Genomic DNA, 536,840 nt, shown 5'->3' with positions numbered 1-536,840 from the left:
GCTTGCAACCCCATTGTGGGTCAGCTTCTTGCCTTGCCCAATTCTGACTCCTTCACTTCCTTCTGGGTGTAGCTGGAGCACTCCCCAATAACCTCGCTGCATGCAGTTCTCCATCTCAGACTCTGTTTCCAGGGAACCCAATCTAAGCCACCACTGCTTTAGTTTGATGGATAAAACATTGCACTCACACAGGAAGCATCTGAAGAAATAGAAACAAATTTACCAAACAATATTCAACGGAAAAAAGGAAAGGAATGGGGGTCAAAGAATAAGGGCAAAGTAAAGAGAGGAGGAGAATAATTGGGAGGGTCTATGTGAAATATTAAGTACAGGGGAACTAAATGGTACCCTGAAGCAAAACGGTCATGCAGAGCATAATGACTTCCCTGGAGCTTCTCTATGAACCACAGCAGGTGTCTGTCATTCGCCAAAGCCAGAAAGACACAGCCGCCATCTCAGCCTTTTCTGTCTCCCCAGAGCTTGAAAAGACAGAGCAAGAAACACTGCCAAGGGCTTTGTTTGAATGCAACTTGAACTTGTTCCACCAGTAGAACCCTCCCCATGGCCTAATTGGGGAAGGAGTGCTCGTTTTGCACCTGCATCGGAATGGCCTGTGCTTCCTCCCTGTTGAGCAGTGCTAGGGATGCTGACCAAGTCCCAGCTCATGGAGGGGAAGGGGAGATGCCAGAATGCACCCCCTTCTGACTTGTAGCCAGCCCAGCTAGGAGAGAGAACCAGCTGTGCAGCCTTTTCACCTGCAGCAGGAAGGAGTCTCTGCACTTCTCTTAGTGCAGAAGAGAAGATGGACGGACCCTGAGCCAAGTTTGGCCTTTGTAGTTCTTCAGGATGCAGTACGTGAACTTCCATGGCCTGCCCCACTTTGGGGAATGTGAAATTGCTTTTTCATTAAAGTATAACACGTTCCTTTCCCTGCAACCCCCTTCTGCAGCTCACCCATCTGTCTGATCAGCAGGTTGGTCAGCACAAGTGAGAATCACGTCAAAGGGGAGATGGAGGGAGGCAGGGGTCAACCACGCTGTAATCTTTAACCACGTTACTTAAAGGTAACTGGAGAACACTGATTTTAATTTTCAACTTCAAAGGGAGGCCAAGGGGACTATTGTAGAATCCCTGGGGACATATTGAGGAATAACGTGTTGAAGGGCATGAAAAATAAAATAAGTCAGGCCGCTCTCTTACCAGAGGTCTGCCGCCTTCCTGGCTCCTGTGTGTCTCTAGGTCTGGCATTGGCAGGGGAGCATAAGAGACAGAAAAATAACCATTGGCAGTTCAAGTGGGAGAGACAACCACACTCCTTCAGGTATCACTAAGTCACATCTTGGAATGTGTGCTCTGATGACTAGAGAATCAGAAAAATTAGAGTGGGAGTGAACCACTATAGGAACCTGGTGAGTCAGCATCTTACTATCACATGAGTGGCAAAATCAGACTGCTGGTGAATTTATAGGCTTCTGTTAGACAGGTGAAGGTCAACTGAAATTGACAGCCCATATTTAGAAAATTAAACAGGTCTAAACCTCCCAGAATATTTCAAATGGCAACATTCCACTTTCAGGAAGTCAGGTGTTCTTTTAAAGATGTAACATCACAACCGGCCACCATAATTTAAAGAAACGTCTTAAACCCAGCTTCCTTTTATCTACTCAGAAACGAATGATTGAGTCACTGCTATATACCAGTCCCTGGGCTTGGCACTGTGGTAGGTAGGTGAAGAAGCAAAGCAGCCACAGTCCTTGCCTCGATGGAGCTTATCGTTTCATGGGGGATACAGACCTTAGAACAAGTAAATAATTATAGTTGTGTTGTGTGTTATGCTACAAGGATCTAATCTCATTCAGGAGTCAAGGACAGCCTCCCCAAAGAGGTAACAGCCTTCTGAGACTCAACAAATAAGGGAGGGTTGGATACATTGAGATATGAGAGGAAAAGAGAGTTCCAGGAAATAAAATCATCTCCAGAGGCCCAAACCTGAGACAGTATGGCACGTATATAAAAAGCAGAGAGCAGCCCCCAAGGGGAAGTGATGACGGCTAGTCAGGTGAGATGGTCAGGGACAAGTTAGGGAGTGCCTCCAAGCCAGGTTGTTGATTTGTAGCTTTACATTTGATTTAAGTAGGGAAGTGGCGTGGTTAATGGAGTGGATGGAGAACTGATAAGAGACAATGTGGAGAGGGAAGTTAGGAAACAAATGCACTTGTACAGAAGTGATGACAGTTCTGATTTGGATCAGAATGGCAGCATGTAAAGGAGAGGAGTGAAAGGTATTTTCAAAACTACCTTTTTGAAAAATGTATAGGGGTAAAATAAACAAAATTTAGAGAGAGAATGTTGAGTGTGAAGGGCCAAGAATGACTCCCAAGGTTCTAGTTTGCCTGGGTGGGTAGATGGTAGTGTCTGTTCCTGATGCCAGAGACACAGAAAGTGGAGCAGGTTTGGAGTGGGCGGTGGGGTGAGGACGGAGGCAGGCCTGAAAGAGATGATGGAAAGTCCGGCTTTGACTGTGAACTGTTCTGAGCTTTTTGAGTGCACATGTAGAGCAGGCAGTTGAAGCTAGAGGTTTGGAACCGACATAGGTATGCAGGTAGAACGGAGGTAGAAAGAGAGGTTTGAGAGTCAAAGAAATAAATGAGATGACATAAACCTGTGGCCTCTATTCTGATGAGGATCTATAATAAGAAAGGTATTTTACATCACACACACACACACACACCCCAGAAACAAAAAGTACCCCGAACAATTCTTACCTTTGCCATGTGTGATGCTCAGTGACTGCTGTTTCTCTCAGTGCCCGTCACAATCTTCTACGGTGACTTAATGAGCTGACCATGAGCTGCTATCCACAGTTTGAACAGTCTAACGTAGAGTGCACGGTGAGAAGAAAGGCGGTCCAAAGCAGAGCCCTGAGAATTTCCACTGTTTAGGGCTCAACTAGAGGGAGCACTTCCAAAGAAGCTAGAGAGGATCCAATGGAGAGGTGGGCGTAACTGGGGTGGGGAGGGGTGGGCAGCGAGGGCTCTCCTTATACTTGTAGGATGATCACAGCAGCCCCAAGGATCACAGCCACACCAGATAACCTCCAAAGCCAGCAAGTGCTTAGTGTCCGCCTTGAGCCCCTTTTACAGAGCGAGGAAACCCTTTCTGAAAGCCCCCAGCAGCCTTCCCTTTGATCACTTGGCCCAGCGTTGGTCACATGGCTAGGCCCAAACCAATCACTGGCAAAGGCACTAGAATTACCATGATTGACTGAGGGGCTGGGTACTCTCCCCAAGCACAGGGGAGGGTGAACACCTGATCATTACCTCTGACAAGGAAGGGGCTGGGAAAAGCAGTTACCTGTATTCCTTACTACTTAAAGGGTGGTTCAGGGACTAGCAGAATCTGCAACACCTGGGAGCTTATTAGAGACGCAGAATTTTAAGCCCCACCCCAGGCCTGCTGAGTCAGAATCTCCATGTTCTCAGGATCCTCAGGTGATTCACAGACGGTGTGAGAAGCACTGGCCCTGACACTGCTGGCGCTCACAGTGTCTGCCATATTGCCTCCCGCTGCCCTTGCTCGTTGTCCACTCCTCTCGCTTGTTCTTCTGTCATAAGTCCCAGAGTGCCACACATGCTTTGCAGGGTGTTAATTTACTCTAAAAGGTTCTCTTCTCATTTTCTGCATAGGAAGGCAGAGCAGGGTTTTTGCATAAACACTGCAAGCTTCTAGCTGTAACCAACCCAAGTCATTAGTAGTATCCTTTCAGATCACCCTGATTCTCTGAGGTGTGAAATCCTAGCCCAGGTCTGACAATGTCACTTGGCTACTGGAAAGTTCTGTATTCTTTAACAGCCATAGATAGGATTTGGGGTTTTGTGTGCTTTCAAATTAAAACAATTTTTTTTTTTTTTGGTTAGTATAGCCTATTTTATTGAATCTACAGGATTATTGACTCTGCATGAGAACTTCTCCATGCAGGTTGTGTGAGGGAACTCTCTCCTTGAGGCCCAGAAAATACTAAGTATTGGGACAAGCTCTCATTTAGCAAGTGCCATCCAGAGTTTGAGGCTCAGACTGGAAGAGACACATAGAGGGCCTAGAAACAGAACAACTTGTTTAAAGAATTGGAGGATCAAACCTAAGAGGAAATGTGAAAAGAATTAACATCACTTAGGCTGAAGAAAGGAAAAATGAAAAGTCATTAAATGTGTAGAATTGTATGACTTTTTACTGAGGAATCTGAAGCAGACCTATTCAGTAATTTTTGTTCTTTCTTAAAAAAAAAGAAACAGGTGTGGGTACACAGATTTTGACAAATTGTCTTTCTCAACTTTCTTCCTACTCATTCATTCATATTTATTGATCAACTGTTATATATCAGTCTCTGACGTCTTATTATTTTACTCAAATGGGCATGGAAACATATTCTAAAAAATCATAAATATGTCCTTTGAGACAACATTAATTCATTTGCGATATCTCTGACATAGTTCTGATAAAAGCAGCCTCAATAGAAAGGCACTATTATGTGGTATTTAAACTTCCACGCTCTGTGCCCTAACGACTTTTCCAGTCTCTGATTTCATTACTCATGTCACCCACCTGTCTATCTTATTCTATCATCTTTGCCTGAACATGCCAAACCCTTTTATGCGGTTTCCTTAGTTGGAATACCTATCTCCCTAAAATATCCTTAAATGCTTTGATACTCATTTGAAAGCATTTAATTCTCATGTGTATTCTTCTCAGCTAAGTCTTCTATACTCTCACCATTTAAAATCAATCATTCTTTCCTGTGTGTGCCTCTAACATGAGCTTATACCACCGTTTGGCACTTACTCTCCTTTGTGTTACGCTGCTTGTTTGCATGCCTCACTATAAGCTTTCTGAGGAGAAAGACCATGTCTTGTTCTTTGTATTCCCCCCAGCACCTAGATGCATGCCAGTGGAATAGAGTTACTGGCACTCACCGGATATTTATATTAGCCTTCTGGGCCTCTAGAAGGTTTGCGCTTCTTGGTCTCTCTGGTTCATGGGGCACGATTATCACCAACAAGTTTGTCTGTGACACCTCTGGGCCAAAATTTTAATTACCAATACAAGACCCCATGTCATCTTTTCTCTTGGCTGTTGTGACTGTTACTATTCTGGAGAACAGCTCATCCCTCAGCTGGGATAATGTGAACTTACAGCAAGCAGAGCCCTCGCTGACCTATGTGAACAAGGGGACTAACAAGAAAGAAGCTGTTGTTTCAAGTCACTAAGATCTGGAATTATTTGCTACAAAGCAAAACCTAGCCCATTCCAACTGATACGTTTGTCAATAGCAGATGCTTAGTAAATATGTGAGTATAAGTTTTAAAAAATCCATTGGAAGCAGGAATTAATAATTTTATCAATTGTAAATTAATCAAGGAAAATCGCCAACCTTAAACCCAGCTGTCAAGAGAGGCATTGTGATGTAAGATGAAGAGTGGACATAGAGCCAGTTAGGTATGGGCTTGCAAACTGGCTCTAAATGACCTTGGTCACTGATCTTCTCAGAACTCAGCACCTTCTAATCTCAGTTGGATCTTATATTTACCTTGCACTGTTGTTGTCAGAATTAAAGATAGTGAATGAATGGTACCTGGTGGTACTTAAAAATTATTATTATGATTGGTTTAGATGTATTTTCCTGTTGGACCATGTGATACGTGAGAAACGATATGTATTTCAATTTAAACCAAGGTATTCACTGCTACTCTTTCTAATACTCCTTCACACATCTTTCAAAATATAAATAAATTTGGGCCCCTGTTGATTTTTTTTTAAATGTGAGATGATTATATGCAAAGAGATAATAATTTATGTCTAAATCTCAGTTTCTCATTCAGAGTGGAATATTTTTAATGAATTATTCAATTTCCCTCTGTGCTAGACACTGATGATTCATATTAAATAAATAGATGATTGAAAAAAGGAAAGAGAAAAGAGATTTGTTTTTCAGCTTATGTGAATAGAAGATGGGAATCATCTGCTTTTTATGTTCTCAATTATATTTATAAAATTTAGAAAAATAATTCTGGGTTTGATGATAAAGCTTCTCGGTGAGTATGATCTTGCCCTTTGCCTTTTTATTTTGATTTCCAGCACTTGTTCAAGTGCAGTGAACTATTCATCTCAATATGTTTAAGCAAAGGTTTCTAATCATCTGAATGTCACAGTCCCATGAGAGTTTCTAGTTACTGCACACTCAGGACTTGATTACACTCTTGGCTGTGAGGAGACACAACTTAAGTCCCTCAACATAAATGGAGAGTGACTCATCCTTCTGAGGCAGTAAATAGCAACTTGTGTACTTCAGCACCATCTTTATGCTTCTTACTATACCTGTAACTTCAAAGCACATCTCTTCTGTAATATTTTATACATAGTGTGATATGTGTTGCAAGCAACATTGTGGTCTATAGATAGATTCTTGTTTCTAGGACTTTGATAAGAGAGAGGAAAATCTCAGCATCCATTTATTCCCAGTTCAACTAAGGATCAACGTCTGTTAATAGCAACAAAAATGTAAGTGGGGGAATCAAATCAAGTATATGGCGATGAAAATAGAACTGACTCTGGGTGGTGAACACACAATATGATATATAGATGATGTATTACAGAATTGTACACCTTAAGTCTATGTAACTTTGCTAACAGTTGTCACCCCAATTAACTTTAATTTTTTTTAAAAAGACAGGAATGCACACATTTTGTGTTGTTCATTCCCAAATCAACCTTTCTGCTTCCCCTTTCTACCCACTCCCCAAGTTTCTGCCTTAGTCCTCACCTGTTCAACTGAAAAACAAAACAAAACAAAACATCAGGTTGAATCAGGAACACTTATAGAGCTACTACACACGAGACATTTCAATTAGTCTCAGGGTCTACAAAGCTGACATTTTCCTCTCCGCTCAAGGACCTTATTATGTGGTGCTAAAGAAATAAGAAAATTAATAATTATACTCCAGTATGATGAACTATGAGGAGCTCATTCAAAATATGCAGTCATTAAAAACATTTTCAAAAGCACATGTTGTTCTAATAAAAAAAGCAAAATACAAAATAGCATATACAGCGTGATCCTGATTTTGTAAATAACACCCAGTTATGACCTCGTACACTCAGAAAAAAATTTGGGGATCAAATTAACAGGCTGAGCACGCTATTCTACGTTTTTCAAAGATCAGGAAATTTGAAGATTTCCTGGTAAACAGAACGAAGATAGAATTAGATTGATAGAGCAATAAAAGCAGAAAAAAAAGGGCTTAAAGAAGGATACTGCAAAGGTAAGAGCTGTTTTGTACACAAACGTTCTAGAAGAACTTCAGTCTCAGGGTTAACCAGGACAGTGGGAGGGGCCAGTCAATAAATTAAAGATTGCATTATGAACCGCTGGGCCAATAATGATCCACCTGTGTTCTTCATATGCTGAAGTTCTGGCAAACAGAGGTGTTTGCTCCCATGTTCCAGGCTCAATAACAGCTATAAAAAGGGACCCTGGGTGGTCTCCTATCTGAAGGGCTGACTCTGGACAGAGAAGTGGAGCAGAACTTAAAAACTCTATACATACCACAATAAGAATTGGAGTGGGAAGACAAGAAAAGAAAACCAGGAGATGTTTCTGATATGAGACGTTCCAAAGACCTTGTCTATTGGGTAGAGGAATCTCCCGCACCAAGGAAATCTACCTGTACATCTGCGAGATTCTACTCTACACACCCTGGAGCTGGCACCCATAATCAGAACCTCTGTCACTGGGATGATTATTGCAGCCATAAAATAGAAAGGCAGCTATGTGAAAGAAATAACCAGACTTTTGGATTATTGACAATACAGTCACTGTTACTTAAAAATTGGGCCGATATCCAAAGGGGCACAGATGAATATTAAAGCAGTGAACTGGAACCTTGGGCCAGGGGACTCTTCCAGAACACAGTGCAGAGATGAAGAGATTTCCAGAAGCTCCTATGTCAGCCTAAAGAGTTTGTAATGGAGGGAATGAAGGGAATAGATGGAAAGACATTGAAAATCAGAGAGGACTTTTTTCAGTGCTGAAGAAACATTATGAACTTGTGAATTTTTATGTATTTATTTATATCAAGTCAGTTTTAGAAACATTTGTGCTCAGATTGTCCCATCTTGGGCTAGTGCAGTGGTTCTCAACCAAGGGCAGTTTTGATCCCCAGGAGACATTTAACAATGTCTGGAGAAACTTATGATGGCCATGGCTGGGTATCTAGTGGGTAGAGGTCAGGAATGCTGCTAACCAGGGTACAATGCATAGGAAAGTCCCCACTGCAAAGGATTATTTCACTCAAAATGTCAATAGTTCTGAGAATGAGAAACCTCGGGCTAATGGCTGCCCCTTCAGGTTAGTTCCTATACCTCTTTACGTAACTCCTGGAGTTTTTGTTAGCTTCCTTGCTTTCTGGTTCAAAATTATGTCTCCTAGGTCTTCTGCTTGAGACCGAGAATCAGCCATTTCTACAAAGATGCTTGATTTGAGGATGGGAAATGGTAATAGAGACGACAACCTGAATGCTCATTACTGCTGGGTTGTCATTTCTTCTAAAAGCTTTTTCAATGCTAGATTATATGCAATTTTCAGAAAGAGCGAAATAAATCATGAATTCATAAAACTTTTTTAAGCTAAAATTTAAGATTATGCAGATATTCCTTAATGTCTTTGATATTTTTATCTTATGCTGAAAATTTTGGTCCACAACTGACATTAACCTATTTGGTTTATCCTACAACATACATATAAAAAATTGAAAATAGTACTCTATATTCTAACTAACAATGAGACTGCTGAATACATATCTGGATGTATTTGTAAGTGGGAAATAGGGGATCAATATTAAAGACAATTTCAGAAGGTGGGACACAGAACCCACTTCATATTTATAAGTCACCAGCCCTCATGCCAACTGGTGTAAACTCAGGCAGCCAAACTCTGCCCTGGCTTGAGGCTTCTGTTCTCTTCCAAAGTGGCCACAGAAGTACGATTTCCTTTCCATTTTCCAAGGATCCACCAAGAAATGATATCTCTTCTGGCTTATTTGTGGATTATGTTGGAAGCTGAGCTCTTTCTAGAACAGAATTTGTCTTCTTATTTGAGCGTCACCAGGTTCATTCCAGGGTGAGTGTGAGTCTCGTGTGACCATCTAGGATCGCCTTATCTCACAATGCTACATGTTTTCTGAGAAGCTGTTTGTGCTGTCAACTGAAAAAAAAAAGTCTTTATTTCCATCTTCTCCTTGAGGGAAAGGAAAAGGAGAGATGGGGGGAAGTTTCAAAAGCAAAGAAAACAAGGAGAGGAGGAGGAAGTAGCCCGTGCTCAATGAACCCACATGTGTGAAAGGCTAATCCAGAAATCACTCAGTAATCACCACCATGAAATCAGATCCTGGTTACATGGCTTGCTCCGCATATGCTCACCTTCCCCACCTCCCACAAAGCCTCACTTCCTGCGCCAAAGTGACCTTCTGAAATCTGGCCACTCTGCCTCAGCTCTGGGCCCCATGCCTCTCCTATGCAACAGCTTCTACACACCATTAGCTTCCTTCCAAAGTCCCCATCTAGTTCTTATCCACTCTTTTCCTGTTTTCAAGAGAAGGGTATGGGGCCAAGTGACCAGTGCACAAAGACTGGAGTGCAGAGGGCGGTTAGAAGTTCCGAGGCATTTCCATCTAGCACGGGAAGTTTGAAAGGAGGCTGAGGTTTCAGCAGCTCTGACGTGAAAGGCAGAAAGGTGCTTGGAATACGGCTGCTTTCGCTGTTCAGAACAGTACTTGTGGGGCGACCATGCTCAAAGCCACAGCATGTTGCGAGTGATTATGTTTTAAGGTAGTTTGGCTGTCAACCAAATAACACGTTACTGTCTACTGCTGAGCCAGGCACTTTTGCCGACTGGTGAATTCTTTAAGAATGATAATAATAAATAAATAAACAGGTTTAAAAACAAAATTTCATTTCCTAGGTGAGTCTCTGATGGACAGGATGGGAATGGGGATAGGAGGACTTTAGCTTGGTTTCCAGTGAGTCCCAGAATGTTCTACAGAAGGTGGGCCTCTGGCCAGACGCCTCGAAGAGTATCCATTTGCCTTCACTCCCATGCTGTCTATATGAATGAACTTAGATGACTCATCAATCTCTCTCTGGAGGTTTCTCCACCTTTAAATAGAGTCAGTTTTCTTGGCCCCTTACTCTCACACTCAGAGCTGGGTGGATAAGAATAGGAGAGTAGGCCTGGGAGTAAAGGCAGACCCCCGAAGCTGGGACAGAGCATAAGGAAGTGCAGACAAAGGCCCAAAGGTCTCCTGATATTTTAGGGTGATGTTGTGTGTGTGTGTGTGTGTGTGTGTGTGTGTGTGTGTTTCACTGACTGTTTATTGGATTCTTTTTCTTCTTCCTCAGCCCTAAGGATCTGGCCGCCTCTTTGGCTTGGGTTTTTCGCCCCTTCAAGACTGATAAAGCCAAGGTATTTGTCTCTCAATGTTTGTGCTATGTCATCATCACTGAAACAAGCACACGTTTAACTTTCATTTTCCACTTTTCAAAAATGTTTTCACTACTAGTGATTGTAGGAAAAGAGGGCATGCCACCACACAAATAACAGGGTAACCACCAGAAACACATTTTTTTTAAAACTGCAAGTCAACTGGTTTTAGTTTTCCTCGATCATTTTTGAGGGATCAAAGGAGAATAATGCTCAGAGAGCAATGATGCTTGTGGTTCACAACTGAAACAGAGTCACAGTAAAAAAAAAAAAAAGTTACAAGGAAGTAGTAATTTATGTATTTAATAATAATAAACAGAAAGATGCCGAAATAACTTCAACGTAAATCCTTCACTAGTATTTCAGTCATCATGAAGAGCACACATGGTTCCCAGCGTCATGTTTCTATATTGATTTCTCCCCCTTTCTCTTCTACTCTCTTCATATACTGCAGATCCTCCTATACTTTTTCCTCAACCACTCTGAGCCCAGGGATTTTATGTAAACTCACGAAGCCCTTTCATCCTCCTGCCATCTGCATCTCGCTCTCTCCGACCCAATTTCTCACCAAAACAAACGAACAAAAAAACCAATGGCAACAACAAAAATACACGGCTCTGGAATCACAACACCCTCCTTAAAGGATGTGGAGGAGAAGAACCTAGCCAACACAGTACACGGCATGACTCATCCTTTATTAGAACTGGAGGAGGGAAAACATAAAGACTCTTACTCGCTTAAATATTCATGTGATCACGAGAAGCAGGCCTGACCTGTCATAATGCCCAGTCTGATTCATCGCCCAGTTTGGGTCTAAACCAAAGAAGCTCAACCCTATGTGTAGGCAGTTCTCATCAAGAGTGCTATCCTTTCTTACTTTAATACTTAACAGTAATCTCCAGGGCCCTACCATTTACCTGTTATTGGGACCTAACTTCTAGCACAGACCTTTCCGTTGGGAATCCTGGGACTTTCCCAGCTTTTTGGAATTACAACAGTAATAATAATAACAATAACGGTGAAGATGGTTATAGCTAACTTGGATAGGGCATTTTCTATGTTTCTGTGTAAACATTTAACACTGATTGTCAGCTCTGGTTTCCAAGTCCTAAAGGATTGTGTTAGTTATCTAATGCTGCCTACACAAATCACCACAAAACATAGTGGCATAAGATAACACACACTGATCTTCTCAGAGTTTCTGTGGGTCAGGAATCTGGGCATGACTTAGCTGAATCCTTGGCTTCAAGGTCTCTCAGTCAAGGTGTTGTTTAGGGTACAGTCACCTCAAGCCTCAAATGGGCAAGGATTTTATTCCAAGTAACATGGTCATTGGTAGGATTCAGTTTCTCACTGGCTCATGGACTAAGAGCTTCAGTTCTTCACTTACTGTTGGCCAGAAGCTGCCCTCAGTTCCTTGTCATATGAGCCTTTTCAATGGCAGCTTCCTTCTTCAAAGGGTGCAAGCTACGAGGGCAATAGAGAGAGTGTTAGCAAGATAGAAGTCAACAACCTTTTGTTATCTAATGATGGAAGTGACAATCCATTCCCTTTGCCATATTCTATTGTTAGACCCGAGTCACTATGTCCAGCCAACACTCAATATGTCCAGCACACACTCAAATGGACATGGATCACTGGGGGTTATCTTAGAAATATGCCAACCTCAATACCAATGGAGGAAAGGGTTGTTTTAAGATTTCAAGCATAATATCAAGACCAGAAGATGAAAGTAGTTCAGGGTAAGAATTGAAGCTAATAAAGGTAGAAATTAGGAGATAGATTGGGGAACTACCTTATAACATTTTGGATCCAGTCTCTCTCTCTCTCTCTCTCTCTCTCTCTCTCTCTCTCTCTCTCTCTCTCTCTCTCTCTCTGTCTCTCTCTCTCTGTCTCTCTCTCTCTCCTCGCTCATAACATGAAGGTAAAACTAAGGAGATTGTGCATATGAGGCTAAAAGGTACACATGGGTTTAATGCACCAAAGAACTGTTTCTTTCCACTGGAAAAGGAAATGGAAAATAATAGTAATGGAGTAGTGGGATAGGGGAGTAGCAAAGGGAAACTGAAGATAATCTCTGGAGAGAAGAGATCCAGAGTTCCTCTGGGCAGCAGGCTTTGGGCACGGACATGCATCAAATTAAAAAAAAAGAAGGAATCAAGGAATGAACCAGGTCTGGAATAGGATGTCTGCAACTAAAGACAGTCAAGATGGAAGAAATAAATTCCGACAGGAAAGAGAAGGCTGGTTCTAGAAAGGTTCTTTGAGGAAACACTACATAGAGCACCAATGTGGCAGAGAGGACAGGAAACATTTTTTTAGCAGCATCCACCACAACAAATTTCCTGTAATATATATTTTATGAGACGAAAAAGATTGTAGGACTTTTCAGAGCATTTCATATGTTAGTATGCTCTGTGAAACCCTAAGATGTGTGCGAGGGAGGGTGGGGATTGAATAGACAGTGCTTTTCACAAGTATTTGTTTTGCGTATAGATAGTAACATGTTACATACTTTAGGGAATGCTTTTTTTTTATTGGGGAAAGGGAACAAGACTTTATTGGGGAACAGTGTGTCAATCTTAGTTGTGGAGGGTGCCGTTCAGCTTCAAGTTGTCCTTTCAGTCTTAGTTGTGGAGGGAGCAGCTCAGCTCCAGGTCCAGTTGCCTTTGCTAGTTGCAGGGGGTGCAGCCCGCCATCCCTTGAGTGGAACCAGCAACCTTGTGGTTGAGAGCCCGCGCTCCAACCAACTGAGCCATCCGGGAGGCAGCTCAGCTCAAGATGCCTGTTCAATCTTAGTTGCAGGGGGCGGAGCCCACCATCCCTTGCGGGACTCAAGGGGACTCCAGGGGACTTGAGGAATCAAACCGGCAACCTTGTGGTTGAGAGCCCACTGGCCCATGTGGGAATCGAACCGGCAGCCTTCGGAGTTAGGAGCATGGAGCTCTAACCGCCTGAGCCACCGGGCCGGCCCCAGGAATGCTTTTTTATCAAATGCCTGTGGCCTTTTTGGAGAGCAGAAAGGGGGGAATCTGGTTCAGTTATTTCTAGTGAGCCAAGAATGGTAGCCAGTGGTCGAGTAATAAGCAAAATATTTTTATTGAACACCTACCTATGTGTTAACCAGATTCGACCCTGGGATTTCAACATTTGGGCTCTGACAATGGGAAAGATACAGAACTAGAATCAGCACAGAAGTCACCAGATCATTACCTCTTATAACCACTTCCAGAAATACCTCCAAATTCCCAAAGCTCTGTCTATTATAATCCTTCTCTCCAGCACTCACGTTCCCCTTCCTTCTACTGCTCATTTTTCTTGTCAACGAAGAAGGAATCAGAGAGTTCACCTCATGGGCTTTTCTCTTGGACATTTTTCGGTATTATAGTGTGAGGGCAATAAAGGGAGATTCATTGAGAGAGGCAAGACAAATATGGTAAGAGCCTTTCAGAAATGTCTTTTTAGTACAGAGAGAGAAAGAAGAAATCAGGAAAAGACTCTCCTGCCAAACCACAAAGAAGACAGTTCATCAAGGAATGCTAATTTCTTTAGCATTGGTGGGGAATTGCCCACTGTGGGGATTAACAGAGCAGTGTCCAAAGGATGAGAGACCTTCCCTCAAGTAACTGGGCTCAGCTGAGGGTTCCGTCTGGTTCAGAAGAGCAAGACAGGTATAAGAAGCCACACCCTTCTGCAGTACACAATGCTGTTTTCAGGCTAATCCTCCAATAATATTATAGTTACTTTCAATGGTTAATGAATAGCTTCTAAGTGCCTGCTTCATTTAATTGTCCAAAGGCCAGTTGGTCCCAGAGCGTATAAAGCCACACGCTGGCTAATGAGCATTCTCTCTGAGCAAGGGAAGCAGGGAAGTGGCAGGGTCAGGGCTCTGGAGCAGGGATGCGTAACAGCACTGGTCTCGTTCTCTGTGTCCTTGCCCTCCTGACAGGCTTCCTGATAATCTGCCTGGGGGCCTTCTACATTTCCTCTGGCTCCATATTCAACTGTCGAGGGAATCTGATCCTGGCCTATTTGCTTCTGCCTCTGGGGTTTGTGATACTTCTGAGTGGAATTTTCTGGACCACCTACCGCCAGGCCAGTGAAAGCAAAGGAATGTTCATCCATGTGTTCAGACAACACCTTGCTCGTGGGACCCCAGCCCTGGCCACAGTGGACAGGTATGTGCTGAGAAGGTGGAAGACATGAGGGCGAGATAGGGCTGAGTTCTGGAAATGCTGAATGAGCGACTTACATGTCCCACAGGGCTGTATGTCTAGAACCGGAGCTTTTTCGTTAGGGAATTACTCTGGGGTTAGTAAATAGAAATAATGGTGGCTGCCTCTGGGGAAAATCATGAAGAAAAGAGAATTTATCTCAGAGAAACAACCGCTATCCTCCCCCACCCCCATTAAAAAGCCACCTAAGTCAATTTAAGATGCCCAACTCTTAGTTTCTTTCATTGTATTATGGGAGCTGTCCTTTGAGGCCGGTGGGGGTGGTCTGGGAAAGCAAATCCCAGACCAAATTCTGCTACACAACAAATGAGCAAGGAAGCATAAAATCAGTCCTGCAGCCTCTTCATGAACTCAGTGAAGTCACACCTTAGTATTCTTTTAGGTTATTTTATCATACTTTGCATGAAAGATTAATTTGAGGCAAGGCAATAATATTCCAGAGGTAAGATTCAGTTAACCTTACCATCTCGTACCCATTAGGATGGCTATTTTCAAAAAAACAGGAAACGACAAGTGTTAGTTAGGATGTGGAGAAATTGGAACCCTTGTGTACTCTTGGTGGGAATGTAAAATGGTGCAGCCACTATGGAAACTGGTACGGAGGTTCTTCAAAACATTAAACATAGAAATACTATTTGATCCAGCAATTCCACTTCTGAGTGTATAGACAAAAGAATTGAAAGCAGGAACTTGAACAGATATTTGTATGCAATATGCATAGCAGCATTCTTCAAAAGAGCCAAAAAGTAGCAATCCCTGTGTCCATCAGTGGATAAAAATGTGTTATATGCATACAATAGAATATTTGTCAGCCTTAAAACGTAAGGGAATTGTCATGCATGCAACAACATGGATGAACCTTGAAGACATTATGCTAAGTGAAATAACCCAGACACAAAAAGATAAATATATACGATTCCACTTATATGAGGTACCTAGGGTAGTCAAATTTATAGACAGAAAGTAGAACAGTGGTTCCCAGGGGTTGGGGAAGGGGAAGGGGGAGTTATGGTTTAATGGATACTGAGTATCAGTTCGAGATGATGGGAAAATTCTGAAGCGAAACAGTGCTGATGCTTGCACAACACTGTGAATGTACTCAATGCTACTGAACAGTACACTTAAAATGGCTAAAGTGGTAAAGTTCTTGTTATATGTATTTTACCACATTAAAAAAATTCCAGTTAACTTTATAGTTTGTATCAGACAACCCCAAACCTCCTAATTCTTGCTTGAACACAAGACCATTGAGTGATAAAACATCAGGTATCATCCTTGTGGTACAGATGGCAAGACTACATAAATTCTTTTGCCCTCTTCATCTAAAATATTTTAGCTACTCCATGTATCTTGAATGTACGTAATTTTACTCATGACTTGCTTTTTGACATTATTATGCTAATAAGCTACTAATTGAAATAACCAAAACCCATTTCCAATGTTTATTATATTACTAGCAAAGTCTCTGGATTTGATAATAAAAAAAACTTAAGATAACTGAAGTGATTATAGAAACTGTTTCCAGAGTGATGATTGTCTTTTGGTATAAATGTTAGATGATGGCCTCCAGAGTGTGACTTTCTGATCAGAGTAATGGGTTACCTACCACTAGGGTGTAGCTTAAATTTGCTAACACATGCATAACATTACACTGTGTGGAAATGTGTGAAAGTAAATTATGGACATCATGACATCCCCAGGTCACTATCTCTTTCTGCTGCATCTAATAGATGCTTCTCAGAGTGGCTTGTAAGTCCGCCAATGGAAAGTTACATTTCTCAGAAGCACTGGCATTCAAAACGGGTACCCAGGCTGAGGTATTAAAGCCAATGGGTCTGCAGTGGTAGAATTCAGATCACCGGGAATGTGAATTGCTCTGGGGGATGGGCATTGGGAGAGGAGGGTGGGATTTGGGAAGCCAGCGGCAGTCGTCCTGGAGCCTCTCAAATAACTCCAGGAAACAGCTCACCTTTCCATCTTCGATGTCTTTACACATGAGCCCATGACAGAGCCTTGACTATTCGGCGTGGAGGCTGAGATGTCTGTTGTACAGTAGGCAGCTCCTTCAGCCATTTGGCTTTGGGCCTGCTCACATTAGGAATGGAATTGTGGCTACAAATGGCAGTCCCGGTTCTGTTGTGGTTACACACCACAAACACTCCCTGTAGGCACTGGAAGAATTCAGTCTATAAATACACAACTTAATCAAGCTCCCCCTCTCTCTTTCTCACCTCCATGCCACCCCCAATCCCATTCATAATGAAGAAGCCAGAAGCATTTAGCAATTAGCAACACTGGGCAAGTTTACCAATGAGGACATCAGCTCTGGCGTGAATGGCTCCTTTATCCATCGCCTGATGGCATGGCAGGAGCTGCAACTAAAATCTCCATAAAGTTGTCAGTTGAAATAGTTTGGGAAATGAGAATACTTAAGTTTTTTGTTTTTGCTTTTTAAACTAGCTGCTGAGATTTGCAAGAGTTATAGGAAAGAGAGAAGCATCTGCAACAGTTCAGGAACCTGCATGGAGCTGGTTTTCATTCATTATTTTGGTGACTGTGAGGATCTGAAACAGTGAATGCAATTGAGTGGATGATGTGTGTGAATGGGGACGAGGATATATAAATAATTGGTTACCGAGAAGTCCCATGGTCAAGGCCCCCATGTCCCCTCCCCCTGTTAAGGATCTCGCACTGGAAGCCCCTGGTTCCGATGAGGAAGAGGAAAGGAATAGCTTAGAATAACACACTGGGAAAAGTATGACTGCAGAGGCTCACGTCCTACGGCCGATAAAGAGAGTTCTGCTGGAAGAGCTGCACATTTTTAAAAAACTGGTGATGCCAGGAAGAAGTACATCTGTTTCCAAATCAATGTTTCTTAACAGTTTAACTTCACACATTCGGGAGAGGCAGACATACACCTCTTTGGCATTGACAACTTAAATAACACATGTATGTTGGTGGCATTTGTCCCCTAGGCCAGATTGTTACCCTCCTGCTTATGAAGAGAGTCTTGATCCTGAAAAGCAAACCTGTCCTGCAGCGGGAGAGGCCATGGGTGTGCCTCCACCTCTGTACACAGAGAAGGACCTTGAACTTCAGGATGACAGAGACGCTCACCGAGAGCCCCCACCGTCCTACGACGAGTCCGTAGCAGACGGCGGTGGCAGCAGTGTCATCACAGGATGCTGAGAGACAGAGCTGAGAGTGCTGGAGCAGGGGCAGCTCTCCAGCACACGTCACGCCCTCCGGGGATACAGCTGCTAATATTAAACGCAGACAAGGGACTGTGGGAGGAAAAGTCATGTCAGTGACCCCGAGCAAGGGCTCCCCAGGGGTATGCTTGAGTCTCTAAGAAATCTTTTCAGCTTTATTATATTTTATTATGTGTTTTCACACAAGAGGACAAGTTGAAAGGCGGGGTGATAGAAAGAGATGCAACCTGATGCTTCAGAGCTTAGATAAGAAACTGTGTCTTGCTGGGCCTCAGTTTCCTCCTCTATCAAGTGGGGAATTTATGCTGGGATTAAAATCTAACAATTACAGGATGCTTTTTATATGGCAGGCTCTGTGCTATGAACTTTCTATGCTTTCTTGTTAGCCCTTATGATAACCTTCAGAGATGGGTGCAATGATTATTCCCATTTTACAGATGCATAAACTGAGACTTTGAGAAGTTAAGAAATGTTTCCAATGACATACAGTTATTTTCCAGGATGGCGAAAGAAGGTCCATAGAGGGGCATGGGAGGACATATTTACTGCCAACTTCTGTCCTAGGTTAATCCTATCTTATTTCCCTCCTCCTAGGGAGCAGTTTGGACTTCTCTCTCCCTTCAGAAAGTGGGCCCTCACAGAAGTGGAGCCCCAGGGTTGCTGCAATACTTAAAGCCCTTGGAGAGGGAGCAGAGACGCCTTTCATGGCCTAGCTTCTCTCTTAAAATGCAAATAAGCCGTTGGTGTGTTCTGCCCAGGACCTTGGCCCTCACCTCCTAGCATAGTTTCCTTTCATACTGATGAGAGATGGTCCTTAAAGGTAACAGATGGCCCTTGATGAATGGGAACAGAAGGGCCATTGAACAGTTGTAAGAAAGGATGAGGAGCTTTCAAGGAGGAAGAGGGTTGTCAAAATGGGATGGGGCCCCGTGGCTTCCTGTTCCCTGTTACTGCTGAGTGCATAGATGAAGCATGTCCTGACAAGTAGACAGGAAGCCACATACAAGGAAATCCTGGTCCCTTCACACGAAGCATGAATTAGGGCATCTGTGATTTGAATCCTTGACACCAAGGGCATAACTGGATACTACAGGTCACTCGTTGTTGTCCAATGAAGGTGATCATTTACTAGCAATGCAATGCAGTATTCATCTCTTTCTATCCCTCTATTGAGATTTTATCCTGAAATTTTCCCTGGGGTCTCAGCACATTCACTGACCTGAACAAGTTCTATCACTGGACTTTCATCCAGAGTTTGCATTGTAATAGATGGTTTTTCCAACTACTGGTAGTCATCTGAAGCAAATGTTAATTTTAGTTTACATAAGAAAAAGGTTTTAATCTCTTTACTGAAATAAATTTTGTACTTAAACTTTTCCTTTTTGGCTACTGTTTTGTATCAGAAAAAAATCAATAGAGGAACATGAATCAAAGTTTCATTCTCTATGTGGAATTGACACAGCATCCAATGAGTTCACCTTTTTGCAAACCCAAACATTACTGAACAAAAACTATTGATTTAGAAAATAAACCAGGTACTTTTAGAAAAGACATATGAATAATAGGCATTTATTGCCTTTAAAAAACCATATATACTCTGAAGCAAGCACTGAGAACATGGGTATCACCCAAAACAAATCCTACCTTTGAAAGGCCCAGCAATTAAAACCCACTGGGCAAGTCAGACAAAAGTGTGCTCTGTGATTAATAAGAATTCATTGGCCACCCCTGGAGGAGTCACTGAGGGGAAGCAGACATTGTATCCCCTCTTCCCGCTTCATTAAGGATAAAATTAATGGTGAGGGATTGAGAACCATGATTCTGTGAATGGTAGAGAGGGCATTCAGACTGTGAGAAAGTGGACAAGAGGTAAATCTCCAGACAGAGTGTCGGCTCGTTCCCAATTCTCAATGTGAACGGTACGCTCACATGTCAACAGGGAAGGGAAATGCTCAGAGGTGATGGCTCTTCAGTATTTTAATCTTATAACATCCCTCTGAACAGCAAGTTCGAGAACTCACCCTCACCCCCCAGAAGATGAGCAGGACAAAGTCAGTTATGGAATCGTTTATGCTGCATCTTTTGCATGTCTGAGATGTAGTGTGTGTATTTTTAATCCCTCCACTCAAAAACTTACAAGTAGTTTTCCTGACAATCCAATCCATCTTTCAATATTCTAGTTAAACACAAAGTCTTTTGTGAGGTATCTCCACAGCTCACTTACGTTGCAGGGCAAATATAGGTGCTAAAAGACATGGAAACGTAGTAAAGGTCTGGGTTTATAATGCATATCTTCACCATATTCTATAATGTTTCATGGCAACTTAGGCTGATTCGCATACCAAGTGGGCTGTCAACGGTATGAGCCATTTCCACTGATAAGGACTCCAGCTGGTTGGAGTGGAGCAGGCATTCTGCTAAGCTCTGACACCTCGGATAATCTCTTGCTGTTTGCAATTGTTAAAGGGCCAAAGACTGGTTTACTGGCAGTTACATTATTTCCCAAGGCATGCGATTTCTCAGACCCTTCTCCACTCAGGAATGGACATCTCCTGAATGCAGCTGTCTGGGACATCAGTGTCCACGTGTTTCGAGAGGACCCACTAAAGGATCAAGCAGTACATGGGAGTCATCTACCAGTTCTCCCAGGTGCTTTGTAAATTCCCCACACCTGCCAGGGCTGATGGATATTACCGCCAAAGTAAATCCCATGCCATACACTGATGCACGGCTGGCCAATGAGAAGTCACCACACCATTATCCCTGTCATTGCCTGTATTATCTGCAGAGAATACTGGCTCAGTGCAGCCAGCTGTCAGCCCAATGTGCTACCACCAGACTGGTCATCTGAGGCTTCCTGTGCAGAAAGCCTTCATGTCATGTCCAAGCCCTTCAGCCTGCAATGTCATACAACACTATTTGGATGTAGGCTGCACTTTGGATCAATGAGATTTGATAAATGATCTCGTTTTAATAATGGCTGCCTACCCATTTTTCAGGTTAGCTAATAAACTCAAGAATTAGGGATGAGGCAAAACAATTTTTTTGTGCTAGGGGACTGGCTGACACCTGGCAGGACATTTAGCATCCTTGGTACCCTCCCACTAAATGTCCCCCTGACACATAAACACACACATTTCCAAACATCGCCCTGGTGGTAGCGGCACTGCCCTGGTTGGGAACTACTGTGTCGTATATATTGTTGCTTGTCATTGTTCTGGAGGCACATGGTGTTGTGAGTGAACCCCTCACTAGCAGCCGATCACGAGAATGGTCCTGACAGTTGCCACACACTATGCATAGTCTGTTTTATGATTGTCTCTCACGCTCCCCACAAATTTCTTGGGCTTCTCCAGGAAGACAAACTGGTGGCTAGAGCTCCATATTTAATAACATAAAGAATATTATGTACAGAAGAGTGACTTCCTGTCTTTCACCTCCCAGAGGATAAGGTAAGAGGATATGAATGTATAGCTGAGCAAGAGAAGCTCAGATTTTATGTAAAGCAGAAATGATACCCTGGCCATGTACATCTCAGCAGGTTCCAGAAAGAGGCTGTATCTTAGAGGGACCTTCCCTTTGGCAACCTAGCTGAGAGAAAGCTCTGTAAAAATAGGTGGCTAAGCAGCTGCTTCTTTCCACAGTGGGCTCAAGCATTTGCTTTGCCTGATATTTATAACACTGTGTCTGCTTCAACGCCACTCATCCAAGCCAACTTCTCACTAGATAGACCCAAAGCAAGCCTCCTCTCCAGCCGTCTTACCTCTCCATTCCTAGTCTTTGTTCTTGCTATGTTCACCCCAGGTGAGATTATGTAAATGGTTACAAGTCCCAGGAAACTCTACTCTGGGAAATCCCAAGTGCCTAGTGATCTTCCCTCTCTGAGTCAGTCTATATGTTCCCATAGTACGTATGCTGCTGGGTTGCTACTGTAACATTCGTGTCCACCTGGTTCTTTGTGTATGTTTGTCATAGCCGCCTCGTCCCAGATTACAAACTCATAGGAGCAGCAATGTTTTATACATCTCCCTGCTGCACCCAAACAGGACTCTGCATAGAGTTGTTTAACTGGTGTTTGCTGAATAAATAATATACCGGGGGTGCCAAAAAAAGTATACACGTGACTTGTATTCATCTTTTGTTATTGGTACATATTGAGTATTACAAGTTTAATACGTTCCTTTCTTAAAATGTGTATACATTTTTGGGGGGCACCGTCGGTACATTTGGGCTGCTGGGGGCACATGACTCCCTACTGAAATAAAGAAACAGAATTTTTAAACGAGGATTAGTTTACATTTGAACATTGAAAGTTAGAGATGATTAAAAGTTTAGCAACAAGAGAAAAACAAGTAATATTTTCTTACCTAGAGCCAAGCCTAAGAGTGCGTCTAACCGTGCTGACCACCACAGAGCCAAGTAGTGACCGGAATGGCCGCCAGGGACCTCCCCTTTAAAGACGAGGAGAATCAACACTATAGGCAAACTGTATTCCTTTGTTGATAATGGAACGATCTATTTCATAGCTGGTTCTTGAGAATCTCAGCTCAAAGCGACCCTCCTATTATTTTGAAATAACAAAAGACTAGACGCCATTTCAGGTTCTGCTGAGTCCCAAAGGCAGTTTTGAGCAATTCATCTCTTCTGTTCCATTTATTTAATGAATTCCCAAGGTCATAATACTGAAAATCAGCCCTGGCTAGCGCTCTGAAAGGAAGACTTAACAGAATAGTGACCACCACTGGAGTGTCTCAAATGACAAAACAAACAAATAAGCAAAACTCCACATTCTTTGCATCAGGTTGAAATACGTAATTTCTTTTTTATTGGATACTAAATGTCCTAGCAAGTTTCTGAGAGAAGCATAGATAGAAAATGGAAACAAACACCTTCTTGGGAATGTTTCCCTGCTTGTACTAATCTTGACTACAGCAATAACACATTGCTTAACAGTCAAAGCACACCACGTCATCTGTGCAAATGACACGATAAGTGAGAGTGCCGTTCCCAAGGAAGCAAAACATGTGCAAACAGGTCCCATGCACCTAGTGTCCTGGCTGAGAACTGACGGAGGCTGTTAGAGCTGCAATATCCTTTTCTTGAGCAAAGAAAGCCAGCTGTGACCCTCTGCTTTCCAGCAGAGGACACCCACTCTGCCTTCCATCTCATCAGACCCATAACTGTACCACCAGTAAGGTTTGCTTCCAGCATCCCCTTTATTTCCTACTTTCATAGCATTTCACTGTCTCCTTTTACAGCCATTATAAGTAAGATCTGAACTGTGTCCAAACAAGTGCATTAAAATAGGCCCTTATTAGGAGATAAGATAGCAGGGAGAAAGTCAGAGAGATGGCAGACATGGTGATATTGTGTTTTCCCGGGAGGAATGAGTATAAACCCATGTAACAACCTAGCCATCAAGGGAAGGTCCGAAAAATGTAAGCATTCATTTGCAGAGTCTTGCCAAGAAGCTCCTTCCCACCTGCATAATGAGTGGCTGAATCTGAAGGCATACAGCCAGCGTCATAGCTAAAAATAATAGTATTTACAAAATAAGAGAGAAAAACACCCTTTGATGTGTTTTGTGGAAAGTGTGGCATTGTGATTTGTAGAAAGCTTTAGAAGATGTGAGAGAAGGTGGCACAGGGACTTTGGAGATGGCAGGGTGGGAAAGCAGGCCACCTGCTGGTTGGCAGGCATGAGGTGGGCTATTAGGAGTTCTACAACTTTCCCAGTGGGAGAGCTGACCTAGGATGAAAAGCTAAATTCTCCTCCATGCGGAGGAGAGCCGTATCAGGGCCGCCTAAGGGCAACCATGGCTTAGGGTCAGGTCAATTCTGGCACTGGGCTCTCCTCCATTATTTCGGGACCTTTCCTCACTTGGCACCAATGATGCCCACAGGTCATAAACAACAGTTTCCTAGCCTATTTATTCTTTCTCAAAAGGGAACTTTCCTTTGTGTGATAAAATATACATATCAAATGATAGTGCAGCTTTAACAGACAACTGAAGACCCTATTGCATTTGGAGGAACTTACCAAAACCCAAACAAAACAGTTTTTTTTTCCTTTCCCCAGCTACCCCCCACCCCCACCAGCAAATTATATTTTTCTTTTTTCCCCCCAAAGTCATAAGAGGCACAAACAGGTAGCAAGAAGGCGTGGGTGAAGTGTCTCCCGCCGAGCACTTTCTTTTAGGCCTGGTGAGTGATCTTTCCTTCCTTCAGGTGATGACAGTGGGGCCCCTCCGGCCGGTTCTCTCATGAATCTGGGATATTTTCAGCGCAATGGCTATGAGAGGGCTCAGCACTGCCTGGAAAGAAGAAAAAGTCTGTGAACAATTCGAGTCAACCACAGGAGGGCTGCTGTGATGGGTTTCGAGCACAAACATCTGGATTCAAATCCTATTTGCGACTTCCAGTGGCATCTTCATGGGCAGGATACCTGTTCTCTGGACCTTGGTTTCCTCTTCCATAACGGGAGATGGGAGTGGGCAGGGTGAGGGGAGTAGGGGGAGGAGATGATCTTGAAGTCTTATCTGTCTCCCACAAAGCATTGATCTAAGATAGGAAACCGCACAACCCAACTTCCAGACCATTGGAGCACTTCATGAACAGAGCTTTGTGAATTAGGGAAGTTCAGAAAGCACCAGAGACTTCCTCTGCTATCCTACCGCCCCCACATGTACACGGCCCCATTCACACACATGAACTTGAGGAAAAAGTCATTCTCTATCGTGAGACCGTGAGCCTCAAGAATCTACTATCTTGAGGTGTCAGAGCAGACAGACTGATCCATTGGATAGTGCTGCAGAAATAACTGCTCATTTCTTCCCATCAAATAATACGGTGGCTCATGTGGCCCCTCACTGCCCCCTAGAAAGTGGTGGGGTGGCTTAGAGGCCTGAGGAATAGATTCTTAGAAAAGCGAAGGCCATGATGAGGAATAAGAGTCATTTCTTGCCCTTTAGCTACTTACTGTTGCGTAGGAGTAAGGCACTGTTTTCCAAAGTGTGGAGCACATAACACTCAAGATGGTGTTAGGTGGTACATGGACATGACGTTACAAACAGTGACAAGGTCACTCTATTTTCCATTCTTCTTCAATCCTCCTAATTTCATCAAGGAGAAACAGTGCTGCCAATCTTTAACACTTTAAGCAACACAGAACGTGCGCCAGGTAAGACTTACCTGGGTAGAAGAGGATGTCATTGTATTTTTTTTTTAATTTATTTTTTTAATGAGTTTTTTATGTATCAAGAGATACTGTGCCATTCCATGTGGTGCACTGATGTAAACTTTCCATAGGAAATAAATAGACTTAAGTGAAAACAGAGTGAGTCCACTTAAAGACAAATACTAATGTAGCGATATTGATAGAAAAGAAGATTGAGAAACACCAGCATAAAAGGAGAAAAAAGATACCATATTGAGGAAAGTAAAACCTGTAATGTTGGAGGGGAGAAGGGGATTTTGTCGCTTGCAACCCTCAACGATTCCTAGCACATACAGGTATGAAGGGAGTACATGCATTCTCATCAGACAAAAGCACCAGCAAACGCACAGGGTACAAGCAGCCCAGTGTGTCCTGAGTGGAGCAGAGACAGGCCAGTCCTGAACAAAAACTGAGCAAGCCTTGTTTGGAGAAACCTAAATGCCAGAGTAAAGTGTAAGGACTTAATTCCTTAGGCAAGGGGAGAAAAGTGACTCTGTTAGAGCTATGCTTTGGAAAACTTGCTCTAGCAACAAATCCAGTAAACGCATTTATGGCTAAATGTATTAAATTATCTTACTCTCTGAAGCTGTGTAGATGGGAAAAGCTCACACAGGATCTTGGACACTAGGAGAGAGATGAAAACCTAGAGCCATTTCCTATCTGTACAAGCAAGCAGTGCTTTCCTCGGCTTCCACATCTATACACTTGACATACAGAAACAGAGTGGTTCTTTTCCTTTTAATAACCCAACTGGTGCCCAGAAAAATCTCTGACCAGACCATTTCCCCACAACATAGTCTCCGTGATGCCCATACAGGGGCATCTGGATTCTTCAGGAGCCAAGCACCCATTTTGTATAGAAATCAGATTATTCACTTTCATTAATCTTCTGCTGTCTCCTCCTCCCTTTTTCCTTCTCCTCGCTTTCCCCCCATTATGGGCTCTATAACTGTTCATCAATACCTACACAAGAGGTTCAACAAGGACAGAGAAAAGGAGTGAAGTTAAAATCAATCACTTTAACTGAGGTCCTAGAGAGCAAGTAAAGATACGTTTAAAATATCCTATCAATGTAAGAAAATGCAGTGAAAATGAATTTGAAACTTCAAGCAATGAAAAATTAACGCATATGTGTCTCATATCATTGCCAGCCCCAAGATGAAGGATTTTCCAGTCCATATCTTTAAGTGCTGGTACCCATTGGCCAAGAGGGTCGGGGAGTTATGTGACACTGTACTTACTGCAGACGCTCTCTTTCCTGATCTCCACTGAAGTCTGCAGGTGCACCTATGCTTTCCCTTTCTTCCGTAAAACACCACGATTGATGTCCACAGCACATTGGACGCCTGTAACCAATACATCACTCTCTGACACGCTCACCACTTCTGCCTCCAGCAGCTGAGTTACGTGCTTATCAGGAGTCAGTTAAGTTTGTTCCTAAATATGTTCATGCCTTTGTACTTGTTATTGAGACCATGCAATCATTAAATTATAGGTAAACCAGTGAAACGCAAATATAAATAGGAGGAATTCTTTCTATGAAAATTAAGTTGAATGTTTTGGAAAGAATTAGGGAATGGTGATGAGCTAATCTTGTCAAATTAGATGTGAGATGCTATAAAATATTGGGGAGGGATTTTTAAAAGTAATGAAAATTCTTTCCTCAGATTGTGTCCCAAGTCTCTAAGTTCCCACTGACTATAAAGAAATTAAAGATGAACATTATATATGAGGAATCATGAGTGGGAATCTTTTGAAGAGAATCGCAATGCCAAACGGTATGCTCACATTCAAAGAAAAGGTTTTAGACCAAAATTCAAGATTGACAAATGAGCATACGTTTAATGTTTCATGCTAAAAATTAATGGTCAACATATGAATGCACTTAATGACCTCGTCTAACTCTCTTTCTGGATTAATAAACCAAGTATTTGTCCCTTGTCCTGATCTTGTCAGAGAAGAAGACTGCAACGGTCATATGCAAACGGAAGGGAAGGAAACAGAGTTCTGGAAACTCCATAGGGAGAAGACCTTGAACATGGAGACTCCCGCCCAGACCAAAGAGCCTCAGGCCAACCTGGCACAAAAGCTGTGGAGCCATCTGCCCTCAAGGGACTGTGAGGGTTGGGAAGAAAGACACTGGTGATTACCCCCTGTACTGAACACTAGTGAGGTCCATTCACCCATTTGTCAGGGACCCAGAAAGTCTTTAGATATTTGTGGGACCCTAAGGAGTTCTGGGAGAGGTCCTTAAAAATGCCCATGACTGAATTTTTTCTCAGCCTTATGGAATGAAAGCTGCAAGGCATCATTAATTTAAGGTTCATAAAGTATTTTTTCTTGCCCAAAACATGTATACACGTTTTAAGAAAGGAAAACTATTAAAATTGTAATACTCAATATAGACCAATAACAAAAGACGAATACAAGTCACGTTTGACTTCTGCAATTACAAGAGGTGCTCAGAGTGGTGACCATCAGCGTCCAGACACTTCTGATTACTGGTGAAGGCAAACTACTGCTTGAGCAACGTTGACCAAAGTATCCACATGTGTACATTTTTGGCACCTGTAGGGTAGATGTTGAGGAAAAGTTGCCTTCATCGGCTGGTGTTAACTTTTGTCTACTAGCTTTTGTTTGTTCCTGCGTATGAGGTGATTTCTGTGCTGTGATCAGGGGTTGAGTAAATTCCCTCTTTGGTCTCATTCTCCCGGGTAGGGGAGACACGAGATGAGGTTGCAATTCCCCCTTCTGTCTCATTTCCGGCAGGGGAGATATGAAATGAGGTTGCTTTCTACCTGTTTTGCCCGCATCAGCAGATGAAGTGAAGAAGTAGCTAAATTGTATCAGGAGGACGTAACAGGCACATCACAAGGCCTTGTTGCTTATCCGGATGAACTAGCCCTTCAGCCAGATGGGCAGCATTTATATCATTGGCTGCCAGACCCTCCCAGAACTGGCTATTCCTTGAGAGGGGAGGCAGGGGAAAAAACAAAACAAAAAAATCTTGGCTCCGGGGTGCATCTAAAGAGATATATAAGACAGACCTCAGGTGGATTGGATATTGATTGATTATTATTTCAAGAGATTGCTATTCAGAAGACTGGCTGTTTCAGGACTGCTTTTCAGGATTGGATTGTTTCAGAGTAAGAGATTGGAACTTGCCTCAATGGACAGTAGAGACTTCTTTTGTTGTTGAATTGTCATCACTCTAGCATCTTTGGGAACTTGTATGCAGCTTGCAGCTTGTGGTATCAGAAGACTTCCTAACGTCCAACAACAACAACAGTAGCAGCATTCTGGGAACTAGCAAGCAGCAGTGTGGGAGACGCCTGACTTTCTCTCAGCTACAGACCTGGCAAGGTTTTGATTTATGACTTTTCCAGTGCCGTTCCTCACCCTGGTTTGGTGAGCTTTTGACATCTACTGTAATAGTTACTATCCTATAAAGCTATTACTGCTTTTGGATACTCCTTACTGATGTTATTTGTGTATTTAGCCAAGTGATTTTTGATCAATAGTAAACATATGCTGGCATCTCTTAAACTTATATATATGTGTACTCCTTTGACATGACATTGTTATCAATGTATATAGTTTAGTTTTAACCACCTTTACTTTCTGTCATTAGCGCATTCTGTTAATTGCCATTGTCTTTGACTGTTACATATCGCTAAATAAATTGATTAGATATTAAATAAATAAATTCACCTGTAGTATATATGTATACAAATATAGTCAGGAATACACACACACACACACACACACACACACACACACACACACACACACACACTTGCTAGAATGAGGGCAGGAACTTTGTCGAAATTAGGGCTTAGAAAAGTACCTGCTACTTAGAAGGTATTCGATAAATATTGGTGGAATAAATGAATGCTATATCAGTTTGATGAAAAGAAAATGATGAGGCAGACAGATTCTTCTGTGGCTATTGATCAAGGACACTCTGGGTGAGTGAAAAAGACAGTAGTGTCGGATTCACTGTCATGTTTTTCTTCAGAAATCACAGGTTTGATACATGTGAATCCCAGACACTTCTCTCAAATTGTCAACCATGTATCATGGAAAAGAGAGAGAGGGGTCTCCCTCCTCAGGCATCAGAATAGTCCTCAGAATGAGGAGTGGTGAAAAGAGAGGTTAAAAATGAGAAGCCTGTGGCTACAACATTTCTGAGGTGGAATTGGAAGAACAGAGCTTAAGAAGCAGAGAGGAACATGGGATGGTCTAGTGGGATTCTTTCGTGTCACAGATGAGGAAACCCGGCTCAGAGAGGAGACATGATTGGTCCAGGACCACACGTTTGGTGGCTTCGCTGGGATAACATAAGTATCCCCCTCTACTGTTCTTTCTATCCCACAATTCTAATTATGAGACTACGAGTGATAAAGAAAAGCAGCAGACACATGAGCCGAAGGGGCAGGGGGCAGGGAAGGAGAAATGCTAGGGTCATCATCCCACTGTACCAGACAAGTCCCATCAGACGAGGGGGTCAGATAGGACTGACCAGCCCTCCCCACTGACCAACAACAGGAGGATGGTAGGGAGAAGAGCATTCCTGGTTTTGTGAATGTAGGAGATGTTCCAAGATGATTCTTTGCAAATAAAGGAAATGAGCAAATACAGACTTTAACCAATTAGGAATACAGCATCTTTTTTTTTTCTTCTAATTTCATTACTTGTCAGAGTGCTTGACACAGCTTTTCTACACTCAACTTCAGGAAACCGTGAGTGGTCATCCTTCAGCAAACCAAGTCGGCCACGTGTCCATTCGACAGAACTCACACTGCAGCTCCAGTGCCCCTCCTCCACCTCAGTGGGTTCAGGAGATTCTGCTGTCATCGGAAGCTCATGAGCAGGCTGAAGAGGGAATTGGAGCCTGCCTCTATTTAAAATTTTGACACTTTCTTCATCATGGACTTTTTCCACTGATTTTTATTTTTGGAAATATTGTATTACAATATTTGTCTCGATTACTGAGTTTTTTTGGCACCTCCTTAAATTTTGCACCCTGCTAACCTCACCCTAATCCCAGCCCTGTATTAGATTTTAACCTGCTCATACCTCCTGAAAGGAGAGAGAAGTTTTCTGCTTTCACTTTCTTTCCCATCATCTCTCTTGCTTTATGTGGTTGTTGTTTTGATCCATGTTCATGTAAATTAGAGCCATATAAACAAACCCCTAACAAACTGAACTTCTTATTCTGACCAGCAATAGACAAGTGAGGTGTAAAGGAGCTGAATGTCACAAGACTCAAAGTAAATAGTTAACTGGTTTTTTGAAGAAAAGTAAAACCCTAACCAGAGACACAATCACTTATTAAACAAGATTTGTCAGACTTTGAGGAGGGAGCCATCTTGGGCTGGTCTCAGTGAGGAGTACGCATTAGAAGGTTCAGAGAAGTCTCCTGTGAGAAGGAGGGGTGGGGATGACAGTCCTTATTCTAGTTCATGCTTTGGGGCAGGTACAATAATCCAGAGAATGCAGATTACCCCTGTATTACAGATTACCGATTAAATTGCCCTTAGGGGTAACCTGCATCAATACTCCTACTTTGGTTAAAGCTGAACTACCAGACTGTCTCTCGTGATTTCATTCAAACAATTGTTTTTGGTCCATGTGTTGTTTGCTTAGTCTAAGGCAGTGGTTCTCAAACTTGAGTGTGCATGGCAATCACCTGGAGGGTCCAGTGACATGCTGGTCCCCTCTCCTGGAGCCCCTCATTCAGGAGGTCTGGGGTGCAGCCCAAGAATCGGCATTTCTAACAAGTTCCAGGAGACGCTGCTGCTGCTGGTCCAAGGGCCACACGGTGAGAAGCATTGCTCTAAGGCATGCCCCATTCCTGTGCCTGTGAAATTCTTTGCTCCAGTGAAACATTTGCTTGCCGTGTTTGTATCACATGATCTCACCCCCTGGCCATAGCTGATTGGACAAGGAGTGGGTCCCTGATCTACAGGCAGCCAATCCACAGGCTGGCCAGTGACTGAGATATAGCTTATGGTAGAACTTGAACCAGCTGGTCGGATTCTCGCTTTAAACTGGTAAGTACTCCAGAGCGATGGTGGGGACAATGTGCCAGGGGGAAGGCAACCACAGAGACCTGCCCTTTGTCCCGGGGCAGCACGCACCCTTTCCCAACTCCATCCCCTCTGAGCTGCCTTAGATAATCTGGAAAAGGGAGAGAGCACCAAATGGCCACGACAGAGCTTCTTGCCAATTCAGACAGCGGTGGCCGAATGAGAGATAGTTTGATCCATACGGTACAGAAATGGGACATTCTTATGTCCCAGGAGTCATGGAGCAATTCATACCTGTTACAATTATAAATGAAGTCATCTTCTGGCTTTGTTTCAAACACATCTCCGTGTTGGAGAAAGTTTCTGATTACACTGCCCTTCAAATCCCCAAACACTCCCACAATGTAACACAGAGAGCCAAGCACAGGGATCTGTAACGGTCAGGGCCACTTTATAAGAGGCCCTGCCCGCGGGGCTAAATGGGGGTAGAAATCTATCGCCAGCTCTCAGCAAGCCAGGAGTCCTGGCATGGGGCTGCATCTTCCCAGAGGAAGGGGTGCCTTTGTCTTCTCACACAGAGGCCATCCACTGGCTCACCAGCCTGTGCGTTCCCACTGAGGGCACCTTTCCTAAAATGTACAAAGGTGCCCCATAGGCTAGATGCTGCCCTGTTTACAGTAGCCCGGAGTTTAGGTAACAAAGATGACTAGCTATTTTACATACATTTGGAAAGCATACAGAAGCAAAATTATTCCTGAAAACAAAAGCAAATCCAATAAATTCTTCTAACAAAAATTAAGCGAGACTGCTAAGTACAGCAAACTTTGTGCTCTTTAGCACAATACATAAAACCATGCCCTAATTTTAATCCCCTTTTCATGTAATAAATCTACCTGTTTATCTTGATCCAAAATGAACCTAAAATTTATCAAAATACAGAATATGAATACTGACTATAGATAAATCTGAATTCTGAGCTCAACACCCAGGGAACCCATCTATCTTATCAATATATGAAAAATAAAGAGTTCCACAAAAGCTCTCTGGGGTGGGGAAGGAAGCCATTCCAAGGTATAAACAGATGAAATACTCTCCCAAAAGTTCAATCAAAGCAAGAACTAAGCCAGCGTTTTGGGAACTAGTGACAAGCCGAACATAAACCACATTGACCAGGCCGGCTTGCCTCCTTCTCTACCCCCACACCCTACCGTTGCAATTGATTTAAGCCTTTAGGGGGCAAAAGACAGCACTTAGGTTGCAAATCCAAAATAACATGGAAGACTCATGAAACCAATTTTCCTATAGATCCAAACGTGAGCTCCATTTGGCTCCACACTTGGAAGTATGGCAGTATCGTGTGGGGAGGGGGAAAGGAGAGACACCCCCATGCTGGCCAGCGTCTGCGGGCACAGTTGAAAGGCAAGAGGGAGAATCGGGGTGCCTTTTCATTGTCCCTTTGCTCACACACAAGCTGGCCTGAAAGAGAAGCATTTAAAGCTCCAATTTCAGAGACTGTTGCCCTGATCACTCTCCCTTTTCCTCTTACCTCTCGATACTGTTTCTATCTCCACACCTGTGGAGCCATCAAAAACACTGTGAAAGGATAGGAAATGACTCATTGGTTCAGATCATCACAATTCACACCTACCTGCCTCAGATGTCCCTATCACGTCTTCACGTTTCTCTTTCGGAAATATCCCCAACAGACTTCAAAAGTTTCCTTCATGTATAATACGCTTACCAGTTTACAGGGAAACTAAAGTTGCCCACCCTCCTACTGCTAATTACAAACTTGTTAGCAGAAACGTAACTGAGGTTGAACACAGAGGTTAAGAAAACAAAATGACCACTGTCTCTTCAAAGGACTCTCCTTGGAACCATCTGCCACCTCTTTTTCCCTCTGTTCCCTAACTACATCTGAAGCCACGGTCTAGGTTATCAGTCCTGTCGTTTTTTAAAAAATTGGGTTCCTGTAGTTGAAATAATAATGTGATTCAGCTTGGTTTTCTGCATTGGGATCCCAGGAAGGCTTGTCCTTAGACATGAGTTAAAAGTATCAATAGGAGTCTTCCAATGAGTGGCCAGCAGACTGCTACTTGAGGACAGACCAGGTAAGAATGACCAGGGTATATATACGCTGTGGGCTCCCTTCATGGAGATGCTGTTTCAGTGAATCTAGGGACCAGGCTGGGAAAGTGTAGCCCTGACAAATTCCCAGAGTGATTCTGATGTATACCCCCGTCTGGAAAGCACTCTTACAAAGTATTGTGCTCCTTACCCTAGAGGTGGCTGCATCGGAGAGTGGATATGAGCCTGGACTCCGAAGCGAAACTCCCTGCTCGACCCTGTGAGCTGTGCAAACTTGGGTAAGCTACTTAATCCCCCTCGGCCTTAATTCTCCTTACAGGAAATAGGAAGCTGTTGTGAGGATTAAATGAGCTAATGAACAGGAAACGTTCGGAACAGAGCCAGACACGCAGGCGTGGGGGTGTCTCAACATCACTGTCATCCAAACCAGTGATGAAACTGAACTAGCACCGGAGCGCCTTCCGTGCAACCCCCAAGGCTAGAACAGGGCATGCAAATGGCAGATCCACCACCACCAGATCCACTCCATGACCTCTCATTTTGGTTGGCACAAAACTAATATACATTTTTAAAAATATGAATCGAATGCTTTTAGATGGCACATCAGTTCTAACCAACAACGTCCTATTTTTTCCATGCTTTGCTACCCCATTCACACTGGTGAGTTCTCTGCCTGTCATTTGAATTCTTGAGCCCATGCCTTGTCACAGGAAGCTGGCCACTGTGTGTGATGTGGTGGGAGGTGGGTGTACTAGTGGGAGGGTGATGGACATCCACTGCTGAGTGTGGCTTCACACTGGGAGGAAGAGACCTTTGGATGCAGCACAGAAAACTGACTGAGAGTCGAGCTGTCCTCTTACACCCTCTCTACTGTAGAAGAGCACCTGGGTTTTATGGCCACACAACCCGGGGCCCAATATGGAACATCTACCAGGACTAGGAGGGAGTCCCTGAAGACCGCTGATTCTTAGCCATAGGCAGTCATGGGTTTCTCCTCAAGGCACATGTCAGGATCCTGAAACCAAGCTTGAAACCCTAGTCAGCCTTCCTGTAGCTCCTCCAATGGGTGGTGTCCACTGGAATTTTGAATTTGGTTTGCGTAATAGAATCTGAAGAAATTCACTGGCTCCCATTCCTCCAAACTAGCTGACTTTCAGACACTGCCAAAAGATTAGTGGCAAATATTTGGTTGCAAAGCTCTCATAGGGTTGGGCTCAGGAAGACTAATCAAAATAATACATGGAAGCTCCCTTTCTTTCATGGCATTGCTCGGTCACTGCGGTAGTCATTAGTGTCACACACCGATACCTCCATACCAATGTTCCTCTGACACGAAGGCTGAGCTCCCAGGCCCCCTGTTGTCAGGTGGGCCCTCTGGCTGTAGTAGAAGACATGTGGCCACCTTCAGTCAACGCTCTTCTCCTCCTTACAGTAACCAGCAATGTTCCAATGCCTGTTCCATACACCTAGACCTTAGGGTTTGCACAACATGGAAGAGACTCCCCGGTCAAGGTGTGGTGAATATATAATATAAATTAGAAATAAACCTTATTTTCAGTGGCGGTTTTAAGCTGCTGAGTTTTTAGGTTGTTGGTTACCATGGCGTTATCTAGCCCATCCTGACTGATGAAGACACCATTCACTACTAGGAAGTGGGAACTGTTGCTGCTGAATCATATTTTGCTTTTAGGCATGAAGCCATCTTTATCATATCGGATATTCTGAAGCCAATTAAAAAGATAAGAACGATGTCGCAGTTTTAAAACATGGCTGTAAATTCTTTGGCATGCCTCCTATTAAGAGGTAGGATCTAGTCTCTCTTCCGTTGAAACCTGGAGGCTTGTTCAACCCACAGAGTTTGGCAAAATTGCTAGGATTTCTGAGCCTGAGTCACTGAAAGCCTCGAAGCTTCCCCATGCTGCCCTGAGCAACCCTCCGTGTAAGAAGTCCGGTTATTCCCAGATCAAGAGTTGAAGAGGACTCCAGAAGAGTCCAGTTCCTGGCTATTGAGCTACTCCGAGTCCTTCTGGTTTTCCAATCGGAGACCCCACACATCATGGAGCAGGGACAAGCCATCCCCCTATGCCATGTCCAAACTCCTGACCTGCAGGGTCCATGAGCTCGCTGACCTCATTGTTGTAGTGTGACACTAAGTTTTGAGGTGATTTGTTGAGCAACAATAGTTGACCAGAGCAAAAGGTACAGTCTAAACAGTGCTTTTGGCCGACACATTGATTGACCACTCATTGGGTTGGGAAAGAAGTTAATTTAAGGTTTAAGTGAAATGGGAGACCATATACTAGTAGGTTGGTCGAATGCATGAATCAATGAGGCTTGGGTTTAATTCCGTCTTCCAGCACTTACTAAACAAGGTTCTTAATCTTTCTGTGCCAAATCTTTGAAATTGGGATGCTAATAGTAGTTCCTGCTTCACAGGGTTGTTGTAAACATGAAATGAGATACAGCATGGTCCTCAGCTGAATATGACGGCGTCCCCAGGCCTGCATTTGTGATTCTGCCACTGGAGGCTGCTGGGAGGCCTCAGGTGTTAAAAACGCAGCTCACACAGATGAATATCAAATTAATTCCCACTCCTGCCTAAGCAGTCTCGGAAGCCAGAAAATGGTATGTTTCCTGGCTGGATTTAGGTCACAGGCAATAGAACTGGCTCCACAGAGGACAGAAATGATTTACCGGCTTGGGAAGAGGAAATGCCTCCTCTTGCCCTCACCTACAGTTTGTGCCTCAGATTCTGAAGTTCTGAATCTTCTTTAGCAATTTTTAATAGCTGACACTGAGTACCCACTATGGGCCAAGTACTATTCCAAAATCACGTATTGAGCTCATCTTTATAATAGTCTGTACGGTAGGTGGTATTACTCCCATTTTACAGATGAGGAATCTGAGGCATCACATAACTTGCTCAAAGTCACACACAGCTAGTACGTGGCCGAGCTGGGCTCTGAACCCAGGCAGGGCTGTGATTTTAACTGCAGAGCTGTACTGTATCTCACTACCCTGGACTGCCCTTCTACTGAGGAAAACGTTTTCCTTTTCTGAAAATTTAAGAAATATTTGTCCTCATGCCTTTACTGTGACAGGTTTCTCTTTCCCAGACACACTATTTGCAAACTGCCTTTTTTAAGAATGGTGAAATATAGCAATCACAGAGAAGTGCACAAAAGACAAGCATTCAGAGTATGTGTCAAGCTGATGCTTGTACTGCTGGAGCCCTAGTCTATTTGAGTTCGAAATGAACTCATCAAATTGTTCTCCCTAGTTAGCAAGTAACATAGTCAGCACCTAGAGCCAATGTCCAAGATGTTTCTTTAGCAATACTCCATATGAGATCAAAGGACTTCCTGTTGATTCCTGTCTGCAGAAGTTTTACCATGAATAGATGATTTCCAAAGCATTTTATCAAATACTTTTCTGAATCCATGTTGTTATTACTTTCCAACTTGACTGCCCTTGTGATAATACTCTGTATTATTTCGTTCCCCAGTATGTAGTTAATTTTTATACATGTTCCCTGCGGCATGAAAAGAATCTGTATGTTGGTGTTGTTTGATGTAGTATCTATCTATGTCCATTAAGTCAGGCATGTTTACTATGTTGTTCAAATATTCTCTAACTTTACTAATTTTTTAATCTATTTGTTCTAATAATTGCCAACAGGGGTGTTAACATATTCCAGGGGGGTTGCCAATTTCTCTACTTCTTTGTATAGTATTGTCAAATTTTTGTTTTATAAATTTAAAATTATTAGGTCTTCCTGAGGGAATTAAACCTTTGATCATTTTGAAGCGTCCCTCCTCGTCTGTAGCAATACTTTTCACCTTTACTCTCACCTTAGAGTAAGATTTTTGGTTACTATTTGTATGTATCTTTTCATTTTCTTGAACTTGCGAATTTTCTGTATTAAGATATGTCTCTTATAACGAGCTTATAGTTTCTCTTTTTAAAAATCAGACTTTATCTTTTCCCTGGAGCATTTAGTTCATCTATACTTAAAGTAATAACAAATATATTTGTATTTAAATCTAGCATCTTATAAACTTTTAATTTGGATTGAAAATATTTTTTCTTCCTTCTCTTGGATTGATTTTTTTAAAAGATATTCTGTTTTCCTCTGTTAGATTGGAAGTTATATCGTTTTTCTTCTATTTTTGTGTGATGGTTACATAGAAGTTACAACACGAATCCTTGACCTACCACAGTCTAATAATGATCCATACCTTTACTTTCCTCCAACATATGCAGGGATCTTAGCATACCTTAATTAAGACTACTCTCAAAGTGCTTGTAGCTATTGTGGTTGTATATTTTAGTTCTCTATAATATTAACATGATAAATATTTTCAGCACCACATTATTATTAATGTTTTATACAGCCAATGCTTATATAAACCAACCTCTATGTTTAGCTTCTCTTTGCTTTCTACCCCTTGAGGCAGCTCTGAGGTTCCATGTGGGATAATTTTCCTCCTAACTGAAGAATATCCTTGAGAACTCTTTTGGTGTGGGTCTGCTGGTAGCCCATTCATTCAGGCTTTGTTTGTTTAAAAATGTCTTTATTTTGCTTTCATTTTAGAATGGTTGTTTCTAAACTGTCAGTTATTTTATTTCAGTCTTCTTATTTTCATCATTGCTGTTGAAAAATCAGTTGTCAATCAAATAACTTTGATGTTGATTTTGTTTTGTTTTTTTTTTGTATTGTTTTTGATTTTCTGCAATTTTAGTCTGATATGTCTAGATGTGAATTTATTTTTATCTATCCTGCTTAGGCTTCTAGAACCAGTGGATGGATTTCCCTCATTGGTTCTGAGAAATCCTATTGTCTGGGAAAAACTATTATCTTTTCAAGTTTTACTTACACCCCAGTGGCTCTCTCCTCTCCTTTTGAGATGCCAATTAAATTATGTTAGACCTCAACTGTATCGTTCACGTTTCTTACCCTTTATTTTCTATTGATTTGGGTGTACATTGCTTTGTTTCTTCAAGTGCTGTGTAATTTCTTCTTGTTTGCTGGCCAATTTTTTTAAATTACTTATAGAAATAACTAGAGACTTAGGATATTGTTAGCTTCCTTCATCTCCTTCTGTGAGACTCCTGATGGAGCAGGTAGTTCAGAGGCATAGATTTCTATCCCTCTGGATTATAGTCTATACGCTACCTTTGGAATGGTTCCCATCGAGTTTACAATCTAGAACAGGGACTGTTGTGCTCAGATCTCCGTCTTTGGTGAGTTCTTCACTCTAACCATTTTTCCTCCAGTCACATGAATCTGCCACACAGCTCTGCCTCTTAGCTGCCTCCTTTGGTTTGTGCTTTGGGTAACAGAGGCAGGTGGTAATAGGCCAGGTTCTCTACCTAGACCTGACACCTGTCACCTACACACAGGGTTGAGTTTTACTTTTTGGTATTCATTTTCCTGCCAATACTTAAAAATCAAATTTTATATGAAAATCGAATTTCATACGAAAATCCAGAAAAACTGGCAACCTCAGGTTCCTATTAATAAGGCAATTAACTGGAGAGAGCTGAGTGTCACCAGTGCTCCCACTACCCTCTCTAGTCTTAAACTTGCCCCAGTCTAGGATTTGCTGCCTAGATGGCGAACATCTAAATTTGCTAAGACTGGACTAGCAATTATGTAGTAGAAGAGAAATGATCTCAATATTAATGAGTATACATTACACCAGGATAATTGTGCATCCAGCAATCTAGGATTTTCTAATTTAAATTTTCTCTTTTTCTGAAATAGATTCTCCCTATGAGGAGCTTGATGGCTGTGAGGGAGGCCTGTCAGGTTTGCAAGAGGAGTCCAGAATACTTTGAGGGAGTGAAGGAACTGAGATCCTTCAAAAGCCCTGAGATTCTAATTCTCAGCATGGACTGAGGTGACCACGGCTAAGACACAAATTATAATCCAGGAACTATCACCTCTCAATGCAGCCCTCCCAGGGATACACTGCAGCCTGGCAAATCCGCGGTGGGAAGGAAGCCACAGAGCAGAGACGCTGAGACCCTGACCCATTGTGGCCGGGAGAACTCCTGGCTGAGTGAAGCCCTGAGAGGATGCGTTCTTTCCTGTCACCTTGAGGAACTGTCAAGCCTAGGCAGGGGTCTTCAGTGGTCAGGTGGTGGAGGCCCAGCCCCAGGTGCTCACACTGCTTCTCCAGGGGAGAAGTTAACAGTGTCTCCGCACTTCCCCAAACTGCCACCCCACAGGCCAAATGATGTAACTGGTTACAGGTGGCATCGAGGCGTTCTCCAGCTCCAGGGGTACAGGCCTCTAAGAGAGCAGCAGCCCTTTAGAGCAGCCCTTTGGAAAATGAATACCAAGATCCCTTTAGAAAGGATTTGAGAACACAAACGGGGTAGGAAGTCTGACAGACAGACCAGACTTCCTGCTAGTCTGGAATTGTGGGGTTAAGAATTGCATCTACGAACAATCTACGAAAGCTGGGGTGCTTTAATGGTATGCCAGACTGAGGTGGGCACCCTGACTAGTCTTTTTCATAGGTGGGTGCTTGCCCCCACATTTTTTGATATTATACCATATAATATATAGCACTAGCTATATATATATAGCACTCTATATAGCATATATATATAGCTATATATATATAGCACTCTAGATAAGACCATGGGCTCTGGGGCTACAGTCTAGGTTCAAATACCAGCTATACTACTTAGAAACAGTAGGTTATTCCAATTCACAGGGTCAAAGGTTCCTCATTTATAAAACATGGATGGATGAGTACCTATCACATTGGGTTGTGGTGAGAACTAGATATAATATATACAAAACATGGAGCATTCTGCCTAGCCCATATACGTGTAGGCATGTGAGACATGCTAATGAATATTATTACTATTATTATCATTATTATTACTGAAGCAGGCAGCCTGACTTGCTAGAAGAGTAGGGTGGAAGAGAGTGGACCAATATTCTAGCCCCAACAGGCTGACCTTTGGTACATAGAAAACAACCCTTCTGGCTTCTGCTTCCTTGCCCGTAAAATGAAGTTTGTATTATCTTTTCTGATGGAAGATCAGATTAAAACAAGATTAAGACTATCAGGAAAAAAAAAAAAGACTATCAGAAGTGTTTTCAGTCTTTTGAATGAAAGATAACTAGAGCCACTCCAGTCAGAAGTACGATCTCTCTGCATCAGTGAGATGCTCTCAGCCTCAGGAAAGCCGGCTTTCCTTTTTGTTTATGTGCCATGGAGCTCATCTGTCCAGCCAGAGATAATACAATCAGACTGCAGTTGGATAAGACAATGCTGAAAACAGAAGGAACAGATGTCGCTGCACTTGCAACACATTCCTCAAGGGCGTCTCAGTTTCTAAAGTAGCTCACAAAAACTGCCACACTGAGAGCCAGTGGCAGAAGCCAAGTGGGAAGAGGGCTGCCTGAGTCATTTGGTGGAGGCCGTGCAGTAGGAGAATCATTAACACCGGGCACTACACAGATAGAAACGGGCCCTCTACTCAAAGAGAGATTCTTCCTCTCAATACAAAGACTCTTGTGGAATTTATGGCTGGTTAATATACATTTTATGAGTGCAGGGACTGAGAGTTCCTTCCACTTTTGACACAAGAACAGGTTATTTTGTGGACTTTGCCTTTAAGACACAACTGCCATATAACCCTTAAGTATTTTAAGTATATTATTAACCTTTACCTAGTAATTGAAGTAGTGCTAGGCTGCCTACCCACAATTTTAGCAAGCCTTCTTACCTTGGGAAAATCAAATTAGAACTTTCTCTACTTCATCCCTGGGTTATTTTGAATCTCTCGGTTTAACGAGTATGGTTGTGTGAAGAGAACAGTTTAACACTGCACAGTTCATGCCAAGGTAGGGTTTCTATGGAGATGCAAAGTAAAACTGGTCTGCTTGTTTCTCTTTTTGTTAATTGTTCTGAGAAACAGAAACAGGTCTTTAAAAGTTTGGGGACATTTGTATGGGTTATTTTCTGTGCTTCTTGTAATTTTCCAGAAGGAGCGGGGACAGCAGAGGCCAGTTACCTCTATAAATACTTCCCAGCACTTGGGCATTAGAGGGATTTCTCTGGTCTCGAGGGAAAGTCAATCCCGCTAAGCACAGATAGAAATGAGGATCCCAAATATTGTCATAGCAGGAATTCTCAAATTTGAATGTGCACACAGGTCACCTGGAGATCTTGTTAAAATGCAAGATCTGGTTCAGCTGGCCTGGCGTGGGAACTGAGACTCTGCATTTCTAAGAAACAACCACATAATGCTGGGCTGCTGGTCCAAGGAAACCCTTTGCAAAGCAAGAGTTTAAAATGCTGATAGAAACAGTATCTGCTTCTAAACCTTTTATCGAATCTTCTCCATTAAAAAGACAGTGAATTCATAATGACTGCAAATTCTAAGCAATATTAGAATGAAATATACTATGCTAATATGAGTTAGGGGCAGCAGTTTGATTCCCCAGTATAGAAATGCCCACGTGGTCAAGACAGTATTAAATGACAGCTGGGAAATCTCAGTAAATCATCAGAGCATCTTAGCTTCAGTTGAAGAGCACACTGACCATCCTAACTAATTCCTGAGGCTGTAACTAAAGGCAAACAAAGAACAAAAAGTAACACTAGACTTGTTGCTTCCTAAGGGATGCGGGCTTCCTCAGGGAGTGGGTTTGAGGATCACTGGTAAATCATCTGAAACACAATAGTGTCTTGTGACCAACTCCTGGAAGCCCCATTCACACCAGAATGCAAGGTCAAGGCCCCCTGGTTTTGTTGGACTGCAGAAGTGGCACACATTTGCTTCTCTTACATTCTAAGTATTCACCAGGGCTTTCTTGCACACTTGTGTTTTTTTAATCTCATTTATCCATGAGTTTTTCCTTAATATTTTCCCCTTCTCTTCTGACATAGTTACAGGACTGCTCATCTGAAAACCACGTGAAAGCAATTTTTTCAAGTAGAAAAAAGAAGAGCCTTCCTACAAGAAATAAAAACTAAAAACCTGAAAAAGGAATTTTGTTTCATGAATACAGACATGTTCTGAGACATTTTTCTTTCATGTTTCATAGTACTCAAAAGCCAGATAATTCAATCTCAGACGGCCAATTTTAGCGATTTCCAGAGATATTTGACATTTTTCTAAAACTTCAAAATTCATCTCTATAGGTAAACACACATACATACAAATGTAACTTTTCTTTTTTTAAAAAAAATGTATAATTTAGCCAAACTCATTGTGACGCATGCTTCACTAAATATAATCAGAAATTGTCCATAATTCTCAAAAACCTGTAAGGCGAGGATCAGCAAACTATAATCTTTAGGCCAGATCTGGCTCACCACTGGTTTTTGTATAGCCTGTGAAGTAGGAATAATGTTTATGGTCTTAAATGATTGTAAAAAAAAAAAAAGAAAAGAAAAAACCAGAACAAGAATAGTTTGTGACATGTGAAAGTTATATGAAATTCAAATTTTAGTGCCCATAAATAAATTCACTCATTCATCTATGTACCGTCCGTGGCTGCTTTTGGGCTACAATGGCATTGAGAAGTTGCAACACAGATCATATGACTAGTGTTCTGGGTTGAACTGTGTCCCATGCCAAGTTCATATGTTGAAGTTCTAACCCCCAGTACCTCAGAATGTGACCTCTGGAGATAAGATCTTCACAGAGATAATCAAGTTGAAATGAGGTCATTAGGGTGGGCCCTAATCCAATATAACTCGTATCCTTATAAGAAGAGGAAATTTGGACACGAGTACACACAGAAGAAAGATGAGGTAAGGAGATGTAAGGAGAAGATAGCTATCTATAAATCAAAGAGAGAGGCCTGGAACACATCATTGCCTCACAGCCCTTAGAAGGAACCCACCCTGCCAACACCTTGATCCTGGACTTTCAGGCTCCAGAATTATGAGACAATAAATTTCTGTTGTTTGTGCCACCCAGTCTAGGGTACTTTGTTACAGCAGCTCTAGCAAACGAAAGTCAACAAAACCTACTAGCAAAACTGAAAGCATTTACTATTTGGCTCTTTACAGACAAAAAGCTTGCTAACACCTGCTCCATGGGACTAATTGTTTGCATTTAACATTTTGAAGCCAGCAAGCACAGGCCTCATAACCAACAACAGAGACTCCAGAAATCTTTAAGGAGCCTACCCTTTGTCTTACACCCACTTCAGTCTTCAAATCCTTTCTTGCCGGCAAATGAGCTGGGAACTACCAACCAATTGTACATCCTCTTCAATAAAATAAGATTATTGAACTACGCCACCTTAGTACCTCTTCCTTTAAGCTAGAGGGCAGCAAATTCATTCCACAGGCTCCATGGATTATGGGTTCTAAAAGATGGGAGGAGTGAGAGAAGAAGAGGAGAATGGAGATACAGAGATTTTCAACTTCATATTTGAACCTTTCAATACGGTATGGTATACCTAAAACACCATGTCATAAGGGCCCTGGCAACCTCTTATCAGACCAAGGTTGTGAGAGCTGCCAGTTCTCTTGGGACATCTCCCACAGTTCCAGTGGGTCCTCAGAAAATTTAATGGGAGAAGATAAGACAGGTTAATTCCATTATAAAACAAATTGCTAATTAGTCTGAGACTATTTGATCCTCATGTGATCGGAAAACTGATCTACATTGCTATTAATAAAAATAATTATTGAGCATTTTCTATGTGCCAGGCATTGTCCAAAACACTATATGAACTATCTCATTTAATCATCACAATCCTATGAAATAAAGAGTATTTTTATCCCCATTTGACTGATAAAGTACCGAAGCTGACAGAAATTAAGTAGTTCAAGGTTGCAGAATTGAAAAATGCAGAACTGGGGCTCAACATTAAGGATGTATGACTCCAAAGGCCAATCTTTGAAGAGTGGGACAGTTGGTTTCGAAGGTATATGACAGAACAAAATTTGGTGCCCCCAACAATTTTATCCACCTGAAAAAGTGGCCGTGGTTTTGACTTTTCCTCTCCATGTTAAGCATGCCTTTTATTCTGATACGTTGATATCTTGGAATCTTGCTGACCCTGGAAGAGACTGCCCCTTTCAAGGTCAGCTAATTTCTGGAGACAGCAAATAGCTCCTCCCCTGGGAGCAGACCTTTTCATAAACAGACTATCCAATCTAAAGCCCAAACTCCAACCACCTCCTTTATTGGGCTCCCATACCCAGGCCACGTCCACCAGCCCTATTTAACCCAAAGCCGGGTATCAGACAACGAGGGACAGACCCTACGTTCCAGAGCTGCTGAAATTATTCCAAAGAGTTAATCTTTAGACTTGTTACTTTGCCTCACCCATTCCTTCCCACAGAAACCACAATAAAGGTTCTTGCCCACATTTCCCCTTTTCCTGACTCATACATAACTGACCTTGGTGCTTCGCTATGTGGCCTGCATGGCGTGCTGTGGTGCGGGCCCCACCTCCTGGGAACAGTGAGTAACAAGCTATCTTTCCAGTGGCAATCATCTCTTAATCTATTAACCTCGCCATACTTGAATAACAATAAAACCTACATTTTAAAACACTCTCATAGCCCTATTTACCTCTCATCCCCATATCATTAAATTTGGAGTACACAGGCTACAACCTACCAAACAATGCCTCCACTGATGATTTCTACCACCGAAAGTGTTCACAAATCAAACAAACTCCCATAAAACAAAAATTACATAAACTTGTATTGCATTCCCTCCTGCCTAAGGCCTAAGCATTCCGGTACTGAAATGCTGCTGTTCTGAAGTTTGTCACACCTCCTAGCTTTCCTGGAGTCAAAAACAAATGGGGAACTCCCTCACCTGCATTCTGAATAGGGTTTCTTATTCCGGGGTTAGGGCATCAAACTTAAAATAAACCAAGAGCAGACGTGGAGCTAAAACAGCCCCCTTCCTCTCCCCTGCCCAGATCCCATGTTCCCATTGGAAAGCAGTGTGACTGGTAGGGGGCCCAGGCCATGCGTCCTCCTCCTGATGCTGTCTGAGTACATGGCTCACCCGGAGCATTCTTCTGAAGGTCACAGGCAATCTCCAGATTCACCATCAGTGTTATTCGCCAAGATGCACTCTTATTTATGAGCAAAGCAAATGATTTACTCTCTTCCAAAGAAGGGCACTGCTTCAAAGAAACCCGAGTCGCCACCAGCTGATGACCTGGTCTACCTTCCGGCTGAAAGGCATTGAAACTTGGTTGTGTTGTGCATCTGGGCTGGAACAAAGAGGATGCTGGGAAAGTGAGATTGTGCTGGCCATAGCTTGTCAAACCCATTCATCTGGTGAGAGAAGTTATGGCCCATGACCCTCTGTACTTGTGTGACCAAGGCCAATTCATTCATGCTCTCTTTTCAGGCTGAGTAAACAAGATCCAGCAGGGCTCTGATTTGTGAACAGAAACAGTGCAGGTTAACCAGCAACTCGTTAAGCGAGTGCTTTGGGTCCAGCAAAGCACAGGCACCAAAATAGTAGCAGCAGAAGGGGAAAAAAACGCAATTTCCTTAGGTTTTCTTACATTTATTTTTAAAGCTAGCTTTGTTTGGATTCTGCATTACATGTGGGGAAGTGGGAAGGGGAAATATAATTTTTTCAGAGTTTCGGGTCTCTAAACCTTAACCCCAAATTGACCCAAAGTGAGGATCAAGGCACGACTTCTTCTTAAGGCCACTGGTTTTTGAGAGACAGTGGCACTGTCAAGATATTCTTACAAGATTTGGAATAAGGTTCTCTCCTGTATAGACTGCTAGAGAGGGGAATTAAAGATAGGCTTTGTCTGAGGGACCGACATGAATGGTTTATGGTGGCAGTCAGCTGTCATTAAGGCACACACTTCCCCACGAGTCCTAGAATGTCCGTGTGGCTGAACAGGGTGAATCCCTGTCCCCAGTCAGCATACACTCAGCACCTTGAAGGGAGTTCTGATTCCAGCAGAGGCCAAGGGTAAGTCCCATTGTCATCAAAACCTGAAACGGCCCTTGACTGTGACAGTCACTAGCCCCTGGGAAACACTTGCCAAATTCCCAGCCCAAATGAGTTTCCCACCATCAGACAAACTATCCCAGGAATCGTTCTCAGTGTGATAGACACTCCATAGTAATAGAGTGTGAGTCCAGATTTCAATCTCGAAGTGAGGAAAAGAAGAACTGTTTGCCCTGTTTTATTTTTCCAGGAGGTAATTCACCTAAATGACTACAGAAAACCTATATATATATCTTTGCTTCTTTCTCAAATTTAGTTCAGCTCCAAGTGACTCTGATTTGTGAAAACACAGCTGTACTAAATTCCTATTTATGCCACTAGAGGGAAATCTAACCCACTGACCAAAACTTGTTTCTTTTTAAAAGAGATAATAATTACAGAACTAAAACTTTAAGGCTGAAGAATATCCTGAGATGTTATCTTGTTCCATCCTTTCCACCCTTGCCCATATTTAAAGATTATTTTACTCTAGGTAGTCATAGAGACTTCTAGAAAAGCACAAACCAGCCATGTTAACTGGGCAGGAGCCCTCACAATTAAGCAACTATTCTAGTAGTCAATCTGAATCCCTTCCAGTTCAGTTTGAGTTTGTTTATTCAAATTACATATTCGTTAGTTATGTAGAACATCTAGTCACCTTTCTCTGCATCAAATTATTCCTTAAATTCCTGAAGACCTCGAAGCCACCCCTGTCTTCCGTGCAAAATGACCAATTCTTAACTTGATCATCGTATTTATATCCCAACTCTTTAACCGCGTGTTTCTTTTCTAAACTGTCTTTATAGTACTCCGCCCTCTCTGATATTTCTCAACTACAGCAATACAGATCAAACTCTGAGGATAAAAATAAAACGAAGTATTTCCTCATGTTTTTTCCTTGTATTTATGGCTTTTACTACATCCCTGTGAAGGTTTTTTAAAAACTAACAATACAATATTTTGGATATATATTTATCTAGTATGATTCCAAAATCATGTATGCATATATATATAATGCACATATATATCAAATGCATAATATATAATGTATATATGCGTGTGTGTGCACACATGTGTACACGTATGCATGTGTGTGTGTATGTGTATATACACATATGTAATATATACACACACATATATACATATATATAAATTTTCATCTTGTCATAAAAATTGAATGTCTAAGTGGATGTCCATTTATGTCACTTTTGAATTCCATTCTATTTCCAACTCTTCCACATCACTTATTTATTTCAATTTCTAATTTTATTCTCCACGTTTTTAACCACTCACTTGAAAACCCCGATTAACTATAAAACATAACCAGTATGTATTTAGAACATTATTCTTTGAATATTTTTAAAAGAGCTATTCGCTGCTAACTCAAATTAAGCAAGAGAAAACTGGTTGTTTTCAAAACACATTTACCCACATTTAAAAGTTTGGCATAATAAAAAAAAATATATATTTGATCCTTATCCCTGGTTCCTGGTATACAGCTCCCCAAATCCTTTGAATTCCCTGAGTGATAGGTTTGTCCTTGTTATTCATAATAAGACCCTTTCAACTCTACCTGAGTTTATGCTGATGAGGTGACTCTCGGTGGGCCCCCAGATGTCTTCAAGATGAGGGCTGTAGCCAAGGAACCAACCAGGTGATTAAAGGGTTGGGACTTTCTGCCCCCTCCCATCTCCCAGGAAGAGAGAGGGGCTAGAGATAGAGTTTAATCGCTAATGGCCAATGATAAAATAAATCATACCTACATAATTAGATCTCCATAAAAACTGCTAAGCAACAGGGTTCAGAGAGCGGAGTTGATGAACACCTTAGGTGCTGGGACAGGAAAGGGAATGGAAGCTCTAAACAGCCTTGCCCCAGACCTTGCCCTATGTATCTCTTCCATTTGGCTATTCCTGAATTGTATGCCGGATAACAAACCACTAATCATCACAAAGAGCTTTCCTGGGTACTGTGAGGTTTTTTTAGTAAATTATCAAGCCTTGGGGGGAATATAGGAACCCCTGAATTTTTAGTTGTCTGGGCAGAAATGTGGGTAACCTGCTCACACCATTTGCGGCTGGTGTCTGAACTGGGGGCAGTCTTGTGGGGCTGAGCCTTTTTCATCTGTGGAGTCTTGCCTAACTCAGGGTAGTTAGTATCAGAATTCAACTGAATTATTGGGCACCTATTCAGTGTCCAAGAACCAGAGACTTAGGTGGTGTGAGCAAAAAACCTTTCAGTCAGAACACTGAACTGAAACTCCATCTGCAGCCTTGGATTCAAGCACAGGCAAGAAGAAATTCTCTCTCTGGACCTCAAGCATTAGCAAGGATGATACGAGTTTTGTTATCAGACTGAGTTCAAATCTCCAGTCCAGAAATTACCTGCTCCGTGAGTCTGAAGGGCTCCCTCACTCAGTTTCCTCACCTGCAAAGGCAGGATGATTATTCTGGAGGCTATTGGAATGATTAATAAGATAATGGCTATATCTAAAGTCTCTACAGAGGTATCTGGTGCACTGCAGGGACCTTAAAAATGGCAACTGATTTTATTCAAATCCTCAATAATAGGAGGAAGTCTGATGATAGTACCAAGGTTCATACTGAGTATAGACTATTTCAGTTTTCTGGGTGATAGAATCAGTCTGAGACATTCCAAAGTAATTAACCCTGAATATTTCATTCATTTGGGAAAGTTGTATTGGGCATTTACAATATGCCCAATGGTATTCTGTGTACTGGGGATACAGTGAATAAAACCTAACTCCTAGCCTCATGGTGCTTTCATTCTACTGGGCAAAGACAGACAATGAAACTAATAAATCAAGTAAATATGTACATGAGATGGGGATACACGCTATGCAGAAAAGTAAAGGAAGGCAAGGGAGGTAAGCAGTACTTGGGTGTGAGGGCTATTTTATATTGAGAAGTTAGGGGGCGAGCCATGGAACTATTGGAGGAAAAAGCATTTAGACAGAGGGAACAGCCATCGTAAGGGTCCTGAGGCAGAGTGTTCTTGGCATGTTCACAGAACAATGGCTGGAGTGGAAAGAGAAATAGAACAAGAGGTGGGAACCAGAGGTCGAAGGTAGAAAGGAGGTCATTTCCAGATTTCCGCTAGGACATTTGAGACCATGCTAAGTGTTCTGGCTCTTCTGTGAGTGAGATGAGGAGCCACTGGATGATTTTAACAGAGCCATGAGATTATCTCACATGTCTTGTCAAAAGCATTCAGGTCGCTGTGCTGAGAATAGGTATGGGCAGGGAGTGGGCAAGAATGGAAGGAAGGAGACCAGTTAGGAGACGACAGGTTCTCTCTGCAGTAATCTAGAGGAGGGAACAGAGGTGAGACAGCATCAGACTCAGACTGTTTGGAAGGACATGTCATGTTGATAGAATTTGCTGTTGGATATGAGGTAAGACAGAAAAAAAAAAAGGTGAATCCTAGATTTTTGGTCAAGCCATCTGGAAGGCTGGAACCACCATTTACTGAGATGAAGAACTGAAAGAAGCAGAGTTTTGAGGGGTGGGTGGGTGGGGGGGGAGGCTGGCAGGTGTTCAGTGTTGCTTCTGTCAAGTTGAAGATGCCTAGAGGACATTCAAGTGGAGTCCCCCGGGCAGCTGGAGGTGTGAGTCTGGAGGACAGCGGCCCATGCATAGAAGGGCGCTATAAACAGGTGTTGCCCTTTCCACAATTTTAAAGAATTCAAGGTCCTGCTACTAGGGTTTCGCAGTTCATCTAACTCTTGGCTCTTCATAGTATGGCTCCTGGACCAGCAGCATGATATCAGCGGAGAACTTGTGAGAAATGCAGGCTCTCTGGCCTTCCTCAGACCTAAGTCAGAATCTTCAGTTTAACAAGATCCTCAGGGGATTAATATACACATTAAAGTTTACGGGCACTTGTCTAAGTGAAATCACCTGGGAAGCTCTAAAACTACAGGTCCCACTCCAGAACCATAAAAGTAGAATCTCTGGGAACGGGGCCCCCACCTGCATATTTTTATTAAGCCCTCCAAGTTGTCCTGATGTGCCGTCTGGGTTAGCACCATGGATCTAACTCTTCACTGCGAGCACGTTCCCTCTGTAAGAGTAGGTTTATAATGCTAGTGCTCCTGGAAACCCATCTCTGAAGAGATGTGCCGATCTACAATAGCATAAAAATGTGTAACCAGAGTAACCATATATCCTGGTTTATCGGGGATGGTCTCAATATAATTAGTGCTACCTTTTACTTTCAAAGGTATACTGATTTAGATGATAAATTATATGTGCTTCCAACATAACAAAAAATGGCTCTATACTTTATATTTCTGGATGATAAAGTCACAATAAGAACAGGTAGAGCAAAATGACAGGTGGCCCTTGGTTTGACAGACAGATCCAATATAGAGGGACTCCTGGTGCTTGGTATTATAGATCTTATCTGAAATACGTAAATTCCCTCAATTGGAAGGAAGGTTGGGGAAAATCAGGCTCCTTCCAGGGGTTGGGCTGGGTTAGGTGTGGTTATATTCTGCAGGTTACATGCCAAAGCCAGGAGCTGATTGTCAGTCTGTGATTTTCCCAGGTCTTAACAAAACTTCTCCTTCCTTTTCCTTTAGGATCTTTTATTGTTCATTAGCTACTCCACCCACAAGCTTACAGGGACAAGGAAAGAAGGTGAATAAAATGTTATTTTAGCAGCCCTGCTAATACACTTGGTGGGAAAGAAAATGGAAACATTTGGACTGTTTCTGGTTACCTGTGAATTTAAATCCTTCTGGCTCATCCTGTTTTCCAAATTGTTACCAGCTGGTGTGAGGGTTGGCTGAAGGCCTACTGATTGCCAATAAAATTAAAGTAATCTTGTATTTTTAAAACTACACAATCTTCCAGAAATAGGACTTGGAAGCTTTCCTTCCTGATTTACCAAGGACACAGAGAGGGCAAAGCAAGCACCTTCTCATGTTATCAGGGCCCTCCCCATCTCCTTCCTCCCTTCACCACCAATTCCTAAGTGCACATGGAATTTCAAAAAAAATATTTTTGAATGTAGATTAGAAACTATTTCACATTAACCTAAAACAAATATTATAATCACTATTATAGAAATGAACCCAAATGGAAAATCCATAAGTGGGAATAGAGACTTAGTGCTATGGATTGTATCAGCTTTTCCCAGTTGCATCAGTAGGATGGTTATGAATACTTCCACCAGGCAACCACAGTATACATGTTTAAAACAAGTTCCATTCACATGTGTCTAAAATGTCTGGAAAAGAAACTACCAGGTGCAAAGTAAAATAGCCAGATGCTGATAAAACCAGTTGAAGGGAACTCTGTAGTCCTCTTGCTAGATAACTACAATGTGTATGGGTATTGAGTTAGGGGCGGTAAAGCGTTAAAAAATACCTGTTGAATTAGAATGAGATTATCAATGGAACGTCTGCAGATTAAAGAGGTACTTTAATGGAATGTGGGGGTGGGGGGAGAGGGGCGGATATTTGTTCTCTGGTTTCTGGGCTGCCAATCAGAACAATAGAGCAAAGAAAAAACCAAACAGAACCTGACACATAGACACAGAGAACAAACTGATGGATGCCAGATTGGGGAGGGAGGGTGGTTGAGGGGCAGGGTGAAAAAGCGGAAGGGATTAAGAAGTACAGGTTGGTTGTTACAAAATGGTTACAGGGATGTAAACTGTAGTACAAGAGAATATAGTCAATAATATTGTAATACTATGTATAGTGTCAGGTGGGTACTAGACTAATGGGGGGATCACTTCCTAGATAAATGTCTAGCCACTACGCTGCACACCTGAAACTAATATAAAATAATATTGAATGTCAACTATGATTTTAAAAAAAGAACAAGCCAAAAAGGCAGAGAGGTTTTCTCTGTGGCTGAGAAACAACACAAGCTGTTTCCCAGCCAGGCCCTGAATCAGTAACAGCACTAACACCTCGAGGAGAATGCCTTGTCTTGGATCTGTGTCACCAGTTAACCGAAGGCTTTTCCTTCCAGAGCTCCTCTAATGTGGAAGCAGGTGGTCCTGGAAAGCAGTGCTGTAAGGAGGCCCCAAACGGTCCAATTTAAATGCCTAGGTATAGTTCACCAGTAACTGAGACAGGTGGGCCTGCTGAGAGAATCTTCTCCATTTCCTTAGGCGTTTAGATGTAAGATTTTAAAATCTTACTCTAAATTTTATCTTAACTTAAATGTACCATGCAATAGGGCTTAAGTTGGTGAGTCAGTGATGTACAGAATTTTGATAAGGAGTTCTATTTTAATATAAAACTTTTAGCTAGGTCATGTGCTAAATACTGTGAGGCCCACCTAGCCAGGTCTGGGAAAACCCTTGCTTAGGATTAGAAAAGGAGGAAATATCAGCAATCAGAACAATATCAGTGAAAGGAGTCCCCAACCATTCTAAATAGCAAACTCTTTAAAACAATAGGATGGAAAAAAATGAAGTAATGACGACGTTAGCCATGGATTTAAGTATATATACTGCAGGAGATGGGGAAATTCTCCTCTCTACCTATCACGTGTTGTTATGGCTGGACTTCCAAGAAAATTGAAAAACACCAGATTAACAGGAGAAAAACCAATTTAATACATGCACAGAGGAGATCATAAATGATGTTCAGAGAAATAATGAACCAGACCAACTTTTTATATTTTTTTAGATAAAGAAACAATATATTCATGAAGATTTGACAGGACAAAGAAACTTAGGTTTGGATGCATATTTGTTTGGAATCTAAACTAAAAGAGGGCCTGAGTAACAGTAAAAAATAATAATAAGGTTTGTTTATACAGGCTTTTGACCTCTGGATTCCTTAACTCTGGCAAATAAGGATTTCTCTCTCCACCCCCCTGGAGCAAGGAGGGCACCTTTCACAGGGTAGATTTATTTCCTGTATTCAAGGAGACAAAGGGTCAAGGTGCCCTTTTTGCACTGGCTGCTGGTCAAGCAAGTAACTTTAATTCAAAGTAATTCATATGTCATTGTGGAATCTTTGGAGCAGCTTTCCCTGGGCCCCAACAATGCTTAACACACAATCCTCCAGCAGTAGGCCTATGGAGGTTTTCAGCTTCAAAGAAAGACTTAAAAAAAATAAAAATAAAAAAAGTGGTACCACTTGGCTTTTATGGACCATCTCAGGAGTGACATAGTGACAGCAAATTCGCCACCTCAAAAATGTGTCTCTTTGGCATAGGGGTTATTTTAGGTTATTTTTAAGAAACTGTAGACATAGGAAAAGCTCTAAAAACTGTGTAGGAGTTACCATTTGGTAAGAGATATTTACATGTATAAGGGAAATCTCCATTAGTAAGGGTATCTCCCCCACTTTACCAGGAAGTGGGGATGACCTTAACTCCAGAAACTCTTATCAGTGGAGAAAACAATGACTTAAATCTGTATAACAACCTAACCCTTTTTTACAAGGCTTTTCCTGGTAACGTCCTTTAATTGACCCTCCACACCCAATATCTTCTTTTGTCTTTAGCTGGCAACATTATTTAAGGTGCAGGCTTCCTCCATTTCAGAGAGTTACTCAGTTTTCCTAGGTCTCTCCCACATATACAGGAGATACACACGTTATTAAACTTTAACTTTTTTTCTTCTGCTAATCTGTCTCATGTCAATTTCATCATCAGACCAGCCAGAAGAACCTGGATGGGTAAAGGAAAATATGTGTATAGGATTGTTTTATTGTTTTCACACATGTCTAATGGCCTGCACATTAGATACTCCTGCATATATACTCCTGCAGTCAGTGAGGAAGGTAAATAAAAATAAGCAAGTATCACAACCACGGATCATGTGCAAATAGGGAAAAGAATGTTGAGAAAAAAATAGCTTCGAGTCAGAGTGAGTCAGAGTTGGTGAGGCCAGGAATATCATTCCTTACCCTGTATGCAGCTCTGGACTCTCGGGTTCTTGCTTTAGTTTTGCTTGCCAACATGAGGTGGAGAAGAGAGTTCGATACAGAAAGATTGGGTAAGCCTCCAGTTCTTGCATGATTTGGTACTATCTTGGGTGAAACGTACGCACTAACAAATTGTGTTGGCAGAGTGAGGCCCATCTCTGCACGGATAATCTGTCATGCCAAGAGGGAAGGGCCCAGGTCTTGATGCTGGCCTCTTGCTCTGCCCCTCCATGCTCTCCGGGACCCCAAAAACAGCTGTTGGCCTCTCAGGTCTCTACGTCCCCACCTGGGATTCTTTTACTCCAGGCTGACCTATTTACAGGGTCAGATGAAAGAATCTATGGCACCATTTTCCCCAAGTTCTTTAAGACTCTCCAAAGAAAAATACCATGAAAAAAAAAACTACCGACAAAGAAAGAAAACCCTCCCTGGTATCTTTTTCCATTTAGGGTACAGCTATGGCAAATTAGAACTGGAAATTCTGAGCAATTTTAAAATAAGAAGCAGTGAATTTTTCTTTGCCTCTACTTCTCCACAAAAGAAGAACTGCAGATGGAACCAATGTTTTCATCTCAAGGAATCATGTCACCAAAGACCCTGTTTCAAAATCCAGGTTGAAGTAAAGACCAAGGGGGCGGGGCAGCCAGCAGTGTAGCTAAAGTACCCAACATTATAGTACGTTCTTTCTGGTATTAGTTAATGTTGCCTGGAGCTTTAACAAATATGCGAGTGGGGAAGCTATACTTGTGCTATTTATTATTTTTCTAAGTGAGTTCTCAATTAGTTCTATTGTTGACAACATGAGGGGGCTTTGCCAAACACTGGCTGGCCTCGCCTTGCTGATGTCTTCCCTTAATTTTTAAATGCAGGCCAGCCATAGCTCCTCTTCTACACCCAGCTCTGCAGCAATCTCAGACAGGAAGCCCAGAGTAGCATTTATATTGGTACCTCAAGGTCATGGTCCAACCCAGAGTTTTCCAAATATGTTATTTACATGACATAGTCCAGGCTCTGAGTCGTTTGACCACTTTGTCTCTAACTCAAAATTTCCTTAGCTATATAAGGTGCCTCTTCTTGATGTCACCCCAATTAACAAACTGCAGAGCAGTCAAGAGAAGGCAGGTCATTTGAAGAAATGCTAGTCTAAACTCCTCCTAGATGCTAGAGAGCACTTGTTTTGTTTCAAACACTGAAATGAATGAATTACATTTGCTTGGAGTCACTCTAAGTGTGTCCTTCAGCTGGAAGGATCAATATGGAATTTACTTTCCAGAAAGTCAAATCACCCACACTGACAGAATACAGCAGCGACGAGACACACAGTGCTGGGAGCACAGCTCTGCTCTGGTACCTGTGGCTCCTGGTCATGACCGCTGGGATCCCTCTCGTAGCTCTCTGCGTACAGTCTGATGGTGGCCCGCATGCCACTGGAGGAACTGAGACGGAAGATGAGCCGTGACGCATCTGAGAAAATGATCCTCAGACCCTGGGACCAAGAACATTCAGAATGGATCAGTGAACAAATGAATACACAGGTAAAAATAATGAAGACCTACTCTGGAAATCAGCTTATTTCTGTGATCTAAAGATACTCAGGGTCATGAAAACTTATAATTGGCTCTGGACAGTCATCCAAGCGGGACAGTGAGATGAACTGAGGCTACTTAAGGTTATCCGTTTGTCTCTTTATTCTATTTCTGTTGCCTTGTGGTTAATGCTGGGGGAGGGTTAGGAGCAAAACTATGAACAGATGCTCAAGTTTCTTTGGTCTTGTGATGTGGGAATCAGAAAGAGGTGAAGCAAAGATATTTAATATCCCTGGGGCCAAAGTTAGCCTCTTATAAGCCTGGATGCAATGGAGGCATTTATCTATTACAGTAAGACAAATCACCCATGTTAAGATTTCCCCCACATGATGTTAGGCTTTGCTTTAAGTTTATCTTCTCTTTGTTTCTTTCCTCATTCCCATATTCCTCTGGTAGCAAGGCAACCCGATGAAGTGCTCAGGGCTGGAGCCTCAGCTGGGTTCTGAGGGCTCCTGCGTAATCTTCATTCTCTTGGCTCTCTCCTTCCTTGTTGCTCATAAGAACTGGCCAGCAGGGTGGGGTAGGGGCAGAGCTGTGGCTGCACCTCAGTGCTGCCCAGTATTAATTTGTTTGGGGCTCATAATGGCCCCATTCTCTATGCATTTCTTATTAGTGGCAAGGGTATTTAAAAACAAATAAGACTATAAGGTCATATTGTGACTTCCGTTGGAAAAAAATTTTCTTAAGACAACTGATAAATTTATTGTTATAAGTAAGCATATTGGCAGGGTCCAGAGGGAAGAAAATAATGTCTGGTCACTTGTTAGTTCTAAAAGTCTCAGGAGACTTTGATATCTGACATTTTCCCAAGGAAATTTACCCTTGCGACTTCTCCGTTCTCAAATCTTGTTTGTTAAGAATAAGCCATTCTTAAAAAATATATTATACCTGCCGTATAAATCTGACTGCCAATCTCTTACCCTGACCTTCCTCTGGTTATGTCTGCTGGGGCGGTGGGGGAGGTGCCCTATGATTCCATCTGAGTGGTTTTCTAATTTTTAATTTTTGTAGGCATATGTTGTTCCAATCCTAAAACGAAGAGCCTTAGTCTTGTTGAAGTGGTTCCAGGTCTGCCACAATTTATGTAACAAAAAGGAGCCATCTCCCTTCCTGGCAAGCCACCACTTATGATACTAGTTTTGCAAACAGGATGATATTATCCAGGATTCATATAGTGGGCAAACAGCGTTACCCTTAGGCATCAGGTACTGGACAAATCCCTCGGTGTATAAAGACACAGAACCTGTTCTCCACAAGTCTGGAGTAATCAATTACAATGAACAGAAACCATTTTCTTAACCACCATATACTGCTGGAGAAGTGAATAGTTAGGGAATTACAAATGGAGCAAAAGAAACAATGCCCTACTATCCAAAAAGAATGACATACCAAGTTATGTTCAAACTGACAATGAAGCCCAAAGGTTCCACAATTGTATTCACAGCCATGTTTTTACAAACTCTTTTGAAGCTGTCATTTCTGTTGAAGCCTATTTTCCCATTGTCACTACATATGACATACTTGAGTTCATAATTCATTGCTCAGGACCATGGATTATCCATAAATTGTTTAAATATCTAAGGCTGAAGCCCTAAGTCACCTGTTGTTATAGATTCCAAATCACTTGAGGCCACCTCCTCTTGTGATGACTTCCTAGACTTAACCCTTTAAGGTAGCTCCCATTACACAATTAACACCCCAGATTAGTTTATGGCCAGTGGGAGGTATTTAAAAATCCAGGTAATAACAAACCATCAACATGTATTATCAGCTCTTGACTAAGCCTTTTTACAGTGAAATCATATTATTTTTTCCAAAGGGTAGCCGTGTCTTTGGCTGTACTCACAGAATATGGTTAGAATTTACATCTAGTAGCCTGGAATAGATTTTGCAAGATGATAAAGGAATAAGTAGCACACATCAGCCTACTGGAAATAATCCAACATCTTCTCTCTTTCCTAAGGGACCAACCAGGCGATCTTACTAGAGAATCCATGTTATTTGGTGAGACCTCCACGTGGGAACATCACAATTCTCTGTCTGCACAAAAAACAAAAACTTTAGACCCAGCCCAGTACTGTGCTGCAAGAACCCTTGTTGAGTGTCACTTTCATGTGTGAATAGTTGTATTGGATGGCTTTTGGGTCTGTACTTTCCTCCGACGAAGGCTAATGAATTTGCAACCTGAACATGAGCCTGGTCTCTCCAGCATGTATCATTACCTACTATCAGTTAAATTATGAGGCTAAAACCACCATTGACCAAGACTTGCCAAGTTTCTAAATGTGCTGTAATTCTAACAAAAGAATAGCAACAATATGCTTTGCCTTTTTTTTTTTTCAATGTTAAACCAGGGGTTGGCAATATAGTTTGTTGGCCAAATTTGACCTGGCACCTGTTTTTATAAATCAAGTTTTTATTGGAATACAGCCAAGCCCATTCACTTATGGATGGTCTGTGGCTTCTTTTGTGTTACAACTGCAGAGCTGAGTAGTTATGATAGAGACTGTCTTTCCCACAAGGGCTAAAATAGTTTATTATCTGGCCCTTTAAGAAAATGCTTGCTAACCCCTGGTATAAACCATTACTTTATCTACAGGATGGAACACTTATCTTTCAACGCTACTCCATAAAATAGAAAAAATAACCATCTACCTTATCAAAAGCCCAGCAGAAAGAAATTATGAAGACTGTTTTGAGGTTGTCCAATTTATTCCCCAAGGTATTCCAGCTTCTAGCCATAGAGTCAACTGGACATTTATTTGGCACAAATCAACTTACTTCTGACCACCCACTCATGACAGAAGGGGATTTACTGAATTGCATTTTAATTTTACATCCTCACTTTTATTGCAGGATCTGCAATGCACTCTGTTATAAAATCCAGTTTTGCAGTCACTTATAGGAATATTGTTGGAGACTATGAAACTCCACATGAGACATTTCATCAAGAGCCAAGTGTTAGGAAAGGCTTTCCTTCCCTGAGAAACTGGTAATTTTTTGTCTTTCTGACAATAAGAACTTTATAACTAACCATAGTTCCCTTTTCAATATGGCTGCCAGGATACTTAATGCCAAAATTGAGGTTTAGCCCAAGTGGATCCTTATGACTTACATAACTATAAATTTTTCTTCTTCTGTTCTTGACTCTGTACTTATTTATATTTTCCATAGTCTTGATTTCTGTTTCTTATTTGTATTCTAACAACTTCATTATGTGTTTTTTGCTGCCACAAATCCGCTTGGAAAAAAAAGGCCCAGTGCAAATGAATAAAATAAGTTCTCATCACAGCCTTAACCCTAAAGGGTTGGAATTGCTGAATAATGTCTTTGGGTTCTTCATTAGCTGATAAGCGCTGGGAGGGCAAAGCCTTAGGTTCCTTGTTCACCATTTATCCATAGAGTTTAGGACAATACCTGGCACACAGTAGGCTTTCCTTAAACACTTGTTGAATGAATGTCATTGCATTTCAACAACTGGCATGAGCACCATTTAAGGACTCACAGGTCGAATGAAAACAAACTCATATTCTCCATTGGTGAACTCAGGCTAATGAATTCACCTTGAAGGGCAGTTATGAGAGATAAATAGAAATTATCTGGTATGTCACCATTATGTGATCCATTCTACTGTATCTACTCATCCTGCATTTTAGGCCAAGGGTCAGTTTTGCTAAAAACAATTGAGTTGAACTGTGGTGGGTTCCTGTCACCAGTTGTGTGATGTTAGACAAATCATAAGCCCATTAACTGCCAACTTTTCTGCACATTGGAATCATCTGGGGGTATTTAAAAATATTGATACCTGGCTCTTACCCCAGATGTTGTGATTTATTTGTATGGGGTGTGACTTGGGCATTGGGACTGTAAAAGCTCTCCAGTGATTCTAATATGTAGCCAAATGTGAACACCACTTTAGTGGCCTCTTTTGTCTGGGTCACCTGTGAGGTATGATCAAACAATACAGTGAATGTTTAAATTTTTTAAAAAAAGTTATTATAGTAAAAGGCGCCTTGTCATTAATCCCCCTCAAGACACTCCCCCTCACTTCGAACACACTTATCCCATCATCTTACCACTTTCTGAAGCAATTCTGGAAAACCTCCTTTGTGAGTGTCTTTAGTTGTGCTATCATGGCTGCCTTGATGTCCTGAATCATTTTGACTTTGAGGAAGAGCCAGAAGTTGCCCTGTGCCAGATCTGGTGACTAAGATGGATGAGGACATACCGTAATATTTTTATTTGACAGAAATTGCAGTGTACCAGAAGCGATGTGTGACATGGGGCACTGTCATGATGGAGGATGATTTACCGCACACTTTAAAACACACCTTCTCTCAATTGTAGCTCACATCTGACTGACTGCACTGAACAAGTTGAAACTTGTCACACACTGTTACTAAGGTTCGACACACCACTTCCCGTATTGAAGATACATGCCTTTCAGTTGGATGGCACTCAGCGACAGCATTCACTATGTATTTTTTTAAATCACAATGGAAAGGCTGTGTCACACATTGCTTCTGGTATGGCAATTTCTGTCAAATAAAAACATTACGGTGTGTCCTCATCCACCTTCTTCACTGGATATGGCATATGTGATTTTTGGCTCTTCCCCAAAGTCAAAATGACCATGAAAGGTCAACGTTTTGAATCAATTTCAGGACATGGAGACAGTCACGACAGCGCAACTAAAGACACTCATGAAAGAGGACTTCCTGAACTGCTTCAGGAAGTGGTAAGAATGATGGGATAAGTGTGTTTGAAGTGAGGGGGAGTATATTGAGGGGAATTAATGGCAATGTGTCTTTTACTGTAATAAATATTTTACTTAAACATTTACTGTATTGTCTGATCACACCTCGTACAACATATATCAAGTGACTGGACTATACTCCAACTCAGTCTTAAGGAAGATCACTTTAAAACCTAAGGTTTCATGCATATACTACCATTGCACTGGGATCTTAGGAGGTCCCACAGGGGGATAATAAAACATCATCATGCTGCTGAGTTCCGAAAGCCTCCTCCTAGGGCCTTGTCAGCAGGAGAACCATTACAAGTATCTCATCTTAAGCCACCTGACACTGATTGTGTTTAACACAATCTCCTAAGGAATTCCTGAAGCAGCAGTTAAAGAATCCGTGATACCTCTGATGCCACAGCAGGGATCGGAACTGGAATATCCAGGTTGATACAACAGCCACAAGCTCAAGAGTGTAAAAGATACCCTTATCCATTAGAAGATAATGTTAATTATGGGTGAGGGTATCCAAAGGGCACTTCAGTCCAGGGTAGCATTTTTCTTCCTTTCAAGTGCCCGTACTTTTATGCCTCAGTGATGAGGATTTTATCCACCTTACATTTGTCCCAATGAAGAAGGATTGTTAAAGGACTATGTGTCCCCGTGCAGATATCGCCACACAAATATCCTCCAATCTGCTTCCAGTTATCTCCATAGCATTTATTCCCCACCCCCTCCTCAGATTTGCCCCTTCTTTGTTTTGCTGTTCCTGGAGAGTCAGTTTGGAAATGATACAAGATTAAAAACTGGAAAACCCAGGCTTAAATTCTGGCTTGGCCACTTATTAGATGGTGGCCTTGAGTAAGTCACTTAAGCTCTCTAAGCCTTAGTTTCCTAAATAGTGGATGAAAAATAATATAGCCTGGCTTCTCGGGTTGTTGGGAGCATCAAATCAGAAAATGCACGAGAAAAGTGCTTTGAAAATTGTAAGTCACCATATAAATATTACTATTAAGTTAAAGCTTTTCATGAGAATGGTGCTATGCTCAAAGTTGTTCAAAACTTCCAGATTTTGCAAAAGTTGCTGAATAAAACCTAAATGGTGATGGTCTGTGATGCTATGCTACATACTTACTTTTAAATTAGGCAGAAATAAGATCAATTGTAAGTACTTTGCATGCCCTCTGAAATCACTGCTGACTTCATGGGTCTGTTACCATTTATCTTCTCTATGTCTCCCACTGAACTGGCTTTATTGGCAATACAATACTTTATTCAGGTTAGTCAACGTAGACCCTTAAAGTCCTGAAGGAAGGACCGTATAGTGACTCAGTCCACTTCCTCCTTTTACTGAAAAGAATGGGCAAAACCTCGCTCCAAGTAACACATCTAGTAAATGGAGGAGTCAGGACTTCAGTCTAGGTCCTCTGACTCCAGCCTTATATTTTTAGGTTTGGCCATATGAAACTGCTGATATCACACATTGCTTCTCATGTGAAATATGTGAACACTATCTCAGAGGTTTTGTATGGTCCCCCAAACTGGCAGAGAGCCTTATGTAGAGTAGGTATCTGATAAATGTTTGATAAATAAATGTTGATTCTTTTTTAAAGCCCTTGTGTAAATCAACGCAGGGAAATCTGCAAGTTGCTAAATACATGCAGAACTGCCAGATGTCAGTTTGGGACATGTTGCAGCCAGGTGGGAGAGGAGGGCCTGTATATTACCAACAGTTATTTGGCAGCATCTGACCTAGTCAAATACTGACTTAGGATGAATTACAGAGGAAAATAGCACATGGCCCTGAAATCTGGTAAAATGTCGCATTATACAGTCAGTTGGCCACACCAGGCATGTAAACCCGGAGACAGGACAGGTTTGGAAGAGAAAGATTCTATGAGCCTAAGTCAGATGTTATCTCCCACAGGAAATCCCAACGACTTATCTGGAAAGCTTCAAGGTGAAAATATGGCAGTGTAACATCTGTACCATATTTTGTAAACGAAAATATGCAGTTTACATAGCAGAAGATTTGGACTGGACAGCCATATCTCCATGAAAAAAATTATCTAGAATTACCCATATTTCTTTGTTTAAGTCATAGTTAGCTGCAAGCATGAGTCCAAAAGTGGTTGAGAAGGGCAGCAGCTAGTCCATACCATGCCCTTATATAAATTACAAACAGGTGGACAAATTACAGAACAGCATCCTTCCTCTTGGCTGGCCGAGACATCAGCCTACCCTCTGCCTCGGGCCAGTGTCTTTGTGCAGTTTACTGACTACACAGCCAAAACCCAGCAGGCTTGGGGAGCTTTTCTCATCCAACCTTTTTTATAATCAACCAGCACTCTTGGAGGCCAACTATTGCAAATAATTATCTAAGGGAAATCAAGGTCAAATGGCTCCTTAAGCGCCCTTTTAACATACCCATATTAGGCGATGATAGGGCTACTTAGAGAGTGAAAACTTAATGGTATTTCTCATTCAGATTCCAGCTAGCAAATTTGGAACAACGGAACTAGGTCACACACGTTCCATTTCCGCATGCTTTGGCCAAAATTGACTGCTGATCCCTGTTCACTCAACACCAGCCCAAGTTATGGAATATTCTGGATTCAGACACACTTTACCCAGACAACACGGGTAGCTTCCTCCTTTAGTTCCTGAAATCCTTTGCAGCTTTTTCCTTTTATATTTCTGTTTCCTGGTGACAGTCACCCACCTAACTACACAAAACATTAGTATTTCGGTAGGAAGTAACGGTGATGCCATTCCAGAATGCTTAGATTCTTATCACATATCTTAGCAGATCGCATATCTACCACCATTTTAGAAGATAGTCCTAAAACAATCAACGTATGTCAGGAGAAGGTAATTTATTATAACAAAACTCCAATGAATCAGACGCAGGAGAGTAAGAACTTACAAACTAATCAAAAACAGTGTCTCCTTCTCTCTGTTTTCAAATCAGCCAACCAGTCATTATAAAGCACTGAATATGTGTTTGGTTCTTGGAAGACAAATAGATAATATCACAGGAAAAAATAGCTATTAGGAAAAAAAGTTAACCCATGGTTTTCAAGGCCCAATTTTCTTTATTTACCACAACTACTATGTTGTACAATGAGTGCTAAAGTTGAGAATCATAATCACGGGTATTGTAACATCCTGTTGAAAATGTTCACTGTAAGAAATCCCAGTTCTTTATCTGGAAAGCTGAACAACGGTATAACTATCTTTGATTGAAGAAAAGTACGTCGTCTGGTAAGATGGTTTTACCTGAGCCAGCTTCCACTCATTCTTCGGGGCACAGCTTAAATAATACCTCCCCACAGAACTTTCCAGAGCCCAAGGCTAGGTTAGTTCCCCATGATATGCACTTTCAAATAAGTTCTTTCTCTTTAAAACCACTCAATAAAGTCTATAGCAATTACAAGTTCAATGTCAGTTTGTCTTCCTTGCTAGACTGTCCTGCATGCTGTTGTATCCTTAATGCCCAGCAAGCTGACCGGCATATTGCAGTGTCTGGTAAATACTCACTGAATGGATGAACATGAATAAATCAAACTTCAACTACCTTCACCACATTGTGTTAAGGTAGGAAAGGAATGTATATTTATTGTGAAAATTTTTTTCAACATCCCAACTTGCAACAGAAAAGGGATTTTTTTAACCCAGATTTGACCATAATACACATGTAACAATAACACCTCACTCCCAAAACATTTATTACTCAACACAGGAGGGCTCTTTGTATGTACTAAGTTTCAGACTTAACTAAATTCTATGGGTGGGATAATCAGTATGACTGAAAGGCTTTTTACATTCTACTTCTACATGCTCAAACCACACTCCAAGAAGTGGCATATTATAGATAGGACAATGATAAATTGTTAAACTCTCAGTTGGTTCCTTGATTAGAGTGATAAAAGTTGGAGGTTGAAGTTGAAGGTTCACCAGTTAGCTCCTGGGACCCCTCCTGGGCCCCATACTCTCCAACTGATACCATTCAGTTGCCTTCATCTGATGTCTCCAGAGACAAGGCCTCGATACATTTCTCTCTATCTGTTGACCTGGGGATGGCAACACCCTGGTTAAAGCACCACATGGCAGATGGAAAGGTGATTTCAAGATTGCCGATTCACTTTATTATTTCTAAATACTGAAATTAGAAAGGGCAGACACCTTCCTGCATAATAAAACAACAACTCTAAAAGCCAATTGACTTCAGAATCAGTCTTCAAAGTGTGCTTTTTCTCTGAACTACGTCCAAATGGTTCTTTTTTCCAGGTTGCGACAACATCAAAATCTGTCCACCCACCCTGCATAATTCAAAGAGGTATTAATAAGCTGAGAGTTAGCCTGACATAATCAAATTGGATTTGGTTTTCCCCATCAGCTAACTGGTATGCATTTATTTACATCAGGTTTTTAAATATCAGCTGAACTGTTACTTGCAAATGACTTCAGCACTGGTAGAATTTTATAATTTTTTTTAACGTTCAATAATGTTTTAATGTTTTGCAATAATAACATTCCAAGAATTTTATAATTTTTGATCTTGTTAAATAGAAATTCAGGAGTTGGACGAGACTTGGTTGCATACATTTTGTTGCTGTAAGGTCAAGTTTTCTCATTTCAGAGACATTTTTCAAAATATAGGTCACAGTTCTGTTGGATGCCATCATAGCGGCAATATGTCATCAACCAGTGCTTGCACCATCATCATATTGTCCTTCACAACACCAGGATTGGAGTATTCCTTCTATCAGAACTGGGCGAGTCTCATAAGCATGGAGCCAGGAGTGGTGATTCCAGGAGAGCTAGGCTATAAGGAGGAGGTGGGAGGACAATGGTAAGAGATAATCTGGTTGTTGGTAATGTTCCTTGGGATATTGATGGTGGGGCAGGAGAGAGTGCCTGGCACCATGGAAAGTCTTGATGTTTGCACAAAGAATTCATCCTTGAGGAAAGAGCAGCCACCTTCAGGAGTGGATGCCCTTACAGAGTCACCTAACTTTCCCTCATCTTCCTATCACTTTAAAAGGCAAACACTGGAAACCTCTTAAATCAGTCAGCAATTTGGTCAAATGGCTCCCCTACTCTCATAGTAGCTATTGGCTTATTTTTCTTACTCCTGTGTGAAGAAACCATCATTATTCATTCACGTGACTAGATGTTACCTGAAAATAACAGTGACCTATCCTCATGGCAATGATAGGAGGAACTGCAGTTGTTGAATCATTCCTCATGAAATTGGTATTTCTAAATCAGAGTCTCTCACGGGGCCTGCTTAACGGAACGAACACATCAACTTTCCTCTTGGCACCCAGGACCACAAAAATTCAGACATTTGGAGGCAGCCATTGAAAATTCCGTGAGACCCGACAGGCTATAGTGAGGCTAGGGAGGTCCCTGGGAATTCACGTCAGGGGTTGAGCACTTCAGGGGTTTCCTTCTTGCTCTTCGAATGACCCCCACAGGGTCTCACAGGCAGGATAGATTTTGCTGAACATTTCCACAGCCGTGGGGTGGAAGAGGGGGGAGCTTATCACCAGAACAGGGTTTTAATTTCATTTTGGATGGAGAAGCATTTCTTCTTTATCTCTAGAGATATATGTGAAAAGCTTTTTTTTCCCCACAGCCTGTTTCCTGACTCTAGCCTCAAATCAAGGACAAAAAGGAGACTGAGCTGCCTTAAAAAACCTTTTCCTTTCTGAAGCAAACCGGGAGGGGAGCGGGGGGGTGGGGGAGGGTTGGAGGTGGGAGGGGTACTTAGGGAAGGCTAATAAATGTGACTGAATCAATTCATAGATAACTCATAAATTGAAGAGGCCTTCCCTTATCTTCACATGACCCCCTGCAAAGTTGTATGGTATTTTCCCCCTGCTTTTCTTATCATATGTGTTTTCTTAAATGCCAAAATCTTTCTTTCCCAAGGATGCTCTTTTTAACATAACTCATTTTAGTTAACCATTTATTAGTGTTTATTATGTGCCAGGACTTTATATGTATCATCTCACAATTCTCCCAATGGTTGCATGAGGTAACCACAATTACTATTCCTATTTTCACAGACAAGGAAAGAAAGGCACAGAGAGGTTGAATAACTGGCCTAAGATCACCCAGCAAAGAGGTGATAGAGCCAAAATTCAAACTCAAGACTTTTTGACTTCAAGCCTGTATACTTAAACACTACTCATACCCTTTCTACAAATTGATATTCAGTCATTTGAGGATTCTGGTAAGGGGAAAGGAACTAATATTTCTTGAGCATTGAATGGGTACCAGCCATTGTGCCTGGGGACTTTTTCCTCAAACCTTCTCCATAACCCTGTATATTAGTTATTACTACTAGTAGTCACCTGCCCCTCACCCCCAAGTTGAGGTTCAGAAAAGTTAAGCAACATGCCCAAAGTCACAAATCTAGGTAGTAACAAAGCTAGGCTTTAAACCTGTGTCCGTCTGATTCTAACACAACGGAATTACTGGAGAGACCATAGCCTTCTGCCTCCCACAGCAAACACAGATGCTGCATTCTGTTTCCCTTCAGTTTTGCTAGGTGAGGCACACTTCTGTTTCTCCTTACGAAGATTAAATCCCCTTCTATCTTAATTTTAAATAATCCATAATATAGTAAGTTGTTTTAAAATTAGAGTATTCTCTAAGCAAAAAGACAGATAATAACAAGGACTGGTGAAAATGTGCAGAAATCGGAACCTCATATATTGCTGGTGGGAATGTAAAATGGTGCAATTGCTTTGAACACCACATGGCAGTTTCTTTGCAGGTTAAACATGGAGTTACCATTTGACTCAGTAATTCTACTTGTAGGTATATAATGGAACTGATAAAACTATGTCTGCACAAAAACTTTACATGACTATTTACACAGCATTATTCATAATAGCCTTGAAGTAGAAACAATCTAAATTCTATTAACTGATGAGTGAATAAACAAAATGTGGTGTATTTACACAGTGATATTATTTGGAATGATATAATAGGAATGAAGGAATGAAGGAATGAAGTACTAATATATAGTGCAATATCTATATACCTTGAAAACATGGTTAGAGAAAGCAGCCGGTCACAAAGGACCACGTATTGTATGATTCCATTTATGTGAAATGTCCAGAACAGGAAAATCCATAAACACAGAAAGTAGACCAATAGTTGCCCGGGCCTGGAACAGAACTGACAGCTAACGAGTATGTTTCTTTTTGGTGTGATAAAAATGTTCTAAAATTGACTGTAGTGATGACTGAACAACTCTAAATATACTACAAACCATTGATTTGTACACTTTACATGGATGAATTATATGGTATGTGAATTATATCTCAATAAAGCTGTAATATATTTATATTTAAAAATTGCATCATGAAGAAAACTAATATGCATTTGGTAGTCTCTCAAGAAATAGCTATTGAATGAATGTACCAAAATACTTTATGACTATTTAAAAAATAATATTAGTTCATTTAAATTCAAATATGTCTTTTAGGAGTAGATAGTATATGCTGCAATAATGTTGCATGAAGGGTGCCCTAGACTCAACCGTGCATAGAAGTGAATGGATAACTACTGACATCCCAAGAGTGCTGAGACGTGGGCCTCAGTGAGGGAAGTTTAGCAACAGCCCCACGATTCAGGAATTCCCTCTCTACCCCAACAGGGCCAACTGTGGTAAAAGAATCAATTGCGACTTGTTGACAATGGGGATGCCACTGAGTACTGATGGTCTCTCGTAACCCTCACTGAGCCAAACCCAGACCTGTGGAGGAGCTCCAGTGTGACTCCGGGCCACCAGTCATTGAAGATGTCACTCGGGTCCTGGAATCTGGGAAGATAAACCACCACCTTCTTCTACACTACGGAAACTCCCAAGTGCAGGTTCTGGTAGCACTGTTCTATTTACGGCCATGTTTGAGCTCAGGTGAAAGAGTGTGGAGAGAAGAAAATAGCAATAAATTCCAGAGTAAAAGTGTAAAGCAGTATTCAGGATCGAAGGCGAGAGGCTATGGAATAAATAAATGTCCACACTTGAGATCTAACTGAGGAATTAACCTGATGTGAATGATTAAAGAAAAGCCAAGAGAAAAAGTATCCAAATGCTGAGTGCACTGAAGAAGAAAATGGCAGAGAATTAGTGGATTTAACAGCAAAACAAATGAGCTCAACAGACATGCTTTACGTGAGTAGATATAGTCCAGAACCTCACACTGATAGGCAATCCCTTCAAAGAAGGGTTTCCAGCCTTCCTCAAGGGGGAACAGAAACCTCCCAAGGACACTTTAGAAAGCATGTATTTTACTCTTGGATTTTACGGTAACAACAACAAAATGAGCCCTGGCTTTGGGAAAAGTTTGTTTTGAGGTCCCTGTATAAAATGGAAGTGAGAATGTGGTACAAAACTAGAAGACTTAGCCAAGGTACAGAGGCTCAAAGATCCCACTGGCTGAGCTCCTGACTTCACATCTCCAGGGAATTACTGGTGTTATTTGGGAGAGAATTCAATCCAGTCGACAAAGGAAGCACTCCGAAGTGAAACAAAACAGAACTACAAAAATGTAGTGTACGCGCCCTGTGTAAAGGATAGGTAAGGGCTTTTGTGTGTTTCATTTCATTCCATTTCTAAAACAACTCAGATATTTTACAGATGAGCAAGAAACTGTGGCTCAAAGAAATCAAGCAACTTTCCCAAAGTCACAGACTTGTAAGTGGCAGAAATAGGATTCAATTCTGGGTCTTTAAGCTTCCTAACCACTATGTTCTCCACTACCCTAGACCTTTCCAGTAAGACTGTAATCAAATTATCTGGCTACAGGAAGCCTTCTAGAATGACTGACATTTTGATAGAGACGAAAAATCACCATAAAACTAAGCAGACCAGAGAGGGAATACTAAGATAGCATTGGGCTATGGAACATTTGCAAGTCCAGGAACCATAGGACAAGGAGTATGTATGAAATACTGACCAAAAAAAAAAATAGCATTACTATTTTAATAAAATACTATTATATCTAGTCCCCCAAAACTTATAGCTTCTGATTTATTTTGCTGTCTGTACTTGATGAAAAATGTATAAGAAAATAAGAACTTGGGGATTTTAGAATGGAACTCCTCTTAACATTACTTTATGCTTGGTGTTTTATTTACACTGCAAATATTAAAATATATTCTGAGATTGGTCACTATTTGCCACAGCCAATAAACAAACAAAACCAAGAAGAAAAATATTATAATAGCTTTCAACTTCTCTTACACAATTCACAAAGATGACACCATTAATAGAAGTTGTGGTTGATTTTACCAGTTATCTATGGTGATAATAATTCTGAACCATAAATAATTCTCAACCATAAATCTTCCTTCGGGGTTTTGTGGGGCAAATCTTCCCACTGTTTTTTCCCTACCAGGAGTAACAAACCCATTTGGCTAAACTTACCATTCTTCAATGACATAAGGTAATAAAAGGTGAAATATCCCTGTACCTGTGGGTCCCAAGGAAAGGGATCTTTTGCTCTTCGTAACTGATCTGAATCTGTCACCAGTAATGGCCACCACACAGAGAGCCCGCAGGCTGCAAACTTTGCAGAAAGAAATGTTGGGTCTACATCTGTTTGAGATACTGGCCCGTTAGTTACCAAGTGGAAAGAATACTGGACAGGAACTCAGGGTCCTGCATTCTAATCTACCTTCTGCCACTCACTGGGTAGGTAACGGTCACCAAGGGCTTTCCTCTCTCCTGGCTACAGCGTTCTCATCTATAAAATGAAGAGCTCAGAGTATACTCGTATCATCTCTAAACACTTTCCAGCTCTAGGACACTTTGGTACCTGGCTCTACCTGATAACCTGTTTTGGTGAGTTCCTAGCACATACCTGTTTCTTGGTCACAGTGCCGTCCACAGGGTCCACATATTCAAAGCTGTCTGTCTTCACCACACTGTAGACATGGCTTCCCACAGCAAACTGCTGGCCGATGAAGGACTTGTCTGTGACCAGGGCCTCCAGGTCTCTCATGATGTAATATGTCGTCTTAGGCTCTAGGCCCTCATAGTCAAACCTGGTAGGGGAGGGGAGGACACAGGATGAACACAAACCTAATTAGAGAGCCAGCAATTTGGGTGGACCTCTCATGGTCATCTGAATCATTGGTTTTGTTTTCATGGAAGAAATGCACAGAAAAGTACCCGCCAACTGGTCTTCCTCTTCCACCTAGCTCTTATAATCCATTCCTCATGTAGCAGCCAGAGTGAGCTTGTAAAAATCAAGTCATGTCTCTCCTTTTCTTTAAATGACTCCAAAAGCACCCATCACACTGCAAATGACTCAAAACCCTCACCCTGTAAGGTGGGAGCTGACCTACCCACCTCCTGACTTGATTTTGCCCCACTTACACCCTTGTTCACTATACTCCAGCCACACTGGCCTCTCTCCTGTCCCTACAGACGCCCTGCTCTCCCCTGCCTCTGGGACTTTGCTCTTGCTGTCTGTTCCCTTTGCCTGATATATTCTTTCCCCAGCTACTCAAATAGCTGGTATAGCTTCTTCTTTCGGTTGTCAAGCTAAGTTTCACCTACAGAAAGTGATGTTCTCTGACTGATAATCCATCTAAGATACCTTCTCTCTATTTCTCCTCCTCTATCATTACCCTTTATAGTTCCCTTTGGTAGTTACTCCAACCTGTAGTTACCTTGTTTCTGTATCTGTTTACGTATTTCTTGCCTGTTTTTGCCCAAAAGAACTGTAAGCTCCAGGAAGCCAGAGTCCTTACCTGTTTTGTTCTCTGCTGCTTCTGGTAAGTAGCAAATATTTTGTAGGTAGTGGAATGAAAGATGGGAGGAAGGGAAGGGAGGGAGGAGAGAGGAATTGAGGGAGATGAAGAGAGGAGGAAAGGAGTACAACATACCATAAAACTCTCTTGGAAACTTGGAAGTTTCACAATTGTTCCATTTTAAAAAAAAGTCCTCCCAGCCAAGATCATCAAGTTTAACAATGGAGCTAAGAGGTGATTAGGGAAAAAAAAATGACTAAAAACAACACTTATCTTATTTATTGTTGTGGGGTTTAAATACCATAAGGCATAGCAAGTAGTTGGCACAGTGCCAGACACCAGTGCCTAAAACTCTTAAAAGGAAAGTCTCCTGGGTTCTCAGATACGTCTTCAGGCTCAGTATTAGTTAAACCAAAATTATTTTATTATCTCCTCTCCACTAAGAAAACAGGCTAGAAATTGCTTTATTCCAACCTGATTTGCTGGAGGCTGAGGGAAATGTTTACCTTTCATTCTACCTTTCCTTCCTCCCTTTTTCTTTTCTGTTTTTTTTTTTTATTATATCATTATTTATTACTATCATTTCTTTTTTATTACTATTATTATTAAAAAACAACATGGTGGTCAGACACTTACAGACACCTCACAAAGTGATAACCCCAATAAGTCTAGTGCCCATCTGACACTGTACACAGTTACTATAATATTATTGACTATATTCCCTATGCTGTACTTTACATCCCCATGACTATATTTTTCAATTATAGTTGACATTCAATATTATTTTAATAGTTTCAGGTGTATAGCATAGTGGTTAGACATTTACATAATTTATAAAGTGATCCCTCCATGAGTCTATTACTCATCTGACACCACACATAGTTGTTACCCTATTATTGACTGTGTTCACCATACTTTACATCTGTGTGACTATTTTGTAACTACCAATTTGTACTTCTTAATCCCCTCACCTTTCTCACCCAGCCTCCTAACCCACCTCCTACCTAGTAACCATCAATTTCTTCTCTATATCTATGAGTCTGTTTCTGTTTTTTTGCTTGTTTGTTTTATTCTTCAGATTCCACATGTAAGTGAGATCATATGGTATTTGTCTTCCTCTGTCTGACTTATTTCACTTAGCATAATACCCTCTAGGTCCATCTATGTTGTTGCAAATGGTAAGATTTCATTCTTTTTTATGGCAGGGTAATATTCCACTGTATATATGTACCACAATGTCTTTATCTGATCGTCTATTAATGGGCATTTTGGTTACTTCCATATCTTGGCTATTGTAAATCACGCTGCAGTGAACATAGAGGTGCATATATCTTTTCAAATTAGTGTTTTGGATAAATACCCAGTAGTGGAATTGCTGGGTCATCAGGTAGTTCTATGTTTAATTTTTTGAGGAACATCCATACTGTTTTCCATAGTGGCTGCACCAATTTGCAACCCCACCAACATTGCATAAGGTTTCCCTTTTCTGACATCCTCACCAACATTTGTTGTTTGTTGATTTACTGATGGTGGCCATTCTGACAGGTGTGAGGTAATATGTCATTGTGGTTTTTATTTGCATTTCTCTGATGATTAGTGACATTGAGCATCTTTTCATATGTCTTTTGGCCATTTGTATGTCCTCTTCAAAGAAATATCTATTCAGGTCCTCTGCCCAACTGTTAATTGGATTGTGTGGGCTTTTTGGTGTTGAATTGTATGAGATTTTATAAATTTTGAATATTAACCCCTTATCAGAGGCATCATTGGCAATATCTTCTGCCATTCAATAGGATGTCTTTTGGTTTTGTTGATGGTTTCCTTTGCTGTACAAAAACTTTTTAGCGTGTTGTAGTCCCATTTGTTTATTTTTTCCTTTGTTTCCCTTGCCCCAGGATATATATCAGTAAAAATATTACTAAGGGTAATGTCTGAGAGTTTACTTCCTATATTTTCTTCTAGGAGTTCTATAGTTTCAGGTCTTACATTTAAGTATTTAACCCATTTTGAGTTTATTCTTTTATGTGGCAAAAAAAACGTGGTCCATTTTCAGTTTTTTGCATGTATCTGTCCAGTTTTCCCAGCACCATTTATTGAATAGCCTGTCTTTATCGCAATGTACAAGTATATTCTTGCCTCCTTTGTCACAGATTAAATGACCAGATAGGCTTGGATTTATTTCTGGGCTCTCTATTCTGTTCCACTGATCTGTGTTTGTTTTTAATGTCAATACCACGCTGCTTTGATTACTATGGCCTTGTAGCAAATTTGGTATCAAGTATGTTATACCTCCAGCTTTGCTCTTCTTTCTCAGGATTGCTGTGGCTATTCAGTGTCTTTTAAGGTTCCATGTAAATTTTAGGATTATTTGTTCTAGTTCTGTGAAAACTTCCATTGGTATTTTGATAGGGATTGCATTGAATCTGTATATTGCTTTGGGTAGTATGGACATTTTAATTATATGAATTCTTCCTATGAATGAGCATGGTATATGGTTCCATTTACTTGTATCTTCTTTAATATCTCTCTTCAATGTCTTATAATTTTCTGAGCACAGGTCTCTTACTTCCTTGGTTAAATTTATTCCTAGGTATTTTTTATGCAATTGTAAATGGAATTGTTTTCTTAATTTTTCTTTCTGATTGTTCATTATTGGTGTATAACAATGCAACTGATTTCTGAATATTAATTTTGTGTCCTGCTACTTTACTAAATTCATTTATCAGATCTAATAGTTTTTTGGTGGAATCTTTGGGGTACTGTCTATAGTATCATGTCATCTGCAAATAACAGTTTTACTTCTTCCTTTCTGTTTTGAATGTCTTTATTTCTCTTTCTTGTCTGATTGCTGTGGCCAGGACTTCCAGTACTATGTTGAATAAAAGGGATAAAAGTGGATATCTTTGTCTTGTTCCTGATTTAAGGGGAATGCTTTTAGCTTTTCCCCATTGAGTGTGATGTTTTCTGTGGGTTTGTCATACATGGTCTTTATTATGTTGAGCTATATTTCCTCTATTCCCACTTTGCTGAGAGTTTTTATCATAAGCAGATGCTGGATTTTGTCAAATGCTTTTTCTGCATCTATTGATATGATCATATGATTTTTATCTTTAATTTTTTTTATGTGGTGCATCACACTAATTTATTTGCATATATCGAACTAACCTTGCATCCCTGGAATAAATCCCACTTGATCACGGTGTATGATCATTTTAATGTATTGCTAAATTTGGTTTGCTAATATTTTGGTGAGGATTTTTGCATCTATATCCATCAGGGATATTTGCCTATAGTTTTCTTCTGTTTGTAATATCTTTGTCTGGTTTTGGAATCAGTGTAATGTTAGCCTCATAGAATGAGCTAGGGAGCATTCCCTCATCTTGAAGTTTTTGGAATAATTTGAGAAGAATAGGTGTTAATTCTTCTTTGAATGTTTGGTAAAATTCACTGTGAAGCCACCTGGTCCAGTATTTTTGTTTGTTGGGAGCTTGTTGATTACTGATTTGATTTCCTCAGTAGTAATCAGTCAGTTCAGATCTTCTGTTTCTTTTCGATTTAGTCTTGGTAGATTGTATGCTTCTAAGAATTTATCAATTTCTTCCAGATTGTCCAATTTGTTGGGCATATAACTATTTGTAGTATTTTCTTAAAACTTTTTGTATCTCTGTGGCATCTGTTGTCACTTCTCTTCTTTAATTTCTGGTTTTATTTTTGGGGGCCCTCTCTCTTTTTTTCTTGATGAGTCTGGTTAAGGATTTATCAATTTTGTTTATCTTTCCAAAGAACAACCTCTTGGTTTCATTGATCTTTTGTATTTTTTTAAGCCTCTATTTTGTTTATCTTTACTCTGATCTTTATTATTTCCTTTTTTCTACTCACTTTGGGCTTTGTTTGCTGTTCTTTTTCCAGTTTCTTTAGGTGCAAAGTCAGACTGTTGATTTGAAATTTTTATTGTTTCTTTAGATAGGTCTGCATTGCTATGAATTTCCCTTTTAGGACTGCTTTTGCTGTGTCCCATAGATTTTGGGTCGTTGTGTTTTCATTTTCATTTGTCTCAAGGTATCTTTTGATTTTTTCCTTGATCTCATTGTTGACCTATTCGTTATTTAGTAGCATGTTATTTAGCCTCCATGTGCTAGTGTGTTTTCCAGTTTTTTTCTTGTAATTGATTTCTAGTTTCACACGACTGTGGTCAGAGAAGATGCTTGATATAATTTTGATCTTAATTTATTAAATTTGTGGTCTAACATGTGGTCTATCTTGGAAAATGTGCCATGTGCACTTGAAAAGGAAGTATATTCAGCTGGTTCTGAGTGAAATGCTCTAAAAATATCAAATCCATTTAGTCTAGTATGTCACTTAAGGCCACTGTCTCTGAATTGATTTTCTGTCTGGAAGATCTGTCCATTGGTATCAGTGGCATGTTAAAGTGTGCCCTACTATGATGGTATTACTGTTGATCTCTGCCTTTGTGTCAGTCAGTATTTGCTTCATATATTTATGTGCCCCTGTTGGGTGCATAAATGTTTACTATGTTGGATATGTAATGTTGAACTGACCCCTTTATTATTATGTTATGTACTTCTTCGTCTCTTAGTGTAGTCTTTGTTTTAAAATCTATTTTGCTTGATATAAGTATTGCTACATCAGCTTTTTTCCCATTTCCATTTGCATGAAATATCTTTTTCCGTCTCTTTACTTTCACTTTGTGTGTGTCTTTTGATCTGAGGTGGGTCTCTTGTAGACAGCATATGCATGGGTCTTGTTTTCTTATCCATTCAATGACCTCATGTCTCTTGATTGGAGCATTTAATCCATTTACATTTAAAGTGATTACTGATAGGTACATAGATACTGCCATTTTATTATTCATTTTTTATCTTCTTTTGTTTGTTTTCCCCCTTCTTCTTCTTCTTAAGGAAATCCCTTTAACATTTCTTGTAATACTAGCTTGGTGGTAATGAATTCCGTTAGCTTTTTCTTGTCTGGGAAGCTCTTTATTTCTTCTTCCATTTTAAATGATAGCCTTCCTGGGTAGAATAGTCTTGGTTGTAGGCCCTTGCTTTTCATCACTTTGAATATTTTCTACCACTCCCTTCTGACCTGCAAGGTTTCTGTTCAGAAATCAGCTGACTCCTTTGTAAGCAACTAGTTGTCTTTCTTTTGGTGCTTTTAGGATTCTCTCTTTGTCTTTAACCTTTGCCATTTTAATTATGGTATGTCTTTGTGTGGGCCTGTTTGTGTTCATCTTGTGTTTGGGACTCTCTGCACTTCTTGGCCTTGTATGTCTACTTCCTTTTCCAAATTAGGGAAGTTTTCAGTCATTATTTCTTCAAATAGATTCTTGATCCCTTGCTCCCTCTCCTCTCCATCTGTTACTCCTGTGATGCAAATGCTGTTAAACTTGATATTGGCCCAGAGGTCCCTTAAACTATCTTTGGTTTTCTTTTTATCCTTTTTTTCTTTTTGTTGTTCCAATTGGGTGTTTTTTTGCTACCTTGTCTTCTAAATTGCTGATTAGAACTTCTGCTTCGTCTAATCTGCTGTTGATTACTTCTAGTGTATTCTTCACTTCTGACTGGTTCTTTGTAATGGTTTCTATGTCCTCCTTTATGTTTACTATCTCTTTGTTGAAGTTCTCACTAAGTTCCTTAAGCGTTCTTACAGCCATTGTTTTGAACTCTGTCTCTGGCAGGTTGGTGGTTTCCATTTTCATTTAGTTCTTTTTCTGGAATTTTCTCCTGTTCTTTTATTTGGGTCATGTTTCTTTGTTTCCTCATTCTGGCTGCCTCTCTATGTTTGCTTCTATGTATTAGGTAGATCTCCTATGTCTCTCAGTCTTTGCTGGGTGGTCTTATATAATATGTGTCCTGTGTGGTCCAATGGCACAGTCTCCCTGATTACGTATGTGTGTGTTTCAGAAGTGTCCCTTGTGTGTGTTGCATGTATTTTCCTGTGGCAGTTGAGCACTGATTGCTTTTGGCGCCTCAGTAGGTGGGATTGACTCCCAGCTTCACTGGCTGTGATGATTGGCTATGCCTACAGTGTATGAGCTGCTGTGTGAGGACCAGCCCCTTAGAGGGGGAATTCTCCCATGGCTCTAGTGCCTTTGATACTACCCTTTGGGTGTGCCACTTGTGGGGTTAATAAGGTAGTACTCTGGTGTGGTCTGAGGCTGGCCTCTGAGTGTGTTGTTTTGGGTGCTTCCTGGGAGGTGCTCCCATGCAGGCCAATTTCAGCCTTGCCTGTGACTGGCCCAGAGCTAACTAGTAGAAGCTACAAAGCTACATGCTGTTGGATGCTGCCTGTGTTGGACAGGGAAGCATGTAGGGGTGGCATTGGTGTGAACAGAGGCTGGCTGCCACCAGTATCAGGCCTGAAGCAGCTTAGCAAAATGCCCAGATCCTCCTAGGCCTGTTGTCACCTGCCGGCTGCCAGTAAGGCTCAGCCACTGAAAGAGCCTTCTTAGGTGCGTGGGCTTGACTGGTTGACCTGGTGGTGACAGTGCCCACTATGATGCCACCCGAGTTGGGCCAGGCAGGTTCCCAGGGATTCACCTTGGTGGGGCCAGTGGTTTTCACAAAGTTAATGCAGGTTCAGTTCTTGCGACAGTGCTGACCTTCTGGCCACTCTGCAAAACACTCAGAAAACACCACAGCCAGCCACCTCTCACCTTGTGCCTGCAGTTACCCAAGAGTCCCTCCTCCCACCCCAGGAAAGGCTGCAGCATGAGCTGGGGCTGACTACCTGCCACCGAAAGTTTCGCAGGCCACCACAGGGTGCCCGCTGCTGTAGAAGCCTCTTGCAGCTTGTAGGGTAGGGCTGGCCACCCAAGAACTAAGAGTGCCTTGGCCAATGCCACACTAGCTAGGCAGGGCGGGGTCCCAGAGAGTCACCAAGGTGGAGCATGTGCAGATTTTACCAGAAAAAAAATGCGTTCTCAGATTTGGCCCTCTCCTCCTTCATTTTTCTTTCTCTTTGTGATCTTTTTGGATAAAAATCTGAAACATAATTCAATGTCCAACAAGAATTCTAATCTCCATTGCATTATATTCTCTAATATGGTATTTGTTATGAAAAATGCAATTATCCTGTAAGCTCCTGGCCACAAAAACTGAACTATATTATAAATACACTTATCATAACACTTCAAAACACTGGCAGAAAGCTATATAATCATTCCACAAATTATGAGAAAGACATCCCTGATTCAAAGCGATCTCACTAAGCCAGAAGTTGGCAATCATAATATATTTTATCAGGTTGAACTTTTAAAAACAGCTTTATGCAACAAAGGATTTGCTGTTCCAATTAGCCCCTTGGTATGCCAAAAAAAGCTCCCAAGAAGCAGGATTTGTTGGCACTTGTTAGAAATACTAGTGTATAAAACAAGTTCCCACCTGCCTTGAGAGTCCTTATTTTATGATAAGTGAATAATTTGAGATAGTTTGTACGCTCTTGTATCTTTAGCTTTCATGACTAAACAGCAACTAAGAATATTATGTCGTCTATATTTCCCAGAGAATTGCAGTCTTTTATTTTAATGAGTAAAACCATAGGCTTCCTTATTCTCTGATATTTATCAACAACAAAAAAAAGACCTCTTAAGACAAGAAACAATCACCTTATAAGGGAAATCTAAAGCTTTATTTCTGTTCCTCAAGCTCTTGAAACACAACCAAAGATCCAAAATAGTTGGCTATTCATAAGCAAAGCAAATGAAACGCAATCTCTGTTTTTAACACAGAGAGCCTCTAAGACTACCCAAGGATTCCCTTGCCTGCCCCATCCCATATTCTTTCCTAAAATCCTTTCCTACCACTGTTCTCCTTAACCACAGCTTGGTCCTAGGAACACACATCTGGCATATCTAGGTACACACATCTAGCAGGCAACATGCAGCCAGAAGTTTCTGCCCACTCACTTATTTGAAGAAAAGAAAAGTGATAGAGACTCCCAACCCTAAGCTCTTAACCTCTGACTTTTCCACTTTCTCCTTTCCAGGGTAATATTTCCTTTTTTTGTACCTCCTTTCATGGGGACAAAACTTTAGCAAAATCTGGGGCTCATGAATCATGTGGCCCCTTTAGAGCGTGCCAGCTCAGGCATTTTGGACATTGTTTGAACCATTAGGGGGGAGGTAAGACAAAGTTAGGGGAGATGATTACAAAAGCACCCCAATCTGTTGTAGCCTCTGTCTCTGTCCCCCTTCCTTGGTAATTATGAACCAACAAGGAAAGCCTCTGGTTTTACTGCACAACTCGTGGGTAGCAAAGAACCTTTCAAGGTTCTGCAATTCAGATTCCCTCTTGAGATGACTGCCCACCTTATAGGCACTGATGGGGAGATTACAAAAGGAGGTCACTTGCAGAGGGGAAATCTGTGTCTTCCAGTTTGGTGGTCCTTGCCGCCACCCCCCAATCACCTATCAGGGGTTATCTAGCTCCAGCATCTGTGTTCTAGCCCACCTGTTTTAGAAACCTTCCCTAAGAGTAGTTTCCCAGGATCCATAGAGAGACCTTTACCCTTCTCACCTGCAGTAGTAGTGGCGGCCAAATTTGGCCCAGTGATCTCGGACAATTTCCTCCACACTCTGCTTCCGGGCAGCAATAATGGAGAGCCAGACCAAGACAGCCCAAAGGCCATCTTTCTCCCGGAGGTGATCGGAGCCTAAAGGAGAAAGAAATATTCTGCTGAGGATTTGTTCCTGGGGGAAAACTAGAAGCTAAATGAACTATGACGACCAGGTAGCAATTGAGTGTTATATTGAAATGGTTGGATATATTTATTCATTGTGTTAAATATATGTCCCATAATATACTTACATTTCCAAAAACAAGTAACCAAAATTCAGATAGTACAAAATAATATCAAAAAATAAAATAAAATCCTATAAACTCTTGAAGCGACGAAAGAGCCAAATTGATATCACATTTACCCAATGGAATCATTCATTCAGTAGATAGTTGGTGATCCTTATAATATACCAAACATTGGTCTAGGTCCTAGGGATACATCAGTGAAAAAGATAGCTCTTTTCTCATAAAGCTTAAATTCAAGTAGGTGTAAAACATCAACAACTGAAGAGTAGACAAATTAAAGAACAAGATGCATCAAGTAAGCACAAGGGCTATATAAAAAGTTAACTGGGTGACGATGTCACAGAGTGTGACAGCGGCAAAGACTGCTTTACCTAGAGTAGTGCATTTTACCTAGAGTAGGGTTGAATGGTGGCTCCCTAAAAGATATGTCTACCCATAACCTGTGACTGTGAAACAGTCTTGCAAATATAATTAAGTTAAGGATCTTGAGATGAGATCATCCTGGACTACCAGATGGGCCCTAAATCCAATGACAAATGTTCTTAGAAGAAGAGGGGACACAGAGAGGAGAAATACAAAGGAGCAGGTTATGTGAAGACAGAGGTAGAGATTGAAATTAAGCATCCACAAGCCACAGAATGCATGGAGCCACCAGAAATTGAAAGAGGCAGGGAAGGATTCTCCCCTAGAGCCTTCAGAGGGAACATGGCCCTGATAACAACTTGATTTTGGACTTCCGGCCTCCAGAACTATGAGAGAATACGTTTCTGTTGTTTTAAGCCACCAAGTTTGTGGTAATTTGTTATGGCAGCCTTAGAAAACTAATACAGGTAGGCAGGGACAGCCCCATTGAGGTGAAGACATCTGGGTTTACAAATGAGAAGGAGTCAGCCATGCCAAGATCTTGGAACAAAACATTTTAAGTGGAGAGATAGCAACCACAAAGTCCTTGAGGCAGGAATAACCTTGGAAGTTTCATCCTATAGCTATTTATATAGAAAGATGCACTTCATATTGTGGCTATCACAAGAATGAAGAATAAAGTCTAAACAGGTAGCTTCCTGTACAAAAAAGAACCCAGAAGAATGTTTTATAGGTGCATTTAAGCATCTGCCTGTTGGCCAATTGTAAGATTACTCTGACGTGAATAAAGCCCTAGGTACAAAGGAACATGTATTGTAAGAAACGTGGTATAGTGGCGAAGGTGCTGAGAATGGTTTGGAACTAAGATTTTAAACCAAAGGCTGCTTCTTCCCAGGTGTGAGAAGTTACAGCCAACGTGTTAATATTTCTGAGCCCCAACTTCTGATCTGTAAAATGAGGATACCATCACCCAGCTTGTGGGGTTGTTGTATAAATTTAATCAAGTTCAGAGGGCAGGCTCTCAAATCAAATTTTTCATGTTCCAATTCTGGCTCAGCCACCTACCTTTGTGTGACTTGCTGTCCTTGCCTGCAACATAGGGACAATAATGGGTCTTACTCCACGGGGTGAGTGTCAGGAGGGAGAGACCAAACAGGCCTCGATATTTAGAGCAGTGACTGGGACGTCACAACTGGCTGCTGTTGCTGATGACCTTGTTGTTGGTAGTTCACATAGAGCACCAACACGATGCTGATTCCTCAGTACATACACTGAGGCAAACCATTCTCAGTTATTCATATAATTTAACCCTCTGTCTCTTGCAACAGCAATGTCTTAAAAAGGGGACTAGGACCAGGGGATGGACCATTTCTTCTTGCAATAGAGCAATGAGAATGGACAACAGTGCTCTTGGGTTTCAGGGCTCTGAAACATTGGTAGAAAATCAAAAAGGGAAACCCCACCGTTACAGAGCTGCTTCAACCTTGAAAATGCTGAAACAATACCTTAATTAAGTTAAACATCTTTAATAACTTCTCAGTGAAGCTAGGAACTATTGACCCTTCTTGTTACATTTATAGTGTTAAATGTTTTCCTCAAAAACCAAACAAAAGAAAACCATACAACCTTGAGAGGGCAGCAGAAATATTTGAAAGGAAAAAGGATCAGTCTTTAGTTTTTCCTACACACCGGTCCGTGGTCTGCTAACGACATTTAGATGTCTGGTTGCAGCTGCCTTTAGGTGAGGAAGACCCTGGATTTTAATCATCACACCGTGGAGTGACTCTAGTCTCCTCCTAGTGAACTCCTCACACTGCTACAAAAATGGAAGGAGTTTGGAAGACGCGGGGTTAGCTCCACAGCCAAGTGCGAAAGAAAAAATAAAACATCTAGGAAACCTTGCCCAGTGAAATAATTTTAAAACTTTTTGTCCTTTTATAGCTAAAAAAAAAAAAAAAAATCACTTTTATTTACTGGCCAGAGAAAAATACCCTGTTGTTCTAAAACATGGGCTTTGCATACCTTGCGTCTCCAGCTGGATTACATTACATGGAGATAGAGCCATTAGATACTATTAACTCTGTGAACTAAGATGTCATAATTTAGCAGTAGAGAGACATAAAGTTCTTTTAGCAAGATTAAAACACACACACACACACACACACACACACACACACACATACCCCTCAGCCATTCATAGCCGATTGCAGAGCAGACTGTGAGTTGTCTTGGATGTACATGCCTACAAGTTACACATCTGTCAAAATTCATAAGGAGCCAAGGATGAAGTAAAATTGTGTTCTTTACAGATCGCTGAGGTGGGGACCGAGACACTGACGATGCTGCCCTCATACAGATGTTCCCACTGGACGCTCACAGTGTGCTTTGGGGGCAGCTACACCAAACTATTAACAATTACTCTCTGTGAAGTGGGAGAATCATAGCTGGTTTTCTTCTTCTTTTGCGGTATTTGCACAATAAACGTGTACTATTTTAATAAGAAGAAAAAAATACATTTTTAAGGTACCCATGGTATGTAGAAATTCACAGTTGAAAACATTAAATTCCATTTACCCAGAGCGAGTCGGGATACTAACGGGATCAATACCACTTAAGTACAGGTGATGAACTTCGAGCCTGTGGATCATCCCATTTCTCAGACTGAGTAATAGTTTTTAAGAGCATGGAGATTGAATGTGACCCCCACCCTTGTGGTCTCAGGATTAGGATCAGGGATGTCCTTCGGGACCTGACAGAAAGTGAGGATGGAGAAGGAAGGAGGTCCACTGCTGAGCTGTCAACATTGGGCTTGGGGGAAACCTGTCTTGGGAAACGGGGTTTGCCTGCCTCACAGAGAGACCCCACTAGGAAGGACAAAGCTTCAGATGCACCCTGTGGCCATTTCTACTGTTGCTGACCACATGTGCAGAGGGGCTCACCCAGCCTGCATTTCACCCCTTTTTTTCCCAGGCAAAATCCCAACATTCTGTGAACAGTTAAAGAGTTGTTTGGGAAAAAAAGCAAATGAGATATTTCTTTACTTCCTCACTTCACATGTTCACATCTGCTCTGTCTTTAAAACATGAGATCCCAGAAACAAAAAAATTCTTATACTGGAACATTTATACACATTATTGCCAGTACAATTTTTTTAAGACTATTTTTTTAGAGCAGCGTTAGCTCCATAGCAAAACTGAACAAAAAGTACCAGCAGTTAGCCTATATTTCCTGTCCCCACATAAATACTACCCTCCCCCATATTCAACATCCCCCACCAGAGTGGGACATTTGTTACAACTGAGCAACCGACATTGATTGATACATCATTATCACTCAAAGTCCATAGTTTATGTTAGGGTTCACTCTTGGTAGTGCACATTCTATGGGTTTCGACAAGTGTATAATGGCATTATTATAGTATCATACAGAAGAGTTTTACTGCCTTAAAAGTCCTGTGTCTGGCCTATTCATCCTCCTTCCCTCCTAGCCCCTGGCAACCACTAATCTTCTCACCATTCTTCATGGGTTTGCCTTTTCCAGATTATCATATAGTTGAACTCATACAGCATGGAGCCTTTTCAGTTTCACATCTTTCACTTAGTCATATGCATTTAAAGTTCTTCCATGAATTTTCATGGCTTCATAGCTCATTTCATTTTAGCAATGAATAATACCAGCACAACTTTTGAAGCTTGCTTCCTCTGGGTTGCTGGCTGGTGGTGCAGCCAGAGCTTGCCACCTGGTTGATAACACTGCAAGGAGCTTTTACCCATATTCCCAAAGCTTGGAAGTACCATGCACTTTGCCTTCTTCCATCCAGGCCAGCCCAGCCCAGCCCAGCCTGATGCAGCTGTCCCCTATCCAGATGCTAGAAAGAGGGCACTCAGCTCGTCCCTGCCATGATTCCAGCAAAAATCGGTACAAAAAAGAGGGAGTATTGTTCTCTCATCAGAAACATCTCTATTCTCCCTCTACCCTCCCTTTTAAAGCTTTGAATTTTCTCAAGCTTTAAAATCATACTACCCTCCCTTTTAAAGCTTTGAATTTTCTCAAGCTTTAAAATCATACTACTTTGACGGAGGCATTACACTAGTCAGTATAGTGACCTCACAGAAGAAAAGGGGAAAATAAAGATAGTACGCAAACTTCTCAAAGGAATTTTCTTCCAATGAAAATCTCAGCGTGGGCAAATCAGCTCAATAAAACATCACATATGTTACTACTAACATATCAAGTCTTAGCAGACAGTTCAGAAAAGTCTGAATCTGTCAATTAAGAAAATATAAATCACTTTGGACCAGTTGCTGACTCCAAGATGAAACGTAGGTTAGTCATTCTCAGCTCAGGCTGCACGTTAGAACCACCTAAAGAACTTATAAATAGATACCAATGCTCAGAACTTTTGGCAATAGGACCCAAGCATCAGTAATTTTTCCTTTTTTTAAGCTCCTTGGGTGATTCTCATGGACAGCCAGGGTTGAGAGCCGCTGCTTAAGGTGAAGGGTATTCAAAATAGTCCTATGTTGGGGGCAGATCACTTAGATGTAGTGAGTTAGGCCTCTTTCTCTTTTGGTTTAAATTTGGTGTTGAAGAAATTAGCCATGGGTCTCTAGTTCAGTGGATGCCCCTGGCCTTGCTCAGGAGGGTGGCTCTCGCTGAAGTCAGGTTCAGTGTTACCATTTCTCCCTGCACTGTTGTCTGGAAAACTTGTGAAGGTTTTGTCAACTTTGGGGCAACCAACTCACCATGATCTACCTGGAACTTTCACAGTTTTAGCATGAAATGTCCCATATCCTGGAAAACCTCAGTCCCAGGCAAACCAGGATGGTAGGTCATCTAATAAGAAAGGCCACTCACTCAAAAAGGTTCCTGATAGTATTTAGGATATGTGCATATTTGGCACATAACCTTAGCACACACATTTCCTGGAGCCAGAAATGACAGGGGATATATACATGTGTATATATATATTTGCTATTGAAGCAGAACTGCAAAGCGAGATAAATTCCATTCTTGGAAGAATAACAGTAAAGCGCCAGTCACTAAACTCATTTTAAACATCTATTACCTAATTTTCATAATTTGATAGCTCCTTTTTACAGATAAGAGATTGAGGTGAGGTCATTTGTAAGAGGTCACACAGTGATGAAGTAGTAAAAAGAAGATTCAACCTGGGCAGTTTGGCTGGGACTTCTCTACTACTAGAATCGCCAGATAATGACAGTGGGTCTTGGGAATTGCAACAAAGCAGATAAAATGCCTCACGTGGTTAGGGCTGATGCAGCCCTTCTGAGGATTTGGGTAATGAATTTGCGCTTCTTCCTTCTCACATTAGACATGCAGGAAAAGTTGCCAAATTTCCCTTTACTTCTCCTCTCATATCAATTGACCCTTTTAATTTGCAAATGAAGTTTTCGTTAATTTTCCGTGAAAATCTTCCCATCCTCTTTTTATCCACTCCAGACAAGGATTTGTCTTTTAAAAATAGTAGAGTTTTGAGGGGAAATGGGGAGACATGCCTTACAGATGAATCCAAGATTAGAGAACATGCTACAGAATTGTGACAGGTTTTTTTTTTTCTTTTTTTTCCATGTCTCAAACTGCCTAATTCAGCTTTTTAAATCTAGCCAAGCAGCAAGACTCATGGAAAAATTGTCACTTTTCCATGCTTAAAAATAAATACTTTTTTAAAAAAATGCACTAAAATGTTCACCTATTGGAGAACAAAACTCTGGTGCATATAAGCAGATCACAGCCCGCTGTCAGCTCAGAAAGGTTTGTTTGCTGCTCAGAAAAGCAGTAACTGACAGATGTGGCTCATCCTGTGCTGTGAGCAACATGGCTACCAATAATAATACTCTGCAACAATAAATTTGATGGCAACCATCATGATGATGATGACGATGACGATGATTGACACAGACATGCTGTGGCTTTTGGCTAACAGCCTGACCATACCAATACCCTATAAACTCCCTGAGGGAAGGGCCTCTCTCTGAAATTACTCGTCACTCTGTCCTGGCCCTGACTCACAAGAGGTGTGCAGTAAATGTTCACTGAATGAATAAATGAATTACTGAGTGAAACTCTAGTATAACATTTGATATAACTCATCAGAGTCATTCCTCACTAAAAGGAGCTAACTAGCAGCAACCTGGAACCATTCCATTGGAAAACACTTTACAGATCATCTCACTGAACAGATTCATCTTATAAATGAGGAAATTGAGGCCCAGAGAAGATAGGCCATCTGTGCAAGGAAGTTGAGCCACAAAGATGGGGAGTCAAGATTGGGGCCAAGTCTGTCAATTCCTGGTGCTGTGCTGTTTACGTACCATTCCCCGAAGTTCCCTGGCATTCATTCCCCACCTAAAGTAATAACCAGATGGGAGAAAATGACCTGTTGTCATTTCCTTAAATAGGGGCAGCTGAGTACTGTGGCACGAGTGAGAGTCTGTTTGAATCCTGGCTCTGGCATTGTGATGTGGGCCTATGGCTTGACGTTCCTTACTAAGCCTCAGTTGCCTTATCTGTAAAATGAGGGTCAGTATGGTCCCTACTTCAGTTCATTGAAATAATGCACAGGAGGCCCTAAGCATTGTATCTGCATGCCCTAAGGCAGTCAAGCCATCTACCCCAGAGGAGGGGAAAACAGCCAGCCAGCTGACACACCTCTCTCACACGAGCACGCGAGCACAAGAAGGTAAGGGACAGTGGGACTTTCTAACTCATATATCCCATCCCATTTCTTTGTCACCTCTACTGATGGGAGCAACACAGTAGAGGTGAATTCTTCCTTGACAGGACATGAGCTGTATCAGAAATCCCTCCAGTGGCCGGCATGACACGCCTGCTTTACAAGGTTGGTGATCTGTCACTCTGTAGTCATTATACTTTATTCTCAGTGAGGCCACCTAGCAACTATCAGAGAGCAGGTAGAGACGCCTCGAAGCACAACTTTAGGGATGAATATTAAATACCAAGGGATGGCACCCTTATTGAAAGTCTCTTAGCAGGCACTGCGAAAAGAAACACTTAATCTGTTTGGGATCCTTCAGTCTGTGGCTAAGGGCCATGATTTCCCAGGAATCCCAGTCCTAGAATGCACTGCTAAGTGTGGACATCGCCTCAGAGGCTCAATTCCTTTGTTTCTGCTCCACACTTAGGTATCACACTACACTCCCTCTTGCTACTTCTCATCAGCTTAGAGGATGAATTGAAGGATCAATGGAACTGGAACTGTGGAGACCGCAAGAAAAGGATCCTATGGGATGAAGACATTCTTCCCACTCCAGGAGGGAACTCTGTTTCCCAGCACCATGTTTGATAGTTTGTAAAGGGTCCAGAAGGGAGTTTCAGCTTTCGGACTTTACAAGGCTGCATTTGGGGATGTCAATCACAGCACCTCTGTGCTCTGGTCCAGCCTAGATTGAATTGCACATGTGCACACAGCCTGTTGCAACTAGCCCAGCAGTGAAACTGCTCTCCTAGCACTGCTAATGCTGTCATCACAGCCCCCTCACATCACATCTGCTACCCAGCCAAATTTACACAAACTGGCCACAAATAAGTGCGGAAGAACCTCAATAATCTGAAATTCACAGATCTATAGGCCTTTTTCTCTAGAGACTTGGACAGATGTGGAAATAGCCGAATGTAGAGTTAATGAGCACCTAGATGGGGAACTAAGGTTTTCCTTTCTTTCACCTTTTTAAAAGTATATGCTATTAAACAAAACAATGGTATAAATAAGAGGGAGCTAAATCTATTCAATATTTGTTCAACAGCACGACTGTGAACCCAATCTTGAGCTAGGCTGGACATAGTTCATGTGTGAAATATAAATGAAGGAAGAGGCATGGCCCTGAAAGTGTCATAAACTGTATAACTATTAGGGGATGTAAAATGTCATTCATAAAATAACCAGAATAAGTCAGTAACACAAACCATAAGACAATAGAGCAGAGAATATCTAGGACAAAGGCCATCAGAATTTAGCACATACAAAAGATCCCTAGCTCACTGTTGAATGTGGCTATTTACAGGTAATTGTTAGCAATCCCACACAAGAAATAAACAAGTTAATAAAATAAGTTACAAATACTTGACAGTATTTGACATTTATAATCTGTTCATTCATGCAGTTTTGGGGAAAGAGTCTTTCTAGAAATGCTTTGTTAGAGATTAATTTGTGTTGATAGTTATATGACAATTAAAACTAAGCTTTATTTTAAAATTTTGTATAATTCTGATTTTACTATATTTCATAATATCACTCCTCACCCCTTCCAACTGGTGTATATTTGTGTGGTATTGTTTTTATGAATCCTCCCAAATCTTGGGATACCCTAATGCCCAGATCTCCAGAAATATATTCACTCAAGAATGATAAAAATATAACTACTAATAATGCAAAGAAGAAATACCAAAATAAGAAGTCTTTGTTTCTTCCTTCCTTCTTTCTTTTCATTCATCCATCCATCCATCCTTCTATTCTTTTGTCCATCTTTCTATCCTTCCATCCATCCTACAAACACTTACTCAAGGCCTACCATATATCAGAGAAACAAAGCTGAAAGAGATAGCCATGGCCTCTGTTCTCAGGGCATTTGCAATTTCTGCATGGCAAGCAGAGGGATCCGGCAAATCTCAAGAGACTAGAAAGATACTCGAGATTTCCTGTGACATGGAATACACGTGTTCTGGGCCTCTTCTTTTTGTGCTAGAAACTGATGTACAAATAGCTAACTTCAAGAGCACCAGGCTGTACTCCGGAGTTCACAGTGGAAAAGTTGGTGTGACAATGATGGACAAGTCATGTTGGTACGAGGACACCTGGATTCAATTCCAAATGTCCAGAAAGAGAGGGATGTATACAAAAGGCTTTAGCAATGCCCAGGTATATACTAAGTGCTCATTTAAAAAGATAACTATGATTATTGCGAAAAACTCAACAGAGAGCACATTCTTAGAAACAATAAAAATTGTTATATTGCCTGATTCTATTTAACAAATTTGTATGGCTATTGACATTAGCTTTCTAAAAATACATAATAAAAGTAATAGTAATACTCAAGATGGTCAAGCTTGGAGCTCTTCTAGGTATTCAGAAACAGAGCAATTCTTTGGTGTTACCTATAACAGGACAAGCTCTGAGCTGTGACAAGTGATACACTCCCCAAACGGTATGACTTCTTAGAAAACTAATGACAATGATGGGAACCAGTAGCACATCATCAACAAATGCCAAAAAAACTTCAGGGTTTTTGGTTTAGATCTTAGTTTTAGTATTTCAGTATATCCCCTTTTGTGTACAGGAATAGGTCTAGATTTCTTCAAACTTAGAACTTTAGAAAAGTAGCCACAATGCCACTGAGGTGAACCGTTTTCTTCCATTGAAATCTGAGGATTTATAAAGTGTTCTCTTCCCTCTCCGTAGAGCAGTGTTCCAGGACCCTTCCTAGGAAGTGGGTGCATACCTGGTCCCAGCACAAAAGATTATTTAGCTTCTCAAATGACCTTGGTTTTCTGGCAAAGCAATAAATGCAGATTTCCTATCGTCTAGGGCCTGGGCTTTTCCATAGGACGGAAGCCTGAACTTTGATCCTGTCACCAGCTTGTTACCTTGGAATGACCTGGGTGCTCAAGAGGCCAGCAAGGGGACTTTCCACCCAGGATCTATCCTGCTCATCCCAGACAAAAAGCCTGGCATTCTTGAGTCTGAGGTAGATCTGTAATTTCAAACTTTCCTGGCACTAAACTATGCATTCCTAGTTGGTACACAGCTCCATGCCTCAGGGATACTGAACAAGGCCTCCACTTGAGGTTAAATTTGAGAAGCATCTCCCCAGTCTCAGGTCTAAAACCTTTCCGTATCTCCACTTTCTCCTCCATTAATTAGGTAAATTACCTGATTCTGAAAACCACATCCCAAGGTAAAAAGGAAGCTCTTGTGACCAGTTGACTTTTACAGGTTGGAAGTGAAGGTCAGAGAGGCCACATGGCTTGTCCATAAGTGGAAGGCAAGGGCCTTGAATGTAATCTTAGCCTCACATTCCTGGGCCTCTAGACTTCCTGGACCACACTTGGTGTGGTATCTCAGGCAGAAGACCTGTCTTTTAGTTCCACTGTAATCTAATTCAAGTGGAGGCCTTTTCCAGGCTCTGGAGCCCTGGGTGAGTCACATAACTACTTCTTGGGTTCAGGAGCTTCATCTGTCAAATCAGGCTAGCGTCACCTGAAACTGAAGAATGATGGAGGACGCAATACCTTTAAGGCACTATATACTGAAAAATCTTTTGTGCTCCTTGAAAGGAAAGTGATAGACAAATATAACAGTGAGAGATTTTTCAAATTCCCTTCTGGTCTAGCTTACATGTTTCAATCTGCATAACTGTATGAAAGCAAAGCTTACTGAAAAGTGTCTGCAAGGGGACCTCCCTCCTATACAGACCACGGTTTCCTATTTCCAGTTGAGTCAAGTCCCACTGTCTAAGCTGGGCAGGCAAAGGTCTTCAAAAATTGGCCCCTCCTCACTCATATTTCCAGTCCTGTTGCATGATTCTCCCTTTCCTACCCTACCCTATGCATCAGAGGTGAGTAAACTTCAGCCCATGGGCCAAATTTGGACTGAGGCCTATGTATGTAATTAAATTTTCATTGGAACACAGCATTCTCTTTTGTTTATGTATTGTTTATGGCTGCTTTTGTGCCACAGTGGTAGGTTGAACTGAGTAATTGTGAAAGAGACAGTATGCAGCCTCTGAGTCTGCAAAGCACAAAATATTTACTATTTGGCACTTTGCAGAAAAAGTTTGCCAACCACTGCTATACGTCAGTCTTTTTTAGACCTTTCTGCCCATGACCCAAACACATACATATTGCCATGAGCACTATGTTATTCTGAGAACTATGTGCATGTAAATTTGCACATAGATACCCATGTGCAAATTTACATGCACATAGTTCTCAAAATAACATTTACCTTTACTAAACACAATGCATTCTGATCGTTCTTAGTCTATTACATTTTTTTAAGAGCTGTTCATGATACTACACTAATCTCATAACCTCACATGAGTCTTGATTTATATTTGGAAAACACCGCTCTAGACAAACTGAACAACTGGCTACTCACAACACATGTCCCCTGCTTCTCCCACCACTGTGCCTTTCTTGACATTTCTCCCTCCATCTGACAAGGCCCTGTCCTTTCATCTCTATGTGCACAAATGATTACCATTCTTTAAGAACTAGGCCAACTTCCACCTCTTTCATGAAGTCTGCTTTGAACTTCCAGGCCCAAAGCATTTTCTCCTTTTCTCATTTCCCATCGTATTTTGTCTATTCCTCTATTGTGGAACTTTAAAGTTTCTGCTTTGTCGAAGAGTCACCTTGCACCTTTCTAATTATGTACCCTAAAGGTCTTGAGTTTCTTAAGAGTATGGTCTTAAGCATTTTGCATTCTATATACCACATAATACAGTGCAATGCATAATATAAGTACTTCATACATGTTTATCAAATTGAAGTAAGCAAATATTTATTACTAAGGGTATAAATGTAATACCTGGATTTATCCTTTGATTTTAAAGACTATAATTATGTGGTAGATTAGAAGCACTCAATAAATGCTTATAAAGACAGAGAGAGAAGAGAGATAACCTGGACTTACCAGTTCCATTCCAGTTGTTAAATTTGTGTTATTTGAATAACCAGAAGGTAGAATTATTATATACAATGTAGAATCAATGAGTGTTTGAGTCAGTCACTGGTTTAGACCCCAAGAACACAAACGGAGAAGGAAAGTGTTCCATTTGTTAGGACCTTAGCAGAGAAAAGCTGTAACAGTTTTAACTGTCCTAAGTAGAGCTGCCGTCTATACATTCTGAATTCACACAGTAGTACTTGAGAGTGCTTGGCCTGCTTGCTCTTTTTCCAAGGAAACAAAGATGCATGCCATCCTGCTTTCACCATTGATGGTAATGCTACTAGAATCTAACTTTGGTAAAAGGAGAAAATTCCCCAGGAGGAATGTGCTTCAGGAACCCCAACATAACCTGAAATTCTGTCATTATGACCAGCTACAGTGGTTTTACTGCAATCTATTTAAGCCAAACAGTACTTATTTCAAACAGAAATTCAAGAATGGTTTGATATCAGTAAATTGATCATAATATTTCATTACATTCACAGAATAAAGGAGAAAAATATATACTAACATATCATTAGATTCTGAAAAGGCATTTCATAAATCTAACAGCCATTTCTAATAAGGTTCTAAGTAAAGGGAGAATAGGGGGAAAATCTACAAAAAAGGATAGATTTTACCAATGTTTAAAAGCAATCATCAAAATTGATGATAAAATATTAAATCCATTTCCATTACAATCATGAACTATTACAATTATTATTAAATATTACTTGGAAGACTAATACAATAAGAATATGAAATAAATGATATAAATGTTAGAAAAGCAAACAAAAAAAGTCTTTCAGTCATAGATTATGTGATTGTACACCTAAAAAAATCCTAAGAGAATGTAGAGTTTTTAGAAAAGAAAATGCTATAATTAATAATAGCATATGCTGAGGTGGATGTGAACCAGATAAAAGGCATATTAATAAATAACTTCTCTTCATATAAGCACTAAACGAATTAGAAAAGGTAATGAGGACATCAACATTAAAATCAAAGCTGTTACAAGCTCTACAGCACATATAACCCCGGTCTCTTTAATGAGTAAGTTAGAAAGAGAAAATGTGGAGGAGAAAAATGCAGATTGAAAGAGCCTTAAGAGATATAAACCAGTTATAATGTAAGACCGTTTGGATTCTAATCGGAAAAGATAAACAATTAACTTGTGTGGGGGGGGGGGAGAATAGGAGAAATTCAGAAATTACTTTTGCAGTTCCACTTCTGCATTTCTGTATAAGATATAGAAATCTGCAAGAGACTTTTACTCCAATCCCGGTAATAATAAAAGGCCAAGAAACCTAAAAAAAAAAAATCGTAACTTATCTTGAACTCATTAGCGATCTGAAATCACAAGGCAATAAATTAAATTACGTAGTGAGAAGCCCGTCCAAGGAGAGAAAGGACACAAAACCGTCGCACTTTTATCAGAGAACAGGAGACAGAGGATGCTTCTATATATGTTAATGATAAGAAGTTAATAATAATAGTTTTAGAAAGTCTTAAAGGCCAACTATAGCGTATAATGTTGTTTAAAATTGCTTGGAGTATCAGCAATCCCTCTCCTGGGTATCTACCCCAAAGAATTTGAAATCATGTATACATAAAGACACGTGTGCTCCAATGTTCATTGCAGCTTTGTTTACGGTGGCCAACACATGGAAACAACCAAAATGTCCTTCGATAGATGAATGGATAAAGAAGTTGTGGTACATATACACAATGGAATACTATTCGGCGTTAAGGAAAGATGGTATAGGAACATTTGTGACAACATGGGTGGATCTTGAGAGTATGATGCTAAGCGAAATAAGTCAGACAGAAAAAGCAGAGAACCATATGATTTCACTGATATGTGGTATATAAATCAAAAACAAGATAAACAAATGAGAAACAAAAACTCATAGACACAGACAATAGTTTAGTGGTTACCAGAGGGTAAGGGGGATGGGGGGTGGCAGATGAGGGTAAGGGGGATCAAATATATGGTGATGGAAGGAGAACTGACTCTGGGTGGTGAACACACAATGGGATTTATAGATGATGTAATACAGAATTGTACACCTGAAATTATGTAATTTCATTAACAATTGTCACCCCAATAAATAAATTAAAAAAAAATTGCTTGGAGTCTCAAATACAAGGGACACACTTCCAAGTTACTCCCACAGGCCTCTACAGGGCGCTCACAAGAAACAAACAGGGCAACTTGGTGGTGCTGGTGGGGCAGGAGATGACCGACTGGCTGCTGAGAGGCAAGCATGAAGGCCTTCCAGTTCCCCAAAACTTTCTTTCAAGGACACAAAAGCCTTAAGCTCCTGGATGTAGGAGCAGCAAACCACCCCCTCTCAATGGCCCAGGCAAAGGTCCACTACTACCGGAATAGGGGTTGGAGTAAAAACCTCTGCCCCTGGAGAAAGGGGAGGAAACCTTCTTGGGCCCAGAACTCCACACCAATACTAAGCAGAGGTCTGTTGCAACTGGAGAAAGGTCAAGTACCTGGTGTTAGAAGTCTATTTTGTATTACAGACATGCTGTAACTGCTGGAAGCTGTGAATGAAACAGAAACACGGAAAAATGTCCTCCAGCACTTCATTCAGCACGTAGTAAAAAATATCCCACTTCTGGAAGAATTTGAAGCCTATAGTACACTAAACATTGTAGTAGAAACAAAAAACCCAAACCCAGCTCAACTCCTGACTAAATTAACTTAACCTTGCATACTAATGGCTGGATAGAAGAGGTGTGCCCATTTCTGTGTTTAAATATTATTTACTTGAGTCTCTACTATTCTTATATACATACTGTCCAGCATTCAGTGAAATAATGAGATACACAAAAAAATCAAGAAAGAACAAACCTGTTTTAATCAAGAGATAAAGCAATCAAGAGAATCAAAATGAAAAATGAACCAAATATTAAAATTATCAGAGAGAGTTTAAAATAACTGTTTAGTGAGCTAATGAAAAAGATAAACATACAGCATAAAACATAGATAAACACATATAAACAATAGGTATAAAAATAATTTTTTCAGAGAGGTGAAATTATGTTTAAAAAGTCAAAGAGAAATGCTAGCAATAAAAAACACAGTATCAGAGATGAAGAATTTCTTCAGCAGACTCATCAGTAGATTGGATTACAACTAAGGAAAGAATCAGTGACTTAAATATATGCCAATAGTGATTGCCTAAATTGAAACACAAAAGGAAAAAAAGTAAAAAAAAACAAAACAGTGGATGTAAGAGCTCTGAGACAACATATGAGTATGGTCACAATTCATCTATCATATGTGTAATTCGAGTCCCAGAGGAGAAGAGAGCGAGAATGGGAAAGGAGAAACATCTGAAAAGGTATAGCGGAGAATTTTCTAAAATTAATGAAAGACAACAACAGATCCAAGAATCCCAGAGAACCCCAAGCAGGGTTTTAAAAAGTACACACACCCAGACATATTATAATTAAACTGTTTTAAACAAAAGAGAAAAAGGAAATATTGAACGCAGTCAGAGGCCAGGGCTGGGGAGAATTTCAATGGAGAGAAACAGAGATAAGAATTAGACGCCACTTCTTGGAAACTATGCAAGCTAGAAAACAATGAAGTGACAACTTTAAAATACTGAAAGAAGTTATTTTTTTTTAACATTTGAGGTGTGATGATGGTACTGTGGTTACATATTCTTTTTCTCAGTAGCTATTTAAGATTCACCGTAAGGATTGCTTCACAATAATCATGGAGGAGAACTCTCCTTGTGGATGAGGGTAGAGGTCAAGCAAGATTGACCATGAATTTATGATGGTTGAAACTAAGTCATGAACATATGAAAATTCAGTGTACTATCCTCTCTACTCTTATAAATTATCTTAAATTTCCATAACAGCAAATTTTGTAAAGAAATAAAAATTTTTTATAAAAAAGAAGAAATGGTCAGAAGAGATAAGTGTATCATAGCACATATCCTACTAAGTTTCTTTCTTTCTTATTTATTTACCTCTAATTACCTCTTCCTCCAGTCTCCAAACTGGGGTCACAAACTGCAGCCCCCCTTTCCAGTAACATCAACCCCCCGCCCCAGAGCCTACCAGTGCCAAAGCTCTCTTCTCCACACAGAGAGCACCGTCCAGAGTCCATCAGGTTTGAGAAGAATCGCCATCCAGCTGGGGTCTCGTATACAGGGACCTTCATTGATTTGGCCACTCTGAAAAATGAAATCCGAGGCAATGGTGAATTCTTATGTCTCCTTTCCTTTATTTTCTCAGCACAAAAGGAAGTCTTTAGGCTATATTAATTCCACAACTAGATTTCAGGACATCCTGAACAAAGCTCACAGTTTTCAGGAAGTCAAGCCATAAGGTAGAGAATGATAAATAGTCTACTCCAATGGCTCTCAATTTTGTTTTCTCCACAATATAAAAAATACTAATGCAGAGAATATTCTCACATTTACATTTCCATTCTATAAATGTTTCTTTATTTTTGTGGTAAAATCCCACATGGGGATCTCAAAATCTAATTAAGATGGTCTTTGGGTACAGACACTTTGGAATATTGTTTCACAGTATGTATTAAAGTTGAATCTACACATATCCTATGCACCAGCAATTGAACTCCAAGAAATTAGTAATGACATGTAATGGACACTGGTGCACTGCTCAACTTCGACCCTAACACACACACACACATACACACACACACACACACACACACACACACACACACACACTTTAGGATTTTTAGGGCTGGAACACTCATTTTACCACCTGCTAGGAATGTTGAAGGATGACAGCTCACAAATGTGGCCTCCACTCTCTGTGGAAGAGAAATGTCTCATGGAAAAACACTCTCCCTTCCCTGGGTCAATCCACATCCAGGGACCGGTGAAGGAAGGACATATAAATGTCTAGCCTCCTTGCTTCTAATTGGCTATCGTCAGTGGCCATTTCAGCTCCAGAGCTCCCCATAGGTTGTCTGAGGCCTTTGTTGTAACTGCATCACCTTCTAGCTTCTCTCTGTGTCAAATCCCTCTTTCTCACTCCCCCACTGGTGTTGATCTTGAAGGCAACTCTGATCATTTTTGGTGGGACGGGGAAAGGATATTTTTTAATTATTTATTTTTTTCAGTTACAGTTGACATTCAGTATTATTTTAGAGTCATTTCAGGTGTAGGCAGCTTTGATCTTGATGGCAGAAAGAAATAAACTTCCTATAAGCAAATCTCTCTCAGAGCTGCTTCTGGGGAAACCCTAGTGTGTGACATTACTCAATCGAATGTATACATAAGATTTTACAAAAATTATCATAGAATCTCAATTCACAATAACTGAAACAATCCAAATGTCCACCAAAGTGGAATGGACAAATGATTTGCAATTTATAACACAATACCACAAATGCCACTGAATGAACTATTGCTACACGCAACAACTTGAATGAATCTCACAAACATAATATTGAGTAAAAGAAACCAATACAAAGAACTACATACTGTGTTGTCTTATCTAGATAAAATTCAAAAACAGCTCAAACTAATCAATGCTACCAAAATTCAGGCTCGGAGGATCAAAGAGATCAAGTGTTTTATTCAGACCCCACAGAGGTAAAAGGCAAGGCTAGAATTTGGACCCACGTCTGCTTAGTTTCTGCTCACGCTCCATTCCCCTACATCACGCTGTCTCCCCAAATATTTTAGTGCTTAAAAGGAGTACACAGATCTACAAGGACAGTGGGGAATGAGCTGCTTCCACAGACGTTGGCCTGAAGAGTCTTCTCTTTCCCACATGCAAGCAACCAAAAGAGAGAGAGAAAAAAACCACCAAATGCCTGCTACCAGCAAGGTTTAGCTCCCTGAAGCCTGTAAGTACGGAAGGTGGCCCTGGCAAGGAACCAGTGAGGGGGTTTTGGTGAAGAAGAGGAAGAAAGACGCACCTAGGACAAAGGATGCAATGTAACAATGATTTCTTTAAGTGTGGTTTGTGGCCACAGTTAAAGGGGGAAAAAAATCTAGAAGTAAGTAAACACCTCCCTTTCCATAAAATCCAAATATAATCAATGTGCTCAGGATCTTGAAAAATTATGGGCCAAGTCTCTTTCAAGTTTGCATTGGAAAAAAAAGCACCCTTTAAGATGTTCGGGTGTTACATCAAAGGTTCTGCCTTCTCTTTATTTCAACAGTCTAAGAAAGATATACAATCATGCTTACATCCTGGTAGGAACAATGAAACAAATCCATCCCAAATTATAGAGCAAAGGCAAATATTCAGTCATTAATTTCATGGTCAGAAGCTCGAGGAAAGAGAAATAATTCACACAGAAGATTTCCAGAGGCAGTACATAGTAAAGCCTGGGTCAAAATTAATTTAGCAAATCTGAATGCATATGATCACCAAATGCAACATGCAACATGGGGCAGAGGTGAGGGTAGAGGGTGTGGAGATGTATATTCTCTGGCCAAAACATTCTTGTAGATTCAAAGCCAAGTTGGCAGATCTGAAGGGAGGGGAAAGGATTTCCCCAGCTCCCACCCTTCCACCCCACCCCACCCCCCAAGTTAATCACTCTCACGAGATCATTAAACTGAAGGCTGAGGCTGGATTTTAAAGGACCGGATACTTTTACAGCTATGAGCCACAGTTGGAGTTATGCAAGCTAAGATAACAATGTGGAATAATTAAATTTTAGGATCTTGAGCACAAGTTGATTGTGTCCTAGAGTCAGAAAGGAATTCCTCTCCCTCCTCTCTCTCCTGAACTTGGGATCCATCCCAAACAGCATTCAGCAGATACCATTCTCTGGACTAGTTTTTGGCAGGAGGCCCCTAGGGAGACTGGAGACTGTGAAACTCTCTGGGACAAAAGCTTAAAATAAAGCTGCTCATGCTGAGGGTCTGCACCCTTCTCCTTGACTGCTGCCACCATGTTTTGAAGATAAACATAAAAACTCACTGTCTAGGAAAGACCAGAGCTCAACGGAAAGAAAGATGAATCTGGCCCACAATTTTCCTACAAGTGGGAGGGAGCCCTAGTAGCCAAAAAAACATGGTAGATATAAGTTCCTCAGTGTGGATTTTAAAACTTCTAAAAATGTGGCTTCAGGTTAGAAATAGCTTCAACCTATCTGTCTAAGTTTCTTCCGTGATACTCCATACATGCTCCTAAAAAACTGGACCATCTCTTTTTATTTTTTCGATTACAGTTGACATTCAGTATTATTTTATATTAGTTTCAGGTGTACAGCATAGTGGTTAGACATTTACGTAATTTACAAAGTGATCCCTCAATAAGTCTAGTACCCATTTAACACTATTATAATATTATTGGCTATATTCTCTATACTGTACTTTACATCCCCGTGACTATTTTGTAACTGCCAATTTGTACTTCTTAATCCCTTCACCTTTTTCACCCATTCCCCCAACCCTTCTCTCACCTGGCAAGCATCAGTTTGTTCACTGTATCTATGACTCTGTTTCTAAAACTGGATCATTACTTATTTTTCAAATATACCCTTGCATTTTTTTTTTCTGTTTACTTGTGAGTCCTTCTTCATGCTTTTTATTTTACCTGCATTAATCCTCCTTTCCAATCTCTGTCAAAATACTTCGCGTTGCTTCATGGCCTATCTTTCATGCCCTGCCATCACGAAACCTGTGGCAAAGGCTGCTAGGTGGTCAACAAACCCATCTCTTCTCCTAGACACACAGCTGGACTACATTTCCCGGCCTCCCTCATAGTCAGTGGTGGCCGCATGGTAGAGCTCTAGCCAATGGAAATTGAGTAGAATGACATGCACCCTTTTCAGATCTGGCTATTAAAACTTTCTATGCTCCATGTTCTATCTCCTTTTCCCAGATGAATGCGGACAAGCCCAGCAATCCTAGAAGCTACATGTTGAAGGTGGTGGACCCACAACATGGAAGGATCTAGATCTCTGGATCACCATTTGGAACAGAATGAACCACCAATCAGGAACTCCGGTTATTAACTTTTGATGGCTGAGAAACAACCTTTGCTGTGTTTCATTCGTCATAGGTTTTGGAATTAGTTTTGTAGTAGAAGTTCCATTATCTTAATGCATGCTATCCTTCTCACAGCCACAATCAGTCTGAAGTAACCCTTCCGGCAGCCGTGCTTCCTCTTGGTAGCGGCCTTTATGTTCACTTTGTCCTTGTATGTGTTGCTATCTCCTTAACATTTTCCCTCAACACAGAGACACTACCTCCACCGACAATGAGTTAGAAGTTCTTTGAGGTAGGGACTGCATTTTATATACCTTCATAGCTCTTCAATGTCTAGGGTAATATAGCACCTTGTCAGACTTGCCCTCAATAAATTCTGTACAATTTCAGCTGACTGATATCTATTATTTAAGGTGTATTTTGAATAGCTGAAGGGAAAGTATCTATTTTATGGTCTTTTGTCCTTATAGCTTCCTAAAAATGTAGCTAAGGCATCTCTGCACGTTTTATTTAAATTAGTCATTTTAAGCAAAGAGAATTTCTCCAGGTAGTAATTAGTGGGCCTATCAAGATGAGACAAAGGCATTTCTTGGAATAAGGATCTTAAAGAATTAAGACAGTGACCAAATGAGAATCAAAGATTTGAGGAATAAAGGTTTTTTTAGCTTGCGAAAGAATAGCCAGATGAACAATGACTGATTATGTCAAGTGCATGAGGCATACCCAGCTGCTCTTGAAATTCTGCTTCAAGAAAGTCGTAATACATTCAAAGAGGACAAGATCCAGGTGCCTCTTCCTTTTGATTTATTGTCAAATGTCCACTATTTTGAGATCCGGCAGAATTCATGGTTCTATTTTCTACACGCTGAACTCTCAGTCCTTTTTTAAAAAGCCCCCAACTGCATAGACTAGAAGATATTTGCATCACATATATGCAACAAAAGATTTAATATGCAGATTACATTTTAAAACCTCCTATAAATCAATTTGAAAAAAAAAGGTAGCTAACCTTTTAAAAGAGGATGAAAGTCTTGAACAGGCACTTAACAAAAAAGAATATTAAAGTGACCAATTGGCATACGAAAAGATGCTCAACATCATTAGAGATTGGGGAACTGCAAAGTAAAAACCTCAGTGAGATGTCACTACACACCCACAAGACTAGCTGAAAAGAGTGATATTGCCAAGTGCAGGTGAAGATTTGGAACTCTCATGTATTGCTAACGAAATGCTACTCAGTACCAACTATGTTATTACGTGATATATTCACACAGAAGAATAGCATAGAACAGAGAAAATGATCAAACTACCGCTATATAGAAAATATGAATGATTATCACGCACACAACAGTGAGTGAAAAAAAGTCAGACACAGAGGACTATATACTGTATGATTCCATTTATACATAGTTCAAAAATAGACAAAACTAATCATAAACATTAGTCTATGCAATTACTTTTTAGCTCTGACACCAAAAGCACAGGCAACAAAAGCAAAATTAAATAAGTGGGACTGCATAAACTAAAAGTTACTACACAGCAAAAGAAACAACCAACAAAATGAAAAGGTAACCTATGAAACCTATTTGCAAACCCTATACCAATAAGAGGTTAATATCCAAAATATATAAAAAACTCTTACAACTCAGTAACAACAAATAATCCAATTAAAACATAGGCAAAGGATCTGAATACACATTTTTCCAAAGAAAACAAAAAGGACAACAGATATGTGAAAAATTGTTCCACAGTACTAATCATCAGGGAAAAGCAAATCAAAAGCACAATAAGAAATCACCTTATACCTGTTATAATGGCTATCATAAAAAGATAAGAGTCTAAGTATTACTTTGTCTTGTGCACCTGAAACTAATAAAAATTTTAAAAAAGACAAGAGATAAGAGCTGGTGAGGATATGGAGAAAAAGGAACCCTTGTGCACTGTTGTTGAGAGTGTAAATTGGTACAATCACTGTGGAAAACAGAATGGGAGGTTTCTCAAAAAAATTAGAAAAAGAACTATCAAATGATCCAGCAATCCCACTTCTGGGTATACAGCCAAAGGAAATGAAAACAGGATCTAAAAAGATATCCGTATTCCCATGTTCATTGCATCATTATTCACAATAGCCAAGATATGGAAACAACCTACGTGTCTGTTGACACATAAATAGATAATGAAGATATGGCATTATGTATATACAATGGAACATTATTCAGCCATAAAAAATAAATCCTACCACTTGTGACAACATGGATGAAACTGGAGGGTATTCTGCTAAGTGAAATAAACCAGACAGAGAAAGACAAAATACTGTATGGTATCACTTATATGTGGAATCTAAAAAAAATAATAAAGTCGAACTCATAGAAAGTAAGTTGTTGGTTGCTGGTGGCTGGGGGTCAGGGCAATGGGGAGATGTTGGTCAAAGGATACAAACTTCCAGTGATAAGATGAATAACTTCTGAGGATCTCGTGTATTGCATGGTGACTACAGTTAATAATATGTATTATATACTTGAAATTTGCTGGGAGTAGCATTCTCACACACAAAAAATAGTAACTGTGTGAGGTGATGAATGTGTAAATTAACTTGATTGTGGTAATCATTTCATAATGTATATAAATATCCGATCACTTGTACACTTTATTTTACAATTTTACTTGTCAATTACACATCAATAAAGGTGAGGGGAAAAGCTAATCATTGGAGACAGAGGTCGGGATAGTGGTTCTCTCTGGGATGGAGAGAGGAAGTAGTGATTGGAACGGGGAGCAAGGGAGCCTCAGGAGGGTTGTTCTGTTTCTTGATCTAGATGGTCACTACATGGATGTGATCACTTTGTGACGAGTCCTTGAGCAATGCATGAGGGGTGCCTTTTCTTTATATATATTATACTTCAATGAAACATTTATATAAAAGAAAAAGCACTCTGCAGTATTTATGACTAAGTACGTGTTTGAATTAGTCGTGTTTATATAATCTGAAGAAATAAACTACTGAACATGAAGGTTTAGTAGCATTTGGATATGCTGGTTAATGTCTAGCAGACATTTAACAACACTACCCTTAAATTCATCCTTTAGTGTTTTCATATCCATGAGTTCACCCCCAGGCCCCTTCTTTGATGTCTGACACTGCTGGCTGGCGCTGCTCTGAGGGAAAAAGGCATGTGTGAGTTTGCATTTGAAAAGCTTTTCTAAAGCAGCCTACTCACAAACATGAAGTAGGCCCAGTTCAGCCAGACCTTGTTTTCTAATAGCAAGTCTACTCTTAAATTCATCTTTTGCATGGAATAACTCACTCGTTCAGGCAAAATAAATACAAAACATGAGGCTGCCATAATAAGATGACCACAAAAGTTTTTCAACGTTATATATAAACTTGAGCAGAATGCTGCTGAGCCTGCCTGGGGCCCATTGTGTCTCAGACTGGTCTAAACCTCAAAATTCACATACTAATAACATCTTCCTTGCCTGCATTATCAGGGAGGTTTGTAAGGATTAAATGAGATGGTATAGAATGAAAAAAACAACTGCAAAACGCCTACAGAGTTTACAATATTATCACTGTTCTTGGTATTGGATCTTTCATTTAACACAAAGGGACAAGAATATATAATTTAAAGAATATTTACAAGAAAAAGCAAAAAATAAGTGCATGTCGCATGTTCTCTCTAAACTTTGAGATTTTGACTAGTTGTAAAACAACTAGGTGGACCCCAAAGCAGGAGGTTTTATCCAGAAGCTTCTGTACTTTTATCTAAGTAGGTGTTATGGGGGAAATTTAGGATCCTTCCCAGTTATAGATTTTAAACTTTGTTAGGAAACATAAGCCAGACATATTTCTGAGGATCTTGACTTCACATAAAATAAAATTTTGGCTGTGAGAAATTGACTAAATATCCAAGAGAAAAATATGTAAAACTGAAACAATCACAGGTTCCCTCTCTTAAACTAGTAAATAATTTGGAACCCTATGTCTGGGAATTAACAAGTGTTTGTGTTTATAATATTGATGCTTGAGCACATTGATGTAAACTGTTTCTGGTTCTAATTATTTTCCAAGAAGAAAAATTGTTGGGGGCTAGGACTGGAGAATGTTAATCCCCATGTCTTCCAGCTAAACTGAGAGATAAAGAGACTGTCAGCTGTCCTTCAGATTCCCATGAGATCGCTCCCAGAATAGCAAAAAGTAAATCATCTTCTTGCCTTTTGTTTTGCTTTGAATCTTTGGTTTGTAGACACTTTATTGAAGCTTAAGAAAATAAAAAAGCTTCTCTAATACTCTTGGAAGATTTAGAATCAATTCATTTACTCCTATAGACAAAAAGTAGTAAGGATTGATGCAAGAGCTCTAAACTCACTAAACAATGCTTCTTCTCTTTCTTAAAACCTATTCTATGTCTTCTTTTCTGGATTCAATTAGCATCTTTTTCTGGATGGTATTATCAAAATCTTATTGATCCTCTGTCATAAAACAGGAAAGAAGAGACATCTGGGCATTAGACATTAAATAAATATACAACAATTGTAAACGGATACACATTCTAAAAGAAGAACAAAGCCCAGAGAAAACTAGAATTTGTATCATGCTGCATCACCATTCTATGGGTAATACCTTGAGCAGAGATAAATATTGAAATATCCTGGCATTATCAGTTTTCCCAAAGCAAACATCTGTTCCTTGCTCTGGTGTTTCATATTGGATTCAGTTTCAACAGTGCCAAAGGAACCTCAGTGTTCATCCCCAGTGTTCCATGATCTAATTATGTCCCTAAACTGACTAATTTAAACGTTTTCAGTCTAAAATTTGACAGCAGAGAATTGGCAACTTTTTTCCCAAGGGTGAAATAAAGTAAGACTTAGAGAAAGAGAGAGAGAGACAGAGAGAGACAGAGAGATAGAGAGAGACAGAGAGACAGAGAGAGAGAAAATGAGCAGAATATTCTACATGTTGGATCTAAATATAAGAAATATATTGATAAATTTAATCACATTAAAATTTGTAAAAATTTCAATTTGTCAGACACCAAAAAAAGGAGGTAAGCCATAGGTTGAGATATATTTGCAATGCATAAAACTGCAGGATTAGTAGCTGACCAAAATAAAGAAGTCCTGTAAAACAAAATGAAAAACTCAAATGACCCAAGCAATTCACAGAGGAGGAAGAGTAATTGGCTAACATAAAAATATATAGTAATCAGGGAATATATAACATCACACTCACCACAGAAAAAAGAAAAAAAAATCTAATAATGCCAAGTGTTGGTGGAAAATCAGAAACCCAAACATTGATGGCAGCATTGTAAATGAGTACAGTCATTTTACAGGGTAATTTGAGAATTCCTAGTAGAGTTGTTCATGCCCTGTGACCCAGAAAGCCCCCTTTGCAGTATCTGCCCTAGAGAAACTGGTACAAATGTCCATGTGGACACGTGGTTTAAAGATGTCTATTACAGCACTAGAAAGAAAAAGAGTAAAATAGGCAGCAACCTAACTGTTTTTCAGTAGGGAAACAGACAAGCTGTGGTTTATTTATACAGTGGCAAATAAGCAACCGTGGTTCAGGGCTCCAAAGTATAGAATGCAAAAGAGCCACAAATAAGAAATTAAGCACGCACTTTTGTCTTGCAGTATTATCTTAGATTCCCACTACTCCAATTCTTGGTTTCTCCCTTGTTAGTCCAGCTTGAAAAATCTAGTGGGATATCATTCTTATTCTCTAATAAAAAGTTTCAGAATTTGCAACTCTAAAGAATAGGACTAAAGGACCAAATGAAAAAACGCAACACCATCTGGTTCAGAGACCGGCTGATGCCACCAGAACCACAGCAGAACTTCGGAGATCTACCCTCTCCCATAACTATGCCTCTGAAGATAGAAGTCAAGTCCATGTACAGGAGCTGTAGCCAGCTATAAGCAATTAGCCTGGCAATTCCCAAAATTCTTAGTCAGTGCTTCCTGCTTGCATGGATAGAACTCAAAACCTTTTTTTTAAATGAAGAAATCGTGCTTGTATTCTGTGTACTCTCAGCATTCCCCCTTTCCTTTCTTCTGCTAAACTGTCCACCAATGTCACCGAGACGAATTTACTAGTTCTGCATATAGCTCTTAACTGAGACTATCATTTTCAGCTCCCTTAGGTAGTCCCTGGTTCTTTCACAATAAGAAAATGAAGAACATGTAGGTCCAAAGCACTTGAGATTCCAGGTAGAAGTGCCTGAGCAGAGTCACACACAGACCTTCAGATTGTCTGGAGTTCCCTCGGGGCGTGCAAGCGGCAGCTGCCTGTGCTGGTTGGAAGACCATGGAGTCATTCTGCCCGATGTTTCATCCCTTCAGGAAACTCTGAGCTGTGGCCCAGGTTGACCCAGGGCCAACAGTAGGTGACCGAGGTTGTTGTTTCCTGGGAAGCCAGATCAAGGCATCAGGCAGCTAAATGAGCTCTCTAAATGGGTTCTGAGAAAAGAAGTGTTCCTCAAGGGACACAGAGGCAGCCACCCCACTTGAAAGGTGCCAAATTCAAGACTGCACTTGCCTTCCAGGATTTCTATTCATTACTCAGGATGAGGTTTAATTTTCCCAGTAGATATAAGGGAAGGTCATGCCACATTAATTCTGCTTTAACATTATCTTTTAAAAACACTTTAGCTTAATGAGACATATTATAGTTATAAGGAAAGAAACTATTGAAAAAGTTGGTGTCTTTTTGTGGGAAATGTGTTTTAGGCAGAAGGCAAAGCTCAGTGTACAGAAAGGGCAGGTAGAGGTGCATTGGGATGAAGCCCAAATGCCTTCCCGTGGATGGGAGGATGGGCTCTAACTTCCTGAGTCCCCAGCCAGCTCCACCTCTTCCTGGCTGTGTGACCTTGGCCAAGTTACCTAAAGTCACTAAGCCCAGCTCTCTCACCTGCAAAATGGAATAACAATGATTCTCCTTATTCAGAGAGGACTAAATGGGATACACTCAAGAAGCTTCAAACACCCAGAGCCATGCACAGGACATGAGCAACAGCTGTTAGCACTGCTAGGGTTCACTGCTGCTTCCTGCCACCCCTCCCACCCCCCCACCCCCCATCCTCCTACCATAGCAAACTACTATTCGGATAAAGCCGCCTTAAAGCACCAAGCAGCTTCGGATCCTTGCACACACAGTTAGTTCACTTAGGTGGGGATACTCTTTGCATCAGTCCCAACAGGAACAGATGATGACACATTCAAACTGAGTAATTTGAGGAGAGTTTGACACAGGAACTATTTACACAGGTGTGGGCAGTGGAGGGGGAAAGCACAATGGTCCATACAGTACAGCCGGGAGCGTAGCATCGGGGCTAGCACTACCCCACCCCCAGATTCATTCCTGGAATCCAAAAACAGAGCTGGGTGGACAGGGCTGCCTGGCAGGAGCCATGACCTTCAAAAGAGGCATGAGGTCAGCTCATGGAAACCTTAGACGGAGAGAAATAAATTCCCAAGCACATTCCCCTCCCTCTATCTGATATCTGCAGTGCTCCCAGTTATTCAAACCCAACTGAAATCTAAAGGAAGCTGAGCCAGTCGATACAGTCTGTAGAGGTCAGCCTGCAGGACAGAGAGCAGGAAGAGGATGGAAAGAGGGTTTGGGAGCAAAGAGCAGATACTCAGCACCCTTTCCATCTAGCAGACGCAAGCCGCTTCCTGACTTATCAGGTTAATCTTGTCAGTCCCTTCTTTGTGACACCACTGCAAATCCCACTAGTCACAAACTCAGCTCAGGGTATTGCATTAAATGTGGGGACATCTGACTCAAATCTGTGAGCCTCTGGAGGACAAGGGCTCTGCCTGACACAGAGCACGCACTTAAAGATATTGGTTAATTTCATGCAAGCATTGCATGCAAGGGTCCATCAGAATACAGACTCCTTTTACAGGGATATAAAACGTAATTTCGACTCCAGAAGTAGGTCCTTCAAGTATGAGTGAGACCAGGTACAGACCACCGAAAGTGCCAAATAAGATTAAGTTAGGGTGGACAGAATTCCAAATCAAACCATACAGAGGATTGGCTGAAAAGATTGATAACCTTACTTCTACTCAAGTGTATGTTAGTTTACCAAGTCCAGTGCTGTGTTTATTGTGAAAACGTAGCAGATTATGTTAAAACTGATCTCTCTTTATGTTGGTAGGGTTTGTCAGAAGTAAATGCTCGTTTCACTGTAAAACTTCAAGGAGAGGTAGAGAAACATTGCTCACATTTACAAGGAGCACCTTACGGGGCTTATGTTTCATTAGCACATGTTGAAAACACTGGTTCAGATGAATCGAGAAATACAGTCTCTATATGACTATGGCAGGGGTGTGAGTCAGAGGAATTTACTCCTGTGGACATCTTTGAAGAGCAAGAGAGAAGGAATGTGTCCAATACTCTTCAGTCACATCAGGATTCTCAGTACGATGCTTTTCCCACAGAGGCCTGAGAGATGAGAAGTTGGAAGGGCATCCCAGGTAAGCAGAGATATCCCTCCTCCAAGTCCTGGATTGCACGAAGCTCTGAGCTCAGCAGAGGGCGGCAGCCCAGCCTCAGATCCTCTCCTGGCCTGGCCTAGTGGGGACACCCAGGGGCATGGCCAGTGCATGTGGTTGACAGCAGGGCTCTTTGGTATGGAGTAAGTCAGGCTTTCCTCCTCTGAGGAGTCTAGTCCTGGGGTTCAGTCCTCAGGGAGCCAGTGGGGGAAGAGAAAGGAAGTAGAAAAAGCAGCTGTCTGCATTGTGTGACCCGTGCAGCACCAGCTCTAGCTGAGACAGACTGTCAGCGGGCCTAGTCATCTCTGGGGGATGGGGACCAAAATAGGCTGGTGAGAACACACAGTTCCTGTAATTAATTGGAGAAGCAGAAACCCTCCAGGGAAGCAAGTCCACTCAACTGCCCTGTTCCCCTTCTTAGATATTGCAGAGCTCGGGAAATTGTGTGGATTCATTCCATGCGAAGGCTGCTATTAGGCCTAAGTGGGAGCTCAGGAGAAATTGCACCACAGAGAAGACACGATGGCCGCTGGCCTCTGATAACCACCGCAGGGGCACAGCCTTGTGTCAGAGGAACAATTCTCTGGAGGTCCCGATCCCACACCCTCAGTGAAGGAGTGACCGAAGCCATAGGAGCGCCACTGTCTCTGTCAGCCCAGCGCTGCTGCCCATGCACTGCCTTTGTGCTCACGGCATGCCCTCTTCAGGACCCAGTACAGCCGCTGGGATGTGCTGTGGCACACTGCTTTTCTTTGCAAAGAACACTTTCATGTCATCTGCTGCAGCATCCTAATAAATATTCAAATGCAGGTGTCGTCCAGGTGAACACGGCCCCCCTGGAATGTGTCCCTGGACACAACGCACGTCCTGTGGACTCTCCACCAGCCTCGCCTCACCCGAATCCAGGCGGAGTGGAAGCTGCCACTCTCAGGTCCCTTAAGCACATTCCTGGTGTAGCAGGGGGTGTAGCACACCCTCTCCAATGGTCAGATGACTGAGTGGGACCCAAAAGCTTTCACAGTCTTTAAACTGTTGAAGACACAGTGCTGAACGGCACATTTGATTTTTCTCCAACCAAATGCCCTGCCCTCTAGCATTCAGTGGTAACTCTGCGAGTGGGCCTGTGTGTGAGACCCTCACCCTATATCATACCAAACATATTAATATACACCCAAACCTCCCATAAAAATCTACTTTTTGCCCTAGAAGAATCTCCAAAGGATTTTTATAATTTTGCTTTTGAAATGATGAGATTACAGTCACTCAATTAATGAACTATTAGCAATGATGTCTTATCGATCATGTACTCAGGAATCCTTTCAAAACACACATTATTTTCCAGGGTTATAATGACATCTTGGATACTAAATTTAGTAATAGAGTAACAACAGGCTGCCTTTTATACACATTAAACTGGACAGCCAATCACATTGATGTTACAGTTTTCTTCATTTTAGAGCAAATAATTGTTTTCAGGTCTCCAATTTTAAGTTCTTGAATATCAAAGGCCCGAGGCAAGTGGTTGAGAGTTCCAATGAGGGATAAAATGATCCTGGTGTGTGTCAGTGTGTGTGTATTTGGGGGGGAGTTGGGGGTCAGGGAGGGTGGTGTAACTCGTCTCAGAACCTTAGGTAGTATCTTGCACAAGAAAGTTTCAGGGAGAAGGTTTCATCTTCTCCTCCACTCTATCCCCACAACATTCTGCACATACTATACTTATTTTCAGAAGATCCTACGACTTTAGTTCTGAACATTCCATCCCAGAATTCTCTCAGCTAGCTCACATTTTGTCTGCCAAGAGCCAACGCAGTTAATTATGCCCATCTGGAATACCAGGCACGGATATGAGTACATGCAATCCCAGCTCACTAACCTGGCACTAGGCTATTGACTAATTTTCTCCGAAAATCTCAAATCAGTGTTCCAAGTTTCACAAAAAGAAATGATCATTCATTTGTAACAGATTTTCTAGCTGGATGAAATATGACAGTTGGGTTTTCTCCCCCTCTCTTGAAATCAAATGTGCATATTCAATCCAAATAAAAGGAGCAGAATGACTTCATATAAAATAACTTTTAGAAACTCACAGTAAGATGACATCTGTGGAGTCCCCAGAGAGGGTCCTTCAAGGTCTAACCTAGCACATAAGCTTGGACAAGGTTTCCCTCTTCTTTTGTCTAGCTGGTGGTGCTTAATTATTCAGCTTCTCAGAAGAGGCTAATGTTTCCTACACTTTCTTGATATCATCCATTATCTGGGGTACTTATTAAACATGCAAATTCCTAGCCCCTCCAATAGAATATTAGTAGGTCTTGATTAGCGCCAACAGTGTTACAACACTATTTGTAACAAGTGGTATTTCTTATTTCTAGGACATTCTTATTTCAAGGAGGTTTATTAAAAAACACTGAGTTGAGACAAACTATCTGTAAATGACAGTGATCAGTTACCCTAGGCAACGGTTGCATGTATGTATGTAAATTTACACATATACAGTATGCATGTATACAGATTCAAAATATTAATTACAGAATTTTGATGCACGTATTGTACAATGTTTAAAAAGTCCCCAAAGGATATCTGATGGGGGGTTCCAGACTCACACTGACATTAAACATCAAGGTTAGCATACATGTGAGTCTGTTGTATCAGAATAAGGATGATGGCAGTCCAAGCCTCGAAGGCTGAGGTCCAGCTTTGGCTCACCATGGCATTTCTCAGATATGAGCAGAACGAATGCCCGCCCCCCCACCCCCTGGCCACCATACCTGTCAGGATCACACTGGCTTTGAAATCAGATAGCTTAGGTTCACAGTACAGCCCTTACACTTCTAATTCTATGACCCTCATAGGGCAGTCACTTATCGTCCCATAGACTTGATTTCTGCATGTACGGAATTGAACTAATAATACCTGTGACTGAGAGGTTGGTTTTTCTTACTTGCTAACTCCTCGTGCAATGCTTTAGGAAGGCTGCACAGTAGAGTGAAACAAACGTGGGCTTGTTGGGTGGGCAAAGCTGGGATCGAATCCAGAATCCACCTTTGACTACCTTTGTGGCCTTGGGTAAGCAGCTGCATTTCCATGAGCCTTGGTGTCCTCAAGGCTAGTAGAAATAGGGGGTGGTCATGACACACAGTAAACGTACCACAAAGGTAGCCACAATTTAACAGGCGGAAATCCTTGCCCTGGTTGGGGAAAATGGGTTTTTGAAGGGCTTCAAAGAAAAGGGGCTCACCCACTGGTGATAGACTGCAAGGAAATGGGGGGTTTTCATCTGAGAGATGGTTGTGTGGGATCAGGACTTGCCGTCACCCCACGTCTCACCAGCTACGTGGACGAGGACAGACTGTTTCCTGGCAAGGTGCTACATGTGAGCTGAGGGGCTATGATCTTGGGGGCCCCGGCTGAGGGCACTCATAGCTAAGCTATGAGTCAAGGGAGGGTCTGTCTTCCCTTGAAGAAATTCTCCCTCCTTGTACCTTCCAGGGACTCTAATCACTTGCAGTTCCCAGACAAGCCGTGTTCTGTCCTTCAGGACTTGGTGACACTGCTTCCCTCACTTCCGCTAGCTGACTCCCAATTCTCCTGTAAGTCTCAGCATGTGGGGAGCACCTCCAGAGCCCCAGGAGGAGCTAAGGGCCCTCCTGAGCTTCCTTGAGGGTGACATGGTCACCCCACTTTAGGTGGCCCCTTCTGCCACCCCACTGCACTGCGCCGTAGCCCTCTCACATTGCTGTCCTTGCCCACCTCCTCCAGCAGCTCCCCAGGACAAGGGCTGCGTCTTTCTCTGAACATCCACTCCTAGCATAAGGCCAGGTACTGCACAGGCACTTGAGGGATGTTTATTATAGATGGAACAATGACCTCTGGGCTACATTCGAATGGGGGTAGGACAGATTATCAGAAACTCAGAGGTGGGCGGATGCAAATATGCAGAGCCCCACCTGCTTTGAGAGAAAGTGTGAGTAGAAACAGGTGCTCCAGATGGGAGTGGTACATGCCTGTGAACAGAAAAACAGTTTGAGAACCCCTGATCTCACCAAGAAGAGAAGAGAGGTCCCAACCAGCACAGGTTTGTTAATGAAATTAGCATGGGATGCTAGATGGAAGCCTCTGGGTGGGACCAGGGCTCTGCAATAAGGGTGCAGGGGTCTGGAGGGAGGGCACACGCAGGCTTCCCTAAGTGTCTCCTCCAACACTCCATTGGCCTAGATTATTTGGCTACCTGGTTGCCTCGGGGGCAGTGTGGCTACGGCTGGACTTGCCCCAAACAGAGGGGCTGGCATTCAAAGGACACACACTGTTATGTTTCTCTCCTTTTGACCCATCCTGCAAATGTAGGTCAAGAGGGTGGAATTCAAAGGAAGAGTGTAGGACTAGCTGCAACACAGGAGAGAATCTATGTACCTACAAGCAGAAGCTCCTCCTCCCCTTGAGAGCCCTCTTTCTTTTCCCTCTTCCCCAACTTAGCTGTCTCTTCCCCTTTGCATTGTAACCCAGAGTTGGCATCAGTGCTCTCTTTCCTCTCCTGCTCTTTGGCATGACAGCTTTAGGAGTGGACTGTGTGCTCTTGGGGGTGGGAGTCAGGATACAGGCAGATGGAGCTAACATTTAGTGAGCATCTCCTAGTTCCAGGCTCTGTGCTGGGTGCTTGCACACACCATGCACCAAGTCGCCCCGGCATGGAGTGTGCAAGCCCTCACGTGACCTAGGTGTCGTTACAGCCCTCCTCCTGCTCTGGTGCTTGTGGTCCTTGCAGAGAAAACGCCCCAGCCCAGAGTGGGGAGGTCTGTGCTGAGGGAACCGAGTTGGGGGGGGTTCCACTGGGTAGATGGAGCCACACAGGCCCCGAGAGAGCAGCAGGGAACCCATCTCACTTACTAGTGGCACTGGGGGACCTCAGCAGCATGGTGTATTTCCATGAAATCTCTATAGGTTAACAATAAACCCTTTCTTTGCCTTTGCTTTCACTTGATTCATTTCTGCCCCTGGCAACCAAAGTGTTGGGATTTCACAATCATTATCACTAGACTACAGACTTCAAAACCCACGTATCAAGAGATTCAGTGGTGTGTCCAAGGCTGTAAACTGGTAAGTAAGTGGCTGGGTGGGGATTCAGGCCCTGACCCGCCTGATTCCAAAACCCATTCTCTTCACTGAATTGTACCAAGACACGTTTTAGGGCTTCTAAGAGTATTTCTGAATGTGTTTTGCTTATACAGAAAATCTGTAAAAAGTGTGCTGGATCCGAGTAGTGGGAATTGTAGGAAATATCTGCTACAAAGAGCAACACTACAGCACTCTTCTGGCAGCAACAGCAATAATAACAACAGCTAATATTTATGAAGCATTTGCTATGTGCGAAGTACTGTGCTAAACACTTTAAATTAACTTTATCACATGTATCTTCCCCACTTTTAGATGAGGACTTTGGACCTCAGAGAGGTTATGTAACTTGTCCCGGCTCTCAGAGCTCCGAAGAGAAAGCTCTGTGGTTCAAAGCCAGCTCTCTCTGAACTTGAGACCTCACACTGCACAAAGTCCAACGCTATTGTAGTCCAGACAAGACTAATCTAAAATCATAAAGAGGCCATGGTCACCTAGCTGAAGCCATCACAATTATTCATAATAGGGGCGCGGGGTTCCAAGTGAATGTCAGGATGTGTAAGTTGTGACGTTCTCGCTACAAGTCAGGGGCCAAGTTGTGAGATGGGCTTTTAATGAAAACTAAGATGCCGACAGCGCTAGGCAGCCAGCATGGCCCTCTGAGGTTTTCCTCCCTGGAGCTTGGCACCAGCAACTCTCTGTGATTTATGCTTCCAAACGACACAGAGTTTGCAGCTATCAACCCTGCAGTAGCACAGAAAACGGATAGACTGCTGGGGGATGTTTTCCCTGCACGTACCACCATGTTCCCTTAAAAGGCCTCGAGTTTATATACAGTTCTGACATGAAGGCTGAACCAAATAACTGCAGGCCTTCTCTTCCCCTTTTATGGTCAAGTATTACAATGGCACCCTCCTAATTTATGAAGAACACGAGTGGGGGAATGCTGATCAGGAGATACGAGGAGGTTTCACCAGAGAGAAGATAAAAAGCTCATCTCTCTGGCAAAGGACTTACAAGACCAAGGGAACAGAATGCATGCTTGCTGAGCATTTTTCATTTTTGTTTTTGTTTTTTAACTCTGAAGAATAAACACGTTTTTTCCTCTCTATCAACATTTCTTAAAGCCAAAGACTATGCAAAGCTCTCCCCCCCACCCCCAGGTATCAGAGAAAGAGAAAAATAAAGCAAGAATGAAATCTTATAGAAATTATCCTTCATACATTTACCCTCTCCCACTCCAGCCTGTTTCCCCATGAAGCACACACACTCACACACACACTCACACACACACAACATATACACAACCAATCAACCATCTAAAAAGAAAGGACAATTTATTTTGAAACATAACACAGAAACAGGACAGAGGCCCAATCGGCTCCAAAGAGTTGTGCTCTATACAGGGTTTTAACCACGTGGCTGGAAGCTATACACCAAGTTTTCCCATCCAGTCTCTGTCCTAGGGTTGAAAGCAATAAAGACAAGAGGGTGTATCAAGTGAGAATGTATGGGAAAGTGCTTTGTACATAATAAATCATATGACATTCACAGGTAACTCAAAGATTGGTAAAGTTCTCCTAGAATTGTTACTTTTAAATTATTTTTTATTTATTATACAAGTAGGTTTCTTGGATATAGCCGGTGTAAGTTATGTCGCTATTCAAACTATTTTCACCCTTGTTATCATTTTCTTTCATTCAGTCAGGATCCTGAATCTATTTGGAGTACATGTTGGTTCAAATGACCAAACTCTTCTACCTTGTCTCAAAAAGCCAAGGAACCATTGGATAACCACTCGAGGTTTGGATGACACATTGTACAAACTAGTAGACAGATTCCGGTATTTTATACACATAAAACATATTTCTTTACCACTTACAAATGACACATATGCAAGGAGCACCTTGATGTGAAACTGAATACTTTAAAAAGCATTTAGAGATTCCCTAGATAGACGCTACAGTACAAATAACAACATTCAAGCAAACAACTCGCCACGCTTCCTTCAATGTAATTCTCAAAATGAGATGTGTTTAATGTGAAAGTGTGGCCTGGAGGTTCAACTTCTTAAATCCAGAAATCAGACCGTACTGATCCCAAACATGTCTTCACCTGAAACGATTCTATTTAAGACCCTCAAATAATTCTCACAATAAGGAAAGTCAAGGCACTCATGCAGACTCTCCACCCTGCAGCTTTATTGCATGGCTACATATGAGGCAGCGAGACTGAGCAGATGCGAGGAGAGAACCAGAGGCCCTAGGCTGCCTGCCATGTGCTAATACACAGGCGATGGAGTACCTGGCTAACCTGGTGTCCACTTCTTCCCAGCACCTTCACACTATCTAAGGGGCTTAGAAGGGAGCTTTTAGGGGCATGCCAGTTGCACACTTTAAACATTTTAAAATATCTTCAGCTCCAACCGAGGAGGTTCCTTTCCAGGGACTGAGAACTAAACAGCAGGTATGTAAGTCTGCAGGCTCGACCACCTGCATCAGAATTACCTGGCCAGTCTGTTTAAAATGCAGATTCATGGACCTCACTCAGCATGGTTAAATCCACATCGCTGGAGATAGGGCCTTGGAATCTGCATTATAACAAGGACATCTCCTCCCACCCAACCCTCATAATATTCTTATGCACTCTACCATTTAAGCACCATTCCTATAAGCACTCAAAAAATCCTATTGAATTGAACAGTCTTAACCGAGCTAAGGAATACAATCATGACCCAAAGTATACTTCTCTTAAGATTTGTAGCAAAAATGAATCTTATGGTACAGTGAATCCAACCCCTTCATCCTTTAAATAAGGAAAGCAGAGGTCTGGGCAGAGTAACTGACGTGCCAGCTTATGGCAGAGTCCTTTGAACGTTCTGGGCCAGGTCGAGTTCCTAGACTATTGCTTGTTTTGCCATAACACCCAACACCTTCCCCACCCCTCCCTGCATTGCAACCACATCCATCAACGTGCTCTCCAGGGTCATTTTGTTTAAAATGTAGAATAACCCGCCATCATGATCAGAAAACTGTTGTTTCTGCCTGTACAATATCCAACCCCTTATCAAGGAAATAGGACTTTGGTTTACTTTTGTAGAACTACTCTCTTCCCCTTTGCATGTCACTCAAAGTGATCCCCTCTTCTCTGCCCAAAGGGCAAGCATGTTACTCAACCTAGACTGAGTGTACACTGAATTTTGACGGAAGTGAAAATGGGGAAAGGGTATGAAGTATCTTCCTTGATCTGGAAGGCAATTCTCTGAAGAGATTGTCCATACATAATTCTTGCTACCGAGGTTCCTGTTATTTCTGAGACCAGCCTTTCCTTTGATTCTGAGAGGTACCCCTTATCCTTCCATTGCATTCCTTTGAAGTACCCCAAAACTGTATGCCAGGAACCCCCCTGACCACTGCTTTCTTAACCCCAAACCATAAATGCACAAGCATTTGATTCAATCCTATGGGATTGAAAGTTGGGGTTAAGCATCTCCTTTTTGGAACGAGAGAGGTGAGATTTTGCAGTTGGATGGGTAGGGGGTGCAGGACTGGAAACCCCAGTCTTCATCAATATTCACCACTCCACTCAATCCAAAAAGCCCAGTCTTTTGCCTTTGATCCCCAAACACCCCATTCCCAAACTAAAAGGCTTATGATCCTATCTGTGCAGCTGAAAATAGAAATAGTCATGAACCCACAACTGCAAAGTGATCCAAATGACTCCTCTAAGTAGAGCACACAATCTCAAGATCCAGAACCAAGAAGTTATTGGGCTTACCACATCTGCACAAGGAGACAGACTCTCGTCCTTGTCAGTCTGGGTTTTATCTTTAATGTCTTCTCCCCAGGGCAGCACTCTGGTCCCTGACATGTAGTACATCTGCGTGCAATTTCCGCATAATAGGAGCAAGGCTCAGTTACTGTAAAGCCACAAGTGCCATTAAGAGGTATTTCTGCCAAAACCCACATGGCTCTTTTGTTACAAAGCTATACAAATATTTGTGTTTTCTGTTTGACTTGGCAGCGAGGCAAAATTTTAGACTCTTTACTGCTCTTGCTTTGAAATGACTGCCTGTCTCCTACTGCAGGTTATTTCCTGTTTACTGTGATTCTCCAAAATAAGTTCTAACTTTTCGAAAGGGAATTCCAAAACTCTGTGTAAGATGCTCATCATCAGATAGTTGCTCCAGAGGTGTTGTACACTCCGGATAGCAGCATAGCATTCAGAGGGAAACTTTAATAGTGAATTTATACTTTAAGATGAACCTACAGTAAAATGGACTTTTGCTGTGTTCTGTTCTATGAATTTTGACATATATGCATATGTACAGATTCATGCAACTAGCACCACAATCCGAAGACAAAATATTTCCATCATCTTCAACAAATATCCTCATACAGTCACACCTGTCCCCTACTTCTAGCCCGTGGTAAGCACTGCTCTGGTTTTATCTCTACAGTTTTGTCTTTTTGAGTACCATAAAAATGGAATCACACAATAGACAACATTTTAAGTCAGACTCCTTTCACTCAGCATAATCACTTGAGAGTCATCCAATTTACTGTGTGTATCAGTAGTTCCATCTTACCCTGTTTCCCTGAAAATATGACATAGCCAGACAGTCAGCTCTAATGCGTGTCTTGAAGTAAAAATATAAGACCCGGTATTATATTAGATACATTATATTATATTATATTATATTATATTATATTATATTACATTATATTACATTATATTACATTATTTTATATAAGATGGGGTCTTATAGTAAAATAAGACTGGGTTTTATATTAATTTTTGCTCCAAAAGATGCATTACAGCTGATTGTCTGGCTAGGTCTTATTTTGGGGGAAACACGGTATTGCCAAATAGTATTCCATTGTATGGCTATGTACAGTTTGTTCATCCATTTACCTGTTTAAGGACTTTGGGGTTGTCTCCAGTTTGGGGGATATTATAAATAAAGCTGCTATAAATATTTGTGTCTAGGTTTTTTGTGAACATAAGGTTTTGATTCTCTAGGGTAAATATGTAGGAAAAGGATTACAGAGTCATTTGGTAATCATCTGTTTTTTATAAGCAATCAACAAACTATTTCCCAGAGTGGCTGTATGTCCCATTTTGCATTCCTACTAACAGTATATGAGAGCTCCAGGTGATGTCCATCATCGTCGGCACTTGGTATTAGCAGTATTTTTTATTTCAGCCATTCTAATTGTTGAGTAGTGGTATCTCATTGTGGTTTTAATTTACATCTACTAAAGGCTAATGATGTTGAATATATTTTCATGTGCTTATTTGGCATCTATATGTCCTCTTTGAATCAAATCTTTTGCCCATTTTTAATTGGATTGATGGTTCCAACTCTTTCAATATGTTGCAAAAATTATACTTTCTCCTACAAATTGCTTTAGCACCTTGGTCAAAAGTCAGTTGGCCATATTTATTTAAGTCTATTTCTGATCTCTATTCTGTTTCTTGATCTATATGTCTATTTCTTTGCCAATAGCACATTGCTTTCTGCTAATCAGAAAATGTGATTCCTCCAGCTTTATTCTTCTTTTCCAAAATTGTTTTGCCTATTCTAATTCCTTTGCCTTTCAATATGAATTTTAAAATCAATCTGTCTATATCTACCAAAGCTCTATGGGAATGCTTATTGGAATTACATTAAATCTATAGATCAATTTTAAGATAAATGACACTCTGTTGAGTCTTCCAATTCATGGACATGATATGTCCTTCCATTTACGTTTTTTGGGGTTTTTTTAATCAATGTTTTGTAATTTTCAGTATATAAATCCTATTTGTTTTTTTATTAAATTTATAGCCAAATACAGTATCTAATTTTTACAAGAAAATGTAAATAGTATTGGGTGGGTTTTTTTTTTTATTATGTCTGTTTCTAGCTGAACATTGATAGTACATAGAAATACAATTGATTTTGAGTGTTGACTTTGTACCCGCTTATCTTCCTTCATTAGTTCTAGGACTTTTTTGTGGATTCCTTGGGATTTTCTATATAGACAATCATGTAATCTGTGAATAGGAACCACTTTATTTCTTCCTTTCCACTCTCTATGTCTTCAAATTCCTTTTCATGCCTTCTCACATTAGCTAGCATTTCTAGTGCCATGTTAAATAATAGTGGTGAGAGTGGACAACCTTGTCTTGTTCCTGATCTTAAGGGGAAAGCATTCAGTTTTTCACCATCAAGTATAATTTGAGCTCTAGGCTTTTTCGTAGATGGCTCTTATTAGATTGAAGTTCTCTTTAGTACTAGTTTAAGTGGCTGTTGACTTTCTGTGAAATGATTTTCTGTCTCAGTTGATATGATCATGTGTGGTTTTTCTTCTTTAAACTATTAATAAAGTGTATTACATCAATTGCTTTTTTTGAATATTAAACCAGCCTCATATTCTTAGAATAAACCTCAGATTTTTCTTTTTATATGTTGTTGGATTTATTATGATAATATTTTGTTTTAAAAGTTTATATCAGCGCTTACAAAGGATATTGGTCTGTATTTTCCTTTTTGTACACAACCTTTGTCTAGGTTTAGTGTCAGAGTAATACTGGCCTCTTAAGTGAGTTGGGAAGTGTTTAGTCCTCTTCTATTTTCTGGAAGAGAATGTGTATAATTGTTTAAAAATATTTGGAATACTTCAACAACGCAGCTATTTGCACTTGGAAGTTTATTTTTTGAAAGGTTTTAAACTGGATTCAATTTATTTAATAGCTATAGAAATGTTTGAATTATCTATTGTATCTTGGGTAAGTACTGATAAGTTGTGTTTTATGAGGAATTGGCCATTCATTTTCTAAGTTGTTGAATTTATTCACGAAGAGTTGTTTGCAGTGCTTCCTTATTATTTATAATTTGTGTCTTCTTTTTCTCCTTGTCACTCTTCCTAGATTATCAATTTTATTTATCATTTCAAAGAACGAAGCTTTCGGTTTATTGATTTTTTAGAACTGTTTTTACCATTTTCAATATCATTGATTTCTGCTCTTATCTTTATTATTTTCTTCCTTTTTTCTTGCTGTGTATTTATTGTTTCTTTTTTTCTAGTTTCTTAAGGTGGGAGTATAGATTATTGATTAGAAAACTGTCTTCTTTTTAATATAAACATTTGATGCTATAATTCCCCCCCCGACACTGCTTTATCTGCATCCCACAAATTTTTGTGTTGTATTTTCTTTTTTATTTAGTACAAAATATTTTCTAATTCTTCTTGAAACTTTCTCTTTGACCCACAGATATTTAATTTCCAAGTGTTTAGAGATTTTCTTCTTATCTTTCTGTTCTCATTTTTTAGTCTAATTCCTTTATGCTCAGGGAACATACTTTGCACGGTTTCAATTTTTTTACATTTTGTTATTTTTGTTTGTTTTAATGACCTAGGATATGGTCTACCTTGGTGAATGTTCCATGCATTTGAAAAGAATACATATTCTGCTGATGGTTAGACGTTCTATAAACATCAGTTAGAGCCTGTTGATGAATAGTGTTGGCCTATACCCTTCCAGATTTTCTGTCTAATCTATCTGTTTCTGCCTATTCTATCAGTTTCTGAGGCAATATTGTTGATGTCTCCAACTATAATTCTGTATTTCTCTATTTCTCCTTCCTGTTCTGTCCATATTTGTTTCAAGTACCTTGAAGTTCTATTATTAGGAACATATACGTTTATAATTGTTATATATTTTTAGTAAACTGACCCAACATAATTTCAATTTTCAAAGACTCTGAAGTACAATTGAGTTCTCAAAATCTATGTATGCTGCTTAGGATCAAAGCTGCAGCTCAGGGATGGGCCCAGTAGTTCATACATAACTTTGAGGGTCATTTTCTCTGACTTCACCCTCTCTGATCTCCATGATATTTTCCAGCTTCCCTGGGACTCTTTTTGGTATTCTGACCAGAACGTTGGGGCTTTATTTACTCTGTTCTGCCATATACTTCCCATGTCCGTCCTTGCTTCTGGGGGGAAAGTCAAGCTGTGGGAAGACAGAGAAGGGAAAAAAAGCAACATGTTTTTCCTTACTGTCTTAGAACCACTTCTCCAAGTGAGAAGAATGTTTCTCTCTCTCCAAGTTTTGGGCTCCCCCTGGCCACCTTACTATTACTGCCACTGCTACCTCAGGATGGCTTGGGTGCTAAGGCACAAGAGAATGGAGGGGAAAAAAGGAAAAAAAGAAAAATGAGGAATTTCCTCACACATTCTCTCTCTGTTAGGCCAATCAAACCAAACATAGAAGACTTCTCCTGGCGTTCTCTCTGGGCTAATATCTATTTCCAGGTTTCAGGCTGCATTGAGCACCAGCTGGAGGGTACCAAACACTAGAAAAGGTAAACGCATCACCACGTTGGTTGCACTTTAAGTTCTGGTCTTCTTTTCCAATCTGTCTGCTACTATTTACTTTTTCAGATTCCTCACATAGCTGTTCCATGCATCTTGTCCAGATTTCCTAGCTGCATTTAGTGGAAGACAGGGTGGATAGAGTGCGCCTACCCCATCTTACTCAAAATCAGAACCAAGAGGGAAGCTTCTTAAACATTCAGATCCCTGGCTCCACACCAGACCTACTAGATCTTAAAGGGGAGTTGGAAAGTGGGAGACAAAGTATAGATTTTTAGAAAGCACCACAGGAGATGTTGAAGCATATCGGCAGTTGAGAGCCATTTCTTAGAATATGGTCAAGCAGCTGCAGACTACTGACCGCTGCTCAAATTCTACTCCAGATCACTCTGATAAGAGCGCACGTTTAAAAACTCTGAGTCCTCAATCAGAGATTGCGAACTCAAATGCCTCCACATGCCACATTAGTAATGTGGAGGTTAAGAAGCCAGTTGGACCTATGACATCAGGAAATGATGGTGACCATGGTGAACTAGAGAGTCCATGTCTGTTGGGGACAGTCTCCACTAAGCTCCCGACAACTATTCCTGTGGGGAAACGCAGGCCCAGTAGTGTCAGAAAGGCAGTTTTTCAATAAAGCAATGACAATCTGGATTGTTACATAAAATCTCCCAATTGTTAAATGTTAGCAAAATAACTGAAGAATAAAACTTCAGGCTATCAGTTTGCTACTTTTGGTCTAGAGAAACTGGTATTAATTTGGTTGTACATATATATTATATGATTCTGTGTGTGTGTGTGTCTGTGTGTGTGTGTGTGTGTGTGTGTGTGTGCGTGTGTCCCTTTAAAAAAATTAATCTCTGCCCTTGAGCTATCTGGAGATGCTCTACATGTAGCAAAACTATTCACTATTTGAAAATGTTGTGGTGTAGCAATAGGTGTAAAATATAACACCATCTGGAAAGAGATATTTACCAGCTTATAGACTATTGCCCATGAACGGGGTTCCCTGAGGTATTACTATGAACTCCCTTCTCTTTGAGGCATATTATTTCATGAAACTTGCCAAGCTTCTTTTTCCCCACTAATAATATCCTTTATCAAAGTCTCTTCTTTCAACAAGAATCCAGAGGAAATGAAACAAGGGGAAAAATTAGTGAGAGAGAGAAAATTCACAAAAATTGTAATTAATTTATGTTGCAAGAATCTTAATTTGCAAGTTCCTAGAGGGTATGTGACATGTCTCATTTGATTTTAATTTCAATGTGATGTGACCTGATGGAGATAATCACGTGACATGTATGCTACAAACATTTCCATATACAAACCAGTTCTTAATTACTGCCAATAATGAAAATCATGAGTTAGTTATGTATAAACAAGACACCATATTTTAATTTTAGTGAAGAAATTAATACAGATGAATTTATATTTAGTTCCAAGCTGGTTCACTTAACTGGCAATAGCACGTTGCTATCAAAACACAAAAATGTTAAACATCTGAATGTGTCAGGAAATATATCTGAGCGCACAACCTGTAGTAAAAAGCCTTGGAGTCAGATAAACCTAGATCTGCATTTCAGTCCCTTAAATTACTAGAATTTGACCTTGAGCCTTGGTTTCTTCATCTGTAAAATGTAGTTAATAATGAAAGTTTTTAACTCAGCTTTTCTGGTTGCAAGGAACAAAGTCTCAACTCGTTACCTCAAACAATAGGGTAGGATTTTGTGGGATGAAGTCGATTGTAAGAATACACTTGCAAATGGGAACACAGATATTTTGACCATGAAGCCAGGTCTTAAAAGAAATCCAAAAAACACTGAACAACCAGGCTTTAGGAACATAGTTGTCCAGAATCCAAGGATGGTATGTGGCTTATCTATGGCTTGTCACCACACAGACACAGCTACTCCTTCTCACTGGCTTCCTCATGTTCAATTCTCTATGTATTTTTTACTTTATCTTTTAGGTCCTATTTTCTCATTACTCTGGCTTACCTATTTATAATTTCCACTCTCTCGTGGTCATGACTGCACCAGATTCCTTCTATCTACAAGATTCTGCTCCTGCTTAAGGAGAATTCTACTTGGTTCTTACACATTCAAATTACTAAGTTCAAGATTTATTAAAAAGAATCTGATAGTGTTAGTAATTCCCTGTTGGTGAAGAGCTTTTTCTCCATTTCAAAGGATGCGGACCAGTCTGTGATTAGGCCATATTTGAGCTGGTAGCCTGTCCTTGACTTAATCTGTGATGACTCAAATTCATTTAACAAATCAATACCATTCTTTGACATATAAGTAGTAATAATTTATTTGGGATGCACACTCACCCTGGTTAGGATCCAACATCACAGAGGTTATCAAAATTCTAACACCAAGTTTCATACCTTTATCTAGCACACAAATTATTTACAAATAACTTTTTGCATAGTAAGCCTAAAAGTATCACACCATGGCAAATTCTAAACCATACCTGTATTGGTGTGAATAGATTTTAAATCTGCACTTTGATATTTGCTGTGTTAAACCAGTATTGTTTCTTGAGGGGCTAGTAGGAACTGGTGAATATTCTACTATGTTACAGAGGATGGTTTCAGACATCTGCAGCCTTGCTCAGTTGAGTATGTAAAGAGTAAAATCCCCATCACTCTACCTTTCCGCTTCTTTTGGCTCTGAGCCCTCAATAAGCAGAAGGTTGAAAGAAACCAAACCAACGTCCTTCCCAACCTCTTCATTTTATTTATGTCTTTGATTTTTACAAGATTCAGTCATCAAAACGTGGCTTTTAAATGAAAGATTGCTATCACATGAGTGCTATATCTTACTTGGAACTTGATGAAAACCAAATCTGTTCATTGACCAACGGGTCAAATATGACCTGTCCAAGTCCTGGGGAACATTTAAGAGCATATGTAAACACACAGCCATCAAACTGATTTGAACTGGACAAAGTAAACAAAATCTAGCCTAAATGGGAGTTTGTTCAGTAGTGTTTCTCAGCTTTCAAGAAGGCCTGAAAGAGAAATTCATAGCTTGAATGTCTCAAAAGAATCTTGCAAGGAGTTAATGGATTTGTTTGTTAATCAAAGCTAAATCAGAAGGAACTTAAATTAGCTTTGCCCTGACCAGTCTTTTAAAAAGCAAATCTTCATATGGGTTTGGAACAGTCGTAAATACTTTTCTGAATTTGGGCAATATCAACTTGTTATACAAAGATTTGCTGGTCATTGGAACTCAGAGATCGTTGTCTATTCCATTCTCCTCACTTCACAGAGAGGAAGCCAATACAGAGAAGGGAAGAAGCAAGATGTACAACTAGGAAGCAGGAAGACTGATATTAGAACCCACACTTTTGGGGCAAAAGTTTTTTCCTTGGGGAAGGGTGTTAATTCTGCAGCAGTAATTACAATTTTGAAAGCACACTCTTTTTGACCTAGAAATTACATTTTTAGGAAGCAATAGTATAGAAATACTAGTACAAGTGAGCAAAAATAACATATACTAGGATGTTCATTGCACCATTGTTTGTAGAGTGAAAAACTGGAAGCAACCTACATGTCCAACAATAGGGGAATTATCGAGTAAAAGAATCCATCATTGTACAATAGAATAAAACAGCTGTCAAAAAGAATACAACATACTTCAAACAACATACTTCAATGTTCTGACGTGGATATTTATGACAAACTATAAAGTAAAAAAAGCAATTTCCAGATCAAAAAGTGTGACCTCATTTTTTTGTTTGTTAAAAACAAATTAAAACTGTGTGTGTGTGTGTGTGTGTGTGTGTGTGTGTGTGTGTGTGTAATGTAAGAAAGTGGGATTTTTTTCAAAGAAAAAGAAACATAACAAAAAGACCTGCAGAAGAATAATAAAATAACCCATGTGACAGTATGTCAATAACCGGAGGCATACTGCATGCAAGAACAGTTCTTGGGCTGCAAACAGCTCACATGTGAGCAGTGGGAGCTCCCAGGGATGGACTGGAGAGGGGAGGCTTTGGCACCATACAGATCTCCAGCAGCCATCACCCTCACCCCATTCTTTGATGTGGAAGATGATGTTCTCTCCATCTTACATAAAGTGCTAATCAAACCCAAGTTTCATTCTCCCCAACTCTCCCCTTCCAAACAGCTGCCTCCTTTTGCTACTCCTAGAAGGAAATTCTGAAAAACTAAAGTAGAGTCCTGGAAAATTCACCCTCCTCATGAATTAGAACTAATAGACTCAGACTCTTAATAGCGCATTTTCCTCTATATCTGTTAATAATTCTAGAAAAATATTGTAAATGTTATTATCTGAAGTTTCTCCAAGCACACATTGCATTGCCATGGGCTTGAGAACTGTGCACAGGTTGCCTCTTTTGGAAAGCTTAACCCAAGTTAAGTAAAGCAAGAGCTTTAATAGCTACATTAAATCCTTGTGTTCTTTTTATAAAATGCTTTTAAAACAAAGACAAAATTTATTGAGTATTCCTAGCCACACGCTAAGGCATCTGCTTCCCAACAAAGATAATGTTGCCTGTTTAGTGTCTCCTCTTTGCTCACCCTCTAAAGAAATGTTTTATCTTGTCAACTTAATTGTTGGGTTCCTGTGATACAGAATTGGGAGAGGGGGAAGAAAGAGGTTGGAATAGAAAGACAGAATCTGAAAGGAGAAAAAAGAGTGGAAAGCATTAGGAAGTAGTAGAAAAAAGAAAGTGGAGAAGAAGGGCTCTATCAATGAGGATTCAGGAGTGCAGGATAATGAGAATCTTACACAAGATGGTTAGGATCTGTACTTGTATTCCCTTAAATGTATTCTGAGAATTGCAAGCACAATTTAGAACCACTTTTCATTTGCTTTTGGTTATTTCTTTGAATGTCACACTACCCTGAGACTTGGTCACCTAGGCCAGAAGGATGACAAATATCTCAAGGTTAAATTTGCAAACTGTAGAGCAGACAAAAGGAAACTGTATTTCCAAAAGCATTAATTTTTGAAAGCGATTTCAATACTGTATGCTTATTTTTCAGGGCATTTCTACATTTCAAATAATATATCCAAGATAACAACATTAGTTTTTCAGTTGGGCTTGCCTTGCAAATAAAGCCCAAAGATGTCAAGAGAATAAATCAAATAATAATCAACCTCAGATACCCAGGTACTGTTCCTCCCCCCAGCAACACAAACACTGTCATATTCTAATCACTGGTCTTCTTCCCTATGTAACAGGATTGTGAGGTTCAAGTCCATACCTGGCTATTATTCAAAGGATGAATGTGGAAGATGGGGTCAAAAGAAACTGTCTTAAAGCAGTTATCTACTAACATAGATTATCTCCAAAAAAGATTTCAGAACAGTGACAGCTCAGGTGAAGGCCTGAGAAAAAGTATGGCCTGTTCTTCTCCAGATGTGAGGGCAAATAGAATGAATGTTCTTTATCCAACAGTGTAACCGGTAAGAAGCAATCAAATTTGTACATGGGGGAAATTTTTCACCACATAGTCTACTATTTCATTCCAAAACATACTTATTTCATTTAACTTCCAAAAAACGTTGACAGAAACCATTATCAGGCACTGAGTTTTGTCTTTTGTGGGATATAAGAGCAACAAACACTTCTTGAAGGGAAAGTTTGTATTAACTCTCCGGTATAAGATTGCGTTTTAGGAACTTTGTGTTAGTGGTAAGTACAGCTAAGTGTCACTCGACTGCTTTACTATCTGGATTGATTTTTTTGTTGGTTGATTGGTTATTGGTTGGTTGGCTGGTTAGTCGATTATTTTTAACCTGTGATTGTATTTACTGGTCTAGAAATGAAGAAAAAAGTAAACTTTCTACAGTAGACAGGCATTTATTTAATTAGAGTTTTGTCTCATACCAGAGGCAGAGAATTAATATTTTCTTGAGATTATTAAAATAATAATGGTAACTAATATGTACTGAAAGCTTTACTATGTGCTAGGAACTGTTCTAAATGCTTTAGAGTATTACTTTATACAATACTCATAGCAAGACTGGTATAATCCTTATAATGACACAACTACTAGAGCAGACACTAAAGTATCGCATCCATGTACCTTGGACCACTGGAAGAAATCTAAACCAGGACAACTTTCATCTTCGTTATGCAGATGAGGAAAGCAAAGGACAAAAAGGTTAGAAGATTTGTCCAAGGTCACCTAACTAGTAAGTAAGAGTTGGCATTTGAACCCAGAACTGCACCACTGATACCACCTCCCCAGTTATGTGGCAAGGATTTTATGCAGGAAATCTGAGTTATGGAAAGCATTCTCCAAAAAACAGATACTCCTAGAAATTCCTTAAGTTTCATCAGATGTATGTGCATCTGAGATTGCAGAATGTGAAAGATAGAGGTGGCAATTTCCAGGGGAAACTGGTTTTCCTGCAGCTGCTTTGAATTAACATCAAGAGTCAACATTAAGACATGAGAAGCACAGAGCAGTTTCCTGTAACAGGCACTCCTGGAAATCCTGATTCCATGCAGAATCACCAACTCAAGATATATATTTCCATACTCCTGACAGGTTATTAGCTTGCAGCTGAAACACAAGACGTGATCTTGGCTCAGCAGAAACAGGAATTAGCATGCTTGCCTGAAAGCCAGTCAACAGAGACAAAGAAAAAAATACACATAGACACTTTTGAAATAGGAGCTCAAATGAAAAAGTTTGTAAGAATTTGCTCATCAATATAAATTTAGGCTAATGAAACCATCTTTGGCTGGCCAAAAGTAAATTAAACACCTACCAGACCTCTAACTATAGGTGCACATATGAAATTAAAACCAATATCCCATGGAATACAACTGTGTTAGAGCCATCTCTCGTTTGACATTTAAAACTTGCAGATGGTAATACTCTGTCTGAAAAACTTCTTAGTCCCAGAGGTGATCATTGGTTAAGTGGCAATCTTGGGCAGATAATTATCTTTCTGGTCAAATTAGAACAATTAACAGATGTTACAAAATTGAGTTGCATCTGTTTGTAAATTCAAGTGCATTCACTTTTACTAAAACTGTATAGATGATTGTACCACAATATATCCAAAAATTGTATAATTTTTTAGCCAAATTTAGGAGCTCGTTAACAGAGCATTGTAAAAGGAAAGCCGCAGTGTTCTAACTCATAAAGAGAATTCCAAGTCATTGCTTAATAGTGCCATGTCCAAAGTAAAATAATCTAGGTTCTGAAAAACTTGTCCAGGTTCTCTCAGGGTTTCCGCAGAAAACAACAGGAATTAGAATTCTGGAGCAGAGCTGTCCTCTTTGCCTATCTCTGCCCTCAGAGTTCAAGCTAAGCCAACACTACAACAGGTTTCATAGTAACACCCAAGATTGGCTTTCAACCAGCCTTCAATAAATTACATAGACTCCCAAGGAACTGGTTGCAAATCAACCCAGAAACTAAGGCCAAAAAAAACTTTTCAGAGCTATTTGCTCAACTTCTCCCCTTATCAACGTTTTCCAGCAATTGGCAAGCGGGTTACAAAGAATGTTTGGACATGGATTTATTCATACCCAAGTCTAAACCTCAGAACTCTCATCTTCCTGAATTGGCCAGAGACCACCAGCATCCATGCCCACAGCAGGTGGCTTTATGATTCTCTGATAGGATCAAACAGGGATTTTCTGCTCCGGAGGGGATTTGGAAACCCTCCCTACCCCTGCTGTGTCATGAAACTCTGTTTTCACATCCTGGCTCTTACAACAGTCAGTCTGGACTTCTTTGACACAGGATATGGTTATCAAACAACACAGCAGACGCTTCTTCTGTCATCTCAACCTCGGTAACAAGATCTTGGTTACAGAATTACAGATAGTAGAGAGTAGATGATTAAAATATTTGACCAGAGCAAGGGCCTTCCCTGAAATCACATTACGTGGGTCAGGCCAGCTCCACCCTTTAACCTCATCTCAAGGAATTCACAGATTGAAGACCAAAGTCTCCTACTCCCTCTGGGGACTCTGCTCTTAGTGAGATGAGGCCACCTGTGCTGCATTTGCCTCTCTATCTCCGGTTTCCAGCACCAGTGCCTGACACTTTTAATAACTCTTTGATGAATGAATGTTTTGGCAAGTCAGGTGACTATAAGGAGCCTATCCGGTATTAGCCATCTGCTCAGTTTATTTCCATGAAACAATCACTCATTGAGCTCTTACGACAGGCCCGACCACACCAGGATGATTCAGGCACAGTCCTGTCCTGGAGTACCCTGCAGTCTAGGGGGAGACCTCATGGTTAAGTGGTTTTCATAGAGCCCAAAGATGGAAATATGGCCTCCAAATGAAGACTCTGAATCTTGCTGGCTGCTTTCAAGGGGGCATTTAACTATTCTGTGACATTCTAGGAAAGTTACCAAAGAGAGGGGTTTTGGATGAAGGAAAAAGCTCAAAAGACAAAACAGATTAAAAAAATGCTCATTCACTTTGATTCCATAATCTCTCTTCTGGAACTAGTCCCAGAGAAATTGGTCAAAAAAAAACACGCCTAAATGTACAAAAATGTTTTATTATAATAAGGAACAACTGTAAACCATTTAAATGTCCATCAATGGGAAAAAGCTAGTAAATTACAGCATAACCATAATGTTAGATGGTAAAAAGTAAAACACAAATTTGTGTAAGGTACTATGATTGGAACCATATATACATACATATATATATATATATATATATATATATGAACAAAGATCTGAAAGGTGGTAAAAATATTTGTATATATTTTGTGTAAGGAACCTGAAGGTTAAGTTTCTTTTATATATCCTCTTACTGGATACTTGGAACAACCTTGGGAAATAAATAGTATAATAGTACTACAAGAGAAATGGAGATTCGGAAGGATAAGTGACTTGTCCAAGCTCTGAACAGAACACTCAAACACAAGAAAGACATCTAATCTCAAATTCTTTCTAGTATACTACTCTTCTTCTGGAAAGTCAAAACAATTACTGGGCTAGTGAAGGTGAAACTTTTAACAGTTTTTAATCATAGATAGACTTCTTTAAATAATTTTAAATACTTTCAGTAGTAAGTTTAATTGAAAAAACATAGCTAAACTAGCATAGAGGGATTTCACACACCAAATAAAAACAACAATTAACTTTTCTGAGAATCAGAAGGTGTTCTTTTTAATCTAAAACTGAATGTCAGGAAAATGTGAATCCTCATCTGTTTTCAATTCAAATTCATTTTTATCCCAGTTGTAGAAAGCCACTTTGGACATCCCTGGTCACCTTTTAGGTCTAGGGTTTACTGACAGTAAAAGTTAAAACTCTGTTTTAATTTATCAATCAATAAAATTGATAAGTTCTATCATACTGCTTGACCAATAATTGTTTCAAGATGGTTTCCCTCCCACATGCCAAGCAGAATATCATTGGATCCAAATGTCTAGCACTGAGTTGTTCTGGATTAAAGATATTTCTGGAATTTAGGTATCTTAATTCCAGAAAAGCACAATGCTTGGGATAGGATGTGATCCAACCCCAGCAACCTCTGAGAGTACGATCTTTATTTTTTCACTCCTCTATATATAATAAGGAATACTTTATCAAATATATATTTGCAAAATTCTAAGTCCACTTCCTCTAAGATACATAAACAATGGAAAGCCTCCACAATTTCCTGTTACCAGCAATAGCACCTTAGAATCTTCATTATTCTAGCCCTCACCTCTTTCTCCCCGTCTCATAATGGAATGCATTATTATGACATCACCGACCAGATGGGACATTTTCACATTGAGCCTTGCCTGCCATCTTTAGAAAACAATTCAGCTATTTGGATGTTTCTACCATGTTATCAAAGGAGTGGCCTCTCTTGCTTTCCTCTTGCTCTCTTTTTATCTCACTGCTGTGGAAGTTTTGGTAACTCTGGCTTGTTTCTGAACTTGTCCTTTTGACTGCCAAAGAGCAGAAAACAAGGATGAGGTGACCTAGACTTAGGAAGAACATATAGAAAAATCCTCAAAAAAGATGTCCCATTATAATTCTTGGATTTATTTGGAATAAGAAATTTCATTTTTTGAATGAGCAGCAAATGAATAGCTAGAGATATTGAGTTCGCCTTGTTAGAAATGTATCTAATTACATAAATACATTAATTTCAGATAAAGAGGGAAGAAGGTCAATTTTGGACATCAGGAGACAAGTCTGAGTGGGGAGCACTACTTGAAATCATAGTGTCAGATTTTGGAGGAGACCTTTGAACTCAAATAGTTTAACCTCCCTCCTGATACAAAATGACTCCTGTAAAATCGGTGACAATGGACCTAACTAGCTTCTGCAGGTTTCAGAGCTCCCTTTTCAATGATAGCCACTTAATTCCACTGCAGAGCAGCATTAATAGTTATTGTTTCTCTCATATTGAGTCAAATTTTGTTTCTTCCTAAAACTTCTACCAGCAACTGCCTTCTGATTAAACAGACAATAAACCCATTGCTTTTCCACTTGATGGCTTAGGTTAAGCCATTTCCCTCAAGCGATTTCCAAGGAACTCTAGTGCTCGAAGAGATGTGAATAGATGCACTTGGGAAGGGGGTTCTTTACTCAAATAAGTTTGAGAAAGACTGCATTCTGCAGTCGTCTACTGGAGAATCACAGCAACCTGTTAAGTGTTGTGAAAAGTTTTTTAGAAACTATTCTACCTTTGTATCACCCTTTCTCAAACTTCTATTATCTGTGGAACACCTTGCCTTATATTAGAATACCCATTAACATTTCTCATAAGAAATGTTTGTTCTGAGAAACACTTTTCCGGAAATGCAAAGTTGAATCTTTTCTATGCTATAAACATCTCAGGTTTTGTGAACAGCTCCACACAGAAAAGATTTTCAGACATTTCACCATCCTCATTCATCGTGAGGTCAAGCGTGCCCCTGTGGGAAGGGAGGAGTGAGAAAAGGAGTTCTGAAATGAAGTTAGAAGAGAAATGGCCACAAACTGCATCCACTTATTTTGTCAAGAGACACGGCAACAGTGACATCTGGCTGGGTTTGAAAGTAAAATTCATCCTCCTCTAATTCAGCCTAGTCTTCCCCATCTAGGTTAATTCTGTCTCTTTAATGGTGGCCTGATTGCCTATCTACTCCATGCTCCTCCCATGGCAAGGAGAGAAGAAAGAGAAGACGGGAGAGTTGTATGTGTGCACTTGTGGGGACAGAGCCAGGAGTGCAGTTTCCAGGCTCTCGCCCTCACATGGAAAGGCTCTCACTCGGGTAGTACATGGCCATCAACTGTGATTGGATGGCCATCAGCTGTGGCTAGTTGGCCGTCAGCTGTAACTAGTGAGCCATTGGCCATTAATATAACTGCCATGGCTACGCTAGCAGAAAATGGGAGCTAGCAAGAAGATGGTGGCTGAGCTAGCAAGTGCAGATTGCAGCTAGCAAGTGAGGTTGGTTGACAGAGAGAAGTGGATGGCAGGTTGTGGATAGTGTGGCTCCTGCTCTCTGTGTCTCCAACCCAGCCGCCAGCGAGAATGTAGTGGTATGACTCCCTTATCTATGGCTCCGTTGGTGTTCCTTTTTTGCCTACCCATACCCTGCATTTTTATGTGGGGAGCGGGAGCTGAGACCCTGCAGGACGCTTCGCAGGACAAATGGCGCAGAAAGCAGGGTCTCCCACATGACAGCACTCCACACTTTTTCCACTTAAAATGTGGTGTTGCATTTGAGGGCTGTCTGTTACTATTCATGGAATGCTAAGGGGTCAAGGAGCTCAGCCTTCAAAGAGGATATATATATATATATATACATACATACAGATGGTGCCAAAAAATGTATACACATTTTAAGAAAGGAAAACTGTAGTAAAATTGTAACACTTAATATATACCAGTAACAAAAGATGAATACAAGTCATGTTTGACTTCTGCAATTTCAGGAGGTGCTCAAAGTGGTTACCATCAGTGTCCAGACACTTCTGATTACGGCGAACTACTGCTTGAGCAACGTTGACCAAAGTGTCCACTTGTATACATTTTTTGGCAGCCCTCGTTTTTGTTTTGTTTTTGTTTTTTGCACCATATACATATGGAGAGAGAGAGAGAGAGACAGGGAGAGAGAGAGAGAGAGAGAAAGAGAGAGAGAGAGAGAGAGAGAGAGAGAGAGAGAGAGACTGCCTAAAACTGTTATCATTCCCCATATCATCCATGAAAAAAATCATGACTGTAGGACACTTACCCTTTTATATTTAGATTATTGTGTGTTCATTCATATTTTTGCCTTCGCAAAACACTTTTATCCTATTACTTATTTTCCCATTAGTGCGCTAATTTTCTTTCCTTTAATTATTTTATCTATATGTTTCCCTTTTTTACTCTCCTAAATGATAATAGGGAGCACCAGAGCATGGAGAAAACCTAGCCGATCAGTGTGATAACTACAGGCAGGAGGTGGGGGGAACTTCAGTCCTATCCCATAAACTCCTTCAATCCCTCCCAATAATTTAAGTAAATACAAACAAAAGCTAAGTCCTTGCTATTCAAATGGAGTTTTAAGACAATTTCTCTAGACCCCTTCTGAAAAGATTATGGAGCCTCAAATCCCCATACAGACATTTTAGAGTCAATTAATATTATTAAATATCTTGTCAAGACATCAAATCATTATTTTGTTGCTCTTGATAAGTTTTCCTCCTTGCTCTGTCAAAAGTTAGGAGAATTGAAGTAAGTTCTCACTACTACTATAGAGTTTCTAAAAAAAAAAATTATTGTACATTAAAGAACCATTTCTTTATATATTTTGATGTTGTTGATACATACTAATGATTATAAAAAAAACAGTACAAATTATCCTCATTGCTTTATTTCACATTTTCTGACCTTGATTTTTGCTTTTTATTTTGCTCATAATTTTTAATATATCTTTACTAACTTTTAAATTTTAACCATTAAACTCCATTCTGAGAGGCTTTATCTTCTCCATAATATTTTAATTCATTTACATATGTAATCTAAACATAGACCCAAATCAGGGACTTCCTTCTGTCATCTTGCTCTGTACTTTCTATACTTTATACTTCCTCACAAATTATTTCTACAGCTATAAGGAATCAGTTTTATTGCTTTTATTTTCTTTAGTGATTTGGCAGGAGTACATCCCATTCTTAATTCTATTTGTAGCTTATTCACTCAGCATGTATCTGTTGATTACTGAAACACACAGGTACTAGACGATCTGCTTTACACATGAAAAAAAGTTGTAATCAGAGTGCAATGTTTTAAAATAAGATTTGGAGTTAAATTTACTTACACATTGATACTTTTAAAGGTTGGGGTTTTAATCATTTCATCAACAGCCTTCTATTTCTCATTTCCATTCTTAATATGGATAATGTAAACTAAGTTATAATTCATCACTTGACTCTTATATTTGTTCTAAACCTCAACACAGATGTTTTTAAGCCTTTCCACAGATGTAACTGAAAGGTTAAGATCTAAGGGACAAAAAGGCAAATGCAGAACTGTCTACCTTTCTTAAGATCCAAAGAATTTTTAATATGCTATGTCAGCTGCCTTTTGGAATTGGAAAGCCCATCAACCACCTAGCACAACACAGTCATTTAAGATCCTCCCTGATCCTCCCATGATTAAGAAATTGGGAAAGTCCATCTTAGCCTTAATTTTATAAAGACAAACAATGACACAAGTAAGGTAACACATAAGTAAAACTCAGAATTAATCACATGTAAATGCAGTCTTAATGAACTCAGATTTAGATTACGGTCTCAGTATTGTTTCTGTAAAAGCAAGTTTGAGTTTCTATTTCATTCATATTTATTGCATGATGTTAATAATCTTACCCCATTTACCCAAGCAGGGAGCTGGCAAACTCAAGCACTATAAAACATGTGCTTAGTTACTCCAAATCTTGAAAAAGTGTTTCAGGGAGAAAAACTTTTGTTAACTAAACTTTTAAAAAAATCTGCTTCAGAATATTAGATCCAAACTGCTAACCTGCTTATTTTAATTAAGTCTTCAAGCAAATTCAGGGTACACTCAAAACACAGTTACCCTGTTTTAAAATTGTGTAACCGTGTTAATTATATAAATGTCTAACCACTATGACATTCAACTGAAACTAATATAAAATAATACTGAATGTGAACTGTAATTGAAAAATTAAAACAATAAAATAGGGTGACTAAATTTACAGACTTATAAGTTTGCTAAACATTCATTTAAAATTTTATATCATCTTCCTTCTCTACAAATTGCTGGTACCCAGGTCTTAATCTAATACCTATCTATGAAATACACATCTTGCATCTGACCGGGTCCGGTTAGGAAAGCAAAATCAACTCTAAGCATTTCAAACAGAAGGAATTTAATATGGAGAACCAATTACCCAGGCGATGGAGGAGTAAGCAGCCAAACAGAAGAAAGTGAGACCACCCAGAGATTAGCAACCTCAGGAACCAGCCTCAAATTCCAGGGCTGGGACAGGGCAGGGACAACAAGGGGAGCGTAGATGGGGCAGCCATCCGATAGGAAATAGCTCCACTGCTGGGATGGGAGAGGAAGCTGGCAGTAGGAAGCGCCTCGGGAACGTAGCTCCCCAAGATATAGGGTAGAGCAGGGGAAGGGCAGGGAATGGATCTGAGGGCAAAAGTGAAAATGGCCAGAACACATCTACTCTCGTGCTTGTCACACTGTGTACTCCAGCCTGCACACAGGCACCCACATGTGCCTGCATCACACCACATCATTCATTCACCTATCTTTCTTTAGCCTTGCCTTCCAGAGAAGAAATCATCCGTAGGCAAAGCATGAATCTCAAGTTAGTATTACTTCGTTCAAAGCTCCTGTGGTCCTCATCAGACCTTATACTTCTATGGCACTTCACTAGTTCAAAGCACATTCCACACCATCCCTGCATTTTTTATGGAGGTATAATTGACACACATTTTTATTTTAGTTTTAACAACCAACAAGAGGCAATTTACGAATTACTATCCTCATTTTACAAACGAAAAAAATCAGAGATGAAGTATCTAATGTATCACAGAGTCAGGTCTGAAGTCTTGGATTCTTAAGGCACCAAGGCCAGACTCTTGAATGTTCTGCCTACTGATGAATGCCTGAAGGTCACCGTGTGCAGAGTAAGTCTCTAGGCCCCAAGTCACCACATCTGGACTAATAAACAAGGCTATACTAAATTAATCACAGGCGATAGTCAACCTCTTTTCATCAACTTGATGCTTCAAGTTACTCATTTTAAGAAAAATTCATCACAGTAATAATTTGTATAGTACATGACAGCTTATAAAGTGCCTCCCTGTATCCCCACTTATTCTAATAATATTCTTGAAATACATCATGATAACTACCTCTTGTCTAACTTGCAAGCATTGTGAACATAAGCTCAAGGTTAGTGGGGCCTTTTTTTTAACTTTGGCCATTTTTTAACTCCTCATAGATAAGATGAATCTTGTAGCCTCTTGCACAAATTCAAAGGGATCCGTTTCCTTCATTTGTACTCAAGATGACAATTAGAGTTTTCTTTAGATGTGACTTATTTCTGACTATTTCCTTGACCCACAAAGTCACAAACAACAAGGCAGCTCTGACTGTATTTGGAACACACCAACCCTCAGAGGTTTGCCTCTGTGGAAGTACCACGACTCCAGGTGCTTCAAAGCCCCAGAATCAGGAATGCATAGCAGGAATGGTTGATCCCATTAAATAGCTGGGATTCCTCTTGGTGTACATTTGCATAAAGTGCTTGATGGCAACTTGATTCAGTCTGTGCGTAGTGACAGCTCCAAACACTGGGGTCAAGGCACTTTCCATGCCTTTGGCCTCTGTCCTTAAGGGGAACCACAGATCAGAGGCAGCTACACCACTCAGGATAAAGCATCGCAGCCTGACTGGAATCTGACTATAACAGTCTTCCAGAAGCACCAGCACTCAGCGGAACAAGGAGGATTTCTCAACAATGTTAGGCCTTGTCAGAATTCTCATGGGAGGGGAAAGCGCCATCTCAAAAGACAGAAAGCTTGCCCTATCTGTGACACTGAAAATGCTCTCATTTCCACCATGAAAGTATTCCGTTTTGGCTCTGAGAATACACAGAGAATAAGGTTTCATATGACAACTGGTATGTCCAACCTGGGAGCATGTAAATGCTAAGTCAAAAGAGCAATAGATACTGTTTTCCACAAAATGCTTCTAAGCAAAGCTCAGTGTAGGAGAGAGAAGGTGATTTGCAGAAGATCTGTGGGAGACTCCACTCCACTCCCATGGGTCCTACTTCCTCTCCCAACACCCTTCAATATGGCTTCTTCCACCTCAGCTTCAAAATGCCCAGCTTGGAACTGTCAGAAGTTTCTATAACACAGAAAGTGAAATGAAAGTAACCCAAGAACCCAGCAGCAAAGGAAAGACATGGTCCAACTGAGGCAGAGCTAAAAGGCTTTTCCCGGCTTCTTCAAAGTTCTGGCACACGCCATCAAACCCCAGAAACAACACAGAAGACAAATCTTTCATGACAGACCAGAAAAGGAGTAAGGCCTCAAGGAAACAGGCTGAGGCCCAATCTCCCCAGAAGTATGTCTGTCCGCCCACAACCAACTCTTCCCAACCAGGGTGTTCCTCTCCTTCCAATGGCCTGGCAGGTGGTGCAAATGGAGGAAACGCTAATTTAGGTCTGGGAGCTAATCATTAAATCTATTTGTGTTTTGCTGTTTTACCCATAAGATGTCCAGTGATGGATACTCCATATACTTCCTGAAAATTGCCAGCAGCCAAGGAGCTTTAAAACAGAAAAGAAAAAAAGAAAAAAAAAAAAATCCCGAACCTGAAGATGTATTACCTTCTGTTTATCTCTCTCAGACACAATACAGTGCCTATATGACCCACCAAATTAAAAATAATAATAATCTATGGAATTGAGAGCAATTGTGTTATAGTAAATCAAACTGATTTCATTAAGATTTCTTTAATCTGATTTTTCTGTCAAAATTCCAAAGCAGTTTATTTTTACATATACATTGGGGAACAGGGCATCTGGTAAAGCAGTAAGCAAAAGTTATAACCATTGTAAACCAGGCCACCTGATCCTTACCACATTCTCTTTTTTCAATCGACACTAAAGCTCACATAAGCCTGGTTCCTCACACAGTATCATTTTTCCTCTGAACTTTGTCTCTCAACACCTCCTTCCTCCCTCTGACTCTGACGCCCAAACCAACAGGCTATGGGCTGACAGGCCCGGGTTCAGGCAGGCACCCTGGCAGGAGGGGTCCTGAAGGGAAGGGGGAGAGGAACCTGACAAAGGTGCTGGTCGTGTCCCCACCACGCCACTGCAGCCACTGCAGCCAGCTGATAAAACCACTTCCCTGGGCTCAGACGGGATTAACTGAGGTGCCACCGAAGGCACAGCCCCTCACAGAGGAGGCTGTTAAGAGTAGCACATCCTCTTGACAAAGAGCAGAGGCAAGGTGAGAAAAACAGAAGCAGCCCGCAGTGGCAACTGCTGGGCCGAGTTTTCTTCTTTCCCAAACACAAAGCATCCTTTTTCCTATCACCCTTTCAGTTTAGGACAAGCTATCAGTGACAGGGTCTGATTTCCAAAGCGCTTTTCTCTCACACCCTCCACGCTACAGGATGTTAACTAAAAGGTCCCTGAGCTAAAAATAATACCACTTCTTTGTAAAGCTGAGCACAGACGCAGGGTCAGATTTAGAGCCCAGGATGCCTTTGTCTAAGCCAAAACAGAGTGGGAGGTGGCAAAAACCCCATGGGGCAAATTCTCCGGGGACTCCTTCCTCTGAGTTCACAGAGGTAAACAAGAAAGGATTCCAGCTGATTTGCCCAGTGAAATGGGGCACTTGATTTTGGCAGGCAGACGTGACCTCTGTAGTTCCAATACACTTGTGTGCGGTACCTTTGGTCAGGGCCAGCAAACAAAACATGGGCTCCCGCAAACAAGTGAGAATAAAAAGCCTGCGATCCAGGGATGTGATAGGGAGAAAGGCCCTCCGTGACCCCAAGAAGAAAGGCTCTGGCTCTTGTTGGGACAAAAACAGAGCAAAAAGGAGAGATCAAAGGCAGGAGAATTAAGTTCCCTGCTCCCTTGTGGTATCAGAGAGGGTTTTGGCAACTGTGTGTCTCAGGAGAAGTCTAAGCCAGGCGGGGAATAGTTCCTGCCAGAGGTTTCCATAACACAGAAAGTGAAGTGAAAGTAACCCAAGAAGCCAGCAGCAGAAGAAAGACATGGTCCAACTGAGGCAGAGTTAAGAGGCTTTTCCCGGCTTCTTCCAAGTTCTGGCACGTGCCATCAAACCCCAGAAACAACACAGAAGACAAATCTTTCATGACAGCCAGGAAAAGGAGTAAGGCCTCAAGGAAACAGGTTGAAGTCAATAGGCTTTGAAGACAGGTGTTGTCCCAGAATTTAGCAGCGTTTCTATACTCTACAGCCTCTCCCTGCCTGAACAGGTATATAATGTACCCTTTCTAGCATCAATGTTACTTCTTAACACAACATTGTGTTCAAAAATGCCAATTCCATATTTTGGGTATTGTTGCGAATGATAGCAATCAATGGATGTACAACTCAGTGTCCTATGAAATGGATCATTCAATGTACTTGGTAAAATTTTTCCACGAATGGAGCTACGGCACAAGCATTTCACTCTTCCCTAGGGCCCAAGACAGCACACTCCTTTGTTCTCTGACTCTCATGGATCCTTCCCAAAGGTCCCCCCGGGTTCGGTAAGGGTCTAGGCATGCGTAAAAAGCTTCATGGGGACTTAGCACATGTGCTTCTCAGCAGGATTAGCCTGAAAGCTAAAAGTATTAGCCACTGTCAACGAAGGGACCTCCAAATACAGTTCTATTGCTATGTCTCACTTTTTAATTTTATTTTATTTCATGTATGTATGTATGTATGTATGTATGTATGTATGTATTTATTTATTTATTTATTTTATTGCCAAGGAAACCCTATTGCATGGGACCTTTTGCTGAACATAACTTAAAAGCTGTATCTACTTCATCCAGCTTTGCTGCAGACAGTATAAAGATACTTAGCAGGCCTGTATCCCCTAAGAGGGTGGTTATTTTATCGGGGTGGAAAACTGAGCAAAAGAAGGGTGTACTCATTGGATCTGAGCTTGCCCGGCCTTCACACCTCCCACTGGTATTTGATCCTGGCTTTCCAGCCAACCTGTTGAACACCATGAGGAAAGAAAATCTGTCAACATTCAGAGCTGAGAAGGAAGTAGCATTTTTGAGATAAAATTCCCTTTGCAGCAGATGTATGCTTAGCTTTATCAAGTGTCTTTCCTCAACAGAGTTGCACAGCAGTATATTTCATAAAATAACAAAATCACACACAATCATGAAAACTAAAAACACTCCCTTTGAGATTTCCTGCTTAGAGGGACCTGAGATAACCCCCTAGAGCTGGGTACATTTCTGAGTTATCCCACTGCAACTGTGTAAAATTTCTCTGCATGCCTTAATTTTCTCACCTACTTTTCCTATGCCACGTATAAATAATTGAGTCTGAATATTTAGGGGAAATTGTTGGGGCTTTAAAATATATGGACACCAAATGAGGAGAAAAAGAATCAATATATCTGATGTCTTACTTTGGGTTGCCTGGGAGCAGACCTGAATTTTTAAACAAGGATTCAAGTGGGGAGTGGAGGGGAATGGAAAGAACACAGGTAGGAGAGAAAGTAAGCAAGAGGGGGATGGGAAGAAAGTTAATAAATGTCGCGTTCTCAGGCCAGTTATGGCAGCAGATGATTGAAACCTACTCCTGCGCAGACACCCTGGGAGCCTGTGAAAACATGCGTCAGGATTGCACTGAGGGGTAAGGGGGCTTGGGTATTTACACACCAACTCTCATGAGGCACTCATGTAGGAATCCCAAAAGAGCAATCCATAACTCCTTGTGTGGACTCCATTGCACTTCAAAGCATTACATCTAATACTGAATTTTCTCTTTTATATGTGGATGGCAGGAAGTCATTGGCTAACCAAAAATCAGACAGGCCGAGCATTTGTGAAAGGAATTCTCAGATCCTACATCTCCCCATAAGTATGCACAATAAGGTCTCAATGTTTCTCCCTCCCCACCATCAAATTCATATGCTGAAATCCCAATGCCCAGTGTGATGGTATTAGGACGGGGGAAAGGGGTCTTTAGGAGGTGTTTAGGTCATGAGGGTAGAACTCTCATAAATGGAATTAGTGTTCTTCTTATAAAAGTGACCCCAGGGAGCTTCCTAGCCCCTTTCACCATGTGGGGACACAATGAGAAGTCTGCAACGTGGAAGAGGGCCCTTACCTGACCAGGCTGGTACACTGACCTCAGACTTCCAGCCTCCAGGTCTGTGAGAAATCAATTTCTGTTGTTTATAAGCCACCCTATCTTTGATATGTTGCAGCAGCAAGAACAGACTAAGATAGCCAGTCGTTTCAAAAGCTCAAAAATACTGACTTCTTCTGGAATAATTTCCAAGTCCTGGAAAACACCATTTCTATTCTGAAAGAGGATGGAATTCATTCAATTAACAAAAATGTATCTGTATATTTATATGTGCTTTGTCTAAAATACTATTTAAAGCATGATAGTTAGGTAGATATCTGAAATAAACCACATTCCCTGCCTTAACAAATTTATAATCAAAAGTTGAGGCAGAAATATAGAAAAATACCATGAAACAAGGTAAACTATAATTACTAAAAGCATAAACAGCAGGCTCCATAGTACCGAGGAGGGATCAATACATTCCAACTGGGTGAAAGTGAAAGAAGTATTATGGCGAAATGACTCCGAGTTGTGTGTAAGCCAAGTCTGGTACTGCCCCTAAGAGCAACCTCTCTCCCCATGGTCAAGGCCATATCTTCAGCTGTCCACATTCCTGTATCTCAGGGAGTTCCTCCAGGGTCCAGGCTTGCTCTGAATGCCCTACACTGCGGTCAGGTGTTCCCAGTTCCCATCCTGAAGCTCTCACCCGAATTCTCTTGCAGGTCTTTGCCCTGTAGATGCCCACCTGCCAGTCTTTCGCTTCGGGGTCTCCCTGAACACTGCTTCCCAGAACATGCACTTCAGTTCCTCTCCCTCAGGGCCATAGGCACATCCCACATTGCTCAGAGCTCAGCTGGGTTCTCTAGGTCTTCAGACTTCAGTCTGGCCCAGGTTTTCCATCTGCATGTGAGGAGAAACTGGACACTAGACAGTGCTAGGTCTTGAATGACCAGTGAATAAGGGGACAGGAAGCCAGACAGACTTTGCTGGGAATGTGGGAAGGTCCAGAGAATTGGCTTCCCCATTACACGAAGGATCAGGTCTCAGCAGATACCATTGTGGCCTTCCCTTGGCTACTCTTCTAGCATCATTCCTTCCCATTGTTTTATTAGGTGTGTGCCTCCATGAGTCCTGCAAAAAATGCTCCAGAAAAACCATGCTTGTCAGTCTCCTCATGAGCCTTAATAAATTATGCCTCATGCCCTTTTATTGATTGCTGTCTACTGCCTGTCATGTCCTTCTAATTCTCTTTCCCGTCCAGCAGACAAACTCCTATTCTCCAAACCTTCTATTCAATACACTCTCCCAATACCCCTCCTCTTTTAAGTCTTCTCTGCCCAGCACCCCTCCAATCTTAAGCAAAGTTGATTTCTCACTTGTTCATGTCACCAATGTACCTTGTAACCATTATTCATGTAATTATTGGTTTACTCATCTGTACCTCCTTCAGGGCTTTGAGGTTATCTTTGGCAGAGAGGGTGTCTTATCATTTCCTTGCAGACCTGCCCTCCAAACTGTGCACAGAACCTGGCCCAGAGCAGTGCAGACACCAGCCTGATCAGGGTAGAGGATGTTGGTAAAGAGAAAAGAAATTAATTTGTCTGCATGGGATGAGGCCAACATCTGGAATACATATGCATTCAAGCCATTAGGTAGGAAGAAAGGAGAAAGTAATCAGTTAGAGATCTTTCTGTTGTCTTTCATTTGGACCTATTGCCAAAGTCAACAAAAAAGAACTTGGAAGCACCTTGATTTATCTCAAGTGGTGGTGTGAGGGGATGTCCATGACACAATTCATGGCCATTCCAATGTCATTTGATTAATCAGTCTACCCTATACCAGAATGGGTGAAAAGAGGCCTTGATTTTATCTGGATGTGACTGCGTTTTTCTGTTAAGAACATCAGTTCTTGTGACCCATCATTAGTTGTTCACAATTCCTAGGATATTCTGGGCACTAGAATTTAAAAACTGACTGTGGAGGTAATGGGAACTCAGTACTATGAATCTACACTTCACATTTTATTAGCAGTGTAATAAGTTTTAACTGATTAGTATCATAAATGCACTGATATAATAAGATTCCTTTGAATTCCTTGAATTCTCCAGAGGCCAATTTTAAGTAACAGATACCAGTTTTACTCTTTCAAATAATGAAAAATGAGACAGTTTTCCCTACACACCAATTCCATAATGCTAAAGAAACAGCATCTTTAATTAATTCTAGGCAGTGATTCTGAAGATGGGGAGAGGAAGCAGACATACATTAAGGGGTAGATGATAATCTCTAAAATTTTGTGAGTGTGAATATATGTGAGTTTGAGTGTTTGCACACTTGTTTCCCAGATATTTTGATACCCTTGGGGAGACTCCTCCTCCACAGGGAGCGATTCTTACTCATGAGAGAAGATGCGGTGATAGAATTAAAGTTGAGAAGGATTCACTCATAATTAAAACCCAGACGAAACTGCGCTGAGAGAGAGAAAATATACATGAAAAGAGAGAGAAATGAAGAGAAAGTCACACAGGTTTAGAAGGAAAGTTTCCATTAAAAGAAACAGCCTCAGGACACTCTCAAAATAATGCTGCTTACTATGTCCGTATTTTGACAAATGGGATCACATAGTACTGCCTGTCCAAACAGCCCCGAACTCAGGCCAAGCCCTGGCTTGAGAAATGGAACCCACACAGTAATGACAGGTTTCCCACCACATCGATTGTTTTGATACTAGAGCAGATTAAAACAGATGTTTCCTGTCAAACTGCGAATCGCTCCCCAAAGAGCACATCAGTGTCCTCAATCTCTTCAAGACACACATCAGACCAAGGGCCTCCATGCAACTGATTTCTTCTTCACCAAATAGCTCCAGTTGTTAGGTCAGTTAGCCCTAAATAACTTAATACTGTACCCTTCTCATAAATGGAACATGACACATAGTTTTATAAAAGGAAGGCACTATTCAGTAAATGGCCTCTGAAGCCAATTGGAGGAAATGCAGTCTCTGACATGTGGCTGCTACGACCAGTTGACACTCTTGGCTTAAAAATACCTAATACCTCTGGGGTTGGGAGGGTGGCGTCTAGAGCAGGAGCCCTGAGAAGATCTAAAAAAGTCCTGTGGAAATGGGTCCCATCAACAAAGGGTGCTTTCATCAATGAAGGAAGACCCAGCCTGTTGTGGGGAAAAAATTGGCAACTCTTCAACAATGCACTCTTTCCTATTTTAGGAATTAGAGAACACTGAGCAGACAGAATGTAGGAAATATTAGCATGTGATATTATCTGAATCAGATTATAAATGTCTGTTAATTCCAAGACTCTCACTTCTATGAGGGAGGAAACAATAAGGTAGACTGTTATTAAGCCATAATAACAGCTAATATTCATTGACTGCTTATTCTGTGCTGATCGCTTTACATGGATTATTCCATTCAAGTGGCATGACAACCTAATAAGGTTACGTGCTCTAATTTTCATGTGACAGAAGAGAAAATAGGCACAGAGAAGTTAGGTAACTTCCCTTCACTGACACAACTAAGTAATGGTAGAGATCACACTTGAACTCTGGTCATTATGCTTTTAAAGTTCATACCCTTTATAACCCTGTAGCTCATTTTTACTCACAGTGAATGGTTTTCTCCAGAATGTTTTCTCTTTTTTTGACCTGACTCATCCCTGCTTACTACACTGAGCAGCCACAGAGGTCAAAGCACTATACTCAGATTAAAAACAAAGGTAAAACATGAAGTGTGGCCCCTGTTCCCAACGAGCTCATTCAAGGGCTTCCCACGAGACACATTCATAACCTAAGAGAAAAAAGTTCCATTATAGCCACAAGTCCTGATGCTGATCCAGGCCAACGAAAGTGGAGTTTCCCCTCTGGATGTGTTCTCGTGGCCCCTGTTTATGGCATTCTTCACGTTGTATGGTAAGTGTTGCTCAGGAGAGCTGTCTCTCTCTCTCATTAAATCATAAATGATTTTGAGGGCAAGCATGAATTGTATTCACTTAAAACACTATCTAATCCAGAGAAGGCATTTAATAAATGTTTATCGATGAGTAAGTAAACAAACTGTAATAACCAAGTGACGTCAAGGGCAATGACATTTTCAGGGAAACATGCATCATTCTAGAATGTTTTTTTATAGTGGGCAAATAATTTAAATGGATGAGCAGGTGCTGACAGTTGCCCACCCAAAACCACTCTTGCTGACTTCCTCATGAACAGAACCACGACTTTTTAACTTATCCTCAGCAAAGGTGAACATACTATAGAACAGGACAAATAGTGGACTGGATGATGGCTTTGGGGAAAGTTTTCTTGACTTTAAAAAGACACATAAATAAAAGGCAGTCCTTTTTCTTCCACAAGACCATGTGATATGTGGGGGAAATGGCTAGAATTGCTGGCACCGTGCCATGAGGAAAGCTCACCAAGGACAAAGACCACACCCTGAGGATGACAGAATCTGGCTCCTTGATGACAATGCCAAGGCCATGAAATAACTCCCCACCCCAACCACCCTGGAGCTAGCTCTGTCTAGATGTTTTATATGTGAGAGACACCTTTCCTTTACTGTTTAAGTCACTTGGAGTTCAGTTTTCTGTTACTTGCAACTAAAAACCACCTGGCTTGCCTCCCCAAAACTATGCGTCCCAATCTCTGTTGCCATATCATAACTCCATAGGTAAGGACTGGTGCGACCTTAGTGGGTTTCTCCCACTCTGAGCATCAGATTATTTATAATATGGGGAAAATAATACTTTTCCCATTAGGTTGCGAGTTGCTATGTCTTCTTTTAAATATAAATAATCCTCCTCTTCCTCCTCTTCATCATTAATATCATCATCATCCCAGTTTATGCTATCATCCTAAATTCTTTAGTCTAAAGAAACAAACAAACAAAGAAGATTTCAGTATGTCAAAGATTAAAGAAAACAATGTTTTGTATCTTCATCGACTACAATGTTCTACACAGAGGTTTAGGACATCATTTAAACCTATGGCAGAGACCGCTGGTTGTCCCTCTATAACCTGTCTCCCTTTCTTTCCTGATAGGAAAACCCCCAATTTTGAGCTGTGCACACAGCCATTCAGAATAAAGACTCCATTTCCCAGCTTCCTTTGTAGCCAGGTGTGGCCATAATCAGTAGGTTCTGGCCAATAGGATATAAGCAAGAGTGTCAACTCTCCGCTTCTGTGAACCCCTTTTTAAAGATAGATAGTATGTGTCTTTTCTTCACCCTTGTTATGTATCCTCTGCTCCAGTAGCCACCTAAAAGGCAGACATGGTGGTAGAGCACCTGCTATCTTGAAACATGAAGGCAAAGGCTACACCCAAGGGAGACAGAGCAATGAGGGAGAAGGAATGTGGCTCCCTGGGAGCTCTGTGGAGAAGAGCCACTACCGCAGCCCTGACTCCTTCCCTTTTAGCGGGCGTGAGCCAGGCTTTGAGAAGGGATGGTACTCAGCGGTTAAAGTCGGATGTGCCACCAGTCACACACTCACGTCACCCATGAGATCTCCCTCTAATCAGCCCCACCGGGCTCAGTGCCACGCCCACCCAGAGCCACAACCCAACCTCTGGTCTATGACCTACTGCACAAGTTGGCCTTCAGATGGAAGTTTCTTCTACAAATCCAAATGGCCTTGTGCAAATTAGCTCTCATTCTCAAATTGCTCATGCTCCTGGCACCCACCTGCTTCGTTAACATTCATGTAAATAAACCCCATTTGGGAAGGAATGGCCACCTTTCCACCTCCCTTGTGTGCGCTAGAGGAATTGGCTAATGGATCTACAGATAAAGGAACTAAAGAGGAACTTATGAATTTTTAAAAAGTCATTATCAAAGCAGGAAACAACCACTACAGCAATAAATCGGGACTGAGATGCTAATGTTAATAAAGGAAGTAGTTAGTGTTATATTAGTAACAAAAAAAAGCCACTTTCAGGAATCTCCCCTCTCATCCACACATACTGGTAAATCACGGAGTATGTTTTTCTTATTTTACCTTTTTAGCTTTGGGCTAAACTACTGAACTATGAACTACAATGAAATAGGCAAGAGCTTACATCACGCAAACAAATCATATTACACGTGTTAATGGGATGTGTATACAATGCAAAGTTAAAATCCTATCATCAGAATTAGTGGTAGGGGAAAACCTTGAGCTCCATATGGAGGTTTCATGGTGTTAGCCAGCATACAGACAGATACAGGTGTGCTCAAAAAAAGGAAGAAGGAAAGAAACCCTCTGTTTTCCCACAAAGCCACTTTTTCTAAAGAGATAGGGCTTCCAGGGTGCAATACGTTTTCTAGGGAAGCACTTTAGATAAGAGTTAGTTAATAAAGAGCTTCTAATGTATAACAACTTTAAAGGATACTAATAAAAAGGCAATGGGTCTAATCCGGAGTCCCTAATTGAAAGGTTTGATATACACATTAAAGAGCTAAAGAAAATGAACGATCATTATTTACAAGATAATCTGAAAAATGACCAAAACCAGATATTTGAGGGTCACAGAGTAGTCATCGAAAAACTGTGTTATACTGCGAAATGTGGGGGACCCATAGCAAGGAACACCATCCAATCATTACTATGTATATATAGGGAATACAGCATCTAAGCATAGTCACTGCTTAAAGTTCGGTCGCAGTTCCTTAGGGTGGAAAAACTGGAGAGTACTCCTTAGAATCCACCGCCTGTCCTTTGGTTTGTTATCTATAAAACTCTATCATCATGACAATGGCAAACCTTCATTGAGTTCTTATTGTGGGCTGGCACTGTTCTAAGCACTGCCTACATATTACCTCATTTAATCCCCAACAATAGGGGTGCTGTCATTATCCTCTAGCAGCGGAGCCCCTGTTAGGGAACCAGCCCAAGGTCACAAGGCCAAAGAGCAGGAGTCAAAATTCAAACCTAGGTAGTCTGGATGCAGAGGCCAATGGAAGTCCCATTTCGTGCATGAGCTAATCTGAGGACACTGGTCGGCAAACATGTTTGCACTCCTTAACCTACGTTCTCTCGAACACACACACACTCTCTCGCTCCCACTTCTATCGACAGTAAAAAAATTGAAACAATCATCGAAAACCTCCCCAAGAGCAAAAGTCCGGGACCAGATGGCTTCACTAGTGAACTCCCCTCCTAGATATAGGTAGGAGAATCTGTACAAGGCGTCTGTAGGACAAAAAGTCATCATGAGTTGATAACTTGACATACAGATCGAAGTCATGGGCCTCTGTGAGGCTAGCAGAATACCTTATAGACAGAAAATAAACTTGGTTGACAGTGAAGTTTGATAGAGGAAGAAGGGATGTGGAAAAGGCGAACTTGAGCAGTGATGTCCAGAACCTAGCAATGTGCCTAGCACACAGGTAGGCGCTAAAAATTGGGGGTTTTTTTGCAAAATGATAAAGTAGAAGTTCCGTAAAGAGAAAGAGAGGGAATGCAGGAAGGAAAAAAAAAGGAAGGAAACAAGGAAGGAAAGAGGGAGGGAGGCAAACAAGGAGGAAGAAATGAAGGAGTAGAGAGGTGAGGATGGGAAAGTAGGACAGATGAATCCGTGAGCATACGCAAGGATCACAGGCAAGCACCACCATTCACATCCTAACACCCCTGTCAGTTGTCGGTATTCTAAGCAGCAGTGGATTTGCAGGGAGATGAGGAGGTAACGAGAAGGGCATCTCGAGTTCTTCAATGGCCCCGAATTCTCCCTCCAGAACTGCACCCAATGCCCTCCCCTAGCTCACATCCCTGTGCCACCTGTTGAGCCCTGAGTTGTTGCAGTTACTCCTGGAAGGAGTAAAGACAGACCTTGCTTTGTAGAATAACTGCATCCATACTCAGTTATCTGGTTTGAGAAGGAATGACCCTCCTCCCTGCTCTACCCAAAAGGGGAAAGGGGCTTAAGATTTTCAATCTATCCCATCCCTTACGGCCTCAGTGAGTCTATGGGTCAGAGATGTTACAAACCGTGACCAAATTCAAGGCTTAAGAAGATGTTTTCAGTGGCTTCTTTCTAAAAAATCTTTGTCTCTCATGCTCATAGACAATGTAATTCAAGAGTGTGAGGCCAGGAAACCCCACAGATATGTGTTTCCCCCAAAAGGAGAACCTGAAGAGCCCAAGGCAGGGAGCCTGAGCATTCGAGTAACATCTTCTAAGGCAGAACAGAGCGGGAATTTCCAGGTCAAATAGTAGTATCATTTGAGCTGCTGAAGCAAGGTTTACCTGAGGCCAACTCTACTTCAGTTATCTGGGCCAACACATTCCCTTTATTATTTAGGCCCATTTCAGCTGGTTTTCTCTCACTCCAGCGCAAAGATCCTGACTGATCTCTCTGTGAGTCTTGGATAAAGATCTTGCATTCTTAAATACAGGCACCAACTCACCAAAGAGTTTCCCTCCATGCTGGAAGATAAACCACTGATGCAATCCAGGACGCTAAAAGAACTTGGAATTTCAAACGATAAATTTAAACCTCAGGTAGAAACCTGATCGGAGACGAGACAAATGGCTCCCCAGGTCTGATCCCCAGGTCTGTGCAAGGCATGTTGACAGGGGTGGACAAGATTTATTTTCATTTTTTTCCCCAAACATGGACATCTTGTACCCAACTGCTAACACATTATTTACTAAAGGAGCTCCAGATACTTCATCATTATCTTTTATGTTTCTGGTCATCAGTGTAGTCTGTCTGAGATTAAAAACTCTTAGAGAGAAGGAATCATATCTGCTTAACCCACTTTACATAGACTGTAACAGAGAAAAGCTGCTGAAACCTGATAAATGGTGTTTTTTTGTGTGCAGCCAATGCTGGTGATCTTACTACTTCAAGCAGATTCTGAGGCAAGGGTACAAGATTCAAACCTTAGCTTGAACTCCAGTCAACATTTTCCTAGAAACTTTGAGTTAAAGCCAGGAAACTGCTTCTTCCAGAGTTTTACTAAACAGTAGCCATGTTCAAGATCAAAATAACACGACACCTTGGGGTTGAAATTAATTATGCTTGTCTTAATGTCATACACCACCCTTTGGGCAATATAGGTTCACACACACACACACATACACACACACGCAAATGATTCACTCAAGGTACAATTAGAACATTTTCCTGCTCTTAACAATAAGGAACAGTAAAGAAAATACGAGGCTTGGAATCAGACAATTCGGCATCAGTTTTGACTGATTCTTTCTTGCTGTGTGACCTTGGATAAGTTACTTCACCTCTCAACATCATATTTTTCCTATAAATAATATGTCGATAATAGTGCCGGGCTCAAATACTTCTGAGGGTTTGTGTGAAAATCTAACAAAATACTGTAATAGATTTCACTGTGAATAAAAATGCATTTACCCTCTTACGCTTTGCGGAGAAGGCAAAACTTTGGGGCAGCTTCTTGATTCACCCTTACATACTGTTCTTCCTTCAGCCTGATGGGTAAAGTGAAATTGATGATATTTAGTGATCACGTAAGCACTGTTCCAACTTAACACTACCCTGTGAGGTTGGGGTTTAAACTGCATTTTAAAACTTTTTTTGCTAGAGTTACAAAATTCATTTTAAAATACAAAGCACACATGAAGAGCATATGCTCTTTTACTCCAGAAGGATCTTCAGGCCTAGGGTGATTTACCATTATTCTCCTTCATTTAAAAGCACTGACAAGTGCCAAGCTTTTCTGACGGTTTGACAACGCATATGTTTCAGAGTTACACTGGGCTATCCTATCTTCCTTGTAGTTTTTATGCCACCAATAAATTTGACTAATGACCTGGAAATCTTAGAACCTCTGACTCTAAACATAATTGAAGGCTTTTCTAAAGAAGACAAGATTGCAGGTAGTACGTTGATATTCTAACTCACCACAGAAAGGGACACAGTGGACAGCAATTCCAAAGGCCACTCAACTTACCGGCACCTGGACAATGTTTACTGACAGTCTAGTAAATACAAGCTTGCATGCTGGGAGCTAGAGTCATTCAGAGAGGGTGTGGATACCTGACCCCAATCATAAAGCCCAAAAGGGGTACTTTGTTTTGTTTTTAAACAAATAGGTTTTGATTATTTTTATCAGTTTTATCAAGGTATAATTTCCATAAGATAAAATTTGTCAATTTTAAGTATATAGCCCATGAATCCTGACACCCACATATATGTACTCACACACATATGTATACATATGAGTATATGTCAACACTACATATATAACTATATATAGTTGTATAACTATGCTGTGTAACTAGCACCATAATCAAGATATAGAACATTTTTATCAGCCCCCAAAATTACCTCATGCCTCTTTGCAGCAATGAATGAGATTGATTTTTAAATTGTATAAATATTTTAAGTCACAAGTTTAAAAAAAAAAGAAAAGGAAGAAGGTTATTTAACCAAATGGACCCTCCAGAAAACAAAGCTGAGATTATAAATAAAGGCGGGCCATAAAGTCAATGTTCCCACTGGAGACCAAGGAACTGCATGCACTGAGTTATATGTTCTATGTCCAATGACTGGATGTCATTGGAATCCCTGCTTTAAATGGTCTTTAATCCCCAATTGCCAGGGTGGTATTAGGGGCTTCTTTCAGTACTAGCTGATTCTACCCATGGTCAAAGTGAATTGGCAAAGGCCTAGGAGGGCTAGGTCGGTGGAAGGGCTGAGAATAGAATACTGAACAGCTTTAACAATGACTATCCTTTTCTAGAAACAGAACCAAAGAGTGTTAAAGAGTCCTTGCAAATGGAGCAGGCAAGAGAGAACTGACTTCTAAAAATGGTAAGTCTTTTAGTTCACATGGGAGGGTGATGATGACTACATATTTTGGAACTCGGGTCACTTAATGCTTATCCAAAATTGTTTTTCTAACTAACTCAGCAGAAACCCAAGATGGCTTAGAACAACTGAATAAAAGGTGGTTTATTCAATATCTCCAGAGCTCCTGCAGCTTCTTGTCTTAAATGTTAACAATTTATTCTTCTCACTTCAGCCAATTAATTCATAAATGCCCTCTACTAAATGTAGGTATGAAATCACTTGCTTATTAGACATCAACTCTTAGAAACACCAAATAACAGACTTGACTCATTGTCAGCATCCTTTCCAGTAGGTAAACACAAAGGTCATAGAGGAAGGTAATACTAGGTATCCTCTAAATGTTCTAGTAAGAAATCCATTCTTCATCCTACTCACCAACACACGAAATAAAAAATCCTTAGTGTAAGTTCAGGCTGTGGTGAGTTTTTAATTATTGATTAGAAAATAACTGCTATGTGGTTGCTTCCTTTTATCTAACCTTGATGAAGTTGTAATCAATACACATATCTCCTCACTTTAAATCTGACTCACTATAAAACTTAACTAAATGTAAATGAAAACCATAAATCAGTCACAGTTTTATTATACCCATAGATGATTGTGCAATTATACATCATTCATTTTCTTCTTTTTTTTTAGATTCACATTTATTTTTGTCTATATAAATCTATTATATACATAGATATACACAATCACAACATTATACAAGCATTTAACATAATTCTGTATTCCTCTTTATCCCTATGTTATGTTCAGAATATTCATTCATTTTCTTCTTATCATTCAGGCACACTTTCATGGGCAACCAGGTGATAACATTGACAAATTTATTTTGTACAAAAGTCAAAAGAAGTGTATTGGTAGTTCATAATAGTTAACTTTTAGAATTAAGTGATTAGATCTGTGGAGGTCTAGTTACTTCTTCTCCCAAATAAAAGGTATCAAAAAAAAGGGAAGAAATCTAATTCATTCAATAAATGTTTATTGAGAATCAATACTGTGCCAGGCACTGAGTAAAACCTTTGCCTTCAGGGGCCTCACAGGACATTAGAAAACAGATAAGTATACGTTTTCAATGCCTGTGACAACTGTGATAAAGTGATCTATGAAGAGCATGTTCCATATGCTGCTTTAGGGTGGAGGGAACACAATACCAAAGGAGGACTTACAAGAAGGTGATACTTGACTCAAGCCTTAAAAGATAAGGAAGAACAAAATGGGATGGGGTGGGGCAAAGTGGACACATTTCAGGGAAAGAGAGCAACATGTGCAAAGACACAGCAGTGTTTAAAGTCACCAAATTTGGTGAAGTGTAAGCAGCACAACACATGTAGAGGGCAGGGAAGAAATGTAGGCAGGAGTGAGAATCATAACCAGGAGAGTACGCATGTTTTAGAATCCAGAGATGGGGACTCGTTCTTCGGGCATTTGAGGCCCTCAACAGATTTTTAGCAAGGAAGGAAGATGCGTGCCTTTCTGCTTTAGAACAATTGACCTTGGGAGTGGTCCAGAATATGGACTGAAGGGGAGGTCTGAGGGCAGGGAGACCAGATCGACTATTGTAATAATTCAAGCAAAAAATTATGAGAACCTGAACTAAAAAAGTAAAAGTAGGGATAAAGAAAAAAAAATGACTCAGGAAACATTTAAGCAAGTTTTCTAATAGGACTCGATGACTATGGTACGTTGGGAATGAGGGAGAAGCAGAAGTCTTGGATGATTCCAGATCCAGTGAATAAGGTCAATGAGGACACATTGTTTTTATTTGACAGAAATTGCCATATACCAGAAGCGATGTGTGACATGGAGCCTTTCCTTTCCGTTGTGATCACAAAATACAGTTAATGCTGCTGCTGAGCGCCATCCAACTGAAAGTCAGGGATCTTCAATACAGGAAGCGGTACATCAAACCTTAGTAACAGTGTGTGACAAGTTTCAACTAGTTCGGTGCAGTCAGTCGGGTGTGAGCTATGGTTGAGAGACAGTGTGTTTTAAAGTGTGCGGTAAATCCTCCTCTATCATGACAATGCTCCATGTCACACATCAATTCTGGCATGGCAATTTCTGTCAAATAAAAACAATTACGGTGTGTCTTCATCTACCTTATTCACTGGATCTGGCGCCGTGAGACTTCTGGCACTTCCCCAAAGTCAAAATGATTCAGGACATCGAGGCAGCCACAACAGCGCACCTAAAAACACTCACAACAGAGGACTTCCAGAGCTGCTTCAGAAAGGGGCAAGAATGATGGCATGAATGTGTTCAAAGTGAGTAGTATTATGAGGGGGATTAATAGCAATGTGTCTTTTAATGTAATATTTTTTAATTTAAATATTCACCGTATTGTTTGATCACACTTCATATTATTCACCCAGGTAGTAAACATAAAAAAGAAGAGCAATTTTTCAGGAAAATCAGAAAAGTTGCTATTTACACAAATTTGAGTTATCTATAACAGAGCTATCTATTGACAGCAATGTGGATATAGAACTCAGGGGTAAATTTTTATCTGAAAAAAAAAAAAGATGAATATTAGAGGTGCCTAAATGACAAGGGTTTAATGCCTAAAATATATAGTGAATTCCTGCAAATCAATTAAAAAATGCTAAATAGGAAAATGGACAAAGGACAGGAACAAGCAATTAACAGAAAAGGAAACCCCCCAAATTTAAGAAGTATATGAAGAGATCTCAAATTCATTAGTAATATGAGAAATGAAAAATTAAAATAGCAGTGGAAAACTGGACTAAAGGGTTAAAGGGGACAAATAAAGAATAACCAGCATAACCAGCACAATAGCCAATCTTTTTGGTAATCTCTACTGCCTTATCTCCCAGTCTCATCCTCTCCCTCCCTTGTTTTGGATATCAGTCATAGAGAATAAAGTTAATCATAGTCATCATTGAACAATCTTCTCATAATTCGTCCAGTGGAAGTTCCATTTCAGTCAATGCCCATCTCTGCTCTACTGTCTTCTCTAGGAGGCTGAGTTCCACAGGTTGCCCTCTGGCTTCCAGCTGCTTTGGCCAATAGGAAGCATTAGCAGAAGATTGAAGGATGGGGAAACAGAGAAGATAGGGTATTCACACCTCCCTGACAAGTTCCGTTACTCTCTGATAGCCCATCTTTCACAACTTCAGAGCTCATCAAGCTACCTTTCCCCTGGTTACCCTGATACTTCCCCATGAACCTTCTGTCCTAGGAGAATTAACAGCTTCTGTTATTGGGAGTCCTGTGGTACCTCTCCACCTATTCTTGATTTTGGGGGGTGTCTTTAACTTTACCCATACTTCTGTGGACCAGGTAATTAAATTATTATTAACTGATCTTTAGGAAGAGTGCCATCTCTTTTCTGCTTTGACTCTGACTAAATTGGCTATGGATAATTTCAGAGCAGTAACTCGTATAATGAAAGGCTTTCTTTTCTTTTTTTCTTTTATTTTAATATAAATACACTTGAACATTTTTATCTGCTGTGGCACAATAATTCCCATCATTCTGTAGCAAAAGCAATGTATGGAGAAACTAATTAGATATTAGCTTGTATCAAGCTCTCCCCCATTACTGTAGTCTATCGTGATTTACCTTAGAGACAAAACAGCACAGACCTAAAGGGTGCAGTAAGGATCAAGGTCATCACAGATCAGTAGATGCTTGCATACTTGCAGGATTAACACTGTCTGGATTCCAAACACCAGCTGAATATGTTCACGATAAAGCTACAGTATATATTTCAGGCTACAGAATGGCAACAAATAGCTGTAGACTACATTCTGAAAAATAAGTATTTTCACACGCCTTATGGGCCATTTCTGATCCCAGAATAATAGCCAAGCCCAGCTGCATCTTTCTGATCTCTGATTCCTACCCATAGCCTCCTGAGGGAGTCCTTTCCTAGCGACCCTATCTAAGCAGGATGTTTCATACCCACCAATTATTACTGCACCAAGTTCATTTCTCATGAGCATGTGTTACAATTTATATATATACATATATATGTATAAATATGTGTGTGTCTGTAAATATATACACACACAATATATACATATGTGTGTATATATATATATATATATATATATATATATATATTCTTTTTAACTTGTTATTGTCTGTCTTCTCCATTAGACTAAGCTCCATCAGGGCAAGGGACCATATCTAGGATACAGAAGGCCCTTCACAAACAATTCTTGAGTGAGAAAATGGTGGACAGGGATGGCACACGGAGCAAAAAGGAGGGTAGAACAGCATTAATTCCCTTCACCACCATATTTACAGGTGATCGACTTTATATGACCTCCCTTGTAGTCAAAACCTACAGTTTAGATCTGGCTTCCTTGCAGTGTATCCAAAGGTGGTAGCTTGTTTGAAGTTGTAAATATCGCTAATGAGGAGGGCTCAAGTCTGCATGCGTTTGCCTTGTTTCACACAGCATTCAGCAGAGACCAAAGCACAGATGGGCTCTTCATAAATATTACTGAAGGGTAACAGAGGATTATTTAATACCTCCACAAATACCTGTGGGGTAGAGACAGACCTTGGGCCACAAATATACTTTGAATGTGCTTTACTTCTCAAATCATTTGAACCAAAATGATTACAGCAACACAGACTCATCTGTAATCACAAATCAGGCACATTCAGAATGACAAAGCCCCAAAAGAATGCCATTTTCAAGGCTGAAACTGTATTATTCCAGGAAAAAATGGAATCCTTGTTGTAGTGACACTGTAAGGGTAGAAATGAAAGACACTGAAAGTCTTCCCTCAGGGAACAACAATTATCTGTGAACAATAAAAGCTTGTCTGAATAATTCATCAGTTTCAAGGGTGCAGGCCCCCCTTATTCTGGAATCCCAGGAGTTCAGGCAAGTGCACCATTTAATGTTTTTCAACTACTCAGCTGTCATTCTCCTAGGGCCTGGCATTTATGGGCACATATTTATGATTTTATTAATGTTTAAACAATAACCTACATGGCAAACCACTGTTAATGTAAGATTTTGAAGCTGCACTTATTTTACCTAAGAAGAAGGAAGATTACAAAGTGTCCATCATGAGAATCCACCTGGGAGCTACATACCATATCAAATACCCAAAACAAATCACCACGTCAAAGCCCCACAGTATTCTGAATCCCAACCAGCAAGCATGAATAATCCTTTTAAATGGTCACTTACATATCAGAACAGGTCCTTTGTGAAATCTCTAGGCAAAGCCTCTGGTTTCTGACTGCAACAAAGATTTATTGGGAAGGGGGATAAAGTGAAATCAAGAACCACTGGGAAATTTCCACGAGAAAAGAGGACAAATGGTTTTTGTTGTCAGAATGAAACCAGCCTCTACTGGCCAGGGTTTGGAAAGTTGCTGGCCACCCGACAGAAACATTGGGCAATATTCTCAACTGGTTTCACAGGGACCATCCTAATCAAACTGTAGTTACTTGGGCAGATGCAATAGCAACCTAAATCAGAAGACCTAGTTTCAAATCCTGGTCATTTTCTTATTCGCGGTCTAAACATGTGCAAGTCACATAACCTGTTTGATGTTTGATTCAACATCTTAAATATGTTGAGAGTAAATGTCTACCCAATAACGCACTATTATTGCAAAGATCAAGTGAGATCAAATATACAAAAGTTCTTCCTAACTTAGAAGGTTCTGTATAACTAGAAGGTGTTATTATTAAATCACTCCTACAATATTAAATAACCTCTATATAGCATTCGGGATCCTACATTACTCTTAGTTCTCAATTTCTAAAGATGGTCTCCTTTCAACCTACTCTACAGTTTTACTGAATATTTTTTTTTTTTTTTAAGGAAAGAGATAAGCAAAGACGAACGGGGGGAAAAGAAACAAGGAATCACACACCCTACTCTTTGGTGCTGCTAGGCAAAAAATTTTAACTGAGGTGATTCATCATCATGAACTTGATATCAATATCACCTGAGGGAAAGAAGTTGGGGGATATCCAAAACGTATGTGATTCTTCTCGTCTTTGGTAGAAGAATACAAGATCAATTTACAAAAATTAGTTGTATTTCTAATTACCAGCAGCAAACAACTGTAAAATTAAATCTACAAAACTATTCCATCTACAATAGCACCAAAATATATAAAAATACTCAGGAGCAAATTTAACAAAAATTGGGTAAGACCTCTACCATAAACTGTAAAACATATGTGTGAAATATTAAACTACAAAGTATGCATGAGAAATTAAAGAAAACTAAAGGAACTGAGAGATACACCACATTCCTGAACTGTAAATGTCAATATTTTTAAAAATGCAATTCTTCCCAAATTGCTCTATGAATTCAACACAATCCCAATACACTTTGGTAAAAATTGACAAGTTGATTCTAAAATGTGTATAGAAATGCAAACGACCTAGAATACTTTTTTTTTTTTTTAATTTGGCTAACAGGAAATCAGGAGTCACCTGATTTCAGTATTTCCTTTAAAGCTTCAGTAATCAAGACAATGTAATATTGGCATAAGGAAAGACAAATAGATCAATTTGAACAGAAAAGAGAATCCTCAAATAGGCCCACATATATATGGTCAATTGATTTTTAACAAAAGCACCAAGGTCAAAGAAAATGCCTTTCAATATATAGTGTTAGAACAACTGGTTATGGGGCTAAACGAATCTTGACCCCTGCCTTAGACCATAAAATTTAATTAAAAATGATCATAGATTTAAATGTAAAAATTAAAACCATAATTCTAGAAGAAAAAAATAGGGAAATCATCTTTCAGACCTTGGGGTAAGCAAAGATTTCTTGTAGAAGACAAAAAAGCTGTATACTAACCATATAAGAAAAAATAATAAATTGGACTGCATAAAAATTTAAAACTTATGCACATCAAGAGACACCATTAATTATATGAAAAGGCAAGCACCAAGCAGGAAGAAAATACTTGTAATAGATATACCTCACAAAAGACTTATTATCTATAAAATATAAAGAACAAAAAGCCAACTTAATTTTTTAAATTTAGCAAATAGATAACAAAGAAGTTACAGAAATGGACAATAAGTATATAAAAATGAGCTCAACATCTCTATTGATTTGGACGATACAAATTTAAACCAAAATGAAACATATTTTGCACTCACTACAATGGCTAAAATAAAAAAGACTGACAACACCAAATAATGATGGTGATAGGAAGCAACTAGAACTCTCATACAATGCAAGTAAGAGTGTAAAATGGAAAACAGTTTGGCAGTTTCTTGTAAAATTAAACATACATCAACCCTATAATCACCATTCTACTGCTAGATATTTACCCAGGAGAAATGAAGATATGTACAAAAAAAAAAAACTTGTATAAAAATGTTCATAAGAGCATGATTCACAATAGCTAATAACTGGAAACAACCCAAATATCCATCAACATGAGATTGGAAAAATATATTGTTATATATTCATGCGTCAGTATACTACACAGCAACAAAAGGGAATGAATTACTGACATATGCAATGTATATAGATGAATCAAAAAATACGTATTAAATTAAAAAAACCAGTAACAAACGAGTACACAGGATATGATTCTATTTATGTGAAATTCAAGAACAGGCAGAATCTAAATATGGCAATAGAGACTAGACTATGGTTCCCTACGGGGGACTGGAAGGAGGCACAGGGGAGCTTTTGGGACGATGGGAATGTTCTATATCTTAATCAGGGTGGTTGTTACACAGATGGATACATTTTCCAAAATTCATTAAATTGTACCCTTAAGATTACTCACTTCACTACATGTAAATGTTATCTCATGAATGAATGAATAATACCAGGATGAAATAACCACACAAATCCAGAAGGTGGGACTCTGTAGGACAACTGATCAGGTCTCCTCCGAAAGCATGGTCAGTAAGTACAAGAGAAAAGGACTGCACTAGGTCATAGGAGACTTAAGGGACATAACCAGATGCAATGTATGGTCTTAGAGGGGATGATGCTTTGGGCCAGCAGTCAATTAAAGACATTTTGGGAACACTTGGGAAAATTTGAATATAATCTTGGATTAGATGACATAAAAATGCACTCATACAAAGCTAGAGATTGTGGATGGAAAAGAAAAAACAAGTTAAAAGCAGTCTGTACTGTCACACCTCCTTTTGGTATTAAAAAAGGCAATTATGTATTATACATATTATATAGTATATATAATATGTATATTACACGATTTATAATTATATATGTATATTACATATGTATAGAAAGAGATCCATAGGGAATATACATTTATCTATTAACATAGGTAACTCAGGGAGAGAGGTATGATGTTTACATTTACTTATTTTTTTGTGTTTTCTAACTTTCCACCATGCACAAGTACTGCTTCTGTAATATATGTTACTTGAAAATATTCAATTCTGTAATTCACTGTTTTATAAGACATGGTAAAAGATGGCAGGAATGGGTAGGGCAAGGGGAAAGAAACCTAACACTGATATACCAAATGAATATCCTGTTGGGAAATTTCCATGCATATCTCATTTCATTCTCACAAAAATCCATACAGGATCATCCTATTTTTGCAGAGCTAATGAGGATACAGCTAGCGTTTTTATATAATATAATCTGATCTCAAAACCCACGTTCTTTCCACCTCACTTTCAGTTCTATTACTAAACATTTATGAAGTATGTACTAGGTATGTACCAGGCACTCTGTTAAGTGTTTTACATGAATCACCTCACTCCTACCTCATAATAATCCATGTAAGGATGATACTATTATTATCCTCATTTTAAAGATAAGCAAACTGAAGCACAGAGATCAAAGTCTTCAAGTTCCCACAGCTGAGAAGTGGCAGAACCAACAATCAAGTTCAGGCCACCTGATTCTTCGTGCTCCTACCCAGCACACTATCCACATCTCTAGGTTTCCATGCTTTCAACAAGTTCCCAGTGGAATAGGAGAGACTGAGTGACAGTTGCCTGCAAAGGGAACACGGACGTCAGGGCCTACCATAAAGTTCTTCACGGTGACATCCTTGCTTACCTGTCCAGGGCCGTGCTGGTGGGCATACTCCTCCCAAACCCTCGGACCCCCATCTGACGGAAATATGGAATGCAAGAGAGGTTGGCGGCAATGATGGCCAGGGAGTCGGAGGGGCTCACAAAGAAGCCATTTTGGCCTAGGATCATATAACGGTCCTGCGGGAAAGAATGTGTGAAAGTGATCAGACAGGAAGGAGCATCTGGTCCTAGCAGCCCCTTCCCATAATCATCACAAGCCACTTTGCTGCCATCCCACATTTAAACAACCTAAAACAACTTCAATGAGGCCCAACAGGGCCTGGAAAACCTTCTTTTAAATCCCTGAATATGGTAGGCCCCTGGATCTGGATGCAAATAAGACTGCGTCCCACTGACTGCCACGTGGAAGACTACCTCAGGCTACAGCAGCCTCCGTAGTCTTAATTCACAGTGCCCCCCAAACAGAATGGAGAACAGGGGTAACTGCTAAAACAGCTGGCTCCTTAACATATGCTTTCAACAAAACCAGCCATAAATAAAGATTTATTGCATGAATATTTTTTAAAAAGAAATAAACTGTTTATAACATAATGTTTACCGGGAACAAAGAACAGTAACAGCTATTAAGTTGCAATACTTACCCATAAAACAGAAGAGCAGATGCAGTGCCAGTTAGGGGTCATGTGCCCCATACATGTCAGCCCCAGATGTGTTCATTAATTCTCTGGTTTCCAGTGCTTGGTTCATTATATGGTAAAAGGGTCAGCAGGCAAAAAACATTCCTACTTACCCCATCAGCATCAAATGCAGCTCCAAATCCATACTCCCCTCCTTTCATAGCTTCCAGAAGGGTCGTTGCATATGTCAGGTTTGGGTCAGGATGCTGCCCTCCAAAATCTTCCAGGGGAACACAGTTTATTGCAGAATTGGCTGGGGCCCCCAGCTCATCACACAGGACCTTTCTCACATAGGGTCCCATAACTAAAAACAGATACACAGCAACATGAAATCTTTGTAGAATCCCCCTCAAGGGTATTTTGTTCCAGTTAAAGCAAGAGAGGCTATTTAAAGGACAAAAAAGAAAGATAAATTCTGCAAGCTTTTTCAAGACACAACACAGAATATTTATTTCAACTACTATTCAGTGAGCACCTACTATGTACCTGTTACTGTGTTAGGCATATAAAAGATGTATTCAATAATCCAGTTACATGAAAATTTCCCCCAAACTTCTAAATTGCCAGAAAGAAATCAACTACTTAACGATGATTTATTGCCTGTTGCTTTTTTATGTATTAAAAGCTTTAGCGAAATATATGCAAAAGCACTAACAGGCTCTAGCAATGTTCTTTGTCTCTGTAATGGTTGTAACTTTGCCAAGTGTATAATTAAACACTGTAAACCACTGAAGCATATAAAACTAAGCATATTTTGCAAAATAAATGTGAAGGAATAGTGTTCTCCAGTTCAACACGCATTTATAGAGTGCCTAACATGGAACTCCTATGTTAGGAATGGAGGAAATCATATTCAAGGAACCCAAAGCACACAGTTCCTACATTTCTGGGCTCTTAATCTAGCAGTGGAATAAGTCAAGTCTACGGATGAGTGGCTGCAACGGTAAGACTCATGCTACTCAATGTATATTTATGAAATAGTTAGATCCAATGGCTTAAGAGAAGGAATGACCACATGCAAGGCTTCAAAAACAAGGTAGCATCTCTGGGAGGACTTGAGGACTTGAAGGAAAAATATAAATTTGACAGGGATGGGGAGTGGGGATGCTATCCAAATGGAAAGAACATTATGAGCAAGGGAACAGAGCCTGAGATAGCATATACAGCACGTTTGGGGACCAGCATGTAATCCTGTTGGCTGAAATATACATAAAGGATTACTTGGTATTTATTTTCCACTAATATAACACAAACTTCAACTAGTGAGCTTCTCTTCCTTTTGCCTGTTCAGTACTCATTTACCCTTCATCTAGTAGCAGCATTGGGGGTTTCCTTGGGAGAACCAACCTCCTTCCCATCTCCGTTCCATCAGATCTGGGTATGACTAAATCCCACTTCTCTCAAAGCTCGGGAGGTGACCTAGGCCTACCCAATCAGTGTCCTACATTCCTCAGCCAGAGTCATTGGTTCAGAGATGAACATACAGTACAAGCGAGCCAATGAGGCTCAAACCCAGAAATATTGCTCCAACTATTTAGAAAGAGAAGCTTTCTTCCCACTAGGCTAGATAATGCTAAGGAAAGAACCCGAAAGACCTCTTTCTAGGGAATATAACAAGCCCCAAAATAAAAAACAAAACAGCCCAGACAGAAAACGTTAGAGTGAAGTTCGTGTTGGATGGAGGTCGTGCCCTCACTCTTAAACATGTCAGACAGCCAAGGCTCACCAAAGTTTTGAGGAATACATTTAACATGAGGCCAAAACAAACAGAGTAAAGAGCAACCTGGAGAAAACAGAAACTTTTAAAGTATGTATCAGTAATATCCTCATAGAGATCAACAAGATATGGTGGAATAGCTAAAATTGAAAAGATTGACAATACAAAATATTGGTGAGGACAGAGCGAAACTGGAGCCCTCATACATTCCTGGTAGTGCAAATGGTACAGCCATTTTGGAAACCAGTTTGGCAGTTTCTCATAAAGTTAAACATACTTATACTACCCAGCAATCCCACTTGTAGGTGTTTATCCAAGAGAAATGAAATAATATATTCCCATAAAGATTTGTTCACAAATGTTTATAGCAGCTTTGTTTGTAGTGGCCAAAACCTTGAAATAGCCCTCATCATATCAACTGGCAAAGGGATAAAGGAACATCTATGCAATGGACTACTACTCAGTAGTAATAAGGAATAAGTACTGATAAATACAACACCGTGAATGTATCTCTAAAACATTATGCTGACTGAAAGAAGACTGAAGAAAAAGGCTACATATTATATGTTTCCATTTATATGGCTTTCTGGAAAAGGTAAAACTATGGGGGCAGGGAGCTAAGGAGTGATTGCCAGGAGCCAAGTATAGAAGGACAGGTTTAACTACATAGGGCTTCACAAGGGAACTTTTTCAAGTGATGGAAATAGTCTATATCTTGATTATCATAGTAGTTACATAACTACATATGTTTGTCAAACCTCATCAAACTGTTTACCCACAAGGTATGAATTTCACTGTTATACCTCAGTAAACAAATTATACCTCAGTAAACCTGACTTATTAAAAAACGATATGGCATTCATGAAACACGAACTAGAAGCTATTTTTAAAAAGAGACTATTTAGAAAAAAAATGGAAATTACAAATATGTAGTGGAACTGAAAAACTTAATGGAAGGAATTAGAGATAAAGTTGAGGGAATCTCCCAGAAAGTAGCACAAAACAAAGAGACGAAAAATGGGTGGTAGGGGAGAATAGGATAATTAAAGCATCAGTCTAGTAGGGCCAATATCTAAACAAATGCCATTCTAGAAAAAAAGGAAAGAGAAAATAATGGAGGAAATCATCCAAGAAGTAATTCAAGAAAATTTCCCAGAATTAAAGGGCACAAACTTCCAGATTAAAAGAATCCTCCAAGTGCCTGGCATAACAAAGGAAAATAACCCCATACTAAGACTCATCATTGTTAAAGGTAGAAACACTGAAGACAAGTCAAAGGCCCTAAAATCCTCCAGGGAAGAAAAAATAAAGATTTCATACAATGAATTAAAAATCAGAACAGCATCAGATTTCTCCAGTTCAATATGAATGGCTGTAAGAGAATGAAGCAATGCCCTCAAAACTTCTGAAGAAAAACAATATCCAACCAAGATTTTTATATCCACTATATCGAGACAAATATCAATTAAGAGTGCGCATAGAAAAGAGGCGTTTTCAGGTATGCAATGACTCAAAATATTTACTTCCCATGAGCTTTCTCACACAGAGTTCCTGGAGAATGTGTCCCTCCAAAACTTAGGAGTAAAGCAAGAAAACGGATGACAAAGGATCCAGAAGTAGGAGAGTTAACATAAGAGAAAGGTAAAGGGAATTATTAGAATGATGGTAAGGAAAGAGTCCAGGACAACAGCAGCTCAGAGAGCAACCAGTGCAGTGAGGTAGATGAGACATCTCCAGGACAACGAAGTGAGGGAAGATTTAGTACTGGGAAAGTATGGGGGTGAATAGCAACAAGTACACTTCACAAAAATGAAGCAATGAGAAAACAAGACAATTACTAATTCCTAGGAAAAATTTTTTAAAGTTTTGCTGTAAAGAAAATATAGTATTTTGCATGGCTCAGCAGTGTTATGATAATGTAGACACTGGATACTGATCTTTCCAAATTAGTCATATAGATATGACCAATATAGTCAAAGATATTAGTCATATCTTTCCATAATTAATTTAGGGAAATGTGCTTGGATTTAGTGAGTGGAGGGGTGAAGAGATACAACCTCATTTTCCATAGCATGAAATCGGTAATGCCCAAAATTAAAGTATCAACAAGAAGCAGTGTATTCACAATATTTAGTAACAGAGAGATAAGTACTTTAAAAACAACTAAGGTTTTAAATAGCTGCCTCTAGAAAGCAGGAAATTGGGGAAAGAAGTTGGGGATAGATTTTTTTCATAACGAACTTTAAACTATTTGACTATTTAAACTATGTGCATATACTGCGAACAAAAAAAGTTTTTTGGATGACTACAGTTGTACTCTATCCACGCCACACTCTAACAACTCAAACTTATTTGTTCAGGCTTTGTTTTAACTTACATCAAAAGAGAGAAATTAGAGCCCTCAAGTTTTCCAGAGTATTCCAAATATCTGAACATACATGTGTTGTGTGAATATCTACAAATCCAACCTTCCTCATAATCCCAGAAACCCAACATGTGTCGAGGTCTCCTTAACATTTCTTGCTCACCAAAGCAGAAGATCAGGAACTCACCTCCATGCATTGCATCAACTCGGATCTTCAGTTGACCAGGCCCAGTCAGCAAACTCTTTATGGTGTTAAAATCAAAGATGGTCCGAAGGAGATTGAGATAGATATCCACTGGGTCAACTATCTCCACTAAGGATAGAAAAGCAAAGGGGAACATCAATAACCATATCCATGAACGGTACTTGGAAGTGTAACAAAGAATCACTTCCCTAATACATGGAATTCTGATCACAATCCCATCATAACCCCACACATTATTGGGAAGCAAAGTGTCCATTTATAGACAAAATCACAAATTAAGGCACAATCAAGATGCTACAAACTGTTCAGGTTATCAATGGGTGTAAATAGTATCAAGTTATAAATTCTTCTTTGCAAGTGAAAAATCAACCAAAATAATACAGTTGTTAAGATAAAACTGTGCCAGTATCCCTACTCACACTTTTCTGCCACCTCCCTGCCAAAAAATGCACCTACCTCAATGCTAAGAGGCATTTTGGCACAGCCAGTTGCCTCTTCTAAGGGGATTGGCCAAAGAATGACTCAGCTGGCATGAAACAAATCAAGGAGTGACCTCAGCAGTGACTCCTATTTTCCTAACGCCACTGTGCCAACCAGATCCAGGTTTTGAATTAGCAATGAAGGATATATTCCTGAGTTTGTGTGAAGTCTCTTGGGTGCCAATTTAGTAACAATTTCAGGGTGTTGCCAGATATTTCAAAATCTTCATTAAATACAAATGTTCTCTAGAGTCCAGTACCAACCAACGACCAGGAATCCAAAACAACTCTTTCTTTTCCATTTATCTGATAAATATATAAAACCTAGAATAGATTATGTTTTTCAAACTTGGCATTCAGTACAGAATAACACTCAGAAAGTACTTTTCCTAGAAAAGTTTCTACTTGACTTTTAGACACTAAAACTTGTCCAATGAGCCTGGCTTTTTTAAATTCGTAAATTGTGAAACTTATGTTTATTGTTTTGCAAATGTTTCAAATACACAGTACTTTTGAATTCTGAACTACTTAAACCTGTACTGAAGATATTACCAATCCACTTTTAATAATTTTCAGTAAATCCAGGTATAATATTTAATGGATGAGATTTTAATATGTAATATGAAACTATCTCTTCACCTGGTCAAATATACATCTAAAAGTATTTTTCCTTGCACTTAAATCAATGTAGTATATGTGTGCATTCAAATATAATGCAATTACTTTTTATGGAACACACATAGTTTTTAATCATCTTTTGACGTGAAGAGGATATTAATCTATAAAATTAATTAAAAATTAACCTATATGAACTAGCCACCTAAAAATGGTTAAAATGGTAAACTTGATGTTATGTATATTTAACCACAGGAAAAAAAATAATCTATAAAATACATGGTTATATCTTGAATACATTAAAAGTTTTATTCATTCTACAGTATAATATTGTTGGCAATTTCATTCTGGTTGTTAAATTCTTGAACCACTTGCCTAAATAGATTTGGTATTTATAGCAGATAACACATAATACCAGACAGAAATGTAAAAAGCAAGGAAGCAAATAGAATTCATTGAAATTTGCAAGTTCACATCACATACTCGTAGTTCATGCTCTTGACGCTTTAAGGTAAATTGCGGAGGACTGGTTTACCTCCAGTGAACTCAAGCCCTGCTCAACATTTAAAACCTCAAGAACACAGCCCGAAAATTATCCCAAACAACTGTCTGCAAATCCTTTTGGAGAGCCAGGGATTCTCCCTGCCCACCTCCTAGTATCCGTACCATTTTTAAAAATTCATCAAACTAGCAAAGTGGCTGCAGCAATGGGCCTGGATCCGAGCTCACCAAAGATCTGAGTCTCTTGAACAACTAAATAAAATTGTGAAGATAGCAAAAATAAATATAACTTCTTCCTACGGTAACGCCTGATTTTTCTCAGTCACCTTATTGTCCTGTCCTTCCAAACACATGTAAACAAGCATATTTAATCATTTTGTTTAATATAACATATCCCTTGCTTTGAGCAGTCAAATCATTGTGTGTGTGTGTGTGTGTGTGTGTGTGCGCGCGCGTGCGTGCGCTTTCAACTAGATTAATAGAAGCAGGCTTACATTGCTTCCTGTAAGTATCACATGCCTTTGAATTAATTTCTGCTGGCTAGCTAAGTAAGCAATTGACTCAAAATCTTCCAAGAATAATAGTTTTCCCAACACTGTGACCCCTGACCAGTCCATTTCAAGCTCTTCTCTGTCCCTACAGTACCATGTGACCATGAGCCAGGTATTTCATCCTTTTAGCTTAGTTAAATTACTTGGATACTGTCTTAACACAAACTGTATTTAAGCTTATAGGGACACCAAAGGAGTAAAAAAAAAAGATGTCCATTTCATTGCTCCTTGTATGTCTTCTAGGAAAAAAACAATAGGATAAAATAGAGGGGAAATGGAATTCATGTTGTTACACATGGAATTCATGTTGTTACATGATTCAATATTAATCTATAAATTGAACGATTATAATCTGAGTACTTCAGAAGTTTTATTTCCTCTGCAATATAGGATATTTTCGGCAATTTCATCCTAGTTCTCTAATTCTTGAATCATTTGCCTAAATCCATTTGGCACTTACTGAATTCCTTGGTAAAATTTTCTAACACAACGTTTGATATAGAGCAGACAATCAGTAATTGTGCATTGAAGCAAGATGAACTGCACGGTTTGGGCTTGGAAAAGAAATGCCCACTTTCCATAGGAAATTTTAACAACCTCACCACTGTGCTGCGTCTCCTCTTAATTATCTAAAGTATCCTGGCATCTTCACCGTCATTGCTTAGAAACACAAAGACACGTTCCGGCAATTCGCAGCCTAGTCTTGGAACACTGTAAAAAAGTCGGCTGCGAAATCTTCCCTATGTCAAAAATGATAAAGGGTTTGAAAAGTGGTTTTTAAAAGTTGCCAGTTCTGACTATCTTAGCGGCTCTCGTTTCCCTCTATACCACGTTCAGATTACGTTTATTTATCAAGTGTCACTCCCAAGACTGGTAATTCTATTGCTTTCGTGTGTGCACCTCCTGCAGAGAGCAGTCACCCCACCCACAGAGTTAATTGGAGTTCTTCAAAATACAATTTCTCGATTACCTCTAAATGGTTTGAATTTGTTCTCCAGGTCAAATTCTTGTCTTCCGAGTCGAGATAGGTCAATTCGAAGATCAGGACATATGGCATATTCCTCAATTGTTTTGCTGATCTGATAGATTTTGTCTGAGACGACATCTGGCGCAGGACCTAAAATTTGAAAATAGTGTACCACCAAAAATAATTTTTTTGTAGAAGTTCCATCAGAGAAATGTTACCTCTTCCTCTACCAAACAGAAGAAAGATTTGTATGTTCTCTAACCAATGGACAAGTTCACAGTTCAATTATCCTTGATATTTCTTATGCTGTATATATCTACTATAGAGGAAATTTGGTCAGCCTCACCTGTTCTATGAAGGCTAATAACCTACATGTTTGTTTGTTTGAATCCATTTCTAAGCAATGATATGTCTTCCCTAAAAATAGTTTCACACCTGCCAGGGAGGCCCGGTTATGTAATCAGCTTTATTCAGGATATGAGACACAAACAGGATATGCATTTGACAGAAGTGAGGGATTCCAGATTTAAACTGCAGCTTACCAAGTGCATCTAGAGGAAGCAAATATGATTTCTACTCCCAGGTTGGTGGCCTCGGTGCGTGAGTTTACCGGGGTAAATTATTTTCCCCAAACTCCCACTCTCTACCGACTCCCAAGTTTTTCAAATGAGGCTTAACTAAAAATGTATGATGTATTTGCTCACAAGGTCAGGTTGACAATTAACTTGTAACAGACTTTAAATGAATTGAACATAAAATCAATAGTTGTCCTCCTGTAACTTTTCTTGTCTTTTTAACTTTTACATATTATTTTTAATTTTTTAAAATAAATTCATTGGGGCAACATTGAATAATAAAATTGTACATTATATCTTAATGCGAGCCACTTTAAATTTGTTGTGACAAGTTTGGGAATCAAATAAATCAGTAGATAGAAAAATCTAAAACAAAAGATAGTAGATAGATAGATAGATAGATAGATAGATAGATAGATAGATAGATAGCTTTGGGTATTAATTTCACTCACCAACTACATTTTAACTTTCTACTGAACACAAATTATTTCCTGATTTCCTTTATACCCCAATCCCTAGAGCTGCATTGTCTAATACAATAGCTACTAGTCGCACGTGGCTATTGAGCACTTGAAATGTGACTAGTCAAACTGAGATGTGCTGTAATTGTAAAACACACACCAAATTTTGAAGAGTTAGTAGAAAAATATGATAGATTGCATTAATAATTTTATAGTAAAATGTTGAAACAAAAATAATTTTTAAAAATAATGATAATTTGGATATATTAAGTTAAATAAAATATGTTATTCATTTCACCTGTTTCTTTTTACTTTTTTTATGTGGCTACCAGAAAATTTTAAATTACATATGTAACTCACAATTTGTTTCTATTGGACAGTATTGCTTCAGAGCCTCCCAATAAATACTCATTGAACATATAAAAAGGAATAGTGCCCAAACACATTAAATTGCATACATTATATATGTGCAAGTTTTTGTGTATCAATTACGCCTCAGTAAAGCTGGGGAGAGGCGGGGGGTGGGGGAAGGAATAGCAATAGCACCTTTCCGGTAGGTGGAAAAGAGCCTAGTAGATAGATTGTACTGACATTTTCTTGTCCTGTAGGAAAAGTGAGGACCACAAAGAAATAAACATAGCCCTTCTCAACTTCACTCACCATTTCTGACCCTTTTGCAAAACGTAAGACTTTTTCTTCTTTCTAGGTCCTTACTAATAGAAAAGGGATTCTCTCCCAGATTTTTAAAGGGCTTATTCAGCAATTTAGTAAATATTTAAGATTCAGTAAAACTCAATTTTGGTTTGGTTGCATATTTATGTTTATAATTTTTGACACTGCATTCCTTTTTGGGCTAATGTAATGTGTATGTTTGATTCTTGATCACTCAAAAAAATCAAACATTATAAGTTAATAAACAAGACAGGATTGCAAGCAAAAAAAAAGTAAATAGTCTTATTTAGTTTTTGCATTTTTAGCAAAACTAATGCTTACCAGATTGGAGAGTGCATAAATATGTCTCCCTGCCCCCCAACACCACACTACGCGCTAGGGCTGTCTCCACCAGTTTTCTAAAGTCTCTATCTAAGTTTTATGACAAAGCATACTGATTTTCAAAAGTAAAACAAGTTCCAACACACTAGATAATTTTCTAGGATGCTACTCAACTACCCACGTGATAACCTCAGAGCTCATCAACTGCCTCTGCATTCCTTGACATATTCCAAGTTTCCTGGCATCTTTCACTTCAATGGCTTTCTTCTTCATTTTAGGCAATGCCTGGTACAGTCATACCCTCAGTATTACAGTCTCTTGAAATCCTTCTTTCAAAAATATCAAATATCAGTGTCCTTAGCCCATCTACTCTACTCTGTACTTCTGCTGAATCTGCTCCTCGCTACTGTACTAAAGCCTGTCAGTACTTGGTTACTCCTAGGCCATCAGTTCATTCTAGTGTCACTGGTCTCATCCCAGGCAGGACCCTACGCTCCATCAGTTGAGCTATGCCTTTGGTAGCATAATAACAACAAGCCAACATTTATTGAAACTTACATGTACCACATCTGACACTTTATATGGAATTTGGCACTCATAAAAAAATGCATGAAGTAAGCATTATTATTACTCTTTTTCCAAGTGGGGAAACTGAAATGGGAAGAGATGACCTTCACTAAGGACACATCACTGGTCATTGGCAGAGGCTGAATTGGAATTCTAGTAGTGTGATGTCAGTTCAGACAATTTTAACAACCACCAGCCCTCCCGATGCTCTGCTATGCCCACCCAGCCATTGCCCAAACCCGGGACTTCACCATCATCTGCTCCCACTGCTGCCATTCCCAGACTCCCATGCACTGCTGAAGGTAGTCATGAAATTATACAAACTGCCTTCCCCTAATAATGAGGGTTTAACTGCACCCTGGTTCTCACAACTTCTCAGGAATTCTCAACAAATTTCCCAGAATACCTTTTACAAAATATCTCAATTTATCCCAAGTCCCTTCTCCATTCTTGCCTCGTTATCTTAGCAGGCGACCTTTCTTCTTACTTTCTTTTGAACAGATATAGGCAACAATTCCCAAAACTTCCATTCTGCATCCCTCACAGTTGCTTATTTCCCTCTCTTTGCCTCCTTACTCAGAAGTTCTGCCCGCTTCTTAGAATCTAGGTTCTGAATGAGCTCCACACCTTACTAATTCTGTGACACTGGTCATTTTTTTTAACCATTTTATTCCTTGGTGACTTCATCAGGTTGTTGTGAGGATTAAATGAAATAATATATGTAAAGTTCTGAGTATGGACATTGTAAGTATCCAAAAAAAAAAAAATCAGTATTTTTATTATTGATTCCATTTGTGCTCTAGCATCTTCCCCTTTACTTAAAAACATGCTCAGAATGATCCTGTTCTTTAAGTATATTTTAAAAGCAACATAGCTCCAGATGTGTCCCATTTCCCTGAATGTGCCTACTAATTCTATACGCTGAGACTTTTAACTCATTTCATAAGATGTATCTGTGTGACACTCAATAGAAGAGAGATGAAGGCCTGCAACTTCAGATGAAGGATGTCATAGTAAAACTTATTATACTTAGAACAGGAAGAAACCAGCTGAATCTCTCTATGCCATCAGGAATGTTAGTTTTATTAATGATACTAAGATATGCAAACATAAGGAATTAAATGCAAAAGGAAGAAATTTCAACATGTTCAAGGCTAAAAGATGAGTTCAACCCCCTCCCCCTATTCAAGGTATGGTGGAATAGGTTTCATAATCTCCTGTAATTTAGTCTATAAAATGGGTATTTAAATAATACCTTCTTCTGTTATGGCTCACAGGATATCATAAAAATGACTAAGATGCTCTCGCAAGGTATAAAGTCAGATATTAATTTCAAAATGCTTACTTGAAATCCATTGTTTAGTTTGGTAACTTATGTATTGCATTTCTCTACAAGTTGCCATTTTCTGAGTTCATTCAATTTCCTGTGTTATTGGAGTATAGAATATCTGCACATTGCATAGTTTTTCCTGAAACATTCAGGAGTTGCTCTAAGACTAGCTATAGGTCCTACATGTGCTTTTTTTTATTATTATTATTTTTATTAGTTTCAGGTGCACAAGACAAAGCAATACTTAGACGTTTATCATTATATCCCTCACACTGTGTGGACTCCCCTCCCCCCATCCACCATCTCTCCAACATCGCACCTAGCCATTACATTTCCACTGTCTCCACTCCCAACACTGCACTCCGCCTCCTGTAAGCATATACATACATATACATACACATATATATATATATATATATATATATATATATATATATATATATATATATAAAATTATAGTTGGCATTCATCATGTGCTTTTTAGTGAAGCAGAGCTTCTCTAAACATGCCTTCAAAGACAAGGCACTTCATAAGATGTCTTTTTTTAATACCTGGCATGAATGAAGTTCCTTGTTTGGATAATGTCCAAAATGGCTGCAGGAGGGAAAGACAATGTACCTACACTTCAGGATGTGCTATTTTGCCTGGGGCTAGGAATAATTCATAATGGTAACTTTTGTTGGTTAAAATTCAGCTCCCACCCGTGTACACACTCAGACTCAGTGTTCTAGATTAGAAGAGATTTAAGAGACTTGACAACCAAATGCAATGCATAATTCTGAGATAAATCCTGTTTTGAACAAAATAGCTGTAAGTGACATTTTGGGGACAATTGGGAAGTTTTGTATATAGATTAATTTTTTGACGATATTTAGAGAATTAGTGGTATTTTGGTTAGGTGTGATAACGTAGTTATTTATATAAGGGTATGTCTTTCTTTTTAAGAAATACATTCAGAAATATTCAGTGTGAAATGCCTTCATGCTATAATTTACCTTAAAATTCTTCAAGGGAAAAAAAGATTGGCAATATGGGGGAGGATTCTAATGGTGTCCATTTATTATTCTCCCTACCTTTGTATATGTTCAAAACATTTTTAATTCACCCCTATGCACATGTCTCACCCCACTGGGACCTCCAAACTATAAATTTCTGTAAATAAAAGAAAAAAATTAAGTAAGTCTAAGCATTTCTGTGAAAGTCAACACTTCAGGAGAGAAAAGTAAAGCAGATTGCCCTCCACAAGGTGGGTGGGACTCATCCAAAAACCCGCGGAAGGGCTGGACAGTGCAAAAAGTCTGAGTAAAGGAGAATTGCATCTCTCTGCCTGACTGCCTTTCAGTTGACACTTCGGTCCTCTCCTGCCTTCAGACCCGGACTCACACTGGAATTTACACCATCAGCTCTGCTGCTTCTCAGGCCTTTGGACTCAGGTTGGAACTATTCCATCGGCCCTCCTGAGTCTCCAGCTTGCTGACCGCAGATCTTGGGACTTCTCAGCCTCCATAATCATGTGAGCCAATACCTTACAACAACTCCCTTTATATCCTATTGGATATGTTTCTCTGGAGAACCCTCATACAGGCATCTCACTAGATTTTTCTGAGCCATTTCCTCTCCACTTTCCTTGTCAACCATCGGGGGAAGTGGGGCAGGGGGATCAACATGGTAAGAGTTTTTAAAAAGAGGAAAGAAATCATGACAATTAAGGCATATTCTGAACCACATACCTCCATTGGCAACATTAAACTTCACTCCAAACTCTCCCCCTGGTCCTCCAGGACAATGGCTGGCTGTTAGGATGATTCCACCAGCTGCCTTGATCTTTCTGATAATGCAGGAAACAGCAGGTGTCGACAAGATGCCATTCTGTCCAATAATCAGTCGTCCAATCTAGACCAGATAGAGAAAAAAATCGATCCAGTTACATGGGATTGAAGTACATTTCAAAGGAAAAGTGCCCCACACTCTGTCAACACATAGTAAATCACTTGGCAGAAAGAACTGAGTGGGCTTTAGGTTAGAGGAGGTGGAGGGCAGGGGGAGTTTGGGCATTGTCTCTTCTGCCCAATGTCTCCAAGACCATTTGGGACACCCACGTCTAGCAGTCAATTATTAACCTACAAATTGGAACTGCCTCATTGGTTGTCAGTAGTTTGAAACATCTGCTTTGGATGACCAAAGGGTTTGCTTGAACCATACAAGAAGTTCTTAGTTTGTTACTGGCTCAGAAACTGCACATAAATGTGCTAGAAATTACAAGAAAAAAGAAATGGAGTAATTCTATGTTTCACCCCTTCTTCTGCCTCAGCATGAGCGCACACAGGAAGGGATCTGACTTACTACAGCCTCGTTGTCAGGGGGCATATTTTAAATGCACTCGGAATGACCACTCTCCTGAAGGCAGGAATTCTAAGTGTGCCGCTAAGTAACAGCATGTGCTGGACACATTGGAGAAACTACTCATTCATACTAGGCAGAGATCTGGAAGCCATCTACTAGTGTGGCCAGACTCTTTCTATAGCTGTAAAACTGAGTTTTGAAAACAGAACTACTTGGCATGCTTTGTTTTAAAACAGGGCCTAATGTCATCCAATCTAGTGATTTTTAAAAACTTTTTTGGGGCAATACTGGTTAGGAAAATTATACAGGTTTCAAGTATACACCTCTATAATACATCATCTATATATTGCATTGTGTGTTCACCACTCAGAGTCAGTTCTCCTTCCATCACCATATACTTGACTCCCTTTACCCTTTCCTACCAACAGCCCCTATCCTCTGGTAACCATTAAACTGTTGTCTGTGTCTATGAGTTTTTGTTTCTTTGTTTGTCTTGTTCCTTTGTTACTTTCAGTTTTATATCCCTCATATAAGTCACTAATGAAGCCTAGAAAATTCCCAATAATCAGACTGCATCCAAGGCTAATTATATTGTAATCTCTGGGAGGGGGATCCAGGCATTTGTACTTTTTAAGGCCCCACAGGTGATTCCAATGTTCAGCCAAGTTTGATGATAAGCCCCCTTGCCACTCAAAGGACCAGCCTGAGAACTTGGGAAAAACCATCACCTGAGAGCTGGGGGAAACTGTAGAATCTCAAGGCTCACCCAAGACCTACTGAATAAGGATCAGTATCTTAACAAGATCCTCCCCTCCTTTCAGATAATACATTTGTTCATTAAAGTTTGAGAAATCCTGATGTAGCCCACAAACCAAGGCAAGCTCTAGCATCCAGCTCAATAGCAAAGTGACACTGGCACCAACAACAGCATTGCGAGAGGTAGGTCACTGACCAAATGTGACAATGAGGGAAGATACAGAAAAAACATACTATAGAGAGCAAACAAAAGATCTCCAAAAAGAAATCAGTCTTGGGATAATTTAGTATGGAAAGATCCACACACCACAATAACCCCAGAGTACATAGTTTCGAATGGATAAGGCAGATTATAAACAGTAAGTCTTATTATTATTATTATTATTATTATTATTATTAATTGGATACATATTAGGAAGGAAATCAGCAGGGTTCTGTCATACGAGGTCTCTGGTCTTGCTCCCCACATAAGAACGCAGGGCATAGTGAAGCCAAAAAGGAACACCCAAGGAGCCACAGATAGGGGAGTCATACCACTATAGTCTCGCTGGCAGCCGGGTTGGAGATCAGGGAGCAGGACACACAGGATCTGCAACCAGCCGTCCGCTTCTTTGCCAGCCAACCTCACTTGCTAGCTGCAATCTGCCTCTCTGCAACCACAATCCACACTCCGCGCTTGCTAGATTAGCCATGGAAGTTATATCAGTGGCTAATGGCTAACCAGTAACAAATGATAGCCAACTAGTCACAGCTGATGACCATCTTTTATCCGCACCAGCACCTTTCCAAGTGAGGCCGAGAGCCTGGAAACTGCTCTCCTGGCTCTGTCCCCACAGTGGAGAATAATGGTGTGTCAATTTTAATAATAACAATAATAGGAATGATAGCTAAGTGAGCTTGGATTTTATTCTAAGTACAATGGGAATCCATCGAAGGGTTTTGAGCAGTGGAAATGACCTGATGTCATTTACATTTTAAAAGATCACAGACTGAGCAGTTCAAATGATCTTACTGAAAAGCAAGTCATATTATGTCAGTAAAACATTCCAATGACATTTTTTGTCCCACACCAACCCAAGATAAAACCAAAGTCTTCCTCATAGATGACAAGACCCTATGTGATCTGAATGACCCCTACCACATGCCATTCTCCACTTCATGCCCTCCCTCTGCTTCAGCCACAATGGCTGGTTTGCTGTTCCTCAAACACATCAAGCATAATCAAGGCTTTTGCATTTTATTTTTTTCCTCTGCTTAGAGCACTCTTACCCAGGTATTCATATGCCTGCCCCCTCCTGTCACTTTGGGTTTCTGTTCCAATATCAACTAATCACAGATAGCACCTTTGACAGCCCTGTATAATACAGTACCCATAAGTCCCTAATTTCCCTCTCTTTCCTTTACCCTGTTTTAATCTTCTGTATTATACATGTTTCCACATAATATAATATTTTTCCATATTGTTTATTTCCCCACTATATATAAGCTTTAAAGAGTTTGGTTTTTTAACTGCTATGTTCCAAGAATCTAAAACAAACCTAGCATGTAGTAAGTAAACAATAAATATATGTTGCATTAATTAATTGGAAAAAAGTGAATGAATGATTGCTATGTAAAAAATGCATTAGAGAGTGACAAGAGCAGAAGGAAGATCAGATGGAAGGCTATTACAGTAGAGCTGAGTGTGGATAGTGTCTTGGATTAGGCGAGAGGCAGTAGAAATGAAGAGAAGTGATTATATTTGAAATATATTTTTGGAAGGAGCATCAACAGAATATGTGGGTAGAATGAAATATGGAAGAGATGAGCCATAGCCTCCAGCTTTCAAGATGGCTCCCAGTGATCTGTGCTTTCTGGCCTCCTGCCTCTGTGCAGTGCCTTCCCACAGTGAATAAGGTAGATCTAGGTGATTAGCAGAATAATGCAGAGGTGATAGTGTATGATTTCTGAGGTGAGACCATAAATGACATTGCCTCTCTGCCTTGCTCTCTTGTTCACTCTGGGAAGATACCAGTTACCATATCATGAAGACGCTTGAGGAGCCCTATGCAGGCACCTTTATGGAAAAGAACTGAGGCCTCCCACCAACAGCCAGCACCAACTTGCTAGCCATATAGGTAAGCCAGCTTGCAATGTATCCTCCAGCCTCAGTCAAGCCTTCATATGACAAAGCCCACACCAATACATGACTGTGACATCATGGAATCCTCAAGACAGAACAACCCATCTCCTGTCCCACAGAAACTGTAAGACACAATAAATATTTGCTATTGCTTTAGGCCACCAAATTTTGCAGTAATTTTTTGCATAGCTTTCTACCTTTAAAATTTGGTGAATGCTGGTGCCATTTATCAAGACAGGAAAGACTCAGGGCATAATTATACTCATATTATTAGCCAGAGCCATGATAAATTATGTTCCACCTAATTTTGAATAATGTTCAAAAAACATTTGAGAAAAATGATCCTCATCATTACTATAAAATCATTAAGAAGCTAAATGGCCTTAACCTTTTAAGTTAAAGACTGCTCTTGTTAAACTTTATCTGGTCACTCAACTCATCTCATTGAGTATTACCATGAAACAGGCAATGTAGAAGACCCTGCAGATAGATACAATTATTACTGATCCTGAGGAATAAATATGTAAGTTCAAGAATCTGAAAAATTATTGTAAATTTTGCTCATAATTTTCTCTCCCATTTTTTTAGAATTATTCTTAAATAAATAATCTTTAAATGGGGGAAGATGTATGTATGTATAGTATTTCCTATAGTGATATTCATTAGAAAGGAAAATTTTTAAACAATGTTTATAAATGTCTAAAATGAAGAACCTGTTAAATAAAGTATGATGTATCAACTTAAAGAATATTCTTCTGCCATTTAAAAGGTAATTATGAAGCTCCGTGCAGTTGTGACAGATTTGGTTCATAGTCCACAAAAAGTTATAATCCCCTTCCACAGAACAGAGCTGTTGCTGAGGAGCAGCCACCCAGCCAGGGGCAATATTTTTTGGTATCTACATGTGACCACATGACTAGTTTTCACAATGAGTGATAAACTAGTGTGAGAATGAGAACAGAAGTAATGTGTGTTTCTTCTGGGATAAGGATGTTAAGAGGCAGATATGCCTTCTCAACACTGCTTATTTCCCCTTCTACAAACTCAATACAGGTGACCGTGTGGCTCTAGGAAATGCCAGAGCCACAAGATGGAAGGAACCTGGAGCCACAAGATGGAATTCTCTGTCTCACTGAACAGACAAAAGTCTTTGCCCACCAGAAACATCCACAGTGGATTATTATGTGAATGAGAAATAACTCCCTTATTTTTAAGACAATAAAAATTGCCTACATTTCAGGTTTATTTGTGGTAACAACTTATTATTTTGGTGCAAAAGTAATTGTGGTTTAAAAGTTTAAAAATAATTGCAAAAACCACACTTACTTTTGCACCAACCTAATATGTTTTCTTAAGAGTTAGAGAAGGAACAGACAATGTTTTAACGCTAAATCAAAAATGCAGAATAGGGAAGGAGATCCAAGATGGAGGAATAGATAAACTGTGCCTACTTGCCTACTTCCTTCTGTGAACACATTAAACTTACAGCTCAATTATAAAACAATCAACATGGAAAACCATTTGAAGACTGGATGAACAGAAGTTTTACAACTAAGGACATAAAGAAGATGCCATGTCGAAACTGGTAGGAGGGATAGAGACGCAAAACAGGCTTGTCCCAAACCTCCGTGTGGCAGATGAAAATTGGGAGGGATAGCCTGGACGAGGAGGTTCCCCCTGGAGAAGGACCCCAGCCCCACTCCAGGCTCCCCAACCCAGAGTACTGGTGCTGGGAAGAGGAGCCCTCACAATGTCAGGCTGTGAAAAACAGTGGGAATTCTAACCGTCCAGATGGGACCAAAGGCTGCCGGAAACCCAGATGTCCTTTTAAAGGGCCCACGCACAGACTCATTTGCTCACAGGCACCCACCTTGGGCTCTGACAGAGGGATGGTAACTCAGGAGGCATCAGAGGCATACGAGGAGTAGACTGAGGTGTGTGGCTTTGAGGCGAGGTCTGGAGGACAGTCCCATTTTCCCTGTGGGAGGTCCTTCTCCTGTACAGCTGGCAGGCAGCTGCCATCTTTAATATGTTGAGCACTCCCCCCACACTTACAGCCAAATCTGAATCTGATTGGTCTGGTGAGTTCTGCAGTTCCACCCTGCTGACTCGCTGGGACCCCACCCCATCTAACTCCCCCAATGCCTGAAGCACTTTCTCCACCAGCGGCCAGGCCCACCCATACTGCACTCTTTCTTGAAAAACTATCAGAGTCCATGGCCCCAGGAGGGTGACAACTGGCCTTGGTGTGCTCTGAGATTTTTGCTGAGTAGCTCCAGGCTCAGCACTGGATCCAAACCAGAGTTCACATTAACCTTCTGACCACAATACTTCCTACTCTAGTGACTCCCTGAAATCCTGCCTCGTCAAACTTGCATGCCACACGAGGCTTTATCAGCGGCTGAACATTAAGGGAGCTGGCAGGTGGCAGCTGGACTTGGGGTGTCCTGGCTTCTTGTGGAGCTCTCCCAGGCCTGGTACTGGCGGCAGACATCCTCAGTTCACAGCTGGGCCTCTCCCACCTGCCTCCAGGTTTAGCATAGGCAGCAAAAAATCAGGTAGTCCCCAGCTGGTCACAGGCATTGGGTGACCTGGACCTGAACCCGAGCCCCTCTCAAGAGGCTCCAGAACCAACATACATAGGGGTTGGCTTCAGACCACGGCTGAGCACAGCCTAATAAGCCCCACAGGTGGCACACCCAAAGGGCAGTCTCAAGCACCAGAGTCCACTGGGGCGAATCCCACTCAGTGGAGTAAGCTCCCCACACAGCAGTCTGTAAGCTGTGGATGTGGCCAAACCCTACAGCCAATCAGCCTGAGGGCTAATTCCAAAACTGACATGCCAATAGCAACCAAGGCTCAACTATAACAGGAGGGCAAAAAGGGTCCCAAACAAGATGAACCCAAACAAGCCCACACAGAGACACATTACAATTAAAATGGCAAAGGTTAAAGACAAAGAGAGAATCCTAAAAGCAGCAAGAGAAAGGCAACTTGTAATTTATAAGGGAGCTCCCATTAAGATTGTCAGCTGATTTCTCAACAGAAACTTTTCAGGTAAGAAGGGATTGGCACAAAATATTTAATGTGATGAAAGGCTAGGACCTACAACCAAGATTACTCTACCCAGCAAGGTTATCATTTAAAATTGAAGGATATATAAAGTGCTTCCCAAACAAGAAAAGGCTAAAGGAGTTCATCACCACCAAATCAGTATTACAAAGAATGTTAGAGGAACTTCTTTAAGATGGAAAAAAAATAGATCAAAATTATGAATAATAAAATGGCAATAGCTACATATCTATGAACAATTAGTTTCGATGGAAATGGATTAAATGCTCCAATCAAAAGACATAGGAGGGCTGAATGCATAAGAAAACAAAAACGTTACATATGCTGCCTACAAGAGAATTACTTCATATTGAAAGACACACACAGATGTAGAGATGGAAAAAGATATTTCATGAGAATGGAAACAAACAAACAAACAAAAAGCTAGGGTAGCAATATTTGTACCAGACAAAATTGACTTTAAAACAAAGGCTATAAGAAGAGACAAAGAAGGACCCAGTAATCCCACTTCTGCGTATTCATCCAAAGAAACCGTTTTGGGTTTCAAAACACTACTTCGAGGGGACGAGTGCATCCATATGTTCATTGCAGCACTGTTTACAATGGCCAAGATGTGGAGGCAGCCTGGGTGTCTGTCGATGGAAAAATGGATAAAGAGGAGGTGGTACATATATACAACAGTATATTGCTTGGCCACAGAAGGGAATGGGTTCTTGCCATCTATGGTGGCATGGATGGACCTGGAGGGTATTGTGCTGAGTGGAGTATGTCAGACAGAGAAAGACAGATGCAATGTGATTTCACTTATATGTGGAATCTAAAGAACAGAATAGACAAACAAAACAGAAACAAATTCACAGATACAGAAAACATTTTGATGGTTGCCAGATGGGAGGGGTTTTGGGAGTGTGGGTCAAAAAAGGGGAAGGGATTAAGAAGTACAAATTGGTTGTTACAAAGCAGTCGTGGGGATGTAGGGTAGAGCATAAGGAATGTAGTCAATAATATTGTAATAACTACCTATGGTGTCAGATGGGTACTACAGTTTGTTGGGGTGATAGATGGGACGGGGTGGGGAGATAGGATTAAAAAGGTGAAGGGATTAAGAAGTACAAATTCGTAGTTACAAAATAGCCACAGGGATGTAAAGTAAAGCATAGGGAATATAGTTAATGATAAGGCAATAACTATGTACGAGGTCGGACAATTAAGTTCGTGGACTCGTCCTAGAAAAAGTGCTACATACCTCATTGCTGAATATCCCTAGGGTCACCTTTGAAGTCCTCCCCTTGGGAAGCTATGCACCGATGCCAACACCTAGTCCACCCTTCAAAGCAATTTTGGAACTCTTTTTCTAGAATAGGCATCAGAACTGTTATAGTATTACCCTCGATGTCTTAAATGTCATCAAAATGTCTTCCTTTCAATATTTCCTTTATCTTCGGGTAAAGATAGAAGTCACTGGGGGCCAGATCAGGTGAGCAGGGAGGTGTTTCAATACAGTTATTTATTTACTGGCTAAAAACTCCCTCACTGACAGTGAGGTGATTGCAGTGAGCTGGTGCCTTGTCGTGATGCAAGAGCCATGAATTGATGGCAAAAAGTTCAGGTTGTTTTCGTCTTTTTCATGCAGCCTTTTCAGCACTTCCAAATAGTAAACAGGTTAACTGTCTAGTTGGTACAAATTCATAATCTCTCTGATATCAAAAAAGACTAGCAACATCGTTGCAACAAGTTTGCAAACTTAAATTGTCATCAGACCTCGTATAGTGCCAGGTGGGTACTAGACTAGTCAAGGGAATCACTTCTTAAATTATGTAAATGTCTAACCACTACGCTATACCCCTGAAATAAATATAAAATAATAATGAATGTCAACTGTAATTGAAAAATGAAAAAGGGAGGGGGGCAAGGTGAAGGGCAATAAGAGGGTCAAATTTCCAGGTATAAAACTAATTAGTAATGGGGATGTACAGCATTGGGAATATAGTCAATAATATTGTGATAGTATAGGACAGTGTCAGATGGTTGCTGCACTTATCATGGTGATCACCTCTTTAGATATATAAGTGCTGAACAACTACGGTGTACCCCTGAAACTCACATAATATTATATGTTAGCTATATTTTTAATAAAAATCTTTTTAAAATGCAGAGTAAAAAATTACTTTTATGCCATTCTAGCAGTGTAAAATTATGTACTCTGTGGGGCTAGGACTTAGAAAACACAGAAATAAGTACATAGGGTATATTAGTTAAGTAGAAGAGATTATAGATAAATGTTTATTTTACTAAATTGTAATTATTTCTTTTTTGAAAGGGTAATATATATTCTGTTTAAGAAGGTTAAAGTGGAAAAGTACAATTGAATAAAATTCCAATCTGAAACAGTTTAGTTGTAATTGGAGGGTTAACAGAAGATTAAATTGTAGTTATCTGGAAATTTCACCTATATGGACCTATTCATCACACTACGAAAAACAGAAAGATGTGGTAGAGCTGGACGTGGAGGGGCACTGAGGGGCAATCCATGCTGGAGGAGATATGAAAGAATGAGTGACCGAGCTTCTAAGGAAAGACATGGAAAGGTAAGAAGATATGTGTGTTCCACATGAATGCTCACCAAAAGGTAACCTCAGCACAGGAGGATTTCAATAATCCAGTGGATAGAATTATCTGCTCTGTGAATACCAGTCAGCTTCTTTTCGCAGCCACTCCTGTCATTGCCCCACAGACTCAGAAACGAAGTGGCCATAGTGGCGGAGAGGGAGGTGATACCTGGGCTCAGCATCATGGACTTCCACTCACCAAGACCAACCTGCTATAGCCAACACTGAGCGTCCAATCTGCCAGCTGCAGAGACCATCACTGAGTCCCTAATATGGCACTATTCCCAGGGTAATCAGCCAGCTACCTGATGGCAGGTTGATGACATTTGGACCATTTCCATCACGGAAGCGATAGTATATTGTTCTTATTGAAATAGACACAAAAGAGAAGATACACAGAGGGAAGGACATGGTGTGAAGGCAGAGGCAGAGATTGGAGTGATGCCGTCACAAACTAAGGAACACCAAGGAATATGTCAGCCATCAGAAGCTCGAGGAGCCGTGGAATGATTCTTCCCTAGAGCCTCTGGAGGGAGTCTGGCCCTGCTGACAACTTATGGCCTCCAGACTGTGAGAGAATACATTTCTGTTATTTTAAGCTACCAAATTGATTGCAATTTGTTACAGCAGCCTTAGGAAACTAAAACAAAATCTATAAAGTAACACAAAACCTATATTAGTTTCCAGTGGCTGTTGTAGCAAATTGTCATAAACTTGGTGGCTAAAACCAACAGAAATGTATTTTCTCACAGTTCCAGAAGTGAGGCGTCTGAAATCCCACACAGGGCTGCACCTCCTCTGAGGACTCCAGGGAAGAATCTGGTCCCTGCCTTTGTTAGGCTATGGTGGCTTTCCTGGGCTTATGGCCTCACTCTGTCTTCACATCACCTTCTCCTCTGTGTGTCTGTTTTCTCTCTTCTGTTAACCCTCCCTCTCCGCATGAGCCCAAGACAAATGCCATCAGAAAAGGTATGGCTTTCAAGACGTAGTAATTGACTAAAGAAATAACCTTTGGAAGCCCTGTTATATAAAGAAAGTAAGAAGTTCTAGATATGAGTATGAGTTTTGGTTCCACCTCTGAACCAAGGTAAATCACTTCTCTGAGGCTTGTTGTCTTCTTCAAAGCCAAGAGGGTACAAGGTTGTGAAAATTCACTTAAGATGAGATTACATAAAGGGAAACTCTCTGTGAAATTAAACATGACAAAAATTATGTTATTGCCCTTTCCAAATCCAATCACCCGCCCCCAACATTTAAAATTCGTTTTTAGACAGCAGATTATCCCTCAAACTGCCACTTCACTTTCTGAATAATTCTTAGAAATACTACCTTCCGCCCATGTAGCCGACTGTAATCTTGCAGGAAAAGATGGTTTACTGACATAATTGGCTTTGGTTTTGCTTACAGTCCTGGAGCAGGCAACATCTGGCTTTTATTCCTGAGTGAAGCCCAAACCACAGCCTGGGGAGATCCAAACCGTGGCATTCTGCTGCTCTCTCACTGACCCTCCCAAAAGGGGCACTGGAGGAATCGCCACTCCCCCAATACACGGTCTGTCTTTGGCTGGAGAAAGGAGAATCCCACCCAGCCCTGCAGAAAGTACACTAACTTGAGTGGGCTTTACCGCCCCTGCGGAACATGTCCCTCAGCTCCCACTAGGAGGGAGGGGCAAGGTGGACCCTGGTCCACTGTGACACACACATATAGAAGCCACACAGATGCAGATCCCAGGATTCATAGGGGGCCCTGTGAACACTGTTGCACAGATGCCTACAGACACATACTCGTACGAAGTGCACACTTTCCCAGACACACAGATACATAGACAGACACAGCATGCATTGATTCCTACTCATTCATGACTCCTAAATGCTTGGGGAAGGGAGGACACAGCAGGGAGAAGTGTGCATGCACCATCATTCCTATGATCCCGTTACTTATGAGCTCTGTGGCTATCCTTCTAACTTGCTGCCAATGCCTTCCATCAACCCTTAAACCTCGCCTAGATTGTACCATTATTTGTTCCGCCCATGAAAGGGCATAGCAGGTGCCAAGGGAATCAATATGACCCTCCACATGCCACAGACCAGTGTTCTGAGAAAGAGAACATTGTATTACATAAAGCTTTCTCCCAGCATTTCCATTTCATTACATCAGGTGCCATACATAACTAATTTTTTGTAAATGATTTTATTTCTGATGGCTCCCTCTTTTCACAATGCTAACAACTACTTTTCTAAGTTAGATTAAGTATGAGTTCAGTTTCTAATTAGCTCAAATTAAAGTCCTAGAGAGCACGATGTACGATTTAAACCTGCAGGCTAGAATCTCAGAGTAGATGAAGAATTTTGATTCCAAATGAGTTTTCCCCAGTAATATAACACTAACGAAAGCATGATTGTTTTCTTGTGTGAACTCCCTTAAATAAGACTTCCCCTTTAGGATTTCCTTTTAACTTTAAATAAGTCATTTCTCTCTTTGGGGAAGAGAGAAAAGAAAACGTAAGCATGACATTCCTCAAAATCTTCCGTTTACTGTGTCATATCCCTGTAATTCCCAAAATGAATCCGAGAGAGTGAAGAGAGCAATAAACAGAAACTTCCTTCATGGTATGCAGACACAGGACCACACAGCCACAACCCCATCCATCTATTAAGTGCGTGTAAGCCATATACACAAAGATGCCTGTTTCCTGTCTTCTCAGTTAAACAAAATACAGAACGCACAAGGGAAGCCCAAAGCCAAGCTGCCATGGATGGCAGGCTTCAGTCTTTCCACCCCAGCTGTCAGAGAGAAGTGCCAGGCCTCAAGCACTGCTGCACATGAGTAAGCAAGAGATGGCTGAGTGGAATTTTAAGATATAACAAACGCAAGATGTAAATGTGGTTATCCAAACACCAAGGGATTTCTCCAGTTGCTCATGGATAATTGTGCAGTTATATGCTTTGTTACATGGAGGCCAGATGGGAGCAACCGAGCTCAACCTCAGCTTCCTGTCCATCAGGAAGTCTTTATACACACACTCCGGGGCTGGAAGCAAGAGATGACAGTCCATTAGAACCCAACCAAGATGGATTTCACATTCAATTCCTATCATCTCAACAAGTGCAGAAAAGTCACTGGCATCTAGAAGTTTGGCCCAAGCTGACTGGTCCGCAATCAGCCTACCAGTTCTCAAGGTCTCACTGAAAGGATCCAGCAATCTCGCTTTCCCCCGATTCAAAATGAGGAGAGTGGAATTGGAACTTAGGTAATTCAGTGTGCTTGGAAAATGCTGAAATCTTTACCTTAAGGTATAAGGCATGGCTCATTCAAACAAGAAAGGGCCCTTTGCTGCCATTTTATGAGGTGATCAACCCCACTGGGTAGCAGAACAAAACCACTGGATCTATCTGGGTCTAGAAGTCACAGTTGAGTGCCCTGTTCTTTCATTTAAAGTTTTTACATGCAAAACAAAAAAATATTTGAAGACTAAACCCACATTGTGGAATAAATGAAATGGAATATAGTTTGCCAATAATTAAGTAGAAAAATTAGTTGTAACATGCCTGCATGACTATTATGTCTTCTTTCTTCTTTAACCACCAAATCTGCTCACTAAGAAGGTGAAGTCTATGGTAAGGAGTGACAGGACCACGTCTATATTATCTTGACGTGGATTTTCTTCTGTCATTGCCCCCATTTATGCCTCTGACTTGCACTGTCCACTGGCATGTACTATGCTGGCCTGCTAACTTGCCCATGGTGTTGAGCTCATTGCAGAAAGCTGTCTTTACAACAGATTCCTGCCTAGATAGTAGGATTTATGCTGCTTATATTTCTTAGTATTGGTCCATTCAACTCCAGCACAAGTTCTATTTATTATCATAGAAATGTAGGTCATTTGGGAGCATTTAGTTATCTCCCTCAATTTTATGCAGTTTGCAAACATTTCTTACATCTGGGACTCTGTTCTATCTTCCTCTTGAATATATCCAGGGAAAGAGATATCTCTTTGGAGGGCGAGGGGTATGTGTCCTGTGCACATGTGCACACACATATGCTACTTGATAAACTACCTAAATGCTTAAGAATAATTTACAGTTGGCACCTTTATAGGTAGATAAAATATTATATATACGGCACGTATATATATATGTATATATATATACACATATATATACACACACACATATACATATATACATACACACACACACACACACACACACACACACACACATATATATTCCCAAAACAAAAAACTCAGTATCTTTCACACCTCTGTAGATAGACCATATGTATTCCAAAACAACAACAAAAATTAGTCTCTCTTTATAGGTATGTGTTTTTCTGTGACTAGTTGTCATGTCAATTAAAATATATTTATATGGCTCTTTAAATAAATTCCATCAGGCCACTTTCTGTCTGGTTGGGAAACAATAACTGCCCGTTTGCTAAATGCCTCCACCCCCTACAGTCTGTTCCAGGGAACTAAAGGCCTCTGGCAATCACAGATTTACAACTCAGCAAGATTAAACAATTTACTGTTATTTATGACAGCAAAGCTGGATTTTCTGTATTGTATTCCACATTAGCATCTGTCACTTTACATTTGGGAAATCCTGTCCAAAAAAAGATTATGCCTCCTAACCAAACATTCAGCAGGGCTGCAGGAACAGGCACCCTGACAAACAGCCTGACAAAGGACTTTAAAGAATCACTCGCTCCTGCAGCTGTGCATTTTCAGACTACTCCGCAGATTAGCATGGAGTCTCTTAGCCGCTGCTTGGTCTGTTCCTCTCAGTAATCTCTCACATGGCCCAGTCCCTTAGACTTGAAAATCCTCATAAAATGAGTAGATTAAGATGTGGTCTCAGGAAGGGGCAATGGGGTGGGGGGGGGGGGTTGTTCTGCTCTTAACACAGCCTGAGCCTCAGAAGGGTTGAAGGTGCAAAAGCATGGCATTGACACAACTAATGCATAACAGGAAATAATGCACAGACCATGCAAAAAAAAAAACCTCTTTTATGTTGAGTTAAAGTTTATGCCAGAGCAGCTGCTGCCACAAATATCACAGCAGGCTGCATATGCATGAGTGTTTGTGTGTGCATGAGAGAGTGAGTGTGTGTGTATGTGTGTGTGCACGTGTGCACGCTGGGAAGGCAAGGGCATCATGACTTCAGCAGTCATCACCAAGCCTTCGCCAGCAGCATGGAGGAATGCCAAAAGTCAAGAGGAAGCCTTACCAAAGCCACTGTGATCACCACATCAACAGGAACCTTCTGATCAGTAAATCTACTGAGACTAATAAGAACATGTGCACATGTCTTTCTTTTGTTTCTATCAGAAGGAAATAATTTGGTAGTAATTGTGTTATGTAAACAAATAAAATAATTGATAATAATCCATTACGCCATCCAGTCCTCCCGATAACACGGAAAGATGGCAGGGGCAAGTATTATTACTTTCCCTATTTTTATAAATGAGGGAATAAACCCCAAAAGGCTATATGACTTCCCTGTGATCAGACAACTTGCAAATGAAATTACGGGGATTCAAATGTAAAGCTTCTTTTTTTTCTTCTTCATTATTTTTTACTGATGTGTTTAGTTATAAAAGCAATATGTATACACGTATAATTATTTAATAATGAAGCGCATATGAAGTAGAATGGAAAGGATTCTACTTTCTCCACCATGTACACACACAGACCCCAGATATACTCACCGTTAACTGTTTGGAGTGTGTTCTTCCAGCCCTATTTTCTATGCCTATATTAGATTCACAAAAGTACTACACATGATACTCTACTAATTGCTTTATTTCACTTAACAAACTATCATTCACATCTTTCTCATGTCACGTATAGATCCACCTCCTTTGTTTATGGATTTTAATATAGCCATAGTGTGGTTGTGTCATACATTATGTGCCTATTCTCTACTGCTGAACATGTAGATTGCTTCCAAGTTTTTCTTTAGCAAAATGCTGCAGTGAGCATTCTTGTACACAGATATTTGCACATTTGTACTAGGAAATCTACAGGATAGATTTCTGATCAAGATGGAGAAGTAGGTAAATGCTGTACTTGCCTCCTCTCATCACCACATCAACATTACAACTAAACTACAGAACAACCATCATTGATAATCGCCTGAAGTCTAACTGAACAAAAGTCCTACAACTAGGATATATAGAAGAAGCTACCTTGAGATTGGTAGGAGAGGCAGAGATGGAGAACAGGCTGGTCCCATACCCATGTATGATCATCAAAAATTGGGAGGGGTATCTTGGCTGCAGAGGTCCCCTCCAGAGGAGCGAGGAATATCAGCTGCACACCAGGCACCCCAAGCCAGGGTTCCAGTGCCAGGTAGAGAAGTCCCCACAACGTCTGGCTGTGAAAACTAGCAAAGATTGTGGCTGGGTGGATGGGGGGCTTCTGAAGTCCCGGGTGTTCCTTAAAGGGCCCACACATGGACTTACTGGCTGACGGCCTTATTTACTCTGAGCTCCAGTGCTGGGACAACAGCTCAAAAAGGTGCCAGGGAAACACAGGAAGGAACTGAATTGACTGGCTTCATGGTGAGGGCTAGAGAGGCAGCTTTCTCCCAGACAGAAGTGCTGGCAGAGGCTGTTGTTTCTTTGCTGAGCCCTCCCCATGTTCCAGCATGCAGATGCAGGCAGCTGCTATAGCTTAGTCTTCCACTTGGCTAACAACCTTCACTGGCCCTGCCCTGGTGAGTCCCTGACACAACACCCCACCCAACTTTCAGGCACACTCAAGCTGCTTCCAGCAACTTTTCCATACAAACGGCCTGCCTTGGCTCATGCTGCAGTTTCCTAAAATCTTCCAAATACATAAGCAGCATCTGGCTTTGGCATGTCCTGTACCTCTTGCTGAGCAGCCCCAAGCCAGCACTAGTGACAGCCGGCCTTGATTTGTGGCTTGGCCCCTCAAGGCACTTCCAAGCCCAGTGTAGGAGACAACCATCTATGGATTGCTTTGGGGTTCATGCCAGTTGGCCCTGGGCAGGGCACAGGCTTCAGCTGAACTTGGCGTGCAGCAAGACCCCTCCCAGGAGGCCCTGGCAACCAGCACACCCAGTGGCCTGCTTCAGAATGAGCTAGAGCATCACCCACCCACCTCTAAGGATGACACGCCCAAAGGGCAGACTGGACAGGCACCAGAGCCATGCTAACGCAAATCCTGCTCTGGAAAGTCAGCCCCTACACTACAGCTCCTCCACTGTAGTCACAGCCAGTCCTCATAACCAGTCAGCCCAAGTGTCGATCCCTTCTACTGATGTGCCAACAACACCCAAGGCTCAACTACAACAGGAGGACACACACAGCCCACACAGGGACACACCTGGAGCACCCAGCCCCGGTGAGGCTATGTCAGTAGGTCCCACAGAACACCTACTACATAAGACCAGTTTACTAAGACTGAGAGGCATAGCAGCCCTACATAATACATAGAAACAAACACAGGGAGGCAGCCAAAATGGGAAGATGAATGAACATGTCCCAAATGAAAGAACAAAACAAAGCTCTTAAAAAAAAAAAAAAAGGGAGACAAGCAGTCCTCCAGATACAGAGTTCAAAACACTGGTTATAAGGATACCCAATGGTATCAAGAAGAACTTCAAAAAAGACATAGGAAACATAAAAATGGAGATAGAAAATATAAAAAAGAACCAGTCAGAAATGAAGAATACAGTAACTGAAATGAAGAATACATTAGAGGGAATCAACAGTAGATTAGATAAAGCAGAAGATCGAATCAGTGATTTATAAGATAAGGTAGCAGAAAACACCCAATAAGAACAGCAAGAAGAGAACAGAATCTAAAGAGGTGAAGACAGTTTAAGGGGCCTTTGGGACAACATCAAGCATAAAAGCATTCACATCACAGGGGCACCAGAAACAGAAGAGAGAGAGCAAGGAATTGAAAACCTATTTCAAAAAATGATGATGGAAAACTTCCCTAATATGACAAAGGAAATAGACATACAAACCCAGGCAGTGCAGAGTCCCAAACAAGATGAACCTAAAGAGGCCCAAACCAAGACACGTCATAATTAAAATGCCAAAAGTTAAAGACAAAGAAAGACTCTTAAAAGCAGCAAGGGAAAAGCAGTTAGCTACCTATAAGGGAGCTTCCATAAGACTATCAGCTGGTTTCTCAACAGAAACTTTGCAGACCAGAAGGGATTGGAATGAAATAATCAAAGTGATGAAAAGCAAGGACCTACAACCAAGATTACTTTCCCCAGCAAAGCTATCGTTTAGAATCAAAGGACAGATAAAGAGCTTCCCAGACAAAAAAAAGCTAAAGGACTTCATCATCACCAAACCAGTATCACAGGGGATATTAAACGGACTTTTTTTAAGGAAAGGAGAAAGGGAGATTAAAAAAATATGAATAACTAAAACAACAATAACTGCATACCTATCAACAATTACTTTAAATGTAAATGGATTAAATGCTACAATCAAAAGATAGGGCGGATAAATGGATAAAAAGCAAAACCCTTATATAATCTGCCTGTAAGAGCCTCACTTCAGATTGAAAGACACATACAGGCTGAAAATAAAAGGACGGAAAAAGATATTTCATGAAAATGAAAAGAAAAAAAAAAAGCTGGGGTAGTAATGCTTACACCAGACAAAATAGACTTTACAGCAAAGGCTATAACAAGAGACAAACAAGGACCCAGTAATCCCACTTCTGGGTATTTATGCAAAGAAACCCAAAATGCTACGTGAAAGGGGCATGTGCATCCCTATGTTCATTGCAGCATTATTTACAATAGCCAGGAAATGAAGGCAATTGGGTGTCCCTGAATGGATGAATGGCTAAAGAAGAGGTGGTACATTTACACAGTGGAATATTACTCAGCCATAAAAAAGAATGAAATCTTGCCATCTGCAACAACATGGATGGACCTAGAGAGTATTGTGCTGAGTGGAGTATGTAAAACAGAGAAAGATAGATGTAATGTGATTTCGCTTATACATGGAATCTAAAGAACAAAATACACAAGCAAACAAAACAGAAATAAACACATAGATAGAGAACATTTTGATGGTTGCCAGATGGAAGGAGGTTCATGGGGGATGAAAAAGGTGAAGGGATTAAGAAGTACAAATCGGTTGTTGCAAAGCAGTCATGGGATGTAGGGTATAGCATAGGAAACATGGTCAATAATACTGTAATAATTACGTATGGTGTCAGATGGGTACAAGATTTATCAGGGTGATAGATGGGAGGGGGTTGAGGGTCAGGGTGAAAAAGGTAAAGGGATTAAGAAGTACAAATTAGTAGCTACAAAATAGTCATGGGGATACAAAGTAAAGCATAGGGAATATAGTCAATAATATAGTAATAACTATGTATACCATGTTTCCCCAAAAATAAAACCTAGCCAGATCATCAGCTCTAATGTGTCTTTTGGAATAAAAATTAATATAAGACCCGGTCTTATTTTAATATAAGACCGGGTCTTCTATAATATCATATCATATTATATCATATCATATCATATCATGTCATACCGGGTCTTATATCAATTTTTGCTCCAAAAGATACATTACAGCTGATGGTCCAGCTAGGTCTTATTTTCAGGGAAACACGGTAGTGACAGGTGGGTACTAGACTAGTCAGGGGAGTCACTTCTTAAATTATATAAATGTCTAATTACTATGCTGTATACCTAAAATTAATAATAAAATAATATTGAATATCAACTGTAATTGATAAATTTTAAAAGGAGGGGATGTGAAGGGGAATAAGAAGTTCAAATTTCCAGATACAAAACAAATAAGTCATGGGGATGTAATGTACAGCATAGGGAATATAGTCAATAATATTGTGATAGCATAGTGTGGTGTCAGTTGGTTGCTAGACTTACCATGGTGATCACTTCTTTAGGTATATAAATGTTGAATAACTATGTTGTATGCCTGAAACTAACACACCGTGTTTCTCCGAAAATATGACCTAGCTGGACCATTCAGCTATAATGCGTCTTTTGGAGCAAAAATTAATATAAGACCTGGTATTATATTATTATATTATATTGTATTATATTATATTATTATTATATTATATTATATAAGATCTGAGTCTTATGTTAATTTTTGTTCCAAAAGATGCATTAGAGCTGATTGTCCTGCTAGGTCTCATTTTCGGGGAAACGGTAATATTACATGTTAGCTATATATTAACAAAAATCTTTTTAACAAGTTAAAAAAAATCTACAGGATAGAGTCTTATATTAAGGGATTCCTGGATTATTGGACAAGAACTCTATTCATTTAGATATACAATGCCAAATTACCTGAGCAAAAGTTGTATCAATTTAACTTCCAGCAACAGTGTACAAACACGACAATTTTCCAACACCTACATCAACTGTGGGCATTTTCTATTTTTTTCAAATTGATGGAATTCTTTTATTTATATTTCTTTGGTTGTTAATGAGGTTGATCATCTTTTCATGTGTTTGTTGTTAACAATATTTCTTTTGAATTGTTCGAATTTTCTTATTGATTCGGAAAAGCTTTTCATATAATATAAATATTAACCATTTGTTGTAAAACGCTGCTAAGATTTTGTGGGACCTTTTGTCAAACAGAATGATTTCAAATTCTTTTCTCTTTCCATTAGAAATTCCTAAATGCAAACTTAGATACCCCTAGCTATAAAATAGAACTCGTATTAGAGGAAAACAATGTAAAGACAATAACTTAATATTATATTTGTACAAAGCAACTATTAGTAGAGACTTGGAAAGGAAAAGAAAACTTTCTGTGATTTTATGCCAAGAAAAAGAATTTCTTTAGGGATTGAATGTTCCTGAAAATTTTCTCTTCATACAAATACAGACTTTAGTCCAAAATTTGATGTCACTAAAAATGTAAGAGATGAAAGATATTTAAGGATGCAGAAAACGTGGATTTTGAACAAGTCTTGTGTATATTCTAAATATCCTCTTATTCATAACTAATGAGAGTCAAGTCAGATGAAAGAACCTAAAACTTTCCCTTTGGCTATGCAAGTATAAACAGTAAAGGCATATTGGCCAAATCTTGAGTGTTTGCAATTAACTGTGAAGGCTGTAGGCTAACAAAGAACATTGTAGCCCTTGCTTTCCACCTTCAATTTAAAAAATCCCTAGGAAATTTAAACCTTTTTTTTCCTGCCTATTATTCCCAAATAATCCTGTTCAAAATCTATTACAGTGTTTGTTCATATTACTAGTATCTAAAACAAGAGTGGCCAAGGCCCAAAAGAGGAGGGTTAAAGTTGGTGAATCTAATACCTATGCTAAGATTCCCCAAAAATCGGTTCCAACTTCTATTCCTCAAGTCTGTACAGAAACTAGCAAATTTCCAGAGTCCACAAAGGGCTCAAAGAGAACAGATGTTTCATAGAACATTCTTAGGGCAAGTTTCACACATAATGTTGCTGATGTGTGTCTGTCTTTTCAATAAACATCATTATGCTTTGTAAGAAAGTTTAATAAAGCAGCTTAGTTAAAAATGCCATCTGGGTCTCTGGACACATTAAACAAAGCTTAAAATAACCCACCCCAGCAACTGGAAGGGCCCAGCTGTTCTCAAAACCTCTCCCTCTCTTTTTACTGCTCCACAAAAAATGTGAATGAAAACTTGAGACTAAAAGATTCAAGAATGACCTGGCCCAAACAGGAGATAGATGGAACCAAAGGCTCTCTAAAATTTGCTACTGCTCATATAATAGATTCCCCAATTCCCCAAATCAGGGCTGGGAATTAGGGAAGGGAAGCAAGACAGAATTAGGGAAGATTCTTTCGGGTTTTCTAATGTATTTACAAGCATTCCTAATGTCTAGGCCATAGTAGCTCATTCTATTCACCTATTTTGTAGTAAAATCCAGTAGCAAATAGGAAGCAATCGCCACCCAGTTCTTCTTCCCTTCAAGAGAAAAGACCTATAGCCAGCCAACCCCAGATTCCCAGAGCCATTCCCAGAAAAAAGCCTTCTGTGTTGAACCACAGGTTTCTCTCTCTTGCTTCCTTGTTGTTCCCTCCCTACTTTCCACCCACCACCACATCTCACTCTGATTCCCTTCCAAACCTGTGTTCCTTGTATTTGGGGCCACACCAAATTGTCCCCTAGGTAGACTAGTAAATGTCAAGGCAAGTGTACTCTCATTCTTTGGAGCAACCACCTTTTCATGGCCTGTTGGAATCAAATACAACCTGTACACTTTAATTGGAGGGCACACCCCAGTCCCTTGCTGACCCAGCTTCCTCAGGCCATTGCACTTCAACTTTGGCTTCCAAAACGTTTTACAAGGCATTGAGAAGCTCTTGAATTCTGCAATTCAATAATAATTGCTGTTCTTGATCATCACATGGCCGACACGGTACGTAGCTAGTCAACAAATGGATTTTCTTTGGGTTAAAATGTGCAGCAGTGACATAAGTTACTTGTAAAGAAGCCCATTGCATGTTTTATTCAATACATGCATTCAAATGATTATTGTCTGAGATGTATTCCGTTGATCATAATAATACTCCCTTATATTTCTTAGAGCTGTGGATGTTACAGAACGCATTCATATGAAGTGCTTCATCTAATTCCCAGGATAACTCAGTGAGGCTGTCATTTCCAATTTATAGATGAGGAAACAAGTAGTTTCTAGGTATTTCAAAAGGTTAAAGCATTTGCCCTACAACTTATAAGGCAGAGCTAGGAAAAGAAGGTGAACCTTCCAGCTGTTGATACAGTGCTTTTTCTACCTCACCTGATTGTCTCCTAGGCTAAAGACTCTGTTGGGTTTGCCAAATATGTATTTGTAGTATTTGGTGACCTTCCTTTATTTAACCCATAGTTGCTTTTGATTGTAACAGGCTGGTTCAGTTAAACACACACACACACACACACACACACACACACACACACTTTAAATGCTAAGTTATAGAGCTATGCTGTTCAGTATAGTAATTGCTAACCACTTGTGCCTATTATTCATTAAAACTAAATAAAATGTAAAATTCAGTTCTTCATTAGCATTAGCTGCATTTCAAGTGTTCAATAGTCAGATGTGCCTAGTGGCCAGACAATGCAGATTACAGACTATTTCCATCATCACAGGAAGTTCTATTGGATAGTATTGATACACAGTGTAATCTCCAGAGAGAAAACACTGTAGAAGAAGTCAGAAACATCTTGAGGCAGACACAGTGTTGTCATTGTTCAATATTAAAGGTAGTTTAAGACTGAAAAAGATTAGAACAAAGGAGAAAGAGAGAATGCTCCTAGCCACAGATGGATCCACCCAAAGACCAGCAAAAGCAGTCTTCTGTAGCCATTATGTTGTATCCAGCTCTTGAACTCTTTAAGAGATTAGAATAAATTGATACATAGAGGATATAAATCCCTGAAATCCCTGCAGCAGGGTCTGAAGCAGATGGAAAGAGAAATAGGATAAAAAGTCAATTAGTTACAAACTAAGCTTAATCATAATTCATTTAAATTACACAATTTTACTCTTTGTACTTAGTAGTTATTTTTCTTTCACTCTATATAGCATGACATAGTTTGTATTTTTAAAGGAGAATCTTCTGGGGATTTTTTAGGTAAATTCACATAGCCACATAAAATCTACAAAAATGGGTAAAAAGTGTCTTTTCATTATTCACTAATCCATTCAAATTGATTATATAAATATCCAAGAGTCCACAGTGATATTCAAAAAAGCTACAGCAAAACAAAATTCAGGCATCACCAACGAAAGTGGCAGTTTCACTAAATCCTTACTATGAAAATTGGTAATTAAGAAAGAGAGAGAAATAAACATATATCCTGCTTTCCAGAGGAAACTCTATTACAGAATAACCAAATAGCCCAGTTGTGAGGAAAATGTCCAGCTCATAGAAAAATGCCAGCTAAAACATGTAGATGGAATTAGAGAATTGGACAATCATCGTTTTGAAACCCCTAATGAAATATTCTGCTCAAGCCAAGATCATGTATGGATGCTAAAATAACTGGGTAAAGGTTGACATGGAAATGAATATGCACATTGTACAAAGTTTACCCAACAGGCTACTTACTGGTCCTAAGAGAGAAGATAATGGAAGACACAGGTAATCACCACCATAGCCCTGTAATTGTATCAACATCACGAATGATGGGACAACCAGCGACAGTGTTTCCTAATGTAATACAACATGAATGTATACCATCACCTATAAAATATTTTTGTAAAAAAACATGTTGACCCTGAATCTAATTCAGTATTTACAACTAATTTTTAGTTCATCAAAAACAAACAAAAAATGAATAGAGTAAAATGTTAAATGACACCAAGAAATAATCAGAAAATTCTAGAAAAGGTGAGGTGGGGGTACGTTCTATAGGACAATTGACTGGCCTAGTGTCTTCAACAAGTATATTTCATTAACAAAATAAAAATAAAGAGGGAGGTACTTTCTAGGTTAAAAGAGACTTAAGACAAATAATAAATGCAATGCGTGTTCGTTGATTAGAAGAAACCAGTTTGAACAAACCAACTATAAAAAAACATTTCAGAGTCATTGTCAAAGAAAAATATTCTTAATTTTTAGAGACCCACACTGAAGAATTTAGAGGTAAAATGTCATTTTCTTTAATATACTTACTTTAAAATACTTTAGGTCTCAAACAAGATGAAACAGGTATGGAGAAATGTTAACAATGTAGGGTATGGGCAAATAAAATGTCATTAATTTATTCTTTCCACTCTTCCGAATGTTTGAAAATTTCATAATTTTAAAACAAAAAAATATATAAATCCAAGATTGTATATGTCTGGGAATCTATTTCAAACTATATGAGATATTAAAACATTGGTAGCGTAGTTTATCATTTTATAAATTCCAAACTTCTGTTCTCCTCCAGCAATCACAGAATCAAAGAGCAACTTTTTTGTTGTTGGTGGTGGTGGTTTTTGTTTTGTTTTGTTTTTTAATAGAAAATTGCTTTGTAAATTAACTTGTTCAACAACAACAAAAAAAGATTTGTCAGGTAGAAAGAACGCAGCCCACCCAGTCAAATTACATCCAATCAGTTCTAAGAAAAGAAATCCTATTTTTCTACTATTTTTCTAGCCTGTTTATGAATATTCAATAGGAAATTTAAAAAGGCCAAAGCATTTGGAATTAAAGTTCATCATTCCTGAATATAACTCAACAGTCCAATTTAGGACACAAGTGCATTCCCATCAATTTACAATTACTCAACAGCAAGTGTGCTTACAGTTATCCAAACCACCTTTCTCCCAAAGACAGCCTTCTGATTATTCACTTTGCTTTTTAGCAAAAGCCCCCAAGGTGAACAAAATGAGGAAAAGATTGGTTAAAATTGGCTGTTTGAAATTTTGATAAGTGCCCACCATTCTTTTCACCCATGCACACCTATCTTAAAAGTAGTACTTTCAGATTATTTTAGAGATGGTGCTTCTATGTGGATTTTAATTTGTCATTCTGCCCTTCATAACAACTGCTAGGTTAAATTGACTCTATTTTAAGCATATATTAACATATGCTAACCATCTCCTAAAATAAACTCTCCTCAATGTTAATAAAATGTGTTTATCAGAGGAGACCCATTGAAATAAGAGGTTGAAGAGTCCTTACGGTAAAGTATGCCAAGAAATAATAAAACATAATAATAATTTTCCCACTCAAATCAACAACTTCAAAAGTAGCTTCAAAAATAACGTGACCCACAATAAATATTGGACAAGCTATGTTTTTCTCACTCCCTGAAAAAATTGGCCCAGGAAGGCATCTGAAAGCTGCTATAGCTCTCCGAAGGCTCATTATTCTCCATCATTCCATGGAAAGAGCTTTCTCAGACAAGAGAAAAAACCATTTGTCAGCCTCTCTCCAAATCCCTGATTCAAGCCAACTTCACCAACCCCAAGTGAGAGATCCAGACAAACACAAGTCTTGTATCTCCAGCATCATCATCTGCTGGCACTGGAAATCACAGTTCCGCCACCCAACTTATCCCTGGGCCCTGTTTCTCCCAACTGCTTTTGGATATTTAAAAAAAAAAAAAAAAAAAAAAATCCTGAGAAGTGGGAATTATAGTAGAAAAAGAAAGAAAGAAAGAAAGGAAAGAAAGAAAGAAAGAAAGAAAGAAAGAAAGAAAGAAAGAAAGAAAGAAAGAAAGAAAGAAAGAAAGAAAGAAAGAAAGAAAGAAAGAAAGAAAGAAAGAAAGAAAGAAAGAAAGAAAGAAAGAAAGAAAGAAAGAAAGAAAGAAAGAGAAAGAAAAGAAAGAATAAAGAGAACAGTGTTGGGAAGAAGAAGGAGGGAATCCAAATGTCAGATAATTAATTGTTTACTTTCACTTTTTAAAATGCTCACTCTCATTTACATAATCTGCAGAGATTTCACTTAAAGGAAAGGTGTATGTGTGGGGGTCTAACTGCATTAACAAGGTTGAAATTACTCTTTTAGACAGTGTTTCCCACATAGAATTCAGAGGCCTCTGAAGTTAGGTATCCCTCATGTAGAAGTCCTTGAGATGCTGCCAGATTTGGGAAGGAGGAAATCAAGGTAGGAGGATATGCCAAAGGTGCTTCTAGTTGTAGGATAGGATGAAAGAAGAAAAATGGGGGAGGGGGGCGGCAGAACCCAAGGTCTGAGAATTCCAATTGCAAAAGAAGGCTGCAGAGGTCGTGGGAGAATGGAGAGGAAATGAGGATGAAAACTGAAAGGGAGAAGAGGCATGAAATGTTGTCAAATGCCAAAGGGCATCTTGGAGAGAAGCCGGGAATTGCTTGAAGAAAGGCCTTGCAAATCTCATTTCAGACCATTCAGAGATGTCTCTGGGGAACTGAGAGCCCAGGCTGTATAGCATCAAATTGATCCCCACCCCATCCCTATCTGAATGAAATTAATCATGAAATAATCCTACTGGGTTCACGAACCAACGATATTAAAAGCCTTCAAGGTTGCTCTTGCCAAATATGTCAGTGATCCACGTGTGTGTGTGTGTGTGTGTGTGTGTGTGTGTGTGTGTGTGTGTGTTCTGAGACACTCTTGTTAAATTTGGCTGAGCCAAAATTTAGGGTGAAAGATGATTGCAACTATTGGGTCGCAACAATGTCCGGGGTGCACCAGGGGGGTTGTGGAGAGCCAGGTGGTGGGACAGTGAAGGAGAGGACAGGGGACAGCAGCAGAGCCTGGGTGGGGCCCGGGTCTACGGGGCCAGCAGGTAGGACGGGGCGCGCGAGAGAAGGCGGAATGGCAGCGGGACGCGCGGGGCTACCGGTGACTCACCCCGTTGGCCGCGGCCATCTGCACCACGATCTCCGTGGCCGTCCTGCTGAAGTACCTGCCGTCGCTGCCCACCACCATGGTGCAGCCCTGGCGGTCGCGCAGGTCGATGGACGACAGCACGCTCTGGATGAAGTTGGGCAGGTAGTTGCGCTGGCCCTCGAAGAGCCCCGTGGGCCGCCTCAGCCCCCCGCCGCCGGTCGGCCGCTGGTCCTCGTAGGGCGCCGTGGGCACCGTCAGCACCGGGATGGGACTCCCCTCCATGGCGCCTCCTGGCCGGTCCTGCGCTGCTCCCGCTCCCGGCAGTCGGAGGGAATGTGCGGCCCGTGGGGGCGCCCCCCGGCCTGACGGCAGGCCCGGACTCCGCCTCGCCCCCGGCCCCCTCCCCGGCGCCCTGCGCCCTGCGCCCTCGCGCGGCACCGACCAGTCGCTCTTCCTGCTCAGCGCGGCCCCTCGCTGCCCCAGCAAAGTCTGGCCTCCACCTTCCAAGAAAAGTTTTCTCCCGAGGCACCTCCCCTACAGCCGGATCGCCCCAGGGGCCCGCAATTTCTTTTCCCAGCTGGACTCACTTTCGGGGTGCCGTCCCAAAAGCCCGTTCCCAGGGCCAGCTACCCAGACCCCTGGCGACTCCTCCTTGTGTGCCTGGCCCAAGCTGTCCCCAGCGATAAGTTTGTCTCCGGGGACCACCCTCCGCTAGAAAACGGCCTGGGGGGGGAGGGGGAGTGAGAGCTGGAACAGGATTTGGGATCCGCTCCCGCAACCCCGGACCCTCTCCCCTTTCACCCGAAGCCTAGTCTCCTGGTCTCCTTGGGAGTGAGCAGTTTACACGCACAAGTTTCTCTTTTGAACAAGGACAAGGGAGGGAGTTGGGAGGGGGCTGAACCTTTTGCCATCAGCGAACAGCCCCAGCCAAAAATAACCCTGGAAAGGCGAGCTGAGAATTGTTATCTTCTGCCAGCGCTGAAATTGGAGGCTGGGTGCTGCGTGTGTCTGTGTGTATACACACCCCCCACCACTACCATTTGTTGCAGGGAATCACATACAGTCAGGCCCTTCAATCCAGCAGGACCCACCCAACCATCCACACTTTTCCACAGGCACTCGCAAAGCAGCCCACTTTTCAGTGTGGAAACTTATTTTCTTGTGGGGCTTGTGATAGCAGCAACACAGACACACATTTCCTTATTCTTCTTGCCCTTCTCACCCTCCCTAGCCCAGCTCATGCTGAGAAACAGGCTTGTCCCATACTGTATTTGCCTATGCTGCTGAGCTTTGACAGGAATTAATCACTTTCAATAGGAGGAAGGTAAAAGCCCTTTTGAACAATCCTACCAGGAGTGAATAAACAAACTCAAATTAAACAAGGACAGAGTACCAGGAACTGTGTGGGGTCCTTTCCACACACCCTCTCATTCTGCGGGGGCTAGCAATATTCTGCCTTGTCTCCATAAAGCCCACCTAAAATCCCAAACGAAGAAATGCCCCACAGAAAATAGGAGTGAAGCGAGAACAGACTAAAAGGATAAAACCCAAAGAGGAAAGAAACAATTTCTATTTTTGCTTCTATCTCCTTTACCCCTCAAAGCATTTTTGCACCCAGTGAGGCTACTATCCTGAAATCTCCTGCTTTTTCTCCTCCCCAAAATATTGTCCGTTTTCTGTGACTTGACTTGTTGCAGGGTTATAAAGTGTTTCATCATAGTAAGAGGACTGTGAATAATAGCCTCACACTTACATGCTGTTTTGCAGTTGATAAAAGGCTTTGCATCTGTTTTCTCTTTAGATGCTCAAAACAACTAGAAAAAGTAGGATTAGCATTCATATCATTCCCATTTTACAGATAAGAAAAAGGAGGCTTTCTATGAGGTCAAGGAAGTGGCCAAGATGGCATGTGCAATCAGGCCAAATTCTTGTATGGCCCCCTTCCCTTTTATTCTTTGAAGTGTGATGGGGAAATCACTGAAGCCATCAAATGAAACTGGGACTTTTTAACTATTCTCTTAAACAACAAAGGTTGTTTTGTGTTTTTCCCCCTGCTCTCTTTTTGGGCCCCCAAAAGCCCATTGCCCCTGTAAAGTTCCCCATTTTGTAGTTGAGAGAGCCTTGGCTTAGTACCACATAGAACCTCCACACTTCTAAGAATGTGTGCATATTTCTATAGTGTGGGGTTTTTTAAATCACTTTCTAGTCACATTTCGCTTTGCAAAGAAGGACAGTATCATTCCCAGAGGAAGAGAGGGTGGGAAGTTCTTTACCCCAGTAAGAACACAGTCCCCAAGCCTCAGAGATGCCCCAAAAGACCTCCAGCACTCCATCTCCCCACTTCCAGCACCTGCTACTCTCTTGACATCACCACCATCCTCTCCTACCACAGCCCAGATCCTTCCACAGGACTGAAGACAAGCCATGCACATCTCAGACAAGATTTGACAGTTTTACCAGCCAACAGGAAAGCCGCTTCCCTTGGTTTTGACCTCCAAATTCCCCAAGACTCTGAATGGTGCAGTACCAGGCAATGGGCAGTACCAGGCAATCACCAGAATCTCACAGTGAAAGGGAAACAGTTCCTCCGATGTAAGGAGGTACTGTTCCCCAAAGGGAAGAGAAACGGTGACCCAATCACAACGGTCCACCACATACTTCACACTTTTACTGATCAAGTCTTTGAAAATTATTTCTTTCTTTGAATTCACATAGCACAATGTAGATGTATCACTCATAAGGAATGTTTCATATGCTGTTACACCTTTCTATATATGCCTTTTCTCCTCCAGCTGTATGTGACCTTGGATTCATTCCTAAACCCCTCCTCACCTCGGTGTCTTTACTGTGAAATGGGCATTATTATAATCCTTACCTCATAAATTAAAGTACTTAGTCCAGTGCCTGACAAATAAAAAGGCATTTGATAAATGTTAGATGTTCATACGACTGCCATCAATATTGTAGTAATCATTATTATTAAGGTATCACAAGAACTGCAGTTTATAGACCGCCACTGTATGTAAAGGGGTCTTTAGGCATAGGTGATATTCTATAAAGATTGGCTGAATTAATCTGTGCTTTTTGACAATGGAAACTCAAGATATATAATTTGTCCTTGAAACATACAAAAAAGGGTCTATGAACTAAAGAAATCTCTTCAAATTTGCCCCCAAATTTGCCCCCAAATTTGATCAAGTTAATTTCAATAAATGTGTCATATTTATTGTTAATTTCAATAAATGTGATGGAAAAAGGGACCCAGGAGGGCCCTACAGATAAGAAATGCCTCACCCATAGTTACTCACTGGTAAAAAGAGAAGGTCAGATTAGATCAGTGTTTTTCAAAGGGTTCCCCCAGAACACAGAGTGCCTCCCAAATGCTACACACGCAAAGCAAAAGTTTCCGGCTCAAGTAACTTTTTAAAATCCTGTGCATGCTACCCCATTCCTGGAGCTTCACAATGCACATTGTCACATTAAAACTCTGAGTGGTCCTGTAAAAAAGACATCAGTTTAACTTTCTTTTAAAACTGGTGCTTTCCAACCTAAATTCACAGGACCAGACCAACCAGTTTACTGACGAAAAGAGACTCAGACTAGCTTTGTGACTACAGTGGTGATACCCCCTTTCCTCTTTGTATGTCCTCAGTGGGCTAGGTCAGGGAGAAGTACATTTTCCTGATTCGAAGGGCTAGTCAACCCTTTGTGCTGAGTTCAGAGCTTCTCTGCAGCGTGAGTCACGATGAAGGGCAGCTCTGTTTGTCTAGTGATGCCTTCCAGCCCTCTCTGAGCCTCCAGGGAAAGGCATCTCACTGAGAATTCTTGGCAGGAAACAGGAGCAACTGATACATCCCTCCTTCCCCTTGGGACTTCCTGGCTCTCAAAAAGGTGTCAGCCAGCGTCTTCATGCAGAGAATACACTCGCTGGCTCAGCTAGACCAGCATTTCCCAAAAAGAGAATTTGGGGAAAATAAGTGTTGAAACACTTCATACTTTATCCCTCCTCTTATAGAGTCACAAAGCACATTAGCATATTAAAGATTCTGAAGTTCCTCAGGAAAAAAACCTATTTAACTTTAACCTGCCTTTCCAAAGTTTATTTGACCATAGGGCCCTTTACCAAAATACCTATTAACAAATCAAGGACATTAATATTCCCCTAAACACTTTAGATCTCTGGGGTCCCTTCCAGCTACTTCATTCTATGATTCCCTTTTTTAATTATGAGGCATTAAAAGATTAATTTCTATCAGGCTTCCATTAAGAAACTTATCAGAATTTGCAAAGGGAAGCAGATAAAATCACCCAATTAAAAAAAAAATCCTTGAGTGATTTTGAGACTTAAAATAAATTACATGCATTTATATATAATTTTCATTTATATGTTCTGTTCTTCTACCCTCCCCCCCATCCCTGCTCCCCCCGCTGGCAGGGAAGGCTGGCACACACATTTGGTCCATGGTAGTTATGTATTCCTATTGAGCTGGAGCTTACTTCAGTGCACACAGGGAGAGCTAAAAACATGCTGTTGACTCATTGACCCTAAGAGCAGAAGAAATGCCAAAGAGTCAGAAAAGCAGCAGGTGGAAAACGTTATGGGGCAGTCCTCTACAGGAAGCACTAGTTGCCTTTTTCATCTGCCCAAACACCTTCTGGTGGTGGGGAAAGTCAACTCTATATTTCTCCCAAAATACCATCTTCCATCAAGCCTTCTGTTCCCCAGCAAATGAAATAATATAAAGTAATTCCAACAGAACTTGCTGCTTCTCTACTTCCTTCAGTATAAGGCCACTAAGTGAATGTCCAAGTGATTGTGACATGTGCTTGTCACTTGTGTGTCTTGTAAATGTTTGTGCACTTGTCCCTGTGTTGCTACATCTCAGGCTTCAAATATTTGTTTCCCACCTTCATCAGTGACTACCTGTGTGGCCTTGGATAAGTTGCTTACTCTCTCTAAACCTCAGTTTCTGCACCTGTAAAATGGACATAATGCCACATAGGTCCTAGAGTTGATGATGATACTCAAAGAGCTAATATGTGAAAATTGCTTAGCTCAGTGCCTGGAACATAATAAGGGCTTGCTGCAATTATTATATAGTAGTAGTAGTAGTATCACTACAAATAATTATTATTGCTATTATAATTACTAAAATAGTATTACCATAAAAAATGTTAATATAATTATTATTACTATAATAGTAATGATTCTTAATCTTTGTATCAGATAGTATTGTCTTTGACAGCAGTAACGGACTGTGTCTGATTAACATTTTCAGCACAATATCTAGCATGACATAATATGCAAATTAGTGAACTAGTGTTAACCATGAAAAAATTATTTTTGTTAACCCTGAAATACTTTATAAGTAACAATGCAAAAGGAGCCATCAGCCTAACACATGGAAATTCCAACTCTTCTGGAGTTTGTTTCTGGAGAAGCCACAGCACCCAAGGCTAGCACAAGAAGTTGATGGGCAAACTAATGCAGGTGTGTTTTCCTGACTTCTGCATGCACTGGCCCCATCTTTGAAAAACACTTAATGTTAATTGATTAAATTGTGTTTTTGGAAGGAAAAAGGTTTCATTTTGATTCAGCGTTACCTGAAAATAAGAACAGATCAGCCAAAAATGAAGATTCAATTTCCAGGTGTCCCCTAAAGTATCTAGAACCATATATGATATATAGTAGCAGATGATTAAAAACTTTAAAAAGTCTTATCAAAGTTCTTTATGTGATAAAAGGCAAAAAGGTTTCCATTTCTAAAGGAATCTCCACACTTTGATAGTTGAATTTTGTTAGAGGAACACAGTTTAGATCATCATTAAAAAGGAAATGTATTTTCCATGTTTTATTTAAATTATATTCCATTAGTCATTTGCAATCATGGAATTTTTCTTTGGTGGTTTTTATGTTTGGGTTTTAGGAGGGGGATCCCCAATATATTGCTAATCTCTAAATAAATATTTTAACATTTCTATGCAAAGTCATTTCTTAAAAGCTATTGTATATCCATCTATGTAATGGAGCTAAACAAGTATGCTGTACAAGCCAGCACTCCTGCCTTATGAATGGATTTTTTTCCGCCACGAAGTCTGGGTAAATTTTCATGACTGGTAGTGAAATACTGCATTATCAGGACCAGTCAGTTTTGGGGTTGTGAGCACATGCCATCCTCAAGTCCCTCTAGCCCAGGCCTGGCTCAGGTTGTACTCACCCATCTATCAAGAATCACTGTCCCCAACAATTCCATGCGCTCTGCCTGACTAATTTTTTCCATGAGATTCTTCCAGTTTTTTGTTCATTCCCTCAGAACACAGCCACAGAGGGCACACTAATGTAAAAATTAGCTCAAGCAAATAGAGAAACAATGCTCACGACAACTGCATTTTAACCTACGGTTTTCCACACATACTATTTTAACCCAAAAGTGGTGTCCATGGTTGGGTTTCATGATTAAACTATGGCTATCAACCTCAAAGGATACACCGTGGGTACCCTCATTGTTTTGCCATTTTTCTTCCCATTTTTAATATTTCCTTGAATGCCAGGAAGTGATTACTTTTCATTTCTCATGGAACTGATTTTTCTAATTTTCAGTAGGAGCTGAAATCAACCAGGAGGTTTTTCTCCATCAGCAGTTCTCTTTGTGGATCTGAGATTCCCCAACAAGTACAACTTACTCAAGGGCATCATTAGTGAGAGTAACTCAGAGCTCAACAATAACATTTTATCATTAACCTTACCAGGTATCTAACAGAGGATGTTATTACCTTTCACTGTGTTCAAACTTCTGACCAATATTAATCATTGGAATTCAACAAGGTAATGGGATTCCCGAGAATTCTCAGGAATTCCCAAATTTCTGCTATTCTGCAATTTTTATAACACTTTACTTACATGTTTTTGAAAAATAATAAGAGAGCATAATAATAAAGACAGAATCATTTTTCTGTAATAAGATTATGTGAAAAGTTTCCATGGTCTTCTGTTTAAAAAAAGAAAAGATATAATAAGTGGATAGTGTAATGCAGGGTCTTAGCTCCCGCTCCCCGCACAAGAATGCAGGATACGGTGAGGCCAAAAAGGAACAACAATGGAGCCATAGATAGGGGAGTCATACCACCATATTCTCAATGGTAGCTGGTTGAGACACAAAAGCAACCATCTGCCAGTACCCCAACAAGGGGTCCTCCTGCACCCCAGTCTCGCTGGTGGCCGATTGAGACACAGGAAGTAAGGTCCGCATGATCCGCAATCCATCTGCTTCTCTGCCAACCAACCAACCAATCCCACTTGCTAGCCACAATCTGTGCTTACTAGCTTAGCCATGACAGTTATATCAGTGGCTAATGGCTAACTGGTTATAGCTGATGGCCAACTAGTCACAGTTGATGGCCATCTACCACTCGAGCCAGCACCTTTCCAAATGAGGCCAAGAGCCTGGAAGCTGCTCTCTGGGACTCTGTCCCCACAGATGGTTTGTTATTATTATGAATCAACATATTGTGACAAGATTATAAAATCCAGTAACATGTAAAAATGGTCTCTACCTGACACAGAAACAGGATAATAGAAAAAAATTTTTTTTAAAAATGAACATTAACATAAAATAAATGCTAAATAAAAATTGGAAAATAATACCAATACATATTTAAACGTTATCATTCTTTAAATGAAACATTTAACCCCACAAAACATTAATTGTTCTCTCCAACAGAATTCAAAAACGTAATACCTGGGTCTCCTGGCAAGCTTAAGAGCACCACACAGAAGCAAGTGTCAGAACAGCCAGTTTTAAGACACATTTTGCTTCCAAAACCTGGTATTTATTAGCGCACCATTCACAGGACTTGTAAAAAGTAGTCTATGCCTATTAACTTATTAACATTTACTCACAAAAATGACTCTTTGTCAGCAGCGGACAGAGCCATGGACACACCCTTAGACCAATAGATGCAAGAAAGACTGACTGATGCTTTTCTTCTACTGCTACCACCCCGTTCCCAGAAATGTCGACCTTGACCTTCAACTCCATGAATCAATGTTTGCTACTCTTGGTTGCAAGTTGAAGTCAGTGGATTTCTTCCAACCAGCAAGATCTCTATATAGACTATTAGCTTTTACTCTCACAGAATTATAATACTTCTTCCAATTTTCCTGATTTCTCAACTGATTTTTCTCAGAATTCTGGAGTCCATGTAAATTTCCCAAGAAATGCCAAGAAGAAATTCCCAAATGGAAACACTTTCCTTTTGTTGCTTTTCAGAAGAAACCATAAACATGGAGCTTTCCTTCCCATCTCCAAATTTTCTCTGCTCACTTATGGTTGTCACCTCTTTAGATGCCCAACTCACAATTTCCCCTTCTCTGGGAATAGCATTGATCCCGTGGGATTGTTCTTACTGCATAATCTTGTATTCCAGGCCACATACAAAAATTTGACTCAGCAAAGAATGCCTGGCCTGATTGGATTCTTTCACTGTCTCTGGAATTTGACTACTGGAATTCAGACATACAGAGACTAGGGCCATTGTGGTTTGGCCATGTTGATGATGGGTGCATGAGGGGTTAAATCTATAGCTACCTGTTGCTCATATCCCAGGAACTGCTCTGAAGCTCCTCTTTCCCAGTCATGAAATACTTAAGATGCCCCAATATTCTTCATTAAATACCTCCATGGTTTAAGCTAGACAGAATTAGTTTCTGTTGCTTTCAAGCAAAAGAATCTTAATTAATACATCATTATTCCCTGGCCCTATCTCCTTTAATTGTTCAAGAAAAGAAGGAAAAATGTCTTGCTGGTTTAAAAAAGTGGAATATATGATAGCATTTATGTAACACTTAGAAACACACAAAGGAATACTCTGTACAGTTATTGATACATATATGTAGTGTGGATAAAAATTGTGGTGTTGGAGAGGCTGTGGAGAAAAAGGAACCCTCATACACTGTTGGTGGGAATGCAGACTGGTGCAGCCGCTATGGAAGGCAGTGTGGAGGTTCCTCAAGAAATTACGAATAGAATTACCATATGACCCAGCAATCGCTCTCCTGGGTATCTACCCCAAAAATATAAAAGCATTTCTCTATAGAGACACATGTACGCCAATGTTCATTGCAGCTTTGTTTACGGTGGCCAAGACATGGAAACAACCAAAATGTCCTTCGATAGATGAATGGATAAAGAAGTTGTGGTACATATACACAATGGAATACTATTCGGCGTTAAGGAAAGATGATATAGGAGCATTTGTGACAACATGGATGGATCTCGAGAGAATAATGCTAAGTGAAATAAGTCAGACAGAAAAAGCAGAGAACCCTATGATTTCACTGATATGTGGTATATAAACCAAAAAAAAACAAGACAAACAAATGAGAAACAAAAACTCATAGACACAGACAATAATTTAGTGGTTAACAGAGGGTAAGCGGGTGGGGGGTGGGTGATGAGGGTAAAGGGGATCAAATATATGGTGATGGAAGGAGAACTGACTCTGGGTGGTGAACACACAATGGGATTTATAGACGATGTAATACAGAATTGTACACCTGAAATCTATGTAAATTTACTAACAATTGTCACCCCAATAAAATTAATTAAAAAAAAAAATTGTGAAGTGTGCACACCTATATCAAGATCATGGTTCCCTAGGGTGGGGGCTGGTGGGGACATGGGCCAGGAAGAGGCACAAGAAGGGGACTTCAACAGTTATGGTAATGTTTGATTTCTAAGTGATCACAGCACTTAGTTTGCCCAGAACTGTTGAGTTTACATTTGTTGTCACAGAATAATTATCAACAGTAGCCCCTTGTCTCTCAAAAGCATTCCAGTTTGAATAAGTTTATTGACTACCTTTTAAGAACATTCTAAGTAATTAGAAAAATACTTCTTTATACTTTCCTTATATTTGAAATATTTTATAATTAAAATATTTTAAAAGTTATTACATATACAGAATACAGCTGGTAAAGCCCCTTACTTTGATATTCCAACCATGAACCCTCTAGAGCACCTTCTTCACACAACACTTGTGAGGATAATATGAGATCAGCTCTATAAAGCGCTCACCAGTGACGTGTACTGAAAAGATAGCTACCACTAAGGTAACATTTCTTTTTTTTTCTTTTTCTTTTTTTTTATTAGTTTCAGGTGTACAAAACAACATAATAATTAGACATTTATCATTTATATCCCTCACATAGTGACAACCCCTCTCCCCCAATCTACTACCCCTCTGACATCACACGCAGCCATTACATTTCCACTGTCTCTATTCCTAACGCTGTACTCCGCTTCTTGTAAGTATATACATATATATACACTTGTAGTTGACGTTCATTATTGTTCAGCTTCAGCTTCAGGTGTACAGTGCAGTGATCAGGCACCTACATCATCCCTGAGGTGGTCTCCCTAATGAGACAAGTGTCCATCAGATACCCTATGAAATCTTTACAACATTATTGATGATATTCCCCAAACTGACTTTCATATCCCCGTGGCCATCTTGTGGTTACTAATTGTGCTTTCTAATCCCCTCATAAGGTGACATTTCTTTATATTAACAAATTCCTGGTAAGTTCTTTAGGGATATTTTAATTTTAATTTTTTATGTATGTTATACATTTATATGATTCAAAATTCAAAAAATACAAAAGGATATACAGTGAAAAGTATTCCACCTCTGCCCCTGTTTATCTCCCTAGATGCAACTAAATGTTTGTAAAAACAAGAAAATTGTGTGTGTGTGTGTGTGTGTGTGTGTGTGTGTTTCCTCATTTGAAGCTCACGCAGACTCTGAAAAGCTATCATTATTTCTTCTATTTTACATGATGAAATTGAGGCTTGGAGAGATGAAGTTACTTGTTCAAGGTCACATAGCTAGTAAGTAGCAAAATTCAGATTCAAATCTCCCATTACATGTATTGTCCAAATTAAAGAGGAAGAATTAACTTACTAAATTGAAGGCATATTTTAGGCATCAAAGAAGCAGGCACTCACATGCCAGGCTGATTTGGAAAGTTCACTGCTCAAAAATATCTCCCCTTTTCATATGTAATTCCACCATTTCAGATTTTTACTTAGGAGCTTAGAGTGATCTGCTCTTATCCTAGAGCTCCCTAATTAAAACAGAAATAGAAATTCTGGAAGGCTAAATATATGCCAACCCTGGGAAACTTGTTGGCTCTCCTTCCCAAGGCACTGAAGGAGGGGATCAGACCGGGTGATCAGGGGGCATCCTTAAGGAGTGGGAACAAGAAACTGAAAGGTAAGATAGGACATGACAAAGAAAACCTACCTCCTGGGTTTCCCTTAAACCTGTCCTAGCTTTGTTCCATTAGGTTCAGCCAATGATCTGCCATCAGATTTATGATGGACTTTTTCTCAACCAATCTAAGTTGTTTTCAAAATGATGATGAATATTGATTTGGTCTCTTCATCCAACATTCCAATCTGGCTCTTATTTTAACCAAGGACACACATTGCTAGGCAGAGTATAGGTGGTCTATTCTCCCCCAAGGAATTCTGAAGGTCCTGAGTTAACCAAGATTACCCACCTAAATCCCTGCCAGTTTGTATCCCTGCTCCTGAGCAGCACTCCCTCTCTCCCCACATCTCAAGTTCTTGGTACAGCAAAGCCTTTAATACAGCAACATCCAGCTCTCCCACAGGAAAGTCCCAGGTATCCAGAGGCAAAATATATATATGAACTCAGGAACAATAAGCCAAATTGTGTTTCTGTCTGAAAAGGATGTTTAGAGCTTCATTCAGGTTACAATAGACCCAATCAACAGAACCCACAGGAAACTTATTCCCAACAAATGCAAGTTACAAGATGGAGAGAAAGGAGAGGTCAGGCCTTACCTTGGAAAGCATGGATGATTGGCCCAATATAGTATAAAATGTTTTGGTCCTGAGCCAAATATTTGCCTGATAATTTGGAGATTGTTTGCACAACAAGAAAAATCAGTCATCAGTTAGGAAAATGTGTTGTGTGAGTCTTAGGATTCAGCTATCTATAATTGCAAGGGAAGGCAACGTTTTCATCCAAAGTGAGTGCCTTTGCTTGTCTTGGCTTGTTATTCTAAAATCAGTGGCCTCTAAATAAAGTGTTGAAGTCCGTGACATAACCACTGTTTCTCCATCTTTCCCATTCCTCCCATAGGGTTTCAGTTGCACAAAGTCCACCATTAACAACCTTTTCTGCTGAAATCTGGTTCTCCAAGGGAGAGCATCCAGAAACAGGAGACACAGATTGGGGAGACTCTTCCTACTAGAACTGCTGCTTTAGTTTAACTTGAAAAAAGCCCACATCCAGTTCCTAATGAAAAACATCTGAACCACCAGGTCTTCCCACAAGCAATGATGCTGATGCTTCCTTCTTGCTCCATTCTACGTGCAACCCACAAATTGTTAGGGGAAAATGGAGCCTGCCAAGAGAGCAACATTCCACCAGACCCTGATTTAGCAAGACATTTCCATATCATACCCCCAACCAGCTGGAAATCTTCCACTGCTTTTGTGCAAAGATCTTACTCATCTCACTGAATTTCCTGATTTAAAAGTCTAATTCATTTCACCACAAGTGTGACAGAAGGACACTAAGTATACTACCCTCTCCTGACAGATTTCCCCAGACCAAAGCGCTTGCATTTGCAATCTGTAAATATTGGCTCCAGTATTCTATGCAGGGGGTACCAGTCCAGTGTCATCCTTCTACTAGTGCCACAGAAACTTGGCTGATGGCACTGGAGGAAAACAAGTTTATTAATTACATCAGCCACTAAGTTCGCTCCTCCAATAAAAATAATAATAACAAGCCTAATGTCTCTTATCCTTATGAAATAAAAACTGCAAAATACAAAGAAGTCACAGTTTAAAAATGTGACACTTTCTCTAAACAGTAAACCTTAGAGATGCAGTGTTTATATTGCACAACCCTCCCAGAGCCGCATTCGGGACTAGGGAGAAAGTAAATAGGCCTGCTAGGGGACAGTGACTTAGGGAAGTAGCCCATGACAGAAAAGGAAATAAATCCATTTGCTGATTATAAAAACAATACACATATATATGCAGCTATACATACATGCATACAACATTTTTAAAGTATGGCTTTCATACATGTAATTAGCCCATAATGGCCTCTCCTGGGTAGTCATCAAGGCAATCTTTTCTCCTTTGCTTGCACCATTTTGGGATCTCTTTTGTGTGTTTTTTTGTTTGTTTGTTTGTTTTTACTTCTTTTATATGTGAATGATCAACTCACTTTCTGTAATTTGTGGTCCCTTCCCCCCATTTCCCCTGTACTCTCTATTTACATTTTACAACAGCTGCCGGGCATCCTCAAACTCCCCAGTTTCTCTCTGAGGTGTGAACAAACAGATATCGTAGGCATCACTATGTCATCCACGCTGCTTTATTTAATTTTCTTATCGCATCTAAGAGAACTCTCAGGATTGCAAACTACTTCCACATATCTCAGTACAAAGACAGTATCATATGAAGAAAGTTTATTCTACGAGTCAAAAGGAACCATCCTTTTGATATCAAATCATCCTCTGAAAGCACGTATGGTAGTTTGGAAGTGCACATGAGGAAAAATGGTCCAACAGCACCACTTACAGGAAGATCTGTTAAGTGCAATGGAGCCAGTGTATCAGCAAAGGAAAGCCAGCTGGGGGAGGACCTGTCTCATCAAGGATTGACCTCCCCCAGTCTCTGCAGAAAGACTGAGCAGATGACAGGAAACCAGGGCAATCAATTTGTCATCACTTGAAGGGAACGCACAGATTCCAGCAAGTCCTCTGGAGGAAATGTTAATATCAGGCTCTGCTAAATGATAAGGACAGACTCCCCGCTGAGACAACTGATTTTCATCAAGGCTCCTGGTGCCTGAAAAGACAGACCAGGAAATCCTGCATTGCATCTGGTGCATATAAATAACGTGTTTCTTCTGTTGTAATCAAGGCTCTCCCCAAAACTCAAACAAATCCAGACTTCAGGAACTGCCTCTTCCAACTTCTAACTAACTTGTTTTCGGGGTCTCCAGGTCAAAGACACTTTCTCTCTAGAGGTTATACACAAATTCATTCCGTTTCTTTTCCACATGGAGCAAGAAAGTCATCAGACCCCCAATCTCTCTTTGGCTCCCTCTTGGTTAAAGTAAGACAAATCTTAGCCCTCTGTCTCCAGATGGCAGGTTACAGGTGACGGGAGCCTGGCTAGGAAAACTTGCCTCAAAAGGTCCTCTCCAAGTGTGCCTCTGTATTCAAGCAAGCCAGCAATTAGGGATTTCATGCAAGAAATTATGCATTTCAATTCCATAAACTTCACAATTAAGAATAGAAAATTTTTGTTTGTCCATTCATACATGTGTGTTGGTGAAAAAGTGGGAGTTTAAGTTACCCTTTATATTGGCGACATTGTTTAAATTCATTAGACATTGACTCCACTTTCACTCTGCCTGGGTAGCCCCAATGCTGGACACATTTTCAAGTCTTAACCTCTTCAACTCAAAGAGCAGAATCAGTATTATTAATAAGTTCAAAAAAAGTCTTGTTTTATCTCATTTTATTTTTAATGTACCTATTCTTCTGTAAACCCTGATTTAGCAAAGGTATTATTAGAAAATGCAACTCTTACAAGTCAGTGTCTAACTACACTTTGAATAAGCCCTCTCCACTTCCCCATGAACTCTGCATGACACCCCTCTCAACTTGAGAATCACAGATACCAAAATGTTATGCCTAAGGAGGTCCTAGCAACTGCCCAATCCTATAATTTGATGGGTGAGGGCAATGAGGCCCCATGAAGGTTAAGTCATTTGTTTCCAATATCTTAAGTAAATAAAAGGGAAAAGGACCAGTTGACAATTCCCACTCATATGCAGGGACAGAGGTCCAGGGTCACAAGGAATCATTGAATCGTGCCTTCTCATTGAGAAATCTCAGAAAATTCTTATTTTGAATCATAGGCAGTGAGTTCTTTTTCAGGCTTCTTGAGTTCTGTCCTTATGAGCTGTCACAAGATATCCTGATATCAGACGCCACAAAGGCCATTTAGCTAGTTCAAGAAATGAGCCCCGGCAGAGGAGCCCAGCTCCTTTCCCCGTGTGTGGTAAGCATGGTCTCTAGCCTTAGAAGTGGTCAGAACTGAGACTTGTGATTCCCCTGGATTTTGATTAGTGCATGTAAGACAGCTTTTCTAGCTGTGAGTGAGCGCGACTTTCTTTTTTCGTATTTCATAGTGAAATATTAAAAGTACAGACTTACTTATTTCATGACGTCTTATCCTCCTATAATTTTCTGATGGGCATAAATGATTTGTTTCTGTCTCTCAGCCCAGTGACCAAGAGTATGTAGTGCAGAGCAAGCACTCAATAAATATTTTTTTAATAATGATTCCAGCAACCCAGTACATGAGTGTTACAGAATGCCTATCCCATAAACCATCAACTACATAGTCTTACTCAGCCAATCAAAATCAAGAGCTCCCTTTTTTTTATTCAGCTCTCGTAGCCCTTTTTGCATCTGCCTCCTCAGCATTTCCCAAACTTGAATCATTCTCATCCTATCTTCATAATTTTTCCGTCAACTACTTCTATCCGTATTTATTTAAACGGCCTCACTCTTAAAAGGAATTTACCACTATTATATATTGAAGACCAGCCAACACTTGCTCCAAGGAAAGTACTCCTAACAATATATTCACAACTATTAAAATTGTTAAATGTTTATCCACATACTATCTAAATTCATGGGGTATGTGTACACGCTGTGGGAAACAACTCTGCACTATTCATTCAGTTTTTCAACAACCCTATGAGGTACATAAGGCAGGACAAGCCTTGGGCCCAAAGAATTGAGGTGGCAGCCCAGGCAAGAGAAGGTGGCAGCCAGATAAAGGCCACGGGGACCTGGAAGCCAGATCTATCGATCCCTCAGCTAATGCTCTTTCCTCTGCTCTTCAGATCCTTGTTTCTCCAAGTATGGTTGGCAACCCAGAAGCATCAGTATGCCCTGGAGGCTTGTAAACAACGCAGGAGCTCGGGCCCCACTCCACACCTACTCACTCAGAATCTGCATTTTAACCAGATCCCAGCTGATATAGGTACACAGTAGTTCGAGAAGCCCCGGTTTAGATCAATGGTTCTCTAACACGGCACATGAGAATCATTTGGGAGGACGTAAGAAATACTGATGCCTAGTCTCTACCTGCTAGAGATTCCAATGAAAGCGTCTGGGGGTTAGCCTGGGCCTGGGTATTTTTTTGAAAAAACTCCTCAGCTTGTAAAAAGATGGCAAGTTACAAAGAGGAAAGCCTGTACAGCCAAGTTTAAGAAACAGGGTCTAGATCAGTTCATTGCCACAGACCCACCTGGAGGGCCTGTCAAACCACGGATGGTCTGGCCTCACCCCTAGAATTTCTGGTTCAGAAGGTCCTGGTGGAGCCCAAGAATTTGCATTTCTAACAGGTTCCACTTTTTATGATGCTGCTTCCAGACTATATGTAGAGAACCCCTGTTAGCTAAGTGAACCATACAAGATCAATGCTCAAACTCATTCCAAGGACTTTTCTAGCCCAATGTATAAGCTGTAGTTGAAGCAAGCATCTTACGCGTGAAAAAAGTTTAATGATAAAATATTAAGGTATATAAAGCCAGGTGTTTGGGGGGCTTGCCTTTCTCACATAGAATCGAAGAGTTAGGGTGCCTGGCGCGGTATTCGAATCCCTCTCTCCTCAGGAAATGCTTCCGTACCTTTGAGATCCCTCCTGTCTGTGGATCGACGCTGCTGGGGTGTGTTTTGTTGGTTTTATTTTTTTTCCTGGCAAGATGGTGTCTCTGCCTCTCCTTCCCATCTCCGTGTTATCCTTTTATCTTTTGTTTTGGAAGTTCTGATCATTCAATTTTCAGGTCCCTTCCAGAGGGAATTATCCCACATATAGTTGTAGATTTGTTAAGTCCATGGGAGGAGGTGAATTCAAGTTCTTGCTTCCCTGCCATTTTAAATCCAATTAAAAAAAATGGATAAATAAGGTACTTCATCTGTGCTCTCATATAGTGATACTTCTCTCCATGTAAAAATGTTATTAGACAGTTCCCAGATTGCTTGTTTTTCGTCCTCATAAAATAACTTTTCCACCAGAACAAGACCTAAACATAAGTTGTAAAAATATTCTGGGAGACAGCCCTGGATAAGTCCTGAGGGAGTCAGGCTCAGGGTTCCAGCCCAGGTGGGTAGGTTATAGCCAACACTGTGTGAAGGGCGCCCCCTGGCGTTCGGGCGCAGGTGGTGCCCAAGTTCTGACATTTGGCTGAAACCACGGTTCCTCTGTTTTCCCTTTAGGAAGCTACCCCAAACTGCCCTGAGGCCCATGTTACCACAAGGACAGCATGTTTGCCTGAAACTTCTTTGCCTTTGAATCAGATTGATTATATGGCAACAAAGAAAAGACCAACGACTAAAAGACCTCTCTTTTTTAAAATCATAGCACATCATCATGAGTCTGTGCAAAGCCAGTCTCTTGCTTTATTTTATTTTTTTCCCTCTTATCTCTGGTCCCCACCCTCATCCCTCCTATATCTTAGGCAACCTCTCTAGTAGGTTATATATATGTCCTATTTCTATAGAAATGGACATGGTGGTTTTGTGTGCATCTGTGGTTATAAATTACACAATGGCATATTATAAATCCTTTACTTACTGTTGCACTCAACATCGTGTTTTTAAGACCTACCCATGTTGCTTCTTGTCCACCTACGATGCACCCACCACATTCTGCTTATTGAGAAGTCGTCTTTACACATCTGTTTTTCACCCTGAAATCAGCATGCTTTTGAAAAGTCAGAGTATTTCAGACTAAGCAAAGCTGTTTGCTGGAGTTAATCTGACACCAGGTGCATTTATCCCTCTTTTAGGACTATAACTAATTCCTTTCCATTCAATGTGGCTGCACTTACTAGCTAGCATCACAGGTGTCTCCTTTAAAAAAGAAAAAAGAAAAAAGAAAGATTTTTTGTCCCTTGCAAAGAAAGATTTTTGTCCCTTGCAAAGAAAGATTTTTTTTCCTAGCAGTCCCTCATCTTTGTTTTTATGATTTTTGTCTTGCTTTTTTTCATGAAGTTCACACCTAAAAGCACAGAGATGGACTCCTCCAAAAGAAAAGTCTCTCTATCATCTACAATTTATCCTTGCTTAAACAAGATCATTCCAACCTAGGCAAAAGTTTTGTTTTGTTTTGCTTTTTAATAAGAAAAGTTACCTCAATCATAGATTACAGGTTTCAGATCAAAATGAAAAAAAAATAGTCAAATTGCTTATCAGAATATGTCCTGTTCCTACTCTTTCTTACCCTTTTTACAGATGTAAGTAATAAACCCAAAACCAAATTCTCTCCCTACGGGTCAACTCCCATCAACACCCATGAGGAGGGAATTAGCTCATAAAATAACACTTAACTAAAATGTACAATTTCCACATGTACATGAGCAATAAAACGAATGTCTCTTTGGGCCTGTCTCCAGCCCAATCTTTCAAACTATGTGAAAGCATATTTCTTAATCAATTGTACCCGATAAAGAGATAAGTTACCAAGATTTAAAATGTATGTAATACTTTCCTAAGTCTCAAGATTCTGGGATGAACCCTTCACAGATTTGCAGTAATAAAATATTTAAAGTAATTACTGAATTTTACATGCTTATAATGTGCCAGGCTCTATACTAAGCATTATTTCTGTGGTTTTCCATTAATCCTCATAAGCCTAAGACACACATTTTTTTTTTTTATCCATGTTTCAAAGATGAAAGACCTAGGATTCTGGTCAAGACGATGGAGTAGGTTAACAATGTGCTTACCTCCTCTTACGACCACATCAAAATTACAACTAAACTACAGAACAACCACCATTGAGAATCACCTGAAGTCTAGCTGAACCAAAGCCCTACAACTAAGGATATACTGAAGAACCCACATTGAGACTGGTAGAAGGGGCAAAGATGCAGAATGAGCTGGTCCCACGTGTAACCATTAAAAATAGGGAGAGATGTCTCAGCTGCAGAGGTCCCCTCCAGAGGAGCAAGGGGTTCCAGCCCCACACCTGGCTCCCCAGCCCAGGGTTCCAGTCCCCATAACTTCTGGCTGTGAAAACCAGTGCAGATTGTCGCTGAAATAAACAAGGGCAGCTGCAGACCCAAGTGATCCTCTTAAAGGGCCCACACATGGACTTACTGATGGACTCACTCGCTCTGAGCTCCAGGGCTGGGTCAGCAGCTCGAAGGGAGGAAATAAGTTGTCTGGTTCCAGGGCAAGGCCTAAGTGGCAGCTTTCTCTGGATGGAGGAGCTGGAAGAAGCCAGTGTTTCTTTGTTAAGCCTTCCCCAATACTGGCACGCAGATGCAGGAGGCCACCATATTGGAGTCTCCATCAACCTGGCTAATACCGTTTGTTCACCCAGCCCTGATGATTCCCTGAGACCTTGCCCCACCCAACTTTCAAAAACACCCAAGCTGCTTACAGTGGCTTTTCCATACAAACGGCTTGCCTTGGCTCATGCTGCAGATTTTTGTAAAATCTCTCAAAGATTCACAAAACCCTAACAAGCAGCATTTGGCTGGCATGTCTCATACCTGTGGCCGAGCAACCCTAAGCCCAATATTAGTGAGAGCCAGCTGTGGTTTGCAGCTTGGCCTCTGTCATGCGGGGATTCAGCTCCCACTCCCTGCACAAGAACGCAGGATATGGTGAGGCCAGAAAGGAATACCAATGGAGCCATGGATAGAGGGTTCATACCACTATACTCTCGCTGGCAGCTGGGTTGGAGATACAAAAAGCAGGAGCCACAATCTGTTCGTTCGCTTCTCTGCCAACCAACTGATCCTCTAGTGTAGCCACAGCAGTTACATTAGTGGCTAATGTCTAACTGGTAACAGCTGATGGCCACCCAGCCGCAGTGGATGGCCATCTGATTACAGCTAATGGCCATCTAATAAGCAAGCCAGCACCTTTCCATGTGAGGCCAAGAGCCTGGAAACTGCTCTCAGGGACTCTGTCCCCACAGCCTCTTAAGGTACCTCTAAGCACAGCACAGCAGGCATCTGTGGATTGCTTTGTGGCTCAAACCAATGGTCCCCTCGCAGGGCACGAGCTGCAGCTAAATTTGGCCTGTGGCCAGGCCCCTCCCAAGAGGCTCCAAGGCTTGCACACCCAGTGGCCAGCTTGAGAACAAGCCAGAGCATCATCTGGCTACCTCCAAGGATGATACACCTAAAGAGCAGACTGGGCAGGCACCAGAGCCCTGCTAAAGTGAGTTCTGTTCTGTAGGGTCAGCCCCTGCACCACAGTTCCTCCACTGTAGTCACAAGCCAGTCCTCACAACCAATCAGCCCAATGGTTGTTAGGTGAAGAGGGTTTGGGGGTGGGTAAAAAAGAAGGGATTAAGAAGTACAAATTGGTTGTTACACAGTGATCATGGGAATATAGGGTAGAGCATATGGAATATAGTCAATAATATTATAATAACTATGTATGGTGTCAGGTGGGTACTAGATGTATTGGAATGATAGATGGGAAGGGTTGGGGGGGACAGGGTGATAAAGGTGAAGGGATTAAGAAATAAAATGGGTAGTTACAAAACAGTCATGGGAATGTGAAGTAAAGCGTAGGGAATATAGTCAGTACTATGGTAATAACTATGTATAGTGCCAGGTGGGTACTAGAATAGTCAGAGGGGGTCACTTCTTAAATTATATAAGTGTCTAACCACTATGCTGTACACTTGAAATTAATATAAAATAATATTAAATGCCAACTATAATTGTTACATTAAAAAAGGGGGAAGTGGCTGGTTAGCTCAGTTGGTTAAATTGTGGTGCTAATAACACCAAGGTTGCTGGTTTGATCCCCGCATGGGCCACTGTGAGCAACTAGACTGAAACAACTACTTGACTTGGAGCTGATGGTTCCTGGAAAAACACACTTAAAATAAATAACAGTTTCAAACAGTATGGGGAGGTGAAGGGGAATAAGAAGTTCAAATTTCCAAGTATAAAACAAGTAAGTCTTGGGGATGTAACATATAGCATGGGGAATATAGTCAATAATATTGTAATAGAGTGGTAGTGTCAGATGGTTGCTGGACTTATTGTGGTGATCATTTCTTTAGGTATATAAAAGTTGAATAACTATGATGTACATCTGAAACTAATATAATATTGTATGTTAACTATATTTTAATAAAAATCTTTTTAAAAGATGAGACCTAAGACTCAGAGATGAAATAAAAGGAAAACTTTAATCCCATTATGCAAGATTAGCTCATTCCCCGTGCCAAAAAATATGCTCTTATTTCCCTTCTCCTAAAGAAGCACTCTGTTTCTCCCCCAAGAGCCCATTCTCCTGACTTCAGCCAAAATCTGGAATTCTCTGTCTATGCCGACCCTCCTCCATGTTCTTTCCCTTCTCCCCTCAACTCCTTGCAGTCTGGGTGTCTCTCACTGCAGTGACACAAACAGCCACTTCCTTGTTCCATAACCAACTCAAACTTGAAATAGCCTTGAAACCTTGCCTGCTCTTACTCCTCCTTTAAATCTTCTGCTGCCTTGATTTCTCTAGTACTAGAGGTTCTCAATCTCTTCTGTCTCTTCATGTCTTCCTGCCAGTTCCTCTTCTTTGCTACCCTGATATATCCAGGCAAAGCACAGCTCCTACCTCAGACTCTTTCCTCAGTTCTAACTGGTGTCCCCTGAGCCCCCCCACCCCCATGCCTCCTTCCACCCATGGATCCTTAGCTCCTGCCACTAGTGGTTATCCCAAGTACCTGCCCATTCTGCAAACTCTGCCTACTACACATTTCCCAATGTCACCCATTTATTAACCTGTGAGCCTGGGCCTCAGTTTCCTCCTGTATAAAATAAGGAGCATGAACTCTATCTCTAGCACCCTTTCAAAGTCTGCCCTTCTTGCTTAGTTCCTCTCCACAAACAGAACTCAAAACTCTTCAACAGGGTCATTGCCCTCGACAGCTCCATCATAGCACTTGTGATGGTCTACATGGTGGCAGGGCAAGGTGAGTGTACATGCATGCAGGGCCATCTACCTGGGAAACTAATCCGAAAGCAGATTAGTCTCCAGACCTGGAGCCAGACAGCTTGGGTTTTTATTATACATATAGTATTCTCCCCTTATGCATGGGGAAATGGTCCAAGACACCCAGTGGATGCCTCAAACCTCAGGTAGTACCAAACTGTATATATACTATGTGTTTTCCTATACATACATATCTACAATAAAGTTTAATTTATAAATTAGGCACAATAAGAGATTAACACCAATAACAAATAATACAACAATTAAAACAATAAAAGTCCTGTGAATATGCTCCCTCTCTTCCAAAATGTTGTGCTATACTCATTCTTGTGATGATGCGAGATGATATGGCTACGCAATGAGATGAAGTGAGGTGAATGGCATACACGTTGGAACAGCATTAGGCTGCTACTGATCTCCTGACTGTACGTAACAAGCACTTTTACGGCTTCTCTTTGTGAACACAAGCGCTGTGATATTGCCACAGTCTACCTAATAACCAAGATGACAACTACTAATGTGTGGGCAGGGAGGATATGCAGCCTGGAGCCTCTGGACAAGAGTGGGACATCACCAGATTTCTTCACACTCCTCAAAATGGTGCACAATTTAAAACTTAGGAATTGTTTGCTTCTGGAATTTTCCATTTAATATTTTCAGATAGCAATTGATCAAAGGTAGCTGAACCCTGCAGAGAAGAGAGAACTACTGTACTTTTCATTTTTTGTATACTATGATGTTGTGACATCTCCAAAAGCCTTTCTAGCTGAAGGAAGACTGCACCCCTAGGGTCAGCCAATTTTAAACATAGCAAAAGGCCCAGCCCAACCATGCCTTTGATATGCAAACTAACCAATCCAGAGCCATCTTTCCTCTAGCTGGCCCTTTCACTCCAGGAAATAATATTCCTCTGCCTTAATCACCCCAGAGCAGGTACCAGGCAACTTGAGATCACCCAATAGCCCAAAGCTTAGTGGAACCAGGATGAGTTCCATGAAAAATGTGCTCCAATCCTGGCTGCACATAAAAAATACAGATAATTAATTTAGAATTGCTTGAAATGGGACCCAGCATCAGAGTATTTTTAAGAGCTCCCCAGTGACTCCAGTGTGCAGTCAGAATGAAAAACACACCAGGCTTTTTTAAAAATGACCTATTAGATAGAGTATGATTTATTAATGTAAATATTTGAAACTGCTTCCAAATCATGGGTCTCAGCCTAGTTGCTGCTAAATCACTTTCTGAAAAGTGGCTAATAACCTGGAAGCAACCAAAATGTCCTTCAGTAGGTGATGGATAAATAAACTGTGGCACACCCTGATATTAGAATATTACTCAGGACTAAAACCAAATGAGCTATGAAGCCATGAAAAGACATGGAGAAACCTTAGAAAGCCTATTACTAAGTGAAAGAAGCCAATCTGAAAAGGCTGCATACCGTGTTTCCCTGAAAATAAGACCTAGCCGGACAATCAGCTCTAATGTGTCTTTTGTAGCAAAAATTAATATAAGACCCCGTCTTATTTTATTATAAGACTGAGTATGATATGATATGATATGATATGATATGATATGATATGATATGATATGATATGATATGATATGATACTGGTTCTTATATTAATTTTTGCTCCAAAAGACGCTTTAGAGCTGATTTTCCGGCTAGGTCTTATTTTGGGGGAAACACAGTGCTGTATGATTCTAACTACATAGCATTCTGGAAAAGGCAAAACTATGGAGACAGAAAAAAGATGAGTGGCTACCAGAGGCTGCAGGGAAAGACAATAAACAAGCAGAGCACAGAGGATTTTTGATGGATACATGTAATTATACATTCATCGAAACACATAGAATGTATACCACCAAGAGTGAACCCTAATGTAAACTACAGATTTTTGGGTGATGATGTGTCAGTGTAGGTTCGTAACAAATGTACTCTCTGGTGGGTACTGAGAATGGGGAAGGCTATGCATGAATGGAGGCGGAGGGGGGATCCTGTGGGAAATCTCTGCACCTCCTGCTCAATTTTACTGTGACCATAAAAGTCTATTTTTTTAAATGTTTATCATTTAACTTTTTTTATTAGTTTCAGGTGTACAAAACAATCTAATAGTTAGACATTTCACCCCTCACAAAGTGATAACCCCCCACCCCCAATCTATTGCTCCTCTGACATGGTACATACCTATTACAATTCCATTGACTCTATTTCCTATACTATATTCCACATCCTGTGACTATATATAAAATTATAGTTGACATACAGTATCATTCAGCTTCAGCTTCAGGTGTACAGTGCAGTGGTCAGGCATCTACACCATCCATGAAGTGGTCTCCCTAATAAGACATGAGCCCATCTGACATCCTACAAAATCTTTACAACATTATTGATTGTATTCCCCAAACTGTCTTTTGTATTCCCATGGCAATCTCGTGGCTACCAATCTGTGCTTTCTAATCCCTTCCCCTTCTCCCTAATCCCCACCCCTCTGCCATCTAGCAACCATCAGTTTTTCCTCTATATCTCTGAGACTATTTCTGATTACTTTGCTTATTTATTCAGTTATTTAGATTCCACATATAAGTGAGATCATATAGTGGCATCTGTCTTTCTCCGACTGACTCATTTCACTTAGCATAATGTTCTCTAGCACATATTCACTTAGCATATGTCCATCCACATAATTGCAAATGGTAAGATTTCATTCTTCTTTATAACTGAGTAATACTCCATTGTACAAATGTACCACAGTTTCTTGATCCAGTCATCTGCAGATGGGCATTTCGGTTGTTTCCATGTCCTGGCTATTGTGAACAGCACTGCAAAAAACATTGCATAAATTTTTTCAAATTATGGATTTCTCTGTATAGATACCTAGGAGTGGAATTGCTGGGTCATAAGGTAGTTCCATTTTCAGTTTTTTGAGATACCTCCATACTGATTTCTATAGTGGCTGCACCAATCTGCAATGCCACCAACAGTGCATGAAGGCTCCCTTTTCTCCACATCCTCGCCAGCACTTGTTTGTTGTGTTATTGATGATAGCCATTCTGACCAGAGTGAGGTGGTATCTCATTGTGGTTTATATTTGCCTTTCTCTAATGGTTAGTGAGGTTGAGCATTTTTTCATATGTCTGTTGGCCACCTGTATATCCTCTTCAGAGAAATGTCTCTTCATGTCCTCTGCTCATTTTTTAATTGGATTTTTTTTATGTTGAATTGAATGAGTGTTTTCTAAATTTTGGATATTAACCCCTTATCAGGTGTATTATTGACAAACAGTTTCTCCCATTCAGTAGGCTGCCTTTTTGTTTTATTGGTGGTTTCCTTTGCTGTGAAATACTTTTTAGTTTGATGTAATCCCATATGTTTGTTTTTTCTTTTACTTCCCTGCCCGAGAGGATACAGCAATAAAAATATTTCTCAGGGTAATGTCTGCAAATTTGCTCCCTATATTTTCTTCTAGGAGTTTTATGGTTTCATGTCTTACATTTAAGTCTTTAATCCATTTTGAATTTGTTCTCATATTTGGCATAAGGAGGTGGTCCAATTTCATTTTTTTTGCATGTGTCAGTCCAGTTTTCCCAGCATCATTTATTAAATAGACTGTCTTTACCCCAAGGTAAATTCTTGCTTCCATTGTCATAGATTAAATGACCATATAAAAATAAATGGATTTCTGGGCTCACTATTCTGTTCTATTGATCTATCTTTCTGTTTTTATGCCAATACTATGCTGTTTGGATTACAATAGCCATGTAGTATGATTTGATGTCGGGTAGTACGATATGTCCCACTTTGTTCTTATTTCTCAGGATTTCTGTGGCTATTCAGGATATTTTATGGTTCCATATACATTTTGGATTATATGTTCTATTTCTGAGAAAAATGTCATTGGTAGTTTGATAGGAATTGTGTTGAATCTATATATTGCCTTAGGTAGTATTGACATTTTAACTATAATAATTCTTCCTATCCATGAACATGGTATGTGTTTCCATTTATTTGTATCTTCTTTGATTTCTCTCTTCAGCACTTTATAATTTTCTGAGTACAGGTCTTTTACTTTGGTTAAATTTATTCCTAAGTATTTTATTGTTTTTGAAGCAATTGTAAATGGATTGTTTTCTTGATTTCTCCTTCTGATAGTTTATTATTGGTGTATACAAATGCAACTGATTTCTGAATATTAATTTTGTATCCTGTTATATAAAAGTCTATTTTTTAAAAAAGCAATCGACAGTCTAATACCAAAGTCTTTAGGCCAAAGTCATGAAGAAGAAGCATCAGGATACATTGAACATGGTTACCTCAGATTACTTGAGTGTACTGAGGCCAAAGGAAGGAGACAACTCCAAGCTAAAAAAAGAGATGGGTCTGTGGTTGACGAAACAGGTAAGCTAAGGCTCCAAAAAGGAGATAGAACAAAGGCAACAGAAAATCTGGAAGAAGCAGAGGCCAATTTGGCAGGAAGACATGAAGTTACAGAGTAAGGTAGTCATCGAATGACTCTGGGGACAGCACATACAGCCACAGCTTCTCTTGCTGAGCACTCCTCCCGGGTGGCTTGCTCTGAATACTAGCATATCAAGCAGATGGTAACCCATGAAATTTATTTTTAATTGCTAACAAGCACAGAATAAAAATGTACTTCCTTATTCTAAGTAAGTGTGATTTGATCTGTCAATAAAATGTGAATGAAAGTGATGTGGGCACTTCCCATAGAAGCTTTAATAGCTATTGCACACATCAGCATGGCTGGCTCACTGACTAAGTGCCTCATGTTAGAGCAAAAATTAAACTTTTTTGTGTTAAATCACAGAGATTTGGAGGTTATTACTGCAGCATTAACTAATGTCTACTGATTAATATACTATAGATTGAGATTATGAATGAAACTCTTCTAGGGTTTCTCAACCTTAGTATGATTGAATAATGCTGTGTTGTGGGGTTATTCTGTGCATTGTAGGATGTTGAGCAGTATCCCTGGTCTCTACCTACTAGATGCTGGTAGCACTCCTTCCCCAGTTGTGACAATCAAAAATGCCTCCAGACAGCATGATTCCACATATGTGAGGTACCTACAGTAGTCAAATTCATAGACAGAAAGTAGAATGGTGGTTGCCAAGGTCTAGAGGGAGAAGGAATGGGGAATTATTGTTTAATGGGTACAGAGTTTCAGTTTTACAACATGAAAACCGTTCTGTAAATGGATGCTGGTGACAGAAGCACAACAGTGTAAATGTATTTAATGCCACTGAACAGTACACTTAACAATGGTCAAAATGGTAAATTTCATGTTCTGTGTGTTTTGCCACAATTTTTTCAAATGAAGGGAAATAAATGTCTCCAGACATTGCCAAATGTCCACTGGGGGGCAAATTGCTCCTGGTTGGAAACCAGCCTTCAAGCCATAAAGTCAGCTCATTGAAATGTATATACAAAAACATAGGGCAAGGGCTCTGTCCTGTTTTACATCATTAAAGGTTAGAATTTCAACTCTCCTAAGATGTTTTTTATCTATTCTGAGTTTAAACAGTTTGATCCAGAAAAAGCTCCTCCCCATGGACTCAAAACTGATGTGATAGAAATAACGCTTGTGAAAAATTTTTAACTGTATAAAGCTTTTCCCTCCATTTGATAAATAGAGTACACTAGGGATTTCATTTGGAATAATTATTCTGAAAACCTCATGGTTCCTCACAGACCCTAAGGTTAAGGGGCAAAGCCACGTGGAAGGAAAAGCGAGATGAGAGAGGCTACCCAACAGGTTTGTGATTCTGTCATTTGACAAGTGTTCATGGTTTTCCCTTCTTGAGTTCATCTTGAGACGTATTTCTCAAGCCTAAGGAATAAATTAAGGCCAACACAGGGGTCTAAGTGGTAATTGGCTCTGTTCTCCATGAACTGAATTCCACGCTGACATTGAAGCAACAGAGGGCTTCTTACATCCACCTCTACCGCCACAACCCTGCCTGAGTTATCTCAGAGAATCCTCTTTATATCTCTGCTCTGGAGCTACATTCTTACCCCACAGTCCTTTTCCATCATGACTCCTCCAGATTGCCAATCTAGGACCATTGCGTACAGTACAACCATAGTGCTGGGTGCAGACTTAATCTCCAAGCCAGAGGCTGGTGCCCTTGAATGCAGGACTTCTCTCTTTGGCCCTCACGGACATTCTCCAAGTTGACAGTGAAACTGTTCCCCCACAGCTCTGTAACAGGCATGAACAGATAACCCTCCTCTTCTCGGTTCCCATGGCCAGGATCCTTAACTAATCCTCTACCCACAAAGTAGGGCTAGTTTCACAAGCTGTCATTTCAGCTGCTCACTTCAACATCTGCTCTTGATTCGCTTACTGAACACCTCCAACACGCGGAGCTGAGTTGTCACGCTTCATGCCACTCAGTTTGTTGCCGCATCCACCCTCAAACACGTCTGCGTCTGCACACACCTGTTCCCCACCCCCACCCCCAGTTCAGCCCACTGTTGATCTATCCATCTGTGCTCCTGCCCTAGCCCCTTAGAACATGGCACCATCAATTACTTGCTCTCAATCAGAATCTTTAACCTTCTCATCCCTAGGGCTCCTTCATTTATTCAACAAAGTAACATGTTTAAGCCTCTCCCATCCTGGAAAAAAGAATCCTCCCTTTATCTTTGTTTGCCTCTCCAGCTTTGTAAAGCAAAGTCTATAATCTCTGTTGCTACTTATTTACCCCTGTACTGGGTTGATCAGTGTCCCCCCAAAAATTCATGTCCTTTCCAGGAAGCTCAGAATGTGATCTTATTTGGAAATAGAATGTTGCAGATGTAATTAGTTAAGAGAAGGATCCCAAATGACTGGTGTCTTTATAAGAAGAGTAAAAACACAGATAGCACCCAGGGAAAACACAAAGTGACAATGGAGGCCCAGATTGGGGTGATGTGTCTATAGGCCAGGGAATGCCAAGGATTGCTGATAGCACCAGAAGCTAAGAGAAAGGCATGGGACAGACCCTTTCCTAGAGCCTTCAGAGAGAGCATGGCCCTCTGACATCTTTATTTTGGACATCCAGCCTCCAGAACAAGGAGACAATAAATTTCTGTTGTTTTAAGCCACCCAGCTTGATGTACTTTGTTATGGAAGCCCTACGAAACCAATACACCCCACGAGTCACAATTTTCCTTTTGGCTCTAAGATTCTTCCATGTGTGACCTGCTAGGCCAAATGTAGTCTTTATGTGACTTTTCTGGGCTCATGCTACTCAAGTACTCCTGTTGTTGCTCTTCTCCTTCTGTATCTATAACATCACTGGCCCTTGGTTCTCCTCCAACATCCTTCTCCGCCCCCTTCACTGCCTCCTACTCCTCCTAGCTACCTATTGAATAGTTCTTGGGTTAGTCCCCACCTCTCCTCTCACTCTATGCCCTGCTGAGATCTCATCCAAGCACTAGTTTTCCTACCACCTGCATGTTGATGACTCGCGAAGGCTCCCAGCCCAAACTTCTCCCCCAAGTTCTAGTTTTGAATTTCTTGCTGCCTCCTAGACATGTCCACCTGGTGCTGGTACAAGCACCTTAAATGGTGCTGGTACAAGCACCTACATGGCTAAGATGAAAGTCATCTAGAACCACCCCCCTTCTCAAACGAACCTGCTTCTCCTCCTATAACCTGTGTGTCCACACAGGGGCACAAGTCAGCCACTTGGCATCACCCTGGACTCTTCCTGCACCCTTCACTGTGGTCACCAAGGACAAAGGACGCTCCCCATCAGGGTTTGGGGAATCCACCCCTCCTTTCCACCCGTGCTGCTGCTGTAGCTTTAGCTCTTAGAATCTCACCACCTCTTGTGACCAGTACAAATCCTCCCAAAATTCCACTTAAATGTTGCATTGAGGAGAGTTTTCTATACCTTAAGCTAAGTCACATCCCTGTTTCAAATGCTTCAGAGCTTCCTGATTGCCTACAGGACAATGTCTTTAGCACAACTTGGCTTTAAACAATAAGGCTTCTTAGCATCTGGCTCTCAAGAGTTTAGAATGAAGGGACACTGGATTGATTCAATGCCAGGATCCACCACATACTTGCTGTGTGGCCTTAGACAAGATACTAACCTCTCTGTGCCTCATATTAGATTCCTCATCTGTACAATGGGGATAATAATAGCACCTACCTCCTTGGGTTATTGTAAAGATTAAATGAGATCCTATGTGTACAGTGAGTGCCAAGAACTGCATCTAGCATGTGGTGAGCACTAAACATTAACTGCTACTGCTGTAAGTACTTACCTCCTTCCCTCCCAGCTCCCCAAGTACATCGCTCTCCAGCCAATCAGAATCACACTCTGTGTTCCCCTGGTTCGTGGCCTCAACACATTCTTTGGAATATCTTTTCCCTCCTACCTCTTGTCCCAAGTACCCAATGAACATACTTCAAGATTCATCTCCTCCGTGAAGCTGCCCTAACCACCCCTCCCCTGGAGTTCCACATGCTCTTCATTGGGGCTTCATCAGTAGCTCATGCTCTCCTCTATTAGAGCACAGATCACACTGGCTTATAACAAACTGATGATTTTCTCCTCTCCCTCTTCTCCCTCCTTTTTCCTCTCCTCCTCCTCTTCATAACCTTTTAAAAATGTAAACCTATTCTTAGCTCACAGGCCACACAAATACAGCCCAGGGGCAGGCCACAGTTCGCTGGTCTATTCTAAACCAATGGTTCTCAAAGTAGTGGCACCGCCCTCTAGGGACTGCCTTTTGGTTTTTGGGCACGATGATTGAGAGGCATTACTGACAGAGGAGGAGGAGAAGAACAAGAACATAAAAATCAAGAACAAAACAAGAAGTAGGGTGAGAAGGAGAAAGGCAGAAGTAACAGATTATATGTGGCCCACAATGCCTAAAATAAGATTTTGCTGACCCCTGGTCTAGACTCCAGAGAAAAAGGGATATCACATGGTCCAATCCCACAAGGAGTTTATAACCTAATGGGGAATGTATCTGTTAGGATTCAATTAGAGAAGCAGAACCACTATGAGTGATATGCAATAAGGGATATACTATAGGGATTAGGCCACACAAATGTGAGAGCTGGTGAAGAAGTCTAAACCAGGTTGATGCCTTTGTGTCTGGTGGTGGCTGGAAGTCACTGCAGGTTGATAGGACCATCAGTCAGAAAGAAAAGGTACACATGAAGTGGGCAAAAGCAAGGACAAACTGGAACCCCCCAGAACCTACTGGAACCCATGAAAACAAACTAGAGGCTATGTCTGTCTCTCACCATCTCCAGTGTCTCATTGATGAAAATGACCTGAAGAAGCTGGCGCTCTCTGCCACAGAACTGCACACGTGCTCCGTCCCTCCTACCTGCTCTCACACACCAGGGCTTCACCCCGCACTGCACCTGATTTTCTGTCTGTGTCCTTGGCTGGACTCCAAGCCCCGGCCGTGAGGGCTGCATCTGTCTTGTTTATCATTGGATCCCTCGCTCCGAGCACAGCACTTAACAGAGTAATTACTCACTATTTTCTGGATGAACGAGTACAGAATACATCTACCTATCAAGTGAAAATTAAGCTGGGCAGAAACGAAGCAGGGGATTCATTCGAGAGAAGTATGCTCCTGTTATTCTACATGGGCTGATTCGTGTGTTTGTTTAATTGAAGTTTATTGGGATGACCATTGTTAGTAAAGTTACATAGATTTCAGGTGTACAATTCTGTATTACATCATCTACATCTCACATTATGTGTTCATCAGTCAGAGTCAGTTCTCTTTCCATCACCATATGTTTGACCCCATTTACCATCTTCTAGAACCCCCCACCCCCTTTACCCTCTGGGAACCACTAAACTATTGTCTGTGTCTATGAGCTTTTGTCCCTTCATTTTTCATCTTGTTCTTTTGTTGTTTTCAGTTTTATATCCCACATATCAGTGAAATCATATGGTTCTCTGCTTTTTCTGTCTTATTTCGCTTAGCATTATACTCTCAAGATTCATCCATGCTGTCACAAATGTTCCTATATCATCTTTCCTTAACGCCGAATAGTATTCCATTGTGTATATGTACCACAACTTCTTTATCCATTCATCTATCGAAGGACATTTTGGTTGTTTCCATGTCTTGGCCACTGTAAATAAAGCTGCAATGAACATTGGAGCACATATGTCTTTATGTAGAAATGATTTCAAATTCTTTGGGTAGATACCCAGGAGAAGGGTTGCTGGTTCATATGGTAATTCCATTCTTAATTTTTTGAGGAACCTCCACACTGCCTTCCATAGCAGCTGCACCAGTCTGCATTCCCACCAACAGTGTATGAGGGTTCCTTTTTCTCCACAGCCTCTCCAACACTTGTTACTATTTGTCTTGTTGATGACAGCCATTCTGACTGGGGTGAGATGATGTCTCATTGTGGTTTTTATTTGCATTTCTCTGATGATTAGTGATGTTGAGCATTTTTTCATGTCTATTGGCCATTTGTATGTCCTCTTTGGAGAAATGTCCCTTCAGGTCCTCTGTCCATTTTTTAAATTCGATTGTTTTTTTGTTGTTGAGTTGTATGAGTTCCTTATATATTTTGGGATATTAGTCCCTTATCACAGGTGTTGTTTGAAAAAATCTTCTCCCATTTTGTTTGTTGCCTCTTTATTTTGATCCATTTCTAATTAATTTTGGTACATGGTGACAGATAGCAGTCCAGTTTCATTCTTTTGCACGTGGCTTTCCAATTCTCCCAGCACCATTTATTGAAGAGGCTGTCTTTTCTCCATTGTATGTTTTTGGCTTCTTTGTCAAAAATTATCTGTCCATATTTATTTGGATTTATTTCTGGGTTCTCAATTCTATTCCATTGGTCTATGTGTCTGTTTTTCTGCCAATACCATGTTGTTTTGATTATTGTAGCCCTGTAGTACAAGCTAAAGTCAAGGAGTGTGATATCTCCAGCATTGTTCTTTTTTCTTAAGATTCTTTGACTATCCAGGGTCTTTTGTGGTTCCATACAAATCTGATTTTTTGTTTTATTTCTTTAAAAATGCCATTGTGATTTTGATGAGGATTGCATTAAATCTGTATATTGCTTTGAGTAATATGGCCATTTTAACTATGTTGATTCTTCCAATCCATGAACATGGAATGTCTTTCCATTTCTTTGTATCTTCTTCAATTTCTTTTTAAAATGTCTTATAGTTTTCAGTATATAGGTCTTTCATATCTTTAGTTAAGTTCATTCCTAGGTATTTTATTATTTTTGTTACAATTGCAAAATAAATTGTTCTTTTTATTTCTTTTTCTGAGATTTCTTTGTTAGTATATAGGAATGCAATGGACTTTTGCACATTGATTTTATAGATGGCAACTTGACTGTATTCATTTATTGTTTCTAATACATGTACTAATTCTGATGTTAGAGGGGCTGTGGTTCCTTCATGTTATCTGTCGGGCTTCAGTGGTAAACAAGAGCAGTTCTGTATGGAAACAGGGACAGCACACCCAAAGGGTATGTATTTCACAATGCTGGTCCTTGGGACATATGCATGCACTTGCCCCTCACACCAGAAGGCTACACTAAAATAGCAGAAGACCAGCATTGGGAACCTTCTGACAAGAAAGACACAGCATGCCCGGTTCACCACCTGTGTGTGGCAGGATATAAAGGATACCCACCATGTGAATATTAGCCAGGATACAAGAAAGTGGATATCAGGCAAGATTCCACTTTGAGACACACCATTGTTGTTATCAGCACTAAATAATAGCTGATATTTATAGAGCATTTAGCCCAGCCATGCACTGTGCTAAGCACATCACATGCATTATTTCAGGTAATCCGCACAATGAAATCTATAATTATGACCACTACATAGATGGGGAAATTAAAGCTTTGAGAGGTTAAGTTGCTTGTGAACAATCACAGACTAGTATGAGGCAGAACTGTAATGCAAACCAAAACACATTTCATCCAGAAACCCAACAACTCACTGCTATCTGTCCTTGGAAACTGGGCTAGTCTCTGAGAAAACATGAGTCTTGGTTTTATTTTAATGAACAAAAGGTGTTTCCTTACAGTATGTATTTAAATAGTTTTAGTAAACACTGGAAATCTATTCCAGGATTAAAGTTTCAAAGCTATTGCATGTCAAATATTATAGATATATTTGTATATATTATATACAGATACACTATATGATATCATATTGATTAAGTGCTGAATGCAATGAATCAGGAAATTCAAGCCAAAAAAACAAAAACAAAAAACTAATAGCATTAGATAAGACATCATCCGCTTATCAAACAGGCATTAAATGGTTAAGGAATGTGACCTATTAAGGTATTACATTATACAAATCCAGCCTTACCTACAATTTCTATTCTAGGTGAATAATACTTTTTAAACAATTTTGGTAATTTGAATAAGTTTAGATCCATCTAACCTTAAATCAAAGCTCAATATGTGTACCACACTTTTACACACTTATCAGTATTACAGATACAATAGATTCAAATCAATTTCCCACGTATTTTTGGCAATGTGCTGGGAATTGTTTAAGATATAAAGATAAAACTTAGCCTCTACCTTCACGGGAACTCCAGAGAGTGGAGGACCCAGAAACCTCGGCAAATAACTGCAGAATGAGACAAATAAAAGCCCAATGTACGAGTACAATTAAAAAAAAAAAAGAAATGAAAATTTTACTTAGTGAGCCGACTTATTAATATTAAAATAACGAGCCTCCAAAAGTTGGCTACTTTAAGTTTTTACTATATTTCTTACATTCAAATGAAATTTTTTCTGCCCAGTCTAATTTCTTTCATATCCTGAGTCCCTTTTTATTTGGGGTTATCCTAAAATGATTTGTCTTCTCATGAGCACAGAATTTATGCTATTACCCTACCCCTGACCCTCACTGAATGTTACTACATTTTAGCATTTTCATTTTAAAAGACAAAACAAAATCTAAAATTTTGAAACATAAAATGTCTTTGAAATTTCAGCAAAAAACCCTTTTTTTTAAATTTTTAAGGTAGAGTTTCATTCTTGCCAACGTAAGACTAGATTCAAATCTTTAAATGAAATATTTTATTGGTAATTCTATACTTCTTTAAATACACGGAAAACAGCAATCAAGTCTTAAAAGTTGTAAGAAAATTATGTTTACATTCAGGAAAATTTCACATAAGAGTTCCAGACTGACCCTTGCTCTAATAAAAATTTATTTTCTCAACAATTGATGCTTCAAGGTATCTTGACTATTCCCTGCCCCTCTATAAACAATATTATTGTTTGCTAATATTCAAAAGTCTAAATAAATAACCTTAACCTTGGGAATATCTTACCATAAAAATATTGCCTGTATCCAGTATTAGCCATATTAACCAAACATAACGTGTGAACCTTATTTGCATTCTAATTCAAAACAACCAACTAAATAAAAACAGTTTTGAATTATTTAGGTGTGATAGTGGTATTGTGGTTACATTAATGGAATTCTTATCTTTTAGAGAAATTTCCAAAAATATTTGTGGATGAACAGATAATATATCTGAGATTCAATTCAAAATAATCTAGTGGGGAGAGGACTGTCAGAGGGTAAAGATGAAAAAAGGTTGATCTAGCCTAGAGGTACATAGAGGTTAATTATACTAATTTGTCTACCTTTGTATCTGTTTGGAAGTTTCCATTGTATTAAAAAAAGAAATTCAAATTTAAGGGGGAAAAAAAACACTGCTTGAAATATGCCACAATCTCTTATACAACAGATACATCCTTGGATAACACAATAATAGTCATCTTAATTTTAAGAACTATTCATCATAAATATGGCTTTAAATTTAGATATAGCTATAGATAGCAAAATTATAGTATCTGAAAAAAAAGGAAATCTCTTATATTTAATTTAATTGCATTGTTCTCTTTGCCTGGATTTGGGAATAGAAACTACTTCACAAGATGGATAAATCATAACTACCCCAAAATATTCTTTATTACTGATTTCAATAAATATATTCCTGCACTGTAAGAACAAATAAGAAAATGAAGATTATATCCAATTATTTGTTTTATAAGCATTCATTTTAACATATACACCTTGATTATGTTAAGGTATGGCAGTTGAGCAACAGGGAACTGGTGTTGAACTGAATTTCAGACTGGGTTCTCAAATCTTTTTATCCTGTCTCTAATTTTCTAGGGGTTTTGGTGGGGGGAGATGGTAGCAAATTTTGATAGTATTAGCTATCACCTATTTAAGTTCTTTGAACCTAGTGGTATATCTGGAATCAACGAATGCTTAAAACATATGAAAATAATTTCAGTGCTGATATGAAAAAAATCCATTAAGCCTAAATTATTTTTGTAGCAACTACAGGAAGATGACATTAGAGTGACATTACAATTTGGACCGGAATCAGATGTTAATGTGGGAAGACATTTCTGAACATTCTTCCTAAATACTGGGGAGAATTAAGCTATGAGTCCCCACACTTCCAATTAAACATGGTGAGGGACAGGTGCAAAATCTTAGAAGACGAAATTTGCTTTATCTGGCTCTCATCCTTGTTAGTTCTTATCGCCGTTTTTATTCTATTCTTTTTCTCCCAGTTTCTGCTGTTTCTCTGGATTTTTCTACCGTCTGTTATTTCATTCCAGTCAAACGAAAGGAGCAGGGCATCCGATTTAGGCAGACGGGAGAAGAGAAAGCTTCCTGAACCATTAGCTACACTCCTATGAATCAGCAAGTCCAAACGTTTTGGACACTGCAAGTACGTAGGATCCGAGAGGGCGTATAGAACATTACTGCACCTGGGTAGGGCACCCACCTGCACCTAGGCTCCATCCAGTTTGTCCGATCCCCAAACACCCTCTCTCCTTCTTCATAGCGGCCCCCACGTCCACTCCCATCCCACATTCTGACCTGAGGGTGAACTGAGGGCTGGTCCTTTCCAGGCGCAGCCTCCTCCACCGCTCCCTTGTTTACCCCAGGCTGCCCAACAACATGGGCACATTACGCCTCTTCCACGTCGTCAGGATTCAGTGCCCCACGCTTGGCGCAAGTGGAGGACAGGGTCGAGATTCCCATTAGGGAGACCACCTCAGGGATGATGTAGGTGCCTGATCACTGCACTGTACACCTGAAGCTGAAGCTGAACAATAATGAAGGTCAACTACAAGTTTATATATATATATATATGTGTGTGTATATATATATATACATATACATATATATACATATATATATATATATATATATATATATATTTACAAGAAGCGGAGTACAGCATTAGGAAGAGACAGTGGAAATGTAATGGCTCTGTGCGATGTCAGCGGGATAGTGGATGGGGGAGGGGGTTGACACAGCGTGAGGGATATAAATGATAAATATCTAAGTATTACTTTGTTTTGTGCACCTGAAACTAATGAAAAAGAAAAAAGAAAAAAAGATTCCCATGAGGAATTTCGGGACAGGGCGAGGCAGGGCGCTGCCGCCCACCACCGCTGAGGGAGGGCGGCAGGGAGGAAGCCGTGGCTGCTGCTGGTGGCAGACCCGGGTTTGCTGTACCGCCGATGTCTACGTCCAGGGGTGCTTGGGCAAAACACAACTCTCCAGACTCTCTTTTGACCGTCTTGTGTTAAGTGGAGTCCTCCAGTTTGTCGTAGGCCGGGGCATGGCAGGGTCTTGTCCCCGGGGGGAGCCCACCGCGCCAAGAAACACTTTCTAGGGAAATATGTGTGTGTGTGGGGGGAGATGGAGGACGGAGCGTGCGTCCTTCCACCTCCACATCTTGGGAAGCAAATGCGCTTCCTGGTGTAGTGCCAGGGCCCCCAAGCCCCGTCAGGCCTCAGCCACTGTGACCTGAAGGACACGCAGGCCAGGCCCGGAGAAGGTTGCAGGCGCCCATGGGGTTATAGGTTCAAAAACCAGCCAGGGCCCCGTGTGTCTGTCTAAAGGTCCTCAGGCCAGTTTCTCAATTTCTCTAAATCGCAAATGTCTTACCTGTAATAATGGGGACTTGTCATGCAGGGTCTCTGGTCGCGCTCCCCACATAAGAACGCAGGACATGGTGAGGCCAAAAAGGAGCAGCCACGGAGCCACAGATAGGGGAGTCACACCACTATATTCTCTCTGGTGGCTGGGTTGGAGACACAGGAAGCTGCGTCCACACCATGTGCAATCCACCAGCCACTTCTCTCCCAACCAACCCCCTAGGTAGCCAGAGCAGTTTTATTAGTGGCTAATTAGCTAAATGGTTACAGCTGATGGCCAGTTAGTCACAGCTGATGGCCACCTACCACCCAAGCCAGCAGCTTTGCAGGTGACGTAGAGAGCCTGGAAACTGCTCTCTGGGACTCTGTCCGCACAGGAGTCTATAGTGTCTTCGACATTGGGTGCTGGGGGAGTTAAAAGGGGGAGTCCAGTGCCTGGCACAGAGAGCAGGAACTAATTAACCGTTAGCCGCCATTATTATTACTGTTATTATTAGCTGGCAGGATTAGAGAGCAAGTCTCTTCCGGTTGCCCTCCTGCCTTCGCCGCAGCCTCTCTGAGCCCCCCAGGCACTCGCACTCCGCTGCAGCCCTTGGGCTCCGCTCGCCGGCAGCTCTAGATGCATCGAGTCAGCCCGGCCTCGAGAAGACGAGCCCGATGCTCCAAGACGACTTCGACCCCGATCGCGTTGCTCAACGGGGAAGCGACGTACCCTGCACGCACTCTGGGGTTTAAAATGGACCCCGCGTTATTGCGCAAGGCTGCGGCCCGGGGCCAGCACCGGGGTGAATAGAAGCCCGAGACTCGAAAGGCGCCCGGACGCCCCCGCGCGGAACCACCCGGTCGCGCGCGGCCCGGGATGCGGAGCATCGGCCTCGCGCTTCGGGAGGTCGGGAAGGCGGCCAGGCTGGTCACCGCGCCGACCACGACGCGCCCCTACACATCCCGGCGCCACCTCAACGCCAGGGACGCGCCAGCGGGGCCAGCAGTGCTGGCAGTTACCGGTGGGTGCGCGCGGGCCCCACTTCAGGCCGGAGCGCTCCACGCGGGCGCAGCGCTTCCGGACGCTTGGAGCCGCAGCGCCACTTTCGGTTGGAACACACATTTCATTTACTCTTCCACGGAATCGATGTTTGTCTTGAAAATTCATCGTTCGATTTAGTTTCATTAGGTAAACGTTGGGAGCTTGAGGGCCGGCTGGAGCCGGGTTCTGACCCGCAGTCACCCCTGTTGGTGGCTGTGCTGAGCTGGCCCGGGGCAAAGGGAGGGAAGAAAACTGCGCGTCTCCCGCGGAGCGCAGGGCGCGCCCGGAGAGCCCCCAGGGTCCGCGGTGGGTTCGGTGGCCGGCTGTACCTCGCGCTCCGACATTTGCTGACCGGATAAATGAACGAATGTAGGCCTGGAGACGTTTTCCGCACAAAGGGCGAAGAGGGGTTGGAATGGGAACCGGAGAGTTCTTGACACGAAATTAGGCTACCTTTATTCTCGGCTTGTTTCCAAACTCTTCGGTTGGCACAGACCTGCAGAATTTGCTAAAGGAACTTAAAGCTGAGATGCGGAGAGTCAGACAGACTGAGTTCACGAATGGGCAAAGCCCAAGAAGGGAGAGCCGGATGAAGGGGAAGTAGGGGGTTTGGGGGGTCGTCTGCCTCCCGAGAATAGGGCCTGTGTAGGGACTGGTGGTGAATATCACACGGGCTGAGGCTGCAGGTGCAAAGCGGAGGGGGAAAGCGGAAGCTCTGTGTCCTGGAGGCTGCCAAGGGTTAGGCTTGGGAACTTTCCAGAACAGTCCCGGAACCGCACTACCGCAAGCCCGAAGGAAGGGGGAATTGCAGGCAGGCCGTGCCTAGAAAGTTCTGAATTATGAGATGGAGAAAAGCTGGCGTAAAAATGGACGAATTAAATGGCTGTAAAAACGTGTCTCTCTGTCTTCTCTACGTCTTGTAGTAAGGAATTCATAGCTGGAGCTGGGGAGTGGCTGGCGAGGAACGACCTTCTCACCCCCGTAGTCACTTGGTACAAAGCTGCTCGGAAAGCAATTCTTTTAAAACATATGCCTGCTCAGGGCATGGAGAGCAGCAGAGTTTCTACATATTTGCTTTTTCTGGTAGGAGTATTTGGTGATGCGCATCTTGCTCTTGTTTCCCTCCCACCCAGTCACCTGAAACCTTTCCGGCTGTAAAATCCTTTTAGAAATTCTTTTTGAAACAAAAAAGTTTCTTTCTGTTCTCAAGAGAGAATAGCAACCCCTAGAAGACACCTGCCTGGAGAGAGAATTTTTAAAATTGCAAATGTCCGGGATATGAATGCTTTCTTTGACATATCCCTTTTCTTCAGACCCGGGTTTTGAAAGTTCTGATGCTTTCTTTAATTCCCCTTCCCTCCACCAATAAACATTGGCGACTACATTCCAAATTGATCTCAAATAGTCTTCCAAACATATTCTGGAGAAAAATCAACGTCTTTAGTAAGGAAGAAAATAAATGGAGAACATATTTATTTTTCCTCCAATTCTTTCATTCTACAGGTTTCCTACATACTGAATTCCATTATTTCAAAAGACAGGACTTTTCAACTTGAAATATACGAGAGTTTTAAAAGCCATTTTGAAAGTGGGTTGTTTGGTGTCTGTAATAAATATTGTTTAATTGGGAGGAAAGAACTAAGTTTTAAAAGTTCTATTTAGAAAGCGAATAAATGAGACGTAATATAAAATAAATGATGTCGTGTAGTGATTTAGCACTTTATTTAGTCTATATAGTTAGAATTTTAACACCTATCCATGGAAGTTGGCACATCAGACACACAGATCAGAAATAAATGCTCTGAAATTAAAATTCGTATGTTACACATCGCTTTCAGGAGGACATAAAGGGCATGAGCATTTTGCACTGGATTTGGGAATAATACTTGCAGTTCCCAGGGAGTGAAGAGGAACCATGTGCGTTGGACAGTGTCTTCTTTTTTTCTTTTACTACCAAAATGCCCCACTCACGTTCATAGTTCCTGTGGAAATGAACAAATCGGGCAAGCCCTGGAAGCCACACTGGACACTGGAAAAGAAAAGGTGAGACGTGACGTCATCGGAAGTTTATTTTCAGGTCGTCTTAAGGGAACAGAATCTAACTTTTCCTTTGTAAACATTGCGCAGCGAACCGAACTTGGTTGTTGCTCTGCTGCGGGACGGCGATGCACACGCCCACCGCAGTCCAGCGTGCGCGAGGTCGGGGCGGGGAGAGCGGGATCCCGCTCGCTCAGCTCCGCAGCTTGGCTCCGGGTCCGCCCCGCGGAGTTGGTGCCCGCGCAGGGCGTGGGTGCTCCTCAAAAGGCCGGCGAGGTCCCCTCTCCGCCCGACTTCAGCCTAGAGTCCTCCGCGCCCGGCGGACACCCCTGCAGCGCCGCGGCGGCCGACAGGTGCCTGCCTGGCAGCGAGCCTTTGTTGGCACAGTCTTGCTGCTGCTGCAACATCGTCCGGGCAGCGTTTGCGGCGGACACGTGGAGCAAGGGGGCAGCGGCCTGGGGGCTCAACAGGCCAGACGGGCGCTGCAGGAGGTGGCAGGAGCCCCACGGGATCGTGGGCTGACTCTGCGCGTCCCCTGTACTCCCTCCTCGGACCCCTTGCATGATACTCTCGATGCTGAACGAAAGGCATCCGCCTCCCGGCCGCGGCGCGGGCCCCTTGCCCTCCTCCCACGGCTCCACGGAGCCCACGGAGCCCCTGGAGGACTGAAACGCCGGAAGGGCGCGGGGGGTCCCCAGGTCCGCGCCCTGCGCTTTACTCGGCGCCTCAGCGTAGGTCGGGGCGGACAGGAGCAGGTAGCGAAGGGGGTGAGGGTGCAGCAGCGCGAACTGGCGACTCCCGGGGACGGCGGTGGGGTAGGCCCCCGGGACAGGCTGCGCCGGGGCTGGCGGCCCGAGCAGCAGGCCTGGGTAGGGGCCGTGCAGGGCGGCTGGTGCCGCGGGCAGGGCGCAGGGGTGGTGCAGGTGCGCTCCTGGGGGCGCGTGGGGGCGCTTGAAGCGTTTCCTGCGCCGCAGGAAGCTGCCGTTGTCGAACATGTCCTGGGAGGCAGGGTCCAGGCTCCAGTAGTTGCCCTTGCCCGGGTGGCCGGGCTCGCGGGGGATCTTGACGAAGCAGTCGTTGAGCGAGAGGTTGTGGCGGATGCTGTTCTGCCAGGCGGGGAACTTGCGGCGGTAGTAGGGGAAGCGGCCGCTGATGAAGGCGCAGATGCCGCTGAGAGTGAGGCGCTGGTGCGGACTCTGCAGGATGGCCATGGTGATGAGTGCGATGTAGGAGTAGGGGGGCTTCGCCGGCGGTGGGGCGTCCCCGGAGGCCTCCGCAGACCCCGTCGGGGCCCTGAACGTGGTGCCAGACTCAGGGGAGTCGCGCGGGCGGCCGCCGCTCACCGCGAGCTCGTCCGGAAGCGCGCGCGCGCCCCGCCGCGCCCCCTGCTGCTCCGGCTGCGGCAGGAACTGCGGGCTCCCCCCGGCCTCGTCGTCTTCCTCTTCCTGCTCGTAGTCTTCATCTTCCTCCTCTCCCAGGATATCGATCTCCCCGTCTTCCCCGTCGGAGCCCCGGAGGCTGCGCGGCGGTGTGGAGCGAAGGAGCTCAGCTCCGGGCAAGTTCATGGAAGAGCCGGTCCTGCAGCGGCGGGGGAGGTGGGCGCCGCTCACCTGGCTCGCGGTGGGCTGGGCTGGAAGCCTGGGTTCAGGGTGTTCCCCAAAGTGGGAATCCTCGTGGTGACCGTTTTAGGTGTTCTTGGCTTCTGGTTTCTCTTGCTTTACAACGCCGTCCAGCAAAGGTGAGCTTGGCCCTTTATTAAGCCTCATCGAGTCCGTGTGGTGGACTCCCCTCGACCCTTTATATCCCTTCTTGTCCTACCTCACGGCGCTCCTACTTCCTCTCGGTCCAATGATGAGGGTCCGCTGTGCATTACCCGACTCGGTAAGAGCCTTCAGCCGCCTCCTCCTTACACCCACCCGCCACCAAAGATGCTCCACTCCTCAGGTTAGCCACCCAATCGCGCTCGGATATGCATAGACTGTGTTCACAAGCTTTTAAAACCGCGCAGATAAAAAGCGTTTAGGAAAATATGATACCCCCAAATCTACGGCCACCTCGATATTCAGAGGCCTCTCCTGGAAGATAGAAATGGGGGGAAGGGAGCACTGACAGGTACACGGTGTTTGTAAAAGAATGTGTAACAGTTAAAGTATGTTTTGGTGTTTCAAAGCTGGTTAATCCCACATTGTCATTGGTGGATTCTGTCCTGATCCAGAATGATAAGCTGAAATATTTTTAATGTTCCAACTATATCCCCAAGCTCAGGGGGGTGTGAAGGACTGTTGCGTTGTCCCTACCACCACCACCCCCAGCCCAGCTCTCCAAAAGTGACCCCTGAGGCCAGTTTTCTGAAAAGGCTGAAATGTCCTGACATTAAGTTGGGGATGTTCAGGGTAGAGGGAAAGCAGGAGGGCTAGAGAGGACTCTCCTTACAGCAGTGGTTCTCCAACTTCTTTGAACATTTAACCACAGTATGAAATACATTTTATAACACAATCTTGCATATACAGAGTTACATAACTACAATGGTTTTGTAAAGCAATGTGCTTACACTAGAGTGATCACTGATATTTTTCTTTTTTTAAATGGCCACGACCAACTAAATTGATTTTGCCATATACTAACTGGTACAGACCTAGTTTGAAAAATTGTTTTCACAAAATTGCCTCACAACTCCAAGGGATACACCCAATCTATAAGGGCTCTCTCTCTCTCTCTCTCTATTTCTATCTCCCCCTCCCCCCTTTCCTTTCAGTAAAAACAATATTTAGCACTTCTATTATAATAAATAAAACTCAAAACTTAAGTGAGGCAAGGAGAGGCTGTAGTTTTAGTGTCTTTAAGTCACTGGGTTGTCATTCATCGCTCACATGGGAGAGAAGCTCTGATTAACTCACTCGCTTGACATCCTTGGAGATAACAAGATTTTTAGATTGGCTTCATCTAAACCATCTCAGAGACTAAAAGTAGCAGTATGGTGGAATATAACAATGTGTGTTATAGAAATAGGAATTTTATGGTAAAACACTGTCATAATATATGTTCATAATTTTAAACCCACCTACTTGTGAAAAGAATTTGAGGTGTCATCTAAGAGAAATACAGCATAAAAGAATAGTGCATTAGGCCACTGTCACACAATAAATCTTCCATTAGTGTTTGTAAAATGATAATGAATTTTCAGTGACGTCAGAAGCCAACCAAAAGGTCAAAATATAATTAAAAACGAGTTTAGTGCCTTTAGAATAAAAAGTAGCTTAAAATAGCTAATGCCTTCAGGATGAAATTTTGAAGAATGCTTTCTTGCAAGTCTTTTTAAAGTCTTATCCTCCACTCCTGAGGTGTTTGCCCTGAGGCTTCCCAGTTATTTGTAGCTTGAAGTAGGACAAATAACAGGAGGTTTTGAGCCTAATAGATTTGTGTTTGAATCCCAAATTTACCAATTACCACTTGTGTGACCCACTAAATTAAGCTCAGGAGGGCAGAACAGGCGTCTTATTCAAACTTGGAGTCCCAGATGCCTCCCCACAACTCCCTGCAGGTAAGGCATAGTTCCTCCATCAGCATAGGAATCCGATTACCTGGGAAAGGGGGTGTTATTAGTTTTCCTAGAGTCAACTTCTATGGGGATTTGGGTTATTTAAAAATGAAAGGAAAAAAGTAGGGACACACTCAGAAACACACACACACACGGATGATAGTATGTCAAAGGACACAGAGGAGACAACTGAAAGAGCTCCCAGTGGCCAAACCTGGGACAATGTGAGCAACAAAATAAAGTAATATTGGATTATAACCTGAAGTATAAAATAGACATCCATGTGTCCATACTGATAAAAATAAATTAGTAAATTTTAAATGGGGGTAGGAGGAAGAGGCAAATCTCCCTTGCAGAAGAATTCCAAACACATTATGTGGATACTCCACCCTTGAAGAGGTAGAGTGTAACTCCCCCCTCGTTTATTGTATGCAGCACGTAGTGACTTCCTTCCAGGAAGTACAGTGTGTGTGGGGGGAATTTAACTGTAAATGGGGAAACCTGACAAACACAACTTCAGCCAGATGATCAGGTGATCAATGTCAACATCAACAGATATAAATCATGTTAATGGTATATCCCCTTGATATGATGTGATGAAAATGGCACTCTGCAGTCTTTCTCCCCCGGAATCCCAATCTAATCATGAGAAAAACAGACAAATTCTAATAGAGAAGCATCCTATATACCTGACCAGTACTCCTCAAAACTATCAAAGTCACCAAAATAAGCAGAGCCAAAGAAACTGTCACAGCCACCAGAAGTCTAAGGAGACATGATTACTAAAGGTAATGTGGAAACCTGGATGGGATCCTGGAAGAGAAAAAGGACATTAGGGAAAAACTAAGGCTATCTGAATACACTATGGCCTTTAGTTAATAATGTATCAATATTGGTTCACTAATTGTAACAAATGTACCATAGGATTACATGTTAACTGTGGGTGTGTGGGAGGGGTGGTGGAGGGGGAGACATGGAAACACACTGTCACCTCAATTTTTCTGTAAATCTAAAAATGTTCTGAAAAACACATTAATTAAAAAATAAATATATGGAAAAAAGGACCTAATAGCTAAAAAATAGAAACTCAAGTGTCCGTCAACTGATGAGTGGGTAACAAAATGTGGTATATAATTATTTAGCAATAAAAAGGAACAAAGTGCTGATACATGCAACAACATGGTGAACCTTGAAAATATGAGGGTAAGTGAAAGGAGTACAAATAGGCAAATCTGTAGAGACAGAAAGTAGATAAGTGGTTGCTGGGAGCTGAGGTGGGGGAAATGGGGAATAACTGCTAATGGATACAGGGTTTCTTTTAGAAGTGATGAAAATGTCCTGGAATTAGAGAATGGTAGGGGTTGCAACTATCTGTGGATATACTAACGCCATGAATTGTACACTGAACAGGGGTAAATTTTATAATATATGAATTATATCTAAATAAAAGTTATACAAAATATATCAATGTAAAAACAAATTGCTGTATCAATGAAAACTAAGTTGAATGCTTTGGAAAGACTCCATAATGTAATGTCTCGCTCTTAAAATTTTTTTTAAAAGAACTCATAACTGTCCCATCCCATCAAAAGAATCAAATGCCTTAAGAATCAAAAGCCTTACTTTGTAGCTCCTACCACATTTAACATGGGGCCTAGTGCATAGTGGGCACTCAGTAATATTTGCTGATTACTTCTTTTCTAACACTGAATAGGTTTTTCCCCCCAAATGGGCTCACAAGACGCCATTCTACTTGGAAAACAAACCTTTTTAAGCTACAGGAACGATGAATATATGATGTATGATTTCTCTCCATTTCACTCTGAAAATTATAGGCAGTTTGGTCAACAGTTAAAAGGTAAAGTTGATTCCAATATTAAAACTATGGAGAAAAATTTAGTGTATCTTTCTCATCAAAGTAGGGCGAGCTGCAATGTATGGCATTTCTAGAATTGGGTGAGTCATTTCAAAGCAATCTAAAACTAATTTTCAGATCTACTCTAGTAATCCAAAGGAAACAATTCAATTTGTATAGCAAGAAACCAAGCCCATAAATGTTTAAGCCTTGTAGCTTTACTTTGTCGATAGTTCCCTGCAGACTTGAGGACCTAGGAATTACAGACCCTTTCAATCACCTGGCCTTCACCCTGGGCTGACCCTTCCTACAGCTAAGACTCAGTACCAATGTTCTTGCCCCTTTCACTACAAGCCCAGAAAAGCCTAGGAAAGAAGGTGTGCAGAAGCTTAAGTTTTTTAATCAGGTCTTGCTGGAAAATGGGAATTCACCTTTACTGAGACTTTGTATCTAGGGTACTTTAAATTTAATCCCTGGAACAATACAGAGATCTGCATCATTATCTCCATTTTATAAATAAGGAGGCAAAGACTCAGATTTTGTAATTTATCCTATATGACTCAGTAAGCTAAAATTTTAGATGAACTATGCCTAAACTTTATCATCATTATCATCAATATCCTGCAAATCTTCTACAGTAAGCAGAATAATGACCCACATTATTTAGTGATTTGCGCTACAAACGTAAAGTCTTCTCTTAAGGATATCTATGGCAAGTTCGAATGCCCTGTGAACGTGCAGGTTAAACTATGGCTGTGATCATTGAAAAATACTTCATTTCGGGGAAAATAAGAATGAACAGGACAAGGCACCTTTAAAAGAATAAACATAAAAATACAATATAGAATCTATATTAAAAGTGAGATGTCATTCCATCCAGATTGGCAAAGGTTAAAAAGTGTTAGCTAGGTTCAGAAAAGGGGGTGTTTTCATACACCACTGTATTAGGGCAAAAAGGTACAGCCACTTGAAAGAGCAATTTATCAGTCTGTTAAACATTTTAAGTGTGCATATCCTGGAAGCTAGTAATGCCATCCTTCTGTTTCTCTTCTAGAGAAACATTCTCACAAGAACAAAGAGGCAGGCCCAATGATGTTCACTGCAGCGCTGTGTGCAACTTCAAAAACGGAGAACAGCGAGTTCACCTGCTGCATCAGTCACAACCACAACACTTCCCCAGCTCAACACCCTTCGTTCACTTCCCAGGGCATTCAGAACAATCCAAGTGTGTCACTCCATCCTATAAAGAACGAGTCTGGCCCTGGCTCATGACTCCAATTCCTCGCCCTACCCTGGCTTTCTAACCTTCTGCCACGCTTCACTTCTTCCTGGTCTTCCCAACATGCTATGCTGGTTCCCACCTCAAGGGCCTCTGTAAACTTGCTCCCTCTATTGAGAACCTTCGCCCCTACTTAGCAAAACCAACTCCTTTTAATTCTGTTCTCAACTTAAAAGGCCCTCTCCTCAGAGAGCCTTTCCATGACCACTCAATGTAAAGTCAATCTTTATTTTTATCAGCCTTCTTGGGGCTACTTCATATTTTCTTTTAGGTCCCTCCACCAGAATGTAAGCAATATGAGAACCTGGCCTGTATCTGTCAGGTGCAGTTTCAGCTCCAGCACCAATATCTGGGCCATGAGGAAGCTCTCAATAAATGTCTTTTAAAATGAATGTATTCTGTGCTATATGAATATCTATGTGGCAGTTAAAGAATAAGACATTTACATGCACTGTCACGGAAAGATCTAAGACTAACAGCTGAGTAAAAAAGCAAACTGCGTTACAGTGTTTTATATAAAACACATACATTTAAAAATAAAACCTTTCCTTGACATTTTTGGCAAGTTTGTACGTTTCCTGAAGTAGCTTCAATTAAAGCTCTAATCATTGAAAAATACCGTGTTTCCCCGAAAATAAGATCAGGTCTCATAATAAGGTTTGCTCCAAAAGACGCATTAGTGCTTATGTTCAGGGCATGTCCTCCTGAAAAAGTCATGCTAGGGCTTATTTTCCAGTTAGGTCTTATTTTCGGGGAAGCACAGTAATTCACCTTGGGAATATTAATGATTATATGTGTGTAAGTGAAAATAAATGTGTCAAAGGACAGACATTAAACTGACAACACTGCTTACTCCTAACAAGTGACAGTGACTGCAGGAGAAAGGTCAGGGGAAACTGACTTCATCTGTAATGTTTGCATTTTTACAACACAGATGCATTCATGCAATACCGATGTGGTGAAAAACATTTAAAGATTAATACATTTTAAAGTAAAACAAATATTTGAGTTTTATAAACACAGACTTTTAAAAGTACAGATTAATACTACTTCGAACATTTCTCCCACAACAGAACAATTAATTATAAGCCCTTTCTCTAGGTCCAGAAGAGATGAATCCAGACAAATTATTTGCCAAAGAACACTATGAAGTATTATCATGACCATATTAATTATAAAACAAATTTAAATTGTTAGGAAGAAGAAACACTTATCTCGGCTCTGCTGTGTGCCAGGAACTGAGGTGGGTGCATCAAACCTATTTAATCCTCACAACAACCTTGAATGGTTGATATTATCACTGTCCACTTTACAAATAAGGAAACTTAGAGAAAGCACTATGCCCAAGATTACATAGCCAAGAAACAGCAGAGCTGGAATTAAAGCCCCGATCTGACTCAAAAATCACCTGATTTTCTATTGGACAATTTGCCGCCACAAAATAAGTATATTCTCTCATGAATTAAAAGCATGGAATCAGGAGGCAAATGGATGAATATAGAAAAGTTATATAGAAGAAATACAGAATGCAGGGAAAGGGACAGAGATAATCAATTAACCTGTCCCCAACCACTGGAACCATTCAAGATACACAGATGTAATTTTTTTTTTAATTTAAAATTCTTCAAAAAATTAAAAAAGCTATTTTGATAGCCTCTCTGATATTTAACAACTATTGGTTTGGGAAACTTCTTTCAATCCCATCTAATACTATTCTCTGACAATTTGAATAGTTATGCTGCCCTGGGCTTTATAAGAACAAGAGAAAAGCAAGCCATTGTATAAGTACACACCAACTATTTATGTAAAGGCTGTTGAATTATCAAAAGTTATCTGCAATTATATCTGAAGGTTTGTACCTCATCACTTTTTAGCTTATACTGAAAATTAAAGAAGTTCAAAAAAAACCAAACTGAATTTAATGCCAGTATTAAAATCTACCTAAAATTAAAAGCTCTACAATAAGAATCTTCTAAATATATTACAAGGTGAATAGCTGAAGTTTCATTACACTATCAGTAAGGCTTAGAATTGACTAAAAATAATAAATGCTTTCAAATAATTTCTTTGACTCAGATTTCTTCCACTTACAAGTCTCTAGCCACAATAAACCTTTTATTTCACTTAATAAAAATGGTGACATCATTTGTTTTAAAAAATTTTGTTAATAAAATCATATATATGCAATAAAGGAAATATGTTCTAAAGGAAATGATAATGTTGAAGTAGGTTTTATCATTATTATAAATAACTTCAGCATATGTAAACTCCAAAGTCAAATCAGAAAGATATTTTTGTGAAACACCTGTCCATAAAAAAATAAAATAAAAAACACTTCAGAGGATATTATATTTTATTGTATAAATGTCAAATGTTTTACAGTACTGATTTACTATATCTTATGTAGTCTATAAAATAAATGTAATTTTAAAGTACACTAGAATTCATAACAGACGTAATGCAAAGAACAGATGCTTGAAACAGACCCAGTAGGAAACTTATTGCCAGTATTATCATCCAATCCTTTTGATAAGAAATGCTTCTAATATTACGGACAAACTTGATCTTCTTTGAAATGTGTTGTCCACCGCTTTTCTGTTTCTGTCACAGTGGCTATAAATAGTTGTTTAAGGATATCCTTATCTAAATGCCTGCCTGCAAACAGAACAAAACATGGTGTGATTATACCGTGCTTATTAAAATGACACAGTTTACCTCTCAATTCCAGATCATTAAGTACTTGATCTTCCGAAATTGACAAAAACGATACTAATTGATTCTTTCCTTAACTTTCTAGTTAAGTTCGTGAGAACCCAAACTGATACTTGAATTAATCACTTTTCTAAAGTTATTTGGAGAATAAAAGGTCTCACAAGTTCTTATGAAATCACATGATTACGACAAATACATTAATCACAAACTTATTCAGGTTTACAAAAGGGGTTCTGATTCATTAATACTGCTTCTGCTTTCAAATACATTTTTCGCTTTGCTTTAGAAATGTAACTGTAACTTACCAATAAGAACCAATCGATTTGTTCTTTCAGTGTCATCTTTCCAGCTCAGTGGAGTCTCCTCCAGATCATACAGCTCATGGACACCTTGGACAATCACTTGCTGTGGTTTGTCTTTGATCGACACCAGCCCCTGCTCAGGGGAGAACGAACAGTCAGCCTCAGTTTGAATTTAAAAGCAGAAATGAAGCACTGCTATTACTAATTTTCCTGTTTCTTTTTAAAATAAAAACTCATAAAGAAGATGCTGTTAAAATTACTTATTTCTAGTTATTTCAGTGTTAAAGAAATAGTTTATTAAAGCCTCCAATTTTTAAAAAAGGTTTCTGTGCAGATTTTTTTCTAATGACAAAATTAATACATACATTAGAATGTTCTTTCAGTGTTATCACAGCAAAAAACCGAAACAAAATGATAAAACATTACATATTAGATTCTGATTATTCTATTTTTAAGGATTTCACATACTTGCTTCATGGTTTCAGTGGGAAATTTGAGAAGTTAAAGGATTTTGGTGATTAATTTGTTTTTTAATGAGTTGCAACAAATGGAGTAGATGATGAAATAAAAACTATTATATTCATCTGAATAAAAAGGTGATTTTACATTGATATGAAGAAATGAGGATCAAATTATCTAATAAGCTGGCTCCCATGGAGATGAAATATTTGTTACACGTATTTGTTATAAATTAATACATATTGAAAAATAATAAGAGACAAATCACTGATAGTCATTTCCACCATACCACTTTTGTGTAGTTTTCACGTATTTATGTATTTTGGGTGTATGTTTTTCCAGTTTTTCTTTTCCTGTGCCCAGTTTTGTTTTCTGGTTCCCCCCCGCTCCCGTTTTATTGAGACATAATTGACATATAACATATTAATTTAAGGTGTACAACATAGTGATTTGATTTCTGTTTTTTAAATTTGAATTTTAATATGTAATAACAAACTTCTTGGAAAGAAATTACCTCAGCATCAATTTTGTGTTACTTGTATAAAAATTTTGAAGCATTAGCTGTTACTGGAGTTTTACACATGCTGATTATGTTTTGGACTACTACGTAACGAGAGAGAAGGAAGTCTATGAATAAAGACTGTGTTTTTCCAGCTCCCCCAGCATTGCTGTGATGAGGAAAGCCAAAGAAAGAACCAAAGAGTACAACAGTGGAAAAACTGTCACACACCTAAGGACAAAATCCAAACCGGGATGGTGCGGGATGAGCCTTGAACCCTGTGTAGAGAGAGGTCTTCGTGGCAGCATTAGTATAAGGCCCAAAGGGCTGCTTTTCTAGGTACCACCCCCTATTCAGCACTAAGGGATACAAGGAGTCACAGAATGAAATATGGCCTGCTAGCTCGGATGAAGGAATGTAGACAGTGCAACAGTCATAAAGCAGCAGCGAGTCCGTGTGGGAAGGATTTGGGATTCATCTGTATTGCTCTGCAGCGCCACTCCCAGGTAGAGCCAGCACTGGGAATGAAGAAATCTCAACCTAAATAGTTTCTCCACAGTCTCAACCTCTTGTCATTCCAGTGACCCCAGGAAGTCAGTCACTCACTGGAGAATCTAGTTACTAACAGTGATAAAAACAAACAGTAATAATAAAAGTTGATGCACTTCTGGAAACATAAGAGTAGACACTCAAATGACTGCTGATGGCTTAACCACACAACCTAGAACAACTGCCCCCTGGAAAAAAACACCTTTTCTGACATAAGCACCAAAATGTCAAGTTTTATGAATGGGTTTCCAAACACAAATCAAGGATTCTTGTAGTCTTTTGTAACTCTGTTTATATTAATAATATGGACACACGTTTAGTGTCTGCTAGATGCATCAAGAAGCATAAAGTTCAGCTGCAGCAGAATTTCTAATATCATTTTTCTGTTAATAAAGCTCTCTTGGAAAAATACACACAGAAAACATTCAGTTTGACCAAGCTGTGTGCCAAAGGGAGGAGAGTTTCAATGAGTCAAGCTCATGAGCCAGATAATTGCTCAAAACACCTGGGAGTAGAGAGCAGGAAGTAACATTTCAAAGCACACAGGTTGTTTTAGCTGTAACACTAAATGAAGCTGTGCAAATAACTCAAACTTTATGCAGTGATTTCCAAAGCTGCTTTTCAGCAAGGGAAATCAGGAAAAATGAAAATAGGCAAAGGTTATTTGTACTAAAACCAATGCTTCTGCTTAAAACCAAATATAGTTTTCTACACTAGCCTAGAAAGGGACTTTGTCCAAAAGTATAAAACTGTAAAGTGTATACTGCACCTTCAGTCGGATGACCTCCATGCAGTTATCCTCCTTGTTCCTCACGTTCTTTTCCCACAGAAGATTCTGTATCAAGTGACATATTTTAATAAGACCAACCATTGTTAATAGCATCAACTATGTAATAATACAGTTGATAAATCAGTAATCAGTTAAATATTGCATTCACCTGAATAAATACATTTAGACTTTCTTCCTTTGCATTTCCTGGTACTTCAAATGTAACTGTAACAATACTCTGTAAATCAAAAGAGATAATCAATAATGAATTTTTATAGTAATGGCAATATATTTTTAAAAATCACAAGTTTTAAGATGAAAAGAAACATTCATAGAAATTTATGTTGCCTAACAATACATACTAGGTATATCTTTTTCCCTTTTATTTGCTGATATTTGGTTATCAGCAACTCCATTTTCTATATTTTGCACAGTTGATCGACAGTTTAGTGTTTACATAGAGAAACTCTCATGAAAGGGTACTCATTTAATGCTTTCATTTCAGGATTCTCAGCACTAAAAGGGAAGGTGACCAACCACGTATTGAGCTAGGAACTTTTGCCTAGATCACTTCATTTTATTTTTCATTTACTTGTAACAACAATTCTGTGGAATAAAGAAAAGTATTTCCATTTTATAAATTGGGGGAAATGAGGCTTAGAAAAAATAAACTACCTAGAGCCAGGAGTAAAACTCAAAAACAAAAGGTTAATTCTGTTATTTGGAAAAAAATAAAGGAAAGTTGGGTTTATCTCTGGCCAAGTATGTGCCAAGTAGAAAAAGAGTTCCTAGAGATGAGAATGAATAGCATAATGTTATCTTTGGTTTTAGGAGTTGACATCATCATTTATAGCACGTTAACTTTGAGGTTTATTTTGCCTCCTCATCTAGATAAATCTCTCATTGTCAGCTCTAAAGTACCAAAAGCTTAAGATTTCCTCTAGCTAGACACATAATTAAAACCCAAACCTCCACTTGCTACTGTAACCCAAAAATTTCACACTTGATGAAAATCCATAACCCAATAAAAACACAAACCTCATCATTGATAATGAGAATAAGAAGCTCAAGCTAAGCTTTAAAACAGGCAAAAGAAACATACTAAAGCATAGCTTTCCATCATTTCTTAGAACCATGTATCTTAGCAAATTTACTCACCAGCAGAAAATCATACAGGCTTATAGTAGAAAATATGAAAAGACCAAAACTGTCTTTTATCCACACATAGAGAATAGCTAAAGGTAAGTATTAAAGACCAATGTAAGACAAAATTTAGTCTCCACTGTCGCTAGTAATAGGAAAAGCAGAACGCACGTTCTTGCTCAGATATGAGACCTACAAGCCAATTAAAATTGGATTTTAAAAATGTCAGATTTTTTAAACGTTCTTATTTTGTTGCAATAGCCATGTGGTGGAAACAATGTAACATTAATGGATGAATGGATAAAGAATATGTAGTACAAAAATGCAGTGTATATAAATGTGGAACAATGGAATATCATTCCATTCATCCTTTAAAAAAAAGGAAATCCTGTCACACATGAATCTTGAGGACATTATGCTAAGTGATAGACCAGTCACAGAAGGACAAATACTGTACGATTCCAATTTTATGAGGTGTCTACACAGTCAGACTTATAAAAGCAAAAAGTAGAATGGAGGTGGCCAAGGGCCGCAGAGAGGGGAAAACGGAGAGTTGTTACTCAGTGAGCATAGTTTCAGTTATCTGCCTAGAGATCTGCTGTACACCAATGTGCAGCAGTTAACAATACTGTGATACACAATCATTTCTTATGACAGTAGGTCTCATGTTAGGTCTTTTTCACCACCATTTTTAAAAAAGTGTTTAATTTTTTTAACTTTTTAGTTAGTTTCAGGTACACAAAACAATGTAATAGTTACACATTTATCATTTATATCCCTCACACAGTGACAACCCCCCCATTATTTTTAAATCTTAAACAATGCTTTTAAACTGTTCGTTTTTATAAGTTTACAGTAATAATGGTATGCATTTAAACAAAATGACAGTCTTCTTTCCTTCTAAAAGCAATCACTGCAAATAACACCTAAAAATCTATATCGAAATGTGTAACAAATCATATCAAAAAACATTGCAAAAGGTTGCCAAGTAAAACATAGTTTGTCAGTTTCAAAAGATAGTAGTAATTTAACCTTCAAAAATGCTAAAAATGTATTTTATTCAGTTGGATAACTTGGCTTTTAGTATTAGGAATGTCTTAATATAAAACTCAATATTGCTTTATTGTATTGCTTTATTCTTAGCTTAAAGAGTTTGATGTCAAGTAATGATTTTTACTGTTTGCAGGTTAGAGACATCACAATATTTCCGAAGGGTTCAATTAACTCCAGCGTGAGATGAAAAATGTTTTAAAAATTAAGACAATGCATCATGGGGCTCAAAGAGAGAAGTACACATTTTAAAACTAGATGTTTTTCTGTACCAATAAACTCTTCTCCCATTAGACAAACCCTAAAGAAGATGAAATCCATAAATTCCCAGGGCAAAAGATGAGGGTCACAGCTCATAATTTATAATTGGTTCTGTGAATTAAGTATGCATACATTGCCACTTGGGTTTTCTCATCTATCTTCCAACCCTCCAATTCCAGGTCCTCCTTTGAGGGAGTGAAGAAGAAATCCATGAAATATAGAGAACTGCACTAAACATCATTCAAGGACAAAACTTTAGTAACATATACAATATGTCCTAGGTATTACCCATTTTATACTTTTTTCCCAGTTTATTTTTGTTTTGAATCTAAAATTAACTCTCCTTTTCCCAGACACAGAAAGAATCAGAAAACTGAGGCAATAATTTACTCGTAGAAAACTAAAGCAAAATAAGGTACTGCCTTTTAGGAGTTTGTTCAGCTTATTTCCCTCGGTTGTCTACTGTTTTGCAAACGATATCTAGTATGCAGTAACTTCTATGTGTTCTTCACCTAGAAAACAGCCCACTAACATGCTGAGACCTGAAATCTGCAGCTCCACGCTCCAGGCCTCCACTCCGCTTTGCCTGTGAAATCTCTTCTGTGATATCCCGCCACCAGGTACAAAGCTGAGCATTTGGCATTTTCATTCAAATCAGCTTACCTCCCAGATTTCTCTATTTCTAGATTCCTCTAGTTACTGTAGGCTTGTTTCTCATCACTTCTCTCCTTACTGCTCCATCACCAGTTAGTTAGGTTATTCAGGCGAGTCTACCCACGAAACAGCACTCGATTTATCCCACTTCCATTCTCACTATAACCAGCAGAGTCCAGGCCCTCTTCACAGGGCATCTGAACTTCTGCAGCGTCTTCCTGCTTGGTCTCCAGACACCACACTCCAACCCAGCTCCCCTGACGCTATCTGACAGCACAGCCTCCGTTCTCTTTGCCTACCAAATCAAAGCCAATACCAGGATCCCAAAACCCAGAATTCATCAAGACTTCTGCACTGGAGCCTGCTCTTCTAGAGCATTCTCACTTTCCCACTTTCAAACATCTGGATTGCTCTTTCCCTTACTTCTTCCAGTCAACAACAACAACAAAAAATCCACCAGTTTAAGGTTACTTTTTCGTATAAAGTCAGAATAGCAGTTACCTCTTTGGGAGAAGGAGGGTTACTGACGGGGAAAAGGCACAAGGGAACTCTTAAGTTTGGGAAATCTTCTATATCTTAATCTGAGTGGGAATTGCAGGGTATGTGTTCATGTATACATAAGGATAGATATATCCTACCTACACATAGACGTGATGATATACTGACTTGTATACTAAAAATCTGCATATTTTGTTTACTATATATAAAAATACTGCCTTTAGCGAAGCTTCAGCTCTACCAAACCAAATGAGACTATTCATGCCTCTCAATCGCATAGTCCTTTATCTGCAATAACATTATATTTTGTTCTATGTTCATATATCTAAAGCAGGAAAGTGCATCAGAATCTCCTGTACAGCTTTAAAAAAAAAACACAGACATGCCCCAGTTACTGGTGAAATGACACAGTGGGATTTAATATACTCCATCAAGGGTAATGAATACACACAGGTTCATTATGCTATTCTAGATTTACGTATGTTTGAAATTTTTCTGTCCAAAAAAAAAAGTTTAAATAATATTGCAGCAAAAGAAATGTTGGGAAAATAGAAGAAATAAAACCAGCAAAATGTTGATGGCCATCGCAACTGGGTCATGCATACAAAGGCTTCATTTTACTATTCTTTCTATTTTTGTCTATCTCTGAAATTTTCCAAAATAAAATGTTAAAAATATAAATATACATTCATATCCAAGGTCCATTCCTGGAGATCTGAGGGGTGGCAACAACTGAATATCCAATTTTTCAAAAAAGCTCTACAACTGACTCTGATGTACACCCCCATCTGAGAATCACAGCTTTTCATTCCATTAACAAATATTCACTGAGCACCCACCTTATACTTAGCAATGAGGAATTTATATTTAAGGAATTTATAGACTACTGCAAGGGAAAAGCGTTTCAACCCAAACTCTAAGGCATTACAAATGCCACGACAGCGGTACATTCGAGATACTACGGCTGTAGACACTGGCCATTATGAAGGTTCTTGATAGTGAGTACTACATCTTCATCTTTTAATCCTTATGACTCTTACTATGACGTCCTTCACCCAGAAAGTCATTAACAATATGCTTCAAATTCGCTTTATAACACTGACATTGTAAACAGTGGTTTTTCCCCAAAAATTCTACCACCAGAGACTTGTATTTCTCTCATTCACTCATTTTAAAGATAAGTGAAGATGAATATTCTATTAAGTTTCTCAGAGAAAAGTGCCACAAACATGATAGTACAGCTCCCCATAACTATGGGTCAAAATGAAGACACATGAACAACTATCTACTGTTATCTTGGCCCTAAAACAATAATGACTCAAAAAACGAGTGACAATTTCGAGGCAGAGAAGGGAAGACAAGATACACTGCTCACCCACACGCCCCCTTCCTTTCACTGTGTTTAAATGAAACAAAGAAGTTACCGTACAGCTCAACTATCTATGACTTGCTTAAAAGAAAGATGGGTACAGTGAATATTTTGTTTGTTCCTAGCATCTTCAATATTTACCTCAGGAATTAAGAGTTTTAGAGCATGAAAAACAGCCTAAGAAGTGTACATTTACAGTGTTATCTGAAGATGAAACTCAAAGTCAATTTTTATGTAAATAAGCCATGGATGCTTATACCAAACTTTTCCTTAGTCAGCTCAATAGGTGGCATTTAGAACCCCCAGGCTAATTAAGCAGTGATTCCCTTCAGAAGAACTGATTAAATATGCTGAGTGACGTGGAGAATGGAGAAGCTAGAAAGCGTGATTTTCTAATATTCTAAACAACTCTGGTGTTTAACGAATTCCTATTATGCATTAAGAAGCCAGATTAGATGACCTCAAAAGTATTCAAATTCTGAAAACTATCAACACAGTTCAAAAATACTTTTTTAGAAAAAGTTCTAATAAAACAGTCCTAAGTGGAACCAATTTAGTTCAAGAAATATTTTAAAACTATTTTTTAAGATTTATTTTACCTGATCAAGGTGAGGTTGTGCTATTGGCAAATGTTGAAGTTTTTTCTGCAAACTAAGAATAACTGATTATAAATTCAGAGATCAACACATTTCTGATTTAATGTTATACATTTCTTAGAGACACAAAGTAAGGGAAATTCCACAATTGAATCTATTACATAATTTACATGTTGTTCACAAATTCTAATACAGAAAAGTTGGCAGGTTGTTTAAAAACTGTTCTTAAAAATGTATACACATTCACATGCATACATATAAACACAACACAGAGAAAAACTAATCTTTAGGAACACTTTTTTGTGTGGTTGAATAAGTCAATAGATTTATTTTTCATTCCAATAGCTCTGATACAGGCCTAGAAAAAATATACATAAGATTTTACTATCACTCAAAATTTCATCACCTCTTCCCATGCTTCCTAATATGAATACGCTAGTACCTACAGAATGTCAGAAGAATACATTTTCCTTTATCAATGTTTTCCCTTGAACATGACTACTTATTAAAAAATAAACAGTATCCATAAATATAAGCCTTCTATATAGTCAGTTACCCATTGTTGAGAGAAAACAAAAAGTCAGAATCTTAAAAATGCATTGTTCTGATACAAAGTAAGCAAGAAGATCAATATGGCATAACAAATGAGAACCTTAACAACTGTAGCATACATTTAGACACTGATGGGGGTAGGCTGGGAGGAGGAAAGGACTTAAAACTTTGCAGATGTTTTGCTTGAAGAACAGTGAGGGATAAATTAGTAACAGCAAGTTTAGGAATGAGAAAAGGCTTGTAGGAACTTTGGGAGGGAATGAGTCTCACTTGGGGGTGGAGGGTGGGTGTTTCTTAGTAGGGAAAGTGTCAAATTAAAGCTTCCCAGCTGGTTGTCAGGAAAGGATTCTCCTGTTTAACAACTAAGCACAATGAAAAGTTATGCAAAGGCCTTATTCATAACAGGGGCATCACACTAAATAGCCACTTTTTAAAGTGTCACTAATGCATTATAAGTGTCATTAAACAAGTGTGGAAGGATATCACCTTAGAAAATGTTTGAAAAATCATATGCTCTTTCCCTATGTTCAATATTTAATATTGCTGGACAATGACTGCCTACAACTTCTATAGGGGAGGAAAACCTATTCTTCTACCCTCTTCAGGTCTCTGGCTAGATCTGAAAATTAGACTGACAAAGACAGAGTAACAAGAGGAAAGCACACTATTATTTAAGTTTTACGTGATACAGGAGGCTTCATGAGGAAATGAAGACCCAAATACATGGTTAAAGTGAGTTGCTTTCTGCTAGGTTTGATGAAGAGTGGAAAGTCATGGAAAGATATGACAGGACAGAGAATGAGCCTCATGTAGTACATTGGGGGAAACTCAGTGAGGCCTGCTCTTTCAGATTCCTCTGTGTGTCCCTTCATCTCCAGAGATAAGGATGCTCCTTTCCTCTGGGTAGAGGGAGGAAACCTCTCATGTGGGGGTGTTATTGACGCCTCTACTTCATAGAAAATTAAAGAAAACATTTGCAAATCATACATCTGTTAGGGGTTAATACTTATACAAAGAACTACAACTCAGCCACAACAACAAAACACAAATAACCTGATTAAAAATGGGAAAAAGACTTAAACAGACATTTCTCCAATGATATACAAATGGCCAACAAGCACACAAGAAGATACTCAATATCTCTAATCATTAGAGAAATGCAAATCAAAACCATAATTAGCTAAGAAATCAAAACCACAATGAGTTAAGACAGCTACGCCAAAACAACAGAAAATAACAAGTATCGGAGAGATGTGGAGAAATTAAAACCCTTGTGCACTGTTGGTGGGAATGTAAAATGGTACAGCTGCTATGGAAAACTGTATGGTGGTTCCTCAGAAAGCTAAAAATAGAAATACCATAGGATACAGCAATGTCACTTCTGGATATATATCCAAAAGAATTAAAAGCAGGATCTCAAAGAGATATTAGCACACCCATGTTCATAGCAGCATTATTCACAATAGCCAAAAGGTAGAAGCAACCTAAATGTCCATCAAGGAATGAACAGATAAATGAAATATGATATAAACATATAAAGAAATATTTAGCCTTTAAAAAAGAAGGAAATCTTGTCACATACTATAACATGGATGAACCTTGAGGGCTAAGTGAAATAAGCCAGTCATCACAAGACAAATACCACTTGATTCCACTTATATGAGGATGAAAGTAGTCAAATTCATAGAAACATAATAGAATGGTGGTTGCCAGAGGCAGTGGAGAGGGTAAAATGGAGAGTTGTCATTTAATAAGTATAGAGTTTCAGTTTAGCAAGATAAAAAAGCTCTGTAGATCCACTGCACAACAATGTGAATACATTTAACAGTACTAAACTGTACACTTAAAAATGGTTAAGATTAAAGAAAAAAGATACTGATGTCCAGGAGAGAAATTTACATTTTTCTCTTCTTTATCAAAAAGATTCCCTTTGGGGAAAGAGGCAGGAAACTGATCCATTAGTGAGGAGAAAGGAGGTATCTGGGGGAACACCCCAAGTGAAAATTTTCTATGTATTTCATGCATTTTGTATTACATAGATTTGGTGTAGAAATATTAACGATTAGACTCTAAAGTTAACACCATTTACAGTATAATTTCTATAGGAAAAGGCATTGTGATTTCCAAACATCCAATTAACAAAATCTTCAAGAACATAATCACTAGGAATAGTCTTGTATGTCCAAGCAATGACAGGAAGTTTAAATCAAGTGTGCAACTGTGTAAATCATTCCTGTAACTGCTATAACTTTGGAATAAAAGGTACATTACAATAAAAGTTACTAAAACACAGGAACATACCTTATTCCAGAGAGATTATCAAAGGCATGAAGATCTAATACATTAGCGAGATCAACTCTAAAAGACAGAAAACCAATGCAACAGTGTGAAATGCTGTGAAATACATTCAATCAATCAAGAAAAAAATTTCTAAAACTCTTTTGCCACAAAATGTAGACATAAGAGTTTATCGTATGTCATAGTCTTTTGGGAACACAAAAATGACAGGCAAGGAATAAAAAGCTTGTAAAATTTTTAAATAAAATTTATGCATAGAATTTAAAAAATGGCGAATAGTGTAAGAGCAAGGATACTAGGTTTTTGCTTCAATAAGCTATAGGTTTTGTTTTGTTTTTTAAGTTCAATTGTCTTCTCAAAATCAAAATTTATGAGCATTTCAAATACATTTTTACAGCAAAAATATCAGTTAAAGAGCGGAAGCTTTTCAAAGCAGCAGTTTATTACTCCCAAGATGAAATGAGGGAAGTGGAACAAATAGAAATAACATAAGAGTAAAGTACCTTTGGAATTTTTGCATTTCTTTTACTCCACCTCCCCAGCTTCCATGACATAACAGGTAATATTATAAGAATGTGAGGAGTCAAACAACCAACGTATTATAAATATTCACCCTGGGACCCTTATCTATATCCAAAGAACGTGATTTGATCTCATTTCCTTCAAACTGAAACTTCCTAGTTAGTACTCTATCTGAATAAACATTATTTCTGTTAGAATTATTTAGTACTAATTAATTAAGCCTTATTAGGAAAGCAAGGATGGAAATCAGAAGAGAAAATCATATCACAATTAGCACTAGGTGTGGCTTAAATACATAAACTTATAAAGACTCATGATTCAGTTCCAATTTTTATGCGAGCCTATAAAACAGTAGAAGGCAGTAATTTCTCTATAATCAAAGCTATAATGAAGAACTACTTAAACAAAATGACAGCAGTATAATTAAATTTCCAAACATTTATTAAATTTTCTCACAAGAAAAACAAAACTTTTGTCAAATTGAAGATTTTTTTAAATGCATAAACATGAAAGCTAAACCACCTCTTTTAACTTAAGACTGACCAGCTGTGTCTGCTTTGCTCATCCTCTACAGTCTGCCATATACTCGTATTCATACCCGTGCCAACAGTGCTCTGTTAGATTACGAATGCTTATCCTGGCACAAGGCAGACCAAGTCCCATCTTATTAAAAGAAGAATACTCCAAAGTTCTCCAAAGTAATAGACTGTAACAACATTTCAGATTCTGGACATTCTAAACGAGCAGAATTAGGAAAATGATCAAGCAAAGAAGTAAATATTCCATGAAGAAATATTTGAATATCAATTTACATAAGAGACCAAAGGCGTAACATTAAACAGATTTCCTTTCTACTATCACAGTTGAGCAAATATTTATATTGACAAGTTACAAATGAAAGAAGTTTTCCCCTGTTTATTATCTCTACCTTAGGAAATAGCTTAAAGTTTAAGAAAGTTTATACATGCCAATTGTGTGATATCAAAATTCAGGCCAATTGTGTAAATACTAAAAGTCAGTGTTGAAACACAAGCTTCTAAATAAACTAGTTTCACTGTGACAGTGTCCTTAAGTATACATGTCATAAATTTAGAGATAATTCTGCTTTCTACCCAGATTCTTTTATTTCCAAAACAGACAGAATCAACAATAGATCTGTACAGGTGAATTCTATACAGAATAATAAAATATCAAAGTCTCTCATTGTATTCTCACCAGATTCTCAATGGATAGTAAAAGAGGAAAGTCTTAAGCTTACAGATAAAAGTTATCACAGACTTTCTCCAAATCTATTATTGCCAGGAAAAATTACTTCACTCATCCAAGGCATATGACTAGAAAACTAATTTCCACGGCATTAAATGTATTTAATTTCCTCTATACATCAGATTTTTCCCAAAATATTTACACAGAAAAAAATAAAGACTATTACTATCATGTAAAAACTGAACGGGAATGAAGCAAACATAAAGGGGGATGAAACCTTCCAAAACTCATCTTTTCTCCCAATTTCTTGAACTATCGATACCAGGAGTACCTACTCTTTTCAAATGAAGAATTTTCAATTTTCCTTATGTCTAAAGAGTGCTTTAAGTATCTATCCTAAGACCAGGGACAGGAGAATGATAAGGAAGTGGGCTCGGGAGGTCCAAGGTGGAAAGGGGCTCAGGAGCTACTCCAGGGATACCACGTACAGTCATCTTTTCAAACTTCAGTGAGTCTCACAAACAATCCCAGATCTACAAACTGTTGATACCATCTAATTGCTAAGTCCTGAACTCAATTTCCAAATGTTTTCCTCAGTGGCACCTCAAACTCAACGTTTACAAAACTGAACTAATCACCTTTACCAAACCCACTGCTAACCATCCTACCCCAAAATTGCTCCTCCCTTCCTGTATTTCCTAACTTGGGAGAACTACACCATATTTGATTCATTTCTCAAGAGTCATACTATATGTAAAATCCTTCACTAACTCCTTGCTGTCTACAGGCAAAAATCCAAACTATGTATCATGGCGTTCAAGCGCCTTTATCCTAAGTTCTCCACCTTTTCAGTCATACCTTCTTCTCTCTGCAACATAATACCGTATGTTTTAGCCATTCTAAAATATCCACAGGTCCCTGGAAAACAAAATCTTCCGTATGCCTAGAAAGCCACTGCTACTCTTGTCCATCAGGAAAACTCTTATTCATTCTTCAAGACTAAGGCTGAGGATAACTCAGTCAAAATTTTCTGACTTCATTAATGAGAGTTGAATAGTTGTTCTTGTGTCTTCCTGTTCTAACAGAATCCTGTGTACTTAATATCCTTGTTATGTTAATAACATTTCATATGTTGTTTTTTGCTTGTTTGCTTCTGTCTTCCCCAAATGCATGGATCTCCTTAAAGGCAAAGTTTTGCCTTATCCATTGCTTAAATCCTCAACATGCCATGAAATGCTTACAACCAATGAAATGCTCGATTAGTTTGTTGAATTAACTTATTATTGACCAGCAGGATTTTGGTTTTCCTCTGTTCAGTCCATTTAAATCTCTAAGATTTTTTTAAAAATCTGAAAAAGATAAGAATGGCATTTCTTCTAATCTCCCACTTTTTCTTCTGACATCTCTGTGGTCCATTAGAACTTCTTTGTGCCTCAAAATCAACTTATGACTGACAGTAAGACAATGCTATGTACCATTCTCATTCTTTAACTTAAATACTCAAGGTAAGCCTTGCCTTTTCTACACATGCTTATAGCAGTTTTACAATTGTGTTTGTCAACCACAAAATGCTTAAGGGGTTAAAATTAAACAACAACAAAAAAACCACAATTAAAACTAAACTTCCATAGGAGTGATTTCAATTATTTTGTTAAGAACAAAACATCTAGTTTCTAAACCATGAAGCTCAAGTTGTTATACCTGAAGAAATTTTGGTAAATGTTTTATATAAGATTCATAACCTAATACTAAGAATTCTATCATCGACATCTGATCTTCACTGAAAAGGGTCCTAATCCAACCTCAGTCCTCAAAGCAAAGAAGTACTATTTCAGAAAGTCCTTAGATTCTTAAATGCACTGGAAATACCAGACACTAAAGAAACTGAAGAAAAAATGAGATTTTATTCACTTGTTCATTCATCCATCTGAAGTAACAGAATTTAATCACTGCATGTTTACTGTTCTATGGTGTGATAGAGCAAATGTTAGAAATGTCATATAAACATCAAAATCATTACATAATAAATTATTCAAGATGAAATCTTTATGCAGGACATAAAGGTCGAAAATGAAAACCAACAAAAAAGAAAAAAGTAAGCAAATAAATCCAGGGGCCTTTAAAAAATCGATTTAAGATGTGAGTAAATGTGAACCAAATAAAGGCTATTACAAAAGAACCACAGATATTTGTGGATGTGATTTTTTTCAAGTTGACTTAAGCATTATATGGTGGTCCATAATTTTGCAAGGAGAAAATTTAAGAAAAAAACAAAAAGGTAAAATGCAGTAATAGGAGGAAGTCATACTGAGCAATGGCTCATGGTATGAGTTAGCCTATCAGAGTTTCTACACTGGAATTTGAAATGCAGGGAGCACATTTGGGGTATGCTTGCAGAGGACTTACTCTACGGGCATCCTTCTGCTCCTCTGCCGGCAGAGGAGGGGCTTCTGAGAATGCATACCAAATTAATTCCCCAGCTGCTGAAATGCGTGTAAGCAGCTGCTGTTGTTACTCCTAACACTTATAATACTCTATCAGCACCTCTAATCTCTGCCATAGCAGATAAGCGACTTAGCTAAGGCCTCTGCTGCATTTCCAAGGAAAGAATCTCTGAAGTAAGGACTGAGTGGCACTAGACTGCGAGCTGTGAGTCTCTGAGCTGCCAGCTGCATGTTGCTAGGTGTATCAGCTGCTGAGCCATTCTTGCTAAAAAAAGAACTTAACAGAATACCCCTGTACAAAAATTTCCTGAAATCATGACAGCATTCAATGGAAAACAGAGTTCTATCTACAGAAATCCATTTTACAGAGGTTTTTAAGAACACATCTACTTTATAAAGTAAGGCACATCTGTATAAATGCAATGAGAAAAGAAGTTACAGGAAATGAAAATCAAAATTTTGAAAAAAGAAGGTATCAGGAACTTAAAGGTAAAGGCTCCATGTATTTTTACATGACAGATTATTTTTGCAACTATGAAACACTAAGAAGATTTTAAAATATTAAAAACTATTTAAATACCTCAAATTAAGATAAGATTCCTAATAATATACTTTTTCAGATTTCTATACCAGTTAATTTCTTGAGTGGCTGAAAGTCCTACATTTTCTTTTTCATTAAGCAAAAGCAGTTACACAGTATTATCATGGCTCTGTAGTCTTAGTTATTCGAAGGATAGCAAATATATTAAATAAATATGCCAAACTAATTTATAAAGAGCATTCAAAACACTTTCGGGGTCCCATTTTGAAAGCACACACACATCTTCCTTACATTAGAATCAAGCATACTATTTAACAATTACTTAAGACTTATTACTAACTAAATAAAATTATTTGTTAATATCAGTAATAGCTTTTTTAAAGTACCTTGATTTTTGTGTTTCTAAAATTTTTCCCAGTCCATTTATTGATCTGAAATAAATTTTAAAATGAGGGGAAAAAATACAAAAGTAAATGTTAACTTTTTAAAAAAGCACACAAGGCACATTATTTCTAAAGTAGAAAGTAAGCATATACAAATATATCTGGAGCTGGAAAAAAGTAAAAAATAGAAAAACAAAACTTACACATTTTATAGTTTAATTGTCCTTTTCCTTCTAATCATAAATCAGGTATATTTCCATTTAGGTATTAAAACATGACATGCAAAAACTCTACTGCAGAACTGACAGCCAGCGGCTACTTTGTGATTTATAAAAAGCCACTTCACTTTAGAAAATATGATTCACAAACAGCCAATAGTCCTAATGTTGTTAAAACGAGTAAATAAGACATTTTATTGATACCCAATATTTCCCAAGCACACATTGTAGAAATGGCAATACACACCTAGACATACAAACCTAGTTATGAGGGGCTTTGACCCAGCCTGTCCTCAATATTCACAGTAACACTGAGCCACAGATCCAGGTTCTTTTAGAGAAGTACCTCTTCAGTTCACTAGTGTCTCTGCCCACTCTGCTGGTCCTCCCCTTGTACTGCACCAAAAAGACTTGTTGAATCCTTTTCAACATTCTGTACACCTGATCTATTTATCATTATATCATCAATTCCATTGCCTTTATGGTTACGTGCCGATATTTACTGTTTGTTCTCATGGGTATGGCATTCGATGATTCTGAGGCAAATCTATTTCCCCAAATTCTTAATCTTCTCTTTTTAACATACTCTGACCTGATGGCTATTTCCTCCCAAATATGTTTATCTTCTTCCAACTCCCCAAATCTAATTCTGAGTAGTTTCAAGTCTGACGTACGAAGGAGGATAAAGAGTCAAAAGAGTCTATAATTTATCAGTGTGCTTTGTCCCAAATTCTTTCCTAGTACTGCTGTACAGTACAGGCTGGCAACAAGCTGGCCAACAGTAAACCTTGCTGTGCTGGAGATCCAGCTTAGATAGTCAGTATGGAAATAGAAAAATCGAGTGGTAATAATTCTGCACCCTTTTGCCAAAAATGTTTGCTACATAGATTGTCTTCTTTTTTTCTAGTAATCACAACGGTGCATAGGATTTTGAAAAGAGACACAAAATTTAGGAGACCAGTGTCAAAAGGGGTAAAATAAGTCATCTTTATTCACTGTTTTCATTTTTCTAGACTTTTAAAAAATGTCAATCATCTATTTCTTTCATTTTTTTATTCACTGTAACTTGAAATTACTATGTAAACTAAGAAAAAAATCTACAATCTAGTAATGATAACAGCTAACGACTAACTATGCATCAGGTTCTGTGCAGTTTACCAAGCCTGTCTCACGTAAAACTCAAACCAAACTCATGAAGTATGTATTATTCCTGTTTCACAAATGAGACTTAAAACAAATACAGTGAGAAACAGACCGAGGATTAGAACCCAAGCAGGTTCCAAAGTCCACGACCTTAAACACTATGTAACATCACTGCCCTCCACATGGAGACATCATTAGTTTTTGGTAGTAAAGTCTGAGGGAATATTACTATTAAAATAAGACCAAATATGTAGAAAAATATGAATTTCTTTCTTCTGCAATCATTATCATTACAGTCAATCTCCTAATGGGCCTTATCTTTACCGATTCAATTTATAACATATACTAAATGAACTGGCACTGACAGATTCAAAACCTGATGTCAGCAGATTGCACCCCTTAAAAATGACTAATAATAAAAGCTATTCAATGTCTCTTTGTAGATGGCATTTATTAATTTAGGTCTTACAAAATAATTCAAAGTCCCTGAATTGTAACCTCATTTAAAAAGTCCAAATGACCACTGGATCATTTAACACATATGAGTATCATATATATTATCCTATGTTGATTAGCCTTGGCCATGGACACTGAAGACAGTAAAGCAACCTGGAAAACAGGCATGGTTAGTTGACAGTTAAGGAAGACAAAGTCAATGAGGGTTTAGGTAAAAGTGAGACCACGTGAGTCTCACCTTCTATGAGTCAGGGAAGACTCAGAGAGATGGAGAAAAAGGAAGTGGGGTGGGCTCTAGAGAACAGATAAAATTGCTAAAAAAGGAAAAATGAAGGAATTTAAGGGCTGGCAAGAGTGAGAATGCTTTATGAGTAATAAAAGGTTTTGGCAAGACACACCCATGAGAAAGTCAGCAAATAATCATCCTGGGTAAAGTTAGAGGACTTCATTAAGGAAAAAGTCAAAGAGAAGACAGAAGAAGAAGAATGGATTCAGAAGACCCTGAACATCAGTCTATGAACTTTGAACTATATTGAGTAAGCAATGGAGAATAAATTCATAATTACTACTTACATGACAATCTATTAGACAACAATGTACACATGTGATTCTCTAATGGTACTTGAAGCAGGTCAACACTGAACCTTAAGTTTCCACACGGGAATAGTCATGGTAAAAATATTCTGTATAGTACACTTTGAATTTGTAGGTACTTAACATACTGATAATTTTGTACCTAATAGTTGTTCTTAATTTGTTTAAATCCTCTTCTGAAACCAAGTCTGTTTTATTGATGATGATGATATCTGCCAAAGCAACTTGCCTAAATTAGCAAACAAAGAACAGATGTCAAAAGAGAAATGTTAAGAAATTAAAAATAAATAGAAACACCTCCTATACAGATCAACCAGTATTACATAGTACTCTATATGGTAATTAAATTTACTCCTAACCTAATTGTCATTCTTCAAATAGTGAGGATAAACTGTATTCATCACTATATAAATCTGATTCATTAAAAAATATTTACTGAGTGCTTTCACTTTCTACTGTAGAACTACAAAAACAAGCCTCAAAAAGTTTACAATCTAAGATGATTTACAAAAAGGATGATTATAAACTCATGATTTTCTTTGAAAAGAAATGCATAAAATTCAGATATCCAATATGGTCAAGACAAAAATAGTCTACTTACTAAAATATTCCATGTAATAATTACCATAATTTTCAAAAAAATACAGACAAGTTTATTTAACATTAACATTACACTAAACAGTTTTTAAAAAAAAACACACTTCAGTTGATTTATCAGGATCTTTACGAAATATCTTCATCACTGAGAATATACATTTTCTCTGTAAAACAGATACACATGAATTCAAATTAAAGACTCCCGTTAACAGAACCCTGAATAACAAAATAGCTTACTATGAATAAAAGTTCTAATTTCTAATAACAGTTGTAGTAAAGCTAAGGATTCTTTAAATTTTCCTCAATTCTTCAGGAAATTACTGAAGTTAATTACTGGGCTATTTGTTCCTAATCCTAGTCTTATGCTATCTGAAGGTATAGCTGATTATTTCAAATAACATAATCAAATTATCAAAAATAAATTAATTCATTAAAAAAGCAGGTTTCAACAGTATGCATATCACAATCCCATTTTAAGTAAACTTTACATGAATAAAAACTGAATGTGCACATCTAAAAATACAAACAGTTGCAATCTTTAAATTGGAGGCCTTCTATGTTTAACTTTATTTTGGCTTTTATAACATTTTGCTATTTAAATGACTTATTTACATTTTCTATAAAAAGTTACAAAAAACATTTAAGTTCAATCTAATTTAAATCGTAACTGCAGACCAAACGCAGTGTTCAGGCAGGATTACAAAACAACAGCGCGCCATACTCCCAAATGAGAGGGAATCAATCGCGTTTGCAGTCTTTTTTATTTATGTCTGCGTCATCTGCAGCAAATCTCAGGGGACCTTCCTCTTAAACCCAGAAGCATATTTAGTGACTGTCCTCTATCCCAAAACTTCTTCCCCATTAGCATGAACATGCTTAGGGTACGCAAACTAATTTAAATATTTAAAGTCTAAAGACAAACCAATCAGGAGCATGAAGTTATTTAAACAAACAAAATAAAACATTCTCAATGCCAAATTAAAATTATATCCTTTTTGTTCCTCTGTTGTTCTGAATTAACAGTGAACATTTGAATCAAATGAATTACTGTTAAAGAAGTGAGCCAACTCTTTTTTTTACAATCATCTTCAATCCCAAAGACATTATATGAGAACAAGAAAATATTTTAACATGTTAACATTTCCCATGCTCCTCACAAAGAACTGCTGTGCCCAGCACTCACTTGATGATAATAAAAGTTACAGATAAAACTTTAGTTATCAGATCATTAAAAATAGCAATAATTCAACTACAGGAAAAAGATAATACATTTTCTTTGATTATGTTTTTATATTTCTGTTTTCTTCTGGTTTTCATATTAATAATTTTCTCTTCCCAATTAGCCAGTAATCAACATATACTTTAAATATGAGTACCTAGAAGCTTCATTGATAAGGCCATCAGGCTTTTCTTCTGCTAAATGCTGAACAAAAACAAAGTTTGAAAAAAGTTACTCTGGTGTAACACAAAATGTAATGTTAACACAAAGGATTTTACTTTAGAGACTCTTGCTTCCAAAAAAGACTTCAACAAGTTCTATTACTGAATACACAAACTCACAATGAATTTTTCTATCTGAAAGTATTTTCTTCCCCATTTGTCTTTTTTTTTTTTTTCCCTACAGTGAACCTGTAGGGTATTAGGGGCTGGAGGTGGCAGGTGAGAGGGCTTTAATTTTATACCTCTGACCTCTTTTCCTAAAAGGAAAACCCTCCATTTTAAATAAAGTCATAAAAACATAGAACACTATAGTTCAGATTTTAGGGGTTTTCCTTTTTACAGAACAGTTCTTGTTCTAAACATTCATTTTTCACTTATTAAAAAACAGATAACCCTTGAAATTGTACTTTTAAAAAATCTAATATACTTCCCGCCATTCCTTCCCCCACGCCCCACTCTCCACCCAGAATGGTACATGATATGAACTCAGTACTGGGCCCTTCATATTCCCTAAAACAAATATGCTGAGAGAAGAACACAGCCCTAATTCTAGCCTAAAAGCAGTTTATCATTTAGAAGCCCACACTTGAGGGATCTGGCCTCTCCATGCAACTGTTTATTTCGTTGGCCTCTCCGGAGTCAAGCTAGTTCCAAAACAATATTTTGACATTGACTTAGAGGCCCAGGAGGTAGTTCTCATCTCTTGGAAGCTGTTATTATTTTTCCATAATCCTATCAATATCCCTAAAATCTTCAATGCCATAAGGTTCCTCTCTGAAAAAATTTCACCTTCACTTCCTTAACCCTCAAGAGATGTTTCCTGTCAAAATAAAACGCTGCCCACTGAGGTTAGATGCAATTGCATTGCATTAATACTTTTCGTATTTGAATCCAACTTCACAAATCAATAAGTCCTTTTACACATATTATCTCATTTGGCATTTATAACATGATGGGAAATGGCTACACTACTCATTTTATAAAAGAAGAAACTAAATCTAACACTTTCACCATCACAGGATACCTTATTATATGGCTATTTTTCAAAAATTGAAAATGTGCTCAGTAGAAGTTAAATGAAAATAATTTAAAAATTTTTGTGAAAACTTTTTATGTTTTAAAAAATCAGTCTTGTATACAGTGCTACACAGATATTAATAATCACATAAGAGTATGTACATAAAGATTACCTAAAAACTACATTCAAAATTATTTCACCAAACCAGTTTCACAGTTCAGGGGGAGGTAGATCATCAAAGTATCTGGATAATTTAAAACCTAAAAACAAGCTGGCAATAATTTTATTTAATAGAATTGTCTAAGTCTATAGGGACAAACTTCTTTCCTGTAAAAGTTTGCCAAATTCTATTCTAGGGGAAACAAGACTAAAGTAAAACTTTAGATACAATGCTATAAATTCAACTGTAGACCCACTCTGAAATTATGGAAGTCACAGAATTTGAAAAATATTGTATCAAAAATCATTCCTTGCCAAAAGACTAAGTTTACTATTTTTGATAATTATTCTTGAGTTGACATTGTAACAAATCTTATAACTATGTCCTCTAGAGAATAATGCTATTATTGCCCTAGGAGTAGTCGTCACACCCAGGCTCAACAAATATTTGTTAAAATAATTCTAATTAACACTACCTAGTTGTTGACATAGATACATGGATGTTGTTACTTGAAAAATTCTATGTAACATGCAGCAACAAATCCGTTTCTATTCAGCAGTACGAATTTGGGGCTACTATTTGACTGTGTGTTGGTAGGGTATAAAAAAATATGGCAAGAAAATTAGAAATCTGTTTTGAATTTCTATACTTAGATGGAACTAACAGTAGTTTCACAAAGTAACTCATGTTTTTAATGCATTTACTTCTTCAGATTAGAAATCTTCAACCAAAGTTAAGTGGGATGAATGACATTTTAACTACCTCTAAGCAATCGAGAAGTATCACATATAAAAAGATGTTAAAACTCCCCAAAATAAAATCCTGCCAACATGTACAACTCTATTAAGAATATGATATGTAATAATCATATAATTATAGAAGAGATAAATGCCCTGTTCTATGCACATATGAAGGCTACACAAACATAAGGAAATAATAAATAATAAATGCACACTCACATTTATTTTCTCTGGATATCAGCCCAACATTTGCCTGTGAAACTTCCTACCTCCCCAAGTCAAGCTTTGCAAAAAGACTAACCAATGTCACTATTCAAAAGGACATTCTCTAATAATGCATTATACACCATTAAATCAGATGGCTTCCATTTATAAGGTTAAAAAATGAAAATTTTGACATTGCATTCTACCTGTACAGTAAAAGAAGAAAAATCTTTGCAAAATTTAAATATATATATACATATATATATGTATATATATATATGTATATATCTCCATCTATCCCCAAAGGATTCCTTATTCCTTATCTTTGCTTAGAGACTATGGCTTTTGCTTATATATCAAAACAGACACAAATAATTTTGGTTCTAATTTATTCAACATAGCCAAATATTAAGATTCAACCATCTACCATTGTAGTATACCATAAGAAAGGAACCCTTTTAAATAACACCATTGTAGACACAACTTCAATAAGGGCTACAGGGTACCCTTTTCTGCAGAAATAGAAACAAACTGGGAAGAAGAGAGAGGGAGGGAAGCGATGGAAGGGAGGGAAGGAAGGAGGGAAAGAAGGAGGGAAGGAAGGAAAGAAGGAAGGAAGGAAAGAAAGAAAGAGGGAAGGAAACAAAACAAAAAAACTGCTGTTGACCAAAGTGGAAATAAATCTGGTGTCAAAGATATCATATGACTTTAAAAAAAAAAAAAAAAAGCAGCAGCAGTTATTTCTTTCAAATGGATTGGTTATAAATCAAACACAATTTTGGCTTTTAAAATAAGATTATTGCATATTGTCAGTCTATTTATTTTTCTGATCTTTTCCATGGTAAACTGTTTTCTGACTGAATTGTTTCAAAAGCTTGTGCAATATAAGAGAATAACCAAAAAAAACCTTCTCACTTGACCTTTTCGCTGTAACTTCATTCATTGATTCTATTGCATTAAATGCTGTCACATTTGTAGAATTGAAAAGAACAATGTCAGTAGCCTGGGTGTCAAGTCCTGAGAACAGAGAGCTGTCATTTGAAGTTGTCCAATTCTTTGCCCATGATTAAAAAATGAATATTTCAGATCAATGGGTGACAATCCCATTAGAGTGATAGCCCATGATATCAATTACCACTTCAGTTTCAATTTGGCTGGCTGGCCACAGGGTACCATTTCTCAGCTTTTCTTGTGATGGGCTGGCTCTGTGAAGCATGACACCCTTAAATTGATGCCCATTATCCAAGTGTCATTACTTGTACTGCCTCAAATTCTCTGAATCACAAGCAGCTACTGAGGTCAAGCTTTGCAACCAGAGGAATTGGACAAGTTGGCAAATTCTTTATATAAAGGAAAAGTTATTTATCTGGCATCTGACTTAGAAAATCTAAAGTTTCCATTATCTTGACAGTATGTCAGTTTTGTGTAGGTATATTGATTTAATAATTTAAGAGGTTTTATCAAGGTGGCAGGGGGTTAAACGTTTACTGTGTTTGCATTATTCAGAATGTTGCTTTGTTTATTTTTGGCCTCTATCACACTGATAATAGATTCTATTTAACTCCTCTCCATATATATAAAATACACATATAAAATTATTCCTATGATAAATACACAGAGTTTGACTTTGGGCATGGCACTTTCAGCCTATCAAAAAAAACACACAAAAACCCCCACAAAAAAACAAAATATCCTCACTGCTATCTATACCATATTACAGGCAAATATGCCCGTAATAAACAGGCATATTTGAAGAATTTGATTTTTTTTTTTTTTTTTTTTTTTTTTTTTGCTTCCTACATAAACATTTTGCTAGAAATGTTATGGTTTCAGAACAGTTGGAATTTTTGGAGCAAAACTGTAATATTTGGGATCGTTCTTTGATTCTTAAGACTACTAATTCAGATTATTTGGATTTGAAAATCTAAAAAGGAATTGTCTCCTGAACTTCTCAAACTAGGGTACTCTATCCCTCAGAAAACTGAAGAGCCAGTGAAAGGGTATTGGTAACCATTTGACAAGCCTGCCATATATTCCTAGAGTATTTTTTTTATTACAGATTTGGAAGAAAAACAAACTTTTTCAAATTAATAAATTTAGATATATTATGGTAGTAGAATACAAAATGGACATGCATTTTTAAGCATTAAATGTAAACTACTGAAAAATAATTACTTTGGGCACTATTCACATCCCCAGATTAGAACTGGGAAATGGAAGATAATTTCATTCTCTTCTGCATTTAGTAATATTTCACTTGGAAAGTTGAGAAACACTATTTATGCAACATGCTTTTAAAAATCTTACTAAGTGCATTTTATAAACTGAAGCCCATTTCAATGCATTTGCAGATCTCGGTAGTTACAAAAATATTCACAGCTAGATGCCTTTTAATGGAGAGTTTCTCCTCACTAAACCTATGTATAAATCCGGATTTCTTCAAAATAAGGTAAAGAAATTTTTTTTAAAGCTCAATTATCTCCATTTGTGTCTGATAACAGTTTAACAAGAAAATAAGCTCTCATATGCTTTATCAAGCTCAATTTTCTCTATTAAACAGAAAAACTTCTCTATAATGGGGTTGAATCCTACTGAGGAGTATACATACCCAAACTTTATCCTGAAATATTCTTATTACAAAATATTATACTTCCAACTTTTCTCGCATCAAGCCAGAGTAATACAAAATAAATAATTTTAAAAAACACAATTTAAAAATACAAATTTCATCTGAACATTATTTTTTTAAGTTTTTATTAAGACAAATTTCAAACAGACACAAATGTAGAGAAAATAATATAATCAATCCCCATATACCCAGCTCTTAACAAATAATTAGCAACTCACAGCAATCTTTCAACTTACTTTTAATCCATATTTTGAATCCACAACAGTAATGATACCTACAAAGGAATAAATCTTTTAATCAACTTTAAACTTGAGAATTTAAATTAAAACTAATCTATTTCAGTTCACAAATGTTAATAAAATGTTGTTTCTTTCTCTCGCCAAGATGCAATTTACTTCAATTCCATTAATAAGAAGATGCATTTTCAAATATGTACTGAGTGCCTAGCAATATTTTAAGACACGGAAGAGGATATAAAATAAAATTTTTAAATTAAATAAACAAATAAGAAAATAAGATTTCTCTAACCTTTAAAATGGTTACAATCCAAAAGATTATGAGATAAATTTAAATTTCATAATATAAAGTGGAATGGGATAAATTATACAAGACAGGTTATTTATAATTTATTTTCACATAATCAAAATTGAGACTTTCATTAACATTTAAATTATTGCTTAACAAATCTGTCTTAGGATAGTTATTCCTAATATCTCTCACCAATCTAACATACAAACGTTTTATACAACATGTACCTAAATTTCCAAATGATCAATTAGTTTGACAATCTCTGAATTTATATGCTAAATAATTTTTTCAAAGGATTAACAGCAGAACAAGTTTGATAATGTCTAAGAATGCAACCAGCCACATGCCACATATACATATTAGGGCCAAATGTTGAAACCAGTCCTCAATGATTCCGAAATTATTTTACCCCTTAACATATGAAAGATTTGGTTTTAAAAAATGTGAAGGGCTCAGGGAATGGAGGGGGGAATGGAGTGGGGGAAAGACTGATGACACACCACAGTACATAAATCAAACAAAAGAATAGGAAATCTACATATCAGGTTGGTGCAAAAGTAATTGCAGTTTTTGCAATTATTTTTAACCTTTTAAACTGCAATTACTTTTGCACCAATCTAATAGTATTTTAAAATGAAAACCTTAGTGGAAGCACTAAATTCAGAATTGGATTAAGATTTGTCATCTAGTTCTTCCACTGTCTGCGGCTTTATAATCTGTATGAACAAAGACTTACTTCATCATCAAACTAAGTAAGTTTAAAAAGAGTCACAACAATGTAAGGAGTCAAAATTATAATATGAACAAAAATGATCTTAACCATAATAACATTTCACTTGAAAACAAAATTCTATATTTAACTTACCATCAAGATAAATATCAACCCCTAATTCAGCATCAACCCAAAACATAGAAGCTACAGCACCTGAAAATATATATAATATTCATCAAATAAAAATATTTCTTCAAAGTGAGAAACACAATTCTATCCATGTTTTAACTTGCCCCAGCAGAATTAACAGGCAAACATATACAAATTAAATATGGGTTTCCAACCTTCTTATGAGAATTAGAGTGACAGAATTTTTTACTATTTATACCCATTTCTTCCCTCCCCTTTACCTTAAAAAAATAAAAAGACCAACTTGTATCAAATACAAAGCTAACAACAAGCTTCTTTTCTAACAATGCCATAATAATTTACCAACAGATATCATCAAATAATTTGGGCAGTATGGTTATGTGTACATAGGACTCATTTTTATTTTCTCTCCTGAATAATCATATGATTCACAAATAGTTAATTATCACTCCAAAAGAAAGCAAGATAACACCAAAATCACTTGTCCAAAATCTTAAAAAAAAATTTACTTGTAAGTTTTATAGAAGAAAAAGAACAAAACTTAAAATTATACACTCTATGGCATTACTAATAAATCCTTACATTATTTATAAAATCTGGGTCTGAGGAAAAATAATTTCTAAATAAGAAATTTAAACTTAATTTTGACAGAAACTGGTTAAAGTATCAAACCACACACCCTGATTAGTATGCCACAACACAAGAAAAAGAAAACTGACAGCAAAGAAAGTATTTGATTTTTCAAAGCATCACAAGTCCAGTTAGTGACAGGGCTGTCTAAAAGAATGAGTATTGGAGGAAAACAAGGATAACTGAACTCATTCCAATGTCTGAAACTGTCCACCTACCCTGACGAGATGTGGACCCCCAAGCATCACTCTGTGTCAACAACGAAATACCTGTCAGCTGTTTACAGTGATTACTCATGCAAGATATAGCAAGGGCCACAAGATCTAATGGTTTCCTGATACCTATTGATTTTTTTCCCAAAAACTTAATAGTTTTCCAATTTGACTGAAATAGGATTTGTGAATAACAGGGGCTGAATCAATGCCTGTCCTTTTCACGGAAATTACTTTACCATGACAATTATTTAGCTTAGAACTGGAGAGTGTCAGTCTCCTAAACGGAAAACAACAGAATTGCCAATAAGAATTTTGTTCACTTACTTGGCTAACAGCATGATTTTAATTAATGAGGGAGAAAAAGTAAATCAACTGTGAGTATCATTACTCCAAATAATAAATCATTAAAAAGTATTAATTTTTTTCACTCAAAATTTCTAACATTGTACATAAATCATTTTATTTAATTCACTGATTTCTATTCAGATGCTTATAAGTCCTGTACAGTTAACATATGCCTAGTATTAAGTTGAACTGTAAGAGTGTATTAGAGCTTTGATTCTAAATCTGATAAGTATCTTTGGTATAATTCTTACAAGGAGGAACTATTTAAAATTTGGATGCAGGTGTTTAGCAGGAGGAGCAGAGATGAGAAAATGAAGTTAATCAGTGATTCTCAACCAAGGATGACTTTTCTCCCCGCGGGAATATTTGGCAATATCTGGAGATATTTTTTTGGTTGTCTCAGGTAGAGGAATGCTAATGGCATGTAGTGGGAAGAAGCCAGGGATGCTGTTAAACATCCTACAATGCACAAAACATCTTCCTATAACAGAATTATCCAACCCGAAATATCATTTATGCCAAGGTTAAGAAATCCTGAATTAGATTATAGAATCTCCCTTTTCAAAACCATATTCATAAAACAAACAAAATAAAATTTAAAAAGCCAAAATTTATTTTCATGCTTAATTTTTTTGGTGCCCCGCCTCCCCTTTTTTGTTACAGGTGTACAAAGCAATATAATAGACATTTATACCCCTCACAAAGTGATAACCCCCCCAATCTACTACCCCTCTCACATCATATATAGCTATTACAACACCACTGACTATCCTCCCTATGCTATACTTCATATCCCATGACTCTATCTATCTATCTATAGTCACACACACGCACGCACGCACACACACACACACAAATATATAATTATAGTTGACATTCAATATTATTCTACTTCAGCTTCAGATGTATAGCATATTGGTCAGACATCTACACAGTCTATGAAGTGATCCCCCTGATAAGTCCAGTGCCCATCTGGCACCAGACACAATCTTTACAACATTACCGATTATATTCTCCACACTGTATTTCATATCCCCGTGACTATATTATGACTACTAATTTGCACTTTCTAATCCCTTCATCTTCTCCCCCATCTCCAATCCCATCCCATCCAGCAACCATCTGTTTGTTCTCTATATCTCTGAGTCTATTTCTGTTTAGTTTGCTCATTTATTCTGTTCTTTAGATTCCACATATAAGTGAGATCATATGGTATTTGTCTTTCTCAGTCTGACTTATTTCACTCAGCATAATATTCTCTAGGTCCATCCATGTTGTTGCAAATGGTAAGAGATCATTCTTTTTTATGGCAGACGAATATTCCATTGTATAAATGTACCACAATTTCTTTATTCAACTATCAATCAATGGGCATTTTGGTTGTTTCCGTATCTTGGCTATTGTGAATAGCGTAAAAAGCCAAATTTCACCAGCAGCAACCAAATATACAATCTCCTGCCATAAATTGTGAAGATAGTCAAAATAAGAAATACAAGTTCTATGTAACTTATTATAATAGCTCTTAATTCTATCCGCATCCCCAGTAAGAGGTTTACAAAATACTAACTCTTATCAAAAATAGCTTTCAAAATAACAAGCAGAACTGAGGGAGGAATAAGAAATACAGAAAAAAAAAATCAACAAGAAAACTTCAAGGGTGAAAGTTTCTAACCATCTCTATATTTGCAGGGGAGGAAGTCACTTCCTAAAGCTCAGAACAAAATGAAGTGAGTGTGGTCTAAAGCTCAAGCTGTCCTCTCACAAGGTATGGGATGTAGACACATGAGTAGTTGGAGCAAACCCAGGAGGTGGGAGCACTTGATATTTTAAGAGAGGAGAGCCTAAGAGTCACATTGCCCAATGGACGCTCTCAGTCATCTATTTCCCTTTGCTTCCCCCTCCCTGCTCCCAGCAATACTCAGTTTTCAAACTGGGGCTCAGAAGAACAATGAGGTTAGGTAAGATGGGTAAGGTATTAAAAAGAATTTGGCAATACCACTTCTAAGTTGATAGAAGTTCTCTGAACCTCCTACATCAAGCACAAACATGCTAAAAAACTATGCACATGTATTACAGCTTAGAAAGAACAAAAAAGAAGGTAAAAGCCAGGAAGGGAAAAAAACTGAAGAAATGAATACGGCACAAAAATAGCAAAGAACCCAATCAAAAAAAAAAAAAAAACCCCAAGTCAAAGAAATTTTCAAGGGCTTCTTTATAATAAACAACTTAAAAACAATATAATCTTAATTAAAACTAATCTCTAAAGCAAGATTGAGAAGAATAACATGAAAAGATAATTTGTAGTGGTAAAGAAATTTAGGGCCAATATACCATTACTTAACCAATTAGTTCATTTAAAACATCAAGGAACAGAGCAGATGTTGGCGGAAACAGAATTGCTGACAAAAAGGTTTGAAATAATTACAGTAAATGATGCAGAGGCAAAAGAAGATAACAATTAGAAGACAATAGATATGGAGAACAAAAGAAAATGCAATAGATGGAATATTGGTGTCATAAAGTAGAGGACCCAATAATTTGACAGAAAAACTCTTCATGGTACTAAATAGAGAAATGTCCCTAAATGAACTAAACCTGCAGATGAAAGGGTATATTGTAATCCAGGAAAACATGATCATGAATGACACCTAGATGCATCTTGGTTATATTACTTAACTTCAAAAATAAAGAAAAAACCATTCAGCATTTTAGATGAAAAAGCAAGTCGCTTTCAAAGAGGTTGGGGGGAAAAATCAGACTTTTCTACAGTAACATTTATTGCCCCAATATAATAAAAAATGACCAAAAAATTCAAATGAATGTGTTCCCTAAGGATATTACCTCCAGCCAAGTTGTTTTTCAAGAATGAAAAAAACAGGCAGACATTCTCAAACATTAAAGGAAACAACTGAAAAAATACTGCACTCACAAATCCTTCCTGTTGAAATAAAAAGAGAAAATGCTGTACAAGTATATCCAGCCAATCAAAAAATACTAAGAGATCATGGAGCAATATTTGCAAAGTTCTGAGGGAAAGAAATTGTGATACAGAAACATACCTAGCCAAGTAATCTTTGAAGTATAAAAACAAGATAGGTATTCTCAAGCAATGAAGTATTCAAGAACTCAGGGGATACGGCAATTATAGCAAAGATTACCTGACCATACCATTCAGTCAATCAAGGGACTGATCAACTAAAGAATGGAGAAGCCACAGTATTGGTAATGAGGCCTAAAACCGTTTAAATACAGAATTAAACAAAGTAGGACAGAATGTAAATGTTAGAAACCTTGACAACATAATACAGAATACAATGAAGCAAAACCAGGAAGTAGGAGAAAGTGGGAGTGTTAATCCCCTCATCTTTGATGCCAGGGAGTCAATAACACTTTCAAAATTCGAACGTGTAGTTTAAAAAACCACCTGTCCAATTTATTTATGTTCTTTATTCTTTATTATCTTTTTAAAAAATTCATCTCTTACAGTGAAGCATTTATCTGATATTCAGTAATTCCTCCACTTCTTTCAAATACTCTTCTTTTAAATTCAAGTAAAACTATATGAATAATTATTCAGAATAGCACAAAAAATGTGATCTTATTTTTATAAAATCGTTTCTGTATATTTATACAGCTTTCAGAAGTGCATAGAACAGGGCTTCCCAGACTTACACATGTCTAAGAATCACATGGAGGGCGTATTAAAATGGGTTGCTGGGCCCCATCCTTAGAGATTCTGGTTCAAACATTTGGGATAGGGCCCAAAAACCTTCATTTTTCACAAGCTCCAAGCTGAGGCCAAGGCTGCCATTCAACAAACCACAAGGAGTAGCACCAGCACAGAGAAATCCCTGGAATGAAATGCACCTACTTATCTTTGATGGTACTGAAATATAGGGTGTTGTTTTCAAACTTTCTTCTTCATATTTTCTTAGGTATTGTTTACATTTCTGTATAATAAATGTTTCATTTTTACCCAAACAATAAGTCATTATTCTAAAGAAAGTTAGAAGCAAGAAACATGAACCCATTTATACCTACAATTTGTTCAAAAGCTTTTTCTGAGATCTTTAACTTTCTTTTTTCCTCAGAAAAATAGAACTATTTTATTAAACTCACCTACTCTCAAAAAGTTACAAGAGTTTTTTCTCTATAAAGTGGTTACAACAAAAGAAACTGATAATTGCTATTTCAAAAAGAGGCGTATATTTTCCCACCTTACCAAATTTAAATTGATTTAACACCAATGTAATAATTCAAGTCCTATCATCAGTCAGAGCTATCGAAAATGTACGAAAAAATCCATGCCTACTGAAAGGACCAAAATAGTCCAAATCAACACTAATTTGAAAACATGAGGACAATATTGTTTGTTATGTACCGTTTCCCCGAAAATAAGCCCTAGCCGGACAATCAGCTCTAATGCGTCTTTTGGAGCAAACATTAATATAAGACCTGGCATTATATTTAATTACATTATATTATATTAAATAAGTTATTTAATATAAGTTATTTATTATACTAAATAATTCCCAAACATTATTTTAAAATGGTTTTATGGCCTATTGCCAAAGACCCAGCTCAAAAAGAAATAATGGTATATTTAATTACATTATATTATATTATATTAAATATAATGCCAGGTCTTATATTAATTTTTGCTCCAAAAGACGCATTAGAGCTGATTGTCTGGCTAGGGCTTATTTTCAGGGAAACACGGGAATACTTCTAAGTACCATAACCACTGATGATATCTGAACCTTTAGTATACTACAATATTTCTTTTAAACCATTATGACCCTTTTAATAAGTTATTCCCTAACATTACTTTAAAATGGTTTTATGGCCTAATGCCAAAGACCCAGATCAAAGAAGAAATAATGGTATGGGTCAGAATTACAAAACAAACACTAAATGTTCTGCAAATTAGGAATAAATATGTTACCTAAAAGTTATTTGGGTAAGAAGGAAACAGAAATCCGTTGTTAGAAACAGGTCGACTTTGTGTAGTTTTCAAGAGGGAGGTTTAGATGTAATTCCACTCAGAAGCAAAAATTTCAAGGATAATCATTATTACTTCTACACCAGGAAAAAGGCCCAGTAGGCTTGATTTAACTCCATACCTTATCACAACATTTATAAAAAAATAAAAATTATTTTAAGTCCAGTAGCAGAAAAACAAAATGCTAACAATTAATTTAAAAGGAATAAATTTGCTAGGATTAGATTACAAAAGCCCTTAAATATCTCTAAATGAATCCCTAAGAAAACTAGATTAGAAAGTAATCAGAAATAAGGTCTCTGCAGTGTATAACCAATCAAAAATATACTTACAAGTAGAATGTCTCAATTTTTCCTAAATTTCCATATTTTAACAACTTTTGCTTCTACCAAAAACCTTAAATCAATCAGTAAAATTTCAGATTCTATTATGTATCAAGTTAAAAGTACCAAGTACTTTTAATATCTTACATCTGCCAAAGAAACATGAGAACCCAGTATTTTTCCTCTTTTAAACCAAAAAAATATGTTTTTCTAGAGTAAAGCTTTAATACTCATTTTAGATATTCCCCTAGTACATTTATTGAAAAATGTTTAAGAACTATATTCTGGTTATTAATATTGTCATTTCTTACCAGGATCTGCTAACCCAGTGGTCTCTAACAGTATGTAGTCAAATTTCCCCTTCTTCTGCATCAAACTCTCAATAGCTCTAAGGCCATTGTCCCTGGAGAATACCAAAACATAATATATGATTGCCTGAATACTTAAAATGATCATTACAAGCATTTAAAAATATATTCAGCAACCTGAGACAAAAATATCTTTAGGCATGTGAAAATTTAACTCACTTCCAAGCTTCTAACAAAATTTCTGTCCAATATTTACCAATAAGGGAAAAAATACATACATATATACTGATAGGTAAAAAGAAATCAGATTCATGATGAGTTAATACTTTATTAAAATTAAAAGCAGAGGAAATTTTAATATATCTGACTAAAGTAAGCCAGAATCTGTTATTTTCATAGCTTTATGAGAGAAAAAAATCAACATTCAAAATAATGATAAAATTTATAAATTACAGATTAGTAACAGCTAACAAGATACTACCATTAAATATTTTTAATTCTATTCTGCATTAGAGTATCAGGCTTTTATTTCCCCTTTTTTCTTATAATATCAAAAGTACAAGAAAATAATTAATGGATTGCATTTTGGTTGTTCAAGAAAATGTTATGATTTTAGCCTTGTTAATATACTTGACTCAAAGTCAAAAACTAAGATAGTAAATGATGCAGAATAAATTTAATTCACTAGAATACACAAAATCCACAGTATAATAGGTCTTAACTTTCTTAATTCACTCAACAAATAGTTGAATGACTACCACTCGTATGTGTCAGATCCTTTTCTAAGGTCTGTGGTATATTAGTGAATAAAACAGTGTCCTTGGAAACTATAACTGGTGGAACATAATGTGAGTATTTTCTCTTTCTTGATGGTCATTTATTTTTGTTCTTAGACGGTGAATTCTTAGAACTAAGACCAATGACTTATTAAACTCAGAACTGTTCTTTATACATGAAATGAGACTTTCATGCACCACAGAGATTATTAAATAAACCCTGACATCAAAAATAAAAAAAATCAATGAAAGGGCCAAAGCATTAGAACACATAGAAAAACAAATACGATAGCAAGAAATACTTTAAGAAAATAAATCCTAATAAGTCTTATTTTCTACTTGAAAATACAATACTGTGTAAATTCAGTTAAATTACACAAAAAAAATCAAAGATGAAAATATTATCAGTAAATATTTATAGTAAACCAAAGCACATAGTAAAAACATTCCTCACTTTACTGAACAGCAGAGGCAACCGTTTCTAAGTTCCAGCCATTCTTCATAGAGCTCTCCACCTTGGCTCACAGCTAAGGATTTTTCCACTGCACTTCCTGGAATAAGTAACAAGAAGCACGCTTTAGATTATGTTCACTAGGCAACCAAAAAATATGAGGATACTCAATAATGAAGCGGATTTCAAAGTAGAAAATGCGTTTTATAACTTTTATTCTTTCATTCTATTCATGCAGCCTCAATATTTTAAACTATACTACTCTACATTAGTTTAACTTTTATTTCTTTAAGAGGATTTAAGCCCCTAAAAAGGAAAACTCAAAATTAATGAATCAGTTACTTCCTCTTTAGGCCTCTTCCTTGCACACTCCCATTTCCTAATAAAGTAGCTATTTCAAAGGCACTCTGTCTTGTCCATGGCCAACTTTCCAGATAGAATAGTGTGTTTTATATATAAAGTTTTTATATGCCCTTCAACCTCTTAAGGGCTTTATCTATATTTTTCTTTTCATTCTTCCTCTAAACTACCTTTGTTTCTATTAGACAGCTACTCAGTACTCCCAGTATGAATTAAAAAACTTAGTTCATTTGAGGAAGTTTGCTTGGCCAATGTGCTCATTTAAAAATTAAATTTTAGTCAAATACACCTAAGTTTCCTAGCAAAGTTTACCTGAGAAAAAATAAAGTATATTTCAGATTCTGATGCACTTATTATTATGTAAGAATGATTTCAAATGTCTTATTTTTCCTCCAATAAAGAAATACACCAAAGCCAGGGAAGATTTCCAAATGTCCAGCAAAGCAAATGGCCAAAAAAAGGGAGTAATTTTTCATTTATATATTGTTTGTTTATATTTCAGTTAGGTGATGATAAAGAGCTTTGAAAGGGGTTGCTACAGAATTCAAGGTGCAGAGAACATTAACAAAATGTGAAAGAAAGTATTTCAAATGCTGTAATGGACAAAACTGTGAAAAATTATCCAAAAAGAATGAAGAAAAATAGTAAGAAATAATAAATGTAATCAGTGTCCAAAAGAAGATCAGTTAATAAGCAGCTAGACTATAAGAAAAACAGGATTTTTATTTTGTCCAGCAAGATTTTTCTCTGTACTTAACTGGAACCAGAAATTAGGTTTAATAGGCTTCCCATCCTGTTCATAAAACCTAGTTTTACTAATTTACAGCTAAAGATATAATATACCTTAAGAAATATCCCAACAAGTTACATTTTTTAATTAAAAGTAAGCTTTCATAAAAATTCACACGAGAGAAACTTATAAAAGTAATGAAAGAACTGTGTCTAATACTGCTGTATAGATTTTTTAAAACTATAATTCAATATTAAAGACAAAAAATTGGAATGTTAAATTGCATGTATTTTCACAGACAACTGAAGTTTCTTGAGGATGAAGAGCACATGTTCAACTTATTTTTAAACTCTTCAGTTTTAACTGCTTTGCAGACAATAAACATTCAACAAGGTAAATTTATAATAACTGACGCATTTTCAAATTTTTCAAAAGTTGCAATTAAACAGTATATTCAGTAAAAAAGCACCTTTCTAGTTCCTGAAGAACTTTCTTTCATATCATGTATCACAGATTTTTACTTCTGGAGTTATTTGTTTCATGTAAAAATCTAATTAAATTCCCTCGTTATGAATTCCAAAGTTATACAAAATAAAATTTTATAGAAATTATCTAATTTCAGTATGCATAATCTGTACAAAGTAAAGCTTGACAGAAATTAATCTAATTTTCTAAAACTATTCCCAACAACGTATTCACATAAGGCAGGGGTGTTAAAACTGTAGCCCGTGGGCCAACTGCAGTCCGCAATCCATTGTTAATTGGCCCACAGCAAATTCCAAAAACATATTTAGTTTACTTAAATAAACTACGAGGCAATACGTACTTCACCTCAAGTGAGTGGCCCGGCTGTTTGTGTATTTTACCGCATATGGCCCTTGGTAAAAAACGTTGAAAAAAGTTTGGACACCCCTGACATAAGGCATTGCATTTTCACTTTCAAATATGGAATATCAATTCGCAAGTAGAATAAACTGTCCTATAAATTCTTGCAGCATGGCATTTATTGAACTTTACTTACCTTCCCCGAATTCATTTAAAATAACTGCTATTCGTTTACTATGTTGCTCTGTCAAAATATAGTTCAGAAGTGTGGTTTTCCCAGCACCTATAAAATATATTTGATTTAAATAACAAAATTAAAAGATTAATTAACACAAAAAAGATACAAAGAGTCCCAATGTTTTTAAAAATGTGCATGCTATTTTTCAAATATTATTTAACTAAAACTATTCCAGAGGTAGATTAAAGTACCTTTTGAAATGTATATAAAACGTTTTGTTGACATAACATTTTATATTTACAAATACTTCTACAAGTTGGATTGCACAGCTTTCTTCAACCTAGTGAAAAAAATAACATGCCTTCTACATAACTTGTAATACAGTTAATATAAGGGCATCTTAATTCTTTATTAAATAAGAAATTATTGAAGTAACAGCTTCCAAGGAACAAAGTACTCATGTAGTTTATAAAATGTAAAATATTTAAATCTCTTTGCATGATGATAATATTTCTTAGCCAAGAACATACTGTTTAATTCCCTAAAATTTATATAAAGACCTTTTATTTTAACATTCGTCATTAACCAGACATGACTTAAAACTGACTATATAGCTCTTTTTAGTATGCTTAAAGCAATCTATAAAACTGATTTTATATATGTATCACATACACAGAAAATGGAGAATGGATATAGGAAATGATAAGACAGAATATTATTCAAAAAGATAAACTCATAAAGCTACACTAACTTTATCCAGTAGGGGGCATGTTAAACCTAATATGTTCAGCTGAAATAGAAGAAAAACATTTGTCTTGTGAGCCACAGACACCAAAGTTCAGAGGAAAAAAACAACAACCCTAACTGCACAGCAGTATAGTTCAATTGTATAAATATATCATTTATCTATTTTTATGTTGGTGTACATTTTGGTTGTTTCTGCTATTACAAACAGTGCTAAGAACTTTCACATGTAAGTTATACTCATCTTCTGAAATAAATTTACAAGATTTCTAGGGTATAACTAGGAGGGACTTACTAAGAAGTAGGGTATTAATATCTTCAACAATTTTGGGGTCATTTTCCTTTAAAAGCTGTTGAAGGGATGGAAGGCTTGTGTTTAGTGTTTTAGGAAGCTCAACATCACTAAAGTGTGACATGTAGAATGGGAGGGACAGACCTTAAGGTGGCAGGGCAATGAAGAAATTCTTAAAATTAGTCCAAGTGTAAGACAGAGGCCCTGAACACGGGTGCTGCACCAGGTAGTGGCAGTGAAAATGAAACGGAACGAGATGGAAGAGACCTAATAAAATTGCTAGATCTTAATAATTAACCATATTATGAAGCAATTTCATTCATTCAAAAGTCAACTATGGACCAGGTTTTAGGCTGGGCCCTTGTGAAAAGTGTACAAGACAGAGACAATCCGTCTCTACCTTCATGAAGCTTAGAAACATTAGGAAGTAGGATGTGGAGTGGAATTCGGATCAATAGAAAGGCAATCATGTCACAGGATGGTACACTGACTAGGAGATGTGTAAGATGTTATGGAGCACCTAAGAGGGACACCGAGCCAGAGGAGTAAGAGCAAGAAGAAAAATATACCAAGAGCAAAAATACTTGGCACCTTGTAGAAATAAAAGTAGTTCAATGTGCACGGGCCACAGTTTCACAGGCTAGAGAGATTGCCAAGAGCCAGATCACATAGGACCTTGTAATTCATATTAAGGAATTTGAACTTTAACCCAAATGGGAACCACCGAAGAGTGTGACACAATCAGATTGACACTTATAAAGATCATTATGGAAGAGAATATACTAAACGGAAGGTTGACTAGGAAGCTTTTAGAGTATTCCAGGTGGCTGGTATCATAGGAACAGGAGGATGAGGGAATGGTAACATGAAATTTTGGACATGTTGAATTTGAGATGTCTGTGGGACATCAAAATAGAAACTATCTGGGTGTGAAGTTCAAAGGATGAAGCGGGGCAACGGTTACAAAGGAGAAGCCTGGGCTGCCAGTTAGCTCAATGGGTTAGAGCGTGGTGCTCTTAACAAGGTTGCCGATTTGATTCTCCTGGGCCCCTGTGAGCTGCGCCCTCCACCACTAGATTGAAACAACTACTTGACTTGGAGCTGATGGGTCCTGGAAAAACACACTTAAACAAAAGTTAAAAAAAAAAAAAAAAAAGAGAGAGAAGCCAAAGAAGCAACTAAAAATATTAGGAAAATGTGATGGAAGCCGAAAGAACAATGTCCCAAGAAAGAAAATGGTCAAGGATAAGCAGTGAAACTATCCCCCAGATTCAGCAACAAGGTTGCTGGCCCGAGTCCTCACTCCTAGGCTTCAGACCATTCTCGCCAATGCTCTACTAACCTACCAAGTGAGCAAGATGGGGACAGCAGAGGGGCACGTCTGAACCACACTGTTTCGGGCAAGGAACCTGCTCAACTTCTCAGGAGAGCAGCCTCTGAGTCACAACGGAAAAATACCGAAAAGAATACTTTATGAGTCCTGAAGGAAAATGAGAATAAACCTACAGTCTACAAAGCAAAAACTGGGGAACACCCGTGATTTCATTAAAGGCCCTCAGGAGCACCAAGTTGCGTAGGTCTCTAGGAGCATCTAGGAATGATATTACTTTCCGGAAACCATTTCCATTTTCTTACATTTCTTAACTCTTCCCCTCCTTGTAATATGGTCATATATGTATTCTAGCCCTTGTATTTCTTGTGGAGAAAAGGGCATCCACTGAGGAATGGCTGGCATTTTCCGGGCAGGACACTCTCCAATGGTAATTGACTTACGAGGTAGGTACGTCCGGCCCCGTTTGGCAGATGAGAAAACCAACTCACACAGGCGGCCGGTATTATTTCCATTTTCAAACGAGGTAGAGAAGCTTCAGAAAGGTTAAGAGAACTCGTTAGGGGTCACGTGGATAATTAAGGGGTTGCATCTGGGTGGGCTTCAGACAGCAACACCGGAACCAGTTTCAAAATGCGAGGTTAACGTTCAACCTCACTTGATAAATGTGAATCTAACGCGGAAGAGTCAGGGCATCATTAATCCCCCGGGATGAGAAGCATCCCGTACTGGGAGCAAGTGACCCAGCCCCTGACTCAGAGACACTTGCTGTCGACCAGAAAGCCCCATACCTAAAAAGAAGAGGCACAGTCAGCCCCCAAAATCCCAGGATACCAGCGTTCACAGCATTTTCTGACCGGGATGGTTAGTTACCTAAATACCCGGTGATAATTGTGACTGGGATCTTAGCGCCGGGGCCAGACTTTTCCTCCTCCTCTCTTTGCTTGGTGTCAATGGGAACCAATTCAGGACAATCCTCCTCCGCCAGCTCCTCTTCCTCGTCCACAGCGCCAACAGCCTGTAACATCCCGGCCAAGAGCACCACACACCTCTCGTTCAGTTCTCCAGAGCGGGGACCCGGACGCCGAGCAGCGCTTACGCACGCCAAGCACGTCACGTCAGGCGCGGCCTTGACGTCCTCACGCCGCGACGCGTGGCTCCTCCCGATTCCGCCCCTATTACCTGGGCTCTGGCGGAGGACCGCCTCGCCCTTTAGACACGCCCCCATAGGAGCTGGGCACGCCCCCAGGGCGTGTTCTCTGAACCTACGCGGGGCGGGGCGGGGCGGGGCGGGGCGGTGTTGTTAGTTTGGACCAACCTCCCTCTGACTGTCAGTCACTGTGTGCTCCCGCAGCCTTTCCAGCCAAGAGCAGATGGTAGGGCTGAGGTCAAGCTGCTTGGAACGTGGAGTGAGTAGCCTGCCTTAAACAGCTCCCACAGGGCATAGACTTTATCAACTTGACACGTTTTAGTATCATTAAAAAATCCTTTTAATTCATAGGGGAAAGAATGGGAGGCTAAAATAATGCAGAGTTAATTATAATTTTTCTACCTGAAGGAATAACCAGTGAAACCTTTCTCTTTTATAATTACATATTTTATATGTATATCCAAATTTTTACAATGTACATACATTACTTTCATTTATTGTTCTTTGTCCTTATTTGTTTGGACCTTAGGTAACCCGAGTTCAACCCTTTGCCTCTCCCCAAAGATTGTAACCACTGTCATGAATTGATCATGGGCGATTCCTTATTCCCTCTTTTCTTTTTAGTTTTATCACATACTATCTATATGTACCCAGACAATATGCAGTTCAATTTTGCTTGCCTTTGAACTTGATAAAAAGAGTATCACACAAAATTTAAATTCCTGGGGTTAACTATATTTTTTCAACTCCACCATTGTATTATATTCGGCAGTATTATGTGACTATAGGCAATTTATGTATCCAGTTCCAGTCCATGGTTTCCAGGTTTTGCTCTTATAAACAACACTGAATGAACTTTCAGCATTGCGTTACCGCCTGAACAGAAACTGTTACAGCCCTGTCCACCTTCTCTTACATATTTCTTAGACACATGCTTGCGATTTCCTTACATGGCTCTGGCTGACTGTCCTGTTCAAGTCACTTATCTCTCATAAAGAGGAACCTGTGACCTATAAGTCTGGCTCAGTCAAGGTGATCAACAAGTATTGCTGTAACAGTATGGAGCCTCAGTCAAAAGCAAAAAGTTTTACCCAGTGGCCAAAAGTCAAATGCACCCCAAATGTCCATCACCTGACAAATGAATAAACCAAATTTGGTATATCCATATAATGGAAAATTATCTCTCGATAAACATGAATAAAGTACTGATACCTGCTACGAGATACAGTAACCTGGAAATAATCATGCTGAGTGAAAGAAGGCATTCAGACACCACATATTGCATGATTCCATATATGTGAAATGTCCAGAATAGGCAAATCTATATAAACACAAGATAGATTTGTTGTTAACAGGGCCTGGGGGACTGAGGGCAGGCAGCACATGAGTACATTTTGGGGTGATGATTATGTTCTAAAATTGATTGTGGTGATGGTAACACAACTCTGAATACACTAAAAACCACCACTGAATTGTATGCCTTAAAGTAGGTATATGGAATATGAATGTTATCCCAATAAAGCTGCTATAAAAAAAGTTAAAAGCTCATCTGCGCATCAAAATGTGGTGGTGCCAGTGTGAATTTGCAGAGAAGCACTGCCTTCAGGTCCTGCCTCCAGTAGTTTTAAGTCCTGGCTTTCTGAGCAGAGTTGAGTTAGAAGCTATTTGTGGTGATTTCCCAATTGAGCCATACATAAGTATGAGTATAAATATTACAGCTTAATAAAATCTTTCCTTTAGCCCATTTCCATAATACTCTTCATCAAGATATCTATTTATAAATTTTGTGGAGTTGTGCCATTTTCTTTTCTGACTCTAGTAATTGGACAGAATTTAGCAAGCCTGTGTCTGAAGTGATGAGGGTTTTGATTTATTCATATGTATAGCTTGCAATCTCAGCCCTCCCTATATATCTGCGTATGACTATTTTTACTTCTATCTTAACACAGGACCTACCAATTTTATACATTCTACTTGTTGTTGTTATTTAATCCAAAATGTCTTTTAAAATAAGTTTTAAAATTCCTGAAGTATAATAGTGTAGAACCTATGAGAGTTTCTAATGTAACTTAAACATTTCCTCAGTTTTGCAATTTTGTTTAGTCTCAGAACTTTATGGTAAAACATCGACAACAACATTAGTGTGTGGATCCCTCACTATCATATAGGCATTGTGTTAAGCACATGAAATGCATTATCTAATTAAATCTGCAAGATAAATATTTGTATGTCCATTTTATAGAAACGAAAACTGAGGCTTAGAAAAGTTAAATATCTTGCTTGAGGTCATACATTTAGTAAATGGCAGCACTGGAGATTAATCCAGGTCTTCCTGACACTAAATTTCATGCTTTTCTAAACCAGAGATGTGCAAACTTTTTCTGAAAAGGGCCAGATAGTAAATATTTTAGGTTTCCCAGGTCAATAGACAAATTTGAGAATATTATGTAAGTACTTACATAATAAGAGAGAAAATGTATTTCTGGAAACTTTGATATTTGAATTTCATATAATTTTCATATGTCATGAAATATTCTTTTAGTTTTTTTAACCTATTAAAAATGTAAATTTATTTTATTTTATTTTTTATTAGTTTCAGGTATACAAAACAATGTAATAGACATTTATACGCCTCACAAAGTGATAATCCTCTGCGCCAATCTACTACCCTTCTGACTCTGTTCCTTATGCTATACTCCACATCCTGTAACATATATGTGTGTGTGTGTGTGTGTGTGTGTGTGTGTGTGTGTATTAAATTATAGTTGACATTCATTATTATTCAACTTCAGCCTCAGGTGTACACTGCAGTGGTCAGGCACCTACACCATCCATGAAGTGGTCTCCCCAATAAAACAAGTGTCCACCAAATACCCTACAAAATCTTTACAACATTATTCATTGTATTCCTCAAACTGTCTTCGGTATCCCCACGGCAATCTTGTAGTTACGGATTGTGCTTTCTAACCCCCTCATTTTTTCCCTCATCTCCACCCCGCTCCCATCTGGCAACCCTCAGTTCTTTCTCTATATATCTGAAACTGTTTCTGATTTGTTTGTACGTTTATTCTATTCTTTAGATTCCACATATAAGTGAGATCGTATGATATTTGTCTTTCTCCATCTGACTTATTTCTGTAAAAAATTTTTTAAAATGTGAAAATCATTCTTAACTTGTAGGCTCTACAGAAAGAGGCAGCAAACCATAGTGTGCCAACTAGTGATCTAATATGCACTAGTGATCTAATATGCACTGCCTTGTTAAGCTGAATTAGATGAAATTTTGCAAAAATAGGTTAGCCTTGCTGTTTTAAACGCAGTTTGTAAATCATTCACCATTGCAACAACCCCCTGCCCTTAAAGTGTTAGGTACCAGAGTTACCACGGTGCTAACAATTCAGAGGAAGGTATGAAGCTCTAAAACTTAATTTCTCCAACGGCACTGACTTGGAGAGACCCGAATGAGGCAGCATTTGAGTTTTTGCATTGTGGTAGGAGCCCTCCTGCGTTGGAGCAGAGCAGAGCCAGAAAGTTCTCAAGCTGTCTGGATTCCTGCAGCTCTGCTTCCTGGCAATAGCCCCGCATATGTCCTTTGGCACGATTCCCTGCCCCTCCCCCTTTGCCTTATTTTCTTCCTTTGAATAGTTTTGATAGTTGCCATGAGAAAAAGTGAGGACTGTAGCTTTATCCAAATCAGAGGAGAACTAAAAATAATGCCAACTTAGTTTTATTTTGTTTGGTTTGTGTTTTCCTTCTTAATTTTGCAACTTTCTGCAAAGCAAAGAACCCACCAGTGGCCAGGAATAGCTACTGGTTTCCAGGAAAGGAAACTGAGGGTTTCAAAATTAACCTAATTCGTCTTACATAGCTTTGGTTGATAGACCTCTGTAAGGTCAGAGGCCAATGGCTTTCATTCTTGCAACTACTTTAATTAAGATAGAATATCAATACTCAAGTAACATAGAGTCCTCTGTTAAAATATAAAACCACTGTAAGGGCATAAAATAATATTTTTTTCCTTAGAATAGTGAAGGAGAATGGCAGGTGAAATATGTACATTTCAGTGCTTTCAGAGAGTGTTACTTTCATTTCAAAGGTTGTCAGTAATATTATTTGAATTCATTACCTTAAGCTGTGAAACCATGTTATTACTAAGACTTAGCTCACAGTCCAGTCACTTATAAATCAGTTTCCCACAAAATAAAAACAGTAATAAAAAAAGAAAGCACTATTCAACGCCTGAGGGCTGGCCAACTTGAGTGGTGCACTATTCTGTAAAATACACTGTCAGGCAAGTAGTGGGCATTGAACAGAGCTAAAAAAAAATGTTGTGCAATGATTTATGTTGTAACAGTTTAGGAGACAGTCTAATAAATAATATCCTCTTCTATTGTCAGTAGAAATTTAAAAGTGACATTTGTGGCTTTATTTAAGTTTCACTTTCTAATTTTTATAGTTTTAGAGAAGTGTATGCCAAAATCCACGAGCAGTTGCTCATGATTTCTTAAATGTAAATAAAGACACAGAAACAAAAATGAAATATCTTCATTCTTTCTTCCTCTTACTATTCCTCCAAATCCTGTCAAAGAGTGTTTAGTTGCATGTAACTGAAATACTGTGCTTTCAGCAAAGCCAGGTCTTCCAGGTTCCAAGGCTAGGGTCTTCTGAGTCCCATAGCTCTGTCTCTCAATTAGGCACCATAATTTCACTCTTGGAGAAAGATTTAAGAACTTTCTTTAGACTGGGTTACTTTTTTTTCTCTTCTTATTTTAATGTTTCCTTTCTGCCCTAAGTCTCAGTGTAGGCTGCTCCAAATACAGGGCAGCAGATGGATTCAACCCATCCAGTTACTTCCAGACCTCCATCTCAATTACATAATCTTTCTTTAGTGAACTTCCTTAACTTCAACATCTTTCAGCATACTTATTCTTTCTACAAACTATCTTTACTTTTTTTAGCAGTCCTTCCAAACTTATGTGTATCATAACATGAAATTTTCTGAATTAGATACTGTGTTACTCATCCTCCCCTTCTTTCACAATAGCGGAACCCCTGATTTTCAAGCCACAGGTAGCGACATGACCTCCAGTATAAAGACTGCTCTGGACTTCCCAATCTTCCTTGCAGCTAGGTATGGCCATGTAAAGATGTTCTGGCTAATGGAATGTGTGCAGAGTACCACGTGGCAGTTTCCTGGAACTTAGCTTCCTTCATTCCTTCCTTCATCTTGCTGCCTGGCATGTAGGAGAGATGGCTGGAGCACTTCTGGTTTACTGAGAATGGGAGCCACGTGCTACAGGTGGGGGAGGGAGCAAGGACCTGGAAACAGCTTGTCCCTGAGGACTGCATGGAGAGGAAAAGGACCTTTTGTGTTGTTTAAATTTCTGTTTATGCCACTAAAACTAAACCTAATCAATAGAGGGGTTTATTTGTTTAATCATCTTTAAAATAAAGTAAATAACACCTGAATGTATTCTAATTAGAAAAAAAATCAAACAATAGTAAAAGTATTTAGGGTAAAAGGTGAAAATCTCTATTAGTACCCTTAGTCTCATTACCATTCATTCATGTTATGTAACCATGCTGAACAATTTAAGACATTAGTCCAGAATTTTTTTGTCCAATACTATCTTGGCCACTGTCATGGTAATCTGACATTTTTCTATGCATTTGTATACATTTGTAGCTTTTGTTTTTAACATAAGTAGGAACATACAAATAGACTTTGTTCTGGAACTTGCTTTCTTCAATTAATAACATGTGATGATTTTTCCTTCTCACTAGAGTTAGAACTACATCATTCATGCATCACATGATAATCCTTAATAGAGATATAACTATTCCCTCATCTTTTTGCAAGGCACACATAGATTGATTAGGCACTTCTCCGAAACATGCTCAAAAGGTAAATTCAACAGATTCTCAAGAAATATAAGAAAGTATTCTGACAAGCTAAAGATTGAGCATTTGATCACAAAATTTATTCCTATTCCCCTTGATATTTTAGAATTGTTAGCTTCTCTTATTAAATTACTGTAGTTCAGTTGTGAAATAGTAAGGTTTAAATTTAGTCAATTGTAGTATTTATTTCTTGTCAACAGTTCTGAGTCACTTATAATTAATGTGATTCCATGCATGCACTGTATTTATTTTATTAAAAAACTGTGTTTTGGATTGTGTATTTACTATGCATACAGTTACATATAGACTTTTATAATTTAGTTGTAGTTTATAATTTAGTGCGTTTTTGGCAGCAGTGTACAATACACAGATTAAAATTCATTTCTGAGTTGCTGCTTGGAGAAAAATGAGTTTACATATTGTGTCTTGATTATAGTGTTGCTTTGTGCTTACATTATAGCTTAGCTCTTTAAAGCCCCGTGTAACACTACTAGAAACTATCAGTAGACAGAATATTAATCTATATGCTTTTACATCATGATGGATTTTTTTTACTTCATACATTTTTGTTTATGAAATGCTGTAAACCACACAAGCTAGTTATGATGATGGCAACAGATAGCTTTAGCATATTTCGTTATGTACTAATAAATACAAAATATGTATAGAAATGGTATTTATATAAACATGTATAATTATATGACCATAATCAAGTTGTTAGTGTGGTTTGCTTTTGAGGGAGAGGGAATAGGTGATATGGGTGGCACATAAAAAGGAGTGGGAAAAAGAAGTCCTTCCCCCACCCACTGGGAAAAAAAGGCCTTTAAAAATAACATATATAAAATGCAAAAATTAAAAATGTGTTTATAATATAATTCTGTTTAGATAAAATTGCATATGTTTGAATATGTGTATGCATACATACGTATTCAGAAAATTATAATAGAAAGAGAAAGTAATATATATGAGTACTGATTAGAATAACAATAATAAAAGTGAGGTAAAAAAAGGAATTTGCTTGTAATGTATGTAGTATGATTTCAGTTCATTAAAATTAAAACAAAAAATTATTATATATGTACAAGTAAGTATGAGTATGTATATATGTATATGTATGTGGATGGTGACATATGTATGTGGAAGCCATATGTTTGGAAAGACACACATTCTCGTAGTACCATGGGCTACCTCAGGGAGGTAGTATAAGTTATAGGGGCAACTGGGGAAGAGAAGAAATGGTTGCCTTTTATTTTTTTTTTAAATCTTTGTATTACATCATTGGCCACAAAAGTATCTACAATTTTTTAAACATGAGAATTAAACATTTTTAAGTAAATAGGATATTTATGTATCAGAAACCTTTTTGTGGGAGGCAAATTTTTAAATATCTATCAAAATATTACACATTTGACCTAGAAATTCTACTGCATGTATACATATGTACATATTCTATATACATATAGGATAAATTCCTAGCAGTAGAATATATATACGTTTATGACAGTCATAGTAGTAGTTTTTAAATGTAAAATATTGAGAACATCCTACTTATCCATCCATAGAGATATAGCTAAATAAATTTGGCTCACACATACATAGAAATACTATGGTAAAGTAAGGCTTTGCATTGTATTTATATATGAAACTGCTAGAAACACCTTTATTTTGAACAGCCTCCAAGAAAAAGTTAGACAGAAAGGATCTGAGTGAAGCCTTGTGATTAACCAGAGAAACTACAGAATAAAATGGTGAATTTTGATCACAAGTGTGGTAAATTCATATACAGCTTAAACACATTTAGTTTTCTATAATATATATAACCTACAGATTAAATAAATGATTATGATTTCCTTTAACAAACATTTTTATAAGCTTTCTGGTCATTATATGCTTTATAGTGAAAGGTTACATTCCAGGAGCTTAAGTAAAACTTTGTTGTTAACAATTGACTCTCCTGGAGAGTTACTTGCTCTTTTTCAGTAAACATTGAAGAGAAAAACTATTTAACAGAAACAGAGCATACATAGCCCTTTGCTCTATCTGTCCAGTGCTCTTTGTTCATTGTGCTTCTGTAGTCACCAGAATATACGATTCACTTTATTATCTTTACTGAGCAAAATAATAACCGGAACAGTACTTTGAATTCGAAAAGCTCTTGGGTCAATAACAGTCTATCTTTCCAAGGTTTGCACCAAATATCATTGTGACCCATGATTTTTCTTTTAATATTAAGCAAAGCAGAATCAAAAATTTTAGGTTTAAAATGTATTATTACACTAATACAAGAGTCACTAAAAAGTTATGTTGTTGGGTAGAAAAAGAAAAATGCAGAATAGTATGTATAGTGCGGTTCCATTGGCAAGGGAGGGAAGGAAAAGAGAGAATGGTTAATATAATATTTATTTTTGTATATTTAAAAATGTGTCTTTAACGTATTTTCTTACTGTTTTTTGAACAATGGGTAGAATTTTGGTCATCACTTCACCATTAATTTCTTATCAATTCATTGCCACCTTCCCAGCTGAAAGGTTGAACTTTTAACTTTTTAACTTTTCGTTTTGAAACTAGTTCAAAATAACTTACAAAAGTTACAAAAATAGTGTAGAAATTTCCACATACCCTTCATCCTGTTTCCCCTAATTTTAATATCTCACACAATCACAATACAATTATCAAAAGCAGGAAATTAACGTTGACACAATACTATTAACTAATCTACAGACCTTATTCAAGTTTTGCTATTTGTCCCACTAACATCCATTTTCTGGAGCAGGATCCAATACAGGATTTCTCGTGGCACTTAATTGTCACACCTCTTTAGCCTACTTTAATCAGAGGCTTTACGCAGTTTTGTCTTTCATGACCTTGACACTTTTGAAGAGTACTGATGAGTTATATTGTAGAATGTCCCTCAGCTTTGCTTTGTCTCATGCTTCCTCAGGATTAAATTCAGGTTATGCATTTTTTGGCAGGAATACCACACATTGATGTTATTACCCTTTTCCGTGCATCACTTCAGAGGGCACATGATATCCATACATCCCTTTACTGGTGATGTCAATTTTGGTCACTTGGTTAAAGTGGTGTCTGCCAGGTTTCTCCACCATAATATTACTATTTTCCCCATTGTAGTTAATAAGTAGTTAGTGGGCAGAGTCTTTGAGACTATGTAAATATCTTATCTTTCATCATACTTCAGCTCACTAATTTTATCACCCATTATTCTTTTTTAAAACTACAGCTTTATTAACAAATAATTTCCTAGCATAAAATTCACCAATTTTAAGTGTACAATTCAGTGGTTTTAATATATTTATACAGTTGTGAAATGATCACCACAATCTAGTTATAGAGTACTTCCAACATCCCAGAAAGGTTTTTTTGTCTTTGTTTACAATCAATCTCTCTACCTCGGCCTCAGGCAACCACTGATCTGTTCTGTGTCTTTGTTTACACAATATATTAATACTGAATTTTTTCTCATTATTTATTTGCTTGATGTTTTTACCCTTGTTTATCTATACATGAACAGACATAGACAGTTTAGGAATGAGAAGACTTAAATCTAACACATTGTTGGGTATTTGACACAGGACGCTGACCAGCCTGGAAGTCAAGAGAAATGGCAAGTCATTCACTGACATCAGACTACGAGTGAAAACGGACTTTGGGTATTCCACATATTAGCAGGACCTGAATGGTCCAGTTGCTTTAGATCTTCAATGAATTCATAAAAGTCATCTCAAATAAATTCTCTCCCTGGCTATGTAAAGTCAAAGGCATAATCTTTGATATCTTACAAGCACCAAGAAATTCTGATTGTATCAAGTCAACCTGTGTTGGAAAAACATTAAGGTCCAGAGGTTTTGTTTCTTTGCTTTGTTTTGCTTTGCATTGCTTTGGCTTGTCAGTTTTAGAGGTCTTCACTCCTAAGTCTAAGTTTTCTATAATATAAAAGAAATTAGTATTATTTTAATCCAGAGCCAATTTTACTAACCCAGTGCAATATACTTTCAGGAACCTTATATCTTTCCTATACTCTTCAAACGAGCATGAAAAGGCTTCATCCTTTTAGATCTGCCAACTGGCAGCGTATAGACCAAAGGTAGCCCATAGTTATGGTTTTTGTGTAAAGTGTTGTCTCAAAAATCAGGACATTTTCATTTGTAAAAATGTATATATCTGCTTCTCTTGAAAAAAAAAAAATCCTTAAATCTAGTGATACTGGGCCCATGTTTCCATAGCTGGAGCTAAGCAGTGGCAGTCCACTTGAAGAATATTATATGTTTTGTTCAATTTGCCAAGTTCCTACTATTCCCTATTCAGTTACACTGAGACTGCTTCACTCATTTAAGCTCCTTGCCTAGTCCATTGGGCATTTCAGTTTGCTTATCTTAGGTTCAAACCTGAGCAACAACTATTGGTATTTTTTTAATTGAGCCATAACAAACAGAATAAAGCCCATTAATCTTAAGTGTACAGATTTTTTTCTACATGTGTACAAAACCACAGATTTGTACACAGAAAAATTTAACTCTTTTTCATCCGTCAGCCAACACACATCACTATTTCCATCTCTCCACACTTCCAATGTGTTTATCTTGGTTAGATTAATATTTAATATTAGTGATATTCACAGTTGAGCTTCATGGTGTCCTACGAGTATTTTTTTCCTACTCAACTTTTCATTTTCCCTGAAATTAATGCTTTCCTTGTTTTTGTTCTTTTAATTTTGTTTACTTATTATCATTTACTTATCACCAATTCATTTCAAACTCTTAATAACTTGTTTAAATATCCTTTTCATATGTTAAAAAGGATCAGCCATTCCCTTTAATTTCACATTCTTAAAGAAATCTATCCTGGGGTCTTATGTCACCTTGATCTTGGACTTCCAGCCTCTAGAACTGTGAGGTAATAAATTTCTGTTATTATCCTCACCCAGTCTGTGATATTTTCTTATGCTAGCCCTAATAAATGAATACACCAGTATTTTTGAAATTGCACAACAATATGCCTTGGAGTGGGTCTAATTTCATCCATTATCCGGGCACTCAGTAACTCTTACAATCTGCAAACTCATGTCTCCTCCTTGGATTTTCTGGAATCATTTTATGGATCATTTCCTTTCTTCCGTTTGTCTCTATGGAACTCCATGTATGTAGCTCTTGCACTTATTCTGGGTCCTCTAATTTTCTTTTCTCTTATTTTTAACTCTTATTTTCCATCTCTTTGTATTTTTGCTCTTCCTAGGAGATTTGCCCAACTTTGTCATCCAAACGTTCTTTGAATGTTTTTTATTCCACTAGCATATATATTTTTTAAATTTCCCCAAGCCCCTTTTACTCCCTGAATGTTCCTTTTGAAAAATAACAAAATATTCTTGTTTCATGGGTGCAATATCACCTCTTATCCCTCTCTGGATATTTTTTGTCTTTTAAAAAACATTTTTAAATATTTTTATTAAAAATACAGCTAATGTACAATATTATATGAGTTTTAGGGGTATACCATAGTTATGCAACATTTATATACCTAAAGCAGTGATCACCATAATGAGTGTAGCAACCATCTGATACTGTACTATGCTATCACAATATTATTGACTGTATTCCCTCCCTCAGCTGTACATTACATCCCATGACTGATTTGTTTTATACCTGGAAATTTGGATCTCTTATTCCCCTTCAACTTTTCTCCCCTTTAAAAATTTTTCAATTACAGTTGACATTCAATATTATTTTATATTAATTTCAGGTGTAGCACATAGTGGTTAGACATTTATTTAATTTAAGAAGTGATTCCCTCTGGCACTGTACATAGTTATTACCATATCATTGACTATATTCCCTATGCTTTATTTTACATCCCCATGACTATTTCTACTTCTTAATGCCTTCATCTTTTCCACCCTGCCCCAAACCCCCTTCCATCTATCACCCCAACAAATCTAGTACCCATCTGACACCATACATAGTTTTTACAATATTATTGACAATATTACTTATGCTACACCCTCCATGCCCATAACTACTTTGTAACAACAAATTTGTACTTCTTAATCTCCCCTTTTTTCACCCACACTCCCAACCCCCTCCCATCTGGCAACCTTCAAAATATTCTCTGTATCTGCCACCTGCTGCATCCCTTAAGGTTCAGCCACTAATAAAGCCTTGTGCAGTATGAAAGTTGGGTGAGGCAGGATGTCAGGGAGTCACTAGAGTGGGAAGAGTTGTGGTCACCAGTTTAATGTAAATTCTGGTTTGGTGCCAGTTCTGAGTCTGGAATTACTCAGCAAAAGTCTCAGAACACACTAAGACCAGTCGCTGCCCACCAGGGAACTGCCAGACTCTGATAGTTTTCCAGGAAAGAGTGCAATGTGGGTGGGGCTGGCTGCTAGTGCCTCCAGCATTGGGGGAGTTGAGTGGAGTGGGGTCCCAGTGAGTCAGCAAGGTAGAGCAGCAGAGCTCACCAGGCCAATCAGATTCACATTTGACCATGGGGGTGGGGCTCAATACAGGAAAGATGGTGCCCACCAGCCAGCTGCAAGGAAGGAGGATCTCACACAGGGAAAATGCCAGCTGTCCTCCAGTCCTCTACTCAAAGCTACAAATCTCAGTCTGTCCTTCCCCCATGTCTCCCATGCCTCCTGAGTCACCATCCCTCTGCCAGGACCCAAGATGAGTGTCTGTTAGTGAATGAGTCTGTGAGTGGGCCATTTAAAAGGATGTCTGGATCTCCCACAGCCTTCCATCCCACCCAGATGGTCGGAATCCCCACTATTTTTCACTGTCAGATGTTGTGGGGGTTCCTCTTCCTGGCACCAGTTCTCTGGACTAGGGAGCCTGGTGTGGGAGGCCAGGGTTTCTTGCTTCTCTGGGAGGAATCCTTCATGGCCGAGATATCCCTCCTGATTCTCAGCTGTCACATGGAGGTTAGGGGCCTGTTCCATGTATCTGTCCCTCCTACAAGTCTTGACATGGCTTCTTCTTTATATTTTTAGTCACAGGGCTCCTATTTGGTTAGACTTCAGATGATTCTTCAGGTTGATTGTTCCATACTTTAGCTGTAATTTTAATGTGTTCATGGAAGGATGCAGGAAGGAAGGACAGTGCTTATCTACTCCGCCATCTTGGATCTCTACTTCCCTCTGTGGATATTAATGGTTAATTTTCTGATCCCACCATAGTCTTGCCTTCTTCCAAGTTGCTTTGTTTGTTTGTTTTTGTTTTTACCTTTCATGTTGGCCCTTTCCTTTAGATGTCTGATCATCTTTGGTTGTCTACTCAGGTTTAGAAGTGAGGTAATAAACAAAGCTTCTTGGAAGTTCTAAGCCTTGTTGACTGCTGGCTCCAGTTACAGGTCATCTGACTGGGCTATTTAGTTGGGGCACTCTGACGTCAGTATCTTTATGTCTTTCCTCCAGATGGTCAGATACCCTGGAGGAGAACATTCCAATCTGTAGTGCAATGAAATTAATAAAGGAGGTAAAAGACTTGGGATTTTATTAGGTTATAAATGTCTCTATAAATATTCACTGAAATCACCCCTTACTGTTTAAAGTACTGATTTCCATCCCCAAATGTGCCAAGTGTTACCCAAAAAGTGATTCTATTTTACCTTATCCAGCCTCTGCCAAGCTGGGAGGGGGAGGGATATCTGGCTGTACAAGGTTGGATAGAGGAGCTAGGAATTTAGTCACTTCTTAAACAGACTTACAAACCAGTCCTCCTGTTTTTAACCTCGCTTTTATCCCCATTTCCAGAGGTACTTGACATTCTCAAACTTTTTGGGAGGTCTGTGATACAATCAGGGATCCCTTCTCTCAGGTTTATTAAATAAGGTAACTCTTGTCTGCATGGCTTCTAAATTTCAAAATGTTCTTGTCTTCCTTCCTAATCTAATTTTCATTGTGGGTTTCTGCCTTAAAAAACAACTCCTTTATTTTCATTTTATTAGGTTTCAGGAGAAAGCCAAAGTAAAGGCATATAGTCAATTGATCACTCCTACTCAAAAGTCAATTTTGCATTTTTACAAAGGAACTAAAAGGTGGCTCAAGAGTATTTGAAGACAAACAGGCTTGCTTCATAATTTTGCTACTGGCCATTCCCCCACTCAGTGTATCTGGTCAACAATTACGTCCATGGAACAGAAATTACAACTCCGACTCTGCTTTTATCTGAAGAACCACAAGTTCATTCACTTTTATGGTTCACTTGTCAATTGAAAAGGAAACTCTAAGTGCTAGTAGCTTTAATTATTGTCAACGGGATCTTACAAGACTTTCTATTTTCCTGGCCTTAGGCTTTGGATACTAATCCTCCACCATCTTTGATTTTCTTCTGAAATAACAAAGCCTCTAATTTTTAAGTGCTCAGTATGTGCTAGACATTGGACTGGGCACCATACATACATGATCCCATTTAGTCTTCCCTACTATCCTATAATGTCCACATTTTTATCCTTATTTTACAAAGTGGGAAACTGATGCTTTGAAAAGTTAAAGGATTTTTTTCAACTTCACATATCTATCAAATGGACTTGAATCCTAGTCGGCCTGACTCTTAACCCCTTTCCATTCTACTATCAGGTCTTCCCCCACCCACTCCAAAATCAATACATGGCTTTTATTGCATCTTTACAATATCACAAATTAGTCTGAGGAATCATCTGACATCTTACTGTTTCTGTAGCTGGACAACTTAGATCTTATTCATCAGTCTGATGAACTGTTCTTTTGTTTTCAGAAACATAAATGCCATCCAAAATTTTTCTGATATCCTTGTTTTTAACTGTTGTGGCTTGTTGAATCAAAGTAGCTGAATTTTTTACAATTTCAATGTCGTTTCCTTCAAGAATCTCATCTTTCTGGGCTTGAGATACTGATCTCATTCAAACCTTGCAGATACATTTTTCAACCCAAGAAATTTTGGATTTAAACAAGAGATCCATTCTGCTGAATAATCTCTTTGATGGGGAGGTGAGCACACAGAGACCTCATCTTGTAACAGAAGCCCAGTGCAACCCCCTTGATCATGTTCTGTCCATGACTACGGAGAGTGTGAACAATAGCAGTTCCTTTCTTTTTCCCCACATTTTGTCAACCAGAGCTTCTTCTTCTTTTTTTTCCAAGGAGACTGAGTTCTACATTGATGAGATTGAAGTCCCTCCACAAGGTGCCTCTGGGGCCCTTCACAATAACTGTGTATCCCTTCAGAGTGGTGTCCACATTTTCTGGAATGTCCACAGTCTGATTTCTGAGAATGGTCTCCATCCTCGCAGTAGATGTGGCAAAAAGAGCTCCACTATGTTGTCTTCTTTTTGGGCTTCTTGAGTATTCATTTTCATGTCGCCAGCTCATTTAATTATGTTCCCTTCTCCTTTTCCAACCCAATCCCAGTAGTATAGGCCCTATGTCAGTGAATGGCATCCAGTTGCTTCAGCCTGTACAAATGTTTAGACCACTCTCCCTTTCTACCCTGTATCTGGCTACCTTCTTACTCATTTTCAGCATCACTTCCTTGGGGAAAAGATTCCATGACCTCCCAAAGATTGATTTGGTGCCTTTCATGTGTTTCTATACCACATACAGAATCCTACAGCACATGCAGAAGCAGTGATTAGCCTGTCTAGAAATTATCTGTCTCTCAACTACACTAAACCTATAGGCTCCTGAGGACAGTGGCAATATTCACCTTATTCATGTGACACCTCTATAGCCTAGTGTAATGCCTGGTACATAGCAGGTACTCAATAAATATTTTGTTGAATGAATGAATAGATGAATGAAGTTGTACATATACCTCTGTCTGAATGAAAATATTTTTCTCATTTAAAATAATGTTCTAATAATATTTTAATGTTTGTCAAGCAGGATTTCATAAAACACAAGTCTTTAGTGCTTTTCATTTATTATTCAGAGCATAGATAATACTTTAACTCCAAGATTTTAAACTGTCATGTGGATATCAATCCATAAAGTAAACTCTGAGAAGTTTTCAAAATACTTATTGAATTTCATTGTAAAATTTTAAAATGTGACTTTTTATTTAAATATAAGTTAAAAGGTCATCTGAGTCTCAGATAAAAATCTATCATTCTTTGAAGCCTTTCATTTTAATTGAAATGATTCTATTACATAATTATAAAGTACAATGCAAGATATATTCAGAAAAGTATTTTTGATATCCAACTGTGACTGTGAATGGATCTGTTGCAATTTTTGTTGGGGCCTATGTGCTAAAACTTCTTATCATAATTCCTGAGGAAATAGAAACTCATACAACTATTACCATAATTTAGGCAAAATGTTTCTTAGAAAAATGTGGGTTTTCTTTTCCATTTACGATTTTAAGTCAGCCAAATGAAAAGAGCAGATTGATGGAATAGAATATAAAGAATGGGAAGGAATAATAAACTTTCCCTGAAAGAGCCTAACCTTGTACATAGTTTTAAATCACGAGGAATTCAACTACTTGGTTCTGACACCCAATGCAAGTCATTAGGGTGACTTAAGAATCCTCTTGTGAATTCTGGTTGAAATCAAAGAAGGTCTGGCAAGGCTACAGTCAACCTTTGAACCACCCTTAAGGGAAGAGATTCAAAGATCAAGTATTAACTGTCCAGTATATTCACACCATGCATTCAGTAATGAGAATGAATGGTCTCCAACTTAAGGCAACAGAATGCATGAATCTCACAAACATTCCACTTGTATAGACTTCAAAAGCAAATAAATCTTTGGTGTGAATAGTCAGGATTATTAGTTACCTTGGGAAGAACTCATTGGGAAAGAATATGATTGGGGCTTCTGGAAGCGAGTAATGTTCTCTTTCTTGATCTGGGTGTTTGTGCATGGGTGTGTTTACTTTGTAAAGGTCATCAAGCTATACATTTATTGTGTACTCATCTCTATGTATATTACACATTGAAATAAATTTACTAATAAAATAAAGCATCAACTATACCATTTTCCAATAATCTACTCCTATCTCCAAGAGTTCCTAATCTAGAGAAGAGAATGCCCTGAACTATGGTCTCTGTAAATGTTGCTAAATGGCAGGATATCTAAAATTAGAGTAAGTATGTTGAAATATAAGTTTCACTGGGGTAACCAAATACAACAAATATGATGTTCCAAAACCAGATCACCATATACAAAATCTACCAAGAACACTCTGAGAACCACTTCCATAATCTCGGACCCCACAGAATTTTTGAAGAAATTTTCTTGGACAGGATTTTTCCAAGAAGAGTTCCCATTTTTGCCTATGATTGTGGGGAGAAGGGTAAATGAGGGAGGCTTTTAATACAGGCTTCTAAGAACCTTTCAGAGAGTTTGGAATGACAATTTTCCTGCAGCTGGGAGATGCAAGGATGCTGCCTGACTCCTGACCAAGGGTGATAAAACAGCCTGAGGCATCAGATAGACATTGTGTCGGGTTGGCCAGAATTGTCAGGCCAAGGAATTTCTGAGCATTTTCAGTGGATCAGACGTGGGCCACATGGGAGAGATCCAGCCAAGTGTCATTTGGAGTCCTGTCCAGCAAGATCACCTAGAGAGCAGAGGGCCTTAGCAGCAGGAAACTGGAGGAGGGTTGCAAATGAGTCACAAGTGAGCAACAGGAATAGTGATATATGAACCCAGTGAAATGACCTATAGAAAAGAAGTCTCCAGGAAAATAATCTTCCAAAGGATCCAGGAAAAGAGTTAGCCATGATTATTTGCCAGACACAGGAAGTGGGAAGCCAGCTTACAACAGTATCAGTTCTATGAGAGTGTCCTTATACATTGTGTAATGCAGGGTCTCTGGTCCCGCTCCCTGCATAACAACACAGAATATGGTGAGGCCAAAAAGGAACACTGACAGAGCCATGGATAGGGGAGTCAGACCACTATACTCTCGCTGGCGGCTGGGTTGGAGACACAGGAAGCAGGATCCATGCGATCAGCAATCTGCTGTCTGCTTCTCTGCCAACCAACCAATCCCACGCCAGTGTAGCCATGGCAGTTATATTAGTGGCTAATGGCTAACTGGTAACAGCTGATGGCCACCCAGCCACAGCAGATGGCCATCTGATTACAGCTGATGGCCATCTAATAACTGAGCCAGCACCTTTCCACATGAGGCCGAGAGCCTGGAAACTGCTCTCTGGTACTTTGTCCCCGCACCTTGCCATTCCTCCAACCCCAAAGAGGTCAGAAACTGGCTAGCAAGCTGGGGTGTGAGAAGAAAAGAGAAGTGGCACAAAGTGGAGACGAAAGCAAACCTGCATCCTTCCCCTTCTTTGCTGCTGCCTGCTGTCAGCCTGAAGCACACCCCAGCTGGGGAAAGATTTGCAATTAAAGATACGGTAGAGTTTTGATTAATATCTTGGGCTAGACATTCTGGTCTTGAATTGGAAACTAACTATGTTTATAACTAAGGACTTTTACCTAAGAGAAAACTTATGGTACGTGCCCATGCTTCCATATGGGATTGGCAAGGATTATCCCCCCTGAATGCCCGCAAAATTTCTAAAGATTCTATAAACCTGTTTGGTTTCTGTCCTTCTCCAAATGGTTCAAGGTATTTAGGGAGATTAGTTATCTAAAGAGAGATACCACACACCAGGAACAAACCGAGGCATGGGGAACTGATTCTTTCTTTAGAGAGAAAATAGTAGACTGATGGGGAAGTGGGTCAAGAGCGAGGCCTGAGGAAACTCAGAGAGAGAGAGAGAGAGAGAGAGAGAGAGAGAGAGCGCGAGAGCTGGGAGTCAGGAATGAGGCAATGACCACGTGGGGCAGTCCAATGAGGGCAGAAGTAACCGGACCAGAGGACCAGCATCTGACTCTTCTCCATAAATCCTCCCTCTCTCTATGCCATTTGACCTTGGGAAAATTGTCTACATCCTCCTGTAAAGAACTCTTCATTTCTTTATTAGTGTCCAGTATGTGTGCTCAGGTTGAGGAAGATCAGGGTGGCAGTGCCAGATATTGGAGGCATAATCCTTTCCACCCTGTGCCCATACTCTACTGGACAGTCCTTATCGTGGACTGCCAGGTAGCAAGAGGTATCTCCCAAGAGACAATAATCTAGAGACAAAAGCAGCATTTGGTGCTACGAATACCATTTGGTGGTATTCGTAGCCTGTTAGATAAAATCTGAATTCCTTGACAGGACCCTCACACTCAGTCAGGCCCTGCCCACCTTCAAAGCTTCATTTCTTGCCATTTCACTCTGTGCCCCTGAGCAGCCATCCCGCTTTTTAATTCCTGGGATGGTCAGTGGTGTCTCCTGGCTCCCTTACTTTCACAGAGGCAACTTCTACCCAGAACATCCTGAACACACTCTTCCCTGCCTGACAAATGCTTACTTGTTGTTTAAGACCCAGTTCCCATGTCACTGCACTCATAAAGTCATTCTTCCTCAGCGTCAATCTCTCTGCCAACGCCCTCTCCACAAGAATAAATCATTTCCTCTCTGTGCTTCCTCACTCTCACAGAAGTTTGTGAGGCAAAATATTCCTGTATGGCCACATGGAACCCGAGCTTCTGCTTTCCTTTGTAATGTGTGCCTCATTCCTAAACCATGAGTTCTGGGAAGCTAGGGAACAAGTATTGTTGTTTTTAATTTTTAAAAATTTAGTTTTCAATTACTCTTGATATAGAATATTACGTGAGGAAACAAGCATTGTTAATTGTTTGCCACTGTTATCATTTAGTACGGAAGCCTGACATATAGTAAACACTTGGTAAATATTTGGGGAATGAATAGAAGACACATAAATGATAATGAGAGAATTCATTCATTTATTCATAAATTAATCCAAGGTCCTTCTAGTTATAAATAGCTATGGTATGAATAGTTCTATTGAACATGAAATAATATTGTACATTAGAATATGGTCTAAATCCTAAATTTACAGTACTAATACAGGTAAAGTATACATCACCATGATAATTTTAAGAGAAAATTTCTTAATCTTTATTCTTTTCACATTTACAGATTTCTTGTAACTATATGAGGAGTGAAGTGGAGAAAATTGGGAACTCCAAATTCTGATGTATGAGCTATGGCTGGCTTTAAATACCAGCACACAAAACTTTCCATATCTGTCCTCAGTTATAAGACAACAATTAAGATATTTATTTGCTAGTGCTAGTTTCATTTCTCAACTCAAGAGATAAATACAAAATAGAGCCGGAAGATTTTCATAGAACAGCACAACTGAAATACTCAAGAGAGTAAAATAGATTATTACTTCCTTTTGAAAGATATGTGAAACTTGGCCATTCTCATTCAAGTTCACTTTATATGGAGTGTCTGCTCTGTGTTCAATACTTGATCAATTAGTTATTCTTTCATTTATTCAACAAGAACTTATTGAACACTGACTATGTGATGGGCATTTTTCAAGGCAATAGTGATAGAGCAATAAATAAAAGAAAAATCCCTGCACTCACAGAACTTATATTCTAGAAATAAAATATATAGTACTCGTATGTCAAATAGTGATAATTGCTTTGGAGAAAAACGAAGTTGAAAAAAGAGTTAGGAAGTGTCTGGACTAGAGAAGGGGCATTAAAATGTTAAATCAATGGTCATAGAAGGTGACATTTGAACAAAATCTGCTGGAGGTCTTGAATGGTTTGGGGCATAAATAAGGAGATGTGCAAATGGTCACACTTTTCTCTTTAAGTCCTATGGACCTTGCATTCCACCAGACTGTGTTTATTGGTGACCACCTACACTTTTTAACTAATTAAAGGGTGTTGCCAGACTGAAAGAGATACTCTTTCAGGTAGAGGTTGGACTCAACAACTTGACTCAAACTTTGAAGAATGTCAAGTGAGGATGGCAGAAAGACATAAGCAGAGGAGGCTTCAGGCAGAGAAAAACACTGCCTTCTCTAGGGGCAAGTTGGAGATCTTCCCTACTTCAATAGAGAAGAAAGGGATAGAGCTAGTAACACGAAGTGAAGAAGCCACTATAAGCCAGTTAGAGAAGGTCACACTTGGTCGTAGAGGCTATGGGAAGCCACCAAAGTCAATGAAGCAGGGAAAAAACATGATAAAACACGTTTTAGAAAAATTAATACAGTGATAGAGTCAGATTCAACTGGAATAAGGAGAAGCTACAGGCAAGGAGGCCATTTTAAATCTTATTTCTGTCATCCAGATATGAATTTATAAAGGCTGAATGAAAGCAATGACAACAGTGATATTTATAAAGGAGTGATGTTTGTGGAAAATAAATGGCAGGCCTTGCTAGATGATTAGATCTGAAGGGTAAAGAAAAGGAAGTTAGAGCTGACACATTCATCAAGTTCAGGGAGCAAGTGGATGATGTCATGCTAAGACCGAGGACTCTGATCCAAAGAGAGTGTGACTCGCTCAGGATCACACAGGAGGGAAAAGTTGAAGCTAGAATGGAGATTTTGTGCTTTTCCCCCACTAGATGACTCTAAAGTTTTAAACCAGGCCAATGAGGAAATAGTGCCACCAACAGAAATGGGTGAGTATGGAGGGATAGTTAGTTTTATAGTTGCGGAGTCTGAAGTTATTCGAGTGGAAATATCTGGGAGATAGGCAAAACTTCAGGATTGGAAACAACTCCATCCCTTACTAGTTTGTTAATTTGGACAAGTCACTTAACCTCTCTTAGCCTCAGTTTTCCCACTTGGAAAGTGGGGATAACGTTATTACCCAATGGTTGTTATTAATTAATGTTTGTCAAAAGCTTGGAACAGGCCCTGGTATAAGGTGTTATTTAATTCCTTGTTAAATAAAATAGGTAAGATGTAATGTAAAGGAAGAGACTGGCTTTCTGGTGAGGTAAGAAGAAGAAGGTGTGGGGAAAACTAGAGAAAAATTTGGGATATTTGATATAACATCTGTCGTCGAAGTCAAGGGAGGTGTTTTATGAAGGTGAAAAACAAAATTGAATTATACAAAGATGTAGAAAAAGAGGAAAGCCAAGAAAGGTTGGAAGGTGTGGAAAGAAAGAGGTCTTCCAGAGCATGCTTTGCACAGAGGGGCCAGGAGGAGAGAAGCCCAACTATAGGGAACTAAGAGGTAGTGAAAATGCAGAAGCAAGACACTTAGCTATTTTTGAAACTTGCCAGCGATCTGTGAATGTATCCAAGAGCAGATAAAATTTTAAAATAGGCATTTGATAAATCATGGGGATGTAATATACAGTATAGGGAATATAATCAATAATATTGTGATAGCGTAGTACTGTGTCAGATGGTTGCTGCACTTATCATGGTGATCACTTCTTTAGGTGTATAAATGTTGAGTAACTATGGTGTACCCCTGAAACTAATATAATATTATATGTTAGCTATACTTTTAATACACATCGTTAAAAAATAAAACAAATAATAAAATAGGCATTTGACTGAATTAATGGATGACACATTCATGTTAAATCATTAAAAGGCTGTTAAGGAAATTTGGAGTCTTTTCTAACCATCAGAGAATTGAAAGCATAGAGGATAATAATCCTGGCCTAACTTTCATAGTTGGGTACCAAATACTAAGTAGAATGCAGCATGAGCTGACATAAGATGGGAGATTGTGTGATTCCTTCCAGCCCACTGAAAGGAACAGTTTTCCTTGATTTCAAATTCTGAAAATTTGAGACACTCTCATTATCTTTTATATGTTTGTATGGAAGTCAACGTATTTTCACTGTGTTTAAAAGTGTATATCACAAACATTCAAAACCTCAGAGAAGCCCATCTGAAAGGTTGACTTACTACACAGTGGACTGAAGACTCTGGTTTAAAATATTTTCTATGAATCATCTATTTTTTCCCAATTTGAAGAAGTACTCACAGAATTGTTCTCTTAGTATTTTCCTCTCTAAATGCTTACTCATGAAGGAGAGCAGAGTTTGCCACCCCCAAATATGCCTTTTGGGATATTGAATATTTTAAGCTGGTTATTTTTAAGAAAGGGAAAACTCAGGAAAAACCTTGATCTTCCTCCAATTACCTAAAAGAATTTAGATGGAAGACCTTTTCTAGGAAGGGAGATATCATCACAGATAACCATAGTTTAATATGAACTAGTGTGTGACAGACAGTGAGGAACCTAGCAAGGCCCATTTGATCGAAGTCCTCTCTGTGTCCCATTCTTAAAGATGGCCCAGCAAACACTTATTTACCAAACATTTGCTTTTCCATGTCCATGTGAACTGTCTTCCTGCCCTTTGATTTTCCAAACCACAAACCCCTTCTCCTTAGCTCAAGGTGGCATATAAACCTCAGCTGCCCAGTCTGACCCTCCAGCCCCATATTCTTATGGAACCCCCATATATACATATTGTGGGGACAGAGCCAGGAGTAGTTTCCAGGCTCTCAGCCTCACATGGAAAGGTGCTGGCTCAGGTAGTAAATGGCCATCAACTTTGATTGGATGGCCATCAGCTGTCACCAGTGAGCCATTGGCCACTAATATAACTGCTGTGGCTACGCTAGCAGATAATGGGGGCTAGCAAGAAGATGTTGGCTGAGCTAGCAAGCGCGGATTGCAGTGAGGCTCGGACTATAGTGGTATGACTCCCCTATCTATGGCTCCGTGGGTGTTCCTTTTTGGCCTCACCATGTCCTGCGTTCTTATGTGGGGAGTGGGAACAGAGACCCCACATGACACCCTGAATGACACATATATGAATAATTTGGTTATTTTTATCCATTTAATCTGTCTTACATTAATTTGATTATTAGTCTAGCCAGAAGAACTCAGAAGAGAAGGAGGAAAATTATTTTCTTTCCCGACACTTATAAATCTCAGTTCAGTAGATATATTATACTTAGGAGAATTTTGAAAGTCAGAAACTCCACATTTCAAAAAGCTTTCCTTTCTTTGGTTCTTGTTCCAAAGCCTATGTAATGTTAGACCAAACTTTGTCTTATATGCTTAAAGGCATTGATATTTGGGCGGAAAAGTTACCTAACCAGCTCTGTAGTATTACTAAACTACCTGAGGCAGCCAAAAGCAGTGAAAAGAGGGCCATCAGGAAGAGACTGAATTCAGTTGCTCAGGCATTTTAGTATTCGGTTGTAAATTGAAAACCAGCATTGTCCAATAGGAATATAATTGACCCCCATATGTGAGTTATATACTATGTAATTTTACATTTTCTTTAATGCAAGCCACGTTTTCAAGAGGGAAAAACAAACAGCTGAAATTAATTTTAATAATAGATTTTATTTAACTAATATATCAAAGTATCAATTTAACATGTAATCAACATGAAAATCGTTAACAAGATATTTTGCATTAATCTTTCTGTACTGTCTTCAAAATCCGGTGTGTATTTTACAGATTCCGCACATCTCAGTTCAGACTAACCATCATTTACTTCCAATGGTCAAGAGCCACAGGTGGCTAATGGCTACCACATTGGACAGCAGCACAGCTTTGAACCAAATATAACTTGCTTTAGTATTTTATTTCAGGGCAAGATGACAAATAGAGGCATTAGAGTGCTCTAGTATAACAAACCTTAGCGCAAACCAGTGACTTGAAATAAACAGACTTTTCCACGCCAGTGAGCACTGGGACTTTCTGATTTTTTTTTTTTTTGAGTTTGGGTTGGGTTTCTTACTAGTAGACTCAGTCGGAAACAAATATAAACAGGGCTGCAGCATATTCTTGACTCACAGGAAAGCTGCGTGCAGTATTTCCCTGAAGAAAAGCATTTATGCCCAGGTTGTAAATTAAAAAAAAAAATAAAAATTGTTTTTGTAACACATAATGTTCATTCCTTGGATGGCTTCATCATATTTATTTGAGGCACCCCAGTAAGCATGATGGACATTCGGTTTGCAAAAGTTGGTTTGTATTCCAGAGTTTCCACTGATTCATTTTGTTGGTTGGTTTTCCATCTGCTTTCTTCCAGGCATGGTGTGACTCTTTAATAAGGCCCAGCGTTAAGAATTCCGGCGTCGGTTTCCTGATCTCACCAACTGTGTGGGGCGGGCGGAAGGCGCGGGTTCCCCCCTCTTGCCCACATGCTTGGCAACTTGGCGGCTCCGGGCAGATGGAGTTTCCGGCCTCGCTCCGTGGTCGTCCTGTCGACCGCCCGCGCCCCCTCCTGCCTGAGGTCAGGGCCCCGGGAAGAGGGCAGACCCGCGGCGTGTGCACACCCTCCTCGCCGGCCGCTGCCGGCGTGCCAGGCCGGGCGCCGGTGGCTGGGCTCGCAGCCGCGGCTCGGGGGTTGGGCCCTGGGCCCTCCCCTAGGGTGATTTCAGCGCCGAAGGTGGAAATGCGGAAGTTTCCAGCCGCCCCTGACAGATGAGGCTGGCGTCTCGCTCGGCATGCACCGCCGCGGCTCTGCGGCGCCCCGGGCCCCAGCCGTCTGCACCCCGCGACCCTAAGGGCCGCCCGGCCCCTGGCGCGCCATGGCCACGCTGCCGAGCGCAGACCGCCGCGCGTTCGTGCTCAAGATCAACAGGTGAGACGCGTCCCGCGCGGCCGCCCCGCCCCGCCCCAGCCGGCCGAGTCCCCGGGAGTCCGCGGCCGGGCGCGCCGGACCCCCGCGGCGGTGGGGCACCTGAGCGCGCAGGGGCCCGCGCGCCCTGGGGAGCCCGCTCCTCTCCAGGAACCCCAGCCATCCTGCCTGTGGTTACCTGCCGGTGGTTACCTGCCGGTGGTTACCTGGTGCTGGGCACGCCGCGGACTGTCTGACAAACTGCGCCTCACCTTGAGGCTGCTCCGGGAAGGGGCAAGACAAGAAGTGGTTGCAATTGAGTTTTGTCCTGAGGCAGCTGCTCCAAGACTTCAGTTGTCCTGAGAAGGGTTCTTTCCCATCTCATTTCATTTTTCCAGAAAAAAGTTTGGCTCCTGCTGACATGGCTATTTTTATTCCCTGGTCCAAACGAGCCATGAAGTGGAAAAAGTGATTTTTAAAATTCTCCATTTAAATAAACAAGAGGAATGGCCTGTGACGGACATTTTTACATTTAGAGCGCTCCAGCAAAGGACTAAGGACAGGGGTCCAACTCGCCATCCAATTCATAATCAAAATCGTACTAGTTAAATGTAAGCGCATTTACTGCTCAGTTTTCACCGGAGGTGCTTTAACTGCAGTTTGCCTTTCACTGAAAACTGCTGACAAGTATTCGGAGACGTGTTTGTCTTGCCCTGAGAAATCTAGACTGTCTGGTTAAAAGATAATACGAAACTCCTGAAGGGTCAACTTGTTACTCTACTGCTCTCACTGCCCCAGGACTTGGTAGGCTTTTAGCTGAGCCTATGAAAGGCTGATTTCACAAGAGTTCTTTTCTGTGCTGCTAGTGTGTGAAGAGGTTTGAAAGAAGGCATTAGAAGCCCAGAATATGGAGGCAGTAAGGACTTCCAGAGAGCATATTGAGCTTTATAGGTGATTTTATTCCTATGTGTTGTGTAGCTGTGAGCAAACCCTTTCTCTTACCTGTTTTTTCATCTTGAAAATCAGTTTAATTATTAATGTGTACTGTATATTAATGTTGGAGACCAAAAAGGCATAAGGTACATTAGCAATCTCCCTATCAGGATTTTTTTTCGTTAGTTTTCGTGTTTGTTGCACACCAGGATAGGCAATTCATTTGAGGGTTGTGGGGTCAAACTGAAGTTATTGACAGATGTACCTCTTGCTATGCCTGCTGCTCCTCCATCTTTGTGAATTTGAGGTCAGTAAGTATGACTCAGACAGAAAGAGACTGTGGGTTGGATGGAGTTAATCTGGGGAGAGCAGCAGGACCTGAAGTTATCCTCTACAGCAGGGGTGTCCAAACTGCGGCCTGCGGGCCAACTGCGGCCTGTGATCCATTGTTAATTGGCCCACAGCAAATTCCAAAAATATATTTAGTTTACTTAAATAAACTAGGTGAGGCAATACGTACTTCGCCTCGAGTGAGTGGCCCGGCTGTTTGTGTATTTTACCGCATATGGCCCTTGGTGACAACCGTTGAAAAGAGTTTGGACACCCCTGATCTAGGTAGTCTTGAAAGCAGCAGTGGGGTTGGTGTGTGCTGGTGGTGAAGAATGAAGGCCCTGGCTAGAATCAGATCTGCTTGGAGATTGGCTCACTGCTTCCAACTAACTACGTGTCTCTGGTCACGGTATTGAAGCTCTCCAACCTCTCAGTTTTGGTTTCTTCGTATCTCAAATAGGGATTATCATAGTACCTACCTCTTATGGCTGTTGGGAAGATGAAGTGAAATAATATGTACAAAGTGTTTATAATCCTTGGCTCAGAATGAATGTTAGATGTCCTTATCAACATTACTATCAGCTCCATCATGGTCATCGTCATCTCTATTATCACCTCTTTGAACTCCTAAGGAAGAACAGTAGGAAGGAAAGCTGAAGTTGGAGGACTTCATATACAAAGACCAGCTTGGGTTGGGCATGATGATGCCAGTGGCTAGTTGGAGCTGCCATGGGGTGGAGGTTCTCCGTCATATACCTTCTATTCCTGTGCTGAGAATATCAGACACACCCAGTGGAACAGAATGTGTGACGCAACCTGACTAGAAAGAGCCCCGCTCGAGATAAAAAATAAAAGGTTCCTGAACACTCAGGAGAGAATAAAGATTGGATATTCCTATTTGGAGGTTTCTTTTTTGAAACATTTTGTGTAGGGAGTGGAAGAGTTATACTACGGAGGTTGGCCTAAATTATTGCTTCAAAGAGTGGATTAATAAGAATATACCTAGTATTAATATAATATTAAAATTTACCATTTATCAATCACTTACTATGTCCCAGACACTCTATGTACTTAATGGATTATATCATTAAATCCTTACAAAAATCCTATGAGACTCACATAAAGTCTCATATAGAAGAGGAAAATGAAGCTTGGAGATGTACGAGGCCATGCAATTTGTTCAAGGCCACACAAACACAAGTGGCAACTAGGATTACAAACTACTCCAAAGACTGTGGTCTTAATTGAGCATGAGCTATTTTGAACCATTTATCTTAAGAATTTCCTTTAAAAGCAAGCAGAGAATTAATTTTTAAAAAAATCATTTTAGCAGCAGCATTGGCAAATTGTTCTGTATTCTGATTAGTGTTTAATAAGTATACAATGTAATAAGTATAACAATGTAATTTTTGCAGTTTTGAAGTTGGAAAAGAAAATATTTTCCCTTGCATGCCCTCCCTACTATTTTAAAAATAGATCAGTTTACCAAAGTAAGACAGTGTTGAAATATGGCCATTAGTACATTCCTTATGGGTTCATATGTTTTCACCTTTGTACTCAGCATGATACAAACATTCCTTTTAAAAAAAATGTTTGTGGGTAAAATTAATGTGCTTTCTATTAAGTAAATACTCAAATCTGATATATTAAAAATTTTATTTCTAATGAGCCTAGGTAGTTCTGTCCATACCAACCTCAAGAAAGAGTGAGCAGACTACCTCACAGTAGGGAAAGAATGTCCCCACCATTCCCAAATTCTGTGGCTTCCTACAGGCAGCATTGCCCAGGACAGGGGCAGGGTCAAAGTGAAGGAGGAACCTGGGAATGTCCACCAGTGCCCATTCTCATGCTCTTATGAAGCCTAAAGTTCCGTATGTTGGAAATCATCACATAGGACTTTGTCTTGTTTGGAGCACCACCTGTAATTGGATGACTTGTTATGGTTAACCCTTTCTCTAGACCTTGCATCTCAGGGAGATAGAAGAGAAAACACTCTATCACTGAATTTTTCTGAGGTAGAAGAGCAAAATTTAATTTTTTATAAGTGTTATATACTTGTCTCCCTTTCAGCTTAACTGTCGCTGACTTCCTGTGCACAAAGGAAAGATTAGATCTTATTTAGGCAGTTCATGATAATGTTTGCATTTGGGATTTCAGGCACTACTGCATTAAATATTATAATACAGTCCTTGTATGAGCACCAATTCTTATCAACTACCTTTTTTTCCCTTACTAACATTTAGTGCTTTCATAGATTATAAAAAAATAGCATTACTAATATTCTGAGAATTCATTAAATAAAATCTTATTTTAGTTCAAACAGAATAGCTGTAGAACTTGATCAAAGATAGAAGTAAAATAAGGACATCGGGTAAAGGGAATGAAATTGCTGAATGCAAAAAAAAACCATTAAAGAGCCTGTGGACATTCAGGATTGAAAGGAATAAGAATGGCTTATATAATGGTTACTGTATGACAGGTACTAGTCTAAGTCTTTACATATTACATGAGTATAACTCATTTACCCCTATGAAGTAGGGGTGAACAATTACTATTTCTATTTTACGGATGGAAAAACTGAGCACAGAGAAGTGATGAAAATTGTCCAAAGTCACAAGTAGCTAATTAAGAGCAGAGCTGGGATTTAAATGCAGGCAGTGTTGCTCTGGTATCCTCTTTCTTAACCACTATACCAGTATAACTGCCATCTTGGTTTCATTTAAAAATGATAATACAATAAATAATATTTAATACTTACTACGTGCCAAGTATTGTGTTAAGAACTTTATGTATCTTCATTTCATCAGTGTAGAAAAGGAACAAAATATTAAATATAATAACCATCATTACTGAGTGATTTCTGGAAGATAAAAACAATGAGCTAAAAAGACAGATTGCATTCAAGAGCAAGCCCAATACTTTTGGACATGAGAACCAGAACAAATTGAAGGTATAGACATCTTCCTGAGAAGTATTTGCTAACTTTGTCTGCAAAGATGATGCATGCATAGAAATATATATATTCGTGTGTGTAAATGTATGTCTGCACTGTAATAGTGCTTTTTTTTAGTAGTGGTGGCAGAGTGGGGTCTGGTGCTTTTAGGAATTATTTCATTTGTCTGTTTTGTTCTAGACCAATGACCAACAGTAGAGGCTTCCGGCAATTGAAATTTTGGTCTTTCATATTCAGAATCATTTTCTTTCAGATTCTAGGGAAAACTCTGGTTGAACTTCAGGCACCTTGTGCAACTGAAATAACCTTCTGCCAGGGTGAAATTTTCTTCAGCTGGAGTTCTTTGAGCTCTGACAATTCCCATGTCTGTGTGAAGCTACTGTTTACTTCTACATGGAAAAGAAAATATTATTACATCATGTGGTTACCTAGGGAGAGAGGTGGAGCTCAGGGGACTAGGTCTTCTGTCTCAACTCCCCACACAGAGCTATGGCTGGAATGGGATGATATTAAAAACACCTGACCTTTCCATCCTCTTTAACAGGGACCTTGAGAAAGCAGGCATGTGACAATACTCAGACTTCTTGCTGGAGAAGGCTAAGAAACAGGAACGCTTAAGTCTTTTCAGTGGCGAACAACCAGGTTACCCAATGATATTCAGGCTAAACTGGAACTAGAGTAAGAAATGCAGAACTGTAAAATAATGGACACTTTCTACTTCCTCCCATCTCTTGACTTTCTGGCACATGGATGAGTTAGTATGTTTATAAATCCAAGGCTGGTTAGTTTGATAATTTATTCATTCATTTATTCACTCCAGCTATTGAGAGTTACTATGTTCTAAGTATTGTTCTACACTCTGGAAATACAAAGACAAGCAAGTCACCGTCTTGCCTGCAAGGAACAAGAGATTAACCCAAAATCATGGACTGGAAAAGGAAGGAGCCTTCCCTTGACTCCTAGCCCTCTATACAGGGTATTGTGCCTTCAAAGTGGTCATCTTGGGGGTCCTGCCACTTATTCTAAGCATAATAGCATTATCTAAATAGGATTAGCTAAAACATTTTTGGAAATTCTGTTCGAATTGCTCTCATCTACTGGAGTACAATTATTTTTAAAAATAAGTTCAATGGTGTGAAATCTTTTTCCTTTGAGGGAGACTTTGCTTTCTTCCTTGGAAAGTGTCTAAAATATGGAAAGTACAGATAATGAGGTAGCAAGCAGCTTGAACCAGATACTGATGTGGTCAGACTACATGTTAACATTGGTTAATTCTGGTCAGTGGGCAGAGTTAACAAATGTGAACATTTGATCACTTTTGCTTTAGGTATGTTTAAGTTAAAAAAGAATATTGCAGAGGTTAAAAAAATTCAACTGAGTTAATTTGAAGATTTAATTGGCTTTATTAAGCAATTCATTAATTGGGCAGCACCCCATCTAGCAACGAGACGTGCTCTCTGAAGGGTTGTACAAAATAGAAGGTTTTGATGGCAGAAAAAGGGTGGGACTAAGAAGTTTAAGGAGTGGATTATTTCAGGTAAAGACACCCTTCCTTAGGGGAAGACAGTGGGTCTTACCAGGAAATTTCAGATGAATTGGTTTAAAATTCCATTCCTGAAAGAGGCTGAAACTGCAATTAGGTTACTCTTGAAGTTTTGGTTTGGTGATGTAGGTTAGCAAAAGTGACTGCATTTTGGCTGTTTGGGTTTTTTTTCAATACAGAAAAATGTGAAGTCGCCCTTTGTTCTGCTCACCATTCCTATTCTCTCATTTCCTCTTTCAGAGGCCAGCACTAACCCTAAGTTGCACTTTTATTGTGTGTGCGTGTGTGTACATATCTATAAACAACATATTGTATGGTTTCAGGAATGGGCCAAAGTCATTAATATTCAAGTAAGCCCGTTAAATTAAGTAATATCAGTTTGAGTTACAGATGAGTTGGGACTATAAAATAATGGAGCTGTTTTTTAAACGCCTCGTCAAGTAGCTCTGAAAGCAATTGCAAAGAGGAGTTCCAAAAGTGATTCCAGGAAAGCAGCTCTATCAGAATAAATCATGTGGCACTTCTTGTGTGAAATTATAAAGAACAACAGTTATTTAGATGTGTGCATTCTGGTAATGTTTCCAGTGACTCCTTACGTTATGGTCATATTACTCATTTACTAGAATGGCCAGGAAATTTTATAAACAAAATTTTTTTTTCTCCATCAGATAAATGTGCCCATGATTTTCAATTGACCTGAGATAAGCAGTTGAGTTGATAATGTGTTTATTTTCAAATAATATGTTTTTAATTTTATTTAAAATAAATAACAGAATAAGGATTTTGTCTCATTGCCTGGACATTTGGTTAGGGAAAATACGTGGATTAGGAAAAGAGGGTGTGGTATTTGCTGAAAAGTCTGTATGTGGTTATTTTGTCCTTGGGATGACTGGTCAGGCTTGTCTTTTCTCTGCTCAGGGAGAGGTAGTCCTCCACTGTGCCATACCTCAAATCAGACAAACTGGGAAGAATGCCAATGAGGAGAAATGCTTTCCCCCCAATCTCTGCTTCCCCTTGCTACTACTGCACAGGACAATACTCGGCACAGAGCAAACCCTCTCATTGGTGGGACTGGTAGAGTTTTCTGTACTCAGCTCTCTGCAGTGGACTGAAAGCACTCGATGGAGATGTTGGGCTCTCATGGAGAGATTACCGCCCTGGGCTTCGGAGTTCACTAGGGAGGCAAACTAGAGTTGCCTAAAGGGTGCTAGTCAGCTGGCAGTAATTTACACTGGAATGACAGTCCACTTTCCCTTAGGCTAGTAGAGAAACTCAGGTTCAAGGTCCACTTAAAATGTACACTATCCAACTATTTAACATACATGTTGTTTCAAGGCAATGGTGGCCAGCTGTTCTCTGTGTGAACAAGATTGTTGTCTCCTTGTTCACACTCTGGCTGGTTTGTTTCATGCATTTGCATTTTACTCTTTCCTTCCAAATCACGACCTGTTCTCATAGAATCCCTTTAGAAGGAGTAGCCAATTTACCAATTGTATCTTTTCCCTCTCCAATAACTTTATTCAGTTCCACAAGAATTGTTTTGATTGCTTATGCCTTTCTCTGGGCACCATGAGAAACAAACAAACCCCAAAACAAGCCAATATGTGTTCTCAGAATTCATCTGGAGTGAGCAGGTTAACATAAATGCAAAAGACAGAGGACACAGGAGGTGGTGTTTGTGCAGATGGGTAAGGGTTAAGGGCAGGAATGTTGACAGAGCTCAGAGGGCAAGTAGTTGCAGCAGACCTGGCAGGTGAGATGAGACTTCAGCCAGACTCTGAAGGACAGGGAGGTGACGGACAGATGAAACAGATATAATGGGAAGAATAACTAGCAATATGCAGAATAGATTGGAGGGATTTGCATACAAGGAAGAAAGAGAGAGCTGCAGTCATTTGGATGTGGGGTGATGAGGTCTGGGATTAGGCTGGGGTAACAAGAATGGAAAGAAAGGGGATTGTGTCTATAGAGACTTCAAAGGGAATCAGCTGGACTTGAGAAGCTATTACATATGTGTTCATTTGTTCATTTCATGAATATTGATTGTAGCCTGCTATGTGCCTGACGGTGTTCTAACTGCTGAGCATAGAGCCATGAGTAGGACTGACTAAGTTCTTGTTCTAAAAAAAGTAATTTTCCAATGGGAAAACAATAAAAAATAAACCAGGAAATAAACAAGGAAATATCAGATAAAATAAGTGCCATGCAGAAAATGTGGAAGGGCCATATTTGGGGTTATGGGGGTGTGTGGATATTTTAGAGAGAATGTTTAAGGAAGGCATTCCTGAGGAGATAACTCTGAGCCAAGACCAGGCAGGGGAATTAGTAAGTGCCACGCTGGTGCAGGAGTAAGTCTGGTGTATTGGGGAAAAAAAGAAAGAGCCAGTGTGTCTGAAGTAGAGTGAATGAGGGAGAGAGCAGTATAGATGAAGAGAAAATAGGCAGAAACCAAATCACAGAAAGGCCTTATAAGCCATGGAAAAAGTTTAAATGTTATTCTAAGTGCAAGGGAAAGGTTTTAGAGCAGAGACATGATGTCATTGACTTTTGTGTTTAAAAGGTCACTCTGGTTACCATATGGAGAAGCAAAAAGTAGACGAAGAAGAGAAGTTGAGAGGTAGTGTAGCGTCCTCAGGGACGCTGGACCAGAGAGCGGAGAATAGTGAGGAAAAGAAGCAGTTAGCTCTGGGATATATTTTGGAGGTTAGGCTGATGGATTAGATGTGTGGTTGGGGACAATGGGAAAAAAAGAGAAATCAAGATGTCTCCAACAATGGAGTTATAGGTAGATATTAATACTTTTAACAAAGATTGAAAAGACTGGAGGGGGAGAAGCCTTTGTGGGTAAATCAACAGTTTAATTGGGGATATATTAAATCTAAGATGCATGTTAGAAATTCAAATGGAATTACCTACTATGTGGTTTTCTTTAGGAATGTGAGACTCAGGAGAGAGGTCAGAGCTGGGTATTTAAATTTGCAAGTATTACCATACAGATGCTATTTTTAAATAAGGGAGGAAAAGAAAATATTGAAATTATCTTGATAAGTTTTTAAACAGCCACAAACTATATGTGTTATGATACCATTTTAATCAAAAAATGAATATGTGTGTATCTCCCTATGGAGGTGATAGAGCAATACTTATGATAGAAAGTGGACCAGAAGGGCATGTACCAACATATTATAAGTGTCCTGGTAATGGTATTATTGATGATTTTTGTTTACTTGTCTGTGAGGTACATGTATGTATGTATATTTTCCAAGTTTTCTTCCAAGACTGCTTTTATAATCGGGAAAGTATATTTTTAAAAGAGATAACACCAAGATTGCCATTCTGGGAAGACTGGATAAAAATGGTGCCAATGAGAAATGATGAAAATTAGGAATTAAAGTTAGTTTTGGGATGATGATATATTTCTCTTGTAGAGTTCTTGTTAAAGAGAATATCGTAGACTGCGCATTTACATATGTTTGCACTCCCTCCCTGTGAGTGGATTTTCCTTTCTCCTTGTTGACGTGATGTGGTCACTTCGAAGTGAATCTTTAAGAGCCAGTCTGCCCTTTATCGTGTCATCCTTTCCCTATTCTATACAACCACCAATGTTCCAGACAGAGGCTGATCTGTCAGCCTGCGTTTAGAGTAAAGACAATTAGAGCAGAGCCACAGTTTCTCTCTGGAGATCTTTGTTTTTATAAACCACTAAGGTTTTTGGATGATTTGTTAACCATGCCTACCCTAACTAATATAGATGAGCATAACATATGCAACATTTCTATTGGGCAGCCTGAGATATAGGCTGGGGGCTTGAATGATAAGTCAGAATGGAAAATATTAATTAGGGAGTCATCAGTGAGGTGGGGGTAGGAATGAAAAATGGACACATTTTCCAGGTGGGAAAGTATAGTGGGAAAAGAAAAGGAATGGGTGTGGGTGAAGTGTCATTGCCAGTTAGTACAAGAAGGAAGAGCTACAAAAAGAGGAAGAAGAATTTGGCCAAGATATGGCTGACTGAGGTAGTATGAAAAAAGGGCAGTTAAAAAGGTCAGTGTCAAATTATGAGGACAAAGAAAGAGCTATTGGATTTGCCTTGACAGTCAATGTCTGAAACCTCTGAAAAAGCAGTTTTAGTGGAATTATGGGGAAGGAAGTCAGATTTCCCAGGGTTATACAGGGAGTCAGTGCAGAGGAAATGGAGGAAACTGGTAGAGACCACTCCTTTAAAAAGTTTGGATGAGGCAGAAGAGAAGTGGAACAACGGTAATGAGAAGGTTCTGACAAGGCTTTGACTTTTACACAGATATAACACACGGTGCTGAACAGAGTGTGCTCTGATCTTAGAGAAAAAGCATGTGTATTATTCCCCTTAAACAAATCTTCCATGTGGGTAAAGGTATTAGAATACCCGATACTGTCTAATATATAACAAGGGTTGCTTTGCACTAGCATTAAAACTCCTAACAATTTAAGTAAAATATTCTATTTAGGTATTTTCTTACTGGGAGATTTTTGAAGCAGTCACTGGCAGTATTACGTGTTCTCTTTAAGAACATAATGATCATTTCTATTTTATTATCTTTACATTTATCTTCCTAAGTTTGAAGTACAAAAAATTATAGGAAAGAGTACCGGTAGCAGTCATAGTTTACTGTTCAACCGAGCGCCTGTGGTGAGTTGATTTGTGTTCCAAAAGATTCCTAAGCCTTGGTACCTGTGAATGTCATCTTATTTTGGAAATAGGGTCTTTGTCAACGTAATCAAGTTAAAATGAGATCGTACTGGATTAGGATGGGCCCTAAATCCAATCACTGATGTCCATATAACAAGAGACGCAGAGACACGTAGGAAAGAGGCCACATGAAGACAGGCAGACATTGGAATTATACCACCACAAGCCAAGGAACACTGAGGGCTGCCGGCAACCACCCAAAACTAGGAGAAACAAGGAAGGCGTTTTCTCTAGAGCCTTCAGAGGGAGCATGGCCTCACTGACACCTTGATTTTGGACTTCTAACCTCTAGAACAGTGAGGGAATAAATTTCTGTTGTTTTAGGTTGCCAGGTTTGTGGTAATTTGTTATGGCAACCCTAGGAAATAATACACTACCCCCAAATTTAGTGACTTAAAACAACAGCAGTTTGTTATTTCGCATGATTCTGTGGGTTGGCAATTTGAGTTGGGCTCAGCAGGGCAGTTCTGCTGGTCTTGCTGTGGTCATTCATGTGACTGCAGTTCCTCGGTGGTTCGACTGAAGCTGGAGCATCTAAGATGGCCTTACTCACATATCCAGGGCCTTGGTTCCTGCCGTCCCTCTCCACATGGTCTCATATCCTTCAGTGGTCTAGCTCGGTGTTCCTTTCATGGTGGAGGGGACATACTAAGAGAATGAAGGTGGAAGCTGCAGGGCTCCTTGAGGCTTTGTCTATAACTCATATTCATACAATGTTACTACTGTCAAATCCAGTGGGCAAAGCAAGTCACAAGGCAACCCAGCTTCAAGGGATAGGGAGATAAGACTCAATCTCTTCTTGGGAGGAGCTGCAAATGTTATAGTGCCCAATAAAGATAGTAATCATATTCCATTTCAAACTTCACATTTAAGCAGGAAGTCTTGTCATTCCCTGCTCAGATCACAATACCCATTTTACTGGGAAAGAAACTGAGAGCAGATTAAAGTGACTACTTCAAAGTTAGCAATGAGTCATGCTTTGTGAGAGACGTTTTTGGCCTATGGAAGGCAGCTATGTGTCTAAAAGAGCTCAACACAGCCCTGCCTGAAGGCAGGGGAGTGAACTTAATAACTTCCTGGGCTTCTCTTATATCCCATAATTACATTGATGGAGCCCAGACTGCAAAGCTGTCTGGTCCATAGACGAAGCAGCAGTTTGAGGATATCAGGGAGAGAAGGTGCTTGAAAATTGCTATGTGTCACTCAAAGGACCAGGAGTTGAGGCTAAATTAAATGACTAGGTAAAGAGTCAGAGAGCACTTTATCCTCAAGAGTTACCAAATGGGCTTAGGAACTCAGTAACTGCTGTGGTCCAGTGTGAGTTCGGGGCTGGGAAGAATTGGAGTGAGTAGAAGATAAGAATACTATCGGGAGGCAAAGAGACCAACCTTCCAGGAAGATGTATGCCATGGGCTGTGTTGGAAGGTTTACCCTTGTATCTGTTAGGATTGCTTTCAGCTGTTGCAAGGAAGAGACCATCCCACTAAACTGGTTTAAACAAAGTAGGAGTTTAATTATTTTCTTACATAACAAGAATTCCAGTGGTGGGTCATTCAGACTGGGTATAATAACCCAAGATATCACTGGAGACCCTGGTTATTGTGTCTTTGTGTTCCACCATCCTTAGTGTGTGGCTCTCATCCACAAGATGGCTCTTGACACTTTATGCATGGAAAGAATATTTAAGACAGGAAGGAGAGGGAAGACAAAAGAGGCATGCCGTTTAACTTTGCTCCCTTTTAAGGACCTTTTCCAGAAACTCGCACAAAGGCATTTGCTGTATGTCTCATTGGTGAGATCTGTGCTACCTCTACCTACAAGGTAGAGGTGGGCAAATGTAGTTTTATTAGCTAGCACATTGCCACCCTCAACAAAACTAGGGTTGAATTGGAAGGAAGGAGATAAGGGCTATTGATAGGCAACTAGTAGTCTTTGCCATAGTTGCCAACAATTGCTGTGGGTATGAATTAGTGACAGAACTCCCACTGTGGCATCATGGCACCTCCACCATATTAATATCTGTAGCAGATTCAAACTCATCTCATTCCAGGACCCTGGCCTAATGAGGAGGGATATCTGGGCTTACAGGTCCAATATTAATCAAGGTAAATTAAATGTTGTAACAAATCACCCCAAAATCTCAGTGGATGAACCCAACAAAAACTTATTTCAAATTCATGTCACAGTTTGATTCAGGTCGGGGGCTCTCCTCCAAGCAGTGATGCAGGGACCCAGGCTGCTTCCACCTATGGCTCAGCTGTCTTGTGACTTTCCGGTTATTGGTATCATTCAGCCAGGGGCCAGGAAGAAAAGAGTGATGGATTATGTACTCCGTTCTTAAATACCTCACCTCAAAAGTGGCACACATCACTTCTACTCACATTCCTGGAGATGCTAAAGTTTGAGGCTTGCTCTTCACTGTGAGAGGGGAGCATGAATCTTTGGGAGTCAGCGAGCTATCTGTGCCACAAAGGAGCCATTAACAAAATTTCAGTAAACATGTATGGGCCTGGTTTGCTGTGCTGTTGGCAGGTAGATAAAAACCATGTGGTCTAAGTCAGGGATATGGGTGTGGAGGCCACAAGGGAAGCAAAAACCAAATCCTGAGGCTGAAGCACCTAAGATGGAGGGGACAGTAAGAACACAAGGCACAATTATTCTGCAAGGCAGTGTGGCTGATAGTGGAAAGATAATAATTAAAATCTAGTCACAACCAAGGACACCAAAAGTGCCAGGTGCAACGGAACACTTTCTAGAAACCCTGCAGATTGATAAGGAGCCAAGTTGCTCAACCATTTATTTCTGAGAACAGTCAGTTTTAAAATATTTAAGAGAAACCACAAGATTAAGATATTTTTAAACAGCTTTTGAGTGATTAATCTACAAGTAAGATTTCATTTGACAGAAAACCAGATATTTCTGATGTAAGAGAAAGAAGCCTTCTAAGATGTTCACTCCCACTTGAGGAGCAATGGTGTCAGACGAGTAGCCTAACCTCCCCTCTATGACAGGAAAATTTTGACGAGAAGTTAATCACTTTACTTTTTGTGACTGGTTCACTTTGGGTCTGTTGAAACTCCTTGCTTATTTTCCTTTTGGTCGTTTTAATAATCTGTGAAATCAATCTTCCTTATTCATGTTAATAGTTGTAGTGATAATGGCAACTCACAAAGGCCTCACTGCAAAGAGAAAACGGTATAGACATTCAAGTCAGAATTTTGGGAGACAAGTCAAATTCCTGTCCCACCTCCACTAATCCTCAATGGGAGCATCTTACACAAATTATTTTACTCCCCTGCATCTTAGTTTTCTCATCTGTAGAACAGAAATATTAATGATACCAATGTCACAAGATCAAATGAAGTAATATCTCTGAAAATGCTACCTAAATCAAACAGCACCATGCACATATTAATGAAACATCCATAAAATGGGAATAACTGCCAAGTTTCTGTGATTAGCCGATGAGGTAACGTGTCATACACCCATCACAGGGTCTCGCGCTTGTTTGATGCTTGGGAAAGAAAACAAAATAAGGACAAAGTAAATCCACTGTAAATGAGAGATGGATAATAGTTAAAAACAGCCACCTCAACAACATAAAGTAAGGTTTTAACTCATTTGTGAAGCTGTCGCCCTACAACCCACACATACATCACATGCACACACACACACACACACACACTGCACACAACTAATGGTAAACTTATAGGGAAGAAGATGTAAAAGCAAAAGGGAAATTTGGACCTAAATTTCCCTATGACGTCAAATTTTCTGAATACTAAAAGAGATGATAGACACACACTGTTACCTTTTCCAAAAACTAACTTTTATGGAAAGTTCTGGCAGTTATGAAAGACTACAGAGGAAACTTGGTACAGCTACTTGGTGGTAATACATGTCATGTGATCACAGGAATGTTTATATGAGAGATGGGAAAGAAATGAAATGTTGAAAAAGTAGAACCATTGAGGAGAAGAAGCGATTCATCCTCAAAAATAGCAACTAAAGTTAGAGATTAGAGACCTACAGACATATTTCCTATTCTTTCCTAAAATGAATAATGGCTTCTTATTATAAGAGCTATATGTGTGAATTGTAGACAAATCGTAAGTATACATAGGCAAAACTTTTAAAAATAAAAATTATTTCTGGTTCTTCGATCTAAAGTTAATCACTTTTAACAGGCGTTATCTATCTATCTATCTATCTATCTATCTATCTATCTATCTATCTATCATCTATCTTTTGAGATACACACCTAGGCATATTTTCTACAAAAAGGGAAGCACGCTTATATACTGTTTTTGAACCTGCTTTTTTTATTTGGAGATATATCATGAACAACTTTTCATGTCATTAAATATTCTTGCATTACATTTCTAAATGAATGCGTAATATTCCATTGTGAGGATAGATGATAATTTATTTAACTAATCCTCTGCTAAGCTACATTTATTGCTAATTATTCATCACTAGAAATAGTACTTTACTAAATAAATTATGCATTCATCTTTACTTACATCTTTAATGATTCCTCAGGATAAATACTAGAAATTGAATCACAGATTCAAAGGTCTCCACTGACAAATACAGCTGCCCATTTGTCTTTCTGAATGGTTTTGTGTGACATCTGTTTTTAAAATGAAGTTTAAAAATATTTGAAAAAATATCCGTGAACTTTGCCTTAATTCTTGAGGAAAGTTGTTGAAAGACGGTTTGTATTCAAATAAGTATAAACTGGTAAGATCAATCTTGTATAGATGGCTTTAAGAAAAAATCAACCTCAAAAGACTGAACTGAAACTATTATTATGATGAAGTCAGTGATCCTAAAGGTAAAGTTTATTTGGACAAATATGATTATTACGTTTTCTTGTATCCACAGTTTTTAAAATAAATGCTTTTCTGGATAATGTTGGCCCTATTTGATGCTATCCTCATATGAATTACCTAAATTTCCAACTAAAGTCAAGAATTTATAAACTAGCCCTCTTAAGGCAGTTAAATATATATTTTCTTGAAGGGAGTAAAGTTATATAGAAGTATAAGGTTTTCTTTTGCCTTTTCTCAAACACAGCTATTTTGGGTTGCTACACACTACCTGAAAAACCTTAGAAGAATCATACATTTCATCTCTCTGGGTCTCAGATAGAGTTATATTAGATGTTTTCTAAAATCCCTTTCATAGCTAACATCATTTTGTCTTTTTATAAATGCTTTGCCTACTAGATCCACTCAAAAGGATGGCTGCCAGGCTCCAGACTGCCTTTGAGAGGAAATTTGGGACCCAAGTCTGTCAAAAAGATGATAGTAACTTGACTATGACTTTTTTTCAATATTCTGTTTTACTAAGAAGAAATGGAAAGATCAGCTGTATAATTTGTCTTCATTGATGGGGGAAGACTAATACAAGCTAGGAGAAACTGAGAAATCAGTATATTTCTTGTCAATGTCAGAAGGAAAGAAATAGATACGATGTGATCACCAATAATTATTTAAAAAAAAATTAATTCTTGCATTCATGGAGCACTTCCTATGTCCTTTAAACGCATTACCATGTAGAAGTCTCATAACAGCCTGAAAGATTAAGGGATTCTTATTATCCTAAGCATGTGGATTTGGAAACTGAGGCTGAGTGAGGTTATGAAGTTACCAAGGATATTAGTGGTAAAGAAGTGGTGGAAACCCAGGTCTAGCTAAGACCAATTCAAGTGCTTAACTGCCTGTTATTGCCAACCATTGCTGCCAGCAAGCTAGCTCTCTTGCTGAAGTAAGTTTTCATCATGGCCTTGCCATGGAATTTGTTGAGATTGTTTTTTCCATATGCCAGAATATGTTTCGTTTTGTTTCAGGTGGGTCAGAGGATTAACTTTCAAGGCAAATGGACTGTGTCCATTCTAAACACAACCAGAGGTAGCCTTATAGCATCTGAAAATCCTGTGGTGGTATCTCTTCATCACAGCTGGAATATGATTTTGTGTTGTTGGTTTTTTCTATCTTTCCATGAGAGTGGGCCAAAACTGACTTGATTTTTCTCTGAAATTAGCTATGATCAAAGATGCATTTTTATACTAAAGATTCTAACTTTTTCCCTCCTACCACATTATCAAAACTAGAAACAACCCACTAAAAACACTGCCCAGACTTCAGGGGCATAAGCAACAGAGGGTATAATGCATAAATCTTGATTTTCAGATGGAGGAGAGAATGTTTGGGATGTTGGGAAGTGATCTCTCTATGCTTCAGTATAACAAATACATTTCCAGTCACATCTGGTCCCTTCACACCAGTGCACATTCATTCACACTTCTGAGGGCTGCTGATGTTATGAACCACACTACAAATCCACAGATGGAAAGTTATTCTGTATATCTCATTGGCCAAATCTAGATGACTCTAACACCTTATGTATTTCCCATCCTCTGGAAGAGAATGTCAATGAAAGGGACCCCTTGGCCCACAATCCCCCTTTCTCTCCACAACTCGTATCATCCATCGTCAAAAACAATCTATGGTACCTACTACTCCAAAACCTTATTAACTTGGTCTTCAGTAATAGCTTTCAAGATTTTTTTTACCACAATCCATGGAAGGAAATATTCTTTATATTATATTACAATTTAGTATTCTCTCTCTCTCTCTCTCTCTCTCTCTCTCTCTCTCTCTCTCTCTCTCTCTCTCTCACACACACACACACACACACACACATACAGAAACGAAAGTTTCAAGAAATCATATTCAACTTGTGCTATTTCTGATACACCTTGACGTTTTCTGTTTCTTTTTTTTCTGTTATATTGTATTTTTAAAAATGCTGGTCATCATCCATTAAATTGATCTCAGCTCAAACTTTTATAAGTCAGACTCCCCTTTTATACACATAGAGCATTCTCTACTCCTCAGTTCTCTTGCTTTGTCTATATTTCCATATGTCTCCTTGGCTTGTGCCTTTTAGACAATGGAGATTAACATTGCCCAGTTCTTAGCCTCCAACACTGAACTTTCTATCATCATATGGCCTGAATCATTACCATATTTATTTGGTCAATTTTACATTTCTTCCCTTCAAAGAAACCCCATTCACCTATATCAAGTGTTCTCTTTTCTTTTCTTTCCTTGTCTCTCCCCTCTAACCCCCTCCCCTCCCCTCTTCTCCCTATCCTTTCTTTTACCTTCCCTTCCCTTTTCTCTATTCAACTATGAGGGCCTGAAGAAAATTGCGGTATAAGTGATGTTGCCCTTGTTTCTCTGCTTTCCTCTTCTCTTCCCTCCATGGCTCTACCCATTTCCAGCATATTCTGGGATTCTCATCCGGACATGGTCTCCAAGGCTTCTTTCTATACCTGTCTGTCTCCCTCTCTCCCCACCACCTTCAAAACAAGCTCACAGCTGATTCATCCTTCAACATGAATTGGTATGCGGCTGAGAAGCGCTTAGTGGGTTATTACTTGTAGAGTTAGCTGCATTTTTACTGAGAGCATGTTGTTACCAAATGCAAAGTTGCTGCCTGAGGAAGCAGAACTGACTGGAAAATGGGGACTTCTCAGAAACATAATATTCTGGATGGGCATTTGTGGTCTGATATTGTTCCTTCATTCTAGGGCACAGAGTAAGATGAGGGCAAAACTGAATGCAGACTTATGGAAGGAAGATTATACTATAGCAGGGAGGTCACGCTCTCCCAAGTTGAACTCAGTACATCTTCTTATTTCTCTCTTTGAACCTGCTTGTCTTTGTAACTATTGTTGCTGCTATATACCCTTCCCTTACCTGGGGCCTCACAGAACAGAGTGAAGGTAGAAGCAAAGGACTGCTGGGAAGTTGCCCAGGATCTTGGGCCAGTGGCAAGCTTTCGAGTCCAGAGATAGCCTTATGGTATGACTTTTAGGGACAGAACTGCCTCCACCAGCAAATTCACATAATCCTAAATTTGCCTGCTGACTTTTCATCTCTGACCGTAGATTCTATAAAGTAATACAAAGGAAAGTCACCATCCACGGCTTAGCCTGCCTCTGACCACAGCCTACTTCTCCACGAAGGTAAATGAAAAGAGAAAAGTCAGTGATGTTTTATATACTGTTAGCAGCAATCTTATAGCCTCAATAAATTTCCCTTCAAAAATGTAATACATGATATCAAACCTCTGTTCTCTGTTCTTGGTTGGTTAAAGTATATCATGTCTGCCATTTTTGGCCTTTCAAAGGCTATACTATTACTTTTAACTATAGCATCAGGATAATTCAGAATATCTTCAAAACTCTATACAGTTGCCATTGACTCCAAGGACCTCTCCTTTATTTTATAACACAGGCTTTGTAAGGAGCAGCCACGTCTTGTGACCATCTGAAATTCTTGACTGTATCCCACACATTAAGAATTGTTTTTAACTTGTCGTTATGTCCTGGCACAAGCATTTACCATATCTTTAGGAGCATGTGGGGTTCAAGATGTGAGGGCAAGAGAGGGCTGAGTTGTTTATTATTAAACTGACAGGAAACAGTAAGACTCATGTGCTACTGCTTTCAATTGGGCAAAAGAGCATAAATTAATTGCTTTATAGAAATTCCTTTCTGCATTCTTTAGGGAGAATTTTTTTCCATGAGAGCGAAACAATAAAAATGGGTAGTTTTCGGCTCAACAGTTTTGACATTGTCTCTTGAAGGAATGAAACCATTAAAGCAACTGATTTCCTATGAGAAAAGTCCGTTTACAATAACCTACTCTACAGAAAATATTCACAGTAGTCTCCTCACAACAAGATGCTCCAACTCCACATAATACTGGGTTTTTCATTGCTGGGAGTCTTCCTTTTTTTCCCTTCAATGCTTCCCCATTGCTCCAGATGAGCAAATCTTTTAGGAACAAGTGGCTGATCCTTCGACCCTCAGTCCCAAATGCATCCAAGTACTATCATTTGGGAATGAACAACACTTAGGGGGGATAAAAGGGAGGAAAACCTATTCAAGCAAATGAGGACATTTGACTAGTAGAGTTGATAAAGTGTGTTTAATCCTCGGGAGGGACTTCATGAAGGATGGAGAAGGTCAACAGTGTCTGATGCAACAAAAAGGTCAAGTTGGAATAGGACTGAAAAGAGGTCAGAGGCTGTCCTATGAAAGGCCCATCAGTGGCTGTATCAAGGGCAGCTTCTGCTGAGGGGCGGGGTGGAAGCCTGAGAACACTGGATTAGGGAGTGCGAGGGAGTGAAGGAAGTGGAGGCTGGCTGGTCCGAGGAAGGGGAGAGATACGGAGTTTGAGGATGAAGGTTTTCTTTTCTGATGGAACTGAGTCAGCCGGTTTCTAGGAAGAAGCAAGGCGTCGGGGGATGGAGGGTGCTGGTGAAAATAATAGATGAAACATTTCATGTAGAAAGGGCTTGAATAAAAACGTGAATGAAATTTCTGTTCCAGGCACTTCCTCTGCTTTCCCCATCCCATGTCCCGAGAAAATATTTGGTGCCTTAACAGATTTTGGACTTCAGAGGGCTTCCTTTGTATGGTGCTTGAGATTTGTTTTTCTGTACAGTACGAAGAGACAAAGCTATGCACAAAAAGGAGACTCATCGTTGATGAAAAATCAAGCTTCAGTGATTGCTCTTAAATCTCTTTCCCATTGCTAATGTAGGTATTTGAATTACATTCGGAACATATTCCAAGACTACTCACCCAAGGAAGGATTAATGATACTCGAGCTGGGTTCAAAGTCTCAGCGACAAGCCAAAACCTGTTCTTCTGAGTAGTCAGGGTAAAGTTTAATGTCCCTTCTTCAGAAAGCTTTCACATGTTAAGCTTTCCATTGCTAAGCAGCTGGAAAAGGAAAAGGCCCAAAGGTTAACTCCTATAGAAATTTTCTTATGCAAGTTACTTAACCTTTCTTGGTCTCAGTTTCCTAATTTGTAAAGTGTAGATAATAACCTACCTCATAGGGAGGTTGTGAGGATTGAATGGGCTAATTAAAGCAGTCCCTGTCAGAGGATAAGCACTCATTAAGTGTGAGTTAGCATTATTAATTGTAGTAATAGTAGTTACACATAGTAGTAAACTTTTCTAGGTTATAACAATTATAGATACTCCCAGGTTAACTCAGTTAATGGTGAATTATTTTAAGGATCCACCACAACGTAAGGAGAATAGGAAGCTGCTTCACCGCCATTGGGTCTGCAGATCCAAGGGCCATTCTTTTTCCCCCCCTTGCCAACATTTACAAACTGCAGATTTCACACGAAAATCCAGATTTCCAGTAACACTAAGCTTGTACAGCTCCATGGCAGTGATGGCCTGAGCTGAGTACTCGTCACATCTCCAGATGGATTTGTGATCTTGGGTTTGCTTAGGTTAGTGGCAGTCACTGCTCTTAGGCGTGGACCCAGGCCCTCCACGGAAGGCTGTGCAGTGGCTTACTGCACAAGTCATCTACCTAAGGGGGGCTGAATTTCTACAATCTGCCAAGGGCAATTCTTGTAGCCTAACACGTTTGGAACTCCAGGTCTCCTTCTTTCCTTCTCTCTACCTGCTCCTCCTTCCTCCTCTGCTAGCCCTATTCACATCTTTCCATCTCATGGCTGCTCCGCACTCTTGGCTTCTAATGTGTTACAACTTCTTCTTACTGCCTCCTCTCTGTGTGTCTCCATGCTTCTGCTTGCTCTACCACGTTTAGTAGAGTCAACTGATTTGCCCAAGATCATATAATTAGTAGGTGATGAAGCAGGATTTGAACCAAGGTATTACTAGTTGGAAAATGATTACTATGTACGTTAGCAAAAGGATATGAAAGATAACTTGTTAAATTTGCTTATGAAAAAAATATATAGACTTTCTTGCATAGATTAGGATAGAATTTTTAGCTAACTTTTGTTGGCAGCCAACATGCATTTAAACTAATTTGTTATTTCCTAATCTAAGGAAAACTGGGAAAGGGGCAAAGTTGGTCCTAGGGTGTCCCAAGGCACAGAGAGCTTTATTTTGTCCTTGGACAAGGGTTTGATTCAGAATGCATTTGTCTAAAACCAGCTTTGAAAACCTGATTTTACCTTCTTTACTCTTCATCCCTCCTGGAAAAGGACTGGACCCCCATTCCCACCACTGCTTTGGGGACTCATTACCTTCCTTAGCCCCCTAGGTCCCTATGGGATGGTCTGGACTTCATTTCTTCAGTGTTCCTGTATCAGATTAGTGGAAATACATTAAGCTGATGCAGCAATCTGAGACCATAGGAGGTTTAGTTTATATATTATTCTCTCAAGTGACTAATCATTCAACCCAATGAAACATTTCCTATAAGCTTTAGAGTGGTGGGAATTCCAAGCATAGCAAGGTCAGGGATTTTTGTCTCCTTTAAATCATAACACATAGATTTCTGCCTATCATGCCTACTTAAAGCAACTTTCTTTAGAACAAAGACCATTGTCTACTTTCTTGGGCATTTAGAGAACAAAGTTCCCATCCCAGCTTTGCCACTTGCAAGGCTTGTTAGCTTTAGGCTGTCCTTTAACCTCACTGAGTGTTGACTTGTCCCTTAATCTCCCTGAGCAACTGTTGACGTGTCTTGCCTACTTCATAGCGGTTCTGGATGAGGCAGGTGAGCCTTTGTAAGACTCTGAAAATTATGCTAAAATAACATACTAACAAGGCTGGGGACATGTTCAGCTGCCATCTTGTGGGGAACACCTTGCTCTTGACCAAAAAGAATGTCACAGGAAGAGCTGCATGGATGTTATCTTTGTGCCCAACATGTGTCCTCTCCGCTGTGTGTGATGGCGCGTTTCAGAAACTGGTTATAGGCTTTTTGTTTCTAAAATCTCATTCATGTTGATTACCATTAATTCACCTCAATGTGTTTAGTGCACAATCACCTGGTACACAGGCATTTGAACACCCTCAGGGATTATCACTGCACACTCAGGCATTGAGGTAAGAAGGTGCGACCAAGATTTGAATTGTGTTCAAATGCAAGAGCCTCTTTAGAACACAAAGTATTCTAGAACTGAAGGAAGTTAAAGCTAAGTGTTACTCCCTATTACCTTGTTGAAGGTAAAAAGTAAAGCTGTTTTTAACAAAGTGCTTTTCCTTGTGTACTTAATATTTGGGAACTGCATATTTGGGAGAGCAGTTCAAATAAGAACCATGATATTAATAGTAAGATACATTCTTAATGTAATAGCTAGATCCAGGACAGAATTTGCAAACCCGTGGGAGGCATATGTGTGGCTGAAGAAAAATTTGGTCAGCAAGATCTCACTGAAAGATGCAATTCCATTCCACAGTTTGTTACTGTTTAAGATTTCTGAGTAAGACCATCTTTTACACCTTTATGGACTCTGTAGAAAATATGAGGCCAGAAAATAAATAATTCCCAACTCTTACTATTTGGTTCATGGCCAGTATGTTGGCTTAGCTGAGTTCATGTCTTCTGAAGCGGACCCTGTAATTATTCAGCATTTACAGTGCAGTTCATCCTAATTATGTGAGCAATATTATCTTTCTTTTTTTTTTCTGTAAAAAAATCCTCTTCTTTCCTCCTTTCTCTTTTCTCTTCCTTAACTTTTGTAATCTAAAGTGCCTTGAACTTGTTTACATAGTAGTAAGGAGGAGACTATTTACTTAGGTTATCCTGGAAACCTTGACTTGACGTTTCTGTGGATAAGTCATTCCCCTGCTGGGGGAGTGGGAAATTACAGATAGAACAACATATGTAGACACACATTCTCCTCCTCCTTCCATCCGAGTGAGCATCAAGTACGTACGAATTATTACCTGAGATTTCCAGGTTGGTTTCATAGTGAGCTAGGTTTCTCAGTCAGGTTTTTCATTGGCTTTGAGTTCATAAGGCAGTCATGGCCTGTTCTTAAAGAGTGCTCAGGTGGACTGTACCTTAACCCACGGTGTTATCAAAAATGCAGATACTGGCCATTCTCAGACCCATGAATCAGAATCTCTGGAGGTGTGGCCCAGACATCTCCATCGTTGACGAGTTAAAGTTTGAAGCTCCTTGCTGGAAGGAAAGGATTCCAGGACAGAGATGGAGAAGGAAGTGTTCAAAGTTTGGTAAAATTAGCCTCGTTGTTATGGTATTAACTAGAACATCAGGAGGTTTCATATTAAAGTTTTCTAAAAAAGAAAAAGAAACACAGCCTTGATACCCAAAAAGCAAGATTGTCATATATGTGCCCAATTATAAGTACTTTGTGTAATTTTCTAGGAATCTAGAGTGTCTTTTAGGTCATCCTTATAAGTATTTTGAGACTCTTTTAACTATTTTGGATTTAAAACAGTTAATAGGAAGAAATCATCAATTAATGGAGACAGAAAGAAATTTATTTACATATAGTCTTCATATTTGCCATATATGTCTCTTAAAAAAAGTGCATGTAACTTTTTCATGAATCTGTTATCATTTCTCAATATTAAGAATAATTTATACCCATATATAAACTTTGCAATGTATAAACTTTGCAATAAGTATAGTATTTTTCTAATGTTCTATTCTAATATTGCACATGGGAAAAAATATTGCATAAGGAACCTCTTCCCTACCAAATTAGATGAGCTGGTGTTTTTAGCCAGTATTCTTGATATAAAATACCTCAGGCCTCCGTAAGTCAGACATTACAATTTCAGGAAAGCAAATACCTTAATCACTGTCCTCTTGAATAACTGTTTAGTATACAGAGTGTACTCTCATTTAATAGGAAGTGATTTAAGGGGTTTTTACTTCTGCATGGATCATACGAACATGACAAATACTTTAGTAAGGGATGAGTAAAGGAACTTATTATAACTAGATAGAAATTAAATTAAGGATATAGCATCAGGCAAATAGTTGGTAGAACACAAAAATGAGGCTCTTTCTAGTTGAGCCCAGCAGGAAAGAATATTTGTAGAAATGATGAAGGACATGGTGGCTTCCTAGATAATGTTGGCAGAAGACTAGGCCTCGCGTCTGGAAAAGGATGAGTGTTAAAGTTACATAATGTAAATATACTGGTCTGTGCAAGGAAAAACAAGTCTTGGGAGAGGAAGACGTGGCTCCTTAGGTCAGAACAGGTACTGCTTCAGAACTTAAAACAGTCACCCAATTCTTCCCTGCTTCAGTTTCCTTTTCTGTACAATGGAAATACAACTTATATCATGGAACAGCTGTTAGGAAAATGTTTTTGTCTTTAAAGAATGTGCATGACACTTGGAACTTATAAAATATAAAATTTAGAAGTCTCAGAGAGATTTTCTTTGCTCTGGGAGCAGCTACATTTGGTTAGTTGAGGTGGGGTCTGGTTACCTTTCCTTTTTGAACAATTTTCCCTCATTTTGGCCATCTCCTCCCCTCCTATGAAGGCACCAAAAGATTCTCTTGCCTCAGATACTAACTCTCGTGAAACACAGTGGTACCATAATGTGGAAGATCATTGGATAGGGCAATGTTGGACACAACATAATGATGGCAGAAGCTCAGGCATGAATGCGCATTCAAATATGAACTTCTTAAAGGCACATTGTGGAACCTTGAACAGGGGGGTGCTCAATAAATATTTGTTGGAAAAATAAATCAATGCCAGACATCTGGGTATGTGTCTCCTCTTTCCTTTCTATTCTTCTTAACCAAAAGATTCTCTTCCATTCTACAACTTTCCTAACTTTGCTGTTTGTCCAAAACAATCCCCCTTTTAGTCTCCACTCCCCTCACTTCAGAGCTTTTTCCTAAAGTAAACAAGTAGCTAACCATTAATAGCTTAATGACTTAGCAACAATGCAGTTTCTCTGGTTTAAGAAGCATTGTTTTCATCCTTCAATCTAAAATAAATTTTGAGAATAGCTGGAGATGGTCTGGGACTGGGGGAGAAAGGAATGGGGGAAGTGGTTATTTGGGGGTACATTAACTATTTGTATGAAGTGGAATATTTTAGCTCACTCTGGCTAAGAATAAGTATAATTGCTTATAAGCATCATTGAAAAGTTCTGTTAGAATCTTGATCTTGAAATTAACTAGCTAGGTAGGGTCAGTTAGGCTGAGGAAGGGTGATCAGATGGCGACATCCAAAGTCTGTGAGAGAAGATGAGTGGAAGGCAAGGGAAGGCTGGCAGGTACAGCTGGAATTTGTCTGCTCACAATAGACAAGGGGCTCTCAGACTTCCACATGCATCAGAGTGCCTCAGAATCTCCTGGAGGGTTTGTTAAAGCACCGATTGCTGGACCCCACCCCAGAGTTTAGGATTCAGTAGGTCTGGGGTGAGGCCCCAAAGTTTGCCTTTCCAGCAGATTCCCGGGGGTATCGATATTGTTGCTCTGGTGACCACACTTTGAGAACCGTTGCAATATAGGGTGCTCACAAAGATACAACCAACCTTATGGTCCTCAACTTAGTTCCATCGTCCGCCACAGGCTGAGGCTTTTGTTCAAGAGCAGAGAACACTTTCTCAGTGTTCACCTGAGTAAGTTCCACAATTTAACAAAGAAAACTCAAAACAGGAGGGAATTAAAATCTCCCCATTTTACCCAGTGGTACAAGGCATTTTTAATTCACAGCCTCAGTCACCTTGGGTAGCAGAGGCTGGAAGGCTCTCAGGGTCTTATTGGAGCCACCTCACTAAGGCACAGATGTGTTGTTAATTCACTGTCCTGGCCAACATGTCTGAAAACAAATAGCACTGGAGGGAAGGTGACCCTGGATGAAAATACAGCTTGTGACCCCTAAATGGCCAAGGATCTGGCCATCCCAGGGACAAATAACTTAGATAAATCTCAAATCAGAGTGGAGAAATGAGCTGCTTTGAATCAGTAGCATCCAAAAATGTTTGTTGAGTATAATTGAACCCAGGTAAATCAGGAAGTGGGTGCAAGATCTCACAATATGCTGAGAACAGTTTTATTTAGAAACTCTAGGAGGAGACTTAGAAACAATATACTGATGGTGAAAGCAGCCCTCAAGAGATTCTTAAGATGTTCAGGCTCATTCCTGTGTCTCAACAGAATTTACATTGTTCAGGAAGCTGACAACATGGTAGGCAAAAATATGTGTGTGTGTGTGTGTGTGTGTGTGTGTGTGTGTGTGTGTATGATTTCTGTCATAAAAATAGGGCAACACAGCACAATTTGGAAAAAGAAAAGAGAACAGAAAAAAACCCCTATTATCCGGCCTCTCTAGCATAACTGCGAATAGTATTTCCTTCTAGTGGTTTTCCTTCTATGTATTTTTAAATAGTGTACATAGATTTATATACATTTTTAAGCATATGTAATCATAGCGACTAAGAGCACAGCGTTTGAAGTCAGATAGCCTTGACTTCAAGTCCTGACTCCAGACATTTCCAGCCCTGAGTTTTGCATTTGTCAAACGAGGAAGATAAACTTGGTTCATCGTGTTGCTGTGTGGATGCAGTGAAGTGGTACACATCCAATATCAGCACAGGGCCAAGAGAAGTGTAAGCACTCAAGGAATAGCGGCGTGGTTTTCTGTTTTCCCTAAAAAGCCGTGTCAACCTTCCACAATTTTAATCATTGGGAAGTTTTTCTCAACATCTAGAGGCAATACCTGTTTTTGTTCCATAAGTTTGGTAAAATTTCATTCCACAAATTCTTCTGTGGTTCAGACTCTGCTTTCAAGGAGATCTTTGGCCCACTGGTTGAGAGCTCTATTACCTGGGTTTTCCTCAGAGATTAGGCTCATTAAGAGGAGTCAATGCCAAACTATATAGATGATTGTTTTGATAGGTTGGTTCAGATGCTATTTAGCTGGGTTGTGTGGCTTTGCTCCAAGACTGTAGATTCTTTTTCTTTTTAAATTTTTCAGTTACAGTTGACATTCAACATTATATTAGTTTCAGGTGTACAGCATAGTGGTTAGACATTTTTAGAACTTCTGAAGTGAATCCCCTGATAAGGCTAATACCCACCCAGCACCATGCATAGTTATTGTAATATTACTGACTATACTCCCTATGCTGGACTTTACATTACTGTGATCGTTTTGTAACTACCAATTTGTACTTCTTAATCCCTTCCCCCTTTTCACCCTGCCCTCCACTCCCCCTCCAACCTTGTTCTCTGTATCTATGAGCCAAAACCACAGGTTCTGACCACACCATTGTAGACACCACATTCAGCCATGTAGATGATGGGTTACTAGGGAGATGAGTGAGAAACCATAGGTGGAGAAGTGGAGATCTCTCACCCCAACTGAAAAAAACCCTCAAGCTCATGCCTGGCCAAATTTACATATGCAACCTGAACCTCTCATTTCTGCTCCAGTTCTGTTTACCCTACTGCCAACTTGATCTCCACTTGGAGTCCTTTTAGGGACCAGAAACTCCATATGTCTAAACCAAATCTTCAGTCTGAGGGCAGATTGACCATACTGTCCTGAGTTTTAGAGTTGCCCAGTAAATGAAGGGATTGACTTTATTAGATAGCAGTTTCCTGCCCACCAAAGGAAGGAATTAGCTCCTCAGTGAAGACCTTGGTTTTCCTTATCAGATAAACAGCTTCTTGACTGTACAGGATAGTTACAGATAACAATAGACAGCATAACCAGTTAGTCCAGTAACTCCTTAAATTTGATGAAACCATTTTGTACAGTCTGTTATATTGCTGGTTAGAGTATTAATTAGTAAAATACTATGAAGGACAAATGCACAAAACCTTTGACCGAGCAATTCCACTTCTAGGACTTTATTTCACAGATATATTTATAAATGTATGAATTAATGTGTGCAATTTACTGAATTTTATTTGTGCTTGCAAAAAATTGTAAACAGTATGGTAATGTTAATTGGTGCAGCTACTATGGAAAACAGTATGGCAGTTCCTCAAAAAAATAGAAATAGAACTACCATATCATCTAGCAATTCCATTTCTGGGTATTTATCTAAAGAAACACTAATTTGATAAAATACACTCATATGCACTCTGATGTTCATTGCACTATTTACAGTAGCCAAGACATGGAAACAACCTAAATGTCCATCGATGAATGAATGGGTAAAGAAAATGTGGTGTGTGTGTATGTGTATTCTGTGTGTGTGTGTATACATATATATGTATATATGTATATACATATATATATATATATATATATATATATTCTACAGAACTATTGATACACACTATATTCCAAGCTTATAGCTACAGAGAACAGATTGGCAGTTGCCAGAGGTGGGGTTTGGAGTGTGTGTGGGGTGGGGTAAATGTGTAAAGGGAGTCAAAAAGTACAAATTTCTAGTCATAACATAAATAAGTCATGGGGATGTAATGTGCAGCATAGTGACTATAGTTAATAGTACTGTACTGCATATTTGAAAATGCTGAGAATAGATCTTATAAGTTCTCATCGCAAGAAAAAAATTATAATTGTATGGTATTGGATGTTAACTAGTCTTATTGTGGTGATCATTTCACAATATACACAAATATAAAATAATTGTTGTACACCTGAGACTAATATAATGTTATATGTCAATTGTATCTCAAGAAAATGGAAACAAAAATGTGTAAAAGAGACTAGTTAAGTAATTATTCATCTATATAGTAGAATACACATGCAACCATAAAAAAGAATGAGGACATTCTTATGTATTTATCTGTTGGGTGTAAAAAGCAAAATACAGATCTCCAGTGAATGGATAAACAGATTGTGGTGTATCTATACAATGGAATACGCCTTCGTTTTAAAAAAAGGAATGAACTATTGATACACGCTACAACATAAATTAATTTCAAATATTATGTTCCCATTTGTGTAAAAAATGGAGAAAGAATATATACATGTATTTGTGTGTGTACTAAATGTGCACAGGACACAAGAAATTATCATGTGATTGTCTATGGGGAGGGAACCTGCATTGTTGGCAGACAAAAGTAGGAGAGAGATGACATTTTACAGTGGTTTTTCTTCATACTTTTAATATTTTACAATACAAACTATGTTACATACTCAAAATAAAAATAGAATAGTTTATAAGTATGTCTAGATATTATACATAATTTTTCTCTTGGTTTTTAACTAGTTTTTAAAAATCCATTCATTCAGCTTACGTGCATCAGTATAAACATGATGCTTAATATTATACATTTCAAAAATTAAGCAAATATTTAGAAAGCTAGTATGTTTTTGTTGGTTTTTAGTTTAATTCCACTGTAGTGTCAGATTACTCACTCTATACTATTTCTGACCTTTGCAATTTGTTGAGACTTGCTTTGTGGTACAGTATATACTCAATTTTGGTAAATGGTTCAATGTCCACAAAAAGAATGTGCACTCTGTCATTAGGAGTAGTTCTGTTTTTTTTTCTGTATAAGTCAATTAGGTCATTTGCTCATGTTCACATCCTATATATCTCTAATTTTTTATATCTACATGTTCTATTACTTACTGAAAGAGGTATGTTAAAATCTTTCACCATAATTGTGGATTTGATATTTCTCCTCTTCTGCAGTTCTTTCAGCCTTTATTACTTGGTACGTAGATATTTAGAATTCCTATATCTTTCTGATGGATTGACCTTTGACATTTAGGAAACGTCATCTTTATCTTAAGTCATACTTCTTGCCTTAACATCTTTTTTTTCCCAAGTATTACTATCGTTACACCAGCTTTCTTTTGGCTATTTTTGCTTAAGCTTTTTTCACCACTTTGTAAACAGTTTATCTAGGCATTTACCCAAGAAAAATGAAAGAATGTGTCCATATAAAGACTTGCACATGAATGCTCATAGCAGCTTTATTTGTAATAGTCAAAAACGGAAACAACTCAAATGTCCACCGAAGGGGAATAAACAAATTGTGGTATGCACATGCAATGGAATACTCCTGCATAATAAAAGGGAATCAATTATTGATATACACTACGACCCAGGTAAATCTCAAAATCATTATGCTGAGTGAAAGAAGCCAGACCAAAAAACAAAAAAAGAAAAAGAAGAGAGAGAAATAAACTGCATGATTCCATTTATATAAAAATCTAAAAAAATGCAAACTAATCTATAATGACAGAAAGCAAATTCGTGGTTACCTGGAGTCAGAGGTAAAAGATTAAGAAGGGGCATGAGAAAATTAGTGAGTGCTGTGATGGTTTCATGGATGTATACATTTGTCAAATTTATAAATACACTTTAAATATATGCAGTATATTGCATGTCAATTATACCTTAATATAAAAAAAGTATGTCTCTTGTAAGTAGCATAGGTTTTTATGTAATTTGATGATTTTTGTCTTTTAAATGAAGAATTTACCTGATTATATTTAATATAATCACTGATATATTTGAGTTTAAAGGTATAATCCTACCGTTTTTCTCTTTTTCAATGTCTCTTGTTTCAATAGAGTACTTAACACATTAGAATTCTAATATTAATTTGTAATTTACCATTTCCCAAATAATGCAAGAATTTTGGAACATACTCCATTTACCTCTCCCACCTTTTGTGTTATTGTTGACATATATTTTAATTTATGTATGTTTTAAACTTCACTTTATTATCTTTATTATAATTATTTTGTATAGTCACTATCATTGAGATTTACTTATGTATTTATCCTTTTGGTGTACTTCCTTACTTTCAGAGCTTCTGTGCTTCTATCTGGGATCATTTCCTTCTGCCTGAAAAGCTCTTTACTGCTTTCTTTAGTATGGCTCTGCTGGTAACAAATTTTCTCACATTTGGTTTGTCTGATGAAGTGTTTATACTTTATGTATGAAGGATATTTTCACTGGGTAGAAAACTGTAGATTGGTAGTTTTCTGTCAGCACTTTAAGGATGTGATTGCTTTGGTTTTAGGATTTCAATTCTGTTGAGAAGTCTATTACTATTATTATTACACTTTGAAGTAATATGTCGTTATTACACAAGTAATATGTCGTTGAACAATGTCTTTGAATAATGTATCTTTTCGCCAGATTTTTTCAAGAACACTTAAAATTTATCTTCGATTTTCAGCAGTTTTACTGTGATGTGTCTAGGTTTGATTTTCTCCATGTTAATTCTGATGGGGGTTTGTAGAGCTTTATGAATCTGCATCTTTTTGTCAACAGTATTTCTTTAAATAGTACTTGGGCTTCTGTTTTGTCTCTCTTCTCTTTTGGGTCTTCATTTACATATGTTAGAGCTGTTTCTTTATGTCTCAACACACTTTTCTGGAGAAACCCTTTTTCTTTTAAACTCTTACAAACAAAAGGCACTTGACACTTCCAGGTCTTCTTGTGGGTGATTTATGCAGCCTCATTAGTAGGTGGTAATTATGTCAGGAGAGAGACTGACTTATATAATTATATGTAAGGGCTGGGGAGAGGAGATACCTCAGAGAGACACTGAAGACATTGAGTAATCCTTCTTCTCTAGGCTTGCAATAGGAACCCTGTCATGCAGGATGTCATGCGGGGTCTTAGCTCCCGCTCCCCACATAAGAACGCAGGATATGGTGAGGCCGAAAAGGAACACCCACGGAGCCATAGGTAGGGGAGTCACACCACTACATTCTCGCTGGCGGCTGGGTTGGAGACACAGGAAGCAGGAGCCACACTATCTGCAACCTGCTGTCCACTTCTCTTTGCCAACCAACCTCACTTGCTAGCTGCAATCCGCGCTTGCTAGCTCAGCCACCATCTTCTTGCGAGCCCCCATTTGCTACTAGCGTAGCCACAGCAGTTATATTAGTGGCCAGTGGGTCACTGGTTACAGCTGACGGCCAACTAGCCACAGCTGATGGCCATCCAATCACAGTTGATGGCTATTTACTACCCGAGTGAGCACCTTCCACGTGAGGGCGAGAGCCTGGAAACTGCATTCCTGGCTCTGTCCCCACAAACCCTCAAACACTTATTTTATCTAATAAATATTCTTCTGTATTCAGAGGAATTTTCCAAGTGAAAGGGATTTGGGATTGCCCTGTGAAGAAGAAACGTTAAGTTCCAAAACTTGTTAATAAGGAGCAGACTTCTCTTTGTAGTCATGTTTCCACCTGTTGAATCATCTTTACAGAAGTACATTTATGGCTTGTCTGTTTATGAGAAGAGATGGAAAATATGAGAAACCCGAAATATTTATTATGAAGCCTCAGGCCGGTGAACTTCTGAAGAATTCATTCCAGACTTCATTGCTCAAAACATGTATGCTTGTATATATATATATATATATGTAAGGATGGATATATGTATTATATACATTATATTATTATATATATAATACACATGTACAATTTGCTACAGAAATTCATTTTATAGCCTTTTAAATTTAAAGGTTTAGTTTACTAAAAGTTTCTGAGGATACATCTTAGAAAGAGCCGTAGATCATATTTATGTGGTGAACTCCAGGAACTCCTCACTCTTGAGTAGTTTCTGTGTTTTCAGACTTTATACATGCTCTGTGCTGTAATCCAACCGTGCATTATTTACATCATTCAGAGCTAATGTTTCTCCATACAACATATTTTATAATGTTTATTATTTTTTTTCATATTACACTGTCCTAACCTTATAATTCAGGAAGTTTGGGGGTTAACATTCTTTTACCGCTCACTTTGTATAAATCATTTCTAGTTCTGAATGATGCTACTTTGTAAGGTTCAATTATACCACATGTACATACGCCAGTCACAAATGTCCATAATTATTATTTATTACTAGCTGTGTACTTTACACTTTGTGTTTGTTGAGTGTTTTACAGTCAGTTGTTAGTTACTAAGAGTACATTATATGTTTGCTTTTCTTTATCCCACCCCTTTCACTATTGTTTAAAATGTGTCACATTCAGGAACACCCTAAAAAACCTCTTTAAGTACTTATAGACAAGATTTTTTTCTTGAATCGGTTTTAAAATCCTTTGAACCATTTTGGCTGCTGGCCATACCAGCATAGTGGAAGAATTTTCTTTTAGGGATGAAAGCCAGAGCAAAGCCTTCCGGGGCTGTTTGGTTTCCTAGCACAGCTGCTGGTGTAGATCACGGTGCTGATTGTTCCACTTGGAGATTCTTGAGCATCTTTGCCAGAAAGGGCTGGAAAGATGCCCAAGAGATCACATAGCCCAGTCCTTTCCTTTTACATGTGGTGAAACTAAGACCTAGCCTGGTTAACTAATGTACTTGAACTCAAACAGCTGGCAAATGGCAGAGCTCAGGACTAATTCACTGAGTTTTCACCTTCTTTTCCTTTGCCCTTCTAGCTATGTCTATTGTAAAGAAACAGGGCAGCCTGATGTTAAAATACTTGAAGTAGGAGTATGGAAACCTAATGTCTAGATGTTATGGAATGTTTTAAAAAATGCTTGAAATGCATTGTCTTCTTTCCCATCAGGCCTGCTCCTACTCATTTTTCCCCCCAAACATGGTTCAAAAGTCCCCTCATCCCAGAAGACTCTAAGCATTCCTGAGCTAAATTAGTAACTCCCTCCTCTTTGCTGATAAGGCACTGTGCACATTCTTGTATTATAATACTTATCATCTAGTATTATAATTACTTATTCAATCATCCATCTGTCTTCCTCCTTCCCACCCACTCGACTGAGCTTCCAGGAGCAGCAATCGTATCTTCTTGGACTTCAATCCCTAGCACTTGGCAGAGAGCCTGGCACTTTGTGTGCCCTCGATGTTTTATGAATGAATGAATGAACCAACCATTCTCATAGTCTTGCACTATTAGTGAATGTTATACTTTATTGGACATGAAAGTCACCTGGAGTTGCTGATTAAAAATGCAGTTTCTAGGCCGAACCACAGAGATGCTGATTCAGGACTGGGGTAGGGTTGAGGAATCTGCATTTTTATTACGCAGCTGATGATTTGCTGCGAATGGTCCACAGGCCACACTTGGCAAGCTCTGCTCTATCATTAGTTCCACTGGTACTTAGTCGCAACTGTATGAATCTCGACTATCTGTCCATCTGAAGAAACACATAGAGTTTTGCTATCCACCGCCTTCTACCATTCTGACTCCTGAGTAAGTGTATCAACATTTTAAACAAACCCTAAGTCTCCCTCACAGATAAATTTGTAGAAATAAAGATAACATTTATACAGAATTTTGAGTTACTAGAAGAAGGGTATCTTAGGAAATAAGGGTATCATCATCAAGGAAATATTATCATGATATACATCTAGCATTGTGTAAGTTATGTTAGATATGTTGAATTTGGGCTGAGACTCAAAGGCAGAGGAAATAAAACCCACACACGATGCCTGCAAGGGCACCAAGCTTGTATGAGATCTTTCCTTGCTGTGTTCTCTTATTTGTGTAGGCAGGCTTCCTCCTTCACTGGGGTGCTAGGAGCTCTTTTGAGAATGAAGTTCCATATCAGTAAACTTAATAGCTGATGTTTACATAATTTCTAAAAATCTCAAAGAGTGCACCTGTGACTTTATATGTATGCATCTTTTAAAAAACATGATGAACTTAAGAAATTTCCAGGAGGAAGAGCTGAATGGGGTAGTTACTAAACTACCTTTATATAACAACCGAAAGGATTTCTCATCCTTGTGGTATATTTACACATATGTTGTTAGGCAATTGTATTCAGTTCCTCATATTACTTTTTACTTATAACTTATTCTGTACGCATGTTTCCATGGGTCAACCTAATTTGTATTTTTATTTTAAATGGTAAAATCATATTTCATTTAGTTTATGCTATTATTTACTTAGTGTTCTGCCAAGTATTGGGTGCTTTGGTTATTTTCAAATATTTGCTATTATATACAGAGTACTTATGCTCATTTCTGCTGCAATTATATTTTTGTTTGTATCAATTCCATGGGGTATATTCTCTGAAGTGAGATAATTAGATAAAAGAGTAATAATAGTTTTATACTTCTTGTTGCATATTGCAGGATTGCTTTTCAGAGACACTGAACCAATATACAATCCACAGGGGTGTGGAACCATCCTGTTTTCTCCACAGCATGACCAACATGTAATTTTATCATTCCAGCCTATTTTTGCTAGTTTAATATGTGTGTAGGGCCTCTCCAGAGATACTTTATTTTGAAGTTCTTTAAGCGATACGAAGCAATTCTTTTCTATGTGGGATGATTCACTATTTTCATTTTAAGGACAAACAATTCGTCTCCACATTTGACAGTTTTGAAGGGACAGGTTTCATCTCTTTCCATGGAATTGATCCTGTAGGGATAGGAAGGAAATAGGATCCGTGTGAGGTAGTGAGTCAGGGAAGCAGATCATTTGTATAAGTCTGAATTAGGAAACTTACTTAAGGAAGGAAACTTACGTGGAGGGCTGCAACAGAAACACCAGATGACCCGTTTGAGAAGGAGTGAAGAGCAGGAACATTCTGATTTCATGATGAAAAACGTATTGGGGCTCTGGTGTAGGATGACAGATTTTGCTTCAAAATGAAAGCAACCTATCCGTCCCTCCTGCCATTCTTTGATTCTCTCACAATGCCACTTCCTTTCCTGAACATTGTGAGATATCCCCTTTTTAGATAGACCTCTCTGGTCTGTGACAGGAAGGGCTTTCGAATTACCATGAAACTGAAATGTGCTATTTGAGAGGTCTTGGGGGGAGGAGCCTGAGGCAGAAGTCACAGGAGCGGTCAGTCTTGTCTGTGAAAAGTCAACTCGGGCATAAAAAGGAACTTTTGCTTGGTTATCTCTGCTCCCTCTGGCAATATTCATATTTTTAAGTAAGCAAATGTTGACATGCTGGTTTGGGTTCCTGTGGTGCCAAACACAAGATACAGTATTGTTTATGCAGGATGGGCCTTTTGTTTCTGACAGTGTTCTAATCTGTTGATTTTTTAGAAATTGATGACTGTCCAACTTGTAATGAAAATGAGGCTAGTGAGCACTTGGGATCAAAATCTGAAAGGGTTCTTCCATTCCTGGCTATCATTCTAAATTTGGTAATTCTTACCTTCACTCTTTTCTCTATAGGATACTCACACACACAGACAGACACATTTATATCTATGTCTATATCTATCTATCTATCTATCTATCTATCTATCTATCTATCTATCTATCATCTATCTATATCTATCTATCTATCTATCTATCTATCTATCTATCTATCTATCTTATTTAGAAATAATACACATACCACACAACTCACCTATTTAACATGTGCATTTCATTGGATTTTAATATATTCACAGAGTTGTGTATCTATCACCACAGTCAATTTCAGAACATTTTCATCACCCCCAAAAGAAACCCAATTCCCATTAGCAGCCACTTCCCATTTAACTCCAGTCCTCCCAGCCACTAATCCTACGCAACAATTAATCTACTTTCTGTCCCTGTAGATTTCCTTGTTCTTGATTTTTCGTATAAGGAATCATACAATATGTGGTCTTTCAGTTTAGCGTCTTTCACTTAGCATAATGTTTTCAAGATCCATCTATGTTGTGGTATATATTGGTATTTCTTTCCTTTTTTATTGCTGAATAATATTCCATTGTATAATATATTACATTTTGTTTGGACATTTGAGTTTTTCCCACCTTTTGGCTACTATGAATAATGTAACTGTGAACATTCATGTATAAGCTTTGGTGTGGAAGTATGTTTTCATATTTCTTGGATATATACGTAGGAATGCTGGGATATATGGGAACTCTAACTTTTTGAGGAACTGCCCGAATATTTTCCAAAACAACTGCACCATTTTACATTCCCACCAACAATGTATGAGTGCTTCAATTTCTTCATATCTTCAACCCTTGTTATTACCCCTCTTTTTTTTGTTTTTGTTATAGCCATCCTAGTGAAATGGCATCTCCTTGTGGTTTTGATTTGCATTTCCCTGTTGGATAATAGAATACTTACTCCTTATCTTAGCATTTTCTTATAATTTTTTTTAAAAATAAAGTGCTTCAGGAAATTGAAGAGTACAATTAATATGGAGTACTATAACTTCCGGTGGGGATTCACACATCATTGCATCATAAGATAGGGGACCACCACTGGCATGAAAGTGCTCCAGCCATTTGCTTCCATTTTTGTATCCTTTCATCATTTAGAATCCTGGGAAGGAGAGATTATTGTCCCATGTTGGCTTATGTGCCCACCTCTTTGTTTGTAGTTAGGGCTAGACGAGTGGGCATATCCTGAAAGGAAATTGAAGTACTCTTGAGGTGGGAGAACGGCTGTCACAGGTGGAACTAGAACAAGTTTCCTGCCTTTCTGGATATACCACATTGCCAAGGTTGGGAGCCAACCAGACCCTGTCAGAAACCTCATCATGCAGGAAAATTAGTAATTCTGCCCTAGCACACATTATAATGGAGGAAATTAATAAGATTTATTTATCATATTTAAATATTATATTTTGAAATTATAATTTTGAAAATTTATGTATTCCTCTGCTGGATGCACACAGCATGGCTTAAATATATGCTCTCATTTGATCCTCAATAATCTGTTAGTTACCAGTTATATTGTACAGTGGCCTCATTGTAATTTAAATGCACATTTGTGAACTAGCCTCTAACCACCAACAACTGATTTCAGGAGAAAATGTGTTCTGAGTACGAAACAAATGACGAACAAATGAGTGCTCAAATTTCAACTTGCTCATAAGCCGCGGTCTTCCTGGTCAGCAGTCTCATGCCAGCAGCTGTGAGTGGACAATGGAGAGCAACTTTCATGTGCTCCATCCCCGCCACCAGTGATGTTGGCTGAGTGCTCTGCAGTGTCAATATGGGTGACTCAAAACATCTCTCTACTAGGAGCAGTTTGGAGAAAATGCAGTCCTTGGAATGGCAGGTAGTATCTAAGGTGCCTCAGGGAGGTAGAAGTGTTCACATAACAGTTCTATAGCGTTTTCTGTCATCACAGGCAGCCAACCAGAAGGGATCAACTACTTGAAAGGAGAATGACTGGATCAAAATGGCAGCTCAGGGTGTAAAGGACTCTTGTCAGAGACAGATGTTCTCCTGTAGAAAATGAATGGCCTGGGAAGAAGGAGCCGAGTGCCCTGGATCTTTTCCTTGGGCTTCAAGCTCTTGCTCCTTTCAGGATTGGGCAGGAGCCATGATTGCAGGCATCCTGGTCTCTGTGAACTTCTTAAGTGTACATATTGTCACACAAAGCTACAGTGTCTACCCACAGGCCACTGATGACATTTTAATCAGTTCTGCCAATTGCCCAGCCAAGGCCTATGCTTTATAACGTGGCACCAAAGATTGTACCTATAATTGTGATGATTTTTGAAAACTACCATTTCATTTAGATTTTTCTATTTTAACCCAAGGTATTCTTCAGCGGAAATAAGGAAACAGTTTACTCTCCCACCAAACCTTGGCCAATACCATCGACAAAGCATGAGTATTTCTGGCTTCACCTCTCTTCAACTAGTAAGTATGAGTTACAGGTTTGCTTAGAGAATGGTCAAGTGCAGAAGCATCCATTGTATGCTTTTGCCGCCTGATTTTCCTTAGATCTTCCCACTGCTACCTTACATTTCCAACCACCAGTTCTTAGCTCTGAGCCTACTTTTTTGACATCGGACTATTTCCCTCTCTCCCTCCCTCATCGAGGGCTTAGATGTGGTTCTCACATCTCTGGGACTTCCAGGCTACTTGATTTCACCCAAATCATAATTCATATTTTGGGTAGGGGGAAGATTAACCTGGAACATTACTACCACTTGTAACATGCTTTTATTGGAAAAATGTATTCCAAAACCTGAAAAGCCAAATTCCAAATCTTAATTTTTAAAAAGTCAGGTTTTTTTTGGAAAGTACAATTTACATACAATAAAATTCACTCATTTTAGATGTACAGTTTGATGAATTTGGCCAATTTAGACTTATTTAACCTCTGCTCAATCAAGATGTAGAACTGTTTCTTTGCCTTGAAATATTCCATGGTGCCCCTTTGCAGTCCATCTCCTCTCCCCACCAGCCCTAGGCAATCACTGAATCATTTCTGTCATCGTAATGTTGGCTTATCTGTAACTTCATATCAATGGAATCAGATAGCTCAACCTCCCCTCCCCCCATTTTAAAAACACACTCCTGCTTTTAAGTTGAAGGTTGCCTACATTTTGAACACCAATTGTTGAGCATGTATATATATATATATATGTGTGTGTGTGAGTTATATTAATTGAGAACTAAATGCCACACGTGTGCTAAATAGGATCAATCTGACTTAAATGAGATGGTTTGTAAAACCAGAAGTGAGTATTCACTTCCTTTGTGAGAGAGCTACAGCCTTCACTGCACTCACTTCCTCAGGCACAGCGCAGGGTACTTTTTTGCTTGTTCTGGTGGTTATCTTGCAGAGGTTAGGTTAGTTTTTGTTTCTCACTTATTACTTCAAAACCACTTCTGCTCTTAGAAATTTTGTAACCTTCCACTTGGTTTCCTGTAGCCGCCATTTTGTCTCCGGTGACAATTTACACGCCGTGTAACTGTGTATCTTTTAAAGGTATGTTTACTGGAGTGATTGGAGATAATTTCAGTAGGATAATTTGTGTGCTTTGTCATTGATGAAATAGTAGTACTAAAAAATGTACAGCACCTTGTACTGAAAGAGGTAAGTTGTGATGACATTTCTTCAGAAAACCTATGACTTTGGCGGCTTGCTAGATTGCTGTTTTTATTTGTACTTTTCTTGTCTGTTTCAGAATTGCAGATTATAATAAAAGCACATCAAGTGCATAATGTTCATGTTTTCAGATAAGTTAGATAAGCTTTAAACCAAGATAAATTAAAAATGCTTTTTGGTTTAATTTGGTGCTAATATGTATTTCATTGAAAACCCAAAAAAATTATGTTTAAATTTCTGACTCAAATTGTATTCCAAAATATGCAGTTAAAATGTGACTGGATATACTTTTATATTTTAAACAAGGAGGGGAGGTAGGGTTTGGTGCTTTGCTTCTTTGTAGATTAAGACTGCAGCTTTCTGCCGTAGCAGTCTTGAGAAATAGTGTGGACATCACTATTAAGAGGCTTTCAGGAAGTTTAGCTAACAGACTTTAACCCCTTCTCTACACGCCAGCTTTGACTTCAATGCTGCAGCCTTAAATTTCTTAAGGAGAAATCTTTTTTTTTTCCAATTTGAAGTCACAACGAAAAAATAATTGCTTAATATCTGCAGATGTTCTTTTGGCAGTTATGCTGCCTCTTCAGTAGGTTTTGATGAAAGTGAATTTTGATGAATTCATTAGCTGCATAGTAGAGTTAACATGTGGCTTAATGACCCATTTTTCTAACAGAAGATATCAAAGAAGTAGCCAAAATGCTGAACTATACACGAATCATGTGTTTCTACCTGTCCTAATTTATTCCTCGTTCTATTTGCAAATGAATAGCTTTTAAAATATATTACTCCTGGTTATTTCATTAGTTTTCTGAATATTGTTTCCCAGATCTCTGCTGCAACTTCAGCCCTGTCTGTTGCCCCTGTCTCTTCTCGTTAGCTGACTGAAGAGCAGGAGACATGAGGGAGCCAAGAGGAGGCCTGAATTCGATTCCCTTTTGTGTGTGTGTGTGTGAAGCATGGCCTGCTTAGGAAATCACCCTAATGTTTACCTGGTTGTCATGTTGTAATGTCAGTATGAAGTGGCTGTTCTTTCCCTTGAGTCATCTTCCTGAAGGAAGGTTCCTCCAACAGAAATCAACTTACATGGTGATTTCCCATAAAAAAATTCTTTCATTTCATGGAAAGAGAATAGGACATTTAGCACAGTTCATTTCTGGCAAGGCAGAGAAATAGTTTATCATCTAAAGCAGGGATGTCCAAACTTTTTTGAATGGTTTTCACCAAGGGCCATATGCGGTAAAATACACAAACAGCCGGGCCACTCACTCGAGGTGAAGTACGTATTGCCTCACCTGGTTTATTTAAGTAAACTAAATATATTTTTGGAATTTGCTGCGGGCCAATTAAAAATGGATTGTGGGCCGCAGTTGGCCTGCGGGCCGCAGTTTGGACACCCCTGATCTAAAGAGTCTCAACCTGAAGCCGCTTTAGAAAACTTTTCTTAAAAATGAGAAACTGTAGAGTATTCATTGAATTATTTTGGACAATTGAAAAATTGTGCATTTTGACTGTTGTTTCTCTTACCTTTCTTTATATAACCACCATTTAAACAACTCCATATGGTGATGCAAGTGGTTATTTAATTTTAAAAAGTATTTAATTGGCACCAAGTTATTTAAAACCCAGTCAATTATAAGTTTGCTGTCTTGCGAGACGCAAGACCTTGGAGTCCGATGGATCTGGGTGAAGTATGACTGTCACTTATTAGCGATATAATTTGCGCCAAGTTACTTAACCTCCATGATGGCTTCAGTTTCCTCATTTGCAGTATTGGCATAATAATGCTACCCCATCAGGGGTAATGTAGAATGACATAATGGATGCTGTGTAAATAGTGGCTAATATTGCTGTCTATGTATTTGGCATTCTGGAAACACTGTGAGAGATTCAAAGAAGATGAACAGGAGATGGTTTCGCCTCTGAAGGGCCTTGTGATCTATTTAGGAGGACAGATTAATATAGAGAATCCAGACTGGCTTTGAGTGTGATAGGTGTTTAGAAGCGAGAAAGATCCATGATATAATAGGAGGTAAAGGCTTTGTGGGGAAGGCTGAGGAGACTTAGAGGAAAGTTCTCACCCCGGCTGCCCATCGGAATCCCTGGGACCTTCAGAAACAGACCTGAGGCCAGGCCCACCATAGAACACTTAAATCAAAATCCCATGGGATGTGCCTAGGCACCAATGTTTTAAAGTTCCCTGGGTCTTCCACATGTGGTCCAGTTAAGGATAATTTAAAGGATTTCCACAGGTAGAAGTGTTCCAAATAGGAGGAAGACCGTAAAGAAACGTGATGTTTCTTTTGTTGTCCTGGTTGCTCTGAGTTTCAGAAAGTACGGTAAGCAAGGGCCACTTGCTGACCCTCTAGATATCTCCTCGTATAAATATAGAGGCTTCTGTCACAAATCTGATAAATCACCGAGAGGAAGGGTGTGTTTGATTTTTTTTCTCTTTTATTGGGTTTTGTTTTTAACTCTAATAGTAAATGTTAGCTGTAATGATTGTATATACAAGCATTTTCAAAGTAGATAAAATCTTTTTAAATTTTGCATTTTTGAACATGAAGAGGAACCACCATTTGGGGTTGTTTTTTTCAGACATGACGATAGACTTGTCCTGACTACTTTGTGACCAGTGCCAGAGAGAGGGGCCTTCAGTGCAGCATCACCCATTGGCCGTGGCATTCTCCTTGGCCACAGCCACGTGAGCAGGTTGGCCAGACACCCTGTGATGTCAAACAACTCTGTTTGATGTTTTCATTGAGATGAAACTGGAAAATACTAAACTATTTTCTGATTATTCAAAGTAGAAAGGGAGTGAAGTATGTATACAAGACAAGAAAGGGTTGGATCTAGGCCCTAAGGTAGAAAGGAGGATTTGAGACACTGTGCATGGGGTTCATGATCTTAACCTACTTTTTTATAGAGGGCAAAATCCTATTTAAAAAAAATAAGAATAGAAGTTTTCTATCTGCTGGACCATAACAGCTCAGGCTGAAGTAAAGGATATAAAAAGCCACATCCTGGATATGTACCAAAACACCGTGTTACATGACATGTTTGTATATAACATGCTAAAAACAAAAGCCTCATACCTTAGAAAGTATTCATTTTTGTTAGGTGTTTCAGCTTCTGTACACGAAAGCAACCTTTTTCTTTTACTGCTCAGTGTGATCTACATGGTAGATCATTTGATAAATATGGTCTTTTTTTATGTTTTCTGATGCCATTGTTGTTGGGTGCTTCATCTTTCAAAGAGTTGGGCTGTTGATATCACTGAAGGGATCAGGATGGAAAATGAAGATCTCAGTATAGTTTTCATGCACATTCACAATGGAAGATAAAAGGAAAATGTTGCCCTGTATACAGAGTGGGAGTTTCATTACCTTCATTGTATAAAGCAGGGGAATCAAATCCATCTTGGTAAAAGTAGATTGTCCCCCATGATGGCACATCAGCATTGTCCACTCAATGGCATCAGATTGCTCTTGGTGGAAGCAGGGAAGTATTGATTAATCTAAGCCATGTAGTATTTTGAAATCACTGAAGCCAGAAGAAACTTATGTCTTCAGCTCTGTTTAGTTAAATATAGTAGAGAGGTGAGAGGATTTTCTTAAGCATTCATTCATTCATTCAAGAAATATATATTGGGTCTCACTCTGTGCCTGGAGCTGCTCTAGGAGCTGGGGATATAGTAGTGAATATAACAAAAGTCTAGCCTCAGCACATTATCAATGTGTATTAAGTGCTGTGAAGAATGAAACAGAATAAGGGAATAGAAAGTAACACAGAAGAGGGGCTATTTGGGTAATCTATGAAGGCCTCTGTCTGGAAAGGAGATACCTGAGAAGAATTCTGAATGAACTTGACAGATACCTGAAGGAAGAAGAGTATTCTAGTTGAAAGGAATAGCAAGTGCAAAGTTCTCAAGGCAAGAATATGTGGCATGCTCCACAAACAGCAAGGAAGCAGAGTATGAGCTGAGCAGAGTGGGCAGGAAATGAGATCGTAGAGAAAGCAGGGCTGGGTCATAGGCCTTAGAGACCATGCAAGAACTTTGATTCGTCCTTTGATTAAGATAGCATGTCACTGGCGCATTGAGTGGCAGCCAGGCATGATCTGAATTTTTATAAAGATTGCATACGGGTTCTTCTTATAAGGATCATTCTGGTTAGCGTGTGGAGAATAGGGTGGGGAGGGCAGGTAGCCAGTTGTCACAGTAACTCAAGAAAGTAATAGTAGTGCTTTGGTAAAGGGTGGTGGCAGTCAAGAAGGGGAGAAGTGGTTGGATTCTGGATATATGTCAGAAGTAAACTGGGTAGGATTTTCTGATGGATGATATGTAGGGTGAAAGAAAAAGAGAGAACTCAACCTTGACTCAAAAGCTTTTGCACGGGGCAACCGGGGAAATGGAATTGCCACTTGGAAGATGTGGGAAGAGCAGATTGGCTGGAAAATTAAGAGTTAGTTTTGAATTTGCTATGTTTGAGAGACCTATTAGATCACCACGTGGTGATGTTGAAGTATAATTGGAAAAGTCAACATGGCCACAAAGGTTTGAAGCTGTAGATAGAAATTTATAATTAAAAAAATAAGGATATAAAGCCATGGGAATGAATAAGATTATCTGGGCATGAATGCAGATTGAGAAGCGAAGATGTTTTAGGACTGAACCCCGGGGCACCACATCATAGGAGTAGGAAAAAGTGTCCCGAAGGTAGAGTGATCAACCTTCTCAATTTTCCCAGGCCTGAGGGGTTTCCTGGTACATGGACTGTCCGAGACTGGGACACACTAGGTTGCTGTCCATCTGTAGAAAGTGTTCCAAGAAGGAGGGAGAAATTACACTGGGTCCAGTGCTGTAGGACTGAACAGTGAGCACTGAATTTGGCAACACGCAGGTCTTGGATGACTTTGGCAAGAGTCATCTCTCATGAACAGCCAAGTCAATTTGAGAACCACCCCCTCAAAGGGTAAATATTCATAAGGGTACAAGGCCAATGCACCTGGAGACATCACACCCCTGTCCATCTCCCACACAGAGTAGCATGAAGCCACCCCAGTGCTGTAACAAAAAACCCAGGTACTTTGTGATTACCTGTATAATTTGGGTCAAGTCATTTAACCTCTGCGTTTTTGTCCAGATTTGTTATTTTAATCTGCTATCAGTGTGCTGTCTACTTACCACACTGTGCTAGGAGTTACACAGACTAATTTTAAACAGATACGGTTCTGATGCTGTAGGAATTTTTAATTTCAGAACAAACTGAATCCCACCTCATGTCAGAACTAGCTTTTGATGTGCGTTAGGGGACAAGAAAAAGCTCAAACTCCCTTAATTAAGAAATAAATATTTGGCTGTGAATAATTTAAGGTTTTAGGGGATTTATAATCATCTCTTTGTGTATTTCTACCCTTTTATTGACTAGGCCTCTGACAAAAACAGTAGCTAGAAAGAAAGACTGCACAAGTCTTCCCTAGAGAAGTGTTGAAACTTGCTTCAGGGCAGGGACTGTGTCCCCTCCGCCTAGTGCAGGACTCCTGGAGGACCCCAGTGAGCATGTGTTGAATGAGTGAAAGTAGGTGTGTTAGTCTAGGTTCAGCCAGAGCAGCGGAGCCCGTAGATCATATACACGTATATTAAGGAATTGGTTATGGGGACCTGGCTTACCCACTGGTGGTGGCTGGCTAAGCAAGCCTGAAGTCCCCAGGACAGTCAGCAAGGCAAGATCGCAGGCCAGCTGGATATCTAAGGGTATGAGCTCAACTTCGAGAGGACCCCTACCCTCTTCGAAACGGCTTCCAACTGATGAAGTTAATTTCTCTCTTTTGATTAACGGAAAGTCAACTGATTAGGGACTATAATTATATTGGGGGTATTCCTTCACAGCGGTACCTATATCAGTGTTTGATTGTAACAGTAGAAGGTGTGTGTATGCTACAAAATAGCTGCAGCCTCCCTTCTATTCTCCAACTCTGGCAAGAAAAAACCCTTGTAGACTACCCCATCTGGAAACATACCAGGAGAGGATCACAAAGTCATCACAATAGATAAAGCTTGATTTAGGATGATTTGTAGTCTTAAGTTTTTTTTCAATTTTCAGAGGGTGTTTTGTTTTTATTTTGATTATTTGGGGCTTTTTCTTATTTTAACAAATGATAGACACTTATAATTCATGATATAAGATGGCATTCTTGAAATTAGTTTGGATCATATCATTTAAACTAGTCTTGGGTCTCCACTGACTAGGAGGCCACATATAACTCAACAGGAAAGAGCACAAAGTAGGTAATTTTCATGTTTGGCTTTTAAGCCCCCAAGAGCCCAAGTCCTGCCTTTGGGACTGACCTAGAACATCCTTTGCCCCCCCAAACATCAGCCCCCAACAAAATGCAATCCCACTGTAGTGCTCTTCAGTATTTATTTTCTCTCTTTGCTTATCACTAAATAGGCATAGTATATGTGTTTGTGTGTATGTGCTGACTGACTCACAGTTAATCCTAACTCTTGAGATTAAGACTTCAGATAGTTTGTGGAGAATAGAAATCTCTTTCGGTTCCCAGTTATTATATGAATTTGCAAGAGAAACAACTTGTGTTATGGTCTAGTTAACAGTAATTGAACTCTCCACCCACGTGCCAATGGCAGGACTCGTTTATATCACATTTGGAATGAATAGCTTCCTCTCTTGTTAGTTTCAGTATGGAAAGGCTGGGGGACACTAAGTATTAAATGCCAGCTTGTGTGGAGTGCTAGAACCACACTCAATAAGTCTATCATTATGGTTTGCATTTATAGTCTATTCAGTCCCTGAGATATATGCAGACCTCAAGAGTTTATGACTTCATGATAAATTGTGTCTATTGCCTTTGGCACATTGGCACACAATTAGTGCTCAGTGATGACACCCTGTTTTTTTACCACAGCTCCCTCTTCAAAGATAGCATTCTATGTGAGAATGTGACAGATTTGACCATCTTATGGTTGACTGCAGATCCATGGAAAGACACCTGCCAGTAGCTTCCATCTACTCTTCTGTGCCTTAAAGCCAACTCAGTGACTTGCATTCAGTAGTTGCTCACATGTGGCTTTGAATTTCAGGGACATGACAAGTATAATACTTTGACTGGACCTGAATTATTTTCTCTTTGATGATTTCACACAAATGTCTTTTCTCTATAGAAGCTTCTACTTACTAGTTGTTAGTGCTCACATTGCTTCAAACTGTGCTTCAGTATCATTTTTGAGTACATATTTCTAGTGCCGCTACTTGAGAATTGATATTCTCCTTAATAATTTTATTATTATTTTAATTAAGTAATGTATTTACTGCTATTACTTTGAGCAGCCAATCTCATGAGAAGCTCAGAGTGCAACTTGTGGATAGTGGTAAATGTATTGTTTTGATTCACTTCCAAATACACTTACGATTGCCTTGTGCTTTAGTGATTTCTGGAAATACAGATTCCCGGCAAAGCCCACAAGAGAAAACAAAACTGTAGTGGTTAAGAACATAAATCTGCTTAGATTTGAATTCCAGATGAGCTACTTCCCAGGTGTGTACCCATGGGCAAATCATTAAATCTCTAGCCTTCAACGTCCTCATCTATAAAATGGTAAGAATCAGAGTGCATACTTATGGTGTTCTAGTGAGGATTAAGTGGGATAATGTATATAATGGCCTAGCTCAATTGCTTGGCACACAGTACGTGCTCACTAATTATTAGCTCAATGGGTATAAACTTTACAGTAATAAGGTTGGTTATGCAAAAACAGTGCAGTTTTCTTCATTTCAAACTGAAGTCATTTCAGTCCCTGACTCTGAACTCTCTGTGCTGGATTGTGGTAAGGAGTGGGAAAGTCCACTTTCTCCTTTGGGGTTGGTCGTATGCAGCAGATCTGTTGGTTCTGTGTATAGATGATGACTGCTGTTCCCTCTGCCAGGTTCCACAGTGTCTTTTTGCACAGTCTGTCCCCACCTGGCCCTTGCATAGGGTGATCTCTGTCTCCCTGAGTCCCTGCTGCTCCCCGTTGCTTCACTTTAAGAGGCAGCCTATAAGGACTATGGGCCACTCCTTAGCTGACTTCCAAGTTCCTCAGTTAGAACCAAGGGAAACTTCCTCATGCTCTGTCACACCACATGGGAGCCATGGGGAGCTAGGGGCGTGTCTTTGCTCTCTCCTACTGAAGTACTTCCTGTTGCCTTCTCTTCTGCTCCTTTTGATCCTGCTGACATGTAAGTCCACCACCTTCAAGAATCTCAGATAAAATGGAGGGCAAATGTTTGCTCAATTCTTAGCTTTGTCCTCATTCCCCAAATATGTCACTCATGTCGTGACTACCCCAGGAACAGCAGGGGTGGGGAGGAGACAGAACAAAACACATTTACATTCTCTCATCTTATTTCCTTTCACCTCTTCAACAGCACTTTGTTCGTGCTCTCCAACTTGGAACTCATACATCTAGTCTGGTGTACAGTTTCAGGACGATGAAAAACCGGTTTTATTAGCACTTCCTTTGGATCTGTCCTTGTTTCATATTGAGGTAGTACAAGTCAAGAATCTGGAGTGTTTGTTTAGTTTGTCCACTGGTGCGGCAGAGTAGAGTACAGTAACTCCTTGGGCTGATCACGCTAAATATTCTCCCATAAATGAACACCATATAGCTGCTCCTATTGTACTACTACTACTATTAATTATTATTATTATTTAAATCCACTCATTTAAGTGATTCTTTTACTTATGTAAAACAGTTTGTTCCTAAGTCTTTGGACTTCACAGACAAGAAAAAATATTTGTTGAATTGCCAACTTTTTATTTTATCAACTAAAGAAAATCCTAATGATAGGATTATCCAATCTTATCATTTCTTTTAACCTCTCCCCTGTGGAAAGACATAACTGAAGAGCAAAAAAACAATCCTTTTAAAATGAGTGCAGTAGCCACATGAAACTTCACCTGATTGCCCTTAGTTTACTCATTTAGCTTCAGTCAGTGAAAATATCTTCCTGACCAGCACCAGTCAGCCCAGCAGTGTCTGGAAATCACTGCCTTGGAGTGTTTCAGTCACCAAGTTTGGTTCACTGTAGGCTATGATTATAAATGAAGTGCTCTCAAGAACCAACATATAGGATAACTTAGGCCAAAGGAAACACCATGCCTAAATACTCAAAGGAGTGTTGAATTTGCCTGAATTTCTGGAAAATTGCCTCTATTCGCTACTTCACTGTATTTGGGTAAACATGGCCTCAGAGAGCTTTTGTAGGAGAAATAACAATTCAGCAAAGCTTTGTGATCTCATTTTGGATCTCCTCAGGATTCCTCATCTAGATGCAATTAAGCAGAGAAAAATTCTGCCTTGGGGTGTGATTTTAATTACTCATCATGTTCTGACTTGACTTTCCGTGCGGCGTTCCTTTTCCGTATCACTGCTTCTGTGTTTGACAGCCCCTCTAAAGACAGCTCCCCTTAATTGTACGTGGAGAGTGAAACACTTACTGAGTGGAAAGGGAGGGCAAGGCAGACATCTCCTCTCGCCTTAGTGCTTTTCCCTGAAAACCGTGTGGAACCCCCTTTTTTCTTTTCCCTACCCTTTCAGCCTCATTTTTATGACCCAGTGGAGCCAGTGGACTTTGAAGGACTTCTGATGACACACCTGAACAGCCTGGACGTGGAGCTGGCCCAGGAGCTGGGAGACTTCACTGAAGATGACTTGGACGTGGTATTCACACCAAAGGAATGTCGGACTTTGCAGCCCTCTTTGCCAGAGGAAGGGTAAATCGTTTTCTTAAAATGCAGATGGGATTGTGAATGGCATGCCTTTTCTTGGGGAGGGGGAAAATGCTCTAATTCTGAACTTCTTTTGAAAATGAAATTACTCAGCTCTATTAAGATGTGCAGAATGACTACTATGGGACTTTGCCCTGAATGTAGACAGTTTCTGAATTCGTTTGACCAGAGGCTTTGAAAAGCCATGGAGGGACTAAGCTAGTTAAAGGGATGCAGTGGGACCAAATGGAATGCTCAAGAAGAGGTGAAGAGTGCAGGCTCTGGAGTCAAGACTGTCTCCAGATGTCAGCTCAGTGACCTTGGGGGAGTCATGTGACCTCACGAAGTCTCCGTTTCTCCATTTGTAAAAATGTCAAGATTTTTTCATAAAAATCATTTTAACATGCCTCCATTCAGAAGCATGTTAACTGGTTTTACAACTGGGTTCAGTTATAAACATAAGTTGAACCCACATTTGTTGAACTCTTACTATGTGCTGGGTATGGAGATAAAAAGATGAATAAGGCAAAGTCCCTTCCTTGGAAGAAAGTTTTGTGAGTGGAAAAACAATGGAGACAGCTCAATAGCTTAAATATGTGAATAGCTGTTTAAGGTTTGAGATTCTATAGTGGGTCAGTCTATGTGTTTATAGGTGTGGGCATTAGCTCTTAGTATCAAACAATGGAATTATACCTAAAGGAAACTCTTGTGACTTCTGTAGAGTAAAAAGCAACATCTCTCTGGAGATTTAAAATGAACTTCTGTTTGCATTCAAAATAAAGTTAAGATTCACATCCTCTTGGACGTTTTCAACCTTCTCATCTTTCCCAAAACATCCCAGAAAGGAGATCACAAAACATGGCTCCTGCCTTCATTACTCTGGGATATTCTAGTTCTATTTTGGACTTCATTTCATTACAAGGAGATTGGATGACAGTAATGTGGTATTATTGACCCTTTACTCTGTTGTTTCGACTGTTCTCATGACCACATGCTCAGCTCTGCTGTTTTGAAAATACTCACTTCCCACAAAATAAAAACTTTGTGATCACTGGGAAACATTGTTCCCTGTTGTCAGTCCATTTATTCAGGTCTGACTTTAATATGGATAACATCGATTATTTTTACCTGGGGAGAATCACTTCATTTTATGTCTTTGTGTAAATATTTTAATATAAGACCCTGTCTTATGTAAGAAGACCAGGTCTTATATAAGACCGGGTATAATATAATATAATACCCGGTCTTCTATTATTTTTTGCTCCAAAAGATGCATTACAGCTGATGGTCCATCTAGGTCTCATTTACCAGGAAACATGGTATTTCAATCCTTGCCCCAAAGTCTTCTGTGTAATTAAAGTCATTATCAGAGTAAACGGCCGAGTCCTGTAGCATGCCCTGTGCGTAGCCCAGAACTTGATGTTGAGCTGTGAGCAGTGGTGGTTATAAGCTTGCACTCCTCCAGTGAACAGCCTGGGTTCCAGTGCCTGCTCTACTACTGTGTTTCCCCGAAAATAAAACCGGGTCTTATATTAATTTTTGCTCCAAAAGACCCATTAGGGCTTATGTTCAGGGCGTGTCATCCTGAAAAATCATGTTAGGGCTTGTTTTCCGGTTAGGTCTTATTTCCGGGGCAACATGGTACTTGCTGGGTGACTTTAAGTCAGATCCTTATCATCTCTTCTTCTGCAAAATGAGGATAGTGATAGCACCTGCCCTGGGGGGGGCTGACTGAGAATTAACTGAATTAATACATTTAAAGTGATCAGATCAGTTCCTAGTGCATAATAAATAGCACTTAATTGTGAACTATCATGTGTAGGTCTTATTATGTGCTAGACACTCTTCTAAACACATCACATGCTAACTTATTTAATCTTCATCATAGCTCTCTAAAGGAGGCACTCTGCTATTAATAGCCCCACTTTAAGGTGAAGAAATTGAGGCACAGAAGCATTCAGTGCCTGGCCTAAGGTCACAGAGCTACTAAAGGATGGTGCTGGGACTTGGGAAGTCAGGGCCCAGGGAACACGTGCCTAACCTTCGTAATATTCCACCTAATACTAACCGCAAGCTCCCATAGTCACTACTGTTCTTATCCCCTTTATACAAACAAGAAAATTAAAACTTGTAGTATTTAGACCTATTTACCTGTAATACCAAAACATTAGGGACAAACAGCAATAAGCTCTGTTACTGTGGGAAATTAGTTTTGACTGATTTCAAGACTCTGAAGCACAAGACTCTCTCGTGACATAGGTATGGTAATTAATAATTACCAAAGAAAGCCAGTGCCTGTCAACTCCTCACAGCATAAGACAGCTGTTCTTCATGGCTTTCAAAAAGTAAAACATGCATGTCCTAACAGGGTTACACGTGAGCATAAAATACGCCCAAATGGTCCATCTAGGTCTCATTTACCAGGGCCCAAATTACCCCTGTGAAAAATTGGTACTTATTTTTCTTGTTTTGTATGTGATTACAGCTAGTACTACCTGTCTGGTGTCAGAATGCCTTTAGGGCTAGGTATGGTTTCACAGGCGTCTCTATAATAAAGAAAACCCACAACGTGTAAAATGCCAACATATTTGTCTCATCAAAGTAAAAATGTTATTGCCTCAGGAATGCTTCAGACACTTGAAATGAATGGGTAAGAATGCCCCTAGCGTTCTCATTTGACCTGGATTTGAAATCACACTGCGCTCTCCTTGGCTGTGGTAAAAGATGGTTTTGTTGTTTTTGCTCAGTAATAACATGTTTTTATTTCATTTTCCATCTCATTAGGGTGGAACTGGACCCTCATGTCAGGGATTGTGTTCAGACCTATATTCGGGAATGGCTAATTGTGAACCAGAAGTAAGTTCTTTTTTATTCTCTTTTCACATATATTTGTTTTATATTATTAGCTTTGTAATTAATGTGTTTTTAGCTTCGCTGAAAAATTGAGTGGGAGGTACTGAGAGTTCCCATGTATCCCTCAGCCCCCACCCCACAATAGTTTTCCCTATTTTTAACATCTTTGGATTTTAAAAACTTTTTACTTTTTGGCACGTGTCCCAGAATGAAGGTGCATATTGATTTGGGGGTTATAAGTACATTTTAGTGGGTAGGTGAATTTGCAAATGCAAAATCTGTGACTAATGAGGATCAACTGTACTTGTATGACTCCCCTGCTCAAACACCGTCTAAGGCTCCCTATTGCCTGATATATTGAATATAAACTCCAGTGCTTTCCTTTCAAGGGCTTTAATATTCTGACCTCACTCTAAGTATTTCCCTTAACTGTTGGAGTCACTTCCTTTCTCTGGGCCTCCTCCCCTGCCTCACTATTCCAACTCTACCCTTTTGTTTTTGCTCTTTCCCCTCTGGGCTTGCCCCCGCTTGCTCACCTATCACTAAATCCTACCTATGCATTAAAGATCAGGTCAAATTTCTTTTTTCTTTGTGCAGACTTCTCTGACTAATTTATCCTTTTCTTGGATGGATCTTAAGTGTGGTACATGTCTTACCAATATTGATACGTTAATTTTAACTAAAGTCCATAGTTTACATTAGGGCTCATTTTTGTGTGTTGTATATTCTACAGTGTTGACAAATACACAATGATGTGTATCTGCCATTATAGTGTCATACAGTATTATACTGTCACTGCCCTAAAAATCCCCTGTTCTCCACAGTCATCCCTCCCTAGCAACCAGTTATCTTTTTATTATCCCCATAGTTTTGCCTTTTCCTCTGTGTCCTTTTGCAGCTTGATCGCTCATTTCTTTTTTACTGACTAGTATTGCACTACATGGATTTACCACAGTTGATCTATTCACCTAATGAATATTTATACTTTTTTACATAAATACAAAAAGTTCAGACAATTAAGTTCGTGAACTTTCCACCATGCACTTACACAGTGGAAAGTAATTGTCCAACCTTTTGTATGTATGTATGTAAATATATATATACGTACATACACCTAAACATCCATGGAGACATTTGGTCCATGCTAAAAGCTCCTTGATATTTACTCATCAGAATATAGAAATAAGAATAGTGCCTACCTCATAAGTTTTGTTGTGTGCAATAAATAAAATAACATACATAAAGCACTTAGACAATTTCTTGGCTTGTGGCAATAATTCAATAAATATTAGTTACATTTATGATATTTATTAAATACTATTACAGAATATGGTTCAATTGTCTTTGCCCTATTGACAAATAATTTAAATTAGACCAATTAGTAAGATCTTACATGCAAAGGAAAACAATAAGGGACAACTCAGTTTTGTCAAAGATTGATTTAACAATCCAGGATTGTTATGTCACATCGGAGGCACTATATATATTCATAGAATAAAGATAATACTTGGAAAATCATAAAATGCATACTTTAGGGTTTATCTAGTTCCAATTCAACCTATTTAAAATATTCCTTTCAAATGAAATAAGATTTTCTGAAGACTTCAGAAAAAGCATTTTCTATTAGCATGTTAAAGGCGTGAACCAAAAACTCTATCCCATATATTTTGATACACCATGGGGGGAGAAACTACCTTCTTCTGGAGGATCATATTTAATGAAGCCATTTTTCCCTGTATGAACATGTCTTTGTCATCCATAACCGTGCAGTCAAACACTGATTTAGTTAGCTCCTTTATTCCTCAATTATCTCCTTGCTGATGTTACATTTCTCTATAATATCTAGGGATAGTCTTTTATGTCCTTGCTATCTGTAATATGGCTTTGAATCCCACTTAGGGGGCAGGGGAGCAGAGTAATGGCCACTTCTGTTCCCTCCCACGCTCATAATTCTGTAGAGCATTTGCCACTCAAATTCTATAATTGAGACATTTAAATCAGACAAATGAAGGATAGAGGAAAATTTCAGATTTTCTTTTTAACTCAATAAGGAAAGATTAAACTACCCAGAAATACAAAATACATGATCTCTTTTTGGGGGAAATATATTTTTTCTACTAGAAATTGTTGTATTTCTTAGACTAGAAGCTGCCTTGAATGAATTCCACTGTATCTTTCACGTATATAGCACAAAGTTTCATGTCCTTGCGCTAAACATAATAGTGCTTTTACTCTCCATGACTTTTAAAAATGACCTCTGAGCTAATGAGTAGAATGGTGCCGTGGTTACTTGTTTATCCCATCTTATTTCCATATATTTTGATAATTTTGTATGGATTGATGTTTGCTGGCATTCTTTGGGCGATAGTAAATATTTTAAACATTATTTTCTCTAAACAAGCTAAAGAGTGATTAACTGAAGAATGTGTTTGATGTCTTGGTGGAGAGTCAAACTCTTAAGTAATTAAACTTGTTTACATACTGTTTATTCTTAGTGTATTATCTGCAACGACAGTGAAACATTTCATGAGTGTTATGAGCAGCATCGTAAAAGCCCTGGGTGATTAAGATAATTCAGAAGGAAGGTTATGCTCAAGGAGAGCTGAGATATCAAGGAATGGGGTATCATCTGTTTTATTACTCCATATTTTACTCCCAGGGAACTGGTAAACAATTAAAATTCAAACACATCAGTGCATATAATTCAGTTACTCCCAAAACACCATAAAAATGTCTCCCTGATCAATAATTGCTTATTATGACATGCAATTGTTGTGCTGGCTGTCAAGGTGCTTAGCTAGTTGCTTTCTCAAAGTGTGGAAAGCAAGCCAGGCTCATCAACCTACTACACAGTTACAAAGAGCAATCCAGCTGTGGATATCACTGAGCCGCTCTTAAGCTCTTAGGCACAGACTCCTCATCCCCACAAATCCACACCTACTAAATCCCGATTCAAAGATCAGGACTTTCACAAAGCCTTCCCTGACCTGGCCAGAAGTAATTACTCCCTTGTCTGAGTTTTCAAAACATGTTGTTTATATTTCTCTTAGAAGCTTTTGTCATAGTCTACATTGCATGCTAGTTACTTGTCGACACTTTTATTTACCCTGCCAAACTATGTGATCTTTCTCACTGGACTATGACTTCCCTGAGGAAAGGGACTCCTTCAAAGCTAGGATTCTTGTGTTTTCCTCTCTGCATCCTCTTTGGTGCTTTATTCTTAGGAGATACTTCATAAACATTTGTTGAATGGAAGAATGAATGAAATGTTAACAAGCAAATATCCATACCATATTGTTCTAAGACAAGCGTTCTCAGATCAGTCAGACCCAACACCGTCTTTCTGTGTAACAAATATTTTATGATACCACATTTATAACTCACTAACTTTCTCATTTTCGGAAGCCAATACAATGGCCCAACTGTTATATAATGGAGAAAAAAAGAAACTTAATATATAAAACAGTATGTATGTGAATATGTAAATACTGGGACACAACTACACCAGAGCACATGGTAACACAGCTGTTTGCATCTGCAGGAAGAATTATTGTGAATATAACACCTACAAAAGCAGGCAACAAGTGTGTTGTATGGGTGATCCAAATACCATAAGCAGCATTGCTGTTGGTAATATGATTTTCCAAAATGGGGGGAAACTCTTGGAAGAGCTCTAATCAGCACCAAGTTTAATTTTCCTACATTGACATGGTAGTTGTTTTCCTGAAAATTCAGTACAAAAATACTTTGCATTTATTTGCAAGATGGTATAGGGGCTTAGCTTAGATATTTACAGACTGGTTTTTCACCTCCATAAGTGTCAAACAGGACATTTGATAGTTGTGTTGGATGTTGAATTTGGATTGATCCTTCATTATGTATGATACTCCAGGATGTGAAATGTAGTAGCACACCCCAGTCATTGAGACAATCAAAAACTGAAATATTAATTACCCTCATTGAGTACCGTTGCTACTAAGATGTCAGAAAATTGGAATCTCCAAATCCAATCCCCAAATCTGTAATGTTAGCAGTAGATCTGGTAAAAGAACTCCCTGGAAGGGATGGAATGGAACAAGTTTACTCAGGACAATTGCCTCACTCTGGTATTTATTTGTTTTGGGGGGAGGATTTTATAAGAGGAATCCTAAAGTGAACACTTTTCAGAGTTCTCCTTTTGTTTTTGATAAGTAAATTTCCCCTATAAACATAATAGTTCAGCAGATAAGGATGTTAGGAGACTTTAAAATCAACATGCCCATAAAATAAGGGTATCTAGACCTATAATACATGCACTGGTATTGCATCTGATGGTATTTCCATTGATGCTAAAGATAATAGCTCTCATTTATCAAGTTGGTGTGTGATTATGTGTGATTGTTTTAGTCGAGATTCCCTAGAAGCTGAGACTGAAACAGGGGTTCAAGTGCATGTGCTTTTGAGAGTGTGCTCTTTAAGAAGAGCCTGTAAGGGAGTGAGGGAAGCAACATAGGGAAGCAGAAGGAGTCAACTAAGGATGAAGGCACAGATAAATTACTGGCCTGGTTCCCAGGATGCTCTAGAGGGATCACCCTGCAAAGATGCTCCACTGTCCTACTTTAAGGCAAGGGGTAGGACTATTGTATCCTATACCAATCAGGCATTAGTCACCACCAACCAAGCCAAAGTGCGGGGTTATGGGGCTAGAAGGTAGAGTGAATCGCTCAGATGTCTCTGGGCATAAAAGCTCCTACACTCACAGCAGCTGCAGAATTGGATGCATGGGTTAGTAAATAGGACCCATTACCAGTCTTTATTACAATGCCAGACACCTAACACACATTATTTTCCTTTTATTTTGAAACAATCTCAAATTTACAGAAAACTTGTAAGTATAATACAAAGACTTTTCCCCCTCCTCCCCCAAACCATTTGAAAGTAATTTGCTGACCTAATTTTCCATTTCCCCTCAATACGTTAGTGTGTATTTCCTATAAACAAGGACATTTTCCATCATAATCACTATAAAACCATCACATTCAAGAAATGAATATTGATATATTATTATAATCTAATTCTCAGACCCTATCCATCTTTCACCAAATGCCCCAAGAATGCCCTTTAGAGCAAGTGTCTAGTTCAACGTCATGTATTGCGTTTAGATGTTACATGTCTTTAGTCCTGTTTACTCTGGAACAGTTTCTCAGTGTTTCCTTGACTTTTATGACCTTGAGGTTATAGGCCAGTTATTTTTTAGAAAGTCCCTCCATTTGTGTTTGATTACTGTAAATGTTCCCTTCTTCACCAAGCTTTCAGTTTATTTGTATCAATATGGAGTCCTAATTTCCTATTTTATTCAATATGTTGTAATCCATTTCTATCATTTGTTTCGATGTGCAAATGGCCCTCAATTGGACCAGTGTGAATCCCTTCACCCGATTCTCATGTCTTTTTTACATGTCCCCAACAGTCACTGGTCACATCCTCGCTTTCTGCCGCAAGATATTCTAGGCTGATTTTACACTTTCCTCCCCGCTGGAACCAGTCATTTCTACAAGAAGTTCTTATCCCTTTTAGTGGCAAATGGTACTTAGAAGCCAAGATGTAGGTGTTGGCTGTGCTCACTGCCAGTAAGGTGCTGCTCTTCCCATGTCTTCTCAATGAGTAGGGCTGCGGATGTGTTCGTGTGTGTACTGAAAGCTATGAGTTCATGTCAGCATGTGCTATCCCAATCCAACGTCACAGTATGCATTCTAGTTTTCTTCCTCTCCATGGTTTTAACTTCCTTCTCAGATAGTGAGCAATCTGATTCCTAGTGTCCTTAATATATTTACTTACTCAAATTATCCGACATATGTAACTATTGCTAGTACCCCACCCCACCTCCCATCCCCTCCCAGTTGCCCTCCTCCTCATATTCTGGCTCTGACACCCTGCACCAGGCTTGCCCTCGTCAGCCTTCACTGACACTTAGTGCCAGGCCATCCTTCTATAGGGTCGCCCTTGGCCCCTTGCCTGGGCTCTGACACCTCGTGGCAGAGCTCTCCTCCAGGTGCATGCCCTCGTCATTCTACTAAGGCTCTGTTATCACAGGCCAGGTTCCCTCAGGCTTGGCCACCCTCCTCCCACCAGAGGGGTTCTGATTCTTAGTGCCAGACAGGGAGCCCTTTTAAACGTGTGCCCTCCTTACCCTGTTTGGCTTTCAGCTTCCCATTCTGGACCTCCTCAGCCACCCCCCAACCCTGAAGCATGGAAGAGTACCTTGTCTGATGGTTTTTAGTACCACATTGTACAAGGAGGGATGGGAAAGAAAAGGGAAAGTTATGGGAAAGGGAAGAGGAAAAAAAAGATGAGGCACATACTTTATTTTTCAATCTTCATAATAAGATTTCAAAAGAATGATTTCCCCCATTTTACACTTGCGGAAACTGTGGCTCAGAGAAACAATGTCACGTGCCCCAGGTCTTGTAGTCAGTATGTAAGAAGCCACCATCTGAACCCAGGTCTAGACTCTAGAGCCCAGAGTCTATCTATTCTTCCACATGGCCGCCACAGAGCACACTTTCAAAATATGTTTGGTCTTTGGATTGTCCCCAAATGTGTAACACAGTGTTTGAAGGAGAGGAATGCAGTTCTCTTGAGAAGCAATAGGTTGTGCTCATTTCATGAGGATCGTCTTTCTACCACTTGGCCTACTTCCCCATCTCTCTTCTCTGCAAATAGGCTTAGCAGGAGCATGGCTTTGTTTGGCTCAGTTGCCCAGTTGGGGTAATAAGGCTGAGACTCGGGTACCCACTTGGCACTCAGCCAGCAGTCTCACTACCGACCCAGTGGCGGTTTCTGCCTTCTGTGGCTGGCACTTCTGAAATGAGTCATCTTTACATGCTTGACAACCCTTGTTCTCGCCTCTCCAGCCAGCTTTACCCTGATGCCACAAGGGAGATTTGCAACTTTCTGAGATTTTAAAATGGGGAAATAGATGCTAAATCTAGAGTGAGAAAGGGCAGAGAGGAGTTTGCTCTGGTTTCAAACACACAGCCACAGAATTTGTTAGTCTTAATGCTTTATATACCAAAAATCCTGAGGGCTGGCATATGCATGGAGTTAGCGTGTATATATAGTGAAATGAACTTTTAACACTGCTGTATAACTCAACTTTTTAAATGCCCGTTTGTCAATGTGTTTGGGGGTCCATGTAAAGAACTCTAACAAAAATGAGGACAAAAAAAAAAAAAAGAAAGAAAGCATCTATTTGCATAAAATGGCAAAAAAACAATTGCCAAATAAATTTCATTTCTCCCAGATTTAACATCTTTTGAGAAGAAAATTTGATTTTAAGTTTTTCAGATATGATATATGAACTTTTATCATAAAATCTTAAAGCTGGGAGAACTATCCTAGAATTCATCTCATGCCCAGACCTCACCTGATGAACAAACAGAGGCCAAAGAGGAGTAACGTGAGGATGATGGAGGCAGGCTCACATCTGGAACTGTGTGTGTGTCTATGTCAGTGTGATTGTATGTGTTGTACACTTGTAAGTAAACACTCTTGGAAATGGATGCATTTTATGAGACAAGAGATAAAGCTAAAACAAGTATAATTCTGGTTACCGAGGCTTAAGCTAAGGTCTTAAGCTAGGCCGCTTTCTGATTTTTATTTCTGTGGCCCAAGCAGTTGTCCTTGTGAAGAGGCATGTGACTTTGAAATCAATTTTGATATCAATTTGCTTTGCAGTGTGCAAGTCCCAAGAAAGGCAAAAGGCAGATACGATAGTGTGAAATTTGAATTTTAATTCTGTTTGCTTTCCATCTTAGAACAAATTTGTGAATTCCTTTGGGAATTTTTTTCCCTTAAAATTGGATTTTTCAGGTAAAATAATCACTGATTTAGCATGTTGTCAATTGGGTAGTGTCATCGTAGGCTGCAACTTAGTACTTGCCTGTATTTGCCACTATTTGGAGTTGGGTGAGTTTCTCCTTGGTTACATATGTATCTACTCTTTTAACCACTACTATCTGCACACTTAGAGCAACTTCTGAGGAATTGTTTGAAAGGTTCTCCAAAATACTTTTTGTTAATTGATGTTTATAAATAATAGGATTTATATTTCAAATTTTGTTTATTTTGTTGGTGTTCAGGAATCTCAAACCAGAAATTATGCTGGATATGTCTCTTGCAGTCCTTCCTAAATGTTTAGTCTTATTTCCTTATTGAGAGTATACCTTTTTCATTTCCTTATTATTGTCAGTTCCCCACTTTGGCCTGTTGTCTATGCAGCCCATCAATACAGGTTGGGTCAGGGCAATGCATGTGGCCAGGAGACCTCAAAGATGGCCATTCACAGTAAACCTTGACTTGAACGAATCACCAAGCCCATCATGTCTCTCTTCTAAGCTACTTCCCATCTTCTTTTACTCAAAGCAAATTGCTCATATTGAGAGCACAATAAAATCCAAGGAGAGAGTCTTCTCCATTCTGCAGACAACACAGGGACCTCTCGTGTTCTCTTTAATTAATTCAATCAAACTAAAGTATTTTGGAGTACTTGCAGTGTGTGTGCCACTATGCATTCCCCAACATCGCACCCCTCCCAAAGAGTTAGAAACTCTGTATTTGGATCATTGCTAGTGGGTACATCTATCTCCTGCTTTATCTGTTGGCTATTTGATCTACCTAATAAATTCTAACTCATTTTATGTTCCTCTACCAACTTGCTCAATAGTTTTTCTAATAGTTTGGGAAATCAAACAAAATGGGTGTGTGTTTGTGCTATTGACTTTGTAGCATGTTTTCCAGGAAGCCTTTGAGTCAAAAATGGGGAACACACAGTTATTCTATAGTTATTATTTGACAACTTTTATACCTGTTGCATTTCTCATTATGAAATTATGGTCTGTCTTTCTTTCTCCAGTGTCAGTCCTAGACATTATATTTTAAACCCTTTCCATAGCTACATATTTTTTTAAACACAATTTTAATGGCATGTATGGAGTAGAGATTGAGAATATTAGCAAAGTTTGTCAGCATATAAGTTATTTATTTCTATTTTTTCTGAACCATGTCCTGCCTTTTTACTCATTATTAAGAACATCAGTGTGGAGATTAAATGTTTTCCTCTATTTTTATCTTCAAACGCTCTTTATTTGCTGGCTGCTCTGCACACTGCTAGATTTATTCCAGCCTCTTACACTAGAGTCATAGTTTAGCTTCAACTTGGAGCCAAATGCCCCACAGCTGAAATGACCGCACCTCTGAAGTGGAATTTTCCCAGGCCATTCCTTCCTTTAATAATGAGCCAGCCAGGAGGCAAGTTTGTATCTCATTACAAGAGAGCCTTGTATTGGGCCTGGTGCATAATTAGATGTGAGGAATTACAATTGGTCCTCTCTTAGCAAGATCTTTCACTACCAAGCCTATGCTTAAGCCATTACTTTTATTTTTAATCTAATGGTTCTCTCCCTCTCTCTCTCTCTCTCATAAAAGACACCAAGGAAGTTCAGAGACTTGCGGCTTTAAAAAGACTGGATCCCGAAAAGATTTTCACAAGACACTTCAGAAGCAGACGTTTGAGTCAGAAACCTTGGAGTGCAGCGAACCCAGAGCTCAGGTATTTTCTATCAACAAACATGGTTACCAGGTTACTGGCTATTCTGTCCAGGGCATGCTGTCGGGTATTTTCATTTTTTTTTTTTTAACAAATAAAAAGGCTGGACTCATAGAATATTAGAGTAGAAGGAAGAACTCTACCATTAAAATAGATAAAAGTGAAGGGGCTGTAATTGCAGGGTTTGGGGGCATTGGGCTCATCCCTATAACATTCCTGTAGGGACTGTGAGGTGCCCCGAAGGCAAGCTACAGAGTGATTAAAAGCTCCACAATGAGGCAGACTGCCTGGGTTCTCTGTGATTCTAGCACATACTAACCCTGTAACTTCAGACAGAATAACTAAACTCTCTGGGCTTCAGTTTCCTCCCCTGGAAAACAAGAATGATAATAGTAACTAACTCATGAATTGTTTGAGTAGTGAATTCATATGTGTAAAGCACTTAACGACTGTCGTGCAGCGTGTCAGGCAGGGTCTTAGCTCCCGCTCCCCACATAAGAACGCAGGACACGGTGAGGCCAAACAGGAACACCCACGGAGCCATAGATAGGGGAATCAAACCAATATATTCTCGCTGGCGGCCGGGCTGGAGACACAGGAATCTACATAATTCCTGTGTCTACGGGAATCTGCCTAACAGCCCATAATCTACATAATCTGCCTAACAGCAGTCCGCGCTTGCCAGCCACCATCTTCTTGCTAGCCCCCATTCTTTCTGCTAGCGTAGCCACAGCCGTTATATTAGTGGCCAATGGCTTACGGGTTACAGCTGACGGCCAACTAGCCACAGCTGCTGGCCATCTGATCACAGTTGACGGCCATTTCCTACCCAAGCCAGCACCTTTCTATTGTGGGGTTACAGTTGACGGCCAACTAGCCACAGCTGCTGGCCATCTGATCACAGTTGATGGCCATTTACTACCCAAGCCAGCACCTTTCTATTGTGAGGCCGAGAGCCTGGAAACTGTTTTTTGGGGCTTTGTCCCCACAACGACAATGTCTCTTCTCACACTTAGTGCCTAATAATGTTGGCTACTGTTATTATTGTTGCTGGTCTTATTATTACAGAGCAGTTACAGTTTAAAAGTTGGTTCTATAGACCTGAGTTTATAGCAGCATTATTCACAATAGCCAAAAGGTGGAAACAACCACATATCCATGGACAGATGAATGGATAAACAAATGTGGCTTACACATACAATGAAATATTATTAAGTCTTAAAAAGGAGGGACATTCTGACACATGCTCCAATGTGGATGAACCCTGAAGTCATTATGCTAAGTGAAATAAGTCAGTCACAAAAGAACTAATACTGTATAATTACACTTAAATGAGGTTCCTAGTGTCATGCAGGGTGTCTGCTTCCGCTCCCCGCACAAGAACGCAGGATATGGTGAGGTCAAAAACGGACACCAATGGAGCCATAGAAAGGGGATTCACGCCACCATACTCTCGCTGGCAGCTGGATTGAAATCACAAAAAGCAAACATCCTCCAGCACCCCAAAAAGGGGTCCCCCTGCACCCCAGTCCCGCCAGCGGCTGGGTGAGACATAAGGAGCAGGATCAACATGATCCGCAATACAATCCACCGGCCAACCGCACCCACCAGCAGCAATCCGCGCTTGCTAGCTCAGCCACAGCAGTTATATCAGTGGCTAACGGCTCACTGCTTACAGCTGACGGCCATCTACTACCCGAGTCAGCACCTTTCCACGTGAGGCCGAGAGCCTGGAAACTGCTCTCTGGAACTCTGTCCCTACACTAGAATAGTCAAGTTCATAAAGAAAGAAAGTAGAATCGTGATTGCCAGCGCTGGGAGAGAAGGGAATGGGGTTATTGTTTAATGGGGGTAGTGCTTCAGTTTTGCAAAATGAAAAAGAGTTCTGGAGATTGGTTGCTCAACAACCCGAATGTACTTTAACACTACTAAGCTGTACACTAAAAAATGGTGTGGGGACAAAGCCCCAGAAAGCAGATTCCAGGATCTCGGCCTCACATACAAAGGTGCTGGCTCAGGTAGTAAATGGCCATCACCTGTGATTGCATGGCCATCAGCTGTGGCTAGTTGGCCGTCAGCTGTAACCAGTGAGCCATTGGCCACTAATATAACTGCTATGACTATGCAAGCAGAAAATGGGGGCTAGCAAGAAGATGGTGGCTGGCAAGCGCGGACTGCTATTAGGACGGCAGGTTGCAGATTATGTAGATCCTGCTTCCTGTGTCTCCAGCCCAGCCGCCAGCGAGAATATATTGGTTTGACTCCCCTATCTATGGCTCCATGGGTGTTCCGTTTTGGCCTCACCATGTCCTGCGTTCTTATGTGAGGAGCGGGACCAGAGACCCCACAGGCCGCCTGACACCCTGCACGACAAATGGTTAAGATGGTCAATTTTACGTTATGTATATTTTACCACAATTAAAAAAATCTAAAGCCAGTGCTCTAGTCCAACCTGCCCATTTTATAATTGAGAAAAATAAAACATAGTGGAAAACATTTGTCAAACTTTACATAGGACTTTTTCTAAACCGTTATAGTTTTTAGCTTTTAGGTGTTCCCATACCACCAGCATCTCACCATGCTGAATATAACTAGAGGGATTTTTAATGATATCTGTTTTACAAACAACACAGTCTCTGCAGCTAGGCCAATTACGTAATCTGAGCTCTACAGAGGAATCAGCCATCAATTCCAATGCTGAATATGATGGGCTTACTGAGGCCTAGAATATCTGTATGCTGTACTCTAGGGGAGTATTAAGAGATTTTTCATTAGTAATTTTGACTATATTTAGTGTCTACCATAAATGATGACCAAGTAAATTATTCCTTGCGTCTGTCGGACAGAAGCCACACTAGATATTTCCACAGAAGAAATTTAACATAGGGAGTTGATTAAACACGTTTCAGAGGACTGAGAGATCCAAAAGGGAAAATTGAAATCATCCAGAATCATAACCACCAGAAACTGCACCCCACCCCCCACCCCCCGGGGCTGAGGTCTAGGGCAGTGGTTCTCAAACTCCAGCTTCCTCAGAATCCCCTGAAGGGCTTGTTCAAATACAGCTTGCTGGGCCTCACCACAGAGTTTTTGATTCACTATGTGTGAAGTGGGACCTGAGAACGTGCATTTCTCATTAGCATTTCCCAGGAGAGACTCATGCTGCTGATTCCAGTACCACATTTGAGAACCTTGGGTCTAGTGGGAAGAGCTTGGGAGTTATCTGTCCCTAGAAGCTCAGAAGAGGGGCCTCAGAGCTAGAGGGTAGTTTTATCTCAGGCTCTCAGAGGAAAGACCTCATAGAAGCAGGAAGTCTGGATTCAGACCTCCTAGAAGGAAGAATTGCCCAGCTGCTTCTGGTGCCTCCAAGGTGGTGGTTCTGGAAATGCCAAAAGAAGCTCAAGGCCAGAACAACTGCCACTACCAAGGTGGTGGGAACTACAAGCAACGAGGAAGAGGCCAGTCTCTTCTCCCAGCACCAGCCATCCAATCTCCCTGTAGTGCCCCCTATTGGCATAACTTAAAGGGAGCAGCAGGCAAAGCAGAAATGTGACTTGCTGAACACAGACCTAGCATCACAGAACAGAGTATAAAAGGATGAATTGGGAGCTGAGAGATGATAAGTGAATGACCAGCACACCCACAAAGCACATGCATTCCTCCAGCATACTAACAGAGCACTCAGATAAGTCATTGGCTGCATTTCAGAGCCAAGTTACAGAAAATGTATATTTTTAAGTATTAGACTAATATTCATCATGGAGACACACTCAAACCCTGAAATGACCAGTAACATCTTCTCTTTCATTCTCATTCATATGTACCTTATTGAGTGGAATGATGGGACTAAATGCCTGAATTTATATAAGTTAAATACGTACACCATGTGACTCCATGGTACACATATATTTCATAAAAATTAGATCATATTGTACATAATATTGTAAAACTTCCATTTTAATATTAAAAATATGTCATCTTTTCTTTTCTAATGAATACATGTTCTTTTTTTCTTATTTAATGGGTTTGTAACATTCCATTGTTTGAAAGTTCCAAAATCTCTTAATGTTTCCTCTTTTGGGGGTCATTTAGGTTTTTCTATTATTTTGTTATTACAATGCTTCAGAGATGCTCTTATCTTCACATCTTTGCTCACTTGTCCAGTTATAGTCTTAGGATAAATTCTGGAGATATATGTCCACACAAATACACACACACACAGAATGCCAAATAATGTATACACATTTTAAGAAAGGAAAAACTTTATTAAAATTGTAATACTCAATATATACCAATAACAAAAGATGAATACAAGTCATGTGTATACATTTTTTTGGCACCCCTGGTATATATCTTTAAAAACTTTTTTATGTTTCATTAGTTTCAGGTGTACAAAGCAACATAATACTGTGTTACCCCCGAAAATAATACCTAGCCGGACCACCAGCTCTAATGCATCTTTTGGAGCAAAAATTTATATAAGACCCAGTATTATATCATAGATCATATCATATCATATCAAATCATATCACATCATATTATATAAGACTGGGTCATATGTTATATTAAAATAAGACCAGGTCTTATATTAATTTTTCCTCCAAAAGACTCATTAAAGCTGATAGTCTGGCTAGGTCTTATTTTCAGGGAAACACGGTAATTAGACATCCACACCCCTCACAAAGTGATAACCTCCCTCCCACAAGCTACTACCTCACTGACATATAACTGTTACACTACCATGGACTATCTTCCTTATACTATACTCCACCTCCCGTGACTATTATATACATATATATATATATGTATATACATATATACACACACACACACACACACACACACACACTTATAGTTGACATACAATATTATACTACTCCAGCTTCAGGTGTACAGTGCATTGGTCAGATATCTGCACAGTCTATGAAGTGATCCCCCGATAGTGCAATGCCCATCTGGTACCTTACATAATCTTTACAACGTCATTGATTATATTCCCCATTCTGTATTTCATACCCATGACTGTATTGTGTCTAGAAATTTGCACTTCCTAATTCCTTCACCTTCTCCTCCATCCTCTCCCCACCTCCCATCTAGGAACCAACAGTTTGTTTTCTATATCTCTGAGCCTATTTCTGTTTTGTTTACTCATTTATTCTGTTGTTTAGATTCCACATATAAGTGAGACCATATGGTATTTGTCTCTCTCAGTCTGACTTATTTCACTTAGCATAATGTTCTCAAGGTCCTGGGATATCTTGACATCCTTTTGAAGAAATCAGAAAATCCAATTCATTTCCCCAAGCCTCTTATAAATTCTAAGACAAACAGAAGTATTAATAAAGTATTATATTATTGCTAGCACATTCAGTTTAGGTAAAATTTATGATTTAGCAGAGTAGCATTTTTATGAGGTAGATAGATGTCACAAAAAGTATATCAGAAGAGAAATTGTATAGTAGTATGTCCATTTAGTAGAACTTCAGGATAGCATTTTACCATTAATTTTATAGATGTTTATAATAAATCCATCTATATTCTTATGAAATATTGTTGATTATGGTTACATATTATTTTCCAAGTCTTTGCAGTCCCCAATTTCCAAAACATTTATACCAGAATAAAGCATTCACTTTGTAGCTGATTTAAGACACTTTTTTTTCCCAAACACACTGCAGCTAAAAGTGGCTACTACTTAAATAGCAAATGCTTTTCCTTTTTAATTACTTTTTTTTCTCGTGCTTATTCCTGTAACTGTTACTGAAGTCCTATAGAAAAGTGTCTAGGTCCACATCTCTGTCTCCGGAAACATAAGACTCAGCTTTGGAGTTTATATAAAGTTTAACTTGGAAGGTTCCTCATAGGTCATCTTATTTTCTAGTTTCAAAAACCAAGCTCTGGAGTTGCGTTAGGACAAGGACCCTCAATTCCCCATTCCATACTCCTTTTTGTTACACTGTATTCCAGTTCTGATCTGTTTGAGCGTGAGACATTAGCATGACTCATAAGAGACGTGGCTCCCAATTTCCAGAAAAGAACACACCAAAAACTACTAGGAACATGTTGCTGTTTTCAGACCTTTCTTCAAGGATGGGTTTATCTTTGTCCAACGAGTAACCTGCTTTCAGGTGGAAAGGAAACATTTAATTTTAGGATGCCCAGGCCAGGAAGCTGAGATGTGATTCTTGCCAAAGCCCCAGTTCGCTCAGAAACTCCTTAAGATCCGATTTTATAATCACACGTTACAGTCATCTCAGATTGTTTAGTTTTCATTTGAGACCCAGGGTCTCGCTCACAAAGATGTGTCTTTTCTCACAGGCGGGCCCCCGCCACGTAAATGTGCTGTGTGATGTATCTGGGAAAGGTCCTCTCACTGCCTGTGACTTCGACCTCCGCAGCCTGCAGCCAGACCAGCGGCTGGAAAACCTCCTGCAACATGTGAGCGCTGAGGACTTCGAGAAGCAGAATGAGGAGGCCCGGAGGACCAACCGGCAGGCCGAGCTCTTCGCTCTGTACCCATCCGTGGACGAGGTGGGTGCGACCATCTCCATGCTGGAGAAGTTCAGTGAAAACAGAGAGAGTCTCCAGGGAAATATTATTGTTCCTTATTACTGTATGGCGACGTCAGGGTGCTTAATCGTATGATTTCTCGGGCTCTGTTTTTCAGGACGGCAAGCCTGTGTAATAGCAGAGCCAATTACTGATCAATTATACAAATGAAATGCCAATAATAACTAGGATTTTCATGGCACTTTAAAAAACACTTTCACTGATATTACCTCATATAATATTCAAAATACTTCAAGGGTTTACATAATAGCAATTCCACTCCGTCAAACCAGACAGTTATTTAGAAGTATGTTTTGCAGTTAATCCATCAAGACATGTATTACTTAAACCATGATGTTCTTTAGTGCTGTGTTAAGTTGTTTTGTTTGGTTTTTTTGTTTTTTAATGGTCTCTATGAACAATCTGAGAGACCTGCTTTGAAAACATTCCAGTCTGAAATATCACAGCCCTGCTCCCAGTGCATAGAAAGTCAGGATCTTGATTGTCCACTTCTTTATGTTAGGTTGGTGCAACAGTAATTGCTGTTTTTGTAATTATTTTTAGTCTTTTAAACCGCAATTACTGTTGCACCAATCTAATATATCGGACCCGACCGAGAACGATTTGATAATTTAGGCTTTGCCTGTGGTCACACCCCAGGGCACGTTGGATGAGATGAAGGATGACTGTTATTCAAGACTGTTCAGCTCCTTATACTTTATACGGGGCTCTCAGTCTTCTCTTCCATATGTCAGAATACATGCCCTTCTGGGTCTCGCCAGTACAGATTACCGCCATATCTCTGCTGTCCAAATTTTATTAAAAGTTCAGTTGTGAGAAGTAAGATTTGGGGAAATTTTGCCTAAAAGATATGCCATCCATCTGTGCTTTAAATACTTCAGATTTGATCTTTGGATCAAGCCAGACCATCAGGGAGCCTAACTCTCACAACTTGTGAAGCCCACACCCCTGAGAAATGCGTTTTCTGACCTGCCCTTCGATGGGCTCACCACTGGTCAACAAAAGGACAATAAGGGAAACAACAATCATGAGATGTGTGTACACGGTTCCTATGTGATTGAGGACATTGACCTCCTCATCATCCAGCACTTGTCTCAATGAGGATCCTCAAGCCTTCAGACAAAGCAGAATTGTGCTTCCACTGAGAAAATGTGTGTCCTTGGACATACTGCACATCTTGTAATCGACTCTCCTAAATTCTTTAGAGTCCAATTTCTGTTTACCTCTACTTAATCTGGTGGCTAATTTATTGGTGTCTTGAATTTACTTCAGCTCTCTTTTTTGCTTATCCATATTTACCAAACACCTTGGGTTTTTCATCTACTTATTTGTGGTCTTATCAGTGGCCTCAAATTCTTTTCTAAATGAGGCAGATTAAAAATAAATATGAATAATGTGGACAGTGTTATCTCCACTCTTCAGATTGTAAAGTAAGAATCAGAGAGGTTAAATAACTTGTTCAAGACTCAACAGGTAAATTAAATTATAGGATAGAGATCCTAACCTTCTCCAGGTGACTGCCTGGTATATTGACACATATAATTGAAGTCCAAAAACTATATCAGCAATCACCTCTTATCTCATAACTTCTACTGAGAATCTGTAACTTTAAAACTTCCTTACCAGATTTGTCAAGAAATATTAAGCCTGACTGACTTGACCTTCACTTGCGTTCCTCTTCGTGCCAATTCCATGATGGAAGTGATAATATGTAATAAGAAAACCCAAAGTGGGCACAAGAGAGAAAACAATTTAAGAGTGAGGAGAATACTTCCAGTGAGACATCAACTCATCAAATCTCCCTCAAAGGATTAAATGGAGGATATCCAGTCTGAATTGATTAAAAGAATGAATCATAGATTGTTTTGAAGGAACTTTATTTTGTAGTCTTTGAACAATGCAGAAACTTAATGGAGGTAAAAATTATAATCTAGCGGAGGTCCTAATGGGACCTGCTTTACTATGTGGAGAGGAGTGCTTTGTAATTAGTGTACCAGTTATTGGTATTGGTATGTCTAAAATGCTCGAGGGCCTGAGATGAGCCATTTAATGTGTTAAAGTAGGACACACAGAAATTACATTTCTACTTGTAATTTGTACTTTCTCCAATGAAAATCCTGTGGAAGACAGGTAAATTTCTGACCTACCATGAAATGATTACAAATGCTGATTCATTTGACAACACATTAATGAAATTATATTATCATTACTTTATTTACTGGTGAGGAAAGTTAGAAAGTGGTGAATTATTACATCTAAATCATGACTAGGAAAGGCAGAGGTAGAACTCAACCACCAAGTTAGATGAGGTGAGTTCTTTTCCTGATTCACTGAGTCTATGAAAGGTATTGTCCTATGTGTTGATACCTAAAAAAAGATGCCACTATACCCCACCTTGTTGAAGAGTTTGCATTTTGGTTGCCAGTGACAGAACCCAACTAAAACCAGTTAAGGAAAACAAAGGATCTATTAGGCCAACTCTCCCTCAAATTATTGAAGAATGTCATCTCTCTCAATTTATCTTTCTCTCTCACCATCTCTTATCTCTCTCTCTCTCTCTCTCTCTCTCTCTCTCTCTCTCTCTCTCTCTCTCTCTCTCTCTCTCACACACACACACACACACACACACACACACACATCTCCCAGGAAAATGAAAACAGGTATCCAATAAAACTTTACATTTCTTCTTCTACTTTGGGAATTCGTTCCTATTTCAGATAACTGTAAAGGCTCAAGAAATTCACATAAGTTAGAAGAAACTTAGGAAATACATCAATATGTAGACCTTGTTTGGATCCTGGCTTAACAAACTAACTGTAAAAAATATTAAGACGGGGAAATTTGGAACTGACTCCATATTTAAGTCACAATAAGAAATTTTTGTTAATTTTTTAGGAGTAATAATAGTATTACAGTTATGTGTTTTTAAAGTCCTTATCTTTTAGAGGCTTGTACTGCAATATTTGCAGATGAAATTATATGATGTCTGTGGCCTTACTTCTAAGTAATCCAGTATTGAGTGGGAGGAGATAGTAAGTGGGAATATATTGATAGATGAAACCAAGTTGCCCGTGAGTTGGAATTGTTGAAGCCAGGTGATGGGTAAAAGTGGTTGATTGTGTTATTCTCTCTACTTGTATATATTTACAAGTTCCCAATGCAAAGCTTTTAAAGGAAGATTCCCAAGGTTGAATCCAGACCAAACATAGTCATAGAAACCTATGAGTGTCTTTACATTGAGATTGTTTTCCAATAAGGGAGACCCTCCCTTTCAGATGTGTCTGTTCTGATCATCCTAAAAGTTCCAGCTTGCTCTGAGGGAGTTCAGTTCAGTGTAAGCATCAGAACAGTGCCTTCTCTGAAACAAAGTCAGCGACTCCACTCACCAAGATGGCCAACTGATAGGTCCAGGATTGGGCCTTGAAGGAGAGTAGAAGTGAGTTTACTACTTTGTCTATTCTACCATACTGGGTACAGATTTGCCAAGAAGGTGACTTTATTGCCACTTGTAAAAATGCTATGGTTGCTCTGGGATATTTGGTGGGAAGCTCCCATCCTTTATAGCCCAGGAAATACAATTAGTCATGACTCTATTTCTTAGACCCTTGTGAGCTGCAGACCACTGACCAGGGTTTGAGTAGCCTATTGCAAGAGCAGGAATTAATGTCTTCAGGGACTTACAGTGTTTATCTTTGCATACATGAATATAATTAAGATATTCTGATAGTTTATATTTGGATACCAGAAGTTACAGTAGGGATTTGATATTTCTCTTTAAGTCTTAAGTTCGTTCCAATGTGGTAAAATAGACAGGTATGTCTCTTAATTTGTCATTACTAAGCTTTTCTGTATGTAGAACTTTAGCAAGTTTGAGCTGGACGTGTCTTTATAGAACCTATAAATTCAACCTCAAAGCTTTATCATCTGTTTAAAAATACAATGAACTGAGAAAGACACTCTGTATTATAGTATTGATGTTTTAAAGCCTGAAGTGAACTATTCTGTCTCAGACCTCAAGTCTGAAACACACATATTCACTAGTGAAGTTCGTGGCAGGAGAAATACTCTGGATGTGTACTTAGAGCAGCCCCAAAACAAAAAAAACAAAACAAAAAACAAGCCAACAATAGGTATAAGATTTTGCAATGCCATCTGGTGGATATTACTAAGTCATATCCATGTTCATATTTCCTTCCTTCCTCCATCTCTTTGTCTTAAATGCTTGGCTTTCTAAAAGGAGAAAATATTTGCTGTACATGCTGACTTTGAAGCATGGAGGTTGGATAACAAACTCTCTTGTAAATGTCAAAGTGTTATTCTGCTCTTAGAAATAAAGAAAATGAAAGTTGAATTAAACAGTGGATGGCAGCCTTCCCTTCCCTGGGTTAACTCCAACTGGAACTCCTCATGGAAATTCACTAACGATTTCTTTACCATGTGATACTAGGAGGATGCTGTGGAAATACGTCCGGTACCAGAATGTCCTAAAGAACATCTGGGCAACAGAATATTGGTCAAGCTGCTGACCCTGAAGTAAGTATCAGCAAACATACTAACCACTGCACTGAGGTTTATCTTGCGTTTTAGATAGAAACTGTGTCTTCATCATCAGAGCTTGAATGGAGGAGGATCCCCTAACACATTTCACAGTGGACAGCTGTGAGGTAGTGGAAAGAACAGAGTTTGGAATCAGCTAGACCTGAATTCTATTCCTACCAAACCTTTGACAGTCTTTCTTCTGTAATAGGGAAGGCAAATAGTAAGGTTAGGCATGAAAGGTAATTAATTGAAATGGCCTACATCAAGAAAAGGAACAGTGAAAGCCAATGGTGTGGTAGGGTCAGCTCTGACTAACTCATGAAAGCTGATTGTGAACTTCTCTTCCCAACTCTTTATTCAGTGAAGTCACATTGGTCATTTGAAATTGGCTATGGTGGAAGTATTTATAACACAGAAACTAGAAAATGTTACAACTTAGAACCTTTTTGATTTTTCAGAGATGTGTTTGTTAAACATTTACCTGCATGCCACTGTTGAAACAAAATGCAACTAAAACCCAGTCCCAGTACCTTGTAGCAATAGAGAGTATTGCCCTCAGGGGGGACTAAAGCAAACTGTCTTAAGGGGGCACCCACTAGTAGGACCTACTCTTGCCATCTAAGGTAACAGGCCCATTTTTGTCAGTTGTCTGATTATTTTTTCCAAGTGAGATGGAAATCCATATTTTTCTGCATGATTCTTTTTCTTAAAATTTTCTTTTAAAATATCACACAATTCAAACAAAGCTTGTCTGCAATCTGGATTCATCTTGTGGGCCAATTATTTGCCACGCTTACTTTAAAGCAATTATCTCCAAATTTTTAAATTATTTACTTCTATTGTGAAAAAAAGGTCACATGTCCTCTATGTATGTGTATTAATTTTGTACTTGCATATTAAAATATTACACACATTATAAAACGTACCTAAATAAGAAAATGTAAAGGCTGAACTAAACAATTGAGAATAGATTATTTTCTTTGTACATTCCAATGGATTGTCTTTCATACCCCTGGAAGTGCTTCTGTACCTCTCTTTCCTCTTTGCAGGCTGCTATTTGAGAGAATCCATTCTTTGGCTTCTTCAAATCACAGACCCTTTTGAAAATATTAAGTTGTGAATGCTCCACCTAGGCAGAAGTACATAAAAGCTGAATATTTTTTCATACCCTACTAGGAGGGTCATCCATCTCTTGACGTCAGTTCATGGACTCTGTAAGCAGCAACTGGTTTGCAATTAGGGCATCTGGATACTGGATTCAAGGGCTTTGTTTCAACCTTAGGGAACCTCTCTGGGTTTTTGAAGTTGTGAGACCAGATGGTCTCAAGTTCCTATGTGTCATAAACTTTGAATGGGAAAGCATAGCCTCTCCAGTCCTACTCCTCAGAGCATAAGCCAGCATGACTGCTCCCCCAGTTGTGGGGGCTTTCTGGATGTCGGAGCCCCCTGCCCCCGGCCAATTCTACTAGCAGTAGGACAGGGGGAGCAGTTAGGACCTTTCTTCTTACACACACAGATGAGCAGCCAATAAGCTGTTCATTTCTGCGTGAGGGAGAAGGTACAGAAAGACAAACTCTCGCCCGGGAAAGCCTGCTGGAGTGGGAGCCTCCTAGTCCTTCAGCAGGAGGACTCAGTGGAAGTGGCTGTTCCGTCCCCCTCTGCCTCACTCAGGAAGTCCACCCTATTCTATTGTCAGGGGCGCTCACCCACCCCCACAGGATGTACATCAGGCCACTTTTTGATGCAGGAATTATGCCGTTTAGGATTGGGGGAATGCTCTCTCCTGATGGTTATCACCAAGCCGTCTAGACCTTGTCAACAAATAAATGGCAGCTGTTCTCACAGGTGGGAAAACATGGCCGCCAAGATAGATGTGTATTATTTAAAAAGACAAATTGAGTCACTTGGATTTCTCTTGATGAAAATTGTCAAGTGTAATTTCTAGTGATTTCCACCCCCCCAACTACCAAAGCAGAAATTAAGTACCATTGAGGTGTTTGCTCTGTGCACTTGACCTGCTCGAATGTCTTAAATAGTATCCATAGCAACACTGACCTGCAAGAGAGATGGCCTGTAGAGCTTGTCTTAGGTATAAGTACTTTCAATAACCTGGATAAAAGAAAGAAAGCTAATTTTTATAAGTAAACCTAGAATGTTAAAATATGAATAGTAAGATTTTAATGATAATGTGACAGAAACATGTTTCCCCATTGATGGGCAGAATTGTATTTATACTCCTACAGAGTTGATCACCTAGGGAACTTTTTAAAAGGTTGAGATCTGTCACTGCTTCTGTTTCGCTTTTGAGAACTATCTAAAGCCTTGAGCATACAGAATTAGGCTGGTGACAATTCCACAAATGTGTATAGCAGCAAAAAAAAAGCTAGGAGGATGACAGAGTATTTTTCTATTTTGCATTTTAAGGGGAAAATCTTTTACTTTAAAATGTAATTCTATCTGTGCAAAGTAACCTCAGCTCAAAGGAGTCTTCTTAGCAGTGAACGGTTAATGTGAATTAAACGTACCCAGGGAGCTTGTTTCAAATGAAAGTTTGGGGAGACCTCCTCCCACCATTTCCCTTAAGAGACTCTGGTTCAGTAGATTTCAGGTGGGACCAAGTAACCAGTATTTTGACAAACTCCTACTTATTTGCTTCAAAATGCTAGTTTCTGGGAACTATACTTGGAGAAACACTGGTAGAGAGAACTCAGGTTCTGTGATCTGAAAGGCCTGGGTTCAGAACCCCGAGTTCCCATTCCAAACCTTGTGGCCTTTGGCGAATTACGTCAGCTCTCTGAACCTAAAAAAAAGCGGGAATCATATCTACATTCCACTATAGTTGTGAAGCCTAAAGGAACTCACGTGTAAAGCACTTGTCACAGCCCAATGGCAAGTGTTGGACAAATGTTAATTCTCTTTTTCTTTCTGTGAACCACAGAGAACTTACCACTCAGTACATCGTATTTCAGTAAAGCACAGGAATATACAGACCTTGATGTATCAGGGAGTATACGATTCAATACACATCAACCGTGCCAGGTAATACCTGGTGAGCCTAGACACAGATATTCTTCTAAAGAGGGCATCCTTTAAGGCACAGCTTTCCAATGAGAAGGCCATCCTCTCACACGGCCTCGAAATACAATGTGGCGTGACTTCTGCAGTGATGGTGATCCAGGACCCGATTACTAGCGCTGTCAGCGGGCCGTATCCAAGGTCATGGGTTGTTAACCTGAAAAACTTGGAAGGTGCACATCTGTGTTCCGTGTGTATCTTATAACGTGTCATGACTATGTTTCGGGGATCATTTTTTTCAAACCCACTGTTTTTCAAGGGGAATGGGCAATTAGTGCCAATATAAGGACTCGTCTTCCTTGCTGTCGGTGGGTCCACACACCTCAGTGTTTATTGGTACTGCTCAGTCCCCCTCACCTCGATTCAGCAATTCCCCTGGCCATGCAGTTAGGAAGGGTCACCCAATCTTCCTCCGATGGTCCCACTATAAATCTAAGGAAAAGCAACTGAACTTTTCTTTTTACTATCTGAAAAGCCCCAGCCCTTAGAATCGAATAGTAGGGATTCCTATCCCAGCAGCAAAATATAAACTGTAAGGCCTTTATCTAAGACAGAGTCTCAACCCGCTGAAAACACAGCAGCTACGGTGGCAAGAAGTGCCCTGATGGATCAGACCAAGGGTCCACTCCACCCACTTTCTCTTGTGGTCCCACCAGCAATCACTTTGGGGGAGAATGTATTCCCACCAAGATCTAAATGATTAGGAATCTTCCACAAACTTTCCATTTTCTCCACTAATATCCCAGGGTGCGTCTCATATGCATGGAGTTATGAAAATGTTTCTGGAAATTACTTACATCTTTAACCAGTTTATGTATTCAGGCACATTCAGAAAATTCAAAGTTATCTAAGTTAAAACTACACAGATTTTTCTCTTTTTCTCTGACAGGTTTGAGATTGAAATTGAGCCCCTGTTTGCCAGCATTGCCCTCTATGATGTTAAAGAAAGAAAAAAGGTAAGAAGGCAAAAAAAAAAAATAAAATAACCCGTCCCTGAGGGCACACATACTATTGATGAGTCTTTGGGTTCATGTTTTTAAACCTCACTGCCATTCAGCAAAAAACACATCCAATTTGAAAGCAAATGACCTTTGATACACCCAGTTCTATTGCCTTTGCAGTTTTTCAAGCAATGATCTGGGAACATGAGTCATTTGTGTCCTTTGAAGAATCTTATGGGAAAGCCGGCTGCAGGTTGGCCAGAGGATGGCTCGAGGCCAGGTTGGGATAAGAGAGAAACCATAGAGCAGCTTATGGGCTACATGCAAAACAAAGTGATTGAAATGTGTTTTTAACAAGCTCGAATATGCATGTAATATTTCCTCATTTGGGGAGTCTTTTTGCATCGTGAGATAGGCTTATCATGAATGAAGGGCATCTTGTGCAGTGAAAGTCTAAATTTGCCACAGGGTGAAGACCTCACCAACTGTAATGTGCTATTAATTGAAAAGAATTCAAGGACCTAAAACTTCTCCATGAATGTTTTACTGTTTAGTCATTTTGTAATTCCTAGAGGAAGACAAAAGTAGCAAAACCAGAGTAAGACAGTTCTGCCCCTCTTTACCTACAACCATTCTATATTTAAGGAAATGTGTATGTGTCTCTTGAATAAATACTAATAATCCCTGAGATTTCTATTATTAGGGTAGGTTAACTGCTAAAACAAAGAGACTCCCAAATTCCATGGTTTTAAGGCAGTGGTGCTTAAATTTGACTGTGCACAGAAACACCTGGAGGGCTTAAAACAGATGCCAGGCCCTCCCTCAGAGTTTCTGATTCAGTAGGTCTGGGTAGGGCCTGAGAATGTGCATTTCTAAAAAGTTCCCAAGGGATACTGAAGCTGTAGGTCAGGGGACCACATTTTGAGAACCACTGGCTTAAAGAAGTTTCTGGCTTTGTTTTTTAACAATCCAGGGTAGAAGGTACTGGGTCAGCAGGGGTCTGCTCCACTCAGTCATTCAGGAACTCAACCTGGCAGTGGCTCCTCCATCTTCAATATGTGCTCTCCCAAAGTCACTTTTGTCACTGTCATTGCAGCTCCCGAAAAAGGGAAAAGATGGGTGAGAGGGGCCTGGATATTTGATACATCACTTATGTTCACAATTCACTGGAAACAATTTAGTCATGTGCTCACTCCTAACTGCAAGGGAGGGTGGTAAATGTAGTCTTTTCCGGGGCAGCCAACTCTCAGCTATAACTCTATTAGTGATGAAGGGAGACCCAACTATACAGTGGCTCATAAGTAACACCACACTAATGAGCCAAGGAGCACTCATCATGCCAGGCTCTTGCTCAAAATCTTTAATGGAGCTTCATTATCTGCCACGTTAAAAACAAACTCTGTAGCCCCCATCCCTGGCTTTCTTCAGTATCGCTCTCTTCTGCTCTCTTTCCCTCCGTAACCTATGCAGAGTCAAGCTAGACTAATCTCTGTTCACTAAATTCGCTCCTCGTTTTCCAGCCTGTGAAATGTTTCTGTACTGGACTCTGTCCCTGGTACACCGTCACCCTCCAGCTCTGCCAAGCAGAATCTTCTCCCAAGGCCCATCGATCTCACATGCTTCCTCCAAGAAGAGCATTCCTCATCACCCCCACTGGGTGTGATCTCTCACCGTCTGTAAATTCCACAGCACTTTTTTGTATGAGTGTGGGCACTTACATTTTGCTCTTCCTGTAGTTAGTGGCATATTTGCCCTTTCCCTCATGTTTTATTGTAAACTAATTGAAGACAGAGGCAATGTCTGGCTCTTCTTCGGTGCGGTACCTAGCACACCATTGGTATTCAGGAAACACTGGTGCGTTAATAAACATTTTAATGGTTCAAGGAATGTATCTTAAATGACTCCAGAATATCTAGAGATAGTGACAAAATAGGTATTGGGTTTTCCATCAGCCACTAACCATAAACTGTGGCTAAGATTACATTTATTCCTTTGGAGAAATTTCTTTGTGGTTTTTTTGTTTGTTTGTTTTTGTTTCTTGCTCTTTCTAAAATGTGTTTTGGCCATGAGAACAACACGTCTAACTTAGTTTTAATTTTGCTACTCATTTACAGATCTCGGAAAGTTTTCACTGTGACCTGAACTCTGACCAATTCAAAGGATTTCTGCGTGCCCATACACCCTCTGTTGCCTTATCGAGTCAGGCAAGATCTGCGGTATTCTCCGTTACCTATCCATCCTCAGACATTTACCTAGTCGTCAAGGTAGTGAAACACAATCTGATTTGCACATTCTGATGTTCCCATTTTTGCATTATTCCCAGTGCACGTATTGGGTGAAAGGTGTCAGAACGTTATCTCTCTGTCTTCTGTGAGATTCACTTTGTTTCTTTCTCAACTTACTCTTTTCCTTTACAAGCAAATTCTCTGTTGAATACTAGAATCACTGTGGGTTTTGGAGTCATACAGTCACAATTTTGAATCCTGGCTTTGCGACTTGATGGCTTTAGCCAATGTACCTACTCTTTCTGAGATGTAGTTTTCTCATCTGTAAAGTGGGGATAATAATACCACCCTCAATGGGTAGCAGTGATTACAAAATAAAGCCTGGCACATTACAGGCACCCTTCCTCCTAACCAATGAAAGCACCCTCCACTGTCCAGCTCTGTGAGGCTGCTGTGGAGAAAAATCTCAACTAGTTTTCTAACGGTGTTCACGTTTTTATAGAGACCCATACCTAAATGTGTACAAGTGCAGGCTCTGACAATCTGAGGTGTCAGCTCTGTTTTCCAAGTTTCACTCTTCCTATTTATGACCATCTCACAAACTAAGTATGTCTAGGTAAGAGTCAAAACTGGGGGACAGTCATAAGTAGAAGGACCTGTCTTAGGCTTTACTCTGCTGATGTAAGAAACCCAGAGACTTTCTCTATACACTAAAATGACGGGTTAGGAATTAACAACAAATATTGAACATTTTACCTACCTTAAGGGAAATTAGCTTAAAGCCCACTGCAGAAACCCAGTGGTTAAATTCAAAATTCCCGCTCAGCCTAGAAAACAAAAGAAGTCAACACTAGTTCTATAAAGACAAATTTTACTTCAAACTACACTTCTCCATGGGTGACTTTATTTTGGTTAATCCGTAGTAGTAGTCTGCTAAATAGTAGCAGTTATCTGAAGGTCACCATTACTTACTAAATCTATTCCAAATATTTCAAATGTATAAATGCATTCATTTGGTAATAACAAATATTATTTTAATTGTCTTGAAATTAAATAGCTAAGAAATTTAAATCTACTCATACAGTCCCTGGTTTGCTTCTGATGTGTTTTTCTTTTCTGTAATGCCATATTGTAGCTTTTTCCCCTCTAAACACATAGTAAATGGTGTTATAATATTTAGCACATCTATCCAGGCAGTTGCCATTCAATAAAGAGAGGCTTCTTTCTTAGTTTTATTCTCAGGCTGAACATCAGGATCTTAACTGTATTTTAGCTAGAGTTACCTAGTTGAGTATTGCATATGATATTGCTTTAAGGGGTTATTTCAGGCTTAAAAGTTTTGTTTCTCAGTTGAAGGATGGAGAGTAAGGATGAGAGTTAATCTGACCTAAAACTTCAAAAAATAGACATGCCAGGCATTGAACCAGCTCCTCCTAAAGAGAGCAGAGGGTCGCCATTTTACCTTAAAATTTTTCAGGTAATTCTGATATGCTCCTTTCCCTTACCTGCCATGGTTATGAGGGTTCATTCCTTTCTCTTACACATAAATCACAAAGGACCGTACAGTGGGCTCTCGTAGCAGCCTACAGCTCCTTATGAAGTAGCTAGAGTTACCCTTGTCTAACTCAGTGAAGGGACTCCATAGTGTGTGCTGATCTGGTCCAACCTGCATTCTCCTACTTCTACCTTCTGGAGACCCTTCTCCTGTGGGTTCCATACTATGCAGTCCTAGTGCATGAAGCTGTGGAACTCCCGTCCCTTGCTTCAGGATCCTAATTAAAAGGTTCTTTATCTCTCTTCAAAGTTTATTTTAAAGACCACGTTTTTATCCTTTGACTTCATGCAAAAAATTAGCTTCCTTCCAGTTTGCTCTATAAGCTCCTGACTGTGTACTTCAGAAGAATAGGGTCCAGGTTTATTGTGTTCACCATCTATCTCCCCAGCAGCCACCATAGAAGGTACCCAACAAATGTTTTCTGAATGATTGAATCAGTGAATGATTGCTGACTAACAGGAATACCTGTCAGTCTCCGGCTCGAGTGTTGTGTGTCTGTGTTCTTAACCTGGGGCATTTTTCAGGGGGATCAGCCTTGTCTTCATGCTCTAGCAATGGGAAGGGGTTTAAACTTCCTTGGTGAAAGGAGAAATTTTCTGCTTGCACTCTCCCTCAGACTGATGTCCATTGAGCAGACCCCTGCCCCTTCCTTTCAAACTCCATTAAACACCCTCCATCACTAGGGTAATTTCTAGTTTAAATAATTTGTGCCTAACTGATAATGCCAATTAAAAATGTGTGCCTATTGGAATATGTTGACCCAAATTTCTTCTTCAATAATTATCTCAACTAATGACACAGACTAATATGGGACTAAATCCACTTGTTTTTTTCCTCAACATCTCAGTTCTTGGAGCACAGGGTTAGGAAATTCATATTTCTCCTTTTCTTTCCCTTAAACGTGGTGCCCAAATTTATAGTCAGCCAGATTCTTTACCTGAAGCAAAATCGAAGGAGATATTTGACAACTGTAGCATTCATTCCTATTACCAGCCCGTTAGCCAAGTGAAAGCTGTACCATCCCACTGCTTTTGGCTTTTTTCCAAGTCTGTGAAATCCAGAGAAGCAGCTCTAATAGGAAATACAAGGGAGAGAATTACAGATACTTTATTCAGTTCATTTATTCATTTTGTGGAGGGTTTGAGTCCCCAAACCTGACTTTTACAGAGGTCATATCTCTTTTTTACATTGTAAGCAATAATAAAGAAAATGAGCTTTTTACTTCCTACATATGTCTCATGGGTTTTGTTTTATAAAATAACTTTTATTGCATTTTTTATTGTAGGCATAATGCATGTTTGTTGTTTAAAAATAGAAAATACTCATAAGCAATAGGAAGAATAAACATACCACATAATCTCATCATGCAAAGATAACTGCTATTAACATGTGCTGTTCATCTATTATCATCCTTTTAATATGCCTTTATGATTTTTTTATAAAACTGTATAATACTCTTCTAAGAATTTTTTAAATCAAAAAACATATATTATGGACATCTTCTTATGACATCAAGTATTGTCACAAAACATCATTTTGATGTTTGAATAGATTCTGTTATATGGATGTAATTCATGTACATTATTTTAATATTATTTTTGTTGATAGATTGAAAAAGTCCTTCAGCAGGGAGAGATTGGAGACTGTGCAGAACCCTATATGGTTATCAAAGAAAGTGATGGTGGAAAGGTATGATATTTTGCATATTGCTAAATAGTGACATCTTAGAATAAGCAGATATTTTCCATGAGTGTTCCACAATATAGTTAATGGTGTTTAGTCCATGATAGGTCCCCATATGAGACACTAATAAGTTGTATTTAAAGCAAATAAGGAGGAGGAACTCGTCATTGATTATAACTTTTTAGCGAAATAAAGGATTAAACTCAACAAATGATGATATACTCACCAATGTTTGATTATCAGACTTGACTAGGACAAAGCCATGTCCTGTTGCCTTGGTTCTAAGGCTGTGACCCAGCTGGTTGGGAGGGCCACAGAGACCCCACGAAACTAAACAGAGCTCTTCTGGCTTTTCTCAACAGCGTGGGCTACCATCCTTTCTGGTATGGATATTTGGAAATTGGCTGAGACTACTGTATGTCATAAATTGATTAGTACAACATCGGGACTGAGCTTATGAAAAGGGACATCTTTTCTCAGCACCTAATACGATTTTTAAAGCATGGCTGTTTTGCAATAAGACTTGCCTAATCAGCATCATACTACAAACTTATATATTTCAAATATTATTGAACCCAAGACATTTTTTTAAAATCTACCTTTTGCTCTGAACTTACAAAGAACACCCTGGAAGTGTTGTAACCTAATGGAAGTTGTTAGAAACTTATATAGATTTTTCTGGAGTTTTCCAAGGGAACTTTGAAAAACAGGCTCTCTTGAGAGCAGGGTAGATGATATCTAAAACTTTTTATCCCAAGATTCTCTCACATGAATTCAAGTCATGTAACCAGCCCCTAAAAGAGGCACTTGGATTAGCTGGTGTAACAAACCTTGGACTTTTTTTTAAGCTTAAGGTATATTTAATAGTTGAATGTAGCCTTTCTCTAAACTCCTCCTTTCCTAATCAGATGAGAAGTCCCTCATCAGACTTCTGTCCCAAGTTGTGTCAGTTTTCTGCCGAGTCATCACTCTTTTTCATCAGTAGGGTAGGGATTGGGGAGATGCCTGTCATATCCATGGTACTGGATATGACTTGGTACATGACTTGGTACTGGTGCCATATTTGTTTCATATTTGTTTCCATTTTCCTCTAGAGTAAAGAAAAGATTGAAAAACTAAAACTTCAAGCTGAATCCTTCTGCCAACGTTTGGGGAAATACCGGATGCCCTTTGCCTGGGCTCCCATAAGCTTAGCAAGCTTCTTCAGTGTCTCCACCCTGGACAGGGAGGTAACCGATGTGGATTCCATGGTTGGTAAGCTTTTCAGCTGCAGTGGGAAGGGGTGGGCTCCCCAGGGTACCAACTCTGAGGTCAACTGTTTATTAGTGGGGGATTGGGGATACAGTAAGGTGTGGGGAATGAGAAGGAAGAAGGAGATAAATAGGATGAAATACTATTATGGTTGAATTACAAATGCATGATTGGACAGTGATTCCCCAAAATTATCGTGAATGTTTGTGGAGTTTAAGTATTCTCTTATAGTAAGATTTTTAGTTGGAATTTTCAGGGCAGTTTGACACTTTAAAAAGTTAATCTTCAGTAGTCATCTCCTCTTAAAAGTAAGATTCTTGAAAATAACAAGAAAATATAACAACCATTTATATAGTGTGTTAAACAAAGACACCATGGTTGGCTTCTAAACATAAGAGCCACTGTCATGGGGGGTTCAAACAGCAAAACTCAGGTTTCTCAGCAGATTTTCCAGTCCCTTAAAGTTTATTTTGCCAAGTGCAATGAAAAAGTGGATGCCAAAAGAATATTTAGTTACAATTTATTTAGCATATTTCTCTTTTTCATCACCCAACCCTTGATTTGAATCATTTTTTTTTAAAACAGGTTTGGTATGAAACTGTTCAAGAGGGTTATCGAGTTTTCAAGTAGACCCACCCCACCTGTGGCAGAGTTCCTATTTTCCTAAATGTCTTTGTATCCAGCAAATATTTAAGTCTACAGTTACATTTCTCGTGACATTTCTCGTGCATTCCTTAGCTCTGCCACTTATGAAATGTTGCCTTTAGCAAGGAGTGGAGGAAAGGTTATTTTGTTATTGTTGCTGCTATTCTGGGTTTTTGCTGGCCAGAACCCCTGGGTTATTTCTGATTTATCAATAACAAACCTCATTTTAGTGCATCCTGACCTTCATACCACAGTGTTGTTATTGTTTTTTTAAATACCAACCTCTACGTAGACTCAGGTAGCCTATTTAAAAGAGTTATGCATAGAGTTTAGAGGACACCATAAATTAGATGATACCATAAATTCAGACATAGGGCTTGCTGGGGCTTCAGTAATGTCCAGGTCTAGGATAAATGAACCTGGTGACTACATAGACTGTTCTTAAGAAGCAACCAGAAGATGCAGGGTATTAATATTGAGGCCGTATGGCAAGAATTAAGGCTAAGAGAATATTCAGAGACCGATTGGCAATATTAAGAGTTCTAAGCAATTTATTCACAATAGAGCCCCTGAGTTTTATAGTATGAAAGAAACAAGATCCTCACTGAAATCTTAAAAGGGGGTTAAAAAAAAAAAAACACCAAAAAAAAAACACAACTAAGCGGAGAATCAGGGTTTGGGTGTTACTCAGGGTTCTAATCCCCATTACACAGGTCAGCCAGTTCTGCTGCGTGGTCCACACAGAGGAGCAAAAGATAGCTGGGCTTCAGAATGTACGCAGGCTGACCCTCACAGGTTTGGGTCACAGTCCCAAGTGCCTTCAAGGGCATTTGAGTACAGGCCTCTCCCAATGGAATGCAAATGTAAAATAAAACAAAAGCAAACACTGTTGATTAAATAAAGCTTATCTGCAGACCCTGTTCTGGCTGCAGTTCTGGACTCCTGCTGGGTAGCGTCTGGTCTACCCTGTATGTGGGAGAGGACTGTCATTGCTCTGGCCTTTCCGCTCTGGTCAGAGGAGGTTAGAGGCTCCAATAGGGGGTCTAAGAAAGGTAGGGGTCAGTGGAGGGAAATTTGCATTCAAAACAAGAATGGCCATGTTCACTGTTCTTGTTCAGTGACTTTAAACATATCTTATGTATGGTAAAGTTAATAACCTGTTAATAACAGAAAGACATACGTTAGAATGACCGTTGTTTCCCTTAAAGGGAGAAGCTCTGTGGGTGAACGGAGAACTTTGTCCCAATCGAGAAGGCTTTCTGAAAGAGCCCTGTCCTTGGAGGAAAATGGGGTTGGATCCAACTTCAAGACCACCACTATGACCATTAACAGCTTTTTCAAGCAGGTATCTCTCCATGTTACAGCGTGTCTAGATTTGTCCCCACAATGATGTGTGTTGGAGCCTAAAGGGGGAGTGTATGTAGTGATTAAGAGAACAGTGAGTTAACCTCACCAAGCCTCAGTTTCATTATCTACAAAACAGGGATGGTGGTACTTGCTTCATTTGCCTTTTAGGTGGATTAAATGACATGAGGCATGTAAAGCTCTTCTCAGAGAGCCTGGGATATAGCAAGTGCTCAGTGAGTGTTAGCTCTTTTAATTGGGAGAATTCAATTAATCAAAACTATCCTATTTGAACTCTCACGGTCAATTCATTTATTAAGCTATGAAAACAGTCTGAAACATTGCTTCCCCCTTGGTTTCAGGGTTTCCTGACCTGGCTGTTGTCCTTACCGCTCTTCCATGTGCAGGCTTTGCAGGGCTGCCTACTTGCTCGTGGAATGTGACCACTGCGAATGATGCTCTTTGTTAGCTCCACACCGAGGCTTTAAAAAACAAAGAATTTCCTAGAGTAATCAAATTCATAGAAAAGAAAGTAGAATGATGGTTGCCAATGGTTGGAGGAAGGGGGAAATAGGGCGTTGCTGTTTAAAGGGTCCAGAGTTTCAGTGTTGCCAGATGAAAGAGCTCTGGAGATTGGTTGCCCACCAATGTACATGTACTTAACACTCCTGAGCTGTACACTCACAAATGGTTAAGATGGCAAACTTTATGCTACGTGCGTTTTACTACCAAAGAAAACACAAACTAGAATTAGACTTGTTGGACTCTGTTTAGACCATTTTCCACAGTTGGAACAGTCTTCAAGGGGTGGCATTAACAAACCGAAATGCAGAAGGGATGCTGAGGGTTCTTGCATATGCCACATGATAGAAATGGCACGGGACTGAAAGGGTTTCTATTCCAGACACAACCCTTCCAATTGTATTACCTTGGGGGACAAAGTACTTAACTAAGTCTGAGTTTCCTTATCTGTACTTGAGAATACACTTACCTACCTACCTTACCAGGCCATTAGAGCTCTTGCCCATGAATCCATTGGCAGAGTCCAGTCCCATGTAGGCACATAGAGGGTAGTTTTTATGCTTAGCCTTCTTAGTCAAGACAAATGTGAAGAAAATGAGGGTAGGAAAAAGATGGGAAGATGCTTTTTCCATCTTTAAATCTTTGAAGAAGGAAGTAAACGTATTCTGTATTATTCCAGGAAGTAAAACAAGCATCAGTGGGCTTAAGTTATAGGGAAGAAGCATTTGGCCTAGATAATTAATGATCAAACAGGCTTCCTTAGAATGCAGTGGACGCCCCATCCCCAGAAGGATTGATGAGAGGCTGAGTGGCAGTAAGTCCAGGAGTGGTAAAAAAGGAATATTTGACAAGAAGTTGAACTAAATGACTTCAGCATTGCCTATCATCCTAATTTCTATGAAAGGCATATTAAAATAAAATGTAAACGTAGAAGTCTTTCCAGAAATCATTGGTCCCTACCCCAGGAGGTGCTTCTCCACTAACTCTGACTTCTCTCTTGGCAGGAGGGAGATCGCCTCAGTGATGAAGACTTATTCAAGTTTTTAGCTGACTACAAAAGATCTTCATCCTTACAGAGAAGAGTGAAGTCAATTCCAGGTACAGATGGCTTGTCATTATCCTCTTAAGCTGTGCCAAGGTCATTTATGATTAGACACATTATTTATCAAATGCTAAAATTCACAAAATCATGTTTACCAAGTGAAATGTGGGATTTTACATTAGGAGTTGAGTCTGAGCTGGACTGCTTTTTTCTGGAAAATTATTAATATTTTCTATTCTATTGAAGGACTGATTCTGTAAATAAACATGCTTTAGATCTGGTTTCTCAGATAATCAGATAATTGTTTGAACAGAGCCTCATTTATCATATACAATATTATACGGAAATCTTAGGATGGAAACAAAACTGAAAGTGAGATACTTTGGTAGAAGGTGAGGGCACCTTCCTTATCCTCAGCTTAACAGGCACTGAGGCACTTCTGCAGGACCCTGGGATACCGGGGAACCCAGTTCGAAAACCACAAATAGCTACTGAACTACTGTTGTCATACTGTGGTAGTTCTGGAAGGAGCTTTAAAGATCCACTAATCCATTTCTACTCATTGTACAATTTCTTGCTTTTTCATTTCTAGAAACTAAATCTCAAAAGTTGTCATGACATGCTTTTTCTCCAGCTATAAGCAATTAGCTGGGAATTTCAAAACTCTTACATTCCCACTTCTTCTTATTTTCATAAAAGAAATATGCTACAACAATCTTTCTTGATTCCCTGGGACCATGAGAATGCCTTTACTAAAGTAGTCGTATTTTCTCTCTTTAGGCTTGCTCAGACTGGAGATTTCTCTAGCTCCAGAGGTAATCAATTGTTGTCTGACTCCTGAACTGCTGCCAGTGAGACCCTTTCCTGAAAATCGGACACGTCCACACAAAGAGGTTTTGGAATTTCCAATCCGAGAAGTATATGTCCCTCATACAGTGTACAGGTAAGAAGCAAAGGCTCCTGGAAAACCATTGAACCCATATTTAGAGTTTTGTTTGGATAATGCTTTCATCATCCTTCAACTTCTTACCTTCCTACTTTTTAAGTTTTAGAGAAAATGAAATATATTTACATAACTATAGATAATCGCTAGATTACTTTCTAAAAATGGTTCATCTAATTTTCTTTAACAAGAAAGTGTTACTTTAGTTATAATTGGATTGTAGTGGACATATTTCTTCCAAAAATGCAAAAATCCTCCTTGTTTTTACCTTGGTTTTCCTGTGTGCTGAAGGACGTATTAGGAAAAGAGCAATATGACCAAAATGTACTCGACATGTAGAAGACAGGTTTTTAGCTCAAGACCAATTCTGTTCAAAAAAATTTACAGCAATGATAGAAACATTTTATATGTGTGCTGCCCAATACATGTAGCTATTCAGCGTTTGAAATGTGGGTAGGGCACTGGAAGAAGTGAAATTTTAATTTTATTTAACTTTAATTAATTTGCATTTACATTCAAGTAGCTGTAAGTGACTGGTGGCTGCCATATTGGACAGCATGGAGTTAGAGAGCAAAGGCCAAATGTTAGGCTGCCTCTGTTTCTTGGAGACCCTTCATGTGGGGTCTGGGAGGGAACTCGTCAACATACAGTTATGAAAGGCATTGCTGCTCTTGTAGTTTGGTTTTCATTTTGAGAGGTTTTTGGTTTTTTTAATGCAGAGAAGAATACTATCACAAGCACCTTTTTTCCACCATCTGGAAATGATGCTGTGTGTGTGTGTAAAATCACACTGATTAGTTGAAGTCTCCTTTTTCTCCACAGACTTCTATCTTGCTTCCTAAACATCACTGATGAACATAAGTGTGTCCTTTCTTTCATTTTCTTTGGTTTCATACATGTATGTATATGTATTCAGAGAGTACCAAAAACATGTGTACACATTTTAAGAAAGGAAAAAACGGTATTAAAATTGTAATACAATGCATGACACTAGCATTCATTTGATTAACGCCATCTTTTGAGTGAACATTATACTACACATTGCTACCGTAATTCAATTCAACTTCGAAAAGGAATACATAGATAACATCTCTTAAAATGTGTGCTTTATTTTGGCACCCCCAGTATATGTATTTGTGAACATCAAATGGTATTATTTTATGTTCATTTTAAATGTACATAAATGGCTATGCACTCTATTATACTGTACTTTTTATCCAACAGTATGATTTTTTCTTTTTTGTGTATTACTGTGGACTCATGAATTTTATCAATTCAATGTATTGTACTCAGTTCCTGTCATTATCCTTTTTACAGATTTTCACAAATTTAACCAATGGAGTTCCTTAACAGCTTATATTTTAGAAATATTAATATTGATTTATATACTGCTTTGTCATTCTTTTTAAATGCTGTATAGTATTCCTTTGTGTGAAGAGGCCATATTTTTATCCATTTTCTATTTTTCTATTGATAGATATTATGGTTTTTTTTCCGGTTTGGGGAATCTTACAAATACTGTGCAGTGAGAATTTTTGTCTTTGTCTCTCTGTGCATGTGTATGAAAGTTTTCTGAAGAAATATGCCCCAAAGTGAAATTACTGGATAACAAGTAATATACATTTTAAATTTTATTCATATTGCCACTTTTCCCCCAAATTGTACCAGTTTGCAATCATGCCAGCAGTATAAGAAAGTTTTGATTCCCCCAGATCCTCACCCACACTTTCCGTTATGATTGATGTGTATGTGGGATTGAAATGCAAAGAATTTCAGAACCCGCCTAATCCAAACACACCCACCCCCACATTTCCAGATACACAAAATTGAGGCCCAGACAGAGTGAGTGAGTGGTTCACTGAGGTCAAAAATGACAGTGAGAAATACAACAACCATCCACACAATTAGAAATGGACCTCTTCCTTTCAGTGTTGAAGTGCAAACATCTCTCCCCCGTTTAATTCTTTCGGAAGCAGCCCTTCATCTTCTATCCTCATTCCTTACATACAGACTCAGCCCACATGCCCCTCCTAGATAAATAAGCATCCCTAGGATGCAGAGTTTCAGTTCTCCATTCCCTAGAGGGAGATGAAGCCATGAAAATGCTGGCTTATGAATGTTGTGTTTGTATCTTTTTAGAAACAGAAGATTCCCATCTTATAAATGGGAAAAAAAATGCTCGTGGCATTAGAATAAACTTACACCGAATGAATTCAATAGTTATTCAACTTCCCCTCAGCAGTTAATCACGCATGGGAGGCATTTACAACTCTCCCTACTCCTTGCAGCAAACATTACCCTTAATTACATCACAGTGGGACTCCGAATGCCTTAGTGCACCAAATGACTCAGAAATGTAGACCTGCTAAGGCGAACAAGTCTGGAAGGATGACTAAAAACCCAACTTGGCTTCATGAGAAACAGACCCACAAATCCAAAGTGAATATTCCTTTGTTGTTGTATACATTGTAGAAATGCCAAGCCCACCCCCATTAAAACCAGGTCTCTATGCTTGGGAATGATAGCAGAAAACACTTCCCTCCAGTTTGGTCATAACACCTTCTCTTGGCTCCCAGCCCACCATATTTTATACCTTGTGTAAGGATCAAGAGTTATAGTGAACTTGGTACAGAATCTTACTATGTGAAAAATTTTACGGAGTTTAGAGAGCATCTTGTCTAAATCTCCCGTGCTGTTGTTAAATCTTCAGGATTTCTTCTCCAGTCCTCATGTGCTGTATAGTGGTTTTGATTCGGTTGGTCTTGACAGTAACCCAGTCTAGACAAATTCTTCCTCTTCCTACACCTCCACTCCCATTTCACAGAATGGAAATGGAAGACTCAAGTCAGAGCTGAACCCCAGGTCAAACGGTGGGTTGACTAATTGCCTTTGGTGACCTAGTCTTCTCATTTCTGTCAATTTTCCCTTCTTTTTATTCTGTGCTGTCTCCCTGTACCCCAAAAAACTTATAACCTCATGGCTTTTCTTTTCTTTTTTAAATTAAAAGTTTATTGGGGTGACACCTCATGGCTTTTCTATCCCCTCCTCCCAACCAAAGTTTCTTCAAGCAAAGGTCTTTTAATTTATCTACATCATAGTATCAGTAACAGGTATGAACAGGTATGGCCTAAAGTCCTCTCTCTCCCAAGAGTATTATTTCAGTGGGGACACAGTTCCTATTTTGCTTAGAAAAGTTTTCCTTTGACTTAGTTGAATTCTGGACATCATTCTAAGGGGTTGGCATGGGGTAACTTTCCCTGTTGACATTTCTATTTCCATGACTCTAATCCTGGTCATAGCTGTATCCCTTTAAGGAAATCAAACAAATGAAGATTAAGATTTACAAAGCAGATAAATTCAGGGATAATTCTTTGATAGAAGATCCAACTAATGAAATTGAAACATGGTTTGACTTGTAAAAATTTGATCTACCCAGAATTTATGGAGAACATACCTATTGGGCCAAGGAAGGGATGCCTGTAGTGACAAAGCCAGGGTTTGAATTTTAAATTTGTGTACCTTTAGCATACACTGTAGAGTTCCCTTGGGTGGAGGAAACTAGCCCATGGATCTGTGGCAGATGTCATCTGGCCTTGAGTGTGAGTGTGGCCAGAGTCACACGTTACAGGATTCTAATATGGGTAAGGTTTCTAACACCACATGAGTAGAACTCAGGTGACTCGTATCTCTCTTAAAGGAGCAGCTGCCATGGAACCTCAAATAAAATGGGCTTGGGATCGGCTGAAATTGCCTTCCTGCCCTCGGTCTCCCCCTCCTTCCACCTCATCAGGTGCCTCCTCTAACTGCCCTACCTCTTCTGGTGCCCTTAGTCAGGGTCACCAGCAGGTATCACAACGGGCACCATTCACACTGTACTCTCTGTGGATGCTCTCGCTGGTGCCGGTGTCTTATTCAAATTGCTTTAAGGGGCAATCTAGGTCATTTACAGAAGAACTGTGCTGGACCCCAGAAATATCCCCACGAGCCAAAGAGAGTTAGTCACTAATAAAACAACACCCTCTCTGAGGGAGGAGATGAACTTCTAGAACCCTACGTGCTAGTCCCAGGAATGGCCAGTGTTTTCCAAACCAGGGGCTTTGGCCTTCTGCAGTGCCATGTGCAACTTGTATGGGCGAGAGGCATGAAACCGGACCAGTGTTCCCTGAAACAGACCCAGGCATGAGCTTTTGCGAAATCTCAAGCACAAGGACAGTAATTCTGAAAGCAGAGCAGAACAGCTGGAAAAATTAGGTTGATACACAGGATTACCCAAACCTGAGTTTGGCATTCCTTTCTCCACACCCAGATTAAGAAAACACTAGTTGTGAACCTGGGAACATGTTTGGACCAACTCCTGGCTTAATTTTCATGTGGCCTAGCAGCTGGTAATGGAGACGCCAGCTGCCTTTTGGTGGGGGCAGAATGAAAACAGCACAGGCTTGGGCCAAGGCCTGGCAAGACCTTGAGGGGCATTTTATCTTGCGGCTGCCACGGGGGCATGTGCAGAGATCACAGGCACTGAGATTGTAATGAGCTTGTTAAGCTCCTTGCCATCCCCTTCACTGGTGATTACATTAGAGAAAGCCACATAAAGGGCGTTTCCATCTCTCACCCCAACCCCTGAGAGCCTTGGAGGTCTTTCTGTCCAATTATCAGACTTGCTGTGGAGGACTGTGCTTGCAGAGAACAAGCCTATCACTTAGAACAGGACTTCTTTGATGGATCATTAGCTGTTTTCAGGCCTCCTATTCAGCCCAATGTTCTCAGACCAGACATCTTCATTCTGAAAAGTTCGCCTGCTATCTGGTCTAACGAAGGTTGGTGCCTCCCATTCAGAGTTTTGAGTGCTGCCATACTTGCATCCTCCAGGGGCAAAATGAATGGCATAGAGTGAATGAATGCCTGTAAATTATAATTGAGTGAATAGGATGTCTAAGGAAAGGAATGAACCAGAAATAATTCTGGACGCGGTGGTTGGAAGGAGTTTGGGCAGACGGAATGGAAGCTGTCCTTGAGAGGGAGTGTGTTTTGTCCAGGGAAATGGACTTCCAATCTGAGTCCAGTTGGTTGTATGTCCACCCTGGTTCTTCTCACTGCTGTGGGTGAGGGGGTGGGGTGGAGTGAGGGTGTTTGTGCCTCAGAGTCCATTGTGGAACTTTATAAAAACTCAAGTGCCTAGCTGTAGGACTTACCTACCTAGAGACTCCCATTCAGGAGGTCTGGGTTGGGGCCTTGGGGGTCTCACGTCCTCCTTTAAGAATGAAAGCTTCCCCCTCCCTTTCACGGAGATCCTCTCCAGAAGTTCCTATACTCTGTGGAGCCATGGAAAGGTCCACAGTGACTTCGGTCACTGGAAACTCCGGGGACAGGGCCATGCGACTTCATCCACCCCCCTTGGGAAGCAGTCCCAACAGGTGCGGGGAGATCAGGTGAGATACATTTAGCAAAGAGCACATACTTGTCTATCAGGAATCCGTAGCACAGCAGGAATCCTCACCACAGGAGGACAATTTCTGATGGCGTAATGTGCCTGGGTGCTATAAGTACTCCAGCATTACTGTTAATTAGTGATTGGTAGTTTCTGATTGGCCCTGATCTACAGCATCATCAAAACAAGGCATTGCATAAATATCAAAATAATAACTCCCCATTCTTATTGTGTTGTTGTTGTTCTTTGAACTTGATTTATGTTGGATTAGATAGCTGTCGTGCGGGGCGTCCGGCGGCGTCTCTGGTCCCGCTCCCCTCATAAGAACGCAGGACACGTTAAGGCCAAACAGGAACACCCATGGAGCCATAAGTAGGGGAGTCAAACCAATATATTCTCACTGGAGGCTGGGCTGGAGACACAGGAAGCAGGATCTACATAATCTGCCTAACAGCAGTCCGCGCTTGCCAGCCACCGTCTTCTTGCTAGCCCCCATTCTTTCTTCTGCTAGCGTAGCCACAGCCGTTATATTAGTGGCCAATGGCTTACGGGTTACAGCTGACGGCCAACTAGCCACAGCTGATGGCCATCCAATCACAGTTGATGGCCATTTACTACCCGAACCAGCACCTTTCTAGTGTGAGGCCAAGAGCCTGGAAACTGTTTTTTGGGGCTTTGTCCCCACAATAGCCTATTCTAATGGTTCAAAATTATTAAAGCACAAAAATGCAGAGTGAAAATTCTGTCTTTCCTGACCTCCAGCCATTCAATTCTCCTCCTTGGAGACATCCTTTAAAAAAAAATTATCTATACAAATATTTGATTTTATTCATTTATTTATTCCACAAATATTACTCAGTGCCAGGCCCTGTTCTAAACACTGGCGATATGCTAGGGAACAGGTGAAAATCATGTAAATTCCACAGTTCAATCCTATTTTTGACAATTGGAAACAGCCATTTTTTAAAATCAGTTTCTTGTGTATCCTTCCAGAAATAACTTAGGTATGTACAAGTCAATATAATTCTGCATTTTTCCTTTTATAATGCATAATTGTCACACTGCTCTGCACCTTGATGTCTCATTGAACACTGCGTTATGGGGAGTACTTTTATATGAATACATAGAAATGCTTCATGCTTTTTTTTTTACAGCTGCACTGAATCTCATTATATGGATGTATCATGATTTATCTAACCCTATAGCAATGAGCATCTAAGGTGTTGCCAATTGTCAAAAATAGGATTGAACTGTGGAATTTAAGTAGATGAAGCCCAGTCCTTGGTTTTAGTAGATTTATAATAGCAAGGAGTTGCTTATGGAACACAAGGCTTATAACAAATAAGCATATAAACAAATACTTCATTCAGGAATAGCAGTGTGGCCCAGGCAAAATCTAATCATTTGAATTAGCCAAGTAATGGAGACAGAGGCAAAGTGAATTCCTGGTGTTTGAATTATCCAGATAACTAAGTCCCTGCACTTGACTTTGCTGAGGCAAGTTTGTCTCTATAGTAAATCAGGGCCACAATCATCACTTCCCTAATGTCCTGCTCCAAACTCAGTTGTACTTTTTTTCCTTTTTTTTTCGAGGAATGGAAAAATTCAGAAGCCGGTTACCCAAAGATTACATACCTATTTTGCAACAGTTGCAGGTTTTGGAACGCTGTCCTTTCAGTACAACATTCAGCCACTTGAGGGCACAATTAGCTCACTTTCTATATTCAGACGCAATTAGCTCTCTTTTCCATTACAAAGCAGATGGAGTGGTGATTTTATTCAAGGAAAACACATTTTAGTTTTTGCCCTTGAAGCGTAGAACCAAGAGACAAAAAAAGAAAACGGAAAGATGTTCCAGTGTCCCAAGAGATCATTGTTGTCATTTTTTGCAAAGGATTTTCTTTTAATCTATCATCGTCTGCCTTCTCTCATTAATAAGTCATGACCATAGAAATCTGGCACTTCTCTGAAAGATGTAGTACATATGAGGATTGAGATACCTGTCTTGGGAGGTAGAGAGAGAGTGAAATCTCATTTGGGGGGAGTGTTGTTCACCATCCCTATTTACATATTGACCAATCCTGACTCATAGACAAAACTAAAGAAATGTGGGTGAGGCGGTAATGAAGTAGTGTTAAGGAGATTCTGCGTTCCTTAATGTCACTTATTCCACAAGTGACAACCCCACATTATACTCTTCATTTTGAGTCCACCATGCTTTATTGTTACTGCCTATAAACAGCTGTCCTAACAAAAAATCCTGCTCTGTCCGTTTAACGCGGGTAAATGTCACTTTTTTTCATAGATCGTTTACGTGGAATTCAGCATGAAGGTTCATGAAACACCCTTTTTTTTCATAGGTTGGGAGTGTAAGGTTGGTGGGGGCAGAAGCAACAGAGAAATGGTGATGTAAGTAAGGTAAATCTAGGCTTGCATTTGATTATGACGATGAATAGTTTGCTAGATTAGAAGGAGCCTCCTAAAATTCAAAACGCCTTCTTTCTTTGATTTCAATGCTTTTGTTAGTTTTTTTTTTTTAGTTTATTAATTATTATTTTAAAATTTGTTCTTTGAAGTGGCTTGTCTTCTGACAAGAGGGGAGTTGTTTCTTCGTATTTCTTTTGCCATTTGGAGGTAAAAATCTTTTCTACTTTGTACCTTTTTCATCCTTAGTTCTGACTTTCCTGTGTATTTTAGAGATGCCCCAAAGATCAGCATTCATCTACTCCTCCCAAGCAATGTTTGGCCATCTCTAAAGCAGAGGTGTTTTAACAGCTCTCTGTTAGTGAATGTCCTGTGATTTCAAGGCCTCAGACAGGCTGCCTTTGGCTCCTCTCAGCAGAAGGAGAATGCCCTGGGGAGAAATATTAGATGCTATGTGACCATCTTCCCAGGGGAAAAGTGGGTTTGGGAGGGAGCAGTGCAGGCCAACCCCCCCAGCACAAAGTGAAATAGAAAGAAGTATGAGTGTGGAAGGATTGAGTTTTGACAGTGTAATAAGGTAATTTTTTAAAAATCATGACTGATCAGTTAAATATTCTTTACCTTTTATAATTTAAAAAAAAGAATTTCATTTAGCCACTGGCCTAAACACCAGAAAGGTTACAAAACTTCCAAACCTTGCTGTTCCGCTTCGTCTGTTTTATGTTCTTTGCTTGACAACCTTCACAATGTAAACTGAGATCCATGCAATGGTGGGGAAATATAAATATTATGGTTTAATAAAGATAAAAGTAGAGAAACTAGAGTTAATAGGTCATTTTAATGATTTTTAAAAGAGATTTGCATGCCTAGGCTAAAAATTATATATTTAGCAATAAGAACATCGTTTATCATTTTTGTCCTAGAGTGACAGTTTTTAAAACCAAGCCTGTGGTTCCTATTGTATCTCCTTCCTTGCTAGAGGTGACACACGTGGTGCTTACTCTCCTATTAAAGTGCAAAGACTAGTGCAGGAGCTCTTCTGAGATTACCAGGAGGGGTTCACAGATAGGAAGCAGACCAGTTTCTTTATCTTATTAATAGATTTACATTTCTGTTATGTCAAGGCACCAATTACTGTGTTTCCCCGAAAATAAGACCTAACCGGAAAATAAGCCCTAGCATGATTTTTCCGGATGACATCCCCTGAACATAAGCCCTAATGCATCTTTTGGAGCAAAAATTAATGTAAGACCCAGTCTTATTTTCGGGGAAACACGGTAATATCCTCAAGATGGCATGCACGAATATACCATATACTCTGTCTCACTTTTGAGAAGAAACAGAGAGACAAACTCAGAAACCTGAGAATTCTGACTCATTCTCCAGTTGAGGATTGGGTGAATTTACCTCCCAGAGCACGGACATGGGAACTGTTCTTCAATTAATTTTATTCTGTTCCTTTCCCCAATGCATACGGATCTCCTGAGTTTACTTGCGCTTCCCTTCACTCCCATTTTTCAAGGGGAGAACTTGGCCTCCCCTCATCCCACCTGTGCAGAAAACTCCCCGTGCTCCTCAGGCTTGGCTCACCTGAAACTCAGAGCCCCATTCTCTCCTGCTCTTCCTGCGGCATCGCCTTTTCATCTCCTGGTTGCAAATCCTTTTACTTCACAGCAGTGAGCTGAATGCCGCCAATGTACACACCACCCAGGACATTAGCTGCTACTGTAATTGTTTCATAACATCAACGAGATCTTCTTAGTGGGGAGAGGAAGAGGGATGGGAGATGATTCATTTACCTTGGGCAGGTTTTCTCTCATTCACATAACCACTAACCCATGGGTGAAGGACTTGATTGTGGGCTGCTGAGGCTTTTGTAGAAAACAAACATCAAATTAGTGGACTGTCCTTACTGAGTGAAGAAGTAAAATAATAACATGCTCCCCAAACCCCCTCCCTACAATATTTTGACACCAGTGCAATTTTGTTTAGACTGAACATAAAGAGCAGCCTTAATGGGGAGAAAGGGAGGAAGCATTATTACCGAAGGGGACCACTCAGCAGCTCTGTTGCCAAGGAAAAGACGCAGGATCAGAGCCAGGAGTTTGAGCCTCAGTTTCTGCATTTGTAAAATGGGATAACCCTGTGATACTTGGGGAGATTGACATGAAAGTGCTTTGTGAAATGTGAAATGCTCTAGACTGCACAGCTTAATTGTTGTTTTTTATGTTATGTATATACTGTAGACCCCAACCTGACTATAAACTCCTTGAGGGTAGCAGAAATTCATAGTAGCTCTCCCTTTCAACCCTGAAACTGTTGTTCGCAGGATGGAGCTCACAGAGTACCTGCTCTTTGGTGTTGGCATGTGGAAGGGGATGAGGCTGGTTGATTATTCACCAAGTTTGCTGGTGTTTTGCTCTGGTAGGGGTTTGGTGGCACCAAAGTGCCACATTCCTGACTTCACTAGCATTCTGCTATGCTGATTATCTCATCTGCAAGGTCCTAGGAAGGCCGGGTGGCTGCCCCAGTTTGCCTTCTATTGTCTACCTCTCACTGAGATGAAACTCTAAGTAGGTGTCCAGGGAAGGCATTACTCTCACGCGAAGCCTTTGATGTGATCTCCTCACTGAGGATGGGATTGGAGCTGGAGATACCAGTCTTTCTATCGTCTTGTTTTGAGAGTGTTAGCCCAGGGTCTCGTGCAGGTCAGGAGGGCAGACGGTGATAACCACCTTCCACCCAATCATGGCTGGAAAAGAGGCCCTGCTATTCTCTAAGGCCCCTGTAGGGGATGCCGTTCTCACCGATCACCAAAACTCAAGTGCCAAAAGCTGTCACGGGAACTCCCCATTCCTAAATCATGTAATACTTTTGGGTAATCACATTGTCATCTTCCTTCACTGTTTTCTTTCCCTGCTCCTGGAACTCAGGCTCCATTTAACAAGTTATATGCTATGGAGATGGAGCAGACTCTGACTGTTATGTATAGAATCCCTTTGGTAGTCAGAGCCACCTTCACTGAGCGGGATTGGAAAAAGGAATAAGAGGGGAACTTGGAAGAGTAGAAAGTTTTCTTCTTTATGTCCAGGTTGTTTACTCATAGGTACAGGACGGTGGCAACGCTTTCTGGTTAAAAATGTTATGACAACAGTTCTGTGTTCAGCTATCTAAGAAGAGCCTATGTTGTGCAAACTCTACCGTTTTGCACTGTACCCAGTGTATCTAACACCCATGTAGAACTTTCCCTTAAGACAGCAGGACCCCTGTGAGCATCATGATTTGTCCAGAAATGTAGCATTTCCCCCCAGAATTATTCTATAGGCTTGCCAGTACCTCCCCGTGGTTCATGGGCAGGTTTGGTGGATGCTGGGTGTTTGACTGTCTGGAGAAAGACATGGAGAAAGATAGCAGCAGCAGCAGCCGCAGAAGTAATACCAGACATTGCTAAATATAAACCCCAAGACAGGCCTGGAGCAGAAGTGAGAGGTGACTCCAGACACACAGCTCTGAAGTGGCCGCCTCCAAAGTTGGATGAGACTGTCTGCAACAGGCCTTCAAGCCTCTCTGTTCCTTCGAGGTGACTGACTTTTACGGAAACGGTGGCACATTGTGTGAGCACAGAATCGTCCTCCTGAGCATGATCCCACTGTGTCACCCTTGGGCGGAGGGAAGCACGGAGTCTAGGGAGGAATACCCTTCCTTTATGCCATCTCTAATGTCTTGTCTCAGAGTTGCATTGAAACTAAACCAAACTCTAGTATGAAAACCCAGGCCAGCAGCCAACAAAGTGCTGACTCTGTATTTCTAGGTCAGGGAGAAGTGAAGTTCATAACAACAACTGTTACTCAGCGCTCCCAGTTGTCTGGGGTTGGGCACAGCCCCCATGTAGACTGGTCACACTGGTGTGAGTGTGGGCCGTGAGAACACTTACCCTCTCCTTCCTCACCCTCTGTCATGGAGCAGGATACCTTTCCTTTGAAAATCTTGCACATCTAGCAATACTGGTCACCTATGAATCACATTGATGCCTTCACCTAATCAATGTAATGAGCCACTACCACATGCCAGGCACAGTGCCTGAAAGAGACAAAGAGAAGGGACTGCCTCCCTTTGGAGGCAAACTCCTGTCTCCTAAGAGAAACCAGAACCACTCAGAACCACAATGAGCCACAGAAAGACATACATGCAATCTTGTCCTGCAGCAACCTTGGGATCGTTGCAAGTTCTCCCACCTCCAAAACCTAGACAAGACTCTCTCTCACCAGGTACCAAAGCAGGTATATGTTTCGAGAGAGAGTTGGGGCATCTGAACAATTTATTTCTTAGTAGACTTGCTGTTTCCTGCAAGTCCAGTTCTTTCTTCTCCCACCCAAACCAAGGCACCTGACAATATTAAAACATCAGGAATAATCAAATCAGCATTTTAAGGAATAGTATTGATTTTATTCATTGACAGTTTTTTATTTTTTTAGAGAGAGAGTGTGTGTGTGTGTGTGTGTGTGTGTGTGTGTGTGTGTGTGTGTTTGGATGGGTAGTGGACTAGTAAAGTCTCTGCTCCAAACCAAAAGGAAAAAAGTCAGCAACAGCAAAAATTGGAAATTTTCTGGTATGTGTATGTGTTTTTGTCAGCTGGCAGTTTGTTTTAGGAAACTATTTGCAAAGCCGGGAAAAAATGTGCTCCCTCTGTCCCTTAAAAGAACCTGCAGGTTAGTTCATGTTAGTCAGACACGTGACAGTTTTGGCGGGTGGTCTCGTAAAAAACACAGGCCAGTCCAGATTTGGCATTGAAATGGTATCTTTAAACTTGAATTTTAGGTCTCTTACTAGACCAAGTATTGATATATTTGCTTTGTATTCACTTGGGGAAGGCTTTCATTAAAAATGTGTTGTTTTAGGGGAAACAGCACAAAGGATGTTTGTGCTAGGTACTTTTTAGCATTCTTTTATTACTTTTATCTGACCTTTCACAGTCTCTTTAAGAGATAGTAAGTGATTCAGTTAATAGACTCAAAAGTAGAAATTCCCCCCAAATTGTTTACTTATATTTAAAATTTTTTTCAGTTCTTATACTTGTTTGGAGATTGCATTGACTCCAAAGAGGCGATTTCGATATTAAGACTATTTTTTTCTATATGTAGTCATTGCATTGTATTTCTTGGTCCAAGAGCATAAACCTGAGATCCAGTTAAGAGGAAGAATTTTACAAGTTAAAGTCATTGCTTCGAGAAATTGCATGTTCAAATATCATGGAATACCTAACAAATGCTTTTTTAAGTGCATGTATTTGGATTCGTTATCTATGGCTATGTAACAAAAGACTTGGCAGCTGGAAACAACAAACAGTTATTATCTCACAGTTTATGTGGGTTATCCAGGTGCAGCTTGAAGGCCACGGCCAAGGTGTCAGCCAGCCAAGGCTGTGATCACCCCAAGGGCCCCCAGGGGAACGTTTGCTCCCGACTCACTCATGTGGCTGCTGACAGGATTCAGGGCCTATTGGACTGTTGGCTTAAGGGCCTCACTAGCTGTTGGCCAGAGACCTCCTTGAACCCCTGGCTGTACTGGTCTCTCCATAGGGCCGCTCACAACGGGGAAATTGGCTTCTTCAGAATAAGCGAGGGGCGGGGGGAGGGAGAAGATAGAAACCAGAGATTTTTTTTCTCACCTAATCCCAAAAGTGACATTCTGTCACTTTTGCTATATTTTGTTGGTTAGAAACAAATCACGAGGTCGAGCCCTCACTAAGGGGAGGGGATGACATGGGGCAAGAATACCATCAGGCAGTTGGTCATTGGGAGCCTATTAGAAGCTGCTTCCACAGTTTTTAACTGAGCTACAAAAAGGTGGGGTGCTCCAGATGTATGAATTTGAAAGAGTATGGGGAGGTAGGAGGCTGAGTGAGGGAGGGCGGATTCCTTCTATAGAGGCTGAGAACAAGGCTCATTACAGAGAGTTCAACAGCTGGTATATTTCTAGGACATCTGTAGTACTTGACTCCCTAATAGGAAAATAACCTCTTCTTGACAGGTCCTCAGTGGTGAGAAGTGAGCCTACACCTACCCCTCACTAACTCACACGCCAAAGAAACAAGCCTACACTGTAAGGGGAAATTGTTTTGTTTTCCACCTAGGTTAAAGCACATTTCACAAGTTTTCTTAGATTCAAAGTAGTAAGGAAAACCCCTAAGGAATGGAGTCATTTATCCCCTTGCTCAGCACCTTACCTGCCCCACTCCCCCCAACACCCGACCACATACTCCCCAGCATCTGTAAATGCCGAGGGTGCCAAAAATTGTATACACCTGACTTGCATTCATCTTTTGTTATCGGTTTATAGTCGTACTGAGTATTACAATTTTAATAGTTTTTTTTTTCCTTTCTTAAAATTCGTGTCCATTTTTCTGTCACCCTCTGTCTATATGCCTATATAAAGTCTACCTAAAGTCCTGTGAGTGAAATGGAAACTGTAAGAAGGGTGAGTTTTGCAGAATCTCTGACACGTATATTGCTAAAATAGTTGTCTCTAGACTACATAATAAATGACCCAATACTCTCTCTCTCCAGTCCTGTTGTTAGTTGTAGTCCATGTAGAATAAAATACGTTCTTATTAAATATATTCTAGTCATTGAAAAACCCCACTGAAAATAGTGTTCTAATAAACCAACTGGTTCTAATAAACCAAGCTAAATTGGTTTAACAACTTCTGTGCCCTCCCTACGTGGGAATCACAAGGAATAGCCAAATAGTTTAGACCTTAAAACCACATCATAGGTTCCATGGGGATAGCTGGGAGTTGGAAGAGAAGCAAGTATCCAGTGAGCCTTTTGAGTATTTTGTCAGTTTCAGGTTTTTTAAAATTTTAGAAAAAAATCGTAGGATGAAATAATTTGTATTTGGATATCTTTCCATCTCCCCTTGCTTTTTCGCTCTCCTTGACACTCTAAGTTTCCAAATCTTCCCCAGAGCAGTGCCTCATGGTTAATAATTACCCTGTCCTGCTTTTTTCCCCTTTCTCCACTCACACTTACAGTCCATACATCCAGCGTCTTTGTAAGAAGGAAAGGAACTGAGTAAACTAATTCATACTAAGGTGGGAGTGAATGATACTGTGTTTCCCTGAAAATAAGACCAGGTCTTATATTAATTTTTGTGCCAAAAAACACACTAGGACTTTCTTTCAGGGGATGTCATCCTGAAAAATCGTGCTAGGGCTTATTTTCCGGTTAGATCTTATTTTCGTGGAAACACTATATGTAAACCACTTAATATGTTAAATCTGCTAAGCAGTGTTTCAAAAGAATGTTTGGTAAAATGGATATCATAATTGGTAAAATTTCAGTTAGTTCAACAAAGTATGGTTAAAAAAAGTTTCAAGCAAGGTTGAAGATTTATTTTTTTCTCAAAGTAGTTAGTTTTCCCCAGCAAGTTTCCAATGTTTATTTATTTGTGATTCTTTTCCATGGGAATCTGATCCAGGTAAGACTAAGATCGTAAACATCCCAACTTTCCCTTTGAGTCTCTTGCCATTGAAAACTAGTTGGACTTTTCTTAAACAAGTTGGTTTTAAGGAGAGCTCAGGTGCTTTTTACCTGTTTCTGAAAGGGAACGTTCTCTTTGCCCCATCTTGTGGTCCTGCTTTATTTAACAGGAGGAATGCTGGTTTTCCAAGCCCTCACTTAAGAGGAACTTTTGCCTATCTCATAAAAAGAAGGGATGAGGATTGATGTAATAGAAAAGATAATTTGCAAATATAGGAGAGGTGAGCATTTAGTTAATGTTCAAATACAATTTATTAGTTGTAATAATAGTTCTGTATAAAGACACCATATCTGAAGTTCAAATTGTAGTTCATCAATTGAGAAATCATGGATTATTTTTCCCTTCAAAATCTCTAAAAATGGTGTACTAACAAGTATTAGAGTTTGCTGGGGTTTTTTGTTTTGTGTTCCTCTCATTTGATTTCGGTTTTTGAGTGCATTTTTTTTAACATAACAAGACTGCAGAGAGAGTATTGGGTCATTTATTATACTGTTTCTAATCAATTTGTTAAGATTTTGTCTCTGGCTTCTTACCTGCATTTGCGTTGTGTTGGGGCGAGAGTAGAGGTGGCCAACGTTCAGAATTTAGTACCAGCATTTTCAGAAAACATTGCAGTCTAGCCCACTGAGCACAGACCTTACTGTGGGGAAAGCTGCTGCTTGCAGCAACACCCCCAGTACCTCCTTCTAACCTTGTGCCGTTTTCCAAGGCAGGCAGCCTGTGTCTCTGACTGGTGCCATAGAACAGGATTCATGCTCCATTTTTCTTGCTCTGATTTCTGAAGATGGAACATTCTCTTCACCCTACATATCAGGGATATTCTTTCCATTTCCATTTTTCACTGATTCCTTTGTGAGTTTGTGTTTTGAATCTAACCTGAAATATTAGCAACAGGAATAAACATGAATCATGGCATGAGACTATAGCAAGACAATAACAAGACACGGTAGGGCAAATGTTTTCTTTTTCCACACTTATGTGTAAATCTTCCCATTCTAAAAAGCCGCTGAGACCACTTACAGAGATTGTAAAAGAAGATATAAAATTTCAGGGTGAAAAGACAATAAGGAGAAGGAACTAGATCAAAATCTGGGTAAGGTTAATGCACAGAATATATCATAAGGTCCTTGATGGTTCTTTAAAAAGTCAGTTGCAAATTTGACGTGGAGCTTCCTAGCAGCCAAGCAAAAAAAAAAAAAAAAAAAGGAATCACAATTAACTATAAGATTCATATGTCTGCCAAATTAAAAGCAGACCAATTCTCTTGGATCAGTGCCTTTCAAACTTGAATATGCACTTGAATCACCTCGGCTGTTGTTAAAATACAGGTTCTGATTTAGCAGGTCAGTGCTGCATCCTAGCTGGCTCCCAGGTGATGCTGATGCTATTCCTCCTGGACCATTCTTTAAGCAGCAAAGTAAGCGTGCATTTACAAAGCATGCTGCCACTTAAAATATATGGCCATATTAGGTTTGCAGGTTTCCCAGGTAACTGCAGAACGCACCTGAGATTTCTAACTGTATTTGATCCTGATGTATTTAAAACGTCAAAATCTCTAACACTGAGGGACAGTACTCTTTCTCATCTTTTAAGTTAACTATGTTATTTCAAACCATTTTTTAGAAGTTATCGTTTGTCAATTGAACAAAGATTTAGAAAAGAGACTAAGGAGTGTTAGTCAAAATGTTAACCCTGATTTTATTAGGCTGTGGTGGTTCATTCACAGTTTATATTTTTTCTTGTAGTCATTCTCACTTTCCCAAACTTCCTAGAATAAGATGTTTTACAGAGAAAAAATAAATTTTCTAACTAAAAAAAATAATTATAGTTTGGGGAAACATCCATTAGCCCTTGTAAATAATATAAGACCACAAAATACAGTTCTGGTGAGTCTGATTGTTGACCAAAGAAACTGTTTACTATGGTTCTTAGCAATGGTTATGGGCACTGGGTCTAGTATTAGCTTCAGAACACCCAGGTTTGAATTGCACTGTGCCATTTGTCCGCTGTGTTACCTTGTGCAAGGTATGCTACCTCTCTGTGCCTCAGTTTTATCATCTGCCTAATGAGGCTAATAATACTACCTGTCATTGGCACGACCAGCTACTATTAGAATAGTGCCTTCCCATAGTCAGAATTAAATAGTGTTAGCTATTTTTACTGTTACACTTAAAATAAATTTTCCTGGCAGTGAGATATGAATGCTAAATAAAATGACCTCCTCAGCTGCTCACATTGCATAAATACCTTAAAATAATATATCTATATTTGCAATTTTCTTTGAAATGCTTGAGTAAAAGATGCCAGATAGCTGTAAGATATTGGTGATATTAACAGCATTGAATTTCGTTCTGTTGGAATCAAAATCTGCTGCTAACAAATTACCGAAGGGAGTAAGAGCCACCAACCTTTTTCCATAGTTTTTGAATGAAGATCATCTGTTTGTGCAATTGGTTTTGCTGCACTAGCACTTCAGCAAATAGTTTATCAATTCTTTGGCTCTATCTTTGCAAAAGGGGCTAGAAAGGGACAGTTTTAAAACATAAGGACAAATAATTACTTTGAAATTGCCGAGATAAGGTGGGGACCTTTTTCTATATAAAGCTGTTTCAGTAGTTGAATCAGGAGAGCCAGGTACTACTTTCCTAGCCCGTGTACTTCAAACCAATGAATATTGCTGGTGGTCGGCTATTAAACCATCGCTTGTGTCTCAAACTATAAGAAAACTAATAAAATAGAAAAACCAATGTTTTTGGTATGTTATTCTCCCCCTCCCCAATATCTATATTCAGGATCCTTTTAAGACCTTTCTAAGCTCAAAGCATCTGACCACATGTCATTTAAAACATATTAAGATGTACCCACTTCTTCATTTGTTACATATACTTTATATATAATTTTATAACAGTCGGCAAAGTAGGGGGAAAAGATTTTCACCTGTAAGCTCACCTCAGTAGAGTTGCTGTTGACTAATGGACAAAATGTTGCATTTGGGAAGCATTTAATTTAGAATTCATTAATTTTTGTTTTGAGATTTTACTTTTCATATAGGGGGCGGGGGTGTCTCAGGCGTTTTTGTGGAATCCCAAAATGTTCAGGTCTTAGGCTCTGTGCTTGTCGTCCTGAGAGAAAAATGGCCCTGCTCACAGCCCAGTCCCAGCTCAGTATGCAATCATCCAGCACTTGCAAACTTATAAGGAAATGGATTTCAGTAACTAGATGTAACTAGAGCAGTGGTCCCAGAAAGAGCATTTTGTCATTTTCCGAGAGGCTGTGAGAGAAAGATGGGAGAGGGTGTATCAGAGAGACGCAGCAAAAAAAAGAGACTGAGGGGACAGAAAGAGAGGCAGACACACACACACACACACACACACACACACACACACACACACGCAGGTTACAGACAGACAGACATAGAGAAACAGAGAGAGAGATTGAAAGATGGAGAGAGAAACCCAGACAGATTGATGGATTCCCTAAGTAACATATAATCTCACAGTCCTGCAGAGTATTTAGAGTTGTATTTTAAAGTCCACTCAGCTGTTTTACACAATTCTGATAAGAATATAATCTTCATTTGTGTCATAATTTGCAGTTTACAAAGCATTTATCAGATATAGCTTTGGAACTTAACTCCAATCTTTTTACTAGGATAGGTGAGAAAACTGACATGTCCACATTACATTTGTGGAGCATTTATCAGTTTTTTAAAGGACATTTCCACCCATTATCTGGTCTGGTAAAGACCACTGATCCCAGGTCTCCACACTAGCCCATCTTCCCTGTTATAAAAGCACCTTAAATTATGGGCATTCCTGATATTCAAAAGACAGTGGAAATACCCCAGGCCACAAAACGGGCAATTTTTTCTTTTGTTTTAAAGTGTATATTTGATATTATTACTTTGTTACAGCTTCTGTACTGAAATAGAAAGAAAACCAATATTGACACCAATTCCACTTCAAAATCAAATCCACTTTTTTCACTTCCCCATATCATCTTCTAACCCTAACTCTTCATGCGTATCCAATTTTTAAATATTTACGGCCCTGCCATAGATAAAATTTCACATTCTGAATTTTCACTCAACAGTATGCAATGAGTATAAGCCGTTTAACTCCCCTCAGCCTCGCTTTCAAAGAGATACATAGAAGCACCAAGGATTGTCGCACTTTGAACAACCACAATTAATCCTTTGGCTCTCTTTGGGGTTTCCAAGGCCCTATAAGTAAAATATTCTCCGAGTATAGAAGGCTAGATGTTTGGCTTTATGACATGACTGAATGTTCCTCCACCCACTTCTTGAGAGTGACTGTCATAAATATATATGTTTTAATTCAAAACCTGGGTTAGGTTGCCCTTAACAGCAATGGAAGATTCATAAGCATTTGCATCACATAGAGCTAATATGCACCACCACTCTTCTTAACTGGGCCTTTTCACTGGAGCAATAACTGCCAACTTCATGAATCTTACCCTTGTGACCAGTTTTCCTATAGAATGGTATTTCTATTTAAAATAATAAGAATAGTATTAAAAACAGCATTTTATTTCCAATGAAACAATAGTCCACTCCAATTATCAGTAATGACCTACTCACCCTATGCCGTCCATCACCTTGTTAGAGAACGCTCACCTGCCTTGAAGAACACAGTATATCCATCATCGTTTGCTCCAGCAGTTTTAGTTTCTCGTTGAATGTCTCTCTGTGCTTTATCCCTGCAACCAGCTGATGGAGGCCTTTGTTCCTCTGGGTGAGCTTCTCAGCTGTCTTCCCGATGTCGCCTTTCTTTCTCTCCTGCTGGTTGACTTGCATTAGAAGCTCAACTAAAGACGTATTCAGAGTGTCCAGTTGTTTAAACAGGTGGCCAGTGTGCTTTTGGCGATAGCTCACTTGCTTGCCTCTTGAGCTCCACTGCAAGCTGGAAAAGAACACTGTTGTCATCTTGGGAATAAGTGACAGAGACATGTCTTTCTCTTCATTTCCTTGCACTGGTTAAAGAATAGGCTAAACTGAGGGGAAGCCAAACTAGCGTTGTTTGCATTGTGGCTTTGAAAGATTTCAAGGTCCCTTGGGTTAACCTGTTTTCAGCAAAAGGAATAGAAGAAAGCCCCAAGACAGTAAAGAGCAGGAGAGTTTAGTCAACAATTTGACTTCAGAATGGTCAAATTCCACAAGTTAACCTATAACTTCCTGGAGCAGCTTAATCACAGCAATTTATAAATAAGCAGAGAGATGGTTGCTGAATCAGTGGAAAGAATTTGGAGTTTCCAAAATAGTTTGTAATCAAGAGAATATCTGAAGTAGCTCGGGGAAGAACATTGTTGATGAATAGCAAATGTCTATGTTGTGATACATATGACTGAAGAAAACTATGTTTGTTTACATTTGGGGAGAAATTAGGTTATATTCAATGCCTTGCACATATACTGGACCTGCAGTTACTAAAGAAGCTTTCAGAATAATTTTGCCATAACAAGTGATTCCTATTTGGGTTATGGGATTAGCCTCTCAAAAATCATTAAATATAATTCTTAGGATTTTCTATAGCTAATATGAGGCACTTAATTTACCACATATAAAATGTATGAGCCTGTTTATTAGTGTCTTAATAAATTAATTTCATCATCTGTTTTAGGCTCTATGGAATACTTACCATGCAGGCAGACCTTCCCTCCCAAGAGAAAACATTATTATTTTTTATATTCTTTTCTTTAAAAGCCTGAAGATTTAACCAAACATACCAGTTAGCATAGTTGCCAGTACGAAATACGATGATCCTTGAGAAATACATCTTCTTCAAAAAATGTTTAGACCAAGTCATTTAACCTCCCTGGGAGTCAGTTTCCTGGCCTGCAAAAAGGGATGTTGGACTACATTCTCTTGTTCCTTCCAGCTCTGTACTCTGTGGAAAGTGCATCAGCATGGGCAGGACACTGAGGGCCCATGGTGATGATGTTTGAACACAGGGGTCAGCAACCCCTTTGGAAGCAATGTGCAAAATTGTTGCCCAGTGTTGGGGGACATGTGGAACAAGTAGGTGGTGCCCCTGCATTGGGATATAGGAGAGAAGTATGGTAACAACTAACTTGCTTAACCAGTCTGTCAGGGCTACCACTGTTGTGATTTACACAGACCCTTTCATCTAGCTACTTCAAAGCATTTTAACAAACTGGCTCATGTTTCTTCAGCATACAGAAAGGTTGATTGGTGTCTTTTCAATTAATGCAAAGATAAAGAAACTGAACTATGTCGCAATTAAAAGGGATTCTTCCCAAAGTATAATGCATTGCAGAAGGGCAAGATACATATAAAGTGTTTATTACAGCTTTATAATTGGAGAAAAAAAAGGAAATAATCTAAATGCTTGATTTTGGAGATTAGTGTAAATAATGGCACATTCATAATATGGAATATGCAGCCATTAAAATCATGTTTATTAATAATATTTAGTTCACACTGGGGAAATGACCATAATTGAACAACATTAAATAACAAAAAAAGGAAGAAAGTTTTGTATATGAAAATATTTGATAAAAGTGTTTAATGTATAAAGGGAAAAAGACTAGAAGGAAGCATGCTAGTCTTAACAGTGAGTTTTCTCAGTGCCGTGGGGTGTCAGGTGGTTGCTGGTTTATGCTTTCTACTTTTCTGTACATTTCAAATATTCAAAGTAAGGAACACAGATACATATTACTTTCATAATCATATATTACTTTCATAATCATATGTATTTATGATAATCATATAATTATAAAAGAGAGAGAGAATGTGTGTGAGTGGAGTGAACCAATTAAATAGGATGGTAGGAAAGACTTCTTTGAGGATATGACATGTGAGCTGACACCCAGGAGATGAGAGGGAATCAGTCATATAAAAAACTGGGAGAAGCTCTTCTACACAGAGGGAACAGCAGGTACAAAAACCTCCAGGTGAGCATAAGTTGGGAATGTTCTAGGCCTTGAAAAAGGCCAGTGTGGGAAAGTGATGAGTGGTAAAATCAGAGAAATTGCCACATAAGGCCCATGATATTAAGTCTGGAAACCATTGTGGGGCCTGATATAATCTACTCAGCCTTCTGACCAATATATAAGAAGTAGATTGTAAGGGGCAAGTGTAGAAGTTAAGTGATGAATTGGGAAAGCAGTGGTCCAGGTGAGAAATGAGGGTGGCTTGGGCTAGATGCCTCCCATTTTGCACACCCCAGAATTCTGTGCTAATTCTTTCATTGTGTCATAGCCTGTCATCGGCTTTTCTGGAGAGGCTATCTACTCTTCACTGATATTTGAAGCTCATTGAGTATTCTGCCCATCATCGAAATTTAATACATTTCCTTTTGCTGAAATCATTGCCTTGCATTTATCTTCTTTTTCACCTGAATGTAGGAAGTGGTCAGTGCAGTTGACCATTTACAGCCAGTTATGACTCTGTTAAAAGAAAACAGCTAAAAAGAACTGGAAACAAAGACCAGCAATGAGGGGAAATGTGTGTGCCAGTTGCTACTATGCCAGGGTAAGGATACTACAGTGTAAAAGGCAGGGTGGCATAGAGAGTTCATAGGCTACAGCAACTCAGATCTGTTCCCAGCACTGTTTCACCGCCATTCTGCCTCCAGCGAGTCACCTGCGGTTTCAATAGAGAAACTGCACTTGAGTAAGAAGTAGGAATACTATTTAGTCACCTCCATGACCTTTGAACTTGCACATGCAAAGTAACGGCTCCTGTGTGTTCTTGGTAGTTGCAAGGATGGTTTTTTTCCCCTTGAATACCTGAGAGCATTCATAATTGTGCAAGATATTTCACTAGAAAATCCTTGTGCTCTGACTTTTCCTTACTTGATGTGGAATGTTCTGTAGCCGGAAAGCTCATTTCAATATTTTCCCAAGTGATTTCTCAGAATGTTACACTTGTGAAATATACCATGAAATAATAAATGTATGAAATGAGTTCTGAGGTCAAAACATTTGTGGGATGAAGCAGAGTCTTTCCCCCTTAGGAGATTCACAAAGCACATTAAACTGTTTATCCTGGCTTACCTCAGACTTTCCCAACATTGTCTGGTCACCCACCCTCTTCCCCACACACTTGTTAATGTTTTGCAGAGCACGGAAGTTCTATGGACAGACTGAGCAGTCCTGCTTTGTGACGTGGCTTGTAGTGACCACCAAGCTAATGGAGTCACCCTTAGCTTGATACCTAGTGTAAGACTAAAGGTTTTACAACACTCAGTGAAATAAGTATTAGTGAGATAGTTGCATGAAATATATTACAGAATAAAATTTCCAACTCACTCTGAAAGTGAATCTGGAATATGATAAAAAAAAAAATCTCATTTGTAGACCCCCCAATCTGCTTAACTCTGAGGATTACTCCCATTTCAAAATAGTCAGAAATCTTCTCACTTCCTGTTAGCAGACTAGAACAGGGCTTCTGAGCATGAACCCGGTAGTTCACGAGGATATTCTCACTGGCTCTCTCTCGACATTAGCTTTGTCACAGGACTCCCTCTTAATTGGTACATCTGGTACTGAGTGATTTACTTGGGCAGTCTGTAGGGTCTACTCAGCCATTCATTGGATCTGGAACAAGGTTGTGGCTATTAGTGTTGTCACTGCTGATATTGTCATAACAAGGAAGAGCTGTAGGGTAAATCTGTGGGTTTATGCACACACGTTCCAAAAAGACCATTTTCCTGCACATACACACACACACACACACACACACACACACACACACACACACGGCAGGATCAATGTGGTCATCACAACAAAAGGGCAGAAATAGTGTCAGCCTAGTCCTTCCCTTTTGGCTTTCTAGTACCCCAGGCCTCATAGATTAAACAGATTTAAATTCTCCATTTTCTGCCTCATACGTGAATGTTAACTTCACCCTCTTCCAATGGAACATGCTTTACATTTGAATATGGCCCCAGTAAGTGGTATTGACCATATCTGTTAAAGATGGGAAATCTGCCAGGTGTAGTTGTACAGATCTGTACTGCACCAATTCACATGTGTAAATTAGTGGTTCTCAAACTGGGTGATTTCTCCCCCTCCCCAGGGACATCTGGCAATTTCTGGAGACAGTTTTCTTTTTGTTTCATTTTTTTGTTTTTTAATTTCAGGTGTATCAAACATTGTAATAGGTAGACATTTATCATTTATATCCCTCACACAGTGATAACCTCCCTCCCCCATCTACTATCCCTTTGACATCGCACACAGCCATTACATTTCCACTGTCTCTATTCCTAACACTTCTTGTAACTATATATGTATATAAAATTGTAGTTGACATTCAGTGTTGTTCAGCTTCAGGTGTACAGCGCAGTGATCAGGCATCTACACCATCCCTGAGGCGGTCTCCCTAACGAGACAAGTGTCCATTGGATACCCTACCAAATCTTTACAACATTATTTATCACGTTCTCCAAATTGACTTTCGTATCCCCATGGAGACAGTTTTGATTGTCAGAACTGAGTATGGAGGAGATCCTACTAACGTCTAGTGGGTAGAGGTCAGGAGTGTCTCTGAACAACCTATAATGCACAGGGCAGCCCCCACAGCAGAGAATTGTACAGTCCAAAATGTCAGTAGGGGTGAGGCTGAGAAACCCTGGTGTTGATTAATATGAAAATTCTTGTAAAGAATTATGAGAGCCTACATTCACTAAGGGAAAATCTGGTCTCCTGGACCTCCCTCTGGGTCACTGCTCTCCTGATTTCTGTTCACACAAAGGTTGTTTTGTCATCTTGGAAGCATTTGAGGCAAGAATGTGTCTGTTTGGGGAGAATATATTAGAAAAATAGACCAAGAGTGAAGAAGACATTTTCCCTAAGAATGTGACACTAACTAATTGAGCCAACCTCTGGTGTACTGTTGACAGTCAACTGTTAATAAGACCCAGAAAAGTAAGACAAGCCTGTTACTGAGAGACGTCATGAATAACACAGTATGAAAAAGCCATTTTAATCATTTTAGTGGGAGTCTTATCTGAGGGAATATAGCTTAGCAGCTAAGAGCACAGCTCTGAAGCGAGATTGCCTGACTTCAATTCCCAACTGCTGTTTGCTAACTGTGTAATTTGGAGGAAGTTACTTAACATCTCTGTATCTCATTTTTTCCCCTTCATTTGTGACTTGGGGATGATGCCATAATAATAACACCTAAAGAAATTTAAAAATAAACAGTATTTGGAACCTTGGTTGACTCTGGATAAGTACTATATAAATGTTAGTCCATTATCTCTTTAAGTCAGGAATATGACTCATTTGAAATACACATATTCATTCTTTTATTCATCAAAGTTTTATTTAGCACATACTATGTCCCAGGCACTATTCTAACTTCTGGAGATACATTACTGAATTAAAAACATCAGATAAAAATCTCTACCCTCATACAGCTTACCTTTTAGTGGAATACAGTGCTAATAATGCAAATAGAAAGAAAAAATATGCCAAATTATCCTTAGCCTAGAACCTGCCCTGTAGTTGTTGGATATGTATTATTTATGTTGTTGTCGTTGTGTATTGTTATATAGCTAATTTGAACTGTCAGCTTAGATAGGAAAAGGAAGCTAAACCAACACAGGAGAAGGCAGTGCCATTTAGAAACTGAAACTACCACATAAAGATTAGAAAGGAAAAAAGCGAAAGAGAAGTGAATGAAGCCATCATCTATGGTCATGAATTTTGTTCAAAATAAACTGAATCTTTTCTGCTTTTTTATCTATGTAGTAGACATATGATTACCTCTAGGCAGATTTACACATTCGAAGACATTGAGACTCTCTCAATGGCAACAGACACATCTTTACAGGCAACAAAACAACGAACAATATTGGTTACTGTCAGATGACTACAGCTGAGAAGGAAGAATCAACCACATCTCGCTCACTCCAAAAATAATTCACTTCTGAAAGAAAACCTCCTTCAGAAAAATCACCTTATGCGTGCAGCCTTCAGCCTTCACTGAAGAACTTGGTTCCAGTAAGCTCTAGGCCTTATTCATTGGTTCTTCATCTTCTTTTCCAGAAACCTTCTCTACGTCTACCCACAGAGGCTGAACTTTGCTAACAAACTGGCGTCTGCCCGGAACATTACAATAAAGATCCAGTTTATGTGTGGAGAGGATGCTAGCAGTGCCATGCCGGTAAAGAGGGGAATAAACATTTGCCTAAAACCAGGGTGGGCTGCGCTCCCCTTGTCCATTCACACAGATCAAATCCGAGGCTCGTCCATGTGCAGAGTATGTCTCTCGTGGACGGCACTGGTCAGCATGTGCAGGGGCCTTTGTGGCTAGTCCAGAATTGGTCCCAGCCTCCTAATCAAGAAACAGGGTCAGTGGAAAGCAAAAGTCTTTCCTAACTTACTCCACGAGGAGCTGGGACTTTTGGAAATGCAGATTGTGCTAGAGGACTGAGGGATATCATAACGTCTTTCCACACCACCCTACCCGTGTAGAGAGATGGGTGCAGTGCGTCAGCCATGTTTGCTGTACTTCCAGATGTGCACCACAGTCCACATCTACAGATCAATACTGCGTAGTGTTAGTAACCACACACCATCTCGGCCCTTTTGGGGAATGGATCTATACCCTGAGGCAAAATAGAAATCCAATAACAAGTATACAACGCAGCGTTCTCTCAGGAACGCAAAGTGCCAGAACTTGTTTTTTTTTTTTTTTTTAACCATCTGCCACTAAACGAGATGAATGGTTAGCTATCACTGTTTTCTATAAGTCACAGAATTCAGTTACTGTATCTTTCGGCTGAAACTATTTTTCCAGTGCTTCCACTTTTTGTTTTTTAAACCACTCTCCTGCTGTCTCACCTACCTTCCCAGTGCAAGGTGTTCTCTTGCAGTGATGGTGGGAAAGAAGCCCTAGTGGACTCTTCCCCTGGTTCTCTGTGCTCTGGCCCCTGGTAAGTCCACCAGAGCTGCCAAGCACACCTGAATGTAGTCTAGGTGTCCAGCCGGGGACGAGTCGGGGCCAAAGTCCTGCCTCTCCTCCCCTCACCAGGCCCTGGGACCCAGTATGGGGATTACTGCATCTAGTAGAAAGGGCCCGTTTCCCTTTTGTCCAAAGGTGAGTCAAATCATGTACCTTTAGGATTGCATGAGGCCCGAGGAGGTATCGTCTTCTAAATAGCACAAACACGTGGACAGGCAAGCGTGAGTCCTGAGCACCTAAGTGACCAGACCGATGCCTTTGCAGGGAAAAGAGCCAGGGCCAGGGATTTGTCTCTGCGGGCAATGTGCTGTGACTTTGCCTGTCACATGTAGACCTCTAGGCGCGGAGCCAGAATGGAGAGACCACTGGTTTTCCAGTCTCACAACCTTATGGCCCTTGGTCATGAATAGAGCCCCTTGGACTCTCAGTTTACCCTTCATAGCCAGTGTATCATGCAATTGAGTCAGTTTTAGAACTCAGCACTCTTAAGTTACAAAATACAGCCCTATGAGACCAGAACATGCTATTGGGCTAGTGGTAGTTGATTTGCTATACCCCAATATCACTGTTAACTTGGTCCTTTCTATGTTGGTGAACAGGTCATCTTTGGAAAATCCAACGGACCTGAATTTCTGCAGGAAGTATACACAGCCGTTACATACCATAATAAGTAAGTATATTCCAGAGTTCTAAACATGCGCCAAGATTGTTTCATTATCTCCAGGTTTTCCTGAATCATCTAGGTGATTCCTCCCAACAGGTTTCATAATTCAAGGGCTAAGAGATGGAGGAAATTCACTCTTGTTCTATGGTTCTTCTATGTTAGAGATGCACAATTTTTGCCATTATCTAAGACTGGGAGAAGAACATACCGTGTTTCCCCGAAAATAAGACCTAGCCGGATCATCAGCTCTAATGCGTCTTTTGGAGCAAAAATTATTATAAGACCCAGTCTTATTTTACTATAAGACTGGGAATATAATATAATATAATATAATATAATATAATATAATATAATATAATATAATATAGTATAGTATAAAATATAATACTGGGTATAATAATATAATACAATACAATACCAGGTCTTATATTTTTTGCTTATATTAAGACGCATTAGAACTGATTGTGCAGCTAGGTCTTATTTTCAGGGAAACACGGTATCTTCAAGAACCTAATATTGTTTTCACTTTTCTGCAGCCCTCTATTCTAGTATGATACAGAGAGATTTTATGGTGTTCAATTAACAAATACATTTCCTAACTTGGCTTTGAGATGCTGGAGGGGGCCAGAAACAAAATCCAGCTCTCCTTTTTCTGTCTCTTTGTCTTCTACACACCATTCCACACTTGCACCATTATCTACTATAAGAAATTTTAATCTGACCAAAGGGGAAATGGAACACTCATTATCAATTGGATAAATTGAGTTGCAACATAATGTCTAAACTATTATTCACATTTCACAGGTACAGGAAGGGGAATCTGTACAGGGTCAGACAGACTTGGGTTGGATCTTGGCCTGAAAACCTTGACCCATTTAAGTGTGCCTCTGAACTTATGTTCCTGGGTTGGGATGAGAAATAAATGAGTAATGTACATGAAGCCTTTGGTAAAGTGTCTGGGACTTCCTAATTCAGTCAAATCAGGTTTCTTTTCCTTCCTGCATCATTCATTTGTTTCTCCAAAATCCTTTGATGGGTTTCTCTCTGTTCTTTGGCTAGAGATAGAAAAGGTCACAGCAGGACTCTGACCCTCATCCCTTTTCCAAATTAAGTTGTTGGATTTTTCCATTGTGTGCAGCAGTCCCACCCCCGCAACAAAGCCTTTAGTTTGTGAACGCTCTTACATATGTGAAGTGTATCTCGTGACACAAGCTTGCTCTCAAGGACTTCCAGCTTAGGAGCAGAACGATGTAAAATAAAAAGCAAAACGTGAAGCAGGCAAATTCTGAGGAGAAAGGTCCGTCGCGTTACAATTTATAGTCAGAGAAGTCATTATTCTTGCTAAAAGTTATTTGTGTATAATGTGCTTTTGAAACAGGTCTCCTGACTTCTATGAAGAAGTGAAAATTAAGCTCCCTGCTAAGCTCACAGTAAATCATCACCTCCTGTTCACCTTCTATCATATCAGCTGTCAGCAGAAGCAAGGGGCCTCCGTGGAAAGTCTCCTGGGATATTCAGTGAGTCGTTTTCAACTTGCAAGTTCACACTATTGTTCTTGGTGCGTCCCAGGTGCCTGCAGAGATACACAACTAAATTCTAGTCACTTACTTTTTTCCTGTCAGAAGTAGCAGAATATGCCAAACCAGATTATAGCAAAGAACAGACAGGACTTGACTTAGCAAATTACCGATTTCAGGAATGGAAGGCTAGTGGGTGATAGATATTGAAAGAACACTCATCTATTTTATTTTTTTTTAAAAAGCATTGCAATATCCATTATTTTCAGATTTTATATATGTGCTTCACATATAAAACTAGCTTTTTTTTCCTCCAAGGAGAAAAACGTTATTTCTTTTAAAAATATAAACGTTAAAATGAACATTGATGTTCAAACACACACACACATTGGCTTTCAAGAAAAATGCTACTACCTTGGCTCTGAAAGCAGTAAATCATTGATATTACCATCTCAGGAGCTCTCAGAGAATTTAGCATGCAAAGAACTTGACATAAATTACTGCCGAAAAGAGTCCTGGTCAATATCTAATCATCGGCTAGTTGCATTTGATCATTGTGAGCTAGATAAATTGCCGGAATTATATGCTATAATAAATACCACTTTATTCTTTACGTCATCTGTTTCAGTGGCTGCCAGTTCTCTTAAATGAACGTCTTCAAACTGGATCCTACTGTCTGCCAGTTGCCTTGGAAAAGCTGCCACCCAACTACTCCATGCATTCTGCAGAGGTAACCAGCAAGCTGGCCATCAGCTGTTTCTTGTCCAGCCCTGGTCTTGGATCCCCTTTCCAGATCCACTTCCCTGTTCCTTAAACATGACCAAGGATGGTCGGCATGGTTTTGGGAACAGTCATCTGTCAGCGCATGGTGTTTTCTGAGAGCACGTGGTTCTGATAGGATGGGAAAAATAGCTGGCCGTGAAACCTCATTCATTTAGATGTCACCAATTCAAAATGTTTAGTAAATGCAACCTGCACCTGAGGCAGCATTACCTTGCATTATCTACAATGAAGGGATTCATAGAATAATATACCGTGAAAGGGGTGGCAAATAGAGACCACTTGTGATAACAGCTGCTGTTGGCACAATCCTTGTATGAGGTTCCGAGGCCGGATTCCACCAGTTTCTCTTCTGGGTCAATTGTCATAGTCCGCACGTGGATAGTTGGACTTGCATTCGTCTAACTATCCCAGTGCCACCAGTCTTCCCTCCTCTTGTTTCCTGCATTGCCTGTTGTTTGTTTTTTAATTTTTTTTCAATTACAGTTGACATACAATATTAGTTTCAGGTATACAACATGGTGATTAGACATTTATATAACTTGCTAAGGGATCCCCCTGATAAATCCTGTACCTGTCTAACACTATACACAGTTATTACAATATTATTGACTATATTCCCTGTTTTACTTTACATTCCTATGACTATTTTGCCGCTACCAATTTTTGCTTCTTAATCCCTTCCCCTTTTGCACCCATCCCTTTAACACCCCCCGCCCTCAATCTGGCAACCCTCAAAATGCTTTCTGTATCTATGAGTTTGTTCATTTATTTTGTTCTTTAGAGTCTGCATATAAGTAACATCATGTGGCATTTGTCTTCCTCTGTCTGACTTATTTCACTCAGCATAATACCCTCTAGGTCCATCCATGTTGTTGCAAATGGCAAGATTGCCTTCATTTTTATGGCTGAGTATATTCCATTTATCCCTTCATCCATAGATGGACATCCAGGCTGCCCCCATATTTTGGCTGTTGTAACTAACACTGCAGTGAACGTGTGGAGGCACATGTCTGTTCGAAGTAGTGTTTTGTGTTTGTTCAGCTAAATACCCAGAAATGGGATTACTGAGTCTTCCTTTGTTTCTTGTTATAGCCTTTGTTTTAAAGTCTAGTTTGTTTGGTGTAAGTATTGCTATGCCAGCTTTTTTATTTTCATTTTCATGAAATATCCTTTAACATCACTTTACTTTCAGGTGTGTCTTTCTATCTGAAGTGAGTCTGTTGTAGGCAGCATCTATAAGAGTCTTGTTTTCTTATCCATTTAGCCATACTATGTCTTTTGATTGGAGCATGTAATCCATTTTGATTTAATGTAATTGTTGATAGGTATGTCGTTATTGCCATTTTATTATTCATATTTTTGATCTTTTTTTAAAAGAAGTCCCTTCAACATTTCTTGTAATACTGGTTTGATGATGATGAGCTCCTGTAGCTTTTTCTTGCCTGGGAAGCTCTTTATCTGTCATTCAATTCTAAATGATAGATTTGCTAGGTAGAGTAATCTTGGTTGTAGGTCCTGACTTTTCATCACTTTGAATATTTCATGCCAATCTCTTTTGGTGTGCAGTTTTTGTTGAGAAATCACCTGACAGTCTTGTGGGAACTCCCTTGTAGGTAACTAACTGCTTTTCTCTTGTTGCGTTTAAGGTTCTCTCTTTGTCTTTAACCTTTGGCATTTTGATTATGATGTATTTTTGGGCTCATCTTCTTTGGGGCTCTCTGCGCTTCCTGGGCTTGTATGTCTGTTTCCTTTTCCAGGTTAAAGAAGTTTTCTGTCATTATTTCTTGAAATAGGTTTTCAATTCCTTGCTCTGTCTTTTCTCCTTCTGGTATCCCTACGATGTGGATGTTGGTATGCTTGATGTTGTGCTAAAGGCCCCTTAAAAATCTCATTTTGGGTGGTATTTTTCCTTTTTGCTGTTCTGATTGAGTGTTTTCTGCTACCTTATCTTCCAAATTGCACTGCTTCATCTAATCAACTGTTGATTCCTCTAATATATTCTTCATTTCAGTTATTAATATTCTTCACTTCTGACTGGTTCCTTTTTATGTTTTTCTGCCTCCGTTTTTATGTTTCCTATCTTTTTGTTGAAGTCCTCCCTGAGATCACTGAGCATCCTTATAACCAGTGTTTCGAATTCTGCATCTGGAAGATTGCCTGTCTCCATTTTGTTTAGTTCTTTTTCTGGAGCTTTGTTCTGTTGTTTCATTTGGGGACATGTTTCTTTGTCTCCCCATGTTGGCTGCATCCCTGTGTTTGTGTCTATGAATTGGTATTGGTGGAGTGATGTTATGTAGTAGGTATCCTGTGGGGCCCAGACACACAGTTTCCCTGATCACCTGAGCTGGCTGCTCCAGGTGTGTCCCTTGTGTGGGTTGTTTGTGCCTCCCGGTTGTAGTTTAGCCTTGGTTGCTGTTTGTACATCAGTGGGAGAGAGTGACCCTTGGGCTGTTCTGCAAAACATTACAAAAGAGCCTATGGACCGCACCAACACCAACTCTCATCTTCTCAGTATGGTTGGGTTTACACCAATGAGTAGGTTTACACCAATGAGTATTATTTTGAAGCAAGTCCCAGATATAGCATTTCATTTACAAATATTTTACTATGTATCTAAAAAGATAAGGGCTCTTGTTTCGAAACCATCACAATACCATTGTTATGCCTTAAAATTAGTAGTTCCTTAATATCTTCAAATATCCAGTCAGTGTTCAAGTTTCCAATTATCTCATGACATCGTATTTTTATTTTCAGTTGCTTGTTTGAATGAGGATCCAAATAAGGTCCATACATTGCTATTGGTTGGCATGTCTTTTAAGACTCTTTTAATCTACAGAGTTCCCTTCATATCTTTTATTTTCCTTGCAATTTTCAAATTGAAGAATTCCCAGGAACTTGAATTTAGTTCCAAGATTTACAGTCAACTCTCTTACCTACTCTGACTACCCATTCCTCATCCCCAGTCTGTTCTGTTTTTCTCTTGTTTCCTTTTTTCTTTGGCGAGAGAAGCTTTCTTTGCCCTGGGCCACAGGACCGTGCCTAGATTTAGACCAAAACTGTTCTCCGCAGAACCACCTGATTTAACCAGAATGCATTCACAGACATTCCCTGATTACTCTTTGTGATTTGGACACGTAGTCCCTTCTGGTGCCCTCAAAACCACCTTTGCACTGTCAAGCTGCATTCTAATCTCTTAGAGCCTTCAGCTTAGCTTCTTAATGCTGTAGACAAACCTGGCTTTTAGAGACAAAGAAACTTTGATCCAAAATCCAGATTCTGCCACTCCCTAGCTGTATCATGTAGGTAAATTGCTTACTCTCTCTGCTTCTCAAAGATAAAATCTAGCCCATACCTGCCTATAAGGTTGTTGTGGGTGGATGTTAAATGAGATAATATCAAGCAGCAAACTCTATGCTTAAGTAACTATCAGTTTCTTTTTCCTACTTACCCTAAGCTATCTTTATTGATATACCCTCAGTTGCCCCTAATATCCTTTAGACCTGTACTGTCCAAAAGAGTGCTACCAGCCACATGTGGCTATTAAAATGTGGCTACTCCAAACGGAAATGTGCTGTCACTATAAAATACAAACTGGGTTTCAAAGGCTTGGTAGAGAAAAAAGAATGTAAAATATATCATTCATAATTTTTATGTTGATTACATATTGAAACAATAATCTTTAGGCGATATTGGGTTACATGAAACATAGGATTAAAATTATTATCCTATGTTCCTATTTAATTTTTGAAATGGGGCTACTAGAAAATTTTACATGACTTATATGGCTGGCATTGTATTCTTAGTGGGCAGTGCTACTTTAGCTCATACATGGCAGACTCTGCTGCCCTCAGGAGCTGGACTCGTTCATGAGTGCCAGGTCCTGGTGGAATTTGTTCATGCTGGAGATTGTTCGTCTCCGGTCACAGCTGCTCCTTCGCTCCACAGATCAGGCCATTCTGGGATGTAAGCCCAATGTCTTCATCTTCCAGTTCTCAAAAGAATTAGAAAAACAGGCTTTCATGTGTAATTTTCTGACTTTTAAACGTTGGCAACTAATTCAAAACGTTTCCAACACTGGGCCAAACAGAACTTATTGATGGGCTGGATCCAGCTTTGGACCCCAGTTTGTGACTCGGTCTTAGAGAGTTCCAAAGGCTGACCACCCCATGCCTCCTACCCCTGCAAATACAGCATACTTCTTGCCACCAAAATGCAAGAGACACAAAATCCACATTCACATGGCTGTGCCAGGCGTTGCCCTCCTCACCCAACAACTGGAAGACAATTCCAAGGGAATTTAAGGCAAGAAATGGTCTCTAAAGACTCTAGAGCTATTGATAACATAAATGCTATAAAAGAGTTATTTTAAATAATTAAAGCAGGATGGCTACTTGGAAACATTTGGTTAAAAGAGAAAGTAATTGCAGGCGCTCAAAAGCATTAAATTTTTATGTTGTGTAAAGATACACTTTATCCTGACATTCCTGATGAATGAGGACATCACTGTCATATGACTTTATTTCAATTCCTGGAATCAAGAATTATTAATGCCGGTTAAAAGCTTCAAGACAGATCACTCAGTTCAAATCCCTCCTTTCAACATGAGAAAACAAAGGCCCAGAAAGTTTAACTGACTTGTCAAAGTAAAAATAACTAGTTCAGTACAGAACTGGACTTGAACCCAGGGCTCCTAACTCCAAGACCAGTTATATTAGTTTTCTGGGGAGTTTACTATTTGTATGACCCTGACATTTACAGTCAAGTTGCTTCACTCTGCTTGTTAGTAATCAGGAAAAGGGATTGAATTGCTAATCTTTTCTTTTTTCTTTAACACAGAAAGTCCCTGTACAGAATCCTCCCATTAAGTGGGCTGAAGGACATAAGGGAGTATTTAATATTGAAGTACAAGCTGTTTCTTCTGTTCACACCCAGGTAAGAACCATCAACGTGCACTTCACATCAGTGCCAGAGAACTGATAATGAGGATGGGGCTCGGTAGAGAGCCCCCTAAGGACAGTCCAGTGAAAAGATCAATGAAAATCTTTGTGCGTGGCTAAAACAAAATAACCTTTGGTTCTTATAAACCTGTTCAGGTTTTATTTGTTGTTCAAATGTAAAGAACTTATAAAAAGGTTGAACACCTAAATGAAGGAACACAGTACCTGCACTGTTGGCTGAGAAATTGTGGGGAACCTTCATTTGAAGCCTCTGTCTCATTTCCCTCTGTAATTTTCCGTTCTGTCTCATTTCCCATCGTATCTTATTTCCCTCTGTAATTCTGCCACTTCACCAGCCTTTCTTTTTTTCACTTCCACATTCCCTCCTTTTCCTACCACTGTTTGAGTTTTGCTCTGCGTAGACCCCTTTTTGGCCTGTATTTGCTTACCCGGTGTGCTTGTCTCGGCTCACAGAATACGTCAGAGTCCAAATTATTTTCTTCAGTGAAAAATTATTGGGACGTTCACTTTAGTGCATCCCACTCTGCAAAGCAGTCCGTAACCTTGTTGTAAAACATCCGTGGCTTAGAACTTCTGGTCTGAAACATTGGATAAGAGGTTCTGCCTATAAGGAGCTATTTGATTGTGGTTATGAAGTCACTGGTGAACGTTGATGGGCTAAGACCCATGAGGCCTGCTGTCTGCCTTCCCAGGACAACCACCTGGAGAAGTTCTTCACCCTCTGCCACTCCCTGGAGAGCCAGGTGACCTTCCCCATCCGCGTGCTGGATCAGAAGATCACCGAGACAGCGCTGGAGCATGAGCTGAAGCTCAGCATCATCTGCCTCAACTCCTCCCGCCTGGAGCCCCTCGTGCTCTTCCTGCATCTGGTGCTGGACAAGCTCTTCCAGCTGTCTGTGCAGCCCATGGTCATTGCCGGCCAGACAGGTAGGAGCCTGTGGGGCTGGGAGGAGGCAGCCATCCCTGGTGTTAGCAAACGCGGTTTTCCAGAAATCCCGGGAGCAGGGGCAGTGTGATCTTCCCTTCTGGTCATGATGTGAGTCCCAGGGAGGCTAAGTCCAGTGCTATTTTTTTTTTTTTGAAACTTCCTGGATGTTATATATTTAAAAAAGTGATAGAATACTTAAAATTATCACTTTTAAAATAAATGTATTAAATGATTAGAGGCAACCTTTCAAATTCCTTTCCTGGTCATTGATGGGTTTCTTTCACTTCTAAGATATTTTTGTTTTCTTGACCAACAAGGAAATATAATGTTTTAAAGAAGAGGACAACTCATGTTAAACGGAAGGAAAGAAACTCTCTCAATTGAAATGCAATGTAATCAGTTTTTTACATTGAGATATAAGGCACATACCGTAAAATTCACAAAAGTGTACGGTTCAGTGGTTTTTAATATATTGACAAGGGTGTGCAACTATCACTACTAACCTGATTCCTCAACATTCTCATCAGCCCCAAATGAAACTCCATCCTTCTTAGCAGTTACTCCCCATTCACCCTTCCCCTCAGCCCCCTCTGGCAACCAATCATCTGCTTTTCTGTCTTAGAGTATATTTTTAGTGCTCTCCTTTTAACAAATCAATACCAAATACAATGTGTGACGCTTCCTTTGGAAATAATGTCGTGTAAGACGGGGGTCCCTTCGTTCTCCTGACTCCTGCAGAGGCAGACAGGTTTCTATAGGGCATTTTGTCTGACACTCTTCCGAGCTGGGCTTGTATTATTCTGTGCTAGCGAGTTCAGCAGATGTCTCTTGGGTACCATTTGTGCTCCCAAGACTGCTAACCGTTGTATGCTTCACAGTAATAATCAAGAGCATGTTTGACCTCACAGGACTGGCGATACAGTGATGAGCCACAGCCGAGGAGAAGAGTCCTCAAAAGGACATAGCTAAATTGGGTTGGGGGGCATGAAAACATTCATCTGGGAGGACGAAGGAGGCCCCTAGGAAGAAGACAGTGTTTGAGATGGCCTTGAAGGAGGGGTAGAGGGAAAGCAGCCAAAATGTGGACAGTTAAATGAGCATGGCAAAAGTGAGAAACAGAAAAGCAGGGGAACACCAGGAAAGGCGTAACTAGCACAATTGGGCTATGGAAGATGAGTAACGTGGTGGGGGACGGAGGGGCTGCTTGCTGAACTCGTTGGCTTTCAGAGGCAGAGAAGAGTGTGTCTTCTTCATCCCTTGATTTGCATTGTATCCTAGGATGCGTCTCTTGTGGTTTCCGCAGAGAAGACATCCTGTATTGTAGGCTAACTTTTCACATGGGTAGCTGTCAGCTCTCCAGCTAGATTCCAGCAGAGTGGTGACCTCCACTCTCCCTAGATTTCTTTCTATACCTCCCACATATGTGTCACACTGCTCTGTTTGTCTCAGCTATTTAATACAGACTTGTGTACTACACAAAGTGTTCATTCACACATTTCGAGCCTCTCCTCCTTAGCAAGTTGCCACCTTGTCGTGGAGATGACAGGGTGTTGGGACAGGCAGAAGGAGTAGAGGCATCTGGAGTACAAGCATTTATTCAGACCTGTCTGTGTCAGGCACTGTGGAAGGCACAGTGGGGAGACCAGAAAGTACTTTGCCCCAACCGGGCTTCCAGCCTGCTCAGAGACACAGGATTTACCACCAGAAACAGCCAGAAAAACTTTTGATTTGATGTCGCTTAAGCCCTGTACTGAGTGGGGTTAGAGGCTTTGTGGAGGGGATGGGATTGTGTCAACCATCGAAGTGTTGGTGTGAATTGATGGGTGGGAGCAAGGATGGCTTTCTAGGTGAGGACAACAGCATGAGCAAAATCACAGAAACAGCAGACATTTGATGGAGACAATACGATCAGAGCCTCATGTTAAAGAAAGTTGAACTTGAGCAGAAAAGGGTCCACGGTTGGATAAATAGGGTAGAGCCAAACTGTGGAGTGCTGAAGCTGCAGAACAAGAGTGTATGTGATAAATCAATCCTTTGTAAAGGTCCACTGTAGAGACGGACATAATACACATACGTTTTTAGATCAACCTGTACACCAGTACAGAGTCTGTGTTCTGCAACAGTGCATCTCAAACCATAGTGTGCATGAGAATCACCTGGGCATCTCAAAATGCGGATTCTGACTCAGGGGCTCTGGGGAGGGGCCTGACATTGTGCGTCTCTAACAGGCTCTCAGGTGATGGTGATGATATCAGGTAATGGTGACGACTAAGTGAGGTACTTAGACCTCACTAAGTACCGTGTTTCCCCAAAAATAAGACCCAGCCGGACAATCAGCTCTTATGCGTCTTTTGGAGCAAAAAATAATATAAGACCTGGTCTCATTTTACTGTAATATAAGACCAGGTCTATGATATGATATGATATGACATGACATGACATGACATGATACGATATGATATAATATAATGTATAATATAATACTGGGCCTTACATTAATTTTTGCTACAAAAGACGCATTAGAACTGATTGTCTGACGAGGTCTTATTTTCGGGGAAACATGGTAGCACCTGTTCACAACATGGTTTAGAGAGGAGAGGATGTCTGAATAGCCTCGCATCTTTGTCATGAAAAACCGCAGTTCTGGCAAGAGGAGGAAGATGAGGGAGGACATGTGAAGTCATTGGCAGACAGCAGAGCCGGCACGCTGGAGCTGCCTAAAACCCTCGTCCCACCCCAGGCTGTCATCTTGACCAGCCTAGTTCCTTTGGTCAGCGGTCAGGACACCTTGTCACTGCCCCCGAGAACATTCCACGTCGGGTTATTAAGGACTGACTGTGAAGCTGCCTGTTTTTATCTTGGTTCCTCAGCCAACTTCTCACAGTTTGCCTTCGAGTCCGTGGTGGCCATCGCCAACAGTCTGCACAACAGCAAAGACCTGGGCAAGGACCAGCACGGGAGGAACTGCCTGCTGGCCTCCTATGTGCACTACGTCTTCCGGCTGCCCGAGCTGCAGAGAGAGCTGCCCAAGTCAGGTAGCGTGGCCTCCAGGGCGGAAGGCTGCTGGGCAGGGCATCTGCACCCCGCCTCACGGCCGCGGAATTCCGGTTAAAATAAAAAGCCTGAAAGTTACATTTTATTTTTCAGAATGACACAAAACTAACGGGAATGTTAAAATGAAAAGTTTATGTCTACATGTTTCTCTCTTGCTTTCTTCCTGCCTCTCTCCTCCTTTTTATACTCTAAGCTCTTGTTTTTCCTGCCTGTTTGATAATCCCTCACTGGTCTTTACCCAGTTGGGATTTTCTGATTCCGTTAGGATCTCTTTTCTAAACAATTGTCATTAAAATATAGCTAACATATTAGTTTCAGGTGTACACCATAGTTATTCAACTTTTATATACCTAAAGAAGCAGTCATCGTAAGTCCAGCAACCATCTGACACCGTACCACGCTGTCACAATATTATTGACTGTATTCCCCATGCTGTACATTAGATCCCAATGACTTATTTGTTTTATACTTGGAAATTTGAACCTCTTATTCCCCTTCACCTTTTCCCTCCCGTTTTAAATTTTTTAATTACAGTTGACATTTAATATTATTTTATATTAATTTCAGGCCGGTGTACAGCATAGTGGTTAGACATCTATATGATTTAAGTGATCCCCCTGACCAGTCTAGTGACCACCTGGCTTTATACATAGTTATTACCATATTACTGACTATATTCCCTATATTTTATGTCACCATGACTATTTTGTAATCAACAATTTGGGCTTCTTAATAGGATCTCTTTTTCAAAACATGGAGAAATGGCAACAGATGCCTAGAATTCTAGGATAATAATAAGAAAAATAATATATATATATTCTATAGTAGTGATAAGCAGTGGTTCCTAAATTTTTCATTATGAAAAAATAAATCCCTTCTCTCATTTCCCTCAAACTAAACTTTTGAAATAATAATAATTCATTTCTCCACTCTTCGTTATTTACATAGGTAATAATCAAACAGAACTTCTGGTCAGCATGATATAAAAGGTATCCTAGTTCACAAAGTTTCAGGCCCTAATGAAGAAACTTGGCATTTTTATTAGTCCATGTAGCCTCAATTCAAGTAAACCTGCAACTTTTATTGAGTTTTTAAAAACACTGGTAATATGCCATAGACACACATAATCCCTTTTGAAGACACATAAATACTTAAAGGTGAAAAACATCAATATATAGTATGTACTTATCCTCATAAGTTTCAGATGATTCCTTGGATTCTTAAATCTCAGAAAAGCTTACTGTATCACTTGTAAAGTTGTCATTATTTACATATTAGTAAAATGTATCCACATATCCAGCTTGTCTTGAGAAATCAGAAGCTCTGGCAACCCTGGAGGCTACTTCCCATGGCAATAAGAGGCTGGAGCTGAGTAGCAGCCCCTGCCTTTGGAGGAGGCATGTGTTTCCAGTTTGGCACAGTCCTCACCACTCCCTACTGCCTTACACCCTATCGACTTCTCTCCAAAACATTGCCTCGCTGGGCTCCCCTAGGCATTTGATAAGAAAACCCTAATTCCAAGGACTATTCCAAGACCCAGTCTAGTACGTTTGCATTCCACGATCTATCCTATCCCTCTTCGGTTCCTTCTCAAGCCCAGAAGTGACTCTGACCTCCTTTCTGTTGACATGTCTGTACCTGGCGGGGTGCAGGTGGCCCCACTGCCCTCCCTGACCCTCGCTACCACACATATGGACGCACATCTGCTGCCGCTGTGAGTTCGAAGCTGCTGCAGGCCCGGGTGATGAGCAGCAGTAACCCAGACCTCGTGGGGACACACTCTGCAGCCGACGAGGAAGTTAAGAATATCATGTCTTCAAAGGTAAGGATAATGTCAAACCCTGGAAAGTGACGTGGGCTTTTTAATTTTTAACTAACGCTTAGAGAAACAACACAACATCAAACACTACTGCTGCTCACTGTGTTGGTCAAATGTACTTCGCTTTAGGGTTTTGAATGTTCTTTTCTTTAGAAGTGATTGAGGCCATTCTGAAAGATGCAGAGACAAGACTGGCATTTTGAGGATCTGTGCAGAGTTAGTTAGCTGTGGTAGGATGTTTATAGGGCATAGATGGTTTAGCCACAGGGAGTCACTAAATATCATGAATTTTATTTCCAAGGAAAAAAATCATCTTTAACTTTCTTTGATGCCTAAAAAGGCATTTTTTATTTTATTCTTTCATGTCTGTCTTTTAAACTCATTAACATCCATAGATTGATTATCCCATATAATAATCCCAAAGAGGAAAGCCAAATTTTATAAACAAATAAAAACTAAGATCCTGAAAGGATTGGTGACTCTCCCTATGTTTTTTTTTCTGCCATGGATTCTTTGGTTTTTCTAGATAAACATTTTTATTTTATAACAGTTTTAGAGTTATAGAATTATTGTGAATATAGTACAGAAAGTTTTTCATACCACATACCCAGTTTCCCTGTTATTGATATTTTCCATTATAATAGTACATTTGTCACAGTTAATAAACCAATATTGGTATATTATTATTATTAACTTAAGTTCATATTTATTCATATTTTCTCTGTTTTCCCTTAATGTCCTTTTTCTGTTCCAGAATACCATATTATATTTTGTAGTCATGTCTCCTTAGGCTCCTCTTGGTTGTGCTAGTTTCTTAGACTTCCCTTGTTTTTGATGACCTTGACAATTTTGAGGAGTACTGGTCAGGTATTTTGTAGAATGTCATTTGAAATTTTAGAGATCGTGATGTAATTCACATACCAGAAAATTCACCACTTTTAAAGTCTATAATTCAATGTTTTGTTTTGTTTTCACAAAGCTACCATGAATTCTTAGTCTGAAATTTCTTTCTAGTTATCTGTGGCCTCAAAGTGGCTAAGCTTTTAGAGTAATACCATTTCCCCTGATGAAGATAAATCAGACTCTCTGGGTTTTGACAGTTTCCCATACAAAATCCACCCACTTGAGACAGTCTGTTGTAAGAAAGGGAATCTGGACACCAGGGGTGGGTCGGCTCTGACACCAGCCAGCCATGTGGTCATGGGCAAGCCAGCTCTTGCCCTGAGCCTCGTCCTCATCTCCGCTGAGGTTCTGAACCCTGGCTGAACTTAACATTATCGTCTATGCATCTTTGAAAAGCACTGGATCCACGCCCGCCCCCCCACCCCCAGAGATGCTGATGATGTATAGTTTGCACCATAAGAAATTGTTCATATTCTGCCCTTTTTGACTCACAAAATAAACCCAGGGAGGCACTGGAGATGACTCATACCAGTTCCTAAGAGCTGATTGTTCAATTAGCAGAATTTTTTGAACCAGTTGTTAAACACAGACATCTAAAAAATAAATTATATGAACTAGCAATTAAGTTAAGTACAAACAAAGGTAACCTAAATGCAATGGGGTATCCTGAATTGTATCTTGGAACAGAAACGGGACATTAGTGGAAAAGCTGCTGAAATCTGCTTAAAGTCTGTAGTTTAGTTGACAGTAATGTGCCAGTGTTCATTTCTGAGTCTCAACAAACGTATCATAGTTGTGTAAAATATTAACATTAAGGGAAGCTGGGCAAAGGGTGTACTGGAACTTTCTGTACCACCTTTGCACTTATCCGTACATCTAAAATTATTCCACTTTAAAAAGGTGGTACTCAAACTTATCCCTTCCTAATTATTCTATGACATTTTACTATTATCTATGTTCTTGAGGTTATTTTTGCCTATTGTATCTGTCTGGTGGCAATACTATATAACGGTTTGCTACTGCGTATCTCTTCTCGACATTATGTTCAGTGATGTCACGTTACCTTAAAATCAGCCACGATGGAAACAGTTACAGCACAGAAATTGGCCAATGCTATAAGTGAGCCCCTCCCCAGAGAACTGGTTGTTAAACACTTGCCAACACACCATGGTTCAACCTCATATTTAAGATCCCTTTAAGCAATATACTTGGCTAATTAATCGTCCAAGGGACAAGTTGTCTGCAGTCATCATCAACAGCCTTGATCGTACTGGTTTCTTTAATTAAAGTAAAAATATTAAATTTCTATATAGACTGGGTTAAGAATTTTCTAACGGTTTTGTAGTGAGGGGAGAATATTTAGGCCAAAGTGGTTTTTGACAATTTCTTAAATGCCAAGTCTTGGAGGCTAGGTACAGTACCGTACTACCCCACAGAGGGGCTCTGTTCCCACATGCTTTTTCTCAGCTTTCCCAATAAAGTCACAGACTGAATGCTGAAGGGACCCTTAAGTATCCCCTGGTACTGAACCTAGGTTTCAACGAGAGGTTACTACACACCAAACGGTTGAGTGCTTATCTCAGGAGCAAATAGCGTTAGGTGTAATTTGACCTTCTTTGTCTTGTTTTATATTTATTCATGACAATTGTTTTACCTTTGTAAGCAGAAAAAAAAGTAGGAAGCCTATTCAAAATGAGTTCTGAGGTGGTGGTTTCCAGGCTGCCGTCTCGTCTTTCCCGTTAACCACTGTCCGTGGACTGTTGAGTCATGGTTTGTGTATTTCAGGTGGCTGATCGCAACCGGATGTCTTACTATTGCTCTGGCAATAATGATGCTCCGTGTGCGACCGGAGCCCCAAGGCCCGCCAGCAAAAAGGTACTGCGCAGGGCAGCATGAGGGTAACCGGCCTGCATCTGGTTCCCGCCACACGCATGCACACGCACACGCACACACACACTTTGCGGGCCCTGTCTCTCATCCCCCATTTTTTTGACCATGTAATTACCTCTTAACTCAGTGGTTCTCCAAATTGCCGTGCATCAGAAATACCTGGGTGGCTTGTTAAAACTGATTGGTGGACCCGACCCCCAGAGTTTCTGATTCAGCCGATTTGAGGTGGGGCCCAAGAGTTTGCATTTCCAACAAGCCCCCAGCTGATGCTGGACCGGGGACCACACTTGGAGAATGACCGTATTAGTTTCTTTTTTGGTAGAAGGTGAGCTGGAGACAAATAATTAGGTATCATTTATTACAATACTTTCTATATCAAAGGAACATGAAAAGCATCTTCATGATTCTAATCAGCCTTACTTATGAGTTCAGAGACTTTACTAACGGTCAGACTGCTCATTAGAACTCTTTATATTAACAAAATTGTCCAATCATAGTCGTGGCCTGTGTGGTCTAAGGGGTGGGGGTAGGGGGGAAACTGTCTGTTCCAAGTTTTCTCCTCTGCCAGGAACCCAAGAGTCTCAACTTTATAGCAGCTACTTACGTTAAGGTCTTGAGTGTCTTTCAAGATTTCTATTCAAATGGAAGGCATTTGCAACAGCTGATTCCATAGGGACATGTATATTAAACAGGCAAGGAAGGAAGGAACCCCAGCATAGCTGACTTTGGACTGGGTGAGGGAAAGATCAAGCTTGGGGAGGCCCTTCCAGGGCTGCAGACTGCAGGAACTTAGGCACTGAAAATCTGGGGAGAGGAACCAGCAGTTAACTGTGAAAGAGGGGAAAGAAGGTACAGCTAGGTGCTCAAAATAATTCTCACTTACTCTACAACTTAGCTGCTGTGAGCTTTGCAGTGACTGATTACAGGTACCCTTTTCCTTTTTAAAACCATGATTTGCCTACAGCCTGACTGCCTTCAGACAGAGCCTGACTTCTTCTGGGCATAGTCATATTTGGCTTTGCAATGGCTTTGTGCTAACTTGGTTTCTGGTCATTTCAAAGACCAGAAGAGAATCATTTCATTTCAGAGGGATGCTTCACCAGTGTGTTTTCCTACACACAGAGCTCGTTGGCTATTTTCTGTAACCTCGGGAGCAATGTGTTCTTGTAATAATGTTGCCCAGTAAGCAGCATAAATTACTTTAAGAAGCAGTTTATCCTTCTCTAATCTCTTCTTGCCATAAGACTCTGGCAGTCAAACTGACCTATTTTCCAGAGGTTATCTTTGAAGCTGGTGGAGCATGTCTTTCCTACAGGGAAAAGACCTGTGTGTAGCCAGGTTACATCATGTGCACGCTTAGAACACCTGCTAAGTTAACACTCAGCTTCTTGCCTCTCCCAGCTGGCAGAGCTCCATTTAAGACTCCCAACAGCAAATAAATGTGTTAACATGCATTAAGATTATAAAGGTTTCACTCACCTGGCAGAATGATAAGCTTCAGCTTTCTCCTTTCATCACCAGTACCCAGTGGAGAAGTCAATAGTTAGCATACCCAGACATCTGCACGTAGATTTTCCATTTGTCTCCTTTTAGCTTAGCTGAGTAACTCTCAAATTTTAATGTACATAGAATTAATAAATTGGGTTGTATGCATACTGTACATTATGGATAACTTAAGGGTTGGTCAGGGCAATCTTCGCGATCATCATTTTTTGTTTTAGGTGTTGAATTTAGAACTTATCTGCCACATCAGTCAGTACCCTAGGATGTCGTATTAGGGTGTTCAAATAGTTTTAGCTTTCTCACCAACAGATTTTAAGGATGAGAAAACTGAGGGCAGAGAGAGGCATGGCTTGCACATGGTCACAGGATCTGAGAGGAAATGCACAGACAGTCCCGGTTCTGACTGCGGCCCCAAAATGCAGACTCACGCCCATGCTGAGCCCGTTCCTTCAAACCCAGCCCTCCTGTATGATACCACCACCGACGTCCTCCTACCTACCTGAAATGTCCTCCAGTCTCCGGTTATTTCAGCACTGACTTTGCCATCCACCTGTGGTCTAGCACATGTAGGACCCAGGCGTCAGTAACTAATAAGTGATTACAAGTGGCCAAAAAAGAAAAGAGGTGTTGGTATATAAAGCATTTGTCCTCACAGACGGTCATTACAGGAGCATAATGTTTTCTGTGTCTGTTGTCTAGCATTTTCACGAGGAGCTTGCCCTGCAGATGGTGGTCAGCACTGGCATGGTGAGAGAGACTGTCTTCAAGTATTCCTGGTTCTTCTTCGAGCTTCTGGTGAGATTCTTGTACATTTACCTCTCGGCTCAATAGGACATGAAAAGCCCATTGCAGAAAGGCAGTGAAATGGCCCATGTTAGGAACGGACATTTTATCCATTGAGTTGCTCCCTCTGAAAATCTGGGATCATTCCTTAAAATCTAATTCTCCTTCACTCCTCCACCCATCTTCCACCAAATTGCGTTGATTCTGCCTTGAAAATCTACCTCCAACCTGTCACTTTTCACCATCTTCACCACCCGCCACCTGGTCCGGCCACCATCATCTCTCAGGTGCCTGTCATAATAACTTCCTCCTTCTCCTGCCTGCATTCGTATTTTCCCTAGCCTATCCATTCTGCAGAGGGCTCCCAATATTAAACAGATAATGTCACTGTCCTCTTTAAAACCCTTCAGTGATTTTTAGACTGCTGGAGGTAAAGCACACATTTTTGTCATGGCCTCCAAAGCCCTGGTAGAATTCTGTTTTCCTCCATCTCTAACCTGTGACAAAAATGAGGGCAGGAAGTGGATAAGAACCAGGACCTCGCCCTTCTCCTCCCCTCTGATCCCCTGCTGAAACCTCCATGGCCAGCTCCAACCGGAAACCCAAGGACAAGGAGGCCTGAGAGATGTAGTCCATGGAGATCAGCTTCCAAGGTTCAGAGACAGATGGAAAAGGGCAAGAAATGGACCTACCTAAGGGCTGAAGTGGAGGCAAATGGAAACTATCAGCCTCAGCCAGAACTGTGCAAGGAAATTGATCTCAGGCTCAGACAGGGCACCCTGTCCTCCATGCATTGTGTGTGCATTTGCTCTACAGATGCCCAGGAAGTTGTTTCAAAACCAAAACAGTTTCTTTCTTTCTTTTTCTTCCTCACTAAGAAGCTTGAGAAGAAAGACAGCCTCCTCAGGCTTCGCCAACACCCTGGGCAGTTTAATACGTTTCAGTTGTGTTAATGCCAAAGCAGTAATGAACCACCACTTTAGCATTACAGGTGTTGAACACAGTTCTTGGGTGAATTTCATACTTGCTAATGAGTACACCCCTGTGCTTCTAGAAATGGCTGAGCCAGACTGTGGGGATCCAGAGGTAAATGGATGACCTCATTTACTCACGACATGAAGTTCTGTACCAAGGGGTTCTTTAGAGGTGCCCCTGCTTTGAATGGGTCACAGAGGCCAATATGGGGGAAAATACTTGCCTGCCTTCCCCACCCTACAAATAATGGGCCAACCATCCTCTAATATTTTTACTTGGTGCCCCTCTCTGGAGATCCAAAGGACATTGGATCAGTAGCTGGCAAGTTGCTCACAGTCTGGAAAGAGGCCATTAGTTGCAAGTACAGTATTGTGAGAATTATTTATGTGTTGTAGGATGGCCAAACCTAGCAGGCAGGAGCTGAATACAACAGTGAGTTCTAAAAGCCTGGTGCGGGGGTAGGTTAGCCAGCAGAGAATCAGGATTAGGGTAGCCCCAAACAAAGAGGCTTTGTCTTCCTAGGTCCTTTGTTAGCATGAGAGACATTTTTGTCAGGCAAAAATGGGGTCCAGTTCCCACCCCTCATTCAGGTCCTCTTACCAAGTGTATGAGACTCTGTGGGCTACAGACACATCTGCATGTCCTGAACCAAGAAGGATGCTGTACGTGAAGAGAAACTATGGTTCTTATACCGGCCTTTATGTTCTTTCGGATTTTATGTTCTTAGCTCTTCCCCAAGCTGACCATAGCTTATAGCTTTATCTTAAAACATGAAACACATAAACCCTATCTATCTGTTTTTCTTTTCTTAATCTCTCTCTCTCTCTCTCTCTCTCTCTCTCTCTCTCTCTCTCTCTCTCTCTCTCTCTCGCTCATCTATTTGTGTCAGTGCTGATGAAAATTTCCAGTCATTCATTCTTAGAAATAGAAATCTGTTGTTAGTGCAGAAAACTTCTTCCATATAGCTCTTGGAAGTAGAGGTCATTTTTTCCCATACAACTGTCTTTGTCCCCTCTTCTTCAAGCTCTGACCCAGGGGGTCACTTTCAGGCAAATGTGGGCAGTTTAACTTCCAGAGCCATTTCTTTTCGCGGCAAGTCTCTGACTAGCCTGGACACTTCCCTGAAAATGACTTCGGAGGGTAGGCACCCAACTATAAGAACTCCCAGTCTTTCCTATCAGACCTAATAGTTCCAAGCAACTTCCAACCAGGACAAGACGTAACCTCAGACTGTATCAAAGGGAGTAGTTTGTACCCATGCATTTCCTGGCCTGAGGAAGAAATCCAAAAAATAAGCATGATCGTGACTGAAAATTTTGCCTACACATTGAGCTGGTGGTATACCAGTCATAACACAATCAACAATTGACACATAGCTTTTTATTTTAATACATGTATCATAAATATATTAAATACATCAATATATTTAAATATATATATAAATGTAAATATAAATGTAAAACAAGTTAGTCTTATAGAATTCAAAGCATAATTTCTCCCAGAGGCAATGTTCCAAATAGTGGTTAAGTTTCCAGCTCGCATACTATAGAATTGTTTCTGGAAAAACTGTGCTCCTGTTTCAACTTGACAACAAGATAGGAGGATCATTTATCCTCATTTCTCCTGACTGTAGTTTCAGGGACAGAAATGACTTCAGTTCACATCCAAAACAGTATCATAAGCTGTTCTTTTTCTGTGATGTGTTGTGTGCTCTGATAGATTGAGGGCTAAGTGAGTCTGGGAGCCCAGCCTGGGTCTGCCTTCCCGGACGTAAGCAGTTGAGAGAAGGGGGAGTCTTATGACACGGTAGCTAAAGAATTAAGCTCCCTGGCTTTGTCAGCAGCAAGAAAGAAGCCCCTGACTTGGGGTCAAGAAGAGGACACCCTTCCCACCTCCTGCCACCATGGTAACCACTTGTGTGTCAGGAGCATTTTTTTTAGTCCTGAGCCTGCTTGGGCAACCATCAGCACAGATAAAGTATTAGAAAGTCTATTGTTAATGAGCTTTTCTAGTCTTTTCCCCTTTTCTACAGTGTACAAGCAGGTCACCAATTTCCATGTTGACATTTCCCCCATCCCCTCTGTAGGTGAAAAGTATGGCCCAGTATGTACACACCGTGGACAAACGGGACAATTTTCGGAGGACTCGTTTTTCTGACCGTTTCAAAGATGACATAACTACTATTGTTAATGTGGTCACCTCAGAGATTGCAGCCCTTTTAGTAAAACCAACAAAGGTAACTGTGTTATTTTACTTTCTAAATTTTTCACCTTGAGCATATATTATTTTCAAAATCGGAGAAAAATAAGCATCATCTTAAAACAGTGATTTAAACATAACCAACTATACATGACAACTAAATCCTGTGTCTTATACTGGAGGGGATTTTGGGATGGGGCAGGGGAATTACAATAAAGAAATTGCGATATGGAATTACAGTAGTTTAAATTATAATTGCATCAATGTGGAGATGAGAGAGAATATTCTTGTTTTTAGGAAATATACCCTGCAGTATTTTGGGGTCCATGGGCACGATATTTGCACCCTACTCTCGAATGGTTCAGGAAAAAAAAATGTATATATGGGGAGAATGATAAAGCTAACATAGCAAAATGTCAAGTATTGGTGAATCTGGCTAAGGGCATACAATTCTTTGTTATTATTTTTGTACCTTTTCTATAAGTTTTACATTATTTCAAAATAGAAAGTGAAAATATATATAAAGTGAAACAGAACAAAATGTTTAAAGGTAACTATAAAATTTGAGGCAGCAGGATCATTATTAATATCTTTATCATTATGAAGGATTTGTATAGTACCGAGTGCTCATGGGAAGATTTCCCTTTGGTTATTTCTTGTGGCAAACTTTGTGAGACCAACAATTCTATCTCCATTTTGGCAGGCATGAAAAATGAGGTACAGTGAAGTAAACCAATTTTCCAAAATCACATAGCTGGCCGTAAAACCAAGAATTTTCAGACAGTCAGTTAAACTGCTCAGGAGTGGCTAATGCAGAGGACACTGAGCGCTCGAGGATTTGCCACTCAGTGATCCTGTGGAAACTTCTTTATCAGGTCTCCACCCATGCCAGTGGCTGCTCAGCTTGGCCTGGATGTGAAAATTGCACATCATAACAAGAGGAAAATATTTCCAAGTCATATTTTTAATAGTGTCAGAAAAAATTGATTTATCATTCAGAGAATAAAAGATGTGACCACGAAAAAGTGAATCCCTGATTGCTCTGAAGTGCTGTAAAAATCCCTCATAAATATGAGCACTGTGAAATAATAAAAACAAAACCTTGACCTCAATTCATACAAGAGTTCGCTGTACTATGTATGCCTATGACCTCCCTTAGGCTGGAGATGCTGTCTAATTGAAGGAAAAAAATCCTTAGGTGAAAAATGGATTATTTTATTCTGATTTGACTTTCTGCAACAATCCTTACAAGTTAAGAATCTGTCTCATTGAATATAATGAATACATTTCAAGTTAGTTTTGCTAAAATAGTTATCAGGATCAAATAAATTATGGTAAGCCATATGGAGAAATATGAGAAACTAGAATGTAAGAAAATCATCATAAGGTAATGTTGAATGAAAAAATCCAGGACCCATCATTGTATATAGTGAATGAGGTCAATTAGATACATATAAATATGCGTGTAGTTAAAAAGACTGGAAGGAGATGTACCTAAGTATTCACAGTAGATAAAGAATTTCTTGATTCAACCGAACACTCATGGCATCAGTTAAGTTCTAAATTATATTTGCTATAATTTTGCAGAATTACCCGCTTTGCCCAGTATTTCCCAGAGAAACACTGTCTGTGAAAATAGTACCTGCCTCTCCCAACTTTCCCACCAGGGACCTGGGAGTTTATGACCAGGGTTTGCCACAAAATGATTTGGGTGTTTATATGTTTGTTTTTAAGGAAAATGAACAAGCAGAAAAAATCAACATCAGCCTGGCTTTCTTCTTATATGACCTTCTCTCACTCATGGATCGTGGCTTTGTGTTTAACCTCATCAAACATTATTGCAACCAGGTGAGTGTTCCCACAGACACAGCCATGTTGTTCCTGGTTCCTTGTCACCTGATGTGATGCTTGTTACCATGGTCTGCTCTCTCACTCATTGCCTAGTTAGACAACTTGAGTTGTACATTCTGGGTTTTATGTCCCTAGATACATTGGTTAACATTTCTTAATATCAACCCAGCACAGAAAGGCCAGCCAGTTACTCTACAGGAATTGAAATTTGTTAGTGATCTGATCTGCTTTCTTCAACTTAACATTTAACAGAAATTACATGACTGTAGCATTCAGTCTTTGATCAAGAATAGAATTCAAAGTATGAGATCTCTTTTCATATATTAGGGTAATTAATTAAATTGCAGTTGTGAAATTCTGACTTTAAAAAACCCTGATAAAATAAAAAAGAGACTGCATTTCACTTCACTGTGCACAAAGCAAAAATTTCATAATCCAAGAGTATCTCATCAGTGCCATCTCCCCCACGTTTTAAATGGAATTCTACTTGCATTCACTGTCCCCTTCAAATTGTCCCAACAATAGTAATCTAAGTAGCAGTTATTATTGTTCCCACTCCTTTCCTTCCAAAGTCTATTTTCGCCATCACCACCACTCTCATTGCCTCTATCACCACTACATGCCACCATTGTCATCACCTCCGACCCCCACTCTCACTGTCACCCACCACCTACCACCTTCACCATCACTGTCACCACCACTGGTTTCTTCCTGTGGACCAAGCATACTCTGAAGCACTTCATGGAGATCATGTCATTTAATCTTTGTAAGGTGTTACCGACATTTGGCAGAGGACAAAGCTAAGGTGTAGAGGAGTAACATAACTTGTCCAGGGAGGAAAGAACTATGTCTGCCTCACTCCAAGATAGAATGGATTAATCACCCTGTTCTGCCAGGTCTGACTTTCTCTGTTAATCCCTTAGTGACTTGAAATAAGTCTTTCAACTTCTATGGGTCTCATTTCCTCATTTGTAAAATAAAAGGATCTCCCCTCCCCTAAATTTTCTAAAAGAAGTCCTAATAAGGACGACACTTATCAAAAGAGAATCCAAGGAGAGAATCTTGTCACTGCTCACAGGTGAGCAGTGTTTATTACCAAAAGGAAAGTAAGGACTCAAAAGTAGACATCCACCTGCCTTACAAATGCATGTGTTTATTTTCTCTTTTCCTCTGTCTTTCTCTTTTTAATCATTTCCTTTTCCTTTAATTTACCCTCCTTTTTCTCACCCTTTCCAATCTCAGCTGCCAGAGAACCTTAGATTAAGAATCTGGAAACCTGTGTTCTAATTCAAGTGATGCTATTAAACCGCTGTGCTTAAACTCTTCATGGGCTGCAAAAAGCCAAGGCTGGATTAGATTTAGCCAGGTTGCAGTGTTTTGATTCCAGCTCATTGTCTGCCAGTGACATCAGTGGATATTACTGAGCACACAGGCCTAACAAAACCACCAACACCAGTCTATGGTGATTTAATCATTGGTTTCAGCTGTCTAGGTACAGTAGCACCATCAGACCTAGGGTTTCCACATGGGAATTCCCAACCGTTCTCAGGAATTCCTTTCGCTTTCCCATTCCCGAATCCCAAGATATAAACTGCTTCTGTTCTCCACGATGAATCGTTTCCACAAAGTGACGGCCGATACTACCAACCACCTGGGTTCAAGGAGCCAATTTTCCCAATTTCCCGACCAACTTTTCTCTGGATTCAGGAACGGGAAGGCGAAAAAAATTCCTGAGACCGGGCGGGAATTCCCGTCTGGAAACCCTAATCATAGCTGAGGCAGGTTCAATTCTTCCAAAGTCCTCCGATTTTATCATTTTGCATAACCTGATTCAAGCATTCTGTCATGCTTTCTGTCATTTGTAGACTTTGTGACCATGAGTATTAACTTAGTCTTTCATTACTAGTCACTAAGAATAGACGAATCTAGTTGTTCGGTGGCTCTGTGGCTTTCAATGTGCCACTGTTAGTACCAATCCCTTGGGGAGGCTCCCTGAGGCTACCAGTGTGGGTCCTGACTTCTGGGGAGGATGATTCAGGAAATGCATGTTATTCTGTTCTAAACATCACTGAAATTAGTTTTGAAATTTCTGTCTTTAGTGAAGTCTAAAGGGACCTATGACAGATACTCAGTGTGGCCTTTCAAATGCAGATATCTTGTGTTTTCATGTTCTGATTCCTGACTTGATCCAACAACACTTTGGGAATGACCATTAAGTTATGGGCACTAGAGTGAATTCTAATCAGTTCAATTTGCTGGTGACCCCTTTGGTCCAAAATCAGCCAGCAAGGCACATTGATAAGAGTCATTGTTCTTATACGGAAGTCATACGTTTTATTTTTTATGTAATACGTAATAGTATTCATTCAAATAAACGTCTAACTACAGATTGAGTCTATAGGCAAAATGCCACAACACAATGGCTTCTCCTAAAATGACTGAAAATATGTACTCATTTAAATTATATAGTTTATAAAATTGCTCTTAAAGTGCATGAAGAGGAGGCATGAAGAGGATAAGATGCAGGTTTCCTGTGCTGGAGTGGAAGAGTGTTTATGATGATATACTGAGAGGTTCAAGGTCCAGCAAGACCCTCCATTTCCTGTTTTGCTTTAAGAGAAGCTGCTTCTGAGTCATAGCCTAGAGTCTGGATCCTTCAGTTGTCAACTTACCCAAGGGAAGCAGGAGCTCTCTTCCAGCCTGTCACCTTTGTCAGCTTTTCCTTGCTTATTTCGTGGTTTGTTTATTTAAGGGAAGATATTTTTCCGGAAAACTCTTCCAGCTTTCTCTTTCTTTCTCTACTTCCTCTTCTGCCACTTTGAGGCAGACTCCTTGGCTTTTTTGCAGGGACTAAATACTTTCCTAAGTAATTTGATGCTCTCATCTAGGGAACTGGTTTTTTTGAGAACTTCCCATTGGGGCCTTTAATTAGAAACTACAAAGAACACTTGTAGCATTAAAGTCATCTAGTCATATCCATTAGTTATGTGTGGACCCATGTGGGGCCGAGTCCTTTCATTTAGTTTCTCAGACACAGTGGGGATTTTGTAAAATTAATTATATTGTGTTCCACTGAAGACATACCTCCAGATTATTTCCAATACAGGCTTGCCATGGTATTACAAATTTGACAAGGGTAGGGGCAAGAATCCCCATTTTGGACAGCTGTTAGGCTACAATGATGAAAAGGAACAGTAATGGATGAAAACTTCCTGGGCCTCCCTGTAATGCAGAGTTTGCCATCTGTTGTGCTGTCTCATTCATTTTTATTAAATTGATTGCCTTAATCTGGGGAGATAAGATGTTTTTGTGTCTGTCAACCTCAACTCCATTTACCTTATAATAAACACTTCTTTCCTCTTCTCATTTTTCGTCCCAGCTGTCAGCCAAGCTGAACAACCTTCCAACGCTCATTTCCATGAGGCTGGAGTTCTTGAGAATCCTCTGCAGCCACGAACACTATCTCAATCTGAACCTCTTCTTTATGAATGCGGATACTGCACCACCATCTCCCTGTCCCTCCATCTCCTCCCAGGTAATCAGCTGACCGAAAGAATCGGTCAAGCTATTTCAGTTAATTAGCATAGTTTAGTCATTTATTCCTATAACGGTTAGTGTAATTAGAAGAAAACTCAAGCAATTCAGACAGATCAACTGTCCAGATACACACAGGTACGCTACCCAAAGTTGTACTATCTAACTAATCATGTACAAGCTACGTGATTGGTTTTTTCCTAGGCTCTAAGGTCCCTGCTAAGGCCAAGTAGAGCAAGGAATGCAGATACATGATGAAAATTGAGAAATGGGTAGAAAAATCACATATCTCCCTTTGTCTGATGTTCATCACCTTTCTCCTTTAGCTTGATAGTCTCCTTTGTTCACGTCCCTTTTCCTACACCCCAGCATTGTAACATTTATGACATTGCAGGTTCCCTTGTATTGATTCCAAAATGCCTGAATAGTGGTTTTTAACATGGATATTCTATCTTTGAACTCTCTTAGGACTTTTTGCTAATACTGTTACTCAGTGGAATTCAGTACGAGTTCACCTTGAATCATCTTCCAGATAATTTTGCTCGTGAAGCACTAAAATGATCTCATCATAAACTAATCAAATACCCTGTTTTATAGAGTATATTTCTAACAAGTTTGTTCTTTTTTTTATTGTGCCCTTAATTATTGTATTTTTTTCTTTTCATTAGTTTCAGGTGTACAAAACAACATATGATTAGATATTTACACCCCTCACAGAGTGATAACCCCAACAAGTCTACTACCCATCTGACACCGTACATAGCAATTCCAATATCATTGACTGTATTCTCTATGCTGTACTTTATATCCTACGGCTGTGTGTGTGTATATGTGTGTTGTGTGTATTTTAATTATAATTGACATTCAGTATTATTTTATATAGTTTCAGGTGTACAGCGCAGCAGTTAGGTATTTATATAATTTATGAAGTGATCTTCCTGATAAGTCTAGTACCCATCTGACACCAGACATAGTTTTTACAACATTATTGACTATATTCTCCATACTGTATTTCACAATCCCCGTGCCTGTTTTTGTGACTACCAATTTGTACTTCCTCAACCCTTCACCTTTCTCATCCATCCACCCAACCCTCCTCTAACAAGTCTCGCTCTTGATCAGCCAAGAAAAGTAACACTTGTATTAATGGTTAGAGACAGAGCTTTGACTGACAGGACCAATCATTGTGAAAAACAGTATTTCCCAAGTTAGGTTCAGTGGGCTCCAGATTCTACAGGATGTTAGAAGGTGTTATGCAAATACAGGATTCCAAAATCAGATCAGTTTTGGAAACCCTATATTAGCAGGTTTCTTTGCAGAAGGCCATCCAAAAGTCTCTAACTTGTTCATATAAATTGTAAATGCCCCAGGGGTGGTGTAGGAGGAAATGGGAGGAGGTGTGTGATAAGCAGTGATTTCCAAAATGATTTGACTACAAAAACTTTTTGTTTTTCCTTCATAGATTTCTCAAGGGACTAGTCTCCTCTAGAAAAACTTTAAGGAAATGTTATTTTATAGTCACATTCCATTTATAGGGAACAAATCAACAGCTCAGAGCAGCAGACAAGATTTATCAATATTAAGTTCTATTTCTGTTGCCTAGTCCTTGATTCTGGCACAAAGATGAAGGTTTGCCATATTAATTTAAAAAAAAAAATCTTGGCCATTCATGCCACATGACATGAGCCGGATATTAACTACATGACTATCTGAGTGTGACCTGAGAAAGATCTGACTTACAGGCAACAATTCCAAATGTGCTAACTTTGCCCTAGGGCCTCTCCCACATTTCCCTTCTGACTACCCCAGGGAGTTCGCAAACCCAGGGGCCAGGCCCAGCCTCACCAAAACTAAAGGATTTCCAGAGACATTGTAGATTCTCTTGGTGAAATATAAAGTGTGCTGCCAGGATAAGAGCACAGGAATTGCCTAGGACTGGGAAATCTGACACTTCCCTGCCTGACACCCCGGCTAGTCTCCAGACCAGCAAAACTCAAACAATGTGCGTAATCCATATTTAGAAGTGCAGCTCAGTAAACAGGGGCCTCCAATAAAGGGGGCAGTTTGTTATAGAGGAATCGCCTGCTCTCAGCTACAGCATTGAATCCAGTTCCCAGTTCTCTATCCTGTTATTGTCATCCTAGGATTTTAATCTTCAACTTTTGATTGTGGGTAGGGAAGATAGTGTTACTCACTGTGTGAAAGACCCTGAGTGCTTTGTTTTTGTCTTTTCCAATGGGCAGTTTTCCATCTGCAATAATGGGAAAAAGCAAAGTGACCACTCTGTGTCTCGGTTTCCCCATCTGTCACGTGGGGGGGAGTAGCGGTACCTGCCTCAGTGGGTTGTGCTTGCAAAGCCTGGCCATAGCACATGCTCAATAAACATCAGCCCTCGTGCTTTTGATTCCAGTTCTTGTTACTCATAGAACTGCTCCGTGCATTTCTGTAGAACTCGAGCTCCTGCTCCAGCTTCCAGGACCAGAAGATCGCCAGCATGTTCGATCTGACTCCCGAGTACCGCCAGCAGCACTTCCTCACTGGGCTTCTCTTTACTGAACTGGCTGCGGCCCTGGATGCTGAAGGCGAAGGGTATGTTTCTGGCATTTAAAAAGGAATGCAAAGCAAAACAAACAAACAATACAGTGATGCTGCCTACTAAAAGGTATAGTCCAACCTCCCATGCTTGACGAAAAAAGACCATTCACCAGAGAATATTCACCAGAGTAGAAGCATCTGTAACTTTGAGAAAAGGTGCTGATAGGAATTTGGAAAGACTTGGGGGAGGGAGAGAAACCACAAAATGGCTTTTTTCAGCCACATTGTCACCCCATTGTCTAGGAGCTTTCTGGTCACTCCTTATTGTTTAAGCACATTGTTAGTCAATCCCTCTTCACCATAATTTCTAATGTTCTCTGTTGTGCCAACAGGATCAGCAAAGTGCAAAGGAAAGCTGTCAGTGCCATTCACAGCCTGCTAAGTTCTCATGACTTGGACCCACGTTGTGTCAAACCAGAGGTGAAGGTCAAAATTGCTGCCCTTTACCTGCCTTTGGTTGGCATCATTTTGGATGCTTTGCCACAGTTCTATGACTTTACAGGTAACAATGCCTTCTGTTTCCTTCTTTGGATTGATGAGGGCCCCTGCCAAATGCCCCCACTAGAATAAGGTGTCTGTCATTAGCGCTAGTACTGATGTTTCTATAAGCAATTCTCTACGCTAGTGCTCTCCAGACCTTTTAAACACAGGCCCCAATTTTTTTATTTTTTAAAGGCACATAGCCTTGTATCTGTTTTTTATTTAGAAATTAATTTGTTCTTTCATTTTTCATTCGGGTGCTGGTATATAATGAACTTTATAAACCATACACCACAAAGGATGAGATAATAAGAGAATCACTTCTTTTGGAGATCACTGCTCTGATGCCTTGAAATGAAGGTGTTTCTTTTCTTTCATGATTTTTTTAAGCAAAGAAGCAGACTCAAATGAATATGAACAATTATTCCATGCAAAAAAAGATCATGGTGTCTGTCTTTCAGTATTAGAAAATTCTGCCATGGCAGAGGAATTTTGCCTTTGGCGCTGGCCGATGCGAAGGTTGAAAATCAGTATCTCTCACTTAGCGAGAGAGAAGGATAAATTGTCTCAAAAGGATGTGTGCACCTTTTGACTTTCTTTGCTTATTACAGTGCAGATTAGGGAATGTAAATGAACAAAACTACCCTCCACCTGAGCAAAACAATCCCATCTTCCTACCCTCCCACCAACACACACATACACACACACACACACACACACACACATACACACACAGATTCTGATCACTTCAGAGTGGTTCTTGCTTTTCCCTCAACTCAAGGGAAGTTCTTAGAACTTACCATCTGACGAAGGATCCTGGGCTTTGAGGAATGTTTATGTGAGCCCAGCATCCTTGCAGGCAATCATCCTTGGAATCCTGGAGCCATTCAAGTTTGCCTGTTTCCTCTAAATGCAAGGTGTCATGTGTGACTAAATTATTTCTAAAATCATTATGGTGCTAATTAAAATGAAACTTACAATGAGCAATAAAATGGGCATTGAAATGACAGAAGCGAACTTGGCGCACAGGATTTAGTGGGCTGCAAGATGACATGCATTGAGCTTCCTCTAGTAATGCCTGATAGGAGGGCAAATTGAGAGCAATGTGGTCCTCAAAATTTGAAGATGTATTTTAGGGCAGGACGGGTAACTTTCAGACCATTTCTAGAATTTTGCGTGAAAGTTTCATTAGAAGACCCATGACTTTCTGTTCCCAAAGCAGGGAGCCACCTTAGCACGCATTCTCCAAAGATTCCTTGTTGATTAGAACTTTGTAGATCAACTACTTGGGATGAGAACTTTTCAGCACTTCGTCTTTGAACCTGTTAAATCTTGGTGGTTTCTTTACATATGCATTGAACTTTATGGTCATGATGTAACTGACAAATGGGAAAACGGCAAAAAGTGTTCTATTATTAAGGTCATATAGTGCATCGATTGTACATGGAATCTTTACATTGATAAACTAACAAGAATATAGTCTTTTAAAAAGAGATACACTTGTGGGGATCGAACCAGCAACCTTGTTAAGAGCACCGCTCTCTAACCAACTGAGCTAACTGGCCGCCCAAGAGGGGTATATTTCTTACAACTGATAAACTACATTGACATGTCACTATCACCTAAAGTTCATTGTTTACATTAGGGTTTACTCTTGGTGTTGGACATTCTAAGGGTTTGGATAAATGAATAATACGCATCCATCACTGTCATATCCTACAGAATGGTTTCCCTGCCCTGAAATTCCTCTGTGCCCTGCTTATTCTTTCTCCCTTATCCCTAACTAACTCCTGGCAACCATTGAACTTTTTACTGTCTCCTTAGTTTTGCCTTTTCCAGAATGTCATATAGTTAGAATCATACAGTATGTAGCCTTTTCAGATTGGCTTCTTTCCCTTAGTTGTATGCATTTCAGTTTCCTCCATGTCTTTTCATGACTTGCTAGCTCATTTCTTTTTAGCACTGAGTAACAATCTGTTGTCAGTTGTACCACAGTTTATGTATCCATTCACCTACTGAAGGACATTTCGGTTGCTTCCAAGTTTGGGCAATTATGAATAAAGGTGCTATAAACACCGATGTGCAGGTTTTCTATGGGGACATAAGGTTTCAATTCTTTTGGGTAAATACCAAGGAGCATGATTGCTGGATCATATGATAAGACTTATAATGTTTTAATTGCAGCTACAGATGCCCGTAGTGGAAAAAATCGCACCAGTGGTTCGGATGAAGAACAAGAAGGGAACAGTGCAATTAACCAGAATGTGGCGCTGGCCATAGCTGGGAACCACTTTAATCTGAAGACCAGTGGAACAATGCTGTCTTCCTTGGTATGTTGCACACTTCTCTAGTTTATTCTTTATTTTGTGTCTTTTTCCACGGGCTCATTCTTATATTCACCTCCCAGAACCCACCGTGGAGCAGGCAGGGAGATTTCTGCCTTACTGCTCATTGCTGGAAGGAGTCATCGTGAGGCTGGCAGCTGTGGAGGGAAGTGGTGCAGATGAGGCTGCACACAGTCAGACAGGATTCTGGCCGCAGTAAGAGAATCACAGATCAAGTTCAGGCAGTCTCAGTGGTGCTGAGGTCAAGGCTCAGAACACCGGGAAAGAAACTAACTCGGGAGATTTGAGATGTTGCAGAAGACTAGAGCAAGGCTCCCTCAGGTGGAAGGCTTGAGCTGTGTTTATTCCATGTATTTATTATTCATACTGTGTATGCCTCCAAAAAAAGAAGATTGAAGAGGGCTGGTTGCTTGATAGACACTTCTGAAGTGTCAGCTTTGGGAGGTTCCCAGAGACCTGAAGTAGAGTCGTTTGGCTCTGTCCTTACGCACAAACTCTGTGTAAAGAGGAGCTCTTCCAGGAATACACCCTGGTTCTCTTGAGGTATGATCTGTCTCTGTTCCTTGATGAGCTCTGACTGTCCCTTTTTCAAGACAGGGCTGCATCCCCCAGCTTCATTTGACTTAGCACTTCAATGTAGACTGTCTCTGCAGAGAACACACCTCGGTCCTGGAAAGGCAGCATCGACATCCGACATCCGACTCTTCTTTGCAGGATGACTTTCTCCTCTTCCCTCCAGCGCTTGGGCATTCCCCACCCCCAGTACACCCCCCCTGAGAGGTGCAGGGCAGGGAAGTGAAAAAGAGAAGCGACACTTGAGAGCTGACATCACTCATTCTGCAGTTTGATAAATACTGGGTTTTATGACCACCTCCACCTTTCTAATATCCATCTTACCAACGTTAGCTGCTTGAGGTGGTGTATGCCTTTCACATTGCTATTTGATCTCAAGGCAAATCCCCAAATGCCCAAAGCTTACCGGTTAGAAGATATTCCCTATGAAGTTATATCTAAAGATTTCATAGCTTCGTGTCACCGTACTCAGAAAAATCTGACATTAAAGTCACTCCATGAGCCCTATCATTCCCTTCTGAAACCAGCCTTTCCCTCACACACTGACAAATACCTCATTGCAATTTCACCACTGCATTCCATTGGATATTAGCTACGCCACATGAACCAAGGGTGCAGCCGCAATCATTCTTTGTGCTGATCTGATGAGCAACAGAGAGTGTGCTCAGCACTCTAAAATGAACACTTGTGGCCAAAGTATTAAAGCAAAGAGCCTGAACCCCCACACCCACACCCCCAGGAAAACATAAAGCATGGTTAAAGTCCCATTCCACAGGACTCCACTAAATTAGGGATTTGATTAATTCGCTGAGCAGTTCATGACCCTTATATTATACTTTGGACTCTGACAAAGAAGCTAAATCTTGAACAGTTAGGGTATATCTGGAACCCAGCCAAGCCAGTTCACCGCTACAAGACGCTGTTCTAAGTTGTCTTGTGTCCAGATTGAAGGAGAAATTCTTGAAGATCTTAGCAGAATGGGAGCCCCTTGTTATGATTGAGGTTGGGAGAGGAGTGGTCAAGGTCCCAGGCAGACCACCAGACCACAGTGCTCCAGAGACAGAGGGCTCCCACAGTTATGTGGCTGAAAGCCGGGCTCAAATAACTACTGCCCCGAGCAAGCCCCTTTGCGGAGCAGCCCGGCCCTGGGAAAGGCAGAGTTCTTGGAACAAGAACCCCAGCCACGGAAGAAGTACAGTTACTGTGTTCTGAGAGATTGGCATCCCTTAAACTTTCACTGTGTGTGCTGTTCCGCTTCTTCCCCTGCATTCGTCTCCCAATCTGCCTGCTTCCAGCCCTACAAGCAGTACAACATGCTGAATGCGGACACAACCCGAAACCTCATGATTTGCTTCCTCTGGATCATGAAAAATGCAGATCAGAGCCTCATTAGGAAGTGGATTGCTGACCTGCCATCAATGCAACTCAACAGGATTTTAGACCTCCTTTTCATCTGTGTCTCATGTTTTGAGTATAAGGTAAGTGTGGAGCGGCTCAGTTTTACACCAGCTCTCATCTCCCAAGGTCCATCCTATCTGTTGCTGCCCTTCTTCGTTTGGGCATCAGTAATTTTTCTTATTGCTGTGTTAAAATCCATGGCCTATTTGCATATCCATAACCTACCTAGCTATGATAATCCCCCAGGGAAAGGATCCCCGCCTTCTGCACAGAGTGCCATATTCGCGTTAACAGGATTTCAGCCGTAAGATCCCCCAGAATGGCATTTCTGGGTAGCACATGTCCAGACTGGCCAATGTCACCATGAGTGCTCTGTTTTGAGGATCCTCCCCATGGGCAGAGATCTCACCAAACAAAGCGTCTTTCTGTCTGCCCTGTCCAGGGAAAGCCGAGCTCCGACAAAGTCAGTACCCAGGTCCTGCAGAAGTCAAGGGATGTCAAGGCCAGGCTGGAGGAGGCTTTGCTCCGCGGGGAAGGGGCCAGAGGGGAGATGATGCGGCGCCGGGTTCCAGGTACGTCGGGTCCACCCTGCTCTGCTTTCTGTATGAGAACTGCACCTTTTGTGGGCAGCGGTGCCCTCCCAACATGAGTAGACACCATCACTTTCTTAAGATGTTACAGTAATAGAGACAAGCAGGTTCTGGGATTCTGTGCATGATGTGTAATGTTAGCCCTGTACCTCTAAGGGAAAGCTGCTTTCCTGAGACCACCGGGACCCTGGAAATGTCCCCAGATGGCATCTTCTATTTCAAACTTGTAGGCGATAAAAGGTCACATCCAAGATTGTAAGTCATAGGATGAGATGAATGGTGTCTCTCTCAAGGCCAGAGCCTCTCCTGGGGTTTTGACTAGTCTGTGCAGAGCCAGGTCAAGACCATGGCTAGTTCTCATTCCTAGATCATCTCCCCAAATCACTCAGGGCACTATTAGGATGGAATCAAGCCACTCAATGGTCTCCGAATGTTCCAGCCCTCCAGGAACCCTACCACACCAGGAATGATCTCAAAAATGCTAAGCTCATCATTGTAGAATAGAGTGAAGTGTTCATCTACCCTTGGTCTTATGTACTGTGTCAAAGTAAATCAGAGTGACAGCTCATTCTGTGCCATGGGACAAATGACCAAGAATTGAAGGGAGCTCAGCTTTTTTAGAGATGGCTGAGCACCTTCATTTGAACCCACATTATCCTTTTCAATAACTCGACGAGAACCTCCAGCGTTTCACCGGAATTCTGTGTTCATGAGAAACATTCTCAGCAGCACTCCAGAAAGGCAGGGGTTCTTCTAAAAAGCTCTAGCGTATCAATCAAAGAGCAGGCCAGCCTGCCATGGACATGGGCTTTGTCTCCTACCAGCATCCAGCATGGACTCTAATTAGCCAGAGCAGTAGGGCTGAGGCCTCTTAGTTGAGCTTGTTGTGGAACTTCTGGTTATCTTGGAGGGTTTCATGCTCATCAAATTCCTATCATGCATTTCTTAACTCCTAGGGAATGACCGATTTTCATGCCTAAGTGAAAATTTGAGATGGAAGAAAGAGCAGACACATTGGCGGCAAGCTAATGAGAAACTAGATAAGTGAGTCACTCAACAACTTTGTGCTACTTTTACCTAAAGTTCTAAACTATTTTTCCCAGGCTACTTGTGTTACTGAAACAACTACATCCTTCCAAGGGTAAGAAAATGAATCATCGTTATCTGTGTAAATTCCGTACATCCAGGGACTCGGTATAATCAAAGGTATAAGGAGTTATGACTTCCAGTTCTTAAACATTTATTACATTGATAAGCTTTTAAAAGAAAACTAATATTTAGCAATCTCAGGTAGCTTAACCAAAACTGCTGATTGGGACAGGACAGATTACCCAAAATGATTTCAACTTATATTTCTACTCCAGAAATATGTACAAAGACGTATAATCAGGAATATTTATATCAGCATTACATAAACAATTAAAATCATTGGAAACATTCTAAATGCACAAGAATAGGGAAATATGTAAGAAAATATTAGGTTGGCATTAAAATGTTTTGAAATCATTTTAATGACATGGAAAATGCTTATGATATTGTGTTAAATGAATAAAAGCAGGAGAGACACTTGGTTTTAAAGTGGAATCTTAAATTTCTAACTACATATAGTAAATATATTTTTAAAAGCCTGGAAGGAAATTTATCAAAATATTAACAGTGGTTTACTTTGGGTGTTGAAGTAATTGGTGTTTCCTTCTTTACACTTTGCTGTATTTCCTACAATGGATGTATTATGATGCGTATTATCAGAAAAATTATAAAGAAATGAAAGAAGAAAAATCCTGCTTAGGTTGTAATATATGATATATATGTGTGTGCAATAATCTGGATATATGGGGGCATAAAACTAAACCTGTTGAATGTATACCACATGTCTGCCATTCCTCTTAGCAGCAGGTAGCCTAATGAACCTCATTGCACAGCAGCTAAAGAAACCCCCCACCACACATTAGGTAAGGCCTAGGAAGGGTATCCCCATGGTGTATGAAGCACCCATCGTAAGGGAGTGGAGGGTGGGGCAAACTTGCGTAGCCATGTTGTTTTGTAAATAAGTATAAGTTACTATCTTCATTTTATTTATTTTTTATTAGTTTCATGTGTACAAAACACTGTAATAGTTAGACATTTATCATCTATACCCCTTGCAAAGTGATAACCCCCTCCCCCAATCTACTACCCCTCTGACATCACACACAGCTGTTACATTTCCACTGTCTCTATTCCTTATGCTGTACTCCACTTCCTATGAATACATATATATATATATATATACACACACACATATATATGTGTATATACACACACACACACATAAAATTATAGTTGACATTCATTATTATTCCACTTCAGGTGTACAGTGCAGTGATCAGGCATCTACAGCATCCCTGAGGTGGTCTCCCTAATAAGACAAGTGTCCAAGTTACTATCTTTGTTGCTGCCACAAGAATGCATCATTCTGGTCTATTTATAGGAATATTGGGAACCAAATTTATTTTAAAACATTAAAGAGACAAAGACATTTTAATTATAGATGTTACTTCAATAGCCTAATTATTGGGCTTCTTAATGATATCCAGTTGTGTTTGGTATTTTATTCTTGCTTTAAGTTCCCTGAACTGATTTATAAGATATTTGGTTCTGAGAGTGCATAAGTTCTAGTTCAAGCAATAAACAAAAAAACAAAAAAAAATTTTTTTAAATGTGCATGCAGTAGGTGCTACAGAAATGTATAGGGCATCTACTCTATGAGATTAAGAGTAGAGTCTAACAAGGCATGTTTTACATGAGCTGTGTAAATTGATGTTTTGGGGAACCTTTCCCTTTTGCTTGCAGAAACAGCACCACGTTGAGCCTTACTTTCCATGCAGGGCCTTCCAATTCTCTCTAGACAGTTCTCAGCCCTGAGCTACCTGGTGGGTGGCTCATTCATTGTCAGAGCTAAGGATTCACCTCTGCAGATCTTCAGGATGATTTTTTGTTGTTGTTGTTGTGGTTTTTTAACTGCTTAATTTAGCTATTTGGAAAACTTTCTGTAATTACAATAGTGGAGTCTTTCACCTTTTTCTTTCAGGTCATTTTTCAGTTATTTTGGCTCTCTTTCTTATAGAGCAGTAATTTTCAACCTTGGCTATCCATTAGAACCACCCAGGGAGCTTTTAAAGCTTCCAGTGCCAGATGTACCCAAGGCCAATTAATTTGGAGTCTCCAGTGATGGGACCCAGAAATCAGTATTTGGTAAAACTCCCCTGGTGATTCTGTCGTGCAGTCAAATTTGAGGACCTATTTTAAAGGAATATTTAATAGACTTTTTAAAAACCAGATTCATGGTGGTGATGGTTGCAAAACGATGTGAACATACTTAGTACCACTGAACTATACACTTAAAGGTGGTTAAGATGGTATATTTTATGCAATGTGTATTTTACCACTATAAAAACAATTGGTAAAAAAACAGAAACAAATTAGGACATTCTAGAATTGCACTGTCCAATATAGTAGCCACAGTAGTAATATAAGAGAAAAATGCACACCAGATGTTGAAGACTCAGTACAAGCAAGAGAATGTAAACTATCTCCTCAGTAATTTTTATAGTGATTATACATTGGCAATGTTTTTTGATATATTGAGTTAAATAAAATATATTACAATTCATTTCATCTGTTTCTTTTTGCTTTTCTTAGTATAGCTACTACAGAATAGAAAATGACATATGTGGCCTCCATTATGTTTCTGTTGGATAGCATTGCTCTAAATCTAAACCTACCAGTAAATTAATACAAAGTAGCTTTTATATTTCACTTATTTTACATAAATGTTATCACGTGGAGAATGAGAAAAAACTGTAGAGCAGCTTGGGACCAAAAAGCCTGCCGTAAGCGTGAAAACAAAGGGAGCTATGTAGTCTGAGCCCTTGATGTCATCGTGAGCAAGGCACTGCCCCCGTTATTGGGTGAAGGGGACTCAAGATGAGCTGATGATCCGGGTCTAAGACTTTTGAGCTCCCATAATGACACCTCAACCCCTGTGCTAACATCCTGGCCACTGGGACATCTTGGTAAAGTCAATTATTTACACTCCTCTTTCCTAGCAACCAAATTTAGATGATACAAAATACCTTTTCCAGTTTCACTTGGAGAATATGAGAATGGATGAACTAGTGCGTAAAACGCTCTGATTCTTTAAAATGAAACCTAACAGCGGAGCGGCACCAGGCAATTTCCCATCCCCTAGTGTGTCATAGCCAGTAACGTCCAGTCGGATGTTAGATGGCCTGTCCCACAGGAATGTAACCATGCTTCCCATGAGAAAAGGACAAAGGCCCGTACTTGGCTGTGCAACCCCAAGGCGGCCTTTGAGAAGTCAAGAGACTGACTCTTCCCTGACAGGGTTCTGAAGCATCACAGTTTCCTAATCCAGTAGCGTCACTGTTTGCCAAATTCACATCACACCCAGTTTCACTCCCTCCAGCTTGTTGTGGAGGCTTCCCTTGGCTCAGATCTGGAGATGGTTCTCATGCATGAAATACAGGCATGGTCCTGAGGCTTTAGCAGCAATCTGACTGGCAAGCCTAATTGCTGGTAACAAACAATAATTGCTTTTCTACCTATTCTGTTATTTCTGTAATTGTCATCATTATTCATAATAGTGGGGATGAGGATGGCCTGGAGACTTTACCTAGAAAATATTTTTAACCAGACACTAATCACAGAAAGCACCTAGTACTCCTTAGTAGCCAGCTGCTTTGTGTTCACTCCAAATTGACTGTTCAGAGGACTTCTTTATGCCTTGTTGCATAGATTGCTATCATTGGAGTATGGCCAGGTTTGATATGCACTTTAATTTGACCTTTCTTTTTAATTTCTTAGAACAAAGGCAGAGTTAGATCAAGAAGCCTTGATCAGTGGCAATCTAGCTACAGAAGCAAATTTAATCATCCTTGACATGCAGGAAAACATCATCCAGGTGAGGACAACCAACACCTCATCTATTCAACATGAATATGTTTACTGGAATTTAATAAAGAATTCTTTATAGAAACTTGTAAAAGAATTAAACATGATCCCAAATGCCTTTTTATAAAAAACGAAGTTGGGCAGTTTATTATTTACACTAGTGTCCAACTTACAAATTCCAGAGATAATGAACATTCTTCAGGCTTCTTGGACTTGCTGTTTGCTTGGAATGAGTTCATAAACCGACTCTCGTAGCTGAATTTGCCTGAGTGTATCAAGTTTATAATGTGGATGGTGGGCTTATAGTTCAGTATCTAAAATAGGGATGGTAGCCAGTTTGGGGTTTTTGTTTTGTTTTGTTTTGATGGGTCAACTCCAGTTGAATTATGATTGAGGTCTGGTACAGGAGCTAAGATTATGACTGAATTAGGTTAAAATGAAAAACCAGTATGTGTCTGTTTTGGACACAAATTAATGAAGTTAAAGTTATTTGTGCCATGAATTTCCCATTCCTGCTGTAGAGAATTGTAGTGTCCCTGTGACCTTGGCCATAAAACAATTTGTCACACAATGGCATCATCTAAGTGAATGTTTTCAAAAATTCCCAAGACATCGAGGTGTTGTTAGTGGGTTTTTAGTTAACCTGAAAAAATGAGTCCTTCCATGTTTCCAATGAGAAATCATTTAGACTAGATCCAGTATTGCTTTTTAGGGCTAGAAGAAGAACTATTGATGGAATACAGTGACACCTTAGGTATCCAACTTTTAAGTTATCTGAGATCAAGGTAATTATTGTAGAAAAATAAAGACAAAAAGTATGTGGTATTTTTGATAACTTAGATACTTGGCATCACATTGATTATATCTTTATACAAAACTGCTTTGAGGACTATATACCTAACACCTGTCTTCAAAATGTATTTGCAATTTTCAAAGAAAGCTGAAACTTAACTTTTCATTATCTTTGGTGGTGTTAATCTTTCTGTAGCTGATAAACAAGCTTCATTTAGAAACCTCACCACCATCCAGAAGCCCCTATTGTCTTGGGAAACCCACGGTTGTGTTTTGCAGCTTTCAAGGCGAGCTGTGCCTTGTCTATACAAAGACAGAACATTCCAAAAGCTATTTCCCAGAATGGGGGGGAAATATCTCAGCATGGGGGGAGGTGTACCTTAGAACTGAGGTTAGCAGCCCAGAATTAGGCATATATCCCAAATGAATCGGGCATTTTGAAATAAAGTCCCACTTGGAAATAAGTCTTCAGCTCACAAGGTGATTAATGTATACGTGTGATGCTTTACCAAACCCTTAGATCTTAGAGATGGAACTTCAGTGTCTCTGTGTCTACAGCATCTCAGCATCTTGAAAGTGTCTACTTGCGTCTTCACCCCTCGGTTTATGGCCCAGTGCAGGGACTCAGTGATGCTCTTCTGTTCCCCCAGGCAAGCTCGGCTTTGGACTGCAAAGACAGCCTGCTGGGAGGTGTTCTAAGGGTCCTGGTGAATTCTCTGAGCTGTGACCAGAGCACCACCTATCTGACTCACTGCTTTGCAACACTGCGAGCTCTCATTGCCAAGGTAAACATGGAATGCATGTTTTCTTACTCTTCACTAAAAGTCTCATCTGGCTTCACGTTTCTCCCTTCAGCTGCACCAAAACCCACAGAGTACAGTGTTAAGGGACCCTGCAGTACAGGCCGAAGTCTCCCCAGGAAGAAAGCAGATGCACTCATTCTGTGGAAACTCACCATGGAGCGGAAAAACAGGGCTCTCACTCTTGAAATGTGGGTTGAACTAGAGAAATTTGCGGTGGCTACTCACTAGAGACATGAGAACACAAAGCAACTGAGCGACTTCGCCTTTCACCCCCTTTTTTTTAATACGGCATCTTAGATTAAAGTCCTTGTACATGAGCCCAATTGTGAGCCTTACCAAATGTCACGTTATAAAATGACAGGACGATTATAAATCAGTTTCTTGTAGCCTGAAGAATATAGGTATTCCTTAGGTAAAATCGTCTAATGCAGTTTACTTTCTCCCCCTTTATTGAAAATCTCAGTTGGTGCCTTCTACGTGGGCTCTTTTGCAATTAGAAAGGGGAATTCTGCTCTTATCAGGATCATTTTCACTTTCTTGGTCACCCAGGGAACCCAGGAAGCTCAGGACAATTCCTTCAGCGTTGTGACTTTGCCAGTGAATGCAACCTGGCTAACAATGCGATTAATTATGCAGCCCTGGTCTTAGTGGTGCAGTTCGTAATTAAATCTTTAAGTCACTCCATTGCTTCAATTCACCTTCTGACTCAAGTAACTCATTATCTTTATGGAGCAGTGCGTTAACTCTTCTGGGCGTTGTGCTTGTCCAAGCAGACCTTCGCATATTCCAACAAGCATCCAGTCCAGAAAGTAGATAGAAGTGCCAAGTGATGCCTAACGGCCCTTTGTGTCTGTCCTAGTTCGGCGACTTGCTGTTTGAGGAGGAGGTGGAGCAGTGTGCAGACCTGTGTCAGCGTGTCCTCCACCACTGCAGCAGCAGCATAGACGTGACCCGGAGCCAAGCCTGTGCCACCCTCTACCTCCTCATGAGATTCAGTTTTGGAGCCATCAGTGTAAGAGCTCAGCCCCGCGAGGTGACCTGGGATCGGTAGAGTCAGTGTAAAGCATTGGTTAAGGAAAAGTTTAAGGATTGCCATTTACTTCTGTCCTGTGTGAAGGCAACAATTGAGTATGTACATAGATAACCAGCTGTTGTTGGGATTGGCATCCAAACGTGAATATCAAGACGGATGAATACAGTGGTTTCCACATGTTTCAATCAATCAAATAAGTAAATAAGTAAATAAATAAAAAAATTAAAATTAAAAGTTGTCATCTGTGGGGGGAAAATCTGTGGGAAAAAACAACAGGCTGTTTAAGAATTCAGGAGAGAGTGTCCTGTTTCTAACTTCTGATCGACCGTGGAAGAGAATTGGAAATGATCAGTGTCATCTGTACCTGAGTTTTAATAGAAGCTTAGCAGCCTTTGAAGTTCAGTTTTATTGAACAGTCAACTTTTGCTTTGTTTGTCGAGATTTTGGTATGTTCTTTTGGAATTTACATTTGTGGTCTTGTTAAGAGCATGCTCAAGTGATATTAAAAGATACATTTGGCTCACGGAAGCAAGGCACGGTCCTCCTGATATATTAAGCATAGCTATTTAAAAGCCTTTCGGACATTCCTCAGGGGACCGTAGGATAGCCATATTTTTCCATGAGCCTGGAAGGAAAGGAGAAACAGACAGTCACTGCTGACCCAGAGTCCAAAATCTCAGAAATCCTGGCCTTGGAGATCCTGTTCCTGTTCGCAGTTTATCTAAAGTACTAAGAAGAAGAACGTTGGCATAGAAGGAGACATCCTTTGACCCAACTTTGTAGTAACCTTCCCGCCTGGCAGCCTGGAAGCCCCCCAGGCCTCAATGAAAATTTAAAGGGAGCTGACAGATTTATGTCAGAGCAGTATCCATTTAAACCATTTAAACAACAATATGAATCTTGTGCAAAGTATGGTTCACATTTCATTAAGAGAGAAGGAGATGACTGACACTGGCTAAAGGAACATCGAACAGTTATTGGTATCTGGCTCCGTTGCCTTCAATTATCCACTAGCTGAGTGCCTCTGATTTGTTCCATGTCTTTTTTTTTTTCTTTTCCCTGATGCAGAACTTTGCAAGAGTAAAGATGCAAGTAACCATGTCTCTGGCATCTTTGGTGGGCAAAGCACCAGACTTTAATGAGGAGCACCTGAGAAAATCCTTGAGGACAATTTTGGCCTATGCAGAAGAGGACAAAGCCATGCAGAGCACCCCTTTCCCCATCCAGGTAGCCTGAAGAGCATGCTTTATATCATGAATGGGTTGGGAATCAACCAATTATAAATTTGTATATATATACATATATGTGTGTGTATACATATGCTTATATATATATACACATACATACAATATAATTATAAAATATATAGTTATATATTTATATATGAAGTATATAAATAGTATATAATGATATATAATATGTTATTTTACATTTTATATATATATATATATATATATATATATATATATATGTATACCGGAAAATGTATACAAGTGGACACTTTGGTCACTGTTGCTCAAGCAGTAGTTTGCCATAAGCAGAAGTGTCTGGATGCTGATGGTAACCACTTTGAGCACCTCTTGTAATTGCAGAAGTCAAACGTGACTTGCATTGATCTTTTGTTACTGATATATATTGAGTATTGCAATTTTAGTACAGTTTTCCTTTCTTAAAAGGGTATACATTTTCTTTGGCACCCTCTATAATATTTATATTATATATATATACAGCCTCCTACTTGATATAAAAAGCCCTGATATTCCAGATTAAGGGATTTTCCGGTTGCAAATAACTGGAACTAGTTTAAACTAGTTTAAACAGAAAGGTAATCAAGAGGAAAAATAGTATAAGGATTCAGGGATAATTCATGTCTCCCAAGGGCCGCCTTCCTTCTGGGCCTCAGAAGCACCTGGACTTGGGAAGAGGAAGGCCGCAGAGGATCCAGCCTAGATTCCCCTCTACCCGCAATCTCTACTCTCTTAAAGAAGCCTGTTCATTCCTGCCCATTGCGCTTTCAGTGCAATCCTAACTCATTACCATGGACTATAACGCCAAGCTTATGTGGCGGTGTACCCTTTTTTGCAGGTGGAGGAACTTCTCTACAATCTGAATAGCATCTTATATGACACAGTCAAAATGAGGGAATTTCAGGAAGATCCTGAGATGCTTATGGATCTCATGTACAGGTAAACTTTTCTGATAAAATCAAAAGGATGTCACTTGAGCATCTGGAGTTTGTCATCGTGGAGTGCTTATTCACGTAATTACTAGAAGCCATGTGGACACACTGTTTTGGATGACGTCCAAAACTGTATATAGAAGTTGGTAGAAATTAATCATTTAGAGTGAGTTCATTCATGTACAAGTTATCGGAAAGATCTCTCTAATTTCAAAGAAGGAACCTATTTTATAACACTATCTTCTACTTACCGTAGAATGAAAGAAAATAGCTGTCAACTGTTACATGAATTATTTCCTATATGATTTTTTACAATTATATTTAGACATACATGTACAGTTTTATTTAAAAATCACATTTTACTCTAGTTTAAAACTTTGCCGTACCGTCCTTATTCAAGAAAAGCTAGTTGCACAGGAAAAATTATTCTGATATGAAATAAGGGTAGTGCTTTTGTGTTCTTTTACTTTGAAAAGAAAGAAAAGAGAGAAAATTGCTAGAGATCCATTAAAATTAGATATCATTTTATCAAGTCTTTATTTGCCCGTAAAGTTTTAATTAAATGCTATTTCTTGGGATCCAGAACACCTTGGACATGGAATGAAAACAGCTGGCCTGATAAACATTGGCCCTTTCTCTCATATTCTGAACATGCAGGCAAAACGCTTGGGAAAACAAAATTCTTAGCAGAAAAAGTAGCCATACACAGTAGAAAATCAGTGTGATTCACCAGTTATCCTTGACACTTTCTCACTCTGTCCTCAGAATTGCCAAGAGTTACCAGACGTCTCCTGATCTGCGGCTGACCTGGCTCCAGAACATGGCAGAGAAACACACCAAGAAGAAGTGCTACACAGAGGCCGCCATGTGCCTGGTGCACGCGGCTGCCTTAGTGGCTGAATATCTGAGCATGCTAGAGGATCACAGCTACCTGCCTGTGGGCAGCGTCAGCTTTCAGGTGAGGAGCAAGTTCAGCTTTTCCTTTAGAGGAATGGTTCTTAAGTGGGGGCAGTTTGGCCTCCCCAGTCCGGAGTGTATTTGACAATAGACGGAGACATTTTTGGATGTTACAAGTGGGTGTGTGGGGGTTGATTTACTGGCCTCTAATAGGTATAAGTCAGAGATACTGCTAAACTTTCATTCTGCAATGCATAGCGTAGCTCCCACCGCAAAGAATTATCTGGCCCCAAATGTCAATAGTGCCAACATTGAAAAACCTGCATGAGTGTATCATATTTGCCTCTTCTAATTGCACCATCTTGGTTTGGGTTTGTTTTTTTTAATTATTGTTCGTACTAAATGTAGAGTCAATAGGCACTTTAGACATTCCCAAGCACTTTCACATCCGTGATTTCATTTGCCCTCCCCATCAGCCAGTGAAGCAGACAGATAGGGAAGATGTTATTACTCCCAATTCATGATAAAGAAACTGAGAGAGCAATTTCTCAAAGACTCGTAGTTGACACAGTATACTGACAACCGTGAGAGTAGTTTCCAAACATTGGAGAAATGATATCCCTCCTGGCCCATTCCCTGGATTACACTCCACAGCTCTGTAGTATCCCACTCTCTAATCCAAAAATCAAGAAAGAACCAAAGGGAAAGGGGCAAAGGGGCTAAATCAATACTTTCTTAGGATAAGCTGAATATTACCCATAGTTAGCAAAGGGAAATTGTTTGCCAACCCCAAATATTGGTTCAGGCTCAGTAGGAAGCTCAGTGGCCACTTAGACTGTTTTTGCTAAATAGTTTATTGTAATCTTTAGAGAAAACAAAAGTGTTATGAGTACTTTATAAAAAGACACATAATCTGTAAAAATGACCAACCCTGAAACCATGAACAATATCGTACAGTAATCGAGCCCTTTTCAAGCCAGACTCACAAAGTCATTTACAAGTGTCTGTATTATCCTTGTTTGAATTTACATGGCCGATTTTCTAAAAGGCTTTTTCTTATTATTGTTCTTCAACACAATGTTGTGATGCTGTGTGAACCAGAAGGAGAGGAGAATTCAAACTGACTTTCACAGGCTTAGAAAATAAGTCACGGAAACTATTGCTGGTGGAGCCAAGAGCTTCTGATTTCCTAGAACATTGTTCATCTGCCAAGCGGGATCGCCTCATATTATTAACTCCTCTTTTCTTATGGTCTCCAATAACAAAAATATCTATTCTATCTTTTAGTCTCAGCAAATATATTTTATTTTCAACTCAGAAATATTTGTAATCTAAGCCAAAAATTAAATTCTCATCCAAAAAGCGTAAAAAGATCACATTGGTTTTGAATCACGTAAAAGTAAAGAAAGTTAAAAAAGATCATTTTAGGTGTATCTGCTTCTTTCATCAGATTTATTTTGGCCATTTGGTATTATCAAAGATGAATATTATAAGTGCTAGTCTTTCAATTCCCAGAAAATCTTTAGGTTTATCACTTAATGTTGAATTGTATCATCCTTTTTTCTTGTTGCACGAACCGAACTATTTGTTGTTATTCTTTTATGTCTTTTTCCCAGTTATTATATTTTATTTGAGATTATCACTTAAATAATTAATGACATTATGTTATTGTCGTCCATGTTTAGTAAGCCTTACAATTCTAATTTCACCTAGAATTCAATTGATTTGCTTATAATGAGTCATGCCAACATGAGATAGAACAATTATTCTGAACCAACAGAAAGCCTCCACATTGTCCCTATATGGGGATGCATATAGCTCTGTTTTTTCATGTCTTTATCCATTTATTCACTCTTCTAGATGATATTTATTAAGCGCCTGTTCTGTCCTCATGAATTTTACATTCTACAACATCATATAACTATTCCACTCCTTATTCAATTATAATCATGATAAATGCAGTCATAAAGAGGCACAAGATGTTGTGAGTGTTTATAATGTGACCCAGAAAGGAAAGCTCAGAAGGATAAGGAAGGCAAAAGGGAAGACAAAAGGAACTGTGAGTGGGCAGACTTCGTGATCCACAGAACACGGTGAGTTAGGTGTCCTCAGCTACAAAAGGGAAGCCAAATTATGTTGATACGTAAGAGCCAATTCTCTTTTCTCTCAAATGAGACATACCAAATCCATTTGGAAATGTATGCTTGCAAGTGACAGAACACCTAACCCAGAGTGACCAAAGGTAACAATGGAATTTATCAGCTTACATGAGGGAGGTGAGCCTGAAGTAGCACCTGCCACACTGGACCTAAGGGCCCAAACAATGTCATCAGACCTCAGTGTCATCACTTTCTGTCTCTGCTTTCTGTTATGTTGGCTTCATTCTTCACAGATTTCCCACACTTGTTGAGAAATATTTAGGTTTACACCATCCCTGGTTCAAGTCCTGGAGAATAGAAAGATGCCGCTTTTCTAGCAGTTGCTGAGAAAGTCTCAGAGCATCCTATTGGTTTTGATGAGGTAATGTTCTCATGTCTGAACCAATCATATAGCCAGAGAAATGGAATGCGAAATGAAATTGGCAGGGCCAGAGTTGAGATCCACACCTGGAGTTATGATTGGTTCCCCAGGAGGCTTTACTTTATGGAAAGATAAAGGAATTCTGGCAGCACCAACAACAAATGTCCAGTGTTGATTTCTTAAATACTCTGTGCTTTAGTTTTCAACCTTTTTCTGCTCCAATAAAATTGGATTTTAAGAAAAGAATTATGAACTGAAGCTAAATAAATCCACGCAAGGAAAATAACTTTGAGACCACTGAATTCCAAGGAGCAGAGATCATTGAAATTCTGTGCCCCAGAGTACAATATTTATTCCACAAATGTAGATATAGATACATTCTCAGATACTGGTGTTTCTTTTACCTCCTAATTCTGAAGCCAGGAAAGTCTGCCCAGAATCTTTTTTCTCTGACTGCAGCTAATAAAGCTACATAACTTCAAATCTCTTCCTCTACATATAGAAAAATTGCATACAATTCTAAGAATATTTGTTTTGGGGGGTTATTAGATTCTTTCAGCTGAATCTCTAGGATCTTTTTTATCTCCAGTTCAGAAACATCATTATAGCAAGACCAGGTTGGGAAGACAGACTGGCCACAAAAGATTCTGTATTCCTAAAACTACATTACAATATTAAATGTGAAGATATAGGACTGTGACAACTCTCTTTCTTCTCCTTGATTACTAAGGTTGATTCACTTGGTCTTGCTAGCCAAATAATGAGGCCAACAGATTTTACTTCAAAAACCAACTCTGGTCCATTGATAGTGACTGACTGGAGTACTATGCTGAGAAGAATTTTTAGACTATATCCAAGCTTCAGGGGAAAGAGTCCTATAATTGATTAGTTATGCCTTCCATGAGTGCAAGAATAGGAAGGAATGGCATGTGTGCTACCTGTTTATAATTGCTAGGCTAGAAAGATTTCCCATTCCCATATACATTTCTTTCACAGCTGTGAGACAGGTTGAAGAAAATGACTCTTGATCTGTCACGAGTATGGGAGTTACTACCAGAGCTGAAGCTGGGGTGAGGCAAGTGAGGCACATAAAGCACAGAATTTAAGGAAGCACTGACTCACAGGGTCAAGTTCACAGTCAACACTTACACATACCTGAGAGTAAGTGCTTCCCCTAAATTTTGTGCCCTGGGTTCACCCTAGCCCTGGCCTTGGTCACTGCATTCTCTACTAGAGACTTTAAATTCTATAGTTTATATAAAGGAAAAGTACGCAGAAAGGAAGAAAATGTTTGGGAAAGAAAAGAATAACTGCTACATCACCATAAAACTTTCCATAAAGAAGACATTCTCATTTACTGTTGTCCTGTAATATGATAGCTATTCACCTACAAGTCAAGTCAGTAATAGCAACGTTCTTCAGGGGGGAAAAAAAAAGCAAAAGTGAGAGGTTCACTCGGCTGGTGAAACAAGGAGTCTAGTCAACTGTTATTTGGCCTGTGCCTTTTAAAAACCATGACCCCAGCTGGGTGTCCCTTAGCGTCATTTCACTAAAGTAATTCAACTGTTGTTACATTGAGGCAAGTATCCTTGATATACCTCCTCATAGTTGAAAAGAAAAAAATACATATGAGTTTTGAAGACCGGATGCTCAGTGTGTCCTTTCAGAAAGAACGGCAGCCAGAGCCTCTACCTGGTGGAATGACAGGCCTGTATAATCACAGGCTTGCTGGGGATCTTTGAGCATGGCTTCCTCATGACTACATTTAGGGCTCCTGTGGTGCCTTTTGTTAGGCCGGTCCCCTGCTCTCTGGGCTTATACCGTGATCTCTTTCAGAATATTTCCTCCAACGTGCTGGAGGAGTCTGCAGTCTCCGATGACACTCTGTCCCCTGACGAGGATGGTGTGTGCTCTGGCAGGTACTTCACCGAGAGCGGCCTGGTGGGCCTCCTGGAGCAGGCTGCCGAGCTGTTCAGCACGGTGAGTGCACACAGCAGTCCCAGGGCCTGGCCTCCGTGTTCAGGCGGAACTCCAGTGCTGTGAATACCATTCCCACTTCCTGGGACACGTGCAGGGGTATGCAAGGCAGGGGATGGCCAGGAGGACTTTGATGGATATAAACTGCATCAGCCCTCCAGGGAGATGAGAAAGCCTTTCAGCACTGCAAGTCTGGTTTTTCACTCCGTGCTCATTGGCTGGGCAGCAGTTTCACAGCATTATTCCTTTTAATAGGGGTGGAAACTAAGCCACAGAGAGGTGAAATGGCTTGCCCAGGGTTACGCAATAAATGATGAGGCATGTTCTCACTCCCTCATCTCCCCTCTCCTAAAGAAAAATATTGGGGTGGAGCCACTGAGACGAGAGCAGAGGGGAGGCGAGGAGAGGAGAGGAGAAGGAAGAAATAAGCAGTGTCTTCCTTCTTGACAACTGAGTCATCCTCAGGATTGTCGCAGAATAGGACCTGCTCAGAGAAATGTGGGAGCAGAAACCACTGAGACTGCCCCTCATTAACCTAATCTGGGTCTAAACACTCCTAATTAGAGAAAACTTATGTAGATTAAGTCATTGAGATTCAGGGTAGGAGAGAAAGTCTCTTGTCCATTTTCATTTTATTAATCTCTCGCCTCCCTCAAAATTTAAGCCAATAAATATTTAATATTTCACTGTATTAGGCTCATCCAATTTTGTTTTCATCCTTGTATTTTTCTTTTTTACGTTTCAATTGCAAGTTTCCACCCTACAACCTCTATGTATTTTAATTATTCACTAGCTTCCTTTTTTTCCTGCTTTCCTTTTCAGGATTCAGGAAAAGTCCAATAAATTCCTCTTTTTTCCAAAATTCAAGAAAATGAACCATTAGAATCCTAACACCTTTCAGGAATACACTGAACATCTGGCAACAGGGGACCCCTGATGACATTTAAAAATGCTAAAGCTGCCTTCTAGAATTGCTCTTATTCTCTGCCAATTTCCTGTCTCATTTTTCCTCTGTGAACATTATCATACAGGACCATTTAGCATGCGTCTAGTTCAATTTGAGTGCTGCAGTCGCCCAAAGATGCTCAGATGGCCCTCCTGCTCTCTAAAATATTGTGGTGCCAATAATAAACCCATTCTCCAGTGCATACTGGACTCTGCTTTCTCTTTTGAAGTTTCCAAAGGTTAAATTCTCTCTGATTTTCTCCTCTTTCCAAGGGAGGATTGTATGAGACGGTTAACGAGGTGTACAAGCTGGTCATCCCCATCCTGGAAGCACATCGAGACTTCCGGAAGCTGACTTCCACTCACGACAAGCTGCAGAAGGCTTTTGACAACATCATTAGCAAGGTAGCTGGGGACGCTGGCCAACAGGTCCTGTTACCTGGCTGCAGATGACGCTGTCCCAGAGATGCTTAGCCCCCCTTCTTCTGCAGGGAGTGATTTACTTGAGCATATCACTGTAGCTCTCACCTACCAAATGGAAAGGGCTGGGCATAGATGAGAGGACCAGAATTCAGAGTGTGAAAGAAGGTAGCTTCAATTATTTTCCAACCGGGAAATGTGAGAACCTTTTAAACTGACTTAAAAGAAGTCCTACAAATCTTTCATGGGATCTCTTTTGTTATTATTTCAAAAGTTTATTCCATAAACATTGAATTTTTTAAGGGAGTGATTTCTGTTTATGTTCGCTGTAGGGATAAACTGCTTTATAAACAGCAATAAAAGACTCCTATCCTTTGCAACACAATGGATCCTCATGAATTATATAACTAAGGAGAGGTTTTCTTATATTGCTTATCAGGGTCATAAGAGAATGTTTGGAACCTACTTCCGAGTTGGTTTTTATGGATCCAAGTTTGGGGATTTGGATGAGCAAGAATTTGTTTACAAAGAGCCTGCAATTACCAAGCTTCCTGAGATCTCTCACAGACTAGAGGTAAGAAAAGTGACTCTGTGTGCTTGATATTGTATACTTGACAGAAACAAGTTGCAGAAAATCCAAAGGATCATGAATTCATCCTTGGTATACATATAAATTTTTCCATATTGCATGTATAATATGAATGTATTAGGTGAGATCTTGAGGTAAAGCAAGGTTTGGGTCGTTTTCTTCTAAGATTCTATGTATTCTTGTCAGAGTTTCTAGATTTATGCGGTGAATATCATTTTTAAGATGGTCCAAAATTCAATCAATGTCATATGCTTTCTTGTAACCCTTTTCAAATTGTAGTAATAGTTCTTCAGCTTGAAGGTTATTACCTTGACTTTGAAGTAATCTGACCAGATTACTGAGTTACACCTAGAAAACGCTGTGGCCATCCTTTCGGTGTCACTGGATAACACACCCCACTTCTGGCACAGAGATTCTCACAGTAGCCACACCTGGGCTGTGGCACAGCGAGCTGTTCCTGCCGATCCAAGGAGCACCCCGCTTTGGATAACTGGAGTCAGTGTCCCAACCCCTGGGCTGGCAGTCCCAAGTCCAACCTGCTGTTTGATTTGATCCGTAATATAGCAGAAAAGATTAGCCTGTTCCCCGACAAAAGGCTTGAGACAAAGGGAAACAGCATAGAGAAATGTGAGGAAAAAGAAAGTAGACTTTGAAAGGGCCGAACACTAAGAGCTCAAGAGGAAAGTCAAGCAGAGCCCCCAAAACAAAACCCTCTCAGGGTGAATTACTGGGGTCCCCTGAGCTGCTGACACCAATTAAGCAGAGTTTCACTCCTTACACTTTCTTGCTATTGCTTTGAGTTTACGCCCTTTTACGGCTGTAAAACCTAAAACATTTTTGTTGCCAAGTTTCTTTTTATACTATTTATCTATGCCAAATAAGACAAGGGATTTTAATCCTCACTTGACCCAGAGAAGCCATGGCCCAGAGTGGCTGGGTGACTCACCCAGTCATTGAGCTCATGAGAAGGAGAGCTAGCAATCCCCAGGACACTTGGCTTTTTCATGTGTTTTCCCAACTCAGGACTAGAAGGACATGTTTTGTCTTCTTGTGCACTGTGCTTTGTCACATTATAGAAAGCCTGGTGATCTCCAAGTTCCTAGGGTACAAAAGGCAAGAAGTGAATAGTGCCATACCCCTGGTGCTGCTTCAGGAAATATGATGACTCTGGTTGGAATAGAGATGAATCATTCATACTGTAGGAGTGCACGTATCAGTTTGCAATGCTGGACTTCCTGATATTTTTATTTTTGTCTCAGGAGGTGTCGAAATTGCCTAATTAGATCAGAGTGACTTTCATTAATCAACAAGCAAACTCTCCCTTACACTTATTCCAAACTTTTTCCACTTCTGAAAGACAAAAGTTTGCATTACATTGAAATAACCTTTATAATCTGTCGGTTTCTCTTGCATAGGGATTTTATAGTCAATGTTTTGGTGCAGAATTTGTGGAAGTGATCAAAGACTCTGCCCCTGTGGACAAAACCAAGCTGGATCCTAACAAGGTAGGAGGAAATTTGCAAAATATAACCATCAGGCTCTGATTCCCTTTGTTCTAGCCCAAGAACATAAAGTGACCTCTTGTGTTGGGCTCTCCAAATCATTTCAGTGCAGCCAAACTTTTCTGTCTAGGGTTCAACTACTATTTAGTTAGATTTTAAAGAAACCATACTCAAAGGCAGGAGTCGTAAAGAGCTACCATTTATTAGATACCAACTGTGTGCCTGGCACTGCATTAGGACCTTTATGTATGTACACCACTTCATTTCATCCTCCAGCAGCCCTTTGAAATAGGTCTTATTATTTCTATTTTACAGATGAGAAAACTGAGGTATGGAAAGGTTAAGCAACTTTCCATGATTTTTTTTTTAAGAGAAAGTGCTGAAGCCAGTACTGGAACTCAGTCCTTTATCCTCAAAACCGTGCTCTGATCACTGCTCCTTACTGCATTTCTATAAAACTTGAAACTCTCAATTTAAGATGTGTTAGAAAGATGCATCCTTTTCATTGGCAGCATTGAGTGGCACCTTCTGTAGCTGCAGGTATTGCTTCCAGGCAACTGCAGGGTCACTGTGTTGTGGGGGTAGTGGTGCAAAGGGCTTAGACTTCAGTTTCCTCACTTCTCACATGGGGACGTGTCCTGCTTCAGCCCCAAATGGGTTGATTGCAGCCCAGTTCTGACACTCACCACAAGTTACAGACTCAGCTCTCCACAAGAGTGACTTCGTTGCAGACACCAGACTCATGTGGGGTCCCCAGACTACCCATACTTCTGACCACATGGCCACAAATTTGGAGGTTCCCACTTCCTCAGGTTAGATAATTCACTAGAATGACACAGAACTGAGAAAAGTGTTATACTCATGATGACAGTTTTATGATAAAGGGTACACAGGGCAAGTCTGGGAAGGAACCCAGAGCTTCTATGCCCTCTCCCTATGGAATCCAGGCGTGTCGCCATTCCAGCAGGTAAGTATGTTCACCAACCAGGAAGCTCCACTGAGCGAGCCTTGGTGTCCAGAATTGAACCAATCCAGGTAGGCGTGGATTAAATCATCAACCACCTTATTAAACTCAGTCTCCAGCCCCCAGCCCCTCCCTGGAGGTCAGGCTGGCCCCAACTCCCAACCCTCTAATCAGATGATTGGTCTTTTGAATAATCAGCCCCCTTCTTGAAGCTATCTAGGGACTCACCATGCAAGAGTCACCTCATTAAAAAAAAAAAAAAAAAAAGACACTCAGGAAATTCTAAGAGTTTTTGAAGCTCTGTGCCAGGAAATGCAAACAAAGACTAGATATATTTTTTATTACACTACAGAGTGGTGCCTGCCTGCTCAGCCCACCTCATAGAGAGATAAGTTCATGAGAGAGCTTTCTAAACTACTGGAAATAATGCAAGTTCAAGGTAGTATTAAGGGTTGGGGGACAGAGGGGCAGTGGCCATCTGGTCTGTAAAATGAAGAGTCCAAACTCTTTTCTCAGTTCTGTCCTCCAGGATATTAAGAAGATGATGCAAGTAGGGAGGAATTGGCCAAATGTAATAGTTTGTTTTTCCACATATTTCAGAAGACTCGCTCACTTAAGACACATTCCCTTATCTAGGCTGGAAGCATTAACTAGTCAGACCTGGGCTAAGCTTCCGACAGACACGTTTGAGGTCTTTGAAAGTCCGGGCTGGCTGTGTGCCGCACGTGCTATGTGGAGTTACCAGTGACATCCCAGACACAAGGTGCTCGTGTTCCTTTTTCCCCAAAGTAGGTTCTGAGAGTTTTAAAGAAGAATCCAAACCCAGAATTATAACCAGATTTCATCCCACTAAATAGTGATTTACAGTTGAGATCAGTGACCTCACCCATCCATTTTAGTGGGTGGCTGTTGCAGTCTCCGGTCATTGTTATACTTTTTTTTTTTTAAGGGAAATTTTTCTTAATAAGTGCCCTTCTTCACTGTGTGTGTGTGTGTGTGTGTGTGTGTGTGTGCTTTTTAAAGAGGTATGTGCAGTAAAATTCACTCTTTTTCTGTTTAGTTCTATGAGTTTTGACAAACTCAGGTAACTACCATCCCAATCAAAATACAAAAGACTGCCATTACCCGCGGTATTTCCGCGTGCCCTTTTGTAGCCATTCCCTCCCTCTACTTTCAGCCCGACAGTCCCTGATCTATAGTCTGTCTCTGCAGTTTTGCCTTTTCCAGAACGTCATATAAATGGATTCTTACAGTAAATAAATGGGATCACACAGCTTTTTGAGTCTGGCTTCTTTCACTTAGCACAATGCACTTGAGATTTATCCATGTTGTAGTAGTTTGTTCTTTTTTATTGCTGAGTAGTATTCCGTTGTGTGGATGTACCACCATTTGTTTATCCATTCCCCACTTAAGAGATATTTGGATTGTTTCAATTTTTTGTATATTATGAATACTGCTGCTGTCGACATTTGCATACCGGTTTTTGTGTGAACATAAGTTTTCATTTCTCTTAGGTACACACACCAGAGAGGAATCATTGGGTTGGATAGTCAGTATAATTTAACTATATAAGAAACTGCTGACCTGTTTTGTAAAGTGACTGTACCATTTCGCATTCCCACCATCAGTGTATGAAAGTTCCAGCCACTTTCCATCCTTGTCAGCACTTGGTGTTGTCGATTTTCTTCAGTTTAGCCATTCTACCAAATGTGCAGTGGTCACGGTTGTTCCAAAAAGGGAAGTTTGTCTCTTCTGAATAGCAGTTTGTGAACTTTCATAGCAACGTTCAGTTGTATCAGTTAGGAAGGGTGGCTTGTGGGCCTGACTACACCCAGATACACGGCCCTCTCCACCTCTCAGTCCTATGGGGGTGGAGAGGAAGTATGGCTGATGGCTGAAGTCTCACCTGATGCGCTCAGCTTCTGTGGCTGTTGTAAACTCAGAGAGGTGGTGCTGCTATGCTGGTGCCAGCATGCCTTTCCCCTGTGTCCTAGATGGTTGTTTACAAAATAACTCATCTCCACCTTCCCCTACCTTTTCCTCCTCAGGCCTACATACAAATCACTTTTGTGGAGCCTTACTTTGATGAGTATGAGATGAAAGACAGGGTAACCTACTTTGAGAAGAATTTCAATCTGCGGAGGTTCATGTACACCACCCCCTTCACCCTGGAGGGGCGGCCGCGGGGGGAGCTGCACGAGCAGTACCGGCGGAACACAGTCCTGACCACCATGCACGCCTTCCCCTACATCAAGACTCGGATCAGCGTCATCCAGAAGGAGGAGGTAATGGCACCCGCAGGCAACAGGCTCCTCCCAGGATGACACACAAACCTCCTTCCTGCACCTTCATGGCAGACCGGAGTGAAATCGAGAAAGGAACACACTTGAAATATTATTGTCGTGGTTATCCTCTTATTCTCATGGGGCCAGGGAATCCCATTTAGGCAGCTACATGTTTTATAGTATTACTTTAAGTAGTTTATATATTTAAAGGTTTGTCTTGAATATAAACATGCTTGCATCACTACAACACTTAGCATTTTAATGGTAAATTGCTATGCAATGTATCTATTTAAATTTAAAATACTTTATATTAAATCTGTATCTATTTAAAAGGCAGAGCTGTGTTGTTAATTGTGAGAGACAGGAAGAACAAGGGAGCAGCCGCGCTGAGCTAGTGGTGAAGGTGGAGGAAGGGCGCCGTACAGCGTAGGCAAGGACACCACCCAACTTCCAGTCCCAGCTTCCTCCTGTGACACTGCACAGGCCACTTACCTTCATTCAGTTTCCTCATCTGCACATTGACAGGAGGACCCCTTTCTCTTCTCTGCTTCTATATACAGAAGCCTCTAATCCATGGAACTGATCAAGAAAGTATCTCAAGCCACAGAATTGCTCAACAACTAGACATGCTTTCAACATCTTGTTTTACTTTAAAACACATCCATGTACGTGTATTTGTCATTCATTTTGTATCAGGCTAAGCCTTCTCTGTGATTGGGGTGAGCTGGTCACAATCTAACATGGTCTTCCTTCTATAAACCCCACCCATGAGGAACTGTCTGTAATTTTCAGTTTTGATTTCTGTAAAGCTGAGTGAGAGCTTGAAGATCCTTGCTAAACAATATAAGAGTAGAGTCCTTCTGGGTTTTTATGATTTTTTTTTTGCCCCTAGCCTTTTATAGTTGTCTTGTACACACCTAATATGACAGGGATCTTTATAAAAACTCACTTCCATAACATCTTGCCCAAGCATTCAGTTTGGTTTTCATAGAAACAACCTTTTCTTTCCACGCCCATAGTTCGTCAGTTTGTGTATTATTAGATTAGGTCATTCAAATAACAGGTATAACAAGCATAATCAAGTTGGTGAACGAACACAGATGAATTGTAGTGAATATACATCTCATCAGGCCGGAGCAGAAGTGACTGAGCTCGCTGGAGAGTGGCCCGTGAGCTCAAGTGTTCAGCAAGAACATCAGAGAAGAGGTTTCCCAGAGGGCAAAGCAAACCTGAACTAGTGACTCAGTTAAGAAGAGGTTAGTGTAGAAGGCATCTGCTATATTTCTATTTGTTTTGGGCTTTTGAACACTAGGGCACGTAGGCATAGTGCAAAAATAAACTCATGGTCCCAATAAGAATCCTTACAGTTTTTCTCAGCCATCTGTAGTTCCCTGACAATCTCAGTAGATTGATTTCCTAGGGCTGTTGTAACCAAGTGCCAGAGACTGGATAGCTTAAGCAACAGATACTTATTGTCTCCCAGTTCTGGAAGCCACTGGTCAAAATTCAAGGTATTTGCAGCATTGGGTCCTTCTGAGAGCTGTGAAGGAAGGACCTGTTCCAGGCCTCCCTCCTTGGCTTGTAGATGCCACCTTCCCTATGTCTTTTCACATCTTCTTACCTGTACGCATGTCTCTGTGTCCAAATTTCCCCTTGTTAATCAGACATAAATCATACTGGATTAGGGCCCATCTTAATGACTTCCTTTTAATTTGGTTACCTCCATAAAGACCCTATCTCAAGGTCACATTCTGAAGTACTGGGGCTTAGGACTTTGGTGTATGAATTCAGGGGCACATGACTCCACTCATAACACTTGGGAAGGACCATACCCCAAAACCTCAGAACTTAGCAACTAGCAGATTGACCCTTAAGAGAATTCTGTTTACTAGGAATTCACCTTTAGGGTAAGTTGGAAAAGGCAGTCATGATGCCAAAATCTTATGTTATGGTGAGGAAGAAAATCTTGAATGCTGTGCTTCTAATTGCTTTCCCAATAAGCCATGTAACTTGTTCAATAACAGGAAGGGACACCTAGCAGTGTAGAAAGAACATGGATTTTGAATGTAGACATTATTGTGATCAAATTCTGTCCTCCCTGTTTACTACCTGTGTCATTTTTTGGCACTTTTTAAACTTTACAAATCTCTCTTTGATTGTACAATGGAGAGAATAAGGAGGTTGTTTAAAGGAATAAATGATAAATGTATGTAAAGTTCCTGGAATATGATAAGTACTTAAGAAATGTTAATACTTCCTTCCTCCTAACCGGTCCAGATTAACTTAAATTACTCTGAAATCCTCCTTAGCTGTTTCTTCAAATCCAGTCGTCCTCTTTGTCATAGCTCCACATTTGTCATGGATTATAAGATCAGACACTGACTTCCCTACATTTTTATCTTATGTTCAGTTTGTTTTGACACCAATCGAAGTTGCCATTGAAGATATGAAGAAAAAGACCCTGCAGTTAGCAGTTGCTGTTCACCAGGAGCCCCCTGATGCCAAGATGCTTCAGATGGTGCTGCAGGGCTCCGTTGGAGCTACTGTAAATCAGGTAAGCAAACGCTGGTTTGCAGCTTCTCTGGTTCTTGTTATTTTCATTTTTATTATATGTCTGCATCCTCCTTCCTTGATGATGATGAGTTGATGTGTTGATGAGGAGTCTGATCAACATAAAAATGATCTTCCTAAATTTAGACTGAACACTTGTGAGGTTTAGAAGACTTAGAGGGGCCTCTTCTGCTCATGGAAGAATCCCAGGTAGAAAAGAAATCCTGGAGAGGAGTGCGCCATCTAAGGAGCACCATTTTCTCAGAGAAGTCTTCCCTCGGGACCAGATCTGGCAATACAATCCAGACTTAGGGTCCTGTTAAAGAGTGCTTAGTCATGCCTAGTTTAGGCAGAGTTGTTGCAGGGCTTAAGAATAATCTAAGAATGCCTGCAGGAGAAGGGGGAAAGGGAATAGAACGTGCAAACCCTGGGTCAGTTACCAGATGAATTCAGCAAGCCAGAAGCCTTGCTAACCAGGTTTGACCTGGGACTGGGCTTCTTTGGCACTTTAGAGCAGACTAGCTCTTCTCAAACCCATTAGAATCCTGCCTCCCAAGCTCAACATGCAACTGATCCAGTCTCAGATGGAGGAAAATACTAGCTTAGTCCACACCTCCACACAAAAACTCAGTGAGTATCGTGACTCATCATTCAGCACAACTGAGCTCCCCTGCAAAAAATTTGTGTCCATGTAATATCAATGGAGCAAAAATAGCAGAGAGGAGAAATGATTATTATATTTCCAAGATCAGAAAATATTAGGAAGCTTTTGCTTTTTTAAATCCCAATCCTTTGATGGAAATGGAAGACTGTATAAGCCCACAGCCATGGGCTATGTATGTACTCTGCATTTCTCTGACAAGCCAGCGGTTACACAAAATCACGCTTGACACTGTTGAGGGCACCTGGACAACTGAATATCAGTGGAAGGATCAAGACAATCCTCATTTTTAGAAAAGCAACTCAAAGCACATGCCTTTTGATGTAGTAGTATTACCTTTGTGTATAATGGAAACCTGTTATTAGTACATTTGATTAAGAAAATACATTTGTACTTCTTCTGGGTATTCTCTGAAAAATCCAGACTCTTCCTTGGGAATCACAGTTTCTTGAGAAGTTCAAGACCCTCCTTGATTTTTTTTGTTTTGGTCAAAGCAACTACAAAATTAAAATGTTCAACCTAAGAAGTCACTCCAAGACTTTCTCCCAAGTAATTTAGTTTTCTTTCCAACTTCAGTATTGTTTTTCACTTTTTACTTCAGGGACCCCTGGAAGTAGCCCAAGTGTTTTTGGCCGAAATTCCAGCTGACCCAAAACTCTATCGACATCACAACAAGTTGAGATTATGCTTTAAGGAATTCATAATGCGGTAAGAAGGAAAATGGCTGGGAATTCGGTAGAGCAGAGGTTCTCAAAGTGTGGTTCCCCAGACCAGCAGCTTCGGCGTCACCTGAGAACTTACTGGAAAGGCAAATTCTCAGGCACTGACCGGACCTACTGAATCAGAATCTCCAGCAGTCGGTGTTTTCACAAGCCCTCCAGGAAGTCTGACACACATGCTCAAGTTTTAGAACCACTGCAGTAGAACAACACTACTTGTACTACTATTAAGTAACTGACACTTCAACCGTAAATGCTTTTATGTTTATCATCTCACGTGTGCCTCACAATCACATTATAAAACAAGTAGTATCACCATCCTCATTTTACAAGAGGAAATGGAGGTTCAGAGATGGGAGATGATTTTCCCTAAGGTCATATAGCCAGTTACTAGCAGAGTTGAGTTCAACTCCGGGTTCTCTGAATCCAAATAGCCCACATGTCCATCAAGGTGCTGATATTGCATGGTATGTTAGAGTCTGAGAGGGTCCTGGCATTGGCGGTCTTTGCAATTTCCCATGTGATACAATACCATTTTTTTTAGAAACTTAATAATATATACTGCCTCAAATTGAGAGACGAAGGCAAGACTCTAAAACTGAGCTTTTTCAAATCATCTCTAATAGTTCCCGGTGTCAGACAAGCGTCATCTCTGCTCCCAAATTCTGCAGTGGAGCTGGCTTCCAGAGCCGCCTGTTCAGCCTGGATAAGACGTGCCTCTTTGGGCAAGGTCTTGCAATCTCTTGCAATACAGGCAGGTATATTGGGTCTCCTGTGGCCCTAAAAAGAATGATTATGAAGGATGTGATGGCATTTCACCTATAAGAAAGGAAAACCATCAGAAAAATGTGTACCAGTATTTCTTTCATCCAGAACCTTAGAGCAGCATATGAAGTATGAGACTATCCTCACATGGGAGATGGGGTTGAAGGACGTTCAAAGTTGAAGTTTGCTACATTCAGTGAAAATTCCTCCGAATGCTGATGTTGGATGAGAGTGGAGATATCCCTTCGTCCACAGGCTTTGGTGAGACGTATGCAAATTTTCTACGTGTAGAGGACACTCACTTTGTCCCGCAGTGAAGCACAGCTTCTTGGTAGTAGGGGAGGGTGTGTGTGGTGCTGTGTGGCTGTGTGCGCGTGCACACACATACACACACACTGAGATTATATTTGCTACTGTTTTGGTATTTGAATTGTTTCCTGTATATGACAACAATCTAGCATTACACAAAAGCTAGATTGACTTCAATCAGTAGTGCATTTTCATAGAACAAAAGGCTAGAAGAATATCGGGAGAAGTGTTATTTACTTTTTTTTTTTTTACATTTTATTATTTTCTTGTATTTACTATTTACTTTCCATATATCGTTATATAAAATTCATTATGATTGAAGGCCTCTGAGCTTGGCAGTGGCCTGGGCCTCTCTGGACCTCTGAAAAGACCTCTGAAATGTTTAATGAGCACGCAGTATGACCCAGGTCTGACATTAGTTGGTGGAAATGCAGGAGCTGGATATTCTGCTCCTGATGACAGGTCACATAGCCTCAGGGCTAAATGACACAATGCAGCATGTACTAAGAACTGTGAAGGGTGCACTAAATATAGGACTACAGAGTGCTGCTTGGGGCTTGGAGTGCAGAAAAGTCTGTTACAGGCTGGAGTGGCTGGGAAAGGCTTTGTGAAAAACACCACTTAAGTCTTGTCTTGAAAATACAGGTGGAAGAAATGGGGTAGCGGGAAGAAGTATCCTTTTACTGGTAAAGGGATTGACATGACCACAAGACCGAGAGGCAGGAATGTCTATGATACCCCTGGGCTTTTCTGAGTCAGCAAGAGCCGCACAGTTTCATGAGCATGCTAGGACAAGAAGGAAAGACCCGACAGACAGTCGCATTGGTAAATGGGGCTCTAAAGAGAACTGAAATGTGAAAGGAAGCTTGTTAAGAGGAGACGTGATTTTTGTTCCTTGGTTAAAACGTACTTAGAAAATCCCCATTGAACACATATTCCTAATTAGCTCCAGGCCCCAGGACAAGTGACTACAAAGAGAACCAGGGCTGAGTTACACGAGTTTCAGGCTCAAAATACACAAGAGAAAGTCGATTTTCCTAGGGATGTTCCTTTCATAAAGTCATGCGTTAGATTTCTGATGGCGATGTTATCTTTTACCCCAGATGGCCTGCAAAAATGCTGACTTGCCCAAAGCGAATTCACCATTTAAAATGTTGTTCTCCAGCCTTTCTAATGGTGATTCCCATGGGAAACCAGACTGTAGTCCCACCTTCCCCACTGCTGGGTAGGCTGATGCATTATTCTAGGAATACCACAAGAATATCTATGAGTGCTTCTCAGACTTGACTGGGCAAAGAGATGGCCTGGGAATCGTTTCAAAATGCAGATTCTGATCCAGAAGGTCTGGGGCAGGGCCTGAGACTCTGCATTTCTCACAAGCTCCCAGGTGGTGCTGATGCTGCTGGATGGAAGTGGAGTCTGTAAACCTGTAAAGGCTGCCTGATTGGCCCCCTCTTGCATTTCCTTTATCCTTCCCTCCTTCCCCAGTAGTTTACCCCTCAGTTCATGCCTTATATCACTCATCCCTTTTTCCTTCCCTTTCCTCCCTTCAAAACAGTAAATGAGTCCCTACTATTACACTTTTGAACCAACCATAGATGTCAGTTTACTCGTCCATTCAGCAAACACGTATCGAGCCCATGCTTTGTGCCAGGCACTGTGCTACACGTGTGTAAAGGTCAAGTCCCTACAAATTGGAAGGCTCCAGACAAAACAATACTGCTGCTCACTATTTCACGTCGATGTGCAAACAGTGGTTGTCTTTCTTTCCATTTTCTTTCTCATAGATCAGAAGTAGTAGGAGAGATTGTGGTTAAGGTTGCATCACTGTATAAATTCAGTAAAATTCATCAAACTGAATTTAAAATGAGTGAATGTTATGATCTGTAAATTGTACCTTCAATACAAGTGGTAGGTGAGGAAGCCTTCCTTTCCCCCCATTGCTTAATTGCTTCTCAAGTCCAATCAGCAAGCGACAGCTTTTTAATGACTAGAGTCATTCTTTTGTCCAGTTGCGTGTACCCTTGTTTCCCCCGCCTCAACTCTGCTTTCGGACAGCAGAGCTGACACGGGTGTGGAAAATGGTTGAGGCTTGAACGGCTCTCAGATTTTCCCTGGAGTGTGCTCCAGCTTCTCAGTAGACTTGGGCTGTAGGACGATAAGCCCAGATTTCCAAGGTGAACACAAGTGAGCCTTCCGATGCTGATTGCTCATAGCGGAAATGTATGCTAGCCAGCTAGGTCCCACCACTGGGCAGTGGCCTTTCTGACTCAGCTGTTGCAGAACCAGATACAGCCGTAAAGGACCTGGCAGGCTAACAGCTGCAGCTGCTGCGCCTCCAGCCAGCCCTGCAGCAATTCAGAAGGTTGCCAAGTTGGAACCTCGATCCCCTCTTGCCTTTTCCTGCAGTAAGAAAAACACACCGCAGGCTTCCAGAAGCCAAGATGGACAGATGCAGCATTCTGTTTCCCTCCTCTGCTCCCCCAAAGTACCCCATCATCTGTGCCAATCAGTGTGTTAAAGTTTCCTTTTCCTGCATGTCTATCTTAGTCAGCTCAGGTTGGTAGAACAAAGTACCGTGGACTGAGGGGCTTGGAGAACAGACATTTACTTCTCACCGTTGGGGAAGTCTCAGATTAAGGTGCCAGCAGATTCCGCACCTGGCGAGGACCCTCTTGCTGGCTCATAAACAGCCCCCTTCTTCTGACTGTGTCCTCATATGGTAGAGAGACGTGAGAAGAAAGCTGTCTGGCATTTCTTGTTTAAAGGCCATTAATCCCATCATGTTGGGTCTCACCCTCATAGCTTAATTTAAACCTCAATTCCTCCTAAAGGTTTCACCTCCAAATATCATCACGTGGGGGTTAGGACTTCAACATAAACATTTAGTCCATAACATTATCTAAGCTTGCTCATTCCTGTAAAGACTATAGAATATTCTTTTTTTTTTTTAATTTAAATAAGAAATGGCAGTATGCAATGGCCCCCATTAGAGGTTGGTTTCAGATATACCCAGATAGGGTTCCACTGCACATATGGCCGTAGAGTCAGAAAATAGAGTAGTGAGTGGTGTTTATAAACTAGAATTAGGTCTGTGAAGAGGAAGGAGAAGGGATGGGCCCAAAGGGCCAAAGCAAAACCAATGTGTATAGTATAGGTAGAAACCAAAGTAACAGGTGAAAAGAGATCTGAGTATTTGGTGGGGAACAAAGCTTTAAATATGATGAGATGTTGATCAGAAGCCTGTCAATCATGAGGACATATGAATGACTTTTATCACAGAGCCCCCTGTATTAGTGGGCCTGGGGTGCTAAACAGAAAACGGAGAGCTAAGTAGAGTAAAACACACTCTCTCTCTCTCTCTCCCTCTCTCTCTCTCTCTCTCTCTCTCTCTCTCTCTCTCTCTTTTCACCCCCACCCCACCCCACCCCCACCCCTCTCCCATCCCATCCCAATGATTCTGAAGAGAAAAAGCCCATTTTGGTTATGGTGTGATCCTGTCTTCCTCTTTGAGCCCGCCCCACCCGCACCTCTCTTGATCAAGCTTGTCAGTGCTCTTCAGGGATGGGGCACTGTGCTGAAGCGTGGTGGGGGCAGATGCTGAATTAGAGAACAGTATATGGTCACCGAAACTGCAGGGCTCTGCGATTCTTCAGCATGGAAGCCCAGGGCCTGAAGGAGGTTAGAGCCAGTGTAATGTGAAGCAAGCACTAAAGACTAGCCTACAGTCTGATCTGGGGATCCACCTAGGTTCTAGTGTGTTCAGGAGATGCTCAGAATATGCTTCCACGTGTCATATGTGATATTGGACACCTTCTCTAGACCATAGCCCCAATCTAGACCCCCTCCCACATCTTCACTAAGGAGGAGAAGAAAGAGCCCCTGTGGCTTCCCTGAGGGAGATGCTGACACAGGCCCAAGCAGGGGAGGGAGAGGTGGCTCAGAGGGGACAGCAGGAAGATGTAGTCGTAGCTGCTGCTTGTCTGCCCTGGGGTGCATTCCCTGCCCCCACAGTGCTGTGCACTTTTAGCCTCATGTGCCTCCCCATCTGCAGTGATGGGGGGCACACAGGAAGAGTGCCTTCTGTGGGGCTGTAACCCCTACTGTGCTCTAGGAAAGGCAGCCAACATCAATTTACCAGTCTGCTAGGTCCGCACACACCTAACACCATTTCATCCCCATAAAACCATTTTATAGATGAAGAAAATGAGTTTGAAAGAGGTTATGATTAGCCCAAGGTCACACAGAAAGTAAGTGGCAGAACCAGGATTTAAACTCGTCTTCCGTTGGGATAGGCTGCCCTTGGGATCTGGGGTCTGGGAGAGAGGACATGAAGGGACCAGGGTTGAAGAAAGCCCCTGGGATGCGCTCGGCAGAGGCTGTGCCCCTGGAACTCACGTCCACTGCAGCTCTTCCTACAAAGAAGCCAGATATTCCTTTGGTGCCCTGTCCCCAAATTATCCATCCTTACCTTACAGGGCCTGGAGCATATAGTGTACTCCCCCAGTCGTGGGCGGAGGGTGGGCGCCGATGTCTCGGTGTCTCTAGTATCTCTGCTAAGAGATCCTCCTCGCAGTCCAGCAGCTATGCTTCTTCATGGGGCCTTGAGAGGAGACTTGCTCAAGTGTTATCAGGAAGAAGCTGAGAAAGGCAGGATTGGGACCTGCACATTGGAACCCCAGAGAGAATAGTTTCAACTTGAGACCAAGGCCACATGCCTGGGTTCTGGCTGGAAAGGCCAGTGTCTTTCATAGGCAGCATTTGTGATACCGGGATTCAGAGTATGGGCTCTTGAGCCAGGTTGCCTGGGTTCGAATACCCACTCTGCCTTAACTAGCTGTGTGACCTTATTAGGCAAGTTACCTAACCTCAGTTTCTCCAACTATAATAGTCACTACCTCCTAAAGTTAGTGTCAAGATAAAAGACATTCATAGGTAGAGCTTAGAATAGGGCTTGGCACATACTAAGTGATTGGTAAGTGTGACATCATTCATTGGGGCCACTAGAGACCTCATCAGTTTGGGTAGGAAACAGAGACTTGATGTGATTTACATACCGAGATGATCTGCCCATGGTTTGTCTGCCTCTATACGGTTTATACCATAAGACACGGTGGTGCTGATGGACAGGGCACTTCAGCTCTTTGCATCTTAATTTCATCAACTAGAAAAAACAAGGGACTGGAATATAACATTTCTAATAGTCCATCATTCTCATAGTGAATAAATAGTTTCTGTACTCAGACTGGGCCTATCAGGAAGAATAATGTGTTCTAGGTTTTAGCTACGTATGTGCCAGAACTATTCTAAGACTTTTATACGTTGAACTCATTGAATCTTTACAATCATTGGTAAGATAGGCTATTATCACCTTCACATCACAGATGAAGAAACTAAGGCCTGGAAAGCGTGAGTACTTGTCTGATGTCACAAAGCCAGGAAGCAGCAAAGCAAGATTCAGAGTCGAGCACTCTGGCTGTGCATGCTCTTAACTACTGTGGTGTGCTCTTCCCTCTAGGAACTACATCCAGTTGCCAGTAACCAAGAATGGCTTAAATAAAAGAGAAACGTATTAGTCTCTCATATACAATAAGATCAGGAATAGTCATCCCACAGATGTGTGGTGACTTCAGAAATTATCAGTGACCCCCAGGCTCTTTCCATTCTTTTGCTCTGCCATACTGGTTATAGTGTACCCATCCTTACATCCTGTCACAATATGGCTACTAGGGCGCTAGCCATCGTCACCATAACCCAGGAAAGTGTCAGAAGTAGAAATGAGGAAAGAACAAAAGGCTCTGCCCCTGTAATGACCTTTCCTATTGACTTCATCTTATTTCTCCCATCAGCCGCCCCTATCTGTTAAGGGAGGCTAGGGAATGTAATTTTCTAGGCGGGCATACCTGAGGAAGAAAGGGAATGGATACTGAGGAAATAATCAGCATTTTTTTTCCATACCGAGGGGCTGATGTGTGGGGTTGTGCAAAAGGAGCATCACAGAAGAGGGAGGTCAGTAGATACAGAGGGTAAGGGCTACGTGACCACCCTCTCTGTGGGAAAGACTCCTAACTCCTTACATAGAGGCCCAAAGAGTAACTGGCAGCAAGGGCCAGGAACCATGTTCTAGAAGCCCCTGCCTCAAGCTGGTTTCTGTTGCACTCTGCTGAAAAATCCCAGGCACATTCACTGTAAGAAAATGCTTGTGTTCAATGAACTTATCAACAACAAAAGCAAAGGACGTGGCTATCTGGGATGGTGGTGTCACTGAGAGCGCACATCAGATGGCCATAGACCTCATGAAAATGTTACAGATAAGACCATTTTTTAAAAAATGATTTGCAGTGTAGTTATATGGTCCTATGTATATTTATCAAGAGATAGGGCTATTCTCTAGGAGGGAAATTTAGTCCATGTCTCTCTTTAGTTTATGGATTTAAATTAGCATAGTGGAAGGTATTCTAATTTTAATTAGAAAATCTAGAGAATATAATCCAAATGAAACAAAGGAAGAAAATGTAGTATATGACACAATTTTATAAATTGTAAAATTTGTTAAAATATGAGTAATAATACTACAAAAATATGGATATTTTTCACTCCACCTATTAATATATTTGTCTTTGTAAAACACTATGTTTATTCATTGCTGTGTAACAAACTACCCCAACACTTATTAGCTTAAAACAACAACAATAACATTTACTTATGATGCATGTGGTTCCAGGGCTCAGCGAGGCAGTCTTTGCTCAGAGTCTCTCAGTGACAGTGGCTGGGGCTTGAATTGCCTGATGGCTTCCTCACTCATGTGTGGTGTCTGAGCTTAGAATACTCAAACTTCAGGGGGTTCAGGACGCCAAAGTAGAGACAGCCAGGCAGAAGCCATAGTGCTCTTTATTACCCAGTCATACAGCATCACTTATACCACATTGTGTTCACTGAGGCACTCACAAAGGACCCTCCATCTCTTGATGGGGACGTGGCAAAGTTGTGGGGATGGGTGAAAGGACATGTCAGGTGGGCAATTATTGCTATGACCCTTTTTGGAAAACAGAATCTGCCAAATTCCAAATGCATGGATCGGCCTTATCATCACAGCTCCTCATTTAATTATCCTAACCACTCTAGGAGATGTATGAGATTATTATCCCCATTTTACAGATGAGAAAACTGAAGACTTCAGTGGTTAAGTCATTGTGCTAATGAGTAGCGACTGGGTTTCAACCCCAGCTCTGTCTGCATGTAAAGCATTTAACCCAGTCTAGGGCACATAGTGTGCCATCAGTATATGCTAGCTAGCTATTTATTGTTCCTTCTGATAACACAGACTACAGAGAATTTAGTTAATTTCTCCCCAAGTTTTCAGAATAGACACCCCCAAGGTAGCAGTTAGCACCTGCAGGCCTCTTGTAGTCTGCCTGTGTTACAAACCTGGGCCTTGACGTCATCCTGAAACTGACTTTATTTTACACATGTGGTATTTCATAACTGTTAATTCAGAAGCAATAAAAAATAATAAGGGGTGATGTAGTAGATTTCTCTGGGTTCAAAGTCTATGTACGTCCCCTTCCTCAAAACCTTTGATATGCAACCCTAGGTATCCTACAATTTGCTTCAATTAATGTCAAACTTAAAAGATAGGTGAAAATCCAGTTAAGGGAGTTCTTTTGGCTTCTGGCTGATTTAAATCAAATCCGTCTTCTACATCAGGTTAATTCTGTGGTGAAGCTGTGGTGAGAGGTTTGTTTTGGCCTTGGCCAAGTAGCTTTCCCCTGCCCCATTGCCACATGCCATCCTCTTCACTTCTGTTCAGAAAACAGTTTAAACCATGTTGATCACTGGAATCCTATTCATCTGCAGGAGAATAGAAATATTACTAATTATTGCATGTCAGCTAAGTTTCAGCCATTATGTTGTCCTTTCAAGGCTTGTTGATTTGTCAGTTTCCTTGAGTAGAACAGTATAAAGGGCAAGACTTTATCATGTTTAAATAACACGAGTTTCTTCCTGGGTATGTACCATACTATGTAGGAAACCACAAAAACAGTAGGCTTAACCGTCCACAAGTTTGATAAACACAAGTTTTTAAAGATTTTCTTTTTAACTCTCTGCAGTTTCACCCCAGTGGGACTAGATATAGATCTATTTTTGTTGATTAGAGGATTTCTGTTTTCAATTCTGTAAAATTATCAGCTCTTATCTCTGAATATTGCCTCTTGCTCATTTTACATTCTTTTAAACATTCTTTTAGATGTAGGTTGTACATCTCCATTATATCTCCAGATTTCTTAACCTTTTTTTTCATGTTTTTACTTTTTTTTTTTATCTCGTTGGTGATTTCCTTAGATCTGTCATAGTTCATGAGTTCTCTAATTGTGTTTAGTTTACTGTTTAACCTGTCCATTGATATTTTCCTCTTTATTTTAGTGACTACATTTTTATTTCTAGAAGCTCTGTTTGGTTATTTTCTGAAATTTTCCAGATCTTGTTTTTCATACTCTCCCATTTGTTGTCATGGATTTTATACCTTTATTATGTCTCTTATTAACTTTGGGGTTTTACGTCATTCTATTATCTCTAATTCTTATCTGGCTACTTCTTCTACATGTTGAATCTGTTGGTTTTCCTTCATGGTCGTTGGTTTCCTCATATAATATATAATTTTTCATTGCTCATCTTTATCAGGGGGCGCTCTGTCTTTGGGTGGCCCATCGGCCCTGATTGAGAAACTATCCCTCCAGAGCAGCTTTCCATTTATTTCCATCTGAGCCCTAGGGATTTCAATAATCTTGGTCTGGTTTTTAAATTAATTTGGAGCACCCATAATAAAGGAATGTACCTTTTTAACTCATACCTACATGCGGTATAAGCCTAGAATTTCAGTTTCTTTAGGTGACTTTCTTTCCTATTAACGGTTCCAAGCTGATAACAAACTTCCATTGCACCTTTCTGGACAGTTTGTAGCCTTTTTCTACACCTCTTTTCAGAGATGGCAAAGCTTCTCAAGGCTCTGAACTATATGCAGGTGACATATCTAGAATCCCGCTTAGCCCGGCCAAAACTACATCACTTACCTTGTGAGGGCACTGAACCTACCCTCCCCCCTCCAGCTCCCAGGACTTACATGGGATTGCGATCCTAACAGGCAGTCCTCGTGACAGCTGCCATGTCACCAGCTCCTATCACTCTGATTTTGATTTTCTCCTCCTTTAGGGTACCTGGGGTTTCCTATTCTCTTTCAACAACTTTGTGTTGTACTTTCCCAGCATTTCCACGTGTATATAGTGGGGGAGGGGACAGGGGACTGAAAGGCTTCTAATCCATCTGCCATGTTGCCATAACTCACAGTGAGTTTTGCTTAAGCGTAAGCGTTTCCATTCTGCAATGACCTGAGTTTGAATCCTGGATCCACCACTTGCTCACAGTGTTATCTTGGGCAAGCAACCTAACATTTCTGAGCTTCAAGGACAAAACAGAGATAAACACAGACTTTCTCAGTTTGTTGGGAAAATTAACCAGATGATGGATGTGAAACTCCTTGAATAATTCCTGGCAGAGAGTGAGCCAGACCTTCCATATCGCCTGGGCAACTTTTCAAAAATACAGATTTCTGGGTGCTGCCCCTTAGAGATTTGGATTCGTTGAGTCTGATGTGGGGCCCAGAAATCTGCAAGTTGAAAAGCTACACAGGTGATCCTGACAGGCCATCAAAGTTTGCCAACATTCCTAAGGTGACTCAAGAAATGTAAATAGTATCATCATCCCATATTTCTAAGCACCTCAAACTCCTTTGAAAGAAAACCTCATTTTCTCCCTACTACCCTGGGATTTGCCTGTCAGATGCGGTGAGGCTGTAGAGAAAAACAAGCGGCTCATCACAGCAGACCAAAGGGAGTATCAGCAGGAGCTCAAAAAGAACTACAACAAGCTGAAAGAGAACCTCCGGCCCATGATCGAGCGGAAAATTCCAGAACTCTACAAGCCGATATTCAGAGTTGAGAGTCAAAAGAGGTAAGAGCCAGGCAGAGGAGGCCTCTTCCTGGGGGATAAAGGACAGGGCCCGGGGCCCAGCAATCAGGGTGCGCTCAGCTGCACAGAACCTCCGTGGGCTGGGAGTGGGTCTGAGTCAGAGAAACTGCCAGAGCTTAATCTGTTCTCCTTCCATCCTGATCCTCCCTGTACCTTCTCCTGACCTCCCTGAGACTCCTTCCTATTGGCCCCCCGCCAGCCATCCTCCCAGTGCCAACTTACTGCCTGTGTTTTTTCTGGCGCAGTGTGAAAGGATCTGAGCACCTTCTCTTATTTACTTATTTACTGAATTCTCCATGATGGATGTCCTTTCTAGTGGGTGGTGTTTTCCCCCTTCCCTCTCTTTAAAAGGATAATTGATCTTTCTTACCTCTGTTTTTTTTTTGTTTTGTTTTTTGTTTTTGTTTTTTTTGTTTTTGTTTTTCTCTCTCTCCCCGATTTCAGAGACTCCTTCCACAGATCTAGTTTCAGGAAATGTGAAACCCAGTTGTCACAGGGCAGCTAAGAAAAGCTGTCTTCACCCATGGAGACCTGAGGCTCTGCGACCCTGGAGAAGGACTCGCTGGTACTTCAAACATAGAATATTTGCCATGTGGAAGAGAGGACGTGCTCCCTGACCAGACAGCACTCCATCCAAGTGACCCCGGAAATCACTCCCAAATGGGGTCTGACCAACCAGGTTTTGGCCACACTGGCGGGTGAGGGGCATGGAGGGGTACCTGTGTATTTATTAAAGCATGGTTTTTCCCAGTATTGTGCAAAACAAGGTATCAACAGTGTCTCCTGCTGTGTGGTCAGTCATTGCCGTCCATATTTGGATGTACAGGAGAAAGTCATCCTGCCCAAGGAGAAATGGAAAAGTTCTCCACCAACCTATTCAAAGTAAACTTCACTCATCCTCTCTTTGTGGGGAAAGGAGGGCGAGCTTGCAAGAATGCAAAACGTGGCCAATAAATCTATGAGGAGTGGAGGCCTGAGTAGAAATCTAAAAATCATGATGGTTGCACATTTAAGGATGGATTAATCATTCGTGAGCTCGTTACCCTTTGGGCAGTGGTGGACTTGTTGTATAGTTATTTTTGGTGAAGTGTTACGTTAATTTAACATGCTTCTAGAGGAGCACATTCGAAGCCTTGATTTAGGAGGTATATGGTACTCTGAGCAGTCTGCCCAGTCTTGGGTGCTGCATTCACCTACATTGAAACAATTCTCCTATAAGGCCTTGTGTTTTTTTCTGATGTGTGTGCTCACTCACTCTTTTTCTCCTCCTCTTTGGGACCAGGTTTATTTTTATAAAAGGATAATATCCACACTTTCATGTCAGAACCTGTGCTTTCAGAACACTGTGTGATGTACATCACTTACAGAGTACAGTCAGCTTTGAAGTCTTTTGATAATGTACGTTAGGAGAAAGATGAACAAAATTATTGTTGGAGAATTAAATTATATATTTTTAATATGACTGATTACCTTGACTGGTACTAAAAATGTAATAAGAACTGTAAACCAAATGTTTCCCGTTGCACGTTGTGTTTGTTATGTTGACAACTCTTCATGTTTTGTAAAGCACTTCAGAGAAGAAGACACATGCCCAATCACAGCCTTGGTCAAACAGTGCTCTCCAGGGTTGCACCTCTTCTGCGACATTTAATCTTGGTGGTCCTGAGAGAGAATTTAGTTTGGATATCCCAGAACTTTTTGTTTATATATCAGGTATGCAGCAATTTATAGTCTGAAACGGACTTTTTTTTTTAATTCCTGAAGCTTAAGTTTCAGTGGCAAACGTTTTTTAAGCATTTGGGGCAGACTGCTTTTTAAAGTATATTATATACTAATTGCCTGCTTACATGAGTATACATGACATCCTTTAATTCCATGTGTTGTTTAGCATCTTCTGTGTGGGAGATAGTGGGTGAGACCAAGGTTAAATAACACTGTCACTGCCCTCCAAAGTCTGTCAGTCTAGAGAGGAAGAGACTCTATATGTGTCCTCATATTGATGTAGGAATATTTCTCTCTGTGTCCCCAAATGATGTAGGGGACTTTTGAGTGAGTGCCTGGATCATATCTCGTGAGACCGAAGAATGGAAACACGGACCCAGGAGAAGCAAAAAGTTTTAAAAAGAGGATAGTTTATTGAAAGCAAAGGGACAGAGCACCCGAGTGGGGGGTGGGGGGGATCCTGAATGGGGGTGCCCACTGATTGAGGCAAAAGCTCTTACTTTTATACCTTCCCTGGCTTGCTTGGGGAAGGGGGCTGGAGCCTTCTAATGGAATTCATCTATCAGGTTTGTCCTGTTTGCCCATCCTGAAGGGATTCACGAAATAAGCCATTCTTATTTATCAGATCTGCTCCTTTGTCCGGCCAAAAGGGATTTATGAGATAATTTATTAACCTCAAAGAGCATTCTCGTTTCTTTGTCCTGGAGTGAAGGAGACATTCCAGAACCTGGAATTTCAGGATATGGCTGCCTTTTGCTTATTCCACCAGGGATTTTCCTGTCTTCCTAAACAACATGCTAACTAACCTGTCTCAGTATAGCCATGATACACAGCAGTCTAGAACAGGCCCCATGGAATGTAACGTTTCCTGAGTGACTCAAGCATGGCCATCATTATCAACAGCTATTATATTCTGCCCTCAAACAATAAGGTTTAGGTGCCAAGTTATGTAGGGCTAACTTTTAATGCTAAGAGCTCTAGTAATCCTAGTGACCTAGGATATTCCCAACAAAATGTCCCCTGCTTTTAAATACACGTTGTCACAAGGTATCTTTTTTCAGTCTCTCTTGTACTACAGTGGGTGCCACTTGCTTCACAAGTACAGAAACTGTGTTTCCTGCTGCATTCCTATCCCCTAGCCCAGTGTTCAACACACTGAAGACACTCTAAATATTTGTCAAACGACTAAATGAATGAATGAGGGCGAGTAGGCCTGCTTCTAGAACAGCATGGTCCAATAGAAACATGATACAAGCCACATTAAAAATAATCATAAAAAGAAGCAGGTGAAATGAATGTTAATTACATATTCTATTTAACCTGATAGATATTATCATTTCAACATTCAATCAATATAAAAATTATTAATGAGGCATTTTTATGTTCCTTTTTTCATACTATGTCTTGGAAATCTGTATGTTGTACATATTTTACACTTACAGATTTTACACTTTACATTTATCAATTAAGACCAGGCACATTTCAAGTGCTTAATAGCCATGCATGGCTAGTGGCTGCTCTATTGGGCGGTGTAGTTCTAGAAGCTTCCAACTTTTATAACTTGATATCTGTGATCTATGGTCTCAGAATAAAGATCATTAAAGTTGTGGGAATACGGTCCAGAGGAAGAATAACAGAATTCTAATTCAGAGCCTGTGGGTTTACGTGGAAGTAAAGCTTGTGGAGTTGGGGGGTGTGGACTGGTCAACATTGGTTTTAGCTGCTCATACTCTTTCTGAGCTAACCCCACTCTTCTCAATTCCAGATAATTCAGTTGTTCTTTAAGTAACAGATATAAATAAAGTGGAGGCATTGCTGTGCTTTTTAAAATAATGGTGTAATCAAAGAACTCAGACATAGGTCCTCTGATTAGGTAGTCTAAATAAGAGAGAAACATTTTAAACATTCCAAAGAGTAAAGAAAATTAGGCCTTTTGTTTCCTGAAAATAAAAGAAACCTAATTATGCCATGATAACCATCTGGATTTAACTTTGGAAAACTCTTCTGTGAAAGATTATTGGATAAATCTTCTGATTGATTGCATGCCTCTTCTTCAGCAAGGTCAAGGGATGTCACCATCCCTTAATCTCAGGAAAATGACACACGAATATACTGTATAGACCTGATTGGGTCTGTACTGCCACACATTGTCTTAAACACCATAATTCTGTTTAGTAAGGAGTCCTTTCCGTGACAATAGATTTGTTTTGAAACAAAAACCGTTTAGGGCTGGCATTGGTCGTTGTGGTTCCAAGTATGTTTTCAAAGACAGGGAGCCTTTGTTTTCGCCTGGAATGTATTTTTAACTACTTGTTCTCTCAAGTATTGTAAAGCTGCAATTGACTAAGTATCATTTTGCCAAAAAAACACTAAAGGTTCTAATATATGCCAGAATGCAGGGTATATCCACAGTATCCAGTGTGTTCTTTTGGACCTAAGGCGATACTTCCCAATCTTTTTCACATCGTGGGTGTACATGTTTTTTATTGAGACATAACAAATAACCCCCAAACTAATTAGCTTAAAACAACAATAAACAGTAAATAGCCCACCCAGTTCCTGTGGATTAGGACTTCAGAGGGGGCTTCGCTGAAAGCTTGCAGCCAAAATGTTGGCCAGACCTGCCATCCCCTGAAGGTTTGACTATAACTGGAGGATCCTCTTCCAAAGTGGCTAATTTGTAATGTTGGGAAGTTGGTGCGAGTTGTTGATGGGAGGCCTCACTTCTTCTCCAGGTGGGTCTCTCCCCAGACTGTATAAATCTCAGGACAGGACTGTTGACTTGCCGTAGGGTGAGCGATTGACAAGAAGCAAGTCCAAAGTGGCAGCGTCTTCTGTGGCTTAGCCGCAGAAGTCAGACTCCCTCTGATCTGCTGTATTCTTGTTTTCAGAAGCCAGTCACCAACTTCAGTCCACATTCAGTGGGAGGAGAATGAGAGCCTCCATTTTGAACCAGAGGGCTGTTAAACATGTTTTCACCTTTTAAAATGAGCACGAGTGGGGCGCACTGAAATTTTGTGTTTGTTGTCTCACTGGGATAAATAGATAAAGCTACTTGCTGGTAGAAATGAGCAGCCCTGGAGCTCTGGCTGTCCTGAGTTGCTCCCAGAGGGCTGGCGTAATCAACCGCATGAAACACCTCTAAGCCAGCCCCCCCCACCCCGCCCCTCAGAGTACCATGGTGCACCATTTGGCAAGCCCTAGCCTAAGGATAGTTCTCAGTTGGCAATCTCTTCTAAGGGACAGAAAACCAAACTTAAATTGTTATTGAAAGGGGTGATTGAATTCACTGGCACACTTAATAGAATAATACAGAAGTCATAATGGTTCAGACCCAGCTTGATTCAGGACCCGCACCACAGCTCCTGGGTCCATTTTTCCTCTTGGTTAGCTCCATCCTCAGGCTTTCAGCAATGGTCGCCAGAAATTCCAGGCTCACCCATTATAGTGAATACAGTCCTCAACCTCACAACCTCATCTCACCAAGCTCCACAAACAGGAGAGGTTCTGTATTCCAGAATTCCCAGTGGGAATTCCTTGGATTCATTCTAATTCGAGTGGCTCATGCTAACCAAGTTTCTCGCCTTGCACTAGAAGTGCGATCACTATCAAGTCAAACCTCATGGCTAGGAATAGGGGGCCTGGTAATTCCTCACGGAAGGAGGAAGAAAGGGGAAAGAATGCAAAACATCACACGAGCTCTCTGCAGGACATTTTGCTTTAAAGAGAAAGCATTCAGAAGAAGGAACTTGTGTGGAGATAAGGATTATAGTTTATTTCAGATCATGTTCACAACCTGTGACCTGGCAGGACCATTCCCGGGAGGGAAGATGAAGGACATCTGCAGTATATGAAGGAGAACCTAGGGCTTATATGCCGAAGAAGGGTGGGGACTGGGGTAGATGGGGTAGGATGTATTGCTGTGCCAGTAATTTATCCTCTGGAGTGTCTTGCCAAAATGGTGTTAGTGATCAGAAATCAGAACTGTAGGGCTGAGGGTAGAGGCACGGTGAAAAGAATGAGGGCAACAGGGAAATGGAATAAAATTAGATCTGAGTGGAAAAAGTCAAACATCAAAATTGTGTTTTCGCTCAGATCTCCAGTGTCTGGCCCATAGTGGGTGCTCAATGCATGTTTGTAAAGGACCAAAATAATGAATGAAGATGGCAAATCAATGATGATTTCAGCCAGACTGTAACTTTTCTGTAGCTCTGGGCTAAAAGCAGCTCCTAAAGGACAGATGATTACATCCATTGGCCCCAGAGGAAGGGCTTTCCATTTTCTTTTGACTTTACCTATTATCGATATGTGAGCAAAAATTAAGAGTATTTTTTTTCTCTTTTCTGTTGCTTTACCTTGAATTATCCTAAACCTTATTCTTTGTAATTTTAAACCTAACTTCACAGAGCCTGATTCAAAAGCCAGATCTCTGAAGGTCACTAAGGTTTTGGGCCTTGGAATTACTGGAGGAAATGCAGCACAGCCTCGACTGAACACTCTTTGGAGAGCTGTCCGTGTTCCCGACCCATAAGGCCTTGCTGCTGCAGCACACCCTGGAAGGCATCCTGGAATGATGCCACCCAGTTCCCACGTGATGATGACCTTGGTGGCATAGCTTCACAGCTACATGGCTTTCACCTTTACTATTTTCCCCACACATTAGAAGATACAAATCACTAGTAGCAAGATAAAGGAGGGATTTTCAAGGTGATACAACTCTAAAGGACACAGGTGAGAAATTAGCTTTCCTGTTCCTTATCTGTTCCTTTATGTGATGAGAGAACATGACATGGATGAACAAATTATTCTGTCATCCAACAAGATTGTCAGAGTTATTAGTGAGATTTTAAAAACACAGACCATGACTGCCAAAAGTCCTGGTTTCTTATTCTTCCACCTTCTAGACTTGCAACTCTGGCCAAACTGCTGTACCTCTCTGAGGTTTAGGTTTTTTCACTGTGCAATGGGGATAAGAATTTCTCTGCCTTCTTCCAACCTGCTGAGGAAATCCAGTGAGATAATGAATGCGTGGGAATGTGTCTGGGAAACTCGAAAGTGCTGCTCCGAATGTAAGGTCACACTACTTAACAATTGACAGCTCCAGCGAGTTTCGCCAAGCCCCCACACAGTTGCTTCCGCTGCTGGCAGTGTTAATCAAAAGCAGGCCAAAGGTGCAGGCAGGACAGAGGCCTAACTTACCAGAAAATAAATGCCTGGCCTGTTCAATCTGCAGTGCCAGTGTATGCTGTCTCGCAAAGGCCAACAGCCAGGGCCTTCGGGGTAGAAGGAAGAAAGGCTATCAGTGGAACGGGAGGGTACACAGGGGCGCCTGGAAACCCAACCTGACCTGGCTTCCCTTCTCACTTGCCGTATGTTTCCAGTGCATTCCTCTGGGAGGTAAATACACAGGTTCCAACAGCCCACCTGTGTCCAGAGCCTGTACACGCTCCCTGCGGGTATCAAAGCACACTGACTTCCACTTGAAACAAAGCCATTCAAGGCAAGTTTCCCTGATGGTCATGAGGAAGAAATAGAGGATTTAGCAGCTATGTCGGATTTGCAACAACGAATCTGACGTTGTTTGTTTAGAAGAAAGGGCTTGTCTGTAGCCTCCCCAGCTCCACACTCAGCAGCTCCAACTTTGCAGCCGGGACACAAATGTCTCTAGGTGCCTATTAAGCAAAAAGTTTCTAAAGAGCATTGCATGGAGCCCAATAATTGATAAGAAACTCAGTGGCCCTAATCCACTGAGAAACAAAGAAGGGGCACCCCAGCAAGTGCAGCAATTTAAATGGAGCTTAGCAAAATCAAGCAGTACACACACACCCACACACCACCCATGGGTGTTGATACGCATGAGCATGGGGTGTTTACAGCATTTGATTCAGACGCAGCTTATGCCATAGCGAGTGGCTGGATACGGGGAAAGCGAGTGCGTGCGCAGCATCAACCGAGGATTTCAGGGAGGCTCAGGGCCTTTTTCCTCAGCGGTTGTGAAGCTTCAGGAAAAGGAGTCGAAGTGGAAAGCAGGTAAGGTAATATGGCAAATGGGCACAGTCCTAAAATCTCCTTCCTAGTACCCTCCAACTGGAGGAAGGAACCCAGGAGGTTGTAGCTAAATGTGTACTTGAAATGGAAAGGTGAGAGGAAGTCATGGGGAGAGGCGTCTGGTGAAGTCTCCCGAGAGGAACGTCCACCTGTGCCCCGGCTTACAGCCGCCTGAACTCTGATTCTCATGGCAAACTCACACAGTTGAGTGTGCAAGTGAGCCCATTTTTCCTGCAGAGATGAGGAAAGCAGACCCAGTCTGTGCCCTAAGAGAGTACCACCATGCCAGCGGGAGCACATATGTGCACATAACTGGGAAGTGTGAAAGGGGCCCCACCCTCCAATGCACCTGAGCTCCAACAACCTGGAACCTAGCCGCAGGCTAATCCCCCACTCTCCACTGCTTCTTGAAACTTTCTCCCCTGTCCCACCCACCCCTCATTGGCCTTTCTCTCTCTAGTTTTTTCTGTGTATGGAACTGTCCCTTCCATTTGATTGGAAGTCCCTTGAGGCCAAGAATGAACCCTGTTTTTATCAGTGAAAAAGATTCACTATCAGGAAGTTCTTATCTAAGTAGGTGCTAGCCGTCCTCGTTGGTAGTTAAGACAGAGCTGTTAGTAATTCATGTAGTGCTTTTTATCATGTAAACTAGACACTGGAAAGTTTAAATTCTTCTTCAGCTAAATAACGCCAAGGATATTGTTTTGCAAGGAACTAGTCAAAGTCATGTTAATAGAGGAAATATCATTTCTTCAAATAACACTAGATAGTGTTGCCAATGGAGAATATTACTCACTTGGTTGAAGTTGCTTGTGTCTTAGGTAATGAATGAAAACAATGTAGCACAGCTCTCACTGGTGGGACCCTGCACTGGGATCTGATCACCCACCAAGTCTCCTCCACCTTCTGGATGGAACCTCATCTTTCAGAGCCTACAAAGCTGGGCACAGGAAACCCACAGCACTAGCGGACACTGTGAATGTTGAAGTTTGCAAGAAAGCACCAAAAAAGAATCCAGGATGGGCACTATGTTATGTAGTGGGGCAGAGAAATGGGGTTTCCCAAGAGGTAAGGACACTGGGCTGAAGGTGTGAAAGAAGGAACTGCCAGCGGGTAGGATGGGAGAGACCGGGTGAGGGCACACGGAGGAGAGAGGTCAAGAGAGGGGGCTATCCGTGTAGGAATCCCGCCTTTTCAGAGCCCAACTCTGCCATCTTCCCTGGAGGAGGATAGAGGCAAGTAAGATGAAGTTACAATTTTGGGTCCTTCTTCACTCAGCTGTTCTATGAGGTTAATTGACGTTCCTTGGTAACAGAATGCTTTCTCCTAAACCTCTATTGTAGGTAGGTGGTGCCATCTGAGGCTAAGGGAGCCAGCCAACAAGAACCAGGACTGACTCCCTGGACATGAGAAACAATGAAAAGAAATCTAATCCCCATGCATTCCTCCCCCTTTGCTTCACTCAGAGGTAGCAAGAAATGCCCTTATGTGACTGAAAAGAAGCTTTAAACATGGTCTTCCATATAATTATTAGAACTTCATAAATAGCGGATAAATAAAGACCAACATTTGTGTCAGGTTATACGGCCTACCTTATCCACAGCCCCTTGTCACTGGCCTGCCCTGCCCACGGCCTCTGGAAGATGGAGTTGTCTCTTCTGAGTGGCCAGGTTCCTGCTGCTCCCCCAGACCACAGCTGACTAGCCAAGGAAACCAATGTGATCCCTGAGAGGCAAGGCACAGCCTCAGACCGGAGTTTCTAATTCCCATTCCTACTCTCCTGAGGTGTGGTTGACCTCATTTCTGTGAGGACCTACCATAGATCCCTCTCTTTATGAGATGTAGCAGCCCGGGTAGATTTCTGCTTCTTAGCACCAAATGGGCGCTGTCAGGACCTGATTGCTCACGGGAATGCTGAACATAGGAAATGGAGGTGAGGTAGATGTCCACAAAGACTTTCTGTTCCTCCCTTGAATCCGGTGGCCTTGTGTATTGCTTTGGCCCATAGAGTGCGGTGAAGTGATGCTGTGTGAGGCCTGGTCTAGGTCTTAAGAAGCTTGCCAACTGCTGTTTTCATCCTCTTGGGGATGGGAGCCATTGGGGAAAGAGATATGGCTACAAGGACTGGCTACATTACTTGCAGGACCCAGAGTAGAGGAAATTGCAGGGTCCCTTGTTTAAAAATCATTAAGGACTTCAAGGCAGTGGCCACGGAGCATTAAACCAAGTAGGGGCTCTTCTAAGTGTGGGGCCCTGTGTGATTGCACGTTGCACACCTATGAAACTGGCCCCTTTGGCCACCCCAGGTGGAGCGACCTCATGGAAAAACAGAGATCCCGACCAGGTTCTAGCTGTTCCAGCCACCCCAGCCACGGTACTTGACATGGCAGTGAAGCCATCCTGGTTTTCCAAGCTCAACTGAGCCTCCTAATGGGAGGCATGAGTCCATAAATGGCTCCAGGAGAGAGCAGCAGAAAAGCCACTTAGCTGAGCCCAACCCAGATTGCAGAACCGTAGCAAATACCTGGTTGTTATTCAAGTAGAGCTCACTGAAGCTCTCATGGCAAGTGGGCAAAGGCCTTAGGGCCACTTGTGGTTTGTTAGGCAGCGATAGATAACTGAAACAGGAGGAAAGAATTCAGTGACTGGCCGCCCCTGTGCTCCAGGCCCTGCGCTGGTGCTCCATGTGTGCTGGCTCACCTGAGTCTCACAACAACCTGAGCGGTTTACAGGAGAGGCTCTGTGGTTCCTGGGCAAGGGATCAGCCCCGCTGCTCCACTAAGTGGCACAGGCAGAATTTGAACCTGAGCCTGTCTGATTCAAGACCCGTATAATATTCCTACAATGAAACAGAGATTCAGGGGAGGGGCATGGACCCCAGAGACTGTTGGATGCGGATCTCATGCAGTCTTTCCCTAGTTTCCTCACAAATGCCATAGTTGAAATTTCAGACAGGGAAAGGGTCAGCCTGTGAAAGACCCTGAATGGGGCACCATCTCATCCCAGCTCTGTCATCTTCTCCCATAATTCCTGTGATCCTGGTAACCTTGAAGTACCCTACAATGAGGCTTACTCTGCTTTTCTGATAGGGATGATACTAAGCAACTTTGATGTGTTAGCGAGGGGTAGTCAACACTTCCTGATATGCGTATTATCTCCCAACAAACCTCAGGCATCTGTGGTCATCTGGGAATGTGTCCAGGCAATGATCTTGCCTCCAGAAGGAGCAAGAGTTGATTTCAACATTAGATTCAGCCAGAGTTAATTAAGAAGCTGAAACAGCTATCCCTATGTGATGGCATCTAACAAAAAAAAGACTTTCAATTTCTATTAGAATTTTCTAGAATGTCATCAAGGGGTGAGTGAGTGTGCAGAAAGGTGCCCGTCTGTCTGCCTGTGAGTCGTGAACTCATTACACTAGGTCAGCCATGTGATCAAGGTGAAATGCTAAGTCAGCCTGAAGCGAAATAATGCCATTGCAGAGCAGAGAGGAGATTCTGGGCAAGAAAGCTGTGTGGACTAGTGTTTATGAGCAACGCTCTGGAATCAAAGATACTGAGGTTCAATTCCTAGTCCTGCCTCTTACTCATTCGTGATTGCAGTGAATTGAATGTTTGTGTCCCTACTCCATCCCCCAATTCATGTGTTGAATCCTAACTCACAATATGATGGTATTAGGAGGGGGAGCCTTTGAGAGATAATTAGGACATGAGTGTGGAGCTCTCATGAATGGCATCAGTGTCCTTATAAAAGGGACCCCACAGAGCTCTCTCACTCTCTTTCCACCATGGGAGGACACAGCGAGAAGGGGGCCATTTGTAATCTGGAAGAGAGCCCTCACCGGACACTGAATCTGCAGGCACCTTGATCTCGGACTGCCAGCCTCCACACTGTGAGAAATAAATTTCTGCTGTTTACAAGCTACCCCGTCTATGGTACTTTGCTATAGCAGCCCGAACAGACTAAGACAGAGATGTGGGGCAAATTGCTGAATTTTGTAAGCCTCAGTCTCTCACTTACATATAAAATGAGATGTGTGAGGACTAAATAAGATAACACATGTGACACGTTCAACAAGGTGTCAGGCCTAGGACAAGGGTTTCATAACATCAGCTATTGTTTTACTTGATGAGCAAAAGAAGGTAAATATTCTTTGATTTCCCCCTACCTCTTCCCGTGTCCTTTCTCTAAAAGTATGTGTGTAATTTCTATGTCTTCTCTCCACTCTCTGTCAGATGCTATTTTGTTGATCCTTCTTGCTACCCATCTGCCTTTTTCTTTATTCCCATATTTCTTCACCTTCATCCCATGAATTGTGGTTACGCATGAGAGAGATTAGTGGAGAAAAAAGGCAGACAGACTGGTATCAGGGAGACAGTGCAGATATGTGGAGCAGTCTAGATTTTCCCGTCTCTTGAGGATACAATTTGCCCAGGAGTCCAAACATTAGGAGAAACCTCAGAAATTGTCTGATGATGTCCAAACCCCCCATTTTATGGGTAAGGAAACTAAACCATAGAGAAGACCTTACATGGCCTCCCCACAATATTGGCCAAGCCTGGGCAAGAACCCAGGTCTCTCGGATTCCCATCCAAAAGAAAAGAAGGCCAACCCCATTTCCATCTCAACCAGGATTCCCTGTCTTCACAAAGCACCTCACCTATTTTCTTGCTCAACTATGGAAATATCAAATTGTACCAAGATTTTGGCCATGACAAATTCTCTCTGTACGTACTAAGATGCTCATCTTCCTGGACACCAATAGAAATAATATTATAAATAGTAACCGTTGCCTTTTTTCTGAGAGCTTACCATTTGCTAAGGAGTGTGTTAAGCACCAACTCATTTAATGGATTTGTGTTTGTGTGTGTGTGTTGAAATTTTTAATTTGCAGCATTGGAATCAATGTCTGACTTCTAAGCCAAAGTGAGCAAAAGCAAAAAGTACAAATGTGTTTTCTAAAGTTTTCTTTTCCCCAAATTAGCTTTTTTTATATGGAAAAAAAAAAAAAACCCACACACACACACACACACAAATTAGCTTTTCTGTGGCAAGGGATTGCCTGGCCAACCCATCAGTTACCAGGTGGGGGATGTGGCTGAGACACAGAAAGGTCTAAGGGGCTACAGGGCCATCAAAGCCAAGGTGGGGGTTGGGAGCAAGTCACAAGGAAAGACCCTGAAGCCCGGAGCCAGAAAAAGCCACAGTCTCCCCAAGCACAGACCCCAACAGCTCAGTCAGCCAGGTACCCAAAGACATTGCTAAAAACATCAGCACCAGCTGTCTTAGTCAGCTCTAGCTTCCATAACAAAATACCACAGACTGGGTGGCTTACACAACAGACATTAATGTTTTCACAGTTCTGGAGGCTGAGAAGTACAAAATCAAGGTACCAGATGATTCGGTTCCTGGTAAGAGCTCTCTTCCTGGCTTCTAGACGGCCAACATCTTGCTGTGTACACATGGCTTTTCCTCAGCCATGCAGAGAGGGAGAGTAAGACCTCTTCTTAGAAGGCCACTAACCCCATGATTAGAGAGATTTGCCCCACCCTTGTGACCTCATCAAACCCTAATTACCTTCCAAAAGACCCATCTCCAAATATGCTCACATTGGGGGTAAGAGCTTCAACATATGAATTGAGGGGACAAAAATCATTCAGTCCAAAACACCAACCCGCATCATAGATGTGCAGATCTAAAGTTCGCTCTCTCCTGTCACCACAAGGTCACACACCTCCTACTGCAATACACTGAGGCATCGTCTTGGAAAGAAGAGCAGGAAACAATACAAGATTAGCCAGTTACCTTCAAAGAAAAACAAAAACAAAATAATTCTTTAAACCAAAACTCTTTTCTAACCACAGAGGCTAAGATACAATTAATAATGGTCGATGCAGTGGAAGCTGATGAGGATTTGGTCAGTTGTCAAAATAAATAAGCCACATTTACTGTGCACACTGAATGTAGTTTGGTAAATTTTTTACCCCATGAAGGGGAAAAAAATTCACCTGTAACCCTACCACGCTAAACATGCATTACATCTTTAAGGTATTTCCTTTGTACCTGTTTTGCATATGCACGATTATTTTAAATAGCTGAAACACATCATTCACATATTTTATATGGTGCTATCGGCAAAATTGATCAAAATCACTTTTTCATGCTGCTACATGGTCTTCCTAATGATCAGTGTTAACGGCTGCAAAAGCTGTTGGTTGAAACTCTCGCAGTTGCACGTAACATAAAGCCAATTCCAGCTAGCTTAGGAAATAGGGAATTTAGTGGGAAAATACTGGGGTTTCGCACTGAATTGCAAACACTAGGCAGCCCTGGGGTCCTAAGTTGTGTGAGCCAGGGCTTTGATAGCACCAGAGCTCTTCACTGTTCATTCTCCTTCTAGGCTTCTCCCCATGGGGGCCATGCCACCTGCAAATGTGGGGTTCAATCATACAACTCTCCACCAGAAAGGGACTACAAAGTTTTTTCAACAGAAAAATCTAAGGGAAGGTCTTGGACCTGGATTGGCTCATGTGTCCAGTCTGGACCAATCACTGTAACGGAAAAGAAGGGCTACAGTGGCCCTTTCTGGGTTGATCTTCCACTCTTTTAAAGGGGGGAAAGGGGCGGCTGGAATCTGTTAATAGAAGAAGGTTAATCTCTACAACACTTAACTGATTTAAACAGCTGATTGTCTAACATTTAGATTGCACCTAATTATTTTGCTGTTGACATGCTATTTAAGTGTATTTGCATGTAGCCTTCTTCTTCTTTCGGATTTTTTGTTTACAAGAGAAAAGTATTCATGTGTATGAATTACCTCTGTGCCAGGAGGCTAGTTAGTTTTCCTCAGCCATGCAGAGAGGGAGAGTAAGACCTCTTCTTAGAAGGCCACTAACCCCATGATTAGAGAGATTTGCCCCACCCTTGTGACCTCATCAAACCCTAATTACCTTCCAAAAGACCCATCTCCAAATATGCTCACATTGGGGGTAAGAGCATTAGGTACAATTCCATTAGCCGCAATTCCAAATGGGGAAGGAGAGGTAAAGGGAGTTAAATGACTCACTTAACCCGATGCAGGGACGTTGACTTGAAAAGGTGCAGCCCGATTAAGGTCAGTGGATCACTGCAAATACTTTCAAAAAGTATATAAGAAAAGCTATATAGGATAAAAAACATACTAGATTTTTGTGGGGACTACAGATGGAGAAGAAGAGAAGAATCCAAATAGTCTTCCATTGCCCCACTATAGCAGCTCCTTTCTTTTCAGACTAACAGTCTGGGGTCTTTCTGACCTTTGGCTCTCCCACAACGAAGTTCATGACATGTTTTCCAAAGCCAATACCGTATCCTCCTGTCTCTACTTGCAAGAAAATAACTGGGCTCCCAGTAAATATAATTGGTGTTAACAGTGATTTATTACATACCCAATTCTCCAGCTGGCCTTTCACATAGAGATTATTTTTCCTGAAAACAGAAAAATATGGAATTTTTTTCCCACTCATCAGGTTAGAACAGGTCTATAATCCATTCCATCAAAACTAGAACCAAAAGCTTTGACAGAGTTCCCTTAAGACAGAGAGAAACACAAAAAACACATTCCATCTAGTAAATAATTGCTGGGATTGCATTCCTGTGCGTTCAGGCACAAGCTAACTTCTGTGCAGCATAAAGCCGTGAAAATATCTAGGCCTAATGGGGCAATATGAGATAAGAGATACTTAGATCTATCTGATCCTCAAATTGCAGTCTTCTGGGGTGCTGATACATCCTAGACTCTCAATTTACCCCCAACTAGATGAGCTAGACAGACATAAGATTATTCCAAGATGACTGAGAAAATTCAAGCTTAAGTACAAACTGTTGGATGGACACGTGCAGCCAATATGCTGCAAAAGTAAAGGGGAATATTTGTGAAGATCATGACCATAGTTGCAGAACAAAGTCAAATGTGGTTCTAAGTTCCCTGTCTTCCTCTAAAAGAGCCAGATGGGAAATGTACCTAAAAGGCTGTATCAATCTTGTGATAGAATGCTTGGGAGTGGGAAAAGTATTCAACAGTAAACAGTGAGCTACCAAAAGGATTTAACGTAATACATTTGTAGCAGGTTAATTTCAGCTGGTGGTTCTAAATTATGATTTCCATTCAGGAAGCACTCTTTTAGTCAAAGCTTTCCACCAATGGAACAAAATTCCTATCAACTAACACAAAAAGTCAGGAGGCATTGGCTAGAAATAAATAGTAAGATTTATTAAAAGGTCTTAGGGTTTGCACACCATAAACACAGCTAAGCAATACCCAGGGTGTTCTGAAAAAGAAAGAAAAGCTAAGAGCTCTTATAGTAAAAAGTCCATTCTTGAGAAGACTCTGTCTTGCGTTCTTAGCCTCTGGATTGGTCTGAGATGATGGTCTTCCAGAAGTCCAGTGGTTTGGATAATGGACGCCAGGCGGTCTGGACACGTGAACACTTTCCTAAGTGTCCTTCAGAGAGCAATCAGAGGGTTATCTGTAAAGTATATGAATGTACATATCTATGTCTAATCTATATCAATTTATATTTCTCCAGGCATAACTGGAGAGTTAAAAAGTTGAAGTTCCCGGGCTAGTTAAAGCAAGAATACAATCGTTTCTTCATGCCTCAGCCAACTTGATATTAGTAATTTGGCAGCTTCAATTTAGTGACTCCGCTTTATTTCCTCAGTCTTTCTTCATTTCTCAGAGGCTCCCTGCCTCTGGAGGCATGGGAGGGAGAGCCATGGATTAGAGATGCTGTGGGGAAGATCAACGGGTCACTGAACTCGAGGACCTGAACTCACCTTAGGGCTCACAGACTCAAATGCCTTTAGGGATTAGGCAGATAAATTGTGGGAAATGATAGGCATTAGGAAGTGGAGTAAGCAGTGTAGGACTGGCAGGCACACCCCACTTAAAGGTACCCAAACTTCATATTATTTTTTAAAAAGGACTGACCTGGCCAAATAAAACATCTCTGCAGGATTTGGCCTGTGGACCAAGAAGACGCTTTGCTACTGCTGGACTAAAGGATCCTTAAGCTTTTTTTGGTGTCTGGGTCCTGTGATGGATGTGGAAATAATGCACTTTTGTTTATTAAGAGCCAAACACGTGTGCTGACCTTTGTGGTGTGAGGCGACGACGTTGCCTAGAAACATAAAATGGGATCTCTATCCTCTACGAACTCAAAAATAATTTTAAACAAGATATGCTCGTTCAAAGGTAACGAACAATGCCAGGCAAAATTACATCAAGGCTTGTAGTCACTCAGAGGAAACTTTCATCTAGATTGGTCTACAAAGAGCTGCAGAATAGTCAAGGATTTATTTGGACTTGAAAGGATGAACAGCATTGAGATCAATAGAGAGTAGAGTTGTCAGGTGGTGAGAACAGGTGTGGGGACAGAGTCCCAGAGAGCAGTTTCCAGGCTCTCAGCCTCACGTGGAAAGGTGCTGGCTTGGGTAGTAGATGGCCGTCAGCTGTGGCTAGCTGGCCATCAACTGTCACCCGTTAGCCATTAGCCACTGATATAACTGCCGTCGCTAAGCTAGCAAGTGCGGAGTGCAGTTAGCAAGTAAGGTTGGTTGGCAGGCAGAAAAACAGATGGCGGATTGTGGATTGTGTGGATCCTACTTTGTGTGTCTTGCCCGGCCGTCAGCGAGAAAATAGTGGTATGACTCCCCGCTCTATGGCTCCGTGGGTGTTCCTTTATGGCCTCACAATATCCTGCGTTCTTATGTGGGGAGCGGGAGCTGAGACCCCGCATGACACCCTGCATGACAACATTTTAAAAAAGGGGGTGGCAAAAAGTTTGGAGGGAAAGGGGTGATCCTTGGATCCTTGAGAAAGACCTCCCAACTTCTTCCCTAGACCTTAAAACTGGATTCCTGTCACCCATTCGTTTCTGAGCCTGGGTCCTTCTCCTCAGCCTCCAACCGCCTCCTTACCGGAAACTGAAAGCTTTTGCTAGGGCCCCATTTCCTTAGCTCGGTCCCCCCACCTGCAGTCAGAGCCCTTAGAACTCCACTTCCATTGCTGGCTCCACACCCAACCCCACTGCCTGTTTGCAGACTTATCAACAGGCTGCCAGTTGGCCCCCTCTAAGACAGTTACCCCAATGCTAAACCACCAGGGCAAATGAACTCAATTTTCAAGTGAAGAGGGTAATCCTAAAAACTGGAAGATCAGCAATGAGGAGACAGAAACGCTTTTCAGAATTTGGGTTTGCCTGTGCAACGACTTGGTATTTGTAGCATGCACTGAGTGGTGTCGTACCTGCGCTCAGTAGCTGAGAGTGACTCACTGCTCACAAGACGCCAGAATCTGGGCTGAGGTCAGTGCATGCGTGCCCTTTCTTGCCTCTTCACAACACACCTCAACATGGGGTCCATTACGATCCTCTCTTTAGTGATGAATCAAGAGGCTCAGAGGGATCAATGAGGGGCACAGATTCAAACCCAAATCTTTGTCAACCGTTAACCTTCACACAATACTACCTCCTGTTACTGCACCCGCCCTGTGGATGTGCACACACAGCCCAGAGTCCTCTGCCCGCCTGTCATTTGATGGAAGCATCTCCCACCTCCCAAACAAGGCACCCACTTGACTGGTGAATTTGTATCAGCAGCTCTTCAAATAGTGTGGCGTTCTCACCACCTTACCATCACCTGAGGTACTTTAAAAAATGCAAGCACCACAGATGCCTCAGCCCCAGCCCCTAGAGATTCACATTGACTTCATTTGGGTTTGAATCAGACACTGGTACCTTTTAAAATCTCCCCAGGTGATCATCACGCACAGGGAGGGTTGAGAACGAAGGCGGTGAATAGTGGTTGAGAGCCAAGGCTTGGGATCTGATTTCTGCAACCACGGGTCGGTTATGGTGCCTGGGTAAGCCTTTGTTTTCTCTCCTGTCAAATGGGAATTATAGAAGTGTGCACTTTATAGGGCTGATAGGAGAATTAGGTTAGATGGGGGGAGGGGCAGGGAATGGTATGCAGTGATGGATATGTCCCTGGTCCTGCCGCTAAAAGCCTCATTGACCCATAATAAGACTGAATTGTATAGTTCCTCATGCAAATACACCATTGGCTACATGAGAATGTGTATTCTTCCTATTTTCCACTCAAACCGTCTGACACAGCAGGGTAGAGGAGGGGGCTGGGCAACTACTTCTGGCAACTTGCCAGCTTTTTTTCAGCGATGTAAAGGTAAATCCTTGTAAGTGTCAGACAGCTAACATACAGGTGTGAAGTAACTGGGAAAATGCTCTAAGGAGTGCTGAAATTAGGAATGAACTGGGGAGAATATGCCCCAATAACAACAGTTCCCCCTAACAATAGGGTGCTGGCCAAACAGATCCATCTGTGCCCATCTGCAGGAAGTGGGGTATCGGTTTGCACCCCCAGGAGCTGCACCTTCAGCCTTGCAAAACCAGGTCAGCAGGTCCTCACTGCTTCTGCCACAGAGGAGATGAGAGATGCTCACTTCCCTTCCATTGGAAGCCTCGTCTGTCAAGGACACTGACCTTACCAGTGAAGGGGCTTGCAGGCCACATCCAGACTTGTCAGAAGCAGATAGGCTGCTCATGGTTAAAAGTCCCCGCCTCACAGACAGCCAGCCCCACTCCAAGCCCAGGTCTACCTCAGACTAGCTGTGTTGCCCTAATTCACATCTAGGAGCCAGTTTCCTCACATACAAAATGTGGATAAGATGATCCATCTTTTGAGGTTGTCATAAGGATTAAAAGAACAACGGATTAAATTAAAAGAGCGCTCAATATAGAGCGCTCGGCACAGTGCTTCCACTTTTAACACTGTGGAGATGTCCGCTTTTGTTTGATGTAACCATTCTTCAACAAAGTAAGAAGAGCCTCCAGCACTGTCTCTCCCTGTGCCCTGGAAAATCAGTTAAACTAGAGCCATACAGCTCATTCTAATCCATTACCTCATCCCTCCTTTGGACCCACAGTCACAAGCATTGAGAATCAAGTTTGAAAGAGATAGTGAGAGGTGAGATAAAGGGTGTAAAATGACAAAAAAATAAAGGTGGAGGATTTGTTTCTGGTTCTTTCTCAGGGAGCATGGGACTGATGGCTTGCTGAGTGGGGCACAGAGAGGTGACACATCTCCTCCCACATCTCTGGCCTGCAACGGGCCCCAGTGAGCCCTGGGCAGTGCCCAGGCTCAGTCAGTACTGTAGAAAATACATAATGATGTGTTCGGGCCAGGAGAAAAGGACTTCCTGCGTTTATCTGCAGATGACTAATGTCAATATTTCTGAGAGTAACAATTCTGCATGTGGTTCATTCTACCTTAGCACTTGCCACGGAGAAGTCAAGAAAAGCAAGGTAGGCCTCACAAGGCTGTATGTGACAGTGTTTTGGCCCATGACAGGCCCATGTTTGAGGTCAGAGAGGCCCGGGAAGCCTGGACTGGTTCTAGATCAACTTTGGTCTTTGGGTCTTAGGAAGCAAAATCCATTAACCCAATTTTCAATGGACCAATCCCCTTTACCCATTCTCAACTAGTTCCTGTGCTTTGGATGAAACTGACTTTATTTCCCTTCTCCAGGGCATGCGTGTGGTACTCAGGCCTGGCTAATCAAAGCATCACGTTCCTCTGACCCAGTGATACGTTCAGAAATGGCCTTGAGATCCTATCAGATCCAAAAAGACACAAGGAAAATCCATTTTAATGGCTTTATTGAGGTATAATTTATATACCGTAAATCATCCTTTTTTGAAGTATACAATTCAATAATTTTTAGTATATTTACAGAGTAATCACAATAATCTGGTTTGAGAACATTTCCATAATCTCCAAAAGAGCTCTCATGTCCATTTGCAGTGGCAAGGAGAATTTAGCTGAGAGTTGGGAGAGATTCCCACATTCCTTTTGACTTGGCCTGTTTACAGTAAGATGACAGGAGCCTGGGGCAATAAGGCACCCTCACGTAGAACCTGCCAATGAAGCAATAATGGCAGAAGGGAGATCTAAGAAATGGAGAAAAACTGAGCCCTGAGGTCACTGGTTAAGGTTCTAACCACGCTGAACCTGAAGCCAGTGCTTCCCGTGGACGTTTCAATTGCATGAGGCAACACGTTCCCTTTCTGTCTTAAACCAGTTTGACTTGGGGTTTTCCGTCTCTTACAACACAAATAATTTCAATTGACTCCAAAAACTATGGACCACACTCTAATGACTCTAATGACTAGTTGAAACTTTTATCAGCTGAATATTCAAATTGGAAGGCCTACCTTCAGATCTATTGTAATTATAGAATTATTAAGTAACAGGCATTATTCTAAGTATTCTGCACACATTAACTCATTGAATCTTCACAACCACTCTATGAGTAGATATTATTATTCCTGTTTTACAGATGAGGAAACTGAGGTCTGAAGAGGTTAAGTAACTTGTCCAAGGTTATACAGCTTGTGAGCAGCAGAGTCAGGATTTGGATGCGGGCACGACAGCTACAGAGGCCATGCTCTTAACCAGTGCACGATACAGCCTCTTATAAATTCAAAATAACCTAACATCAGCTATTTTTTTTTTTTTTGACATCAGCTTTTAATCAAAGTACTGTTGGTCTTTCATTCAGAGGCACTGTCTTTTCCTGAACATTTATTCATTATAAAAATAAAAAGCAAACAAACCTCCCAAATATTTTCCGTATTCTATAGGCTCTTCAGTTATACAAAGTAATTTTTATCCGACTGATTTCCAGCCATAAAAGCTCATGCTTTTCACGACTTTATTCTGCCCTTCTCAATACATCGTGCAAATAAGGACTAATCATGGCAAAAGTTTTATCTTTATGCCTTCTTGTGGTGAAAACCTAGGTAAGTGCTCTGCTTTGTTCATTTTAATTGATGTTTAATGATATAGCAATTGAGATTTAATAATATAATCTTACATGAAATTTTACATTTCATATCTGTCAACTGACAAAAAAGTGAAAGAGTTGGAATTTAACAATCCACTTATAGAATCAAAATAATACTCATGTTAAAAGTAACGTAAATCTGTCTTCTGCTATCTTGAAATCACATGAGACATGTAAAATGCTTCAAATTCTGTGAAATGCTATGTGAACGTAACATACTGGATTCCTCAACATTTTCACACACATTGCCTCAGTTGCTCCTTACCTAACCCATGTGGTAGGACAGGGATTATCAAATAAACATTTTTTGGGGAGGAGGAAGGGGTTAAGGGCAGCACCATGGAAGGCTTTTGTTTTTATGTAAGGGAATGAATTTATGTTTATGTAGGAGAGTGACTGGTCTTTTAGAAAATTCAGCTGGTGGATGTATATAAGATGGTTGGGGGCAGGGGTTGACAGAAAGAAGAGCTGTTTAGGAGGTCGCTCTTGCAAATACCTCAAATATGTGTTTTGTAAATATATGGGGTCTGCACCGGTACTTGAGACTGACTTAAATCCAGGGGTCACCAGAATCTTGTCCAAGTTCTAACCACTATTAAGATCAAGTCTCATCCACAGGGCACGGGAGAGCCTGGACCAGAAGCGAGTGGTAGAAAACTGGAAAGCAATGGGATGAGTGTGCTGGCAGGTCGGAGTGTGCATTATTGGAACTGATGGTGGGACCTGGGCAGATTATTCTGGGCAAGTCTGCTCAGCCTTCAGATGATGGAGATAGGCTGGAGTGTGGCTTCCAAACCCTCCCCCAAGGATCCCTCACCATAGAAAGTGGCCTGGTACCTCCTAGAGGCTGGGGGCAGAGATGCCAGCAACCCCTCCCAGTTTTATTTTTTTTTAATTCATGTGGAATTTGCATTTAACTCCTTAATAAAGGGTGTGCCGGCCTTGGGGATTCATGCAAATTAGACAAGAAGTCAGCATCTTCTCCATGAAACCTAGGCCCCATTTTCCCTAGCTCTCATTTCCAGGTTCCTTCTTCCCAGGCCCAGTATCATTTCATATTCATCTTGAAGGAAACAGTCCTGTGGGGCCAGGAACTCCCTACAAACTCAGTACTACTAATTAGTTAATTGGTTGTGTGAATCCCTACAAATAGGGGGGCACACAGGGCACACAGTGCGTGGGTAACTTGTGTGCATTTTGGTTGAGGTTTTTTCCGCCATCCATGGTATGGTGGGAACGTGAAGCCTGAGAGGAGAGGGCAGAGGTGCTGGGAGGGAGAGGCTTTGCCCCAGGCAGGCAGGTTAGTGTTGCACCAGTAACAGCATATTTCTTCCACCTCAGCTGTCCTTTCATGCTGGAAGAGGAAGCAAAGAAACAAGCTAACATTTCATTCATCTTCAGATTATTTTATTCCAACTTGGAGAGCGAAAACCTGCACTTGAGCCCTGTTTCTGCCACATATGAGTTGTTTGTACTTGGATATGGGAGCTGATCTCAGCTCCCTTACCTGTAAAGGGCAGTTAGAACATCTTTTCCGTCTGGGTCACAAGGTTATGGGGAGAGCGTATAAGTCAATGTATATGAAAAATGCTGCTCCTATGCTGTATAGAGAGTGAAGTGCCAATAACGATTGCTGCTTTCACTTGGGGTCAGATTCTCTGTTACTGCTGTCCTTTGTCATGTATAATCTTGGTGGTATGGGTACAAGTTGAGAGCCTCAAGCAGTATTAAGTGTATCATTTTAAGAATGACATAGCTTCTCACACCATATTTTGCAATCCAAAGAGTATCATTTTAAAGATAATAGAATACTAAAAGGGAAGTATTCTAGAAAATTGAGGACATATGGTCAGCAGAGAGCTATTTTTTAAAAAAACTATTGGACTAGGAGTAGGAGACTTTATCTCCTTTCCATCTTCTGTGAGTGGTCATTCTGGGCCTCTGTTCCCCCAATCTGTAAAATGAAGGTGCTTAACCCATTGTTTCTTAACAAAGATGAGTTTTGGAGTCACCTGGGAAGACCCCCAAAGGTAGAATTTTGTTTTGGTTCTTGCCTGTTTCCAAAGCATAGAAAAGCACTTGGCACAGGGTAAGTGCTCAGTAAATATATTTTTTGATGAACAAATAAAACATTTTGAAAATTCACAGGCCTGGATCCACTCCAGGGTCATCATGCAATATGGGGTAGAACCTGTATATATGCTTTGGAAAAGCCCCCAGATCCTTTTGGCAAGGACCCCTGGTTAAGAACCACTCAATTCAATAATTCTCAAGGTTCCTTCCACATAAAGTAGCCAGATTAAGCAAATAAAAATGCAAGGCATCCAGTTAAATTTGACTTTCAGATAAACAATGTAAAAATTTTCTTACATTGTGTAAATGGCACATGTACCATGCAATATTTGGTTGCTGCAACTTACATGAAGATAATTAGGTAAGGGTACTGCTTAGGCTGATGGTTAGGACCAGAGAGTGGCACCTTGAGACTGGCCCAGATTTGGGACTCAAACAGATAATCCTGGTTTTAGTCTCTGTCCTGACCGTGTGATCTAAACAAACTGCTTCACTTCGTTGGGCTTTGTAACGACAATATCTATCCTGTAGAGTTGCTGAAAGTATTAGAGGTAATATAGATATGATGGCTAACACGTAGCAGGTATCTAATCAAGGTTAGCCGTTATTTCTATTGTTGATATGTTTGGTTGGTTTAAAGAAAAAAACTCAGTATCAAGGAGACCTTTATTGAAAACACTGTCAATTAGTAAATCAGCATTCTGAAATGACCAAGATTGGAGTTAATAGTTCCAGGGAGACCAGGGCCAAGTTAGACTCAATGCTGACCTTCTATCAAACAATACTTCTATGTCGGTGGAGCAAAGCATACTAAAAATTAATGGATTATCCAAAATAAATAAAGGAAGTTCTTTCATTTCATTCATTATTAAATGCCATTTGCTTAACTGACTTTTTTCTAATATCAAAGGTAAATATTTGTTCAGGTTTTATAGGGTCACGGTACAGAGGGATAGGTTATTACTTGGGCAATGGAACTACTTTAGTCCTGACCTAGTTTCTCTTCTAGGTTAAAAGTATCTTAAATGTCTAGAGTTTTTGTTGTTTCTAGAAATTTCTCACATGTCTCCTCTGGTTACAAAATGAACACACGTGACAACAAATGTAAATGTTGATTAAAAGGAAATAATTCTCTCTAGAAACACCTATTTTGGACAAAAAATGTCTAGATAATTTCATCATCAAATTTAAAGAGGTATGCCAGGAAAAGAAATTGACCATTAAATCTTCAGCTGAGCTACTCTGATATCAATTGCATAGTTTAAGCCTCCTATTGTTATTTCATTGTTTATCCCAATACACATTTATTATTGAGGGTATACGAGGTCTGACAATTAAGTTCGAGAACTTGCTGCACCGATGTTGCTAAACTTTTTGATGTCAGAGGGATAATTCATTATGAATTTGTTTTGGGAGTGCTGAAAAGGCTGCCTGAAAAAGTTACGCGACCTGAACTTTTCACCAACAATTCATGGCTCTTTCATCATGACAATGCACTAGCTCACAGGGAGGTAAAACTCTGTGAGGGAGTTTTTAGCCAGTAAACAAATAACTATATTGGAACACCCTCCCTACTCATCCTATCTGGCCCTCAATGACCTCTTTCTTTACCCGAAGATGAAGGAAATTTTGAAAGGAAGACATTTTAATGACATTCAGGACATCAAGGGTAATATGACGAAGGCTCTGATGGCCATTCCAGAAAGAGTTCCAAAACTGCTTTGAAGGATGGACTAGGCACTGGCATCAGTGCATAGCTTCCCAAGGGAAGTACTTCAAAGGTGACCGTAGTGATATTCAGCAATGAGATACGTAGCACTTTTTCTAGGATGAGTTCACGTAATTGTCAGACCTCGTATAATGTTTATTGTGTTAGGGATCCTCTGAACAAAAGAGGGGTCAATGAACCAACAGACCCAAATCCTTGCTTCTGGGATAGGGAGGGAAATATATGCATAGTAAGTAAGTGAATGATGTAGGATATTGGCGGTGATGAGTGATATGGGAAAGGACAACAGGAGAAGGAAGATGGGACTAAGTGATAGTGGTGGAGTGGCAATTTTAACTAGCACAGTAACGGTGTGCCTCTCTGGGAAGGTGACATTTCAGGAAAGGAGGTAATGTAAGGAGCCATGCTGGTCCTGGGGGAGGAGAAGAGGAACGTTAAGCACAAATCACCTAAAGCAGGAGCAGGTCTGGAGCGTTCCAAGAACCACAAGGAGGCCAGTGTGACTGGGGTGGAGAGAGGCAAGAGGGGAAGGACAATAGACAACCTCTCCTCAAGACAGGTAACTATTATTGTCTTAGTCATGATACAGGACCCCATGAACCGAACCTCCAATTTTCAGTCTGTGTTTATTTACTCTGACTGCAGGGAAATCCTGAACTACTTACCTGGAATGATGGTTCTTAATGAGTGAAGCTTGGATAGGTTACAGACTTACTTCCCAAAACTGTGACTGGAGGGAATCAGTATAGCTCAGGGATGATGTATGTGCTTTAATTGATAGGTCTGAGTTCACATTCTGATTTCCTTGCTGTGCCCTTGAGCATACCGAGACTCTCTGTGCTTCAAGTTCCATCTCTGTGAAAGGAGGCAACTAAAAGTGCCCCCTTTTGAGTTGTGAAAGTTGTAGGAGAAGGTCCATGCAAAAAGCTTAGCACAGTGCTTGGCACATAGAAAAGATGAAATAAATTTCGTGATTATGTCTTGAAAATTATAATTAGGAGAATTAGGTATTTTGAAATATCTCTTTCAATGTATATCTGAAATGTACATTAAATAGCCAAAAAGGAAAAGTTACCTAAGCCCTTCTTTGTTGAAATTCAGCACTGTTATATGTAGCAGGTCTCCCTTGAATACAGCATTCATTAAAAGGCCCTGACATAACCAGATCCTTCGCTTTTGAGCAAAAATGTCTTATTATTGTCTTAATAGTTGTGGTAGCCAGCCTCCGAGATGATCACCAATAATCCCTATCTCTGACTATTCACACCCTTGTAAGGTTCCCTCCCACATTGTCTCAGGGGTGGTCTACATGACCTTAGAATATGGCAGGAATGATGGAATGTCACTTTTGACATTCAGTTATAAAAAACATTGTAGCTGTCTTCTTGGTTGTTCTCTCTTCTCTCTTCCTCTCTCCTCTTCCCTCTTCCTCCACTCCCCCGCCAATTATGACTTGCTCTGGGGGAAGCCAGCTGCCATGTCATGAGCAGACCTATGGAGAGGCCCCCTATGGCAAGGTTCACGTGACAAGGAACTGATTGAGGCCTTCTGCCAACAACCATGTGAGTCAGAGCTTTCTTGGAAGTGGACCTACCAGCCCTGGTCAAGCATGCAGATGACAACAGTCCTTCTTGACATTTTGACGGCAACTTCATGAGAGACCCTGAGCCAGAACCATCCAGCTAAGCAGCTCCCCTGTCCTGACCCTTAGAAGCGGTGAGATGATAAGTGTTTATTGTCTCAAGCTTCTAAGTTTTGGGGCGATTTGTTCATGCAGCAATAAATAACTAATACAATAGTCTCTCTATATATAAGTTTGAATTAACTTTGACTATAAAGAATTTATGGGACCTCAACCCATTTTTAACAATTTTGATCTGTAAGGATCACCGCTCATCCTTGATAGTTTATCATCGTTTATTTTTTAACATAGTTGTTATCAGTATATATCAGTGTATACACTCTACTTTGTATTTGATTTTTCCCTTAGTATCATTTCATAAGTACAAACAGATTGCAACATTCTTAGCATTTTTACTGGCTATTTAGCATTCTTCCGTATAGGTATGTCACGTCATCTCAAACATCCCCTCTTGTAAGACATTTGAGTTATTTTCAGTTTTCAAACTAATAACTGGCACAATAAAAATAGTGCTAATTAGCTGGGCAATACTGAGAGTTAAGCAGACTAGGTCCTGTTCTTAAACACATAAAAGATGGACAACACAGAGGGTATAACCCTCACAAGGTACACAGATTAGGACAGATAACTACACACGTGCCATGGTTAGCTAAGTGAACTGCCCTTTAGGCCAACCTAAGACAGTGAGTGCAAAGGAGCTGGGTGAATTTATTTGTTGAGATACTAATACATTCTAGAATTCTGTGTGTTTCCTGGAGAAATACAGGAATGACAGCAGATAATAAAACCTTAGGATAATAAATCCTGTAAGTAAATGCTTTGGCTCCAAGTTGCAAAGCCAAATTTTGGAGAGGGTACCGCTGACCTAATGCCATCGTCCCCAGACTCTGTGTCTCCTCCTCCCCTTTCAGCATTCTTCTCCCTCCCTTGGCTATGCTTTGTCAGGCTATACAATTGTGCTGGGAAGAGAAAAGTTGACTAAGCTCTTCTTTGTTGAAATTCAGCACTTTGTTATACATGCCGGGTCTCCTTTGAATTCAGTGTTCATTAAAGACTCTGACGTAACCAGATCCGACGAGCAATGAGCCATCATTTCTTCAACATGGTCGGTCCTGGTGCTCACCCTTTGACTTTACCTACCTTCCTGACAAGGTTTTGAGGCCTGCCAGGTAAACAAGCCATCTTTTAACATTTAAAAAAGAATTCATATTGAAGGGAGCTACACTTACTATATCAAGGTACATTAAACGTGACTAATTCTAAAACCTCATCAGACTCACTCTCGTTCATCTATTTTGAGCTAGACACAGCCCTACCAGTGGGGAGAAAAGTCAACACTTCTTTAGTGACATGACTGAGGTTGTATTGACATCAGTGTTCCTTATTAGGTTTCAGCTGTGATAATCGTCAATTAAATGTGGGGCAGCCTGCTTCCCTCCCCTCAGTGCCCCTACTGCTCATGGAACATTCCCCTCTCCATTCAGCTTCACTCAGAGAATCTTCATTTTTATCTTCCATTAAAAGTTTGATGAAAAGGCTTCTCAGTTGTTTGAACACTACTGGGTTAGAGAATGGTGCTATGAGGTCAAGGTCAAAAGGTCACCAGGTCTGTGTTTCCTTGCCAAAGGAGAAAAGGCTTCGGTGACAATGACTCCATGCAAAGTTATCACTAACATAATGTTCTGAAAACATGTTATGCACGTGCTATCTTAGCTGGAAGTGATCAGTGCTGAGATCTGGCTCTGGACTCTGCCAACCTGGGTTCGAATCCTACCTCCAATGCTTAGCACACTGGCTTCTGGAAGATATTTGAACCTCTCTAAGCCTCCGTCTTCTTTTTACAAATTGTGGATAATAATCATGCCTACCTCACAGGAGAAGTAAGTTCTTGATACATGTTTTCAATTATTAAAATTATATTGTTTTAATTATAATACTTTATATTTCTCTCAAGCCAATGTCTAATATATTAGTTAATTTTGTACGGGCATTAATTCCCCTAAAAGACAGGTAGTTTCTTGAGATTCTTCATCTTTGTGTCCTTTATAAAGCTTAACTCAGTAGGCCCTCATAAATATTTGTTAAGTAAATAAATGTTCTAAATATAGTGGGTCTGCAGGAACAGGCTTGTACACATAATCCCTCCTCCACTTAGCATCCTAGGAGAATGCCATTCACCTTTTGAATGCTCTATAAATATTTTATAATCGTAACAATGATACCATGAAGATTATAATTTTGAATAAAGATTACTCTTTAGCTCGAATTTCCTGAACTAGGGTTATGTCCTTTAGTAACATATAAAATGTATTCAAACAGGGCTTCAGTTGAATGCAAACTGAACTCTAATTTACTTGTGAAATAACTACAGCAATTGAACCACTGTGTCTTTTACCTTTCAAATAGTTATTTCTGTGAACCACAAGTGTTGTGCTATCATGTTATAGGTTGAAATTTATTAGGTCCTCTTGTCTTTCTAGATTTAGATAATTATCTTACATGTTTTCTGACACAGGCAGCAACTAGATTTGACATCCACTTCCTAAATTTCATAATGCTTATAACTAAGTGGCAAACTACCGAGTGAAATCTAAAGTGTGAGCTTTGGGATACAGAAAGGAGCAGAGCCGACCACAACCACGTTGGCCATTCCATTCTGTGTCTCTATTTTAGCTTTCTCCAACAAGGCAGGTTGAAGCATTGTTTTGGGAGAGGAAACCACAGATTGTGAGTCACACAGTAGCATTTTGTAATATTAATAAATGTTCCTTTAAAAGAAGATTCCTTAGTAGCAGTAAGACTTTAGGCAAGGGTGAGGGAACACACAATTTTCCTTAGTAAATTCTAGAACCTGTGAGGTTGATAGTGGAAAAGGATTTGCCAGTCGTGACTCCAGCTGTCTTGACTACACAATCCTTTACTCCCCAGTTTACTTTTTCGAGACTCACTTGTGACTCAGGTTTGTACATGTACTTCCTTTCATCCCCTGCCCCCCCCACCCCCCCACACATTCTTGCCACCACAA

At 40.0% G+C, this 536,840-nt stretch overlaps 5 protein-coding genes and 1 pseudogene across 10 annotated transcripts; 2 read left to right on the top strand and 4 right to left on the bottom strand.

Annotated features, from left to right (window-relative positions):
* The first annotated feature begins 14,342 nt into the window (after positions 1-14,342).
* TMEM252 (transmembrane protein 252) lies at positions 14,343-19,408 on the top strand. Its single transcript, XM_081067435.1, has 2 exons — positions 14,343-14,709; positions 17,742-19,408. Exons 1-2 carry the CDS (start codon positions 14,432-14,434, stop codon positions 17,953-17,955), a joined length of 492 nt encoding a protein of 163 aa, XP_080923561.1. The 5' UTR covers positions 14,343-14,431; the 3' UTR covers positions 17,956-19,408.
* On the bottom strand, positions 19,400-203,244 carry PGM5 (phosphoglucomutase 5). Of its 2 annotated transcripts, none has more exons than XM_081067433.1 (11): positions 202,433-203,244; positions 175,955-176,117; positions 170,302-170,448; positions 167,168-167,293; positions 163,012-163,202; positions 162,244-162,398; positions 96,276-96,391; positions 79,847-79,982; positions 70,418-70,601; positions 55,552-55,686; positions 19,400-24,291 (listed from the first exon to the last, which is right to left on the bottom strand). In XM_081067433.1, exons 1-11 carry the CDS (start codon positions 202,691-202,693, stop codon positions 24,202-24,204), a joined length of 1,704 nt encoding a protein of 567 aa, XP_080923559.1. In that variant the 5' UTR covers positions 202,694-203,244; the 3' UTR covers positions 19,400-24,201. The 2 variants fall into 2 exon arrangements, with proteins under 2 accessions (XP_080923559.1, XP_080923560.1); XM_081067434.1 differs by lacking the exon at positions 19,400-24,291 and adding an exon at positions 52,858-53,943 and having other exon boundaries at positions 202,433-202,805.
* A 40,555-nt stretch (positions 203,245-243,799) lies between these two features.
* Positions 243,800-245,104, bottom strand: LOC308504752 (forkhead box protein D4-like 1; the record flags this gene model as incomplete). Its single annotated transcript, XM_081065964.1, has 1 exon — positions 243,800-245,104. The coding sequence occupies one exon, from the start codon at positions 245,102-245,104 to the stop codon at positions 243,800-243,802; it is 1,305 nt and encodes a 434-aa protein (XP_080922090.1).
* Positions 245,105-251,199: 6,095 nt separating this feature from the next.
* On the bottom strand, positions 251,200-293,326 carry LOC308505210 (zinc-regulated GTPase metalloprotein activator 1B). 4 transcript variants are annotated; one of them, XM_081067014.1, is made up of 15 exons: positions 292,990-293,231; positions 289,769-289,855; positions 287,661-287,757; positions 286,434-286,525; positions 279,611-279,670; positions 278,454-278,491; positions 273,403-273,449; positions 271,572-271,658; positions 269,022-269,066; positions 263,926-263,982; positions 261,076-261,127; positions 255,671-255,739; positions 255,502-255,567; positions 253,229-253,358; positions 251,200-252,866 (listed from the first exon to the last, which is right to left on the bottom strand). In XM_081067014.1, the coding sequence occupies exons 1-15, from the start codon at positions 293,141-293,143 to the stop codon at positions 252,760-252,762; spliced, it is 1,188 nt and encodes a 395-aa protein (XP_080923140.1). In that variant the 5' UTR covers positions 293,144-293,231; the 3' UTR covers positions 251,200-252,759. The 4 variants fall into 4 exon arrangements, with proteins under 4 accessions (XP_080923140.1, XP_080923142.1, XP_080923141.1 ...); XM_081067016.1 differs by having other exon boundaries at positions 251,206-252,866; positions 293,166-293,326; XM_081067015.1 differs by having other exon boundaries at positions 251,206-252,866; positions 292,908-293,228.
* A 14,550-nt stretch (positions 293,327-307,876) lies between these two features.
* On the bottom strand, positions 307,877-308,441 carry LOC308504644 (large ribosomal subunit protein uL6-like; annotated as a pseudogene). Its single transcript has one exon. The product of its transcript is annotated as a large ribosomal subunit protein uL6-like (transcript).
* A 9,707-nt stretch (positions 308,442-318,148) lies between these two features.
* On the top strand, positions 318,149-508,213 carry DOCK8 (dedicator of cytokinesis 8). Its single transcript, XM_081065762.1, has 48 exons — positions 318,149-318,621; positions 357,278-357,380; positions 368,174-368,349; positions 371,128-371,199; positions 380,662-380,785; positions 387,101-387,313; positions 391,800-391,885; positions 395,856-395,922; positions 398,022-398,171; positions 401,296-401,376; positions 402,465-402,624; positions 404,475-404,611; positions 406,137-406,230; positions 406,955-407,117; positions 433,549-433,666; positions 435,067-435,137; positions 436,510-436,648; positions 437,277-437,378; positions 442,268-442,363; positions 443,082-443,316; positions 446,188-446,352; positions 448,024-448,193; positions 450,879-450,968; positions 453,186-453,281; positions 456,331-456,480; positions 458,178-458,291; positions 461,674-461,829; positions 464,278-464,417; positions 464,756-464,925; positions 467,088-467,233; positions 469,117-469,299; positions 469,662-469,791; positions 470,766-470,853; positions 474,676-474,772; positions 476,205-476,339; positions 477,217-477,369; positions 478,459-478,617; positions 479,476-479,576; positions 480,335-480,527; positions 484,823-484,966; positions 486,182-486,313; positions 486,768-486,902; positions 488,333-488,422; positions 491,432-491,668; positions 494,079-494,222; positions 495,481-495,587; positions 506,510-506,680; positions 507,143-508,213. The coding sequence occupies exons 1-48, from the start codon at positions 318,569-318,571 to the stop codon at positions 507,201-507,203; spliced, it is 6,297 nt and encodes a 2,098-aa protein (XP_080921888.1). The 5' UTR covers positions 318,149-318,568; the 3' UTR covers positions 507,204-508,213.
* The last annotated feature ends 28,627 nt before the right edge of the window (positions 508,214-536,840 follow it).

Source organism: Rhinolophus hipposideros (assembly GCF_964194185.1).
Source record: "Rhinolophus hipposideros genome assembly, chromosome: 11".
In the NCBI taxonomy this organism is placed as follows: domain Eukaryota; kingdom Metazoa; phylum Chordata; class Mammalia; order Chiroptera; family Rhinolophidae; genus Rhinolophus; species Rhinolophus hipposideros.
This window is presented reverse-complemented; position numbering and strand designations above follow the sequence as displayed.

Bases quoted from the DNA above. Each gene is read 5' to 3' on its own strand.
- DOCK8 (XM_081065762.1), top strand. From the start codon at position 318,569: ATGGCCACGCTGCCGAGCGCAGACCGCCGCGCGTTCGTGCTCAAGATC. The intron at 436,649-437,276 runs GTGAGTCGTTTT...CATCTGTTTCAG, and splicing joins AAAGTCTCCTGGGATATTCA to TGGCTGCCAGTTCTCTTAAA. The intron at 495,588-506,509 runs GTAAGAAGGAAA...TTTGCCTGTCAG, and splicing joins TTTAAGGAATTCATAATGCG to ATGCGGTGAGGCTGTAGAGA.
- LOC308505210 (XM_081067014.1), bottom strand. From the start codon at position 293,143: ATGTTACAGGCTGTTGGCGCTGTGGACGAGGAAGAGGAGCTGGCGGAG. The intron at 287,758-289,768 runs GTAAGTAAAGTT...TACTTATTCCAG, and splicing joins TTTAAATGAATTCGGGGAAG to GAAGTGCAGTGGAAAAATCC. The intron at 271,659-273,402 runs GTACTCATATTT...TTGCTAATTTAG, and splicing joins CTTATCAATGAAGCTTCTAG to GCAAGTTGCTTTGGCAGATA.
- PGM5 (XM_081067433.1), bottom strand. From the start codon at position 202,693: ATGGAGGGGAGTCCCATCCCGGTGCTGACGGTGCCCACGGCGCCCTAC. The intron at 79,983-96,275 runs GTAGGCTCTGGG...TTTCTCCTTTAG, and splicing joins AGAAGAGAGCTTTGGCACTG to GCTCCGATCACCTCCGGGAG. The intron at 24,292-55,551 runs GTACCAGAGCAG...TCTTCTTTCCAG, and splicing joins GTCATGACCAGGAGCCACAG to GCAGTGCTGAGCCCTCTCAT.
- TMEM252 (XM_081067435.1), top strand. From the start codon at position 14,432: ATGCGTAACAGCACTGGTCTCGTTCTCTGTGTCCTTGCCCTCCTGACA. The intron at 14,710-17,741 runs GTATGTGCTGAG...TTTGTCCCCTAG, and splicing joins GCCCTGGCCACAGTGGACAG to GCCAGATTGTTACCCTCCTG.